Here is a 576,716-nt window from a genome sequence, read left to right on the forward strand (position 1 = left end):
GGAGAGTTGTGATTTGGCGTGAATCCGGCACCCACCATGATTTTGCAATCAAGACCGATTCTCTGCCCAATCACCTTTCCCAATTTCAGTGTTGGGCGTCGGAGAAAACTGCCCCTTATCTTTCAGAAATTTCCTCATCGGCCCCTTGAGTGAGAACAATATGCGAATGTGGTCCCCGAGTGAAAAGGTTGGACAAGCCTGCTATATGTCATTGTCCACCCCATGGCTGCTACCCACACCCTCCATAGTGGTTCCACAAGTCATTTTTAAAAATATAAATTTAAGTTGGGGAGATGACCTCCAGCTGAAGCGCCCTCCCTCCTACTTACCTGCCATTATTACTTACTGTTCCTCTCAAACTGGAAAGGCTATGATTGGCTCTCCAGCTGCAAGAGCCCGCCCACCATCTTTAATTGTGCAGCAAACTTGTGTCCAGATCTCAATGAAAACCATGGGTTGGTTCACCAGCAGCGCACTCACGGCCACGGATTTCCCAACCGTGTGGGGGTGCCCACAATGGAAAACCCCATTGGCCAGCTGCCGGGACGGAGTAACCCGCTGCCGGCGGGGGCACGCCAGACCAGAAAACGGGTGCGGGGGGGGGCGGAGAATCCCAACCGTGATGTGTAACTGGAGTATGTATGACACTTAGAAATAGCCCCAACCTCAAACACTTACTCCCAGCAGGAAAGTCCAGCCTTAGGCAGTTGAAATTTAACACTTAAAAATTAAGTGATTTATTTTTGAAGTAAGAATGAACTGAGACAAGAGAAACTAAATGGTACAAGGTTAAAGGTGGTGTCGGATCAAACACACCTTGGGTTTATGTACACATGTCTTTGAAGGTAGCAGGGCAAGTTGTTGCAAAAGCCTGAAAGATCCTTGCTTTTTTATAAATAGAATAAAAGCAAGGAAGTTATTTAAAACCTTTGCAAAACATTCAATAGGTCCTGATGTGTTGGGTGTTTTGGTTCACATACAGGTCACCAACACTTGAAATAGTGCAACACTATTTTATTGAATCATTAACTGTTTAAACATACTCAGGCTGTGGGTGAATACGATACTAGCTTTAACGAAAGGCCTTTGCCTTGTCCTAACCAGTCGATGCACTCAGCACATGATGAATGTCTGTGTTACAGGCTGTGAGCTCTGTCCTCCTAGCTAGCTGCAACTCGAATGAGCAGGAACTCTGATGCCCCCTGTCTTTATAGTGCGTGTGCTCTCACTGGTGATTGGCTGCGGTGTTGTGTGTGTTGATTGGTCCCACTGTGTGTCCATCAGTGTGTGTCTGCACCATGATATACTGGTGTATATTATGACATCCCCCTTTTATAAAAAATGTACCTGCGTGGCAATAAATAGTGTATGGTGAATGTTCCTGACTACGTGTGTGCGAAATATTTACAGGACTGTGTACATGAAAACTAAGCTTGGGAAGGTACCTGGTGCTGAAAAACAGTGTGTCACAAGAATAATGAGATGAACACTATATACAAACTACTTGAACGATTAAACGGAAGAATCAGAAAGTCCATACGTCCACAACGTTCACAAATTAAGTCTCTGAGGTGGGCGACGAATTCTGGTTGACCGCCTCAAGGGTGGGTCAGGAGCCGCCGGCTGAGGAGCGGGCTGGACTGTGTCAGAGTGAGGAGGATGCAGAGTAACCGGAATCTCCGCATAGTCCAGGTCAGGGTCAACAGGAGGGTGTGGCAATGGTGGAGGATCACGTAGCGAGCGCGGAACGAGACGAAGGGCACGTCGATTGCGGCGCAGAATGGAGCCATCCGATAGACGAACCAGGAACGAGCGGGGGGCCACCTGCCGAAGAACCACAGCGGTTGCAGACCAGCCACCATCCAAAAGATGGATGCGGACGTTGTCATCTGGAGCCAGAGCAGGGAGATCAGCTGCACGGGTGTCATGAGCCGCCTTGTGCTGTGCACGAGACAGCTGCATTCGTCGAAGGACCGGAACGTGGTCGAGGTCTGGGACATGAATGGACGGCACCGTCGTCCTCAGGGTGCGACCCATGAGCAGCTGGGCTGGTGACAGGCCAGTGGACAATGGGGCCGAGCGATAGGCCAGCAGGGCGAGCTAGAAATCGGACCCAGCATCGGCAGCCTTGTAGAGGAGCCGTTTGACTATGTTGTCGCCCTTCTCCGCTTTGCCGTTGGATTGGGGTACAGGGGACTGGATGTCACATGCACAAAATTGTACCTCCTGGCAAAGTTGGACCATTCCTGGCTTGCGAAGCAGGGGCCATTGTTCGACATCACGGTGAGTGGGATGCCGTGTCGAGCAACGGTGTCCTTACAGGCACGGATGACTGCAGATGATGTGATGTCGTGTAAACGTACCACCTCCGGGTAGTTTGAAAAGTAGTCTACAATCAGGACATAGTCCCTGCCCAGGACGTGGAACAGGTCGATGCCCACCTTGGTCCAAGGGGACGTGACCAACTCATGGGGCTGTAGGGTCTGACGTGGTTGGGCCAGCTGGAAGCGCTGACAAGTGGGGCAGTTGAGCACTGTGTTGGCGATGTCGTCATTGATGCCGGGCCAGTACACTGCCTCTCGGGCCCGTCGGCGGCACTTTTCCATGCCAAGATGGCCGTCGTGTAGCTGTTCCAAGACGAGCTGGCGCATGCTATGCGGGATGTCAATGCGGTCCAGTTTCAGGAGAACACCATCGACTACCACCAGATCATCTCTGACGTTATAGAACTGCGGGCATTGGCCTTTGAGCCAGCTGTCTGTTAGGTGGCGCATTCCACGTTGTAGCAAAGGGTCAGCCGCCGTCTCGCGGCGAATTTGGACGAGGTGTTCATCCGTAGCAGGTAGATTGGAGGCCACAAAGGCCACATGGGCGTCAACCTGGCAGATGAATCCCGCTGGGTCACACGGAGTGTTGACAGCCCTGGAGAGACCGTTGGCAATGATGAGGTCTTTGCCTGGGGTGTATACCAGCTGGAAGTCGTATCGCCGGAGCTTGAGCAGAATACGCTGGAGGCGAGGCGTCATGTCGTTCAAGTCTTTCTGTATAATATTGACCAGCGGGCGATGGTCGGTCTCGATGGTGAATTGAGGAAGGCCGTACACATAATCGTGAAACTTGACGACACCGGCCAGAAGGTCAAGGCACTCCTTTTCTATCTGCGCGTAGTGCTGTTCCGTGGGGGTCATGGCGCGTGACGCATATGCAACGGGGGCCCATGATGAGGCCACATTGCGTTGCAGGAGCATTGCCCCAATGCCGGGATTGGCTGGCATCGGTTGAAATTTTGGTCTCTTTTGTTGGGTCAAAGAAAGCTAAGACCGGGGCCGTGGTCAGTTTGGTTTTGAGTTCTCTCCATTTGCGCTCGTGGGCAGGGAGCCATTGGAAGTCTGTCGTCTTCCTGACCAGGTTCCTGAGAGTCGTGGTATGAGAGGCGAGGTTAGGGATGAACTTCCCTAAAAAGTTGACCATGCCCAGAAATCGGAGGACCGCCTTCTTTTCCTCTGGCGTTTTCATGGCTGTTATGGCAGCCACCTTGTCCGCATCCGGCCGCACACCCAACTGGGAGATGTGGTCCCCTAGGAATTTGAGTTCCGTCTGACCAAACGAGCATTTGGCTCTGTTGAGGCATAGACCCTGCTCACGTATGTGTTTGAACACGCGCTGGAGGCGACTGACATGCTCCTGCGGGGCGGTGGACCAAATGATTATGGCGTCGACATAGATGCGAACACCTTCAATGTCTTCCATCATTTGTTCCATGATCCTGTGGAACACTTCTGAAGCAGATATGATCCCAAACGGCATCCTGTTGTAACAATATCTGCCAAAGTGGGTGTTAAATGTACACAGTTTCCTGCTGGATTTGTCGAGCTGGATTTGCCAGAATCCTTTCGAGGCGTCGAGTTTGGTGAAGAGCTTGGCACGAGCCATCTCGCATGTGATCTCTTCGCACTTGGGAATTGGATAATGCTCCCTCATGATATTGCGATTCAGGATCAATGCAAATTCTCAGCTCGCCGGCAGACTTTTTTACACACACCATGGAACTGACCCAGTCAGTTGGTTCTGCAACTCTGGAGATCACTCCTTGGTCCTGGAGGTCCTGCAGCTGCTGCTTGAGGCGGTCCTTAAGGGGTGCTGGGACCCTGCGAGGTGCATGCACCACAGGTGTGGTGTCCTGTTTGAGTAGGATCTTGTAAGTATATAGGAGCGTGCCCATGCCTTCGAAGACGTCGCAGTGCTGGTCGATGATGGCGTCAAGTTGCGCCCTGAAGTCAGCATCCTGGAAGGCAGACGTGTCATCAGGAGAGAGAGAGTGCACTCTCTGAACGAGGTTCAACAGCTTGCATGCCTGTGCGCCAAGCAGGGAGTCTTTCGAGGAGGAAGGATGGCTTTGCGTGACCTGTGCGTCACTGTGCCAGTGCCAGTGAGCCAGAGAGAAGACTGCCAGGAGTGAGACAGCAAAGAGTGAGTTTGGGAATTTGAATCGAGGTGGGAATTGAATTGAATTGAATTGAATCAGTCAGGCAGCTCCTTTTAAATTTCAGGAGTTTAAATTAATTTAAATTAAGCTAGTATTGTGCAGTGTAGGTTAACAAGGGCTGCCCCACCCACTCACATAACTGGTTGGCAGTTAAGTGTCAGTCACTTTAATCTACTTTGATCTAAAAGCAGGTGGGGGAGGGGGGTCAATTCAGGACAGTGTAAAAAGAGCAACTTGTAAACTCACTCCCAGTGAGCCAGAGAGAAGACAGCCAGGAGTGAGACAGCAAAGAGTGAGTTTGGGAATTTGAATCGAGGTGGGAATTCGAAGCTGGGTGGGGAGGAAGTGCTTTTTGTGACTGGTAATTAGTGTTTCTGTTTTTCTGTTTCTTTTCATTGGTATATTTATTTATTTTTTTCTTCGTTGTTTATTTATTTATTTAAATTTTGGGGGGGGGAAATGGAAATTGTTGAAGTTAACCGAAGGTTTAAGACATGGCAGGAGATCTCAGACCCGTGTCATGCTCCTCGTGTGCGATGTGGGAGCTCAGGGACACGCCCACTGTCCCTGGCTCCTTCACGTGCAAGAAGTGTGTCCAGTTGCAGCTCCTGTTAGACCGCTTGACAGCTCTGGAGCTGCGGATGGACTCACTTTGGAGCATCCGCGATGCTGAGGATGTCGTGGATAGCACGTTTAGCTAGTTGGTCACACCGCAGGTGAAAGGTACTGAGGGAGATAGTAAATGGGTGACCAAAAGACAGAGCAAGAGTAGGAAGGCAGTGCAGGTGTCCTCTGCGGTCATCTCCCTGCAAAACAGATATACGGCTTTGGATACTGTTGAGGGAGATGGCTCACCAGGGGAAGGCAGCAGCAGCCAGGTTCATGGCACCGTGGCTGGCTCTGCTGCACAGCTGGGCAGGAAGAAGAATGGCAGGGCTATAGTGATAGGGGACTCAATTGTAAGGGGAATAGACAGGCGGTTCTGCGGACGCAATCGAGACTCCAGGATGGTATGTTGCCTCCCTGGTGCAAGGGTCAAGGATGTCTCGGAGCGGCTGCAGGACATTCTGGGGGGGGAGGGTGAACAGCCAGCTGTCGTGGTGCACATAGGTACCAACGATATAGGTAAAAAACGGGACGAGGTCCTACAAGCTGAATTTAGGGAGCTAGGAGTTAAACTAAAAAGTAGGACCTCAAAGGTAGTAATCTCAGGATTGCTACCAGTGCCACGAGCTAGTCAGAGTAGGAATGTCAGGATAGAGAGGATGAATACGTGGCTCGAGAGATGGTGCAAGAGGGAGGGATTCAAATTCCTGGGACATTGGAACCGGTTCTGGGGGAGGTGCGACCAGTACAAACCGGACGGTCTACACCTGGGCAGGACTGGAACCGATGTCCTAGGGGGGGGTGTTTGCTAGAGCTGTTGGGGAGAGTTTAAACTAATGTGGCAGGGGGATGGGAACCGATGCAGGAAGTTGGAAGGTAGTAAAACAGGGACAGAAATAAAAGGCAGTAAGGGGGAAAGTGTAAGGCAGAGAAGCCATAGTCAAAAATCAAAAGGGGCGACAGTACAAGGTACAGTGACTGAGGGAAGCTCAGTGAATAGGACCAGGAATACTAAAAGAAATAAAACGGGAAGTGAAAACATTAATGGTAAGCGACGCGGCAGGTTGTTACAGGAAGATATGGGTTCGACGACAAGGAAAATTAGGAGAAAGGTTAAGAGGAAATATAACTTAGGAGAGGTTACTGATCAAGGTGTTAAGATTCAGAACAGAGGTAAAAAAAGCCAACATAAGTGTACTTTACCTGAATGCTCGTAGTATTCGGAATAAGGTAAATGAGTTGATGGCGCAAATCATCGTGAATGACTATGATTTAGTGGCCATTACTGAAACATGGTTAAAGGATGGTCACGACTGGGAGTTAAATATCCGAGGGTATCAAACTTTTCGGAAGGACAGAGTGGATGGTAAGGGAGGTGGTGTAGCTCTGGTATTTAAGGATGACATCCGGGCAACAGTAAGGGATGACATCGGTGCTGTGGAGGATAAGGTTGAATCCATTTGGATGGAAATCAGGAATAGTAAGGCGAAAAAGTCACTGATAGGAGTAGTCTATAGGCCATCAAATAGTAACAGGATGGTAGGGCAGGCAATAAACAAAGAAATAACAGATGCATGTAGAAATGGTATAGCAGTTATCATGGGGGATTTTAATCTACATGTTGATTGGTTTAGCCAGGTCGGTCAAGGCAGCCTTGAGGAGGAGTTTATAGAATGTATCCGCGATAGTTTCCTAGAACAGTATGTAATGGAACCTACGAGGGAACAAGCGGTCCTAGATCTGGTCCTGTGTAATGAGACAGGATTGATTCAGGATCTCATAGTTAGGGATCCTCTCGGAAGGAGCGATCACAATATGGTGCAATTAAAAATACAGATGGAGGGTGAGAAGGTAAAATCAAGCACTAGTGTTTTGTGCTTAAACAAAGGAGATTACAATGGGATGAGAGAAGAACTAGCTAAGGTAGACTGGGAGCAAAGACTTTATAGTGAAACAGTTGAGGAACAGTGGAGAACCTTCCAAGTGATTTTTCACAGTGCTCAGCAAAGTTTTATACCAACAAAAAGGAAGGACGATAAAAAGAGGGAAAATCGACCGTGGATATCTAAGGAAATAAGGGAGAGTATCAAATTGAAGGAAAAAACATACAAAGTAGCAAAGATCAGTGGGAGACTAGAGGACTGGGAAATCTTTAGGGGGCAACAGAAAGCTACTAAAAAAGCTATAAAGAAGAGTAAGATAGATTATGAGAGTAAACTTGCTCAGAATATAAAAACAGATAGTAAAAGTTTCTACAAATACATAAAACAAAAAAGAGTGGCTAAGGTAAATATTGGTCCTTTAGAGGATGAGAAGGGAGATTTAATAATGGGAGATGAGGAAATGGCTGAGGAACTGAACAGGTTTTTTGGGTCGGTCTTCACAGTGGAAGACACAAATAACATGCCAGTGACTGATGGAAATGAGGCTATGACAGGTGAGGACCTTGAGAGGATTGTTATCACCAAGGAGGTAGTGATGGGCAAGCTAATGGGGCTAAAGGTAGACAAGTCTCCTGGACCTGATGGAATGCATCCCAGAGTGCTAAAAGAGATGGCTAGGGAAATTGCAAATGCACTAGTGATAATTTACCAAAATTCACTAGACCCGGCGGATTGGAAATTAGCAAACGTGACACCACTGTTTAAAAAAGGAGGTAGGCAGAAAGCGGGTAATTATAGGCCAGTGAGCTTAACGTCGGTAGTAGGGAAGATGCTGGAATCTATCATCAAGGAAGAAATAGCGAGGCATCTGGATCGAAATTGTCCCATTGGACAGACGCAGCATGGGTTCATAAAGGGCAGGTCGTGCCTAACTAATTTAGTGGAATTTTTTGAGGACATTAACAGTGCGGTAGATAACGGGGAGCCAATGGATGTGGTATATCTGGATTTCCAGAAAGCCTTTGACAAGGTGCCACACAAAAGGTTGTTGCATAAGATAAAGATACATGGCATTAAGGGGAAAGTAGTAGCATGGATAGAGGATTGGTTAATTAATAGAAAGCAAAGAGTAGGGATTAATGGGTGTTTCTCTGGTTGGCAATCAGTAGCTAGTGGTGTCCCTCAGGGATCAGTGTTGGGCCCACAACTGTTCACAATTTACATAGATGATTTGGAGTTGGGGACCAAGGGCAATGTGTCCAAGTTTGCAGACGACACTAAGATAAGTAGTAAAGCAAAAAGTGCAGAGGATACTGGAAGTCTGCAGAGGGACTTGGATAGGCTAAGTGAATGGGCTAGGGTCTGGCAGATGGAATACAATGTTGACAAATGTGAGGTTATCCATTTTGGTAGTGTGGTAGTATGCATTAGGGGTCATGTGGGACTGTGAAGCCGTGATGTCATTGGCTGACAGATCCCGGGTCCTGGTTGGCTGTTGACCTCTAGCTCCGCCCTGAAGGCGGAGTATAAGAACCAGGAGTTCTCCCCCGCAGGCCAGTCTGCTACTGAACTGCGGGGAACAAGTCACGCTTAATAAAGCCTCATCGACTTCATCTCTATTCGTCTCTCGTGAGTCTTTGTGCGCTACAGGTAGGAATAACAGCAAAAGGGATTATTATTTAAATGATAAAATAGTAAAACATGCTGCTGTGCAGAGAGACCTGGGTGTGCTAGTGCATGAGTCGCAAAAAATTGGTTTTCAGGTGCAACAGGTGATTAAGAAGGCAAATGGAATTTTGTCCTTCATTGCTAGAGGGATGGAGTTTAAGACTAAGGATGTTCTGCTGCAATTATATAAGGTGTTAGTGAGGCCACACCTGGAGTATTGTGTTCAGTTTTGGTCTCCTTACTTGAGAAAGGACGTACTGGCACTGGAGGGTGTGCAGAGGAGATTCACTAGGTTAATCCCAGACCTTAAGGGGTTGGATTACGAGGAGAGGTTGAGTAGACTGGGACTGTACTCATTGGAATTTAGAAGGATGAGGGGGGATCTTATCGAAACATATACGATTATGAAGGGAATAGATAGGATAGATGCGGGCAGATTGTTTCCACTGGCGGGTGAAAGCAGAACTAGGGGGCATAGCCTCAAAATAAGGGGAAGTAGATTTAGGACTGAGTTTAGGAGGAACTTCTTCACCCAAAGGGTTGTGAATCTATGGAATTCCTTGCCCAGTGAAGCAGTAGAGGCTCCTTCATTAAATGTTTTTAAGATAAAGATAGATAGTTTTTTGAAGAATAAAGGGATTAAGGGTTATGGTGTTCGGGCCGGAAAGTGGAGCTGAGTCCACAAAAGATCAGCCATGATCTCATTGAATGGTGGAGCAGGCTCGAGGGGCCAGATGGCCTACTCCTGCTCCTAGTTCTTATGTTCTTATGTTCAAGTTGGCACGAGGTGCTAGCAGGAATGATGTTGCCATTATAATCCAATAGCTGGCAGGCTGATGGAAGGATGGATGGTTTGACACGAAGGCTTTGGATGTCAGACCGCGCAATGAGATTGGCGGAGGCACCAGTGTCCAGGCGGAATCGTATTTGGGACCGGTTGACCATCAGGGTGGCACACCACTCATCGTCTGGATCGATGCTGTATACCGACAGCGGCTGGTTTCTTTGCTTCGGGGACAGCCTGTTTTTCGTTACGACACCGACTCGAAAAGGCACCTTCGGGTCCTCGGTGTCACTGCTGTGTGGGAGGCCCGCATTGGACTCGGTGACCGTGAGTTGAATTGCCCGAACATTCCTGCGAGGCTGGCTGAAGCGATATGAATTGGAAGGCTGAGCTGCTCGGCAGAAGGCAGCATAGTAGCCAAGTCTGCCACATCGTAGGCATTGTCGAGATTTTGCAGGGCATTGCCGCTTTAAATGGTTGGAGCCACAGTTGCCGCACGTCGTGACATCAGCACGTTCGCTGCGCCATTGCGCATGCGCGGTGCAGTCGTGCGTGGTGCGCGCCTGCGCATTACATTCCTCCACGTCGCCGTCCCCTCGTTTGGTGCACACAAGCGCGAGAGTCCGTGAAAATCGCGCGAAATAGCCGCCATCATCCAGGTTGAGGCCCTGGAGGTGTTCAATCACTTGGACCCATTCCACCTCATAGGGACCTTGCCGCGCCGTTTCAGCCGCTTGTATATGGGAATACCGACTCGTGGCGTTTTCATGTAAGACACAGGTCTCGATGGCGGTCGCTAGGGTGAGTTCATAGAATTTACAGTGCAGAAGGAGGCCATTCGGCCCATCGAGTCTTCACCGGCTCTTGGAAAGAGCACCCTACCCAAGCCCACACCCCCACCCTATCCCCATAACCCAGTGACCCCACCCAGCACTAAGGGCAATTTTGGACACTAAGGGCAATATACCATGGCCAATCCACCTAACCTGCACATCTTTGGACTGTGGAAGGAAACCGGACCCGGAGGAAACCCACGCACACACGGGGAGAACGTGCAGACTCCGCACAGACAGTGACCCAAGCCGGGAATCGAACCTGGGACCTTGGAACTGCTAACCACTATGCTACCGTGCTGCCCAGTTGCTTTACTTTGAGGAGCTGCTGACATAGGGGGTCCGACTGAACACCGAAAACGATTTAGTCGCGTATCATGGAGTCGGAGCTGGGGCCATAGCTGCAAGACTGCGCAAGGATGCGGAAGTGCATGAGAAAGGATTGGAAAGGTTCACCCTGACCCTGCAAACGCTACTGGAACACGTAGCGTTCGAAACTTTCATTCACCTCTATGCTGCAGTGAGTGTCAAACCTGAGGAAGACAGTCTTGAACTTTGTTTTATCTTCATCATCCGCAAAGGTGAGAGAGTTGAAAATGTGGATGGCATGGTCCCCGGCCGTGGAGAGGAGAAGAGCGATCTCCCTGGTATCCGAGGCGCCTTCCCTGTCTGTGGCTTTGAGGAAGAGCTGGAAGCACTGTTTGAAAAACTTCCAGTTGGCCCCGAGGTTGCCGGCGATGTAGAGAGGCGGCGGCGGGCTGATGTTGTCCATGTTGCAGGATGACGGAATGCTGGCGGAAGGCAGATCACTTGCAGGTAGGTCTAAGAAGTGCGAATATCCCTCGACTCCTGGTATCATGATGTGTTGGGTTTTCTGGATCACATACAGGTCACCAACACTTGAAGTAGTGCAACACTATTTTATTAAATCATTAACAGTTTAAACATAGAACATAGAAAAATACAGCACAGAACAGGCCCTTCAGCCCACGATGTTCTGCCGAACCTTTGTCCTAGATTAATCATAGATTATCATTGCATTTACAGTGCAGAAGGAGGCCATTCGGCCCATCGAGCCTGCACCGGCTCTTGGAAAGAGCACCCTACCCAAAGTCAACACCGCCACCCAACACTAAGGGCACTTTTGGACACTAAGGGCAATTTATCATGGCCAATCCACCTAACCTGCACATATTTGGACTGTGGGAGGAAACCGGAGCACCCGGAGGAAACCCACGCAGACACGGGGAGGATGTGCAGACTCCGCACAGACAGTGACCCAAGCCGGAATCGAACCTGGGACCCTGGAGCTGTGAAGCAATTGTGCTATCCACAATGCTACTGTGCTGCCCTTAAGAACAAATAAATCTGCACTATATCATTTTACCATAATCCATGTACCTATCCAATAGCTGCTTGAAGGTCCCTAATGTTTCCGACTCAACTACTTCCACAGGCAGTGCATTCCATGCCCCCACTACTCTCTGGGTAAAGAACCTACCTCTGACATCCGTCCTATATCTTCCACCTTTCACCTTAAATTTATGTCCCCTTGTAATGGTTTGTTCCACCCGGGGAAAAAGTCTCTGACTGTCTATCTATTCCCCTGATCGTCTTCGAAACCTCGATCAAGTCGCCCCTCATCCTTCTCCGTTCTAATGAGAAAAGGCCTAGCACCCTCAACCTTTCCTCGTAACACCTACTCTCCATTCCAGGCAACATCCTGGTAAATCTCCTTTGCACCTTTTCCAAAGCTTCCACATCCTTCCTAAAATGAGGCGACCAGAACTGTACACAGTACTCCAAATGTGGCCTTACCAAAGTTTTATACAGCAGCTGCATCATCACCTCACGGCTCTTAAATTCAATCCCTCTGTTAATGAATGCTAGCACACCATAGGTCTGCTTCACAGCTCTATCCACTTGAGTGGCAACTTTCAAAGATGTATGAACATAGACCCCAAGATCTCTCTGCTCCTCCACATTGCCAAGAACTCTACCGTTAACCCTGTATTCCGCATTCATATTTGTCCTTCCAAAATGGACAACCTCACACTTTTCAGGGTTAAACTCCATCTGCCACTTCTCAGCCCAGCTCTGCACCTATCTATGTCTCTTTGCAGCCGACAACAGCCCTCCTCACTATCCACAACTCCACCAATCTTCGTATCGTCTGCAAATTTACTGACCCACCCTTCAACTCCCTCATCCAAGTCATTAATGAAAATCACAAACAGCAGAGGACCCAGAACTGATCCCTGCGGTACGCCACTGGTAACTGGGATCCAGGCTGAATATTTGCCATCCACCACCACTCTCTGACTTCTATCGGTTAGCCAGTTTGTTATCCAACTGGCCAAATTTCCCACTATCCCATGCCTCCTTACTTTCTGCATAAGCCTACAATGGGGAACCTTATCAAATGCCTTACTAAAATCCATGTACACTACATCCACTGCTTTACCTTCATCCACATGCTTGGTCACCTCCTCAAAGAATTCAATGAGACTTGTAAGGCAAGACCTACCCCTCACAAATCCGTGCTGACTATCCCTAATCAGGCAGTGCCTTTCCAGATGCTCAGAAATCCTATCCTTCAGTACCCTTTCCATTACTTTGCCTACCACCGAAGTAAGACTAACTGGCCTGTAATTCCCAGGGTTATCCCTATTCCCTTTTTTGAACAGGGGCACGACATTCGCCACTCTCCAATCCCCTGGTACCACCCCTGTTGACAGTGAGGACGAAAATATCATTGCGAACGGCTCTGCAATTTCATCTCTTGCTTCCCATAGACCCTTGGATATATCCCATCAGGCCCGGGGGACTTGTCTATCCTCAAGTTTTTCAAAATGCCCAACACATCTTCTTTCCTAACAAGTATTTCCTCAAGCTTACCAGTCTGTTTCACACTGTCCTCTCCAACAATATGGCCCCTCTCATTTGTAAATACAGAAGAAAAGTACTTGTTCAAGACCTCTCCTATCTCTTCAGACTCAATACACAATCTCCCGCTACTGTCCTTGATCGGACCTACCCTCGCTCTAGTCATTCTCATATTTCTCACATATGTGTAAAAGGCCTTGGGGTTTTCCTTGATCCTACCCGCCAAAGATTGTTCATGCCCTCTCTTAGTTACTCAGACTGTGGGTGAATACAATACTAGCTTTAACTAAAGACCTTTGCCTTGTCCTAACCAGTCGATGCACTCAGCACATGGTGAATGTCTGTGTTACAGGCTGTGAGCTCTGTCCTTCTAGCTAGCTGCAACTCGAATGAGCGGGAACTCTGATGCCCCCTGTCTTTATAGTGCGTGTGCTCTCACTGGTGATTGGCTGCGGTGTTGTGTGTGTTGATTGGTCCCACTGTGCCCATCAGTGTGTGTCTGCACCATGATTTACTGGTGTATATTATGACAGGTCTGTGGTAGTATGTATTGGGGGTCATGTGGGACTGGAAGCCCTAATGTCATTGGCTGACAGATCCCGGGTCCTGGTTGGCTGTTGACCTCAAGCTCCGCCCTGAAGGCGAAGTATAAGAAGCCGGTGTCTTCCCCCGCATGCCAGTTTACTATCGGGCTGCTGGGGAACAGACACGCTTAATAAAGCCTCATCGACTTCACTCTATTCGTCTCACGGAGTCTTTGTGCACTACAAGGTCCCAGTTGGAGTAGAATTCCCAATTCTGGCACTACACTTTAGGAAGAATACCAAGACCTTAAAGAGGGTGCCCGGGGTGTAAGATGTCTGTTACATGGAGAGAATCTCGGAAAGGAAGATTGTTCTCCTGAGAGGTTGAATGGGGGTTTCATTGATGTGTTCGAAATCATGCGCCATTCCGATAGAATAAATAAATAAAGAGAAAACTAACTCCAGTGGCAGTAGGGTCAATGTTTGGCAAATGACAAATGCCATTCTAATTGTGCAGAAGGGTCTGAGCTTGAGTTGCAGCCGTTTATTCTCTCGATTGCGTTACCGAGGCTGCCACATGCTTCCTGCTTTGTTTGGTTTTTGTGCCTCTTTAGAGGCGGCTATACCTGATGTACAGCAAACTGTATCTTGCAGATGATCTCACATTGTCTGTCTAACCTCATTTAAATGAATGCATGTCTGCAGAAACAAGGGGCGTCATTCTCCGACCCCCCAGCGGGTCGGAGAATGGCCGTTGGCCGCCGTGAATCCCGCCCCCGCCAGTTGCCGAAGTCTCTGGTACCGGAGATGGGGCGGGAATCGGGCCGCGCCGGTTGGCGGGCCCCCCCGTTCAATTCTCCGGCCCGGATGGGCCGAAGTCCCGCCGAGAAATTGCCTGTCCCGCCGGCGTAAATTAAAGTAGGTATTTACCGGCGGGACAAGGCAGCGTGGGTGGGCTACAGGGTCCTGGGGGGGGCGCGGCGCAATCTGGCCCCGGGGGGTGCCCCCACGGTGGCCTGGCCCGCGATCGGGGCCCACCGATCCGCGGGCGGGCCTGTGCCGTGGGGGCACTCTTTCCCTTCCGCCTCCGCAACGGCCTCCACCATGGCGGAGGCGGAAGAGACTCTCCCCACTGCGCATGCGCGGGTAACTGTCAGCGGCCGCTGACACTCCCGCGCATGCGCCGCCCGGGGATGTCATTTCTGTGCCAGCTGGCGGGGCAACACACGCCGTTTCCGCCAGCTGGCGGGGCGGAAATCCCTCCGGCGTCGGCCTAGCCCCTCAATGTCGGGGCTCGGCCCGCAAAGATGCGGAGCATTCCGCACCTTTGGGGCGGCGCGTTGCCCGTCTGGTGCCGTTTTGGGCGCCAGTCGGCGGACATCGCGCCGTTGGGGGAGAATTTCGCCCCAGAATCTGTGTTCCTGCAAAGTTGAATCACTTTGCTTCAATGTAAGCTAAAAGGTACAACTTTAACCGTGCTGAATCAGGCGATGTTGGACTAAGTATTGGCAAGAATTTCCATTCATCTCCTGCATGAACTTGTCTGGTCTGGTTTTATCAAAATAGATTTCCTGTAAACTCGGTAACAAGGGCTTGTGTCCTGCTGGCATGAATTCAGGGAGAATGTTAGCAAGTGTGTGCATGAAGTCTTGTACAGACAAGCAGGTCAGCGTGAAATTATCAGTTACTGGTGTTTCCGATTACAACAGAAACTCATCTTTAGAGAGGTAAGACAGGAAATTCGAGGTAATCAAACCAGCAAAATGAAAAATCAAAGAGCAAGAAACATAATAGACAACAAAAAGTAAAAATTGGGAGGTCAGATGAGTCAAGTCATAAGATGATGCATTAAGATTAATAAAGATATTAAAGGAACAAAAGGGGAATATTAACACCCAAATCTGGGCAAGTTTAGGTTGGATGGGAAGCTAAAATTTAAAACATCTGAGGCACGATTCTCCGATCCCCCACCGGGTCGGAGAATCGCCGGGGGCTGGCGTGAATCCCGCCCCCGCCGTGTCCCGAATTCTCCGCCACCATAGATTCGGCGGGGGTGGGAATCGCGCCGCGCCGGTCGGCGGAAATCGCGCCGGTCGGCGGGCCCACCCCCCGGCGATTCTCCGGCCCGCGATGGGCCGAAGTCCCGCCGCTGTCAACCCTCGCCCGCCGGCGTGGATTAAACCTCCTTTTGAACGGCGGGACAAGGTGGCGCGAGCAGGCTCCGGGGTCCTGGGGGGGGGGGGGCGCGGGGCGATCTGGCCCCGGGGGATGCCCCCACGGTGGCCTGGCCCACGATCTGCGGGCGGGCCTGTGCCGTGGGGGCACTCTTTTTCTTCCGCCTTCGCCATGGTCTTCACTATGGCGGAGGCAGAAGAGACTCCCTCCCCTGCGCATTCGCGGGGATGTCGTGAGTGGCTGCTGACGCTCCCGCGCATGCGTCGCCCGGCGAAGACCTTTCGGCACCGGCTGGCGTGGAGCCAAAAGCCTTTCCCGCCAGCCGGCGGAGCGGAACCCATTCCGGCGCGGGCCTAGCCCCTGAAGGTGAGGGCTTGGCCCCTAAAGGTGTAGAAAATTCCGCACCTTTGGGGCGGCCCGACGCCGGAGTGGTTCACGCCAGTCCATTACGCCGGAACCCCCCGCCCTGCCGGGTAGGGGAGAATCCCGCCCAAGATTCCCCATCTCAACACTCCTCCAAACAGTCCACGTGCAAGGTAGGATGGGGAGAGGCTAGTGAAATGAACAAAGAACAAAGAACAAAGAAATGTACAGCACAGGAACAGGCCCTTCGGCCCTCCAAGCCCGTGCCGACCATACTGCCCGACTAAACTACAATCTTCTACACTTCCTGGGTCCGTATCCTTCTATTCCCATCCTATTCATATATTTGTCAAGATGCCCCTTAAATGTCCCTATCGTCCCTGCTTCCACTACCTCCTCCGGTAGCGAGTTCCAGGCACCCACCACCCTCTGTGTAAAAAAACTTGCCTCGTACATCTACTCTAAACCTTGCCCCTCTCACCTTAAACCTATGCCCCCTAGTAATTGACCCCTCTACCCTGGGGAAAAGCCTCTGACTATCCACTCTGTCAATGCCCCTCATAATTTTGTATACCTCTATCAGGTCGCCCCTCAACCTCCTTTGTTCCAGTGAGAACAAACCGAGTTTATTCAATCGCTCCTCATAGCTTATGCCCTCCATACCAGGCAACATTCTGGTAAATCTCTTCTGCACCCTCTCTAAAGCCTCCACATCCTTCTGGTAGTGTGGCGACCAGAATTGAACACTATACTCCAAGTGTGGCCTAACTAAGGTTCTATACAGCTGCAACATGACTTGCCAATTCTTATACTCAATGCCCCGGCCAATGAAGGCAAGCATGCCGTATGCCTTCTTGACTACCTTCTCCACCTGTGTTGCCCCTTTCAATGACCTGTGGACCTGTACTCCTAGATCTCTTTGACTTTCAATACTCTTGAGGGTTCTACCATTCACTGTATATTCCCTACCTGCATTAGCCCTTCCAAAATGCATTACCTCACATTTGTCCGGATTAAACTCCATCTGCCATCTCTCCGCCCAAGTCTCCAGACAATCTAAATCCTGCTGTATCCTCAGACAGTCCTCATCGCTATCCGCAATTCCACCAACCTTTGTGTCGTCTGCAAACTTACTAATCAGACCAGTTACATTTTCCTCCAAATCATTTATATATACTACAAACAGCAAAGGTCCCAACACTGATCCCTGTGGAACACCACTGGTCACAGCCCTCCAATTAGAAAAGCATCCCTCCATTGCTACCCTCTGCCTTCTATGGCCGAGCCAGTTCTGTATCCACCTTGCCAGTTCACCCCTGATCCCGTGTGACTTCACCTTTTGTACTAGTCTACCATGAGGGACCTTGTCAAAGGCCTTACTGAAGTCCATATAGACAACATCCACTGCCCTACCTGAATCAATCATCTTTGTGACCTCCTCGAAAAACTCTATCAAGTTAGTGAGACACGACCTCCCCTTCACAAAACCATGCTGCCTCTCACTAATACGTCCATTTGCTTCCAAATGGGAGTAGATCCTGTCTCGAAGAATTCTCTCCAGTAATTTCCCTACCACTGAAGTAAGGCTCACCGGCCTGTAGTTCCCGGGATTATCCTTGCTACCCTTCTTAAACAGAGGAACAACGTTGGCTATTCTCCAGTCCTCCGGGACATCCCCTGAAGACAGCGAGGATCCAAAGATTTCTGTCAAGGCCTCAGCAATTTCCTCTCCAGCCTCCTTCAGTATTCTGGGGTAGATCCCATCAGGCCCTGGGGACTTATCTACCTTAATATTTTTTAAGACACCCAACACCTCGTCTTTTTGGATCACAATGTGACCCAGGCTATCTACACCCCTTTCTCCAGACTCAACATCTACCAATTCCTTCTCTTTGGTGAATACTGATGCAAAGTATTCATTTAGTACCTCGCCCATTTCCTCTGGCTCCGCACATAGATTCCCTTGCCTATCCTTCAGTGGGCCAACCCTTTCCCTGGCTACCCTCTTGCTTTTTATGTACGTGTAAAAAGCCTTGGGATTTTCCTTAACCCTATTTGCCAATGACTTTTCATGACCCCTTCTAGCCCTCCTGACTCCTTGCTTAAGTTCCTTCCTACTTTCCTTATATGCCACACATGCTTCGTCTGTTCCCAGCCTTTTAGCCCTGACAAATGCCTCCTTTTTCTTTTTGACGAGGCCTACAATATCACTCGTCATCCAAGGTTCCCGAAAATTGCCGTATTTATCTTTCTTCCTCACAGGAACATGCCTGTCCTGTATTCCTTTCAACTGACACTTGAAAGCCTCCCACATGTCAGATGTTGATTTGCCCTCAAACATCCGCCCCCAATCTATGTTCTTCAGTTCCCGCCTAATATTGTTATAATTAGCCTTCCCCCAATTTAGCACATTCATCCTCGGACCACTCTTATCCTTGTCCACCAGTACTTTAAAACTTACTGAATTGCGGTCACTGTTACCAAAATGCTCCCCTACTGAAACATCTACCACCTGGCCGGGCTCATTCCCCAATACCAGGTCCAGTACCGCCCCTTCCCTAGTTGGACTGTTTACATATTGTTTTAAGAAGCCCTCCTGGATGCTCCTTACAAACTCCGCCCCGTCTAAGCCCCTGGCACTAAGTGAGTCCCAGTCAATATTGGGGAAGTTGAAGTCTCCCATCACCACAACCCTGTTGTTTTTACTCTTTTCCAAAATCTATCTACCTATCTGCTCCTCTATCTCCCGCTGGCTGTTGGGAGGCCTGTAGTATACCCCCAACATTGTGACTGCACCCTTCTTATTCCTGATCTCTACCCATATAGCCTCACTGCCCTCTGAGGTGTCCTCTCGCAGTATAGCTGTGATATTCTCCCGAACAAGTAGCGCAACTCCGCCTCCCCTTTTACATCCCCTCTATCCCGCCTGAAACATCTAAATCCTGGAACGTTTAGCTGCCAATCCTGCCCTTCCCTCAACCAGGTCTCTGTAATGGCAACAACATCATAGTTCCAAGTAGTAATCCAAGCTCTAAGTTCATCTGCCTTACCCGTAATGCTCCTTGCATTAAAACATATGCACTTCAGGCCACCAGACCCGCTGTGTTCAGCAACTTCTCCCCGTCTGCTCTGCCTCAGAGCCACACTGTCCCTATTCCCTAGTTCTCCCTCAATGCTCTCACCTTCTGACCTATTGCTCCCGTGCCCACCCCCCTGCCATACTAGTTTAAACCCTCCCGTGTGACACTAGCAAACCTCGCGGCCAGGATATTTATGCCTCTCCGGTTTAGATGCAACCCGTCCATCTTATACAGGTCACACCTGCCCCGGAAGAGCTCCCAGTGGTCCAGATAACGGAAACCCTCCCTCCTACACCAGCTGTTTAGCCACGTGTTTGTCTGCTCTATCTTCCTATTTCTAGCCTCACTGGCACGTGGCACAGGGAGTAATCCCGAGATTACAACCCTCGAGGTCCTGTCTTTTAACTTTCTGCCTAGCTCCCTGAACTCCTGCTGCAGGACCTCATGCCCCTTCCTGCCTATGTCGTTAGTACCAATATGTACAACGACCTCTGCCTGTTTGCCCTCCCCCTTCAGGATTCCCTCTACCCGTTCGGAGACATCCTGGACCCTGGCACCAGGGAGGCAACATACCATCCTGGAGTCTCTTTCACGTCCACAGAAGCACCTATCTGTGCCCCTGACTATAGAGTCCCCTATTACTATTACTCTTCTGCGCTTTGACCCTCCCTTCTGAACATCAGAGCCAGCCGTGGTGCCACTGCTCTGGCTGCTGCTGTTTTCCCCTGATAGGCTATCCCCCCCGACAGTATCCAAAGGGGTATATCTGTTCGAGAGGGGGACAACCACAGGGGATTCTTGCACTGACTGCCTGCCCTTTCTGGTGGTCACCCATTTCTCTGCCTGCACCTTGGGTGTGACCATATTTACATAACTGCGATCTATGACGCTTTCCGCCACCTGCATGCTCCTAAGTGCATCCAATTGCTGCTCCAACCGAACCATGCGGTCTGTGAGGAGCTGCAGTTGGGTGCACTTTCTTGCAGATGAAGCCATCCGGGACGCTGGAAGCCTCCCGGACCTGCCACATCTCACAGTCAGAGCACAGCACCCCTCTAACTGACATTGCGTCAATTAATTAAAATTAAAATTTGTCTTTTTTTTTTAAATACTTTTTTTTTAAATTGCAAAGTTACTGTCAACTATCTGTTTCCTAGCACTAGATTTCTAATAGAAATGCGATAGCTAACTATAATACTCTCCGATCTCTGGCTTAGATATCCTCTAAATTATAATTAAGTTATTATGTTTAATTAGTTCCCAAATACTCAAATTTTTTTTTTTAAATTTAGGTTAGAATCCCAACCAGCCACTCAGGTCACAGCTTTTCTGTGATGTCACTTCAGTTTCCCCCCGACACACAATTTGAAAAAAGGTATAAAAGTAAAAATCACTTACTTACCTTCTTACCTTCTGAGTGTCTGAGATGTTCTCAGGTTCTCTCGCTGGCAGAGACTGCTCCTCCACCTCCGATCCTTGACCTGCACAATGCTAATAATATAATAATATAATATGGCACTTACCTTACACCAATGGGTCTTATTGTTAGGTTAGAGGAGGAGGGCGGGTGGGAGACACTACACGTGTGAAATGAAATGAAAATCGTTTACTGTCACAATTAGACTTCAAATGAAGTTACTGTGAAAAGCCCCTAGTCGCCACATTCCGGCGCCTGTTCGGGGAGGCTGGTACAGGAATTGAACCATGCTGCTGGCCTGCCTTGGTCTGCTTTCAAAGCCAGCTATTTAGCCCTGTGCTAAACCAGCCCCCTGCTGTACGTCAAGGACAGCCGCCTTTAAAGAAGCACAAAAAACAAACAAAGTGTCATGATAGGCAGACAGGCACAGACAGGCAGCCAATGAACACAGAGAACAGGACATGACCAATGAGCAGGCAGGACACTGAGGGGTGGTATCTCACTATAAAAGGCACGAGGCACTCACACTCCGCCTCTTTCCACTGATGAACATCTACAGAGTGAGTCAGGGTGTATGTCCAGTATCACACCTCCAGCACGTGGCTAAGAGCTAGTCTGGTTCAGTCAGGCAGAGTAACCACACTTAGGTTAACAGAGAGTTAGCTGAGAGAACTCATAGAGAGCTGTGCTAACTGTGCTACTGGTTCAATAAATCAGATTGAACTAACTTCAAGATCTGGAGTATCTTTTGGTGAAAGCTGCATCCAGTTGCAGCCTGCGTTATCCCCGAGTACATAACACATCATGTTACCAGGAGACTGCTTAATCTAGGTGGTTTACCTCAGTCCGTTCCATGACGACCAGCGAATGTATCCCGGCACCATGGAGAAGATTCAGGCTCCTCACCAGCTCAGGACCTCCGGCAATCTCAGTGCCAACTGGCGGACGTTCAAGCAAAAGTTTCTGCTGTACATCGAAGCTTCAGACCTCGTGGGTGCATCTGATGCCAGGAAGATCGCGCTTCTCCTCTCAACAGTGGGTGATCAAGCCATCAAACTCTTCAACTCTTTTCACTTCACCGAAGGCCAGGACAAGACAAAGTTTCAGACCATCCTGGACAAGTCTGACAGTCACTGTGAAGTGGACACCAATGAAATCTTCGAGCGCAACATATTCACACAGCTCTACGAGTCGAACTCATAGAGAACTGTGCTAACTGTGCTACTGGTTCAATAAATCAGATTCAACTAACTTCAAGGTCTGGAGTATCTTTTGGTTAAAGCTGCATCCAGTTGCAGCCTGTGTTATCCCAGAGTACATAACACATTACAAAGCAGGAAGCATGTGGAAGCCTCGGTAACGCAATCGAGAGACCAACCCTTTTCTTAAAGATTGGGAGGAAATTGGTATATAATATTGAGGCTGCGTACCTTATAGTTCTCCCCCATTTCAAAGTTCACCCCACTGGCTGGGTTTTCCAATCTATCCCCAAGGCCTCCAATCACCCACCAGCCCCTCTGAATCCCCCCCCCCAACCCAACCCAGGCCTTTAACCTCCCTCAACAAGGTGACTGCCCCTTCACCTCTGGCCCATGACCCTTCAAATCTCTGATTCCAACCACACTCCCCTACCCCACCCAACATTCGATGACCCCCACCTCTGAATATATATGCCACCTCCCTCGCCGGGTCGGGCATATCAGGTCCAGCGGTCTCTTATCCAGCATTCCCCACCCAAGTGAAAGTCAAATATGTCAATCAGAATAACTTCCAGGTGGGGAATCAGTCAGTGACAGTCACAGGAACAGTGTGGAGTTAAATCTCCCCAGTGTTTGTGGTGACACTGATTACACTAGCAGGCCCTGCCCAGTAGGTTAGGAAGTTAGAATCCCCCCCGCCCCCAAATAGAGGTAATGGCTAAAGTTGTGAGAATCTGGACAAAGGGAAAGGTCAACTAAGTGGAAATCACAGTTGTCGATCTGAAGATGCAACATAAAAATGTCAGCGGGCTCTGCTATGAATCACAAAACAATTTCATTTCTTTCTCTCATTTTTTCCATCCCAGCCATATCTTTCTAATCATTCTGCCTTCTTCATTAGAGCCTTGGAAATGTTCACTTTTCTCCTGAATGAAGAATTCCCTGCTATGGCGTTTTAATAAGGACACGGGGAGTCCACCCCGAGTAAGAATAAAGAACTTTGGTTCATTTACAATTACGTTATATACAACTCCGCGTAAATCCCAATCGGGTCTTTCCACCGTCGCTGCCTCACTGGCCCACCTTTTACACATAGCTGAATGGATTCGTACTCCTCGAGAACATGGTGAAGATAATCATTCCAGCCCTGTAAGTCCCATGCGGGATATGACAGGGATCATCATGTTTCCTTTGCTTTTCCACTTGCAACACGACACTATGCAGCTTGTCCAACCCACACCACCTCCACATTTTCCAAATCAGTTTCTGCCTTCTCTGCCACCTACTGCAGAGCCCATCGGCCATGCACACCTTTCCCTTCTCACCCCACTCTAGTTTCCAAAAGGAATTTTCTCTCCTTGGATCTCTACTTCAGTCTTCTGCCACATCAACTTTCCGCGATCTTTCCCAGCCTTCCCATGGAGCTATAGGAGATGTAACCATTGTCCAGTCACCCCTTCCCAATCAGTACCATTCCTTTCGAGAGTGATACTTACGTGGGCACTTTGTCCAATCTAGTTTTTTCATTTCCTTTGACAAGTTGTTGGCTATGCCTATTTAATGAGTGGCTTTTGCTTTTGTTTCACAGCCAATCCACAACCTTTCTGCGTTTTCCAACTTTCCTGTTTTCTCATCTTTCTCTTGGGAAAGTTGCTGAACAACTTTGCAAATCCCAGGTTCTTTATATTTTTTAAATATTTGATCTATTTAATGCTTCTTTCTGTTGCTTGACTGGGTGATCTCCACTCAGTAGTTTGAGCTTTTATTCACTCCCCCTCCTCTTTATTTGCGTTTATTAAGTGGATTCCCCTGTTTCCTTTCAGTTTTGAAACATTTGTGAAGCCAACAAAAAGTCTCTTCGCTCCGCCATTGCTGACTGAGGTACTGTGTGTTTTCAGCCTTTTCCATTTCCGTGTTTGATCGGCAGCATTTTCAATCCTTCACTTTAATTTGCGAACATGCCTGACACTTTTGTCGGGTTTTCCTGCTTTGTTAATGAACACTGGTTTAAGTTTTAAAACGTTATTCGCAAGTCATTCAATAAACTTTGAGGTGCTATCCTACCTCAAAATGTATCCATTCAGATGTTAAATTGGTGAAAGTATCACATCAAAGCACATTAGCTAGAACATCAGTGTGCGTATCATTAGAGCAACAAAATGAACATATAATTTTCTTTGCTATAAGGAAACGTCACAATGACTTGGAGGCATTCCCACATTAATCACCGCCACATCCATTCTTATCCTACCTTCAGGCATCCTTCTGTTGCACGAATGAGCTTGAGATCCATTTAAGCATGAGTCAGCCATGACCCTCCTTTAATTCCCTTTCCTTCCCAGGCAGACATCATTCTCTCCACAAAGATAAAAGCAAATGACTGCGGATGCTGGAATCTGAAATAAAAACAGAAAATACTGGACAATCTCAGCAGGTCTGGTAGCATCTGTGGAGAGAGAAGGGAGCGAGCATTTCGAGTCTGGATGATTCTTTGTCAAAGCTCCCCAGTCTCTCCACATTGGCTGCCCACAGCAGCCTGACTGAAAACAAGGACACAGTGGAGTGGGGAAATGCGGTATAGAGTTGGACCTTCATTTGCAACATTGCTGATGGGGGAAGGAGAGGAGTTGATTCCTGAGCATGACCTTATGCCAATGGAGAAGGTGTGGGACTGGATGGACAGTTAGGATTAAGCAGGTGGCCTCAGCGTTCTGGGTTAAGGGTAGAGGAATGATCGCAACACCTACACTTGTATACAATCCAGAAATTTCTACTGCCAGTACACATCTGAGAGTATGAGGTGAGGCCATGATGCCCCTACCTTCATTCTACTGAAATTAGAGGTTCATGTTCTCAATGGCAAGAAGAAAATGCAAAAAAAAAGAAACGAATGAGGGGCCTAATAGCTAAGAGCTTCCTGTATCAATGTTCATGAATATATTCAAGCATGGGGATGCACGGTGGCGCAGTGGGTTAGCACAGCTATCTCACGGTGCCGAGGTCCCAGATTCGATCCCGGCTCTGGGGTCACTGTCCGTGTGGAGTTTGCACATTCCCCCGTGTTTGCGTGGGTTTCGCCCCCTCAACCCAAAAGATGTGCAGGGTACGTGGATTGGCCACGCTAAATTGCCCCTTAATTGGAAAAAATGAATTGGGCACTCTAAATTTATTGTATAAAAAGAAATGAATATATTCAAGCAGTCCACTACTTTTAGACAGAATGTAGCGAGTAATCAAATTTTGAGAAAGTGCACCCTTGGGTTTCTACTCTATCCAGTTGTACGTTACCATTCCAGTTACTTGCTTAGCTCACTGACCTTCACTATCTGAGAACATATTCTGCAGATGAGTGTCTAAATCACACAGAATATTACAGCGTGTACTCAGCCAGGAATGATTTCACCAATGTCAGGCAGCTCTGGATTGGGCCCTTTTGCTGATCTGAATTTTTGGTTCCCATTGGCACTATTCCAGCAGTTTGTTTGCAAATCCCCATGTCAGTGAAACTAATTGTGTGTTTTTTAGCGTATCATAGAAACATAGATACAATAGGAGAAAGAGGAGGCCATTCGGCCTTTCAAGCCTGCTCCACCATTTATGGTCATGGCTGAACATCCAACTCAATTGCCTAATCCCGCTTTCCCCCATATCCTTTGATCCTCTTCAGCCTAGATGCTATATCTAATTGCTTCTTGAAACCATACAATGTTTTGGACTCAACTACTTCCTGTGGTAATGAATTCCACAGGCTCACCATTCTCTGGATGAAGAAATTAGTCCTCATCTCTGTCCTAAATGGTCTACCCGTATCCTCAGGCTGTGACCCCTGGTTCTGGGCACACCCATCATCGGGAACATTCTTCCTGCATCTACCCTGTCAATTCCTGTTAGAATTTATAGGTTTCTATGAGATCTCCCCCTCATTCTTCTAAACTTCAGTGAATACAATCCTAACCAATTCAATCTCTCCTCGTACGTCAGTGCTGCCATGCCAGGAATCAGTCTGGTAAACCTTCACTGCACTCCCTCTGTAGCTAGAAAATCCTTCCTCAGATAAGGAAACCAAAACTGTACACCATATTCCAGGTGTGGCCTCATCAAGGCCCTGTATAATAGCAGCAAGATATCCCTGCTCCTGTACTCGAAACCTCTTACAATGAAGGCCAACATACCATTTGCCTCCTTTACCGCCTGCTGCACCTGCATGCTTACCTTCAGTGACTGGTGTACAAGGATACCCAGGTCTCGTTGCATGCTCCCCTCTCCTAATTTATGGCCATTCAGATAATAGTCTGCTTTCTTGTTTTTGCCATCAAAGTGGATAACCTCGCATTTATCCAAATTATACTGCATTTGCCATTCATTTCCACACCCAGATCTTCATACCCAGGCTATTTTTTATCCTTTGGGCAACAGGATTCCCAAACCGATTATCAACCCGTTGAATCGTGTCCAATGCTCTTTCCATGGTCAACAGGTCCCAGGGTGGGACTCGAACCCAGTGTTTCTGGTCCAGTGGTAGGGACATCGCCACTGTGCTACAAAACCTCCTACTAATTGTAATGACTTGGTCATCATGATTAAACAACCAGTTACATGGAAATGACTATTTTAAAAATGTTTTTGTGCTGTTGGGAATGCTCCAGTGATTACTGCCCACATCTCATTAGCCCAAGAGCATTAAGAGCCAATTATGTACAATGAGACTGCAGTTGTACATTAACTAGACCAGGTCAGGGGGGCAAATTCTGTTGCCCGAAGGCCAGCAATAAACCAGTTTGGTCTTTATGATACTGCAACAGATTCCATGGACACTTTCTGGTGTTAGCCTATAAATGACCTGATTTAATTAATTTAGATTCACAACTTTGGTGGGATTTGAAACAATAACTTTTGGATTGACAGTTAAGTGCCATAGCCCATAGACCACCAAAACTCTGATAGGGTGTATTTTAGAAGTATTTTCTTGAATATTAGTTAAGACTGTAATGGGTGCTTCCATCCAGGAGACAGATGTACTGATCAAGTAATGCCACTCATTACCTGGGCTCTCAGGAATTAATCAATCATATGATGAGCTCATCATTTATGCAACTGATAAGTAAAATTATTTCCCAGCAAAGGGGGACGAATCCATCAGGGAACATTTAACTGGAACTTCTCTTATAAGACGCTTAGGCTCCTGGCGAACAGGATAAAAATAATTCACTTTCTGATGTAAAATCATGTGCTAAACCTGCTTTACTTCATGAAATAATCTTCTGTTGTGTCTTTCGAGCACATAGCCAGGATCTTAGCCTCAACATGGGTAGAAGCCCAAGAGAATTTGTTTATCCTCTTTCTACCGATAGCTGTTGGAGGATGACTTTCAAAGTGAACAGGCTACCTATCTATTATTCTCACAGCAGATGTGACGTGGGTCAACAATAGCTCCACTTTGCTCCTCATCTTCCTCCACTGATATTTCAGTCAGCCAAGCAGTGCCAATTAAAGAAGAGAAACTCAAATGCCACAAGAGAAAACAGTACCAAAAACTACAAAGCAAGGTTTAGTCTCATTGGTACTATTCAAATTCTGCAACTCGTCACATAATGTCTCTGGGACAACTATATTCCTTATGTTGTGCTATCTCCTCCCCACTTCACATTCTTGATCTTAAATGAACAATCCTGGTAATTCCTGGTGTTTTACCTCTAGTCCAAGTTATCAGCAAGCAAATCTATGACACATGACACATCCATTGTGCAAGTGAATGCCGTCTAATTGTGCTACAGGGCCCATTAGTTTAATAGAGCATTTTTACTCACACTGTAAAATATAGGAACACCTAAGATCTACCAGCAGTATTCACCAGTAAAAATGAATTCCACTCCAATAATGTTGGTATAAGAACATAAGAACTAGGAGCAGGAGTAGGCCATCTGGCCCTTCGAGCTTGCTCCGCCATTCAATGAGATCATGGCTGACCTTTTGTGGACTCAGCTCCACTTTCCGGCTCGAACACCACAATCCTTTATTCCCTTTATTCTTCAAAAAGCTATCTATCTTTCTCTTAAAAACATTTAATGAAGGAGCCTCAACTGCTTCACTGGGCAAGGAATTCCATAGATTCACAACCCTTTGGATGAAGAAGTTCCTCCTAAACTCAGTCCAAAATCTACTTCCCCTTATTTTGAGGCTATGCCCCCCCAGTTCTGCTTTCACCCACCAGTGGAAACACCTGTCCGCATCTATCCTATCTATTCCCTTCATAATTTTATATGTTTCTATAAGATCCCCCTGCATCTTTCTAAATTCCACGAGTACAGTCCCAGTCTACTCAATGTCTCCTCGTAATCCAGCCCCCTCAACTCTGGGATTAACCTAGTGAACCTCCTCTGCACACCCTCCAGCTCCAGTACGTCCTCTCTCAGGTTAGGAGACCAAAACTGCATACAATACTCCAGGTGTGGCCTCGCTAACACCTTATACAATTGCAGCATAACTGCCCTAGTCTTAAACTCCATCCCTCTAGCAATGAAGGACAAAACTCCATTTGCCTTTTTAATCACCTGTTGCACCTGTAAACCAATGTTTTGCGACTCATGCACTAGGACACCCAGGTCCCTCTGCACAGCAGCATGTTTTAATATTTTATCATTTAAATAATAATCCCTTTTCCTGTTATTCCTACCAAAATGGATAACCTCACATTTGTCAACATTGTATTCCATTTGCCAGACCCTAGCCCATTCACTTAAACTATCCAAATCCTTCTGTAGACATCCAGTATCCTCTGCACTCTTTGCTTTACCACTCAGGGGCTTTTCACAGTAACTTTATTTGAAGCCTACTTGTGACAATAAGCGATTTTCATTTCATTTCATCTTAGTGTCATCTGCAAATTTTGGCTCATTGCACTTGGTCCCCAACTCCAAATCATCTAGGTAAATTGTGAACAATTGTGGGCCCAACAGATCCCTGAGCGACACCACTAGCTACTGATTGTCAACCAGAGAAACACCCATTAATCCCCACTCTTTTCTTTCTATTAATTAACCAAACCCTATCCATGCTACTAATTTACCCTTAATGCCATGCATCTTTATCTTATGCAGCAACCTTTTGTGTGGCACCTTGTCAAAAGCTTTCTGGAAATCCAGATATACCACATCCATTGGCTCCTGTTGTATACTGCACTGTTAATGTCCTCAGAAAATTCCACTAAATTAGTTAGGCACGACCTGCCCTTTATGAACCCATGCTACATCTGTCCAATGGGAAAATTTCCATCCAGATGCCTCGCTATTTCTTCCTTGGTGATAGATTCCAGCATATTCCCTACTACTGAAGTTAAACTAACTGGCCGATAATTACCCGCTTTCTGCCTACCTCCTTTTTTAAACAGTGGTGTCACATTTGCTAATTTCCAATCCGCCGGGACCACCCCAGAGTCTAGTGAATTTTGGTAAATTATCACGAGTGCATTTGCAATTTCCCTAGCCATCTCTTTTAGCACCCTGGGATGCATTCATCAGGGCCAGGAGACTTGTCTATCTTTAGCCCTATTAGCTTGCCCATCACTACCTCCTTAGTGATAACAATCGTCTCAAGGTCCTCACCTGTCATAACCTCATTTCCATCAGTAACTGGCATGTTATTTGTGTCTTCCACTGTGAAGACCGATCCAAAAAACCTGTTCAGTTCCTCAGCCATTTCCTCATCTCCCATTATTAAATCTCCCTTCTCATCCTCTAAAGGACCAATATTTACCTTAGCCACTCTTTTTTTTTTGTATATTTGTAGAAACTTCTCCTATCTGTTTTCATATTCTGAGCAAGTTTACTCTCAAAATCTATCTTATTCTTCTTTATAGCTTTTTTAGTAGCTTTCTGTTGCCCCCTAAAGATTTCTCAGTCCTCTAGTCTCCCACTAATCTTTGCCACTTTGTATGCTTTTCCTTCAATTTGATACTTTCCCTTATTTCCTTAGATATTCATGGTCGATTTTCCCTCCTTCTACCGTCCTTCCTTTTTTGTTGGTATAGATTTTGATGAGCACTGTGAAAAATTGCTTGGAAGGTTCTCCACTGTTCCTCAACTGTTTCACCATAAAGTCTTTGCTCCAAGTCTACCTTAGCCAGCTCTTCTCTCATCACATTGTAATCTCCTTTGTTTAAGTACAAAACAATAGTGTTTGATTTTATCTTCTCAACCCCTATCTGTATTTTAAATTCCACCATATTCTGATTGATCCTTCCGAGAAGACCCCTAACTATGAGATCATTAATCAATCCTGTCTCATTACACAGGACCAGATCTAGGACCGCTTGTTCCCTCGTAGGTTCCATTACACACTGTTCTAGGAAACTATCGCGGATACTTTTTATAAACTCCTCCTCAAAGCTGCCTTAACCGACCTGGTTTAACCAATCGACATGTAGATTAAAATCCCCCATGATAACTGCTGTACCATTTCTACATGCATCAGTTATTTCTTTGTTTATTGCCTGCCCTACCATCCTGTTACTATTTGGTGGCCTATAGACTACTCCTATCAGTGACTTTTTTGCTTTACTATTCCTGATTTCCACCCAAATGGATTCAACCTTATCCTCCATAGGACCGATGTCATCCCCCAGTACTGCCTGGGTGTCATCCTTAAATAACAGAGCTACACCACCTCCCTTACCATCCACTCTGTCCTTCCGAATAGTTTGATACCCGTGGATATTTAACTCCCAGTCGTGACCATCCTTTAATCATGTTTCAGTAATGGCCACTAAATCATAGTCATTCACGATAATTTTCGCCATCAGCTCATTTACCTTATTCCGAATACTATGAGCATTCAGGTAAAGTATCCTTATGTTGGCTTTTATACCTCTGTTTTGAATCTTAACACCTCTATCAGTAACCTCTCCTAAGTTTTTTTCCTTTTAACTTTTCTCGTAATTTTCCTTATCATTGAACCTATATCTTCATGTAATAACCTGCTGCTTCGCTTTCCATTTATGTTTTTACTTCCCGTTTTATTCCTTTTAGTATTACTGGACCTATTCACTGAGCTCTCCTCAGTCACTGTCCCCTGTACTGTGGCCCTTTTTGATTTTTGACTATGGCTTCTCTGCCTTACACTTTCCCCCTTACTGCCATTTGTTTCTGTCCCTGTTTTACTTCCTTCCAACTTCTTGCATGGGTTTCCATCCCGCTACCACATTAGTTTAGACCCTCCCCAACAGCACTAGTGAACACCACCCCCCCTCCAACTAGGACATTGGTTCCACTCTTGCCCATGTGCAGATCGTCCGGTTTGTACTGGTCCCACCTCCCCCAGAACCGGTTCCAATGCACCAGGAATTTGAATCCCTCCCTCTTGCACCATATCTCGAGCCATGCATTCATCCCATCTATCCTGACATTCCTACTCTGACTAGCTCATGGCACTGGTAGCGATCCTGAGATTACTACCTTTGAGGTCCTACTTTTTAGTTTAACTCCTAACTCCCTGAATTCAGCTTGTAGGACCTCATCCTGTTTTTTTTATCTATATCGTTGGTGCCTATATGCACCGCGACAGCTGGCTGTTCACCCCCCCCCCCCCCAGAATGTCCTGCAGCCACTCCGAGACATCCTTGACCCTTGCACCAGGGAGACAACATACCATCCTGGAATCTCAATTGCATCTGCAGAACCACCTGTCTATTCCCCTTACAATTGAGTCCTCTATCACTATAGCCCTGCCATTCTTCTTCCTGCCCTCCTGCGCAGCAGAGCCAGCCACGGTGCCATGAACCTGTCTGCTGCTGCCTGCCCCTGGTGAGGCATCTCCCTCAACAGTATCCAAATTGGTATATCTGTTTTGCAGGGAGATGACCGCAGGGGACACCTGCACTGCCTTCCTACTTTTGCTCTGTCTTTTGGTCACCCATTTTCTATTTCCCTCAGTACCTTTCACCTGCGGTGTGACCAACTCAGTGAACGTGCTTTCCACGACGCCCTCAGCATCGCGGATGCTCCAAAGTGAGTCCACCCGCAGCTCCAGAGCCGTCAAGCGGTCTAACAGGAGCTGCAGCTGGACACACGTCTTGCACGTGAAGAAGCCACAGTCAGTGGACGTGTCCCTGAACTCCCACATCACACACAGTATGTAGTCACTGAAAGATTATCATGCACATGCATGCAAGATACTGTTCTGACACCCTGGGCTCGTGCACAGTTGATTCCAGCCGCACAGAGTCCAGAATCCCAGCACAATTAAATTCACAGAATCTTTGGCCCTTTGACTGCTCAATAAGTTACAGCCACCAGGTTTGTAAGTTGAACACAGTAACTGTTTATTGATAACAGAAACAAAGTTGAAATATGCAGTCATTATTATGGAACAATAGCCAGTTAATTTACTTCTTCCTCCTTTACCCATCCCGCTCTCTACCCAAACCCGCATAAGACAGACAGACACACACAGGGGAAGGAAAAGGGTGAATATAATAAGGGATTAATATGAAACAAAAACTGAGTGATCTTGCTTTTGATGTTTAAGTCGTTGCAGCAGGCTGTCCTCCCAGGATGCTTAGGAAGCCACTGGTGTAATGTAAGAGATGATCTTCTGGCAACATCATTCAGTCAGTACTCTCAGACGTTCGGATTCCCTCTGGAGAGATGCTTTAATTGTAATTAACTTGGACCTTAATGCAAAAGACCGGCCTCAGGCATGTTTACTTCTTACTTGTTTCCAACTCTGCTTGCGATAAAGGGCAGGCCGACATGCTAACATGGAGGGGCTTTGGACACTGTGACCCATGGCCGATACCGTCGCACCAAAGCCTCCACCTGTGCGCTGTTGGCCTGGGTGGCACGCATTGTCAGCACCGGCTCCTGCCCTTACAGATGGTTGGACTCCTCCAATTGCACCTGCAGGCACTGGATGGTTGCTGACAACCCCTCATGCAGTCCCTGGCTCTGCGACTGCATCTCCAACATTGATGGGACCGCTCTTTCCAGGAGCCCATAATCCATGTGGACAGCAGCTATTCCCTGGGGTCATGCCGCCCTCCGAACATCTACCCTCTCGGGGTGTTCCTACCTCCACCTGCTGTACAACTGCACCTGTATGATGCATACACCAGATGGTGTCCCAGGAGCCTCTTCACCAACATGGTCAACCGAGGAGAGGGTCTCTGGGATGGTGGAGGATGTCAGTGACAGCAGTGATGAAAAGTCGGTGTCGTCCCCGGATGTGTGCCCCTGAGTGTCGCAGGGTTGCGGTTGGGGGTGCAGGTCACCAGCAGGTCCTGCCCCGTCGATGGATGAGTCACGGGGTTGTGGCCAGGTGTGGGGGACCTCAGATGGACAAATGGTGGGGGGGGGGCCAGGGGGGATTTTGTGGGGGTGCCACACGTGCCAAAGGGACACCTCCATTCTCTGTGGGCTCACATGGTTCTCCGATGCTGGCCTCAGCCTCTGCGACTGCCCGTTCTCTGACCCCACCGACCAGGTCCATTGCCCTCTGCTCTGCAACAGTGAGGGGCCGCGATCCAGCGCGTCCTGCCCCTTCCCTGGTCTTTTGTCTCTCCCGGCGGTTGTGGGCTGCCTCCTCCTGGAGGGACCGATAATGTACAGTGTGAAGCATTCGGGCGCAGGCAGCCCAGGGAGTCCATGACTGGTGGCCTGGATGTACAGGGCACCCGGCCATTGCTGGTGGCATGGGTATTGGCAGGTGGTGCAGGATGGGGTGCACGCAGGCTGCCTGTCGGTGGGATTTGATCTGCCTCTAAGGGGGGTGCGCTCTGGATGTGTCACAGGGTTTGGAGCCAGGGGCACAGTGGTGGAGGTGACATACCCTGGATGACCTCGGGGGTTGCTCACCCTTGCCCAGCGCTGTCTACCGATCCGCCTGGTGGAGGCTGCATGGGGGAGGAGGGGGTGATGTGGGTGGGGGGCGGTGGGACATGGGTTGATGCCAGGGGCATGGTGGCAGTAAGTCACCCTAACTGCCTGAGGAGGTTGTGCAGCTTCTTCCTGCACTGCTGGCCGGTCCTGGCAGTGGGGCCCGTGGCGCTCATGGCCTCTGCCACCTGCACCCAGGCCCGGAAGACATTTTCGGCTAGCAGCCTCCTTCCCAAGCCGGGGAACAGGATGCCCTGCCTTCCCTCCATGGTATCCAGAAGCGGCTTCAGCTCGTCATCAGCGAACCTCGATGTCGCTCTTTGGGGTGGCATCTTCTTGGCTGGAATGAGAGTGTGTGGGGAGTGCAGTGCTTTCTGTGGCTACAGCTTCTCAGGCTCACGAGTGTCAACCCCAACGAATCACTCACCAGAGTTTGTAGGAATTGCATTGGTTTTATGTGGCGCCTGTGCTAGTCCATTAGGATGTCCTGAACGCTCTGGGACTGGTGCCCGTTTCAGTGCCGTAGAACATGTGATTCAGTCCCGGCGTCAGCACTTAAGTCATCGGAATGGAGAATCCAGCCCAAGAAAGCTTTGTATTTGGAATGTCAAGTACTAGTCAAGGGCAGCACGGTAGCATTGTGGATAGCACAATTGCTTCACAGCTCCAGAGTCCCAGGTTCGATTCCGGCTTGGGTCACTGTCTGTGCGGAGTCTGCACGTCCTCCCCGTGTGTGCGTGGGTTTCCTCTGGGTGCCCCGGTTTCCTCCCACAGTCCAAAGATGTGCAGGTTAGGTGGATTGGCCATGATAAATTGCCCTTAGTGTCCAAAATTGCCCTTAGTGTTGGGTCGGGTTACTGGGTTATGGGGAAAGGGTGGAGGTGTTGACCTTGGGTAGGGTGCTCTTTCCAAGAGCTGGTGCAGACTCGATGGGCCGAATGGCCTCCTTCTGCACTGTAAATTCTATGAATCAACATTCTATGAATAGTCATAGGAGACCTTCAACTTGAGCAGCAGGACAGAAATGCCTGATCTAATTTCATATTGGCAAGAACAAAGGCACAAATGGATGCTGTGATTTATGAGAAATAAGCCAAGAATCCTTTCCATCGCAAAAGGTTGAGTTATTTTATTTCAGACATTTTTTTCACGCCAGCATTAATTAATAAGTGTGCCAATGAAAAAACGTAGTGCAATGATTGAATCTATCATAAACAGTAAAAAGAACCCCGTGTCTAATTCAAGCACTAAGATAAACACTTATGATAAATAAGTGTTAGTTTTGCATCAAACACTTGAATATATGCGAGGTAACACCTTCGGAGAGAACAAAAGTTCCTTTTTCAAACTTCCTCTAAAGTTCCTTTACTGCCCTCGCGCTGAACTTAAATCCTTTTTCTAGTTTGTCTCCTTTCTCCCCTCATGCCCTCTCAGCACATCTCATTTCTGGGAGCGGGAGAGAGAGTGGGAGCTGGAGCGCAGCGAGTGCAGCTTGGGATTCAGGTCGGTGTTTAAACTTGCCCCCAGGTTCCAGCGGCCTTCATTTTCGGGAGAGGGAGCCGGAGCACAGCGAGTGCAGCTTGGGATTCAGGTAGGTGTTTAAACTTGCCCCCAGGTTCCAGCAACCTTTATTTCCGGGAGCGGGAGAGAGAGAGGGAGTCGGAGTGCAGCTTGGGAATCAGGTTGGTGCTCAAGTGTTTGATTTTTACCTCTGTTTAAGTTGGGCGGTTGCTGAACCCGAGACACCACACTTGTAATGTCTCCCACCCTTCCACCTCCTCTAACCTACGGGGGTGAGAGAATATCAGGTAATCTCTCTCTTTTCTTTTTCTTTTATCCGCAAGTTATAGCTTCAGATTTTCGGCGGGAGCAGTGGCCAGGGATCTGTCGGGACGGTAAGTAGCTGGGAGAAATTTAACTCTTCTTGTGTTGGTAAAAATTGTGATTGGTAAGTAAAATCCTTATTCCTTTCACTTATTCACTATTTGATATTATATTTGTAATCAGTTAAGGTAAAGTGTAAAAATGGCAGGAGATCCCAGACCCGTGTTATGCTCTTAGTGCTCAATGAGGGAGTTCAGGGACGTGGCCGATGCACCTGACTCCTTCATGTGTGTCCAGCTGCAGCTCCTGTTAGACCGCATGATGGCTCTGGAGCTGCGGATGGACTCACTTTGGAGCATCCGCGATGCTGAGGTGGTCGTGGACAGCACATTCAGTGAGTTGGTCACACCGCAGATTAGGGTTGGTGAGGGAGACAGGGAATGGGTGACCAAAAGGCAGAGAAAGAGCAGGAAGGCAGTGCAGGTGTCCCCTGCGGTCATCTCCCTCCAAAACAGGTATACCGTTTTGGATACTGTTGGGGGAGATGACTCACCAGGGGAAGGCAGTAGTAGCCAAGCTCATGGCACCGTGGCTGGCTCTGCTGCACAGAAGGGCGGGAAAAAGACTGGCAGGGCTATAGTCATAGGAGATTAAATTGTAAGGGGAGTAGACAGGTGTTTCTGTGGTCGAAAACGAGACTCCAGAATGGTATGTTGCCTCCCTGGTGCATGGGTCAGGGATGTCTCAGATCGGCTGCAGGACATACTGAAGGGTGAACAGCCAGTTGGCGTGGTGCATATAGGCACCAACGATATAGATAAAAAACGCGATGAGGGCCTACAATCAGAATTTAGGGAGTTAGGAGATAAGTTTAAAAAGTAGGACCTCAAAGGTAGTAATCTCGGGATTGCTACCAGTGCCACGAGACAGTCAGAGTAGAAATTCAAGAATAGTCAGAATGAATACGTGGCTTGAGAGATTTTGCAGGAGGGAGGGGTTCAGATTTTTGGGACATTGGAACCGGTTCTGGGGGCAGTGGGACCATTACAAATTGGATGGTCTACACCTGGGCAGGACTGGAACCAATATCCTAGGGGGTGCTTTTGCTAACACTGTTGGGGAGGTTTTAAACTAATGTGACAGGGGGATGGGAACCAGATTATGAAGTCAGAGGTCAGTAAAGAGGCAACTAAAGCCAATAAGGTACTAGATAATAAACTCAATGTGACTAAGGGGAAGAGTAGACAGGGAAGAGATGATGTGCGCAAAGGGGCAGGTGGTCTGAGGTGCATTTGTTTCAATGCGAGAAGTGTAGCAGGTAAGGCAGATGAAATTAGGGCTTGGATTAGTACCTGGGAATATGATGTTATTGGTATTACGGAGACTTGGTTGAGGGAAGGGCAAGACTGGCAACTAAATATCCCAGGATATAGATGCTTCAGGAGGGATAGAGAGGGAGGTAAAAGGGGTGGAGGTGTTGGATTACTGGTCAGAGATGATATCACAGCTATGATGAAGGAGGGCACGATGGAGGATTCGAGCACTGAGGCAATATGGGTAGAGCTAAGAAATAGGAAGGGTGCACTAACATTGTTGAGACTTTACTACAGGCCTCCCAAAAGCAAGCGTGAAGTAGAGTTACAAATATGTAGACAGATTATAGAGAAATGTAGGAGCAATAGGGTGGTCGTGATGGGAGATTTTAACTTCCCCAACATTGAATGGGACTCATGTAGCGTTGGAGGCGTAGATGGAGCAAAATTTGTAAGGAGCATCCAAGAGAGTTTTTTAGAGCAGTATGTAAATAGTCCAACTCGGGAAGGGGCCATACTGGACCTGGTATTGGGGAATGATCCCGGCCAGGTGGTTAAAGTTTCAGTCGGTGATTACTTTGGGAATAGCGATCACAATTCCCTAAGTTTTAGAATACTCATGGACAAAGACGAGAGTGGTCCTAAAGACAGAGTGCTAAATTGGGGAAAGGCCAAGTATAACAAAATTCGGCAGGAGCTAGGGAATGTTGATTGGGAGCAGCTCTTTAAGGGTAAATCCACATTTGAAATGTGGGAGTCTTTTAAGGAAAGGTTGATTAGAGTGCAGGACAGACATGTCCCTGTGAAAATGAGGGATAGAAATGGCAAGATTAGGGAACCATGGATGACGGGTGGAATTGTGAGACTAGCTAAGATGAAAAAGGAAGCATACATCAGATCTAGGCAACTTAAATCTGATGAAGCTTTGGAGGAATATCGGGAAAGTAGGACAAATCTCAAACGCGCAATAAAGAGGGCTAAAAGGAGTCATGAAATATCTTTGGCTAACAGGGTTAAGGAAAATCCAAAGCCTTTTATTCGTATATAAGGAGCAAGAAGGTACGAGAGAAAGGATTGGCCCACTCAAAGACAAAAGAGGGAATTTATGCGTGGAGTCAGAGGAAATGGGTGAGATTCTTAATGAGTACTTTGCATCGGTATTCACCAAGGAGAGGGACATGACAGATGTTGAGGCTCAGGATGGATGTTTAAATACTCTAGGTCAAGTCGGCATAAGGAAGGGGGAAGTTTTGGGTATTCTAAAAGGCATTAAGGTGGACAAGTCCCCAGGTCCGGATGGGATCTATCCCAGATTCCTGAGGGAAGCGAGGGAAGAAATAGCTGGGGCCTTAACAGATATCTTTGCAGCATCCTCGAGCACGGGTGAGGTCCCGGAGGACTGGAGAATTGCTAATGTTGTCCCTTTGTTTAAAAAGGGTAGCAGGGATAATCCAGGGAATTATAGACCTGTGAGCTTGACGTCAGTGGTAGGCAAACTGTTGGAGAAGATACTGAGGGATATGATCTATTCGCATTTGGAAGAAAATAGACTTATCAGTGATAGGCAGCATGGTTTTGTGCAGGGAACGTCATGTCTTACAAACCTAATAGAATTCTTTGTGGAAGTGACAAAGTTAATTGATGAGGGAAGGACTGTAGATGTCCTATACATGGAATTCAGTAAGGCGTTTGATAAAGTTTCCCATGGCAGATTGATGGAAAAAGTGAAGTCTATGGGGTTCAGGGTGTACTAGCTAGATGGATAAAGAACTGGCTGGGCAACAGGAGACAGAGAGTAGTGGTGGAAGGTAGTGTCTCAAAATGGAGAAAGTTGACTAGTGGTGTTCCACAGGGATCCGTGCTCGGACCACTGTTGTTTGTGATATACGTAAATCATCTGGACGAAGGTATAGGTGGTCTGATTAGCATGTTTGCAGATCATACTAAGATTGGTGGAGTTGCAGATAGCGAGGAGGACTGTCAAAGAATACAGCAAAATATAAATAGATTGGAGAGTTGGGCAGAGAAATGGCAGATGGAGTTCAATCCAGGCAAATGCGAGGTGATGCATTTTGGAAGATCTAATTCAAGAGCGGACTATACGGTCAATGGAAGAGTCCTGGGGAAAATTGATGTACAGAGAGATCTGGGAGTTCAGGTCCATTGTACCCTTAAGGTGGCAACGCAGGTCGATAGAGTGTGCAAGAAGGCATATAGCATGCTTGCCTTCATCGGACGGGTTATTGAGTACACGAGTCGGCACGTCATGTTACAGTTGTATAGGACTTTGGTTAGGCCACATTTGGAATACTGCGTGCAGTTCTGGTCGCCACATTACCAGAAGGATGTGGATGCTTTAGAGAGGGTGCAGAGGAGGTTCATGAGGATGTTGCGCAGGTCAAGGAGACACAGCCTGAGTGAGTGAAACACAGACAGAGTGAGAATTTGGTAATTTGGTGCAGTGAGGTAACCAGGAAAGGTAAGTGGTTAATCTAATTTTGCTGTTTTTCAGTTAAAAGTGCAGTGTAGATTAGTGTCTGATTGGCTGAAGCTGCCCCCACCCTAATTGCTGAGAGGCAGTTATCTGGCAGTCACCTGAGGACTGTTAAGGGGCACAAAGGTACACATTGTATTCTTCTCTTTGAAGTTTTAGTGTGAGTCATCCTAAAGTCTGTATAAAAGACAGACAGAAAGCGCACATTAGTAAGCATTGCGCAGGTCAAGGAAACACAGCCTGAGTGAGTGAGACACAGACAGAGTGAGAATTTGGTAATTTGGTACAGTGAGGTAATTCGGTGAAGAGTGGGAGAAGGTGCTTTTTCCCCTACTGTTTTGTTCTCTCTCTTTCTTCAGGCCTAATTTCGGGAGCCGTTCGGAGGAGGAGGAGCAGTCTCTGTGAGTATAAAAACCTAACGGTAACTTCCTGTTTTCCAGTTTTTTTAAACAAAAGTGACGTCATAGGGAAGCTGTGATCTGATTGGTTGATAGCAAATCTGCCCCAAATTTTTTTAAAAACACAGCTAAACTCGTAAACTTAAATTAAACAAATTTATTAATTAGTGATGGCTGGTCAGGTGATGTGCTTGAGCTGCTTGATGTGGGAGCTGGCAGATCCCATTGCGAGCTGCAGCGACCACATCTGCAGTAAGTGTTGTCTGCGCAAAGAGCTCCGGCTCAGAGTTCATGAGCTGGAGTCTGAGCTTCAAACACTGAGGCACATCCGGGAGGGGGAGACTTACCTGGACACTGTGTTCCAGGAGGCAGTCACACCTGTCAGAGTAAGTAATTTAAGTCCTGCCAGTGGCCAGGGACAGCAGGGTGTGACTGCAAGTCAGGCAGGTAAAGGGAACCAGCAGTCAGGAACTCAGGAGCCTCAGCCCTTGACCCTGTCCAACAGGTATGAGGCACTTGCTCCTAGTGTGGATGGCGAACAAGGCTGCAGGAAGGATGAGTCAGCTGACCAAGGCACCATGGTTCATCAGGCCATTCAAGGGGAGGGAGTAAATAGGCAAGTTGTAGTTGTAGGGGATTCTATTATCAGGGGGATAGATAGTATCCTTTGTGAGCAGGATAAAGAGTCCCGCATGGTATGTTGCCTGCCCGGTGCTAGGGTGCGGGACATCTCTGACCAGCTTGAAAGGATACTGGAGAGGGAGGGGGAGGATCCAGTTGTTGTGGTCCATGTCGGTACCAACAACATAGGCAAGTCTAGGAAAGAGGACCTGTTTAGAGATTATAAAGAGCTAGGATTCAAATTAAAAAACAGGTCCTCAAGGGTCATAATCTCCGGATTACTGCCCGAGCCACGTGCAAATTGGCATAGGGAGGCAAGAATAAGGGAAGTTAACACGTGGCTGAAAGAATGGTGTGGGAAAGAGGGGTTCCTTTTCATGGGACACTGGCATCAGTTTTGGGAGAGGGGGACCTATACCGTTGGGATGGTCTCCACCTGAACCGAGCTGGGACCAGTGTTCTGGCGAAAAGAGTAAATAGGGTGGTCAATAGGACTTTAAACTAAAGATTGGGGGGGAAGGGAAAGTCAGGGAACCAAGAGGTGAAGTAATCAGTGGGAAGCGTAGCTGCTTAGGAATACAAAAAAGCACGAAAAGACAAAACTCAGGAGAGGTTACGATAGTCCCCATCCCACAAAATATGACACAGTGTATGGAAAGGCTCAGTAAACCAAGGTCCACCACACTAAGAAAACAAAAAGGGACAGTCAATAGAGAATTAAAGGTGCTATATTTAAATGCGGCAGTGTACGGAACAAGGTAGATGAGCTTGTGGCCCAGATTGTGACTGGCAGGTATGATGTGGTAGGCATCACAGAGACATGGTTGCAGGGGGTTCAGGACTGGCATTTAAACATTCAGGGATTCACAACCTATCGAAAAGACAGAGAGGTGGGCAGAGGGGGCGGGGTTGCCTTGTTAATTAGGAATGAAATTAAATCAATAGCACTAAACGACATAGGGTCAGATGATGTGGAGTCTGTGTGGGTAGAGTTGAGGAACCACAAAGGCAAAAAACCATAATGGGAGTTATGTACAGGCCTCCTAACAGTGGTCAGGACCGGGGGCACAAAATGCACCACGAAATAGAAAGTGCATGTCAGAAAGGCAAGGTCACAGTGATCATGGGGGACTTCAATATGCAGGTGGACTGGGTAAATAATGCTGCCAGTGGACCCAAGGAAAGGGAATTCATTGAATGTTTACAGGAGGGCTTTTTGGAACAGCTTGTGATGGAGCCCATGAGGGAACAGGCCATTCTGGACTTAGTGTTATGTAATGAGCCAGACTTGATTAAAGATCTTAAAGTAAGGGAGCACTTAGGAGGCAGTGATTAATATGGTAGAATTCAATCTCCAATTTGAAAGAAAGAAGGTAGAATCAGATGTAAAGGTGTTACAGTTAAATAAAGGTAACTACAGGGGCATGAGGGAGGAACTGACGAAAATCGACTGGGAGCAGAGCCTAGTGGGAAAGACAGTAGAACAGCAATGGCAGGAGTTTCTGGGAGAAATTGAGGACACAGTACAGAGGTTCATCCCAAAGAAAAGAAAGGTTATCAGAGGGGGGATTAGGCAGCCATGGCTGACAAAGGAAGTTAGGGAATGCAGCAAAGCAAAAGAGAAAGCCTATAATGTGGCAAAGAGTAGTGGGAAGTCAGAAGATTGGGAAAGCTACAAAAACAAACAGAGGATAACAAAGAGAGAAATAAGGAAAGAGAGGACCAAATATGAAGGTAGGCTAGCCAGTAACATTAGGAATGATAGTAAAAGTTTCTTTAAATACATTAAAAACAAACGGGAGGCAAAAGTTGACATTGGGCCGCTCCAAAATGACGCTGGTAATCTAGTGATGGGAGACAAGGAAATAGCTGAGGAACTAAATAAGTACTTTGCATCAGTCTTCACAGTAGGAGACATGAGTAATATCCCAACAATTCCGGAGAGTCAGGGGGCAGAGTTGAATATGGTAGCCATCACAAAGGAGAAAGTGCTAGAGAAACTAAGAGGTCTAAAAATTGATAAATCTCCGGGCCCAGATGGGCTACATCCTAGAGTTCTAAAGGAGATAGCTGGAGAAATAGTGGAGGCGTTAGTTATGATCTTTCAAAAGTCACTGGAGTCAGGGAAAGTCCCAGAGGATTGGAAAATCACTGTTGTAACCCCCCCTGTTCAAGAAGGGAACAAGGAAAAAGATGGAAAATTATAGGCCAATTAGCCTAACCTCGGTTGTTGGCAAGATTCTAGAATCCATTGTTAAGGATGAGATTTCTAAATTCTTGGAAGTGCAGGGTCGGATTAGGACAAGTCAGCATGGATTTAGTAAGGGCAGGCCGTGCCTGACAAACCTGTTAGAGTTCTTTGAAGAGATAATAAATAGCTTAGACCAAGGAGAGCCAATTGATGTTATCTATCTTGACTTCCAAAAGGCCTTTGATAAGGTGCCTCACGGGAGACTGCTGAGTAAAATAAGGGCCCATGGTATTCGAGGCAAGGTACTAACATGGATTGACGATTGGCTGTCAGGCAAAAGGTTCTTTTTCGGAATGGCAACCGGTGACGAGTGGTGTCCCGCAGGGTTCAGTGTTGGGGCCACAGCTGTTCTCTTTATATATATTAACGATCTAGATGACGGGACTGGGGGCATTCTGTCTAAGTTTGCCGATGATACAAAGATAGGTGGAGGGGCAGGTAGTATGGAGGAGGTGGGGAGGCTGCAGAAAGATTTAGACAGTTTTGGAGAGTGGTCCAAGAAATGGCTGATGAAATTCAACGTGGGCAAGTGCGAGGTCTTGCACTTTGGAAAAAAGAATAGAGGCATGGACTATTTTCTAAACGGTGACAAAATTCATAATGCTGAAGTGCAAAGGGACTTGGGAGTCCTAGTCCAGGATTCTCTAAAGGTAAACTTGCAGGTTGAGTCCGTAATTAAGAAAGCAAATGCAATGTTGTCATTTATCTCAAGAGGCTTGGAATATAAAAGCAGGGATGTACTTCTGAAGCTTTATAAAGCATTAGTTAGGCCCCATTTAGAATACTGTGAGCAATTTTGGGCCCCACACCTCAGGAAGGACATACTGGCACTGGAGCCGGTCCAGCGGAGATTCACACAGATGATTCCAGGAATGGTAGGCCTAACATACGATGAACGTCTGAGGATCCTGGGATTATATTCATTGGAGTTTAGGAGGTTGAGGGGAGATCTAATAGAAACTTATAAGATAATGAATGGCTTAGATAGGGTGGATGTAGGGAAGTTGTTTCCATTAGCAGGGGAGACTAGGACCCGGGGGCACAGCCTTAGAATAAAAGGGAGTCACTTTAGAACAGAGATGAGGAGAAATTTCTTCAGCCAGAGAATGGTGGGTCTGTGGAATTCATTGCCACAGAGGGCGGTGGAGGCCAGGACGTTGAGTGTCTTTAAGACCGAAGTTGATAAATTCTTGATTTCTCGAGGAATTAAGGGCTATGGAGAGAGAGCGGGTAAATGGAGTTGAAATCAGCCATGATTGAATGGTGGAGTGGACTTGATGGGCCGAATGGCCTTACTTCCGCTACTATGTCTTATGTTCTTATGGTCTTACGGAGGGTGCTAGCTATGAAGAAAAGTTGAGTAGATTAGGATTGTTTTCATTGGAAAGACGGAGATTGAGGGGGGACCTGATTGAGGTCTACAAAATTATGAGAGTTATGGACAGGGTGGATAGCAACAAGCTTTTTACAAGATTTGGGATGTCAATTACAAGGGGTCACGATTTCAAGGTGAGAGGGGAAAAAGTTTAAGGGAGATGTGCATGGGAAGTTTTTTACGCAGAGGGTAGTGGGTGCCTGGAACGCTTTGCCAGCGGAGGTGGTAGAGGCGTGCACGATAGCAACATTTAAGATGCATCTAGACAGATATATGAACGGGCGGGGAACAGAGGGAAGTAGATCCTTGGAAAATAAGTGACAGGTTTAGATAGAGGATCTGGATCGGCGCAGGCTGGGAGGGCCGAAGGGCCTGTTCCTGTGCTGCAATTTTCTTTGTTCTTTGTATCCATGAGATATATTTCCAGGGCAGCACAGTGGTGCAGTGGGTTAGCCCTGATGCCTCACGGCGCCGAGGTCCCAGGTTCGATCCCGGCTCTGGGTCACTGTTCGTGTGGAGTTTGCACATTCTCCCCATGTTTGTGTGGGTTTCGCCCCCACAACCCAAAGATGTGCAGGCTAGGTGGATTGGCCACGCTAAATTGCCCCTTAATTGGAAAAAAAAATGAATTGGGTACTCTAAATTTATATATTTTTAAAAAATGAGATATATGTCCTGCTCTCTCAACCCGCTTCCTACTGGACTGCTGATCACCCAACTTCCCTTTGGTCCCAGCGTTTGTTGATATTTTTAATGGTTCTCTCCTGGTGTTTTTTCTCTCTCCTTTCTATTTGTCATCACCTCTCTATTCATTAAACCAACCCTTGACCATAATGTCCTCTTCCAACACATCTCCACCATTGTCCAGCTAGGTGGAACTGCTGTTACCTGATTCTGTTCCATAGGGAGGAACATCAATAGTCTTCTTGCTCTTAAGCCTCATTGTAATCTTAGGCATTTGAATCTCCTTAAAATGCTAAGTGTTGTTGCTAACTTTTGGTTGGCTCTTAAATCGTAATTTGCTCTGTTTGTTTAACCTTTGCTCTAGAGTCGCCAGGTATCTTTATGATACCACCACGAGGTTCAAGTTCAAGTAATGATCAATAACTCAACACACCAATTAGTAAGATTCAAATCAAAACAAATTTATTGTACACAGTAAATCACTACCCATGCATAAACTCTATTTTTTAGACTATTCCTATCACTAACAGGCCTATACTTAGCTTCGGAATTGGCCCAGCAGGTCGGGAACAAATGGCCTTTTGTTCAGGTCCTGAGTCTGCAGGATTCAAAAGCTGGTATGGACTGGTAGCTCGGAGCGCCTATCTCGTTGCAAGCGTTGACTTGAGACTTACTTGGTTGGCGTGGCCGCTGGACAGTTCACTCTCAGGGGTTGCTTCGCGTTGCTGAGTGACCCTGCCAAGAAGGACGATTTGAACTTGGGGGCTTTACTTTATAGTCCCCAGGAGCTTCCCGCCCTTCTGGGAGGAGCCTGTACCTGGTTCCAAATGATTGGACTGCGTTCCAATCATTTGGATCGATTTCTCCAATACTGGAGTTTTTCCCTGATCGCTGGGCGGTCCCTAAATGTCTGTTGGCCTTCCTTTGTCTTGGCTCCTGCTGGCACCGAGGAGTCTGGCTTGGCTTTATTCACCTTAACTGTTGCAATTGTGCCTTGGAATTGCTCATTACTATGCAGATGGCTGCTGGTTTCAGTGCTGTCTGGAATTTTACAGGTTTCAATACACATGATTTCTGTACTTGCTAGTCTTTGCCTGTGTTGGCTGAATTTCCCTTCAGTCTTTGCGGTTCTCCATTTTAAGTCGGGAAGTGGCCAACCCAGGTGGTTACAGTGTCCATTGTACAACTGTTCTTGGGATAACTTGGGCTCTATTGGACTCTAGGGGCAGCACGGTAGCATAGTGGTTAGCACAGTTGCTTCACATCTCAAGTGTCCCAGATTCGATTCCCGGTTTGGGTCACTGTCTGTGTATTGTTTGTATTTTCTCCCCGTGTCTGCATGGGTTTCCTCCGGGTACTCTGGTTTCCTCCCTCAGTCCAAAGATGTGCAGGTTAGGTGGATTGGCCTTGGTAAATTGCCCTTGGTGTCTAAAAAAGGGATGGGGTTATTGGGTTATGGGGATAGGGTGGAGGCATGGGCTTAAGGGAGGTGCTCTTTCCAAGGACCGGATGGGCCAAATGGCTTCCTTCTGCACTGTAAATGCTATGAAATGTTGGACCTCTCCTGTAGTTAAGCAATATGAATTTAAATTTGGATTTGATTTATTGTCACGTGTACCGAGGTACAGTGAAATGTATTGTTCTGTGTACAGTCCAGACAGATCGTACCATACATGAAAAATCATAAGACTTGCATAAATGCACAATGTAACTACATAGGCACAGGCATCAGGTGAAGCATACAGAGTGTAGTACTACTCAGTAGAGAAGATGTGTGAAGAGATCAGTTCAGTCCATAAGAGGGCCATTCAGGAGTCTGGTAACAGCGGGGAAGAAGCTGCTGTTTTTGAACCTGTTAGTGCATGTTCTCAGATTTTTGTATCTCCGGCCCAATGGAAGAAGTTGGAAGAGAGAATAACCCTGGTGGGAAGGGTCTTTGATGATGGTGCCCGCTTTCCCAAGGCAGCAAGAGTGTAGAGAGGGTCAATGAATGGGAGGCGGGTTTGCGTGATGGACTGGGCTGTGTCAATGACTCTCTGTAGTTTCTTGCGGTCTTGGACCTTGCAGTTGCCATACCAGGCTGTGATGCAGCCAGATAGGATGCATCTGTAAAAGTTGGTAAGAGTCAACATGGACATGCCGAATTTCCTTAGTTTCCTGAGAAAGTATAAGCACTGTTGTGCTTTCTTGGTCGTAGCGTCAACGTGGGTGGATCAGGACAGATTGTTGGTGATGTGCACACCTCAGGCAAGGGGCAAGACTGAGAAGGTGGAGCCTTCATGAATAATCTCAACCGGAACGAGAATTGAACCTGCGCTGCTGGACTTAGCACTACATCAACAAACCAGCTGTCTCGCCAAGTGAGGTGAACCACCACTCCAGTGAGCTAAACCGGCAACTTATAACGGCGGATGTGGAAACCCTGTAAATCCACAGATGTACAATGCAATTTGTAAAACAGGGAATTCAGGGCCACCAGTAGTCTTGTTGCCAGTGGAAGCAACTACCCAATATAATGCAGCCTGACTCAAACATGTCCGTTTCCTTCAGAAGGAGTGAGATCAGTGCTTGCTATATTTGAGCAAATATGCAGAGGAATCGGCTACTGAGTGCTACAGATGGAAAATATGCAGTTGAAGTTTTTGTGGCTCACCACGGAAATTTGGAAATTCAAAATGTTAATATGGACTTTGATCACCAATTCTCTGTGGGTGGCCCTATCCTACAGAAATCACTTCAGAAGCATTTGCTGCGGTATTAGCAAGGCTTCCAATATAGTGCAGCTTGTCTATTGCAACGTGACTGAGCAACTTTAAAACCACCGCATGTCTCTCGTGTGGTATTGCACAGTTTATATTCTACTGTTTGGCTACTGTATCCCCTCCCCCCACCCCACCCCCGATTAGTAAAGGACTTTTGACTTTCTCGCTTCTCATCTCACAAATAATTGCAATATCTGGGGAAGATAATGTTGCGATTTAAGTTCAGCACTCTTGTGTTCGCTTTGAAACAGGGATTTCCACCAGTGGGTCTGGAAACTGCTTCCTTATACATACCCTGTTGGATGGCGCACTAAGATTTAAAATAACCACACTTCAGCCATTGCCAGGTGTTGCACAAACACTGGGATGTTCAGAGTGATTCTTTGACTCTTCCAAATAATTGACACTGCCATGTCAATGCCCACAAGCTAAAACTGATTTTCAGGTTAAGTAATATATAAAACATAGCAACAAGAGTAAACATTTTAGTACCTTGTGCCTGGTCTGCTGTTCAGTTATATCATGGCTCATTTGTATCTTGACTCCACTTATTCATCTCCATGTCCTTTGCCTAACTTGTCTATGCCCAAGGGTTGCAGGCCAATCAGAGGCTGGCAGCTATTTATGCACCACCAGTGGGATTGGCAGCTGCTGGTGGGACTACAACCACTGGAGGCCTCGGAACTTTGTGGGATCCCAGACCAAAGGTGAGTGAAGGGTTGGGTCACTGGCGAGAGAGAGTGCAGAGGAGACTGGAGGTAAGGGGGTGTCTTTGGACTGTGGGAGGAAACCGGAGCACCCGGAGGAAACCCAATTAGACACGTGGAGAACGTACAGATTCCGCACAGACAGTGACCCAGCGGGGACTCGAACCTGGGACCCTGGTGCTGTGAAGCCACAGTGCTAATCACTTGTGCTGCCCATAGAATTAATTAGAGACGGAGCTCCGCCGCCACCACCAGTTAGCCGAATGGATTCTCTTACCCACAATAATGACGAGGGACTCCTTGGGAGGTCACTGACAAACCTAACAGGGTTTCCTGGGCAGCCTTCCGAGGGCTATTAAATCACTGAGGCACCAGTATATTATATTGATCCTAGGGATACTGGGTGTCAATTGGCCCATTAATGCGCCTAACTGACTTCACACTGCCAGAGGCCAGGAGTCCCACCATAGCCTCTCCTGCCCTGCGACTCAGTCAAGGCCGATCCAGGACCTCTCCTGACAGGATGTGAGATTTGAATGTGGTACTGAGCAAATTGACAGTGCTGCAGGTCTGATGGACTTCACCCGAAGGTCTTAAAAGAAATTGCTCAAGAGATAGTTAATACATTTGTTTTAATTTTCCGAAATTTGCTAGGTTTGGGGAAGGTTCCATTAGTTTGAAAAATAGTGAATGTAATTCCTTTATTCAAAACGTAAGATGGTTATTTTTGCAGCAGACTGCATAACGTTTAGCACCATTTGCAACTCTTTAGACACTGAAGCAGTCCATCTCCTAATGCAGTAAAATTCAAATTCCTAGGGGTACACATCACCAAAAATCTGTCCTGGTCCACCCACGTCGACGCTACCACCAAGAAAGCACAACAGCACCTATACGTCCTCAGGAAACTAAGGAAATTCGGCATGTCCACATTAACTCTTACCAACTTTTACAGATGCACCATAGAAAGCATCCTTTCAGGCTGCATCACAGTCTGGTATGGCAACTGCTCGGCCCAGGACCACATGAAACTTCAGAGAGTCGTGAACACAGCCGAGTCCATCACACAAACCTGCCTCCCATCCATTGACTCCATCTACACCTCTCGCTGCCAGGGGAAAGTGGGCAGCATAATCAAAGACCCCTCCCACCCGGCTTACTCACTCTTCCAACTTCTTCCATCGGGCAGGAGATATAAACGTCTGCGAACACGCACGAACAGACTCCAAAACAACTTCTTCCCCACTGTTACCAGACTTCTAAACGGCCCTCTTATGGACTGATCTGATTAACATTACACCCCTGTATGCTTCACCCGATGCCAGTGTTTATGTAGTTACATTGTGTACCTTGTGTTACCCTATTATGTATTTTCTTTTCATGACCTTTTCTTTTCATGTATTTAATGATCTGTTGAGCTGCTCGTAGAAAAATACTTTTCACTGCACCTCGGTACACGTGACAATAAACCAATCCAATCCAGTAAGCCCTAGCCAATAACCAGGCTTGGGCTGAAAAGTTGCAAGTAACATTCACAGCACACAAGTGCCAGGCAACGACCATCTCCAACAAGAGAGAATCAAACCATCGCCCCTTGATATTCAATGGAATTACTATCGCTGAATCCCCCGCTGTCAACATCTTGGGGTTACCATTGAACAGAAAATGAACTGGACTAGCCATATAAATACTGTGGCTACAAGAGCAGGTCAGGGACTATGAATCCTTCCACAGGTATCTCACTCCCTGACTCCCCAAAGCCTATCCACAATCGACGAGGCACAAGTCTGTGATGGAATACTCTGCACTTTTCTGGATGAATGCAGCTTAAACAGCACTCATTAAACTTGACACTATCCAGGACAAAGCAGCCCGCTTGATTCACACCCCATCCACAAATATCCAGATCCTCCACCACTGATACACAGTAGCAGCAGTGTGTACCATCTACAAGATGCACTGCAGGAACTTACCAATGCTCCTTTCACAGCACCTTCCAAATCCCTGACTGCTGTCGTCTAGGAGGGCAAGGACAGCAGATGCATGGGAACACCACAACCTGGAAGTTACCCTCCAAGGCACTCATCATCCTGACTTGGACGTATATCACCGTTCCTTCACTGTCACTGGGTCAACATCCTGGAACTCCCTCCCTCACAACACAATGGGTGTACCTACACCACATGGACTGCAGCAGTTTAGGAAGGCAGCTCACCACCACCTTTTTAAGGGCACTTAGTGATGGGAATAAATGCTGGCCTAGCCAGCGACACCTACACCCCGTGAATGAATAAAAAGAAATCCAGGTGTCCTGGTGCATCAATCGCAAAAGGTTAGTGTGCAGGTACTGCAAATAATTAGGAAAGCTAATACAATGTTTGTGTTTTTAGCAAGGGGAATTGAATACAAAAGTAGGATGACAATGCTTCAGTTATAAAGAGCTTTGGTGAGACCACATCTGGAGTACTGTGTATAGTATTCGTCTCCTTATTTAAGGAAGGATGTAGCTGTGTTGGAAGCAGTTCAGACTAGGTTTACTAGACTAATACCTGGAATGGGCAGGTGGTCTTATGAGGAAATGTGGGACAGGGAATGCTTATATCCGCTGGAGTTTAGAAGAGCAAGAGGTGACTTGATTGAACCATATAATATCCTGAGGGTTATGGTGACCTACCAGGGCCTAGCTTTGAGCCTGATTAAAATTGGATATCCTAAATTAAAAATTGACCACTTTAAATTAAATACAGTCCAACCTCAGGCAAGCTGTTGAAATTCAGGCAGATCAAAGTCAAATACAACCAACAGACAAGCTGCCAGAACTGTCATGATATTCAAACATACACATCATGATAGACACACCAACAGACAAATCAGAACACACAACACCACAACCAATGACAGAAAGATATAAAAGCACAGACACGACCCCCGGTGGTCAGTATTAGCTGCAGAGGAGGACCAGGACACATCTGCCACCAAACACACTCAGGGAGACAGCACGTGCAGAGTATCCAGAACGAACTGTATTATAAGAGTTAAAATAAAATAGAGTTGTACCACATACAACTGTGTTGGCTCATATGTGCACCAGAGCACCCAACACCACATGGTACAGGAGTGGATCGATACCTGCCGGCATACCTCAGTGTACACAGACAACCAACAGTGCCGCAAATTGACCCAGGAGATGAATTTGACCTCCGAAGAACCCTCCGACAAGCAGTTACCTACGCACAAGCCGATGATTCCGACCTCGAATACTTCGATGACGATCTTTACAGTGTTTCCGGACCTCGCGAGCCCAATGATAGCTCCGTGGTCCTATACGACTATGACTCGGACGAACCTTTCGTGTTGCACATTGGCGGCCCCCACATTGACTCCGACGCAGATGCGGATTCATTTTTCGGATTTGAGGATCTTCAATCCAGCAGATATGACGTTCCAACTTATCAGTACCGGATGATGCTGCAGCCTGACATTAACAGACAGGGAGTGGTGCAAGCACACGGAGGGCGCCCTGCTGCCACACAGAGCGTGGTCCACGTCCCGCTCAACGTTCCCGACTCTATGAAAGAAGACATGCAAGACTCCAGAGCGCAGTCCTCGCATGAACCAGAAGTGACTTCAGTGTCACAAGCCTCCACAGCAAGCTCGTGGACAGACTCCACAATTGCAGAAATGCAAGACTCCAGAGCGCAGTCCTTGCACGGACAAGAAGTGACTCCAGTGTCACAAGCCTCCACAGAGAGCTCGTGGACAGCCTCCACGATAGAAGCAACGCAAGACTCCAGAGCGCAGTCCTTGCACGAACAAGAAGTGACTCCAGTGTCACAAGCCTCCACAGAGAGCTCGTGGACAGCCTCCACGATAGAAGCAACGCAAGACTCCAATGTGCAGTCCTTGCAGGAACAAGACCATGAGGGTCTAGCAACCTCTCCTGACCAACCAGCGGTAGATGATGCAAGTCTGCCATGCTCATGTGAACAGCAAGAAGGCTATAACAGCCTACCATGCTCCACTACACAGCAGCATGACCATGAAGGTCTCTCATGCTACAATGAAGGGCACAGCGCTGATGACTGTTCAAGCCCAACTGAAGACAAGCCAAAGGAATCGCCTCGTCCAAGCCCGAAGAAAAAAGGTTTATGCGCTGACCTTCAGGATCATTATAGCCGAACAGAGATTAATAATGCTGCACGGCCACAGAAGGATGCTGAGGATTTGCTAAAGAAATTTATTGAATGTTTAACTTGCAAGGAGCAGACTGAGAATTGCCAGTGTTTTAGTACGGATCGAAAAAATGGACAAGACATTGATCCTCAGGTAATGGAAATAACACAACCTGAATCATATCTACAGCAGGGACAAATGTCTCCCTTCAACACAACGCCGCAAAATCCCAACTTCGGAGACCAGCAGTTAGTCAGTAATGACTCTTCAAACCTTGAGGGGAACATTAATTGCATTGAACCTATACACACTCCACTGATAAATGAGCAGAACATTGGAGCAAGAATCCTGAGGACACTGACATCGGGTAGCCAGATAACGAATTTAAAACCCACAGCAGTTTCAAGTGAACCAAGTGTGCTTTCCACTAATGGTGCAGATGCAGATAAGGTCGACCCGATTATCCATTGTACCACACTAACCCCAGTGATTAAGCAGTTATGTATGGGGAGTATAATGTGGGCAATTGAGAACAGTAAAAGAGAGACTGTGACCATGCCAGTCCCAGCAAAATCAGACCCAGAGACCATGAAGGCATGTACATTAGACAAAGATACATATGAGGTACCTGAGAAGAAAAGTGAAACGGAATGTTCTTTGGAAAATAGTACAATGTCGATAGAAACATTGGATCCTATATTCGAGACCATACATATGGGAGAATTTGGGGGAAATAAACAAGGTTCTGCAATGTCTGGGGGAAGATTTAAAATTCCAAAGAAGAAAAGCCCAAATGAAGGGCAACGGCAAGACAATGACAGTCCACCGACATGGTGTGCACCACCAGATGAAAACTCTGACAATTTATCCAACCCTAGTGAACAGCAAGCTGCTAATGAGGATCTATCCACGGGATGTGAGACGAGTGACGACAGCATCCCACTTCCCATGCAAAAGGTGCAAGGTGACAGACCTCGCCTAGTGCGTACCGAGGCACTCGACGATCACGGTGGGACCACTGACGACTGCGGTGGCGGCGCACCGCTTCCACCCTCGATGGCTCGAGCCTCTCCACTGGTTGGTGCATTCCTGCATGTTCCGACTCCAGAAGTGCAGCTTCAGGGAATCTCGGCTGCCTCCAGTGAACCTGTTGGGACTCCGGACGGGGGGCATCGACGGAAGGCAGACCGGACTCCAGATGGGGAGCAGCCAAGCGCCGACTCTGATTTGCGCACGCCAGACCTTGCTCCGGACGGGCGGTGTCGCGGCCTCGGTGATGGCACGCTCAGGGTGATGGCGGATGCCACGGCGACAGGGAATGGATCGCGTGGCAGTCCCACTGGGTCGGCAGTGGCAACCAGCACCGGCGGTCCAAGATGGACACACCAATTCGCGCCATCGCCAGACGTTGATGCGAGCAACAATTCTCTCTCCAAGGCGACATGCTTCGACGTTTCTCTGCGGAGTCGCCCTTCCGGCACAGCAGGTGGCCGGAACCAGCGTGCACGGTCTCGGCCAACTTCCACATCTGGCACAGTCATCGCCTTGCATGATATTAGTGATGGTGCTACTTCGATGGCAACGACCCATCGGCTACAAGATGCCGTCCACCACAAACATAAAAAGAAAAAAGACTCCACCTTGTTCCTGGTATGCAGGGCGGATGGATTGGTGCGTAGGCGCAATCAGCGAGCTTTGCGCCGCCTTCCACGCTCGCAACTGAACCGTACGCACACGCCGGATCCTCCACTGGTTCCCAAGGATGACTTTGTGGAGATGCCACGGATCATGCCCCTTCCATCGCCACCAGAACCAAACCACAGCCAAGGCACCACTAACAAAGATGTTGAATGTTATATTTGCACGAATGAAAAAACCAAGCACTGCACGAAGTACAACAAATGGTAAAGTAGAGACTTCGGCAACAGCATCACCTCCCAACAGTCCAAGGTGAACCAGTGTGACCCCAAATCTCCACAGCTGAACCGGCTTGAGGACCAGCCCATTCTTGAGGCGGTCACCCATTAGACTGGACTTATAACGCTGTTCATACGTTCAAAAAGTCAAACACTTCTGTATTATAACCTGTTGTTGTTTATTGTTCCAGATATCGTCTGACCAGACCAATGTTCACGTTTTTTTTTCTCTCGTATCCAAGTTTTGTTATGGTACAACCTTGTTAGTGTGACGCACCCGACATCGCCCCATGTAAATAGTTACGTCATAAACACACGCTGTACACAACACACACACACACTCTTAGATGCACTCACGACACACTTATATTTATAACCACGTAGGCACATATCTTTGTAAAAAGGGGGGATGTCATGATATTCAAACATACACATCATGATAGACACACCAACAGACAAATCAGAACACACAACACCACAACCAATGACAGAAAGATATAAAAGCACAGACACGACCCCCGGTGGTCAGTATTAGCTGCAGAGGAGGACCAGGACACATCTGCCACCAAACACACTCAGGGAGACAGCACGTGCAGAGTATCCAGAACGAACTGTATTATAAGAGTTAAAATAAAATAGAGTTGTACCACATACAACTGTGTTGGCTCATCTGTGCACCAGAGCACCCAACACCACAAGAACATGTCTAGACCTGTCGCATCATTCACCCATCAGATCATCGCACCCGATTGATATGCACAGGTGTATTTTCAGTAGCTCAGATTGAGCCAGACTCTCGGGCAGCCAGAGTTTCTGCTGTTACCTTATATGGGAACAAGTTATGTGCAACCCACACCACCCGAGATGGGACACTGGGAGCGGGTTCAGGTTCTTTGATGAGGTAACAAAGAAGTTAGACAAACGAGAACCAGTGGATGTGATTTATTTAGATTTCCAGAAGGCCTTTGACACGGTGCCGCATAGGAGACCGTTCAATAAGTTAAAAGCCCATGGTGTTAAGAGTAAGATCCTGGCATGGATAGAGGATTGACTGACTGGCAGAAGGCAGAGAGTGAGGATAAAGGGGTCTTTTTCAGGATGGCAGCCAGTGACTAGTGGTGTGCCTCAGCGGTCGGTTCTGGGACCACAACTTTTCACAATATACATTAACGATCTGGAAGAAGGAACGGAAGGCACTGTTGCTAAGTTTGCAGATGGTACAAAGATACGTAGAGGGACAGGTAGTATTGAGGAACGGTGGGGGGGGGGGGGCCGCAGAAGGACCTGGACAGGCTATGAGAGTGGACAAAGAAGTGGCAGATGGAATACAATATGGAAAAGTGTGAGGTTATGCACATTGGCAGGAGGAATGGAGGCATAGATTATTTTCTAAATGGAGAAATGCTTAGGAATTCAGAAGCAGAAAGGGATTTGGGAGTCCTTGTTCAATATTCTCTTAAGGTTAACATGCAGGTTCAGTCGGCAGTTAGGAAGGCAAATGCAATGTTAGCATTCACGTCGAGAGGGCTAGAATACAGGACCTGTCATGTACTTCTGAGACTGTCTCAGGCTCTGGTCAGACCCCATTTGTGAGCAGTTTTGGGCCCTATATCTAAGAATGGATGTGCTGGCCTTGGAAAGGGTCCAGAGGAGGTTCACAAGAATGATCCCTGGAATGAAGAGCTTGTCATATGAGGAACGTTTGAGGACTCTGGGTCTGTACTCGTTGGAGTTTAGAAGGACATGGGGGATCTTTTTGAAACTTGCAGGAAACTGCGTGGCCTGGATATGGTGGACGTGAAGAGGATGTTTCCACTTGTAGGAGAAACTAGAAGCAGAAGACATCATTTCAAAGGGACGATCCTCCGCGACGACGGACCAAAGGGACTCAAGAATCGGACTCACAGTTCAATCAAGCTATCTTTGTTGGTAGTATAACTGAATCTTGGGTGTTTCTAATATATATATTTTGGGTTAATTTATGGGTTAATTGTGTGTTTAATAAACATTATTGAATTTACACCTGTGTTATGTCCTTTGTTCATCTTGCAACTAAGGACACCTGGGTAAAACATTGATTAATATACTGAGAATATCTGAGAATTGAACAGGATGGATGTGGAGAGGATGTTTCCCTTGTGGGAGAATCTAGAACAAGGGGTTACTGTTTAAAAATAAAGGGTCACTTATTTAAGACAATCATGAAGAGAATTTTTTTCTCTCAGAGGGTCGTGAGTCTTTGGAACTCTCTTCCTAGTGTTAACGCCAGGACGGAATCGGTGGACTCCTACAACAGCAAAACTGGTGCCACTCCTGAGGCAATTCATCAACCATTATGGGCGAGCAACTGCGCCATGTGGAACATGATCGATTCCATTGAAAAACGGTGTTGAATTCGTCGGGGTTCCACTTGAGAGGCTGACAAGCTGCTGCCGCATATCAGCACTCCACTCCCCACACACACTCATCCCAGCCAACAAGATGGCAGCATGAAGAGCGGCACCCCGGTTCGTGGATGCTGAACTCAAGACCCTGCAAGATGCCATGGTAGAGAGGGGTGCTGCCCTATATCCTGGGATGAGAAAGAGATTGCCAGCCGTCGCCGTACACTGGGCCTGGGTGCAGGTGACAGAGGTCGTGAGCACACCCGTAAACCCATCGCCCCTGCACCCGGAGGGTAACCGAACCTCCACCCTGCACCACCTGCCAGCACCCATACCGGCCGCCATGGCCAGGTGGCTTGGCCACGATGACCACCAGCTACCCTGTGCTGCATGCAGCCAACTCTTTACACTGTGCGTTCTCTGTCTCCTCCCCGCCTCCCCCCTGCGTCGCCCCCTCCCGCCTGGAGAAGGCAACCACAACCACCGGGAGAGGGAAAAGATTGGAAGGGGAACTGCTGGACCTGCGGCTCCTCACCGTAGCAGAGCAGCAGGCACTGGACCCGGTCAGTGGGCCCGAAGAGAGGACTGTCACCGGGGCGGAGGTAGGCATCAGGTGGACAAGTGAGACCCCGCTGAGCTGCAGTTCCCAATGGCACGTTTGTCTCCACCCCCCCCACCATCACCCCCGCCTCCGTGACCACCACCCCCATATCCCTCTCCGCCACCCCAACCCGTGATCTAATCTTGCATCATGTCTTGCAGGATCTCCTGGTGATGAGGCAGACCCCTCTGGTGTCCCCCACCCCCATTCACAACGCCAACCCCAACCTTCCTTTCTTGATTGTTATCTCAGTCACCTCGGCTGGATGTGCATCAGTGTTAATGTTAGATTGGATAAAAATTGAGCTCAGCTGCAATGCCTCTGCACCAAGTATAACTTAGCATTCTGTTGAGGTTGCAATAGACTGTTGAGGTTCATCCTGGAGTCATACAGAGTCATTTGGGTGCTGGAAAGGACTTAGCATCTTAAGTGGAAGAGAGAGAAAAAATTGGCAAGCATTGATGTAATATGCCTTTAAGGGATAACAACATGCCATCATTTTAAGGGAAGTGTGTGATGTGATCCAGTCTCAGTTTCACTTCGGCCTGGAGCAGAACAAAACACACACACACAAGGCTCTGCTGCTGTTGTCCCTAAGTTCGCCATCTATGTGTATGTGCTTATGTGTGTCTGCTCTTAATAAATTAACCCAAATGTGTTTGCACAATCACTTATGAGTGATTGGCCTTTATATCATTATAACCCACACAATAAGCACATTTTGATATTGTTCTCTAAGTTGTGCCATTGCACTTTCGATTGGAAAGTCGCTCTGATGATGAGGACCCCTCTTTAAACTGCATCAGTTATCTGACCCCTGATCTCCATCCAAATTTTAAACTATGTTCCACTGCGTGAGAGTAGGATACTCTTAATCTGCCAACAGAATCCATTTGCTAAATAAGGTAATGATGGACAAAGGCCACAAGGTCAATGGAAAGACTCATCTACAACTGTAATTACCACAAACCTAAATGCCAAGCCTGATCTGTGTGTTGAAATTATAGCTTAAGAAATGAATGCTCTTTGTAAGAAATAAACATAGATGGATCATCAATTCCATCATTTGACTCACTCTTGTGTCGGCTAAAAGGGAAATTTAAATGCTAAACCTTCGACTCAGACCAGCGCACCATGGAAAAATCAATTTTGCTTTCATTGTCTGGAGTGTAGAAGAAAAGAAGATTTACATTTGTATACCAGCTTTGGCAAACTCAGTATGTGCCAATGTAGCTGATTATGTATTCTTAAACTATTGTTATTTAGGAACTGGGACAGCAACTATATACACAACAGGTTCAAAAGACAGCAACTGACTAAATGATCAGGTCATTGGTTTTAGGTGTTGGTTGAGGGAGTAAAGGATGGCCAGGACAACTTACCTCTTCTTATTTAAATAATGGTATGGGATCTTTTCTATCTACCTGAGAAGATGGATGGGGCCTCAGTTTCATCTGAAAGAAGGTACCTTCAGCAGTGCAGCACTCTCTCAGCATTAGACTGAGGTGTCAGCCTGGGTTACATACTCAGGGCTGGATTTTCTGATTTTGCGGCTATGTACTAGGGGCTGGTTTAGCACATTGGGCTGAACAGCTGGCTTATAATGCAGATCAAAGCCATCAGCGCAAGTTCAATTCCCGTACCAGCCTCCCCAAACAGGCACCGGAATGTGGAGACTAGGGGCTTTTCACAGTAACTTCATTGAAGCCTACTTGTGGCAATAAGCGATTATTATTTTTTTTAATCGGGAAACAGGCGCCATGGTTGGTGAGGGAGATAGAGGAGGCAGGGCATGCAGAGGCACGACCGTGAGTTGCTCGTCCTGCCACTGATACGGGCTGCCATTGCCGTGGCCTGCAAGACAGCCATCTTGAGGTGTACCCCACTGACCATGCACCATGGCCCGTGGTTGTGCAGAGTGACACCCCCGCATCCCATCCCCCTCTCTCCTCCACACTAACGCTCCCCACCCCCCAACCGGCTGCCCACCCAAGGGCAATGCCGAAAGTAGCCCCTACAGGAGGGCGCTGGATGGGGTCCGCGAAACGTACTGCTGGCATGGGTAGTGCCAACCAATGGCACCCCTGGCATCAGGGATGGGTGCCAGGGCCAGATGCCCTCACGGTGCTGGGCACCGATGGGGCCAGGGGTGCGGAGGGCAGAGTGCAGGGTGTATGGCTGGGTGTGGGTGTGGGGATAGGGGAGGAAGGGGGATATGTGGGGGCAGTGTGTGCAAGGCAGACCGGGGCCACCGTATAGCCCATTGGACCTGATTGCGCACAGTGCTAGCATGTCTGGCTTTCACCCCCTACAGATAATAGACTTCGGAATCCAACAATGGTGGCCTTCATCCTATTCGCTGCAGCCCTGGGGGGGGGGGGGGGGGGGGGGGGGTGTACTGAGGCTGTATGAGATGCAACTGCTCAGGGAGGACCCTGCAGAAGCAGAGCCTGCCACAGAGGAACAGGTGGCAGCCGGTGAGGATGGGGAGCCGGCCGCCCAACAGGCCGACGAGGAGGTGGGAAGGAGATGCTGCATCAGGCCTCCTGTGTACTGGCAGCACCTATCATTCGAGGACCTGCCGGACAGGGCATGACATCGAAGGCTCCAGTGATTTTTGCGCACTTGAAGAGTTTGAAGATGGAAGTTGTATTCCTGCAGGAGACGCACCTGAATTTGTGGATTCAGACGAGGTTGAGGAAGGGGTGGGTGGGGCAGGTGTTCCACTCAAGGTTGGATATGAAGATGAGGCGGGTGGCGGTGCGGCCCGGGGGGTGGGGGATGTATGTGAGGGTCAGTGGGAAGTTGGAGGGTATGCTGATGGTCCTGGTGAAGGTTTATGCCCCAAGTTGGGATGGCGTGGACTTTATGAGGCGGGTGGTAGGGAAGTTCCCGGATCTGGACATGCACAATCTGATAATGGGGGCGATTTCAACACAGTTTTGGATCCGTGGATGGACCAATCATGTCCCAGTTAGTTGAAGAGGTTGACGGTGGTGAAGGAGTTGAGGGGATTCATGGATCACAGGGGGGAGGGGCGGTCCCAGGGAGGTTTGGGAGGCCGAGGACAAAGGAATTCTCGGACTTCCCACATGCGCACCAGGTATACTCCCGAATCGATATTTTCATAATGGACAAGATGCTGCCGGCGGGGATAGTCAACTGGGAGTATTTAGCGATTGTGGGGCTGAATTTTCCGCCGTCGGGATTCACTGCTTCCTGGCAGCCGGGGCGGTTTCCCGATGGCGTGGGGCTTCCCCACAATGGCAAACCCCATAGACTAACCGGCGAAACGGAGAATCCCGACAGCGTGCCACAGCAGAAACCTGGTGCAGCAGGGCAGAGAAACCGGTCTCTGATCACGTGCCGCAATGGGTGGATTTGCGGGTGGCACAGGGGGAGGCACAGAGGCCGCGGCAGAGGTTGGATGTGGGTTTGTTGGTGAATGAGGGGGTTGCAAGAGGGTAAGGGCCGCTATCCAAGGGTATGTGGAGTGGATTGACATGGGATACGTCTCAGCCTCCACATTGTGGGAGGCACTTAAGACAGTGGTCATGGGTGAATTTATCTCAATCCGAATGCACAGGGAAAGGGTGGGACAAGAGGGCAGAGCAAGGCTAGTGGATGACATTTTAAGGATCAGAGGTACTTGGTTGCACCAGAGGAAGAGATACTAAAGGAGGGGCAGAAGTTCCAGATGGAGTTTGGGTTGGTTTCCATGGGGAAGGTGGTAGGGCAATCGCGGAGGGCAAGGGGGGCAGTATGCAAGTACGAGGAAAGGCGAATAGGATGTTGGCGCGCCAACTGAGGAAACAGGCAGCGACGAGGAAGATTGGTAGAGTGAAGGACGAGAGGGGCCAGGTGGTGTCGGACCCAGAAGGGGTGAACGGGGTATTTGAGGTCTTCTACAGAAGGTTGTATGAGTTGGAGCCTCCGCCTGGAGAGGAGGGCATGAGGCAGTTCTTGGACATGTTGCAGTTCCCTAAAGTGGAGGAGGAGCGGGTGCAGGGATTGGGGGCCCCGAATGAGCTAAGGAGGGTGATGGCCAGCGTGGGATCGATACAGGCAGGCAAGGCCCTGGGAACAGACAGGTTCCCAGCAGAGTTTTATAAGAAGGTTGAGGCAAAGTTGGGGCCTCTGCTCGTGGGGATGTGCAGCAAGGCAAAGGGAAGGGGAGAGCTCCTCCCATATTGTCGCAGGCATCCATTTTACTGATTTTGAAGAATGATAAGGACCAGGAGCAGTGTGGGTCATACCGCCCAATATTGCTGCTTAATGTAGATGCGAGGTTTTAGCAAAGGTATTAGCGTCGCGGAAAGAGGATTGTGTGCCGGGAGTGATAGGAGAGGACCAGACGGGGTTTCTGAAGAGGCAGCAGCATGCTCAATGTATTTATGATGCCTTCAGAGGGGCAGGAGGTAGAAGTAGTGGTGGTAATAAACACAGAGAAGGGTTTTGATCGGGTGGAGTGGGCGTATATGTTGGAGATGCTGGGTCGGTTCGGGCTTGACCAGGGGTTCGTGGATTGGGTCCGGCTGCTGTACAGGGTTGCCGTGGCATGTGTCTGGACAAATAGGATGAGCTCAGAGTACTTTGGGCTGTATCGGGGGACAAGGCAGGAGTGCCCGCTCTCCCCGTTGCTTTTTGCTATGGCAATAGAGCCGTTGCCAATGGCACTTAGGACGTTGCGGGGTTGGAGAGGCACTGAGAGGGGTGGGGTCGAGCACAGAGTCTCGTTATATGCGGACAATCTTTTGCTATACATTTCGGACCTTGTGGACAGCTTTGAAAGGATCGTCGAGATCCTGAGGGAATTTGGTTGGTTCTCGGGTATAAATTGAACATGGGGAAAAGCCAGGTTTTTCCGATTAATGCTCAACGGGTTCGAGGAAATTAAGGAAGTTTCCGCTCTGGGTGGTGGGGGTGACTTTTCGGTGACTCAGAATTCAGGTGGCGTGGAGTTGGGCGCAGCAACACAAATTGAATTTGGCACGATGGTGGAAAGAATGAAGGCAGACTTTAAGATGTGGAATGTGTTGCTACTGTCACTGGCAGGGCATGTGCAGGCAGTTAACCTGATGGTGCTGCCCAGGTTCTTGTTCGTATTCTAGAACTTCCCCATCTTTGTTCCCAAGTCTTTTTTTCTGGAAGGTGAATGGGATAATCTCAGGGTTTGTGTGGGTGGGGAAGACTCCACTGGTGAAAGGGTGCTTTTAGAGCGGTGGGGGGTGGGTGGAGTGGGGGGGGGGCTGCCTTTGCTGTGAATGATGACCTAGTATTGGATGGCAAATATTGCAATGGTGAGGAAATGGGCAGTGGATGGAGGCAGTGTTGTGTAGGGGGACTAATTTGTGGGCACTGCTGTTGGCACCCCTTCCATTCTTGCTTGTCCAGTACTCCGTAAGCCCGGTGGTGGTTTTAGCGTTACAGATACTTAACCAGCGCAGCCAACACTTCGCTTAAGAGGGTTTGGTGTTGTGGGGGCTGATATGTGACAACCATAGGTTTGTGCCTGCGGGGCTTGGATTGGATTGGATTTGTTTATTGTCATGTGTACCGAGGTACAGTGAAAAGTATTTTTCTGCGAGCAGCTCAACAGATCATTAAGTACATGGGAAGAAAAGGGAATAAAAGAAAATACATAATAGGGCAACACAACATATACAATGTAACTACATAAGCACTGGCATCGGATGAAGCATACAGGGTGTAGTGTTAATGAGGTCAGTCCATAAGAGGGTCATTTAGGAGTCTGGTGACAGTGGGGCTGGATGTGATGTTCCAGGGCTGGTGGCAGGTGGGGTTCGAGTACTCGAGGGACTTGTTTATAGGGGGCAGGTTTACAGGGCTGGAGCAGTTGGAGGAATTGTATGCGTTGCCTAAGGGAATGGTTTCAGATGCCTGCAGGTAAGGGATTTTGTGAGGGGAGAGGTGCCAACCTTCCCAGGCCTGCCGCCTCCGGTGTTGCAAGACAAGTTGTTGTTGGAGGATGACATTGGGAGGGGAAAATGTCGGACATTTACGGAGAGCTGATGGAGTGGGAGGGTGCTCTGGTGGAGGAGATCAAGCACAAATGGGAGGAGGAGTTGAGTGGGGAGGTGCGGGCCGGGACGTCAAAGGAAGCTCTGCAGAGGGTGTACGAGGTTAAGCCTCATCCAGGTTAAGGTGGTGCATAGGGCTCACATGACAAAAAACAAAGAACAAAGAAAAGTACAGCATAGAAACAGGCCCTTCGGCCCTCCAAGCCTACGCCGAGCATGCTGCCTGCCCAACCTAAAACCTTCTACATTCCCGAGGCCTGTATACCTGTATTCCCATCCAATTCATGTATTTGTCAATACGCCCTTCAAACGTTCCTATCTTACCAGCTTCCACCACCTCCTCCGGCAGCGAGTTCCAGACACCCACTGCCCTCTGTGTAAAAAACCTCCCTCGCACATCTCCTCTAAACTTTGCCCCTCGCACCTTAAACCTATGTCCCCTAGTAATTGACTCTTCCACCTTGGGAAAAAGCTTCTGACCATCCGCCCTGTCCATGATCCTCATCATTTTGTAGACCTCTATCAGGTCGCACCTCAATCTCTGTTGTTCCAGTGAGAACAAACCAAGTTTCTCCAACTTCCCCTCATAGCTAATGCCCTCCATACCAGGCAACATCCTGGTAAACCTCTTCTGTCCTCTTGCCAAAGCCTCCACATCTTTCTGGTAGTGTGTCGACCAGAATTGAACACTGTATTCCAAGTGTGGCCTAATTAACGTTCTATACAGCTGCAGCATGACTTGCCAATTTTTATACTCAATGCCCCAGCCGATGAAGACTTTCTTAACTACCTTCTCGACCTGCATTGCCACTTCCAGTGACGTGGGGGCCTGTACACCCAGATCCCTCTGCTTGTCAATACTCTTGAGTGTTCTGCCATTTACTGTATATTTAACTTGTATTAAACCTTCCAAAATGCATTACGTCACATTTGTCCAGGTTAAACTCCATCTGCCATCTCTCCGCCCAAATCTCGAACCAATCTATATCCTGCTGTATCCTCTGACAGTTCTCATCGCTATCTGCAATTCCACCAACCTTTGTGTCATCCTCAAACTTATGAATCAGACTAGTTATATTTTCCTCCAAATCATTTATACAGACTACAAACAGCAAAGGTCCCAGCACTGATCCCTGTGACACCACTAGTCACAGCCCACCATTCATAAATGTACCCTTCCACTGCTACCCTTTGTGTTCCATGACCGAGCCAATTTTATATCCATCTTGCCAGCTTACCTCTGATCCCATGTGACTTCACCTTCTCTACCAGTCTGCCATGAGGAACAATATTGGCTATTCTCCACTCCTCTGGGACCTCGCCATCAGTCTTGTCAAAGGCCTTACTGAAGTCCATGTAGACAACATCCACAGCCCTCCCTGTCGTGTTGGGTGCTCTGCTACACAGACGAACCAACACGGTTGCAGATGGTACAACTCAGTTTTATTACTAACAATATTTACAATGGTAAACTGGTTACTGTGGTTCGTTCATTACCCTTGAATCTGTGGACCTATCCCTAACACTATCTTGGAGTGGCACTCAGCACATGGTGGATGTCTGAGTGGTTTGCTGTGAGTTCTGTGCCCTGAGCTGTCTCCTGCTGGAATGAGCGGGAAGTGTCGTGTTCCCCGTTTTATAGTGTGTATGCTCTTGTCTGTGATTGGTTGTGGTGTTGTGTGTGTATTGATTGGTCCGTTGATCTGTCCATCAGTATGTATGTATGTTTGCACCATGATGTTTACCTGAATATCATGACACTCCCCTCATCAATCAACTTCGTCACTTGCTCGAAATACTCAATCAAGTTAGTGAGACACAACTTCCCCTTCACAGAAACGTGCTGCCTCTCCCTAATATGTCCACTTGCTTCAAAATGGGAGTAAATTCTGTCTCGAAGGATCCTTGCCAATAATTTCTGTTCCCTGACATAAGGCACACCGGCCTGTAATTTCCTGAATTATCCTTGCTACCCTTCTTAAACAAAGGAACAATATTGGCTATTCTCCACTCCTCTGGGACCTCGCCAGGAGACAGTGAGGATACAAAGATTTCTGTTAAGGTCCTAGCAATTTGTTCCGTTGCCTCCCCCAGTATTCTGGGGTAGATCCCATCAGGCCCTGGGGACTTATCTATCTTAATGCTTTTCAAGACGCCCAACACCCCCTTTTTGATCTCATCATGACCCAGACTATCTGCACACCCTTCCCCAGACTTATCATCCACCAAGTCCTTCTCTTTGGTGAATACTGACGCAAAGTATTCATTTAGTACCTCCCCCATTTCCTCTGGCTCCACACATAGATTCCTTCCCCTGTCCTTGAGTGGGCCACTCCTTTCCCTGGCTACCCTCTTGCTCTTTATATACGTATAAAAAGCTTGGGATTTTCCTTAACCCTGTTTGCCAATGACTTTTCGTGACCCCTTTTAGCCCTCCTGACTCCTTGCTTAAGTTCCTTCCTACTTAGGGGTGGCATGTGGCGCAGTGGATAGCACTGGGACTACAGTACTGAGGACCTGGGTTTGAATCCCGGCCCTGGGTCACTGTCCGTGTGGGGTTTGCACATTCTCCCCGTGTCTGCGTGGGTTTCACCCCCACAACCCAAAGATGTGCTGGTTAGGAGGATTGGCCACACTAAATTGCCTCTTATTGGAAAAAAAATAATTGGGTACTCTAAATTTATTTTTTTTAAAGTTCCTTCCTACTTTTCTTATATTCCTCATGGACTTTGGGCGGGATTCTTCGGAAACCGGCGGGGCAGGCAACTCCGCACCTTCAGGAGCTAGGCCGGCGCCGGAGTGGTTTGCGCCGCGCCGGCCGGCGCGGAAGCGGTTTGGCACCACAGCAACCGGCGCCGAAGGGTCTCCGCCAGCCAGCGCGAGTTGGCGCATGCTCAGGAGCGGCAGCATGTACTGGCGTCATCCCAGCTCATGCGCAGGGGGGGTTCATCGCCGCGCCAGCCATTGCGGACTGGTACACCAGCCGGCGGGGAGGAATAGAGTGCCCCCACGGCACAGGCCTGCTCGCAGATGAGTGGGTTCTCCCAACATGGGGGCACCCCCCGAGGCCAGATCCCCCTGCCGAGGACCCTGGAGACCGCCCGAGGCGCCAGGTCCCACCGGTAAATACCTGTCGTAACATATGCCGGCAGAACCCGGCAAAAACGGGCGGCCACTCGGCCCATTGCGGGCCGGAGAATCACCGGGGGGGGCCGCTGCCAGCGGCCGCCGACCGGCGCGGCGCGATTCCCGCCCCCGCCAAATCCCCGGCGCCGGAGAATTCACACCGCCCCCCGGCGATTCTCCGACCCGGCGGGGGGTCGGAGAATCCCGCCCCAACTCTTTTCCCAGCCATATAGCCCTTATAAATGCTTCCCTTTTCTATTTGACTCGATTCACAATATCCCTCGTTATCCAAGGTACCTGAAACTTACTATACTTATCCTTCTTCCTCACAGGAACATGCGGGCCCTGAATTCCTATCAACTGACAATTGAAAGCCTCACATATGCCAGATGTTGATTTACTCTCAATCATCCTTCTTGGCGCAGTAGGCAGCTCGTCAGTCTCATAATCTGAAGGTCCTGAGTTCAATCCTCAGAGAGAGCAAGCCTTTATGGGTGGCACAATAGCTCAATGCTTAGTACTGTTGCTTCACAACACCAGGAACCCAGGTTCAATTCCTGCTTGGGTCACTGTCTGTGCGGAGTCTGCACATTCTCCCCCGTGTCTGCGTGGGTTTCCTCCGGGCGTTCCGGTTTCCTCCCACAAGTCCCGAAAGACGTGCTGTTAGGTAATTTGGACATTCTGAATTCTCCCTCCGTGTACCCGAACAGGTGCCGGAATGTGGCGACTAGAAGCTTTTCATGGTAACTTCATTGCAGTATTAATGTAAGCCTACTTGTGACAATAAAGATTATTATTATTATCCACCCCCAATCTAAATTCTTCAGTTTCTGCTGAATATTGTTCTAATTTGCCTTCCCCAAATTTAACACCTTCACTGAGGGCTACTCTTATCTTTATCCAACCGTACCTTAAAACATACTGAATTATGGTCACTGTTCCCAAAATGCTTCCCACCTGTCCGGGCTCGTTACCAGGTTCAGTACAGCCTCTTCCACAGTTGAAATATTTACATATTGTTTCAAGAAGCCCTCCTGGATGTTCCTTACAAATTTTGCCCCATCCAAGCGTCTCACACTAAATGAGTCCCAGTCAATATTGGGGAAGTTAAAATCATCCACCACAACAACACTGTTGCTTTTATACCTTTCCAAAATCTGCCTACATATCTGCTCCTCTATCTGCTGCTGGCTGATGAGAGGCTTTTAGTAATCCCCCAACATTGTGACTGCACCCTTCCTATTCCTGGACTCTACCCATATTGCCTCACTGTATGAGCCCTCTGAGGTGCCCTCCTGCAGTGCAGCTGTGATATTCTCCTTAACCAGTAGTGCAACTCCCCCACCCTTTTTACATTCCCCTCTATCCCACCTGAAACATCTAAATCCTGGAGCGTTTAGCTGCCAATCCTATTCTTCCCTCAACCAAGTCTTTGTAATGGCAACAACATCATTGTTCCAAGTCCGAATCCAAGCTCTAAGTTCATCTGCCTTGCCTGCTATACTTCTTGCATTGAAACAAATGTACCTCAGACCACCAGTCCCACTGTGTTCAGCAAAATCACCCTCCCTGCTCTTCCTCTGAGTCTTGCTGGCCCTACTCTCTAGTTTCCCCTCTGTTATTTCACCTTCTGACCTATTGCTCCCGTTCCCTCCTGCCACACTAGTTTAAACCCTCCTATGTGACACTACCAAATCTCACGGCCAAGATATTTATCCCCTCCAGTTTAGATGCAACCAATCCATCCTGCACAGGTTCCACCTGCCCCAGAAGAGATCCATAGTCCAGATATCTGAAACGCTCCCTCCTACACCAGCAGTTTAGCCACATGTTTCGCTGTACTTTCTTCCTATTTCTAGCCTCACTGGCACGTGGCACAGGGAGTAATCCTGAGATTGCAACCCTAGAGGTCCTGTTTTTAACTTTCCACCTAACTCCCTTAACTCCTGCTGCAGGACTTTCCTTCTTCCTGCCTATGTCATTAGTACCAATATATACCATGATCTCTGGCTATTCATCCTCCCCTTTCAGAATACCTCTCTTTTTTTTTTCTAAATGTTTTTTATTGGGGTTTCGAACATAGGTATATTTAGAGGTGTGCACAAAGAAACAAAAAAGAGAAGATAATACAAACAAGATAAAAACAACAACGCTGTATAGTTAGAAAAATCACATAAATAACAACAAGGTGTGAGGGTGTAAAAACTGGGGAAGTGGAAATACATCGAGGTACTGGAGGGATGATTGCAGTATACCTGTATACATGTCTTGTGTATTCTTCCATTTTTTGTGAAACAAAAAGAGTACATACAACACCAGTAATACAAAATAGATCTGGGAGGGGGGTCCCGGAACAATTGGGTGAATGGCTCCCATGTTCTAATGAAGCCATTGTCCGACTCTCGGATGGCGAATTTGATTTTCTCCATTTGGAGAGATTCTGAGAGGTTGGACAGCCAGTCTGCAGCTTTGGGTGGTGCTGCTGACCGCCAGCCAAGCAGGATTCTATGGGGGGCGATCAGGGAGGCAAAGGCAAGGGCGTCCGCCCTCCTCCCCAGGAATAGATCTGGCTGGTCTGATACCCCAAATATGGCCACTTTCAGGCATCGCTTCACCCTCACCCCTACCACTTTGGACATTGCCTCGGAGAAGGCTGTCCCGTACCCAGCAAGTCTGGAGCAAGACCAGAACAAGTGGACGTGGTTGGCCGGGCCCCCTTGGCACCGTTCACATCTGTCCTCCACCTCCGGGAAGAACCTACTCATTTGGGTTCTTGTTAAGTGGGCTCTATGTACCACTTTTAGTTGCGTTAGGTTGAGTCTTGCGCACGTGGAGGTGGAGTTGACCCTATGCAGTGCTTCACTCCAGAGTCCCCACCCTATTGCGAGTCCCAGGTCTTCTTCCCATTTCTTCCTCGTTGTGTTCAGTACAGTGTCGGCCCTCTCTTCCAGTCGTTCGTATATCTCGCTACAGTTTCCTTTATCTAGAATGTTTGCGTCAAGTAACTCCTCTAGTCGTGTCTGCCGTGGTAGTCGTGGGTACGCCCCTGTCTCCTTCTGTAGGGGGGTTTTAAGCTGCAGGTACCTTTGTTCGTTTCCCCTAGCGAGCTGAAATCCCTCCGTCAATTCGTCCAGTGTTGTGACCCTGCCGTCAGTGTATAGGTCCCTAACTGTCAGTGTTCACCCCATCCTGTTTCTACTTTTTAGAAGTTAGGAGCTTAACTGTGACTTCAGAGAGCGATTACTGAGAATGTTGATTCCCTAAACAAGATATGCTCGACATGCCCCTGCTCTCTATCCAGGATGTAATTGAATGCTCTTGCTCTTGGCAATAACATTCCATGCTTGAACTGTTAGTTATTGCATCAGTAATGTAGTTAATCACTGTCTGTGTGGAGTTTGCACATTCTCCCCGTGGTTGTGTGGGTTTCGCCCCCACAACCCAAAGATGTGCAGAGTACGTGGATTGGCCACGCTAAATTGCCCCTTAATTGGAAAAAATGAATAGGGTAATCTAAATTTATTTTTTTTAAAGTAATATAGTTAAGAGGAAGCTAGATACGTGCATGTGTGATGAAACTTAAATGTTTACCTTAATCTGAAGTCAGAGGTTGGGAACTTCTGTTCCTAATGACTCTTGGGCCTTTGTGTATGGGTCAGCTGGGAAATGGCCACGCATGCGCAATGCATTCATTTTACATCCTTCAAGCCGGGAACCAGCCCTGCATGGAAGCCAGGAAGGGCAAAAGGTGTGAAAAGCAGGTCAGATGACCTGGAACAGAATGCTATTACCAAGGAGGTGTCCCCGGGTGTAGGACATGGGAGAGGGAGCAGGGAGAAGGTCTCAAATCGGGGAGGAGGACAATGAGGGTTCCTGGAAAGAAACCCCAGGTAAGGGACAAAACAGGAATCAGGAGTAGGGCCCATTAGGTTAAGCTAAAAATAAGCTCTGAGTTAAAGACAGAGCTGCAGTAAACAGACTTGAAGTGAAGTCGACTTGAGAGAAGATCTGGGAAGGCAGCAAATGTTAGTGACTCTGTGCTGCAGGCCACTGGGGCAAAGGTATCCCTTTGAAACAGTTGTCTATTTCTTGACATTGCTGAAGACCTGAAATTGTACTCAGAGGATGGTGCTTGAATATACTTGAGAATCTAGGGGAAAGGAATCTCAGAAATCAAGATTAAAATCCAGCGAGGTGGGACATTGTTGAAACCACCAAAGTGGGAGCAACATTTGGAAAGAATTCCAAGGCCATATCTTCAAATGTGGAGTATGGAAACCCTTGTGAGAAAGGTATAGTTTCAGTGAGATTAGTTGCCTCACAAGGTGACAGATGTATCATTGCGTTGGTAAGCAATCCATAGAATCCTCTTTGGTCGCACCTGTCATTTACTGAGGCTGTTTAGTGGGTGCCAGAGAGAGGGAAGACTGAGGTTTTAAGCTTTCCGAGAAGAAAAAGTGCAAGGCTATTGGGCAGTAGTTAACTGGATAATCAGTTATCAGACTGAGTCAAATGTTTGGTTTTGCAGAGTTGGTACTAGATGATTGAGTTTCGGAGACTCATTTGTTTGCTCTGTAGTTTTAAAAAAAAAATTTAGAATACTCAATTATTATTTTTTTCCAATTAAGGGGCAATTTAGTGTGGCCAATCCACCTAACCTGCACATTTTTGGGTTGTGGAGGTGAAACCCACGCAGACACGGGGAGAATGTGCAAACTCCACACGAACAGTGACCCGGGGCCCGGTTTCAAACCCGGGTCCTCAGCGCCGTAGTCCCAGTGCTAACCAATGTGCCACCGTGCTGCCCTGTTTGCTCTGTAGTTGATGAAAGAGTGAGTTTAGAATACGGCGTTTAGGTGTCTTAAAAAGAGAGATACAAGTTGGCTGAGAAGTATAAAGTGAATGCTCGGGAATGTGCTGGAAGAAGACTGTTCAACTGCCAGTCCCAAGCAAGAAGCTTTTGTATGAAGCTAGTGGTAACTCTTACTGGTTCACGTGTCTGTAGCGATACTGTAGAGATAAAGGGATAGTGGTAATTTGAATCATTTTCTTGTGTTTCATTGAAGTCTTCAAAACCTTTTTGTTTGGTGTGATATTGCTCACTTTTCTTGTTTTAATAAATATTTTATTCTTTGTATTAAAGGTTCATCAACAGTCCCCTGTGAATTTATTCATGAAATTTCCTCCATGGTTTCTAAAAAAAAACAAATATGCTGCGGGATTCTCCATCGGAGGATCCTCCGCCCCCACCCCCCGGCAGCGCACCGATGGCCACACATTTCCCAACGGCGTGGGGTGGGCCACAATGAGAAACCCCATTGGCCGGCTGTGGGAACGGAGAATCCCGCTACTGGTGAATACGCGGCACGCAGGAAAACAGGGCTGGTGGGACAGAGAATCCCGTCCATGATCTTTCAAGCCAGGCTTCACTCTGGGATCTGACTTTTCCAGTATTGATGTGGAGATGCCGGCGTTGGACTGGGGTGAGCACAGTAAGAAGTCCTACAACACCAGGTTAAAGTCCAACAGGTTTGTTTCGATGTCACTAGCTTTCGGAGCGCTGCTCCTTCCTCAGGTGAATGAAGAGCTATACCTCTTCATTCACCTGAGGAAGGAGCAGCGCTCCGAAAGCTAGTGACATCGAAACAAACCTGTTGGACTTTAACCTGGTGTTGTAAGACTTCGTACTGTTTTCCAGTATTAACAGCAGCTTGATCATAATACACGGAGGAGAAAGAATGGAAGTTTGTGCTGATAGGGTGAGATGAAGAGGGCGCGGGGAACCTTCTTTGGAGCAAAAACACTGACCCAGACCAAATTGGCTGAATGGCATGTTTGCGTGCTGTGCATGCAATGAAATTCTATTGTTTGGCTTGCTTCATCTCCTGGCATGCAAGGTTATTCTGATTGGTCAAGCTGTCCTAATGACAGTTGCCCATCTCCATGTCATGTGCTCTGGAAGGGTTGAACTTTGCCTTTTTCGCTTGATGCTGCTCATCCTTTTAGAAGATGAAGAAACAATAAATGAAGCAAAGTGCACAAAACGATCAAAAAAGACTTCCACTTTGCTTCTCCTCTTAGCATTTTACCTACAAAGGCACAAAGTGCATACACCTTGTGAATATGAGCCTGGAGATCACATATTCAATGAGTGTCTACTGCACAGTTTGAATCTTTCTGCTTATCTCCATTTACTATAACAATGGAATATAAAGTACTTGTTTGGCAAAGGTAGAAAACTCCAAGATTATATCATAATTGAGTTTGAGGTCAGAGAAAGAAAGAAATTTCAATTATCTTGCTACGTTCGTGTTCTTAGGATGTCCCTTCTCAGCCAATGAATTGCTTTTGAACATGTCTTTCTTGCCAGGGCTCAAAGGAAAATCAAGAGTGGCTGATTTCATTAAACATCATTTTCCGAAGAAAGGTTGGACCTAACTGCATTGATAGATATGTTCCTATCGAGATTTAATTTCCTTCCCTGGCAGAAGCCCAGGCAACTTTGTTCTATGGAAAGAAGAAATGGCTGTGCAAGAAAGATCTTTATCACACACCAGCCAGCCAGTTCCAACAAGAAAGCTGTCTGAGTGAGGCAATGGCAATCCCAATATGGAGTGCATTCTCATTGCTCCCCAGCTGCTGGAAAATCTGAATCCATTTATAACGACACATGATGGGTGGCACGGTAGCACAGTGGTTAGCACTGTTGCTTCACAGCGCCAGGGTCCCAGGTTCGATTCCCGGCTTGAGTCTCTGTCTGTGCAGAGTCTGCACATTCTCCCCGTGTCTGTGTGGGTTTCCTCCGGGTGCTCCGGTTTCCTCCCATAAGTCCCGAAAGACGTGCTTGTTAGGTAATTTGGACATTCTGAATTCTCCCCGTGTACCCGAACAGGTGCTGGAATGTGGCAACTAGGGGATTTTCACAGTAACTTCACTGCAGTGTTAATGTAAGCCTACTTATGACAATAATATAGATAGATAGATAGATAGATAGATAGATAGATAGAAAGATGGATGGGTGGATGGATGGATGGATGGATGGATGGATGTGGAGTGAAGTGGGTGAGGGGACCCCCTCAGAGTTTAGCTGGGGCAGTGGGGAGGGGGGTCTGGCGGCCATAGTGGAGGAGCAGAAGGGGCAGTCGAATGATTGGGGTCGCATTTAAAAATGGCGCCCCGATCCGCGAGTCATCTTCCTGCACTAATGAACTGAGCTTGTCAGTGCAGGAAATGAGGTAAATGCGGCATCGGCAGGGCGTAACTGACCGAGGCCCAAAAAACTGACAGAGTCCCGTTTGATAGCGGGGTCATTCTCGGTTCTGCGGGTATTAAATCGCACCCTTAGAGCCAGATATTTCAGAATTGAAAAATGTTTTTCACACAGCGAGTGGTCGAGTATGGAATGCACTGCCTGGAAGTGTGGTGGAGGAAGGTTCAATTGAGGTATTCAAAAGGGCATTAGATGATTATTTGAATAGGAACAATGTGCAGGGTTATGGGGAAAGGCAGGAGAATGGCACTAAGTCATAATGCTCATTCGGACAGCCAGTACAGACATGTCAGGCCAAATGGCTTCCTTCTGCACCATAACAGTTCTGTGATTTTGTGAAATGAATAAGCACTTCTACACATTAAAAGGTAGAAGTTTGAAAATCTCTTCCATAAATGGCAACTAATACTAGTTCAATTGCTAATTTTAAATCTGAGATTGATAGACTTTTGTTAATTAAAGGCATTATAGAATATGAGGCAAAGATCAGTGTATGGTAGATCGAGTTAGGTATCATAAGTAACCTCTTCCCAATCCTTATTTTCCCTTTTTAATTCCTACCTTGCATGCAGCCTCAGGATTGCAGACCCTATGCAGGATTTTCCGTCCCGCCGCTCCGGTTTCCGAGTGCGGCGCGCTCCCGCCGGCAGCGGGATCCTCTGTCCCGCAAGCCAGCCAATGGAATTTCCTATTGTGGACAACCCATGCCATCAGGAAATCTGCTGGCATAGGTGCGCTGCTGGCGACACAGAGGATCCAGCCAGTGGAAAATCCAGCCCCCTGTTTTTAAACCTTCAGACTTTTGATATACCCCCGCTGCAAACTGCTAGTTGGACTGGCCCAGGCAGACCCCTTGATTCAGTATGCTCTGTGGCATAATCTGTGATGTCGTTTTGATGGACTTGGCTAGCAGCCAATCCCCTCTTATTAAATTCTGGGATATCTTCTATTCCCGATTGGGATTGGTACAGCCTTTCAGACAATTCTTGATCAGAATGCAGTTTGCATTTTGTCTCAGTTCTGTGAAAATGTAGGAAGCAGCAGGAGCTAATTTAAACACTCTCTCTGTCAGGCCTGTGAAGGTTTAACTCCTGATGAAAGGCTGAAAACTATCTCCACCCAGGTCTTTGGATGCCTAACCACTGTATGAAAGGCTGGGGAAGGCATAGTGCTGCTACCTCTCCCCTGACATCTCTGGAAGAAAGGGCATTTTACTTTCTCTTCACTACTGTTACTCTTGATCTGCAGAAGGAGCAGGCAAGTGTTGCAAATGCAGAGTGGATGGACTATCTTCCTTTAAATTCTCAGGTAGAGAATTCTAAGATATATTCAGTGGGACTGAGGTCAGGAAATTCTATAGCCTGCAAGTTTTAATTGGAGGCAAACCTTATAAGATCTAAACCAACTGATGATTTAAAGGTCTCCGACTACAAAGACTACCACCTCCACAGCAAAGATTCATCTCAGTCCTTTTAGTCCCTGTTATTTTTGAACCTTTCTCTCCTGCCTACTGTGTGCCTGTATTGTGTGTGTCTGTGGAGGGTGGGATGGGGTTTGGGGATAGTTAGATTAGTAGGCCATTGTTTTGTTGTTTCCACTATATGTGTATCCCTTCTCTTATTATAAATAAACAGTGTTTTAATGTTTGACTTACAAATCTGGTGTATGTAAGTCATTGGAGCAGTGAAAGGTAACAGGTCTGAGGAAAATATACAAATTGTTGGTTAATTCACATTAATGCTGGGACTCCAGGGTCTGTGGGGCTGGAATTGGCTGTGCACCCGCCCAGGGTGTTGTAACAGTATCAGATCCATCATGATCTCATTGAATAACGGAACAGGCTCAAGGGGCTACATGATCTATTCAAGTTCCTATGTTCCTATGAGCCTTGGTTCACAAGGTTCCTGGAAAAGCATAAATGAAGCATGCTCTCATATCCTACCTCACACCAAGTCCTGTTAGCTGGCTGACCTCTATTGGCACATCTTAATTTTAAAATCGCTCATCGCCTCATCCCTCCCTACCTCTGCAACCTCCTCAAACTCTACAACCCTCTAAGACCACTGAGCTCTTCCAAATCTGGCCTCTTAAGCATCAATTATTTTAATCATGATACTATTACTGACCATGCTTTCAGTTACCCACATCCCAAGCTCTGGAATTCCTTCCCTAAACTACTCTGCCTCTTTACTTTTCCTTTCTCCTGTGATATTCCTTAAAACATACAGCTTTATTGGTGGCATGTGGCACAATGGTTAGCACTGGGACTATGGCGCTGAGGACCCGGTTTTGAATCCTGGCCCTGGGTCGCTGTCCGTGTGGAGTTTGCACATTCCCCCGTGTCTGCGTGGGTTTTGCCCCCACATCTCCAATGATGTGCAGGTTAGGTGGATTGGCCACGCTAAATTGCCTCTTAATTGGAAAAAATAATAATTTTTTTTAAACCAAAAAAAAAACCATACAGCTTTGGATAAGCTTTTAGTCCACTGACCTAATATCCTCTTACATAGCTTGCTGTTAAAGTTCATTTGCATGAAGTGCCTTGAGGTATTTCATTACATCAATGATTCATAGATTCATAGAATTTACAATGCAGAAGGAGGCCATTCGGCCCATCGAGTCTGCACCGGCTCTTGGAAAGAGCACCCTACCCAAGATCCACACCTCCACCCTATCCCCATAACCCAGTAACCCCACCCTACACTAAGATGCTGCACAAATGCTAATTATTGCTGTTAATCAAAATTGAATGTAAATTGATCTTTCCCGAAGGTACTGTTCCCTTCCTTTCAAAACTACCGTCATCATACTCCACTTCATAAGACCCATCCTTGACCGCCATCTCAATAAATTACCATCCACTTCCAGCCTCCCTTTCTTTGAATGTGTTAACACCTTCCAAATCTGGGCCTATCTTCCTGTAACGGCAAGTTTGAATCCTTCCAATCATGTTTTTTTCTTCCTACAGCACTGAAACATAATAACATTAGAAGTAGGAATAGGCCATGTGGCTCATCAAGCCTGTTCCAACATTCAGTAAGATCATGGCTGCACTTGTACATCAACTCCGCTTTTCGCCTTTGCCTCGCTGATTGCTCAGAGGTGAGTGTTGATGGGGTGGAGGTCAGCTCCTCCATCTAGTGCCTCAGTGTGGCGGGGAGATCTGATGGAGTTCCTAAACCGGGAGGCAGTCAAGTGCACTGTGAGGGAAGCAATTGAGGGCTTCTACCAAAGGTGGCAGCCATTTATTATGTACTTGAAAGAGCTATTCACCATTAGTTGTTAAAGAGAGGGGTGTGGGTTTGTGGTTCTGGTGTTGTTGGGATATGGGATGTGTTGTTTTGGTGTTATGTGTGAAATAGAAAACATTTGAATAGGTTTTTTTAAACTCTTTATCCCCATAGCACTTTGTATCCAAAAATCTATCAATCTCAGCTTTAAATATAATCAGCAATTGAGCATCCACAGCTGTCTTGGGTAGGAATGCCAAAGAGGTACGATCCTCTGAGTGAGGCAGGGAAAACAGCATTTCAGCTTCTACCCTGTCAAGCTCAATAAATGTTTTATGTCTCCATGAGATCCCCTCTCACTCTTCTAAACTCCAGAGGGCCAGTCTAATAAACCTCCACTAATAGGACAACTCTCTTTTGTTGCACTATCTCTAAGGCAAGTACATCTTTCCTTAGATGCATAGCATAATCTCTCCAAGACCTTATATAATTCAAGTCACAAATTTGGTGCCCTGCGTTAGTGACCATGGAAGACTATCAATTCCTGTCGTACTCAATCTATCTTCAGCCTTTGAATATTGTTCACACCATCATCCTGCATCTTCTCTCCTTTGCCATCCAGCTCAATGGTATAGCTATAGAATCATGGCCAGAGTAACTCCTGCAATGGCTCCTTTAGCTCATTCTCAGTTACCTCTGGATACTCTGTCCTCTTCCTGATCTACATGTTTCCCCTTCAATGCCATTGAAAAACATGAAGTTCAGTTCATTAAGTTAATGCATGTTGTTGCTGCTGAAACCATAGATTTGAATGTTTTCCTCATTATCATCAAATTATATGGAAGATACAGCACTGAAATGGAGCATTCAACCCAACCAGTTTGTGCTAATATTAAAATGCCACAAGCATCTCCTCCCATGCAATCTGTATCATGGTCTTTTCCCTTTTCTCCTGTGCTCATGCCAGAGGGAGAGCCAGGGGGCCACCCTGCCTTTTCCCAACCACCCAGGGGTCTCTAATGGCCTGGCAGAATCCCCCCTCCCCCGCGCTGCCATTATGATAGGCCCATGTTTGTGTACCAACACAAACGGCGCCTGGGCGGAGTTTCCCAGGCGCGGACGATAGGTTCCAGGCACCAGGAGAATCCTGCAAATTAATATTTAAATTAACCTCTTGCTCATTTAAATATGCTGATCTGGATCCAGTGAGAGCAAGATCCTGACTGTGACATCTCACGAGATTCAACGGCCTCATCGCGACACCAAGTCAGGCACAACAAAGTCATTAAATCACGGCCTTAGTTTCCTTTTAAAATCATCTAAGCTATTTGTCTCAACCACTTTCCATATCAGTGAGTTCCAGATTCTAACTACACCCTGAATAAAACAAATTTCCCATGCTTCCCTGTTGTATGTATTTGCACCTCAGGCTCCTAAATTATGGATTTTCCTACAAGTGGAAGCATTCCCTCAGTTATCCTGTCCAACTCATTCACAATTTAAAGACCCCAATCAGGTCTCCTTTAAGTCTCCTCTTATTTGCAGGAAATGTCTTCAGCCCGATATATGTATTCCCTCAATTCTAGTGCTTTTTTGGGAAATCGTTTTTGAATTTCTAAGTCTATTTTTTAGAGCTGTACACAGAATCCTTAGTGTTGCCTGCCCACGGTCCCATATACATTTAACATAACTTCAGTACTTTATAATTAGAAAAGAATCTCAGTCCCGGCTCTGGGTCACTGTCCGTTTGGAGTTTGTACATTCTCCCTGTGTTTGCATGGGTTTCGCTCCCATGACCCAAAGATGTGCAAAGTAGGTGGATTGGCTACTCTAAATTGCCCTGTAACTGGAAAGAATGTATTGGCTACTCTGAATTTATTTTAAAATAAAGAAAATAATCTCAGTATGTTGTTAGCAGTTTTATTTGATTTGCTGACCTTTGATGATTATATTTAATGATTTCATAGAATTTACAGCGCAGAAGGAGGCCATTCGGCCCATCGAGTCTGCACCGGCTCTTGGAAAGAGCACCCTACCCAAGGTCAACACCGGCACCCTATCCCCATAACCCCACCCAACACTAAGGGCAATTTTGGACACTAAGGGCAATTTATCCTGGCCAATCCACCTAACCTGCACATCTTTGGACTGTGGGAGGAAACCGGAGCACCCGGAGGAAACCCACGCACACACGGGGAGGATGTGCAGACTCCGCACAGACAGTGACCCAAGCTGGAATCGAACCTGGGATCCTGGAGCTGTGAAGCAATTGTGCTATCCACAAGGCTACCGTGCTGCCCAATTATTCACCTGTAATCAAAGATTCCTTTGTTCTTCTGGCCTATTCAGTTTCTTATTTTCTAATGTATGGGTGTTTTGTCCGAACAAAGTATCACTTCAAATTATTATGTTAAAGTTCATTTGGCACTTAACTAACCAGACTGCAAGTTTCTTCATGTTTTCTTAGTATTTATTTCAAATTTCTGTTTTTGCTAGATCTCATCAGTTGATATCAAATTTTGAGTTACATATTTTTAAGTACAAATCACACAAATGTAAATGATGAATAACATTTCTCCCAACATTGATCCTTGTGAAACACTGATTTCTATCGTCCTTCAATCTGATGAACTGCTCTTTTAGGCGTAGTTTCTTTGTTATATTTTTTCAACAATTTGCTTTCTATTGAGCTACTTCCTGTTGCCTTAACTTTATCATGGGCCTATCCTATGGAACTTTATCAGACCTTTTAAAAACTGTGACATCTATTGCCTTACCATTGTCTAAATTGTCCATTACCTCTTCAAAGAATTTCACCAAGTTGGTTCATGCTGTTATAGCTTCTGTTTCCAGATGCTCTTCTATCACTTAGTGTATATTCTAGTATTTTTCCCATTGCTGATGTTAAGCTGATTGGTCCACAGTTCCCAGGTTTTGTTCTACCTTCCTAGAAACAGTGTTTGCTATCCATTAGTCCTCTGGCATTATCTCCTCTTTTAATTAAATGTAAGACTGGGAAAGTTGGCTTGCTGGTGCATTCTGCTTCGATTTGACAATTAATATTTCAACTGGTCCTCCTCATCTCTGGCAATAAATGCCACCGTGTTTCTTCCATACACCTTGAACAAAGTCAAGAAACACCTAGCACAATGGAGCTGTCCTAAGATTGACGTTTAAACCACACTGATACCAAGTCATTGTTTTAATTTGGTTTTATTAGTTTGACATTCACCAAGTTTCTTTTTCCAAAAAGTACAAAAGAAAATATTATTTATAAAGTGCAGCCTGTCAACAGGACTTTTTTTCTTTACAGAAAGAACACCTTGTAATGGCTGGAAGTGTTCTAGAACATACAGTAATGCTTAATTACAGTGGTTTGCAATAATCAAGTGAGCTGGCAGAGGTTAACAGTGCATCATTCCAGCATCAAGGTCTGAACCATTTCTTATCTTATTGCTAACATTAATTCCGGATTAGTTACTGTAGCTGCTTCTGAAAGTGAATTCTCATGTATACACGAGAAAGCGCTTGCATTGTGCTACCACGTATTTTCCGGTCACAGGTTTGCTGCACAACAGCAAAGCTTTTCTCTAAAAAAAAAGCGACATACGTCGTACAGTCTCGACACATATATGATCAACTAAGTAGAAAAATCAATTTACGAATCACCTCACAAAATAAAACTCCACCAGACTACAATTGGAGAATGCAATGATTTTTGCCTTTCCAGGGCAAATCCATAATTAGGAAAACACCCAATTTGGAATTTTCATTGTGCAATTTCCAGCTACTTTAATAATTAATAACATATAACTTCAGAAGGCAAGAACAATAATTCCTGAGCCATTGTTCCTTTGCATCAAAAAAATATTTATATAAAACTGCATTTGTTCCTCCATAAATAAATAAGTAGTTTCAGATAATAATTAAAAATGTTAGACAATAAATAAGTTTAAAATAAATAATACTAAATACGGGAAGTTATTTAAGAGCCATTTTGAGATAATCAGTTTTCCACCCATTTGGTGTTGATGTTGGTGATTTATGCTGAAGCACAGTTCCATGGGTCTTGGTGGCACTGTGTATAAGCTAATACAGTAAATGCTTGTGAGCAATTATGGCCGAAACTGATGCCATTCTCACCAGATATCCACAAATGCGCGCTTTCTGCAAGGGTCACTGACCAGTTAGCAGGCGCGAGAGTGGTAGTTGATCCTCCTCTACTTAGAACAAAGATATTAGGTCCAATTGCAGTGCTGTTCTATCTGAATCGGAGGATGAGTCTTTGAAATTAACAAATCTCATGCGCAACTAGAGATTAGCAGGAAAGGAATCCAAAATGCCTGATTAGAATGAGAGCTAACGGTTGCATGGAGAACAATAGGCTGAGATGATCAAATAGTTCATGATGCACAATGGTTGCTGTGCTGAAGAACATTCAGCCAGAACTTCAGTAGTGGGGGATAATGGGAAATGGAGAAATATTCTGCCATTGTGCATTTGTGTCATTTGGAATCGGGGAGCATTTGCATAGAAAATTTCTTCAGGACACTCAAAATAAAATGCCCTCACGAGCAATCCAAATTGATTCATGGGGCTGCTAAAGAGAGGAATCAATACGTTCTTCCTGCCTCCCCAACCCAGGTTAAAGAAACCAGTTGTAGTATCTCCATCATTATTCTAGCATTTTTTATAAAGCGTTCATCCAATTAAAAATAAGCATTTTAAAGTTCTGTTGATTGCTCTTTCAATAACGCATGTCCCTGTGGATTAACATTGTCCAAACCTGAACTGGAAGATTTGCGACTGATCGAGCCCTGTTTGTTGGGTATAGATTCAGGAACACTGAACGAAACCACAGGGCATGGCCCTTTGACATTGTTGCAGACCAACTTGCTTAGTGTTGCAGTGTTCACAATGTTAAAACCAACTTTCCCACCAAAGGTACTAGGTTTCCAATATTCTGGGGAGCAAATGACGTTCCCCATTAAACCCTTCAAAGAGAAAGGAGCCCCCATCTCAACCATTGTTTCTCCAAATATGGCTCCAGGTCTTGGTTTTTCTATCATCATAGCAGGATACATCTCTATTGCATCAATATCCCCGTAAAGTTCTCTCAGCTCAGCTGCCATCTCTTTTTCTCCTGTAATATGAAGAAGATATTGCAATGAACTACAACAAATACTACAAATGTATAAACTTAGTCTAAATGCAATAATGGAAAAGATTTATGCATATTCTGAACAAACTTAAGTTAGCACATTTTAGATATCAGGCATTCTCATCAGCAAGGGGCAATCTGTATTATGTTGGTTTTTGAGGATAGCTCTACAATCTCAGATGAGCACTACTCTATCTTTAATGCGATCAACAAGCAGAGGCAAAGTAATATTGTCGTCTTGGTGATGCATCTCATCCCTTGAAAAAAATGGAACACTCTACCCCCTAGGCAGGTGAACTATGAACTGAGAAATTTGTCGGAGGAATCATGGCATTGGGAAGTGTGTTTATCCACAAAATGGTAGAGTTTACTGCCACCTGAAATTTGTTTCCTGGTCATGAGAATGAGAGATGTTAGTAGTGGACGGTGGAATATGTTCCAGTTGTGTCCTCAGCATTAAATACTCACAGATCAGGTTTTGCACAAATCAGCAGCAGAGTAAAGGTTTATCTACAATGCTCCAGGATTTTACCTGAACTCCCAATTTCAGAAGGATGTCATATCACACCATTTTGATATGGTGTCATATCACACCATTTTGATCCTGGAAGAGTTTGCCAATTTAGTACCAATTATTGTTGTGTGGCAGATGCATACATACATTTTAAAAAGTTTGGTTGTAATTGGGTTAAGAATGTTCAATGCTGCACAATAGCATGGCATCAGAGAGGGTGCTTTCAAACTCAGTCTGAGCTAGATTGGGTCCCAGAGTTTATAATAAAAGAATAGCCTGCTAATTGACCTTTACCCTGTTTAGTTCCATTTGAATTGCATCAAATATTATCTGAATTCAATTTACAGATTAAAAACTGTACCTGTAAGCTCTTCAAAAGATGCATAAGGTTTCATTAAGAAGCGTTTCCTATATTCATTCAGAGATTTGTAACGCATCTGTCGAGTATGCTCAATAGCAGAGATAGCCACTTTAATCAATGCTGCATTCATATTTCTGCCCCCAGCAACCTGTAAAAAAACAGGATCATTAGTTTAAAAGTCACATGAATCTAACAGTTTCACTGCTTAATAATGTGAAGGATTTTGTTTTCTTTATGAATATTGTGGAAAATACTACTTTTTAATTAAAGGTGCATTTTGTAAAGTTTCTATGATTACTGAATTAGAGAATTGGAAGGTGAAGCAAAGCCAATATTAACTGCACTATATTGTTTACAACATGGAGTATATACATTTGACACCAGTAGTTCAAGTGCTAAAATCGACTTCATTATTGCAGCAGAAATTACTTCTTTCTTTTACACCATGACCTGACTCTTACCCTGCCAGCGATCTGCCTGGTGAATGAGGCCACCATGTTGGAGATGCCATGTTCCAGCAACACTGAGTTATTGAAGAGGAATTCATGGTAACCGTATTCTCTATCTTGGATGTTGAACGTATCTGGCATGAGGGGATGCCAATGGTAGAGGGTGTTGAACTCTGATGCAATCCGGTTACTGTATTGGAATTGTTGGTCGAAGAGCAATTCTGGGTCAAATTTCAGCTTGAAGTGATAACCGCTCAGGTGTTGCACATAATCTTCAATTACAATTTTGATGGTCTCCCCTGTTAAAAAGATAGTTTGGATGTATTTTAAAACAGCAAGTTTTATGCCGAAACTTTTATTTTTTCAAACTGAAAGGCAAAATTGTGCAGTTCTATGAATATCCGCATCTTAGTATAGGTTGGTTTAAAGGATCGGGAGCTATTTTAGGTGGCAGCTGGGTCCACTCACCTATCAGTATAAGTCTGGTTGTCTGAAAAAGCCGTTCATCGTCCCAATCAGGGTGCTCCACTTTCAACACATCACAGACGCGGTTGTGTTCCCGCAACCATATTGTCGCATACATCATCAACCCTGGAACCAGTCCAAAGAATTCTTGTCCCACAGCAAACCGCAAGTGTTCTGGGATGTGCGGAGGGTAAGTCATCTCTACTCTGGCATCCTTAACAGTGGGAGGGTAGACTTCTCCATTGTGAACCTGCGATTAATTTTTGTGGATTAGATAAGATTTCACATTGAAATACTGCAAAATACATCAAAGATACTTGGACATTGAACAGGCAAATATTGCTGTTCTATTAAAATACATGAAAACAAATTCAGCTTAAAGCTTACCTGATACTTCAGTTTTCCATCTGTAAATAGTCTCAGTTTGTGCTGTCTGTCCAAAGTTTCTCCATAAATATGGCTCAGGTCAACCTGCACAATGCAAAGAATATAAAACATAAGTAGGTACACAATTTTGGAAATAATTGATTTTAGAATAGTATGTTTTTAAACTTGAAACATCAATTTCTAAAAAGCAAGTATAATGATGGGTTATTTTTTATATGCTCACAATTAGTAAATCCTTGTTGAAAAGCATGATTTGTACTTACACCATGTCCCAAACCCTTGGTAAATGCAGGGCCTCGATTCTGGTCAGTCTTAAAAAACTGGTGGGTGAAATGCTGAGCAAAGAAGGCAAACATCATATTGGTCCTTTGGGGATCAGGCACAAATGTCTTCCTCACGAGGAATCTCTCAGCTAAATACTTGGGATCAGGCAGTGTTTTCTTTCCTGTGAGTGAAGATAAATGTATATCTTTAAAAATTGTATAGTGGTGTTGTTCCTTCCTTAACCTCAGCAGTAATATGGATTGGATTTGAATAACTAATCTTTCATGCAAAGTCAGTACACTACTCCAAACCTACACCAAATAAAAGCCATTTTACTGTATCCGTATCAATGGAAGAAATAGGGATAAAGGCACCCCCACCCTAAAAAATATTTTCCGCATATAAGCGACATTCAATATCGACTGTGTTGTTTATTTACTGCAAGGGCTCTGGTCAAGCATAAGAGATAGGAGCCGGTGTAGACTATACAGCCCCTAAAAGAGAGGATGTGGTAACAGTAGAGTTTCTCATGCTATTAACTCACCAACTACTCCCATTGGAGTTGGGCAGTCTTCAGGAGTTGGAGGGAGAGTTCTGGTGTAATAGGAGATATTGGCGTAAGCCTCCCAGCTCTTGTAGTGATATGCTGCATTGTAGGTAGGGGGGCTGTCAATCAAGTTTGATCTGGCTATAGGGGGAAGGAAAAAATTGTGTTGATATTTAGATCCCACATTTCAAAATCACAATCAGAAACAATATATATGTAGTCCTTAAATCATGTGGAATGAGTACCATTCTGAAGCACAAGGTGAGAATTCCTTCACTCAGCCTGTGTAGCAACATCACAAATCAGATGATTTACCTGTCACCTAACTACTTCTGGCAAAATCATAAACACATTTACTTTTCCAACAAGACAGAACATGCCAAACTTTCACAAATGCATTTACCATATCTTCAATACATAGCACCCGAAGGAATTCTTACCCTGCACTATTTCATGACTGTCCTTTGCAACTTCCCAAAACTGGCCACATGGACTAGAGTGATTCAAGGACAATTATGATGGGACAATATGGTCTTGCCCACACCCCGTAAACGAATAAAAAACACTAACATTTAATCTCCATGTTTAATGATGTCAGTTTGTGTTTAGAATGGTTTAAGATGCTCAAATAAAAGACATAAGCATGGGTCCATCATACTTACACGTTAAGACGTAACGCATGATTCTGTCCCGTAAGAAAGGGATCTGATTAACTAAATCCCAAATTCCTGGATAGTGGGTCAGGATGTGATGGACTGTGTTAGGGGTCGGTTTCAGGCTCATTTTCACCCAGGTCCAGAACTCGGCTGAAGAAGAAGAAGAGGGAATTTCAGGAGATGGCTGTTAGGGGTTGTCAGAAATGTGAACAGAGTACAATAAACAAACAACGTTCAGCCTAGATGCAACTTACGTTTGGCGCAGTCCACGCCGGAAAATCCAGTTCGAGTGCAGTCGCATTCGTAAGCGTCGGTCCCAACAGAGGTGCAAACTCCCCGGTTCTGGCAGGGATTGGAGCAGCAAGGGTTAGCTAGGAGGAAAAGACCCAGAGGTCAGGCTCACAGATTAATTTACAGGCGGTTGTGAACATGCTTGTGTTTCTCACACGCTACATTGGGCCGCGGCTAATCTCCATTGAAGATGAAAACCCGGCAAATAACACTGAGAGTCATTAAAATGTATTTCTATTCGTAGTCATTCTCGAGTTAAAGACAGTTACCATTACTGTGTGCTTCATTGAGACCTAACTCTTGCTCATACCACAACCTGCTAAAGATCAGAATCATGTCTAAAAACCCAGTTCTCTTTAATATTTCTGCAAGAAATTCTGAAATAAATCTTTGGCTTTATTTCATTTCTTTAGCTGAGGTGTGGGTGCAGGAGACCTCATTTCCCAGCTCTGCACACTAACTAGCCACACTGTCGCTTCCCCCCATTCCCCTGCCTGCAGCCTGGATGAACTCTCTGAGAGGGATCCAGTTCTGCCAGCTTTCTCCATACCTGCTTGGCTGAGAGATACGATCCCAGTGAGAAGCAGCATAAACGTGACCCGGGTGTTCAGTTTTCCAAACATCGTGCTTCTCGTTTGAAGTCTCTTCTGAATCTGCTCACCGACTCTCTCGTCCGCTTTTTTAAACTCTGCTCTCTTCCTACATGAGTCAGAAAACCTGACGTCTTTGCATCGGAATAGCGTCGATGAAAGCCAGCCCTTCACTCTCACTCAGCCCTCTGCTGTTTCCTCCCGGACATGCCAATTTTTCACTTCCAGTATTTCTCTTAACAGCCGAAGTTACTATTGAACTTGTAACAAACTTTCACGCCGTGCATTCCAGATCCCAACAACTCACTGTGCATCCAAACAAAAAGGGGGGGGGGGGAGGGGGGTCATCTCCTGGTCTCTGCCCCTTTTTGCCAACCACCTCAATATGTCTCCCCTTGTGAGCTCTGCCTCTGGGAACAGTGAGCGCGATTCTCCACTCCCACGCCGGTTGGGAGAATCGCCTGGGCCGCCAAAATTTCCGGGGACGCCGGTCCAACGCCCTCCCGCGATTCTCCCAAGCGACGGGAACAGGCCGGTCGAGTTTCACGGGCCGCAGAATCGCCAGAGATACCCAAAATGGCGATTCTCCGGCACCCCCGCGATTCTGAGGCCCGGATGGACCGAGCGGCCAGGCCAAAACGGCGGGTTCCCCCCCCGGCGCCGTCCACACCTGGTCGCTACAGTCGTGGGCGGTGCGTGAACGCTGGGGGAGCGGCCTGTGGGGGGGCGAGGGGGGATCCTGCACCGGGGGGTACCTTGAATGTGGGGTGGCCCGCGATCGGTGCCCACTGATTGTCGGGCCGTCCTCTCTGAAGGAGGACCTCCTTCCGTGGCCCCGCAAGATCCATCCCCCATCTTCTTGCGGGCGGATTTGGAAAGGACGGCAACCACGCATGCGCGGGTTGGCGCCGGCCAACACACGCATGCGCGGATGACGTCCGTTATGCGGCGCCAGCCGTGTCATCTATTCGGCGCCGCTTTTACGCGGGCGACAAGGCCTGGCGCGGGTAGATGACGCGGCCCCGATACTGGCCCATTGTCAGGGCCTGAATTGGTCGGGACCAGGGCCGTTCCGCGCCGTCGTGAACCTCGACGGCGTTCACGATGGCGCGGCCACTTCGGCGTGGGGGTGGAGAATCGCGCCCACTTTCTCCGTAGCACAGTGGTTAGCACTGTTGCTTCACAGCGCCTGGGTCCCTGGTTCAATTCCCGGCTTGGGTCACTGTGCGGATCTGCACGTTCTCCCTGTGCCTGTGTAGGTTTCCTCCGGGTGCTCCGTTTCCTCCCAAAAGACCTGCTGTTAGGCGAATTTGACATTCTGAATTCTCCCCCTGTGTACCTGAACAGGTGTCGGAATATGGTGACTAGGGGCTTTTCACAGTAACTTTGTTGCAGTGTTAATGTAAGCCTACTTGTGACAATAAAGATTATTGTTATATACTCGATCAAAACAGTTCATGATTTTGAATCAAAATTTCCACCTGTGCACCAAGAGGCATAATCCCAGTTCCTCCAGCTTCCCCATCGCATTTCTAGCAAATCTCTTCAGGACTGTCCAGAAAATGTTGACGTCCTTCCTGAAGTGCAACACTCCAGCTGAAGCCTAACGAGTGTTTTATGAAGGTTTAAAATTAATTCCTTGGCATGTACTCTATTGATAAACATAGGAATCTCGACTACATTGCGTTAAACTGGAAATGTACTGCCAGTGGGTCATCTGAATCCGAAGTTTCAGTTTGGACACCCTTCTACAATCTATAATGTTGAATCTTCCCACCCATTGTGTGTGTTTCTAGTTTTATTCTATTTATTTTCTTTCAGATTCTAGCACTTTGTAATATTTTGCTTCCCTAGCTGGGATCACTTGATAATGATCAGGGAGATCCCTGACTTCAGCATTTTGCTGTTCACTTTGTTGATGTCACAAGGGTAAATATAACACAGAGTATAAATTGTGGTACAGTTGTTAGACTCATGAAGGTGGTAGCTCTGTAATACCTGTTCCTTGTATTGTTTCATTTTTGGGGACATCTCTTGCTCAGGTATTTTGACTTTGTTGACAATAGACAGGAGATATCTGGGATGATGCTGTCATTGAAATTTGGTTGTGAAGATAACTTTCAACAGTACAGCGAAGTCAGCATTTCCACTGTAAACTTTACTGAGGAAATAATTCAGGTAGTTCTACCCCCCCCCCCCCCCCCCCACACACACACACACACACCTTTTCTGCCATCCTCACCCAGCCTCCATTTTGCATCTATCAAAACACACATCACCTGCAGCCAAGACAGTGGATAGTTAGAATTTTTTTTACCAGTATTGTTCTGTGTTAGATGCCAATCCAGTTTTCTTTTTAACCCCAACCTCTCTCCCCCCATTCCATTTAATTGCAGGCCTGTGTCAGCCTGTGGCCTTGTCCCCATACTGAGAAGCCACCATTGCCAGCACTGTGATTCTGACTGCTATGGCACAGTATAGAATCATAGAATCACAGAAGCCCAACAGTGCAGAAGGAGGATGTTCAGCCCACCAAGTCTGAAAGAGCACCTCACCTCGGCCCACTTTCCCGCAACCACATAACCCCACCTAACCTTTGGACACTAAGGGGCAATTTAGCAGGACCAACCATATACTGTTCAACACATTACACCACTGCATTGTCAAACCTTAATTAATTTAACAAGACTAACAACAGTAAGTGTAAATTGAAAACCATGTAAAATAGAATATGTTTGTTTTACCTATTTATTCAAAGAAAGACAGGGTGACATTAAGTGTATATCCTGTACCACAGTTTCATAACCAAGCTGTTGCATTATTTTATTCCTCCAACTTCCCTTTATCTGCTAAAGATGTTGACACTCACTGGAGAACACTGAAATCTTTCACAGATTGTCATCATTTGTATCTACAAGGAGTGTCGACAGACTATCTGGCTGAATGATGAATCTCGGTATATTCTTTAGTTGAGAGAGATTCAAATTCTCAAAATGCGTGTCCCTGTAGTTTATTTGAAATGTGGCATCAGTTAAAGAACTTGTCCGTGTCATCGGTATCTGGGCTCTTTTCCTTTTTGTCTCAGTGCATTAAAACACAGGTTGAGGCAAATCTCGCCAAGTCTGAACACTGGAAAGGATCAAATAATTACAACTGATAGTTGATGAAATAATGATGGAAATTTAGATTATTTGGAATTCAGTCATAATCTCCTAATTACAGGTACTGTAGGGCACAAAAAAAATGATTGCTGAATTTCAGTTCCAATAACTGTAAAAACGCAGTTTCTGGTATAACACTTTGGAAAAAACATAAAGGTTCATGTTTATGAGTTTCTTGACAACTAGCTAACTTTTGGAAAAAAAACCTTGACACTCTAATGCAAAGGAAAGGCCTTGTATATCCTTCCAAAAGAACCTGGATTGTGTATATTATGCGGTAAAGGTGCTGTTATTGGGTCTCTTTCAATAGACAGACCAGAGCATACTGTTGACGCTGGTTTATTCAGGCACAATCTAGATTGGTACCTCGTGGTCACAAGTTTTCTTTCATTCAAAGATTTGACAAACACAATAATCATCTTACCACATGAGCAAGGGCTTCAAGAAAGAATAATATCTGACAATAGAACACAATTCACCTCCAGAGAGCCTTGCTGAATAGTATAGATTCAATATCATCACCACATAGCCTAAAGGGATATGGGTTAAACACTCACAAAATGAACAAAGAACAAAGAACAAAGAAATGTACAGCACAGGAACAGGCCCTTCGACCCTCCAAGCCCGTGCCGACCATGCTGCCCGACTAAACTACAATCTTCTAAAAGAACAAATGGCAAGACATAAAGGAAGACCCAAATCTTGTCACACCGAACTACACCTCTCAAGGCTGACATGAAATTGCCTGCAGAGTTATTGAATGGATGAAAGTACAAGACACCCCAACCAAGCAACATTACTCCCTCCAGTTGACCAGGGGGAATAAGACAACTCACTGATACACAGATAGAAGGAGGTCAACACTTCAATGCGCAAGCTAAATCACTGAGTGAGCTGTTGAAAGGGCAACCGTACATCTGCAGGATCCAATCGCAAAAACCTGGAACCCAGCAAATGTTGTTGCTGGAGCTGAAACTCTAATCATTGAGACTGAAACCGGTAAGCAAATGAAAAGGAACAGAGTCTACATCCGAGTTGGAAAAGCAGAAAAGCTCATTGCCAATATCAACCAGTGAGACAATGTCAGCAGCATCACCAACAAGTGGAACATCATCAACAATGTCACTAGCAAATGACACATTAATAACATCAAGCACGACCCCTACAAGGAGCAACATGTACATCACCTGTGCCAACTCATTACTGCAAGCAATGAATCTACAAGATGGAGGCACAACATCTTACCACTTAAGCGATACAATTAATAATATTTTCAGGAAAGTAAACAAGCTTTAAAACTCATAAATACCCAGTTTATTTAGAAAAGTCAATTGTTAATCTGCTTTAGTTTTAAAAAGGTTACTGATTGGAACAGTTATATAGGAATAGAGGCACTATATATTATTTTATTTTAATATAAGAGGGACATTATATTATTCATAAAGCCTGAGTGAGATAGGAACAAATTATTATGTAAATATACATTCTAGGGTCCATTCACTGCTACACTGCAGTCATGTGCCGAGTAACAAAGGACTAGGTTCCCCGACCAGTGGTAATGCTACATATATCCTTGCTGCCTGTGCAGACCATTGAGCACCTACATCCATATCTTCCAATGCTGGCTGCAAGAACCAAGCCTTGGCATAGCCAACCATGGAGACCACTGGTGAAGGGTACCATAGGGAACACACACCCTTTTTATAACTGCCACACTTTTAAGGGTCTCTAGTCTTTCAGTGGGCTAGTGGGTGAATGAATGGTCAGTGAATGGATGGGTAGGTCATTGAATCACAGAGGTCTACAGCATAGGAAAGGCCCATCGGCCCATTGCGTCTGCACCGTTGGGTGGGTGAATGATTGAGTTGGTAAGTGGGTGAGTGGGTGGGTGGAGGTATGGGTGCTGAGATGGGAGTGGGTAGTTGGTGAGTCAGGGACTTAGCCAGGTTGGAGGTGGTAGGGATATTGAAGTTAAGTGAGGGAAAGTTGTGCTAATAGGGTGATTTACACTGTTTGTCGCTAAACTACACCAGAGAGAACTGGTCCCCCCAGATCAACAATTTAAGTTCAGTGCATCACCGCTTCCTACACCAGAAGATCTGGGTCTATTCTATCACTCAACAATCAAATGGAGAAGAGCAAGAAATACACTTGATGAAGCCCCAGTATTTTGTGTAATCATGTCTAAGGAACCAGAGGGCATTACACTCGCGGTCTGAAGTGAAAAATAAAACAGAAATGCTTCAAGTACACAGCGAGCAGCTACATTAAGGTCGGAAAGGAAGAGCATGTGCAATCTCTGAACTTCAGAAAGCCAGGTCTGATCCACGGCTCCAAAGTCCGTCGTTCCTCCAAAGTTCGCGAATTTGCTGTGCATTGTCCGGTTTTGTTTTGTATCGAGACGCCAAGTTTGCCCACACTTTCAGTACAATAGCATTTTAAATATAGTATGGCCGCGTCTGTGTGTGCTTGGGAGTTTCGACTCGCCTGCGGGTCCCATTCACATTCCAGCGTCTTGGCTTCAATCCCAATCTGCTATTACGCAAAGGTTTTTTTTTCAGGCAAGACGCCTGTTTTGCATGACCGGAATCACCCCACTGCTACGTATTATAGGCGTATCTGTGGGCGTGAGCAGCGTAATGGGAAAAGGGCCAGTCTGGCTCAGATCCAGATACCAGAATTCCATGAGAATATGTGTGTGTGCTCACATGAGGAAGGGAGTACGTGTGTAGAATGAGTGTGTGCTTGTGAGCATGTATGTGTGAGAATTTCCGGGCTTGTATTCTCTGGAGTTCTAATCGAAACTTAACTTTCCAAAGGGGCTTGACGCGATAGATGCTGAATTTTGAATCAGCATCCATCTGGAAAAATACAAGGAACATTTTTTTTCGATAGAGAAATGGCTTTAAAGTATACCACCTAAAAATCACCCAGAAACATGTTTCCCCGCTGTCTGCTTCCAAACACAATTCAGTAACAAAATATCACTCCCCTCATTTGAAGAGTGGATCTGTTGTCTTCCAACACTGGAGACAGAAATAGTTCTGACTTCAGAACAATTTACAGTCCAAATTGTTAGTGTGATACTTGGGCTATTGATGCTGATTGACACTGTATCTATAAATTGCACCAAAGGAGCTAGTTCTATCACACTTACATCTGTGTCAGTTGGTGGGAAGACCTGACATTCCCTCGGGATTTTTTTCCACACTATTTTCAATGTTAGCAAGAGTTGATATTGCCATCTGCTAATAATAAGAATAATCTTTATTATTGTTAAAAGTAGGCTTACATAAATGTGCAATTAAGTTACTGTGAAAATCCCCTAGTCGCTACACTCCGGCACCTGTTTGGGTACACCAAGGGAGAATTCAGAATGTCCAATTCAACTAACAAGCACGTCTTTCAGGACTTATTGGAGGAAACTGGAGCACCTGGAGGAAACCCACACAGACACAGGGAGAACGTGTAGACTCCACACAGACAGGGGCCCAAACTGGGAATCGAGCCCGGCTCCCTGGTGCTGTGAAGCAGCTGTGCTAACCACTGTGCTACCGCGCCGCCCATACTGAAATGGAATAAGTGCCAGGAAGCTCATGAATGGCAGGCAGTTTGCATTGTACCATTACTCACAGGAGATTTTTCGTAAAACTAACACTAGGTGGATCTTAAGAAGCACGGGTACTTTGAAATTTTGTCTCACTGTTTTTTGTGTTATCGCAGAAAGTCATTGTTTTGTGTCCTTTAATGTAGAAATTAAAGAAGTTATTGGGCAGTTCCCCAACATTAACTCCATTGATTTATGAATTTCAGTTTAATAAGAAGTCTTTCATGAAGAAAAAGATATATCAAAAGTCTCCTAAATATCCAGGAAAGTTATATTTGAAGGAGAAACAATTAATTTTTTAATAAATTTAGAGTACCCAATTATTTTTTCGAATTAAGGGGCAATTTAGCTTGGCCAATCCACCTACCCTGCACATCTTTTGGATTGTGGGGGCGAAATCCACACAAACTGAAGTAGAAACAATTGAACAGACAATTCAGACCAGATACCGGAAATAATTTCTTCATATAAAAAGTGAAAATAAAAATACACCAGGCAGGTTAGCAAAGACCTATGAGGCATCAAAGCACAGGTTGGGAAAAAATGTATCACAGGAAAAAGTGCCAGTAGACAGAGGTGTTTTTTCTTGTCCTTAATTGTTCCAATATCCTTGGTGTGTAATCCAAACGGAAGTTGTATATTAGCAAAGGGGGATACTACAATTTGCTGCCTCTCTTTTATATTATCCTGTATGTTATTCAAGCATTGTCATAACTTTGCTCGTTGTCCCAAGTAATTTGTGCTTACTCAAATCATTATACCATAATATTTTACCGTCAGTCATGAGTTAATATCAGATACTTGAACAAGTAATGATAATTATTCTCACGATAAGACTAATAGTTTGTTTTCATTTGGGCAGCCATTGATCACTTGGGCAGTAAAATGGGAAAGGCTGAATCCCATTTTACACCCCACCCCATTTTCTTCTTAAGTCAATGAGAATGAAAGTTGGGCAGAATGTAAACACGGGCTGCAGATTCACCACAGCCTGCTTTGCACTACTGCCCAAGACAGATGTATAATCCTTGGTACTTGGATTACTGTAGAGCCAGCTGAACGGAACACGGGTCAGATAATTGGTGTTACTGTTTTATAGACCTGTCTCCAATCCACATGCTCGTGGAGTGCAGTTCCTCACCGTGAGAATGGGATTGGTAAATGTTCCCTCATATTTGACCCTCATTTAACCCCTAGAATGCCAGTTTGACGCCCCTGTAATATTCATCCTCCCGGATTGAGTTATTTTCAGAACAGCTTGCTGTGACCGTTTGTTGTCATTTATTGTAATATATGATATACTTTCTCTCCTTGTGCATTTCTATCACTCTCTATCTTTGCCTTTCTCTGCCTCTTGTATTTTTTCTCTCTCTTTCTACCTCGCAAGCTCTTCCAGTTTTGTTGACACGCGGTGAACATCCTGGGATAAGGGTGTGAAACTCCCGTATCCCTTGATTAATGTTCTCAGCCATTGTGTGTGTTCTGTCTGCAAGAAGCAGAATCCATGTAACTACTTGGCTGTGGGTGGGACTGATTCCTCACACAAAATTGCCACATTCGCTTGTTGAAAATGAGTTTTTGTTTAAATCTGGTGAAGCTGTGGCTGGCGCCATCAATAATGACATTACATCTCCTTGGAATTTTGCATGTTTAGTTGAAAACTCAGAATAATTGTCTCCCATTTCCTAATTAATCCACAGGGGCCACATTTGGGTAAAGTTCACCAATTAATTGCTCAAGAAAAATTACCAATTCCTCTTAATCCGTTCGTCACATAACCCTGGCATTCTACGGGTTCCTCATCTGGGAGTTCCAGGGTATGAGAAATTGAGCAACATTCATCAACATTACAATTGATAGGTTTGTGATGGCCAGCGCAGACATGATGGGCTAAAGGGCCTCTTTCTATGTTGTAAAACTCTATGACCATGGGGTTGGCATGGCGGCAGAGTGGTTAGCACAGCTGCCTCACAATGCCAGGGACCCGGGTTTGATTCCAACTTCGGTGGACTGTGTGGAGTTTGCACATTCTCCCAGTGTCTGCGTGGGTTTCCTCTGGGTGCTCCGGTTTCCTCCCACAGTCCAAAGATGTGCAAGTTAGGTGGATAGTCCATGCTAAATTGTCCCTTAGTGTCCAAAAAGATTTGATTTGATTTTGATTTGATTTGATTTATTGTCACATGTACCGAAGTACAGTGAAACGTATTTTTCTGCGGCCGAGGGAACGTACACAGTACGTACATAGACAAAAGAATAATCAACAGAGAACATTGACAAATGATACATCGACAAACAGTGATGGTTAGAGTGCGGAACAAGGGGCCAAACAAAGCAAATATATGAGCAAGAGCACCATAGGGCGTTGTGAATAGTCTTCTTACAGGGAACAGAACAGTCCGAGGGGAAGTCGTTGAGGAGTCTTGAAGCTGTGCGGAAGAAGCTGTTCCTATGTCTGGAAGTGCGGGTCTCCAGACTTCTGTACCTTCTGCCTGATGGCAGGTCTGGAAGAAGGCAATGCCTGTGTGGGAGGGGTCTCTGATAATGCTGTCTGCCTTCCTGAGGCAGCGGGAGGTGTATACAGAATCAATGTGGGGGTGGCAAGCTTGTCTGATGCATTGGGCTGAGTTCACCACACTCTGCAGTTTCTTACGATCTTGGACCGAGCAGTTGCCATCAGGCTGTGATGCAGTGGATAGGATGTTCTAAAGAAGTTTGTGAGACTTGCCAAATTTCTTTAGCTTCCGTAGGAAGTAGAGACATTGTTGGGCTTTCTTGACTGTTGCATTAATGTGAGTGGACCAGGACAGACTGTTGGTGATGGTGACCCCCAAGAACTTAAAGCTATCAACCATCTCCACTTCGGCACCATTGATGCAGACGGGAGAGTGTGTCGAGCTTCCTGAAGTCAATGATCAGTTCCTTGGACTTTCCAACATTTAGAGAGAGGTTGTTTTCGGTACACCATGCAACCAAGTGATTTATCTCCCTCCTGTAGTCTGATTAGGTGGGGTTACAAGGATAGAGCAGAGGAGTGGGCCTAGGTCTAGTGCTCTTTCAAAAAAAGAGGGTCAGTGCAGACTCGATGGGTTGAATGGCCTCCTTCTGCACTGGAAAGATTCTATGATTCTATGACCATCAATCCATTCTTCCTGCTGATTTGACATGTGTCACTCAATCAGCCTGACATTCACCCACGCTCTCTGACCCAAATAAATGTGACCCATTTTAGGTTTCTATCATAAAAGAAACAAAAACGTCACATCCGCCTCAGTGTTGCTGATCATTAAGTCACTCAACATATCTCTATCTCTCTGAACCCGAGAGCTCTTTCAAGAGGATCACCACACACTTGATCCCTGCAAGAACCCCGTCTCTTGTAGGACAAATAATTTGTTCTTATTCATATCTGTCCAGATGTGGGCTCTGGGACGGTGTAAAAGTGAAATGACTGGAATTATATCGATTATGAGACAGGGAGCGTTAGAACTCTGCACGATATAGGTTTGTGGCATTTCTCCCCAAGTCACTGACGAATCCGAAACCACCCACCTATACTGTGTACTATTGAAGAAAACTATATAAGAAACTCCTAAACAAATCAAATGCTGTGTCTTAAAGTCTGGGAATATTTTGCGATGGGATTTTAAAAAACGTCTCGTTGACAGAAGCTTGCCACTTGCCAATAAGATCGAGTTGGTGTAGACTGTTTACTATTATTCAAAATGGATTAACTGCTGGACTTTTCCCAGCAGTCTGATAAGCACTCTTATTCTGTAATGTTATGAAACAAAATTCTTAAGAGTTGAAAAGGGCAAAACAAAAACCTTGGCAGGGTGAAAGAAATACCTACATTTCAGAATGGATGCACAGAGGTTAGGTTGTATGGCTGAGTTCAGGCAATATAAAATATAAAACTAGTTAAGCCAATGCTGGAATACTGTGTGCCGTTCTAGTTGCCATACTATAGCAAAGGAGCGATTGTACTGGAGAGAGTGTCGAAGAGATTCACCAGGACGTTGCCTGGGCTGGAGCGTTTCAGCTATGAAGAGAGGCTGGTTATTCTGGGGTTGTTTTCCTTGGAACAGAGAAGGCTGAGGGGGGACCGGATTGAGATGTATGAAATAATGAGGGACAGCGGTAGGGTGGATGGAAGGAACTTTCCCCCTTAGTGGTGTCAATAACCAGAGGGCATCGATTTAAGATCAGCGGCAGGAGGGTTAGAGGAGGTCCGAGAAAACACTATTTCACCCAAATCTGGAGCTCACTGCCTGAAAAGGTGGGAGAGGCAGGAACCCTCAAAATTAAAAAAAATATATTTTTATAAATTTAGAGTACCCAATTATTTTTTGTTCTCAATTATGGGCCAATTTCGCGTGGCCAATCCACCTAACCCGCGCATCTTTGGGTTGTGGGGGTGACACACATATAGACACGGGAGAATGTGCAAACTCCACACGGACAGTGACCCGAGGCCGGGCTCAAACCCGGGTCTTCAGTGCCATAGGCAGTAGTGCTAACCACTGTGCCACTGTGACGCGGGAACTCTCGACATTGAAGAAGTATTGAGATGAACACTTGAAATGCCACAGCATACAAGGCTACGGACCAAGTGCTGGCAAATAGAATTAGAATAGATGGATGCTCGATGGCCAGCGCGGACATAAAGGGCCTCTTTCCATATCTTTTTATTAAAACAGTAAAAAATATATACAAGGCCAAACGGTACAAACACTAATTTTGTGTTGGAGAAACAGGGTACCCTCCCCTCAGCACCAATGTACGGGGAGGGGGGTGGGGGGTGGATACTCTGATTATTAAAACAGTTCACAACACATTTCTACAAAAACAAATGGTACAAGCACTAAACTTTGCGCTGGAGAGACCAGATACCCTCACCTCTGTACCAACAGAAGGGAAAGGAAGGGGGGGGGTGTGGGGAGGGAGGGAGCCGGGGTGTTGGTGGAGCGGGGGGGGTGGGGGGCAATAGGGCACTGCCTGGACTATCTACGGAGGCAGAAAAATAAAAGAACCTTCAATTATGATGTGCCGGATTCCGGGAGTCATGCTGCAAAAAAACTATGACTCAAACTCTAATCTCCTTGTGCTCCGAAACCCGCAGTGAGGATTTGAAGGAAACATTGCCATCTTGTGGTTGCATTGCATGATAGAAGAAGTGTCTGGGGCATCATGGTTTCCCAGCACAAACAGCCGAAACACTGGTTACTTTCACTTTCAGTCCTTTCATTGGAATACTGCACCAACTGAGACATCTCTCTGTCAGTCTGTGTGATCCTTTAGCCAGTCATTTGTTTCTTGATTTTTAAACAACTTTCCTTGGGTGCTATTTAATGTTTAAAACTGCGCTTCAATTTTTTTTGAAAGGGAACATATTTATTTAGTAGTGGTTGGAGGGATGGAAGGGTGATTAATCATTTTTTAAAAAATGTATTTTATTACAAACATGTATCAAAACAGGTTACAGCGAGTAAACACCCCGGGAAACATACTTCCCAACAATCAACTATACAGTCTGTACAGACTTTTCCCCTTTTTCACCCCACCTTCCCCACGACGAATAGCCCCTCAAACACGGTCACAAACATCCCCCACCTTTCCTCAAACTCCCCTGCTGAACCCTTTAACTCATACTTTATCTACTCTAATCGCAGGAAGTCATACAGGTCACCCAAGCAAGCCGCTACCGCCGGTGATGATGCCGACCGCCACTCCAGCAAAATTTGCCGCCGTGCAATCAGAGAGGCGAAGGCCAAGACATCGGCCTTCCTCCTCTCCATGAGCTCCGGCTTCTCTGAAACCCCAAATATTGTCACCAAAGGGTCCGGGTCCACCTCCTCCTCCACTATCCTGGAACGTGAACACTCCCGCCCAGAATCTTCCCAATTTTTCGCAAGCCCAAAACATGTGCGCATGATTCACTGGCCCTCGCCCACACCTCTCACACTCATCTGCTACCCCGTGAAAGAACCCACTCATTCTCTCCCGAGTCATATGCACCCTGTGCACCACCTTAAACTCTATTAGGCTCACCCTTGCACAAGAGGAGGCCTCATTTACCCTACGCAGTGCCTCACCCCACACTCCACAATTGATCTCCCCTCCCAACTCTGCTTCCCATTTCTCCTTGATCTTCAACACCCACTCGCCTCCCTCCTCCCCCAGCCACTTAAAAATATCCCAAATTCTTCCCTCCCCTTCCATATCCGGAAGCGGCAGTCGCTCCAGCAGGGTGTATCCTGGCAATCTAGGGAACCTCCTCCAGATCTTTCGTGCAAAGTCCCTAACCTGTAGATACCTGAACTCACTCCCCAGCTCTACCCTCTCCCTTAGCTCTTCCAGGCTGGCGAACCCTTCCTCCAAATACAAATCCCTCACCTTGCCCAGCCCCACCTCCCTCCACCTCCTGTATACACTATCCATCGCCCCCCCCGGCTCAAACCCATGATTCTCGCACAGCGGCGTTAGCACCGACATCCCTTCCATCCTAAAATGCCTCCTCAACTGATTCCATATCTTCACTGTGGGCTGCACCACTGATTCATATTTTCACTGTGGACTGAATACCTACTCGGAGCCATTGACAACACCGCTGTCACCATAGCCCTCAAACTAGACCCCTTACAAGATTCCTCCTCCATCCTAAGCCACTCTAACCCTTCGCTTTCCTACCACAGCTGCACCTTGTCCACATTCGCCACCTAATTATAATGAAGCAAGTTCAGCAACGCCAACCCCTCTGCTGCCTCTGTCTCTGTAGCAAGGGGAAGGGTGATCAATCATGGGAAAGAGAGATTAGGATGAGAAGAAACATTCTGGAGTTTGTGGGAGTGGGGACATTGTGGATTACAGCAGCTGTGGAGGGAATAGAGGATTGCTGATTGATGGAGATCAGAGGAAGACTGGAGAGTCAGTGATTGAGGATGGTTGGTGATTGTATTTTGAAAGTGACATTGATCATAGAGGAGGAAGGGGTCAGAGACATCACAATGGAGGTGGAGGGGTGGGGTAGTTGGGCAGTGGTTTATTGAGGTTGCTTGTTAGGCCTGGAGAAGAAACAGCCAAGCTTCCTAGACCACAAGCAGTGCTATGAAACACCTACGTGATAGATCCAACCCTTTACGCTTTATACCCATGTGTTTTCCAAGGTCTGAGAATCCTGGCCAACTTGAGTTAAAAGTCGAAACTTTATTAAATTACAAAAGTATGTAACTTCCTTCAAATGTGTCAACAGCTAACTCACCTATTAAGTATAGATCAGATGCCTTTCTTTCATTGTGCTTCTGTTCGAAGTGGAAGCAGGAACGTTCGCGGCAGCAGGGGCCTCTATCCGAAATTTTTTAAATTTTAACTTGCCGACTGGCTTGATTTGTCTGTCGGGTTTCAAGCCTTTTTCCAACCTGCCATTCATCTGCAGAATATTCGGCAACCATTCTGTGATGTATTTTACCCTAGAACCGGGGAATTTACACACCCTGCATGACACAGCAATTACAGAGACTGCTGTCTCGCTCCTTATTGAATCCCTTTGACCACAGTGTTTCTACACTTTGCTAGTCCCTTTGCTCAGTCCTCCACACATGCATTTTGTAGCAGTGTTCAAGAGATGGTGATGAAGAGCAGAAAACCCAACTTCATTTCTTTTTGCCTGTTCCATAACTCATGACATTGGGGTCACCACCATCCCACCTGACATCAGCTAATAAATATGAATTCTGTTCAGCTTAGCACCATGCTGAGCCTATTTTATCTATTCACATTTGAACAAACATTTTATTTGAATGTATAACTACTTTTTAAGTTAAAAACGAATCAGGTTACAGTAACTGAATAAATCAAATGCCATGTTTAAGATATGAGTTACATTTTTTTAAATGGCAATTGGTTAATTCATGATTCTATTCATATATAACTGGCGTCACTGCTTCACATTGACTCGAATAATCAAGAATTCCGTTTTTTTAATTACCCAATCTTTGCCAGTGTTTTATGGATCACGTTCCAGGATGCAAAATTTGGATCCCAACTCTGAAGGGAGATTCTCGCCGCACAGGAACTGTGGCAATTTTGGAAAAACTGTTAGCATTAAGGAATCACTTTCACAAAGGTCAGACTCATTTGCCTGCTGTAAAGTTAATAGCTCTGCATTCCTGAAGTGTCAGGCGAATAAAGCTTTCGACACACCCCATTTTTAAAAAAATGGCCCTTGGTTTTGGAAGACCATGCACTTACCTCATTGTTTATTTTGCTTGTAGCGGATAGACCTGCCACTGGGCTGGGATTCCTACCATTTTGCTCCATATTTTACTGCAGGCAAAAGTCCCATTAATAAAGGGTAAAACAGCAGCTCTATCCTGGTATGCTATGAATTTCTGCAGTATTTCTTGGCTCTCATCTCACCCGGGGCAGCTTATACTTTTCCTCCAATGCTCCCAAGCTCGCAAACGTCCCATCTATAAATAAATCTCCCACCCTCCTAATTCCTAACTGGTGCCAGCTCTGGAATCCTCCATCCATCCTCCCTGGGGCAAACCTGTGGTTGTTCCTGATTGGGGACCCCACCAGGGCTCCCAGGCCACCTCTCTGTCGCCTCCATTGTCCCCAAATATTTAATGTTGCCGCCACCACTGGGTTCGTGGTAAACTTTTTTGGTGAGAGCGGTAGCGGCGCCGTCACCAGCGCCTCTAGACTCGTCCCTTTACAGGACTTTCTCTCCAGTCTTTTCCACGCCGCTCCCTCTCCCTCTATCATCCATTTACGGATCATCGCCACATTGGCGGCCCAATAGTAGTCGCCCAAATTCGGCAGCGCCAATCCTCCTCTGTCTCTGCTACGTTGTAAGAACCCCCTCCTTACCCTCGGGACTTTCCCTGCCCACACGAAGCTCGTGATGCTCCTGTCTATCTTTTTAAAGAAGGCCTTAGTGATTAGTATAGGGAGACATTGGAATACAAATAGGAACCTCGGGAGGACCATCATCTTAATTGCCTGCACTCTGCCCGCCAATGACAGTGGCTGCATGTCCCACCTCTTGAAGTCCTCCTCCATTCGTTCTACCAATCGTGTCAGATTAAGTCTGTGCAAGGTTCCCCAGCTCCTGGTGATCTGAATCCCCAGGTATCGGAAGTTTCTTTCCACTTTCCTTGGAGGCAGGCCTTCTATCTCTCTACTCTGGTCCCCTGGGTGTATCACGAATAGTTCACTCTTCCCCATGTTAAGCCTATATCCCGAGAAATCTCCGAACTCCCTCAATATCTGCATGACCTCTGTCATCCCCCCCACTGGGTCCGTCACATACAACAGTAGGTCATCCGCGTAGTGTGACACTCGGTGTTCTTCTCCCCCTCTAATCACCCCTCTCCATTTCCTGGAGTCTCTCAGTGCCATGGCCAGTGGTTCAATTGCCAACGCGAACAGCAATGGAGATAGCGGGCATCCCTGTCTTGTTCCCCTGTATAGTCGGAAATACTCCGATCTTTGCCGACCCGTGACCACACTTGCCGTTGGGGCCCCATAAAGGAGTTTGACCCAGCTAATAAACCCGTTCCCGAACCCGAACCTCCTTAGCACCTCCCATAGGTACTCCCACTCCACCCTGTCAAATGCCTTCTCTGCATCCATTGCCGCCACTATCTCTGCCTCCCCCTCTACTGGGGGCATCATTATCACCCCTAATAGCCGTCGCACGTTGACATTTAGTTGTCTCCCCTTTACGAACCCTGTCTGGTCTTCGTGCACCACCCCCGGGACACAGTCCTCGATCCTCGATGCCAGTACCTTTGCCAGCAGTTTGGCGTCCACATTCAATAGTGAGATAGGTCTATAGGACCCGCACTGCAGCGGATCTTTATCCCGCTTCAAAATTAGCGATATCGTCGCCTCCGACATTGTCGGGGGTAGAGTCCCTCCTTCCCTGGCCTCGTTAAACGTCCTCACCAACAGCGGGGCCAGCAGGTCCACATATTTTCTATAAAATTCCACCGGGAACCCATCTGGTCCCGGAGCCTTCCCTGCTTGCATGTTCCTCAGCCCCTTAATAACCTCGTCCACCCCAATTGGTGCCCCCAGGCCTTCCATCTCCTGCGCCTCCACCCTCGGGAACCTCAATTGATACAGGAACTGCCGCATCTCCTCTTTTCCCTCCGGGGGTTGGGACCTATACAGTCCTTCGTAAAAGGTCTTAAACACCTCGTTTATCTTCCCTGCTCTCCGCACCGTAGCTCCCTTTTCGTCTCTAATTCCCCCTATCTCCCTCGCCGCTGTCCTCTTTCGCAGCTGATGGGCCAACAGGCGACTAGCTTTTTCCCCATACTCATACCTCACCCCCTGTGCCTTCCTCCACAGCACCTCCGCCCTCCTAGCGGTCAGAAGGTCGAACTCCGTCTGGAGTCGTCGTCTCTCCCTGTACAGTCCCTCCTCCGGGGTCTCCGCAAATTCCCTGTCCACCTTTAAGATCTCCCCCAGTAATCTTTCCCTTTCCTTGGCCTCTGTTTTCCCTTTGTGGGCCCTGATGGAGATCAGCTCTCCTCTGACCACCGCTTTTAGTGCTTCCCATACCACTCCCACTCGGACCTCCCCGTCGTCATTGGCCTCCAGGTACCTCTCAATACATCCCCGCACTCTTCCACAAACTCCCTCATCCGCCAACAATCCCACATCTAATCGCCAGAGTGCTTGCTGCTCCCTCTCCTCTCCTAGTTCCAGGTCCACCCAATGTGGGGCATGATCCGAAATAGCTATGGCTGAATACTCAGCTTCTTCCACCCTCGAGATCAACGACCTTCCCAAAACAAAAAAATCTATCCGGGAGTACACTTTATGAACATGGGGGAAGAAGGAGAACTCCCTGGCCCTCGGTCTAAGAAATCGCCATGGATCCACTCCCCCCATTTGGTCCATAAACCCCTTGAGCACCTTGGCCGCTGCCGGCCTTCTTCCGGTCTTAGATCTGGATCTATCTAACCCTGGGTCCAGCACGGTGTTGAAGTCTCCTCCCAATATCAAGTTTCCTACCTCCAGGTCCGGTATACGTCCCAACATCCGCCTCATAAATCCCTCATCGTCCCAGTTCGGGGCATATACATTAACTAATACAACCTCCATTCCCTTCAGCCTGCCACTCACCATTACATATCTACCTCCACTATCTGCTACAATGCTCCTTGCTTCGAATGCTACCCGTTTCCCCACCAGTATGGCCACCCCTCTATTCTTTGCATCTAGCCCTGAATGGAACACCTGTCCCACCCATCCTTTCCTTAACCTAACTTGGTCCGCCACCTTCAGGTGCGTCTCCTGGAGCATAGCCACGTCTGCCCTTAGTCCTTTCAAGTGCGCGAGCACTCGGGCTCTTTTAATCGGTCCATTTAGGCCTCTTACGTTCCACGTGATCAACCTCACTAGGGGGCTACCTGCCCCCTTCCCGTGTCGACTAGCCATCACCTTCTCTAGGCCAGTCCCACGTCCCGCTTCCGCGCTCCCACTCGTTCCCCAGGTGTCGCATTCCAGCCCCGACCACCCACTCTTTAGCCATTTCCGCTTTGATTTCCGCAGCAGCAACCCAGTTATACCCCCCCTCCCCTCCCCCCCCCCCCCGCTAGATCCCCCTCTAGCGTGATTGCTCCCCCCATATTATTTCCGCAAGTCAGCTGACTTCAACTGACCCCGGCTACTCCTGCTCACTCCTTGACCCCCCCGTGTGGGGAACTCCCATCTACCTTGCGCCTATCTTCCCGCCATTATCTTTCTGGCGCGGGAACATCTCTATAGCTGACCCGCCTCTTGTGGCGCAGCTCCCTTTCCCATCCCACTCCCATTCCTCATCCTCCGCCTATGTCCCTTCTTTCCCCCCCCACCGGCGCCCACATTTCTTAGTGTCTCCCCCCTTCCCAATTTACTTCTCTATTTACATCAACAGTAACATTTCCCTGCAATATCAGTCCCTCAGTTCCGATCCAATTTCTCATCTTTAATAAAGGTCCATGCTTCGTCCGCCGTTTCGAAATAGTGATGTCTCTCCTGGTACGTGACCCATAGTCGTGCTGGCTGCAGCATCCCGAACTTCACCTTTTTGTGTAACACCTCCTTGGCTCGGTTAAAACTCGCCCTCCTTCTCGCCACCTCCGCACTCCAATCCTGGTACACCCGTACCACTGCATTCTCCCATCTGCTACTCCGTACCTTTTTGGCCCATCTCAGAACCACTTCTCTATCTTTAAAGCGGTGAAATCGCACGATTGTCGCCCTAGGTGGTTCTCCCACTTTTGGTCTCCTCGCCGGGATCCGATGAGCCCCCTCCACTTCTAAGGGGCCCAAAGGGGCCTCAGCTCCCATCAACGAGCTTAGCATCGTGCTCACATAAGCCCTGCAGTCCGCTCCTTCCACTCCCTCAGGGAGACCCAGTATCCGAAGGTTCTTCCTTCGTGCTCTGTTTTCTAGGGCCTCAATACTTTCAATGCACTTTTTTTTTTTAAATAATATTTTATTGAAAATTTTTGGTCAACCAACACAGTACATTGTGCATCCTTTACACAACATTGTAACAATACAGATAATAATGACCTTTTTAAATTTAAACAAAAACAACAAATAAATAAATATTAAATAACAAAAAATAAAAACTAGCCCTAATTGGCAACTGCCTTGTCTCAGGCCACACCCCCCCCCCCATCCCCCCCCCATCCCTCCCCCCCCCCCCCAAGTCCTGGGCCGCTGCTGCTGCCTTCTTTGTTCTCCCCTATCTATCTTTCCGCAAGATATTCGACGAACGGTTGCCACCGCCTAGTAAACCCTTGAGCCGACCCCCTTAGGACGAACTTAATCCGCTCTAACTTTATGAACCCCGCCATATCATTTATCCAGGTCTCCACCCCCGGGGGCTTGGCTTCTTTCCACATTAGCAATATTCTGCGCCGGGCTACTAGGGACGCAAAGGCCAAAACATCGGCCTCTTTCGCCTCCTGCACTCCCGGCTCTTGTGCAACCCCAAATATAGCCAACCCCCAGCTTGGTTCGACCCGGACTCCTACTACTTTCGAAAGCACCTTTGTCACCCCCATCCAAAACCCCTGTAGTGCCGGGCATGACCAAAACATATGGGTATGATTCGCTGGGCTTCTCGAGCACCTCGCACACCTATCCTCCACCCCAAAAAATTTACTGAGCCGTGTTCCAGTCATATGTGCCCTGTGTAATACCTTAAACTGAATCAGGCTTAGCCTGGCGCACGAGGACGACGAGTTTACCCTGTTTAGGGCATCTGCCCACATCCCCTCCTCAATCTCCTCCCCTAGCTCTTCTTCCCATTTCCCTTTTAGTTCGTCCATCATAGTCTCCCCTTCGTCTCTCATTTCCCTATATATATCCGACACCTTACCGTCCCCCACCCATTTCTTTGAGATGACTCTGTCCTGCACCTCTTGTGTCGGGAGCTGCGGGAATTCCCTCACCTGTTGCCTCGCAAAAGCCCTCAATTGCATGTACCTGAATGCATTCCCTTGGGGCAACCCATATTTCTCGGTCAGCGCTCCCAGACTCGCAAACTTCCCATCCACAAATAGATCTTTCAATTGCGTTATACCTGCTCTTTGCCACATTCCATATCCCCCATCCATTCCCCCCGGGGCAAACCTACGGTTGTTTCTTATCGGGGACCCCCCCAGTGCTCCGGTCTTTCCCCTATGTCGTCTCCACTGTCCCCAAATCTTCAGTGTAGCTACCACCACCGGACTCGTGGTATAGTTCCTTGGTGAGAACGGCAATGGGGCTGTCACCATAGCCTGCAGGCTGGTCCCCCTACAGGACGCCCTCTCTAATCTCTTCCACGCCGCTCCTTCCTCCTCTCCCATCCACTTACTCACCATTGAAATATTAGCGGCCCAATAATACTCACTTAGGCTCGGTAGTGCCAGCCCCCCCCTATCCCTACTACGCTGTAAGAATCCCTTCCTCACTCTCGGAGTCTTCCCGGCCCAAACAAAACCCATGATACTCTTTTCTATCCTTTTGAAAAAAGCCTTCGTGATCACCACCGGGAGACACTGAAACACAAAGAGGAATCTCGGGAGGACCACCATCTTAACCGCCTGCACCCTCCCTGCCATTGACAATGCTACCATATCCCATCTCTTGAAATCTTCCTCCATCTGTTCCACCAACCGCGTCAAATTTAGCCTGTGCAATGTGCCCCAATTCTTAGCTATCTGGATCCCCAGGTAACGAAAGTCTCTTGTTACCTTCCTCAACGGTAGGTCTTCTATTTCTCTACTCTGCTCCCCTGGATGCACCACAAACAGCTCACTCTTCCCCATGTTCAATTTATACCCTGAAAAATCCCCAAACTCCCCAAGTATCCGCATTATTTCTGGCATCCCCTCCGCTGGATCCGCCACATATAGTAGCAGATCATCCGCATATAAAGATACCCGGTGTTCTTCTCCTCCCCTAAGTATTCCCCTCCATCCCTTGGAACCTCTCAGCGCTATCGCCAGGGGCTCAATCGCCAGTGCAAACAGTAATGGGGACAGAGGACATCCCTGCCTTGTCCCTCTATGGAGCCGGAAATATGCCGATCCCCGTCCATTCGTGACCACACTCGCCACTGGGGCCCTATACAACAGCTGCACCCATCTAACATACCCCTCTCCGAACCCAAATCTCCTCAACACCTCCCACAGATAATCCCACTCCACTCTATCAAATGCTTTCTCGGCATCCATCGCCACTACTATCTCCGTTTCACCCTCTGGTGGGGCCATCATCATTACCCCTAACAACCTCCGTATGTTCGTGTTCAGCTGTCTCCCCTTCACAAACCCAGTTTGGTCCTCATGAACCACCCCCGGGACACATTCCTCTATTCTCATTGCCATTACCTTGGCCAAGACCTTGGCATCTACATTGAGGAGGGAGATTGGTCTGTAGGACCCGCATTGTAGCGGATCCTTTTCCTTCTTTAAAAGAAGCGATATCGTTGCTTCTGACATAGTCGGGGGCAGTTGTCCCCTTTCCTTTGCCTCGTTAAAGGTCCTCGTCAGTAGCGGGGCGAGCAAGTCCAAATATTTTCTGTAAAATTCAACTGGGAATCCGTCCGGTCCCGGGGCCTTTCCCGTCTGCATGTTCCTAATTCCTTTCACCACTTCTTCTACCGTGATCTGTGCTCCCAATCCCATCCTTTCCTGCTCTTCCACCTTGGGAATTTCCAGCCGATCCAAAAACTCCATCATTCTCTCCCTCCCATCCGGGGGTTGAGCTTCATACAATTTTTTATAAAATGTCTTAAACACTTCATTCACTCTCTCCGCTCCCCGCTCCGTCTCTCCATCTTCGTCTCTCACCCCCCCTATTTCCCTCGCTGCTCCCCTTTTCCTCAATTGGTGTGCCAGCAATCTGCTCGCCTTCTCTCCATATTCATACTGTACACCCTGCGCCTTCCTCCATTGTGCCTCTGCAGTGCCTGTGGTCAGCAAGTCAAATTCCACATGCAGCCTTTGCCTTTCCCTATACAGCCCCTCCTCCGGTGCTTCCGCATACTGTCTGTCCACCCTCAAAAGTTCTTGCAACAACCGCTCCCGTTCCTTACTCTCCTGCTTCCCTTTATGTGTCCTTATTGATATCAGCTCCCCCCTAACCACCGCCTTCAACGCCTCCCAGACCACTCCCACCTGAACCTCCCCATTGTCATTGAGTTCCAAGTACTTTTCAATGCATCCCCTCACCCTTAAGCACACCCCCTCATCCGCCATTAGTCCCATGTCCATTCTCCAGGGTGGACGCCCTCTTGTTTCCTCCCCTATCTCCAAGTCTACCCAGTGTGGGGCATGATCCGAAATGGCTATAGCCGTATATTCCGTTCCCCTCACCCTCGGGATCAATGCCCTACCCAACACAAAAAAGTCTATGCGTGAATAGACTTTATGGACATAGGAGAAAAACGAGAACTCCTTACTCCTAGGTCTACTGAATCTCCACGGGTCCACCCCTCCCATCTGCTCCATAAAATCCTTAAGCACCTTGGCTGCTGCCGGCCTCCTACCAGTCCTGGACTTCGACCTATCCAGCCTTGGTTCCAACACCGTGTTAAAGTCTCCCCCCATTATCAGCTTTCCGGTCTCTAGGTCTGGGATGCGTCCTAGCATTCGCCTCATAAAATTGGCATCGTCCCAATTCGGGGCATACACGTTTACCAACACCACCATCTCTCCCTGTAATTTGCCACTCACCATCACGTATCTGCCCCCGTTATCCGCCACTATAGTCTTTGCCTCGAACATTACCCGCTTCCCCACTAATATAGCCACCCCCCTGTTTTTCGCATCCAGCCCCGAATGGAACACCTGCCCTACCCATCCTTTGCGCAACCTAACCTGATCTATCAGTTTCAGGTGCGTTTCCTGTAACATGACCACATCTGCTTTAAGTTTCTTAAGGTGTGCGAGTACTCGTGCCCTCTTTATCGGCCCGTTAAGCCCCCTCACGTTCCACGTGATCAGTCGAGTTTGGGGGCTTCCCACCCCCCCCCCCCCCCCCCTTGCCGGTTAGCCATCATCTTTTTCCAGCTTCTCACCCAGTTCCCACGCAGCTGTATTACTCCCAGACGGTGCCCCCCCGCCCATCCTTTCCCGTACCCACTCCCCCCTTTCCGCAGCAGCAGCAACCCAGTAATTCCCCCCTCCCCCCCCCCCCCGCTAGACCCCCCGCTAGCGTAATTACTCCCCCCATGTTGCTCCCAGAAGTCAGCAAACTCTGGCTGACCTCGGCTTCCCCCCATGATCACGGCTCGCCCCGTGCGGCGCCCCCTCCTTCCTGCTTCTCTATTCCCGCCATAATTATCATAGCGCGGGAACCAAGCCCGCGCCTCTCCCTCGGCCCCGCCTCCCATGGCCAACGCCCCATCTCCTCTCCCTCCCCACCTCCCCCCATCACCACCTGTGGGAGAAAGAAAAGTTACCATACCGCAGGATTAATCATACAATCCCTCTTCGCCCCCCCCCCCCCCCACTCGTCCCACCACTTTGTCCAAACGTTCATTTTCGTAGTCCAATCATTCCAATTTTTCTTCTACAATAAAAGTCCACGCTTCATCCGCCGTCTCAAAGTAGTGGTGCCTCCCTTGATATGTGACCCACAGTCTTGCCGGTTGCAGCATTCCAAACTTTATCTTTTTTTTGTGAAGTACCGCTTTGGCCCGATTAAAGCTCGCCCTCCTTCTCGCCACCTCCGCACTCCAATCTTGATAAACGCGGATCACCGCGTTCTCCCATTTACTACACCGAGTTTTCTTCGCCCATCTAAGGACCATTTCTCTATCCTTAAAACGGAGAAATCTCACCACTATGGCTCTGGGAGCTTCTCCTGCTCTCGATCCTCGCACCATAACTCGGTATGCTCCCTCCACCTCCAACGGACCCGTCGGGGCCTCCACTCCCATTAACGAGTGCAGCATCGTGCTCACATATGCCCCGACGTCCGCCCCCTCCACACCTTCAGGAAGGCCAAGAATCCTCAAGTTGTTCCTCCTTGCGTTATTTTCCAGTGCCTCCAGCCTCTCCACAGATCGTTTCTGGTGTGCCTCCTGTATCTCCGACTTCACCACCAGGCCCTGTATATCGTTTTCATTCTCTGCTGCTTTCGCCTTCACGACCCGAAGCTCCTGCTCCTGGGTCTTTTGTTCCTCTTTCAGCCCTTCAATCGCCTGTAATATCGGGGCCAACAACTCTTTCTTCATTTCCTTTTTTATCTCCTCCACGCAGCGTTTCAAAAACTCTTGTTGTTCAGGGCCCCATATGAAACTGCCACCTTCCGACGCCATCTTGGTTTCTGCTTGCCTTCCTTGCCGCTGCTCCAAAGGATCCGCTGCAATCCGGCCACTTTCCTCTCCTTTTTCCATCCGTGTCCAGGGGGAACACCCTTCTGGTTTACCGCACGGTGTTTTCAGCCGTTAAAATTGCCGTTGGGGCTCCTATCAAGAGCCCAAAAGTCCGTTTCACAGGGAGCTGCCGAAACGTGCGACTCAGCTGGTCATCGCCGCACCCGGAAGTCCTTCAATGCACTTTTTGTGGAGCGCCTCGTGCGTCTGTGTTTTGACCGCCAGGCCCAGGATCTCATCCTCATTATCCGTCACCTACTGCTCCACCACGCGGAGCTCTGTCTCCTGGGTCCTTTGTGCTTCCTTAAACCCCTCAATCGCCTGTAGCATCGGGGTTAGCACCTCCTTCTTTAGTAGCTCCACACATCGTCTTAGGAATTCATCTTGATCGGGCCCCCATGTCGCCTGGGCTTTCTCCGCCGCCATCTTGTTTCTTTTTCCTTTCTGTCCCTATCGTCGAGGATTCCTCGCGCTGCAGCCGCCGCCGCCGATATTTTCCTCTTTCGTTGGGGGGGGGGACACTCCCTATTCACTCACCCCACACCGGGTTTCGTCGTGCAAAAGTTTCCCATTGGGGCTCTTAAAAGAGCCCGAAGGTCCGTTGGAGCTGGAGCCGCCGAAACGTGCGGCTTAGCTGGTCATCGCCGCAACCGGAAGTCACCCCTCAGGATCTTATATGTTCCAATCAAGCCACTTCTCGTTCTTCTAAACTTAGCAGATACAAGCCATGCCTGTCCACCCCTTCCTCATTAGACAACGTGCCCATTCCAGGTATTCGTCTGGTAAACCTTCTCTGAACCATTTTCAACACATTTGCATCCTTCTTAAATAAGGTGACCAATACTGTACACAGACTACAAGTGTGGCCTCATCCGTGCTCTTTATTACTGAAATATAGCCCCCTTACTTTTCTAATCAATCCCCCTTGCACTATTTTTTTAAAAAGTGTTTTTATTGGGTTTTCACATTTTGTATTTCACATATGTTTCATGTTACACTTTACAAAACTGTGCCGACCAGAGAAAAAGAAACAACATAACAAAAAAAAATGAACTAGAAATAAAATGGGATAAAAGACATGCAGAAGTCAGTACAGATATTTACATACAATTGCTTTCCCTCCTGCTGTTACCGAGACCCCTCCTTTTGAATGGCGTACCTTTGTGGCAATTGCTACTTTGGGCGGGTAATTACAGATGTCTATCTACAGTTTTAGTCCCTTGTCCCTCTCGATTTTCTTGTGTGTCCTCCCCCCCCCCCCCCAACTGCCCCCAATAACCCACCCCTCTCCTTCCCTCTCCATCACCTCCCCCTCTCTTTCCTTTCAAACATTATCCCGTGACTCGCTTGTGTCGACCCACCCTTCCCCATGAAGAATTTTGGCTGGTCTGAGACCCCGAAGACTGCCACTTTTGGGCATGTCACCACCCTCACTGCCACAACCCTCGACATGGCCTCAAAAAAGGCAGTCCAGTACCTGGCAAGTCTGGGGCAGACCCAGAACATGAGGGTGTGGTTGGCTAGGCTCCCTGACATTGTTCACATTTCTCCTACACCTCCAAAAAGACCCTACTCATTCGGGTTCTGGTAACGTGCGCTCTGCGCACCACCTTTAGCTGTGTTAAGCGGAGCCCTGTGCTTGTGGAGGTGGAGTTCGCCCCGTTCAGTGCTTCGATCCAGAGTCCTCCCCCTATTTCTATGCCCGATATGTTATTCTCTAAGTCTGAATAAAGATTGTAGAATTCCAGTTAATACAAGTACTTCAGTGGGTTTGTTCTGTTCCTAGAGCTTAACTAGGTAGCATTGTGGATAGCACAATTGCTTCACAGCTCCAGGGTCCCAGGTTCGATTCTGGCTTGGGTCACTGTCTGTGTGGAGTCTGCACATCCTCCCCGTGTGTGCGTGGGTTTCCTCCGGGTTCTCCGGTTTCCTCCCACAGTCCAAAGATGTGCAGGTTAGGTGGATTGGCCATGCTAAATTGCCCTTAGTGTCCAAAATTGGCCTTCGTGTTGGGTGGGGTTACTGGGTTATGGGGATAGGGTGGAGGTGTTGACCTTGGGTAGGGTACTTTTCCGGGGGCCGGTGTAGACTCGATGGGCCGAATGGCCTCCTTCTGCACTGTAAATTCTATGATAATACAGTCAAGAGGTATGACCAGTGAAGCTAAGGTAAGCTGCCTATGCTGAGCTGTCTCTGTCTGCTGCTGCTCACTAGCCCTGTGCTTCTGAAAGAGGCGGATCCTACCTTGGGTGGACCCTTTATACCTGTCTCTGAGGCTGCCCTCTAGTGGCTGTTACATCTGTCTGCAGTCCCTGGTGTATGTGCAGATGTATGTACAGATGTACAGATCACTACACCCGACATCCCAAATGTGGCAACCAGAGGACAGGGCTCCAATCCAACATTTAGAATCGCTGATATGGTGCTAAAGAAGGAGACACAAAAGCTCACAAGCTTGGGATAGGACCAGAACATGTGTGATTGGCCAGGCCCCTGAAACATCGCTGATAGGTTATTGATTTATTGATTAATGGATTTATTGGTGTCTTTAAGTATTGATTGAGCGCATAGCTAGAGAATGGAATTATTCCAAAGGCCATGGCTGTGAAAATGTAGTCATTGTTTCAGATAATGAATAAACTATTGAGCTTTAGAATCATATCTGCAGAAATCCAGATACTTGTTTCAACGAATGTTTCATACAATGAATAGATGATTGTAATCCAGTGCATGTAGTAATAAGAATGTATCAATTAAGTACTTAAAGTAAGGTTGATGGTAAGCTGTTGTGTGAGAATCCACTTCTCATCAGGCAGCGCACGTAGACACTAAATAATTCCTGATGGATGCCAGTCCATCTTAAGTAATGGCCAATGTTTAATTACTAAATTTCCCTCTAAGTAACAGACATCTATTTGAACGAACCAGGAGGTCTCAGCTGAGAATTAGAAACCAATGAAAGTAAATGAGGGACTTGTCCATAGATAAGGATTCCCTTAAAAGTAAGACCTCATGGCCAAGATTCATCTCTGAGTTTCTACCTTCAATTGAATACCTTGAATCATTCCATTCATTTATTTTAAAGTGATTTCTTTATGTTTTTTAATTGATGAACTCTTTGTCATGTATTTTGAATATTTTGTTTTAAATTTTGATTCAGTGCTTACGTAAATCTGTTGAAGTGAATCATTAGTAATAAAGTTGTATTTTGGACACCTCCAATCAACCCAACAATCGACTCAAACAGGTGGTTGGTCCAAATAAGGGCCAACTTCGACAGCTTAAAATGTTGCCTGAACTGTTTCCCTCTCCTCAAAGTGGATACGACCACAGGTCTCGTACAGTATTTTATGGTGAAAACGGAAACAAAGGCGTCACCAGTGCGACCAACCCAGGCCCCTTACAAGACCTCACCTTGACCTGCCCTGGATCACTACAACACCTTCTCCACATTGGCTGCCCAATAATAAAAGAGCAAACTAGGCAATGCCAGGCCATCCAATTGTCTGTCCCTCTGTAAAACTGTCCTGGAATTCTCAGACTCCTACCCAGACATAGGAAAGCTGCTATCAACTTATGAACCCTCCGAAAAAGGGATTTAGGGAGAAAGACAGCAAGGCATTGAAAAAGAATCAAAGACCGTGGAAGAATATTCATTTTAATAGACTGAACCCTGCCTGCCAGGGACAGGGGAAAGTTATCCCACCTTTGTAAGTCAGGCGTACCCTTCCTCACCAGACTGGTGTAGTTCAATTTATGGAGCCGGGCCCAGTCCTGGACCACTCGGACACCCAGATATCTGAAGCTTGATCTGGTAAGGAGAAAGAGAAGCCCCCCGGGTCGGCTCCCGTCCCCGTGGGGTCCACCCTATCCACTATCTCAAAGCCCTCAGAGCGATAGCCAGGGACTCAATCGGCAATACAAATAGGAGGGGAGTCATCGGACACCCCTGTCTCGTTCCCCTACCCAGTTGAAAGTACTCTGGACTCAACGTGTTGGTACACAGACTAGCCGAGGGGGCCTTATACAGTAGATGTATCCACAAAACAAACTTTGGCCCAAGACCAAACCTCACCAAAGACACACAATCTCAGGCAGGGAGAGAACTGCAGTTAACAGTCACCGACCGTTAGACAACAATTACCGGCCTTAACAAATTCTGACTGATCTTCACCTATCACCCCAGGTAGACAGGGCTCTAACCTCATCACTAGCGGTTTAGCCAATTTCTTGGAATCAACATTCAGCAGCAAAATAGGATGGTACGACCCACATTCCACAGGGTCCTTAACCTTTTTCAACAGAAAGGAAATCAATACCTGCACTAGCGTCATCAGAAGGGAGCCCCGGATCAGAGTCTTTAAAATGGCATCAGCAACGAGACCAACTGTCCGGCAAACTTCTAATAAAACATAAAACTCCACCGGAAACCCATTCGGCCCTGAGGCACTACATCCCCCCTATAGCTGCTAAGATTTTGCCAGACCTCCAACTCCAGCTTGCCGCTCGAATCCCTGACTTGAATTATCTCCCGGGAGACCACCTGCCGCCTCAGCTGGTGAGCCAGAAGATGCCTGGCCTTCTCCCCATATTCGTAAATAACCCCCTTTGAACGCCATAGCCGGCGCACCGCCTTACCCATAGACAGCATATCAAGCTGCGTCTGCAGTTTCTTCCTATTTGCACGGAGCTCTGGGGTAGTGTCACTCGAATACTTGCAGGCCACCTCCAGAATATTATCAACAAGTTTCTAGCACTCTTATCTTACCTCCCTATACTGTGTATGATATAATCTCCCCTCTGATAACTGCTTTCAAGGCCTCCCACTGTGTAGAAGGAGAGACAAACCCATCCCAACTAAGCCCCACATACTCATCTATAGCCATAGAAATGTACCCACCAAACCCTATACCTGCCAGTCGCCCCACGTCCAACCTCCATACCGGATGTCTACCATGGCCCACCTCTAAAATCATCTCCACCAAGTGCGGAGCACGGTCCGAAATAATTATAGCCAAATATTCTGCTTTCTTCACTCCAGGAAGAAGAGACCTGTCATCAAAAATAAGTGTATCCTAGAATACATCTTATGAACTGGGGAAAATAATGAGAATTCTCTATCCCCAGATGCATGAATTGCCACAGATCTGCCCTCCCAATATCTTCCATAAACGCTAACAGCGCATTCGCTACCCCTAAAGGAGCCAACGATTTCGGCCTAGAGCGATCTAACTTCAGCTCCAGCACACAGTTTAAATCACCCCCCAGGATCAGCTGGTTGTTTGTCCAAATCCTTCCTTATAAATGTCACATTGTCCCAATTTGAGGCATTTACATTTACCAATACTTACCCGTCAATGACCCAGTAATGATACATACCTGCCACCCAGGTCTGCCATGGCTATGTCCGTCAAAAAGCGAAATCGCTTGTTCATCAAAATTGCCACCCCAGGACCTACTGTTGAGTTAAATACCTGACTCACCCACCCCCTTCGCAGTCTGGTCTGGTCCCTCACCCACAAATGGGCATTACACCATATCGGCCCTTAAGTTCTTCAGGTGAGAAAAAACTCTCGATTTCTTCACTGGACCCCCCCCCCCCCCCCAACCCCTGAACATTCCATATGACCAAACTGATCGGGGGGGGGGTCACCGTCAGAGAACACACCCTCCCACCCCCCTCCCCTCAACCAGTTCTCCCCCATAAAACCCCATGAGAACAGAGAACAATACATCCTCCTGTCCATCCCATCCCCTCCGCTAAACAAACAAGCTTGGCTCAATGAACCACGTCCAAACAGGTCCAACAGGCCGCAGCCCTTTCCCCCCCCCCCCCCCCCCCCATCACATTCCCATTCGCTAGCCAGGTAGCCCTCACTCAAGGTGAATATTAAGGAACAAAGAGAAAAGAAGCTCCCTGAACCGTACCCGTTACATACGTGGAAAACAAAATCTAACACCCCTGCAATGTTGAAATTCCCACCAGGGATCATGCATTTCCATTACTATTGCCTAAACTACTATCCCCTATCCACATTGCCCCACCCCCCCCCCCCATCCCCTCCCCCCCCATACAACATATACAAACCCTGAACAACAACAAATATATACAGTACACAAAAAATCCCAAACAAACCCTTCCCATCAACAACCAAAGAAGTTCCCAGAGAACCCTTTTAACTGAGTCCAAGACTGTGTTCTTTAACAAAGGCCTTTCAGCCTATAGGTAACCTGCAGCCTCGCTGGGTACACCATCCCAAACCTCACTCCACTCCAGTACAACGCAGCTTTCGCCCTCCTCCTCGCCTGCTCTGCTCCAACGTCAATATATCCAGATGGTGCTCCCTTCCCATCTCGAGTCTCAATTCTCTTTGGCCCATTTCAGGACCTGCTCCTTCTCTTGGAAGCTGTGGAATCTAACAACCCCACTGCCTGTGGTGCCTCATTTGCTCAGGGCTTCTGCCGAAGAGTGCAACAGATCCTATCCAGATCTGGACGGGATATCTGTCCATCCACCCCATCAGCTTCCCGAACACCTCGGAAAAATACTCAGTGGGGTTCGGGCCCCATATTCTCTCCAGCAACCCTATGATTCTGAGGTTTTGTCTCCTCAGCCTGTTCTCCAGTTGATCCACTTTTGCTCTCGGGATCTTGTTTTTCCCCTCCACCAACAAGATCTCAGCCTTTAACAAGATGATTTGATCGCTGTGCCGCAACAAAGTTGCCTCCACTCCCTTCAACACCTCTCCGTACTCCTTCACAGTCTCCAATGTTTTCTCCACCTCCTCCCGAATCGGATCAAGTGCCTACTCAATAGACTGTTTGAGGGTTTCCATCATTACCTGCCCTTGTTTCTCGAACTGCTTCCCAAACTGCTTCCCAAACTCTGAGGCCTGTACCATCGTCAGCAGGCCCACTGTGATAGGACCCTCTGGAGTTGTATCCGGCATCTTCCCTCCTAGCGAGCAATGCAGACTCTCCGAACCTGTCGCAGAATTTCCAATTACTCCTTTCTTTCCACCAGTCTTTTTTAAGATTTTCAACATTATTCCCTCGACTGGCTCACTGAACTTTTAAATGGGCCGAGTTTGTTCACCAAAGTTCACTGGGAACCGGGCAAAAAGGACCAAAAATCCACATACCCTGGCAGGAGCTACCTAGTGCGCAGCCTTCCCCTACCTGCCACCACCGGAAGTTCCACCTGGCCTCGTGCTTGCCTCACTTTTAGTTCCTTTCTATTGAACCACACGTCAACATCTCCACGTTTATCACCACTTGACTTTGGGATGGTAACTGGGAAGCAAAAAGAAAACTGCAAACGCTGGAATTCTGAAAGAAATACAGGAAATGAATTAAATGTACAGTAGGCCTGCCAGCATCAGTAAATAGCAAACCCATTTTAATTAAAGCTTCCATTGTGTACCTTTCATCAGAACTGGGAATGGAGAAAGACCCTTTCTAACGTGGAAAATTGGGGGAAAAAGGATTCGGGAGGCAAATAAGCACCAGGTAATTCAGTCATTAAGAGGATGTTAATGGGTTTAAAGATCCTGAATACTACATTACAATGGCGACTACACTTGTGTTGGTACTAAATAATTTTGGGATATCCCAAGGATGTGAAGAATGTTATATACATGCAAGATCTTTATCTTTCTTTTACCCACAAGAGAAAATGGAGCGTGTCAAATAATGTAAACGATCAGAAGATCAAAAGATCAAAGGATTGAAATCAAAAATAGAAAGTACTGAAAATATTCAGCAGGGCAGGCAGTGATAGGGGAGAGGGAAAGTTAACATTTCAGGTTGGTCATATTTCCTGATAATCGAGTTCAGTGAGGTAATGAAAGGCATTAAAAGAGAAACAAATATTGTGAATGCTATAAACCAAAGGAATGGTATGAGGTGTGAAATAAAAACAGGTAATTCTCGAATCATAGTAGCTCTGCCAATCCCTAAAAGAGAGAGTGTAGATGTAGATAGTGCAGAGTCCTACAGCATAGCTGCTCTCTGACTGAATGCCTGGCTGCCTCTCCACTCCTCACACATCACAGGCAATGTTAAAGCAGCCTTTTACAGGCAATTCTCGCAACAAATTTATCAGTGGGGATTTCCTTTTTAGTTAACCTGCATGAAAGATTACAAATTGATCGGATTGGATTCATCTGTTGGAAATGTAAGTACACGTATTTCACCTATTCCACTGATTATCCTTTAGATTATCCTTACATTGTGAGGTACAATTTTATATGCTTTTAAATATTGTCATCTTACTTTCTTCAATGCCGAGAAGACATTTACACCAGCTTACGTGCAGCAGGTCGTGCTCTGGTTTGTTTCCCTAGCAAATCCTTATGGCGTCATTAGTCTGACTCCCAACTCCCTACCAATTCAATGTGATAGGGGTGGTCGGGGTCAGCCCTTCATTCCCATCTGCAAGTACCCCACCTAATACCAACTCAATACTCACAAGCTCAACTCCTGCCTTCTAGAGACCTTGCTCATGTCAAAGCTTTGAAATTTTCCAAACAAGTCGAGCTTATGTGCGCACCAGTGAGGTCACATTAATTGAATAAATGGGTGCAAATTCCAAACATTTGTCTACATTTCTACTCCCAACTGTTTTCATACAACTTACAGCATCAACTGCTGATATCAGACTTGTCAACTCGGAGCTGTTTCAAAGGCATCAAGGTCCATTAGAGAGTACGACCCAAAAAAGTCACCTAACACCCTGAATGAGTCTATGTCCACAAGGAGAAGTCATTCGTTTTGACTTTGAGTCCAGCATGCACCTTTCCCATCTAGTCAAGTTTAGTATTCGATTAACTTTGTTCATGGCAGCCTTACACTGACTGGAATTTTCCAGTGGATAATCAAACATTGCACCCAAATCCTTTTCCTGTTCCATCTCTGCCAAGTTCAAATGATTCAATTGCTGGGTAAACACTGATGTGATGGTACTTCGATAAGTTGCAGGTTTTCAATTGGCACGGTGCAGTAAAGCTGTTAGAGTTTGCATGTTTAAGACCGTGCACAAACATTGGAATGGATTGGTAACAGCAGGCAAAATAGAGATAATCATTATATTATAGTGAGAAATAAACACAACACAGGAAATGACTGTAAAACTATGTAAAGGGTAACTATATTAGTTTAAAGGACTCACCAGTATTGTTGAAAATGTACTGGAATTCATGAAACACAGAGGATGATTACTGTTTGCAATTAAATGGAGTTTCCATTTGGTTGAGGCATTATATATTGTTCAGTATTTTACTTTCATGTAATAAATGGAAAACATCATTAGATTTTTTTTTTAATCAAGGTTTGCCAATAAAATCAATAGGGTGTGTCACTGCGGCTGTAGAATTGTCCAGAAACACATTTTACAGACCTGGACAACCATCTGTCAGCTTTTGCGAATTAGAGCTGATCCTACACTGGCTGCAGCTTCAGCTGAAGCTTTTGTGGCAAATTTCTCATTGCTCGAGAATATCCAAGCTGTTAATGATTTCATCATCTACTGTGGGTCTTCTCGTGACAGAAGAGTCATGGGTGACTGGCAAGGACATAATGTAAGAAGTGGCTCTTCTTTAGGCTTCCTTTCATCGCCCTCCCCTCGTCACTTGGTGCTGCCTGGCTCTAATACTGCTTTCATGTATGCCTAGTGACCTACTATCATCTAAGGGCTGCCTAGAAGCAGGTTGAGGACCATAACTTCCAGTTATACCGTTTTTTAAAAATTGTTTCACAGGATGTGTGAGTCATTTAACACATCCCTAATTGTCCTTCAGAAGATGGCAGCGAGCCACCATCCAAACCGGCGTCATCATGACGCGCGCCGCGTGCAGTCGCAATGCCATTGGTGCCTCATTGGCCGGCCCACTCACGATGCTCCACCCCTGGATGGGCTGAGTTCCCGATGGCACGGGACATGTGTCCTCACAAAAATCGTGAACCCGGCGTGGCGGCTGTGGACTGCGTCCAGCGCTGCCACACTCGGCCAGGATCCGTGCCACTGGCCAGGGGGCTTCAGCGAGGGCTGGGGGGGGCTGGTAGTAGGTGTCCGGGGGTGGGCTGTGGGGTCATATTTTGCAGGTCGAGTCCTGCACGGCCAATGCCATGTTGCATGGCACAACCGCTCAGGTCGTCAGCCGTGCGCATGCCTGGCCCGGGACCCAGCCATCCTCCGGCTGTTTTTGACACGTGAGTTTTGGTCGGTGACAGTGCTAGCCCCTCACTGGTACAAGAATCGGTGAGGGGTTTGCACCAATTTTTCATGCGAAGACCTCCCGCGGATTCTCCGTTCAAGCCGCACTTAGACGTAAGAGAATCCCGCCCAAGGCTTTTGGAAGGTTCTGTCAAATAAATCTTTGTGAGCTGTTCCCGTGCATCTTGTAGTGAGTGTATGTTGAAGGTGGTGGATGTGCTGCCAATCACTTTCTCTTGGATCATGTTGATCTTCTTCAGTATTGTTGGAGCTGCAATAATCCAGGCAAATGCAGCATATTCCATCACACTCCTGACTTGTGCCTTGTAGATGCTGGACAGGCTTTGAGGAGTCAGGATGTAAATTACTCACCACAGGATTCCCAGCCTCTGAGCTGTTCTTGTAGCCACAGTATTAATATGGCTAGTCCAGTTCAGTTTCTGCTCAATGGTAACCCTCAGGGATTCAGTGATGGTAAATGGCATGGGAAAATGGTTAGATTCTCTGCTGTTGGAGATCGTTATTGCCTGGCATTTATGTGGCACAAATGTCAGTCTGAATGTTGTCCAGGTCTTTTTAAATGTGGGGGCAGCCTGCTTCAATAACTTAAATGTTGTGAGTGGCACTGAGCACTGCAATCAGCTGTGAACATCCTCATTTCTGCCCTATGTTGGGGGAAAGGTCATTGATGACATTTTGGTGTGGGCTTGTAATGAGCTAACCATTGTGCACTGGAAAATGGGGGCAAGATGAATATTTTGTTAAACGTTTTCCCATCATTTCAGGATCAAGATAAGACGAAAGGTTGGAAAGTTTTCTGTGACTTTAATCTCTCTTAGAAGTTTCTTCAGGTGACAGGATCCAAAGTAAAACTCTCATGATACTTAGAAATAGAAAAAGAAACAGGAGGATGTCATTCGGCCCTTCGAGCCTGCTCCGTCATTCATTATGATCATGGCCGATCATCCAACTCAATGGCCTGTTCCTGCCTTCCCCCCATATCCTTTGATTCCTTTCATCTCAAGAGCTATGTGTAATCCTTCTTGAAAACACACAAATGTTTTGGTCTCAACTACTTTCTGTGCTGGCGAATTCCACAAGCTCTTCACTATCTGGGTGAAGAAATTCCTCCTCATCTCAATCCTAAATGGTCCACCCCGTATCCTCAGACCATGACCCCTGGTTCTGAACTCTCTCACCATCGGGAACATCCTTCCTTCATCGATCTTCGCCAGTCTTGTTAGAATTTTAGAGGCTTCTTTGAGAACCTCCCTCATTCTTCAGAACTCCAGCGAATATATTCCTAACTGACTCAACTTCTCCTCATGTGTCAGTCTCACCACCAGGAATCAGCCTGGAAAACATTTGCTGCACACCCTCTACAGCAAAAACATCCTTCTTCAGATAAGGAGACCACAATTTCACACAATGGGCAAAATTCAATGGAAGCATTTCTAAGTTCATTTGTGGCAGGTTTTTCAAGGAGCTTCCCACTGACACTGCCGACAAGTTCCCCACCACTATTCAATGACACTTAGTCACTTTTTTTGGACCCTGGGAAATTTCACATTGGTTTAGCCCGCACCTAGATATTTTTTCCACACTGGGGAACTGTACTCAGAGACCTGGTCATCATTTTGAAAGGGTGCCCCAATCTCTAAGTGAGCTTGTGGTTTCCCCCATACCCACTACCCATGGACAATGTCACCCCCCCACACATATGGGCACTACCCCATACCCTTCAAGTGAGGACACACTGCTATGGGGTCCCTCGGCCCCCCCCCCCTTTAGGCCCCCCCACAAGCCCTCTTACAGCCTCCCGCAGGACACCCATCCGTTGTCCCCCCCCCAACCTCCCTAAGCGGAGGCAAAGTATCGTGGGAGCCCCAGAGAATACTGGGCCGGGCCCGTTAATTGGATTGGATTGGATTGGATTTGTTTATTGTCACGCGAACCGAGGTACAGTGAAAAGTATTTTTCTGCGAGCAGCTCCAGAGATCATTAAGTATATGGGAAGAAAAGGGAATAAAAGAAAGTACATAATAGGGCAACACAAGGTATACAATGTAACTACATAAGCACCGGCATCGAGTGAAGCATACAGGGTGTAGTGTTAATGAGGTCAGTCCATAAGAGGGTCATTTAGGAGTCTGATAACAGCGGGGAAGAAGCTGTTTTTGAGTCTGTTTGTGCGTGTTCTCAGACTTCTGTATCTCCCGTCCGATGGAAGAAGTTGGAAGAGTGAGTAAGCCGGGTGGGAAGGATCTTTGATTATGCTGCCCGCTTTCCCCAGGCAGCGGGAGGTGTAGATGGAGTCAATGGATGGGAGGCAGGTTTGTGTGATGGACTGGGCGGTGTTCACGACTCTCTGAAGTTTCTTGCGGTCCTGGGACGAACAGTTGCCATACCAGGCTGTGATGCAGACAGATAGGATGCTTTCTATGGTGCATCTGTAATAGTTGGTAAGGGTTAATGTGGACATGCCGAATTTCCTTAGTTTTCTAAGGAAGTATAGGCGCTGTTGTGCTTTCTTGGTGATAGCGTCGACGTGGGTGGATCAGGGCAGTTTTTTGGAGATGTGCACCCCTAGGAATTTGAAGCTGCTAACCATCTCCACCTCGGCCCCGTTGATGCTGACAGGGGTGTACAGTACTTTGCTTCCTCAAGTCAATGACTAGCTCTTTAGTTTTGCTGGCATTGAGGGAGAGACTGTTGTCGCTGCACCACTCCACTGGGTTCTCTATCTCCCTCCTGTATTCTGACTCGTCATTATTCAAGATCCGGCCCACTATAGTCGTATCATCAGCAAACTTGTAGTTGGAGTGTAGGGCCAGGGAAATGGCGTCTGCTGTGGGCCGGCTGCGACGGTATGCGAATTGCAGTGGATCAAGGTGTTCTGGGAGTATGGAGGTGATGCGCTTCATGATCAACCTTTCGAAGCACTTCATTACGACTGAAGTTAGGGCCACCGGACGATAGTCATTGAGGCACATTGCCTGGTTCTTCTGTGGCACCGGTATAATGGTGGTCTTCTTGAAGCAGATGGGGACCTCGGAGCGGAGTAGGGACAGGTTAAAGATGTCCGCGAATACTTCTGCCAGCTGGTCCACGCAGTCTCTGAGTGCACGACCAGGGATCCCATCCGGGCCTGTCGCCTTCCGAGGGTTCACTTTCAGGAAGGCCAATCTGACTTTGGAAGCTGTGATGGTGGGTATGGGTGAGTTATGGGCTGCTCGGGCACTCGACAGCAGATTGTTGGTTACCTGCTCGAACCGAGCATAGGATGCATTGAGTTCATCGGGGAGAGGTGCGCTGCTGCCGGAGATGCTAATGATATGCTAATGGAATTTACTGTATGTGCAGAGTAAAATGTATTCACAGCGCTGTTCAGACACTTGGCATTCTGTCAGGCACCTGGTGCCGATTTTCACCTCACATGCAATTATCCACCCAATGGGATGGTGGAGGGTGTTGGAGACAGCTGTGTTGGGAAGACAATACTCCGGGGTGTCTTGGGCTGGTGTTTGGGGGCATCCTCACTATCCGCGACCTCATCGTTGGAATCTGCTTGGAGTTGGGGTTGGGGATGGGGGACACCAGAAGTACCCGCCTCATCGTCAGGTGATCATGCAAGACACAAGACATAATGCAAGATTGGATGACAGTTTGGGGTGGTAGGTGGTAGTGAGGGGGTGGTTGAGGGGTGGTGAGGGGGCAGTGTGGGGTGGTGAGAGGGTGTTGTCGGGATGGTCTGGGGGTGGGGGCTGCTGGGGTGGGTGTCGTGCATTGCATGCCATGGGAAACCGCAGCACAGTGGGGTCTCATTTGGTTGCCCGATGCCTACTCGTCCTCAGTGACTGACCTCTCTCAGGGCCCACCAACCAGGTCTGGCCTCTCCCCTCCAGTGCGGGCTGCAGGTCCAACGGTCGTCTCTCTCTAATGGAAGATATGGGCCGCCTTCTCCTTTGGGGGCGGGAGGAACAGACAATGCACAGTGTGAGTCACTCAGACGCAGGAAGAAGAGGGTGTAGGAAGTTGGTAGCCACCGTGGCCCGGGCACCTGGCCATTGCGACCAGTATGGGTGTGGGCATGTGGTGCAGGATGGGGAGCGGCATACTGCTGGTGGGTGGGGTTCGGTTGCCCTCTGGGTGGGGGGGTTACAGGTGTTTGGAATGGCGGTCGGCTCTGCCTACTCACCCTGGCTGCCCTGAGGAGGTTGTGCAGCTTTTTCTGGCACTAGTGGCCGGTCCTGGTGGTGGGGCCCATGGCACCCATTGCCTCTGCCACCTGCAGCCAGGCCTGGTGTATGGCAGTGGGTGGCAGCTCTTCCCACCCCAGGGAACAATGGTCCACCTCTCCTTCTCTCCTTCACAGCGTCCAGTAGGCTCTCCAGCTGGGTGCCTGCAAACCGGGGTGCCGCTCTTCATGCTGCCATCATGTTGGCTGTGATGAGTGTGTGTGGGGAGTGGAGTCCTGATATGCGGCTGCCGCTTGTCAGCCTCTCAAGTAGCAATCCTGATCCTGGTGAATCAGACACCATTTTTCATTGGAATCAATTGTGTTCCACGTGGCGCCGGTGCTAGCCTATTAATGGCTCCCAGACCAGCGCCAATTTAGTTGTCATAGAAGTCCACCAATTCAGTCCCAGCGTCAACACTTAGTCTCTGAAATGAAGACCCCCCACCGCCACTGTATGTTTTCAAGAAGCTGTTAAATATAGCACTTGGGACGAAGGGAATCAAAAGATCATAGGCGGGTTCAGGCTATTGAGTTATTTGATCAGCCATGATCATAGTGCAGCAGGCTCAAAGGGACAAATGGCCTCCTCCTGCTCCAAATTTCTACGTTTCTATGTCTCTGAGTTATACTATGCAGTTAATTTGGCCCAGCACAGAACCCTCCTTTAAACCCACTGAGATTCTGCTGAACCAGCCATATCTTTGTCAGCAAGTATTACCACCCGTCATACCCTCAAAGTGTCTGTCTGTAAATATAGTGTGGTTTCTAAAACATTGCATCAAATCAAAGCTATGAATTAATCATGATTAAATAAGTCAAATTCCAATTTTACTTTTCTGGTACTATTGCCAGTGATTTGAGTGTTTGTGTTCCACTATTCTGGTCATTGTTTAATGACAATAATGACTTGATAAAGCATCTAAATATGGTGCACACTAACGGAATCCAAGATTTACCTACTTTCCAGAATTTCAATTGTTTTTGCATAATTGGATCACAGTTGGATCCCGATCGAAGAGGTTGGAAGAGAGAATAACCCAAGGCAGCGGGAGACGTAACAGAGTCAATGGATGGGAGAGGGGTTCGCGTGAAGGACTGGGCTATGTTGACGACTCTGTAGTTTCTTAAAGTCTTGGGCCGAGCAGTTGCCATACCAGGCTGTGATGCAGCCGGATAGGGTGCTTTCTATGGTGCATCTGTAAAAATTGGTAAGAGTTAATGTGGACATGCTGAGTTTTCTTAGTTTCCAGAGGAAGTATAGGTGTTGTTGTGCCTTCTTGGTCATAGCGTCAAAGTGGGTGGATCAGGACAGATTGTTGGTGATATGCCCACCTAGGAATTTGAAGCTGTCAACCATCTCCACCTCAGCACCATTGATGCAGACAGGAGGGTGTACGATACTTTGCTTCCTGAAGTCAATGAGCAACTCCTTAGTTTTGCTGATATTGAGGGACAGATTGTTGCCGTTGCACCACTCCACTAGGTTCTATATCTCCCTCCTGCACTCTGACTCATCGTTGATTGAGATCCGACCCACTACGGTCGTGTCATCAGCAAACTTGTAGATGGATTGGAGTCGAATTTTGCCACAGAGACATGTATGTTTAAGGAATATAATAATCATGATTTTTATTATTGTCACAAGTAGGCTTACATTAACACTGCAATGAGTTTCTGTGAAAATCCCCTAGTCGCCAAACTCCGGCGCCTGTTCAGGTACACTGAGGGAGAATTCAGAATGTCCAAATTACTAAAAGTACGTCTTTCGGGGCTTGTGTGAGGAAACAGGAGCACCTGGAGGAAACTCACGCAGACACGGGGAAAGCATGCAGACTCCACACAGACAGTGGCCCAAGCTGGGAATCGACTCTGGGACCCTGGTGCTGTGAAACAACAGTGCTAACCACTGAGTTACCGTGCCGCCCAGAGTAGAGTTGGGGGGCTAAGTACGCAGCTTTGTGGGGACTTGGTATTGAGGATTATTGTGGAAGGGTGTTGTTGTTTATCCTTACTGATATGGGTCAGTAAGTCGAGGATCCAGTTGCAGAGGGAGGAGCCAAGTCCTAGGTTTTAGAGTTCGGAAACGAACACAACGCTAGTTGGTCTGTGCAGGATCTGAATGCACGACCAGAGACTCTGTAAGGCCCCGTTGCTTTCTGCTGGTTCCTTTCAAGAAGACCGACCTAACTTCTGAGGCTATGATAGTAGGTATGGGAGTGTCCGAGGCTGTTTCGACAGTTGAGAATGGTTTGTTGGCTTCCTGCTTGAAACGAGCACAGAGCACCGGAGATTCTACTTGGCTTTGCTTTGCAGCCCTTTATCAAATTTTAACTGGCCACTTTTTGTCTTCTGCAGATAGGTTCCCATGTGAAACTGTATGAGTTTGGTTTGAGAGAATATTAAAGAACATCATTGAGGTACAGCACTATTCAAGCATAACCAGGTAATACTTACCCTGAGCAACAAGGTGACCAAGAGGTGATAGTTGGTGAGATGTTGATAAACCAGTGATGTTGCACTGCAACTGTTTCTATTTGTTCTTCTGGTATCACCATTGTTTTCTTAACTGCTAAACAACCAGGAGCTTTGCAGGCTGCCATCACAAATTCCAAGAACACAAGGGACGAGATTTAACAGAAATGAAACAGTGTCCTGTGTCGACTGCGTTTAGTTGGGTGTTTCCATGTGCTCGCAGCATCGAGAAAGACCACACTATTGAACTGGACTCTGCTTCATTTCATGGCCTCGGCGAGGAATGCCCCGCTGAGGCCGCACTCAGTCCCATTTCCTGCCCTAACGAGCTCCGCTCGCCAGTGCTGGAAGACATTGGGGTGCCATTTTAAATTGCACTCCCCAACATCCCAACTCACCTATACCCTGCACCCAACCTCATAAGAACAGGGCATCCCCAGGCCTGATCCCCGACACAGGCAAAATGCCACTTGAGCACCTTGGCATTGCCAGCCTGGCACTGTGGCAGTGTCCATGCCAGCCTGCTGGCAGTGTCAGAGTGCCCAGGTGACATCGGGATACTACCCTGCCCAAAGCCCGAGCACCTGGGGGCTCCTGATCACCTGGGAGACCAGGTGACCGGGAGACCGCCCCCACCCCCCAAGAGTCAGTGCACCTAGTCCCTGTTTGTGGAGACCAGTGCTAACTGCTGGGCGGATCGCACCCCGCTGCTCCAGGTCTCCGAAGCACTGGGGTTAAATCCCATGCCTTGGGTAACTCCGGTGAGTGCATATTAAAGTAATGCTTACTGAAAAAATGTAACATGCAACTTTGCCAAATCTAGATCCTGCTCATTATGGGCGGGTTTCAGATCGTGACATCTCATGAGATCCCGTTAGATCTCCAAAGGCATGGCAAGCCGGGTAAATCTTGCACGATGCTGCTCGCATGATTTACCAGCCATGTCAAGCCCCGAGTTGGGCGCAACATGGCCATTAGACCGCGTCCAAGAACTGTGATATTATCATAAATGTAAGAACTGCAAGGCTTAATGAAATTCTAGATCAGCCACAAGAGGGATCTAGAGTTACAAGTATAAAAGACATTGATGCTAAGCCTTGTGGGGAGAGAAGTGAAGGAGTTAGCTAAAGTACAGACCTAAGGAAAGATAGTGGGAGTAAGAGCACATCATAGTTTATTAATAGTATAGAGATTATTTGTAGGTGAGTGTAGATTATATGTGAATTATCAACTGTGTATTATTTAGGAGTATCTGCCGAATTCAAATTAGTAGCGTTAATAAATTCATAGCTTTGTTCAAGTTAAAGCTATTTTGTGGTCTTTGTGAACATTACGCCAACCATCCTGAATTTAGCAACACAAAGAACACCACTTGGTACCAGAAGGTTATTTTACAAGTAAGAAGCTGTTAGATTAGATAAATTAGCATAAGAAGATTAAAGAAAATAATCAAGCCGCTAAACAGATCAGAAAATCTACACAGAAGACAAATCGCAAAATGGAGAGTCTCAAGAAGCCTGACACCTTCAGGACAAGTGGTAATCTATGTCAAAACTGGGCATTCTTTAACCAGCAGTTTGAACTTTTCCTATCTGCCTCCGCGCTAGAAAATGCTTCCGATCAGAGAATAATAGCTCTTCTTCTAAATGTGGCTGGAATGCAAGCATTAGAGCTTTATAACTCCTTTGAATTTACCGCTGATAAGGATAAAACAAAATATAACATAGTGCTACAGAAGTTCGCTGCAAGAGGTAGGTGAATGAGACCTATGAGCTACATGTTCAGAAAAAGGCTGCAGCTAAAAGCGGAGTCGGTAGATTCTTTCATAACAACTTTAAAGTTAAGAGCGCAGTCGTGTATCATTTCCTCCGCTGCAGATCCAATGCTTCATGATCAAGTTGTATTTGGGATAAATGACGAATGTGTGCATGAAAAAATGCTAAGGCGGACGATTTTACTGCTAAAGGACGCGATTAATATGTGCAAAGCCAGTGAGCAAGCATCCTCTGAATATGTGGAGTTCAGGGCAAACGAAAAGCGCGCAAAGTCGTGAAACGTGGCTGACGCCATTGATGCTGTGTCGCAGCACAGAAAACTGTGTACAATGGCTGGCAGCCCTTTTGAGAGTGACGTCACGAGTGTGATGACGTGCATACGCTGTGGCCATGGCCACAGTAAAAACAAATTGTCCGGCAAAAGGCAAGCAATGTTCCAATTGTTGCAAGTTCAACCACTTTGCAGCACAGTGTCGTTTCTCAACAGCTTCTCCAGTAACCAAAGTTAAAAAGTTCCACCATGACTACAGAAGGACCCAAAGTGTTCAGAGCGAAGATAAAAAATCAAATATCTTAACTGATAATGAAGGTTTCTCACCGTACACTCTAAAGGATACTTTTATGATTGAAGCAGTCACGAGGATAAATTTTCTGGACTGTAATGACAAACCAGTACAACAGCTCTCAAAGATAATTAAAGAGTGGACTGCATTATTAGAAATAAACGGCTCAGATATACCATTTAATATTGATACAGGAGCACACGCAAATATTATCATAGAAAAGAATTTAGGACAAGCATATAGTACACCGCTAATACAGAAATCTACTTATTGGCTGACCAATTACAATGGTAACGATATAGCCACAAGAGGATCCTGCCGTCTCGTTGTTAGAAATTGCGACATTGAAGGGGCGGCACGTGGTGCAGTGGTTAGCACTGGGACTACGGCGCTGAGGGCCCAGGTTCGAATCCCGGCCCTGGGTCACTGTCCGTGTGGAGTTTGCACATTCTCCCCATGTCTGCCTGGGTTTCACCCCGACAACCCAAAGACGTGCAGGTTAGGTGGATTGGCCACACCAAAAGAATTGCCCCTGAATTGGTAAAAAAATATAACTGGTACTCTAAATTTTTTAAAAAAAGGAGAAATGGTGACATCAACATGCCAATCGACTTTGAGATAGTGGAAGATGATAAGTTATCTTATTGGGGTGGATGCTTGCGAAAAATTAAACCTAGTAAATCGTATGCATACAACCAATAAGGTGAAAGACAGGCTGCAGAATGAAATTGGCAACCTTTGGACAAGTATGCACATGTTTTGTTGGGAATGGTCACCTTACCCTTTACATACTCAATCAAGCTAAAAAAGGATGCCGAACCGGTGATACATGCGCCAAGACGGGTGCCAGCTCCATTAAGAGAGCATCTCAAGACTGAGCTTGACCGCATGCAACAGCAAGATGTCATCTCCAAGGTCATACAACCGGAGGACTGGGTCAGTTCGATGGTATGCGTACACAAACCTAATGGAGACTTAAGGATCTGCATCGATCCGAAAGGCCTGAACACCAATATTATGAGGGAACACTACCAAATTCCCAAGAGTGAAGAAATCACTTCCAAAATGGCTAATGCCAAGCTATTCACTAAGTTGGATGCCTCTGAAGGCTTTTGACAGCTCAAACTGGACATTCAAAGCCGAAAGCTCTGCGCATTCAACACGCCTTTATGAAGATATTATTTCAACCGGCTTCCGTTTGGAAGAATATCGGCAACTGACATTTTTCATAGGGCCATGGTGACTGTATCAAAGAGATTCCAGGGGTACGAGTCTACGTTGATGACATCATCATCGGGTCCAACACCCTTGATAGGCTCAAGAAGGTGTTTGACAGAGTTCACTATTCTGGTCTTAAATTGAATCGTGACAAGTTTGGAATCCACAAGTCAAAATTCTTCGGCGATATATCGCGGGACCGAATTCGACCGGATCCAGACAAGATCAAGGCCATAGGGGGAATGTTGGTTCCAACGGACAAGAAGGTGATTCTGCGAATGCTTGGTATGGTGAACTTTGTGGAGAAGTTCATTCCCAACTTATCAAATCGTACACTGACTCGACATAACCTCATAAAAAAGAATGTTGATTTTAAATGGATGCCTGAACATGCAGCTGAGTGGCAGGACATGAAAGCAGCCCTGGCCACTGCTCCATGGTTAATGTTCTATGACTCAACGAAAGAAATGAAAATCTCCACTGACGCCAGCAAACAGTGCATTGGCGCAGTCCTCCTCCAGATGGGTGATCAGGATATGTGCAAACCTATTGTGTATGCGTCGTGATCGATGACTCCTACGGAGCAGAGATAGGCGCAAATTGAAAAAGAGTGACTTGGCCTCGTAACAGGGTTACCACATTTCATCGTTGAAACTGATCACAGACGGTTAGTAAATATCATCAAAAAAGGTCTCCATGTCTACAGCGGATGATGACGAAGCAAATGCACTATAATTTTGCACTAGTCTATACACCAGGGAAAGACTTAGTTGTTGCGGTTACCTTATTCAGAGCTACTACGGATACTTTCACCTCAGATACAGATGTAGTACACATAGTGGAAGCACAAGCCTCATTCATTGCCGAGATGCTTCCAGTGTCTGCCAGAACACTACGAATCATCAAAGACAAACAGAAAAGGATTTGATGCTCCAGAGGGTAATCAAATACCTCGAAGAAGGATGGCCGAATGGATGTCGCTCTGCCTTTCAAAGTATCAAAGATGACCCCACAGTAATAGATGGATTCTTACTCAAAGGAGATAGGATAGTGATTCCTGTAAGCCTCCAACAAGGAATTCTGCACAGATTCACGAGGGTCATCGGGGCATAGAAAAGTGTCGTAAATGGGCTAGACAATTGGTATATTGACCTGGAATCAACAGAGATGTTGATCAATATGTACAGGAATGCACAATTAGCCAAATGCATCAGCCTATGCAGTGCAAAGAAAGTAGGGAAGAAGCTGAACTCATTACCAATCCATGGAACAAAGTTGGTATGGATTTGTTATACTTTAAAGATTGTGGCTATCTAGTCATCATCGGCTATTATTCCAACTAGCCCAAGGTGATGACGATGAATGATTCAACAGCAAGATCTTTCATACATGCAGCAAAATCCATTTTTTGCATGCCATGGGATACCATTATATGTTGTCTCTGACAATGGTCCTTGTTTCACAAGCTGGGAGTGGACACAGTTTGTAGAGAAGTACAACTTCAATCACATCACATCAAGTCAACTGTATCCTTAATCGGATGATAAAGCAGAGAATGGCGTAGGAATAATCAAAAGATCGTTCCATAAAGCAATCGATGACAACAAAGATTTATCGTTGGCACTGTTGACGTACAGAGCAACACCACTGTCATCTGGATTATCACCAGCTTAGATGTTAATGGGTATAAAAATTCACACCACGTTACCTGAGATAACTATTCCAGATATGGATCATCAAGAGATACCCAACCGCATCAGATTAATAAAACAGAAACAAAAAGAGAACTATGACAAGCAAACAAAACATCTATCAAGATTACAGGAAGGAGAATATGTACATATACAAAATCCTGATGGTGGATGGCAACACATAGCAAAAGTTCTAAGACAAGTCGCACCAAGATCGTACTTAGTTCAGACTGAACTAGGTTCTATGTTCAGACAAAATAGACAAGCACTGTTGCGCATCAAACATCATGTTAAGTTTCAACCTCAACATGGCATTGATCAAGGTAACATCTTCAAGGACATTGACTTTCCTAATCCTTACTTGTCACCAATACGGCAAGACACTATGGAAGATCAATTGTATACTTTGAAGACACCACTGAGAAGATCAACTAGAAAAAAGAGACCACCGAACAGATTAAATTTGTAATGACAGTAACAATTCTTCATTTGTCATCAACAAAGTGATGTAACAGTCATTTACAACGGAATGTAAAAGTGATAACAAGTTTATGATTAATTTTAGCACTTGTAATGTTCAAAGAAAAATATCACAAAGTGTTTAATAATTTTTATTTTCCAAAGAAAGAGAGATATGGTATTATCATAAATGTAAGAACTGCAAGGGTTAATGAAATGTCTAGATCAGCCATGAGAAGAAGTTAGAGTTACAAGTATATAAGACATTGATACTAAGCCTTGTGGGGAGAGAAGTGAAGGAGATAGCTAGAGTACAGACTGAAGGAAAGATAATATAATATTAGAAAGAGTGGATCATAGTTTACTATAGTGTAGAGATTAGTTGTAGATGAGTGTAGATTATATGTTAATTATCAACTGTGTATTATTTAGGAGTATGTGTCAAATCCAAATTAATGTTAATAAATTTATAGCTTTGTTCAAATTAAAACAATTTTGTGGTCTTTGTGAACATTACGCCAACCATCCTGAATTTAGCAACACCACAAGGACATTTGAAATAGTAGCAGGAATCGACCAGACTGCCTATTAAGCCTGCTCTGCCATTCAATATGATAACAGCTTATCTTGAGCTTCAAATCCACTTTCCGGCCTACTCCCCATATCCCTTCATTCTCTGAGAGACCAAAAATCTGCTTAACTATGCTTGAATATATTCAACAATGGATCATCCACAACTCTGTGGGAAGAGAATTCCAAAGATTCACAGCCCTTTGAGTGAAGTAATGTCTCCTCATCTCGGTCCTAAAGGATCTGCTCCATTCCTGAGACTGTGTCCCTGTGTTTTTGATTCCCCAACCAGCAGAAACAATCTCTCAGCACTGACACTTACACGCCCCTTCAGAACTTTGTAGCTTTCAATGAGATTGCCTCTTATTCTTCTAAATGACAGAGAATATAGGGCCAATTTATTTAGCCTCTCATCATAGGACAACCCCCTCATCCCAGGGACCAATCTAGTGAATCTTTGCTGTACCACCTCCAATGAAAGTACATCCTTTCTGAAATGTGGAGACCAAAACAGCACACAGTAATTCAGATATGTCCGCACCTAAACTCTGTACAATTGAAACAAGATTTCTTTATTTCCCCTTTTCAATAAAGGCCAACATGCCATTTGCCTTCCTAATTGCTTGCTGCACCTGCATGCCAACTTTCTGCATTCCTTGTACAAGCACACCCAAGTCTCTATTGACATCAACACTTGGTTTCACACCCTTTAAAAAATATTCTGCTTTTCTATTCTTACTTCCCTACATTATACTGTCATGTGAGAGTACCCTTTAAGAAATGGGTGTTGAAGAAATGTACCTTCAAGAAATGGAGCTGCTCATGTTACTGGAATGATGTCAGAGTGTGGGTGGTGCTGAGCTCCACTTCTGCTTTTTAGTTTCAGTTTGAGAAGAGCTTGGGTGTGTTTGTGTTTTTCAGGGAGCTGCATCAGAAGTCTGCCATCCAAAGACTATCTTAATCATTTGGTGAATTCAGAATTATAAATGATTTCAGTATTGAATGTAAACCCTGATGTGCTTCTGTTTAGAGGTTTGTTAGGTTTTTGGATGTTAAAAGAACAGCATACAGATTACTTTGTGTTGTATTCTTTGGGAGGTGTATTTGATTTACTGGTTGCTAAGTTATTCACTGTTTCTTTTTAAAAGGTTAACTTGAGTTCATAGAATAAACGTTGTTATGTTTTAAAACAACACTGGTCCATTTTCTGCTGTACCATACCTGTAGAGTAAGCCGAGTGGTCCCCATACCACAATCTATTAAAAGTTGTGGGTCAGGTGAACTCCATGATACACTTTGGGATTCTCTAAACACTGGCCCATAACAATTGGGGGCTCGTCCAGGATAAAAGTCTATCGATTGGATTGGCTTAATGAACTTAAAGACAGTGAGGGGTGAGCATATTGTTGTTGCTTTACAGGTGTGATATTTTAGTTTAAGTGGGGAGTGTGCTGTGGACAATGGCTCTTTCAGAGGCTCAGAAGTTTTTGGGGGTGGAGACGGTCACACGCTGTACCTTACGGACAGAGACTAAAAGCAGACTGTTAGATTTGGCAAAAACATTGCAGTTAATATTACCTGACAAAATGTGAAAAAATGAGGTAATTATGGCGGTGGCTAAACATTTAAAGTTGCCTGAGATACAGTCTGACTCATTAGAAATGGCAAAGATCCAGTTGCAGATTAAGCAACTTGAACATGAGAAAGAATTAAAGCAGCTTGAATATGAAAGAGAGAGAGAGGAAAGAGAAAGAGCGAGGAACAAGAAAAGGAGAGTGAAGAAAGGAGAAAAGAAAGAATAGCCCGAGCAGAACAAAAAGAAAGAGAAAGGGAGATACAGATCAGGGAAAAATATAAAGAGAGAGAGTTTGAACTTCAGAAAATGGCCATGAAACATGACAGTCACTTAAAATTGGCAGGCATAAAGGGGAACGTACAGTTGGATGATAGTGATGAGGATAGTGAGAAAGAGCGTCAAAGTTGAAGGCTTGGTGGGGATCTATTTAAATATGTCCAAGCATTGTCAAGGTTTGACGAGAAGGAGGTACAAGCCTTTTTCATTTCATTTGAGAAGGTAGCTAAACAAATGAAATGGCCACAGGACATGTGGGTATTACTGATTCAAACAAAGCTGGTAGGTAGAGCTAGTGAAGTGTTTGCGTCACTACCAGAGGAGGTATCTGAGTCGTATGAGGAGGTGAAAAAATCCTTCTTGGGTGCTTGTGAACTAGTGCCTGAAGCTTACAGACAAAGGTTTAGAAATTTAAGGAAAGAATTTGGTCAAACATACATGAAGTTTGAAAGGCTCAAACAGAGTAATTTTGATAGGTGGATAAGGGCTTTGGAAATAGACCAAATGTATGAAGCTCTCAGAGAAATTATACTTTTGGAGGAGTTTAAAAATTCAATTCCTGATGCAGTGAGAACTCATGTGGAAGAGCAGAGGGTTAAAACTGTGAGGTTAGCAGCAGAAATGGCAGATGGTTATGAATTAGTTCATAAATTAAAGCTTGGTTTCTGACATCAGTTTCAGCCTGTGAGGGATAGAAACTGGGGACATGAGAAATATTCAAGTGGTAAAGGTAAATGTGATCTGATGGGAGATAATGAGGAGAGTGTACCTCAGATTAAAAAAGAAATCCAGGAGGGTGGAAAAGAAATGAAATTTTTCAAATGTTTTCACTGTAATAAACTAGGCCTTATAAAGTCACAGTATTGGTGGTTGAAGAAAAGCACTGGGAAGGCTGATGTGGTAAAACAGGATAAGACAGTGGGGTTTGTTAAAGTGGTGAAGGAAAGCCCAAGTGAAGCGAAGGATGTGCAAAAGATTGTACAGCCTGACCAAGAGGTGATTGATAAGAAGGTGCCAGATGTCTTTAAAGAATTTACTTGTGTGGGTAAAGTTTACTCATGTGTATCAGGAGGAGCAGGTAAAGAAGTCACAATTTTAAGAGATACGGGAGCTAGTCAATCTTTAATGGTAAGAGATGAGGAGTTATGTAGTTTGGGAAGAATGTTGCCAGAAAAGGTGGTAATATGTGGAATTCAGGGTGAGAGGAGTAGCATTCCATTATATAAGGTAAGGTTGGAAAGTCCAGTGAAGAGTGGTGAAGTGGTAGTAGGAGTAATAGAGAAACTATCTTGTCCAGGAATACAGTTTATCTTGGGTAATGATTTAGCTGGATCGCAAGTGGGAGTGATGCCTACTGTGGTTGATAAGCCAGTGGAAAATCAGACAACTGAAGTGTTGAAGGACGAATATCCTGGGATTTTTCCGGATTGTGTAGTAACAAGGTCGCAAAGTCACAGGTTAAGACAAGAGGAGAAATCAAAGAGTGAAGATGAAGTTGAAGTGCAATTATCAGAAACGATTTTTGATCAGATGGTTGAAAAAGAACAGGTGGAGAATGAGGCGGATATTTTTAGTTCAGGAAAATTGGCGGAGTTACAACAAAAAGATATAGAAATAAAACGGATGTATCAGAAAGCATACATGGAAGAGGAATCTGCGTGTATACCAGAGTGTTATTACCGTAAAAGTAATGTCTTGATGGAAAATGGAGACCTGTGCATATGCAGGCGGATGAAAAGTGGGCAGAAGTGCATCAAGTAGTATTGCCGGTAGGGTATAGAAAGGAAGTGTTGCGTTGCACATGAGGTAGCAGTGGGAGGTCATTTGGGAATAAGGAAAACTCAAGCTAAAATCCAGAAACATTTTTATTTGCCTTGTCTACATAAAGATGTAGTTAAATTTTGTCAATCATGTCACACATGTCAAGTGATAGGGAAACCTCAAGCAGTGGTAAAACCAGCGCCCTTAATACCCATTCCAGCATTTGAGGAACCTTTTACAAGGGTCTTAATTGATTGCGTAGGACCGCGTCTTAAAACAAAAAGTGGGAATCAATATCTGCATAACCACTTCCTTACCTTGCAGGTCAGCTGTTCGGGAGAGAGAGGGAGCCAGGACCTTGGAAACAGCGCGGGAGTTTCAAAAAGCGCGGGAGCTGCGAGGCAGAGGGGACAGTTTAAAAGGGCGCGCTGTGGGTGAGGTAAGTACTGCATAACCACTTCCTTACCTTGCAGGTCAGCTGTTCGGGAGAGAGAGGGAGCCAGGACCTTGGAAACAGCGCGGGAGTTTCAAAAAGCGCGGGAGCTGCGAGGCAGAGGGGACAGTTTAAAAGGGCGCGCTGTGGGTGAGGTAAGTACTGCATAACCACTTCCTTACCTTGCAGGTCAGCTGTTCGGGAGAGAGAGGGAGCCAGGACCTTGGAAACAGCGCGGGAGTTTCAAAAAGCGCGGGAGCTGCGAGGCAGAGGGGACAGTTTAAAAGGGCGCGCTGTGGGTGAGGTAAGTACTGCATAACCACTTCCTTACCTTGCAGGTCAGCTGTTCGGGAGAGAGAGGGAGCCAGGACCTTGGAAACAGCGCGGGAGTTTCAAAAAGCGCGGGAGCTGCGAGGCAGAGGGGACAGTTTAAAAGGGCGCGCTGTGGGTGAGGTAAGTACTGCATAACCACTTCCTTACCTTGCAGGTCAGCTGTTCGGGAGAGAGATCAGTTTTGGGAGCAGGCCTATTGGCTGACTGTAAATCAGGAAGGATACAAAGGGTGTGGCTGAAGTGCCTTTAGAAACAGAGTGCTGAAGGCAAACAGAGTGTATCTGAGTTTGGGTAAGGCTGAGTTCGGGTAAGAGGGGAGTGACAAAAAAAAAAAAAATCAAGTTAATTAAGTAAAGTAATTAACTAGTTAAGGGAATTTGGTGCTCACCTGAAGGAGGTGCAGAGAAGCAGACCTGTGAGGGAGTCTCTGGAGCAACTACATCACAGCCAGCAGGTAAGTGTTTGGCTTGTAACTGGTAAGTGATTTCTCTCTCTTTGACTTTCTCCTAGCTGTGTAGTGTAGTTCAAATTGAACTTCAGGTTTAAGTTATGGCAGGAGAGCTCAGACCCGTGTCATGCTCCTCTTGTGAGATGTGGCAAGTCAGGGACCCTTCTGGTGTCCCTGACTCCTTCATCTGCAAGAAGTGTGTCCAACTGCAGCTCCTGTTAGACCGCTTGACGGCTCTGGAGCTGCGGATGGACTCACTTTGGAGCATCCGCGATGCTGAGGAAGTTGTGGAAAGCACATTCAGTGAGTTGGTCACACCGCAGATTAAAATTACTGAGGCAGATAGGGAAAGGGTGACCAACAGACAGAGGAAGAGTAGGAAGGCAGTGCAGGGATCCCCTGCGGTCATCTCCCTCCAAAACAGATTTACCGTTTTGGAAACTGTTGGGGGAGATGGCTCACCAGGGGAAGGTGGCAGCAGCCAGGTTCATGGCACCGTGGCTGGCTCTGCTGCACAGAAGGGCGGGAAAAAGAGTGGCAGAGCTATAGTGATAGGGGATTCAATCGTAAGGGGAATAGACAGGCGTTTCTGCGGACGCAAACGAGAATCCAGGTTGGTATGTTGCCTCCCTGGTGCAAGGGTCAAGGATGTCTCGGAGCGGCTGCAGGGCATTCTGGAGGGGGAGGGTGAACAGCCAGCTGTCGTGGTGCATATAGGCACCAACGATATAGGTAAAAAACGGGATGAGGTCCTACAAGCTGAATTTAGGGAGTTAGGAGTTAAACTAAAAAGTAGGACCTCAAAGGTAGTAATCTCAGGATTGCTACCAGTGCCACGTGATAGTCAGAGTAGGAATGACAGGATAGCTAGGATGAATACGTGGCTTGAGAGATGGTGCAAGAGGGAGGGTTTCAAATTCCTGGGACATTGGGACCGATTCTGGGGGAGGTGGGACCTGTACAAATCGGACGGTCTGCATCTGGGTGGGACCGGAACCAATGTTCTCGGGGGGGTGTTTGCTAGTGCAGTTGGGGAGGGTTTAAACTAATGTGCCAGGGGGATGGGAACCGATGTAGGAAGTCAGTGGGGACAGAAACAAAAGGCAGGAAGGGAGAGTGTGTAAAGCATGACCAGAGAAAGCAGGGCAGAGAGCAAGGAAGGTCTACATTAAACTGCATTTATTTCAATGCAAGGGGCCTGACGGGCAAAGCGGATGAACTCAGGGCATGGATGGGCACATGGGACTGGGATATTATAGCTATGACTGAAACATGGCTAAGGGAGGGGCAGGACTGGCAGCTCAATGTTCCGGGCTACAGATGCTATAGAAAGGATAGAACAGGAGGTAAGAGAGGAGGGGGAGTGGCGTTTTTGATTAGGGAGAACATCACGGCAGTACTTAGAGGGGATATATCCGAGGGTTCGCCCACTGAGTCTATATGGGTGGAACTGAAAAATAAGAAGGGAGAGATCACCTTGGTAGGACTGTACTACAGGCCCCCAAATAGTCAGCGGGAAATTGAGGAGCAAATATGTAAGGAGATTACAGATAGCTGCAAGAATAATAGGGTGGTAGTAGTAGGGGACTTTAACTTTCCCAACATTGACTGGGACAGTCATAGCATTAGGGGCTTGGATGGAGGGAAATTTGTTGAGTGTATTCAGGAGGAATTTCTCATTCAGTATGTGGATGGACCGACTAGAGAGGGGGCAAAACTTGACCTCGTCTTGGGAAATAAGGAAGGGCAAGTGATAGAAGTGCTAGTGAGGGATCACTTTGGGACAAGTGACCATAATTCCATTAGTTTTAAGATAGCTATGGAGAATGATAGGTCTGGCCCAAGAGTTAAAATTCTTAATTGGGGCAAGGCCAATTTTGATGGTATCAGACAGGAACTTGCAGAGGTAGATTGGGGGAGACTATTGGCAGACAAAGGGACGGCTGGTAAATGGGAGGCTTTTAAAAATGTGTTAACCAGGGTGCAGGGTAAGCACATTCCCTTTAGAGTGAAGGGCAAGGCTGGTAGAAGTAGGGAACCCTGGATGACTCGAGATATTGAGACTCTGGTCAAAAAGAAGAAGGAGGCATATGACGTACATAAGCAACTGGGATCAAGTAGATCCCTTGAAGAGTATAGAGATTGTCGAAATAGAGTTAAGAGGGAAATCAGGAGGGCAAAAAGGGGACATGAAATTGCTTTGGCAAATAATGCAAGGGAGAATCCAAAGAGATTCTACAGATACATAAAGGGAAAAAGAGTAACGAGGGACAGAGTAGGGCCTATTAAGGATCAACAAGGGCATTTATGTGCAGAGCCACAAGAGTTGGGTGAGATCCTGAATGAATATTTCTCATCGGTATTCACGGTGGAGAAAGGCATGGATGTTAGGAAACTAAGGGAAATAAATAGTGATGTCTTGAGAAGTGTGCATATTACAGAGGAGGAGGTGCTGGAAGTCTTAAAGCGCATCAAGGTAGATAAATCCCCGGGACCTGATGAAATGTATCCCAGGATGTTGTGGGAGGCTAGGGAGGAAATTGCGGGTCCCCTAACCGAGATATTTGAATCATCGGCAGCCACAGGTGAGGTGCCTGAAGATTGGAGAGTGGCGAATGTTGTGCCCTTGTTTAAGAAGGGCAGCAGGGAAAAGCCTGGGAACTACAGACCGGTGAGCCTAACGTCTGTAGTAGGTAAGTTGCTAGAAGGTATTCTGAGAGACAGGATCTACAAGCATTTAGAGAGGCAAGGACTGATTCGGGGCAGTCAGCATGGCTTTGTGCGTGGAAAATCATGTCTCACAAATTTGATTGAGTTTTTTGAGGGAGTGACCAAGAAGGTAGATGAGGGTAGTGCAGTAGACGTTGTCTACATGGACTTTAGCAAAGCCTTTGACAAGGTACCGCATGGTAGGTTGTTGCAGAAGGTTAAAGCTCACGGGATCCAGGGTGAGGTTGCCAATTGGATTCAAAATTGGCTGGACGACAGAAGGCAGAGGGTGGTTGTAGAGGGTTGTTTTTCAAACTGGAGGCCTGTGACCAGTGGTGTGCCTCAGGGATCGGTGCTGGGTCCACTGTTATTTGTGATTTATATTAATGATTTGGATGAGAATTTAGGAGGCATGGTTAGTAAGTTTGCAGATGACACCAAGATTGGTGGCATAGTGGATAGTGAAGAAGGTTATCTAGGATTGCAACGGGATCTTGATCAATTAGGCCAGTGGGCCGACGAATGGCAGATGGAGTTTAATTTAGGTAAATGTGAGGTGGTGCATTTTGGCAGATCGAATCAGGCCAGGACCTACTCAGTTAATGGTATGGCGTTGGGGAGAGTTATAGAACAAAGAGATCTAGGAGTACAGGTTCATAGCTCCTTGAAGGTGGAGTCGCAGGTGGACAGGGTGGTGAAGAAGGCATTCGGCATGCTTGGTTTCATTGGTCAGAACATTGAATATAGGAGTTGGGACGTCTTGTTGAAGTTGTACAAGACATTGGTACGGCCACACTTGGAATACTGTGTGCAGTTCTGGTCACCCTATTATAGAAAGGATATTATTAAACTAGAAAGAGTGCAGAAAAGATTTACTAGGATGTTGCCGGGACTTGATGGTTTGAGTTATAAGGAGAGGCTGGATAGACTGGGACTTTTTTCCCTGGAGCGTAGGAGGCTTAGGGGTGATCTTATAGAGGTCTATAAAATAATGAGGGGCATAGATAAGGTAGATAGTCAACATCTTTTCCCAAAGGTAGGGGAGTCTAAAACTAGAGGGCATAGGTTTAAGGTGAGAGGGGAGAGATTCAGAAGGGCCCAGAGGGGCAATTTCTTCACTCAGAGGGTAGTGAGTGTCTGGAATGGGCTGCCAGAGGTAGTAGTAGAAGCGGGTACAATTGTGTCTTTCAAAAAGCATTTAGATGGTTACATGGGTAAGATGGGTATAGAGGGTTATGGGCCAAGTGCGGGCAACTGGGACTAGCTTAATGGTAAAAAACTGGGCGGCATGGACTGGTTGGGCCGAAGGGCCTGTTTCCATGCTGTAAACTTCTATGATTCTATCTTTTGACTATAATGGATGTGTCTACTAGGTTTCCAGAGGCCATTCCAGTAGGTAATATTACAGCTAAAACGATTGTGGAGGAGTTACTTAAATTCTTTACTAGATATGAACTACCCATAGAAATACAATTGGATCAAGGATCAAATTTTACCTCAAAGTTATTCAAAGAAGTTATGGATGGTTTAGGAATAAAACAATTTTAATCAACTACGTACATTCCAGAATCGCAGGGAGCATTAGAAAGGTGGCATCAGACATTAAAGACAATGTTGAGGGCTTATTGTCAAGATTATCCAGGGGATTGGGATAAAGGAATTCCATTTGTACTGTTTGCAATTAGGGATGCTCCTAATGAGTCAACCAAATTTAGTCCTTTTGAACTAATTTTTGGTCATGAGGTAAGAGGACCACTTAAATTGATTGAGGAAAAATTGGCGAGTGAGAAATTGTAAATTACATTATTGGATTACGTGTCAAATTTTAGGGAATGATTAAATAGAGCAGGTGAATTGGCTGGACAACATTTGAAAGTTGAACAAAATGTGATGAAACGGGTCGCGGACAAGAAATCCAAAGTTCGTAGTTTTGCCAGTGGAGATAAAGTTTTAGTGTTGTTACCAGTGGTAGGTGAACCTTTAAAAGCTAGGTTTTGTGGACCTTATCAGATTGAAAGGAAATTAAGTGAGGTGAATTATGTGGTAAAAACACCAGATGGAAAGAAGAATCACCGAGTGTGTCATTTGAATATGCTTAAAAGGTACTTTGAAAGGGAAGGAGAGAAAAAGGAGGTTTTAATGATTCTAACTCAAAGTGACGAACCAAATCCAGATGACTGTGAATTTCACATACCTCAAATTAAATTGGAAAATGAGGATGTTCTTAAAAATTGGGATAAATTGTTGAGTTACCTTCCAGAGGAAAAATGAACTGACCTGAAAGAGTTATTGATATCACATGGGCAAGTTTGTGGAGTTAAATTAGGAAGTACTAAAATGGCTATACATGATGTAGATGTGGGAAATGCTGTTCCAATCAAACAACATCCATATAGACTTAACCCTTTAAAATTGGCACAGGTTAACAAAGAGATTAAGAGTATGCTTAAAAATGGCATAATTGAAGTGGGTTGAAACCAATGGAGCTCACCCATAATGATGGTACCTAAACCAGACGGTACCCAACGGTTGTGTGTGGACTATAGAAAGGTTAGTGCAGTTACAAGAATGGACTCTTATCCTATCCCATGTTTGGAGGATTGCATTGAGAAAGTGGGACATCAGTTTTTAATCTCCAAACTGGATTTACTTAAAGGTTACTGGCAGGTACCTTTATCTGAAAGGGCGAAGGAGATTTCAGCTTTTGTGATTCCAGATGGTATATACCAATTCAAAGTTATGCCATTTGGTGTGAAAAACGCCCCAGCCACATTTCAGCGGTTAATTAACAAAGTTGTTTCAGGATTACCCAATTGTGCGGTATACATCAACGATCTGGTAATTTTCAGCCAGACATGGAAAGACCATTTAAACATCTGATGGCGTTATTCGATCGACGTCTGGAGGCGGGTTTGGTGATAAACCTAGCCAAAAGTGAATTTGGAAAAGCCCGAATGACTTTCCTTGAGGAGTTTTCGATACCCTCGAGACAAAGGGAAATAATGCGATTTCTTGGCATGAGTGGATTTGATCGATCATTTGTGCAAAAGTTTTGTAGCGTGATTGCTCCACTGATGGACTTGCTGAAGAAACGTCAAACATTTCAATGGACAGCGGACTGTCAACAGGCATTTGACTGCCTGAAAGCTGTGATAACCAATGCTCAGGTGTTGGAGAATTGCAAGGGACTCTATGATCAGATTGAACTAAATTATCTGACTTTAAAGAGAAATGCCGAGGCGTAGAGCAATGGACAGATCGTGCAGAGACCTTCATGTTCAAAGAGACTGTTAATTGAGAAGGATTTCAGTTGGAGGAAGAAGAACGGAACTAAAATGGACTATATTATTATATGTATCATGGAGTTCAACCAACCTCTCCCTTTAATGGATTGTTGCTTTTGAAGCACGCGGCTTGTTCCCCAGGTGTGATATTAAAATTATGGTCATGTGGGTTTTTAAACACAAAACAATGTTTATTCTATGAACTCAATTTAACCTTTTAAATAAACATTGGATCCCTTAACACCCCTTACTTCAAAGATAGCCCTGAAAATATTACAACACTAAATAATCCTTCAGTTATCCCTTTCATCATCCATGTGACTTAACACCTTTAAACAGAAACACATCAGGTTAAAGAATATATATATTTTCTGTTTGATGGCAGAGATATATCAGCTTGGTTGACTTCAGCTCCAGCACCTTGCTTTTCTTCCTGCAGCTCTCTGGAAACACACAGACACACACACGCTGCTTTTTCAAACTGGCTTTCTCCCTTCAAGCAACTCACAGCAAACCAGAACTTCTCAAGCTGCTGTCTCAAACTGGCTTTCTCCTTTTAAGCAGCTCACAGCAAAACAGCCAGGCACTTTTAAACTGCTCTCAGCAAAACCAGCCAGGCACTTTTCAGCTGCTCTCAGCAAAACTGAAACCTCAAAATGGCTGAACTGAGCTCAGCTCCACCCACTCTCTGACATCACTGTTTTCTTAAAGGTACATTGCTTAAACATCCATTTCTTAAAGGTACTCTCACATGACACTGTTAATTGAGAAGGATTTCAGTTGGAGGAAGGAGACCGGGAAGAAAATGGACTATATTATTATACCTGTTTTCGTGTGTTTTTTTTGAAACGATGAAATATATTTGCTGTGTGCATTTCCTAAAGGCTGGTGAAAAGGTGAAAAATGAAACCATCTTGAAGTTGATGGTTTTTTGTTTTTTTTCCTTGGGGGGGGGAGGTGTCATGTGAGAGTACCCTTTAAGAAATGGGTGTTCAAGAAATGTACCTTCAAGAAATGGAGCTGCTCATGTTACTGGAATGATGTCAGAATGTGGGTGGAGCTGAGCTCCACTTCTGCTTTTTAGTTTCAGTTTGAGAAGAGCTTGGGTGTGTTTGTGTTTTTCAGGGAGCTGCATCAGAAGTCTGCCATTTGGATGTTAAAAGAACAGCATACAGATTACTTCGTGTTGTATTCTTTGGGAGGTGTATTTGATTTACTGGTTGCTAAGATATTCACTGTTTGTTTTTAAAAGGTTAACTTGAGTTCATAGAATAAACGTTGTTATGTTTTAAAACAACACTGGTCCATTTTCTGCTGTACCACACCTGTAGAGTGAGCTGTGTGCTCCCCATACCACAATCTATTAAAAGTTGTGGGTCAGGTAAACTCCATGATACACTTTGGGATTCTCTAAACCTTGGCCCATAACAATACTCTCTGCCACCTTGTTGCCCACTCATTTAAACTTATAGGCACCATTTCTATTTGTAGCCACCTTGCTTCCCAAAACACTCACTGTGCTCAACTGGTGGAATTTAATCCAGCACAACACAATGGGAATGATAGTGGCCAAGGACAGTAAATCATATTCCTGACGGTGGACCCTCCCCCGAGATTAAGTTAGCAGCATGAGGGTACATCAAAATCACCTGCTCTTGTCATTAATGAGCCTGTTAAAGCCATCTAAAGACTAATTTGTCGAGGGCGGCACAGTGGCATGGTGGTTAGCACTGTTGCCTTACGGCGCCGAGGATTCAGGTTCGATCCCGGCTCCGGTTCACTGACTGTGTGGTTGCTGGGTTACAGGGATAGGGTGGAGGTGTGGGCTTAAGTGGGGAGCTGTTTCCAAGGGCAGGTGCAGGTTCGATGGGCCGAATAGCTTCCTTCTGCAATGTAAATTCTCTGATTCTATGATTCTATTGTCACCTGCTGGCCAGAGGTCTTGTCTATCACCACATGCATGACTGGTTATGCATATCCTCTCAAGGGCCAGGCCTGTAAAATGGCCACACTCACTGCAGGAGCAGAGGTCTGAAAACAAAAATGTGACTTCATTTTGCAGGGACTGGCAATGGGGATTAATTCACCCAGTACTGCCGAATCAATTTGGATTTAAAGGAATCCACGCTGAATGTCAGGTCAATGTTGCGGAGGCACCAGATCAGGTCCCTCAGGTGGCAGCGCCTGAACAAACATCCAAGCAGCAGGGGAAACACAAAAGGCAGTGCCAGGCCCAACCTAGGGGTTTTTGGACAAGGTTGATCGAGTTGCAAAATGAGAGACAGCAACTCCAGCTCTCCCGTGGGACTGTCACTGAGCTCTGCACCTTCATGCAGAAGGACAACATCATGGAAGTCACACTTTAAGTTACAGCCTAACTAAATTTCTATTCCACTGGTTTGAGCAGGGGCCTCTGTGGAATCTGCCAGGCAGCCACCCACAACTATATCAAGGAGGTGATCAGTGCTCTTTTCTGGGGATGGTGAATTCATGAAATATCAAGCAGATAAGGACAGCCAGGCTGTGCGCATGGCAGCTATAGCAGAGTTTCCACAGTTCAGGGTGTGATCAACTGTGCACATATTATCATCAGGAATTCTCTGACTAACCAGCTACTTTCATCAATCAGAAGGGGTTCTGCTGTTTAAACACCTAGATGGCGTGTGAATGCCAGAAAAGGATTCTTCAGGTTGTATGTCAGGTATCCAGGCAGCAACCTTAATACCCTCATGTCATATCTGTTCACTACACAGTAGCAGCTCAATAGGTAGATCCTTGAAGACCAGGGACACCCACTCTGCACTTGGCTCATGATGCCTTTGAGAAATCTCCCCACTAAAGCAGAGGAAAATTATAATGCCTGTTGACTGGACAGGTAGTGGGGCAGCACGATGGCAAAGTGGTTAGCACAGTTGCTTCACAATGCCAGGGTCCCAGATTCAATTCCCGCTTGTGTCACTGTCTGTGCGGAGTCTGCACATTCTCCCCGTGTCTGCGTGGGTTTCCTACGGATGCTCCGGGTTCCTCCCACAAGTCCCACAAGACGTGCTTGTTAGGTGAATTGGACAATCTGAATTCTCCCTCAGTGTACCCGAATAGGTGCCGGAGAGTGGCGATTGAGGGATTTTCATAGTAACTTCATTGCAGTGTTAATGTAAGCCTACTTGTGTCAATAATAAAATGATTATTATTATTAGATGTGTAGCGGAATTCTCCGTCAATGGGATCCTCTGGTCTGCCGGCTGCGCACCATGCCCGTGGGTTTCCCGACAGTATGGGTGGCCACAATGGGACCCCAATGTCCGGCTGCGGGAACAGAAAACCCCGCTGCCGATGGGGGCATGCCGCACCGGAAAACGCAACTGGCGGGCCGGATAATCCCACCCATGATGCTGCACTGTCAGAGGCATCGGGATTGTTTTCCTCTGAGGAGGTCCCTTACAAGGTGCACTGGTCAGCTGCAGCACTCAAACATGCAAAGGAGGCATACGCCCAATTACTTGAGGGGAACATTGCTAGGTCCGCTCCTACCTATGGGTGCAACGGTCTCCCATTAGAGGCAGAGATGATAGATAATCACTAACCCTCCTCACTTACCAAGGCCACCACTCCAATCTCAGCATCAGATATGGAGCGACCATTCTGCTCCCCTACCAGCTCCAGTGCTTTCATCACAGTGGTGGCCAACAATCAGATGTCTGGCACCCCTCTCCCTGTTGCTGTTGCCCTGCAAGCATAAGGGAAAAGCTGGTGAGGCTTCAAGTGCTGCTGAGAACCACTTACTACTGGAGGAGTGCTATGAGGTCTTCTGATGCCCGGCTGTCCTCCAAATCTTATGAGCTCAAGAAAGGTGAGTGATGGGAAGAGGAATGTCACACACATATAGTCAATGCAACCAGAGAAACCGGTGAGAGGCCACAGCTCACGCATCTCAGTCATCCAAGTCCATAATAATGGATTGAGCATTCTGCTGTCACCCACCCTCAATGCTGATTTTTGCCAGTGACACCCACATCCCATGAATGAACAACGTAAAGTTGAGGCTTTGGCCTCAATCTTCCAATCTTCCTTATAGACAAAGGAATGGTGCCAATGGACTGGAGGGTGCACATGTTACACCATTGTTCAAAAAAGAGGAGAGGGTTAAACCAGGTAACTACAAACCAGTCAGTCTAACAGCTTGGTGAGGAGACCTTTAGCGACAATAACCTGGAACAAAATTAATTGCCACTTGGAAAAACATGAGTTTGTTAAAGGCAAGTTGTGTTTGACTCTTTGAAGTACTGGAAAGGGTTGATAAAGGTAGTGTGGTTGACATTGGCAACAGATTTCAAGAAGATGCATGATAAAGTACCACATAACAGACTTGTTGACTAAATGAAAGCACATTTGATCAAAGAAAGTGGGAGAGTGAATACAAAATTGTCTAAGATACAAAAATAAGTGAACAGAGGTTAATGGATGCTTTTCAGAACAAAGGGAAGAATAGATTGTTATTCCCCAGGGGTTGGTTGATTGTTATTCCCCAGGACCATTGTTCTTTTCAATATATCAAATGACCTGGAAATACAGGAAATCATTTTAAAGCACACAGGTGACACAAAACTAGTAAAATGAATAAGCAGTGAAGAGGACAGTAATAAATTTCAGGGAAAGAAAAATAATTCATTTATGGGAACTGGTCGTCACTGGCTGGGCCAGCATTTATTGCCCATTCCAAATTGCCTTTGAACTGAATGGCTTCTAGGCCATTTCAAGGGCAATTAAGAGTCAACCACACTGTCGTGGATATGGAGTTACGCAAGTATAATATCTTCAGGAGCCGCGAGAATGTTAAATAACAAAGGTAAATTTAGGCAAACAAAAGTAAAGACCGCAGTGTGGCATACAGCACACAGGTCGCAGTTGGGACTACCGATCATGTTGGTCCCAATCCTGGTCTTCATTTAAAAAAATATATTTTTATTAAGGCATTTATAAATATACATGAAAGACAACCAAAACCAAAAAGAGAACAAACAGGAAATCTTATAACAGATAAATAACACCTGTTTCCGAACATAATCCCGCACTTGTAAGTATTGGAACCCATTCCCGCTGGGCAGCACACACTCCTCTTCCAATTCCTCTCGACTCAAAAAGCTACTCACCACAGGTCCCCAAACCGTTCAATCCCAGCCCGCCGCCACCCCTGGAATTTCGCGTCCAACCCTCCCGGTCCAAATCTATGATTCCCACACATCGGTGCACAGACCGAGGCACCCTCCAACCTCAGGTGCTGCCGCCACTGTCCCCACACCCTCAGGGCCGCCACCACCAGCGGGCTCGTGGAGTACCTGGCCAGTGAGAATGGCAGAGGTGCCATCAACAGTGCCCCTAGGCTTGTGCCCTTGCAAGAGGCTGCCTCCATCTCCTTCCACATCAACCCTTCCCTCACTGCCCACTTCCTAACCATGGCTATATTCGCTGCCCAATAATAGTTCATGATGTTTGGCAAAGCCAGTCTGCACCCCCCTCCCCCACCCCCTCCACGTCTCCATTCCAACCTGGCCATCTTTTAAGTACCTAGTTCACCAGTCCCAGCTGCTAGGCCTCCACCCTCAGTGGGGAAGCTCGTGTTCCATTAGCCCCACAGGAAGATTAAATGGGTAATCCCCTTGGGTCTCATGAAAATTATTACAATAAGCCAGGTAAGGATGGCAGGAACCAAATCGGTTTTTACAACAATGGACAATGATTTCATGGCCATCGTTGGACTTTCTAATTCCAGATTTTTATTGAATGCAAATTTTACCATCGACCGTGGTGGGATTCAAACCATGGTCCCGAGCACATTACCCTGGGCCTCTGGGTTACTAGTTCAGCAAAATTACCAGTAGACCATCACCTCTTTATACTGCTAAATGGGCAGAATTTTTTTAATTCATTTACGTGATGTGAGAGTCATTGGTTAGACCAGCAATCGTTGCCCATCCCTAATTGCCCTTAAGAAGGTGGTAGTGAGCTGCCTCCTTAAATGGCTACAGTCCTCGTGGTGTCGATACACACACTGTGCTGTTAGGGAGGGAGTTTCAGGATTTTGACCCAGCTACAGTAAAGGATGGTGATATATTTCCAAGTCAGGATGGTGAGTGACATGGAGGGGAACTTCCAGGTGGTGTTGTTCCCATTTTTCTGCTGCTCTTGTGCTTCTAGATGGTAGCGGTCGTGGGTTGGAAGGTACTGCCTAAGGAACCTTGATTAGTTCCAGCAGTGCATCTTGTAGATGTTACACATGGCTGCCACTGTGCATCGGTGGTGGAGGGTTTGAATGTTTGTGGAAAGGGGAGCAATCAAGTGGGCTGATTTGTCCTGGGTGGTGTCAAGTTTCTTGCATGTTGTTGGAGCTGCACTCATCCAGGCAAGTGGAGAGTATTCCATTCCATTCCTGCCTTGTGCCTTGCAGGTGGTGGATGGGCTTTGGGAAGTCAGGAGGTGAGTTACTTGAAGCAGGATTCTGAGCCTTTGACTTGCTCTGTGAGCCACTGTATTTATATGGCTAGTCCAATTCTGTTTCTGGTCAATGGTAACAAAAGGTTCTTTTTTGCCAAATCTAAAAGCCTTTTTTAGTCTCTATTTGTAAGATACCGCGTATGACCGTCTCCACCCCCAAAAACTTCTGAGCCTCTGAAAGAGCCATTGTCCACAACACATTCCCTACTTAAACTGCAATACACCACCTGAAAAGCAACCACAAATATGTTCACCCCTCACTGTCTTTAAGCTCACTAAGCCAACCCAATCACAAAAGATAGACTTTTATCCCACGGGCCCCCAATTTGTTATGGGCCAGGGTTTAGAAAATGCCAAAGAATATCATGGAGTTCACCTGACCTACAACTGATTATAGGGCCTGCCTTTCAAGTGTTATTTAACAGAGGCGTTAAGCACTTTTAATCAAAAACAAAGTCTATTCTACGAATTTAGTTAACATTTTTATAAACACACACAGTACGCATTTTTATAAACTACCAACATAAATACCCCACACAGCTACAGTACTCCATGTATAACCCTTAATAAATTTCCCCCTTTAGCTGTTCCAATTTAATAACAATATCCCATAAACCAGAAACCCCTTTTCTAAGGTGTGGCCCAGCACACAGCACTCAAGACCTGGTATGGATGCTCTTGTGTCCTTTCCAAAACAGCAGGTTTGAATTCCTTCTAGAAAACAGTTATTTCTTTTCAAGTTATCCAGAAGTCTGGAAACAGCTTTTAAAATGCAGATAGAGGAAAAAAACCTTCTTCTTCAACCTGTGCTGTACAAACCAGTTCAAACTCAAAGCGAAAGTAAAACTCAGAGCCACAGCCCAGCTTCCAACTCAAAAACAAAAGTAGAAACCCAGAGCCACAGCCAAGCTCCACCCACAGAATGACATCACTGACACAACCACATCCACATGTCTTAGTCCTGTCCCAAGCTGGCCAGGTTCTGGACCATTTTCATGGTGGTTAGGGTGAATATGAAGTCATGCCAGTTAGTGGCGGTCTTCAGGGTATCGGAGCATTCAGAGCTCTTTGTCGGGAGCAGGGCCGAAGCCCTGGTCTTCGCCTGTCTGATTGCCCGGCAGACACTCTTGCTTGCATTGATGTCAGCAGCGCCACCCAGGGCCTCAGACTGGTATCTGTCCCAGCGGAGTTCCTAAAACTCGAACAAATAAAATTTGCCATCAGGGGGTCAGAGGAAGGGTTCCACCACATGTGGAAACAAGTCTCCAGCCTCTTTGAAGACCTGTAATAATCAGAGGGGCGGTAACAGAGGGGGAAGTTTAGACCGGGGGTGGGGGGGGAGGGGTACTCTAGGGAGAGAACATCCACACTACGTGAGGTGAAATCTTCACAATACACCAGGGGGGCAGAGGTGCCCACAAACGACAACACTACAATACAATGGGTGTAATCGCCGTGCCAGATCCCATCTCCTGATTCCTTGGGGGGGGGGGGCGATACCCGGTGGGTGTCTGCTACCTTAGGCTACAAAGGAGCAGCATGGATTATATATATTTAAAAAAATTTATAACACCCAATTATGTTTTTCCAATTAAGGGGCAATTTAGCGTGGCCAATCCACTTCGCATATCTTTGGGTTGTGGGGGTGAAACCCATGCATACACGGGGAGAATGTGAAAACACCACGTGGACAGTGACCAGGGCTGGGATTTGAACCCGGGTTGTCACCGCTGTAGTCCCAGTGCTAACCATTGTGCCATGTGCTGCCCGTGGATTATACCTTTACCACATTGGTTACTGCAATCTATATAGACCACTTGGCTTTTTTGTTTTATGATTTTTTTTGGACCACATCTCGGATATGTAAGGTAAAACGCCGTAATTTATTTATAACTTCTGTTATGATTGACGCAACGAGGTCATTGAATCATATGTTTATTAGATTTGCCTATCAGGGCAGCATGGTAGCGCAGTGGTTAGTATTGCTGCCTCACGGCGCTGAGGTCCCAGGTTCGATCCCGACTCTGGGTCACTGTCCGTGCGGAGTTTGCACATTTTCCCCGTGTTTGCGTGCGTTTGGCCCCCACAACCCAAAGATGTGCAGGGTAGGTAGATTGGCCATACTAAATTGCCCCTTAATTGGAAAAAATGAATTGGGTAATCTATATTTATTTTAAAAAAGATTTGCCTGCCATAAACAATAAACTTCAATAAAAATATATTTTTTAAAAGATGTGACTTTGGCACAAAGCCTGCATGAGAAAACTGACATAGCTGCCTTGACGTGAAAATAAAGACTGTTTAAATTCTGCAATAACATTAATTTGTGGTAACTTGTCCTTTCCTTGATAATTGAATAAATTGGAGGACTTGTACCCAACAATCAGGGCATCAATTTATCATGCTTTCTATGTCAAATGACTTGACTTATTCCTGGAAATTTTCTCTTCACCACTTCCTAATATGTCAGTCCCAAGAGCTGGTGAAGAATGAATCCCCACACGCTGATCTTTGACTGCAGTTCTAGTCACATTGAAAGGTCAGAAAGCAGCATCATGTTCAAATTTGATGCTGATCATTGATTGTCACTTTGTGCAGAATCAATGGTAAATTGAGGAAGGTGAGCCCCCAAAACTTTCCCACATAATGAAATTGAAACTTGACTTATTCGGTCACCATTAATCAATGGATCTGCCAATCAGTAAATGTCTGAATGGGAAAATTCATTACTTGTTCAAGAACAAAGCAGTGCTCAGGCAATACTGAATTGTTTGAAATATATGTGAAGAAATCATGCAGCAAAGATGTGGCTGAGGTATTTGTGATTTCATTCGTGAAAATGGTTTGTTTGAAACATGGCCTATTATGTATAGCGTAATGAGGATGTGCTTTATGCCAAATACTGACTTTTTAATCCCCGGCTCGAAATCTGACTTGAATTTTTAAAAACAGACTTTCTAAAAATACAGAGACTAAATTGACTGGAACTCACAGTCCAAGATGGCGAATACCAATTTGCATCACAAAAGTTTTCATATTCCAGTTCATTGGAGTGGACTCAGTTTATCTGCAAAACCCCTGACAGACAAATAATTTAGGGGAGTGCGAAGGACTTGGATCTCCCGTCTCATTAGCAAGGGATTTGTGGCAATCACCTGAGTTATTCAACTGTTGAAGATAGGCCATAAAATTAATCATTTGGACAATGAGACCCTGGCTAAGTTAGCTTCCTGACGTGAGCTAATCAAGTCATCTTTGGTATACATAGACACTGTCTTTTTTGAATGCCCTTGCAGTTGGAGAAGGAAGGTCATATGATAAGCCAATATAAAAGCAAATTACTTCGGATGCTGGAATCTGAACAAAAACAAATAATACTGAACAAGCTCAGCAGGTCTGACAGCATCTGTGGAGAGAGAAAGGGGCTAACTTTTCGAGTCTGGATGATTCTTTGTCAAATACAACCCTTGATTAGCCAACATTTGGTATGTTTTAAGCACATGTTTTCTCAGCAGAATTGAGGGAAAGCAGCTTAAGGAGAAGATCTAAACGGGGTTCCTCCTGCCTCCTTCTTTCTCCAAGCCACCTGGTTAGTTTTCAGCCATGTTTGTTGACTGTGATCATCCAGGGACACTCTGCTGCAGAAGAAACCAACCCAGCACTACAATAGCCCGCAAAACTACTGAGTCAGTTGTCTCCATCTGTAATTTAGGAGCAGCAATTCAGCCTGAAGCCAGCTGAATCACCAAATTACAGACTGTATAGTGTTTTACTTTTATTAATGAACACTAATTTGGCAAATCTATCCTTACCCACTCTGTAATCTGTATTTGTGTCTGAGCCTTGAGTGTATGTATGAAGATTGGCTTAAATATAAGAAAGTTGACCACTTTCTTTGTTAAAACTCAAGAAAACCTGTCCTATTGGTTCTTTAATGGTCAGAGGTTAAGTACTCACTGAATTGGCAAGTATATTTTTCAAATAAAATAATCTTTTCCACTCAAATGAGGAGCCATTCAACCCCTCCTCACCTGGTCATAACAATAGTGTGAAGGAATAGTGTTGGGTGGGGTTACTGGGTTATGGGGATAGGGTGGAGGTGTTGACCTTGGGTAGGGTGCTCTTTCCAAGAGCCGGTGCAGACTCGATGGGCCGAATGGCCTCCTTCTGCACTGTAAATTCTATGATTAAAAACTCCACCTTCCTGCCTGTTCCTCATATTCCTTGATACCCCAGGCCAAAATGCTGCCTCGAAAAGTAAGCATCCAGAACCTTCTGTGCTCGAGAATTTCAAAGATTCACAACCAAGCTTCACTTAAATAAAATCAACATTAGTGATTGTGGTGACAAGCAGATCCTAGTTATTCTCCATTCAAAAATAACCCTAATTCCGAGTTAAAGCATTGTTGGTCTAATGAGATATATATTCAGTATTATTCATGGTTTATTTTGTCATAGTTCACCATATGTCTTCCTCTTATCCAGTACAATACCCAGTGATTATTCTGCTGGTCATGTATGTTATCCATCAATGTGGATTTAGTGCAGTGGGATTATACAGAACGCATACATAAGTATAATAAATAGATACACTTGAGCGGGAGATGGTTGTGGCCGGAATGGCGAGGCAGGAAAGTATTTAAGTGGTAGAGTTCATGCTGTACTAATAAAACTTTAACATAGAACGATGTTAAAAACAACGATTTCATATCATAGTATTGCTGAACACTTGAGTACGCTTTGAAGGACTTGTGCTCGAGAATGACAAGTTCAACCGCCACCTCACGTTCCCGGCACAATAACCCACACCCAAAAAAAAAGCGGTGCAAACTCTTTCAGGCTGAGCCCCTTTCAGCACAGGCCAGAATCTGCCTGCAGTGCCGGAGTGTGGGCAGGCTTTCTCTGCTGGCTGCCCTGCAAGCTTTGGTATGTGTGGAAGCGCCGCCTTCCAACGGGCTGTGTAATATCCGCCTGAGTTCGCATCTTCTCTATTTTGTTCTTTTCTTCTAAACGCTCGGAAAGACTTGCCAGAGGGACGGCGGGGAAGGAACAAGTCAATGGGAGCAGCCCCACCGTGAGAGGTAAAACTACCCCACCCCCAAGTTCTTGACTCCCACAGCTTTGTGTCGTTGGGCGGTTTTTGAAGGTGGAAGTGGTGGCGAGGGTCACAGTGTGTGAGAGGAGTTAGTTTTGTTCCAAAGTTTGCAGTGACGGATCTACTTGTTCAGGAGCGAGAGAAAGAGAGAGGGCGGGGTTGCGGGAGACTGTCGCTTTCTGACTCTGACAGGCTGGGTCCGTGCGGCTGAATGGGACATCCGACTTTGAGAATGTCCTTCCGTTCACTGGGGACCCCCTGGAGGGGACAGGTTGGCCGCAAAGTAAAGTTTGCACCGAGTCTCTCTGCCTCTCAGCCCCCGTGCCTGCTGCTTCTCGGCGGGAATCGCTGCTGACTTTTCTGCCTCTCTGCTGCTGAAACGCCATAGAATGGACCCACTTCCATCCCCAACTTGGGGAATATTGGAGTTACTTTGTGCGGAATGTGGAGACGCAAACGTGGGTCAAAGACCCCCCCCCCCCCCCCCAGTAAAGGAGAGGAAAGGGAATTTGTGCCAACACCCCCTCCCCCTCCTCCCTGGAATGATTTGAGTTTCTTATCCATTGAAGGTGTTTACTGGCGCGTGTAACCAAGAAGAAATGGACAGATGTTGGGACTTGGCATCCAGTGCAAGTTTTCCAGAAGACGAGAAACGGAATGGAAGCATTGTTTTAATTAGGACTTTAATATTGCAAACCCGAATCGATTTGCACCATAAACTTTTAATTAACAGTGAGGAACTTCATTCCATGTGTGAATCCAACGACTTATTAATATTGAAAACCAGTATTAAATATCACTGTTAATTACAGTACATTATTACTTGATAATGACTCTTTAAGGGGTAACCAGACGCTGCCATTTATTCTAAGTCATACTGACTATAGAAATACAGGTTGTAAAATATTTTTTATCCGGGATTCTGTTACTGCTTCTTCCTATAGTGCATGCTTGATTTTTAAAACATTCTTTCATGGGATTTGGATTTCGCTGCCAAGGCCAGTGTTTATTTGTTACCCAATAATAACCCTTGAGTTGGTGGTGAGCTGCAGTCCATGTGGTATAGGCACACCCACAGTGCTGTTAGGAGAGGATTACACGTTTTTAACCCAGGGACAGTGAAGGAACTGCAACCTAGTGTCATGATATACAGACAAGCAGCTAATGGATACAGAGAACAGGGCATGACCAATAAGCAGGCAGGACACTCAGGGGTGGGATCTGACTATAAAAGACACCTCACACTCAGCCTCTTTCCACTGATGAACATCTCGAGTCAGTCAAGGGTGTTGTTATAATCTCACCTCCACCACGTGGCAAATCAGGATTGTGTGTGGCTGGGAGGGAATGCAGGTGGTGCTGACCATGTGCTTGAGGCTTGGGGTTTGGGAGCTGCCTTTCAAAGTTGCTTGGCAATTTGCTGCAGTGCATCTTGTGTAAGCTGCATACTGCAGACTTTTACTTTGTACCTACTTTACATACTGTAGCCACTGTGAGCACGGTGGTGGATGGAGTGAATTATTAAGATGATAGGTGGGGTGCTGATTAAACAGGCTGCATTGTCCTGGATGGTGTTGAGCTTCATGAGTGTTGTTAGAGATGCACTCATTGGGACAAATGGAGAGTATTCCACCAGACACCAACTTGTGCCTTATAGATGGTGAACAGGAATGCGTTTGGTGAGTCAGGCAGTGAGTTTCTTGTCACTGACCTCTTGTAGCTACAGTATTTATATGGCTGGTCCAGTTCAGTTTCTCGTCAATAGTAAGCCCCATGATGTGGAAAATGGGGGATTCATTGATGGTAATGCCTTTGATGGAATGTCAAGGGGAGATAGCTAGATTCTCTCCTGTTGGTGATGGTTATCTCGTAGCACTTGTGTAGTTTTTTTAAATTAAAGGGCAATTTAGCGGGGCCAATCCACCTACCCTGCACATCTTTGGGTTGTGGGGGCGAAACCCACGCAAACACGGGGAGAATGTGCAAACTCCACACGGACAGTGACCCAGAGCCGGGATCGAACCTGGGACCTTGGTGCCGTGAGACTGCAGTGCTACCATTGCGCCACCGAGCACTTGTGTAGTTGAGTGTTACTTGCCACTTGTCAGCCCAAGCCTGAATGTTGTTCAGGTGTTTGTTGCATATGGACATGGATTGCTTCAGTGTCTGAGATGTCTTGAATGGTGCTGAATGTTGTGCAATTATCAATTAACATATTCATTTATATCCTTGTGATGGAGGGAAGGTCATTGATAAAGCAGCTGAGGATGGTTGGGCCGAGGACACTACCCTGAGAAACTCCTGCAGTGATGTCCTGAAACTGAGTTGATTGACCTTCAACAATCCGAGCCATTTACCTTTCTGCTAGGGATGGCTCAAACCAACGGAGAGTTTTTACCCTGGTTTTCATTAACTTAAAAATGTTGCCATTGCTCCTTGATGCTATACTCAGTCAAATGTTGCCTTGATGTCAAGGGCAGTCACTGTCACCTCACTACAAAAATTCAACTATTTTGTCCATGTTTGGACCAAAGCTGTCATGAGGTTTGAAGCCATGAGGTCCCAATGACTCAAACTGAGCAAGTTACTTGTATTTATGTACCAATTGATAACACTATCAGTGATGCCTTCCGTCACTTTGCTGATCGAGGGTGGACTGACAGGATGATAAATGGCCAGGTTGGATTTGTGGACAGGACATCCGTGGGTAATTGTCTACATTGTTGTCTGGGATGCCAATATTGTAGCAGCAATGGAACAGCTTGGCAAGGAGTCATAGTTAGTTCTGGACCACAAATCTTCAGTGTTACTGTTGGATGTTATTAGGACACATAGCCTTTACTGTGCCCTCTGGCCGACAGAAGTGTGGTTTGCATTCCACGCAGACCTGGCAGTCCCTGGTCACGGACCTGACCTCGATGGAGTAGGGCAGGTTGCGAGCCTTGATGAAGTGGAAAAAGCGGGTGACCCCTGGGTGACAGAGGTCGTTGTGGAGGGCCCGGAGTCGGTCTACTTGTGTGCTGGCACATGTACCGCGGCAGAGGGCATCTGGGGGCTCATTGAGCTTCCCGGGTCAATACAAACTATCGTAGCTGTAGGTGGAGAGCTCGATCCTCCACCTCAGGATCTTGTCATTCTTAATCTTGCCCCGCTGTGTGCTGTTGAACATGAAGGCAACCGACCATTGGTCGGTGAGGAGAGTGAATCGCCTGCCGACCAGGTAATGCCTCCAATGTCTCACAGCTTCTATGATGGCTTGGGCCTCCTTTTCGACGGAGGAGTGTCGAATTCCGGAGGCATGGAGGGTACGGGAGAAGAAAGCCACGGGCCTGCCCGCCTGGTTGAGTTTAGCGGCCAGAGCAAAGTCCGACGCATCGCTCTCCACTTGGAATGGGATGGGCTGATCCACAGCGTGCATCGCGGCTTCGGCAATATCTGCCTTGATGCGATTGAAGGCCAGTTGGGCCTCAGTCGTCAGGGGAAAAGTGGTGGATTTGATCAGTGGACAGGCCTTGTCCGCATAATTGGGGACCCACTGGGCATAGTAAGAGAAGAACCCCAGGCATCGATTCAGGGCCTTGGGGTAGTGGGGGAGGGGGAGTTCTAGGAGGGGGCTCTTGCGGTTGGGGTCGGGCCCTAGGACTCCGTGTTCCACGACGTAGCCGAGGATGGCCAGGCGGGTTGTGTGGAAGACGCGTTTCTATTATAAGTTAGGTTCAGGAGTTTGGCGGTGTGGAGGAAGCGTGGGAGGTTCTCGTCATGGTCCTGTTGGTCACGGCCGCAGATGGTGACGTTGTCTAGGTACGGGAACGTGACCTGCAGCCCGTACTGGTCAACCATTCGGTCCATTTCCCTTTGGAAGACCGAGACCCCGTTGGTGACGCTGAAGGGAACCCTGAGGAAGTGATAGAAGCGGCCATCTGCCTCGAAGGCAGTGTATTGGGGGTCCTCCGGGTGGATAGGGAGCTGGTGGTACGCAGACTTCAAGTCGACTGTAGAGAAGACTCGATACTGCGTAATCTGATTAACCATGTCAGATATGCGGGGGAGGGGGTATGTATCGATATGCGGAGGAGAGGGTACGCATCGAGCTGTGTGTACCGGTTGATGGTCTGGCTATAATCGATGACCATCCGGTGCATCTCCCCAGTCATGACGACCACCACTTGGGCTCTCCAGGGGCTGTTACTAGCCTCAATGATCCACTCTCTCAGGAGTAGCTGGACTTCCGACCTGATGAAGGCCCTGTCCTGGACACTGTAGCGTCTGCTGCTGGTAGCGACGGGCTTACAGTCCGGGGTGAGGTTTGCGAAGAGGGAGGGTGGGGCGACCTTAAGAGTTGCGAGGCTACAGAGGGTGAGGAAGGGCAGTGGTCCGTTGAACTTTAAGGTAAGGCTCTGGAGATGGCACTCTAAGTCGAGCCCCAGTAATAGGGCAGCGCAGAGATGGGGGAGGACGTAGAGCCTAAAGTTGGTGTACTCTACGCCTTGCACCATGGGGGTCGCGACACAGTACCCACGGATTTCTACTGCGTGGGATCCGGAAGCCAGGGAAATTTTCTGTGTCGCGGGTTTGATGGGGAGGGAGCAGCGCCTTACCGTATCTGGATGTATGAAGCTGTCTGTGCTCCCGGAGTCGAAAAGGCAGGCCGTCTTGTGCCCGTTGATCCGAACGGTCATCGTGGACTTCGCGAGGTGGTGCGGGTGGGAGTGGTCGAGTGTGACGGAGACGAGTGTTGGAAGGCGGTCGGCAGGCCTGTTGGAGGTAGTGGCGGCGAGCATACAGTCAGGTGAGCAGGGCTCCCGGGAGGCTGCAGAGTTGTCCCAAGATGGCGGCCCCCATGAGTTGCACGTGGCGGGTGAGGTGCAAGATGGCATCCAAGATGGCGGCCTCCGTGGGTCACACATTGCGGGTGAGGTGCAAGATGGCATCTAAGATGGCGGCCCCCGTGGGTCGCACATGGCGGGTGGCGCGGCAGCTGGGGGTGGCCCCGTCAGGCAGCAGGCTGTGCTGCTGGGCCTAGAAGGTTATGGGGGGGGGGTCGGGCCTGGCAGGCTTTTATGAAGTGGCTCTTCATCCCACAGCCGTTACAAGTTGCGTTCCGTGCCGGGCAGCGTTGTCGAGGGTGATTACTATGGCCGCAGAAGTAGCACTTCGGGCCTCCGCCGTTGGTGGGACTGCGCGGCGCAGGCTTGCGTCGCACCCGGGCCGCTTGATGGCTGCGCCCACGAGGACCACGAGGGTGCCGAGCGGTCGTAGGTGTAGGCCCCCATGTTCTGGGAGGCCACCTCCAATGAGTTGGAGAGTTGTACTGTCTCTGGGAGGCCGAGTGTCCCCCCTCCTAGTAACCGCTGGCGGATATGGTTAGAGTGAATGCCTGCGACATAGGTGTCCCTGATCAGCAGCTCTGCGTGCTGGGTAGCCGATATCGCCCGACAGTCACAGTTCCGGCAGAGGATGCACAAGGCATGCAGGAATTCCGCAAGTGATTCCCCAGAGCGATGTCGTCTCGTGGCGAGGAGGTGCCTAGCATATACCTGGTTAATGGATTTCACGTAATGTCCTTTTAGCAGCGTTATTGCCTCCACGTACGAGGGGGCGTCCCTGATGAGGTTAAAGACTCTTGGGCTCACCCATGCATGGAGGACCTGCATCTTCTGGAGGTCTGTGAAGTCTTCGTTGAAGAATGCGAGGTACGCTTCGAAGCAGTTTAGCCAGTGCAACAATTAACCAAAGTTAGGTTAATCACATTTGTGGAAGAGTTAAAGTTAAAAGAGGGGCTGAGAAAGTAGAAATAATTGAGGTAATAACACGCATTTGGGATTAGAAGAAGAAAAGCCTGACACAGGTAAAGCACAGTGTGGGTTAGCGAGAATTCAGTTGCAGATGAAGCAGCTGGAGATAGAGAAAAGCAGAAACTTGAACTTGAAAAAGAGGAAAAAGAAAGCAGTGCGAAAGCTAGAGTTTCAAAGAGAGAACAAAATCAGACACCATGAACTGGTTAGTGAACAGCTTACGTTACGGGGTGAACAAGAGTTGAGTAGTTCGGATGAGGAATCGAGTTCCACGCCGAGCTTTGATAGAACAAAAGGGAGTACACTAGTGCCTACATTCATCGAGGACCAGTTGAGAGATATTTTATCTTGCTTGAGAAGCTGAAGTGCCCAATGGACACCTTATTTTGCAAAATATTTTGGTCGGAAAGGCTATGCGTGTGTATTCTAGCCTTTCATAAAAACAGCCCTTAGATTATGAGTTAATAGGGCAGCACGGTGGCACAGTGGTTAGCATTGCTGCCTGTGGCGCTGAGGACCCGGGTTCAAATCCCAGCCCTGGGTCACTGTCCGTGTGGAGTTTGCACGTTCTTCCCGTGTCTGCGTGGGTTTCACTCCCACAACCCAAAGATGTGCTGGTTAGGAGGATTGGCCACGCTAAATTGCCTCTTAATTGGAAAAAATAATTGGGTACTCTAAATTTATAAAAAAATGATTGAGGTAATTAAAACTACAATACTTTTGATTAAAAGCTTGTTCCTAAAGCATACCAATTGAAATTTCAGACTTTAAAGAAAAGATTGAATGAAAAGTATTTGAATTTGGTAGGGAGAAGGAATTTTTGTTTGACAGGCAGTTTCGACCAATGAAGTTAGGCCAAACCTTTGAGAATACGGGAGAGCAAATAACAATGAAAGAATTTTCAAACAGCATCCTAGTAGCTATTGGGTCTCACCTCTTAAGTTCTTAATGTCTCTAAGGTATGGGAAGCAGCGGGTGGATCTGGCAGATGGAAATGATATGCCACAAAGTTAGAGGATTTTCACAGTAACTTCACTGCAATGTTAATGTAAGCCTACTTGTGACACTAATAAAGATTATTAATTATTATTACATGGAGGCAGTAGATATCTATTTGTCAACCCACAGGGAAGCTGGCACAGTGGTTAGCACTGCTGCCTCATTTTGTGAGGATCACGGGTTCAATTCTGGCCTTTGGTGAATGTTTGTGTGGCATCTGCACTTTCTCCCTGTGCCTGGGTGGGTTTCCTCTGGGTACCCCGGTTTCCTCCCACAGTCCAAAGATGTGCAGGCTAGGTGATGTATTGGGAGTGGGCCTCGGGGGTACACTTTCAGAGGGTTGGTGCAGCACGATGGGGTGAATGGCCTCCTTCTGCACTGTGGGAATTCTATTCTATTCTCCTAGAAGGCAGTAGTTGTGTTTTTAAAATTTTTCCAATTAAGGGGCAATTTAACATGGCCAATCCACCTACCCTGCAAACTTACCTACCTCACCGGACTTCCGGTGACGGCGGGCGGGAGGCAGCCGCACACTGGAGAGCTCCCACTCGGGAATAGGAATTTCAGAGTTTAACGCCCGGTCCCGGGGGCAATGGAGACTGAAAAAGCTGTAAGAAGGCACAGGGAGGAGAAATGTCCAAGTTTGGGAAAAAAGCGGCCATGGAAAAAGGGGTTAATGTAAGTCCGCCGGTGTGTGGAAAAGTCAGCGCAGGAACTGTAAGGAAAGCGGAGGCTGGAGCACCAGGGGAGGCCACATTGCTCACAGCAGAAGAAATGACCAAGGTGATGGCTGTGGAACTTGAAAAACAGTTCACAAAACACATGGAAGCGATGAAGAAGGAGATGGGGGCGGTATTGAAAGTGCTGGTGGAGGAGGCGATTGCCCCGGTGAGGGCAGCGGTATCAAGCTCAGCGGCGGAGGTGCGGGAGCAGGGTGAGACACTGAAGGAAGTGGAAGAGGCATTATCGCAGCACCGTGATCAACTCGCCTCGATGGGGAAGAAGTTGTGGAAGGTGATAGAGACCAACAAGGGTCTGAGAGCCAAAATGGAAGACCTGAAAAACAGATCCAGGCGGCAGAATCTGAGGATTGTGGGTCTGCCCGAAGGAGTGGAAGGCCCGAGGCTGACAGAGTATTTTGCCACGATGTTGGCGAAGCTATTGCGGGAGGGGGACTATCCCTCTATGAACTGGATCGGGCTTTTCGGTCGTGGAGGCCTATATCAAAGGCGAGTGAGCTGCCAAGAGTAGTAACTGTAGGTATAGCGTGAAGGAGAAAGTCCTGTGCTGGGCGAAGCAGAAATGGGTGGTGCAGTGGGCTGGAGCTGGTATACGTGTATACCAGGACTTTATGGTGGAGCTGGCGAGGAGGTGGGCTGCCTTCAGCCGGGTGAAGAAGGCACTGTACATCAGCAAGGTGCAGTGCGGCATAGTATATCCAGCTAAGTTGAGGGTGACCTACAAATCCAAGGACTTTTATTTTGGGACGGCGGAAGTGGCGAAGGAGTTTGCGAAGGCAGAAGGACTGTGGCAGAATTGAGAAATGGGACTGAGAGCGGGTCGTGTACCGATGTAGCCTCATGTAACTTTATTTTTTCACTGCGTGTTGGTGTATGTACTAAATGAGTCAACATTGTATATATTTGGACAAGGGAAGAGATGGGACTTTCATTTGCAATGATGGTTCTTTGGGGCTTGGATGTGTATGTGGGGGTTGTGTGTAAAAGGGTATTTCTTGGTTTTCCTGGGACCGGGCAAGGGGGAAGGAGATCCGGGCGGGGGCCTCCACGCTGGCTGGTTTAAGCCGACCAGTGAACGGGAGTGCGGTGGGGGGAGGGGCTGCGGCCATCGGGGTTTGGTAGAACAGGTTTTGGTGAGTCTAGCCGGGATGAAAAGTTGGGGGAAGGAACCGAGGTTGGGGGGAGGAGTTTACAAGAGGAAGTGGAGGGGAGGAGTCTGGGAGGGGGGTGGGGGTGGGGTGCCTACAATTCATGGGTGTCATTCACGGTACTCTTTTGGGAATTGGATAGCGTTGAATATTAGGGGGGAGGTTGGGGGCGGGGGAGGGGGGGGGGGGGGCGGGTGGACTACATATGTCAATGGTGACCATAGGTGATTCCTGATTCCTTTTTCTTTTTTCCATTTATTTTCACACCTTGGGAGGTTTAGTTTTATTTGATGCTTATATTGTCAGGTGGGCTGTTATTTGGGGTGGTGGGCGGATGGGATCGTAGTTGTTGCTAAGGGGACTGACATTGTATTTGTTACCGTTTACTGTTGGTGCAGTGTAAATTCTGAAGAAAATGTGAAAATAGAGAATAAAAATATTTTAAAAAATAAAATAAATATTTTGATCAAGAGAAAAGAAAAAAAAACTTACCTACCTCATCATCGCCATTTTTCGGAGACTCTGGAGTTCTGCACTTGCACTGACCAGGAAGGAGCTGGCTGCACATGCACAGCTCAGTGTTTGAGGTTCCTCAAGGCTGAGGGCAAGACTCCAGTGCACCTGTGTGAAAAAGAAACGGTGCGCAAACTGGACCAGGTAATCTGGGAGAGGAGTACCATTTCAAAGCAGCATCCCAACAGAGCATGGGATGGTCCCAAAAGAAGATTCCCAGATAGGGGACAAAGAGAGGTCTCCAAGAAAGAGGCTCCAAGTCATAAATGTGCTGTGATTGGCAGGCTTTAAGCATTGATGGCTTTGGAGAAGGCCTGTGGATCAGAGAATGCAGCAGAAGGTTGGTGACTCCGTGCTGCAGGCCATTTGGGCAAAGGTAAACGTTTTGGAGTAGCATTGTTTTGCTCAGCAGCTGAAGTCACGTTCATGAGTTGTGTTGCATTGCAATCTCGGGAATCCAGGGGAATGGAGCCTCGGGAGATGAGATTGAAATGCAGTGAGGTGAGCTGTTGTTTCATAGAATTTATAGAATTTACAGTGCAGAAGGAGGCCATTCGGCCCGTAGACTGCACCGGCTCCTTGATAGAGCACCCTACCCAAGGTCAACACCTCCACCCTATCCCCATAACCCAGTAACCCCACCCAACACTAAGGGCAATTTTGGACACTAAGGGCAATTTAGTATGGCCAATCCACCTAACCTGCACATCCTTGGACTGTGGGAGGAAACCGGAGCATCCGGAGGAAACCCACGCACACACGGGGAGAACGTGCAGACTCCGCACAGACAGTGACCCAAGTTGGGAATCGAACCTGGGACCCTGGAGCTGTGAAGCAATTGTGCTAACCACCATGCTACCGTGCTGCCCAGATCGGGCCCTGGAGCTGTGAAGCAATTGTGTGAACCACCATGCTACCGTGCTGCCCAGATCGATGGCTGTTGTTCGGGAAGTCTGAGTGAGAGTGACCTTTGGAGAAAATTCCAAGATGGCAGACTGGAATCCTTCATAGGAGAGATTTAAGGAGATTGGTTGGTTCCATGTTACTGATGGCTGAGTGGGTTGCTGAGAAATCCATGGGTTGGGTCAGTTGCGTTTACCATTTAAAGTGGTGTAACTGCTCGACCACATTTTGCCTGTTAATTCACATTTACCTCCATATTAGCCCCGGATGTTAAAGATTAAGATAGATATTGTAAATTGTTTTATCTTTTTGATCTTGTACAGTAAAATTTATGTTGTTTGTTCAAAAGCCATGGCATTTTGTGGCTTTATTCTCTTCGCAGATGTCTTGATTCTCAAATTCTGTCACTTTAAACAAAACGTTATGGGTCTGTAACTGGATCGTATCAATACTTGGGAGTCTGGCCCAGGGTTATAATAATACATAGTATTTTAGCATTGATAGAATAGTTGTTTGAATGATTACCAACAGTTGCTTTTTTTATTCTTCAGGAATGGAAATAGACATTTGCTGAAATCTATTTAATTTTTCATCTGGAAAGAGGAAACATCAAGCTTTGTTCAATCAGTGTTACTTGAAACAATTAACTCGTTGTAAGATACACCAAGATCAGTTCAGCTGTGATTGAGAATGGCTTCAATAGACCCGTATTCTCACATAATAGTAAGTGCAAATCTTCACTGTTACGGTGACCTTGATGACTTTATCAGATTTTCTGTTTGCTAATTGCAATGTATTTTTAAATGTTGCTTTGCTCAGCCTGGGTATAGAAAACTTCACACTTCAAAGTCAACAGGCAAGTGCTCCTAGATCAGACTCAACATCGAGTAAAATTCCTTCTCCCCTGCCTCACCAGTGTCCTTCAGTCCCAACTTTGGAACGCTTTCTATTCTACATGTTCTTCCATTCCCATTTGGGCCTATCATTGGTACCAGATTTAGATCACTTTTCCCATTGTCGGCCCTTTCCTCTTAGAAAGTGGGAAAGTTCCTAATCACAAAAAGAACTGGGTTGACCCACTCATTTTTGTGGTTTTTTACAATGAGTCACATTGAGACCAGATTTGGACCCAAGTCACAAGAGGTGAACAACCCAGGGTCTAGCCCACTGCACCATTCTTCTAGTGCTAGAGCACCTCCGTGATACTCTGATGCTATTCTTTAACAATTGATGTATCTATATTCCCAGATCTCTTTGTTACGTTTTAGTTTCTTACCTTCCAAGGGTTAATTAGTACCCTCATTCCTCTGATCAAAATGATCCATCTCACACTTCACTAGTTTGGGTAGGCAGCATCAGTTAAAGGGGTAATATTGGCACAGACACAATGGGGCAAATAACCTCCTCCCTTATCAATTTGCATGAACATTTTGGCTAGCACTCTGGATTCAAGCTCATTACTTGTATCTTTTTTTTGTTGGACCCTTCTCTTGTTCCTTCCTTTCCTGTCACCTGATATTATTGCCACCTTTTATACACCAATTCTTGGGTACTGTAATCCCTGACTCCCATTTAACCCATCACTACTCCTCCTCTACTCCCACTCTTTTGCCACCATCCAAAGTTTGAATTCCAAACCTTGGACAACCCCACTGTTGAAATCTGGAATCTTCTTTCCCAAATAGCATTCGATGCTGCGCCAATTGAAGCTTTCGAAACTGACATTGATAGATTGTTATTAGGCGAGAATATCAAAGGATTGAAGCCAAAGTGGGTTTATTGGAATTGAGCTGCAGTTTAGTCACGATAGAATCGCTTATTCCTGTTCCTTTGTTCTACAGTTACTCTGTTCCTCCATTAAGTTTCTATCATATAGCTATTGCTATTGCTTGGTAGCAGAAATTCCCATTGCTCCATTTTCACTCACCAACTTTACCATCCAAAACATCCACTGGTGGCTAGTCTAGCCAATGTCATCCTTGTCCAGCTCAAACTCGCCAAAAATGTCCCCTCAGACACAAACAGTGGATCACAAATGACCAGCCATCACTGCATTCTACTCGACAGAGTCTTGCTGAAGAAAGAGCCATGCTGCTGACGTCTTTTCAAATTGTACTCATCAGGGCATCTCACTGGAAAATACCAACAGCAAAGGGAACAATAATTTACACTGCATGAGAAAGAGACTACTGATTTCTGCCACGTTGATTCTGATTGGTAGAGGCAGTGAGCTGCCTTCTTGTACAGCTGCAGTCCCTGCAGTGTAGGTACACCCATAGTGCTGATAGGGAGGGAGTTCCAGGATGTTGCCGCAGCGACAGTGAAGGAATGGCAATATATTTCCAAGTCAGGATGGTGAGTGACTTGGAGGGAATCTCTAGGTGGTGTCCCGAAGTATCTGCTGTTCTTGTCCTTCTAGATGGTAGTGGTCGTGGGTTTGGAAGGTGTTGTCTAAAGGACCTTAGTGAGTTACTGCAGTGCACCTTGCAGATGGTACACACAATTGCCGCTGTTCGTCAATGGTGAAGGGATTGAATATTTGTGGAAGGGGTAGCATTCAAATGGGCTGCTTTGTCCTGGATGGCGTTGAGGGGTGGCACGGTGGCACAGTGGTTAGCACTGCTGCCTCACAGCTCCAGAGTCCCAGGTTCAATTCCGGCCTCGAGTCACTGTCTGTGTGGAATCTGCACGTTCTCTCCATGTCTGCATGGGTTTCCTCTCACTGTCCAAAGATGTGCAGGTTAGGTGGATTGGCCATGCCTAATTGCCCCTTAGTGTCCAAAAAGGTTAGGTGAGGTTGCTGGGTTACGGGGATAGGGTGGGGGTGTGGGCTTAAGTAGGGTGCCCTTTCCAAAGGTCACTTGATGAGCCGAATAGCCTCCCTCTGCACTGTAAATTCTATGATTCAATGATTCTTGAATGTTGCTGGTGCTGCATTCATCCAGGCAAATGGAGAGTATTCCATTACACTCCTGACTTGCATCTTATAGTTGGTGGACAGGCTTTTGGGAGTCAGGAGGTGAGTTACTTGCCACAGGATTCCTAGCCTTTGACCTATTCTGGTAGCCACAGTATTTGTATGGCTAGTCGAGTTCAGTTTCCGGTCAATGGTAGCCCGCACGATGTTGATAGTGCGGACTCAGTTATGGCAATGCCATTGAAGCTCAAGAGGTGATGGTTAGATCCTCTTTTTTGCTGTAGATGGTCATTGCCTGACACTTGTGTGGTACAAATGTTACTTACTACTTGTCAGCCCAAGCCTGGATATTGTCCAGGTCTTGCTGCATTTAGACATGGACTGCTTCAGTATCTGAGGAGTCGTGAATGGCGCTGAACATTGTGCAGTCATCCGCAAACATCTTCACTTCTGATCTTATGATGAAGGGGAGGTCATTGATGAAGCAGCTAAGAGGTTGGGCCTAGGCCACTGCCCCGAGGAACGTCTGCAGTGATGTCCTGGAGCTAAAATGTTTGACCTCCAACCACCACAACCATCTTCCTTTGTGCCAGGTATGACTCCAACCAGTGGAGAGTTTCCCCCCTGATTCCCATTGACTCCAGTTTAGCTAGGGCTCCTTGATGCCATACTCGGTCAAATGCTGCTTAATGTCAAAGGCAGTCACCCTCCCCTCCACTCTGGTGTTCAGCTCTTTTGTCCATGTTTGAACCGAGGCTGTGATGAGGTCAGGGGCTGAGTGACCCTGGCGGAACCCAAATTGAGCATTTGTGAGCAGGTTTTTGCTGAGTAGGTTCCGCTGGATAATACTGTTGATGACCCCTTCCATCACTTTGCTGATGATGGAGAGTAGACTGATAGGGTATAAATTGGCTGGGTTGTATTTGCCCTTTGTCTTGTGTACAGGTCATACCTGGGCAATTTTCCACATTGCCGGGTAGATGCCAATGTTGTAACTGTACTGGAACAGCTTGGCTAGGGGTACAGCAAGTTCTGGAGCACAAGTCTTCAGGACTATTGCTGGAATATTATATATCATAAATTTACAGGTTCAAAGGAGGCCATCCGGTCTATGGAGTCTACATCGGCGCCTGAAAGAGCATCCTACCTAAGCCCCCACCCAACATTTGGACACTACAGACCAATCCACCTAACCCGCACATCTTTGGACTGTGGGAGGAAACTGGAGCACCCGGAGGTAACCCACGCACACATGGGGAGAATGTGCAAACTCCGCACAGACAGTGACCCAAGCCGGGAATCGAACCCGAGTCCCTGGTGCCGCCCTTGTCGGGGCCCATTAGCCTTTGCAGTGTCATACAAGTTAGCTTCCCTCTAGAAATATATTTTATATCTAACTTGTGTTTTATTCCACTGTTCTAATCTTCTTTATAATTTGAACATTGCTTTATACCTTCCGACTGCATTCTACAGCGGGAGAGACATGTCTGTGCATGTACTGGACAGATTTCCCAGAGTGAAGGAAACAAAGAAAAGTTGCATTCAGATGCGGTCTCTTCCCAAAGTGCTTTACAATCAATGAGTCTATTCTTCTGGTGCCAGTTGACGTAAAAGAACAAGAGCAGAAAGCTTTTAATGTGCCCAACATTCCTTCTCCAAACAGCCCAGGCTAAAAATTGATCATTCTCTCAATGTTGTTTATGTGTGTCCTTGTTATGCAGAAAATGGCTGCACATTTGCCTCATTTAACAATCCCAAACTGTCAAAGTAATTAATGGTGATTGAGAATTTAATGAGTGAACTAATGAGATACCAAATAGTGAAAGGAGTTCTCTTTTTTTGCTTGTGGGCTTACATTGGACAATGTCATGTTAAATAAGGAGTAGCGCGGGAAGAGGAAATATAATTGGATGGGGCCCTTGTGACAGGCTCAGTTACAGATCCAACATCATTATTATCGAGGGTTTCTTTCTATTGGCACTTTCTTTTCCAGGGGTTCACTGTGAACAATTATGAATAACATTCTGTGGTAATTATTGATGATTTTTTTATTGTAATTTTGGTAAACCACTGTATTGTACTGTTGTATTGTTACATGCCTGGGCTTGTCCCTGCTGGCTCCGCCTGTGGCTCCTCCCCTCGGGCTCATGTATAAAGGTGGCTGGTCTCCGCCTCCGATCCAGTTCGAGATCAGAGGCCAGGAGGCTTTCTGTTTAGTGTATTAAAGCCTCAGTTACGTTCACTACTCGTCGTGTGTTCATTGATGGCATATCAATTTAATACACTAAACATCTAATATGAATTCATCACTCAAGCCTGATCGCCTGGAGCTGGACCCACAGGCAGCCGACGCCACTGCAACATTCGAGCACTGGCTAAGCTGCTTCGAAGCATACCTCGGATCTTTCACCGAACACTTCACCGACCTCCAAAAGCAGATCCTCCACGCATGGGTGAGCCCAGAAGTCTTTCTTCTCATCAGGGACGCCTCCTCATATACGGAGGCGATAATGCTGCTGAAGGGACACTGCGTTAAGTCTGTGAACGAGGTGTGTGCTAGGCACCTTCTCGCCACGAGATGACAACGCCCTGGGGAATCACGAGCAAAATTCCTGCGTGCCTTGCGGGTACTCGGCCAGAACTGTGACTGTCAGGTGATATCGGCTACCCAACACGGGGAGCTGTTGGTCAGGGATGCCTATGTCGCAGGCATGAAATCAAACTACATCCGCCAGCGATTGCTAGAAGGGGGTACACTCGGCCTCTCCGAGACAGTGCAGCTTTCAAACTCGCTGGAGGTGGCCTTCCAGAATATGGAGACCTACACCTCCGATCTCGCGGCACCCTGGTGGACCTCGTGGGCGCCGCCATCATCCGACCCAGGTGCAGCGCAAGCCTGCGCTGCGCAGCAGCCCGCCAACACCAAAGTGCTACTTTTGCGGCCAGGGTAATCATCCCAGACAACGCTGCCCTGCACGGAATGCGACTTGCAACGGGTGTGGGAGGAAATGCCACTTTGCGAAAGCCTGCCAGGCCCGATTTCTCTCCCTAAAGTTTCTAGGCCCAGCAGCGCTGCCTGCTGCCTGTCGGGGCCGCCCCCAGCTGCCGCGCCACCCGCCATGTGCGACCCGTGGGTGCTGCCGTCTTCGCCGCCATCTTCGATTTCGGCCGCCAGGCGACCCATGGGGGCCGCCACCTTTGACGCCATCTCTGATGCCACCAGCTACCCGCGACCCATGGGTGCCGCCAGCTTGGGACCACTCCGCAGCCTCCCGGGAGCCCTGCTTACCCGGTCGTACACTGGCCGCCGCTACCTCCGACCGGCCTACCCATCACCCTCCGAAGCTCGCCTCCATCACGCTCGACCAGTCCCGGCCTCATCACCTCACTAAATCTACGATGACCGTCCGGATCAACGGGCACAAGACGGCCTGCCTTTTCGACTCCGGGAGCACAGACAGTTTCATACATCCAGATACGGTAAGGCGCTGCTCCCTCCTAATCTTACCCGCGACCCAGAAAATCTCCCTGGCTTCTGTGGTAGTACCAGGTATTGCGGTACCTAAGAGGTGGATGACCATTGGTTAGACCCAGGAGTCTACCATTGGCTGTTGTACATAGCTCCACCCTGAGAGGCGGCGTATAAGAACCGGTGCCATCCCAGCAGCCTTCACTTTCTGTATCGAAGCTGCTGGGGAAGATTTCTAGCAGATTAAAGCCTTCAGTTATGAATCACTTCGTCTTGAGAGTAATTGAATGCGCATCAATTTAATCTGCTACAACTTCAGTTGAAAGGATGGATCTCCGTATCAAACCAGAGTGCCTTCAGCTCAGCCCCCACGCGGACAACTCTGCTGCTATTTCTAAACATTGGCTGGCGTGCTTTAAGGGCTACCTCGACACGGCCGCCGACACCCCCAAGGAAGGACAAAAGATGCATCTCCTACGCTCACGGGCCAGCCCTCGGATCTACCCTCTTATCGAGGAGGCGGAGAATTATGCTGCCGCGATCGAGCTGCTAGAAGGACATTATATCCGCCCTGTGAACCAAGTCTATGCTCGTCATCTGCTGGCGACTAGGCGGCAAAGCCCCGAGGAAACATTGGAAGACTTCTACCGGGCGCTGCTGGTGCTGGGCCGAAACTGTGGCTGCCCGCCAGTTTCGGGGAGTGAGCACACGGAACTTTTGATCAGGGATGCTTTTGTGGCAGGTATTACCTCCCCTGATATCCGCCGAAGGCTCCTAGAAAGGGACACTCTGGGACTTACAGAGGCACGGGCCCTGGCAGGGTCCATGGACGTTGCCTATAAAAACATGCTGTCCTTTGCACCCGATCGCGTGGCGGCCCCCTGGGCTGCGTGGCACCCTGCAGCAGCAGCCCCTCAGACCTTCCCCCGACCCCGCAGGCCTGCGCGGCGAGACGGCCCGCTAGAGCCGCCGGACCCAGCTGTTTCTTCTGCGGGCAGGCGAATCAAAATGGCCGCGCTGCCCTGCCCGCACCATCACCTGCAAAGGGTGCGGCAAGAAGGGCAACTATGTGGGGGTCTGCCAGGACCGCACCGTGGCCGCGGTCTCCAGCGACTATCGGCAACGCCCCCTTCAGGCCCCGACCGCCCAGCGCTCACCGCCACCCCCCTATCCTAAGGCCACGTGCGACCCGCGGGCGCGGCCATTTTGCCCCCGGACACCACACTGGACGGATAGGCGCCGCCATTTTGTCCCTCGCCGCCGCCATCTTCTTCATCCCCGGACTCCATGTGCGACACATGGGTGACGCCATCTTGGATGGGGCCCCAGGCCCCCAGCACAGCCGACTACACGCTGCCCGACCAGAACCCTCAATTACTTCAGCTGGCCTCGGTGACTCTGGACCAGAGTCGGCCCCGGACGCTTGCAGCAGCTACAACAACGATCTCCATCAACGGTCACGAGACGTCGTGCTTGATCGACTCTGGGAGAAAGGAAAGCTTTGTTCACCCCGACAGGGTAAGGCACTGTTCTCTTGTCACCCATCCCGTAAATCAAAGGATCTCCCTGGCCTCCGGGTCACACTCGGTGGAGATAAAGGGGTTCTGCCTAGCAAACCTCACTGTTCAAGGCAGGGAATTCAACAATTTCCGCCTGTACGTCCTGTCGCACCTCTGTGCAGCCACCCTCCTTGGGCTGGATTTCCAGTGCCATCTGCAAAGCCTGACCTTTAAATTCGGTGGCCCTATACCTCCCCTTACTGTCTGCGGCCTCGCGACCCTTTAGGTCGACCCGCCTTCCCTGTTTGCGAACCTCACCCCGGATTGCAAACCCGTCGCCACCAGGAGCAGACGGTACAGTGCCCAGGACCGGACCTTCATCAGGTCAGAGGTCCAAAGGCTACTGAGGGAAGGGGTCATTGAAGCTAGCAACAGTCCCTGGAGAGCTCAAGTAGTGGTGGTAAAGACCGGGGAGAAACATAGGATGGTCATTGACTACAGTCAGACCAGCAACAGGTTTACGCAGCTGGATGCGTACCCTCTCCCCCGTATAGCCAACCTGGTGAACAGGATCGCGCAATACAAGGTTTTCTCCACGGTGGATCTCAAGTCTGCCTACCACCAGCTACCCCTCCGTAATGGTGACCACAGGTACACTGCCTTCGAAGCAGATGGGCGGCTCTATCAATTTTTAAGAGTTCCCTTCGGTGTCACGAACGGGGTCTCGGTCTTCCAGCGAGAGATGGACCGAATGGTTGACCGGTACGGCTTACGCGCAACGTTCCCGTATCTGGATAACGTCACCATCTGCGGCCATGACCAGCAGGACCAACCTCCGGAAATTTCTCCAGACCGCGAAAATCCTTAATTTGACATACAATAAGGATAAATGCGTGTTTAGCACCGACCGTCTAGCCATTCTAGGCTACGTAGTGCGAAGTGGAGTCATAGGCCCTGACCCTGAGTGCATGCGCCCCCTCATGGAGTTCCCACTCCCTCACTGCCCCAAGGCCCTAAAGCGCTGCCTCGGGTTCTTCAGCTATTATGCACAGTGGGTCCCCAATTACGCAGACAAAGCCCGACCCCTGATCCAGTCCACAACCATCCCCCTGTCGACGGAGGCCCGCCAGGCCTTCAGCCGCATCAAAGCAGACATTGCAAAAGCCACGATGCGTGCCATCGACGAGTCCCTCCCCTTCCAGGTCGAGAGCGATGCGTCCGACGTAGCTCTGGCGGCCACCCTCAACCAAGCGGGCAGGCCCGTGGCTTTCTTCTCCTATACCCTCCATGCTTCCGAAATTCGCCATTCCTCGGTCGAAAAGGAGGCCCAGGCTATAGTAGAAGCTGTGCGACACTGGAGGCATTACCTGGCCGGCAGGAGATTCACTCTCCTCACGGACCAATGGTCGGTTGCCTTCATGTTCGATAATGCACAGCGGGGCAAGATTAAGAACGACAAGATCTTGCGGTGGAGGATAGAACTCTCCACCTCCAATTACGAGATCTTGTACCGTCCGGGGAAGCTGAACGAGCCTCCTGATGCCCTGTCACCGCACAAGTGGACCACTTCCGATCCCTCCACAAGGACCTCTGCCACCCGGGGGGTCACTCGTTTTTCATTTTATCAAGACCCGCAACCTGCCCTACTCCATCGAGGAGGTCAGGACAGTCACCAAGGACTGCCAAATCTGCGCGGAGTGCAAACCGTACTTCTACCGGCCAGAGAGGGCGCAAAGGCTTCCCGTCCCTTTGAACGCCTCAGTATGGATTTCAAAGGCATCCTCCCCTCCACCGACCGCAACACGTACTTCCTTAACGTGATTGACGAGTACTCCCGGTTCCTATTCGCCATCCCCTACCCAGACATGACCACAACCACCGTCATCAAGGCCCTCCACTCCATCCGGTCACTGCATCTTTACACTGTTCAGTTTCCCCGCATACATTCACAGTGATAGGGGGTCCTCCTTTATGAGCGACGAACTGCGTCAATTCCTGCTCAGCAAGGGCATCGCCTCGAGCAGGACGACAAGCCACAACCCCCGGGGAAACGGGCAGGTAGGGAGGGAGAACGGAACGGTCTGGAAGACCGTCCTGCTGGCCCTTCGGTCCAGGAATCTCCCAGTCTCCCGCTGGCAGGAAGTCCTCCCGGTGGCCCTCCATGCCATCCGGTCACTGCTCTGTACAACCACAAATCAGACACCTCATGAACATCTCCTTGTTTTCCCCAGGAAGTCCTCCTCCGGGACCTCGCTCCCAACCTGGCTAGTGACACCCGGACCCATCCTGCTTCGGAAATATGTGAGGGCGCACAAGTCGGACCCGTTGGTCGAGAGGGTCCACCTGCTTCACGCCAACCCCCAGTACGCCTACGTAGCGTTCCCTGATGGCTGGCAGGACACAGTCTCCCTTTGGGACCTGGCGCCCGCTGGAGCCCCACGTGCACCCGAACCATTGCCCCCACTCCCACCCTCCCCGCAGCACCTGACTGGAGGGTCAGTACTCCCGCCGCTCCTGCCTAGGCCCGACCATACACCAATGCCCCCTACAGGCGCTTTTCCCCCCTGTCCACCTTTTACCCCAACAGCGTCGCCTAGGAGTGACGAAGCTGCCAGGGAGGACGACATCACGCTCCCGGAGTCGCAACCGCCGGGACCCTCATCAGAATCACCGCCGAGGCCCAGACGCTCCAGAAGGATGACCAGGCCACCCGATCGACTGATTGCTGCACTATGAACACTTTGTAAATTCCCTCGAGATCACGGTACCTCCATACCTGGTCATACCATGCGAAGGGCGACTATTAATGCTGGCCACCACCCCCGCCGGGCTCCTTTTTAACAGGGGGTGAATGTGGTAGTACCTGGTATTGCGGCACCTAAGAGGTGGATGACCATTTGTTAGACCCAGGAGTCTACCATTGGCTGTTGTACATAGCTGCGCTCTGACAGGCGGAGTATAAGAACCGGTACCGTCCCAGCAGCCTTCACTTTCTGTATTGAAGCTGCTGGGGAAGAGTTCTAGCAGATTAAAGCCTTCAGTTATGAATCACTTCATCTTGAGAGTAATTGATTGCGCATCAGCTTCCGTATCACATGTAGTAGAAATCCAGGGGTACTGTGTCGCGACCCTTACTGTACAAGGCGTAGAGTATGCTAACTTCAAACTCCATGTCCTTCCCCATCTCTGCTCTGCCCTATTACTGGGGCTCGACTTCCAGTGCCACCTCCAAAGCCTTACTTTAAAGTTCGGCGGACCCCTGCCCCCCCTCACTGTCTGTAGCCTCGCGACCCTTAAGGTCACCCCAACCTCGCTCTTCGCTAACCTCACCCCAGACTGTAAGCCCGTCGCTACTAGGAGCAGACAATACAGTGCCCGGGATAGGATCTGAATCAGGTCGGAGGTCCTGCAACTCCTACGAGAGGGGGCATTTAGGCTAGTAACAGCCCCTGGAGAGCCCAAGTAGTGGTCGTCAAGTCTGGGGAGAAGCACCGCATGGTCACCGACTACAGTCAGACCATCAACCGGTACACACAGCTCGATGCGTACCCCCTCCCCCGCACATCTGACATGGTCAATCAGATTGCGCAGTATTGAGTCTTCTCCTCAGTTGTCTTGAAGTCTGCGTACCACCAGCTCCCTATCCGCCTGGAGGACCGCCAATGCACTGCCTTCGAGGCAGATGGCCACCTCTACCACTTCCTTAGGGTCCCCTTCAGTGTCACCAATAGGGTTTCGGTCTTCCAAAGGGAAATGGACCGAATGGTTGACCAGTACGGGCTGTGGGCCACGTTCCCGTACTTAGATATTGTCACCATCCGCGGCCATGACCAGCAGGACCATGATGAAAACCTCGGCACTTCCTCCACACTACTAAACCCCTGAACCTCACCTACAATAAGGAAAAATGCGTTTTCCGCACAACCCGCCTAGCCATCCTCGGCTACGTCGTGGAAAACGGAGTCCTAGGGCCCGACCCGGCCGCATGCACCCCCTCCTGGAACTCCCCCTCCCCCACTGCCCCAAGGCCTTGAAAAGATGCCTGGGTTTCTTCTCCTACTATGCCCAGTGGGTCCCCAATTATGCGGACATGGTCCGTCCACTTATTAAATTCACCATTTTTCCCCTGACGGCTGAGGCCCGACTGGCCTTCAACCGCAGCAAGGCAGATATTGCCAAAGCCGCGATGCACGCTGTGGGCAAATCCATCCCATTCCAAGTGGAGAGCGATGCGTCGGACTTTGCTCTGGCCGCTACCATCAACCAGGCGGGCAGGCCCGTGGCTTTCTTCTCCCGTACCCTCCATGCCTCCGAAATTCAACACTCATCTGTCGAAAAGGAGGCCCAAGCCATTGTTGAAGCTGTGCGACATTGGAGGCATTACCTGGCCGGCAGGCGATTTATTCTCCTTACTGACCAGCGGTCGGTTGCCTTCATGTTTAACAATACACAGCGGGGCAAGATCAAGAACGACAAGATTCTGAGGTGGAGGATCGAGCTCTCCACCTATAATTACGATACCTTGTATCGACCTGGGAAGCTCAATCCCCAGATGCTCTATCCCGCGGTACATGTGCCAGCGCGCAAGTAGACCGGCTTCGGGCCCTCCACAACGACCTCTGACACCCGGGGGTCACACGTTTTTTTCACTTTATCAAGGCTCGCAACCTGCCTTTCTCCACCGAGGAGGTCAGGTCCGTGACCAGGGACTGCCAGGTCTGCGCGGAGTGCAAACCACACTTCTATCGGCCAGACAGAGCACATCTGATAAAGGCCTCCCGCCCCTTTGAGCGCCTCAGCATCGACTTCAAAGGGCCCCTCCCCTCCACTGACCGTAACGTGTACTTCCTCAACATCGTTGACGAATACTCAAGATCTCCTTTTGCCATCCCCTGCTCTGACATGACCTCTGCCACCATCATCAAGGCCCTGCACAGTCTTTTCACCCTGTTCGGGTTCCCCACCTACATCCATAGCGATCGGGGTTCCTCCTTCATGTGCGACGAGTTGTGTCAGTTCCTGCTCAGCAAGGGGATCGCCTCCAGCAGGACGACCAGCTACAACCCCCGGGTCAACGGACAGGTGGAGAGGGAGAATGCGACGGTCTGGAAGGCCGTCCTCCTGGCCCTACGGTCTAGAAGTCTCCCAGTCTCCCGCTGGCAGGAGGTCCTCTCCGATGCGCTCCATTCCATCCGGTCACTCCTGTGTACCGCCACCAATGTGACCCCTCATGAGAGGATGTTTGTTTTCCCCAGGAAGTCCACCTCAGGGGTCTCGCTCCCGCCCTGGCTGACGGTTCCAGGGGCCGTCCTCCTCCGGAAGCATGCGAGGAGCCACAAGTCGGATCCACTGGTCGAAAAGGTCCTTCTCCTTCATGCTAACCCCCAATATGCCTACGTGGCACACCGTGACGGGCGGGAGGACAGTCTCCCTTCGGGATTTGGCTCCTGCAGATTCCCCAGTGACCATCACCACTACCCACGACCCTACACCGTCTCCCTCCATTGCTACTCATCTACTACGAGACACAGAAGACGACACGCTCCGGACACGCAGGCCTCGACACCTCATCAGACACCAGTGTCCACACCACAGCCAGGTCTGAGGCAGTCGCAGCGGAAAGTCGGAGCCCCCGACAGACTCGATCTATAACTCAACCCATCCACTTCACCCCCGCCAGACTCTCTTTCTAACAGGGGATGAATGTGGTAAACCACTGTATTGTATTGTATTGTATTGTACTGTTGTATTGTTACATACCTGGGCTTGTCCCAGCTGGCTCCGCCTGTGGCTCCTCCCCTCGAGCTCATGTAATGGTGGCTGGTCTCCGCCTCTGATCCAGTTCGGGATCAGTGGCCTGGAGGCTTTCTGTTTAGTGTATTAAAGCCTCAGTTACGTTCACCACTCGCCGTGTGTCCATTGATGGCATATCAGTAATGCAAGATTGTTTGCTCTTTTTCTTTCTTTGTTTAATCTCCCTCCTCTCCTAAAGGTGGTTATTTACAATGGAAGCCACAGCACTCAGTGCCTGACCCAGTTCCTGTACGCACAGACACACACTGCACACTTACCAACAAGCATCACATTGCTCATGATCAAGAGAGGGAAGAAGTTTGGCTTATATACTCTTTTCCATTTCTATCCCTGGAATGAATGGAATTTGGAAGTCTGGCCCCTATTCTGCAGTTTGCTGGCAATCAGCAGTGATCGCAGTTCATTTGGAATTTATAATGTTTTCTTTCATGATGCATTTCCTACCTCAGTGGCTGTCACTCAAAGAAACCTCTTGCCAGTTGTTCCTACATTTTGACCGAGGACTGCCTCTTTGTTCAGCACAGTGTTTCTTCATCCTATGACATTGTCTTAGCCACATTTCTGATTCAAGTCCTCGGGCGTGTCCGTAAAATGTCAGCAAAAAGACAAGGTCAGTGCAGCCAGTCTATACTTCAGGGAACCCTCAAGTGTTCAGGCATCAAAAGCGCCCTTTTGACTTATCTAGATGCCAGGTATCTGTGAGTTTGGTCATAGTGAACCTGTGCAAGTGGCCTTGAATCTCCACCACATACAGCCTCTTCTGATTTCAGCCTGGTTAGGTGTGCTTACCAGGACAAAGTTTAATTAAATGGATGATCTTGAACCAGTTTGTTTCATTTGATTGATATGTCACCCAGTATGGCTGGAGAAGTGCAATTGACTTCATTATCCTCGGCCTCGTGGCAGTTTCCTGCAGTTGATTTGCTATTCAGTAAGTTTTTAGGAGAATGTGCTCGTGGAGGTGGGGTATGGGGATGACTGGGCTCAGCTGTGATATCCACCCTCATTGGGCAGTCAGCCTAGACTATCTGGGCTCAACATTTGTTATGGATTGTTTCTGAGTGTGGAAGTTATGATTTGCGATCTGTCATGCTTATTCCCATTAAGGCAGGCAGCATGCAAACTTTGTGCTGCCTTTTCATTTAAATGATTGTAGCAGAGTCTGGAGTGAGGCCAACACTGCTGGCTGGCTGAATGCCCATCATTGTACAGCAATAAGACATGGTCGAGCTGGCCTGGTACTCTGAAAAGCAGCCTGCTCCTCTGAAAGGGGAGTTGTACTTATTAGCCAAGAGGCATTTTGAGTCAATTAGAGATCAGCATTGCTCTTTGAGATAGTTACAGATCTTTTTGACACTCAGGGGTTAAGTTCCGTTTTTAGTGTGAACATTGTGAATGTCTTTTCCTTCCCTTCTCTGTTAATTTTACAAATCACACCCTTTAAAACACTCATGCTCACAATTTCCTGAACACTTCCCCTATGAGAAAGCTGCCATTCATTAAAAAGAGACTTTCAAACCCTCTGTAATGGGTAGGTTTTTGAAAAATAAACTATAGCAAAGGAAATATTTTTACGAATTATACATAGCCACATCATTGTGTCCAAAATGCTTAGTCATCAATGATGAGCTTTTCTCACACAAAAATTATTGGCATCTAGATGTTTGATAAACATTGGGTGTAGTTCCACTTCCAAACAACCTTTCAGTTCCTGCTTCTATTCAGTCACTGCTTATCTGAAAGTGTGTGCTGATTCAGCTTGCAGTGAAATGGTGAAGTATGTCTGGCCAGTTTCTTTGGTTACCCAGTATGCTGTGGTCACTGACCACCGTTCCCCTGGGCACACTTGGGTTATCTATCATGATTCTACAGACATGCGTCTGCACTGTAAATTCTATGATGATACTTCCGAATGCTCTGCAGTCAGCCAAACTGTCCCCTGTTGTTCTGGAACCACTTTTGTTTTCCAACCTTTGGTAGGGAACTGGAAGAAATTAGGAGCAGGAACTGATGAATGAATGGAACAAGGAAGGCGCGAAGATAGATCATTTAAGAGGAAGCTGGGAATATATTTGGTAGAGAAATTAGATGGCCTTTCCTTACATATGTTGGTACTGCGCAATGTCTTGCATTGTTTGCTACATACCCACCTTCTGTGAAATTAAATATAGTTTGTTAGAAGATAGCAATAAAACAATTTGATCATATTTTTCACTCATTGTGTCTGCCATTTTATTGAAATTTTAGCATTGTATCCATAGCGACAGGCTTCATCGCCTGAAGGATGTTGCAAAGAATCACCATGTTTGTTAAAGTTCCAACTGCGCACTAAATTGAACCGCTAGATCCCAAGTAATCAGATTTAAGTGTTTCTCTTTAGGTGAGGTCTATTTGATTAGAAATGTAGAATACTCTTCTATGTGAGAGTCGGGGTGAGAATGATTGGCCATCTGGGCAAATGAACAACTTTGCCTCTTGCCGTCTCAAATCAGTCACAGTAACTTCATTGCAGTGTTAATGTAAGCCTACTTGTGACACTAATAAAGATTATTATTATTTGTTGCAATCCTTTACTTCAGATTGATTGACCAACTCTGAAACTGTCCAGACAATAGGGTTGCACCACTCTGTAGCAGTGGCATTAAAAAAGTAGATTCTGCACCTCCCCCACACTGTCCATTTTCCTCGCCTCATCTGCTAAATACACTGACTCAGTGAAATATGGTCTGCTGTTGCTTGCAGCCTTCTGTATTCTATCACAGAAGCCCAGACAGCTGAGATTCTCCAGACATTATAATGGCTACACATAGACACAAGTATCACACTGAGTGATGCCTTGACTTCCTTTGTAACAGGCTGAAATGATGCTGTGTGGGATTTTAAAAAAAAAACAATTTTTTTTTTTCCAATTAAGGGGAAATTTAGCGTGGCCAATCCACCTAACCGGCACATCTGTGGGCTGTGGGGACGAAACCCACACAGACACGGGGAGAATGTGCAAACTCCACCTGTACAGTGATCCAGGGCCGGGATCAAAGCTGGGTCCTCAGTTAGGCAGCAGTGCTAACCACTGGGCCACCGTGCCACCCCTGCTGTGTGGGATTTGATGATGAAAGATTTGACAGCCTATTGAGACAGATGCCTGATGACAAAAAATGTGTTTTCACCTGAGGATACCCTAGTACCGTGGTGGACAACATGTAACCCGGGGTCCACATCTGACCCATCTAGGCTCAGTGTGGTCTTCGAGACATTTTGTTGACCCCATACGCAGGGTTGGCATATTCTGCTGTGTAGTTTTGTTTCCTATCAGTATGACAGTGATATGCATGTAAAGCGAAAGCAAATGGAGTGAGGTGCTTGCTGATTGCACACAATATTGAAATGAGAGCATGTGCTCCCTTTGCATACAAAGCGTCAATATTTATTTTGTTTTTTTCATTCTGAAGTTGATAGTTCTATGAATAAAAATGATTAAGCACTTTCTATAACTCGTTATGAAATATTCAGCGTGTATTAAATTTATTTAACCTTATTCATGGGGGTCATAGTTAATGAACAAGCCCAATTTCAATCTTGCGGCCCACAGATATGAAGGAGGGCCACACATGTGGCCTATCATTGCCCCAGAACATGAAATAAAACTTTTTAAAATATGACCAGTTTCTCAAATTATACTCTGGAAATGGCTCTCATCATGTGTACTCAACCTGTGTATTATTGTTTAACACATGTCTCCAATTTTGCTGAGGCCTTGGTGAAGCAGGATTTCCACGACTCGTTATTTTATGCAGCTTGGGACATCATAGAGTTTACAGTGCAGAAGGAGGCCATTTGGCCCATCGAGTCTGCACCAGTCCTTGGAAAGAGCGCCCCACTTTGTCACCTGGACTCGAAACGTTAGCTTTTTTCTCTCCCTACAGATGCTGCCAGACCTGCTGAGATTTACAGCGTTTTCTCTTTTGGTTTCCAATGGGTGAAAGATGGAAAAGGGGGGAATATTGTCTTTAAGGAAAGCAGGTTGGCTGTACCACTTGCTATTAAGATATGCTGTCTGGCGTCTTGCTGACAGTTCGGGTAGCCAGTAACTAAGGCCCCTCTTGGGCTAATGCTTCAAGTAGGTCAATGAGGAGATAGCACTAAACATCCATAGTAACAGGCCTGGGCAGGTCACAAAATTCTCTGAAAACAGAGTAGACTAATTTATATTCCCTTGGTTTTCCGTGTGGCCATGGGCTCTGAAAGATCCAGATACCACCCTAACACACAACCACTATTCCTTGAGAACCTAGCACATTGATTAGATTTTACTTCAGATTCTGTTTGGTGAATCTGCAGCCTGCATTATCACTTTTGTGTTTGAGAGAGCAGGTAGCTGTCAGAATGCTGCATAGAATTTACAGTGCAGAAGGAGGCCATTCGGCCCATTGAGTCTGCACAGGCCTATGGAAAGATCACCCAATCTAAACCCACACCTTCACCCTATCCCTGTAACCCAGTAATTCCACCAAACCTTTTTGGATACTAAGGGCAATTTAGCATGGCCAATCCACCTAACTTCCACATCTTTGGACTGTGGGAGGAAACCGGAACCCGGAGGAAACCCACGCACACATGGGGAGGATGTACAGACTCCGCACAGACTGTGACCCAGGCCGGGAATCAAACCTGGGACCCTGGAGCTGTGAAGCAACTGTGCTAACCACTGTGCTACCCTGCCACCCTAGGCAGTTCAAGGTCGCTGCTAAAATCAACAGTCTTTCCAAAACATTTTTACAGGCTTTAAAGGCACAGATGCACATGGAAATGTGAGTCATCTGATGATATTGCATGCCTCTGGCCACATGTGTCACCAGCAAAATACGAGCATCTGCAGTCCCTTGTCCAGCACCTGACCTGGCAGCTGAAGCTGAAATTTCAACAGAATTAATTCAACTGAACAATCTGCTGTTTCAGCAAGAACCCCGCCTGATTGTAAACCCCCCAAGTGCAGAGGTTAATACCTTTTCAAAGGCTTCTCTCATTCTCAAATGGCTTTAGAATAAAGATGGTTATCATGCCATAGTGAAACTAACCTTCATGCTTGCTGTTTCCAATGCTTTGGATATTAGGACACTTGTTCATTTTTGAAAAGATCAGAGTTAGACTGATAAAGGACGGATCATTTTAGAATATTTTGTATAGATCAACTGATATCGTACTCTGTTTTCTGAGTGTTATGGTATGTATTAGGGGTAATACGGTACACCACGTGTCGACAGGCTATTGGTGGAGGGATGCCAGGTCCTGATAGGATCTGCCACCTACTGGACTCCACCCAGAAATGCCGGTATAAGAACCCAGTTTTTCCCTCCATTTCCCTCAGCAGCTGCATTCTGTAACCACGCTGCTGGGGATAAAGTTCTGCTTAATAAAACCTTCAATTGACATTACCTCAACTTGCCTCGCGTCATATTAACGGTGCTACAATTTATTAAGCAGAATTTAAATTGAAGAAAACGACGTGGGAACATGGAGCTCCGAATCACCCCGGAGTGCCTGCGCATCGCACCCCAAGCAGCTAACTCGGCCTCTTATCTTCAAGCACTGGATGGCATGCTTTGAGGGCTACCTCCGAACGGCCCCCGGCACACTGACAGACGAACAAAAGATGCAGGTCCTCTATTCCAGGGTCAGTCCTGACGTCTACTCCCTTATCGAGGACGAGGACGGTTTCACCGGTGCCATCGCCGCGCTGAAGGATATCTACATCCGGCCCGCCAACCAGGTTTTTGCTCGCTACCAGCTCGCCACACGACGGCAATTTCTGGGGGAATCGCTGGACGAGTTTTATAACACCCTGCAGATCCTGGGTCGAAACTGCAACTGCCCGGCGGTAACAGCGAGTGACCACACAGAGCTCCTGGTCCGCGATGCGTATGTGGCAGGTTTGGCCTCTTCCCAGATCCGCCAGAGGCTTCTGGAGAAAGAATCTCTGGGACTTACGGAAGCTCGGGCCCTGGCGGCATCCCTCGATGTGGCCTCGCGTAACGCCCGCGCCTACGCCCTCGACCGCACTACAGCCCCTTGGGCTCCGTGGACCCCCGCTGCGGTCGACTCTCCGACACCCCCCCCCCACCCCCGCAAACCTGCGCGGCCAAAACACCAGACCAACCGGGGGGGGCCCCGCTGCTATTTTTGCGGCCAGTCGAAACACCCTCGGCAGCGATGCCCAGCCCGCGCGGCTACCTGCAAAAGCTGCGGGAAGAAGGGCCACTACGCGACGGTGTGCAAGTCCCGCGGGGTCGCCGCTATCTCTGGGGAAGAAACGGGACCACAGACCCAGCCCCCCCAGCGATCCACGTGTGACCAATTTGGACGCCGCCATTTTGGACCCCGGACGCCACGAGGGAGAGATGGGCGCCACCATTTTGTCCACCCCCGACCGCGCTCTATCCGTGGACGCCGCCATCTTGGCTGAAGGACCCCGACACAGACGGCCACATACTGCCTGATTACGATGCTCAACTTCAACAACCACGCCTGGCTTCGACGCCCCTCGACGAATCGCGACCCCGGACGCTCCAGACTGCAACCACTACAGTCCTAGTGAATGGCTACGAGAAGCCGTGTCTTATCGACTCTGGGAGCACGGAGAGCTTCATTCATCCGGACACGGTAAGGCGCTGTTCCTTCGTAATTCGGCCAAGCACCCAGAAAATTTTCCTGGCGGAGGGATCCCACTCCGTTCAGATCACGGGGTTCTGCATCGCTAACCTAACGGTGCAGGGGAGGGAGTTCCGAAATTACCGGCTGTATGTCCTCCCCCATCTCAGTGCGCCCACACTCCTAGGGTTGGACTTCCAATGCAACCTCCAGAGTTTAACATTTAAATTTGGCGGCCCTATACCCCCACTGACTGTCTGCGGCCTCGCGATCCTCAAGGTTGAACCGCCTTCCTTGTTTGCGAACCTCATCCCGGATTGCAAACCCGTCGCCACAAGGAGCAGACGGTACAGCGCCCAGGACCGAGCATTTATCCGGTCCGAAGTCCAGAGGCTGCTGAAGGAAGGTATCATCCAGGCAAGCAACAGTCCCTGGAGAGCCCAGGTGGTAGTTGTTAAGACCGGGGAGAAACAGAGGATGGTCATCGACTATAGTCAGACCATCAACAGGTACACTCAGCTAGATGCGTACCCTCTCCCCCGCATATCCGACATGGTCAATCGGATTGCACAGTTCAAGGTCTTTTCCACCGTGGACCTCAAGTCCGCCTACCGCCAGCTCCCCATCCGTCCCGGTGACCGCAACTATACTGCCTTCGAAGCAGACGGGCGGTTATACCACTTTTTAAGGGTTCCATTCGACGTCACGAATGGAGTCTCGGTCTTCCAATGAGAGATGGACCGAATGGTTGACCAGCACGGTTTACGGCCCACGTTCCCGTATCTCGACAATGTCACCATCTGCGGCCACGACCAGCAGGACCACGACGCCAATCTCCAAAAATTCCTCCAGACCGCTCACGCCCTGAACCTCACTTACAAGAAAAATGCGTGTTCCGCACCGATCGTCTAGCCATCCTGGGCTACGTAGTGCGTAATGGAGTGATAGGCCCCGACCCTGAACGCATGCGCCCCCTCATGGAGTTCCCTCTCCCCCACTGTGCCAAAGCCCTGAAACGTTGCCTGGGCTTCTTTTCTTATTACGCCCAGTGGGTTCCCCAGTACGCAGACAAGGCCCGTGCACTAATCCAGTCCACTACTTTTCCCCTGACGACAGAGGCATGCCAGGCCTTTAGCCGCATCAAAGCGGATATCGCAAAGGCCACGATGCGCACCATCGACGAGTCCCTCCCCTTCCAGGTCGAGAGCGACGCATCGGATGTAGCTCTGGCGGCCACCCTCAACCAAGCAGGCAGACCCGTGGCCTTCTTCTCCCGAACCCTCCACGCTTCAGAAATCCGCCACTCCTCAGTGGAAAAGGAGGCACAAGCAATAGTGGAAGCTGTGCGACACTGGAGGCATTACCTGGCCAGTAGGAGATTCACTCTCCTCACTGACCAACGGTCGGTTGCCTTCATGTTCGATAATGCACAGCAGGGCAAGATCAAGAACGACAAGATCTTGTGGTGGAGGATCGAACTCTCCATCTTCAATTAGGAGATCTTGTATCGCCCCGGAAAGCTGAACGAGCCATCCGATGCCCTATCTCGCGGCAGATGTGCCAATGTACAAGTGGACCGTCTACAAGCCCTCCACGAGGACCTCTGCCACCCGGGGGTCACTCGTTTCTACCACTTCCTTAAGGCCCGCAACCTCCCTTACTCCGTCGAGGACGTCCGAACAGTCACCAGAAACTGCCAGATCTGCGCTGAGTGCAAACCGCACTTTTTCAGGCCAGATAGAGCGCACCTGGTTAAGGCCTCTCGACCCTTTGAATGCCTCAGTTTGGATTTCAAAGGCCCCCTCCCCTCCACCGATCGCAAAGCGTACTTCCTGAACGTCGTTGACGAATACTCCCGTTTCCCTTTCGCCACCCCTGCCTCGACATGACAGCGTCCACGGTCATTAAAGCCCTCGGTACCATTTTTACACTGTTCGGTTTCCCCGACTATATCCATAGCGACAGGGGGTCCTCCTTTATGAGTGACGAACTGCGTCAATTCCTGCTCAGCAGGGGCATAGCCTCGAGCAGGATGACCAGTTACAACCCCTGGGGGAACGGGCAGGTAGAAAGGGAGAATGGAACGGTCTGGAAGGCCGTCCTGCTGGCCCTCCGGTCTAGGAGCCTCCCAATTTCCCGCTGGCAGGAAGTCCTCCCGGATGCCCTTCACTCTATCCGGTCCCTGCTGTGCACCACCACGAATCAAACGCCTCACGAGCGCCTCCTCCTCTTTCCTAGGAAGTCCTCCTCTGGAACGCCACTTCCGACCTGGCTTGCAGCTCCGGGACCCATTCTACTCCGGAAATATGTGCGGGCGCACAAGTCAGATCCGTTGGTGGAACGGGTGCATCGCCTTCACGCCAACCCGCAATATGCCTATGTGGAGTACCCCGATGGCCGACAGGACACGGTCTCCCTGCGAGATCTGGCGCCCGCCGGAGCTACCCACACCCCCCCCCAACGCCAATCACCACCTCCTCACTCCCGCCGGTTCATCCCGCAGCCACCCCCTTCCCGGGGGGTTCGGTTCTCCTCCCAGACCCGCCCAGGAGTAAGGACACAGGGGACAGCGCTACGCTCCCAGAGTCGACGGGACTCGAGCCAGCGCCATCACCACCGTGCCCGAGACGATCGGAAAGGACGACCAGGGCGCCCATCCGGCTCATCGAATCACTTTAACTCTCAACGTTTTCAGTTATTGTGTCTTGTTATAGTTATGGCATCATGCCGACCCGGTTTGACCCGTTGGCCCAGTTGAAGCGATAATTTTGTGTTTTGTTCAAAGTTACGGCACAGTACCAACTCTGTAAACCCCTACCACCATGCGAACCACCATCCCGCCGGGTTTTTTTTCAACAAGGGGTGAATGTGGTGGTATGTATTAGGGCTAATACGGTACACCACGTGTCGACAGGCTATTGGTGGAGGGATGCCAGGTCCTGATAGGATCTGCCACCTACTGGATTCCACCCAGAAATGCCGGTATAAGAACCCAGTTTTTCCCTCCATTTCCCTCAGCAGCTGAACTCTGTAACCACGCTGCTGGGGATAAAGTTCTGCTTAATAAAGCCTTCAATTGACATTACCTCAACCTGCCTCGCGTCATATTGACGGTGCTACACTGAGAAATGGTCCATTCAGAACTCAACCTTGTGCGATAACCAATGAACTAGATGAAACGATCGTGGTATCTGTAGATGGTTCCATCTCTGCTACTCCACTACTGGGCCGATATCTGGGGTTTGAGTATCTGTGTGTGTCTCTCTCCAGCTGGCACTGAAACTTCAGAGGCCAGGGGATGCCGCACTGGGACACCTCTGCGGGAGAGAGCACTGAATCAAGCCTGCCGTTTATCCCTAACCGGAAGCCTGAGGCTTATATCACACAGATATCCAGACCCCCACCAATGCCCAGGTGATTCTCTCTCTTGCCGGTGATGCAACACCCACCCGGTTCCTACTTCGCTGGAGTAGCTTTCCCAAGAGAGAGAATAGGACACTGCTGTTTATTACCTAACCAGCAGCCTGTCCTGAGTGAACGGATTCGAATCGTTCAAGATGACCCTAGATTCTCGACCCCGGAATTAAGGTGAGGAATATCTTAACAATGACTTGGTCAGAGATCGCTGGTGAGAGATTGAAGAATTTAAACGACTCCAATTATCAGCAAATCGAGGTTTATTGCAAAACCCAGGTCAAAATCATCAAACAGAAGAAATTATAATAAAATCTTAAACTCTAACACAAACTAAGTCTATTCAGAAAGTACTATAACGGACACAACGTTAAATCTTATTGTTACACAATTTTAGCAATGACACAAAACTCAAATCAAGTCCCCTTCCCCAAAGCCTCAACCACTATCAAAGTCAAGGGAGTTTCGCAAACTGCTGCAGGGTACTTACAGTCACAGGCTGCAGGAGGTCAAGTCAAAGGTGGAGAGGTCAAGCCAAAAGACCCTCAATCGAAACACAGCCCCTTTAATATCCGTTTTACCTGGCTTTTTCCTGTGTTCGGCCAGCCCCTTTTGCATTGAATCCATAAGGTTTAAAGTTCCCGCTGGTCCTGCCCCCTTTGAGCCGGTCAGACCTGTCAAGATGGGAGTACCTCCCCTAGGTCCGCCTCCAGTCTGCTTTTTGAGATTACGAGGTTGAGCTCCCTTGTGAAGATTTTCAAAGTCTTCCATCTGCTCTGGAGATCGCTGCTATGTTGATGGGGTGTTGATTGGATTCTGCTCTGGTGGAGGCCAAGTCATTTACATCTGCATGGGGCTATGACCATCCCATTGTCCTGCTTGCAGGCAGGCCCCTTACAGCATTACCATGCCCCTTTGTCTCTGTGTTTAATCTTATCTAGTTGTCTGGCTCCTTCTTCCTTGTAGCTCCTGGGGGGGGTTTGTAAATACCTATGCCCCTACTCAGCTCAGCGGACCAAGCCTGCTGGGAAATTTGGTTACGTTCCTTTGGCTGAAAAGTGTCCAGTTTACAGTCTCTGGGTTTTATTCTTGGGCAGTCCAAAAAGGGCCGAATTGCCCGAAAACCTTACAGATGCCCCTTCGATACGTCCCTACCTGCTTGGACCGTATCGACACAGGTGAAGGGCAATCATTTCCTTTTGTGTGGACCGTAGGCCCCCCCTCAACAACATGCAAAACTACAAGTCCCAAGACAGATCCCTTAATCTAGGCTACCCCTAATTTCATTGAAAGGGAAAGACAAGACCATACTTAATTCAAACACACAGTAACATACACACATTTCACCGGAACCCCAAACGTAAGGGTCCCTGTACATATATCACAATCAAGTAACTGAAACCCGCGAATCCATATAACTATTTACATTTGAATCTCTTTATTTCACTAAGGATCCTCTTTTCTGGGCTGCACTTCGCTTCTTCCCGTTGAAGGCTCTTCATTTTTCCTCCGTCGTCGATACCTGCAGCTGAGAGGTTCAGTACAACTGAGGCGACAGCATAATGTACCCCCTGGTACAACATTTTCTTTGTGGGGACAAACACTAAACCATTCTCAGGCCCCCCTGGTGGTGATCGGACAGTTGTGAGGGTCGATTGGTTGGGCTGTGGGCAGGGGTCGCTTTACCTGAACCAGCAATTCTGTAGCTTTTACAGTCATCCCTTCCCTGGGCGTTACACATCCCTCCCCACTGCGGTCAATTTATCCCGTTCCCTGGGTTCTGCCACCACCTAACAAAAGTGATCGATGCCCCTTGTGGACATGCCTTGGTAGACCCCCATAAACACAAATAAATGCCCTGGTCAGAAGCCCACCACTTATCCCAGCAAACGGTGATCCTACCCGGTGACCCCGTGATGGTCCGGTAGGTGTTGTTGTCCAGGCGTTCCCAGTCCGAGGACCGATCCCTCATGTCCAGGCTCAGCTTCCTGGGCCACCACCATCTCCCCAAAGGAACGTCCCCCTTACAGGTTAAACACACCTGCCTGCCCTCAGTCACCCTAACCCGGTCAGTCGCCACCTGTATCTCCTCGCAGAGTACAGAGGCCTCTCCATAGGTGAAGCTCTGGTGGCTGGAGTACCTGGTCGAGTTCGACCCCAGCCATCCAGGCCACCTCCCCAGGTGTGAGTAGCGGGTCTGCTCTGTGGCCACCTGGTCTCCCTGTCCGGTAGTGACAAGAGGGGCTCTGCCGCCAGAGCACCCATAGACAAAGGACTCTTCTGTCTCGCCTCTGCGGAGTTCTCCCGGTCCCACCATCGCCAAGATCATCAGCAAGCTCCACATCGTCGGGTGCCCCATCTGTAAAACAGACAAAACACATCCTTGCCTCTACAGAACTACCTACCTTAAAGTGCATGGCTTCTATCCAGCGGCAGCAGCAGCTCCCGCTTTTAAGTTGGGAAATTGACATGAAATTGCCGCAGCCTGTCTGTGGTTCTGTGTCCATAGCCCGGCTCCATCAGGGTCCTAGTGCCTGCTGTTCAATCATTATATCACTGCACTATGCGCTTCTGTGATCCCACGATCCTAAATAACCCACACACTACTAAACACTAATTAGAACTAGCAGGGGGAAAATGATATATACAATGCCACCCGTCTCCGGGTGGCCAAATTAAAACTGGACCCCGCTATACTGGGGCTGTTCATCTGTTTGGACCAATGGCTCGGGCCAGACCGTCCCCTCCCGGGGGTTCGGGCTGCCCCTTGCCTCTCCTTCCCCAACAGGGTTCGGGGATCCCTCAGCGCTCCCTTCTACTCGGGCCCCCTTACTGCGGGACCGGGTTCTAGGGAGGTGTGATGGGGACCATCTTACCGGGGGCTTGGAGACCCGATTGCTCCTTCGTCCCCTGAATGGTTCCCAAGCCCAAGGTGATACCTCCACTTCCTCCGCCTCCCTAGCCTCTATACTAAGGCAGGCCACCTGACCCACAGGTAAGGGCTTGGGAATCGTTACTGTCCCTGGGCTGGGTGCTTGCAGCATTTTCGGTTTCTTTGGGACTGCCCCTTCGGGACAGCACCTTGTCGCCGGTTGTGTGACCGTGGAGTCAGGGACCTCCCCCACCGTCGTTAATTCTACGGGGGGTTTCTCCACTACCACCCCCAGTCTTCCCCCCACCTTGCTCTTTCTTGCCCTTATGGGGTGGAACAATTTAAATTGACTGATGTGGCGTTCGCATGGGTCCCACCTTAAGGGATTTAAACTGCAAATAGCCGCTGAGGCAGCCTCCAGAATGGGACCCTGCACCTGGACCGGACCAGGGTCTGGGGCTAGAACTACCCCTGCGCTCCCTTTTTCCTGAGGCTGCTCCCTGGGTAGTCATACGGGTTCTTGTGGTGTGGGTGCGGGCAGGCCCTGGCCCGTTGCCATTGCCACCTGTCCCGACCAAGCTGCTAGGCTCTGCAAAAAGGCTAAAAGTTTTTTTAAATCGATGGTTTCCGGGGCAGCTGCTCCTGCCGCCGGAGTCTGACTCTCTACTGCGGGAGCCCTCTCCTCCTTGCTAGGGTTCTCACACTCCCTCTTGAAATGCCCGGCCTTCCCACACCCGTAGCATACCGGTCTCTTGTCGGAGGTCCGGGAGCCCTCATGCTTCCACTCGCTCTTAGGGGCTGCTGGCGCGATTTCATACACCTTACCCTTAAGGAGCTTTTCCTCACTCCTCTCCCCGTTGCGATATGCGAGGGTGAGTTTCCTAAGGACCTCTGCCTCATTAAGGTCCGGACTCTGCGGGTCGAACCAGTGTTCGGCCTTTGCCCTAACGTGAGGGAGACAGTTAGCTACGAGGGTCTTCAGCCAGTGGGCTGTTCTCTCATCTAAATTCTGCCTATCCGCGGGAGTCCCGCACGCCTCCACATAGACAGTCCACAGCCTGTCTGCGAACATATTTGGCGATTCCCCTAGCTGCTGCTTGGTTTCCCCCACCCTCATGAAAGGGCTACCCAGATTCAAGCCCATTGCCTCCAGAACAGCAGTCCGTGCTGCCACCCATGTGTCAGGTCGTCCCCCATTCCCGGTGGTCACTGCCCTGCATAGTTGGGGATCTAGGGTCATCAGGAGCATCCTTATTTGCTCCCCCTCGTCGCAGTCATTAATGCTGGCAGCCTGCTCCACCTCCATAAAATGAAGCGACGGATCCCCTTTCGGAGTTAGCCTGGGAACGTGGGCCACCATCCCCCGAGCGCGGATGCCCCATGAGGAATGATAATGTCGCCCTCAACCGGTCCCCTATTCGCCAGCCCCGCCGGGGGACCATACCTTCTCTGCCTGACAGGGCACATCTGCCCTACCTGGGGTTCCTGCTCCTCCGCCTCCCCGGCGTCCAGCTCTCCTGCCCCGTTGGGTAGCCCCCCTGTCCCCGGGCTAACTACCCATATAGGAGACGCCGCTATCTGGGGATACACCACTGACCCCCCTTGGACCTGCCCCTGACCGGGCGGTCCGAACCCTACCTGCTGACCCGGCCCCATCACCGGCATCCCAGGCAGCGGTCTGTCCCCATCCCATGGGGACCCACATACGAAACCAGGCGGACACGCCGCCAGCTGGGGGTACCCTGCCGACCCCCCTTGGACTTGCCCCTGAACGTGCAGTCCGATCCCCCCCCTGCCGACCCGGACACAATCCCTGCGCCTCAGGAGGCGGTCTATTCCCCTTAGCCTTTGGGGAATCATCCGCTGCGAGGAGCCACTTGCCCCTTGGGAACCCCCCTGGACCTACCAGGTGTACCTGTCCCCTGACCTTGGACAAGGTCTCCTCCAACTCCGTTATCCGTGCCTGGCATGGCCCGTGAGCACAGTCCCCTACTTCTTCGCGAGCCACTCGGTACGCTGCCTGGATGTCACGGAACTTCCCCTCCAGTTTCCTACACTGCTCTGTACTCCGAGCATAGAGTTCCTGGAGCCTCCATTCCTTTGTCTTACCCTCCACTATCTGGCAGTGGAGATATTCCTTCTCGCACCGGTTAGACTCGCTTTCCTGTAGGCTGTCCTGTTTCATTTCTGCCAATTCCTCCCGCAGTCGTTCAGCTGCGCTAGCGCTGTCCCCTGCGCTGGCCCTAACTTCTCCCAACTCCTGCTCTAATTCTTCCACCCTGCGCTCTGTTTTGGCTACCTGCTGGGACAAGCAGACCAGCCAAACTGCCTTCTCCAAGTGCCTTTTGTGTGCCTTACTTTCTGTCCATGCGGCCGCCGCCATTACGGGTCGCTCCGCATTGATTCGTTCTGAGACCCAAGGTTTGGTGAGGTTGACCTTTTGCCACATATACGAGGAGATTCTTTCCTCCATTTTACTTCGTTCCCTCACCCCCTCTGCCAAGTCACATACTCCAAACCACCGGGCTCCTGCCGCGGTCGCCATTGTAGAGGGTTCCATCTCTGCTACTCCACTACTGGGCCGATATCTGGGGTTTGAGTATCTGTGTGTGTCTCTCTCCAGCTGGCACTGAAACTTCAGAGGCCAGGGGATGCCGCACTGGGACACCTCCGCGGGAGAGAGCACTGAATCAAGCCTGCCGTTTATCCCTAACCGGAAGCCTGAGGCTTATATCACACAGATATCCAGACCCCCACCAATGCCCAGGTGATTCTCTCTCTTGCCGGTGGTGCAACACCCACCCGGTTCCTACTTCGCTGGAGTAGCTTTCCCAAGAGAGAGAATAGGACACTGCTGTTTATTACCTAACCAGCAGCCTGTCCTGAGTGAACGGATTCGAATCGTTCAAGATGACCCTAGATTCTCGACCCCGGAATTAAGGTGAGGAATATCTTAACATTGACTTGGTCAGGGATCGCTGGTGAGAGATTGAAGAATTTAAACGACTCCAATTATCAGCAAATCGAGGTTTATTGCAAAACCCAGGTCAAAATCATCAAACAGAAGAAATTATAATAAAATCTTAAACTCTAACACAAACTAAGTCTATTCAGAAAGTACTATAACGGACACAACGTTAAATCTTATTGTTACACAATTTTAGCAATGACACAAAACACAAATCAAGTCCCCTTCCCCAAAGCCTCAACCACTATCAAAGTCAAGGGAGTTTCGCAAGCTGCTGCAGGGTACTTACAGTCACAGGCTGCAGGAGGTCAAGTCAAAGGTGGAGAGGTCAAGCCAAAAGACCCTCAATCGAAACACAGCCCCTTTAATATCCGTTTTACCTGGCTTTTTCCTGTGTTCGGCCAGCCCCTTTTGCATTGAATCCATAAGGTTTAAAGTTCCCGCTGGTCCTGCCCCCTTTGAGCCTGTCAGACCTGTCAAGATAGGAGTACCTCCCCTAGGTCCGCCTCCAGTCTGCTTTTTGAGATTACGAGGTTGAGCTCCCTTGTGAAGATTTTCAAAGTCTTCCATCTGCTCTGGAGATCGCTGCTATGTTGATGGGGTGTTGATTGGATTCTGCTCTGGTGGAGGCCAAGTCATTTACATCTGCATGGGGCTATGACCATCCCATTGTCCTGCTTGCAGGCAGGCCCCTTACAGCATTACCATGCCCCTTTGTCTCTGTGTTTAATCTTATCTAGTTGTCTGGCTCCTTCTTCCTTGTAGCTCCTGGGGGGGGTTTGTAAATACCTATGCCCCTACTCAGCTCAGCGGACCAAGCCTGCTGGGAAATTTGGTTACGTTCCTTTGGCTGAAAAGTGTCCAGTTTACAGTCTCTGGGTTTTATTCTTGGGCAGTCCAAAAAGGGCCGAATTGCCCGAAAACCTTACAATCTTGCCCGATAAACAAAAATAGGAAACAGAACCATTCAACTTATTTTAGCCTTGTCACAGTCTCTGGCCAATCCACGTAATCGCTTGAAGGAATATTCTATATGGTTCGGTGATAACCACAGGGACACAAACCGAACCTGAGATATTTATCCATCCCTCCATCTCTACCATTTATTTTTGAAGGCCTGTTTGAGAGGTGCTACTACCCTTCCAGCACCAACTGTTACAAAGTGCTGAAGGGACGAGCTTTTATCTGAAGATGCATGCATTGAAACATCCAGATGATAATGGTGTAAATGTTTGGTGTAATATTCATTGGTCAGTGTACAAAGGCACAGCAAAATGCATAAGCAGGGATTGCTAATTATAGGTAGATGGGGGAACTGGCTGCATTTCGCTGTCTTATTGAGATGTCCAGGGACACAGTCTAAAACTTGATTTTATTTAAGTTTCAGTTCTTTCTGTTACTGTCTTCCTGTGTCTGTCAGTCTTGCTGTCTGGTGTTTATTTATCTTGTTTTAAATTTCGAGTACCCAATTAATTTTTTTTCCAATTAAGGGGCAATTTAGTGTGGCCAATCCACCTACCCTGCTCATCTTTGGGTTGTGGGGATGAGATCCACGCAAACACTGGGAGAATGTGCAAACTCCACACGGACAGTGACCCGGGGCCGGGATCGAACCTGGGACCTCGGCGCCGTGAGGCAGCCACCGTGCTGCCTATTTGTCTTTTTCTTACTCTTTTCTACACCTCAGTTGGTCTTCCTTCTTTGCCACTTCTAGAATTCCCTCCTGCCCCGCCCCCGCCAATGCTTTCCACACCCAGCGTCTGAACTCCACTCATTTATCCTGAACTCATTCACTTGAGGTGCTCCATCCAATTTCCATTGGCTCACCAACCCTCAGTGTACTGACTTCAAATCTGTCCCCCCCGTCACAAATCCTTCTGCAGCCTCACTTCTTCTCCCCAGCTCCACAACCGCCTGCAGCCCTTTATCCCTGCTCACGCTTTCAGCAAGTTTACCACATTGTCATCTTCTCCTCCCCTCCCCTACTGTTGGTGCACCCTTCCTTTCCCTGTTACTTCTCTTTGCACCAATGCTTACCTCCCTAAACTCCCTTCTAACTTCATAAGTGCAATAGAGATAATCCGGATAGGTTGTTTTCTTTCTGCTACTCTGCCCTTTTATGACTGCAGTTGTCCCTCGAGTTGCCCAATTCAGTGTATGAGCAATATGAGCTGCTTGCTGGTGTGACTTGGAGAGGGGAGGAGTGCTTGCGCCTAATTAACATCAAATCAGGCAGCTGATTGTTTCAACTAGGCGAGAAGCAAAGGCTGAAAAGAAAGGAAAATGGCAAGGAATTGATAGAATATTCTGGAAACACAGAGCCGTCCACCTGCACCTGGAGCAGTTAAGATTTTCAATACAGAATGTGTGTCAATTGAACTTTTTAAATATCATGTTTCCACATGCTGGTGGAACTGCTGTGCATTTCCAACATTCTCTCCTTCCTGCTGTTGTTTTGTGAGTTCATGTTCACTGCAACTCAGTTGAAAATGGGCCCCTTCATGCATAGAGAAGGGAGACTGTCAAATCCATCTATCTTGGTTGAATTTAGAGCCAAGTCCCTGGGCTGATTAAAATAGGCTGTTAATATATAGCTTACCTGTTTTCACAATCTTTTTTTTGGCATTCAAAAATAAAACTTTAAACTGAATTAACCACTTTTCTTCAACCACGATCAGTGCTTGCTCTATGCCCACCCACCATTGCTGCTAAATATATGGTTAATGTGCTGCGTGACGTTCAGTGCCTCTGTGAAATGCATTTCTTTCTTCTGTGATCGAGCCGCATGATTACAAGTGGGAAAGTTTGTGAATCCCTGGACAAACGTTAATTATACTGGTGTAAATTGGAATTGCAGAAATGGATCCTGCAAATCAACTTAAAGTTGTGATTTAAAAAAATATTTTTTCCTTCAAATGGTGTTTTGGCTGCTGCCGGTAGCCATTTTGCCAGTCTGCAGCCAGGTGACTGGTGTCATCGGGCTATTTGACCATGGAGTGGACATCAGCAAAGCCTGATGTTATTCTCATCTTCCACTTATATGGGGCGGGATTCTCCGACTGTCGAAATTGTGTTCGGCGATCGGCCGGAGAATCCTGTTTACGCCGGAATCGGGGGCGACGTCGCTTTTGCGATGCTCCGCCCCCTCAAAAATGGCGTACTGGGGGTATGCCGCCCGCCATGTGGACAGCCTCAGGATGTCACCTGAGGCTCTCTCCCGATGCTCTGTCTCCGGTGGGCTGAGACCCCGACGGCGTGGGGCACGTGTGCACACACCGTTCGGGAACCTCGCATGGCGGCTGCGGATTGAGTCCAGCACCGCCACAGTCGAGGGGGAGTCGTTCCGTTGGCAGGGGGACCTTCATCAGGGGCTGGGGGGTGGTCCAGGGGTGACGAGACTGGTCATAGGAGTGCAGTTTCTGGCAGGCCATTCTCTGGCCATGTCTGCGCGGCTGCTAGCCCCCCACCAGATGGACGATCGGTGTGGGGGCGCCGCCGACTTTCTGGTCGTAAGACCAGACCGATCCTGCGGACGTAGCTGCAGGATCGGAAAATCCAGCCCATGGACTTTCAAGATGGCGAATCGAAGAGCAAATGCTGGGGTTTTTCTCTTGCTATGTGCTGAGGACAGTTACACTCTGCAGAATCAGAGAAGCTGACCGAGGCCATTCAACTCATCAATTCTTTGCTGCCTTTCTCCTTCAGCAGCCTTCAATTCCCTTTTGAAAGTTACATTGAATCTATTTCGGTCACCCTGCCAGGCAGCAACACAACTTGAAATAAAATAACTATTTGTTTTTCAACCAAGGTCATTAGTTGTTACCTGATGCAAAATATAGGGTTGATGTGCAAGTAACTCCTGCAAAATACATTTCTTTTTTGGCCTAGATTGACCCACATGTTCACAAATGGGAAGTCTGAATAGCAATCGTGGAATTATGCACGGCCTGTCATGTTCAGTTGCCTGTTTGCTATTTTAGGATACAACTGTACAGACTGGCAATGCAACCACAGACCAGTGATTCGAGTCATCTAGTGGAAGAGGCCTTGGAAAGATACGTTGGAAATTATTTTCGGAGAGGCAGGACAAGGGTAGAAGGCTGTTCCTATCCTGGGTTCCTCTCTATGATTGCATGACTACCCCAGGATCTGTCTCTCTCTGCTCACTGGTGCCCTGATATTGCACTGGTTTGGATTCACCCAGCAGCATTTGCATGCCTGTATGTGCAAGCTGCTTGCTGGTTCTAATTGAATAATGCCTGAGGCTGATGGAGCCCATTGCCAAGCCAGGGACGCCACACAGGAATTCACACAGCTACCATGTCATCACTCTGCACTCAATAGCATACGAGGTCTTGCTAATCAAACTGAGACCCATCCTGACAGGCAGGTACTCACGCAGACCGTAATTGTCCCGAATAGGCCATGACACTAACTTCATACATTCAGATAATTCTCTAAAAAGACCTGCATTTGCTGACTTATCTTGTGCCTGTGACAGTGAGGTGCGCAGGCATGCTGCTGACACTCTCCAAAGTCCTCTGCTGCGTGAAAACCCTGCAGTTAATCAACTCCAGCAACAGAAACCAACAGTTCCGTGTGCATCTTGGAGATCAAATCAGCTACCCATGCATAACCAGCAAAGTGCTTCCACAAGGCCTCGCACCGACTCTCTTCAACATATATACCACTGGTGGACAACCTGCAGCCCGGGGCCCACATGCAACCCAACTGGGTTCTGTGTGTGGCCAACAAAACATTTTGTTGACCGTTGCACCTCCTGTTTGACTGCAAACATCACCAATCACAAGCTGGTAACTGACCCGAGTGGTGAAGTCCCAGGTTCAACTTTCCATAGAAAATGCGGACAATGCTCAACTGCTTGTTTACGGGCAGGGGTGTGGCCACTTGTTCCACAAGTTGAACAAATTGTGACTGAGATAATTCAAGTCAGACTATCACCATTATACTGAACTCCTGCCCTGAGAGATCCATTCCTGTTAGTATCACAACCATTCATGCTGCGTTAGCTGAAACCTGAAGGGGTGGCATGGTAGCACAGTGATTAGCACAGTTGCTTCACAGCTCCAGGGTCGCAGGTTCGATTCCCGGCCTGGGTCACTGTCTGCGGAGTCTGCTTGTTCTCCCCGTGTCTGCGTAGGTTTTCTCCGGGTGCTCACGTTTCCTCCCACAGTCCAAAGATGTGCAGGTTAGTTGGATTGGCCATGCTAAATTGTCCTTAGTGTCCAAAATGGTTAGATGGGGTTATGGGGATAGGGTGGTGATGTTGGCCTAGGTAGGGTGACCTTCCCATGGGCCGGTTTAGACTCGATGGGCCAAATGGCCTCCTTCTAAAAATACATGAATAGGATGGGAATAGAGGGATACGTACCCCGGAAGTGTGGAAGATTTTAGTTTAGATGGGCAGCATGGTCGGCACTGGCTTGGAGGGCCGAAGGGCCTGTTCCTGTGCTGTACTTTTCTTTGTTCTCTGTTGCACTGTAAATTCTATGATCTATGATAAGCCGTTGAATGGATTGATAACCTCAATATCAAATTATAACTGAACCCCCAGCCATTAAAATTTAAATAAAAAACTTTGGGCATGGTTTTTTTCCATTTGGGGACAGAAAACTGAAGTCAGGTCTGTTTTTGTGGCAGAAACCCATCCACAGTGGGAATCTAACTTGAGTTTGATTCTCTCCGGACTGGGTCCTGAATTGATATGGAGACAGATTTCCAGTCAAATAAATGTTGCTTGGGGCAGGAAAGGAGGTGGGTTTTGGACAGCAAAAGTAGCCATCACTCAGGCCACCGGTTGGTCTGCCACAGCCTATCAGGGCACCAAAGGGACTTGAGATAGCACAAGGGGAGCCTGAGGACTGGCATCCATGAGGGAAAGGAGAGGAGGTAAGTCCTCTTTCTGGAGGGTGGCAGGACTACTTTTCTGTTCAGTGGCACCTCCCTCTTCCCTGGTCAGTAATGAAACTTGAATTGCAATGGGATATGCTCTTTAAACTGAAAAAAACCATTTTGACCGGTTTTCTAAATCTCTTCCTGCCTCTATGACATGTCTTCACTTCCATGCAGCTAGCTTGACACCTTCAGCTATTGAATGCCAGCCATATCTCTGAAAATGGGGATACTTGCTGAAAATAGTATTTTTGACAACTCACAATCGCAGTTAGCTCCTTTAATAGGAGTGGGCCTGTTCTGATTCTATATCCTGCCCTCAAGTAGCAAGAGGGCAGAATCGAGGTGGTACCCCTGGCCGCAGACGTGGCCATTTTGTTCTTGGTTTTCGCTGTTGTTCGGATCTCATTGGAGGAGGGGGGGGCTGAGAAAATCGAGCCCCTGCTCTTTGAAATGGCTCTGGCCTCTTCACTGCCAAATGGGCGTTCGAACATTCCACTGATTTGCCCGGCTAAACGCAGAGTTCTCTCCAACGTCTTGACTAGTTGCATCATGGCAAGAGGGTGATTTTCATGGATGCAAAGCCTTTTTTAGGCTATGAATGTCGCTGGCAAGGCCAACCTTTATTGCCCATCCCTAATAGCCCTTGAGAAGATGTTGGTGAGTTGCCTTCTTGAACTGCTGCAGTCCATGTGGCACATAGAAAATAGGAGCATGAGGAGGTCATTCAGTCCTTTGAACCTGCTCCGTCATTCATTATGGCCATGGTTGATCATCCAACTCTGTGACCTTTTCTGCATTCTCCACCTCATCCCTATATCCTTTGATCCCTTTCATCCCAAGAGCTATGTCTAACTCCTTGAAAACATACAGGGCGGAATTCTTTGTTGGCTCATGTTGGAATTGCGAAAGCAATTGGGTGGAGAATAGGTTCTGAAGTCAAAATTGCAGCGGGTGCCAATTTGACGCCAATCAGAATTCTACGATACCTTGACAGCAGCTCGATGCGGTCCGGAACATACGCACAGTAAATAACGTTTGCATGTCATTAGTGGGCCTGACATGAGCCTCCGTGATTCTTCACCTCTGATCGGCCGAGTTTCCGATGGTTCACTTGTGCTTTTAAAATCGTGAAGCCGGCTTTGTGGCTGATGAGGGAGAGAGAGGAGGTAGGACATGGAGAGGCACGACCATGGGCTGCCGGGCCGGACACTGGCTGGGGTGGGGGTTAAGGGGGAACGGGCCATGTGGCCGGGTGACTCCCCCACGGAGCTGCTACTTGAGGAGGAGGAGGAAGCTGCAGCAGACGAGTGTGCAGCAGTGGAGGTTGCCGCAGAGGAACAGGAAGCAGCTGCCCATAATGGAGAACCGGCTGCCAACAGGCCGAGGTGGAGGAGGCGCAGCATTAGGCCTCGTGTATACCTGCAGTGCCTGTCATTCGAGGACCTGACGGACCGGGCATGCAGTTAAAAACTCCGGCTGAGCAGGGAGGCAGTGCAACATATCTGCCAGATGATGGCACACCTGGCTCAACGGGGGTATGGGGAGGACACCGCTCCCGGTGGCCGTCAAGGTGACGGTGGCCCTGAACGGGTTCCTTCCAAGCGCCGAGTGGGGACCTGTCCGGGATCTCACAGAACTCGGTGCACAGGTGCATCTGTGCTGTTACGGAGGCCCCGTATGCCCATGTGGCTCAATACGTCCACTTCAATGTGGACCGAGCCCACCAGGATTCCCGGTCAGTGTTTTTTGCCGCCATTGATACCCCGGGGACGGGATGCATGTTGCCCTACGAGCACCTGCAGATGTCAGGCTGCTCTACACAAACCAAAAAGGGATCCATTTGATGATCGTGTAGCTGATATGTGACCATCAGCTGCGCATAATACACGTCTGCGCCAAATATCAGGGCAGTGTGACAACGCCTTCATCCTGGCATATTTAACAATTCCTGACATGTTCGAGGCGTGCCTCCCCATCCCTGGCTGGGGTTGGTTCCTGGGCAACAGGGGTTATCGTGGCTGATGACGCCTATCCAGAGGCCACAGACCAACGTGGAGACCTGTTACAATGACGCCAATACAGCAACCAGGGGCGTGATCGAGCGGTGCTTCAGCATCCTGAAGATGCGGTTCAGGTTCCTGGACCGCTCTGGATAGGCCCTCCAGTATGATACTGAGAAGGTCGCCTGCATCGTGGCGGCCAGCTATGTCTTCCACAACATTGCACAGCAGAGGGGCGACATGCTGGAGGAGGAGGATGAGGAGGTGTGCCAGTCCCACGAGGAGGATGCGGAGGAGGAGGGGGAGGATGGACAGGACTTGGAGCCTAGGCAGGCAAGGGAGGCCGCACGATGTGTGCACCAGGGCCAACGCGCACAGGATGCTCTGATCACCTCCAGGTTCACTGGCTTGATGCAGGGGGGAACTGGCCAGGGGCATGGACACTGCATCCAACAGCCCCGCCACCTGCCGCTTCATTTGACTGTGCCAAAACCTTCTGGGTTTGTGTCGCACCACCTTCCTCTGTGTCTGCTCCATGTTGGCCAGTGCCTGGGCAATGCCGCCGGCGTTCTCAGCCATGGCCCGCTGTGAGTGGGCCATGCTCGGGAGCGCCGCTGCGATTTCCACGTGGCTCTGGCACAGAGTTGCCTGCGAGTCCAGAACTGTGCTGGGCCTCTCCTCCAATGCCTCCACCGCAGACGCCACCCGTGCGGTGTTGGCCTGGGTGGCATGCATGGTCGGCACCACCTCCTGCTCCTGCACGTGATTGGACTTCTCCACCTGCAGGTGCTGGATGCACGCCAACAACCCCTCATATAGACCCTGGCTCTGCGCCTGCATCTCCACAATCGATGGGACTGTCCGTTCCAGAAGCCCAAACCCCGTCAGGATGGCTGCTAGACCCTGGGGTCAGCCTGCCCTCCGGGCGTCCCCCCCCTTCGTGAGTTCCTACCTCCACCTGCTACACCAGATCAGCTGTGTGGCACTGGATGGGGGCAGGGGACACCAGAAAGGCCCGCCCCATCTCCAGAAAGTCCTGCAAGATACAAGACAAGGCGCATGTTTAGACCGTGGACTGTTGGGGTGGTGTGGGGCAACAGTTTTAGACAGTCCAACACTTGCTACACAGGGGTGGGTAGCTGGTGGCCTCAGTGCTCAGGACACTCGGCCATGGGTGTCGGCATGTGGTGCAAGGTGGGGGTTCAGCTGCCCTCTGGGTTGGGGGGGGGGGTAGTGTTACCGGTGTGTGGGCCAGTGCTGCCTGCTCCCCTGGCCACCCTGAGGAGGTCATGCAGTTTTTTCCAGCACTGCTGGCCCATCCGGATGGTGTTGCCCACGGTGCTCTGTGTCAACACTGATATTAATCTCAGAAATAGAGAATTCAGCCCACAATGTTTCGGCCTCAACTACTTTCTCTGGTAGCGAATTCGACAGGCTTATCACTCTCTGGGTGAAGCCATTTCTCCTCATCTCAGTCCTAAAAGGTCGACACCGTATCCTCAGGCTGTGACCCCTGGTTCTGGACACACCCACCATCGGGAACATCCTTCGTACATCTATCCTGTCTAGTCCTGTGAGAATTTTATAGGCTTCTATGAGATCTCTTAACATACCTATAGAAACTTTTACTGTCAGTTTTTTATGTTCCCCTCAAGCTTTCCCCGCTGAATTCTAAACTGATTCCAGTCCTCAGGTCTGTTTTCCCTTGGCCAATTTGTGTTGCTATGACAACCTGGGCTAGGGCACGGTCAATTCCAGCCACCCTTGACCCAGAGTCGCAGGACAATTGAATTAACAAATAATTTTTCGAAAAATACCCGACATCTTTGGCCCTTGGCTGCCCAATAATTACAGTCACCAGCTTTGTAAAGTTAAACACAATTATTTTTTATTCAAAGAACAAAGAACAAAGGAAAGTACAGCACAGGAACAGGCCCTTCACCCCTCCAAGCCTGTGCCGACCATGATGCCCTAACTTAAAAAAAAACCTTCTGCCCTTACTCGGACCGTATCCCTCTGTTTCCTCCCTATTAATGTACCCATCCAGGTGCCTCTTGAATGTTGCTAATGTGCCTGCTTCCACCACATCCTCTGGCAGCCCGTTCCAGGCACCCACCACTCTCTGCATGAAAAACCTGTCCCGCACATCTCTCTTAAACGTTCCCCCTCTCACCTTTGGGCTTGTTTAGAACAGTGGGCTAAACAGCTGGCTTGTAATGCAGAACAAGGCCAGCAGCGTGACTTCAATTCCTGTACCGGCCTACCCGAACAGGCACTGGAATGTGGCGACTAGGGGCTTTTCACAGTAACTTCATTGAACTTCATTGTGGCAATAAGCGATTATTATTACTATTGAACCTGTGCCCTCTTGTATTGACACTTCCACACTTGGAAAAAGCCTCTGACTATCCAGCCTGTCTACTTCTCTCATAATTTTGTAGACCTCAATCAAGTCTCCCTTCAGCCTCCGTCTTTCCAGTGAAAACAAGCCTAGTTTATTCAACCTCTCCTCATAGCCAACACCCTCAAGAGCAGGCAGCATCCTGGTGAACCACCTTTGCACTCTCTCCAAAGTTCTTCTGATAATGTGGTGAATAGAACTGCACGCAATACTCCAAATGCAGCCTAACCAAGGTTTATATAGCTGCAACATGATTTCCCAACTCCTGTACTCAATGCCCTGGCTGATCAAGGCAAACATGCCATATGCCTTCTTAATCACCTTGGCCACCTGTGTTGCCACTTTTAGGCAACTGTGTACCTGCACAGTCAGTTCCCTCTGTATGGTAATGTTCCTCAGGGTTCTGCCATTTTCAGCATAATTCATACCTAGATTTGATACTCCAAAATGCATCACCTCGCATTCATCCAGATTAAACTCCATCTGTCATTTCTGTGCCCAAGTCTCCAATCTATCTATATCCTGTTGTATCCTCTGACAGTCCTCAGCACTATCAGCAGCTCTGCCAATCTTCATGTCATCCGCAAACGTACTAATCAGACCATCCACATTTTCCTCCAGATCATTTATATACACTAAAAACAACAGAGGTCTCCGCACTGATCCCTGTGGAACACCACTAGCTACAGATCTCCATTCTGAAAAACATCCTTCCACAGCTACTCTCTGTTTTCTATAATCACTCCAGTTCTGTATCCATCTAGCCAACCCACCCCGAATCCCATGTGATTTTAGTTTTTATACCAGTTTGCCATGTGGGACCTTACTAACAAGAACTATACTGAAATGTGCAGCAAATACAACATGGAGGGGAAGGAAAAATAAAAGTAAAAGATAAAAGCCTTTGTTTCAGATGGTTGTTTCTAGCACACCTTCCTTCAAGGCTTTCAGTTGAAGATTTCAGATTCCACTCTGTAATGGGTTTCACTGTAGATTCATTCAGATCTCTGCAGTTACAGAAACTCAGCAGCTTTCCTTTCTCATTACACTATAACCAGTATAGGACAGCCTGTTGTCTTGTTGGTTCCTCAACGTATAATTCCAGAAACCATCCCGTAAACACTTAAGGAATTCCTCTTCTAAAGCAGGGTTTTTTCCTGGGACCCACTTTTACCAATCGGTCGACCTGCGCAACCCACATCTGCCGACCTGCCCGACCCACGCCGGCCAACCTTCGCAACATACCATTTTCACTTACCTTTAATACGACAGGTGAACCTGCTTGGTCCTCACAATCTCATTCCAATCAGGTTCACAGGAAGAGAAGGCAATGCGCATATCAGGCGCAGAATTCAGCCGGTTCATTTGTGCTGCCTTCATCTTTGTGAGGACGGAAAATCCAACCTCGCACATGTAGGTCGTTGTGAAGGGGATGATTTCTCAAGTAGGAAAGCATGGATTTCATACCTCAGTTCGTAAACTCTGGCAAGCACCAAATCCCTTGAACGTACCTCTGTGTGGAACAATAAAAGTGTGTGCTCAGCCCCCATATTGGAACACAGAGCTTCAAAAAGCCTGGTATTGAGTGAGCTGGGTTTAATGAAATTCACAACTTCCATAATTCCTTTCAACACCACTTGAAAATCCCAATGGAATTCCTTTCGATGCCAATGTCTCACTAATGATTCCAGACAATGTACTGACCAGCTGCCTCAATCCTTATTACAAGTCCGCTGTTTTTCCCAGTCATGTTGGCTGCTCCATTGCTTGTGATTCCTCTGCAATGAACCCAGTTGAGCCCGCACTTTCCAACCATGTAACTATTCAATGTATAAAATCCCTGTGCCAGTCATGTTGGTTGGTAAAGCCAGGCAGCATGACAAATCCTCAACAAATTCATTGTGCCAAACATGCCTGACAGAAACTAACATGGTTGCACAATCTGAAATGTCTGTACTTTCAGCCAGTTGTATTGAGAACTCCTCTGCTGACTTTAAATGAGAAATAGGCTATACTGTTTAGTATCAGTGCCGTTCCTTTTTAAAAACATTTTGAGTACCCAATTCTTTTTTTTTACAATTAAAGGGCAAGTTAGCATGGCCAATCCACCTACCCTGGACATCTTTGGGCTGTCGAGGGTGAGACTCACGCAGACACAGGGAGAATGTACAAACTCCACACGGACAGTGACCCGGGCCGGGTTCGAACCCGGCTCCTCAGATCCATGAGACAGCTGTGCTAACCACCGTGCCACCTTGTCAGTGACATTCCAAATAGGAAATGTTTGGTGTGACTTAATGGTTGTGTGACTGGGGTCAAATAACCTTCTTTACACGGTAGCGGCACGGTAGCACAGTGGTTAGCATTGTTACTTGACAGCTCCAGGGTCCCAAGTTCGATTCCCAGCTTAGGTCACTGTCTGTGCGGAGTCTGAAGGTTCTCCCTGTGCCTGCGTGGGTTTCCTCCGGGTGCTCCGGTTTCCTCCTACAAGTCCCAAAAGATGTGCTGTTAGGTAATTTGGACATTCTGAATTCTCCCTCATGAACAAGAACAGGCGCCCGAGTGTAGCAACTCGGGGATTTTCACAGTAATGTCATTGCAGTGTTAATGTAAGCCTATTTGTGACAATAATAAAGATTATTATAAAGATTATTATTATTTACATGCATGTTTCCAACATGTTTTCTTGTCCAGGTGCCCTAATTAGCATCTCCACAGTGGAGGGCTGACATCATGAGCCACTGGAAGCTTTAAGAAGGACATTTCCTCTCTGGTTACAAAGCAGATTTGTTTATTGAAATAAAGCCCTCTCACATAAGCTTGTTAAGCCGTAGGTTATTGGGGTCAGCAGGCCTTGCCTGTTACCTGTTCTTCAGAAACAGCAGTTAACTGCTTGTCACACGAGACACAAGGGTTAATGCAGCAATACATCAGATTTTGACAGGATCGGGTAAAAAAACAAAACATGGAAAAAAGAACATGAGCATGTTCTGAAATTATGCAGTGTCTGAATTCAGAAAAGAGAGGTTGAACATTTGAGGTTAATTCTTTGACAGAGCTGGTAATAAGCAAACCACTTATCAAAAAATGAAGGAAAATCAAAAACAGGTAAAAGTTGCCAATTAAATATACTTAATCTGACTACAAGAAACAGTTAATGGCCAAAACATCTCTGCGCATCCATTTTTGGCCACTGATCCAAAGGAGCATAAGGTACGATCACTGTACCCAAGTGATGAGGTCTGAGGTATGCCCAATGTTGGGTCGTGCCTCAGTTCCATTAAGCAGATGCCCTGTTTAAAATTCACATCACACCGGTATCATTCCTCGAGTGAAACCTGGACCACTTTTATGCATTTTCAAATTAACGTAGGCAGTCTCAATGAAATGTCATTGATGAAACGTTCACTCTTTTTTTTTTCTCTTCACACTTACTGCCTGACCTCCTGAGCATTTCCGGCATTTTCTATTTTTATTATGAATATCCTTTTCCCACCTTACTATGGAACTATAGGAACAGGACAATGTCATTAAATCCTCAAAGCTGTTCACCATTAGTCCATGGTTGATTTGTATCTCAGCTCCATTTGCCTGTCTTGGTGCCAAAACCCTGAATCGGTTTACCTGACAACAGTATTACTGAGTAACTTAAAGTATAGTTTAGAACTCAAAGGATTTTCTACGTTATTTAGATATTTCTTTTTATTAATGAAATTATACACTTAAAAATAGATCTATTGCCTCTTCTGTCTGAAAACAATGAGCCACATTATTGCTCAGCCTGCTAATTTCACTAACTTGCCAATTTTCCACACTGCCTGCTATTCCAATTGCCCTAAATCTAGTTCCAGATGGTGACATTTAGGATTATCTGATGGTGGGCGCTGATGAGCGCAGTTTAAAAAAAGATTTCAAGAATTAAAATGTTAAGCAACCAAAGTGCCTTGATGTACATGCAGCAAAGATAAATATCAAGCAAATAACCAGCCTGCAAAATCAAAAAAGTTACCATTCTATAAAGTAACAAACTGTACAGGTTTCTGCAGATAAGAGGTCTGGATTGGGTCAGTGGGTGGGGAGTGGCGAACTGTGTCACAATATGCACCCATGCACATCATGAGGTAAAAACAGGCAATGACAGACACCCAGGTTAGCCAATCAACAGGACAGAACACAACTAATCACCAGACAGAACACCAGAGGGGGGCTTCCAACTATAAAACACACGAGGCATCAGCACTCCGCCTCTTTCCACTGGTGACAACTGTAGTGACAGTATATATCAGTCAGCACCTTCTGCACGTGGATCAGAGCTAGCCTGGTCTAGTAAGTTAGAGTTAGTACACTTAGAGTATTAGAGTGTCAACCAATAGCCAGCTGTGTGCATTGTTACAGAAGTTCAGTAAATCGTATTGAACCAACGCCTACGTTTGGTGTATGCTTTACAGTTCATCTGCATCCTGTTGCAGTCCGTGTTACCCCAGGGTGAATACGTGCCTTCCAGTGGCATGGAGAAGATCCAGGTCCCTCCACAGCTCCGGATCTCCGGAAATCTCGGCGCCAACTGGCGGGACTTCAAGCAGAAATTCAGTCTATACATTGAGGCCCCAGCCTCAAGGATGCGTCCGATGCCAGAAAAATCGGGCTGCTCCTATCGACTGCGGGGGACCAGGCCATCCAAATCTTCAATTCGCTCACTTTTGCCGATGGCGAGGACAAGACCAAGTTCCAGACCGTGTTAGCCAAATTCGACAGTCACTGTGAAGTCGAAATGAACGAGAGCTTTGAGTGCTATGTCTTCCAGCAATGCCTTCAGGGTAAGGATGAGCCTTTCTAACTCATCTCCGCATATTGGCGCAATCCTGCAACTATGGTGACACCGCTGATTCCCTCATCAGGGATCAGATCGTATTTGGGGTCCACTCCGACGCCCTGCGGGAACAGCTCCTAAAAATAAAAAACATGACCCCGCCAGTAGCCATCGAGACGTGAAAAGTGCATGAACAGGTGAAAAGTCATTACTCCTGCCTTAAATCGGCAGAACGGGACCAACTTGCCTCCCACAAGGCAGAGAGTGTACAGGTTATCGCCCGAATGCGGTGCCTTAGCATCGATGAAAGCAGCCATTTTGCGTGCTTTTCCCGGGGTTCCACGCATGCGCACCACAGACGGGAGAACGAAGCGGCTGAAGACCACACTGCACAGGTGCGAGCGGCGGCTGACCGCACTGCGCATGTGCGACGACATACGGGAAGTTACAACGTCAACGTCATGACGTGCCCGAACTGCGGCACCGCCCACTTAAAGCGGCAATGCCCTGTAAGAGGCAGGCGATGTTTAAATTGTGGGATGCCTGGCCATTATGCAGCCTTGTGCAGGTCTGCACCTCCGATCGTGGGCCAGCGATCCCAGTTCCAACGCAAACCCGTTCGAAGTGTGCAGCAAGGGCTGCTGGATTCGGAACCTGATAACACCACGGATCCAGAGGACGACTGCCTGGAGTCCCCATATCGTGTGGGCATCATTACCACATATGACAAGGCCTCCTCAAATTCAGCAACATGCCTACCCATCCTCAACGTGGGTTCTGCGGACTTAGCTTCTGACTTTAACCTTGCGCTCCTGGCGTACAGGGCAACCCCTCTGTCCACCGGTATGTCTCCGGCACAACTCCTTATGAATCGTGACCTGCGGACGACTGTTCCGGCCATTCATTTATCTGACCTGGATCACCTTCCAGTGCTGCAAAAGGTGCAGCAACTCAGAAACCAGCAAAAGCTGACATACGATGCTCATGCTACTGATTTGCCTGTGCTCTCTCCGGAAGATGCTGTTCGCATCAATTGCCTGGTGGAGGCTGGTCAGCTCCAGCTGTTGTTGTTCAACAGGCTGCTCCCAGGTCGTTTGTGGTTCACATGGCTGATGGATCCATTGTCAGGCGCAACAGAAGGGCACTATGCAAACTTGCCTTCCCACCTCCTGATCTCACGTTCCCAGCTGTCGTTATGCCTTTTCCGGACACCTCGCTCCACGAGGCCACCAATCTGGCTGCATTCCCGCCTGTCAAAGTGTCGTCGTCCCCACCGCCACCTCTCAGACGGTCGACAAGGATCCGACGCCAGCCCCAGAGATTGGACTTATAAATATTTCCTTTGTACATATTGTTCTGTATCTGCACGCTAGACACCTTACATGTACATATGCCTTCACTCACCATTTGCTGTAAATAGTTATGAAATGAAATGAAAATCGCTTTTTGTCACAAGTAGGCTTCAATGAAGTTACTGTGAAAAGCCCCTAGTCGCCACATTCCGGCGCCTGTTCGGGGAGGCTGGTACGGGAATTGAACCGTGCTGCTGGCCTGCTTGGTCTGCTTTAAAAGCCAGCGATTTAGCCCAGTGTGCTAAACCAGCCTCCCCGAACAGGCGCCAGAATGTGTATTACAGTTATATCTGTAAATATGTTGTATATGCTCTAAGTAACCGCCAAAATTTTTTTTAAAAAGGGGGCATGTCATAATATCATGCACATCATGAGGTAAAAACAGGCAGTGACAGACACCTAGGTTAGCCAATCAACATTCAGGACAGAACACAACCAATCACCAGACAGAACACCAGAGGAGGGCTTCCAACTATAAAACACACGAGGCATCAGCACTCCGCCTCTTTCCACTGGTGGCAACTGTAGTGACAGTCAGGGTGTATATATCAGTCAGCACCTTCTACACGTGGATCAGAGCTAGCCTGGTCCAGTAAGTTAGAGTTAGTACACTTAGAGTAGTAGAGTGTCAACCCACAGCAAGCTGTGTGCATTGTTACAGAAGTTCAATGAATCGTATTGAATCAACGCCTACGTTTGGTGTATGCTTTGCAGGTCATCTGCATCCTGTGCAGTCCATGTTACCCCAGGGTGAATAACACGACAAACTGCAAAAAGTATAAGATTAGGAAAGGAATTGCAGAGGTTTGGCTGTAAAGTATGTATTATACATGAGCAATCACTGCTGAAGCTCCCCAGCATGGGGCGTAAGCAAACATTTAAAAATTATAACAAATTAAGCATTGCAAAATAAAAATAAAAAATGGTGGGAATTCTCCATGGGTTAGGATGCAGGAGGACTTGCAGAGCAGTTATTGGATTACAGAAAAACAGCAAGAAATTTGGAGGGGAAACCTTTGTCTTGTATATTGCCTTAACTCCTTTTGAGGTTTCCATCCACAGATAGGGAAGCTTCAAGAGCTTTCCCATCATCTTGAATTGAACTGTAAGGCCGCCCTTTGGCCACCAATTGGTCAATTTCAGGATAACCGCTCCTGGGTGAATATGTGGATCTGACCCCGTTTTATCCCGAAGGCGGAATTTTCAGATTTCTTTTGTGGTGCAGTGGGTCAGGAAAACTTGGGAGCGGGAGGAGGGAAGCTGCTGGCCCCAAGGACGGCCTCCACCATACATTTAGCCATTCGGTGCAAAGAGAAATTAAGGGGTGTGTCCAATGAAGTAACGCTATTAGAGCCCACCCTCCAGCCACCTGGGTTTATAAAAAATTAAAATTGAAACACCCCTCCACCACGGACACCCCTCCCCCTCCCTTCCTCCCCGCAAGCCACCATGGTAGCAAGGTGGTTAGCACTGTTGCTTCACAGCGCCAGGGTCCCAGGTTCGATTCCCGGCTTGGGTCACTGTCTGTGCGGAGTCTGCACATTCTCTCCGTGTCTGCGTGGGTTTCCTCCGGGTGCTCCAGTTTCCTCCCACAAGTCCCGGAAGACGTGCTTGTTAGGTGAATTGGACATTCTGCATTCTTCCTCAGTGTACCCGAATTGACGCCGAGTGTGGCAATTGGGGATTTTCACAGTAACTTTATTGCAGTATTAATGTAAGCTTATTTGCGACAATAATAAAGATTATTATTAGACCACCATAACGTCCCCCACGATTTGTTTGCGTGCCTGATAGCATCACTTGGCATAAGATTCCTGCTGTTATAAAGTCTGAGACTTGTTCTGAGTGATGCAGTGATGATACACTAGTAGATCTATGAAAAAAATAGTATGAAAGAAGTGAGCTCAGAGTGTTGGGTGTAGGTCAGTTGTGACAACAAATTCAAACTGCTGAAAGTAGAATTTGGGAAGAATTCTGTCACAAAAATGTAATCAGTGCTTGGCGTATACATTCAAATGGAGGTGATAGCTATCCAGTGACCCAAGATTAATTTGAATGATATAATGGTAGGACCGTGGAAATCTCTCACCTAAGGTTGGCCAAGCGTATTTTCTAGACTGCATTTCTTTTGCAGTGATATACGAAAACAGCTATACTTTTGTATAATCTATTTGATCTAATAAAAAAATGAAAACCTTAAAGGGAGCGAATGTTATGAAAAACCTCATTACTTTTAAGTCTTATCACACACCACATGAAGGTAGAATACCACACAGCCAACCACAATCACTTGTAGGTGCAGGTTACATAAACCATAATGCAACATTGAGTCACAGAAGTAAGTGGATCAAGATATTCCATTTAGATGTTGATCCCAGGCTGTGCTTTTGGATTCTATTTGATTCTTTCTAAATGAGATTTTGTTTTGTTGATTGAAGATTTAATTTTGTTGATTTGAAGATTTAATTTTTTATAACAGAAGATCATGCATGTGATCATATTTTGGTTAATGTTCGAGATCATTTGTTTCAGGAGGTTCACTGTAACATTGTTCGATGGGCAGCGTCGAGGCCAGGTATTCCATCCTGCATTAGTTAGGAACATTGGAACATAGGAGTCAGAAATTTGGCCCATCGAGCCTGTTCTGTCATTTATTAGATCATGCCTGATCATCAACCTCAACGTCTCTTTCCCGTATTTTCTTCCTAGCCTCTGATGTTATTAGTCTCCAGAAATGTTATCCATTTCTGTCTTAACCATGCTCAATGACTGAGTTTCCACGGTCCTCTGTGTTGGAGAATTCCAAAGATTCTCCACCCTATGAATGAAGAAATTCCTCTTTATCTCGGTCTTAAATGGCATGACTCCTATTCTGACACTGTATTCCTTGGTTCTATACTCAACAACCAGGGGAAGAATCCTATTTACATTTACCCTGTCACATCCTGTAAGAAGTTTATAAATTTCAATGAGATTACCTCTCATTCTTTGAAACCCTAGGGAATACTTTATCAGTTTGTTGGTCTTCCTTTGCTGAATTCTAAATTACTGCCTTCCTCGGATTTACCACTTTTGTGGCAATAGCGTTTGATCTAATGCAATTTTTAACTTATTTTGTTAGCCACGGTTTATTCACCTTTCATGTTGGTTTTTGTCAGCGGGATTCTCCGACCCCCCGCCGGGTCGGAGAATCCGCGGGGGGCAGCGCAAATCCCGCCATGCCGCCCCGATGCCGGCTGCCGTATTCTCCAGCGCCGTTTGTTGGGTGGGGGCGGGGTTCACGCCACGCCGGTCGGGTACCGTTGGCAGCAGCCCCCCCGGCAATTCTCTGGGCCCCGATGGGCCGAGCGGCCGTCTGTTTTTGGCCAGTCCCACCGGCGTGGGTTATACATGGTCCCACATGGCGGTACCTGGCAGGTAAGTCGGCGGGGGCGGTCCTCGGGGGGGCGCGCGGGGGATCAGCCCCCGGGGGGCCCACGGTGGCCTGGCCCGCGATTGGGGCCCACCAATCTGTGGGCGGGCCTGGGCCGTGGGGGCACTCCTTCCTTCTGCGCCGGCCCCTGAAGGGCTCTGCCATGGCCGTCGCAGAGAAGAGAAACCCCGAGCATATGCCAAAACACGCCGACGGTTCTGCGCACGCGTGAGATCACACCGGCTCTTTGGTGCATGCGCAAACTCGCAGCTGGTGCGGCGCCAACCCCTCGGGCGTCCACCTAGCCCCCGGATGTGCGGAGAATTCCGCACTTTTGGGGGCTGTTGACGCCGGAGTGGTTCACGCCAGTTTTCCCGTCGGCGTGGGGACTTAATCCCCGGAAAGGAGAATCCCGCCCTGTGTCTTAGAACAATGTACATTTGTTGCAGACCACATGATAGATACTTAAATGCAAGCCATTGCCTGTCCACTGTCAAATTTTTTAATGTATTTCCCAATGTACCACAGCCGCACTTATAGCTTCATAGTTTTCTTTGTTCAGATTGAAGACCCTAATTTCAGAATGAACTATACCACCTTCAAACTTAATGTAAAATTCCATCATGTTATGATCACTATTTCCAAAAGACTCCTTTACAGCAAGTTTATTAATTAACCGATTCATATTACTGTTATGGGCCAGGGTTTAGAGAACCCCAAAGTGTATCATGGAGTTCACCTGACCCACAACTTTTAATAGATTGTGGTATGGGGAACACACTGCTCACTCTACAGGTGTGGTACAGCAGAAATGGAAAAATATTTTTTAAAGCAAAACAATATTTGTTGTATGAACTCAAGTTAACCTTTTTGAAACATACAGTGACCATCTTAGCAACCATTAATTCAAATACAACCCCCAAAGAATAAAACACTAAGTAATCCTTAAGCTGTCCTTTTAACATCCATAAGACTTTAAAAAAAAAACACACTTTTAACAGAAGCACACCAGGTTAAAGTCACTACTGAGAGCAGTTATTAGTTTTAAATCACCAAAGGATCGATTTAGAGTCTTTAGATTACAGAGAGAGAGAGACTAATACCCCTTCTGGTTATGACTGCAGCTATCCAGCTCTGAAAACGAAACTAAAACACACCCTGCAGCAAACAGCCTAAAACGAAAGTAAAAAGCTGACAGACAGCCCAGCTCCACCCATACTCTGACATTACTGATAAACACCCATTTCTTAAAGGTACATTTCTTTTTTTTTAACAAACAATTTTATTGAGGTATTTTTTGGCATTGTAAACAGTTACAGATTACAGAAATATGCAAACATCAACGGAAAACCAACACTTCAACCAAACCATAATGCACATAACCGCTCCTCTCCCATATACACTACCCGCCTATTTATCCCTCCTACTCTACTCTAATCTCTTCCCCCCCCCCCCCCCCTGCTGATGTTCACTCTCCAGCGAAGGAGTCGATGAATGGTTGCCATCTTTGGGCGAACCCCAGTACAGATCCGCTCAAGGCGAACTTGATATTTTCCATACCCAGAAAACGTGACATGTCCGAAAGCCAAAGTTCGGTCTTCCGGGGGTTTTGAGTCCCTCCATGCCAGCAGTATTCGCCGCGGGGCTATCAGGGAAGCAAAGGCCAGCACATCTGCCTCTTTCTCCCCCTTGACTCCCGGGTCTTCTGAAACCCCGAAAATTGCCACCTCTGGACTTACCACCACCCTTGTTTTCAGCACCCGGGACATGACCCCCCGCAAATCCCTCCCAGGACCCGCTACGCTTAGGGCATGCCCAAAACATGTGAAAGTGGTTCGCTGGTCCACCCGCGCATCTAGCGCACTTGTCCTCTACCCCAAAGAATTTGCTCATCCAAGCCACCGTCGTGTGGGCCCGGTGAACGACCTTAAACTGAATCAGGCTGAGCCTGGCACATGTTGCGGTTGAGTTTACCCTACTCAGGGCTTCCGCCCATAGCCGTCCTCCATCTCCCCGCCAAGCTCCTCCTCCCATTTGAGTTTCAGTTCCTCCGTCTGGGACTCTTCCCCCTTCATGAACACCTTGTAGATATCCGAGACTCTACCCTCCTCCTTCTCCTCTAGAGACTATTCTGTCCTGGATCCCTATTGGCGGGAGGCGTGGGAAGGATGGGACCTGTCTGCGTACAAAGTCCCGCTTCTGTAAGTACCTAAAGTCATTTCCCCTTTCCAGCCCAGCTTTCTCCTCCAACTCCCTCAAACTCGCAAAGCTCCCCTCCAGGAACATATCACCCACCCTCCTCACCCCCGCCTGCCGCCATGTTCGAAACCCTCCATCCATGTTCCCAGGAGCGAATCGATGCTAATCACAAATTGGATCCCAGACTGACACACTCACCTCCCCTGCATGCTTTCTCCACTGGCCCCAAATCCGCAGAGCCGCCCCCACTACTGGGCTGGTGGAGTACCTGGCCGGCGCAAGCGGTAGGGGAGCCGTGACCAGGGCTGCCAAACTGGTGCCCCTGCACGAAGCAGCCTCTACCCGCTTAAAGGTACATTTCTTAAACACACATTTCTTAAAGGTACTCTCACATAATACTAAATCTAAAATAGCCTGACCCCTAGTCTGTTCTTCAACATATTGTTCCAGAAACCTATCTCATATACTTCTTTTAAAATTATAAATTTAGAGTGCCCAATTCATTTTTTCCAATTAAGGGGCAATTTAGCGTGGCCAATCCACCTACTTTGAACATCTTTTGGATTATAGGGGTGAGACCCATGCAGACACTGGGAGAATGTGCAAACTCCACACAGGCAGTGATCCAGAGCCGAGATCGAACCTGGGACCTTGCCGCCGTGAGGCAGCAGTGCTAACCACTGTGCCACCATGCTGCCCTGTACCTATCTCATATACTCTCGAGCAATTCATCCTCCACAGCATTCATACTTAATTAAATTGACCTAATTTCTATGTAAATTATTGAAGTATGCCATTATTATTGTTTTTTGATTTGTACATTTCCCAACATTGCCACTACAACTCCTATTAATTTTCGCTTCCCTTTTCTGATTTTTAGCTCCATCCAAACTGATTCTACATTTTGATCCTTCAATCCAAGTTATTCTCGCACTAATGAACTGGTGCCTTATTAACAGTGCAATCCCACCTCCATTTTTATTTTTGCCTATCCTCCCTAAATGGTGAATGTCCTTGAATATTCACTTCCCAGTCTTGGGCACCCTGTAACCATGCTTCCGTAATGACAATTAAATCATACCCATTTACCTCTATTTTTGCCTTCAAATCACCGACCTTGTTTGAAATGCTGCATTCATTCAGATAGAGTGCACTTAACTTTGTCTCTTTAAACATTATTCTACATTCTGATCCTATTTGATGCTTGCTTTCACTTTGTCTGCCTTCTAATTTTGCTTGCTACTTTTCTACTTCCTGTTATCAGTTTTGCCTCCCTCCAACCTGAATTCACCCTCGGGTTCCTATCCTCCTGCCAATCAATTTTAAACCCTTCCCAACAGCATTAGCAAATGTCCCAGCAAAGATGTTAGCCACAGTGCTGCTAAGGTGCAGCTTGCCCATCATTTACAGTTCCCATCTGCCCCAGAACTAGTCCCAATGCCTCAGAAATCTGATATCCTCCCTCCTACACCAATTATATGGTCACATGTTCAATTGCTCACTCCTTCTATTCCTATGCTAACTAGCAAATGGCACTGGAAACAATCATGAGATTACTGTTTTAGTGGCCCTGCTTGTTCATTTCTTTCTTAACTCTCTGAAATCTGCTTCCAGGATCTCCATCCTTTTTCCTACCTCTGTCCTTGGTACCGATGTGGTCAGCACCTGTGTCTGTTCATCCACCCGAGAAGAATGTTCTGAAGCAGCTCTGTGGCATCATGACACAGGCACAAAGGAAGCAACATACCATCCTGGAGTCAAATCTATGGCCAAAGAAACACCAGTCTGTTCCCCTAGCATCTGTGCCACCTGTAGTACCAAGGACTAGAATCACTACAATGCAGAAGGAGGCATTTGGGCGGCACAGTAGCACAGTGGTTAGTACTGGTGCTTCACAGCTCCAGGGTCCCAGGTTCGATTCCGGCTTGGGTCACTGTCTGTGCGGAGTCTGCACATTCTCCCCGTGTGTGCGTGGGTTTCCTCGGCTGCTCCGGTTTCCTCCCACAGTCCAAAGATGTGCAGGTTAGGTGGATTGACCATGCTAAATTGCCCCTTAGTGTCCAAAAAGGTTAGGTGGGGTTATGGGGATAGGGTGGAGTAGGGTGCTCTTTCCAAGGGCTGGTGCAGACCTGATGGGTCGAATGGCCTCCTTCAGCACTGTAGATTCTATCAGGCCATTTGGCCCATCGGGTCTGTGCTGACCCTCTGAAAGAGCATCCTAACTATCACAGTAACCCCACCTAATGCTGTGGATGCTAAGGAGCAATTTAGAATAGCCAATCCTCCTAACCTACACATCTTTGGGCTGTGGGAGGAAACGGGAACACGGGGAGAAGGTGCAAACTCCACACAGTCACCCAAGGCCGAAATTGAACCCGGGACCTTGGTGCTGTGAGGCAGCAGTGCTAACCACTGAGCTACTGTGCCACCCCAATTGGCTCGTGCTTCACTCCTCTGAGGAACCATCGCCCTCACCGGTATCCAAAATGGAAAACCAGTTAGCAAGCAAGATGGACTCAGGCGATGGTTCTCTTAGATTGCCTGGACGTCACCCATTCCCTCTCTACCTGAATGCTCCTAACCTGCTGTGTGACCAATCCACTAAATGTGTTATTCACTTAGTTCTTTGCCTTGGGGAAGCACCATAGAGACTCCAGCCGCCCTTTGAGTTCCGAAATCTGGACCTCCAGTTTCTGCAAGCAGTGACAATTCCTGCAGTTGTGTTTTTCTCTGCCACATGGTCCGTCCATAACTTCCCACAGCTGAGCTGCCCTGCCATACATTAACTTTGCAAACTATTTATTACAACTTGAATAACTTAACAGTTACTTACCAATCAACTTCTTCCCCTGTACCAAAGTAAAAACCAAATACTGGAGGCTGAAAAAGATAGAAATAAAAAGGATCACCTCCTTCCCCTCTTTAGCAAATTTCCTCACTCAATAAAGGCCTAGCTTGTCACTGTTATGCTGCACTTCGTTTGGACCTCTTTGTCCTGAGGTTTCGCTGCTTTAACCTCTTATCTAACCTGAGTCCAAGAGACTCACTTTTCTTTTAGTTGGAGAGTCTTCTCCACTAATTATATCTACTGGCATCTGACTGAAGATTGCAGTGAGCATGTTGGTGGTGATCATGTGTAAATGTGCATTGAGTCTTGCATCCTGAGGGGAGGGAGCACGTCTTAACTAACTCTCATTGTGTACAAAACAATCAGGTGTACCAGTATATCCCCATCCATCTGTTAGACGGTTCAACCTCATGCATCACCCTCCAAATGCAACTAATCCTAACAACTTGAATCTTACTTTTCTGAAAGTATTTAGAAGAGAGATTTATTTCTCCTTTTCATAAAGAGATTGCTTAAACCAAAGTTTGGGGTTGAATTCTCCACACCCCGACGCCGAAATTGCGTCCAGCGCCAGGGCGGAGAATCCATTTTGCCGCACAAAATCGGGACCGGCGCCGGCTCCCCAATTCTCTGGGCCCCGAAAAGCTCCGTACTCAGAGAGTACGCCACGCCGCATATCCCCTACCTACGGCCATTGCTGGAGGCCCGCCCTGCCAGTCTCCATCCCCAACGGGCCAAGTCCCGACGCCGTGGATCTAATGTGGTCCTGCGGGTCGGGATACCGACGAGACTCAGTCCGCAGCCGGCATGGTCGGGGGCACGCCGATCGGAGGGCAAGGGGGGGCACCAGACTAATTTTGGGCGGGCGGTCCAGGTCGGGCGCGTGGCTGATTGGGAGAACTATTTGCAGGGTCCAGCTCTGCGGTCTGAGTCCGCAATGGAGCATGGTACAGCCGCTGGAGGCTGCCGCCATGCACATGCACGGCCTCTGACCCAGAAGTGCGGAGGCCGTATCTGCAGCAAAAGCTGTGAGCTTCCCGATGGTTTACTGCTGGCCCCCTGCAGGGCTATGAATACGTGGCCCTCTCACGCCAGTTTTTATGTCGTGAAAGGCCACAGTTTTTAGGACGGTGTGGGGACATAGTCCCAAAAACAGAGAATCCAGTCCACGGTCCATTAAAGTTCAGCAAGAACTTTCCAAGGCTTACTAGGCAAATTAAGGATGGTTTTAAATTAAAAGAAGAAACCCAGAGTAGCACTGAGGATTGGAAAAGTTTTGGAAACCAGCAAAGGGTGACCAAAACGTTGATTGAAAAGAGAAAGACTAGAATAGAGTAAAGTAACTGGGAATCTAAACATGAGTTGCAAGAGCTTTCTACAAGTATATTAAAAGGAAGAGAGTAGAAGATTTAAACATTGGTTCCTTCGAGGCAGATTGGAGAAATTATCATGAGGAAGTAGAGAGTAGGGAAAAATGGGACACTTTCAAATTGGCAACCCGTGGAGTGCTGCAAGAATCTGTGCTGGAACCTCAACTATTTACCAACCATATTAATGGCTTGGGTGAAGAGACCAAGAGTAATGTATCCAAATTTTGCTGGTGATATAAAGATAGGCGAGAGCGTATGCAAACTGTGAGGATAACACAAAGATGGTGCAAAGAGCTATCAGTAGGTTATTTGATTGAGCAACAAGGTGGCAGATAAAGTTTAATGTGGGAAGTATGTGGGTATTCACTTTGGAAGTAAGAATAGCAAAGGCGAATATTTTTTAAAAGGCGTCCAACTTGGTATTCAGAAAACTTTAGTGTACTTGTACAAGGAACAGAAAGTTAACATGCAGTTACAATAAGCAATTAGGATGGCCAATTACTTTTATTGCAATGGGACTGGAGTGCAATGATAAAGATGTCTTGCTACAATTATATAGGGCTTTGGTGAGATCACACTCAGAGATTGTTTCTTCTGGTTCGAGAATCTTGAACATGGGACACAGTCTGAGGATAAGGTGCCAATAATTTGGGACAGGGGAAATATTCTAATTCAGAGAGTCTTTGGAATTCTCCACACTGCGAGGGTTGTGAATGATCCATCATTGAATATATTCAAGGCTAAGATAGACGGATATTTGATCTCTCAGGGAATCAAGGATAAGGTGAGCAGGCAAGAGTTCAGGCAGAGGAGCAGCCAGGGTCCTATTGAATGGCAGAGATGCGCGAGGAACCAAATGGCCTCCTGCTGTTCCTATTCCTCATGTAACTATCATGAGTCTGCCTGATGAGTAGCTGGACTTTGGCAGCACAAATCATTTCTTGCTAGCCGTGTGCCCAATAATCCACAGCTTCTAAGTCACGGCAAAATTCTTTGCACTGTCTGCTTGATCTGTTTGAGCTCACTCTGGTTAACTCCACCTCCTCATTTATCCCATTAAATCGACGAAAGAAGATTGAACCAAGCCTGTCAGAACACCTGTGGTGGGTTTGTCTACAAATTACTGTTCGACATTGCCTACTAGAAGGGAAATGCTGTAATACTGTTAGCGGGTGACTTGAAACCATCATGTTGATTAGTTATCCATTGGATCTTGCGAGAAAAAGACATTCAGTGCCTTTATGCAGGGTGAGAATTCACTTCTTCTGCCTCTTGGACAGCCTTCAGCGGCCTCTTGATAAATCAATCTTTATACGGTAAAGGTGTTCTGATTCCATTTTTTTGGGACATTTTTATTAGGTTTTCTTCCTTTTCTACGTAAGCACATTGAAGAATTTTATGTGCTTTTCTATGGTCCATCCAGAATTTTCAACAACCTGGATCGTTCCACACTTGAGGTCTACTATAGGCTGAACATCTTCATTTTATGGCAGCCATGGGGAGAGCTGACATACAATATCAAGCAGATCACACCGTTCTTTAATGTGAATCTGTGCTCTTGGACATTCTGGAGAAAAACCCGGACGATAGTTTTAATGAGTTTTTAATGGCTTGGTGTGGAACGTCAAAGTGAATGATTACTGCTGTGAATGTGGAAAGCTACTTATTGTACTCTGTATCTAGGTCAAAAGTATTAACTACAGTATCTAAGGCAGTTTAAGACTTCATAACTGTGTGCCTCACCATTTTTGATGTGTTTTGGTTGCTGTAGCCTGTCACTGGAAGCATTTGTTGTTCCGTTGAACAATAAAAAACACATTCTAACTGTCATTCAAGTGTAATAAGATATGTGTGTCGGACAGCTGAAGTCTGCTTTTGGTGGGAGGAGGCATGGTTTTGGAATAGTCTGGAGAATTGTTCAGAAAATCTGTTTGGAATTAAATCTGTTTTCCATTGTTGTGAAGTATGCTCTGTGGCTTAGTAAAGTTTCCCAACAGTTCTGGCGTGCTGTCGGAAAAATGTATTACTTGTGTTTTAAAGTGGAGACAAAAGTTCTTCCAACAGTGTTGGAGAAATAAACTTTATCCATTTCTCAAATCTGCCATTCGGACAATAAATTATCAGGAGAGATGTTGTCACTACCTTAACACAGGGTCGCCTGCTGGACCTGCTCTGGTCCTGTGGGCATCAGATAAGTGGAGCAAAGTGCTAAAGTTAAATTCTAACCACTGACCTGGTGCTCCTCTAAGTTTTATGGTTCAACCGCTTCGGTTGCTGGAGAATGACACCTGTTTGCTGACCTCTGCATTTACATTGAAAAGACTCATTCCTTATTGCGACTGAAGAGTAGACCCAAGAAAACAAACGTTTCCGATTATGCCCTCAGGATAAGGGATTCTGCTTTAGCTGTAGAAACACGGTTGGGGGAGGATGGTGCTGGCAAGGTTGGAGGATTGTGGGCACAGATGTCACCCACTCAAGACTTGAACAAAGAACCAGTCAGTATAAAAAATCCTTTCAACTATCATAAAATAATGTTTACGTCATACGAGTTGTGACTTTTGTGTGGGTCCAATTTATAAAGCGTATTTCTTAACTTTGAAACAAACTGAGAAACTCATCGCCTGATCAGAGGGGTTCTTCACAGCTTTTAAACCCTGATTTCCAATCTGTTTTTTTTAGGTTGAACATCAGGTTTCCCACAGATTAACTGTATCCGTCCTAAGAGCCCAAAAGGTAACAAAGGGAACTTTTGGAGATCTACGTAAGTACATTTGAGGGAGTTTTCCTGTTCATTATCACCTTTGGCTAACTTATTCTTTCACTTATGATTTGAAAGGTTGTTGGTTTGCACCCTACATCAGGGTGTGAGTATCTAATACAGACTTGCACACCCATATAAGAAATGAGACATTAAGCTGAAGGCTCGTCTGCCTCTGAATCTGTGATCCAAGTGGACCTTAACTATCTAATGGCACTATTTAAAGATCAGGGAGTTTTTTTCATATTCCAGCCAACATCCCTCCCTCAATCACCAGAAAAAAGCAGACTGACTGAACATTTATCCCTATTCTGAAATGTTGCTGGTGCTGAATGGCTGACACATTTCCTGACACAATGTCACTTAGGTTAAAAGTAATTCTTTGTGTTCGTTCAGATTTTTAATAAAGTGCAGTGTAACAATAAGAAATTACAAATATTACAGTTCCTGCGATAAATGACTAAAATAGGCTAATGCACTGCTGGCACTGATAAGAATATAAGGGCATGAGAAATGGGGGCAGCAGCAACTATTCCACCATCCAGCCCAGTCATGGCTGATCTAATGCCTCAGTTCCACTTTCCCACCTACTCCCCATATCCTTTGATTTGCTGAGACCATAAATGAAAACCCACAGACGAAGGACCATAAAACTCTGCCCCAGGTGTGGTCTCACCAAAACCTCTTACAGTTGTAGCGAAACTTCCATATTCTTGTGCTCCAACCTGTTATTTGCCTTAAGTGTTTGCTGTACTTGCTTGTGTGGTAGTATCAGGTATTGCAATACCCGAGAGGCTGTCGACCATTGGGTAAGCCTAGCAGCTTACCATTGGCTGTTTGGTATGTGGCTCCACCCTGACAGGCGGGGTATAAGAACAGGTGCCGTCCCAGCAGCCCTCATTCTGTACCGAAGCTGCTGGGGAACAGATCTAGTCTATTAAAGCCTTCAGTTATGATTCAACCTCGTCTTCGAGTTTAATTGATCGTGCATCAGCTTGCAAACTTTCTGTGCTGTTTATACTGTTCAGCCCGTTCACTCTAATTCACGTTGTGCAGTTTATAAAATGCAAGATGTTATTAGCTTTTAGTCCTCCATTTATGGATATAAAATAATAAAAATGATTCTGTGTTATGAAAATTTCAACTATCTTCAGAACCGTAACATAATGGTCATGAATTGGTGCATTTTAGTGAACTGCAGGCTCTGATTCACAATACACGGTCTCATCATCTACTTCAGTATAGATCTCTATTTACAATAAAAGGCTTACATCAGTTAATTTGAAATATTTGAATTTCACCCAGTTTCGACGTGCCTCTTTAAAAAATCATGCAATGTGGTTGTTTGCAACAAAGACATCTTAACATTCAAAGAAACATTACATTTAATAGATGAACATACAAAAGGAGCAGGAGCAGGCCATTCAGCCGCTCAATCCTGCTCCACCATACAATAAGATTATAGCTGATCTCTTTGTGCGAGTTCCACATTTCCCATCTATCCTGGTAATCTTTGATTCCCTTGCCTAACAAGAATCTATCTACCACCGCCTTAAAAATATTCAGTGACCCTCCATCTCCACCGCCATCTGAGTCAGAGAGTTCCGAAGTCGCACAGCCTTGTCGGGGAAAGAGATTCTCCTCACCTCTGTGTTAAAAGGATAATTCCTAATATTGAATCAGTGCCACTTAGTTCTAATGCTAAACTGCTTTAAAGTATAAGACGGATAATGTTGATAGGTGCCCTCCTCTATAATGTAGGAACCATTGGCAAACAATCAGGTTTTCTTATTTATTCATTCATGGGATGTGGACGTCACTTGCTGGGCCAGCATTTATTGAACTGATTGACCTGCTAGGCCGTTTCAGAGGGCATATAAGAGTCAACCACATTGCTGTGGATCTGGAATCACATGTAGGCCAGACCAGGTAAGGATGGCAGATTTCCTTCCCCAAAGGACATTCGTGAACCAGATGGACCTTTACAACAATCGACAATGGTTTCATGGTCATCATCAGGCTTTTCATTCCAGATTTTTATTGAACTCAAATTTCGCTGTCTGCCATGGTGGGATTTGAACCAGAGCACTACCCTGGCTCTCTGGATTACTAGTCCAGTAACAATACCATTACGCCATTGACTCTCCGCTAATGGCGATTTGTCTTGCTAATGGTTTGCAGCCACATTTCTCATTTTCAGTCCTTGAAAGAAATGTTTTAAATTCTGGCTTTACATTACCTGCTAATATTTATCATAGAATTTTGAAGTGCAGGAGGAGGCTATTCGGCCCATCAAGTCTGCACCAGCTCTTGGAAAGAGCACCCTACCCAAGTTCAACACCTCCACCCTATCGCCATAACCCAGTAACCCCACCCAACACTAAGGGCACTTTTGGATACTAAGGGCAATTTATCATGGCCAATCCACCTAACCTGCACATCTTTGGACTGTGGGAGGAACCCGGAGCACCCAGAGGGAACCCACGCACACACGGGGAGAACGTGCAGACTCCGCACAGACAGTGATCCAAGCCGGAATCGAACCTGTGACCCTGCCGCTGTGAAGCAATTGTGCTATCCACAATGCTACCGTGCTGCCCAAATCTTTATACACTACAGTGTAACAGTTTTATCAAATTGGGGTTGTCAACTCTGATTGCAGTCGTGGAGAGTTCCTACCACCATGTGTCCAGCCAAGTTAAACACAGCCTATTTCCTTATCATCGGCATTTGCATAACTAATAAACATAAATGCTTAAAAGGGAGTGGAAAGAACACCCAATTCTTTATACCGGATGATTTTGCACATTGGTTCCTCCCAGCAAAGTCAAAAAGTTACATTTTTAATTCCTGGAGACTCCAGAACAATTCTGGAAGGTTGGCAATCCTTTGCCAAATGGATGCTTCATCTGAAAAGGTGGTCTGAGTAAACCCTTCCACTTGCTGACTCTTCTATATTCATTTTAAAACCTTCATCTTTGACCATGTATTTGGTCATCTGCCCACATATCTCCTTATGTGGCTTGATGCCATATTTGTTTTTGTGTGAAGCATCTTGGAATGTTTTACTATGGTAAAGGGTCTAGATAAATAAAAGTTTTTGTTGATTATGCTGCAGATGGGTCCTGAGAGAGAATGAACAAAGCACAAAACTTTCCTACACCTTTTATTTTTACAAATAGTGCACTGGTCTCCACATAGCAGAATCACCCAATGTTTTCACAGGCCCTATCAATTCTTTTACCGGTATCCATACATTCCATTCTAATCCAGATGCCTAAACTCTAACACGTGCTGATCAGGTTATCACGTCCACCAACCTTACTCGAATCTTTGACATTGCCCCAATCGACAACATCCAAAGCTTGGCTGTCCCTCGATTTGAGATGATATCCACTCCGGGTTGCAAGAATCTGTCATGGGGCTTCACGTGACTGAACAGGCCAATTCCTGACCCACAAATCTTTGGGTAGGTGGGGCAGTATATCCCATGGGATCCAGAGTGCAGGCTTTTGCTTCCTTTTCTTTCCTTTCTTCCACCGTTTTTTCTGAGGGAGAGGTAGCTGCTGGGGGTATGGGAAGTGTTCAAAATATTCTAGAGTCGCCCTTTCAGCATATATGTGAGGTGGAATATTTGGCTGAATGGTCATGTGTTGATAGTCTTATTTTTTGACCACAGAGATGGACCGCACTTTGTCTGGCACCTCCCCCCTCGATCTTGTCATTATGGGTGGCCCCACTGGAACAAGGAGCTCCTGATGGCATCGCTTGAGAGATTGTCAGAATGTACAGGCCTCTCCATTATGGCCAGGTGGCGATTGCTAATCTCGCCCCAGTCTCCATCACCCCAATCGCTGATATCACTCCAATCACTGATATCACCAAATTATGTTCTGATGCCTCAATGCAAAGCATTGATAAATACGAAGACTAAAAGTGTACCCATTCCTTTGCTTTTTGTATTATCAACCTTCATTCATATATATTCTATCCATCTGCATTTCTGTATAGAATGCTCTGTTCATATTACTTTAAATTAGGCAAATTTTGATCAGGCACATTAACGTTAGCTTCAAAAAACAATGCTAGAAAATTCTGTGTCTGTCAGTTTTAACCCTGGCAGGGGAAATCTTTTGGCTGGTACACATTGATGTGATGCAGTTTGAATTGCTAATTGACACATTGAATCTGGATGTGAATTAATCCGGATCAATTTAGACAGTCATAATTGTTCAGGACCTGACCTTACACTATATGCCTGCAAGAGGCAGCCTTTATCGAATGATTGTATGAATGATCCATGTTTGTCATTGATCTCAAGTAGGGTGCCTTTTGCTATCTCAGCCAAAAGATTTGAATCATGATTGTGCGGGATGAGAGGGAAACAAGAATTGGAAAGACATTAATTAATCAAAAAATGTAAAATTATCTTGACTGTGCAGAGAATATTTTGTGCAATTTGTGAAATTGGAGAAAAGTCTTGTGAAGTTCGAAAAGGTAGCAATGTGCATATAGAATCAGCGAAACTTCCAACTTAGCGCATGATTGTATCAATCTGTTAACATTTGATACACTTGGCCGAAATAGGGGCTCTGAAATTCAAATTCAAATTTGCACTCTGCCAGGTCCTGTTTTGGGAATGCAAGCTTTTTGTGCTATCAAAACTTCTGCAGTGTGACTGCATCTACAGAGGCTAAAGATTAGGTGGAGTGTGTGGGTACATAGAAGTGTAGAAAATATTGGTGCAATAGGCCCATTGGACAAAATTTTACCATAGAGTTCTAGACTCCAATATTGGACAAAATGGAGTCCTGAGCCTGCACTTGCTGGCATCATGACTGGCCCAGTAATTTTACCACAGTTGACCACCTATTTGGTTATCTGCCGACCTGCCATTCAATTAAGGATGATGGGCTGGTGCTTCTGCTGCCTGTCCAATCAGAGGAGAGGTGGGTGCTGCTGAGGCAGGTCGGTAAACTTGTCGGCAACTCAAGACGGAGGTGCCCTCATAGAGGTGTAAGTACAGCTTAAAATTCAGATTGGGTGAGTGTAGAAAGCTGCGTCAATCAAAGGGCACACCTTGGCAGGAGGATCACATAGGCCCTAGGGATTGCCTTTCTTTCCTGTGGCATCAACCAAGACCCCAAAGGCCTCCCAGACTGCTGTAGGGAGGCAGCCTCTGTGAAGCTAGTGACCTCTGCACATGTCACGATGCTGAGCCACTGTCAGCAAAACGCCAGTCACCCTGTAAAATGTTATTAACATATTCTTCAATTATGCAATTTGGCTGCCCACCTCCAAGATCCGGGCAATTGATGCACCTCACAGACTAACACTGGGAAAGTTCCCTTGCAATGGGATTGTGTTGGGAGCTATCCTGGTGCAACTCCTGACTATTTTCCCAGCCGTCTCACCTCTGTTCCGGTTACTAGGAGCTGATAAAATTCTGTCCATTGTGTCTGCACCAGCCAATAAAAAGAGCTATCCGGCCTATTCCCCTTTCTGTATTCTCTAATTTCACACACTCTCTTTATAAAGACCAGAACTAATGTTGACCTTGTGGAGGTTGCTCCAGCTTTCAAAGCTTTCAGTGTAAAAATAAGTGCTGAAAATGTTTGCACAAAGGAAGCAATTTTTATATTTCCATTTTGTAGACAATGTTTAACTCTGGAACAGAGTGACTGACATGCTTTTTTTGAAAAAAACAGGAGATCATGCCCACACCCAATTGTGTTTCTGTGTGTGCCTGAGTAGTTGTGATTCTCTATATGACACAGTAAAGCTCCATTGTTTCCGTCTGTAAATTGTAAACTTCAAAATTCAGCAATAGTTGCAAAATGGCCAATATCCGAGAGGTTGTGGAGAGAGGGGATGCCAGTTTGTCACACAGCCAAACAAAAGAAGCTATAACTTACAAAAACGTTTTGAGCACAAAATTTGCACATTGCACTCTTTAACCAGGTAAGTTAACAATTCAGGGACGGGATTCTCTGACCCCCCCCCCCCCCGCCGGGTCGGAGATTCGCCGGGGGCTGGTGTGAATCCCGCCCCCGCCGGTTGCCGAATTCTCCGGCACCGGATATTCGGCGGGGGTGGGAATCGCGCCGCGACGGCTGGCGGGCCCCCCCCCCGGGGATTCTCCAGCCCGCGATGGGCCGAAGTCCCGCTGCTGGAATGCCTGTCCCGCCGGCGAGACTCAAACCACCTCTCTTACCGGCGGGACAAGGCGATGCGGGCGGACTCCGGGGTCCTGGGGGGGGCGCGGGGCGATCTGGCCCCGGGGGGGTGCCCCCACGGTGGCCTGGCCCGCGATCGGGGCCCACCGATCCGTGGGCGGGCCTGTGCCGTGGGGGCACTCTTTTCCTTCCGCCTTCGCCATGGTCTCCACTATGGCAGAGACGGAAGAGACCCCCTCCACTGCGCATGTGCGGGGATGCCGTGAGCGGCCGCTGACGCTCCCGCGCATGCGGCGCACGGCAAAGTCATTTCCGCGCCAGCTGGCGGGGCACCAAAGGCCTTTCCCGCCAGCTGGCGGGGCGGAAATCAGTCCGGCGCGGGCCTAGCCCCTCAAGGTGAGGGCTCGGCCCCTCAAGATGCAGAGAATTCCGCACCTTTGGAGCGGCGCGATGCCGGACTGATTCGCGCGTTTTTGGCGCCGGTCGGCGGACATCGCGCCGATTGCGGAGAATCCCGCCCCAAGTGTAGACCGTTTATCTGAAGTGGATGAATCTGCAGAGAACAGCTTTTTAAAAGGAAGATAAAAAAACAAAAGTGAAGACACACCCACACAGACGCATCATGTATAATTCTGCCACTGTTCTCTCTGCAGATGTTGAGTGACCTTTTTGTACCCCTCTCCTGAGGGATTGTATGCAAGCCGCTTGATGCAGAAGTGTTGAATTTGGAAGTGAGTAGGTTGGAGCTGGCTTCCTGATGTGGTCACATTTTGCGCAGTGTAAATCAATCTCCCAAACCTAAACCAATGCACTCCTGCAGTTCCCCTTCTTTGTCTTTCAAAGTTAAACATGGTAGGCCTATATTCAAGGCAGCTTTTGGGAAGTGGTGATCTGGTTGTTATGTTGGAAACTTGAAAGTAAATTTGTTTCCTCGATCAAAATTCATCAATTTGCCATACACAATAGTTTCAGCTTTACCATCATAAAGTCTGCTCTTGTAGCCCAGTATTTAAGTGGCTACTCTAGTTAATTATTTTGGTAAATGATAACCCTCAGAGGATATTAATGGTGGGTGATTCAGTGATGGTCATGAAAGTAGCTCTCCACCAAGGATGGATAGATGATAAATGCGAGGGATAAATATCAGGGAGGATGATAAATGCTGATTTTGGCAGTGGTGCTCACGTTTTAGGAATGAATAACAATAATAACTTGTACTTTTATAGATGGTGTCCTTTGGTTCTTGACCCTTTCGCCAATGGGAATAGTTTCTCTCCATCTATTCTCTCTCGACGCCTCATGATTTTGAATACCTATATCTAATTTCCTCTTAATCTCCTCTTAACTAAGGAGAACTGCCTCTACCTCACCAATCTATTCATGCCACTGAAAGTCCTCATCCCTGGAACCATTCTCAGAACTCTTTTCTACACCCTCTCCAAAGATTTCATTGCCTTCCTCAAGTATGGTGACCACAATTGGGTGGACTATTCCAGTTGAGGCTGAAGCAATGTTTTAGAAAACTTCATCATAGCTTCCTTGTTTCTGTACTTAATATTTATATTTATGAAGTCCAGAATCCCCTGTGTCTTTTTAACCACTTTCTGAATCTACCCTGCTACTTTCAATTTCTTGTGCACATATACCCCCAGATCCCGCTGCTCCTGCACCCCCTTTAAATCCAGAAACACCACATCCATCAGTTCCCCGTTGTCCACTATACTCCTTATGTCCTCAAAGAATTCTAATAAATTAGTCAAACATGACCTGTCTTTCATCAACCCATGCTGCGTCTGTCCAATGGGACAATTTCTATCCATTTGTCACACAATTTCTTCCTTAACAATAGATTCAAGCATTTTCCCCACTACAGACGTTAAGCTAATCGGCCTATAATTACCCGCCTTTTGTCCACCTCTTTTTTTAAACAATGGCGTCACATTTGCTGTTTTCCAATCTGCCGGAACCGCCCCAAAGTCCAGAGAATTTTGGTAAATTACCAGGAGCACATTTGCCTTTTCTCCCGCCACCTCTTTTAGTACCCTGGGACGCATTCCATCAGGGCCAGGAGACTTGTCTACCTTTAGCCCCATTAGCTTGCCCAACGCTACCTCCTTAGTGACAATGATCATTTGTACATTCTCACCCGCCATAGCCTCCTTGCCAACAGTTTTTGCCACGTTATTTGTGTCTTCCACTGTGAAGACTAACACAGAATACCTGTTCAATGCTTCAGCTATTTCGTAATTTCCCATTATTAAATCCCCCTTCTCATCCCCTAAAGGACCATTGTTTACCTTAGCTACTCGTTTTCGTTTTATATATTTGTAGAAACCTTTGCTATCTGTTTTTATATTTTGAGCTAGTTTACCCTCATGATCTATCTTACTTTTCTTTATAGCTTTTTTCATGACTTTCTGTTGACCTTTAAAGATTTCCCAATCCTCTAGTTTCCCACGAATCTTTGCCATTTTGTATGCCTTTTCTTTCAATTTGATAATCTCCTTTATGTCCTGAGATTTCCATGGCTGACTATTGGTTTTCTGACAGTCCTTCCTTTTCACTGGTATATACCTTTTCTGAGCACTGTGAAAAATCTCTTTGAAAGTCCTCCACTATTCCTCAATTGTCCTATCACAAAGTCTTTGCTCCCAATGTTCCATAGCCAACTCCTCCCTCATCCCATTGTAGTCTCCTTTGTTTAAGCACAAGACGCTGGTATTGGATTTTACCTTCTCACACTCTATCTGTGTTTTGAATTCAACCATACTGTGATCGCTCCTAACTATGAGATCATTAATTATTCCTGTCTCATTACACAGGACCAGATCTAGGCTAGCTTGCTCCCATGTAGGTTCCATTACATACTGTTCGAGATCCAAATCTAGTTCATTAATGTAGATCAAGAAAAGAAACAGTCATAGAACTGACAATTGAGGAACCCCACTATACACCTTTCTTCAGTCCAATAAATAAAATTAAAAGAGGAAGGTGAAGTTGGAGAGGCTCAAGGAGGAAACTCCAGAACTTTGGGGTCTAGACAGCTGAAAGCAAGGTCACCAGTGTTGGAGCAAATAAAATCAGGGGTTGTTCAAGAAACCAGAATTAGAGGAATGCAGATATCTTGGAAGGTTGAAGGGCTGGAGGATATTATAGAGTTGAGGTGGGATCAGACCATGCAGGGATTTGAATGTTGAATAAAACGAGGCATTGTTTTATCGAGAGCCCATTCAGGTCAGCAAACGATAGTTAGATTCTCTCTTGTTGGAGGTGGCCATTTCCTGGCACAAGTCTGGCACGAATGTTACCCGTCTGTCTTCTTCAGCGATCACTCGCTACCAAGCATGATTGTCCATCTAAGAAACTCAGTGATACTGATCATGGGTCCTGTGGGTTCTTTCATGGCTGATGAGCCCAGATCCAAGAGCCATATCTTTGACCACACTTGGGTGTTTCCAGGAGGTGAGATCGATCCTTGGACTTAAGATCATTGGTATTTCTTTCTCAGGCTCCTTTTCCAGGCCTCCTCTTGCTGTTGGATGTCCTCAAAGAATTGTGTCCCTTCAATCAGGAGGTTCCTCCAAGTAGGTCTCCTCTGAGCAAGGGTCTCCCAACATTGACGCCGATGTTGCATTTCTTAAGGTCTTCAGAGTGTCTTTGAAGCACTTTCTTTGTCCCCCTCTTTTTCAGAAGCCTTCCTTGAGCTGGGTGAAGAAGATTTTCTTTGCCAGTCGGGACTCTGACTTCCTGAGCACATGGCCGGCCCAGCGAAGTTGGTTTCGGATGATCGTGGCCTCGATGCTGGTTCTTTTGGCTCCTTCAAAGACACTGATGTAAATACACCTGTCCTCCCAACTGATGCAGAGAAAAAAATCTCAGACAGCGTTCATGGAAACTCTCCAGGGCCATGAGGTGGCATCTGTATGTAGTCCAAGTTTCTGAGCCGTATAGAAGAGGAGGATTGCCTGGTGCATGAGGATCTTGGTGTCAGCAAAGGTGGCATGGCCGTCAAAGACTTGTCTTTAAACATCGAAGGAGGCACTAGCGGATTGGATTTGTTGGACCTCCACATTGATGTCAGCCTTAGAGGAGAGGTGGCTCCTCAGGTATGAGAAATGTTCAATGTTTGGTAAGGTTTCTCCGTTGATCCTGGATGTATACTGCCAACTACCTTTCCTTGGATTGCCTCTGTGCCGTGGTGGAGAGGCTTGAATGTTCTATTGATCTTGAGAGCAATGCCATTGGGAGTCCTAAACTCTGGCAGGGTCACCCATGATGGTCAGGTCGGAGGGGAGGAACCAGATAAATTGCAATCCAAAAAAAGTCCTCAACGGTGGATGGGGCAGAAGATACTCGTATGGATCAACAGGTACGATGGTGGATGAAGGTTGCAGCAATAGGGAGGACCCCAGTCATCAAAGTTCCCTTGCCACTGGAACTGTACCTAATCTTTGTCAAGAATCGTGTGTCTGTTGATGTGCAACAACCTATCCATGGTAAACAGACTTGTCAATTACATTTGGCAACAGATGTTGTTTTCAGATGATGTCATTGAGGGTCAGTATCTAAATCGGAAATAGGAGGGACCCACAAATAGATTCTAGGGGTCACCAGAGATAACTATATGAAAATGGGAAGAGAAGCCATTGCAGGTGACCGGAGCTAGGATTAGCTAAAAATTGAGAATAGGACTTCCGGTTGCGGTGATGCGGAGCTAAGCCGCACTGTTCGGCAGCTCCCGCGATTACAGACTTTTGGGCTCTCCAGAGGAGCCCCAACGGGAATTTTTCGAAGACGTCTCCTGTGGGAAGGTGAGAGAAAGGTCCCCCTTCACTGTATATGGAATGGACAAGAAGTGGAACGGCTAAAAAAGCGGCGTGAGGGCAGCGAGGGAAGAAAAACAAGATGGCGGCAGCCGGAGATAAAGTGGAATGCCGGCCGGAGATAAAGTGGAATGCCGGCCGGAGCTGCAAGAGTTTATCAAGCGCTGCTTTGAGGAGCTGTGGAAAGAGATGCTGGCGCCTATTGTGTCGGCGATCGAAGATTAGGGATGACCTAGAAGGCCCACGAGGTAAAGATCCAAGAGGTGCAGAAAAAAGACGATGAGAACGAGGATGAGATCTTGGGCCTAGCGGTGAAGTTGGAGAGGCATGAGGCGCTGCACAAAAGGTGGGCGGAAAGATTCGAAGACCTGGAGAACAGGTCGAAGAGAAAGAATCTTCGGATCCTGGGTCTCCCTGAAGGAGTGGAGGGGGCCGATGCCAGGGCGTATGCGAGCACGATGCTTGAGTCGCTAATGGGTGCGGAGGCCCCCCCCCCCCCGAGGCCTCTGGAGCTGGATGGGGCACATCGGGTGCTGGCGAGGAGGCCCAAGGCCAACGAGCCGCCAAGGGCGATTGTGGTGAGGTTTCACTGTTTCACGGACAGAGAGAGGGTCTTGAAATGGGCTAAGAAAGAGCGGAGCAGCAGCTGGGAGAATGCGGAGATCCGAATATACCCGGACTGGAGCACGGAGATTGCAAAGAGGAGAGTGGGTTTCAACCGGGCCAAGGCGGTGCTGCATCGGAAGGGAGTGAGATTCGGAATGCTGCAGCCAGCGCGATTGTGGGTCACATTCCAGGATCAACATCACTACTTTGAAACGCCTGAAGAGGCGTGGACCTTTTATCCAAACTGAAAAGTTGGACTCAAACTGAGGGTTTGTGGGAGCGGGGGCGATGTTGGATGTTTGTTGCACACAGGGTTTTAATCACGCGCAGGAAATGTTCCACGGGTTGGGTGATGGATGGGGATGGGGAAAGGGATCGGGTGAGAAGACTGTGCGAGAAGGTGGGCGCCGGTGCTGGAGGGAGGGGAGGCTCGGGGATGGGGGAAATTAGACAGGAGCTGCGCCAGAGGGGGTGGGGCAGGCTCAAGAAAGCGCAGGCTTTTTCCCGTGCTAGGGAAGGACGGCGGTGGGGGGGCGGGGGGAGTGGAGGAGCGCACACGGATAGTTGGGGAGGGGAGATTCCCACACGAGTGGGTCAATGGGACGGCGGGGGAAGCCGGGGTCAGCATGAGTCAGCTGACTTACGGGAGTGTTATGGGGGGAGCAAAAGAGCTAGACTCGGGTCTAGCAGGGCGGGGGGGGGGGGGGGGAAATAGGGTTGCTGCTGCACTGGCCGAGGGGGAATTGGACACAGAAGAGGTGGTCGGGGCGGGGGTCCCCCGTCTGGGGGACTGGAGGGTGAGGGCGGCGCGGGCACGGGACTGGCCTAGAAAAGGTGATGGCCAGTCGGAGGGGGGAGGGGGAGGAGGGGGGGAAGAGGGGGAGGGAGGAGGGGGAGGGGGAGGGAGGAGGGGAAGGGGGAGGGGGAGGGGGGAGGAGGGGAAGGGGGAGGGGGGGAAGAGGGGGAGGGGGAGGGAGGAGGGGGAGGGAGGGGAGAGGAGGAGGAGGGGGAGGGGAGAGGGGGAGAGGAGGGGGAGGGGGAGAGGAGGGGGAGAGGAGGGGGAGGGGGAGAGGAGGGGGAGGGAGGAGGGGGAGGGGGGTGGGAGAGTGAGGGGAGAGGAGGGGGAGGGGGAGGGAGGAGGGGGGTGGGAGAGTGAGGGGAGAGGAGGGAGGAGGGGGAGGGGGGGAGGGGAGAGGAGGGGGAGGGAGGAGGGGGCGGGGGGAGGAGGCCCCCCAATCCTGCTGATAACGAGGAATGTGAGGGGCCTGAATGGGCCGGTAAAGAGGGCCCGAGTGTTCGCGCACTTAAAGGGACTGAAGGCAGACGTGGTCATGCTCCAGGAGACACTTTGAAGGTGGCAGACCAGGTCAGGTTAAGAAAGGGATGGGTGGGACAGGTATTCCATTCGGGGCTGGATGGTGAAAGTCCGGGTCAAGCCAAGCTGGACGCTAGCACTATTTGGAGTAGTGGACGAGCCGGGAGTGCAGGAGGCGAAAGAGGCCGGCATTCTGGCCTTTGTGTCCCTAGTAGCCCGGCGAAGGATCTTGCTAATGTGGAAGGAGGCGAAGCCCCCCAGCGTGGAGGCCTGGATAAATGATATGGCTGGGTTCATAAAGTTTGAGAGGATAAAGTTTGCCTTGAGAGGGTCTGCGCAGGGGTTCTACAGGCGGTGGCAACCGTTCCTAGACTATCTCGCGGAGCGTTAGTTGAAGGTTGGTCAGCAGCAGCAACCCAGGGGGGGAGGGGGGGGATATCTTTCGTGGGGGGGGGGAGGGAGGGAGGCGGAAGGGAGGTTTATTTGGGGGGCATTCGAGCAAGAAAATACATGAATGAGCCGGAAAACTGACATGTATGGGAGGAATCCAATGGACAAAGCTCTGTATCATATCGATTTACCATGTTCATGTCTTGCTATGTGAGCTTTCGTTCTTTTTGTTACGGGGGGGGGGGGGGGGGGGGGGGGGTGCTTGTTTGAAAGGGTGAAAAATTTTGTTAAAATTCTTAATATATATATTTTTTTTAAATTGAGAATAGCTTCGCCCTGCTGGATGAAGGTAGAGACATTTGAAGGAGGATGAAGTGGACAGTCGTTTCAAAGACTGCAAGGAAGTTGAGAAATATAAGGAAGGATTTTTGTCACTGTCACATAAGAGATCATTTATTAATAACAAGAACTGTTTTGGTACCGTAACTAAGGTGTAAGCCTGCTTGGTAGGGTTCAAATATGGAATTTTGGGAAAGTAACAACACATTTAAGGACTTTGGAGATGTAAAGATGGTTAGAGATGAGGTGGCAGTTTGCAAGGTTAATGGGGTCATCAGGTTTGTTATTTGAGGAGAAGGGTGATAATGCAGATTTGAAGGAGAGGAGGACAGAGACTGAGGGTTGTTAACAACATCTGCTAACATGGGAGCCAGGAAGGGAAGTTGGGTGCTCGGCAGTTCGGTAGGAATGGTGTTGAGGAAGCAAGAGGCAGGCCGAATGGACAAGGTGAGCTCAGAGAGTCTGAGGAGGGATTGGAAATAAACTAGAGAAAGTTGCACATTCAGAGCTCAGCAAGAGGGTCTTCTTAGAGGAAGCTTGGCCCCATGGAATAGGTGAACAGGGGAAGCAGCAGAGGCAGCTAATCAGATACTCTCAATCTTGGTGACAAAGAAATCTATGAGCTCGTTGTCTACGGAATAAATAACATCAGACCTCCATGCTCTCGAATGATCTTCAATTGATCACCATTTCTGACAATCTGTCAAGCATACAAAGTGGCAAAAATTAGTGGGAGACTAGAGGACCTGGAAATCTTTAGGGGGCAACAGAAAGCTACTAAAAAAGCTGTAAAGAAGAGTAAGATAGATTATGAGAGTAAACTTGCTCAGAATATAAACACAGATAGTAAAAGTTTCTACAAATATATAAAACAAAAAAGAGTGGCTAAGGTAAATATTGGTCCTTTTGAGGATGAGAAGGGAGATTTAATAATGGGAGATGAGGAAATGACTGAGGAACTGAACAGGTTTTTTGGGTCGGTCTTCACAGTGGAAGACACAAATAACATGCCAGTGACTGATAGAAATGAGGCTATGACAGGTGAGGACCTTGAGATGATTGTTATCAATAAGGAGGTAGTGATGGGCAAGCTAATGGGGCTAAAGGTAGACAAGTCTCCTGGCCCTGATGGAATGCATCCCAGAGTGCTAAAAGAGATGGCTAGGGAAATTGCAAATGCACTTGTGATAATTTACCAAAATTCACTAGACTCTGGGAAAGTCCCGGCAGATTGGAAATTAGCAAACGTGACACCACTGTTTAAAAAAGGAGGTAGGCAGAAAGCGGGTAATTATAGGCCAGTGAGCTTAACTTCGGTAGTAGGGAAGATGCTGTAATCTATCATCAAGGAAGAAATAGCGAGGCATCTGGATGGAAATTGTCCCATTGGGCAGACGCAGCATGGGTTCATAAAGGGCAGGCCGTGCCTAACTAATTTAGTGGAATCTTTTGAGGACATTACCAGTGTGGTAGATAGCGGGGAGCCAATGGATGTGGTATATCTGGATTTCCAGAAAGCCTTTGACAAGGTGCCACCAGAAGGTTGCTGCATAAGATAAAGATGCATGGCATTAAGGGTAAAGTAGTAGCATGGATAGAGGATTGGTTAATTAATAGAAAGCAAAGAGTGGGGATTAATGGGTGTTTCTCTGGTTGGCAATCAGTAGATAGTGGTGTCCCTCAGGGATCAGTGTTGGGCCCACAATTGTTCACAATTTACGTAGATGATTTGGAGTTGGGGACCAAGGGCAATGTGTCCAGTTTGCAGACGACACTAAGATGAGTGGTAAAGCAAAAAGTTCAGAGGATACCGGAAGTCTGCAGAGGGATTTGGATAGGTTAAGTGAATAGGCTAGGGTCTGGCAGATGGAATACAATGTTGACAAATGTGAGGTTATCCATTTTGGTAGGAATAACAGCAAAAGGGATTATTATTTAAATGATAAAATATTAAAACATGCTGCTGTGCAGAGAGACCTGGGTGTGCTCGTGCATGAGTCGCAAAAAGTTGGTTTACAGGTGCAACAGGTGGTTAAGAAGGCAAATGGGATTTTGTCCTTCATTGCTAGAGGGATGGAGTTTAAGACTAGGGGGGTTATGCTGCAATTGTACAAGGTGTTAGTGAGGCCACACCTGGAGTATTGTGTTCAGTTTTGGTCTCCTTACCTGAGAAAGGACATACTGGCGCTGGAGGGTGTGCAGAGGAGATTCACTTGGTTAATCCCAGAGCTGAAGGGGTTGGATTACGAGGAGAGGTTGAGTAGACTGCGACTGTACTCTTTGGAATTTAGAAGGAGAGGGGAGATCTTATAGAAACATATAAAATTATGAAGGGAATAGGTAGGATAGATGTGGGCAGGTTGTTTCCACTGGTGGATGAAAGCAGAACTAGGGGGCATAGCCTCAAAATAAGTGGAAGTAGATTTAGGACTGAGTTTAGGAGGAACTTCTTCACCCAAAGGGTTGTGAATCTATGGAATTCCTTGCCCAGTGAAGCAGTTGAGGCTCCTTCATTAAATGTTTTTAAGATAAAGATAGATCATTTTTTGAAGAATAAAGGGATTAAGGGTTATGGTGTTCGGGCCGGAAAGTGGAGCTGAGTCCACAAAATTGAATGGAGGAGCAGGCTCGAGGGGCCAGATGTCCTACTCCTGCTCCTAGTTCTTATGTTCTTCAGTATTGATCTCTGTGGCCAACTTACCTTACATGTCCAAGCCCCATGACTCGGGTCAGAGACCATACCATCTAACCAAGTCAAGAGGATCCTGTCAACTGGGCCACAATGTCATTTTAGCTGTCTTTCAAAATTGCTGGCTTGACTTGGTTGTTAGAATGCCAGTTGTAAGATTTATGTGCAATTCCAGCCTTGCATTCATCATGTGACTGATATTTTAGTGCAGGGCTGAGGGAGCTGAGTTGCTGGAGTTTCGTTCTGTCCTTCCTGCTGGTGAAATGTTGCAAACTCCAGTGTCCAGTGATATTGCAGGAGATTTGCTTAATCTTAAGAGAGGGGGCTTATGAAGGAGGCTTCCGGTGGAGGCATCCCACTCTTTCTGCCCGAGATCTAACTCTCTTGATTTTTGGTCTTTCTCCACACAGGTTCAATTATCCCACTAGCCTTGAGGCTGGGCAGGAAATGGAAGGGTTTTAATTGGGAAAGGGCAGGTTTTGTGAGGGCCACGAAGAATCCAGCACGAGTTTTAAGGATACAAAGTAATAACATTTATTTACAATAACATATATATATATAACAGCAGCAGCAACTTCCCTTGCTGCACACTCCTTCCTGCTGGTTCCTAAACTGGCCAGCTTTATTTTTATTAGGAATTTACTAATGGTTTCTCCGCCCCCCTCATTGGGGAAGCTCATACTCCCACAGGATTGTGGGATTGTCATTAGTCCCTAGCCAATGGTAAGTAGGCAGGTTATAACAGCAGGCTTCTACTCCGCTGCCTTGCCAGCCCCAATGTAAAATCACTGTGTGGTCAGGCGGGCGGTACCTGGAGGGAATCTAGTCCCCAATCTCAGGCAGTGTTTAAAGTGCTTTGAAATGTGTGGTTTGCTGTGCAGATGATCATGTTCCATTAACCATCTGTCTATTATGCACAATGACATTAATAGAGATCCCGCCTCGGCACGTATTTAGACAGCATCGGACATTTCTATGCTGCTGGGCCTTGACCTGTTCCTTGCTTGGATGCCTCACTATAAGTACAAAGATTGTGCAGGCAGCACTGTGGCACAGTGGTTAGCACTGCTGCCTCACTGCACAAGGGACTGGGTTCGATTCCGACCTCCGGTTACTGTGTGGAGTTTGCACGTTCTCCCCGTGTCTGCGTGGATTTCTCAAGGTGCTCCGGTTTCCTTCCACAGTCACAAAGATGTCCAGGTTAGGTGGACTGACCATGCTAAATTTCCTCTTAGTGCCAAAAAGGTTTGGTGGGGTTACGGGGATAGGGCATGGGCGTTGGCCTAAGTAGGTGCTCTTTCAGAGGGTCAGTGCAGACTCAATGGGCTGAATGGCCTCTTTCTGCACTAGTGAATTTGTGATTCTGTGAGCAAACGACAAATGCTGTGGCTTCACAAACAGCCTTGGGCCGGGATTTTCAGGTCTTGCCAAAGTCAATGGCCATTTGTTATGCTCGCCTACCACAGTGGGGAACCTGTCGCAGGTGGGTTGTCTTCAGTGGAACCAGAAGCTCCCGCCAACGGGAAAGGCAGGAAAATCCCACCCAAATAGGAGGGTTAGTATGAAGACTATCACAGGCAAACACTAGGTCACAAGCCTGCTCCTCATTCTTTTTGAATTATTTCTCTTTGGAGTATATATTCAAATCCACTTACTTGCAAATTTGATATATGCAAAATCCTAGCTAGTCCTTGTTCTGTGAAAGTATATTTCCCGAAGTACCAACTTAACTCATTGTTGGCTGAGCATTCTCATGTCTGAGTCATTGCCCCTTAGTGTCCAAAAAGTTAGATAGGGTTACTGGGTTAGGCGTTGGCCTAAGCAGGTGCTCTTTGGTTTCAGAAACAGCCAGTATTGTGGTTCAAGGCTCACACCAGGACTTCAGTATTTAATGTGGGTGATTACTTCAATGTAGTACTGATGGGGTCCTGTGGTGTTGGACGCCATGTCATCCAGATGAAGTGTTACGTTGAGTCCCAGTGGTTCAGGCTAACATGAAAGATCTCTTCGCACTATTTAAAGAGCAAGATGTTGTCTCATATTCGAACCAACATTTCTCATTCATATCAACAGCACAAAAGCACCCATCTTGCCTCCATAGCCCCTCGCAACCTGCCACCACCCTGTGCTCCAGACTTCTACATGATAAACAGTCAGTTGAACTAGACACCATCACGATTAGAATTATTGGGACAGGAAGCAAAGGGTTGAGGAGAAAAATAATTTCACTTGAATAAGATACTGTTGATAGGGATCCATATGAGGAATAGGAGCAGGAGTAGACTACATGGCCCATCAATACTGCTCCACCATTCATAGAATCATAGAATTTACAGTGCAGAAGGGGGCCATTCAGTCTATTGAGTCTGCACCAGCCCTTGGAAAGAGCACCCTACTTAAGCCCATGTCTCCACCCTATCCCCGTAACACAATAATCCCACCTAAACTTTTTTTGGACACAAAGGGGCAATTGATCATGGCCAATCCACCTAACCTGTACATCTTTGGACTGTGGGAGGAAACCAAAGCACCCGGAGGAAACTCACGCTGACATGGGGAGAAAGTGCAAACTCCACACAGTCATCCGAGGCCAGAATTGAACCTGGGACCCTGGAGCTGTGAGGCAGCAGTGCTAACCACTGTGCCACCGTTTCTGCCGCCAGTTTGATCATGGCTGACCTTAGGCTTCAACTCCTTTTCCCCACCCGCTTCCCATATCTCTCAATTCCCTGAGAGACCAGACACCTGTCTATCCCAGCCTTAAATATATCCACTGATGGAGTAGCCACAACTGTCTGGGGTAGATGATTCTCCAGATTAACAACCCTTTTGAGTGAAGCAATTTCTCCTCATTTCAGTTCTAAAGGGCATAATTTTGTAGTCTCAATGAGATCATCCCTAATCCTTCTAAATTCCAGAGAATATAAACCCACTTTTCTTAAACCCTGTTATGGGCCAGGGTTTAGGGAACCCCAAAGTGTATCATGGAGTTCACCTGACCCACAACTTTTATTAGATTGTGGTATGGGGAGCACACGGCTCACTCTACAGGTGTGGTACAGCAGAAATGGAAAAGTATTTTTTAAAGCAAAACAATGTTTATTCTATGAACTCAAGTTAAACTTTTTAAAACATACAGTGAACATCTTAGCAACCATCAATTCAAATACAACCCCCAAAAATACAACACTAAGTAATCCTTAATAACTTCCCAAACAACATCCAGAAGACAAAAAAAACACCTTTTAACAGAAGCACATCAGGTTTACATTCACTACTGAAAACATTTATAATTCCGAATTCACCAAATGATCAAGAGATAGTCCTTTCATGGCAGAGAGATCAACAGTACACCTGCTTTGTCTGGCTTCAGCTCCAACACTGAAAACAAAACTAAAACACACCCTACAGCAAACAGCCTAAAACGAAAGTAAAAAGCCGACAGAATGCCCAGCTCCACCCACTCTCGGACATCACTGCAGTTATAAACACCCATTTCTTAAAGGTACTGTCACTACAGATACTTATATACACACCCATTTATAAACACCCATTTCTTAAAGGTACTCTCACATGACACCTTTCCCCACCAAAAAAAAAACAACCCATCAACTTCAAGATGGTTTCATTTTTCACCGTTTCACTCTCCTTTAACAAATGCACACAGTAAATGTACTTTTTTGTTTCAAAAAACAACACACGCAAACAGGTATAATAATTTTGTTCTTCCTCCAACTGAAACTGCTTCCATTCATCACATTCGTGACAAAGCATTGGCGATCAAGTATTCTCTTCCTGCCACATGTACTATTTTAAAATGAGATGGCTGTAACAATAAAATCCAGCGAAACAGCCTTGCATTGTTATTCCGGAATCGCTCCAAAAACGTCAACGGATTTTATGATCAGTATATATAACGGTGTCAGATGGATTGCTGGTCACATAAATGTGAAAATGTTGTAAAGCTAGCACCAAACTCAAAGTCTCCTTCTCAATCGTGGAATACTTTTTCTGGTGAGAATTCAATTTCTTTGAAAAATAACCAATAGGCCGCTCCATCCCTTCGTCGTCGTCTTGTAGAAGCACCGCACCTACACCCATATCACTCGCATCAACTGCCACTTTGAATGGTTTGGTATAATTTGGGATGGCTAACACAGGAGCACTGGTTAACACCGCCTTCAGGCCGTCAAATGCCTGTTGACACTCCACTGTCCACTGGAATTTGTTGCGCTTCTTGAGCAAGTCCGTCAGTGGAGCGACTACACTGCTAAAATTGGGTACAAATTTCCGGTAAAATCCACTATACCAAGAAATCGCATTATTTCCCGTCGTGTCGAGGGTATCGTAAACTTCCCAATAACTTTTGTTTTCACATCCCGTGGGACCATTCGACTCTGTCCGATTGACTTGGGTTTTTCCAAATTCACTTTTGGCTAGGTTTATCACCAAACCCGCCTCCTGAAGTCGATCGAATAACTCCATCAGATGTTTCAAATGTTCTGTCCATGTCTGGCTGAAAATTACCAGATCGTCGATGTATACCGCACAATTGTGTAATCCTGAAACAACTTTGTTAGTTAACCGTTGAAATGTGGCTCGTGCGTTTTTCATGCCAAATGGCATAACTTTGAATTGGTATATACCATCTGGAGTCACAAAACAAACTGTTTAGCACAGGGCTAAATCGCTGGCTTTGAAAGCAGACCAAGGCAGGCCAGCAGCATGGTTCAATTCCCATAACTATATCCCCGAACAGGCGCTGGAATGTGGCGACTAGGGGCTTTTCACAGTAACTTCATTGAAGCCTTGTGACAATAAGCGATTTTCATTTCATTTCATTTCAAAAGCTGAAATCTTCTTCGCCCTTTCGGATAAAGGTACCTGCCAGAAACCTTTAAGCAAATCCAGTTTGGAAATAATAGCTGATTGTCCCACTTTCTCAATGCAATCCTCCAAACGTGGGATAGGATAAGAGTCCGTTCTTGTAACTGCATTAATCTTTCTATAGTCCACACACAACCATTGGGTACCGTCTGGTTTAGGCACCATCACTATGGGTGAGCTCCATTGGCTGCAACCCACTTCAATTATGCCATTTTTAAGCATACTCTCAATCTCTTTGTTAACCTGTGCCAATTTTAAAGAGTTAAGTCTATATGGATGTTGTTTGATTGGAACAGCATTTCCCACATCTACATCATGTATAGCCATTTTAGTATTTCCCAATTTATCTCCACAAACTTGCCCATGTGATATCAATAACTCTTTCAGGTCAGTTTGTTTTTCCTTGGGACGGTAACTCAACAATTTATCCCAATTTTTAAGAACATCCTCATTTTCCAATTTAATTTGAGGTATGTCAAGTTCACAGTCATCTGGATTTGGTTGGTCACTTTGAGTTAGAATAATAAAACCCTCCTCCTTTTCCTCTCGTTCCCTTTCAAAGTACCTTTTAAGCATATTCACATGACACACTGGGTGAGTCTTCCTATCTGGCGTTTTTACCACATAATTCACCTCACTTAATTTCCTTTCAATCTGATAAGGTCCACAAAACCTAGCTTTTAAAGGCTCACCTACCACTGGTAACAACACTAAAACTTTATCATCACTGGCAAAACTACAAACTTTGGATTTCTTGTCCGCTACCTGTTTAATCACATTTTGTGCAACTTTAAAATGTTGATTGCCAATTCACCTGCTCTATTTAATCGTTCCCTAAAATTTGACACGTAATCCAATAATGTAATTTCCGATTTCTCAGTCACCAATTTTTCCTTAATCAATTTAAGCGGTCCTCTTACCTCATGACCAAAAATTAGTTCGAAAGGACTGAATTTGGTTGACTCATCCCTAATTGCAAACAGTATGAATGGAATTCCTTTATCCCAAGCCTCTGGATAATCTTGACAATAAGCCCTCAACATTGTCTTTAATGTCTGATGCCACCTTTCTAATGCTCCCTGCGATTTTGGATGGTACGCAGTTGATTTAAATTGTTTTATTCCTAAGCTATCCATAACTTCTTTGAATAACCTGGAGGTAAAATTTGATCCTTGATCCAATTGTATTTCTGTGGGTAGTTCATATCTAGTAAAGAATTTAAGTAACTCCTCCACAATCTTTTTAGCTGTAATGTTACGTACTGGAATGGCCTCTGGAAACCTAGTAGACACATTCATTATAGTCAAAAGATATTGATTCGTACTTTTTGTTTTAGGAAGCGGTCCTACACAATCAATTAGGACCCGTGTAAAAGGTTCCTCAAATGCTGGAATGAGTATTAAGGGCGCTGGTTTTATCACTGCTTGAGGTTTCCCTACCACTTGGCATGTGTGACATGATTGACAAAATTTAACTACATCTTTATGTAGTCTCGGCCAATAAAAATGTTTTTGTATTTTAACTTGAATTTTCCTTATTCCCAAATGACCTCCCACTGGTACCTCATGTGCAACTCGCAACACCTCATTTCTATACTCTACCAGCAATACCATTTGATGAACTTCTGCCCACTTTTCATCCGCCTGCGAATGTAAATGTCTCCATTTTCTCATCAAGACATCACTTTTACGGTAATAACACTCTGGTATGCACCCAGATTCCTCTTCCGTGTATGCTTTCTGATACATCCATTTTATTTCTATATCTTTCTGTTGTAACTCCACCAATTTTCCTGAACTAAAAATATCCGCCTCATCCTCCACCATCTGATCAAAAATCGTTTCTGATAATTGCACTTCAACTTCGTCTTCACTCTTTGATTTCTCCTCTTGTCTTAACCTGTGACTTTACGACCTTGTTACTACACAATCCGGAAAAATCCCAGGATATTCGTCCTTCAACACTTCAGTTGTCTGATTTTCCACTGGCTTATCAACCACAGTAGGCATCACTCCCACCTGCAATCCAGCTATATCATTACCCAAGATAAACTGTATTCCTGGACAAGATAGTTTCTCTATTACTCCTACTACCACTTCACCACTCTTCACTGGACTTTTCAACCTTACCTTATATAATGGAACACTACTCCTCTCACCCTGAATTGCACAACTTACCACCTTTTCTGGCAACATTCTTCCCAAACTACATAACTCTTCATCTCTTACCATTAAAGACTGACTAGCTCCCATATCTCTTAAAATTGTGACTTCTTTACCTGCTCCTTCAGATAAACATGAGTAAACTTTACCCACACAAGTAAATTCTTTAAAGAGATCTGGCACCTTCTTATTAATCACCTCTTGAACAGGCTGTGCAATCGTTTGCACCTCCCTCGCTTCCCTTGGGCTTTCCTTTACCACTTTAACAAACCCCACTGTCTTATCCTGTTTTACCACATCAGCCTTCCCAGTGCTTTTCTTCAACCACCAACACTGTGACTTTACATGGCCTAGTTTATTACAGTGAAAACATTTGAAACTTTTCGGGAGGCAGAGGGGGTCATAGATAGCAGCTTCAGGGAATTAGTTACACCAAAGATTGGAGATAGATGGGTAACTGTAAGAGGGACTGGGAAGAAGCAGTCAGTGCAGGGATCCCCTGCGGTCGTTCCCCTGAGTAACAAGTATACCGCTTTGGATACTTGTTGGGGGGGGGGGACTTACCAGGGGCAAGCCATGGGGTACGGGCCTCTGGCACAGAGTCTGTCCCTGTTGCTCAGAAGGGAAGGGGGGAGAGGAGCAGAGCATTAGTAATTGGGGACTCGATAGTCAGGGGCACAGATAGGAGATTTTGTGGGAGCGAGAGAGACTCTCGTTTGGTATGTTGCCTCCCAGGTGCAAGGGTATGTGATGTCTCGGATCGTGTTTTCCGGGTCCTTAAGGGGGAGGGGGAGCAGCCCCAAGTCGTGGTCCACATTGGCACTAACGACATAGGTAGGAAAGGGGATAAGGATGTCAGGCAGGCAGGTGATCAGGGATAGTCAGCATGGCTTTGTGAAGGGTAGGTCATGCCTCACAAACCTTATCAAGTTCTTTGAGAAGGTGACTGAACAGGTAGACGAGGGTAGAGCAGTTGATGTGGTGTATATGGATTTCAGTAAAGCGTTTGATAAGGTTCCCCACGGTAGGCTATTGCAGAAAATACGGAGGCTGGGGATTGAGGGTGATTTAGAGATGTGCATCAGAAATTGGCTAGCTGAAAGAAGACAGAGGGTGGTGGTTGATGGGAAATGTTCAGAATGGAGTTCAGTTACAAGTGGCGTACCACAAGGATCTGTTCTGGGGCCGTTGCTGTTTGTCATTTTTATCAACGACCTAGAGGCCCTCAGAAGGGTGGGTGAGTAAATTTGCAGACGACACTAAAGTCGGTGGTGTTGTCGACAGTGCGGAAGGATGTAGCAGGTTACAGAGGGACATAAATAAGCTGCAGAGCAGGGCTGAGATGTGGCAAATGGAGTTTAATGTAGAGAAGTGTGAGGTGATTCACTTTGGAAGGAATAACAGGAATGCAGAATATTTGGCTAATGGTAAAGTTCTTGGAAGTGTGGATGAGCAGAGGGATCTAGGTGTCCATGTACATAGATCCCTGAAAGTTGCCACCCAGGTTGATAGGGTTGTGAAGAAGGCCTATGGAGTGTTGGCCTTTATTGGTAGAGGGATTGAGTTCCGGAGTCAGGAGGTCATGTTGCAGCTGTACAAAACTCTGGTATGGCCGCATTTGGAGTATTGCGTACAGTTCTGGTCACCGCATTATAGGAAGGACGTGGAAGCTTTGGAGCGGGTGCAGAGGAGATTTACCAGGATGTTGCCTGGTATGGAGGGAAAATCTTATGAGGAAAGGCTGATGGACTTGAGGTTGTTTTCGTTAGAGAGAAGAAAGTTAAGAGGAGACTTAATAGAGGCATACAATATGATCAGGGGGTTCGATAGGGTGGACAGTGAGAGCCTTCTCCCGCGGATGGAAATGGCTAGCACGAGGGGACATAGCTTTAAACTGAGGGGTAATAGATATAGGACAGAGGTCAGAGGTAGGTTCTTTACGCAAAGAGTGGTGAGGCCGTGGAATGCCCTACCTGCAACAGTAGTGAACTCGCCAACATTGAGGGCATTTAAAAGTTTATTGGATAAGCATATGGATGATAATGGCATAGTGTAGGTTAGATGGCTTTTGTTTCGGTGCAACATCGTGGGCCGAAGGGCCTGTACTGCGCTGTATCGTTCTATGTTCTCTGTTTTCATTTCTTTTCCACCCTCCTGGATTTATTTTTTAATCTGAGGTACACTCTCCTTATTATCTCCCATCAGATCACCTTTGCCTTTACCACTTGAATATTTCTCATGCCCCCAGTTTCTATCCTTCACAGGCTGAAACTGATGTCGAAAACCAATCTTTGATTTATGAACTAATTCATAATCATCTGCCATTTCTGCTGCTAATCTCGCAGTTTTAACCTTCTGCTCTTCCACATGAGTTCTCACGTGGAAGAGTTTTAACAGAAGTACATCAGGAATTGAATTTTTAAACTCCTCCAAAAGTATAATTTCTCTGAGAGCTTCATACGTTTGGTCTATTTTCAAAGCCCTTATCCACCTATCAAAATTACTCTGTTTGATGCTTTCAAACTCCATGTATGTTTGACCAAATGCTTTCCTTAAATTTCTAAACCTTTGTCTGTTGGCTTTAAGCACTAGTTCATATGCACCTAAGATGGATTTTTTTCACCTCCTCATACAACCCAGATACCTCCTCCGGTAGTGATGCAAACACTTCACTAGCCCTACCTATCAGTTTTATTTGAATCAGTAATACCCACATGTCCTGTGGCCATTTCATTTGTTTAGCTACCTTCTCAAATGAAATGAAAAAGGCTTCCACCTCCTTCTCGTCAAACCTTGGCAATGCTTGGACATATTTAAACAGATCCCCACCAAGCCTTCGACTTTGACGCTCTGTCTCACTATCCTCATCACTATCATCTAACTGTACGTTTCCCTTTACGTCTGCCAATTTTAAGTGACTGTCATGTTTCATGGCCATTTTCTGAAGTTCAAAGTCTCTCTCTTTATCTTTTTTCCTGATCTGTACCTCCCTTTTGCTTTCTTTTTGTTCTGCTAGGGCTATTCTTTATTTTTTTCTTTCTTCTCTCTCTCTTTCTTTTTCCTCCCTATCTCTTTCGTATTCAAGCTGCTTTAATTCTTTCTCATGTTCCGTTTGTTTAAGTTGTAACTGAATTTTTGCCATTTCCAATGAGTCAAACTGTATCTCAGGCAACTTTAAATGATTAGCCACCGCCATAATGACCTCACCTTTTCGCATTTTGTCAGGTAATGTTAACTGCAATGTTTTTTGCCAAATCTAACAGTCTGCTTTTAGTCTCTGTCCGTAAGGTACTGCGTGTGACCGTCTCCATCCCCAAAAACTTCAGAGCCTCTGAAAGAGCCATGGTCCACAACACACTCCCTACCTAAACTAAAATACCACACCTGAAAAGCAACCACAATACGCTCACACCTCACTGTCTTTAAGTTCACTAAGCCAATCCAATAGATAGACTTTTATCCCGGACGAGCCCCCAATTTGTTATGGGCCAGGGTTTAGAGAACCCCAAAGTGTATCATGGAGTTCACCTGACCCACAACTTTTAATAGATTGTGGTATGGGGAGCACACGGCCCACTCTACAGGTGTGGTACAGCCAAAATCGAAAAGTATTTTTTAAAGCATAACAGTGTTTATTGTATGAACTCAAGTTAACCTTTTTAAAACATACAGTGAACATCTTGGCAACCATCAATTCAAATGCAACCCTCAAAGAATACAACATTAAGTAATCCTTAATAACTTCCAGAAGACAAAAGAAACACCTTTTAACAGAAGTACATCAGGTTTACATTCACTACTGAAAACATTTATAATTCCGAATTCACCAAATGATCAAGAGATAGTCTTTTCATGGCAGAGAGATCAACAGTGCACCTGCTTTGTCTGGCTTCAGCTCTAACACTGAAAATGAAACTAAAACACACCCTGCAGCAAACAGCCTAAAACAAAAGTAAAAAGCGGACAGACAGCCCAGCTCCACCCACTATCTGTCATCACTGCAGTAATAAACACAATTTCTTAAAGGTACTCTCACTACAGATACTTATATACACAACCATTTATAAACACCCATTTCTTAAAGGTATTCTCACATGACACCCCTCATCATAGGACAGCTCCCTTGTCACATGAACCAACTTAATGAACTTTTGGTATACCACCTCCAATGCAACTTTATCCTTTCTTAAATGTGAAAGTCAAAACTGCACACCGTCTCTAGATGGAGTCTTACCCAAACTCTGTAGAATTCTTTATTCTTGTACTCCCATTCCCAATCCACTTTGAAAAAAAGGTTATCCTGTTATTTGGCTTCATAATTCCTTGCTGCACTTCCGCGCTAACATTCTATGTTCCTTGCATGAGTACACCCAAGTCTCTTTGAATATCAAAGCTTAATAGCCCTTCACCTTTGAAAACGTATTCTGCGTTTTATTCCTGCAACCAAAGTGAATAACTTTACACTTCCCTGTATTATATTTCCATCTGCCACCTTGTTACCCACTCACTTAACCTGTCTGTATCTCTTTGCAGCCTCTCTGTGGCCTCCCCGCAACCTACCTTTCCACTTAGTTTGATAGTATCAGCAAACTTTAATACTCTCTGTCTCCCCATCTAATTCAGTCTTATTGTTGTAAATAGCTGAGGCCCCAGAACTGATCTGGGTGACACTCCATAATTCACTGCCTGTCAACTTGAAAGCACTCGGCACTTCCGGTTGCGGCCATGCCTGGATAGGTCGCATGTTAGGCAGCTCCCGCCGGGAACGGACGTTTGGGCTCTCTAGAGGGGCCCCAACGGCACTTGTTCGACGGCTTCCAGTGTGGGGAGGTGACAGCAAGGTCCCCCCGACTGTATATGGATTGGACCAGGAATGGAGCGGTGAAAAAAGGGATCTTGGAGCAGCGGAAAGTGAGAGGGAGATAAAGCAAGATGGCGGCAGGTGGAGACCAAGCAGCGTGGGCGCAGTGGTCGCAGGAGCAGCAGGGGTTTCTTAAACGCTGCTTTGAGGAGCTGAAAACCGAAATGCTGGCGCCAATGAAGGCGGCGATTGAGAAGCTAGTGGAGACCCAGAAGGCCCAAGGGGCGGCGATCCGGGAGGTGCGGCAAAAAGCCTCGGAGAACGAGGACGAGATCTTGGACTTGACGGTGAAGGTGGAGGCACACGAGGCGCTGCACAAGAGGTGGGCGGAAAGATTTGAGGACCTGGAGAATAGGCCGAGGAGGAAGAATCTTCGGATTCTGGGTTTCCCTGAAGGAGTGGAGGGGCCCGATGCCGGGGCATATGTGAGCACGATGCTCAATTCGCTGATGGGTGCGGGAGCCTTCCCGAGGTCCCTGGAGCTAGATGGGGCTCACCGGGTCCTGGCAAGGAGACCCAAGGCCAACGAGCCGCCAAGGGCTGTAGTGGTGAGGTTTCACCGCTTTATGGATAGAGAGTGTGTCTTGAGATGGGCCAAGAAAAAGCGGAGCAGCTGGGAGAACACGAAGATCCGAATCTACCAGAACTGGAGTGCGGAGGTAGCCAAGAAGAGAGCTGGCTTTAATCGGGCTAAGGCGGTGCTCCATCGGAAAGGGGTGAAGTTCGGTATGCTGCAGCATGCGCGATTGTGGGTCACATTCCAGGATCGGCACCACTATTTTGAAACGCCTGAGGAGGCTTGGAGCTTTATACAGACTGAAAAGTTGGACTCAAATTGAGGGTTTGTTGTTGTGGGGGGATGTTTGCTGTATATATGGTTTCAACTACGTGTAGGGAATGTTCCCTTGGTTGGGTGCTGGATGGGGATGGGTGAAGGGATTTGATGGGGAGAATGTGGGAGAGTGTGGGCGTCGGTGTTGGAGGGAGGGGAGGCCCGGGGATGGGGAATTGAGGTAAAAGGAGCTGCCCCAGAGGGGGCGGGGCCGGCTCAGGAAAGTGCGAGCTTTTTCCCGGGCTAGGGAAGGACGGAGGTGGGGGTCGGAGTGTGGGGGGGGGGGGGGTGTGGCGGTACTGGAGAGGAGCACACGCTGACTGCCAGGGAGGAGAGGGAAGGGGGGGGGGGGGAGGTACTGGAGAGGAGCACACACTGACTGCCAGGGAGGAGAGGGAGGGGGGATTCCCACACTGGGGGGGTCGACGGGAAGGCGGGAGAGGCCGGGGTCAGCAGGAGTCAGCTGACTTACAGGAGTGTTGTGGGGGGAGCAAAAGAGCTAGATATGGATCTAGCGGGGAAGGGGGGGAGAGAGGGGGGGTATAGGGTTGCTGCTGCATTGGCCAAAAGGGAACTGGAAATAGGAGAGGTGGTCGGGGTAGGGGTCCGCCATCTGGGGGACTGGAGGGTACGGGAGGCGCGGGCACGTGACTGGCCTAAAAAGGAGATGGCTAGTCGGTGGCGGGGGGGGGGGGGGGGGGCGGGGGGCAGCCCCCCAATCCGGCTGATAACTTGGAATGTGGGGGGCCTGAATGGGCCGGTTAAGAGGGCCCGAGTGTTTGCGCACTTAAAGGGACTGAAGGCAGACGTGGTCATGCTTCAGGAGACACATTTGAAGGTGGCAGATCAGGTCAGGCTGAGAAAGGGATGGGTAGGACAGGTATTCCATTCGGGGCTGAATGCGAAGAACAGAGGGGTTGCAATACTGGTGGGGAAGCGGGTGTCGTTTGAGGCAAAGAATATTGTAGTGGATAATGGAGGTCGATATGTGATGGTGAGCGGTAGGTTGCAGGGGGTGCAGGTGGTACTGGTAAACATATATGCCCCGAACTGGGATGATGCCGGATTTATGAAGCGCATGCTGGGTCGGATTCCGGACCTGGAGGTAGGAAGCTTGATAATGGGGGGGGATTTCAACACGGTGCTGGATCCAGCATTGGATCGCTCTAGGTCCAAGACAGGGAAGAGGCCGGCTGCGGCCAAGGTGCTTAGGGGGTTTATGGACCAGATGGGGGGAGTGGATCCATGGAGGTTTGCCAGGCCCCTGGCCAGGGAATTTTCATTCTTTTCCCATGTACATAGAGCCTACTCCCGGATAGATTTTTTTGTTTTGAATAGGGCGCTAATCCCGAAAGTGGAGGGAACGGAGTATTCGGCCATAGCCATCTCAGACCACGCCCCGCACTGGGTGGAGCTGGAGTTGGGGGAGGAGAGGGACTAGCGCCCGCTGTGGCGTCTTGATGTGGGATTATTGGCGGATGAGGAGGTGTGCGGGAGGGTGCGGGGGTGCATCGAGAGATATTTGGAGGCCAATGACAACGGAGAGGTGCAGGTGGGGGTAGTCTGGGAGGCGTGAAGGCGGTGGTCAGGGGAGAGTTAATCTCCATCAGGGCCCACACGGAGAAAAGAGAGGGCAGGGAGAGGGAGAGGTTGGTGGGGGAGATCTTAAGGGTGGACAGGAGATATGCAGAGGCCCCCCGAGGAGGGACTACTCAGGGAGCGGCGAAGCCTCCAGATGGAGTTTGACCTGTTGACCACAGGGAAAGCAGAGGCACAGTGGAGGAAAGCACAGGGGGCGACGTACGAGTATGCGGCGAAGGCGAGACGGATGCTGGCACACCAACTTCGTAAGAGGGAGGCAGCGAGGGAGATAGGTGGAGTTAAGGATAGCGGGGGGAATACGATGCGGAGTGCGGTGAGAGTAAATGAGGTATTCAAGGACTTCTATGAGGAGCTGTACAGATCTGAGCCCCCAGCGGGGGAAGAGGGGATGCGACGATTTTTGGATCAACTGAGGTTCCCGAGGGTGGAGGAGCAGGAGGTGGCTGGTTTAGGGGCGCCAATTGGGTTGGAGGAGCTGGTTAAAGGATTGGGGAACATGCAGGCGGGGAAGGCCCCGGGACCAGATGGATTCCCGGTCGAGTTTTATCGGAAATATGTGGACCTGCTAGGCCCGTTGCTAGTGAGGACTTTCAATGAGGCAAGGGAGCGCTGTCAATGTCCGGGGCGCTGATCTCTCTGATCCTGAAGCGGGACAAGGACCCACTGCAATGTGGGTCGTATAGACCGATCTCGCTCCCCAATGTGGATGCTAAGTTGCTGGCAAAAGTGCTGGCATAGAGAATTGAGGACTGTGTCCCAGGGGTGATCCATGAGGACCAGATAGGATTTGTAAAGGGCAGGCAGCTAAACACTAATGTGCGGAGGGTCCTCAACGTGATTATGATGCCATCGGTGGAGGGAGAAGCGGAGGTAGTGGCAGCTATGGACGCGGAGAAGGCCTTCGACCGTGTGGAGTGGGAGTATCTTTGGGAAGTATTGCGGAGGTTTGGGTTCGGGGAGGGGCTCATCAGCTGGGTCAGGCTGCTATCTAGAGCCCCGGTGGCGAGTGTGGCTACGAATCGGCAGAGGTCGGAGTACTTTCGGCTGTACCGAGGGACGAGGCAGGGGTGCCCCCTGTCCCCCTTGTTGTTTGCATTGGCAATTGAGCCTTTGGCCATGGCACTAAGGGAGTCCAGGAAATGGAGGGGATTCATAGAATCATAGAATTTACAGTGCAGAAGGAGGCCATTCGGCCCATCGAATCTGCACTGGCTCTTGGAAAGAGCACCCTACCCAAGGTCAACACCTCCACCCTATCCCCATAACCCAGTAACCCCACCCAACACGAAGGGCAATTTTGGACACTAAGGGCAATTTATCCTGGCCAGTCCACCTAACCTGCACATCTTTGGACTGTGGGAGGAAACCGGAGCACCCAGAGGAAACCCACGCACACACGGGGAGGATGTGGAGACTCCGCACAGACAGTGACCCAAGCAGGAATCGAACCTGGGACCCTGGAGCTGTGAAGCAATTGTGCTATCCACAATGCTACCGTGCTGCCCTCGGATTGGTCCGAGGGGGAGAGGAACATCGGGTGTCGCTGTATGCGGACGACCTGTTGCTGTATGTGGCAGATCCAGTGGAGGGGATGGTGGAGGTCATGCGGATCCTAAGGGAGTTTGGGGACTTCTCGGGCTATAAGCTCAACGTAGGGAAAAGTGAGCTCTTTGTGGTGCATCCAGGGGACCAGGGAAGGGGGATAGACGACCTACCATTGAAGAGGGCGGAAAGGAGCTTTCGGTACCTGGGGATCCAGGTGGCTGGGAGTTGGGGGGCCCTGCACAAGCTCAATTTGACGCGGTTGGTGGAGCAGATGGAGGAGGATTTCAAAAGATGGGATGTGCTGCCACTCTCGCTAGCGGGCAGAGTACAGTCGGTTAAAATGATGGTCCTCCCGAGGTTTCTCTTTGTGTTCCAGTGCCTTCCCATTGTGATCACCAAGGCCTTTTTTAAACGGGTAGGTAGGAGCATCATGGGTATCGTGTGGGCAAATAAGACCCCGAGGGTAAAGAGGGTGTTTCTGGAGCGTAGCAGGGACGGGAGGGCTGGCGCTGCCGAATCTGTGCGACTATTATTGGGCAGCCAACGTGGCGATGATCCGTAAGTGGGTAATAGAGGGAGAGGGGGCGGTGTGGAAGAGGTTGGAGATGGCGTCCTGCAGGGGCACGAGACTGAGGGCGCTGGTCACGGCACCGCTGCCGCTCTTGCTGACAAGGTACCCCATGAGTCCGGTGGTGGCGGCAACGTTGAAGATCTGGGGGCAGTGGAGACGGCATAGGGGTGAGGTGGGAGCCTCGGTTTGGTCCCCGATTCGGGAGAACCATCGGTTCGTCACGGGAAGGATGGATGGGTGGTTTCGGAGCTGGCATCGGGCAGGGATCAGAAGAATGGGGGACCTGTTTATAGATGGGACGTTTGCGAGCCTCGGGGCGCTGGAGGAGAGGTTTGGGTTACCCCCGGGAAATGCGTTCAGGTATATGCAAGTGAGGGCGTTTGTGAGGCGGCAGGTGAGGGAATTCCCGTTGCTCCCGACACAGGGGATTCAGGACAGGGTGATTTCGGGTGTATGGGTCGGAGAAGGCAAGGTTTCGGCGATCTATCAGGAGATGAAAGAAGAGGAGGAGGCCTCGGTAGAGGAGCTAATGGGCAAGTGGGAGGAGGAGCTAGGGGAGGAGATAGATGAGGGTCTGTGGGCTGATGCCCTGAGTAGGGTTAACTCCTCTTCCTCTTGCGCCAAGCTCAGCCTAATACAATTTAAGGTTACTCACAGAGCACATATGACAGGGGCGAGGTTGAGTAGGTTCTTTGGGATGGAGGACAGGTATGGGAGGTGCTCGGGAAGTCCGGCGAATCACGTCCACATGTTCTGGTCGTGCCCGGCACTGGATGGGTTCCACGAGGACTATGTCCAAGGTGGTGAAAGTCCAGGTCAAGCCGAGCTGGGGGTTGGCACTATTTGGGGTAACGGATGACCCGGAGCGCAGGAGGCGAAAGAGGCCGGTATCCTGGCCTTTGCGTCCCTGGTAGCCCGGGGGGATCTTGCGAAGCCCCCAGTGTGGAAGCCTGGATAAATGACATGGCAGGGTTCATTAAGCTGGAGAGGATAAAATTTGCCTTGAGAGGGTCTGTGCAGGGATTCTTCAGGCGGTAGCAACCGTTCCTAGGCTATCTCGCGGAGCGTTAGGAGGAGCTCAGCAGCAGCAGCAACCCAGGGGAGCCCAGGGGTCTCTTTCGAGGGGGGTATTTGGGTGGGTGGGGGGGGGCTTCCCCAAGGGTACCTTTGAATGTCATATGGGGGGGGTTACTATATACGGGGGAAGCCCAATGTATAAGTTTTGTATTATTTTCGATTGTTGTGTTTGTGTTCCTTTTTCTATTTGTTATGGGGGGGGGGGTTTGTTAAAATTTTGTTGGAAAAATCTGAATAAACATATATTTTTTTTAAAAACTTGAAAGCACTCCGTTTATGCCCACTCTCTGTTGTATATCAGTTAACCAATCCTCTATCCCTGCCAACGTATTTCCCCCAATTCCATGATCCCTTATTTTGCCTATTAACATTTTGTGCAGCACCTTATTGAATGCCTTTTGGAAATCCAGGTATACCACATCTACTGGTTCCCCTTTATCTACCCTACTAGTTACATCCTTAAAAACAATGAATTTGTCAAACAGATTTTCTTTGAGTAAAAACCATGGCCGGGATTCTCCAAACCCGCGGCCATGTTCTGACGCTGGCGTGAAAAGCAGCGCGAACCACTCCGGCGTCAACAGTCCTCGATTATCAGATATTCACCCCTTCCTAGGGGGCTAGGTCGGCGCCTGAGTGGTCTCTGCTGCTCCAGCTGGCGCAGCACGGCCGGCGCAGGTCCGCGCATGCGCGCTACGGCCGGCGCGGGTTCGCGCATGCCCGTGGGTTCCCGTATCCCCGCCAGCCCCCGGGCAATATGGCGGAGCCCTACAGGCGCCCGGCGCGGAGGAACTTAGGCCCCCACGGAACCAGGCCGCCCGCTGATTGGTAGGCCCCGATCGTAGGCCAGGCCACCGTGGAGACCACCCTGGGGTTGGATCCCCCCCGCCTTCCCCTCCAGAACGGCCCCTGCAGACAGAACTTCCAGGTCCCGCCGGGTGGGACCAGAATAACCCACGCCGGCGGGACTTGGTCAAACTCGGCCCGTCGAGGCCCGGAGAATCGCCGGGGGGGCGCTTTCAACGGCTCCCGACTGGCACGGCGGCGATCCCGTGGGTGCCCAAGACCCGGAGCGGGATCGGAGAATCCCGTCCCATGTTGGTTTGTTCTAATCGTACTCTACTTTTCTTACTGCATTATTAAAACTTTCTTAACAATAGATTTCAGCATTTTCCTCAACAACTGATTTAGGCTAAGTGGCTGTTGTTCACTGTTTTCCCTCTCCTTCCTTTCTTGAAAAGCAGTTAACATTTACCAAATTCCAATCTGTTGGGACCACTCCTAAATATAAGGAATTTTGCAAATTCTAGTTAGCTCATCCACTATCTCTGCAGATATTTATTTTAATACTCTAAGGTGTAGGTCATCAGGTCCTGGGGATTTGTCAGATTTTAGTCCGTCAAGTTTCTCCAATGCTTTTTCTCTGCTGATATTAATTCCCTTAATTACCTCACTCTTTTTAGCCCCAAGACTACTGTCTAAATTTGACACAGAACCTGTGTCTTCTACTATGTGTTTTGACACATTTACTAAATGCCTCAGGCATTTCCTCGTTCCCGTCTTTATATTTCTGGTGAGTTTCTGGTTAGGATTCAGTGATCAAGAAAAGACAAGTGGTCACGGAGATGTGATCCAACCTTGCTGTGATCATGAATTAGAGATCTTTTGCGTTCTATAACCACCATCCAGTGTTAGAACAGGCTGAGGCCAGGGCGGCACGGTGACACAATGGTTAGCATTGTTGCCTCACTGCGCCGAGGACCCGGATTTGTTTTTGGGTCACTGTCCGTGTGGAGTTTGCACAATCTCCCCGTGTCTGCGTGGGTCTCACCCCTACAACCCAAAGGGTGTGCAAGGTAGGTTGATTGGCCATATCTTTTTATTAAAACAGTAAAAAATATATACAAGGCCAAACGGTCCAAACACTAATTTTGTGTTGGAGAAACAGGGTACCCTCCCCTCAGCACCAACGTACGGGGAGGGGGGGTAGGATACTCTGATTATTAAAACAGTTCACAACACAGTTGTACAAAAAACAAATGGTACAAGCACTAAACTTTGCGCTGGAGAAACCAGATACCCTCACCTCTACCAACAGAAGGGAAAGGAGGGGGGAGGGGGGGGGGTAGGGGGGGGGAGGAGAGAGTGGAAAGGAGGGTGACCAATAGGACACTGCCTGAACATTAAGTTGCCCCTTAACAGGAAAAAGAAGAATTGGGCACTCTAAATTAAACAAAAAGCACAGACCGAGGCCTTGTTTAATCACAGCTCTAACTATCTGTTGTTGATTATTTGTAGCTGATTTCCATTGCTATTGTGAAGAGTAGAAAGTGTTAATTATTCTGTAAATTGTCAACTGAAAACATCCTTTCCTTGTTTCTGAAATTAATTGAAAAATGAATTTCACAATTGTGATTCATGACCTATTCTCCTGCTAACTGTTCAAAATAAGAAGCACAAGGTGAGTCCCTGTGCAATTTAATAGCAGCCAGTCTCGGTACTAGATTGGGGCAGAAAAATAGACGCCAGGTTCAGTTTGGATTACACTTATTTAGTCGCACCCTCTCATTGTAAGCTGTTTCATTTTAATAACAAGGTTTTATCACTCACCCTTAATTATTCTTATTAAAGTGCTGAGGGGCCGTCTTCCTAGACAGCTGTTATTTTAGCAGTTGGATACAATTGAGTGGCTCAATGGGCCACTCCAGAGGTCAACCACACTAATGTGGGCCAAGAATGGGTGAAGATGTTGATTTACTTCCTTAAAGGACATTAGCGTATTCTTTGGGTTTTTTAATGACAATCCAACTGCATCATCGTCACTTTTGCTGGTGCCAGCTCTATTATTCCCATATTCTTTCAAACTGATTTAAAATTCTTAAATTGCAAAAGTGGAACCTGAACTCTCACTTTCTGGATTATTGGTAGGTCTCTGCATAAGTACAATAACAGGGAGTAATAGACTCCATCATGTCGCCCCCACAGTGCCAGAAAACTAGCTCGCAGCTTCAGTGAACAGGCTAGCTTTTCAGGCAGGAATGTCCAGCTGGCGTTTAACTGCTGCAGCAGGATTGTCTGACTTAGATTTGGAGATGGTTAGCACGATGATGTCATCCTGCAACAGGCAAGAGTTCCCCTCACCCCAAACAGACCGTTTCAACCTTCCCGGAATGACTGCTTAGGGACAGGGGCTAGCCACTGCACATGTAGCTAATGGCACCTCAGCAATCGTACCGGGACCGATCAGCTCCGGTAGAACAGCTAAAAGAACCACCAAGAAAAGCATTGAACACACTATTGGGGTATTGAAGCAAATTGATTGATTTGGAGGCATGTACTGTGGAGATTCTTCTTGAAAAATAACTACTTAAAAGTAGATTAGCTGGAGGAACTTAGTCAAAAATTCAGAAGAACAAGACGATAAAGGACGCAGGTTGGGTGGATTGGCCATGTTAAATTGCCCCTTAGTGTCCAAAGATGTGCAGGTTAGGTAGATTGGCTATGCTAAATTGTTCCTTAGTGTCCAAAGATGTGCAGGTTAGGTGAGGTTATAGGGATAGGGCGGGGGAGTGGGCCTGGGTTGGGTACTCTGAGGGTTGGTTCAGACTCGATGGACCGAAAGGCCTCCTTCTGCACTATAGGGATTCTATAACTCTATAATTAGAAACTTGCACCAGAAGACTGATACCAATGGCAGGCATGAGCTTTCAACTATCCACTGCAGTTACAAATGAGCAAAATATAGATAGCCAGCGGCCTTGTAACCACTCAGAAAAATGGATCTACATATCTGTCACTGAATTGAAGCTGCTCTTCTGACTAACTGTACAGTTACCAGTCTCTTCATTGCATAACAAGAACCCTGCACAGGTACAGACATTGATTGGTTCTCAGCGCTAAATGAGGAAATGGGAAACCAGTGCACTGATGTTGCTGCCCTCAAACAGGCATTGCAAACTCTGTTGAAGCAAAGGGTCCTTAAATGCAAATCCCTGAATTGTATGTCTGTTCGTTTGATTCTCAGTGTGCTAGATATTGCTCAATCTTGAGTGGGGAAAAATGTGTGCTGGCAATGCACAGCACATCTGGCCTCTGTTAAATAGATGGAAGTTTCACCTGGACCACATTCAGTTGAATTTTTCCTTTTAGTCTTGTCTCTAGTCCAGTGGGCATCATGTTTGTTTTACACGCAAAAGGTCCGCGGTTCAAAACCGGTCAGAAACATTGTCAAATAGTAACCAAAGCTCTGCAATTCCAGCACGATCTTGTTTTAATTCAGATTTTGAAGCTTTGCAATTTTTATTCTTTAAAGTTAATACTTTACTGTGGTTTGGCTGAAGCTGCCAGTTCTATTTAAAAAGTGTCATCTGTTAAAAGAATGATTTTGCTAAGTCTGCCAGATGTTTAAAATTAAATTGCTGGAAGAATCCAAAGGACAACAGACAGCCTGTGCTGGCAAGTTGTGTTGCGTAGTGCTTGGCAAAAGGTTCATTTAGCTTCTCTAACCTAAAAGATTTGAATTGGGTATACAGAAGAAACCCGTCACAGAGAAAGGGAGGGAGAAAGCAAATCTGGGTTTTTTTTCAAAACTGCAATAATGAGGGTCAATGTGTGTGTTAAATGGGAGATATATTTTTGAATGTTTGGCAAACATTTCTTGTTTATAATCACATTATTAATCCCATCCTCCCATCACTTGCATGTGGCATGTTCCAAGTTGCTGAAGCTCTCCCTTCCTAATCAAATCAGAAAGTTTTGCCACACTTTTCAAGGGAACACCCCTTTAAGGTTCTGTGTTTTTACCAGATCTACATTCATTGTGCTGACTTTGATTGCCAATATTTGATTCAATATTCAATATATTTTGATATGCCAAGACCAGCATGTAGTGCCACCAGTGGTGGTAATGGCCAATGATACGTCCCTTGATCTGCTCACTTTTAATCTGCAGACCTTACAAAAATATTAATTATTGAACAATATTTTGCAGGAACTGAGATGTTTTCCCCATTAGTGTATGTTTTGTTCTTTCGGAATGCTTTCATTTAAATAGTAATGTGACCCAACTATCACTGCCAATACCCCCAACAATGCCACATTACTTCATTAAAAAGCCCGCATGCTTCAGTTTTATGGATGATTTCAATTCTCGTGCAGAGTCCGGCTCCAAGAAATTTATCAGCACTGAAGGTGATGATATGAATAAATAAAAATATAAAATTATTTAGTCTTCAGTGACATTGTGCATGGTGGGGTTGAAATTGATCTATGTCATAAGTGCAAAATTGGCTTCTTGAAGTTAATGGTTTAAAATAAAAGGACAAATTATAAATTGATTTGCTTTGAGCCCATTTTGTGCTATTATACCAGTGAACCAAATGGCAAACCATTTTATACAGACACATGGAAGCCATGTAGTAGAGTATGTATTATTCTGCTACTAGGGAAAGCAGTGTCCCCTTAGACCAGAATGTTTAATTGCTATTGAGTAAAAATTAGGCAGAGTCTTAATTATTCTCGTGGTTAACCATCATCACTTTGTCTTTGTGATTTGAAAAGTTACCATGAAATTCTAAGCATTCTGGTTCCTTAACCAAATTTGTGCCAAATGAATGCTTTTCAATATTCCAGCACTTTGTATGTGTGACACAGATATTTGAGTGTGGCACTTGTCATGTGACTGACAGTAAATGCGTGGCATATTCTAAAATGTCAGAAAATCATCTGGTAAGTCAGTGGATGCACTGGTAAGGGCTGTCATAATATCCACTCATGCATATATTGAGATGCAGACAGGCAGTGATTGACACACAGGATAACCAATCACCAGACAAGCCACCACCACTATAAAGCCCACAGGGCATTAAGACTCTCTCTCTCTCACAGGACACAGCTACTGAGATAGTTAGAGTGCTCAAGCCAGTGAGCACCATCTCTATGTGGTAGAGAGTTAGTCTGGTTAAGCCAGTGGGAGGTTATCAGTTAGATTAATAGAGTGTCAACCCACAGCAGATTATGTACAGCAATCAGCAAGTTCAATAAAACAGTGTTGGACCATCTCCTGTGTCAGAAGCCTGTTTCTAGTTTCACTGCATCCAGTTGCAGTCAACGCTGAACCAACTCACTTAACACATCATGGTACCAGGGAGCTATTAATTCTAATGAACCTACCTCGAGTGAATCTGCAACGACCAGCAAGCAGCCATCCAGTGGCATGGAAAAGATCCAGCCTCTTCCGTAACTCCGGATCTCCGGCAACCTCGGCGCCAACCGGAAAGTCTTCAAACAGAAGTTCCTCCTGTATATCGAGGCCTCCGACCTCGAGGCAGCATCGGATGCCAGAAAGATCGCGCTGTTCCTGTCGACTGCCGGGATCAAGCAATCCACATATATAACTCGCTCACGTTTGCCGTTGGCGAAGACAAGACGAAGTACAAGACAGTTCTGCTGAAATTCGACAGCCACTGCAAAATTGAGGTGAATGAGAGCTTTGAACGGTACATCTTCCAACAGAGGCTTCAGGGTAAGGATGAACCTTTTCAGTCCTCCTTGACCCATCTCCGCATCCTAGCGCAGTCATGTAATTATGACTCGATGGTTGATTCCATGATCTGGGATCAGATCGTTTTCAGGGTCCAGTCCAACTCCCTGCGGGAGCAGCTCCTCAAAATCAAACCGTTGACCCTCGCCGTTGCCATCGAAACGTGCGGTGTCCATGAGCATGCCAGAAATCGTTACTCCCGCATCAGGGCGGCAGAAACTGCAAAACTGGCCTCCCACGAGGCAGAAAGGGTGCAGGCCATAGTGAAAATGCAAGGCCTGAGCATCGAGGAGAGTGGCCGTTTTGCACGCTTTTCTCGGGTCCGCACGCATGCGCACCACGACCGGGTGGACGATGAGGCCGAAGACCCTAATGCTTATGTGCGAACGTCGGCCGACCGCACTGCGCATGCGCGATGGCGCACAGAACGAGCGGATGTCAGCATCATGACGTGTCCAAATTGTGGCTCCGCCCATTTAAAGTGGCAATATCCAGCCAAAGGCAGGCGATGTCTATAGTGTGGAAAGCCTGGTCATTACGCGGCCTTCTGCAGGTCCGCTCCACCGAACAACAGCCAGCGATTCCAGCTGCAGCACAGATGTGTCCGCTGCGTACAACAAGGCATGCAGGATTCTGATCCCGACAGCCCAACGGACCCCGATGCTGACTGCCTCGGGTCTCCATATCGGGTGGGCATCATCACTACACGCGAACTGGTCTCCACCGCGCCTGCAAACCGCCTTTCGATCCTGAGTGTGGATCCTGACGACGAGTGGTGTGCCGTCATCACGGTCAACCAGTGTCGCATCCGATTTAAATTGGACACTGGCGCGTCTGCAAACCTCATATCACAGTTGGACCTCAACAACATCTGAGACCAACCTAGCATTCTTCCACCAGATTGCCAGCTCCTTGACTACAATGGTAATGCCATAGCTGCCAGCGGATCGTGTCAGCTAGGTGTACCTCACAAGGAAATCAAGGCAACGTTAAGATTCGAGATCGTCCGGCCTGACAAGGCATCCCTGCTCGGTGCTCACACGCAAACCCCTAAATCTGGTCCAGCGAGTCCATGCCATGTCCTCGACACCGGCGACTGCCTCGCTCAATGCGAACCTCCAGGCTGCGATAGATGACATTCTCACGCAATACCACAGTGTGTTTGATGGGATGGGCACGCTCCCATATCGCTACAAGATATTGTTCAAGCCGAGTGCCACCCCAGTCATCCATGCACCACGCCGGGTGCCGGCTCCTCTCAAGGATCGTCTGAAAACGCAGCTACGAGAGCTCCAAGACCAGGGCATCATCTCTGGAACCCACAGCCTGGGTCAGCTCCATGGTCTGCATCAAGAAATCCTCTGGTGAATTCCGCATTTGCATTGATCCCAAAGATCTAAATCGTAACATAATGCGAGAGCACTACCCGATCCCGAAGCGTGAAGAATTATCCTGTGAGATGGCTCATGCCAAATTCTGACCCACGCTGGACGCCTCCCACGGTTTTTGGCAGATACAGCTGGACGAGTCCAGTCGGAAGCTGTGCACGTTTAACACTCCGCTCGGCAGGTATTGCTACAACCGCATGCCTGTTGGTATCATCTCAGCTTCCAAAGTATTTAATTGCATAATGGAGCAAATGATGGAGGGCATCGAGGGGGTGCGAGTCTATGTGGACGACGTGATCATCTGGTCCACGACGCCCGAGGATCACATCGCCTCAAACAGGTCTTCCAGAGGATTCAGGAAAATGACCTCCAGCTCAACAGGGCCATTTGGTCAGTCCGCAATCAAGTTTCTGGGTGACCACATTTCACAGCAAGGTGTGCAACCTGACGCCGACAAGTTGCTGGCAATCAATGCCATGAAGACCCCAGAGGACAAAAAGGCGGTCCTCCGTTTCCTCGGGATGGTAAATTTTCTCGGAAAATTCATTCCCAGCATGGCATCCCACACCACAGCCCTCTGGCATCTCGTTAAAAAGTCGACAGTGTTCCAGTGGCTTCCCGCATATCAAGCGGAGTGGCTTGAGCTGAAGGCGAAGCTCACCACAGCCCCAGTACTGCCGTTCTTTGACCCAACCAAGGATATCAAGATATTCACAGATGCAAGCCAGGACGGCATTGGGGCGGTGCTCCTCCAGCGAGACGAGTCCTCATCCTGGGCTCCAGTGGCATATGCATCCAGGGCCATGACACCGACAGAACAACGGTATGCCCAGATCGAAAAGGAGTGCTTGTGTCTCCTGACAGGAATAGTCAAGTTTCATGACTACGTATACGGTCTGCCGAAGCTCATGGTGGAAACAGACCACAGGCCTTTAGTCTACATAATCCAGAAGGATTTAAATGACATGACACCTCGGCTGCAGCAAATTCTTCTTCGTCTCCGCCGATATGACTTCGAACTCGTCTACACACCGGGTAAGGAGCTGATCATCGCGGATGCCCTATCCCGATCCATCACCATGCCGTGAACAGGGTGACTTCAGTCGCCACATCGAGGCGCAGGTGCAGTTGTGTGCCAGCAACCTCCCAGCCACTGATGAACGAGTTGTCCAAATACGCGAAGAAACTGCCAAAGATCCTCTACTGCAGCGTGTGATGCAACACCTCGCCCATGGCTGGCAAAAGGGGCAGTGCCCCCAGTTCTTCAACGTTAAGGACGAGTTAACAGTTGTTGAGGGGATCCTTCTTAAACTAGAATAGAGTAGACTGCTACTCAAAAATCAAGGGCGCTTACCGTTCCATCCCCCGACCGCACTTTGGGAAATCAGACCATAAGACGGTTCTCCTTCTCCCGGCATACAAGCAGAAACTCAAGCGGGAGAATCCAGCTAAGAAGGTTGTACAGTGCTGGTCCGAGGAGACAGAAGAGCTCTTACGTGACTGCTTAGAGACAGTGGACTGTTCCATATTTAAGAACTCAGCGACCAACTTAAATGAGTATGCCACCACCGTCACAGACTTCATCAGCAAATGCGTGGACGACTGCGTGCCAAAGAAAGCAGTACGTGCGTTCCCCAACCGGAAACCATGGCTCAATTGCGAGATTGACTCCCTACTGAAGGACAGATCTGAGGCGTTCAAGGCAGATGACCCTGACCTATACAAGAAATCCAGGTACGACCTCCGTAAAGCCATCAGAGATGCCAAGAGAGAATATCAAACCAAGCTAGAGTCACAGACAGACTCTTGGCGGTTGTGGCAAGGACTAAACATAACGGGCTACAAAGCGAAGCCGAACAGTATCTCTGGCAGCAGCGCACCCCTCCCCAATGAACTCAATGCATTCTATGCTCGGTTCGAGCAGGTAACCAACAATCCGCTGTCGAGTGCCCGAGCAGCCCATAATTCACCCATACCCACCATCACAGCTTCCAAAGTCAGATTGGCCTTCCTGAAAGTGAACCCTCGGAAGGCGACGGGCCCGGATGGGATCCCTGGTCGTGCACTCAGAGCCTGCGTGGACCAGCTGGCAGAGGTATTCGCGGACATCTTTAACCTGTCCCTACTCCACTCCGAGGTCCTCTCCTGCTTCAAGAAGACCACCATCATACCGGTACCAAAGAAGAACCAGGCAACGTGCCTCAATGACTACACATGTGGCCCTGACTCCTGTCGTAATGAAGTGCTTCGAGAGGTTGATCATGAAGTGCATCACCTCCATACTCCCAGAACGCCTTGATCCACTGCAATTCGCATACCGCTGCAACCGGTCCACATCAGATACCATTTCCCTGGCCCTACACTCATCCCTAGAGCATCTCGAAAACAAGGACTCCTACATCAGATCCTATTTATTGACTACTGCTCCGCTTTCAACACCATAATCCCAGCCAAATCATATCAAAGCTCCAAAACCTAGGACTTGGCACCCCACTCTGCAACTGGATCCTCGATTTTCTGACCAACAGACCACAATCAGTAAGAATGAACAACAACACCTCCTCCACAATAGTCCTCAACACCGGCGCCCCGCAAGGCTGCATACTTAGCCCCCTACTCTACTCCCTGTACACGCACGACTGCGTGGCAAAACTTGGTTCCAACTCCATCTACAAGTTTGCTGACGATACGACCATAGTGGGCCGGATCTCGAATAACGACGAGTCCGAATACAGGAGGGAGATAGAGAATCTAGTGGAGTGGTGTAGCGACAACAATCTCTCCCTCAATGCCAGCAAAACTATGGAGCTGGTAATTGACTTCAGGAAGCAAAGTACTGTACACACCACTGTCAGTATCAACGGGGCCGAGGTGGAGATGGTTAGCAGTTTCAAATTCCTAGGGGTGCACATCTCCAAAAATCTGTCCTGGTCCACCCACGTCGACGCTACCACCAAGAAAGCACAACAGCGCCTATACTTCCTCAGGAAACGAAGGAAATTTGGCATGTCCACATTAACCCTTACCAACTTTTACAGATGCATGATAGAAAGCATCCTATCTGGCTGCATCACAGCCTGGTATGGCAACTGCTCGGCCCAGGACCACAAGAAACTTCAGAGAGTCGTGAACACCGCTCAGTCCATCACGCAAACCTGCCTCCCATCCATTGACTCCATCTACACCTCCCGCTGCCTGGGGAAAGCGGGCAGTATAATCAAAGATCCCTCCCACCCGGCTTACTCACTCTTCCAACTTCTTCCATCGGGCAGGAGATACAGAAGTCTGAGAACACGCACGAACAGACTCAAAAACAGCTTCTTCCCCACTGTCACCAGACTCCTAAATGACCCTCTTATGGACTGACCTCATTAACACTACACCCTGTATGCTTCATCCGATGCCAGTGCTGATGTAGTTACATTGTATATGTTGTGTTGCCCTATTATGTATTTTCTTTTATTCCCTTTTCTTCTCATGTACTTAATGATCTGTTGAGCTGCTCGCAGAAAAATACTTTTCACTGTACCTCGGTACACGTGACAATAAACAAATCCAATCCAATCGTCATTCCCCAAAGCATGCAAATCATGGTGCTCAGTCAGATCCATGAGGGTCACCTTGGGGTCGAGAAATGTCGACGCGCAGAGCTCGGCAGGCAGTTTACTGGCCTGGCATCAGCCAGGACATTGCCAACACGGTCCTCAACTGCACAACATGCCAGAAATTTCAACCAGCTCAGCCCAAGGAAACACTGCAACAGCACGAAATCATGACTTCTCCGTGGTCCAAGGTGGGGATAGACCTCTTTCACGCAAATGGGCGTGATTACGTGCTCTTGGTCGACTACTTCTCCAGCTACCCGGAAGTGGTGAAACTGTCGGACCTCACGTCCAAGTCAGTGATTAAAGCCTGCAAAGAGACGTTTGCCAGGCACGGCATACCACTCACAGTAATGAGAGACAACGGCCCATGCTTCTACAGCCAAGAGTGATCCGACTTTGCACGATCCTACCACTTCAATCACATCACATCCAGTCCCCATTACCCGCAATCAAAAGGGAAGGCCGAAAAAGGGGTCCATATTGTCAAGCGGTTTCTGTGCAAGGCTGCAGACTCAGCCTCGGACTTCAACTTGGCGCTGTTGGCATACAGGGCAACCCCTCTGTCGACTGGTTTGTCTCCGGCGCAGCTGCTCATGAACCACAACCTGAGGACGACTGTTCCAGCCATCCATGTTCCAGACCTTGACCACCTCATGGTGCTGCAGAAAGTGCAGCGATCCAGGGACCAGCAGAAGATCACATATGATGCTCATGCCACGGGTCTGCCTGCGCTGGCTCCAGAAGATGTTGTTCGCGTCCAGTTGCCTGAGGGAGGTTGGTCAGCCCCAGCCATTGTCGTCAGACAGGCTGCCCCAGGTCTTTCATTGTTCAAATGGCTGATGGCTCCAATCTACGGCGCAACAGGAGGGCGCTGCACAAAGTTCCCTGCCCACCGCCTGGCCGCACTTCTCCGCATGTCATCATGCCTCCTCAGGACATCTCGCCCCACATGGCCACTGATCTGGCAGCGATCCCGCCTGTCCACGGACCACCGAAATGGCAGCAATCCCACCTGTCCAGGTGTCGGCGTCCCCCCTCCACCTCTGGGGCGATCAACAAGAATCTGTCGCCCGCCACTGAATCTATAGACTTAAATCTTGTAAATGTTGTTCAGTTTGCTCTGTATCTGCACGATAGACACCTTCCCATGTACATAAGTTCATTCATTCACCACTTGTACATAGTCATGCATGTACCGCCACCTTCCAAAATTTATTTTAAAAAGGGGAGATGTCATAATATCCACTCGTATATAATGAGATGCAGACAGGCAATGATTGGCACACAGGATAACCAATGAACACACACAACATAGAACAACCAATCACCAGACAGGACACCACCACTATAAAGCCCACAGGGCATTAAGACGCTCCCTCTCTCACAGGACACAGCTACTGAGATAGTAAGAGTGCACAAGCCAGTGAGCACTATCACCATGAGGTAGAGAGCTAGTTTGGTCAAGCCAGTAGGAGGTTATCAGTTAGATTGATAGAGTGCCAACGCACAGCAGACTATGTGCAGCAATCAGCAAGTTCAATAAAACAGTGTTGGACCATCTCCTGTGTCGGAAGCCTGTTTCTAGTTTCACTGCATCCAGTTGCAGTCAACGTTGAACCAACTCACTGGCTGCCCTGTGGCTGACCCTCTGACCCCCTCGGGGGAACACGGTATCCCGTCTGGACCCCACGACATCCAACAGTCTGGTCAGGTCGGCATCACCGAAACGTAGGGCTGGTCTGCACGGTGGCATGGCTGCGTGCTGTCTGCCATTTGCTCTGCAGGATCGGTTTAAGTGCTGCTCCCCTTGTTCGGGGGAGCTGCTGGGCGCGGTCCAGGCAAATCAGCTGGTGGAACAGTCATTTCTGACGTGAAGCCCATGGGGCATCATTACCGGCCTTTATTGGCATTAAGCACCAGTAGCGGTCTCGCCGGGTCAGCCTTCGTGAAGCACCCAGCAATCCCAGCTGGCCACTCAGAAAAGCTTTCCGTTAGATGGTGCCCATTGTTCTCTCCTTGCCACCTCCCCTCATCACTGGTATCCTCTCTACTTTATCACTCTGGGTGTTCTGCCTAATCCTTTTTGCTTTCCACCTCTTACATACTGCCCACTGTTGGATCAGAGTTGTGGAAGCAAGTGAGGTTTGTTAATTTCCTCCTATGAATGACTGGTTGATGATTAGTGCCGAAAGTGATTGTGTTCCATCCTGCTCTGTTGGCATAACTTAATACTGAATTACAAATACAGAATAATTACAAATACGGCTGTCACGGAAAGTGGAACAATTTGCTTTATCATAGATCATAGAATTTACAGTGCAGAAGGAGGCCATTTGGCCAGAGTCTGCACCGGCTCTTTGAAAGACCACCCTACCCAAGCCCACACCTCCACCCTATCCCCATAACCCAGTAGCCCCACCCAACACTAAGGGCGTGTTGTGTAACACTTTGTTGTGGTAAGAGTGTTCGTTTGAATTTGGTGGTACTGTGCATGATTAGGATGGGACAAAATGGTCTTTCCATCAGACAGGCTGCAACTGAACTATGACCTATGCAGAAGTGAGAAATGTGAGCTCAAAATCCCCAAACAAGGAAAATTGAAAGGGAAGTTATTCTATTCACGAGCATCAGGATTTGTCACCCTGATGATAAAATCTTAACCCCAAAATTACACAATATAAATGATTTATTCTGGAACAGGGAGCTGGTTTTCTGTATTCCATGCTTTAGCAAACAGATGAAAGTCAGGGATTAGGGATCAGTGATATGCTGCTTTTGGAGCAAGGAATCTTTGTGCAGTGACATTTTTTTATGTTTCGTCTATTCAGTTGACACACCCGACCCCTATGTGGAATTGTTCATCGCCACGGCACCAGAGGGCCGCAAACGGACCAAATATCTTAACAATGTTGTCAACCCAGAATGGAACGAGACATTCAAATTTCTTCTTGACCCAAATGAGAAGAATATTATGGAGGTAAATTGTCCTCATTCAGATCGTTGGATTTTAATTTTGAATTCCATGTTCATGTACAGTATTAATTATTATTGCAGCATATTAGAAGTAGAATGTGTTGTATATAGATACCACAATCATCTGTGGAAAATTATGTCTCAAGGAATCTCAAAGTTGTACTGATAACGCCTTCATGAAATAAGCCGCTGTTAGCAAATATTTGTAGTGAGGACGCATCAAAATCATTGTTATCTTACTTCTGTCACATGGTTCTGACTGAAATGATCTTCTACCTCTTCTTACAACATACTAGAAAAGTATTTTAGCGTGCTGGAACATGGGAGCCGACAATTTTCTCCCTTGAACCTGTTCCTTCAATGAGATCATAGTTGAGCTGCGATCTAAATCCACATGCCTGCCTTTGCCTTATATCCCTCAATAACTCTAATTGCCAAGAAACTATCAATCTTCGCTTTAAAATTAACAGTTGAGCTAGCATGAGTTTGTAGAGGAGAGTTCCAAGCTTACATAAGAACATAAGAACTAGGAACAGGAGTAGGCCATCTGGCCCCTCGAGCCTGCTCCCCCATTCAATGAGATCATGGCTGATCTTTGTGGACTCAGCTCCACTCTCCGGCCCGCACACCATATCCCCGAATCCCTTTATTCTTTAGAAAGGTATCTATCTTTTTCTTAAAAACGTTTAAAGAAGGAGCCTCAACTGCTTCACTGGGCAAGGAATTCCAGAGATTCACAACCCTTTGGGTGAAGAAGTTCCTCCTAAACTCGGTCCTAAATCTACTTCCCCTTATTTTGAGGCTATGCCCCCTAGTTCTGCTTTCCCCGACCAGTGGAAACAACCTGCCCGCATCTATCCTATCTATTCCCTTCATAATTTTATATGTTTCAATAAGATCCCCCCGCATCCTTCTAAACTCCAATGAGTACAGTCCCAGTCTACTCAACCTCTCGTCATAATCTAATCCCCTCAACTCTGGCACCAACCTAGTGAATCTCCTCTGCACTCCCTCCAGTGCCAATATGTCCTTTCTCAGGTAAGTAGATCAAAACTGAGCACAATACTCCAGATGTGGCCTCACCAACACCTTATACAATTGCAGCATAACCTTCCTAGTCTTGAACTCCATCCCTCTAGCAATGAAAGACAAAACTCGATTAGCCTTCTTAATCACCTGTTGCACCTGCACACCAACATTTTGTGACTCGTGCACCAGCACACCCAGGTCCCTCTGCACAGCAGCATGTTTTAACATCTTACCGTTTAAAGAATAATCCATTCTGCTGTTATTCCTCCCAAAATGGATAGCCTCACACTTGGCAACATTGAATTCCATCTGCCAGACCCTAGCCCATTCGCCTAACCTATCCAAATCCTTCTGCAGGCTTCCGGTATCCTCTGCACATTTTGCTTTACCACTCATCTTAGTGTCATCTGCAAACTTTGCCACATTGCACTTGGTCCCCAACTCCAAATCATCTATGTAAATTGTGAACAACTGCGGGCCCAACACTGATCCTTGAGGGACCCCACTAGTTACAGGTTGCCAACCAGAGAAACACCCATTTATCCCCACTCTCTGCTTTCTGTTAGTTAACCAATCCTCTACCGATGCTACCACTTTACCCTCAATGCCATGCATCTTTAGTTTATGCAGCAACCTTTTGTGTGGCACCTTGTCAAAAGCTGTCTGGAAATCCAGATATACCACATCCGTTGGCTCCCCGTTATCTACTGCACTGGTAACGTCCTCAAAAAATTCTACCAAATTAGTCAGACACAACCTACCCTTTATGAACCCATGCTGCGTCTGCCCAATGGGACAATTTCCCTCCAGGTGCCCCGCTATTTCCTCCTTAATGACAGATTCCAGCATTTTCCCTACAACCGAAGTTAAGCTTACCGGCCTATAATTACCCGCTTTCTGCCAACCGCCTTTTAAAAAAAATATATATATTTATTAATGTTTTTTAACACAATTTTTCTCCCTTACAAACAATAACCCCCCCCCCCTCGTAACAAAAAAAAACGAGAAATCGCGCAGAGCAAGATATATACATGGCAAAATGATATATTTACACAGCTTTGTACACTGGCCCTCAACCGTACGTGCCAGTTTCCCCAACCCTTCATGTTATCTCTTGCTCATCCACCCTCCCAGGCAGTCCCCCCTTTCCCCCCCCCTCCCCCCCCCTCCCAGGACGCCACCCCCCCCCCCCCCCCCCCCCCCAAGGTTGCTGCTGCTGCTGACCGACCTTCCTCTAACACACCGCGAGAGAGTCTAGGAACGGTTTCCACCGCCTGTAGAACCCCTGCGCAGACCCTCAAGGCAAACTTTATCCTCTCCAACTTTATGAACCCAGCCATATCATTTATCCAGGCCTCCAGGCTGGGGGGCTTCGCCTCCTTCCACATTAGCAAGATCCTTCGCCGGGCTACTAGGGACGCAAAGGCCAGAATGCCGGCCTCTTTCGCCTCCTGCACTCCCGGTTCGTCCACTACTCCGAATATTGCTAGCCCCCAGCTTGGCTTGACCCGGACTTTCACCACCTGAGATATTGCTCCCGCCACTCCTCTCCAGAACCCCTCCAGTGCCGGGCATGACCAAAACATATGGACATGGTTCGCCAGGCTCCCTGAGCACCTTCCACATCTGTCCTCTACCCCAAAGAACCTACTCAACCTCGCCCCCGTCAAGTGCGCTCTGTGGACCATCTTAAATTGTATCAGGCTGAGCCTAGCGCACGAGGAGGAGGAATTAACCCTACCTAGGGCATCAGCCCACAGACCTTCCTCGATCTCCTCCCCCAGCTCCTCCTCCCATTTACCCTTCAACTCTTCTACCAGCGCATCCCCCTCTTCTTTCAACTCCTGGTGTATTTCCGACACCTTGCCCTCCCCGACCCATACACCCGAGATCACCCTATCTTGAATTTCTTGTGCCGGGAGCAACGGGAGGCCGACCTCCTTTTTTAAACAGTGGTGTCACGTTTGCTACTTTCCAATCCTCTGGGACCACCCCAGAGTCTAGTGAATTTTGATAAATTATCACTAGTGCGTTTACAATTTCCCTAGCCATCTCTTTTTACACTCTGGGATGCATCCCATCAAGGCCAGGAGACTTGTCTACCTTTCGCCCCATTAGCTTGCCCAATACTGCCTCCTTAGTGATTACAATCATCTCAAGGTCCTCACCTATCATATCTTTATTTCCATCAGTCACTGGCATGTTATTTGTGTCTTCCACTGTGAAGACTGACCCAAAAAACCTGTTCAGCTCCTCAGCCATTTCCCCGTCTCCTATTATTAAATCTCCCTTCTCATCTTCCAAAGGACCAATATTTACGTTAGCCACTCTTTTTTGTCTTATATATTTGTAGAAGCTTTTACTATCTGCTTTTATGTTCTGAGCAAGTTTACTTTCATAGTCGACCTTACTCTTCTTTATAGCTTTTTTCGTAGCTTTCTGTTGTCCCCTAAAGACTTCCCAGTCCTCTAGTCTCCCACTAATTTTTGCCACTTTGTATGTTTTTTCTTTCAATTTGATACTCTCCCTCACCTCCTTAGAAATCCACGGTCGATTTTTCCCCTTTCTACCGTCTTTCTTTTTTGTCGGTATGAACCTTTCCTGAACACTGTGAAAGATCGCTTGGATGGTTCTCCACTGTTCCTCAACTGCTTCACCGTGAAGTCTTTGCTCCCAGTCTACCTTAGCTAGTTCTTCTCTCATCCCATTGTAATCGCCTTTGTTTAAGCACAAAACACTAGTGTTTGATTTTACCTTGTCATCCTCCAACTGTATTTTAAATTCCACCATATTGTGGTCACTCCTTCCAAGAGGATCCCGAACTATGAGATCATTAATCAATCCTGCCTCATTACACAGGACCAGATCTAGGACCGCTTGTTCCCTTGTAGGTTCCATTACATACTGTTCCAGGAAATTATTATCCCGGGCACATTCTATAAACTCCTCCTCAAGGCTGCCTTTACCAACCTGGTTAAACCAATCGACATGCAGATTAAAATCTCCCATGATAACCGCTGTACCATTTCTACATGCATCCGTTATTTCTTTGCTTATTGCCTGCCGTACCATCCTGTTACTATTTGGTGGCCTATAGACTACTCCTATCAGTGACCTTTTCGCCTTACTATTCCTGATTTCCACCCAAATTGATTCAACCTTGTCTTCCATAGCACCAATATCATCCCTTACTATTGCCCGGATGCCATCCTTAAACAACAAAGCTACACCACCGCCCTTACCGTCCATTCTATGCTTTCGTATAGTCTGATACCCTTGGATATTTAACTCCCAGTCGTGACCATCTTTTAACCATGTTTCAGTAATGGCCACTAAATCATAGTCATTCACGATGATTTGCGCCATCAACTCATTCACCTTATTCCGTATACTACGAGCATTTAGGTAAAGTACACTTATGCTGTTTTTTATGTCTTTGTTATGAATCCTAACACCTTGATCAGTAACTTTTCGCAAATTATTTTTCCTCTTACCCTTTCTCCTAATTTTCCTTGTCTTTGAACCCATATCTCTACATAATAACCTGTCATGTAACCTGCTGCCTTGATCTCCATTAACCATTATACTGTCCATAGCTTTACCCTTCCCTTCCCCCCAACTTGCTAGTTTAAAGTCCTTGTGACCAACCTATTTATCCAATTCGCTAGAACACTGGTCCCAGAATGGTTCAGGTAAAGACCGTCCCAACGGTACAGGTCCCTCCTGCCCCAGTACTGATGCCAATGCCCCATGAAATGGAATCCCTCTTTCCCGCACCACTCCTTTAGCCACGTGATAACTTCCCTAATTTTCTCAACCCTATGCCAATTGGCACGTGGCTCGGGTAGTAATCCAGAGATTATAACCATCCTTTGTGTGTAGAAGTGTTTCATAACTCCTGAAGGGTCAACCTCTAATTTTTAGACAGTAGTTGGAGTTTTAGCTCTCCAACTAGCAGTATCGTTCTACCCTATCTGTGCCTTTTAATATCGTCCAAAATTTGATCAAATCACCACTTGATCTTCTAAATTCCAAATAATACAGTCATCGTTCCAAACACTGTCTCCTTGTAATTTAACCCTTGAAGTTCAGGTATTGGTCTATTAAACCCATGCTGCACCTCTCACAGCACTCCCAAGTGTGGTAGAACCAGGGTTTCGTGTCGCTGACATTTGACACTGTGGTAAACCACTGTTGCACCTGTATTAGGTGATGTAAGGTAGGACTTGTACTGCAGGTTCGCCGGTAGTCCCTGCCTGCTGGCTCTGCCCAGTAGGCGGAGTATAAATATGCGTGTCCTCCATTCAGCAGCCATTTCGCCAGCTGCTGTGAGGGACCACACATCTTAGAGCAATAAAGCCTCAGTTGTATCCAACTCTAGTCTTTGTTCAATTGATCGTGCCTCAGACATCTAGCCCCATGTATTTTAGTTCTCTACAAATAGACGGTCAGCATTCCATTAACCTTTTTCATTATTCTCTGAACCTGTTCTGAACATTTTAATGATCTATGGACACGATTTAATGGAAACGTTTCTGGTGCACATGGGTTTCCTGGCGACAAGGGATGCAATCAACAGGAAATCCCATTGACAACGGCGGGATCAGTAAATCCCGCTGGCTGGTTGCCTCAGCTGCCGAAAAACATGAGGAGGGCTGGTCGGTAAATCCCGCCCATTACGTGCTATTTCAGGTGGGTTTTAGCTGGGAGATTCTCCCCGGCTCTGGTGACAAGTTCCCCACTGCTATCTAACCACAATTATTTACTTTTTCAGGCCCTGGGGCGTTTCTCTCTGGGCTGGCCCACACTTCGAAATGTTTTTGTCACTGGGGAGCTGAGTCCACTGACCAGGTCGGCTCCTCAGAGATACACTTACACATCTCCCCATGGGCACCCACCCCCCCCCCCCCCCCCCCCCCACCCCCACACGCACACACTCCCCCCATATGCACACACACAACCCGTCCACATCCCCACACACACCTCTCTTCCCAATCCCTCTCACTCCAATCGTCTCATTCAGTCACTCAGCAGCCCTCCTCCACTTCTCCCCTTTTCCTCTGGTTGCCAGTGCCTGTGCAGAGTCACGGCCCTGGGGTAAGGTATGCGTCTGACAGACAGGACCAGAAACACTTGGAGGCCGCCTTCCAGCTTCCTGGCTGAGTTGCATGTGCTCCCACCTCTTCCCGCACTCAAGCCAGTTACTGTGCTACACTTAGCTTGTTCTGCTTGTACCAGTTTGGCACACAGACATCCCAGGTCCACTCAGCAGCCACCATTGAATTTGGTTTTGAAGGTTAAATAGTGCTTTGGAACAGGAATTCAGTGCTGCAAGAACGCTTGAGAAGTGGCTGCTGCTTGCCTGTGGCCTACCTGAATTTTACTGTGAGTTTGAATAAATTGATTGTTTCCTTTACAGATTACTCTCATGGATGCAAATTATGTGATGGATGAGACCTTGGGAACTACCTCCTTTAATATTGGAGAGAACATCAAAATAGGAGGGAAGAAGGAATTTTCATTTGTCTTCAATGGCGTAAGTTTTTAAAAAATTAATCATGTAACAGAACATCAGACCGAATAAATATATCCCATAATCCTTGATCAACCCCGCTGACCATCTTGGCATCTTGCTTAATTAATTCTTTCCTTCAGAAATGCATCATCTCTTGAACTAATTTATACTGTCTACCACTCATAATCTACTGTCACAGTTAGGTGAAAATGCTCCACCTAATTTCCCCTTTATTCCCAATTTCATAACGTTAAACCCTTCCCCGAAGTCAACAACTTGTCTCAATCAGTTCTCTCAATTCCTTGAAATATCTTGAACATTTCAGGTAGGTCACCTTGAATTCTTTTTCAATGCAAATTAAGATGTAGGATTAGGTGCCAATATTCAAATATCTTTTTGATAGAACTTACGTTGTTTAATTTTCTACTTGGCTAGCCCTGTTTGGCTAACATGTGGGGCAGGTGACAAGTGAGTCAGGAAGGGAAGGGAGGAAATCAAAACTGAAAACGTCCCATACAGACCTAAGGCTGTTTGTGCTGCTTTCAATTTTTTTCTTTTGTGTTTTGCTTTAAGCTGGTGAACATTTTAGAAAATAAGTGATACATTGTTCTCAGATTTGGATAATTGTCTATTTAGTGGCCGCTTTAAATAGTTAAAATGGATCATTAAGTTTTCATCATAAAGGGGTCTTCAGTATTTGATTTAACCATCAATGGTATGTTAATAATGTTGTTAAGATGGACAGGTGAAGAGCATTGTTTAAAACATATTTAGAGCACTTATAAAGAGAGACTGTCTCCTTGGAGAGGGAGGACACAGTGACTATTGGCGTGCTTGACTGGTGGGCACCACAAGGGCTGGAATGCTTCATCAACCCCCAAAATGCCATGTTGTTTTTCATAGAATTTATAGTGCAGAAGGAGGCCATTTGGCTCATCGAGTCTGCACCGGCTCTTGGAAAGAGCACCCTACCCAAGGTTAACACCTATACCCTATCCCCATAACCCAGTAACCCCACCCAAGACTAAGGGCAATTTATCATGGCCAATCCACCTAACCTGCACATCTTTGGACTGTGGGCGGAAACCGGAGCACCCGGTGGAAACCCACACACACACGGGGAGGATGTGCAGACTCCGCACAGACAGTGACTCAAGCCGGAATCGAACCTGGGACCCTGGAGCTGTGAAGCAATTGTGCTATCCATAATGCTACCGTAAAGATTGCCTTGAATTCTTCCCCTTTTGCTACAATGCCCCTCTAAGGGGCTCTCAATTTGGGTAATTTAGTTTATTTGATTCATTAATCTTGTTAATTTCACATGTGCTCTATAAAAGAGCATAAAGAGAGACTGCTGAGACACTGGGTTGATAGGTAGGAAGCATACTGTGAATATGCCTGTAATCGAGAAAAGTCTAGTTGCATACTTCACCAACTGGCTTGAAATTGATATAACCTTAACATGTATTTCAACACAATGTTTTTTTTATTCTTTCATGGGATGTGGATGTCACTGTCAAGGCCAGCATTTGCTGCCCACCCCTAATTTTCCTTGAGCTGAGTGGCTTGCCAGGCCATTTTGGAGAGTAGTTAAAAGTCAATTCCATTGTTGTGGACCAGGAGTCACATGTAGGCAGACCTCCTTCCATAAAAAACATTAGTGAACCCGATGGTATTTACGACAATCTATGATCATGTCAAGGTCACCATTACTGAGACTAGCTTTATATACCAAATTTATTAGCTGAATTAAAATTCCATCAAGCTGGTGTGGTGAGATTTGAGCCCATATCCCCAGAGCATTAGCCAGGACCGCAGGATTATTACTGAGCCATCATCTTCCCAGTTCTGACTGGTTTGCAGCTGTTGTTATTTTTTTTTAAACTGCAACTGGTAATAATCTTTCATTTTGTTGTAGTCAAGGAACAATTTCCTCCTGATACTTCAGGTGCCAAGAGCCTCCAAGGTGGCCAAGATGGAGCCTTGATCTGAGATGTTGGTTTACCCTCGAGTACAAGACACAATCTTTGTAAAGCAGTTGAAGCAGAAGAAACCGCCCCAAAAATCATTATGGCTCTGATTGCCAATTAAATTATCTGCTTGCATTCATTAAAGAGGCTGTACACCATTTTGGTGACTAGTGCTCGAACTAATGGCCTGTCCTCATAAGATCAGATGAATAAATATAAACATGTTATTGCCGAGGATTTCTAGTGTCATTTCAGTGGAAATGTATGCACCAAAGCAATTGATTCTAATCAATACTCAAGTGCTAAACTATATAGGTCTTTGTTATCGTGATTCTAGGCATGTTTTAATAATGTTAATCATTAACCCAATATTGTGGATTTAAACTAACTTTTCAAACAGTTATGTCTTATCAGCACTGTGTCCACTTAGCCCCATCATCACCATTTCACCAGAATATTGCCCTAACTGTATAATTACAATGATAGTTGAGAATATGGTGATATTCTGTAAAGAGGGATGTGTGCGCGTGCTTATGCGCCATGTGTGCATTGTGAGTGCGGTCGGTGTCTGTCCATGATTAATTAAACCGGGGAATGTTAATAGAGACAGCTTCTCTGTGAGAGCTGAAAGATAAAAGGTGTAAAGTTGTTAGGTTCATCTATATGTAATGAGAGGTTATGGTGAGGTTGGATTTACAAGTAAATAGGTTATATTTAGAATTTGCATTATGAGATAAGTAGGGACTTGACGATAATTTCAAAGGGAGGTTACGAAGTGACAAGGAATGTTGACATCTTACAAAAGTTTCATAAGGAAACAGGGGTAGGTGTATTAAATGTTATTGACCTGAAAGTGGGGGCAATAAGAAAACATGAAAAATTCTTAGAATCGGAAAGTTGAGTTCAAAGAGGAGTTTAAGGACAATGGAATTGGCGATGAAGGGGAGAAAGGATATTTAAGGAAGGATGTTTAGTTGAGTTGGAGTGGTTGTCTGGGGGAAAATGTCCTGAGACTGACTCTCTGTTGGGAGGAGGTGTAAAAATTGAATTTAAATCAGCCATCCAGTTCAGCCAAAAATACCTTTTGGGGGGAGGTTTCCACCCCCCTCCCCACTGGCGGGAAGGGCCAGAAAGATTCCATCTTGTTTTCAGAAAGCAGTTTGGTTCTGAATCTTACTTTTGGATTTTCACATCAGAATGGAAGTAAGTGTTTGAGGAGTTGTGTGGCATTTATTCATTAATATGACAGAAGTTCTTTCTCTTGGATAATGTCATTGCATTTTTTAGTTAAAAATCTAAAATTGGGTTGATGCCAAGAAGGTAGTTTACTTGCGTGTTCTGACCTTGTGGGCTTTTGGGAGGGGGTTATTCTTGTATGACTGTTTTAGCTGTGTACCTTTAATCTTATGTGCTTAAGTTTTGTTTCATAACCTTGCACACCTAACTTTTCTTTCTTGTCAATAAATCTTTGAATGTTTTAAATCCTGAAGATGTTACGGAAATTCTATGCTTCTGGGGTCAGTAGCTATTCCGTCTTGTTTTCAGAATACAAAAGTTAAGCTATGATCATTAAGGCAGGTTTCCCAGTGGGACCTGGCTTGCTCAGCAAATAACATCTGCTGCATTCATAATATAATTGTTGCCGTTGATTTGGAGAAAACAAATTGTGTTTTAATAGTCCTTGTGTCAGTTCCTTTCAGTGTCAGTTACTTTCAATGCCAGTACATAATAAATCTTTCTGCTTTCAGGATTTAATTTAGTTGGTGTTAATAGTTAGAAGATAAAGCAACATGTTGTGTGTAAGAGACAAGCATATGCTTTTGCAGAGCAGCCCTAGAAAATGGCAGGAAGTTGAGAAACTTTCTCAGAGAATTTGAGCTTCAGCCACATTAGGCAGCTGGACTCCACATCATGTGGAAAAACAGCGCGGGAGCAGAGAGAGCCAGGACAGCGAAAACAGCGCCGGAGGAGAGAGCCGGGAGATTTAAAAAGCGCGGGAGGAGAGAGCCGGGACAGTGCTGGGAGAGGTGAGTGCACAAAAGGTGTGGCAGGAGTGCCTTTAGTCATGGAGTGCTGATTGGAACAGAGTGCATCTGAGTTTAGGTGAGTGACTGAGTTCGGGTGAGAGGCTGTGTTTTTGTTGGTGTTCGGGTTTATCCTTGAGGTTCTATAAGGAATTTTTTTTTAAAATTAAATATTTAAATTAATTAACTAGTTGAATATGGCTGGACAGGTGATATGCTGTTGCTGTATGATGGTGGAACTGGTGGATCCTATTGAGACCGTCAGTGACCACATCTGCAGCAAGTGTTGGCTGCTCGAGGAATTTCGGCTCAGAATTGATGAGCTGGAGACCGAGCTGCACACACTGCGGCACATCAGGGAGGGGGAACATTACCTGGACGCTTTGTTTCAGGAGGCAGTCACACCCGGTAGAATAAGTTCTGTTAATTCGGACAGTGGTCAGGGAGAGAGTGGTGTGACTGCAAGGGAGGCAGGTAGGGGGATCCTGAGTTTAGGAGTTGAGGACCCTCAGCCCTTGACCTTGTCCAACAGGTATGAGGTACTTGCTCCCTGTGTGGATGAGGAAGAGGGCTGTAGGGAGGATGCGTTGACTGACCACTGCACCGTGGTACAGGAAGCCATTCAAGAGGGGGGAGCAAAAAGACAAGTGGTAGTTGTAGGGGATTCTATAATTAGGGGGATTGATGGCATCCTTTGTAAGCCAGATCGAGAGTCCCGCATGGTATGTTGCCTGCCCGGTGCCAGGGTGAGGGACATCTCTGATCGGCTTGAAAGGATTTTGGAGAGGGAGGGGGAGGATTCAGTTGTTGTGGTCCACGTTGGGACTAACAACAGAGGTAAGACTAGGAAAGAGGACCTGTTTGGGGATTATCAAACACTAGGGACTAAATTAAAGAGCAGGTCCTCCAGGGTTATAATCTCTGGATTACTACCCGAGCCACGTGGCAATTGGCTTAGGGTTGAGAAAATTAGAGACGTTAACACGTGGCTAAAGGAGTGGTGCGGGAAAGAGGGATTCCATTTCATGGGGCATTGGCATCAGTACTGGGGCAGGAGGGACCTGTACCGTTGGGACGGTCTTCACCTGAACCATTCTGGGACCAGTGTTCTAGCGAATTGGATAAATAGGTTGGTCACAAGGACTTTAAACTAGCAAGTTGGTGGGAAGGGAAGTGTAAAGCTATGGACAGTATAATGGTTAATGGAGATCAAGGCAGCAGGTTACATGACAGGTTATTATGTAGAGATATGGGTTCAAAGACAAGGAATATTAGGAGAAAGGGTAAGAGGAAAAATAATTTGCGAAAAGTTACTGATCAAGGTGTTAGGATTCATAACAAAGACATAAAAAACAGCATAAGTGTACTTTACCTAAATGCTCGTAGTATACGGAATAAGGTGAATGAGTTGATGGCGCAAATCATCGTGAATGACTATGATTTAGTGGCCATTACTGAAACATGGTTAAAAGATGGTCACGACTGGGAGTTAAATATCCAAGGGTATCAGACTATACGAAAGCATAGAATGGACGGTAAGGGCGGTGGTGTAGCTTTGTTGTTTAAGGATGGCATCCGGGCAATAGTAAGGGATGATATTGGTGCTATGGAGGACAAGGTTGAATCAATTTGGGTGGAAATCAGGAATAGTAAGGCAAAAAGGTCACTGATAGGAGTAGTCTATAGGCCACCCAATAGTAACAGGATGGTAGGGCAGGCAATAAGCAAAGAAATAACGGATGCATGTAGAAATGGTACAGCTGTTATCATGGGAGATTTTAATCTGCATATCGATTGGTTTAACCAGGTTGGTAAAGGCAGCCTTGAGGAGGAGTTTATAGAATGTGCCCGGGATAACAAGGTAAAATCAAACACTAGTGTTTTGTGCTTAAACAAAGGCGATTACAATGGGATGAGAGAAGAACTAGCTAAGGTAGACTGGGAGCAAAGACTTCATGGTGAAGCAGTTGAGGAACAGTGGAGAACCATCCAAGCGATCTTTCACAGTGTTCAGGAAAGGTTCATACCGACAAAAAAGAAAGACGGTAGAAAGGGGAAAAATCGACCGTGGATATCTAAGGAGGTGAGGGAGAGTGTCAAATTGAAGGAAAAACCATACAAAGTGTCAAAAATTAGTGGGAGACTCGAGGACTGGGAAGTCTTTAGGGGACAACAGAAAGCTACGAAAAAAGCTATAAAGAAAAGTAAGGTAGACTATGAAAGTAAACTTGCTCAGAACATAAAAGCAGATAGTAAAAGCTTCTACAAATATATAAGACAAAAAAGAGTGGCTAACGTAAATATTGGTCCTTTGGAAGATGAGAAGGGAGATTTAATAATAGGAGACGGGGAAATGGCTGAGGAGCTGAACAGGTTTTTTGGGTCAGTCTTCACAGTGGAGGACACAAATAACATGCCAGTGACTGATGGAAATAAAGATATGATAGGTGAGGACCTTGAGATGATTGTAATCACTAAGGAGGCAGTATTGGGCAAGCTAATGGGGCTAAAGGTAGACAAGTCTCCTGGCCCTGATGGGATGCATCCCAGAGTGTTAAAAGAGATGACTAGGGAAATTGTAAATGCACTAGTGATAATTTATCAAAATTCATTAGACTCTGGGGTGGTCCCAGAGGATTGGAAAGTAGCAAACGTGACACCACTGTTTAAAAAAGGAGGTTGGCAGAAAGCGGGTAATTATAGGCCGGTAAGCTTAACTTCGGTTGTAGGGAAAATGCTGGAATCTATCATTAAGGAGGAAATAGCGGGACACCTGGAGGGAAATTGTCCCATTGGGCAGACGCAGCATGGGTTGACAAAGGGTAGGTCGTGTCTGACTAATTTGGTAGAATTTTTTGAGGACGTTACCAGTGCAGTAGATAACGGGGAGCCAATAGATGTGGTATATCTGGATTTCCAGAAAGCTTTTGACAAGGTGCCACACAAAAGGTTGCTGCATAAACTAAAGATGCATGGCATCGAGGGTAAAGAGGTAGCATGGGTAGAGGATTGGTTAACTAACAGAAAGCAGAGAGTGGGGATAAATGGGTGTTTCTCTGGTTGGCAACCTGTAACTAGTGGGGTCCCTCAAGGATCAGTGTTGGGCCCGCAGTTGTTTACAATTTACATAGACGATTTAGAGTTGGGGACCAAGTGCAATGTGTCAAAGTTTGCAGACGACACTAAGATGAGTGGTAAAGCAAAAAGGGCAGAGGATACCGGAAGCCTGCAGAAGGATTTGGATAGGTTAGGCGAATGGGCTAGGGTCTGGCAGATGGAATTCAATGTTGCCAAGTGTGAGGCTATCCATTTTGGGAGGAATAACAGCAGAATGGATTATTCTTTAAACGGTAAAGAACATACTGCTGTGCAGAGGGACCTGGGTGTGCTGGTGCACGAGTCGCAAAAAGTTGGTGTGCAGGTGCAACAGGTGATTAAGAAGGCTAATCGAGTTTTGTCTTTCATTGCTAGAGGGATGGAGTTCAAGACTAGGGAGGTTATGCTGCAATTGTATAGGGTGTTGGTGAGGCCGCATCTGGAGTATTGTGTTCAGTTTTGGTCTCCTTGGGCGTCATTCTCCGACCCCCCTCCGGGTCGGAGAATGGCCGTTGGCCGCCGTGAATCCCGCCCCCGCCGAAGTCTCCGGTACCGGAGATTGGGCGGGGGCGGGAATCGGGCCGCGCCGGTTGGCGGGACCCCCCGCTCAATTCTCCGGCCTGGATGGGCCGAAGTCCCGCCCAGAAATTGCCTGTCCCGCCGGCGTAAATCAAAGCTGGTATTAACTGGCGGGACCAGCCGGCGTGGGCGGGCTCCGGGGTCCTGGGGGGGGGCGCGGGGCGATCTGACCCTGGGGGGTGCCCCCACGGTGGCCTGGCCCGCGATCGGGGCCCACCGATCCGCGGGTGGGCCTGTGCCGTGGGGGCACTCTTTCCCTTCCGCCTCCGCCACGGCCTCCACCATGGCGGAGGCGGAAGAGACTCTCCCCAATGCGCATGCGCGGGAAACTGTCGGCGGCCGCTGACGCTCCCGCGCATGCGCCGCATTTCCGCGCCAGCTGGCGGGACAACAAACGCCATTTCCGCCAGCTGGCGGGGCGGAAATCCCTCCGGCGCCGGCCTAGCCCCTCAATGTTGGAGCTCGGCCCCCAAAGATGCGGAGCCCGTCTGATTGGCGCCGTTTTTGGCGCCAGTCGGCGGACATCGCGCCGTTGGGGGAGAATTTCGCCCCTTACCTGAGAAAGGACATATTGGCACTGGAGGGAGTGCAGAGGAGATTCACTAGGTTGGTCCCAGAGTTGAGGGGATTAGATTATGACGAGAGGTTGAGTAGACTGGAACTGTACTCATTGGAGTTTAGAAGGATGCGGGGGGATCTTATTGAGACATATAAAATTATGAAGGGAATAGATAGGATAGATGCGGGCAGGTTGTTTCCACTGGTCGGGGAAAGCAGAACTAGGGGGCATAGCCTCAAAATAAGGGGAGGTAGATTAAGGACGGAGTGTAGGAGGAACCTCTTCACCTAAAGGGTTGTAAATCTCTGGAATTCCTTGCCCAGTGAAGCAGTTGAGGCTCCTTCTTTAAACGTTTTTAAGAAAAAAATAGATGCCTTTCTAAAGGCCCTTTCAGGGCAGCACCTTAGCATTGTGGATAGCACAATTGCTTCACAGCTCCAGGGTCCCAGGTTCGATTCCGGCTTGGGTCACTGCCTGTGTGGAGTCTGCACATCCTCCCCGTGTGTGCGTGGGTTTCCTCCGGGTGCTCTGGTTTCCTCCCACAGTCCAAAGATGTGCAGGTTAGGTGGATTGGCCATGATAAACTGCCCTTAGTGTCCAAAATTGCCCTTAGTGTTGGGTGGGGTTATTGGGTTATGGGCATAGGGTGGAGGTGTTGACCTTGGGTAGGGTGCTCTTTCCAAGAGCCGGTACAGACTCGATGGGCCGAATGGCCTCCTTCTGCACTGTATATTCTATCTATCTATCATAAAGAATAAAGGGATTCGGGGATATGGTGTACGGGCCGGAGAGTGGAGCTGAGTCCACAAAGATCAGCCATGATCTCATTGAATGGCAGAGCAGGCTCGAGGGGCCAGAGGGCCTACTCCTGCTCCTAGTTCTTATGTTCTTATGTTGATTGAGTAGATTCCATTGCTGCTGAGTGTCTGGATTATGCAATTCATCTCATAAGACAGAGAGTTGGAAACAATTATTTATTGGACATACTTGATCTTGGAGTCTGCCAAATAACATGTTACAACAAGGTTTGCAGTAGGGCAAAAAAGCAATTGAGACACAAAGTTATAAAATTAGATTGTATGGCTCTCTTTTATCCTCGACCTGTTTCTCCAGTATTCCGACTGATCAAAATATGGTGTAATTTGCTAAGCTTTAAAATAAATATTTCACACATAGACAGCAGCAAGAATTTGTTTTGCAGAGGCTCTCTCCACATTTGATCCACACAGGTTATCCCCAGGTTCTGGGGAAACTGAATCTGAAGGGGGATAAGTCACCTGGACCGGATGGTCTACACTCCAGGATCCTAAAAGAGCTAGCTGAGGAAATTATGGAGGCATTGGTGGTGATCTTTCAGGAATCACTGGAGGCAGGAAGTGTCCCAGAGGACTGGAAAGTGGCTAATGTAACACTACTGTTTAAGAAGGGAGGAAGGCAGAAGACGGGAAATTATAGGCCGGTTAGCCTGACTTCGGATATTGGTAAGATTTTAGAGTTTGTTATTAAAGATGAGATCGCGAAGTACTTGGAAGTGCGTGGTAAAATAGGACTGAGTCAGCACGGCTTCGTCAAAGGGAGGTTGTGTCTGACAAATCTGTTTGAGTTCTTTGAGGAGGTAACAAGGAAGTTAGACAAAGGAGAACCAGTGGAAGTGATTTATTTAGATTTCCAGAAGGCCTTTGACAAGGTGCCGCATAGGAGACTGTTAAGTAAGTTAAGAGCCCATGGTGTTCAGGGTAGGATCTTGGCATGAATAGAGGATTGGCTGACTGGCAGAAGACAGAGTGGGGATAAAGGGGTCTTTTTCAGGATGGCAGCCAAAGTCCAGTGGTGTGCCTCATGGGTCTGTGCTGGGACCACAACTTTTCACAATATACGCTAATGATCTGGAAGAAGGAACTGAAGGCACTGTTGCTAAGTTTGCAGATGATACAAAGATCTGTAGAGGGACATGTAGTATTGAGGAAGCAAGGGGGCTGCAGAAGGATTTGGACAAGCTAGGAGAGTGGGCAATGAAGTGGCAAATGAAATACAATGTGGAAAAGTGTGAGGTTATGCACTGTGGAAGGAGGAATTTAGGTATAGACTATTTTCTAAATGGGAGAATGCTTCGGAAGTCAGAAGCACAAAGGGACTTGGGAGTCCTTGCTCACGATTCACTTAAGGTTAACGTGCAGGTTCAGTCGGCAGTTAAGAAGGCAAATGCAATGTTAGCATTCATGTCAAGAGGGTTGTTTTCTTCAGCCACTGCATAACCAGTGCCTGCTGCTGACTAAATATTTCCTGATCTTAGACTGTAGTATGATTAGAGAGATTGACGCACAAGGCAAGTACATGTTTATGCACTTTTGCTAGGATTCTGTGTTGTTTTTATTCATTCATGGAATGTGGGCAGTGCAACAAGGCCAGCATTTATTGCCAATTTCTAATTGTCCTTGAGAAGATTGCGGTTAGTTTCCCTGCAGTCTGCATGTTGTAAGTGCACTCCCAGTGCTGTTAGATAGATCTGCAGAATTTTGACCCAGCGATATTGAAGGAACCGTGAAGGTCCAAATAGGATGCTGCAAGACTTGGCTGGTACCTGCAGCTGGTGCTGATTACAGGCACGTACTGCCCTTTGTTCTCCTAGCTGGTAGAGATTGCTGAGCTGGGTGGTGCTGTGCAATCAACCATAGCCAGTTCCTGCCGAATGTGTTGTAGATGGTACACATCTGGAGAGTATTCCATCATATTCCTGACTTTTGCCTTGTAGATTGTGGACAGGCTTTGGGGTGTCAGAAGGCCTGTCACTCACCACTAATTTAACAGCCCTCTGACCTCTTCTTATAGCCAAAATATTTGTGTGAGCAGTGCAGTCCGGTCAATGGTAACCCCCAGATGCTGATGGGGTTTTGGTGATGGTAATGCTATTGAATGTCAAGGGAGATGATTAGATTCTCTCACTGGAGGTAATCATTGAATGACACTTGTGTGATTTGAATCTGCCCCAGGCTGGGCATTGTCCTGGTCTTGCTGCATGCAGGGACAGACTGTTTCATTATCTGAGGAGTAACAAATTATGCTGAACAATGTAAAATCATCAGCAAACTTCCCCATTTCTGACCCTACTTTGGAGGGTAGATCACAGGTGAAGAAGCTGAAAAGGGCTGAGGACATTATCCTTAGGAATTCCTGCAGTGATGTCCAGGGGCTGAGATTATTAGCCTCCAGCAATCACAACCATCTTCCTTTATGCTAGGTATGACTCCAACCAGTGGAGAGTTTCCCCCCTGATTCCCAATGACTCCAGGTTTACTGGGGCTACTTGATGCTTTCTTGATACAATATCAGAGTGAGTAAATAGGCAAGTTGTAGTTGTAGGGGATTCTATTATCAGGGGGATAGATAGTATCCTTTGTGAGCCGGATAAAGAGTCCCGCATGGTATGTAGCCTGCCCGGTGCTAGGGTGCGGGACATCTCTGACCGGCTTGAAAGGATACTGGAGAGGGAGGGGGAGGATCCAGTTGTTGTGGTCCATGTCGGTACCAACAACATAGGCAAGTCTAGAAAAGAGGACCTGTTTCAAAATTATAAAGAGCTAGGATTCAAATTAAAAAACAGGTCCTCAAGGGTCATAATCTCCGGATTACTGCCCGAGCCACGTGCAAATTGGCATAGGGAGGCAAGAATAAGGGAAGTTAACACGTGGCTGAAAGAGTGGTGTGGGAAAGAGGGGTTCCTTTTCATGGGACACTGGCATCAGTTTTGGGAGAGGGGGATCTATACCGTTGGGATGGTCTCCACCTGAACCAAGCTGGGAGCAGTGTTCTGGCGAAAAGAGTAAATAGGGTGAGGTCAATAGGACTTTAAACTAGAGATTGGGGGGGACGGGAAAGTCAGGGAACCAAGAGGTGAAGTAATCAGCCGGGAGCGTAGCTGCTTAGGAATACAAAAAAGGACGAAAAGACAGAACTCAGGAGAGGTTACGATAGTCCCCATCCCACAAAATATGACATAGTGTATGGAAAGGCTCAGTAAACCAAGGTCCACCACACTAAGAAAACGAAAAGGGACGGTCAATAGAGAATTAAAGGTGCTATATTTAAATGCGCGCAGTGTACGGAACAAGGTAGATGAGCTTGTGGCCCAGATTGTGACTGGCAGGTATGATGTGGTAGGCATCACAGAGACGTGGTTGCAGGGGGTTCAGGACTGGCATTTAAACATCCAGGGATTCACAACCTATCGAAAAGACAGAGAGGTGGGCAGAGGGGGACGGGGTTGCCTTGTTAATTAGGAATGAAATTAAATCAATAGCACTAAACGACATAGGGTCAGATGATGTGGAGTCTGTGTGGGTAGAGTTGAGGAACCACAAAGGCAAAAAAACCATAATGGGAGTTATGTACAGGCCTCCTAACAGTGGTCAGGACCAGGGGCACAAAATGCACCACAAAATAGAAAGTGCATGTCAGAAAGGCAAGGTCACAGTGATCATGGGGGACTTCAATATGCAGATGGACTGGGTAAATAATGCTGCCAGTGGACCCAAGGAAAGGGAATTCATTGAATGTTTACAGGAGGGCTTTTTGGAACAGCTTGTGATGGAGCCCACGAGGGAACAGGCCATTTTGGACTTAGTGTTATGTAATGAGCCAGACTTGATTAAAGATCTTAAAGTAAGGGAACACTTAGGAGGCAGTGATCATAATATGGTAGAATTCAATCTCCAATTTGAAAGAAAGAAGGTAGAATCAGATGTAAAGGTGTTACAGTTAAATAAAGGTAACTACAGGGGCATGAGGGAGGAGCTGACGAAAATCGACTGGGAGCAGAGCCTAGTGGGAAAGACAGTAGAACAGCAATGGCGGGAGTTTCTGGGAGTAAGTACAGAGGTCATCCCCGAGAAAAGAAAGGTTATCAGAGGGGGGATTAGGCAGCCATGGCTGACAAAGGAAGTTAGGGAATGCATCAAAGCAAAAGAGAAAGCCTATAATGTGGCAAAGAGTAGTGGGAAGTCAGAAGATTAGGAAGGCTACAAAAGCAAACAGAGGATAACAAAGAGAGAAATAAGGAAAGAGAGGATCAATTATGAAGGTAGGCTAGCCAGTAACATTAGGAATGATAGTAAAAGTTTCTTTAAATACATTAAAAACAAACGGGAGGCAGAAGTAGACATTGGGCCGCTCCAAAATGACGCTGGTAATCTAGTGATGGGAGACAAGGAAATAGCTGAGGAACTAAATAAGTACTTTGCGTCAGTCTTCACAGTAGAAGACATGAGTAATATCCCAACAATTCAGGAGAGTCAGGGGGCAGAGTTGAATCTGGTAGCCATCACAAAGGAGAAAGTGCTAGAGAAAAGAGGTCTAAAAATTGATAAATCTCCGGGCCCAGGTGGGCTACATCCTAGAGTTCTAAAGGCGATAGCTGAAGAAATAGTGGAGGCGTTAGTTATGATCTTTCAAAAGTCACTGGAGTCAGGGAAAGTCCCAGAGGATTGGAAAATCGCTGTTGTAACCCCCCTGTTCAAGAAGGGAACAAGGAAAAAGATGGAAAATTATAGGCCAATTAGCCTAACCTCGGTTGTTGGCAAGATTCTAGAATCCATTGTTAAGGATGAGATTTCTAAATTCTTGGAAGTGCAGGGTCGGATTAGGACAAGTCAGCATGGATTTAGTAAGGGGAGGTCGTGCCTGACAAACCTGTTAGAGTTCTTTGAAGAGATACAAATAGGTTAGACCAAGGAGAGCCAATGGATGTTATCTATCTTGACTTCCAAAAGGCCTTTGATAAGGTGCCTCACGGGAGACTGCTGAGTAAAATAAGGGCCCATGGTATTCGAGGCAAGGTACTACCATGGATTGACGATTGGCTGACAGGCAAAAGGCAGAGAGTGGGGATAAAAGGTTCTTTTTCAGAATGGCAACCGGTGACGAGTGGTGTCCCGCAGGGTTCAGTGTTGGGGCCACAGCTGTTCTCTTTATATATTAATGATCTAGATGACGGGACTGGGGGCATTCTGGCTAAGTTTGCCGATGATACAAAGATAGGTGGAGGGGCAGGTAGTATGGAGGAGGTGGGGAGGCTGCAGAAAGATTTAGACAGTTTAGGAGAGTAGTCCAAGAAATGGCTGATGAAATTCAACGTGGGCAAGTGCGAGGTCTTGCACTTTGGGAAAAAGAATAGAGAGGCATGGACTATTTTCTAAACGGTGACAAAATTCATAATGCTGAAGTGTAAAGGGACTTGGGAGTCCTAGTCCAGGATTCTCTAAAGGTAAACTTGCAGGTTGAGTCCGTAATTAAGAAAGCAAATGCAATGTTGTCATTTATCTCAAGAGGCTTGGAATATAAAAGCAGGGATGTACTTCTGAAGCTTTATAAAGCATTAGTTAGGCCCCATTTAGAATACTGTGAGCAATTTTGGGCCCCACACCTCAGGAAGGACATACTGGCACTGGAGCGGGTCCAGCGGAGATTCACACGGATGATCCCAGGAATGGTAGGCCTAACATACGATGAACGTCTGAGGATCCTGGGATTATATTCATTAGAGCTTAGGAGGTTGAGGGGAGATCTAATAGAAACTTACAAGATAATGAATGGCTTAGATAGGGTGGACGTAGGGAAGTTGTTTCCATTAGCAGGGGAGACTAGGACCCGGGGGCACAGCCTTAGAATAAAAGGGAGTCACTTTAGAACAGAGATGAGGAGAAATTTCTTCAGCCAGAGAGTGGTGGGTCTGTGGAATTCATTGCCACAGAGGGCGGTGGAGGCCGGGACGTTGAGTGTCTTTAAGACAGAAGTTGATAAATTCTTGATTTCTCGAGGAATTAAGGGCTATGGAGAGAGAGCGGGTAAATGGAGTTGAAATCAGCCATGATTGAATGGTGGAGTGGACTCGATGGGGCCGAATGGCCTTACTTCCGCTCCTATGTCTTATGGTCTTCTGGTCTTAATATGTAGATAGTCCAACTAGGGAAGGGGCAGTACTGGATCTGGTATTGGGGAATGAGCCTGGACAGGTGTTTGAGTTTTTAGTAAGGGAACATTTTGGGAATCATGACCACAATTCCGTACATTTTAGGGTACTTTTGGATAGGGATGAGGGTAACCCTCGCATTAAAGTGCTAAACTGGGGAAAGGCAAATTATGTTAACATTAGACAGGAGTTGAAGAATTTGGATTGGGTTGTTGGATAATAAATCAACATCGGACATGTGGGAGTCTTTCAAGCGATAGTTGATTAGGATTCAGGAAAGTCACGTTCCTGAGAGAATGAAGGATGAATATGGGAAGTTTAGGGAGCCTTGGATAACGAGGGATATTGTGAACCTCATTAAAAAGAAAAAAACGAGTCTTTTATACGGTTTAGAAGGGTGGGAACAGCCGAAATCCTTGAGGAGTATAAAGAAAGTAGTGAAAGTACTGAAGCTGGAAATTAGGAGGGCTAGGTGGGGGTCATGAAAAGTCCTTGGCAAGTAGGATTAAGGTGAATCCCAAAGCTTTTTATTCATATGTAAAAAGCAAGAGAGTAGCCAGGGAAAGGATTGGACCACATAAGGACAGTCGGGGGGAACCTAGGTGTTGAGCCAGAGGAAATGGGCGAGGTATTAAATGAATACTTTGCATCAATGTTCACTAAAGAAAGGGACTTTGTGGAAGTTGATTCTTGGGAGAGGTGTGTGGACAGTCTGGATCATGTTAACATCGAAAAGGAGGAGGTATTGGGTCTTTTAAAAGATATTAAGGTAGATAGGTCTCCTGGGCCAGATGGAATTTTTCCCAGAATACTGAGGGAAGCAAGGAAGGAAATTGCTGGAGCCTTGACTGACATCTTTATATCCCCATTGGCTACAGGTGAAATCCCAGAGGACTGGAGAATAGCTAATGTTGTACCACTATTTAAGAAAGGTAGCAGGGATAATCCTGGAAACTATAGGCCTGTGAGCCTCACGTTGGTAGTAGGTAAATTATTGGAGAGAATTCTCAGGGACAGGATTCTCCCCATTTGGAAACAAATGGATTCACAAGCGATAGACAGCATGGTTTTGTGAAAGGGAGGTCGTGCTTCACGCAGTTGATCGAGTTTTTTGAGGAGGTGGCAAAGATGATTGATGAGGGGAGGGCGGTGGATGTTGTTTACATGGACTTCAGTAAAGCCTTTGACATTTTGGGAATAGTGACCCCAATTCCGTAATTGTGGCAGACTGAAACAAAAGGTGAAGTCACACAGGAGGTGGTAAGATGGATAAAGAACTGGCTCGATCACAGAAGGCAAAGGGTAGCAGTAAAAGGGTGTTTTTCTGAATGGAAGATTGTGACTAGTGATGTTCCACAAGGATCAGTGCTTGGGCCTCTGTTGTTTGTGGTGTACATAAACGTTTGGAGGAAAATGTTGCCAGTCTGATTAGTACGTTCGTGGATGACACCAAGGTTGGTGGAGTGGCAGATAGTGTTGAGGATTGTCAGGAGATACAGCAGGACACAGATAGGTTGGAGACTTGGGCAGAGAAATGACAAATGGAGTTTAATCCGGACAAATGTGAGATAATGCATTTTGGTAGGTCTAACATAGAGGTGAAATATACCGTAAATGGTAAAACTCTTAGGAATATAGAAAGTCAGAGACTGGGCGTGCAGGTCCACAGATCTTTGAAGGTGGCAACGCAAGTGAACAAGGTAGTCAAGAAAGCATACGGAATGCTTGCCTTCATAGGACGGGGCATCGAGTGTAAAAACTGGCAAGTCATGCTACAGTTGTGTAGAACCTTGGTAAGGCCGCACTTGGAATATTGTGCACAATTCTGGTCGCCACACAACCAGAAGGATGCAGAGGCTTTGGTGAGGGTGCAGAGGAGGTTTACCAGGATGTTGACTGGTCTGGATGGTGTTAGCTATGTGGAGAGGCTGAATAGACTCGGACTGTTTTCATTAGAAAGACGGAAGTTGAGGAGTGACCTGATAGAGGTTACAAGATTATGAGGGGCATGGATAGAGTGTATGGGCAGGCACTCTTTCTCAGGGTGGAGGCGTCAGTCACCAGGGGCATAGGTTTAAGGTCCATGGGGCAAAGTTTAGAGGAGATGTGCGAGGCAGACTTTTTATGCAGAGGGTGTTGAGTGCTTGGAACGCGTTGCCAGGGGAGGTTGTGGAAGCAAATACATTCACGGCATTCAAAAGGCATCCTGACAAACACCTGGATAGGATGGGTATAGAGAGATATGGCACAAGGAAATGCTGAAGGTTTTGGCAAAGGTTGGTATCATGACCAGTACAGGCTTAGAGGGCTGAAGGGCCTGTTCCTGTGCTGTATTGGTCGTTGTTCTTTTGTTCTTGGTCAAATGCTGCCTTGATGGCAAAGGCAATCACTCTCACTTCACTTCTGCAATTCCGCTCTTTTATCTATGATTGAACCAAGGCTTCATTGAGGTCAGGAGTCAAATGACCCAGGCAAAGCACAAACTGGGTGCTGGTGAGTAGTTTATTGCTGAGTAAGTGCTGCCAGATAACACTGTCAATGGCGACTTCCATGACTTTGCTGATTATTGAGGGCAGACTGATGGGGCAGTAATTGAGCAAATTTGTTCTGCATTTTGTGTACAAGACATACCTGAAATAAATTCCACATTACTGGGTAGATACCAGTGTTGTAGCTGTACTGGAACAGCTTGGCTATGGACACAGCTAGTTCCGGAGCCTAAATCTTCAGCACTACCACTAGGATGTTGTTAGGACCTGTAGCTTTTGCAGTCCCATCTGCCAGTTCTTGATATCACGTTGAATGAATTGAATTGGTTGAAGACTGGTTTCTGAGATGATAGGGATGTCAGGAGGAGCCGAGAAGGATCATCACCATGGCATTTCTGGCTGAAGTTGATTGCAACAGGCAGTTTGGCGAGGACAAGTAGGTTTTTCGCTCTTCACCAGTCACAGGCCCAGTCTGGCAAATAAGCCCTTTAGGATTTGGTCAGTTGTGTGGGTGATGCTACCAGGCCACGTTTGATTATGGACATTATAGTCCTTCAGAATAATAATCGCTTATTGTTGTTAGCCTATTGTTCATGGCAATGTCACTAACTGTCACTGTCCCCCATCCTGTCTCCACCTTTTAAAGGTGGCCTCCATTGTGGCTGGCGCGAAGCTGTGATTGCTGAAGATGGGGGCAAGGTGGACATTGCGGTCAGGCCATAGCTGGTTCCATGCCCAGAGTGCGGCTATTACCGCTGGGCTTGCCTGGCGGAGATTGTGGCAAGGGCTCGGAGGAACGTTCCTATGCAGGAGCTCGCTTCCATCTTTAACCATTCTGCTTCTGGCTCCCTCGCCCATCCCCTCACTCTTTCTGCTGTGGCCGCCCAGTGGTAAACGGTGGTCTTCATTCAGGGTCACCACACTTTACCCAGCTAGAGTGGAAGTGGAAAATACGTTCCAACTTCAAGGGAAAACCATTTTGTCTTTCTCTATAATATCCTGGTAACAGGATGGAAGAACACATGCTGTGACTATTCAGTAAGGCCTTGGAAGAGTAGAAGCACTAATTGGAAATTAGTGTCTGAGTGGAGTCTGCACGTTCTCCCCGTGTCTGCGTGGGTTTCCTCCTGGTGCTCCGGTTTCCTCCCGCAGTCCAAAGATGTGCAGGTTAGGTGGATTGGCGATGATAAATTGCCCTTAGTGTCCAAAAGGGTTAGGAGGGGTTATTGGGTTCGGGAGATAGGGTGGAAGTGAGGGCTTAAGTGGGTCGGTGCAGACTCAATGGGCCGAATGGCCTCCTTCTGCACTGTATGTTCTATGGAAATTGCCTTCAAAGTGACAATATTTGAATGTCTGGCTGCTACATACTTTAACCAAGAACATCAGACCAGGACATTTTTTTTTTCAGCCTTCATTCGAAAACGTCATTTCTTTTTAAAAGAAATATATTTATTGAGGTTTTACATGTTAGCAAACAATGCAACAAAACCACAGGAATGGTCTAGCACCACAAGAGAAAGTAAAGGCTCAACATACATGAATACAGCGGGGAACAGGAGAACAGCAGTACAACTGGGTCAATGCACTCATTAGACATAACAATACTTCTATAAACCCACCAAAGAAGGGAGAGACAGGCTAAAGCCATTAAAACATGGTAAAATGGTACACACCTTCCCAAGTGGCGATTGGTCACAATTACCATAGGAGTCCAGGATAAATTTTTTGTGCCATGTTTGGGCACTCACCAATATATACCATCCTCAACTCCAGCAGTGCCAATGGCACCAATGACACACTACCACCTCCTTCCCTTGGATACTGGACCCTTCTGTACCCCTGCAGGATCCCATCACAGATTCTTTATACCCACATTTTCAAGAAAAAACAAATAAAATTTGTGAGAACCCCAGTTCTAAAGGGATGTTACAAATAAACCACCAAATGCAACATAATCCCAGTCTCAGACCCAGTACAGAACCAACATCGTTCCAACAATTATACAGCGAGGACCAGCAGCTGTATATTTGGATTATATTCAGTGCTGCCGACACCTCCCAACAAAAGGGAAGGAGAACTATCAGGAGTGAATCACAAGGTAACAAAGGGTCAGGATCCAACTGTGGATCCGTATATCCCCACTCAACCAAATAAGAAAGCGTCCCGACCACAAAGGGGGGCAACAGGATATCAACTAAAGCACAGAACCCGGCTCAACCCCAGGCCCCCATGCACACAAGAGTCCTCTCAGGATGTCCCTAATAAGTGCCTTCAAGAAGCGGCAATCCAAGCTCCAGGGGGAGCAGGATATCAACCACAGCACCGTGCCTAACCCAGCACGCTCTGACATGCAATCGTCAGGACCTCCGGCACACCCCAAAGCCCAAACCGCACCTGTACCTGTCGGTCCTGGACTCCTATGGTAATTGTGACCAATCGCCACTTGGGAAGGCCTGCACCTCCTCAGCCACATCCCGGGCAGTACACCTCCCCCACTGCTACTAAAAAAAAGCTGACAACAGCCCCAACGAAGGAGACCCCATCACCGAAGAGAAGAAGAATCATCAAGAACCCAATAATTGGGTGCCTGGGAAGAGGGGGGGGGGCAATTCCCCCCTCCCCAGTACAATAAGGGGAATCCCTGTGGACCGTGAAACAAACCAAGATGTATACCCGCACTCTGCTGACCCAGATGAAGAGAAGAAGAAAAAACCATCTCAGGAAAAGTAGCCCAAGCTGACCCAGGAATAGTCAAGTATTAATGAACCCACCTCAGCGTGCGCCGCCACTCATTACCTAAACAACACCAACCTCAAGGAAGAATCAGGAGGAACGCAGTCCTCCCCTAGGGAATCTGCCCAGGCTTCTGATGGAGAAAGACACAGGGCGGGATTCTGCGACCCCCCGCCGGGTCGGAGAATCGCCGGGGGGGGGGGGGGGGGGGGGGGGCGGCGTGAATCCCGCCCCCGCCGGCTGCCGAATTCTCTGGCGCCGGGGTTTTGGCAGGGGCGGGAATCGCGCCGGTCGGCGGCCGCTGGCAGTGGCCCCCCCACAATTCTCCGGCCTGCGATGGGCCGAGTGGCCGCCCGTTCTTGCCGGTCCTGCTGGCGTAAATTAGAATAGGACCTTACCGGCGGGACATGGCAGCGCGAGCAGCTTCCGGGGTTCTCGAGTGGGCGCGGGAGGATCTGGCCCCAGGGGGTGCCCCCACGATGGCCTGGCCGAGATCGGGGCCCACCAATCCACGGGCGGGCCTGTGCCGTGGGGGCACTCTGTCCTTCCGCACCGGCGGCTGTAGCGGTCCTCCATGGCTGGTGCGGAGACAAAGCCCTCTGCGCATGCACTGAGACGACGCCAGCACACGCTGGTGCCAACTCCTGCCGGCCGGCGGAGGCCCTTCGGCAAGCCGCTCCCCCGCCGGCTGGCGCGGCGCAAACCACACCGGGGCCGGCCTAGCCCCTGAAGGTGCGGAGGATTCCGCACCTTCGGGGCGGCCCGACGGCGGAGTGGTTCACGCCACTCCTTCCCGTCGGAGTTGCCCGCCCTGCCGATTACGGCAGAATCCCGCCCACAGATTCTTAAATTCAAATTAATAAGCAAAATAAAAACCCTATAAGGTTAACTCTGTCTGGGGGTCTGTCCTTAATTTCAATGAGAGCTTAACCATCCCTATCACACAACGCCACTCCAACCATCCACCCATCACCCTGCCCTTGCTTCACTCATCTTCATTTTCAACAAAGAATGGGGTGTCAAAAATACACTCCCTTCCCATAACAGCAAGGATAACAGCACATAAAAAATAACAGAGTAAAACTGTGCAGAGACCTATATCACATCATTGAATTAACATGGTTTTTGGTAGAACAAGGTAATAGGCAGGTTTTGCCATTATGCTCACTCTTTGCACACCCTTACAGGTGAACAAACAACAACAAATAGTCAACTGCATACTCATAAGGGAGTGACATCCAGGATTATTGCGGAAACGCAGGATAATAGCACCATCTACGTTGCTTGAAAAGGTTGAAACCATGACAGGATCATCGAACACTTCTCAGGATTTCACGAGGATCCCAACAAATGAGCACCTACATGGGTTTAAACTAGTTCAGCAGGGGATTGGGAACCTGAATTATAGCTCCAGTATACAGGAGGTTGAGAGTAGTGAGGTCATGAGTAAGGTTTCAAAGTTGCAGGAGTGTACCGACAGGCAGGAAGGTGATTTAAAGTGTGTCTTCTTCAATGCCAGGAGCATCCGGAATAAGGTGGGTGAACTTGCGGCATGGGTTGGCACCTGGGACTTCGATGTTGTGGCCATTTCAGAGACATGGATAGAGCAGAGACAGGAATGGTTGTTGCAGGTGCTGGGGTTTAGATATTTCAGTAAGCTCAGGGAAGGTGGTAAAAGAGGGGGAAGGGTGGCATTGTTAGTCAAGGACAGTATTACATTGGCAGAAAGGATGTTTGATGAGGACTCGTCTACTGAGGTAGTATGGGCTGAGGTTAGAAACAGGAAAGGAGAGGACACCCTGTTAGGGGTTTTCTATAGGCCTCCGAAAGGTTCCAGATATGTAGAGGAAAGCATCACAAAGATGATTCTGGATAGGAGCGAAAGCAACAGGGTAGTTGTTATGGGGGACTTCAACTTTCCAAATATTGACTGGAAACGCTATAGTTCGAGTACTTTAGATGGGTCCGTTTTTGTCCAATGTGTGCAGGAGGGTTTCCTGACACAGTATGTAGATAGGCCAACGAGAGGCGAGGCCATATTGGATTTGGTACTGGGTAATGAACCAGGACAGGTGTTAGATTTGGAGGTAGGTGAGCACTTTGGTGATAGTGACCACAATTCGATTACGTTTACTTTAGTGATGGAAAGGGATAGGTATATACCGCAGGGCAAGAGTTATATCTGGGGGAAAGGCAATTATGATGCGATGAGGCAAGACTTAGGATGCATCGGATGGAGAGGAAAACTGCAGAGGGTGGGCACAACGGAAATGTGGAGCTTGTTCAAGGAACAGGTACTGCGTGTCCTTGATAAGTATATACCTGCCAGGCAGGGAGGAAGTGGTCGAGCGAGGGAACTGTGGTTTACTAAAGCAGTCGAAACACTTGTCAAGAGGAAGAAGGAGGCTTATGTAAAGATGAGACATGAAGGTTCAGTTAGAGTGCTCGAGAGTTACAAGTTAGCTAGGAAGGACCTAAAGAGAGAGCTAAGAAGAGCCAGGAGGGGACATGAGAAGTCTTTGGCAGGTAGGATCAAGGATAACCCTAAAGCTTTCTATAGATATGTCAGGAATAAAAGAATGACTCGGGTAAGAGTAGGGCCAGTCAAGGACAGTAGTGGGAAGTTGTGCGTGGAGTCCGAGGAGATAGGAGAGGTGCTAAATGAATATTTTTCGTCAGTATTCACACAGGAAAAAGACAATGTTGTCGAGGAGAATACTGAGATTCAGGCTACTAGACTAGAAGGACTTGAGGTTCATAAGGAGGAGGTGTTAGCAATTCTGGAAAGTGTGAAAATAGATAAGTCCCCTGAGCTGGATGGGATTTATCCTAGGATTCTCTGAGAAGCTAGGGAAGAGATTGCTGAGCCTTTGGCTTTGACCTTTAAGTCATCTTTGTCTACAGGAATAGTGCCATAAGACTGGAGGATAACAAATGTTGTCCCCTTGTTCAAGAAGGGGAGTAGAGACAACCCCGGTAACTATAGACCAGTGAGCCTTACTTCTGTTGTGGGCAAAGTCTTGGAAAGGTTTATAAGAGATAGGATGTATAATCATCTGGAAAGGAATAATTTGATTAGAGATAGTCAACACGGTTTTGTGAAGGGTAGGTCGTGCCTCACAAACCTTATTGAGTTCTTTGAGAAGGTGACCAAACAGATGGATGAGGGTAAAGCAGTTGATGTGGTGTATATGGATTTCAAAACGCATTTGATAAGGTTCCCCACAGTAGGCTACTGCAGAAAATATGGAGGCATGGGATTCAGGGTGATTTAGCAGTTTGGATCAGAAACTGGCTAGCTGGAAGAAGACAATGGGTGGTGGTTGATGGGAAATGTTCAAACTGGAGTCCAGTTACTAGTGGTGTACCACAAGGATCTGTTTTGGGGCCACTGCTGTTTGTCATTTTTATAAATGACTTGGAGGAGGGCGTAGAAGGATGGGTGAGTAAATTTGCAGATGACACTAAAGTCGGTGGAGTTGTGGACAGTGCGGAAGGATGTTACAAGTTACAGAGCGACATAGATAAGCTGCAGCGCTGGGCTGAGAGGTGGCAAATGGAGTTTAATGCAGAAAAGTGTGAGGTGATTCATTTTGGTAGGAATAACAGGAAGACAGAGTACTGGGCTAATGGTAAGATTCTTGGTAGTGTGGATGAGCAGAGAGATCTCGGTGTCCATGTACATAGATCCCTGAAAGTTGCCACCCAGGTTGAGAGGGTTGTTAAGAAGGCGTATGGTGTGTTAGCTTTTATTGGTAGAGGGATTGAGTTTCGGAGCCATGAGGTCATGTTGCAGCTGTACAAAACTCTGGTGCAGCCGCATTTAGAGTATTGCGTGCAATTCTGGTCGCCGCATTATAGGAAGGATGTGGAAGCATTGGAAAGGGTACAGAGGAGATTTACCAGAATGTTGCCTGGAAGATCTTATGAGGGAAGGCTGAGGGACTTGAGGCTGTTTTCGTTAGAGAGAAGAAGGTTAAGAGGTGACTTAACTGAGGCATACAAGATGATCAGAGGATTGGATAGGGTAGACAGTGAGAGCCTTTTTCCTCGGATGGTGATGTCTAGCACGAGGGGACATAACTTTAAATTGAGGGGAGATAGATATAAGACAGATGTCAGAGGTAGGTTCTTTACTCAGAGAGTAGTAAGGGCGTGGAATGCCCTGCCTGCAACTGTAGTGGACTCGCCAACACTAAGGGCATTCAAATGGTCATTGGATAAACATATGGACGATAAAGGAATAGTGTAGATGGGCTTTGGAGTGGTTTCACAGGTCGGTGCAACATCGAGGGCCGAAGGGCCAGTACTGCGCTGTAATGTTCTATGTTCTACACTCGACAGGATAATATAAGGTCAGCAGTCGGAGGGTCCAACTGACCACAGGTCTTGAAGACCGGGTACGTTATCGAACATGATGTGCCAAGTCTCCAAATCAGGAATACTGAAGCATGCCAGCCAATTTTCTAACTCAATTGGGAACTCGTCTCCCACTTACTGCCAGACATGGACACTCCTCGCATGGCCCCTGGCTCCCGAATCCATCAGGATATGCGACACGCCATGCAGCAGAATCTCAATGAACGAAAGGCAGGCCTCACCAGGAGAAATGCTCTATCTAACACTCTCCCCGTGCCTCCACTATTTTCTCAAGGATACATCGCCGGTGAGCACCAAAGACCTGTAACTCAGAGCCGAGATCGTCATCCAGAACAACTCTGTCAAGGCAATCATCATACCAATGCCTACTGCATCACCCTGGCGTAAGCCCGCTCATCAGCAACAACGTCACTGCAAGCCAGGCCCCAGCCTAGCCAACTCTAACCACCTCACTCAAACAAAGATTCTTTACAATTTAACTTGGTTCCTTAGTGTAAAACTTCAATCAGGATCATCCAGGGACATATTACCAAGCATTTGTCCCGAAAAAAGACAATTATGAAATGTGCACAAGGATAAAGTAAAGGATTAAAAGACGAGCAGAGCCAGAACTCACGAAACCGCAGCCACTCCCATGCTCATATCATGTAACCCCCCCACCCCCCCAAAAGAAGAAGCCATTTCTGAAATCATAATAATTAATTTCATCTGCAAATGCTGATTAATACAGTTCTTCATGCATGGGCTATCCATGATAAAACATTTATACATTTCTGCTCATTTTTTATTTTTTTATTATTCTCCTTTTTCAAATATATTTTCCCTTCTTGCCTCACTTAAACAAGTTGATATCAGGAATCAAAATCTCTGGTTAGGGAGACGGATTTGGAATTCTGGGGCAATTTCCATTGGAACAGAAAAGGCTAAGACACAGGGCTGGATTGTCAGGATGGCGAGCACTCAGTGCCTGCTATTCCGAGAGTCAGTGTGTAACCAACCCATTGCTGCTGACACTAACAGACCCAGTACCGTTTTACACTCAATTGCCCTTGGACGGAAGTCCCACCTTGGAAAACTGCTGGCCAGTCAGATTGGCCGACAACTCTCCAGACACAGCGCTGCAATGGCCAGAAGAGGTACCGCAGTAGGCCTTCAGATCGAGGAGATCCCCCCCCCCCCCCCCCCCCAATCCCACCCAGGATGGAGATTTTTAACTATTTCTGTTTGGTGCCCTGTTCCAACCGGTACCTGCCAGCCTAAAAATTGGGGCAGGATGGGAAAAAGTCCTTAAGCGCACTTAAGTGCAGCACGGTGGCACAGTGGTTAGCACTGCTATCTCATAGTGCCAGGGATCGAGTTTGATTCCGACCTTGGGTGACTGTCTGCGTGGAGCTTGCACGTTCTTCCTGTGCCTGTGTGGGTTTCCTCTGGGTGTTCTGGTTTCCTCCTGCAGTCCAAAGATGTACAGGGTAAGTGGATTGGCCATGATCAATGCCCAGGGTTCTGGGGATAGGGCAGGGGAGTGGGCCTACGGAGGGTACTCATTCTGAGGGTCGGTGCAGACTCGATGGGCCCAATGGCCGCCTTCTGCACTAGGGGATTCTCTGGATTAAGGGCCTTAATAGGGGCATGGTGGGCTGTGCCTGTCCCACCCTGCAATTGTGTCTGAGTTGGGATGCTGTTTAAAATCCTGAAGGCCTTTGACAGGATGAAAAGGAACAACTGTTTTACTGGTTTGAAAAGTCAATAATGATGGGTCATTAATTTAAAATTGGCATTAAGCTGGTCATTTGAGAGATTAGTAGAAATGTCTTTCCTTTGAGTTGTTGCACACAGGAATGCTTGGCCACAGGGCCTGTTGAGGCAAGCAGCCTTTGCACTTTTTAAAAAACACTAAATAAACATCTGAAGCAGTGAAAGAGAGCGGAAATTGAGAATAGTTTGGCATTTTCCTGGAAAAGAAAAGACTTGATCGAGCAAAAAGCCAATCGACATTTCGATGAGCACTTGAAACGCCACAGCATGCAAGGAGACGGACAAAGTGCTGGAAAATGAGATGTGGATAGATAGGTTCTTGATGACCAGGGCAGACATAATGGGCCGCAGGGCCTCTTTCTGTGCTATAAAACTCAAGACTCTATGACATCCTTCTGTTCTGCAAACATATCTGTTTCTTATCCGACACTCTGATCCCTTTCTGGCCCTGGAGTATGCGTCTGAGAGAAGTGCTCTCCCCCTCCCTTTCTCTCTCCCTCTCTCTGTGCCTCCCTCATTCCCTCACGCCCATCCCCTCTACCAACCTCCCACTTTTTTTGGAAGCAGCTGGCCTCCATTTGGCAGCATCCTCCGAGCTCTCCCTCCCTGATATTTCTGATGAGATTGAGAACAAAAGTTGCAATTTTAACAACCTTTATTGGCAAATGTTAGTTCGCCTTTAAAGCTGGGTTTATATTCAGCACAAATAGATTTGCAGACTACCGTTTCATGACCGATTCGCAATTATACAGTGTTATAACAATGAGACAGTCATCTCTGCTTTGATCCTATTCGGAAAATAATGTCAGGTGCCCTGTTTTATTTTCTTATATTATAGAAAAGATTGTAGAGAAATCAGCTTCTTATTTCCTTTTCTCAGCTTATTAAAACTGTAGCCGCTTATTATCTCAGAATCTTTTGCCCTGATGTGTGGTAATGAATGTAGGAAAGCTGACCCCATACAGGTCCATCAGTGCTGGCCAAGCTCTTTTTACAAGCTTCCCTTGATGCCCACATGTGCATTTTCTGACAGGAGTCACAGGTCCCAATCGGGTGTAAGAATACTGTATGATAATTAGAAATAACTATAACTAATTCTTCAGTTTTGTGGCATGCTTAAAGCTCATTAATACAGACCTGAGGAGTTGACTCATTGTTTTTTTCTCAGATTAATCTGGTCAAAGATTCAGCTCTTGATGGGTGTACATTCTGAGTTAGTGGGAGGATGGTACACTTTGCATATTAAGTAATAAAGTCTGGAAGCTTTTGAGGTCAATTCCTGTTCTGCTGAGTTTGCAGATTCCACCCAGAGCAGCAGTAGAGGGCACTACTCACCTCAACAGCCTGGTCCATAGATACGAAAAGTTAATCCGTGCCCCATTTTCAATTACTACTGAATGACTCCTGCTGGAAATAGAATCACTACAGTGTGGAAGGAGGCCATTCGGCCCATCGTGTCTGCACCAGCCCTTGGAAAGAGCAACCTACTTAAGCCCACACCTCCACCCTAACCCCATAACCCAGAATGCCACCTTACCATTTGGACACTAAGGGGCAATTTAGCGTGGCCAATCTACCTAACCTGCACATCTTTAGACTGTGGGACGAAACCGGACCACCCAGAGGAATGTGAGTGTTGGCTAAGGACACAATTGGGGAAGTCACATTCTGTGGTAAAATGGCATGCCAGGACAAGCTGCCCCGGTATATGATCCAATTTGCAAACTACAGCTTTTAGGAGTTGGGAAGAAAATGTAAAAACAATTGTGATTTTGTTTGTGTTACTGTAACAGCTGGAGTCCAGTTCCCAATGTACTTCAGTTGTGATCAGTGATTGTCATGCAGCCCCACTGACTCCAGACTTCATACTAATCATGTAATTTAATCTTTTCCAGGTGACCACTGTATTTTTGGAAATGTACTTAGAAGTTTGGTATGTATCCTGATGAAGCTGAACTTTTTGCTAAGCTGTCTTCGTGATTGAATGTGAAACTGGTCAGAACGGTTTCTTGATCTCAGGCTGTAACAGGCAGGGGAGACTTGGGAGGAATGGTGGGGATGGTCATTTATGCTATTCTCCACGGTAACTGTCAATCTTACGGCAGGAAATCAAGATGCCCCTGTGGAAATTCAAACTGAAGCTCTATGTAGGATACAAATACTTTGAATGAACAGAGAAAGGCTTTTATGACATGATAAATTTGCCCTTTTTGCTTGACCTCAATGTCATTTACCCATCTTCTTCCCATATACAGGCTTGGGTGAGGAATGTTAACAAGGTATTAACGGGTAATATCCTGGACTCAGACTGTCTAGAGGCAGCTGAGAAAACTGGGCCAATATTTCTATACTTTGATCTCCAGGGAAGACAAGTCAAAGTGTCTTCATCAGTTGGAGGTCAGGGTAATTTAACTGGTTCACAGGCTTAATTCAGGCATCACTTTGCAGTCTTACATTTTGTCTTTACTTCAAGATTTCCTATGTCCAAGGAATAAATATTCTAATGGAAATTATCTTTGCCAAGGAGGGGGAAATGGCAGAAGGTAGAAAGAGGTCGGGAGATGGCAGGAGAGAAAGGGAGATTAGGGAGGGGGTGATTTAGGGAAGTTGGTTGTGGGATGAAAGGGAAAGTGAGAGTAGGAGAAGGGAGGAAGATGTGGATTCAGTGTTGTGATCAAGTGGGCCAGAGTAAGAGTGCAATTTCCCTATGTAAAAATCAATAAAAAGGAACATAAGAAATCGGTTCAGTAAAATATTAACCTCCCTCAGGATTATAGTATTTGTTCTCCCAATGCAGCCACTCCCATCAGTGCTCTTTCTGTTTGCCTGTCAGCTGACTAGAATCATAGAATTTACAGTGCAGAAGAAGGCCATTCGGCCCATTGAGTCTACATTGGTCCCTGAAAGAGCACCCTACCTCCACCCTATACCTGTAACCCAGCAACCCCACCTAACTTTTGGACACTACAGGGCAATTTAGCGTGACCAATCCACCTAACCCGCACATCTTTGGACTGTGGGAGGAAACCCGGGGGAAACCCACGCAGACACAGGGAGAACGTGCAGACTCTGCACAGAAAATGATCCAAGCCGGGAATTGAACCCGGGTCCCTGTCGCTGTGAAGCAACAGTGCTAACCACTGTGCTACCTTGCTGCCTAGACTACTTCCACCCATGCTGAGATGGTGCTGTCTGAAGATGCACAGGCCTTCTGAGGCCAGAGCTGCTCGGGGGTGTCCTGCAAGGTCTCCTACAGTCTCCTCATTGGTCTCCCACGAGCCATGCTGCAGTCCCTGTTGTAGCATTTGTAGGAGCAATAGGACAGGTAAAGACACATGGAAGGCAGGCACAAAGAGAATGCACAAGGGTGATTAGGTGACTTTTCTATGAAACTTTGGACCTTTCTTGATAGATTTGATTTTGTATGGGTTTTTTGATGCCTTTTATTTTTGCATTGCGGATGCTGTGTTGGTCTGTGATAGAAGGTAAGTTGTGGGATATTTGGAGAATTGGGCTTGTGTTCACTGGTACTGTAGTTGAATATGTCAATCACAGACAGCTGGGCTGTAAAGGGAAGCCGTTATTTTCCTCCTCCTGATCCTCCTCCTCTCTACTTGTAAATATGGTAGCACAGTGTGCTTAATTTATGATGGAGTTGTGCAGAATATAGTAGACTAATTGTGACACATGCTGTGATGAGTACTTCATGTTCCTCCAGAGCAGACAGTGGAAATGCAACTTGAACAACACAAAACTTTGCCCAGTGACGCCTATTGTAGCAACCTGGCTCTCATTAGCTCTATTCTAATTAGTTCTATACTGCCCATGTGAGGTTGGATTGTGCACCAGAGTCATGAGCCAGGTGGTCAGCAGACAATCCTGGTCATCCATTGATGCGATGATTGAAACACTGATGGAACAGCACACGGCACAGAATAAAGACATCCTGCCTGCACCTAGGGTACATTCAGTAGCATGGTTTGTTGAGAAACTGCACATTCAGGGAGTTTGAAGTCTTTGCAGTTGTGTTATGTTTCATCATTCAGATGCAGTGGCCGCAAAACCAGATGTATACAGTCAGTGGCATCATGCACCATCGGGGAAGCCCATCATCCAGACAGAGCCATGTGCATACTTTGCCTGTGTCTCTCTGGTCAGAGAGAAAACAATGTACTCCCCCTTCCTGGTTTAAAGAGTTCTGCCACCTCCTTTATACAGCATTGCATGGCAAAGTGGGAGGTGAGAGAAATGTCTGTGGCTTCAGCCTGGAAACATGCCAGTGTGAATAAATTCATGGCAATCGTCACTTTCGCAGCCACCACTGTCCTTGCCCTGCTCTGAGGCTACTAATCTGCCTGAAATTGGTGGCATATTTCAGTGAGCAGTTCCTTCATAAAATAGAGCCAACGCACACACTGTTCCTCGCTGAGGATGAGGTAAGAACAATACTCCCTGGAGAACCTGGGTGGAAATTCAGCAGGTTGGGCCTATATCCATTGGAGTTTTGAAAAATGAAAGAGATCTGAATGAAATATATCCTGAGAGGACTCGACAGCGTAGATGTTGTGAGAATGTTTGCCCTTGTGTGCGAGTTTAGAAGCCAGCGACACCAGTTACAAATTAGGGGTCTAAGATAAGGAAGAAAAAAAATGATCTCTGAGGGGCATTACTCTGGAGAATTTCCGTCTCCAGAGTGCAATGGAGGCTGACTCCTTGAATAAATTCAAGGCTGAATTAGATAGATTTCTGATCAGCTGGGGAGGCAAGGTTCCGGGGGTGGGGAAAAGACAGGAAAGTGAAGTTGAGGCCACATTCAGATCAGCCATGCTCTTATTAAATGGCAGATCAGAATCAAGGGGCTGAATGGCCTATTCCTCCTAATCTGTGTGTTCTTGTTAGTAAATGAAGCAAATCCTGTTGCTAAACTGCTTTCTACTTCAACATTACTTCCTTGAATAGATTTAACTGTCCCACCAACAGTCTTCAGTCTGAATTCTCATTCATATTCTCATAATCTGTGTAATTTGAAAAGCAGTTTTAGTTATTTTCAATGTACTCTTATTAACCTTCCTCTTTGAGAAATATTTTCTTTATTAATACCTGAATGACTAATGTGATATTCTTGGGTGTGCATCGCAATGTTTTGACTGTTTACAAGTTTCCCAATCTAAATCTTGCAGGGCTGGGGAAGTTTTGAAAATGTTGTTCATTTTTTTGGTTAGTTTGGCCTTGGGCCATCGCTGTAGCACTGTGGGGTAAAATCTCACCACATTCACCCACTGTATGTGTTGTTGGACCATAACGGGTTTGTAGTAAAAACTCCTGTGAAACTCAATTTTCTGTCCTATGATTTTTATAAACCATCTGGAACTCTTTCCTCTATCATATTTTAATTTCTATTTCTTTTTTCTCTTTCTGAATGTCACAGTATTAGGTACTGACACTCAGCTCTTAGAACACTACCCATGCAACTCTTCTGATGGTTACTTGGAGGCGTGTCTAATATCATGCCCACCTTGTTAGGCAACTTGGTAAAAGCTGGGCCGAAGTAACTATTTGATATTACAGTCATTTCACTGTAATTACCAGGAAGTTTATCTTGTGTATCTCTTACTGACCCTATCTATCTTAATTTTCCTTTTCACAGAATCCCTACAGTACAGAAGGAGGCCATTTGGCCTATAGAGTCTGCAAGGGCCTTTGGAAAGAGCATTCCATGCCTCCATCCTATACCTGTAACCCAGTAACCCCACTTAACCTTTTGGACACTAAGGGGCAATTTAGCATGGCCAATCCACCTAACCTGCACATGTGAGACTGTGGGATGAAACCGGAGCACCCGGAGAAAACCCACGGAGACATGGGGAGAAAGTACAAACTCCACACAGACAGCCACTGAGGTGGGAATTGAACCCAGGTCCCTGGAGCTGTGAGGCAGCAGTGCTAACCACTGTGCCACCGTGCTATTTATAGGTCTATTGAATACTTTATGTTTCTTTTCACAATCTTTGATAGTTAATTTCATTCCAATCGCCTCGTTGACTTTGCTTTGAAATCTTGGGCGGGATTCTCCGACCCCCCCCGCCGGGTCGGAGAATTGCCGGGGGCTGGCGTGAATCCCGCCCCCGTCAGTTGCCGAATTCTCCGGCACCGGATATTTGGCAGGGGTGGGAATCGCGCCGCGCTGCGCTGGTTGGCGCCACCCCCCCCGGCGATTCTCCGGCCCGCGATGGGCCGAAGTCCCGCTGCTGGAATGCCTGTCCCGCTGGCGAGAATCAAACCACCTCTCTTACCGGCGGGACAAGGTGGCGCGGGCGGGCTCCGGGGTCCTGGGGGGGGGGGGGCGCGGGGCGATCTGGCCCCGGGGGGTGCCCCCACAGTGGCCTGGCCCGCGATCGAGGCCCACCGATCCGCGGGCGGGCCTGTGCCGTGGGGCACTCTTTTCCTTCCGCCTTCGCCATGGTCTCCACTATGGCGGAGGCGGAAGAGACCCCCTCCACTGCGCATGCGCGGGGATGCCGTGAGCGGCCACTGACGCTCCCGCGCATGCGCCGCACGGCAAAGTAATTTCCCCGCCAGCTGGTGGGGCACCAAAGGCCTTTCCCGCCAGCTGGGGGGGCAGAAATCAGTCCGGCGCAGGCCTAGCCCCTGAAAGTGAGGGCTCGGCCCCTCAAGATGCGGCGAGTTCCGCACCTTTGGGGCGGCGCGATGCCGGACTGATTCGCGCCATTTTTGGCGCCGGTCGGCGGACATCGCGCCAATTGCGGAGAATCCCGCCCCAGATTTACATTCTTTTCCATTGAACCATTTTCCCACTAGCCTGTGGTTTCAAAGGGAGGTTTTTTTGTTGTTGCTGTAGCTTGGCCCTTTATCATTGAGTAGCTTGACATCATGCTCACTTAGTTACCAGTGAATGTCATACCTTTAGAATGATAAGACCACAGCATTTTTAGCAATAATAAGGGACATAATGTCTTCTCACAGAAGAATTTTTTGAAAATGCACTAATCAAGCTACTGTCAGAGGAAAGTGGGCCCCTGTATATGAAGGGTGTAATATAATTCCAACATCAAAAGGTTACTCCAACCATTTGTGCTTCTCCCTTGCAATGTTGTTCATATCTAAAAGATTGTGCTGCGACTCTCTCAATGCTCTGTTATGGTTTTTGAAATCACATTTCATTTCAACCACTCTATTTTCCTTCCAGTTCTTCGGCTGATCTGAGATTCAGCATGGCACTGTGTGATGAGGAGAAATCATTCAGGCAGAAGAGAAGAGAAGAAGCCTTCATAGGAATTAAAAAGCTCTTGGGTCCAACTAATTCCATGAATGCTCCACGATCAATACGTGAGGTAAAATATGTTTTTACCGAAAGATTCATCTTACTAAGGCTGGGAGATGTATTCAATATGGAGCATAGGGGTGGGGTTATCTAATTGCTGATTGGATGGGTAAATTTTATAACCTGCACAGATCTGTATTCCATGTGGGCTTCATGTTATATGGAGACTGTTATCAGCATCCTACCCCTGGCTTCTGGTCAGTGAAGATTATTAAATGAGGTTTTTATGAAGAACCTTTTATAATATCAGAACCTTTCAATGTGTTTTACAGACAATTAAATGCTTTTGAAGTCTGTTGAAATTGTTGAAATGTGTGAAAAACACATTTATCTGTGTGGAGGGATTTTGACAGAAAAATGTTGTTGAACATTTCAGTTTGAAATTTCACAAGCCGCCATTATTATGAAGTGGCAATTTAATATGGAAGTGTGCTCTGCAAACTGACACAAACAATAATAAAATAAATCACCAAGCTATTTGATTCTTCTTGTCTGAGGGATAAATGTTGTTCAGGATACTGGGAAAACTCATCTGCACTTCTTCAAATAGTGTCATTGGATCTTTTGCATCTATCGAAGAGGGTAGAAAAGGTCTCAGCCAGCACCTTCAACAGTGCAGTACACTATCAGTACTGCACTGAAATATCAGCCTGGATTACATGCTAAATGCTGTGGAATGGAGTTTGAATTTCTGATCTTCTCATGCCAAGGACATAATTGAGACTTTATGCAATGCTTCAACTCCCACAGACCTGAGATACCAAGGTTTTAGTTGAGTATTTCCCCCCAGCAGCTCTTCGTTTGAATAGTCATGTATCAACATCGCAAAATTAAACAATAAGTCACAATAAAGTGGAATAACTGTGTTCAATCACAGATTAAAACCCAGCTAGTTACTGATGTACAGCGGGTTCATCACATAGTTTAAGTTGGTTCAGTTTTGTAAGATAACTATATAGAATTATATGCAGTATAGCCTCTGGAGTGTGAACTTTTTTCTTATATTTCAGGTGCCAACAATAGCTATTCTGGGTTCTGGAGGAGGCTTTAGAGCGATGGTAGGATTTTCTGGTGTTATGAAGGCGTTGATGGAGTCAGGGGTTTTTGACTGTGCGACCTATGTCGCAGGCCTCTCGGGTTCCACTTGGTAAGTTCCACATCGAGAATCTCTCTCAGACATTGGGCGTCATTCTCCGACCCCCCGCTGGGTCGGAGAATCGCCGGGGGCTGGCGTGAATCCCGCCCCCGCCGGTTGCCGAAGTCTCCGGCACCGGAGATTCGGCGGGGGCGGGAATCACGCCGCGCCGGTTGGCGGGACCCCCCGCTCCATTCTCCGGCACGGATGGGCCGACGTCCCGCCGATAAATTGCCTGTTCCGCCGGCGTGGATTAAACCACCTTTTGAACGGCGGGACAAGGCGGCGTGGGCGGGCTCCGGGGTCCTGGGGGGGGCGCGGGGCGATCTGGCCCCGGGGGGTGCCCCCCACGGTGGCCTGGCCCGCGATCGGGGCCCACCGATCCGCGGGCGGATCTGTGCTGTGGGGGCACTCTTTCCCTTCCGCCTCCGCCACGGTCTCCACCATGGCGGAGGCGGAAGAGACTCCCTCCACTGCGCATGCGTGGGAAACTGTCAGCGGCTGTTGACGCTCCCGCGCATGCGCCGCCCGGGGATGTCATTTCCGGGCCAGCTGTCAGGGCACCAAAGGCCGTTTCCGCTAGCTGACGGGGCGGAAATTCCTCCGGCGCCGGCCTAGCCCCTCAATGTTGGGGCTCGGCCCCCAAACCTTTGGGGCGGCGCGATGCCCGTCTGATTGACGCCGTTTTGGGCGCCAGTCGGCGGACATTGCGCCGTTTCGGGAGAATTTCGCCCATTGTCTCCTGAGTAAAGTTGCATTGTGTGTACTGTTAGAAATGTCAAGCCCCTCCCTGTGGCTGAGAGATAAATGTAGTATACAGATCAGAGACTACAGGTTGATCTCTTCTCAACCCTATTTTAGCTGGTGTAGATATAGCTGGACAGCCAGAACATTACACTGGTTTTGGAAATTTAGCTTTCTTAATTCGGCTTCCACTATTGGTTTCGTTATGAAGTCCAATCACATCATTCAAACTGATTGGACAGAAAACCCTTTGGATTTTCTCCAAGATCCAGAACTCCAAGAACCCGGAAGTGTATTATGACATGCTGCCACATCACGTTGGATATTTATGAAGCAAGTGTTGGGGATCTGTTCCAATTTGCTTTCTTTGGGATTTGTGGGGAGAGGGAGGTGGCTGCCACTGTCCATAGTGACAGTGGTGCAAGGGAGGCAACTTGGCAGCATTGAAAGGCTTTTGTATTAGTCTCTTCATTACATATCTCCACTTCTCAATCAGGTACATGGCAGCGTTGTACTCTCACCCCGACTTTCCAACAAAAGGGCCTGGTGAAATCAACAAGGAGCTGATGGAAAATGTCAGCTACAGCCCGATGTACCTGCTGACCCCGCTGAAGGTCAGAAGTTACATTGAAGCACTGTGGAAGAAGAAGAGGTTAGGGCAGCCTGTGACCTTTACTGATGTGTTTGGGATGCTCATTGGCGAAACGCTGATTCAGAATGTAAGTTGGGAATATTTCCTGTTCCAGATTATCAAAGTGCGCGGCCCTGATGTATTTTAATGATGGCAGTGGTCCTCGAGTGGAATTGATGCTTCAGCACAGACAGACTATTTAATTTTGTCAACACACTGATGTTTTGACAGACCTGAATAGAAGGGCTGGCACCGACAGAATACATTAGATTTTTTTTCTGCTAAAGGAGATCCCAATTCTAAGGTCTTTCCCAAAACTGGAATAAATCTCACCTCCAGAGTTACTGACTGTATTACCCATGTATTAAAACAATATTTTGTGTTAAATCAGTAAGAATTGCTAAATATTTGTGTTATCACATCTACAAGGCACCATAAATCAAGACTACATGCCCACATGCGCTGAGCGAGAAGAATTTTATACATTTCTCGAAATCTATTGCTTGCTAAGAACTTTCCATCGTATATTAATTACGAGGCAGCTGGCCCTTAAACGTCAGCATTGCTGGGTTTGATAAATGAATCTTAGATGAGGTGACTCTTGAAGGAAGATTGCCCCTCACCTCACCACCACCACTATCACTCCCAGTTCAAAATACTCCTACTGGGCCTGCTTTTTTGCTTCCCTGGCTCGGAGACGTGCAAATAAATAGCTGAATTTTGTGAAATCTTTATAAGCATATCAGTGCAAACATTGTGCAGAGTGGATGATCCATCTTGGCTTCATTCTGAGGTCCCCGCCATCATAGAATCCAGTCTTCAGAACATTCGATTCAGTCCACATGATATTGAAAAATGATTGAAGGCTTGGACACAGGAACGGCTCTTGTCCTGACAACATTCAAGCTGTAGTATTGAAGATTTGTGTCCCAAAAATAGCCACACCTCAGGCCAAGCTGTTCCACTACAACTACAACACTGAAATCTACTCAACAATGTGGAAAATTGCCCAGGTATCTCCTGCCCACAGAGCAAGACCATTTGCTCTTAATCATCAGCAAAGTGAAGGAAGGTGCGGTTGGATTATTATCAAGCAACAATCTGTTCATCGATACTTAGTTCAGGTTCCGCCAGGGCCACCCAGCTCTTGGTCTAACTATGGACAAAAGAACTGAGATCCAGAGGTGAGGTGAGAACGACTGCTCTTGACATCAAGGCAGCATTTGATCAACTATGACCTCAAGATGCACTAGCTAAACTAACATCAGTGGGAATCAGGGAAGTGTTCACCAGTGGTTGGAGTCATACTGAGCACAAAGAAAGATGGTGTGGTCGTTGGAGGAAAATCATCTCATCCCCAGAACATTACTGCAGGAGTTCCTCAGGGTAATGTCCCCGGCCCAACAATCTTCAGCTGCTTCAGAATCGACACTGCCTTTGATTTTTTTGTATTATTTCAAGGGACGTGGGCATCGCTGGTTAAGCCAGCATTTATTGCCCATCCCTAGTTGCCCTTCAGAAGGTGGTGATCAACTGCTTCCTTGAACTGCTGCAGTTGTGGTGTAAGTACACCCACTATGCTGTTAGGGAGGGAATGCCAGGATTTTGACCCAGCGACAGTGAAGGAACGGCGGTATATTTCCAAATCAGGAAGAGAACCTGCAGGTAGTGTTGTTCCCATGCATCTGCTGCCCTTGCCCTTCTAGATGGTAGCCCGTCTTCCAGGTGTGCCCTCATGTTCTCCCTTGCATTCAATTCCCTTTAAGTCTCTAAGGTGAAGAAAGGCACATTTAGGTAATGACTCTCTCCCTCACACCTCTCTCCATTCCCACTTCCCGCTTTTCAATTGTGCACGTTGCTGCAGTCTGCACTCGAGCCTCCTGTCCAGCAGCGCCAGGGTTCTGAATTATACTTAATGCTTTTCAAGTCTGCTGAGCCTAGTGAGGTGAACTCTCTGAGCCATCAGAATGCTCCTTACTTTTGCGGTTTTGTACCTGCCGACTAGGAGGTGTATCATCTGGATCTATCTTTGGATTCACCTCTCTGGACCTGAGAAGGTCATTGATGCATGCGCTTCTGGCCCCGCAACCAGTTCCTGCTCACCACACCTCTGCTGCTGACTGTGCATGCCGCCTCCAGCCGTGCCCTTTTGGTGAATCTTTCTGTGGGTGATGGAAGGGAACAGGATGTTTTGTCTCTCACTCACCTCCAGTGAGGCAACTAAAAAGCTCTCCTTTGCTCTACGCCTTCCCCCATCTCTTGGGTAAACAGCAACCTCCGCAATGGCTCCTGCCTCTTCTTTAAATTAGGCCCATTGCTGCTTCAGTCATGCCTCCTTCTTGTGCCTGCAGCCGATAGTTTGGTTGTGAACACAATTCTAGGCCATTTTAACAGTTTTACCTATTATAATCGCAATGCAGACACATTGATGTTCCAGTGCGGGGTCAGGATCCAGATGTGACTGCGAATGGAAATCCCGCCCATTAGGTCTGTATCATAAGTAGTGGTCATTTTAACAGTGGCTTGCTTGCCTTTGGTGAGGAAGAGCTGATAAAATAACAAGAAAGTTCAGGGAAGTCTGCCACTCTAACTTGGGCTATATATTGATACAGACAAAATCTGTATCCTTTTCAGTAAGTCTGCAGTAGTGAAATTTGATGAGTAATCTGAGCTTACTAAAGATAATCAAAGTATTTTATACTATCAGACTTGCCCAATTACTATGAACCATTAATCAAGCAAAGATTGTAATTACAGAATGTGTGTAATTTTGAAATACGCACATAGATCTGAGTAAACCAAGAGACCATAGATAAATCGAGCTTGGTGTTTTTATTATTACGTGCAGTCTGTATCTTATCACCACCAATGGCTTAATCTATGCAGTATTATATTGCAGAAGCATTCCTGAGAGAAGACCTCATTGGTAAACAGGAGTGTTCAATCTCAAGAAGGATAGTCTGCTTTACTGACATCCCTGCTCGGTCAGCCCATTGAGCCAGAGCCAGGCCCCATCCATTCAGGTCGTGTCCTTTCCTTCATACTGTGAAAACTGGGCACCACCAATTTCTTTCTCTGTCAGAAATTAGCAGTGTCCCCTTAGAAATAAAGGTTCAGTTCTCGCTGCGAGGACTGAGGTTCATTTTCATTCCTTATTGATTGCACTTGTGACGAATGTCATTCAGAGTTATTTACAGCATGCCCCAAAAGCAAACATTACACCAGGAACTCCTGTAAAGGGAGCAGTGCACTATCCCATGTTGTAGTAAGTTGTGGGTTTAGACCTGCCGGCTTGAATCTTCTGGCCGTGTTCACCAGCGGGATCTTCCAGTCCTGCTGACGGCAAATGTCAGGAAAATCCGTTGACAGTGGTGGGAAGATCCCACTTCCGCTGCTGCAAAAATGCCACAGAGGGGGTGGAACAGCCCACCCGCAGCTCTTCAACCTGTTGAGTTCAAGATCTTGGCCTTGCCTTTGGCTCTTGTGTGACATTTAGACAATCAAAGCAGGAGTAATGTGGGAAAGAGTCAATCATTGGATCAGTCTGATGGAGTGATTGGTAGAGGGAGGGTACAGAGTCATGGAACCCAATATGAGTGTTAGAACTGTTAGCAGTATAAATTCATACGAGCAGGATGCAAAGGAATGAAACTTGGTAAAGATATGAGAATTGACAAGTCTGGGTGGTGGTTGGAGGTCAGTGTTGAGGACAGTATCCGTTCACAAGTTTGTTCAAGGCCCATGTAGAAAATCTCGACCTGACTTGGAGTTTCAAACTGGCCTTGTAGGAGCAGAGCCTCAGAGTGCCCCCAAACAAAGAGCATTGATACTGTGGGGCAGGTTACAATTCCCATATCGCCTGCTCTCTGAGGACTAACGAACTGTCAGCAGCCTGAATGCCTGATGAAATTTGACAATCCGAGAATATCCCAAAGTGATTTGCAGCCATTTGGCTGTAGTCACCATTGTTATGCAGGTAAATGCAGCTGCCAGTTAAAGCACAGTGAAACCCTACTAACAGCAAATGAGATGAATGGCCAGTTTATCAGTTTTGATGATATTGGTTGAAGGAAGGAAGGAAAGACCTGCATTATTGATGTGCCTTTCGTGGACTCAGGGCTTCTCAAAGTGCTTGACCACTAATGACATATTTTTGAAATGTTGTCATTGCTGTAAAATAGGAATGTTGGCCAACAGACTGAGAGAAGCCCCCGCGCTCATCTGTAAATAGTGCCATCTATCTGCCTTCAAGTTACACACTCCACTTTACTCATTTGAACTATGGTTTCCCTGTCTTGATGTTGCGTGTTAATTTTTGGTGATTAACCTTTTCTGTACTGTTTGCTATCTTGTATACATTTAAAAGCTACCCTCCAAATTAAAGGCTGCTTAACTTGATTGGTTAGTTTAGAAGGGTGAAATTGTTTGTGGTACAGTAGAAGTAGGGAATTAAGTTGGTTTGGGCTCAGTACTGGCTCATGGTCTACTTCAAGCTGAGGCTCGTAGGTCATTTGTGGCCCCTGAGCCTTAGTAACATATCCACAAATCCCCAGAGCACTCAAATTCCATTTACATTTATGTTCCTTACTCTCTGATTTGCCCTCCTGAAATTTGGGCAGCTGAAGTTTAGAAAGGATTTTTATCAGTGTCAGATTAATCCCTCATCAAAATAGAAAGATGTGATAGTATCAGTAACCTGAGGCATGTGCCAATTAATGGGAACATGGTACACAGTTCAGCAGGTTCTAAAGACAATTTAGGTACCACTTGTAGATTGCTGCATTTCTGGCCTGTTTTGCAGCCAGATTGTAAAGTGAATTTGGTCCCTCACCCGGCCCCACCAATCAGAGTGCAAAGATATCTGGAGGTTTATACACATACTTCAGTGTGTTTTATTTTACTTAATTAAGATATTTATCGAGAAACTGCACAGATGAAGTACAACATCCTGTTTCACAACAAGGTGTTGTTTAAAGTCCAGAGATGCAGTCAAATAATTGACAGTCTGTGTCTGTTTTTTAGCAGCACATACCGGCTGATGGCAGATTCATTACATTTTCTCCCCTTTCCTTTTCTCTCTTCTTCCCTGACTCTCGCTCAGTAACAATTGGGCAGCACAGTAGCATTGTGGATAGCACAATTGCTTCACAGCTCCAGGGTCCCAGGTTCGATTCCTGGCTTGGGTCACTGTCTGTGCGGATTCTGCACATCCTCCCCGTGTGTGTGTGGGTTTCCTCCGGGTGCTCCGGTTTCCTCCCACAGTCCAAAGATGTGCAGGTTAGGTGGATTGGCCATGATAAATTGTCCTTAGTGTCCAAAATTGCCCTTAGTGTTGGGTGGGGTTACTGGGTTATGGGGATAGGTTGGAGGTGTTGACCTTGGGTGGGTGCTCTTTCCAGGAGCCAGTGCAGACTCGATGGGCCGAATGGCCTCCTTCTGCACTGTAAATTCTAATGCTATGAATACCATACCGAGTTTCACTCGAGTAGTTAGTTACTCTTCATGCTTGAGTCAAATTATAATAATTAACAGACAGCTCCATAGTGAGAAAAACCCAAATGTCGCAAATAACTTTGACACCGGGAATAGGACTGTGGCTTTACTCTGCACTGTCTCGAAGACTGCTATACCTATTATTTACTCTGATATTTAGGGCAGAATTCTCCCATGGCCCCCACCGGCAGTGGTCAGGCGGGGGGGGGGGAATTTGGCGGGAGTCCAAGAATAGTTTTTAATGCCAACGTGAATTTCCTGTGGGGTCTTCTGCTGGTCCCCGCCATGGCGGATTGGGAAACCCATGTGACCTTCAGTAGTAAGTTAGTAGGTGTACTCTAAGTTGGTTAGTAGGTGCCCCCCCCCCCCCTTGCACCACACTACAAACGGCAGGGCACCCCGGGCCCGATCCCCAGCACGGGCAATGTGCCAGCCTGGCAGTGCTAACCTGTCATTCTGGCAGTGCCATCTGGGTAGCACTACCAGGGTTGCACTGCTAGGGTGTTAGGCTGGCAGTGCCAAGGTGCCCAGGTGACACCAGCATTTCCACGGTGCCAGCCTGTCCAAAGGCCAAACACCCGGAGGCCTCCAAGTGCCGGTACGCCTCTTCCCCTTTAGTGGGGACCAGTACTGATCAGCGCTCGGCTGGGGTCTCCTTGGCAAGTCCGATAGATACTGGGTGGCTGTTCAATCCAGCGTCAGCACAGCTAACCAGATCTAGCCAGGTCTACGAGGCGTATCAGCCGTCAGGAATGCCAGGGGAGGCCCCTCATGGGATCTACCCGCCGGTAGATTCCAGCAGGACCTGGCTGGTAAATGATGCCCGCACACTCTGAGTTGGCCAACGAGAGGTAAATTGCCAGAAAAAGAACTTCTGAATCTGAAAGTGAGGGGAAATAAGTGAAGGACAGAAAGGTAGATTTACAAGAGAAGAAACCTAATTGGTGAAACCTCAGAACTTAATGTATTGCTCAGTTGATTGAAAATCATATTCTCCACTTCTACTCCAAACCATTGGTCAAGAGGAATCCATTTTTTACTGTGTAAAGTATTTGATCGCAGCAAATGTTTTGAAAACGAATTCTCCGGTCTGTTATATTGCAGAGAATGAACTTTAAGATGAGTGAGATGAAAGACAAAATAGGCGACGGTCATTGTCCCATGCCCTTGTTCACCTGTCTCCATGTTAAACCTGATGTGTCTGAGCTCATGTTTGCAGGTAAGTTCTTTCTTCTTATGGACCATTGTAGCTGAGTTATTCCAACAATTAGAATTCGGAAATCCATGCAGAGTTTCATTGCAGAATTAAGAAGAGGTTACTTTTCACTACCAAGCTTGTTTTTCAATAGTATACTCCAATCTGTACTTTGTCATTGGGGGTGGTGGTGGTTCTGTGCGTTGCTTCATTTTATGGGTGTATTTTTTACAAAAAAAAACATATTCTCCTTTTTTCTTCTGTGTTGATATTTTCTATTGATCTACCTTTTCTGCTTTTAGAAAAGATCATTAATTTGAGTCCATGGGAAAATGGAGAGAAACATTGAATGTATTTCCCAAAATGACACAATGAAATTCCCAAGAGCTTCATACTGGGATGCAACCTTGACAACGCACCCAATTTTGCATTCATTTTTCCAAAGTTGCATCCAAGTATCTTTCCAATCACATTAGAATAGACCAACGTTAAAATGGCATAAATTAGCACAAACTATTCTAACGGGTCTGTTTGTCATGTTGAGCCTAAATAGATTAACTCTGTTCATCATCACTCATGCATATCAGCCTGTTTAGGAAGCTTTCCAATTTTAATGTGATAAAAATACTTATAAAAATCCATTAAAAGGATGAGAAAATACAGAGCAAGCTTCAGTGAGTATAAATTTTGATTTAATTGAAAACATGCGTTTAAAAAAACTCGAGAAATAATTCTGTTTCCTACAGGGCCTGACAATCAGGCCATAATGTTGCGGGACCTTCCCCGCTTTCACCCTACTGGTGCTGATTTGTATGAAACTCATATTTAAGAGTTAGGGACTGGGCCAGTTTTATGGGCAGGGGTTCATTGAGGTGGATGGTTTAATGATGGATGTAACAAATCAAAGACACTTGTGACTATTGGAATTACATGAGTAACTCACATAATCGTTTAAGTCACAAAATACGTTATGGAAACTATTTGGGTGCAAATGCCATAACTTGACTTATTCATTCATTGGTTGGGGTTCTCCGTTTGGGAGATTATGAGCAGGATTCTCCGAATGCCAATGCCGAAATCTCATTCGGCGATTGGCCAGAGAATCCGTTCTTGCGTCGAAATCGGGGGCGGTGCTGTTTTTCAGATGCTCTGCCCCCTCAAAAATGGTGTAATCGCTGAGTACGCCGCATGCTGTCGGGACCGCCTCTTAACGTCACCTGAGGCCCTCCCCCAATGCTCTGCCACTGATGGGCCGACTTCGCGACGGCGTGGGGCACGTGTGCTCTCAGTTTTCGGGGACCTCTCATGGCGGCTGTAGACTGTGTCCAGCGCCGCCACAGTCGGGGAGGGGAGCCGTCCCGCTGGCCGGGGGGGTCTTCAACGGAGGCTGGGGGGATTGGTGGGGGGTGGTCCAGGAGTAGCAAGGGGGGGTTACAGGTGGGCACTATCTGGCAGGCCTGGTCCGTGCGCGGCCGGGGCCGTGTTGTACGGCGTGACCGCTGCATGTCGCTGCTGTGTGCATGTGCAGCCACGGACCCGGCAATTCTCCATCCGTATCTGCTGGTAAAGCAGGCTTTATGTGGCGCGGCTGCTAGCCCCCACCGGGCGAAGCATCGGTGCGAGACGGCGCCGACTTTTTGGTCGTAAGCATTGACACATGCTCGAGACATAGCTGTATAATTGGACAATCCAGCGCTATGTTCACCCGCCAGAGGTGAATTGGAACAGAAAGCAATTCAGTGTCCGTCACCATGCAAGTTTATGCACGGCAAGGAATACGAGGGATTCCTGAGGGAAACCTGCTGTCGGGCCATCATTTGGAGCAGGTGGCTTTATAGTGAGGTGGTCAGCCGTGGCCACTGCCCCAGCAATGCAAAGGTTTCCCCCCTTCCCCCAAGTATGGGGGTGAACCGACCTGCCTGCCGAGTCCCTCTGAATAGGTGCAATGCCTCAAGACCAGGGCTAGGGGGGCCCCTCACAGAGACTTCCTCACTAAAGGTACTCCCTACAGAGACTTCCTAACGAAGGGGATACCCCAGAGACCTTCTAACTAAAAGGACCCCACCCCAGAGACTCCTTAACTAAAAGAACCCTCAAAGAAACCCCTGTTTGGAAGCTAGAGAGCAGTTCAGACAGGGGCAGTGTACTGTTGTAACACTCACCTGGGCATATACTTGCTGGCTCAGACAGAGTAAGCACCACAAGCCCATTCCTGGAATGAAAGAGAAAAGCAGTGACTTGTGTTTAAACCCCTCAGGTCTTTTAGCTGCAAGCCATTCATACATTTCTCATAGTGGGCTGTGATTGGCAGCTTCCACAAACACAGCAGTTAACCTTATTTCATTCATCCCCCTTCATCGATGAGTAATTCTGAAGTGCTGTAACCGCAACGTTTATAAACATCAAGAACTTCAAAGAGAGTTAAGTGCAATCCAATCACCCCCCTTCATGCTTCAGTGCTTTGAAGTGCTGAGCTGGAAATTGACAGTCGGTTTGGCACTGGACGCGAACCTTGATGTGAAATGAAAAATGAAAATCGCTTATTGTCACAAGTAGGCTTCAAATGAAGTTACTGTGAAAAGCCCTTAGTCGCCATATTCCGGCGCCTGTTCAGGGAGGCTGGTACGGGAATTGAACCCGCGCTGCTGGCCTTGGTCTGCTTTACAAACCAGCTATTTAACCCACTGTGCTAAACCAGCCCCTTTTACGGCCTGACGTCCAATTCTCCGCCCAATCTCAATCTGGGTTGCCAGCATCACAGGGTGGAGAATCAAGGCTATTGTAAACCAGGAAAGCTGATTCTATTGGGAAAATAGGATAATGTAATTGACAGTTTGCAAATGGGCCTCAAGCCTATGGCTGAATGAAATGCAGGGCTTGATTTCATGGTGGGTGTGCAGGCCAGGGTGCCTGTAAAATTACCCACTCAATTTTACAGGGAGGTGGGCCAAGCTTCTTGTGACCACTTAATGGCCGCTTCCTGCCTGGTACTTGGCAGAGAAATGGTGCCTCCATTCCCTCGCCCTGTTTGCTGATCAGGGGCAATCCCATCCCAGGTGCTCCGCAGCCCCCACTCGCCTCTGCTCCGCTTCCAGTGACGCTGCTGGGACTAAAAAACTGCCGGGCAATCAAACTGGTCATTAGCTCGCTGAGGTGGGACTTCCTGAGTGAGGGGCAGAAGACTCGCCTCCAGCTAATTAAAGCTCCTTTGATGGTTAATAGCTATGGGGCAGCTAGCATCAGCGAGGTGCTGAGGTAGGAAATCCCACATACCTGTTCAATTCTGTCTGCAGTAGACTACATATAACATGCAATATAGGTCAAATTATAGCATTTGGGTCCAAATAGTTCTGTAACCTGGGTGCAAACCAATTCTATGGTATGAAAGACGAAGAAACTTTGACATGATATGAATGCTGCATTACAGATGTGAGATTCTCACTTTAAATCAAATAGGACAGGAGTGCCCAAGCTAAGGCCTGTGAGATACTTATAACCTTCAACACCCGAGCACCCAGCTGCTGAAGTTGGAGCAACTTGCCTGTTTGTGCTTTGATTTCTGATTTGTTAGTTTGATTTTATGAAGCTGCAGGTTTTGAAAGGGAAAGTCCATTGAAGGATAATTCTGGAATGTGAAATTAGTGAACATCAATTGCTGGAGATGCACAGGAATTAATAGGGACAAGGGGCGGGATTCTCCGATATCGGCGTGATGTCCGCCGACCGGCACCAAAAACGGCGCGAATCAGTCCGGCATCGCGCCGCCCCAAAGGTGCGGAATTCTCCGCATCTTGAGCGGCTAGGCCCGAGCCGGACTGATTTCCGCCCCACCGGCTGGCGGGAAAGGCCTTTGGTGCCCCGCCAGCTGGCGCGAAACTGACTTTGCCGGGCGGCGCATGCGCGGGAGCGTCAGCGGCCGCTCACGGCATCCCCGCGCATGCGCAGTGGAGGGGGTCTCTTCCGCCTCTGCCATGGTGGAGACTATGGCGAAGGAGGAAGGAAAAGAGTGCCCCCACGGCACAGGCCCGCCCGTGGATCGGTGGGCCCCCATCGCAGGCCAGGCCACCGTGGAGGCACCCCCCGTGTCCCGCCGTCCCAAAGGTGGTTCAATCCACGCCGGCTGGCGTGGGTTGACAGCGGCGGGAATTCGGCCCATCGCGGACCGTAGAATCGCCGGGGGATTGCCGCCGACCGGCGCGGCGCGATTCCCTCCCCCGCCGAATCTCCGGTGGCCGCGAATTCGCAACACGGCGGGGGCGGGATTTACGCCGGCCCCCGGCGATTTTCCGACCCAGTGGGGGGTTGGAGAATCGCGCCCGAGATATCCAATTTCACATGTGTCCCTGAGACTCCATTAATATCCGGATGTGGCCACAAAGATAGTATATCCTATCAAACATAGCCCCTTATGCTGAAGTGAAAGATTTGTCATACAATGTTGACCCTAAAAGGTGTGCTTAGAATTTATAAATTGATGATTGACACATCCCCGCGGTGTGTTTGTCAGGGTTTCCCATTTTATATATCCCCCCCTGCTGGGAAACCTGAGGTGGGGGTTCGCTGTCGGTGCAACCTAAGGATCCCGCCAATAAGAATCGCCGGAAAATACAGGAAATTATTATGAACAAACTGACAATCATTCATTCTGACTCTCACTTCCTTCATTTATTTCTTTAACTCACAGACTGGGTGGAGTTCAGTCCATACGAGATTGGAATGGCAAAATACGGAACGTTCATGCATCCTACCATCTTTGGCAGCAAGTTCTTCATGGGAACAGTGGTGAAGAAATACGAAGAAAATCCACTTCATTTCTTAATGGGTATTTTTCACCAAAGAACTTATAGTAAAAATGGCCATTCTTAGTCAATTTCTCTTCAGATTAAACAGGCAAATAGAGTTGTCACCAAGTGTTGATCTGGGCAGTCCAATTTTTGAAATTTATGAATCAAATTGAAGAATAATTTTTTTAATGAGCCCATTATTTCCACACATTTCAACCCCTCCACAGCCCTTGTCCGCCATCCAGTTATGGATGAGTCACAATTTCCTGCAGTTTAACTTCGGGAGACTAACCTATCGTTCTCAGCATCCATCACAACCTTTGTATCCTTGTCACTGATTCCACATCTCTCCCTAGCCACTGACTCAGGTTCAACTAAGCTATTCACAAACTTGGCATCATATTTGACCTTGAACTGAACTTCCAACCTCATATCCTCTCCATCACTGATACAGTCTTTCCACTTACATTGAGGAATGTCACCATGTTGCCTACTATCTAAGGGTACGGAGTCTAACTAGGGAGTATAATGGTTGCACCTTTTAATCTAAGCTAAATATCATCGCTTTCACACTGCACAAGTCCAACCTTTTAATAGCTAGATTGACTTTAGTAAGATACTTTAGCAAAACAACACTAAATGTGAATTGTTAACCAGCTAGAGTTTTCAAATAGCAAATTCACTTCATTCCTTCAACTTCAAAACACTCTTTGTAAATGAGAAAAATAGTAAATTATTATCACTAACCAGGACAAAGCAGTCCATTTTCTTAGTACCCCATCCACTGATTAAACATTGACTTCCTCAAGCATTGGCGAACCTTTAGCTGCAGTGCATAGTCTTTGCAGCAAGTCACCCATGCTTCTTCAGCAGCACCTCCCAAACCTGTGAACTCTACCATCTAGAAGACCAAGATCAGTAGGAGAATGGGAACACCACCACCCCCGAGTTATGCATTATCCTGACTTGGACAAAAGTTGCTGTCCCTTCTTGTTGTTGGTTAATATCCTGAAATTCCTGACCTGACAATATTGTGGAGCACATTTGCAGTGGTTGAAGAAGATACCCAACTGTTACCTTCTCAAGGGCAATAAATGATGGCCTTGCCAGTGACATTCACTGCCCAAGAATATGTTTTTTAAAACCTGCAGCTCTGTTCCAATCAGTGAACTAAAAGTATGTGTTTGTACTCCATCTTAATATTGAAGCAGAACAAGACTTGGGGTGGGATTTTATGGCCCCACCCATCGGTGGAATCTTCCACTCCCGCCAAAGTTAATGGATTTTTAAATAGGTCGCCACATTATCCGGCTCTGCCCCCGCCACAATGGAGCTGGAAAACTCTGCCCTTGGATTCATTTGGTAAGCATTGAGGGATGGTTTAGCTCAGTGGGCTAGACAGCTAGTTTGTAATGCAGAACAAGCCCAGCAGCGCAGGTTCAATTCCCGTACCAGCTGAGAATTCTGAATTCACCCTCTGTGTACCCGAACAGGCGCCGGGATGTGGCGACTAGGGGCTTTTCACAGTAACTTCATTGCAGTGTTAATGTAAGCCTATTTGTGATAACAAAAGATTTCTATTATTATTACAAAAGACTTGCTTACCTTTCACTGGGGACCATCCTGACTGATCACCTCATCTTAGACCATAAGACATAGGAGCAGAATTAGGCCACACGGCCCATCGAATCTGCTCCGCAATTCAAACATGGCTGATATTTTCTCATCCCCATTCTCCTGCCTTCTCCCCATAACCCCTGATCCCCTTATTAATCAAGAACCTATCTATCTCTGATTTAAAGACACTCAGTGATTTGGCCTCCACAGCCTGAGTTCCACAGGTTCACCAGCCTCTGGCTGAAGAAATTCCTCCTCATCTCAGTTTTAAAGGATCGTCCCTTTAGTCTGAGATGGTGTCCTCGGGTCTTCCAAAGGAAATTAGCAGATAATCTGGGATTGGCCAATTGAGCTGACAGTGAAACTCCCTTCATCCTTGAGTGTAGCTTATTGGAAATCATGTTCTGCTATTTTTCAAATGAATGGGGCCCATTTTCAAAAAATGTGGCAATTTTGAATGAGTGATAGTGCAAAAACAGCTACCCATATGCACTTCTCCCTATTCACATGGGGTCATAAATGTCAACTGACATTTATTGATTAAGTTCACAAATGACAACATTCTGCAAACTGAGCTGTCTAGTGGACATCTCGCTCCTTCCAAATATCTGGCTGCTGTCGTAGCTTTAGTTTCTTTTGAGTTAAAGTTAACTTGAAGGTAAAACTTTTGATATAAATGATCTCAAGACAATAGTGTTCCCAGCCAGGGAACACCAGTATTAGTAACAGTTTCAGTTTAAGGAATGATTTATTGATACTGCATTATTACTTCAACCTGTGTCATTAAAAGGGAAGGAGAAGCAATTCCCTCTCTTTCTCTTCCATCTCCATGAATCTGAAGCTTTTATTACAGAAATTGATTTTTTTGGAGTAAGTATAGGTAGTTCACAGCCAAACAATGCTGATTAAAAATATAAATCAATTGAATATTTCTATGCATTCTCTAATGCATGTAACCAGACAGCTTTGGATAACTTAATTTGTTGTGCGAAAAACAATGGCCTTGTTGATGAACAATTGCTAGCTGTAATGGGAGAACAGTCAGATTTGTATTTTAGAAGGTTAAGACCAAAGGGTTCCCTTCACTTGATCATCTCTAGAACCAGGCATACAATCTCTTCATAATCCCAGAATCATAGAATTGTTACAACACAGAAGGAGGTCATTCGGTCCATCATGTTTCTACAAATATATAAAACAAAAAAGAGTGGCAAAGGTAAATATTGGTCCTTTAGAGGATGAGAAGGGAGATTTAATAATGGGAGATGAGGAAATGGCTGAGGAACTGAACAGGTTTTTTGGGTCAGTCTTCACAGTGGAAGACACAAATAACATGCCAGTGACTGATGGAAATGAGGCTATGACAGGTGAGGACCTTGAGAGGATTGTTATCACTAAGGAGGTAGTGATGGGCAAGCTAATGGGGCTAAAGGTAGACAAGTCTCCTGGCCCTGATGGAATGCATCCCAGAGTGCTAAAAGCGATGGCTAGGGAAATTGCAAATGCACTAGTGATAATTTTCCAAAATTCACTAGACTCTGGGGTGGTCCCGGCGGATTGGAAATTAGCAAACATGACACCACTGTTTAAAAAAGGAGGTAGGCAGAAAGCGGGTAATTATAAGCCAGTGAGCTTAACTTCGGTAGTAGGGAAGATGCTGGAATCTATCATCAAGGAAGAAATAGCGAGGCATCTGGATGGAAATTGTCCCATTGGGCAGACGCAGCATGGGTTCATAAAGGGCAGGTCATGCCTAACTAATTTAGTGGAATTTTTTGAGGACATTACCAGTGCGGTAGATAACGGGGAGCCAATGGATGTGGTATATCTGGATTTCCAGAAAGCCTTTGACAAGGTGCCACACAAAAGGTTGCTGCATAAGATAAAGATGCATGGCATTAAGGGGAAAGTAGTAGCATGGATAGAGGATTGGTTAATTAATAGAAAGCAAAGAGTGGGGATTAATGGGTGTTTCTCTGGTTGGCAATCAGTAGCCAGTGGTGTCCCTCAGGGATCTGTGTTGGGCCCACAATTGTTCACAATTTACATAGATGATTTGGAGTTGGGGACCAAGGGCAATGTGTCCAAGTTTGCAGACGACACTAAGATGAGTGGTAAAGCAAAAAGTGCAGAGTATACTGGAAGTCTGCAGAGGGATTTGGATAGGCTAAGTGAATGGGCTAGGGTCTGGCAGATGGAATACAATGTTGACAAATGTGAGGTTATCCATTTTGGTAGGAATAACAGCAAAAGGGATTATTATTTAAATGATAAAATATTAAAACATGCTGCTGTGCAGAGAGACCTGGATGTGCTAGTGCATGAGTCGCAAAAAGTTGGTTTACAGGTGCAACAGGTGATTAAGAAGGCAAATGGAATTTTGTCCTTCATTGCTAGAGAGATGGAGTTTAAGACTAGGGAGGTTATGCTGCAATTGTATAAGGTGTTAGTGAGGCCACACCTGGAGTATTGTGTTCAGTTTTGGTCTCCTTACTTGAGAAAGGACATACTGGCACTGGAGGGTGTGCAGAGGAGATTCACTAGGTTAATCCCAGAGCTGAAGGGGTTGGATTACGAGGAGAGGTTGAGTAGACTGGGACTGTACTCGTTGGAATTTAGAAGGATGAGGGGGGGGGTGGGGATCTTATAGAAACATATAAAATTATGAAGGGAATAGATAGGATAGATGTGGGCAGGTTGTTTCCACTGGCGGATGAAAGCAGAACTAGGGGGCATAGCCTCAAAATAAGGGGAAGTAGATTTAGGACTGAGTTTAGGAGGAACTACTTCACCCAAAGGGTTGTGAATCTATGGAATTACTTGCCCAGTGAAGCAGTAGAGGCTCCTTCATTAAATGTTTTTAAGGTAAAGATAGATAGTTTTTTGAAGAATAAAGGGATTAAGGGTTCTGGTGTTTGGGCCGGAAAGTGGAGCTGAATCCACAAAAGATCAGCCATGATCTCATTGAATGGTGGAGCAGGCCCGAGAGGCCAGATGGCCTACTCCTGCTCCTAGTTCTTATGTTCTTATGTCTGCACTGGCTGTCTGAATGAGCAATTTATTTGGTGCCATTTTCCCGCCTCCCTCCATAACCCTGCACACTGTACCTTTTCAAGTAACAGCTTGATGTCCTTGATTGAATTTGCCTCCGTCACACTCTTAGGCAGTGCATTCCCGACCGTAACCACTGTCTGAAAAAGTTTTGTTCTCACTTTCATTTTGACCTTTTCTTCCTCTTGCGTTGTTAGGTGTTTGGGGCAGTGCTTTCTCCATATTATTTAACCGGGTGCTTGGAGTTACCAGTTCCAACAATCAAGGCTCCACCACTATGGAGGAAGAACTAGGTATTGTACACTTATATAATCTTTCAAATCATACTATTGTATTGCTGATCAGATTTTCCGCGGGGGGGGGGGGGGGATCCAAATAGTGACTATTGCCCAAATTTGCAATTTCATCGCCTTCTCTGTTTCAAAATTACATTTCTATTTTTTTAAACTAAAATTGAATGTGTTGATAGGCGAATTGTGCTATATTCCTATTTAATATTATTCATAAGGAAATATTAGGCTTCCTTGCATTTCATGTTATCACAGTATTATTCCAGCTAACTTGGGGAAAGAAACAATTACACCTCTGCATTTTCACTAGACATTGTGACATTTACACAAATTCTGATGTGGGGCAGTCAATAAAGCTTGCAGATGTTTCCATTGAGGTGACTTCATTATAATGAGGACTCAGTTGACGTTATTTTAACTCCATTCATTGTTCACATTATTGTATATTCATTCATATCTGCTGTGCCTGAGGGTGGGTCCTTTGCTCATTGTCTGCTGAAACTTCAGCCTGAGCTGTTTTTTTGTCAGTGATGGTTTACCATTGCCTTCCACTCTAAGGCACAGATGAGGAGTCATGTCCAGTGTCTACCTCGGGTGGATCGTGAATCAGACCTGCGCTGTTGCTGTTATTCTGAACCCTACAAACCATCTAAGCTAACTGGCCACCGCTCCTGTTGTATTAATGTAATAAAATGTTAGCAATGATTCTTGTTGAACTGGAATGAGGAAAATGGGGCGGGATTCTCCGACCCCACGCCGGGTCGGAGAATCGCCGGAGGGGTGTGCACATCCCGCGACGCCTCTCCAATGCCAATGGCGCCGGCGCGGTCAGTTCCCCCGGTGATTCTCCGTGCTCGATGGGCCGAGTGCCCGCCGAGTTCGGCTGGGTCCCGCCGGCGTCGTTTGTGTGTGGTCCTACCCGGCGGGACCTCGCCGTTCATGCTGCGGGGGCCATCCTGGTGTGGGGGGGCGGGGGGATCCGACTACGGGGGGGGGGGGATCTCCACGGTGGCCTGGCCTGTGATCGGGGCCTACCGATCAGCGGGTGGGCTAATCCCGGGGGGTCCTGTGTTCCTCCGCGCTGGGCCCCTGTAGGGCTCCGCCATGTTGGCAGGGGGCCGGTGCGGAGAAAGCAACCCACGCGCATGCGCAGACTCGCGCCGGCCACAGCACGCATGCGCGGATTCGCGCTGGCTATGGCACGCATGCGCGGACTCGCGTCGCCCGTGCTGGTGCCCGTATTGGAAGCTGGAGCTGCATAGGCTCTCCAGTGCCATGCTGGCTCCCTGTGCAGCGCAGGATCGCTGGTCCTCGGGGCCAGATGTCACCGTCGTAAAATGCTCCGGCGTTTACGACGACGTCAACACTTAGCCCCAGGATCGGAGAATCCCGCCCACGGTGTGCCATTCTGGCTCATGACAGGGAGTTGGCATCAGCCACCTGTTTGTAAAGTGTAACAAAAACAGAAAATGTTGAAAGAACTCAGTCAGGTAGCATCTGTGGAGAGAATAATGGAGTTGAATATTATGATGCATATGATTCTTCTTCAGAGTTAAAGAGAGGTAGAAATGTAATGGATTTTAAATGTTTAAGAGGGGGTGGAGCTGGTGGAGCAAAACAAAAGGCCAGGGATATGTTGCTTATGTATGACCATTTTAAGTGCGAGGGAGGGGGGGGGGGGGGGTGAAGAAAAAAATAATTAACAAAATTTAACAATGTAAAAATTGAAACAAGAACCCTCCCTGGTTTGTGTGCCTCAGCTCTTGAATGGAATGTTTTATTGTGTCACCGGGGAAACCTGGGCACGGAAGGCACTGCAGGAAACTTTTGTCCCGAGGAATCTCCTGGCCCCGATTTATATTTTGCCCCCTTCAGCAGTGGTTTAAAATTCTTCATTTGAGAGCTTTTGTCACTACATTCTTTCTATTCAAGGTCCCAACAAAGCCAACCTTTGTGAAACATGGGATTACACACTCTGATTGATCAGGAAAACTGGAAGCTGAATACCTTAGCTGAGTTAAGGAGCGGTGCAAAATGCTCCGGGACCTTGAGGTGGCTGCCCCTCTGCCAGCCACTTCTGCTGCAAACAAATCAACAAGTTAAAATTCTGCCCTGAGAGTCTGAACGAGGAAGTACAAATTAAAATACTGAACCATGTACTGAATGTGAAATGCAGTGAGGAAAAGAAAGAGGTATTAACAAAGACATGAAAAAGGTAAAAAAAAAAAGTTTTAAATAACTTGATTATGCTGAAGGAATGAGACTCCACATTTATAAAATTAAATTTTCATGGCCAGAGTGTTTTTTTGGGTAGTAATTTAGATTTACCATGATAAAAAAATAACTTGCACCTGAATGTAGGAGCTCCTACTTTGTCTGTTGTGCTCAGTGAGTAACTAGTGGGGTGGGGGGGGGGGGGGGGGGGGGGGGGGGGTGGCGTCGGTAGTGCAACTTTACACCCTTCGTGTGTTTGAATGTTGAGTCTCTCAGTGGGGGTACCATTTGCAGTGAAACTTGTGGAGAAGTAGGACAGTTCAGACAGCAACCTTTGGATTTCTGTACTGCACACCCGTGGACTTGGGAACAATAATGATGAGTGCTGAATCTCACCATTATTCTTGAATACAAAATCTGTAAAGCAACTGACAGTGAATTGCTGGATCGGAATAAAATCCTGAGATCTGATGACAGAAAGGAAGCTAATGACCTTGTGGAATCCTTGGAATCACTTTGTAGACCCACTGGAGTCTGTGGGGTCAGGTGTGGAAATCCTTTCTTAAGTTTCTCATTTTAAAAGTACAGGATGCTTTGACGATAGATGTTGTTTTTAGTGCTCCAGAAAGGGTCAGACCTTTAATTTGTAAGGCAAGTAATTCCATCACACAGGACTTTCCGACTATTTCACATGTAGTGCAATGCATTTGAAATGCTTTTGCTATGCAGGCGACGTAATAAATAGCGCTGTGCTATTTCCAGTCTCTCCTCAGTCTGCAGTCTGGAGGCTAATAAAGAGTGACGCACATTGTTTATCTGTATCAGACAGCACTCAATAATTTATAGCATCAATTTATGGAGAGTTTCCTGTGTGCGAAATCGAGTTCCATCAGGTCAGCATGTGAAATGATAGCGACTTCCACTGAGGAAACATCTAAACTCTCAAATTCAAACTGAACTTTGCTAACTTACTGTAACTTTATAACCTCCCCATTTACATGAAGCAACATTGAGTTAATTAAATGTCATGAGCGAGTTAGTGACTTACCCTACAGGATGTTGAATCAGGCATTTTCCAAAAGCTTCAATTTATTAATAATAATAATCGAATAATCTTTATTAGTGTCACAAGTAGGCTTACATTAACATTGCAATGACGTTACTGTGAAAGTCCCCTAGTCGCCACACTCTGGCACCTGTTCGGGTACACTGAGGGAGAATTCAGAATGTCCAATTCACCTAACAAGCACGTCTTTCAGGACTTGTGGGAGGAAACCGGAGCACCCGGAGGAACCCACGCAGACATGGGGAGAACATTCAGATTCCGCACAGACAGTGACCCAAGCCTGGATTCGAACCTAGGACCCTGGAGCTGTGAAGCAACAGTGCTAACCACTGTGCTACCGTGATTTCAATTGGGAGTCTGCATTGAGTTAGACCATATCCACTAACGATTGTGAAAGGGTTGCTAGAAAGTATCTTCAGTTCCCTGGGATGAAAAGAAAAATTAGCCAGGGTTCCCATTCTCTCTGACGTTCCAGTAATTTCTGTTCAAAAGTGTATGTTATGTGGAGTTCAGAGGAAGATACTTGACAGAATAGCAAGGGATTAAAAGAGGTCAGAATAATAAGTGCAATCGAACCAAATGGAAACTATGTCCCATAGCGAGCATGTTTAGCAGCACCAAGAAACACCACGCTATCTAACCCGACTCCAGTTAGATACGGGGCCTCAGCGAGGAACACACATTCAAGCCCGCACATAGTCCCGTTTTCTGCACTGAGGAGCCATGCTCGCCTAAACGCCTCAGTGCCGAGAGAGATCAGGACATCATTTATTCTCTCGACCCCCGAACCGCACCTCACGTGCATAGAGCAACCCCGGGCCCATCACCAGCACACAAAGAATGCCAGCTTGGCACCTTGTCAGTGCTTCTGCCAGCTGGCAATGCCACCTGGGCACCTTGGTAGTGCCAGGCTGGCACCCAGGTGGCACCAGCAGTACCAGGGTGCCACCCTGCCCAGAGGGCATGCATCTGGGGGCTTCTGATCTACTGGGAGACCCCCAGGAGTGCCGTTCCATCTGGTCCTCGTTTGTGGGGACCAGTACTGAATGGCGCTCGCCCGAAGTCTCCAAGGCGAAGGGGATAGATCCCAATGCCTTGGTTACCTCAGGGAACTGTATATTAGAATGAGACTAGCTGTCTCGCACTAATGTGCAGATTTGCCAAAAAATGATTCCACCCACAATGGGCAGGCTTCACATTATGACATCTTTGATCTCGCGAGGCGTGGCGAGCCGGATGGATCCCGGGAGTGGGGTCTCCTGGCATTTACAGCCCACGTTGCGCCGTAGCACGCTGCTTTTCGGGCGCAGCGTAGCCGGTAGATCGGGCACAGTATGTAATGCTATTTTAGTTTTTAAATTTTATGGATTACTTTTCAGCATCTCTTATGGGCTTACCAAATAATATCTTTCTCTTCCCCTGAAAAAGATCCTGAGTTAGCATTAAAAACATTAAATATTTGCACATATGAATAGGCAATTTTATAAAACAGCAGAGACACAAATTACTTTATTTTTGTGAAAAAAGAATACTCTTGAATCTGGCACCAAATCTAAGAGAACACCAAAAATCCAACAATGGTGGTGTCATCCAGCAAGGTGAGCTGCCAGTTAGTTATATTGAAGTATTCTCACAGACAGCAAAATAAGAAGTAAAATGCATTGAACTGCTCACTTTTCATTACAGTTTTTACAGAAACTGAAATAAATGTTTGGGTCATACACATGGAATTACTGTGAAAGCTGAAATATTATAAACAATTTTTAAATAATTATCATAATATTTGTTTTTTATCATAATGGAGAATGATATCTTACAAAGATGAAATTAGTTTTTCATGGGCAATGGGAGAGTTTGGCAATAATTCTGAACTTAGTATACCTTTAAAAACCCAGTTATGCGTCATTCAGTAAGATGTAACTTTTTCAAGGGGTTTCACAAGAAGAGTACTAGCATAAAAAGACACATTCTCATCAATGCAATGATATTCACTTGAGTTCAGTCTGGTGGTGCAGGGGGAGCATGAAGAGTACACCCTATGGGGAATCATAGAATCACTGACAACTCCTGGATTTCCATGTTTACCTGTGCATGCATGGATTCCAGGGGCGAGATGCTGCGACCCCCCAATGGGTCGGAGAATCGCCGGGGGCTGGCGTGAATCCAGCCCCCGCCAGTTGCCGAAGTCTCCGGCACCGGATATTCTGCGGGGGCGGGAATCGCGTCACGCCGGTTGGCGGGCCCCCCCCGCGCGATTCTCCGGCCCAGATGGGCCGAAGTCCCGCCGCTAAAATGCCTGTCCCGCCGGCGTAAATTAAACCACCTACCTTACCGGTGGGACAAGGCGGCGCGGGCGGGCTCCGGGGTCCTGGGGGGGCGCGGGGCAATCTGGCCAAGGGGGGTGCCCCCACGGTGGCCTGGCCCGCGATCGGGGCCCACCGATCCGCGGGCGGGCCTGTGCCGTGGGGGCACTCTTTCCCTTCCGCCTCCGCCACGGTCTCCACCATGGCGGAGGCAGAAGAGACTCCCTCCACTGCGCATGCGCGGGAATGCCGTCAGCAGCCGCTGACGCTCCCGCGCATGCGCCGCCCGGAGATGTCATTTCCGCGCCAGCTGGCGGGGCACCAACGGCCTTTTCCGCCAACTGGCGGGGCGGAAATTCGTCCGGCGCCGACCTAGCCCCTTAAGGTTGGGGCTCGGCCCCCAAAGATGCGGAGCATTCCGCACCTTTTGGGCGGCGCGATGCCCGTCTGATTTGCGCCATTTTGGGCGCCAGTCGGCGGACATCGTGCCGTTTCTGGAGAATTTCGCCCCAGAAGTTGGTGTCTTTTTTTGAATAATGACGGTCATACTGACCGGTTGCCATCATCACAAGTACAAAATCCCAGCTAATAAATTGCTCTTTGATCTCACTATGGGTGTAACCCGAGTATTTCAGAAATGCTAATGGTTTCAGGAGAAGGTCAATGTTACACTGAGCAAAGGGCACAGAATCATCTCCACAAATTATCTTAACCACTGAGAATGGGCCGCAATCATTTGCTGGTCCTGCTCACATAGTTATTGTCACTGACCAGATACCAGTACAAGAGCTGACAGTACAGATCTGGTCAGCTGGTACATGTCTCACTTTGCACTCCCTCTAACGTAGAAAAATACGACCACAGATTTGTTGTATCTCTGTGTGATTAAATTAGCTGCTGTGCACTGGTTTATAGCTCCATTTTCCCTGTGTTCTTTCATGATCCCCTTAGTCTCAGTCTCGATCTAGAAATTCCTTTCCTTTGTACCTCAGGAAACTAATGATGATTATGAACCTTAAGCAATCCAGAGCTAATCAGTCTGCAGATATCAGCTCGGCTGTACAACAGTCAGGTTTAGTTGATGTTTACAAAAAGCAACTGCAATGAGTCATGCTCAGTAATAAAGTAACACTTAAAATACTAAAAATCTGAAATCATGAAAGGTCAGCACAAATTCAGGCAGATTTATGTTTGTATATCTTTGGGTTTGGTTTCTGAAGTATCAACTTCCCCGATCAGGGTTTGTTTGCATCTTGCGTCATTCTGCACTGTGAAATATTGCAATTGCTTGGTTTTTTTAAAAATTCAATTTATCAAAAGTGCGATTATATGGGCTGAAAGCAGACCATTGGTCTTGCAATATCAAAGGAAGTATTTTCAGATTCCAAGATGAGGTGCAGCCTCTAATCAAGCAGTGATCATTCAATTTAAATCAAATATGATTCCCTACATTTGGTTGAATGATGTAGCTTGCAAATGGGTGCAGCTCTCTTTCAAAAATGAAACAGATCCCTAGAGCAGCAACAGCACTGCTTAAACAGCATGCAGTCAGTTTCTAGTCACATGTGCCTGTTAGAAATTCTGAGTCCTGTGTTCAAAATGGTTTCATATGCAGTACCGTCAGTTTCTCCCATAAGAGGATCCTATATAATCAGCAGTTTACTTCTGCTATCCAACTTCTAACCCAATGGTGGCATATCTGAAGAGACTTTAATGGTGAAACTCTTGCCATACAAACTGGATATACCCCAATCACCTGAAAGCTACACTGATTTAAACCAGGAAAAAAATGTCAATTAAAAATCTGATTTATTTTCTAATTGTCAAATAAGAAAGCAGAATAAAATTCAGAGTAAATCTTGTACATTGACGTAATTCATATTGTTCCTATTATGATTCCAGACCAGACCCCAACAGTTGCTAGGATACTGGACAGAAATATTTTATTTAATTTGTAAAACTGTGAGGAATGGATACTTCACTCCAGGAGTGATTCCACACCCAAATGGGAATATGGTATATTAAAATGAACTTTGTTACTAACACAGGATTAAAATAACTTTAACATCTCACAAGAAAATAGCTTGGAATTACCCGTTAAACAATTCTTAACAATGACAATGAAATACTAAATTCTAACTCCTACCTTTTATCTCCACTCAAGCAAAACTCATCTCCCGTCAAAATCCACTTTCACATACAGCTAGTCAACCCCGGAATACTTGCTGTAAAAAGGACAGCATGGTGGCGCAGTGGTTAGTGCTGCTGTCTCACGGCGCTGAGGTCCCAGGTTCGATCCCGGCTCTGGGTCACTGTCCGTGTGGAGTTTTGCACATTTTCCCCGTGTTTGCGTGAGTTTCACCCCCACAACCCAAAGATGCAAGGTAGGTGGATTGGCCATGCTAAATTGCCCCTTAATTGGAAAAAATAAATTGGGTACTCTAAATTTTTTTTTTCAATACTTGCTGTAAAAATAAGACCATAAGACATAGGAGCGGAAGTAAGGCCATTCGGCCCATCGAGTCCACTCCACCATTCAATCATGGCTGATTTCAACTCCATTTACCCGCTCTCTCTCCATAGCCCTTAATTCCTCGAATAAATAGCTTATTGTCACAAGTAGGCTTCAGTGAAGTTAATGTGAAAAGCCCCTAGTCGCCACATTCCAGCACCTGTTTAGGGAGCCCGGTACGGGAATTGAACCTTCGCTGACGGCATTATTCTGCATTCCAAGCCAGCTGTTTAGCCCACTGTGCTAAACCAGCCCCAAGATGTCTTGGATAAACCACTTTGAGAGAGAGATCATTCAGAAATCAGCTTGCAGATTCTTGCCTGTGTCAAATGACTGTTTAGCCCGCCAGCCATTTAAGAAACTGCTGTTCTGCCCACAGGCAAAATCGTTTTAACTAAACTTCTTTGAGAGAAATTGCTAGTCTGTTTACCGAAACGGAACTCCAAAACTCAACACCTGACTGCTTCAGCCCCTGGCTCCTCCCATTAACCACATCTTCTTACTAAAGCTAAACACAATGGCCGGAATTCTCCAGCTGTTGCGATTCACTTTTCCTGTCGGCAGCACACAACCATCAGGTTTCCCAGTGGCGAGGGGTGGTTATATTTTATTTTATCTTTTAAAATAAATTTAGAGTACCCACTTATTTTTTTTTCCAATTAAGGGCCAATTTAGCATGGCCAACCCATCTATCCTGCACAACTTTGGGTTGTGGAGGGGAAACCAATGCAGATACAGGGAGAATTTGCAAACTCCACACAGCCAGTGACCCGGGGCTGGGATCGAATCTCAGTGCCATGGGACAGCAGTGCTAACCACTGTGCCACCGTGCTGCTCTGGCGTGGGGTGGGATTTCTTTTCATGGGAAATCCAATTGACAAGCGGCGGGGAAGATAGAAACCCACTGCCCGTGATCGCGTGCCACTGAGAAACACGCAGATGGGAAAGCCAAGAATCCAGCCTAATGTGTGTAGTTATCCACTCCCCAGGGAACCTTATTTATATAAACAAAATTCCATTAGCCCTACTTCAGGTACACAATATACATGGTTGGAATGAATGAGGATTTCATTTTGACGATTCTTTAATTCACCTATTTAGCCCAAGTCTCTGCTAGTCTTGTAAACCAGAATTTTAAAACAGATCACTGCAGCAGTGACACACTAACCTAGTTTCCTCTTGAGGGGCACTTGCTCCTCTTCACATCTTCTAAAACTAAACTAAACCATCTATTCCTATATTTTTGTTAGTTGAACAGGAGTCAGCAGTTCAAGCTCTAACTCCCAGTTTTTTCTCGTAGCCAATATGAATATTACACTCTGGGTATAGTCTCTAGAAATTACCTCATTATTCTTATTGGACAGTTTATGGCAGTAACCCAACATTTCAGTGAATCTTCTATCTAGGTTGTGGCAGGGGATCAAGAGAAGCCTCGTGGAAATTCAATCTTGTGTTCTTTTCCACATAGCCTGAACCTAGTGAATTCATCAAAGTTTTTTTTTAAATTTAGAGTACCCAATCCATTTTTTCCAATTAAGGGACAATTTAGAGTGGCCATTCCACCTAGCCTGCACATCTTTGGGTTTTGGGGGCAAGACCCACGCAAACACGGGGAGAATGTGCAAACTCCACACGGACAGTGACCCAGAGCCGAAATCGAACCTGGGACCTTGGCGCCGTGAGGCAGCAGGGCTAACCCACTGCGCCACCGTGCTGACCCTGAATTCATCAAAGTTAAACTGTTGTCATGACAAGGACTGTGGAGTGAACCTTGCAGAGTCTTCTCCATCGGACCCCGCAGGAAAGCTTTAGATCCTCCTCCCCCAGGCTCCCTAGCAAACCCTCCTGTGCCCCTTCCCTGCATCTTACTTTGGTACCAGCAACTATTCCCTGGTTCTGTCAAGCAGCCTCTTCCTGCCTAAAATGCCACCGACACCCATCGGCCTGTTGTTATTCAGCATGCAGATGGAGCCCTGGATTAAAATTGCTGCCATGGACAAGGGAGGGCTGTGGGTTGGTGCTCACTGCTCCAGAATGGAACAGAATGGAGGAGTGAGGCACATTATGGGGGGGGGGCTGCTGGATTACATGGGAGGTATGGAATTGGGGATGGAAAGGAAGAAGTGGTGAAATGGATGTGTAAAGAGGATGATATGAATGGAATGGCTATGGCATGAGAGGATAGTACGGGAAGGATGGAATGGGGATTTAAAGAAGTACAGTTGCAGTAAAGATCTTAATTGCACCACAAATGCCTTGTAGGTCACTAGTTGTATGGTGGAATTTAATCCAAGCAATGGAGTACTCCAAATCGCACATGGCCTTCTTTGAAGATGGTCTGGTTATATTAAGCGCCCTTAGAATCTTACAGGGTCAGCTGTGGGCCTTCCCTGGATCAGGCAGTGGGATCCAGATTCCAACCACCCTCTGGTGAATATAAAAGCAAGTTACTATGAATGCTGGAATCTGAAACAAAAACAGAAAATACTGGACAATCTCAGCAGGTCTGACAGCATCTGTGGAGAAAAAAGGGAGCTAACATTTCGAGCTGGTGTCTCTTTGTCAAAGCAACAAAGGGGCATCCAGACTCAAAACATTAGCTCTCTTTTCTCCCCGCAGATGCCATCAGACCGTCTGGGTGAAAATGTTTTTCCTCACATCTCCTCTAAACCTCCTGCTCAATAACTTAAATCTAAGCCTGCTGGTTTTTGACCCCCCCCACTACGGGGAAAAGTACCTTCCTATCCACCCTATCCATGTCTCTCATAATTTTACACACATCAATCAGGTCTCCCCTTAGCCATCTCTGCTCCAGGAAAAACAACCCAGCCTGACAGCTGTGGGCAGCACGGTGGCACAGTGGTTAGCACTGCACCCTCACGCCCCTGAGGACCCAGGTTCGATCACTACCTCAGGTCACTCTCCACATGGAGTTCGCACATTCTCCCCGTGTCTGCGTGGGTCTCACCTCCACAACCCAAAGATTTGCAGGGTAGATGGATGGCCACGCTAAATTGTCCCTTAATTGATAGCTGAAACAATCCAGCTCAGGCAACTTCCTGGTGAATCTCCTCTGCACCCTCTCCAGTGCAATCACTTCCTTCCTATAGTGTGGTGAATAGAACTGCACACAGTACAACAGCCGGGACCTTTTATACAGCTCCAGCATAACCTCCTGCTCTTATTTTCAATCCCTGGTTAATAAAGGCACAAATTCCATAGGCCTTCTTAACCACCTTATCTATGGGTAAGCAGTCTCCAAGGCGGCCTTCAGGATGCGCGACAACACAGAATCGCCAAGCAGAAACTGATAGCCAAGTTCCGCACGCACTGCGGCCTCAACCGGGACTTGGATTCATGTCACATTACATTCACCCCCCTCACCATCTAGCCTGGCCTTGCAAAATCCTACCAACTGTCCTGGCTTGAGACAATTCACACCTCTTTAACCTGTGATTATTCCTCTCTCTAGTCACACCATCTGGACCTGTAAAAACTTAATTACCTGCAAAGACTCGCATTCAAAGTATCATGTTGCATCATTGAATTTGTCTATATATGTGTTTGTGGAACCCATGTTTTCATTCACCTGAGGAAGGAGCTGCGCTCCGAAAGCTAGTGATTCAAAACAAACCTGTTGGACTTTAACCTGGTGTTGTAAGAACTTACTGTGCTCATTCCAGTCCAACGCCGGCATCTCCACATCACACTTTATCTACCAGTTCTGCCGTCTTCAGAGATCTGTGAACCTGCACACCAAGGTCCCTTTGACCTTCTGTACTTCCAAGGGTCCGACCATTCATTGTATATTCCCTTGCCTTGTGAGTCCTCCCAAAATACATTACCTCACACTTTTCATCATTAAATTCCATTTGTCACCCTTCTGCCCATCTAACCAGCCTGTTTATATCGTCCTGTAATCTAAGACCTTGCTCCTCACTATTTACCACACCACCAATTTTGTGTCATCTGCGAACTTACATACCATACCTCCTACATTCACATCCAGATCTCCTACATTGACTATCAAGATCATTAATGTATACTACAAACAACAAGGGACCCAACACCGATCCCTGCGGAACACCCTGGATATAAGCTTCCAGTTACAAAAACAACCTTCAACACCATCCTCTACCTCCTCCTCCCACTAAGCCAATTTTGGAATCAGTTTGCCAAAATGGCCTGGATCCCATGGGCTCGAACCATTTTCATCAGCCTCCCATGTGGGATCTTGAGCTTTACTACCTTTTTGTGATCATTTGTTTGTGGAGAAATTCAATTCAGAAATGAAGAGCTAATTTTGTGTTGGAAAGATCAACTTCTATGTTATACATTAGCACCTTCCGCGAAACATTTAAAAGTTATGTTTCACTATGAAATGTAACCTAATTAAGTCTGAAGTGTGTGGTTGAATTTGCGAGGTTGCCTTTCGAGGCCGAGAATGTTGCATCAGTCCTGTGTTAAAAACAACATGGAATTCAGTGCCACTAAAGCAGTGAACTCTCTGCCAGGACAATTGTAGTATGTGTCACCAGATGTCCAGTGCCATGAACTGGAGGACTACACTGCCACATGTGCTGCCTCCGTCATTTTAGTCCTGGCCCCATGAAGATTGCTAGCCTGTATGGACCTGGGTGTAAGCTGTGTTCACAGTATGACCAGAGCAATTCTGTGTTGGCAGCACTCACACAAGACTGGTAGCAGTCTAGTGGAAATACTTTGAGGTAAATGATGAATGTGCTATCAAGCAAATAGATTTGTAAAGTGTTGGAAGTTATTCAAAACGAAAATGTTAAGACAGGAAGTTGCATCCCTGTCATTTGAAAATGTGTGAGGATATGAAGGAAGAGATGCGAATGAGTTGAGGGGCAAAGCCAGTGCTGTTTTGCTTAATAACGTGAATGAAATTCATTCCTAAAATTCTCCAGTTGCATATTTAAAAAGAAGACAGTTGATGGAAGCTGGAGATGTTCATGTGACTCAAAAAACAATGTTGCAATCTCTCTAATCATGAGAAACAATCTTGTTCAAACAGGAAGCTTGGTCAATGTAAATCTGAATTTAACATCAATGCAAATAACTGCACCAAGCCTGAATCAGCTTCTATTTTGCCTATAGAGGAATAAACTTTTCAGTTTGTGTTGTTTACTCATTTCTTCCAGCTGCCATTGGGTGTGTTCTGTCATCCTGGGGATGTTTGACTCTGCTGTGCTTTTTGCTTCCCACTGATGTGCACTGACCTGTTCTTCAAACAACCTCTCTCTTTTCTATCATTTACATTACTGGTCATCCTAACTCACTGTGCTGAATCATAACCAAACACAATAGTCACCCAGTAAATTTCAATTGAAAAGTTCTGTTTTGATTTTGCAAGCTGCAGAATTTCAGTTTATCAGAGCATAAAAAGGGTAAATAACACCTTCCGATTTCAAGCATCTTGCTGAGTACTCCGAGGTCAGGTACATGTGGTTTGGTACAAAGTAGAGCTCCCTTTTGACCCGCCCAGCAATGTACCTCAACCCCATGTAGCATGACAGAGCAGAGATGCAGCTATTTTCACCCACAGCGTAAAAACAAACACAATTTTATAAGGCAATTTCTATTAGCTTAGACCACCAAAAGTGTCAAAGAATTTGATCCCAAAAATACAAGTCAAATTTAAATGGAATTAAAGCAGAATTTGACTTATTCGGGCAAGGTCAGTGCATTGTCGTTGCATCTTCCCATGTAACTGAAACAAGCTTTAGCAGCACTGAATTATATATCTCATTTGTAACCTGCCTCAAATGAGTGCAGCGGCCCATATCAGATCAAATCAAGCCTTCTGGTTTTTAACAATCTCAAATGAGATGATTTGTCCGTGAGAACAGGGACCGGGTCCAAACTGAGGTTGCAATTCTTAATCTTGCAAAACAGTTTTTCTCAGAACAGAAGAAATAGAAGCAGGAGTAGAGCATGTGGCCTGCCCCATCATTCAATACGTTCCTGGCTGCCTCGACTCCACTTTCCCACCTGCTCCCCATATCCCTTGATTCCCCAAGAGAGCCAAAAAACCGGTCCATCCCAGCCTTAAATATATTCAACAAAAGAGCATCCATACACGTCTTCCAAAGATTCACGACCTTTTGAATCAAAGATTTTCTCCTTATCGCATTCCTAAATGATTGGCCCCCTCATCCTGAGCCTGTGCCCCTGTGTGGCATCATTGTGGTCATTGGAACATCTTGGGTGGGATTCTCCGACCCCCCACCGGGTCGGAGAATCGCCGGGGGCTGGCGTGAATCCCGCACCCGTCGGTTGCCGAATTCTCCGGCACCGGATATTCGGCGGGGGCGGGAAACACCCCCCGCCAGTTGGCGGGCCCCCCCCCCCCGGCAATTCTCTGGCCCGCGATGGGCCGAAGACCCGCCGCTGTCAACCCACGCCAGCCGGCGTGGATTGAACCACATTTGGGACGGCGGGACAAGGCGGCGCGGGCGGGCTCCGGGGTCCTGGGGGGGCGCGGGGCGATCTGGCCCCGGGGGGTGCCCCCACGGTGGCCAGGCCCGCGATCGGGGCCCACCGATCCACGGGCGGGCCTGTGCCATGAGGGCACTCTTTTCCTTCCGCCTTCGCCATGGTCTCCACCATGGCGGAGGCAGAAGAGACCCCCTCCACTGCGCATGCGCAGGGATGCCGTGAGTGGCGCATGCGCCGCCCGGCAAAGTCAGTTTTGCGCCAACTGGCGGGGCACCAAAGACCTTTCCCGCCAGCTGGCGGGGCGGAAATCAGTCCGGCGTGGGCCTAGCCCCTCAAAGTGAGGGCTCGGCCCCTCAAGATGTGGAGAATTCCGCACCTTTGGGGCGGCGCGATGCCAGACTGATTCGCGCCGTTTTTGGAGCCGGTCGGCGGACATCGCGCCGATATCGGAGAATCCCGCCCCTAACCTGCATGTCAGAAATATCTTTCCTCATTCCTCCTCCATTTTTCTTCATGGTGCTGAATCATGCTGGAGTGACATTTCAAGGACACTGGCTATCATCAGCTTCTTACCCAAGCGACCATTCTTAAGGTGTGACCCCAGGCTGCGCAGCACGGTAGCATTGTGGTTAGCACAATTGCTTCACAGCTCCAGGGTCCCAGGTTCGATTCCCGGCTTGGGTCACTGTCTGTGCGGAGTCTGCACGTTCTCCCCATGTCTGCGTGGGTTTCCACCGGGTGCTCCGGTTTCCTCCCACAGTCCAAAGATGTGCAGGTTAGGTGGATTGGCCATGCTAAATTGCCCTTAGTGTCCAAAATTGCCCTTAGTGTTGGGTGGGGTTACTGGGTTATGGGGATAGGGTGGAGGTGTGGGCTTGGGTAGGGTGCTCTTTCCAAGACCAGGTGCGGACTCGATGGGCCGAATGGCATCCTTCTGCACTCTAGATTCTATGAACTATGAAAATGATCAAATACTACCTGTATCTGACTGACATCCATACATGTCTGCTCATCAGCAGCATTTTTCAATCAGGAATATGCACCATGCCTGGCTTATCCCAAGTCCAGGTTGCTGCTGGTGCCACAGTTGAAATCAACTAACCTGCTGCAGACCAGGGATCAAACCTGGGACCTGCATGAGTTGCACACTCATTAGTGCCTCAAATCGGATCTGCTAAAAGGGCCTGATGGCACAAGGGTTATCCAATAACATTTTTAGGCGATTGAGCCTCTGAATCCTAGCTTTGTTGGTGTCCCACAGCTGAGCACATGGAGCAAGAAGGTCTGAACTGAAGGGAAAACAGGGGGGAATCACAAATGGTCCAGGGTAACAGAATGAACACCACTGCTGTAATCTCATCCCAAAGTTTAAATATTAAACAAAAACGGCTGAAGCTTTATTCTTGTATATTTTATCCCCACCAATGTGTTTGCTCTGTTCAATCTATTGATATACCAGGTGTAGGATTTCCTCCTGATGTGAACAACTGGTAAACCTAAAGGAACTTTATTCTGGTTTGTGTGTAAAATACATTCCAAACAATTTCTCAATTAAGTAGGGCAGCACGGTAGCACAGTGGTAAGCACAGTCACTTCACAGCTCCAAGGTCCCAAGTTTGATTCCCGGCTTGGGTCACTGTCTGTGCGGAGTCTGCACATTCTCCCCGTGTCTGCGTGGGTTTCCTCCGGGTGCTCCGGTTTCCTCCCACACTCCAAAGATGTACAGGTTAGGTGGATTGGCCGTGATAAATTGCCCTTAGTTTCCAAAAAAGGTTAGGTGGGTGACTGGGTTACGGACGTAGGGTGAAGGCATGGGCTTATTAGGGGTGCTCTTTCCAAGGGCCAGTGCAGACTCGATGGGCCGAATTGCCTCCGTCTGCACTGTAAATTCTGTGATAAGTTATCCCCACAGAACATTTCACCCTTAACTTGCATTTCAGAAATGCCTCTGGTGTTCTGTCAGCCATCTGACAGGAGTTCACTTTTCCAACCACCTGTAACATCCTGATTCTTCAAGTCCGGATCCACCCACACCCAAAGGAAGGGCCTAGTGCCTGGGTTTAGGAGATAATCAAGGAATCAGCCTGAAATTCTTTCTAGCCTTTCCTGTTCTTTTTGTGTTACTGGACCCTCTTGCAGCATTCCTGCTGATTCAGCTTCTGACGTCTGTTCCAGTTACCCCCATGCAGCTTATATTGTCGCTTCTGGTAATCAATGGTCACCTTTTTATAACTCCACTATTGCTCAACCTCAACTTCTCACTTGCACCATCAATTGATAACAAGAGGCATTTACAAATCCAAAGCAGATATGGAAAGGAACACAAAAGGCACAAAGCAGACATTGGACGTAAAACATCAATGTGAGCCTAAAAACAAATAAACAGACAGGGAAAAGGGGAGCCAAGACACAAACAAAAAGCTAAAATCTACTTATTCTCAACTCACTGTGATGGTTACACTGTTCTAATCCTCCCATGTGGTACAATTCTTTCATCACTACTCCCAGTCCTATTGACTCTGCATCTCACAAAGATGTGGCTCCTGGCTGGCGATATTGGATTGGTGAAATTATCTTGACACTTTTTACAAATGGATAATTCATGCATCCAGCAGGGTAGTTAGTTCTAAAATAGTTCTTTAGAAATATGGAACACAAAGGGGAAAATGTGCTGTGTTTAACAGAATGCGAACTGTTATTTCCTTCCCATTGACCACCAAGTAAACAATGGGGACCGTATCTCAGGCCATCTGGTGAAGCAGAATGAGGAGTGGTGAGCATCAAACCATCAGCCTGAACGAGAATCTTAAAAATGGATTCATTTAATTAATATATTTCCGCAGCAAAAATATTCCCAATCAATAATGTCTCATAATTAAAATCATGAACTGCAAAGTGAACGGGGGCGATATTGCACCCGCGTTAGCCTTGAGCACCAACAGTGACGTGGGGCAAAATCTCATGAGAATCAGAAAATTAGATCCTTGCCTGTGAGATCACGTTTTCTGATTTCCCCCGCCTTTTGCCAGTGACATGACGAGTTTGGCGGGAACCTCATTTAAATACATTTTAATATAACTAGTGGGCTGCCCTGCCATATGTTCCCCCACATTTCGAATTACCCACTCCCCGACGTGACGTCACGTTGGCGAGTTTTACAACTGCTTTCGAAAAACGTGAAGCAGCCAATGGGAATTCATCGGGCGGTACAGATAAGCTTAGCCCCTGTGGGGAGAGGGACATTGTCGCCCTGGAAGTGTCAGGGGCGGTACCTCTGGGGAGCTCCATTGGGGGGGGGGTTCTGCTCATGTGTCGGGGGGGGTATTTCCCCGGTGCTTGGGGGGGGGGTCCCTTATCCAGGGTATGGGGATTGCCCCGCTGCTTGTTGGGAGAGTTCCCTGTACCCATAGGGGGTGGAAATGGGGACATGTTTTCAGCGTAGAACAGGGCACCCTGATATCAGTGGAACCGGCGTTGCTGGCTTTATCAGCTCCCATTCCACCAGCTTGATTGCCAAAACTCCAGCTCCAGGTTTTCTGTGCACCGAAGATCTGGCAGTTTTCTTGCCTCATCCAGTACTGGAGTGCAAAATTCTGCCCACTGTGTGCGAACATGTAACAAAGAAAGTGACCAAACTTCACCCCTTTCCCTCATGCTGTTGACTATTGGGGGCAAACTTCAGTTGTAAAGATAAATCGGAAAAGTTAGAACTGTTTTCCTTGGAGAAAGGAAGACTGAGAGGAAATCTGATAGAGGTGTTCAGAATGATGAGGGGTCTGAACAGAGTAGATCGGGAGTAACTGTTCCCACTCGCCAGAGGATCGAGAACGAGAGGACACAAATTTACAGTAACTGACAAAAGAAACAAAAGGAGTATAAGGGAAAAGCTTTTCACACAGCAAATGGTTAGGGTCAGGAATGCACTGTTTGAGAATGAGGCGGATGCAGGTTCAATCGAGACATTTGGAAGGGAATTAGTCTGTTATTTGAAAAGGTACAATGTGCAGGGATTTGGGGAGAAGCATTTCACCTCATGCCATTCAGAGAGCTGGTGCAGACATGATGGGCCAAATACCCTCCTTCTGTACTGTAACAATGATGTAAACTTGGGCAGGGGAAGTGATATTAAATATTCTTCCTCAGAATCTGGGGGTTAATAAAGAAACATGTTTGAATATCTTGGTGTATACCATACCCTTGGACAGTGGTGTAAAGGTTTATTAGCAGAGTTTTAATAATCCAGTTATAACCCTGTTGCTGTAACATAACCTCCAGACAAACGAGGTAATGACATTTGAAATTGTATGCTAATTTTCAATAATGTGGAGATGCCGGTATTGGACTGGGGTGGGCACAGTAAGAAGTCTTACAACACCAAGATAAAGTTCAACAGATTTGTTTTGAATCATTAGCTTTCCGAGTGCAGCTCCTTCATCAGCTGAGTCACCTGATAAAGGAGCTGCGCTCCAAAAGCCAGTGGTTCGAAACAAACCTGTTGGACTTGAACTGGGTGTAAGACTTCTTACTAATTTTCAATAGAGTACCAAAGAGAATTGCCGACTTTAAAGTGATGAGGCTTTGGAATGGGACTTCAATTGCTTTTCTTTATTCATTCATGGGACATGGACAGGGCAGCAATCATTAACTGGCCTTGGGAAAGTAGTGCCTTTGTGAACCCCTGCAGTCCATATGATGTAGGTACACCCACAGTGCTATTAGGGAGGGAGTTCCAGGATTTTGACCCAGCAACTGTGAAGGAAGAGCGAATCGAGTTCTAAATTAGAATGGTGTGTTCCCAGGTGTCTGCTGCTCGTGTCCTTCTCAGTGGTAGAGGTAGCAGGTCTGGCAGATGCTGTTGAAGGAGGTTTGCTGCGTTACTGTAGATAGTACATGATATTCTCAGTGTGTACTATCGATAGAGGAACTGAATGGTCAAGGTATTGGTCAGGATGCCATTTGTGTGGGCTGCATTGGGGCCCATGTAGTCAATATTCATAATTGGACGGGACGTTTGCGAGCTTGGGAGCGCTTGAGGAAAAGTATGAGCTGCCCCGGGGAAATTTCTTTAGATATATGCAGGTGAGAGCGTTCACGAAACAACTGGTGAGGGAATTTCTGCTGCTCCTGACACAAGGGATCCAGGACAGGGTGCTGTCGGGGAGGGCAAAGTGTCAGAGATATACCGGGAGATGAGAGAAGAGGGGGAGGAGTTGGTGGGCGAACTGAAGGGAAAATGGGAAGAAGAGCTTGGGGAGGAGATTGAGGAGGGTTTGTGGGCTGATGCCCTAAGCAGGGTAAATTCCTCTTCCTCGTGTGCCAGGCTTAGCCTGATCCAATTTAAGGTGCTGCATAGAGCACACATAACGGGAGCAAGGTTGAGCAGGTTCTTCGGAGTGGAGGACAAGTGTGGGAGGTGCGGGGGAAGCCCGGCGAACCACATACATATGTTTTGGTTGTGTCCGGCACTGGAGGGGAGTAACGGGATTGATCTCGAAGGTGGTGAAGGTCCGGGTCAAGCCAGGCTGGGGGTTAGCTATATTTGGAGTAGCGGATGAGCCGGGAGTGCAGGAGGCAAAAGAGGCCGATGTTGTGGCCTTTGCGTCCCTAGTAGCCCGACGTAGGATTTTACTCATGTGGAAGGAAGCGAAACCCCCCGGACTAGAGGCCTGGATAAACGATATGGCGGGGTTCATAAAACTAGAGCAGATGAAGTTTGCGCTGAGAGGATCGGCTCAAGGGTTCACCAGACGGTGGCAACCGTTCCTCGACTACCTAGCGGAACGTTAGAGGGAAGATAGATGGCCAGCAGCAGCAACCCAGGGGGGGGGGGGGGGGGGGGTGCGGGGGGAGGGGAGGTAAATTGTTTGGGTTTTTGGAGGGGGAGAGGGGGCGGGGGGGAGTATTACTTCGTGTTATTTGGTTAGTTTACCATGTTAGTTACACAATGTTATATTGCAGTTATCATGTTACTTTTATTTTTATTTCTTTGATTTGTAAGGGAAAAAATTGTGTTTGAAAACTTTAATAAAATATATTTATTTAAAAAAATATTCATAATTGGAGTTGTATCTTCCCAGTTTCACCTTCTCCAGCTATTTATAGTTGCAGTATTGTGTACCTGTGTACCTTATCTGTCATTCAGAATGTGAGTAGTTGATAATTGCCTTGTAAATTGTCAGTTGTATGAGTTACAGGAAGTCATATTTGTAGAAAAAACTGGTGGTGCAAAGCATTTCCTTAGCCGTACATTGTTCCATGATTTGATCTCTTGAACCATGTACATCGGGGGAAGAATTAAATTCCTCTCCCAGGATTGGGCTGGGAGAGGTTATAGGCTGTAGAATCAGGCAGGAAAGCACAGGGTGGAGAGACAGTCACTTTTCCAACTGCCTCTGATAAAGTCAGGGGTGGGGAAGGTCACTTTCAGGTCTTATTCCAGCACTACCAGTGTTTTCCCAGTGGTTGGGGGCCGGGGATGACATATGCCACATGCATGGGAAGGCTAGCAGCCTCCCTGTGGGCTCAGGAAGGTGGGTCCTCCTGATCGGGCACCCTGTGCTTGAAAGAAGGCCCCTTCAGCAGCAAGTGCTACCCCCTCTCAAAGTGTCCTTCCCCTGCCCTCCACAATGACACTGCCACCCTTTGCCAGGGCTTGTCTGACTACACCCAACAAGCCTGTGCCACAACTCTTTTCTGGGTTGCCTTTGTGGCTACTGATCCTGCAATGGTCACCTCTCCTAGTGTCACTGCTGAGATCAAAGAGCTGCCTGCCCTCTGATGGGTCAGCAGATCTTGGAGGCATGATCTTTACCTTAAAAGACACAGGACTCTGTCAGCAGACGGCATTCAGAAAACTGCTGGGTGATATTGAGTCCGGTTGGGTTTCTCAAAAATCGCCGAAGTGCGGTTGGCACTGGCTTTCCGATCACTGCAGTCATTAAATTCAGCCTTGGGAGTATAGGCCAAGCATAGTCTTCAGGTGAAATCAACCAGGAGAGCTGGGAATAATGGCATTGCAGATGTAATTCACTACTCATTTCTAAGTTGTCCATTTGGATCTTATTAACATATTTCCATTATAAATTCCCACATCCAAATTTAGGACAGAAATTCTCTTTTTTTTATAAATATATTTTATTCAAATTTTTCGGCCAAACAGAACCGTACAAAGGTTTTTCCCTTTTTACAGCAATAAGACAATATAAATAACAGTGACCGTTTTTTAACAAATAGATAAATAATATATAAACTAAATGGCAACTGCCATAACAAAAATAGTAGCTCTCCCAAATAATAAAATCAAACAATCCAATATATATAACCAAGTACAAATATCTATACAAAAACACCCCTGAGGACACACCTGAGCCCCCCCCCGGGTTGCTGCTGTTACCTTCCCATTTCCTTTATCGTTCTGCGAGGTTGGACAGAAATTCTCAATCTACACTTACAATGTCACATTGTAATTACACCTCCTACCAGTAGGGGTGTTGCACTGCTTTCACACTGGGGGAAGAGTGGGGAAGATGTGCCTTATAAATCCAGAAAAAATAATTTTGTTGACAGGGAAAACTGCCAATGTATTATTTTGAACGCCTATTAAAAATGTAATGTGCCGAACTGATTAACAAATATCCCAGAATTAAGTCTTTATTTGTCTGAATTAGTTGATTTTAGCGAGTTTGAGAGTAGATACAACAATGGTCTTGGTGTTCGTGGACGAGGAAGGGGCAAAATCACATGGGGCTCTCATTCCTTTTTTAAAATAAATTTAGAGTACCCAATTCTTTTTTTTTCCAATTTAGGGTAGCCAATTCACCTACCCTGCACAACTTTTTGGATTGTGGGGGTGAGACCCACACAGACAAGGGGAGAATATTCAAACTCCACACGGACAGTGACCCGGGGACAGGATCGATCCCGGGTCCTCGGTGCCATGAGGCAGTAGATCTAACCACTGCGCTACCGTGGTGCCCCAGTGTTCTCATTATTGATGACTATCCATTGTCCATTGAGGACAGAGTTATGTCAGCTGTGATTTCACCCTCAGTTGAATAGCATGTTGTCACTTATACAAGGGAAATAGCACTCAGTAGCTGCCAGTATCTGTTGACGTAGGTATGAAGCAATTGAAAGAGACCTAAAATTCTCCACAAAGCTGCACCATGGTGTCAGGGCTTTGGATTAGGGTGACAGACTGGCGACAATTGAGCGTTTCAGCTTGAAGATCAGACATCTGAGAGTTGCTCTTATGAGGTACGTGGGATAGTCTATAGCATTGAAAAGGTTCATTCAAAACAGATTCAAAGCTTTGACAAAAGGCCATCTGGACTTGAAACGTTAGTTATTTTCTTTCACTACAGATGCTGCCAGCCCAGCTGAGATTTACCAGCATTCTCTCCTTTGGGTTAAAGAGTGATTAATGTTTGGACTAGGATTCCAAGCCTAGAAGTTCAGGTGAAAACCCTGTAATCATAAAAAAAATAAGATGCAGCAATGTGCTAAGTGTGGGATAATTCTGCATGGATTAGTTTAGATGGACTGAATGGCTCTATCAGAGGATCCTATAGTCACTGAGCTGCTAGATTTGTCCACGTTGCTTTTGCCCTGGCTGTATATGTACTCATCCTGTCCTCAGACTGGCATTGTGAAATCCTGGAACTTTTATTCTTGGGCAGAATTAGTCCATGACCAGCAACATCAGACACTCAGCATAGAATAATTCAGACAAATGCTCTCAAGCTGTGTTTTTCTTTTCTTAAACATTAAAGAATGTGATTTTTATGTTTATATTGCAGCACAAATTCAGGCCAAACATTTAATTGGAAATGATAGCTCCGACAGTGATGATGAATCCCAACCCAAAGGTAAGAGTTAAAAGTCTGGAGACATCCCACTGCCATATCCTCCTTGTATTTAACGGAAATGGCCCACCCCAAACAAGCACAGTGCATTTCACCCGTGAGGTTTGGATATGTCTCTCTATGCAAGCAAGATCGTGGCTCATAGTGGGCTGGATGCTTGGGAGCTGGAGGGGAGGTGGGACATTATGGTATTGCACTGGGAGAAAATAAAAAGGATATGTGGACACTGAATGCTGAGTGGTTGACTAGAGAGACAAAGGCTATAACAGTGACTGCCAAAATATTTATTAGAGGCGATACAATCTTGGGACGAATTGACAGACTTGCACAACACCTGTCTCTGTGCTTGATGACAGTTGAGGTACAGAATGAAAAGAGGTGAAATGGTGACAGTGCACCAAGAGGCCAGTCAGTTCTCGAATAACAAAGAGGTTAAAACATTCCAAATACATTTTGCATCAATTACAGTTATACAGCAGCAACTATATTTCTGAAGTAATACCACACCGGCTGCTGTGAATGGCCTGTCTGCAACCTTAGTTCAGGGAAATTCACATTCAAATTTCCACCAACACAAACTGAAACCTTTCAAAGTCTCCAGTGATGATGCCTCCTGGAGGTCGCTGGATGTAAGACACAACACTGAGGGCGGGATCTTTCAGTCCCGCCGAAGGTGACCAACCCCTCCTGTGGCAGATTCCCCAACAGCAGGGTGGGTACGCCATGCAAAATGCCAAAGATGGTTGGAATCATACCTGGCGCAAAGGAAGATGGTTGTGGTGGTTGGAGGTCAATCATCTCAGCTCCAGGATATCACTGCAGGAGTTCCTCAGGGTAGTGTCTTGGGCCCAACCATCTTCAGCTGCTTCATCAATGACCTCCCTTCCATCATAAGGTCAGAAGTGGGGATGTTTGCGGATGGCTGCAAAATGTTCAGCACCATTTGCGACTCCTCAGATGAAGAAGCAGTCCATGTCCAAATGCAGCAAGACCTAGACAATATCCAGGCTTGGGCTGACAAGTGGCAAGTAACATTCACACCACACAAGTGCAGGCAATGACCATTTCTTATAAGAGAGGATCTAACCACCGCCCCTTGACATTCAATGGCATTACCATCGCTGAATATCCCACAATCAATGTCTTGGGGGTTACCATTGATTAGAAACTGAACTGGACTAGCTACATTAATAATGTGGCTACCAGGGCATGTCAAAGGGTGGGAATCCTACAGCGAGCAACTCAACTCTTGACCCCCCCAAAGCCTGTCCACCATCTATAAATCACAAGTCAGGAGTGTGATGGAATACTCTCCACTTGCCTGGATGAATGCAGCTCCAACAACACTCAAGAAGCTCAACACCATCCAGGACAAAGCAGCCCGCTTGAGTGAACCCCCTTCCACAAACATCCAAACCCTCCCGCCAAACAGTGACAGCCGTGTGCACCATCTACAAGATGCACTGCAGTAACTCACCAAGGTTCCTCTGACAACACCTTCCAAACCCATGACCGCTACCATCTAGAAGGACGAGAGCAGCAGATACCTGGGAACCCCACCAACTGGAGGTTCCCCTCCAAGTCACTCACCACCCTGACTTGGAAATATATTGCCGTTCGTTCACTGTCGCTGGGTCAAAATCCTGGAATTCCCTCCCTAACAACACAGTGGGTGTACCTACACCTCAAGGGCTACAGCGGTTCAAGGCGGCACCTCACCACTACCTTCTGAAGGGCAACTAGGGATGGGCAATAAATGCTGGTCTAGCCAGCGACATCCACATCCCGTAAATGAATTTTTGTTAAAAAAGGACATAGACGGGGCTAGAAGATCCCACCACCGGCCAATGGCAAGCCGCCTCCACCACTGGAAAACACACTGTGGTGGGAGCTGGAAAATCCCGGCCTGAGTGTTTTGGGAATCCATAGAGTGATGAATGCGCTTCAGTAAATTAACGATGAGACTTACGAGAGTCCAGTGAAGATAATCAATGCTTTCCTTGTGACAGACGTTGGCAGTGAAGCAGTTGATGTGGAAGAGGAGATGCAGAGAAATAACCAGGACAGCTGGGTACAGAGGATGTTAAAGGCTCTGTTCAGTGACACTGCACTTTTCAACACCCGAGAAGGCCGTGCTGGCAAGGTGCATAATTTCATGTTGGGTCTCAACCTGAATACATCATACCCACTCTCCCCTCTCTGTGATTTTGTGTCATCATATGAAGAAGATGAAGAAGTTGTCACAGGTTAGTCATACTGCAAAGGGTTTTTGTGGACTCTCAGGTTTACATGTAGCAATCAAATCCTGACACAATAATATGTTTCTTATTGTTGGTTTGAACCTCTATCTGAACTGCAACTTAAAAAAATAAATATTTGACAATATGGGCACCAAACTCTGGCTGGTATCCAGCAGCCAGGATGTGTTAACATCAATATTACCCAGTTTAACACTCATAAAATCAGTATTACACAGGAGTACCCAGATTAACACACATAGTGTCAATGTAACACAGGTTAATGCACAGTCTAACATACACGCACTGCCTGCTCCATTGTTGAATAAATTTCAGCTCCAAAGTAATCTTTTTCTTTACTCATTCTCCTTCCCTCTCCCTTATCAAGTCTGCAGTCAGTTTTATTCTGTCCATCCTGAGGTTTACAGAACTGCAACACATTGTTGTTCCCAAATACAAATACATTTGGGGAATTAACAGAACTCAAAAGTGTAAAACTGCTTAAAAATTTCATGGGCTATGAACTTCTTCACAAATGGCTGCTTATATAATAATTATAAAGAGGGAATAGGGCTGCGAGTTTTGTCACTTGACAATGTAAGGATCTCAAATTTTGTTTTTAACTGCAAACATCAGATTCTTATTGTAATGTTCAGCCTTGTCAGACCTGGCCATAGGTGCAATCACAGTTTAATAATCTGGTTTCACTTAACCCACCTGTGCTCTTCATTTTAATGAGCAGCAACATGTTCATTCTGAGTGTTCCCTCGAAGGTGAAAACAAGGTCAGTCGGTGTGCTTCTCAATGTAGTTAAAACATTTCTACTTCAAAGTCATCTTTGTCTATTCCAAAGTTGACCCGGTGAACTAATCTCAATTCTTAATTCTTGGTTTGTGTTTCCTGCCAGTTCTTAATTCATTGACCTGCTCTTTTTCTAGATTTTGTTGTGAATTCTGTAGTGATAGCATGGTTGTGTTGTAATTCACTGACTGACCACTGTGAGCCTCACTAGTATTTAAGTGAATGTTAGTCAGCTGACCTCAGACTGGCTGGAGGAAGCTGAAGAGAGAGGTTGCTTGTGCATGATTTTACTGTTATTCATCTGTTGTCTTGTATATAGTTTACCCACAGTTAATGTTAATAAATTGTTTATAGTTTTAGCTATAAGTGTTCTTGTAATAAATCAGGCCATCCAACAAGAACATTACATGGTACCAGGGCTGATTGATATTAAACATTGAGAAAGCCTACCACAGAGATTTGAAGATTTTGCAGACTGCAGAATTAACAGCATGGAGTCGTGGAAGCCACTAAAGAGTCTCAGCTTTCATGGTAATGAGGTCAGCAACTGGCAAGTGTTTAAACAACAATTTAATCTGTTTCTTACTGCAGCAAATTTAGAAGATCAATCAGATTCACGTACGGTAGCGATGCTCCTAACAGCAGCAGGGTCTGAAGCAATTGTTGTGTTTAATACGTTTAAGTTTGCAAACGATGAAGATAGTAAAAATTTTAACGAGGTAATTCAAAGATTTGATGCCCATTGCAAAGAACAAAGAACAAAGAAATGTACAGCACAGGAACAGGTCCTTCGGCCCTCCAAGCCCGTGCCGACCATACTGCCCGACTAAACTACAATCTTCTACACTTCCTGGGTCCGTATCCTTCTATTCCCATCCTATTCATATATTTGTCAAGATGCCCCTTAAATGTCCCTATCGTCCCTGCTTCCACTACCTCCTCCGGTAGCGAGTTCCAGGTACCCACTACCCTCTGCGTAAAAAACTTGCCTCTACATCTACTCTAAACCTTGCCCCTCTCACCTTAAACCTATGCCCCCTAGTAATTGACCCCTCTACCCTGGGGAAAAGCCTCTGACTATCCACTCTGTCTATGCCCCTCATAATTTTGTATACCTCTATCAGGTCGCCCCTCAACCTCCTTCGTTCCAGTGAGAACAAACCGAGTTTATTCAACCGCTCCTCATAGCTTATGCCCTCCATACCAGGCAACATTCTGGTAAATCTCTTCTGCACCCTCTCTAAAGCCTCCACATCCTTCTGGTAGTGTGGCGACCAGAATTGAACACTATACTCCAAGTGTGGCCTAACTAAGGTTCTATACAGCTGCAACATGACTTGCCAATTCTTATACTCAATGCCCCGGCCAATGAAGGCCAGCATGCCGTATGCCTTCTTGACTACCTTCTCCAGTCCCAGAAAGAATGAAATTTATGAATGCTATGTGTTTAGATCACATTTACAGAAGACAGGAGAGTCCATGGATCATTTATCACTGAGTTAAAGTTAAAAGCCAAAATCTGTAACTATTCTGCGGCGGAATCTTCCATGATGCGGGACCAAATTGTGTTTGGTGTGAATGAAAATAAGCTGAGGGAATGGTTGCTGAGGTAATCGGAGCTGTCTTTGGAACAAACAGTTAAGATTTGTCAGGCTCATGAGCTAGCAGCAACAGCATTCTAAAATGTTTCTCAGTAATGGCGACGTCTACTTGGAGGAGAACACTCCGGTCGCTGCCCTTGTTCCAAAAAGGTGGGAAATTTCCAAATTTCCCAGAGAGAGAAGCTGGGAGTTGCTCAGGCACAACCATCACAAGAACAAAGGACCCTGGGCTTCGAACCCAGAGAAGACATCAACATCGAGTGATCGAAGCCTCCTTTACTAATGTGGGTAAAACCCAAAGCTCAGCTGTGAGTCTGAGTCATATTTTCTTGAGTAATAGAATTGAGAATAAAATTGTAAACTGTGAACCTGTTTTGTCCTTTGTTCATCCCACGAATAAAGACACCTGAGTAAAACTTTTGAGTAAGTACTGGGCAAACATATCAGAGGTTTTAAAGGTACAACAGTATATAGCATCCACAACGGATTGGGACAACACTCCAATGATTCTAAGAACATTATCAGCAAATTCAGCATTGTGTTCACAGGTTTTGGTGCACTATCATTCACCTACAAGATACAACTCAAAGAGGATACAAAACCTGTATACAGACACCAAGAAGAATACCTGCACCTCTTCGGGATCATCTCAAAAAGGAGCTAGACAGAATGACAAAATTAAAAGTAATCAGAAAGATAGAAGAACCTACCGACTGGGTAAACTCCATGGTTTGTGTAAAGAAAAAGAATGGCGATATTCACGTATGCATGGATTCCAAAGATCTTAACAAGAAAATCAAAAGAGAACACTACCAAATACCAAAGTGTGAGGAAATTACATCTGAGATGGCTGGTGCACAATTCTTTACGAAGCTTGACACATCTCGGGGTTTCTGATAGCTAAGGCTAGAAGAACAGAGTAAAAAATATTGCACTTTCAGTACACCATTTGAACGGTACTGCTTCCTGAGAATGCCGTTTGGCATAATTTCAGCATCAGAAATATTCCACCATGGAGCACATAATCAAAGGCATCAAAGGTGTATATGTGTATGTGGATGATATCATTTGGGACTCAACCATAGAAATGTACATTATTACGTTGCTTTAAGTTCTAAAGAGCATCAGGTGAAATGGGCTGAAGCTCAACAAGCAAAAGTGCCAATTTAGAGTAACTGAGGTCACATTCCTCAGTGACAAGCTCTCATCGCATGGAACCTGACAAGGACAAAATCCAAGTCATTCTCAACATGCCAAAACCAAAAGACAGGAAAGCCATCTTAAGAGTGATGGGTGTGATCAATTTTAGAGGGAAATTCATTCCAAACCTCTCAGCAAAAACAACACATCCACATGATCTCCTGCACAAGACAATGGGTTTCACTTGGACTGAGCAACATGAGCAAGAGTGGAAGCTCAAGACTTCACTAACCACCACGCCAATTCTCACATTTTTGACCCATCTATGCGGATTAAAGTGTCAACAGACCTGTCGAAAGATAGTCTAGGAGCAGTTCTTCTGCAACTCATGCATGACGATTGGAAACCAGTTGCTTATGCACCACAATTCATGACAACAACAGAGCAGAGGTATGCTCAAATCAAAAAAGAATGCCTGGGTTTTGGTGTAGGCTTGGAGAAATTCCATGGCTACGTCTATGGCTTCCAACATTCACAGTTGAGAAAGATCATCATCCTTTGGTTAACATCATCAAAATAAATCTCAACCAGATGTCTCCGCGCGTTCAGAGGTTGATGATGAAGTTACAACGCTATGACTTCAATCTCATCTACACGCCAGGCAAATATTTATTCTTAGCAGATGCATTATCGAGAACGCCAATGCAAAGTATTGATGGTGAGATTGCTGAGGATGTAATTCTGCATGTCAATCTTATTTCCATGCTACTACCAGTATCTTATGCGAAACTACAGGAGATCCACGAAGAGACCAGGGTAGCACAGTGGTTAGGGCAGCATGGTAGCACAGTGGTTAGCACAGTTGCTTCACAGCTCCAGGGTCCCAGGTTCGATTCTCGGCTTGGGTCACTGGCTGTGCGGAGCCTGCACGTTCTCCCCGTTTCTGCGTGGGTTTCCTCCGGGTGCTCCGGTTTCCTCCCACAGTCCAAAGATGTGCAGGTTAGGTGGATTGGCCATGCTAAATTGCCCTTAGTGTCCAAAAAGGTTGGGTGGGGTTACTGGATTACGGGGATAGGGTGGAGGTGTGGGCTTGGCTAGGGTGCTTTTCCAAGGGCTGGTGCAGACTCGATGGGCTAAATGGCCTCCTTCTGCACTGTAAATTCTATGATTCTACGATCAAACTGTTCAAGAAGTTATGAGGAACATCAACTCGCACTGGCCCAGAGGTCAATGTATGGAGTTCTCCAACATAAGATCTGAACTCAGTATCATTAATGGAGTGGTACATCGTTTGAACACTATAGTCGTACCTCAATCTCGTCGCTGTGATGTACTGAAGAGGATACACGAAAGGCATCTTGGGATTTAAAAATGTAAACGGAGAGCTCGTGACTCTGTTTACTGGCCAGGTATAAACCAGGATATTGAAAGGATGGTCTGTTGTTGTGACACATGCCAGACACATTGTTGCAAGCAAACAAGAGAACCTATGCAAATACCTGATTTACCTACGGCACCATGGCAGAAAGTAGCTATTGATCTTTTTCACCTACAAGGGAAAGATTATTTAATGATCATAGACTATTTTAAAAACTATCCCCAAATGGCTCTATTGTCAAGCATAACGGCAAGCAGTGTAATACTGCATATCAAGTCAATTTTAGCTAGACACGGAATTCTGCAAGTCTCCGTGAGTGACAACAGTCCTTGTTTTAGCTGTAAGGAGTGGAAACACTTCGCAGTCACGTATGATTTCTATCACGTCACGTCGAGTCCATTGTACCCTCAAGCCAATGGAAAAGCCAAAAAAGGTGTATATATTGTTAAGCAATTGTTGAAGAATGCAATGGACAGCCAATCTGATCCATATCTCGCAATATTGAGTTACAGAGCTCCACCATTGTCACATGGTAGATCGTCAGCAGAGTTACTCATGAATAGAGGGTTGCGTACCACACTTCCACACTTGGAAAAGAAAAAGAATGCAGTGGTACTGCAGGAAATGCAAAACATTAAAGCGAAACAAAAGCAGTAATATTATAGAGTGTTGAGAACTTTATCACCTCCGAGTAGTGATGACATTGTGAGAGTAGAATATTCAGGCAATTGGTCGAGAAAAGACATTGTACTTGAAGAAGTAGCACCTCGTTCCTACAATGTACAGACAGAGGGCGAGTTGGTTTTAAGAAGAAATCGTCGCGCACTCTTGAAAACCAGGGAAGACTTTCACAATAATGTGATGGATGACGAATCTGCATCAGAATCAACACAAGCTGCAGTGTCAGATAGTTCAGCAGTTCCTGAGCATGAGACTGCCATAGAGAACATTGAATCTACAAGTTCAGAGCAGCAAGGTCAAACTTTGAGAAGATCAACCAGTCAGAAAAAACCTGATCGACTTAATTTGGGCTATTTGTGCATACTATGCTTGCAGTTCTTGTGTGTGTGTATGTGTGTGTGTTTTTTATATATATATATATATATATTTTTTTTTTTTTAAATGTTTAAACTGGTTGAAAAAGTATATATACTTTTTCAACCAGTTTAAACATTTTTTTTAAAAATTAATATGTTAGACTCATAGGCTCATGGTATCACATGTAAATATACCAATGATAATGTATTAATTTATTCTTTCAAAGGAAAGGGGATGTAGTGATATCATGGTTGTGTTGTAATTCACCGACTGACCACTAGGAGTCTCACTAGTGTATAAGTGAATGTAAGAGTCAGCTGACCTCCGACGAGGCAGCTGGAGAGAGGTTGCTTGTGCATGATTTTACTGTTATTCATCTGTTTTGTATATAGTTTACCCACAGTTAATGTTAATAAATTGTTTATAGCTAGTGTTCATGTAATAAATCAGTTCATCCGACAAGAACATTACAAATTCATTGTTTTTTAAAAGTTATATCAGGCAGTAACATGAATGCTTTCTTTGAGTTAGAAGTTTGCAATCAGGAATAACTGTAATAAATAATCACTGGTCACAAATATGTTCACAGGGGAAAGAGAGTTGATATGTACAGTTAGCTGCATGTTCAGCGCTTCTTCCCTCATTGTTTTACGTATTTAGTTGTCTTTCCATGGTGCAGCTGATTGCAATGTGCTCTGTGATTATATGCACACTAGTGTAGAGACAACGTGAAGAGCTCTCTGTGCCACACAATGACGGCAGCTGCAGGGATATCTCCATAACAGCAGTGGACAGAGACTGCACGGACAATCTGTCGCACTCCCTGTGCTACATAGCAGTTATAGCAACAGGGATTGCCACCATGACAGCAGTGGACAGGCAAAGAGATTTCTGGATTTTAAGGTTGTTAACTCAAATGTTGGAATTTATCTTCAGTGTTATATTTCTGTTTATTGCGAATGGACATTCCTCATCTCAAGATCACACCCATGGGATTTAACTGACTGTTCTATGTTTCTTGTGGCTATCTTGATAATTGTGCACTTGCTTCTAGTTTCCTTCCAGTATAAAAGGTGAACCGAAAAAATTGGAACAATGTGCATTCTCTGATAGAGGAATACTACCTGGGTATTTGGAATAAACATAGAGGCACAAAGAGGCTGTCAAGTCACTCAGGCTCTTCTGAAATTCAATTGAATCATGTTTTTTTTTGTATCTTACCTCCATCTGCTCACCTTGGCTCTGCAAACTCTAATATCTTTGCCTAACAAAAATCTATCAGTCTCATTTCTAGTATTTGTCAGTTGGCCTGTTTTGAGGGAAGAGTGTTTCAGATTGTTTAAAGCTATTTTTTACATTGCATGAGACTGCAGGATTATCTCAAAGACTACAGCTAATTTCACTAAAAACTAGATTGCCTGCCAGACAGTTTTAGTAAGCACCAACAATGTCCTACTTAGGTTGCAGATGTCCACTTAAGATCTGCATCTGATGCTGGTGGCACTCAGACAAATTTGACACAATACCAGACTAGCATAAGGGGCACAAGCTGACAAGGATGATGCATATAGAAAGTTTCCTTTCTGCAACATATTTTATGAACAGGCGTGTCCGTGCATGATTTGAAAGATCATTTCTTGTTTTACTTGTTGCTTCTATGTTTTGTGTTAAATAATTTTTATTGCTGATGAACATGACGAGTTGCAGAAAATCCTGGACCCTTTCCACCCAGTGACTTTGGTAAAGTCACCCTAGATACATTGTTAAGCCACATAGACCAAAAAGGATTCAATCCCTAGTTGATTCTGAATGATCTGATCTCAACACTCTGGCATTAGGAAGGCGGCAGGGCCGGGGGGTTGGGTGGGGAGGTGGGTAGAATGTTCCCATCCTCATCGCTTCCTTTGAAGTCCTACTAAAATGTATGGTGGTGGTAAGATAGGGCCTTAATTGACTGTCAATGCTGTCTCAGCTTTCAGTGGATTGACTAGTAGGGCAGAGCCCATGGAGCGGGCACTTCAGGACAGAAAAGCATAATGTTGGTCAAGCCTATTGCTACTTTTTAGAATCCCTACAGTACATTCGGCCCATTGAGGCTGCACCAACACTTTGAAAGACCACCCTACCTAGGCCCAATCCCCCACCCTGTAACCTCACCCCAAGGGGCAATTTAGCATGCCCAATCTACCCAACCTGCAAATCTTTGGGTTTTGGGGGTTACATCCACTCAGACACAGAGAGAATGTGCAAACGCCACACGGACAGTGACCCGGGGTGAGGATCGAACCCGGGTCCTCGGCGCCATGAGGCAGCAGTGCTAACCACTGCACCACCGTGCTGACCAGATACCATGCAAATATAATGGGTGAAAGAGAAAGCCGGGAATTATATATCTGTTAGTCTAATGCCTGTTGTGGGCAAATTATTTGAGGACAGAGCGATTGTACTGGAGAAATTTAAGCTGATTATAGGGCATCAACATGAATCAGTAATTGGTAATGTCTTGATGAGCCCACTTGTGCTTCTTGAGGAAGTAAATAAAGTAATGGACTTTAGATAGGTATGTAGTTTATATGGACTTTCAGAAGACATTCAGTAAGACTTCAGATAACAGACAGTTGGCTAAAATTAAAGCTCCTGAAATTGAAGGCAAATTACTGAACTAGTTAGGAGATTGGCTAGGTGGTAGAAAACAAAACAAGGACAATGGATATGTACTGGAATTGGGGGAAGAGACTGGTGGCGGCACAGTACCACAGTGATTAGTTGCTTTTTTAAAATTTTATTAAAATTTTCACAATATATCAAAAACTCCTCTGCCACTCCAAATATTGCGAGCCCCCAGCCCGGCTTGACCCTGGATCCTACCACCCTCGACACCATCCTCGCTACGCCCTTCCAAAAGTTCTCCAGCGCTGGGCAGGCCCAGAACATATGGGTGTGATTTGCTGGGCTCCCTGAGCACCAAACACACCTGTCCTCGCCCCCAAAGAACCGGCTTATCCTTGCCCCGGTCATGTGAGCCCTGTGCAGCACCTTAAATTGTATGAGGCTGAGCCTCGTGCAAGAGGAGGAAGAGTTCACCCTCCCCATGGCATCCGCCCACATCCCCTCATCAATCTCCTCACCCAACTCCTCCTCCCAGTTACCCTTTAGCTCCTTCACCGAGGCCTCCTCCTCCTCCTGCATCACCTGATACGTTGCCGAGACCATTCCCTCTCCAACCCACCCCTGACAGCATCCTGTCCTGGACCCCGCGTGGCGGCAGCCGTGGGAACTCCACCACCTGCCGCCGAACAAACGCCCTTACCTGCATATATCTGAAGGTGTTCCCCGGGGGGAGCCCAAACATCTCCTCCAGCTCACCCAGGCTCGCGAACTTCCCGTCCACAAACAGGTCCCCCATCCTTCTAATACCTACCCTGTGCCAGCTCAGAAACCCTCCGTCCATCCTCCCCGGGACAAACCGGTGGTTCCCCCAAATCGGGGACCTCACCGAGGCCCCCACCTCCCCCCTGTGGCATCTCCATTGCCACCAAACTTTGAGAGTAGCCGCCACCACCGGGCTCGTGGTGTACCTCGTTGGAGGAAGCGGCGCCGTCTCCAGGCTTGTGCCCACAAAGGATGCCATCTCCAGTCACTTCCATGCCGCCTCATCCCCCTCCATCACCCACTTACGCACCATTGCCACGTTGGCGGCCCAATAATACCCACAGAGGTTAGGCAGTGCCAAACCCGCCCCCCCCCCCATCCCTGCACCGCTCCAGGAACACCCTTCTCACCCTTGGGGTCGTCTGCACCCACACAAAACCCATAATGCTCCTAGTAACCCGCCTGAAGAAGGCCCTAGGGATCAGGATGGGGAGGGATTGAAACAGGAACAAAAACCTCGGGAGCACCGTCATTTTAACTGACTGCACCCTACCCGCCAGGGAGAGTGGCAGCACGTCCCACCTCTTAAACTCCCCCTCCATCTGCTCCACCAGCCTCGTGAAGTTAAGCTTATGCAGGGCCCCCCAGCTCCTAGCCACCTGGACCCCCAGGTACCTGAAACTCCTCTCCGCCCTTTTTAGCGGGAGCTCACTAATCCCCCTCTCCTGGTCCCCCGGGTGCACTACGAACAACTCGGTCTTCCCCATATTAAGCTTGTACCCAGAGAAATCTCCAAACTCCCTAAGGATCCTCATCACCTCCGGCATTCCCCCCACCGGGTCCGCCACATACAGCAGTAAATCATCCGCATAGAGCGATGCCCGTGCTCCTCCCCACCCCGCACCAGCCCCCTCCAGTTCCTCGACTCCCTCAACACCATGGCCAGGGGTTTAATCGCCAGTGCAAAGAGCAGGGGGGACAGGGGACACCCCTGCCTCGTCCCCCGGTGTAGCCGGAAACACTCTGACCTCCTTCTGTTCGTGGCCACACTCGCCACCGGGGCCTCATACAGCAGCCTCACCCACCTGACGAACCCCTCCCCAAACCCTAACCTTTTCAACACCTCGCACAGGTACCCCCACTCCACCCTATCAAAGGCCTTCTCCGCATCCATCGGCGCCACTATCTCCACCTCCACTTCCATCGCCAGCATCATTATAACATTCAAGAGCCTCCGTACATTGGTATTCAACTGCCTCCCTTTCACGAACCCTGTCTGATCCTCGTGAATGACCTACGGCACACAGTCCTCTATCCTCATGGCCAAAATCTTTGCCAGCAACTTTGCGTTTACATTTAAGAGTGAGATCGGCCTGTATGACCCACACTGCAGGGGATCCTAGTCCCGCTTCAGGATCAGGGAAATCAGCGCTCTAGACATTGTCGGGGGCAGAGCCCCCCCTTCCCTTGCCTCGTTAAAGGTCCTTACCAACAGCGGGCCCAGCAGGTCCGCATACTTCTTGTAAAATTCAACCGGGAACCCATCCGGCCCCGGTGCCTTCCCCGCCGGCATGTTCCTTATCCCTTTGACCAACTCCTCCAACCCAACCGGCGCCCCCAACCCCACCACCGACCCCTCCTCCACCCTCGGAAACCCCAGCCGATCCAGGAAGTGACCCATTCCTCCCTCTTCCAGTGGGGGCTCAGACCGGTACAGTTCCTCGTAGAAGTCCCTGAAGACCCCATTGATACCCACCGCACTTCGCACCGTGCTCCCTCCTCCATCCCTAACTCCCCCGATCTCCCTAGCTGCCTCTCGCATCTGAAGCTGGTGCGCCAGCATACGGCTCGCCTTTTCTCCGTATTCAAATACCGCCCCCTGCGCCTTCCTCCACTGCACCTCCGCCTTCCTGGTGGTCAACAAATCGAACTCAGCCTGGAGGCTAGGCCGCACCCTGAGCAATCCCTCCTCCAGGGCCTCCGCGTACCTCCTATCCACCCTCACCATCTCCCCCACCAACCTCTCCCTCTCTCTCCTCACCCCCCTCTCCTTGTGTGCCCTAATGGAGATCAGCTTTCCTCTGACCACCGCCTTCAGCGCCTCCCAGACCACCCCTACTTGCACCTCCCCATTGTCATTAGCCTCCAGGTACCTCTCTATACACTTCTGGACCCGCCAGCTCACCTCCCTATCCGCCAGTAACCCCAGCTCTAGGCGCCACAGCGGGCACTGGTCCCTCTCCTCCCCCAACTCGAGGTCCACCCAGTGCGGAGCATGATCAGAAATGGCTATCGCCGAGTACTCCGTATCCTCCACCCTCGGAATCAGCGCCCTGTTCATGACAAAAAAGTAAATCCGGGAGTGGGGCTTGTGAACATGGGATAAGAATGAAAATTCCCTGGCCCCCGGCCTCGCAAACCTCCATGGATTCCCCCCTCCCATCTGGTCCATGAACCCCCTCAGCACTTTGGCCGCCGCAGGCCTCCTGCCCGTCCTAGACCGAGAGCGATCCAAGGCCGGGTCCAGCTCCGTGTTGAAATCTCCCCCCAATATCAGGCCCCCTGTCTCCAGGTCCGGAATCCGGCCCAGCATACGCCGCATGAACCCCGCATCGTCCCAATTCGGGGCAGAAACATTGACCAACACCACCCGCTCCCCCTGCAGCTTGCCACTTACCATCACATACCTACCGCCATTGTCTGCCACAATACTCAACTCCTCGAATGACACTCTCTTCCCCACCAGGATCGGCCCCCCCCCTGATTTTTTTGCATCCAAACCCGAATGAAACACCTGCCCTACCCACACCTTTCTCAACCTTACCTGATCCGCCACCCTCAGGTGCGTCTCCTGAAGCATGGCCACATCCTCCGCCTTCAGTCCCTTCAGCTGCACGAACACCCGGGCCCGCTTGACTGGCCCATTCAGTCCCCTTACATTCCAGGTTATCAGCCGGATCAGGGGGCTACTCAACCCACCCCCCCCGCCGACTAGCCATAGCCCTTCCTAGGCCAGCCACGTGCCCGCGCCCCCCGAACGGCCCGTTCCCCACAGCGGCAGACCCCCGCCCCGACCTCCTCCAGCTCCCCCTTGGCCATTCCAGCAGCAACCCAGTTCTCCACCCCCCCCCCCCCCCCCGCCCCAGCTAGGTCCCCCCCTAGCTGCATTGCTCCCTCCATTGCACTCCCGTAAGTCAGCTGACCGCGGCCACTCCCGCCGCTCCATCGACCCCCCCCAGTGTGGAACTCCGCCCCCCCCTGCCCCCCGCCCCCCTGCCCACCAGCGGAATCTCGTCCATTCCACTCCCAGCGCGGGAGAGAATGCCCGCGCTTCCCAGCTCCGGCCCCGCCCCTTCAGCCCTAAACGCAGGAAAAAAAGCCCGCGCTTTCCACTCTCCTGGCCCCGCCTCCCCTGGCGCAGCACCCTTTCCAGGCCCGGTCCCACTACCCCCAACTTAGGTCTCTTTCCCCCCCTCCCCCGACCCCACAAGCCCGCCCGGCGGGCCTAATTAAAACAATGCCCAATCAACAATGGGCCAAGTGCGGGCAACTGGGACTAGCTTACTGGTAAAAACTGGGCGGCATGGACTGGTTGGGCCGAAGGGCCTGTTTCCATGCTGTAAACTTCTATGATTCTAACCCCCAAAAAACAAAGAACCCCCCCCTCGAAGCACAACCCAACAATCCCCAACCATCCCTCCACCGCGTCCCCTCATCCCCGACCCTTAGTCTGAGTCCAGTTTTTCGGCCTGAACAAAGGCCCACGCCTCCTCCGGGGACTCAAAATAATGGTGTTGATCCATATAGGTGACCCACAGACGTGCCGGCTGCAGCATACCGAACTTCACCCCCTTCCTGTGCAGCACTGCCTTCGCCCGGTTGTAACCGGCCCTCTTCTTCGCCACCTCCGCGCTCCAATCCTGGTAGATCCGGACTTCCGCGTTCTCCCACCTGCTGCTCCGCTCCTTCTTGGCCCACCTTAACACACACTCTCGAGCAGCAAACCGGTGAAACTGCATCAGCACCGCCCGCGGCGGCTCACTGGGCATGGGCCTCCTCGCCAGCACTCGGTGGGCCCCCTCCAGCTCCAAGGGCCCCTGAAAGGCCCCCGCTCCCATCAGCGAGTTCAGCATGGTGACCACGTAGGCCCCCACGTCCGATCCCTCCAGCCCCTCCGGGAGACCCAGGATCCGCAGGTTTTTCCGCCTCGACCGGTTCTCCATCTCCTCGAAACTCGCCTGCCATTTCTTGTGGAGCGCCTCGTGCGCCTCCACCTTCACCGCCAGGCCCAAGATCTCGTCCTCGTTCTCCGAGACCTCCTGGATCGCCGCCCCTTGGGCCGTCTGGGTCTCCAGCAGCTTATCGATTGAAGCCTTCTTCGGCTCCAGCAGCTCTGCTTTCAGTTCCTTAAAACAGTGCTGGAGAAGTTCCTGCTGCTCTTGCGCCCACTGCCTCCACGCTGCCTGGTCTCCGCCTGCCGCCATCTTGGTCCTCCTCCCTCGCACCTTTCTTTGCTTCAATGCCACTTTTTTTAAATCGCCCCACTCCTGGTCCACTCCATACACTATCGGGGAAATGTTGCTATCCCCTTCTCACACCGGGAAACGTCGAACAAGCGCCGTTACGGGCCCTGAAAAGAGCCCAAAAGTCTGTTTTTAGCGGGAGCTGCCGAACGTGCGACTTAGCTCTGCATAGCCGCAACCGGAAGTGGTTAGTTGCTTTACAGCACCAGGGTACCAGGCTTGTGTCACTGTCTGCACGTTCTCCCCATGTCTTCGTGGGTTTCCTCCGGGTGCTCCGGTTTCCTACCACAAGTCCCGAAAGACGTGCTTGTTAGGTGAATTGGACATTCTGAATTCTCCCTCTGTGTACCCGAACAGGCGCCGGAGTGTGGCGGCTAGGGGCTTTTCACACTAACTTCATTGCAGTGTTAATGTAAGCCTACTTGTGGCAATATTAAAGATTATTATTATTAGTGTCCCACCAAGGATTTGTGCGAAGCCATCAACTATTCACTATACGTATCAATTATTTAGATAATGGAGTCACATATCCAAGTTTGTCGATAACACAAAGGTTCGTAGCACATAGAATAAGTAGTGCAGATGGAAGCATAAAATTGCAAAGAGATATTCATAGTGGGCATAGCGAGTGGGCAAAACTGTGGCCAAAGGATTTCAAATGAAGTCATCTCTATTATGGACCAAAAAATAATAAATTCAAGCATTATTTAAATGGAGAAGAGCTAAAGAGATTTAGGGATCCAGATATTTAGATCACTGAAATGTAGCAGCCATATTTTAAAAAAATCAAAACACAAGTGAAATGTTAACCTTTCCACTTTTCTGCCCTGACTGGACCCATATCTGGGTATAGTCTTTGAAAGTGTGCAGTGCCAATTCACCAGAATATTATTGTAAGGCTCCAAGTGTTAGATGATGAGGAAAGATTACATAAACTAGACTTGTTTTTTATGAAACACCGAAGATTAAAGGATGACTTGATGTTCTTAGGATTTTGAAAGAAATTGATAGGGTAGGTAGAGATGAGGAAGCCTAGGACAAGGGAACATGATCTTCAGATCAGAGCTAGGCCATTCAAGAGAGAAGTTAGGAAACACTTCTTCACATACAGGATGGTAGAAGTGTGGAACCATCTCCCACTAAAGTGGTAGATGCTAGCTCAAACGAATAATTGTCAACCTGTGACCAAATAATTTGCTAACCAAGAATATTAAGGGGTATGGATGTTGGCAGATGGATGGGGTCGGATACGGAGCGGCAATGATCTAGTTGAATGGTGCAATAGGATCAAGGGGCTAAGTGGCCTACACCCATTCCACTGTTCCTATTTGTACCTCTCTTGACTCCTTTAACTGTCGCAACAACGTAGCATGTTCAACATAGTTATTAAAATTATTCTTCATTGTAATCAAGGAATACTAATTGATAGACTGACAGAGGGTGAAGGCAGATTCAGGGAGTTGGCTCTTCGGGTAATCTGAGTTTGTTTCCCGCTCCAATATCCCTGCAGATCCAGATGAGTTTGAAAGAATTTATGAACCGCTCGATGTGAAAAGTAAGAAGATCCATGTGGTGGACAGTGGGCTCACCTTCAACCTGCCTTACCCACTAATATTGAGACCCCAGCGCGCAATCGACCTCATCATCTCCTTCGATTTTTCTGCCAGACCAAGTGACTCCAGCCCACCGTTTAAGGTTGAAAAATAAGTTAACTTAATGCAAAGCTATTTTATAGGTCAATGTGTAAGAATAACCCATTCTCAAAGCCAATACATGGAAGTGCTTGAACTATTTTTGAAAGTGTTGCCTTCATGTGAAATTTCAAGATCAGTTCCAATTGGCCTTAACTTTGTCAAAGAGCATTCACTGCCTGTTTTTCTACAACTTTGACTTAATTCATTTTGAAGGTAGAAGGTATTAAAAAAAATGAGTAAGTATGTTAATGCATTGTCCCGTGTGACATTATTGAGATTGGGTTATGACAAACCAACGTCCTTGACCAACAATTCTGCTGATGCTTGGGGGTTGATCTGCCACTAACAGGATTACAGATACCTACTAGTTTACCTGTTGTAGGTAGCCTTCCCTTTGTATTATGCCTTTCTTCTGATCCCATGCAACTTGAGAACTTGTTTTTTTTTTGTTTTCTGCAGTTTTTCCCTCTCTGGACTGAATACTTGCAGTTCATGGGCTAGCGCCAGGTTAAAATTAAAACTACATAAAACTAAGGCCCAGTTTTCAGTCTTGGGTCAGGTGCTCAGTGACAGGAGAATTTCCGGCTCCGCAAACCTCACCTTTAAAAATAGCTTCCCAGGTGCCAGAGCTTTGGTACGGCATAAATAGGGTAGATTAGAAGTAAGAGCAGGTGACCTGGGAAGAGTAGAAGAGGAGGCCGAGAGCAGAGGCATGTTGGGCAAAAGATTTGCCTTGAGGGTCCAGCACACTGTTCAAAAATAAAAATAAGAATAAGGCATGAAACATCCCCTCAACCACTCCATCCCTCTCCATGCCCCTTCCATACCACCTCATGCCACCTTATGCCTCCCACTCACCCGCATTGTCATTTATAGCTTACATACCAACATAGTGCCAACACATGTCCCTCATCCAGCAGTCTTTGTCCTTCCATCTACCATGTCAATTTACCTATTATCCACCATGGACAGACCTCAGGATGCATGCAACAATGAGGTAAAATTTAGTTCTATAGAATTAAGTTCTAAGTATCTGTTGCAGACTTCGCTATATTGAGAAAAACACTTATTCATAAAACCCTTTTAGTGCATTTACTGTCCTTCAATTAAATAAAGACTCATAACAAAGTTTATTTAATTCAAGTGTGCAATTCCTACTAAGACAAACATTGGATTTCATAGCCCCACATCAAATACTCTATAACCACTTGTAGCCATCAATCAAACTGTGAAATGGAAGAAACTTTATTGTGCTGATCGATGTTTTGAAATCAGTCATGCAGCACTAACCCAGTAATGGATACCCTCAGGCTTCTGTCCACAGGCAGATTGAAATAGCAAGCAATCTTTTTTTTAACACTCCAGACATGTTTTTCAGAGATTTAAAGGGCCGGACTGTTAAATGCCTTGACACTTTGACAATTTTGAAAGGTCCCTTTTACAGATGCTTCTGAAAGACTTGATAATTAATTTTTGACATGTCTGTTGGTGGTTCCAATGAGCTTGGCAGTAATGAGTTTCCGCTCTTTATATGTACATTTCTGCCTACTTTTAACACTTTAAAGGGCATCTGACCTCCCCCAGGAGTTTCCCGAAACCAGATGTAAAGCTACCCTGGCTATCCAAACAAAACCTGCTTTTCAGACCTGCTTTTACCTGGTCTAACACATCAGGCTTCATACTCCAAGCCTCCCATGTCAATGGATGCAGTTGATGATTTAAATTGCCAGCTGTCTCTGTAACACTCCCCGCCCCAATCCCAGCTCTTTGAAAATGGAAAATGTCGTGTTTGGAGTGGGATTCTTATTTTTCGACATTTCTGCTATTTTCACCATGATGGAAAGTTTCTTGGTTGTGGTGAAATCTGGGCCTAAATCTCTCACTGGAACAATGAAATGTCTTACTCAAGTTACAGTGGTGCCTGTTTACTTGATGAATATTAATCGCATTGTGTGAGCCAGTGGTTTTAATTTGCAGGAGTATCTGAGCTCATCTATAGCAAACTGTCTCTCGGATACATCTCGATTATTTCTCCAGCAAAATGCATAACGACAGATAGTTACATAATCCAAATGATTAGGCTGGTTTTCCGGTTAGGTTGGGACGCAGACAGTGGGATCAAATACGGGTCCCAGCCCTCGACCATGTCAGGAGTAGATACCCGACAACGATTTAGGCTGGATTGCCCAATTACTGGCCAGAGGGCATGCTCACCATCCAATTAAGGATTGAGGCAGGCTCCCAAAGTTGTAGGGCCAATTGGAAGCCGGTAGCAATGACAAATCAGCAGCCTCGCCAGCCTAGGTGTCAGCTATCAACACGTGCAATGTGAATGAAACCAGATGAAAAAAATCAAATTTAAAAAGCTCCAGCTGCCTGGCCATGAATATGGAGTGGTCTTCAGACCAGAGAATGGCCCATATTTCCAAACTAGATGGGAGTTGAGGCGAGTGGTGGATTCGCCATGCGAGTAACACAAAAAGCTTCTGGGGCTCAATTGGGGTGTTCCCACTAAATGCCTGGTTGAAAGATCCAGCATCAGAAAGGGATGGGGTGGTGGAGGGGGGGGGGGGGCGCAGGCCAGTGCTCAGGAACAGCATTTGGGGAGCAGGCTGTTGTTTCACAACTCTTCCAGGCAACATTATGCAGCAGGCTTAGAGAAAAGAGGGAGGCAAATGGAAGAGAATGATTTTTACACAGTAGGGTAAAGTCGTCATAGTCCCAGATGACCATAGGCTGCTTTCCCCTGTTGCCTTTCTTTTCTTATACTCTTTTCTCTGTCCTTTCTGTGGCTCTGTTCCAATTATGGCAATCAGTGAATTTGCTCTTCTTTCTATGTTATCTATGTCCTAATGCTTGGAGTCGCCAGGTATCAAATGATACCACCACAAGTTTCAACTGGCTATCAATCAAAGAGCCACAGTTAGTTAGTTCAAGGTCAAGGGTACTTTATTTACACAGAATTAGGCATGAAACATAAACACTACTAGTTAACTACACCTATCGACTAAGACAACCTGTACTTAACTTCGGGCACCCGGCTTAGGTCAGAGTAACAGTGGCCGCTGTTCGATTCTGGATCTTCTCGGGTCCGAAGGAGTAACTGCTGCTCAGCTGGGCTCATCCATCTGGCAGCGAGCGTTGAACTTGGACTTGCTTCTGGTGTTGCTGCACTTGGAGATGGTCGTGACCAGGGTACCAGGACCAAGAGAGAGCGAACATCTGGTGGACTCTTCTTCTTATACTTCGGGGTTTTTGCGCTCTTTTGGGCAGTCCTTCGATTTGGGCCTAATTGGATGATCCCTGATCACTCCGTTCGATTACTAACCAATAAGTGGGCGGGGTCTGGATGGCTGGGCGTGTCCCAAGCAGTCACTGACCCCGTTGTTTGCGTTTCCCTTGACCAGCGAGTGGCGCCGAAATGGCTGGGACTGTCCCGGTTGCTCGAGTACCAGTCCTTTGTTTTGGTGAAGATGGGCCATCAAATGCTAATCGGCCCCATTAAAATGCTAATTGGGCAGAGGTTCGATACCATCTGGACTTCTTGCTTGCAAATATGCAATTCAGGCTCTGAGCCTGCCTGAGTCTTGGCTTGTCCACTTTACCCGCTAGGCTTTGTGAGTTTTACTGTACCTAGTTAGAAGATGGCTATAACCCTTTGAGGGGGAGAGCAGACCGGTGGTGATTTAACCTGAGGATCACCACAACTCAGGGGGAGGGGAAAGGTTGAGAAGGTGGGGCCTTCATGAATAACCTCAGCCAGGACGGGCATTGAACCCTCACTGCTGACGTCGCTCTGCATCACGAACCTGCTGTCTAACCAACTGAGCTAAACCAGCCCCCACTACTGTACACAGTGGTGATTGCAAGGCAGTGATCTATTTAAGGGTTTCAAATGAGTTGTACAGAAAATCATGGATGTTTGGGGATGATTGATCAGCGTTCAGTTTCATAATTGTGATCTCAGAAACTCGAGCAGTCCTATCCTAAAAGCTGTCCTCTGTAACATTGTGAAATGTCGCTGAATGAATGAATGAACAATGGTTCCAGAATGATCTTCGGAGGTTGATGGGCTTAAAAGTCTATGGCATTGAAGGAAAAGCTGGTGTGTTCAGTAACCTCATAGTTAAGTGATAAGTATCTGTTTGTTCATTTATTATGACACTGCCTCTCATGGGCAACCTCAATACCATTCTGTGTAATTTGACAGGAGCTCTTGCTGGCAGAGAAGTGGGCAAGAATGAACAATTTGCCATTTCCCAAGATTGACACCAAAGTCTTTGACCGAGAAGGATTGAAAGAATGCTACATCTTCAAGCCCAAAAACCCAACGATGGAGAAAGACTGTCCAACCATCATCCACTTTGTTCTGGCAAACATCAATTTCAGGCATTATAAAGCACCAGGTAAAGGACTTTAGAGATTGACTGAGAATTACTTCACCTGACTTGATTTCAGACATACAATTGCCAAACTCATGGAAAATTGTTTCCTTCAATTTTCTGATGCATTGCCCAAGGGACAGTCTTTTGTGTTTAAGCCTGGACTTTTAATGTCACCAATTTATTTTACCAGAGAGGGCACCATAGCAAAACCCCATGCTTTCCTCACACAGCAACCACATAGCAAGAGGAATCATGGAGGAGCATGTTATTTTGTACAGGAACATTGAGGTTAGTTGTAGCTCCTCTATTTCCATTCTGCCACTGAGATCAGCTAACTCACCACAAAGGACTGAACCAAGGGTTTCTATTCAATATGGTTGCTTTCCACTTTAGTCAGTACACCTACAAGTAGAACTTATGCCCTATTTTTAATGGTGAGCATAGTATATAAACTCTTGTGGTTCTTTATTTTTTCATCATGGTCCCTCAGCTTTATTATATACAGAAAATGTACATTTATGCCCATTGAACTGTAAAGTAAAATGTCAGATTGCCAATAACTTGCAGGCTATACTGCCTCAATGTGTAACCATTTCCACAGTATCACCTAACTGAAAGCTTGGCCAGTAACTTGATCAGGTCATTAATATATATATAATAAATAGATTCAGCCATCAGCGTGATGCGACCACCAAACACATCTTCCCTTAACTCCCTCTGTCAGCATTCCACAGAGACCATTCCCTCCGAGATAATCTAGTCCACTCCTCGCCATACCCAACACCTCTCCCATCACCCATGGCACCTTCCCGTGCAATCGCAGAAGGTGTAACACCTGCCCCTTTACCTCTTCCATGCTTAACATCGCAGGCCCAAAACATTCATTCCAGGGTAGTAGTGTTTCACTTGCACCTCTTTCAATTTGGTCTATTGCATTCGCTGCTCCCAATGTGGTCTCCTCTATATCGGAGAGACCAAAGGTAGACTGGGTGATCGCTTTGCTGAGCACCTTCGATCTGTGCACGTTCAGGACCCTGCAAAAGACCCTGCTCCCATGCCCACATGTCTGACCTTGGCCTGCTGCAATGTTCCAGTGAAGCTCAACACAAACTGGAAGAACAGCATCTCTTCTTCCGGTTAGGCACGCTACAGCCTTCCGGTCTCAACATCGAATTCAACAACTTCAGATGATTAGCTCTACCCTACATCGACCCATTGTTTTCATCCCATTTCATTTTAACTGTCTTTTACCTTTTATTTATTTCTTGTCTTTCTTTTTATATATATACATATATATAGTCCCCCCCCATATTACCCCCCCCCCTTACCTTTTCTCCCCTTTGCTTCCCCCCCCCCGCCCCACCACCACCACCCCCACTCCTACATCTATCACAACTTACCCTCTGATTTTAGTTTCTCTGCTGTTTGGCCTTTCACACCTTTTATTCTCTCTGGGGATTGCCATTAGCACTCTGTTCACTTGGTTTCTGTGGCTATGACTCATCTTTCATTCCCTCACCCCACAGTATACTCCCACTGTCTGTTCATTTTAGCTTTGACAGAGGGTCAGCTGGACTCGAAATGTTAGCTCTTTTCTCTCCCTGCAGATGCTGCCAGACCTGCTGAGATTTTCCAGCATTTTCTCTTTTGGCATTAGTATATACATATATAATCAGAACTAATCTGGACAGGGTGCCTACATTTGACCTTTATACAAGGCCGATTGACTCTGGAGCAACAACTACATTTAACAACACATATTTAATCTATTACAGCTTTAAAATTCTAGTCATGGACCTTGGCCCACATCAGACACAGGTCTCGGGAGGCCAGCAATGTGGAAATCATACAGTTGACCTGAGTTGGCAGGTGGAAATATCACCCCATCCAAGCCAAGGATCAAATTTTCCACTATAACAAACAGTCATTGTTCTAGAAAAGCTATTCATAGTGTGAAAAGCTTTGTCTCTCATTAATATTATATGGTGCTACATAGATTCAAGTCCTGTTATTATTATGGGACTCCATCCCTTCATTCATGTTGTCATGAACCACACTGATGTTATCTGCGAGGGTATCCCAACTTGGAATACTGGTTCGTGGGAGTGCATATTTTTTTTGGAATGGTGTGAGGAGTCAAGTGAAAACCCAGTGAGAATAAGCAGTTCAGTCGCTGTTTAACAATTATTAAAGACTATTTATTAAATTAAAGAAAAGCCAAATACACAAGAACAGCACTATACTACACTAATTATCTGAATTGCTGTACACACACACAGTTTCTGTAGAATATATTTGTTCCCCTTGTAGATTACCCTTGTTTCAAACTATATCCACGATCCCAGAACTCCTTAAGACTTCCTTACTCCTCAAACAACATCCAAATTAAATAAATCTATAAGTTAAAACCAGCTTATAGTTACCACACAACACAGAGATGATAATCAAGTCTGGGAAATGTTTTTGCGTAGTCCAGTGAAGATATTTAAACTCCCTTTGCAAAGGTTTTTTGCACTGCCTTGGTTCTAAGACTTAGAGGCTATTAGATGTAAAACCTTTCCTCCAGGTTGTTAGATGGAAACTGGTTTGTCTACTTCTGAGGCTGCGAGGTGTCAACTGGCTTCCTTTGCTTCTGAGGGTCCTGGCCATTATACCTTTGTTCCACTTTTATGCTGCCTTCTGTGTATTTGCCTCTCAAATACCTTGACTCTAGACATTAGCCTGTGTATGCTCCATTGATCTCCTCAATTGCCTAACTGATCTGTTTCTAATAGGGGATTCATATCTGATCCTATCTGCTAATCTCGTTACTGGGAAAGATGCATCCCATCCTACCTTTTGTAGGCTGTCTACTGCTGTTGCTAGACAGATTTCTATCTAGGGTATATCATGTCCTATTAGGCCTTGTTAAATTAATTTTACTGCTGCTACCCAGGAAAATCCATGGAAAGGTTGTGAATGTAGCCCAGTCCATCACGCAAACCAGCCTCCCATCCATTGACTGTCTATAATTCCCGTTGCCTCAGAAAGGCAGCCAGCATAATTAAGGACCCCATGCACCCCGGACATACTCTCTTCCACCTTCTTCCGTCAGGAAAAAGATACCAAAGTTTGAGGTCACGTACCAACCGACTCAAGAACAACTTCTTCCCTACTGCCATCAGACTTTTGAATTGGACCTACCTCGTATTAAGTTGATCTGTTCTCTACACCTTGCTATAACTGTAACGTTATATTCTGCAGTCTCTCCTTCCTTCCCTGTGTACGGTGTGCATTGTTTGTACAGCATGCAAGAAACAATACTTTTCACTGTATACTAATACATGTGACAATAATAAATCAATTCAATTCAAAACATTATAATGCTCCTCATCACATGATGGTTCCAATGGTAAACGGAAAAAGAATTGAATCCAATAAAATCTGTGGAAAGTCAATATTCCAGTGAAGCACAAACAATATAGTGAAGATTAGAATTTCCAGATTGCAACAGGAGACTTATGTGAATGAAACAATTCTCCAATTCTGCTCACCGAGCTTGAACAGAGTAAATTTTTCATATATGGGTTTTGCAGATAGAGCTAAATAATTAAAAAGTGGTTTTTTTTTTAAGAATGTTAACATTTCCATTCTGTTTACTGCCATTAATCTCAAAGACAAACCTAAAAGCAGCAAATTGCCATCATTGCAGCATTAAAATGGCACAAGTCTGAGATTTGACTCAGCGATGGGTTTTCTGAAGAATGGAGAGAGCTTCCTCTCAGCCTAACTTGATGATTCCCTTTCAAAAAGAAAGCAAGCTGCGTTTTTTTATATTTGATCACCTATTAACAGTATCATTCAGAATTTTGAAAGCTGTTAAAGATATTCAGAAACCAAAGGTCACCCTGTGTTGAGTGAAATGTTAAAAGGTTTAGCCAGTGACCAGTCTTGCGTGATCCTGACATCAGGCAAACACCAGGTTCCGTCTCTAGCCCTAGTCAGAGTTAGGGCAAGAGTCCTGTAACTGGCCCGAGTACACAGGACCAGACAAAGCGCTCATACACCACTGTCTCCTAAATCTCCTCTGGAAAGTGTGAATGGAGTCTTCAGGTGAGTAAATGGTCTCTATGGTCAAATATTGCAACACTACTCAGTGCCTAACCATACACCAAAGAATGGTTGAATGTTAACAGTAAATGCTGGAAATACTTATGTATGGAGAGTGAAACAGAGCTGATGTTTCAGGTCTATGATATTTCATCAGAATGGTTAACTGTTTGGGAAGGGATTGGATATCAACAGTGTTATGATGTCAGATGATAATCCTGAATAAGTCAAATCCCAGAGTAAAACCTGGTTTTGATAGATTCTAACTTGTGTTTTTGATAGAAATTGTGGAGGTCAGTTACTGAACACATTCACGATAGCCTGCCAGCAAAATTTTAGCTCAAAGAATAAGATGTTTATTAAACAATAAAAATGAACTGTATTACACTAGACAAAAAGGTTGGAGAGTGTTCAATACAGATAAGAAAAAGTGAGTCAGTTTACACTATTACTTTTATCCCAGCAATCCTTACACCCATAAAACCCCAGTGAAGATTTACCACTGTCTCAACACTAAGGTGTCTTGCTTTGGGTTGGCTCAGTTTCAAACTGTTTTCTTCCAGTGGACTTCTGAACATTCACGAGATGCTTTTTTTTAGCTGCTCTCTCTCCATAAGACACCCAAACACTGCAATCTAGACTCACTGTTACTTCAACTTCAGAGCAAACACGAGTTCCCTAAACTCTGTTCCCCATAGGGCAGCATGGTGGCGCAGTGGTTAGCAATGCTGCCTCACAGCGCCAAGATCCCAGGCTCGATCCCGGCTCTGGGTCACTCTCCGTGTGGAATTTGCACATTCTTCACGTGTTTGCGTGGGTTTTGCCCCCACAACCCAAAGATGTGCAGGCTAGGTGGATTGGCCACGCTAAATTGCCCCTTAATTGGAAACAAAAATGAATTTGGTACTCTAAATTTATAAATAAAAATTTTAATTTTTTTTTAAATTTTAAACTCTGTTCCCCAGCAGGCTTGCAGGATTTCTTGCAAGAGAGTTTTGGACCATCTGCCTGACAGCCCTTCTGTAGTTCCCTGTCTCTCTGTGTATCTATGGTCCCCTGTCATTAACAACAGCGCAGTTTTTTTTCTATTTTAAACTTCACCAAACTACTCACCCTTCGGTAACCCATCTCTTCACTTCAAGAGTTGTAAAACCTCTTTTGAAAACCATGTATACAAACAAGGCCTCAAACCCCCTAACACCCAACTCTCAAAAAACCTCTAAATGAAACTGAAATCAGTTTTCATCTTTCTTAACACGTAAGTACAAAATATAAATCAAACTTAAAAGCTATATATTGTTCCTAACTTCACCCGGCTTGACTGAGTATATTAGAAGAAGGTTTTTGGGGGGGGGGGGGGGGGTGAGAATAATATGGTCATGGAAAATAAAGTGCCAATACTGACATTTGTTCTGAAACCAACCTTGTCTTTGTTGAAGGTGTTAAACGAGAAAACGAGAAAGACATTGAGAATGTGGACTTTGACATCTTTGATGATGCTGACTCCCCATATTCTACTTTCAACTTCCAGTATTCCAATAAGGCGTTTACACAGCTTCATGACCTAATGGAGTTCAACACGCTTAACAATATTGAGGTATGTTTGAAACAACACATTGGGTTGAAGGGTTAGTATTTCAAGCCTTATTTGAGTTTTGCTTGGGACTCACTGGCAGTAAAGATAAATAACCTCATTGAATGAACCTCTTAAACCTTATTTTATAAATAAAACATTGCAAAATATAAAAGATAGCTGGTAGTAAATGACAAAGGCAGAAGGAGTATTCAAAGATTTTTCTTTTAATCTCAATTTATTTGACCCTCGTGTTATCAAGACATAGGAATTATATTAAAATCCTCGAGAGGGTGCAAATGGGACTGAAGTCAGCGATTCCAGATATCAAGAAGTTAAGTTAACAGAAAAAATCCAATAAGAAATTTGTTGTCTAAAGTTAAAGGGAGATTATTAAATCAGACAGTTCAAGAAATAATTAGTGGCATTTTTAGAGAGAGAAATGATTGCGAGAGAGGTGATGTGGAGGGTGAGTCTGAAATAATCTGCCAAACATATTCACCATTATGCACTATTACTGGCCCTAAAAAGGTATTCTGTTGTACTGGTTGGCATTGGACAATAAAGTGACAAAAATAATTATTTGATTCAGAAGTTAGAAAGTAAATTGAGAAACAGACTTCAGAGCCACCTAATGGCTGGAGTATACATTTGCACGGCTACAAAATTGAATGGGATGAATTGACGTATTTTGCAATGCAAATGTTGACAGAAAATCATGATCAAAAATCACAACAAAAGGAAATGAGATTTTGTGGGCAGGAATTTCCTGCTATGTGTAAAGGTTTTAATGCTATATGGATAGTGTTTGGATCCTAGTCAATAGACAAGAGGGCAAGTTGATTGCAGGCCCTATCAGTGGCACTCTGTAATTTAAGATACAAAAGTGTTGTTTATATCCAATCTTCCTCTGTTTATTTACCAAGTGACTGAAAATTGTTTAATACGAGTTATTGGACTTGTTTTGCCTCTTTTTGGATTTTTCTGTACTACAGTTTCTTTAAAATTCAGAATTATTAGAAGAAATCCGAATTAACTGCAGAACCACTACTGTGCACATGTAATTGGAGAGCAAAAGCAATACTGCAACAACTGGACACACAGGCCCAGATTTTCACTCCTTTTTAAACAATTTTTTTTTCCAATTAAGGCACAATTTAGCGTGCTCAATCCACCTACCCTGCACATATTTGGGTTGTGGGGGTGAGACTCACGCAGGCACGGGGAGAATGTGCAATCTCCACACGGCCGCATTCGAACCCGGGTCCTCGGCGCCCTGAGGCAGCAGTGCTAACTACTCCATCACCATGCCGCCCCCAGATTTTCACTCCTGAGGAGGGTACACGAGTCTGGAAATTTTCCATCTCGCTGCACCCGCCTCAAGGGGGCGTGGGGAGAGGGCACACCCAATCTTTGTTCTGGGTTCAGATTGGATCAGGCGGACCATCCCCAATTGCAATTGGAGGCAGCCACCAGAGCTGCTGAATGCCACGGCAGGCTGTTAGAAGGCCCACCATTTCCCTTGGGCTTCATCCCGGTTGTTTGTCTGTACATTAGGCCCTCTACCATCATGCTCCCTTCCATGCCCCCATCCACACCTCTTACCCCCACCACCCACAATGGCCTTCATACCCGCCAAGCAAACCCATGCCCAAACACACACCACAATGGTCCCTTATATAGCCCCCAGTGCCAACTTAATGAAGGTTCATGCCAATTCAGACACCACAATTTGCTCTTGCAACCTCCATGCAAACTCACCCACTATCTACCTTGGGAGGAACTCAGGAGCCATGTTGAGATGAAATTAAATAAAGTTCTAAATATCTATTACAACTTTAATTATATTTTAAAAACTCCCATTCATGAAAACCCATTCAGAACTTTAAGATTTCCTCAAGTACTTATTTCTGTATAAAAACAAACAGACTTGTGTTCATAACCACACATCAAAGACATTGAATCCTTTTTAATAACCTCTTTGAACTGTCAATGAAACTGTAGTTGGATCCGCTGCTGGTATAATTATAGACTGTGGAAAGCAGCTCAACATTAATTGTAACACATTGATAGATAGCCTTTAGAGTAATAGCAACAAACAGCTGTTGCAACTGCTACACTAAATTATTTTTACCTCTCAATAATATGGACAACCTTTTTCATTTTTAAAGGGCTGGGGATCTATATACTTTCACAGCTTGACAGTTCAAAATACCTTCTCCACTCTTCAAGAGCATTTATATCTGCTCAAAGAGATTGTGTCTCCCATTTTGCAGATTGAAGCCATTGCTGCAGTGAAAATGGGCTCTGCTTGAACTCAGCACTGAGTTCAAATATCCCTCCTGAGTTTGGGTTTCCCTCGTGTGAATTATGCCCACCCCCTTCCCTACCGGCAAAAATGGAATCTGTTGGAAATGAGGGCGAGACTTCTGGATCTAGGTCCCAGCCTTCATGTTGGAACGTCCGCAGATTCAGACTCCATGACACGACAAAATCTGGGCCAAAGTGTTTCAAAATGTTCAGATTAGCTGCTGAATTGGATGCATTTAAAATGAGTATGAGCCTAATAATCTGATGTGTGTAGGGTATGAAAGCACCGTTTCTCCTCCGAAACCTTGACTTTAATGATGCACCTGGTTATTGCCTTGGACCTTAGTTTTCTAATTCCTACATTTGCAGATGATGTTGAGTTTTGTCTTTCACCCTCCACTTTAGACTCCAAGGCTGTTTCTCATCTCTCCAACTGCTTGCTTATCATGTCATCTTAGATCAGTCAAAATGTCTTCTGGCTTAATTTGTGAAAAACTGGATCATCCTTTTTTTTGCCCCCTATGAGCTTTTCTGCCTTTGCCCCCTTAACTTCACCAACTTGATGACTGTCACCTTATCTACAATTCTGTGGTGTAGAGCCTCGAGCCTGTCACTTAATTGTAGCTGTTTCCTTCCTCCGATCCATTCTGGCATCAAAAATGTCTTCTTTTCACCTTTATACCAGTGGCTGTATCCACCCACCTCCCCTCTTTTACTGATGAAATTCCCATTGTGCTGTTATCGCCTCAACTTTAACTTGACTTTCAATTGCCTTCCTAGTTGGTCGTCTGATTTTGAACCCTTGACATGCTACATCATCTGCAAAGTGTTGTTAATTGTGCTGTTACTTGCATGAATCCCTGCAATTCCATTATCCCTTCCTCATCACGTTGCATCTCCCCAAACACTCCGTTAGCCCTAACATTAGCTTCAAGACCTATAACCTCACATTTAATTGCTTCCATCATCATTAGATTTGCAGAATTGTTACAGCACAGAAGGAGGCAATTTGGCGTGGTGTGTCGATGCCAGCTCTCCAACTGAGCAAATCACCTAATGCCAGTCCCCTGCCTTCTTCCTAGGACCCACCATATTCTTCCTTTTCAGATAATAATCCAAATTCCTCTTGAGTGCTTCGATTGAACCTGCCTCCACCACATACTTAGGCAATGTATTCCAAATCCTAACTTGCTGCATGAAAATGTTTCTCCTCATGTCTCCACTGCTTCTTTTGCCAATTATCTTACATCCTCTCATTCTCGATCCTTCCACTAATGGGAATATTTTTTCCCTATCTACTCTGCCCAGAACACTCGTGCTTTCAAATACCTCTGTCAAATCTCCCCTCAACCTTCTCTTCTCCATGGAAAGCAGTCCCAACTTCTCTAATCTATGTACAAAACCGAAAGTTCCTCAATAGTATTACCCTCATCAACCCTCTCTGTTACTTGTTCAAAAAACTCCAGCAAGTTAGTTAAACATGATTTACCCATAACAAATCCATGCTGGCTTTTCTAAATTAACCTGCATTTTCCAAAGTGACTATTAATTTTGTCCCGAATTTTCATTTCCAGAAGCTTCTGCTTTCGACCGAAGTTAGACTGACTGGCCTGTAGGTTCTCGGCTTATCTTTACACCCTTCCTTGAACAAGGGTGTAACACATTCAATTCTACAGCCCTCTGGCACCAACCCTGAGTCTAAGGAAAACTGGAAAATTATGCTCAGTGCTTTGGTAATTTCCACTCTCACTTCCCCCCTGATCCTTGGATGCATCTCATCCAGTCCTGGTGCATTACCAATTTTAAATACTGATAGCAAATTCAATTACCCCTCCTTCTCAATTTCAAGTCCCTGAAGAGTGTGAATTACCTCCTCATCCTTGGTAAAGACAGATGCAAAGTATTTATTTAATAGCTCGACCATTCCCCCCTCCTCCATGCGTAAACCCCTTTTGTTCACGAATTGGTCCCACTCCTCCTTTTACCACCCTTTTACTATTTATATGCCTACAGAAGACTTTGGGATTCACTTTTATGTTAGCGGCCAGTCTGTTTTCATACTTTCTCTTTGCTTCTCTTGTTTGCTTTTCACTTCCCCTCCGAACCTTCAACATTCAGTCTGGTCATCATTTGTATTATCCACCTGACTTCTGTCAGAACACTTTTTCTTCTTCATCTTATGCTTTACCTTTCCATTTGTGAGAATATACCTTGGCTGTCCCCAAAGTCACTCTCCTCTAAAGGCAGCCCATTGTCCAGTTACCGTTTTGCCTGCTGACCTCTGATTCCAATTTATCTGGCCCTGATCCATTGAAGTTGGATTTTTCCCAATTAATCATTCTTGCTCTGGATTGTTCTTTGTCCTTTTCCGTAGCTAACCTGAACATTACATTACTGTTCCTTAAATATTCTCCTAGTGACACTTTACCCACTTGGCCCAGCTCATTCCCAAGAGCCGGGTCACACAGTGCCTCCTTAACCAATCTCCATGATCCCCTGAACCCTGTGCTCTGGTTTCTCGCAGGTCTCCACAGATACTGAGCCATTCCCTGGTACCCATTTCGCATCACTTCACTTCTAGAACTCCCTTCTAAAATATCTTGGCCTTTTCTCCTTATTCCTGTTTTCAAAAACTTCTTGAGAGTTTTCTTCTCAACTCCAACTTTAAGACCATCCTAACTTACTCTTCTACTTCCCAATTTTCATTTGTCTAATCTGTAAAATGCTCTGGAACATCTTTCTGGTGCTGTGGGTGTCAATTAAATGTTAGCTATTGTTCGTACTCAAATACAGAATCCTTCCATTTGCACAATACGTTTGTGTTAAAGCAATACTCTTCTGCGCCCTTAACAATTTCACCTCGCAATTGGGCTTGTCCACTTTTTTCTGTTCAATCAAAGAACTGTCTGCATGGTTGGATCTGTTACATTTCAATAGTATACCAATCACACCCTCTCTTCCAGGAGTTTAACAGTCTGAACTATTTATCTCCTTTTATGAACAGTTGATTAAAGATGCCATCATTGAGAGTATCAAGTACAGGCGACAGAACCCAGCGCGTTGCTCTATGTCTCTCAGTGACGTGGATTACAGAAGACTGAAAAAGTCACTTAGTTTTGACGGGCTGCAGTCCAGGAGGAAGCGACATGCTGCAGAGGAGCAGCCCAAACAGCTGTAGGAGCAACGATTATCTGCAGCACTACCACAGGAGGAGTCTGGCATCCCCACACAGTGGCAGTTCAACCTCATCGACCTGGGCCCTCATCATTCAATGGCTTGGACTACATGTAGGACCTTATTGTAAAAGCCTGGCTGCACTAGGCAAAACAAAATAACAACACAAGGAAAAGGCAAAGCCCTAGTTAAAAGAGAAAGTGATGGTAGTGATGTGATGGACAAGCTGTGAAAGATGGAGCATATTGAGCACAGGTTTTTATTGTGACGGTTAAAATCCACTCCTTTTCACCTCTTTTCTTCTTTGTTTTCCTGGCCATCCAGGGAAGGGGGTATAACCCGGCTTTCGGCTAATGCTGGTCTGACCAATGCGATATGTGGATGAGCAAAACCCAGTGATGACTATTTTGCTGGTCCCCTTTCTTCCCAATCCACTCTGTACCTATGTTCCAGCAGTAACATTCCTAAGATCAGGAGCTCAGTGATGTAAATTGAATGATGTCTCACACTCTGCATTGCTGACAGAGTGAATTTAAATTTAACCTTTTAAATAGGGTTATTTATTTGGGTTCTGTACTCCAAAGGTCTGAGTGATGATGATCTTTCTCCATTCTGTTTTTAATTGAAAATAGTAGAAATCATTAACTAGTGCAATATCTGTCATCACACCTAGTCTTTTGTGATTACTAGGACAGCATCCTCACGGTGTTGCATCTTGCAGACACGCTTATTTATTATAAGCTGAGAATGCTTCATTAATATTTTGTCTGTCACACCATTCACTAATAAATCTAGCTCATGGATAATTGGATTCTGTTGTTACTGAGATACATGACCCAGGAAGACGCAAGCTCTGATCCCTATTGAATGGGCTAGTGTGAAGGAGAGGTGTTCCCTGACACCTCCAATTAAACACAGCAAAGTGACGAAGATCCCCCATCAAACCCCAGCCACATCTGGTCCAGATCTATATGGAGTATCCACAATTCTCAATTTTCTCTCCTCCACAATATCAGAAGTTTGACTTGCAAAATTCCATTTCACACTGGTTTTATCATGTCAGCTGATCTCTACATAGCTTCAACAAAGTGCCTTAGCTGAGCTTTCCTTTTGTAATGTGTGTGTCATTTCCTGACCTTCTACTTAACTATCCAGTTGGCAAACTAATTATTCAGAAAAAAAAATAGGGAATTGTATTTAAGGCTGAGGTTCAGGAAAATGGCCCAAGCGTACAGCCCTCCAATTAATTGAAGTTATAATCAATATAGACCTGTTTTTATTTTATATTTTTTTCCTGCTGTTAGCATTTCCGCACCCCCCCCCCAACCCCGAGGCCTCGCTATTGCTTCTTTCAGACTGAGCTACGTACTTTTGCTTTGTCACTGCCTGCCCATGCTCAGGAAACATGCCAGCGAGTTGAGTTTGGGGTAATGTCGGCATTTCCTTCCTCCCACAAAGAGGAACAATCCGCTTTGGCCAAGCGTCTACCAAGTGAAGCTCACCACGAATAGGTCAAATTCACTGTTGCCGAACAAGCAATACATGATCCTGGGGTTCAAAATGTGACCAATAGAACTACCATAATTATCAGTTTCTTTACCAAAATTTCCATCCATATAATTTATCAGGTAACTTTTGCATTAGTATTTCTTAGGGAAAAGCTATCACCTTTTGCTATGCTTATTGTTGAATTTACTCCAAGGCAGCTGCATCTGTGTCTTAAGAACTACTTTCTATCTGCCAACTCCTAAAAGTAACACTGGGCACAATCTTCTGGCCTCGTTACACTCGCGCTCAAGCGTAACGAGGCCGGTGAATAGAGGGAGAGGGACAAAAATTAGATCAGCGCCGGGCGCCAAACAATTTGCGATTCAGCCAGCCCACTTCCTTAGGCGAAATCGGGATCTCACCGTAGCGTGGCGAGAAACCAATTATCACCACTTAAGCCCAATTTCCATACAGTTAATGAGAGCCACCCCATATCCTACAGCCTCCCGTGATTCACCAGCCTTCCCAGCAAGTGCTCACGCTGCCACCAAATAGTACTCCTTTTGAAAAACGTGAACCTGATGGAAGGGCTTCCGTGGGGAGCCAAGGAGGTGAGTAGCCATCTTTGCTCACAGACAAAGTGCCCGAGGGCGCTGGGCTTGCCACCCCAGTGCTCAGCGAGGAGTGGGGGGCCCTCCACAGGGGTGGGCTGCCATGGTAGGGTGGAGAAACTGGGGAGGCAATTGCTCACAGCACCACCATGCCAACCCCATTCTGGGGGCTACCCTTGTCCCTGCCCCACCGATCACCCATAACCCCCATCGACTACTGAGGACGTTGGCTGTGTGGTTGAAGGCTATCGCTAATCGAGAATTGGCAATCGTTCAGTGAGCACTTGACACATGCCAAGTGGACTCCCATGGGTGGGCGGGCCATGTAGCATGTAGGGATCATTGCCTAGCCTTCCAATCGCATCTTGATGCCTGGATACCGTGCCTGAACACTGTGGGAGGCAACACCACTTACGCAGCAGCCAACATCCCAACACCCAGGGGACGGAACACAGATCCAGGGACATGCCCACGGCCGGAGGCTGCGTAGGTGCTATGGGGAGGGGGGAATGCCCGGAGAGATGGGAAAAGAGTCCGGGGGTCAGCCTGCATTGCGGATGAAAGAGACAGAGGCATCATAATGGCTGTGCAAAAAGTTGTTTAATATACTGTACAATACCCTTTTCCCAATAGTTCTGCCCCCACCCTTTCCACCCTACCCCGGTGCCCTCAGTGATCCTCAACGTGCCTGGCCCTCCTAGCTCTGCCACTACGCCTTGGTGTTTTCCCAAGCTGCTCATCTGAGGTGGAGGCAGCCAACTGCTTATCACATCCCATGGCCCTCAATGTTCCTGGCGGGCGTCCACTGGGGTCAGAGGGCCTCGGCTCACTTGCCGCCAGCACATGCACAGCCATGCCACCCTGTCTGTGTGTGCCAATGAGACGCAGCCTCATCAGAGGGGCGGAACTTGGGAGAGCTGGTGGCCACCATCGCCACTCCATGGGATGGGTCCGGGTTGGCACCCAGCGCCCCCTCCACCCGATTGGTGCCTATAGGGCCCAGGGGTTCACCTTGGGTGGGAGAGGCAGCTGGTTCAAAATCTGGCTGCCATGCATTGTCTTGCTCTGCAGTGCCACAGCCATGCCCACCTGTGAATGAGACATGTACCGCAGAACCTCATCAAGGTTTGCCTGGTACTGGGTGACATCCCCCAGTGAGTCGGAGATTGTGCCGAGACCCTCACCCATGGCCTTCACTGACTGATGGGTTGGCCATACTAAATTGGCAATAGTGTTCAAAAAGATTAGGTGGGGTTATTGGGTTATGGGGATAGGGAGGAGGTGTGGGCTTAGTGAGATGGTCTTTCCGGTGCGGACTCGATGGGCCAAATGGTCTCATTTTGCATTATAAATTCTGTGACTGCGCGGCGCCTTGGACACCTTCACTCATGGTGCCGATGTTGTGCACCAGACTCTCCACTGCGGCCACCACCCTAGCAGTGTGGCCTCAGTGCCATTCATTGCCGGCATCATCCTCTGCGCCCGTAGCCTCTGGGACTCCTCCAATCGGCTATACATCTGCTGGAGTGACGCTGGCATCTCCCTCTGAATGTCCCAGCCATCCCTAACCGCTCCATCAGCTCCGGGTAACCCACTTCCAGAGGCTCAGCATCAGGCTGGGACCCAGCTGGGTCCTGGGATCCAGCAGACCTCCGACTACTGTCTCGCCTGGGGGTTCCTGCCTCCACCTGATGTACATCAGCAGCCATGTGGTGCTCATCAGATTGTGTCCCAGGAGCCTGACCACTAACATGCCCCACCGAGATGTGTGTATCTGCATGGTGGAGAGTGGAGATGACAGCTGTGCCGTGACTATTATGGTGGCATCCTCGGAGCTCTCCTCCAAGGTGTTCTCCTGGGAGTCAGGAGAGGGGTCCACCCGGGATGGGCCACCTGCACTGTCGGCTGAAGGACCTGCAGGAGAATGGACATGTGGTCAGTGGGAGGGATAGGTCAGTCAGTCAGGCAATCACTTCTCACGTTTGACAGATCCTCCGGGTGGTTCCTCACCTCTGCAGCGTCCCCCAGTCTCCACATTGGTGACCACCCTGTCCTCGGCCACACCGGTAACCTCCAGGGCCCTGCTCCTCGAAGGACGTGGGCCCTCTCCCACCAATTGTGGGAGAGCTTTTACTGTGGAGACACAGAGAGAGCATCGTTAGCCACATGCATGGTTCAGTGGTGGGAGAGGTTTTGAAGGTGGGTTGGGGGTGGGAAGGGGGAGGTAGGGCTGGGGGTCACCTGGAGGTTTGGTGGGTGCGTTAGTGTCTACTCACTCGTGCTGCCCAGTGTACGTCGTTGATATTCTTCCTGCACTGGGGCCAGGCCTCTTGGTCATACTGTTGGAACTAATGACCGCTGCCACCTTGTCCCAGTCAGCACTGGCTGCCTTGTGGCTCACCCTACAGGAGCCCCCGGGGGAACAGCACATCCCTCCTGGTCTCCCACCACGTCCAGGAGCCTCCCAGGTCAACATCCCACAATCTTGGGGCCCGTCTCCTCGGCGCCATTATTGCAAGCTGGCTGGGGTTGACGCGCCCTCATCAGAGTTTAAGTGCTGCTTAAGTGCTGTTTGGCCTTGTTAGTGGGGGGCTGGTGACACGGACCTGGTGAATCAGCTGGCAAGGTGTCATTTGCGGCGAGAAGCCCGTGAGACCTACTTAAGTGGACCAATTGACGTTGAATTGCGTTGCCGGTTTCGCAGGGCCAAGCGCCAGGAAACTCGCAGCAATTCCCGCTCGCTATAACACTTGGAAAATTTTCCGCAATATTGCGCCCACCATCTTTGCCTGTATGTTTAAGCCATTTTAAGTGATGTGGTGACTCTTGATAACATGCACATTATACACAACACTAGGATGAATAAAAGCCACACGGCTTTCACTTTCTCTTTTTAATGTACATGCAGCCTCATTTTTAAAAGATAGTGGGGCACCTATCTGAGGCCACAGTGACATTTTCAGGTTTGTGTCTCAGTTACATTAATGGATGTACTGTGGTTACCACGATGTTCCCTGCATTTCTCCAGTTTAATGTGGGAATTCATTTTTGTTTTATTTTTTACATTTTTTATTCAAAACAAATTTGCAACATTGCCAGAGAGAAAACAGGCCCTATGCAAAGAGCCTTAACATAGTGAAAACAAACAGTGGGAAAGAATAAGCATGTTAATAAGGCACTTCCCCTGTCAGCTCTGTTTGCCCATACCACATGTGTTCAACTAAACTAATGTGGCTCTAACCCCCCCGCCCCCCTCGGGTGCTGCTGCTGTCGGTTTCCTGCGCTGTTCCCTGAGAGTCTGCAGGCGACTTTCTCCCCCGGGGGGATCCCTGGTCACCCCCCCTTGCCCACTTAAGTCTCCTCTGCTCTACTTCTCAGCTGCCCCCCACCCCCCGACCTCCCCTGCCCCCCGAGGCCTGACCTGCCAGGTCAGCCCTGCGCATGGCCCTAGCCCGCCCCTCCTCCTACTCTCCCTGGTGCCCCCTGACCTACGCTAGCTGCGCTGACCCCTGCCCTTGGCGCCTGTCTGTCTCCCACACGAGCGCTCGGGCCCTCCCCCACACACCAAGGACCCATTAACCTGATTGTATCTCCCCGTGCCCTTTAGCCCATCCCCCTATCAGAGGCCCCGATCTCCCACCAAAAGGTACCAAGTGCAGGGCCCCCTTTGCAGGGCCCCTCTCTTCCCCTCCCCCCCCCCCCCCTCCCTCGTTGCAATCTCCCAAAATCACCCTAAGCAGTGCGCCCTCGAGCCCCCGCTCTCTACAGGATAATTTAACAAACCACCGCCACACAAAAGCTCTGAGAGCCCAGAGTCCTTTAGTTCAAGTCCAGCTTCTTCTTTTGATAACAGTCCACTCCTAGTCAGAGCAAGTTAGGTTAACAGACCGCCGCCACTGTACAGCACTGAAAAAACTAAGTGCCCATTAGTTCAAGTCGAGCTTCTTATCTTTAATGAAGGCCGAAACCTGTTCTGGTGTCTCAAAGTAGTAGTGGAGTTCCACAAACGTAACCCAAAGTTTTCCTGGATAAAGCATTCCAAACCTCACCTTTTTGTAAAGGGCTGCCTTTACCTTGATGAATCCTGCACGCCTCCTCTTGGCCAGCTCCGTTCCCAAGTCCTGGTAGATGCGCACCTCACAGTTCTCCCATCTGCTGCTCCTCTCCGCCTTGGCCCATCGCAGCACACGTTCCCGGTCAGCCAGCCGGTGAAAGCGGACCTCCAAGGCCCTCAGTCGGTCGCCTGTCCTGGGCTTCCTTGCGGGGGCTCTATGCGCCCCATCCAACTCCAGGGGTCGAAGGAAGGCCTCCGGTCCCATCAGCGCCTCGAGCATACCCGTCACGTATGCACCCACATCCGATCCCTCCCAGCCCTCGGGGAGGCCAACGCTCCTCAAATTCTGCCTCCTGGCTCTGTTCCCCAGCTCTTCAAGCTGCTCCTGAATCCTCCTCTGGTGGGAGTTCAGCTCCTCCACCTCGTGCTCCAGCTCCGTTACCGTGTCCGCTTGGCTGGAGAGCTTCACCACGACCTCCCTGAGCGCCTTCTCTTGGACCGCCTGTGTCTCAACCATTCGATCCATTACCGCTCTCATCGGATCCAACGTTTCCCTCTTCAGTTCGGCAAAGTAATTGCTGTTGCTCCCTTGGCCAATGAGCCTCCGGTCCCTGATCCCTGCCGTCCACCATGTTTCGCTGCCCGGTCTGGGGTCCCTGCTGCTCCTGCTTCGATCCTTGCCGCTCCACTCGACCACTTCTGGTCCAGCTGTCCATACCCCGGGGGGGGGGGGGGAGCCTCTTCCCTATCGTCTCCTCCACCGATTCAGGTCGCCAGGTCCCGAAAAAGTCAGTTGAAAAAGGTCCGTTTGCTCATTGCGGGTGTGAGCGATCCGACCTGCGACCTGCTTCCTCGAGTGCGCCACCGGACAAATGTGGGAGTTAGTTGACAACTGCAGTGAACCAGCCAGCAAGCTTGGCAAGAGCTCAAATCCTGGGGAGGGGGAGGGGCAGAGTGGAGACAAATGAGAGAACAGGTCAGCAGCTCCACCTCAACCCCACTGAAATACTTTTAAAGCAACAACCTACCTTTTCTCAGCAGCCAATCAACACAGAAATACTATTAACTTGCACTTTGTATGTTTTGCCCCTTTCTCCATGAAGATGGCAATAGCTGGTATAGGGTAGATACTGCTAGGTTGTTTCCCCTTGTGAGAGAGTCAAGTACCAGAGGGCAAAATCTCAGCGTAAGGAATCACCCATTTAAGACTCAGATGAGGAAGAATCTCTTCTCACGGAGGGTAGTGAATCTGTGGAAGTGGCTTAGGAAGGGGAGGAACTTTTATGAGGTAAAATAGTCCTTTATAAAACTAAGGTTCAATGTTCAAATTATTTCATATCAGTAATGGGATATTTAACCGGCTGGATGATGTACGATTTCAAAGAGCTCATTGTAGAAGTATAAACTTATTTAAATTGCAACATTTTCTTCAGCGGGTGATTGTCTCTCACATTCTCTGATTATACAACCCTAGATAAGATGGTAATTAAACCATCCTATATTGGTTCATTTAATAAGTAGTCCACGATCATTCATGTTTTACTCTTTAATTGAGTGTTGATTCTGTTTTGATTAGTAATAGAATTAAAATGATCAGTTTTACTCCACTGTGAAAAGCAACCAGGGAAAATAACGGTCAGCATTCTTCTAACAAACTGAAAAACTTACAAACCCATGGGTTAAAAAAAAAATCAGTGATTGATGCCCAGATTGATTCTGTACACTGGAATGATGCTGAGTGTTCCATGTGTAAGGTGATGGCAAAAGCTAACATCTGCTAGCCACACAGACTAGGGCTACCCCCATGTACACCAGTCTGTGCTGACCTGGCTAAGCTCAGCCACGGTAGTGGTAGGTAGGACAGCTGAAAGTGGCCTCTGTTTCCCTGGGTTGAGGAATGGGGGATGGTCAGCTATGTTTCTCGCTCCTGAGCAAATCCTGCGCGAAAATGTGCGCAGATGTTGAACTTGGTTCCAATTCCTCCTTCAGTTGAACAGTTTGCCAACTTTCACTATGTTTTGCTGATGATGAAGGACTGGCTGAGATGCCATAAGGGAAGTTAGCAGCCACAGAATCATCCAGCATCAGCTGCAAGAGAAATGGGGAGAGAGAAAGAAAAGGAAAACACAGGAATGACGGTGAAATATACTTCTATACCTACTTAATTTAATCTCACAAACAAATTCTAAAACATTTGAAAATTCCAAACGTTGCTAAATGTAGCTGGAATATTATTTTAGTTATAAGTTATGTTAAGCTTTAACAAGTATCGGTGAATAAATATGAATGTCACATTGTAATTGCTCTGTATTCTGTAAGTGGGTGTTATGGGAAACTTTTTATATTTAACAATTTAAAAAACATTTCAATGAGGTTATTTAAATAAACAATTATTGTCATCTGCTCATTTTGATTTATATATAAAAATAGTTCTGTGGTAATTTTGTATGGTAGCATGATACAATTTGAGTGTTACAACTCGGTAATTTTGCACTTATTGAAATACTACATTTATTGGTCTGCACCCATATTTACCTTTTCCTTATGCTTTTCTGCTCTTGCTATTAATCATTGATCTATCTTTTCTGTTTTACCACTATTTCTATGACCACTGTTTCTCTACCTTCCAAATGTATAATTTTCTTGCTCCTTGCACCTTTCCTGTAAATTGAAATGAAGACTCGAAACACCGTCTCCTACTATCTCATTCTCCAAAGAATTCACGGTCGTCGTACAGAAGCGGGCTATTCAGCCCATCATGTCCATAGTGGCTCTATGTGAGAGCTTTACTGTGAGAGCCAATTAGGCAGGTCCCAACGAGGAAGGGCAGGGGCAGCAATTACCTGCTCACAGACACTCAGTTTGGGTTCCGCCAGGGTCACTCAGTTCCTGACCTCCTGACAGCTTTGGCTCAAAGATGGACAAAAGAGGTGAATGCCAGAGATGAGGGGAGGGTGACTGCCTTTGACATTAAGCAGCATTTGACCGAGTATGGCATCAAGGAACCCTAGCTAAACTGGAGTCAATGGGAATCAGGGGGAAAACTCTCCACTGGTTGGAGTCATACCTGGCACAAAGGAAGATGGTTGTGGTGGTTAGAGGTCAATCATCTCAACTCCAGGACATCACTGCAGGAGTTTCTCCAGGTAGTGTCCTAGGCCCAACCATCTTCAGCTGCTTCATCAATTACCTCCCTTCCATCATAAGTCATAAATGGGAATGTTTGCGGATGACTGCATAATGTTCAGCACCATTCGTGTGACTCCTCAGATAATGAAGTAGTCCATGTCCAAATGCAGCAAGGCCTGGACATATCGAGGCTTGGGCTGACAAGTGGCAAGTTCCATTCGCGCCAAGTTCCAAGTGCCAGGCAATGACCATCTCCGACTAGAGAGGATCTAACCACTGCCCTTGACATTCAATGGCATTACCAATGTTGAATCGTCCACAATCAACATTCTGGAGACCATTGATCAGAAACTGAACGGGACTAGCCACATTAATATTGTGGCTACCAGGGCAAGTCAAAGGCTAGGAATCCTACAGCGAGTAACTCACCTCCTGACCCCCTCAAAGCCTGTCCACCATCTACAAATCACAAGTCAGGACTGTAATGGAATACTCTCCACTTGCCTGGATGAGTGCAGCTCCAACAAGACTCCAGAAGCTCAACACCATCCAGCACAAAGCAGCCTGATTGAGAGCTCCCCCTTCCACAAACATTCAAACCCTCCACCACCCGTGTGTACCATCTACAAGATGCACTGCAGTAACTCACCAAGGTTCCTTAGACAACACCTTCCAAACCCAAGAGCACTACCATCTAGAAGGACAAGAGCAGCAGATACCTGGGAACCCCACCCCTGGAACTTCCCCTCCAAGTCACTCACCAGCCTGATTTGGAAATATATCGCTACTTCTTCACTGCCACTGGGGCAACATCCTGCCACTCCCTCCCTGACAGCACAGTGGGTGTACCTACACCTCAAGGACTGCAGCGGTTCAAGAAGGCAACTCACCACCTCTTTCTGAAGGGCAACTTGGGATGGGCAATAAATGCTGGCCTAACCCACGATACCCACATCCTGTAAATCAATTTTAAAATGTCTTGTAAAAGCTTAATTATCACCTGTTGAAGCGAGCACGGTTGTGCGTGAACCATGGGCATTGGTCTTCATTTTCGGAATTAAAAAATTAGAAACATTTCAAATAATGTCCTTTCAAAATGTGGATGGAAAGCATTATTTCCACATGTGGTCCATTATATACAGCCCACAGGGTTGACCGAGTCACCAATGGTAAAATAGGTAAATTGATGATTGTCACTGAACAAAGATTTTATCTGAAATTATATATTTTATCTTCACTCCTTTTACACCATAATACATGAACTATTTCCTGGCACTGTGTAACCAGAGAGTAATTATCCTTCCAAGAAAATCTGCAACTTTACAATGATTTACTTTATTGGCACCTACAGCTAAGATGGGCCATGCAGCACCAACTGAATACTCTACAACCTTCATTCATTTCTCGTTTATGACTCAGTTGACGAAGAGAGGTTGCAATTGAGTCAGGCTGACTATGGACGGTGAAGGGATAAAGAACTTATTACTGCACTGTTGCAATGGTCTGCCCCATTATTTTTGAAAATATGACTCAGCTGACTAGGAATTTTGCAGTTTGAACTGAGAGAGTAAACTGCTTAAAAATACACGGCCACATTCCAAGGTGGAGGTAAGAAACAAAAAAAATCACCCTCGGGGGAGTATGAAGAGAGAGACATTTAATTTAACCCAGATATCTATTGAAACTCATAAATGTCTCAGGAAAGTACATTAAAAATGAACAGTGCTGGATATTGCAGCTGGCTGCCACAGACAGACATGCACAAAAAAGCTTGGAAATACACAAAGGGTAAAGTGTTTCATGGCAAGGTGGCCAGCCACTAGAAATAGATTGCAAGTGACACAGGTGGTGTCCAGGGGAACAGGCTGAAGGCTTCTGTCTCTCCCTCGCTCTTTGGATTAGCATGTTACCCGTTTGAGAAGCCAACTCTACCAGAAACCTGTTAATGATCTCATAATAATTGCAATATCTACACTTGACTACATCCAAGGGAATTAGCCAGCCTAAATTGGCTGCACCGTATTCCTCAAGGACAATCAAAGAACACTTAACCGTATATTATTTACATTTTATTTTTATTGGACTTACATGTGTGTCAGAAAGAAATGAAGTTTGTGTGTGGGGGGGGTGGGGGAAGTGCTGGTGGGCGCCTAAATGACTGCGTGAGGGGCAAATGCTTGGTGTCACTTTTATAATTTTTCTCAGGTTTCGTGTTAATAAATTTGCTCTTTTGACAAGAAAATCATGTTTGATCAGCTCCTTATTGTTCACAGCTCAGTTGTTCAATTCATGGTGATTTGAAAAAGGCATATCAATGCGAAAAAGCAAATTAAACCGTTGTTGTGACCAACTGAGTATGTTTAATGTAGGGGAACCAATTCACTCTTTCTCACCTGATCTTAACAGTGTTAATTAATTAAATAATCCCAAGGATTTTGCCTTCACTGCGCCTCACGCAATCCCTTCCACATTTCCATTGCTCTACCTGGGAAGTGAAATTTTGTAGCCTTGGTCTGCAAATTGTTTTTACCAGTTTGAATCTGTGACTCCATGTCCTATTGCCACAGTTTAATTTGCTGTAATCTCCAGAGCCATGTTGGTAGACTACTTATTATCTTCACAAGTCGCCACAGCATTGATTCCTTTCAAACATGAAATGCCAGATTTGCAGGGCATCATTTGAGGCTAGGAAAGAAATCCCATTACTTTACTGTCACACACCGTAGGACGAAATCTGCCTTGTATCTCTGACCATTTCTACACATCAGTGTTGAGGTGTATCTCTGACCATTTCTACACACATCAGTGTTGAGGTGTATCTCTGACCATTTCTACACACATCAGTGTTGAGGTGTATCTCTGATCATTTCTACACAGCAGTGTTGAGGTGTATCTCTGGCCATTTCTACACATCAGTGTTGAGGTGTATCTCTGACCATTTCTACACACATTAGTGTTGAGGTGTATCTCTGACCATTTCTACACACATCAGTGTTGAGGTGTATCTCTGATCATTCCTACACAGCAGTGTTGAGGTGTATCTCTGACCATTTCTACACACATCAGTGTCGAGGTGTATCTCTGACCATTTCTACACATCAGTGTTGAGGTGTATCTCTGACCATTTCTACACACATCAGTGTTGAGGTGTATCTCTGATCATTTCTACACATCAGTGTTGAGGTGTATCTCTGACCATTTCTACACACATCAGTGTTGAGGTGTATCTCTGATCATTTCTACACATCAGTGTTGAGGTGTATCTCTGACCATTTCTACAATTCTGTGTTGAGGTGTATCTCTGACCATTTCTACACACATCAGTGTTGAGGTGTATCTCTGATCATTTCTACACATCAGTGTTGAGGTGTATCTCTGACCATTTCTACACATCAGTGTTGAGGTGTATCTCTGATCATTTCTACACACATCAGTGTTGAGGTGTATCTCTGACCATTTCTACACACATCAGTGTTGAGGTGTATCTCTGACCATTTCTACACACATCAGTGTCGAGGTGTATCTCTGATCATTTCTACACATCAGTGTTGAGGTGTATCTCTGACCATTTCTACACATCTGTGTTGAGGTGTATCTCTGATCATTTCTACACATCAGTGTTGAGGTGTATCTCTGACCATTTCTACACACATCAGTGTCGAGGTGTATCTCTGACCATTTCTACACATTAGTGTTGAGGTGTACCTCTGACCATTTCTACATACATCAGTGTTGAGGTGTATCTCTGGCCATTTCTACACATCAGTGTTGAGGTGTATCTCTGATCATTTCTACACATTAGTGTTGAGGTGTATCTCTGATCATTTCTACACATCAGTGTTGAGGTGTATCTCTGATCATTTCTACACATCAGTGTTGCGGTGTATCTCTGACCATTTCTACACATCAGTGTTGAGTTGTATCTCTGACCATTTCTACACACATCAGTGTTGAGGTGTATCTCTGACCATTTCTACACATCAGTGTCGAGGTGTATCTCTGACCATTTCTACACACATCAATGTCAAGGTGTATCTCTGGCCATTTCTACACACATCTGTGTTGAGGTGTATCTCTGACCATTTCTACACACATCAGTGTTGAGGTGTATCTCTGACCATTTCTACACACATCAGTGTTGAGGTGTATCTCTGATCATTTCTACACATCAGTGTTGAGGTGTATCTCTGACCATTTCTACACATCAGTGTTGAGGTGTATCTCTGATCATTTCTACACACATCAGTGTTGAGGTGTATCTCTGACCATTTCTACACACATCAGTGTTGAGGTGTATCTCTGACCATTTCTACACACATCAGTGTCGAGGTGTATCTCTGATCATTTCTACACATCAGTGTTGAGGTGTATCTCTGACCATTTCTACACATCTGTGTTGAGGTGTATCTCTGATCATTTCTACACATCAGTGTTGAGGTGTATCTCTGACCATTTCTACACACATCAGTGTCGAGGTGTATCTCTGACCATTTCTACACATTAGTGTTGAGGTGTACCTCTGACCATTTCTACATACATCAGTGTTGAGGTGTATCTCTGGCCATTTCTACACATCAGTGTTGAGGTGTATCTCTGATCATTTCTACACATTAGTGTTGAGGTGTATCTCTGATCATTTCTACACATCAGTGTTGAGGTGTATCTCTGATCATTTCTACACATCAGTGTTGCGGTGTATCTCTGACCATTTCTACACATCAGTGTTGAGGTGTATCTCTGACCATTTCTACACACATCAGTGTTGAGGTGTATCTCTGACCATTTCTACACATCAGTGTCGAGGTGTATCTCTGACCATTTCTACACACATCAATGTCAAGGTGTATCTCTGGCCATTTCTACACACATCTGTGTTGAGGTGTATCTCTGACCATTTCTACACACATCAGTGTTGAGGTGTATCTCTGACCATTTCTACACACATCAGTGTTGAGGTGTATCTCTGACCATTTCTACACACATCAGTGTCGAGGTGTATCTCTGACCATTTCTACACATCAGTGTTGAGGTGTATCTCTGACCATTTCTACACACATCAGTGTTGAGGTGTATCTCTGACCATTTCTACACACATCAGTGTTGAGGTGTATCTCTGACCATTTCTACACACATTAGTGTTGAGGTGTATCTCTGACCATTTCTACAATTCTGTGTTGAGGTGCATCTCTGACCATTTCTACACAGATCAGTGTCAAGGTGTATCTCTGATCATTTCTGTGCAACAGTGTTGATTGTAAGGGTCCTTTCAGTTTGTTCTTGTTTATTCCTTTATTTACCCTTTCTTTTATATTTGTTGGTACATTGTTAATCCGTGGATGATTTATGTACATGTGTCTTTAAGACAGCCTGTGTGTTTAATTCAAGCAGAAGGAAGCAGTGGCCTGTGCCTTTAATTCAACCAGCAGATTCCAGAGGGCTGTGCTGTTTTAGACTGGTGATTGCAGACTGGTCAGTGTCAGTAATGACTCGGTTGGATTGATTTGGCCGATGCATTGGCCCAAATGGTTGTGCTTTGCCCGGTAACAGGTGGTGATTGGATCTGATCCCAGTGGGAATCATAAGTTTCCAGTTTGGTTTCACTTTTGATTCTGCAGCCTGGGCGGAGGGATCTAATGAACTCTCTCCACAAAGACCTAACTAATCCTCTTCAGAAGGCTACTGTGGGGACTGATTCTCTCTTCAGCAAGTCTGGGCGTCATTCTCTTGAGACAGCAAAGGCCTAACATCAAACCACGAGCTGAAAGAAAGGTTTGATTTTTTGAAGTGTCTATGCAGAAAGATAGAGGCCTGAAGGCGAACCTCAAGCTGAAGGCCCAGTTTGATAAGAATATAGGGCTGGATCCTCCGCAGCCTTGCGCGGAAATCGTTTTTGCGCGGGGGCAGATAATCCATATTCACGCCGAACTTAGGCACGGCGCCGCTCCGTTGATTCTCCAGGACCCAAGAATCGGCGTGTTCGCGGAGTACTCCACGTGGCTGAGGGCCTTTGCCAAAGGCCCGATCCTCCACCTCCAACTGGCCGCGTTCCCGACGGCGTGGTTCTAACCACCTATCGACGTTCGGGAACCTCGCGTGACGGCTGTGGACTAAGTCTGCGGCCGCCTTGGTGGGGGGTCGGGGGATCGGGCACCTGGGGGGGGGGAGGCTTTATGAGCGACCGTAGGACAGATCGGGCCGGTCGGATCTTAGGGCACGCGGCCAATCGGGGGAGGGGGCCTACAATCTGCAGTTGTCTCCACGGTCCGTGTTCGCTATGGTGCTCGGTGTGGCCGCTGGAGGCCGCCGCAGTGCGCATGCGCAGACTCAAAACCTGAAGTGCGGGGAGGGCCCGTATCTGCAGCTAAAGCTGCGTGAATCACTGTGGATCCCTGCTAGCCCCCTGAAGGTGAGTGAGTTAGCTGATCTTTTTTATCAGAAACTCGGGAGTGAAACACCAGCGTCTCTACACCGGCATGGGGACATAGTCCCATTTTGGGAGAATCCAGCCTATAGTGTTTCCAAAGAAAGCCAGAGCCGACACATTCCCCGACCTCGGACTTGACCAATCCAATTTCGGCTCAAGAACCATGTTAAAATCCACCACCCCTCCCCCAATTATCAACCGGTTTGAGTCCAGGTCCCGGATCGTCCCCATGTCATGTGAGAGTACCTTTAAGAAATGGATGTTTAAGCAATGTACCTTTAAGAAATGGAGCTGATCATATTACTGAAGTGATGTCAGAGGGTGGGGGGAGCTGAGCTCACTTCTGCTTTTCTGAGTTTCAGTTTGAGAAGGCAGCTGGGAGTGTCTGTGTGTTTTGCTGAGAGCTGCAGGAAGAAACACAGAGCTGGTCTGTTGATGTCTGCAATCCAAAGAGTATAAATATATTGAACGTAACCTAATGTGTTATTATTTTTGAAGGTTTGAAATTTTTTGGATGTTTAAAGGAACAGTTTGAAGGATTATTTAGTGTTGTAGTCTTTTGGGGTTATCTTTGAAATAATGGGTGTTAAGATATTCAATGTTTGTTTTTAAAAGGTTAACTTGAGTTCATAGAATAAACATTGTTTTGTTTTAAAAACCATTTGTCTATAATTGCTGTATCACACCTGGAGAGTACGCCGTGTGCTTCCCACACCACAATCTATTAAAATTTGTGGGTCGGTTGAACTCCATGAAACACTTTGGGGTTCTGTAAACCCGGATCCATAACGATTGGGAGCTTGAGGGGGATAAAAGTCTATCTATTGGATTGGCTTAGTGAACTTAAAGACAGTGAAGGGTGAGCATATTGTGGTTGCTTTTCAGGTATTTTAGTTTAAGTGGGGAGTGTGTTGTGGACAAAGGCTCTTTCAGAGGCTCTGAAGTTTTTGGGTGTGGAGACGGTCACATGCAGTACCTTAGGACAGAGACTAAAAGCAGACTGTTAGGTTTGGCAAAAACATTGCAGTTAACATTACCTGACAAAATGCGAAAAGCTGAGGTAATTATGGCGGTGGTTAAGCATTTAAAGTTGCCTGAGATACAGTTTGACGCATTGGAAATGGCAATAATTCAGTTACAACTTAAACAAATGGAACATGAGAAAGAATTAAAGCAGCTTGAATATGAAAGAGAAGGAGCGGAAACAGAAAGAGAGAGGGGAAAAAGAAAAGGAGAGAGAAGAAATAAGAAAAGAAAGAATAGCCCTAGCAGAACAAAAAGAAAGAGAAAGGGAGATACAGGTCAGGGAAAAAGATAAAGAGAGAGTTTGAACTTCAGAAAATGGCCATGAAACATGACAGCAAGTTAAAATTGGCAGACGTAAAGGGAAACGTACAGTTGGATGGTAGTGATGAGGATAGTGAGAAAGAGCGTCATAGTCGAAGGCTTGGTGGGGATCGATTTAAATATGTCCAAGCATTGCCAAGGTTTGATGAGAAGGCGGTAGAAGCCTTTTTCATTTAATTTGAGAAGGTAGCTAAACAAATGAAATGGCCACAGGACATGTGGATATTACTGATTCAAACAAAGCTGGTAGGTAGAGCCAGTGAAGTGTTTGCATCACTACCGGAGGAGGTATCTGGGACGTATGAGGAGGTGAAAAAATCCATCTTAGGTGCATATGAACTAGTGCCTGAAGCCTACAGATAAAGGCTTAGAAATTTAAGGAAATAATTTGGTCAAACATACATGGAGTTTGAAAGGCTCAAACAGAGTAATTTTGATAGGTGGATAAGGGCTTTGGAAATAGACCAAACGTATGAGGCTCTCAGAGAAATTATAATTTTGGAGGAGTTTAAAAATTCAATTCCTGATGTAGTGAGAACTCATGTGGAAGAGCAGAGGGTTAAAACTGCAAGATTGGCAGCAGAAATGGCAGATGATTATGAATTAGTTCATAAATCAAGGCTTGGTTTCCGACATCAGTTTCAGCTGGTGAGGGATAGAAACTGGGGACATGAGAAATACTCAAGTGGTAAAGGTAAAGGTGATCTGATGGGAGATAATAAAGAGAGTGTACCTCGGATTTTTTTTAAAAAGCCAGGAGGGTGGAAGGGAAATGAAAAGTTTCAAATGATTTCACTGGAATAAACTAGGCCATGTAAAGTCACAGTGTTGGTGGTTGAAGAAAAGCACTGGGAAGGCTGATGTGGTAAAACAGGATAAGACAGTGGGGTTTGTTAAAGTGGTAAAGGAAAGCCCAAGTGAAGCGAAGGAGGTGCAGAAGATTGTACAGCCTGATCAAGAGGCAAGTTATGAGAAGGTGACAGATCTCTTTAAAGAATTTACTTGTGTGGGTAAATTTTACTCATGTGTATCAGGAGGAGCAGGTAAAGAAGTCACAATTTTAAGAGATACAGGGGCTAGTCAATCTTTAATGGTAAGAGATGAGGAATTATGTAGTTTGGGAAGAATGTTGCCAGAAAAGGTGGTGATATGTGGAATTCAGGGTGAGAGGAGTAGCGTTCCATTATATAAGGTAAGGTTGGAATGTCCAGTGAAGAATGGTGAAGTGGTAGTAGGAGTGGTAGAGAAACTATCTTGTCCAGGGATACAGTTTATCTTGGGTAATGATAAAGCTGGATCGCAAGTGGGAGTGATGCGTACTGTGGTTGATAAGCCAGTGGAAAATCAGACAACTGAAGTGTTGAAGGATGAATATCCTGGGATTTTTCTGGATTGTGTAGTAACAAGGTCGCAAAATCACAGGTTAAGACAAGAGGAGAAATCAAAGTGTGAAGATGAAGTTGAAGTGCAATTATCAGGAACCATTTTTGACCAGATAGTTGAAAAAGAACAAGAACAGGTGGAGGATGAGGCAAATATTTTTAGTTCAGGAAAATTGGCGGAGTTACAACAGAAGGATGTAGAAATAAAACGGATGTATCAGAAAGCATATACGGAAGAGGAATCTGAGAGTATACCAGCGTGTTATTGGCATAAAAATTATGTCTTGATGAGAAAATGGAGACCTGTACATATGCAAGCGGATGAAAAGTGGGCAGAAGTTCATCAAGTAGTATTGCCGGTAGGGTATAGAAAGGAGGTACATTGCGAGTGGCACATGAGGCACCAGTGGGAGGTCATTTGGGGATAAGGAAAACTCAAGCTAAAATCCAGAAACATTTTTATTGGCCTGGACTACATAAAGATATAGTTAAATTTTGTCAATCATGTCACACATGTCAAGTGATAGGGAAACCTCAAGCAGTGATGAAACCAGCGTCCTTAATACCCATTCCAGCATTTGAGGAACCTTTTACAAGGGTCCTAATTGATTGTGTAGGACCGCTTCCTAAAACAAAAAGTGGGAATCAACATCTTTTGACTATAATGGGTGTGTCTACTAGGTTTCCAGAGGCCATTCCACTACGTAATATTACAGCTAAAAAGATTGTGGAGGAATTACTTAAATTCTTTACTAGATGTGGACTACCCACAGAAATTCAATCAGATCAAGGATCAAATTTTACCTCAAGTTATTCAAAGAAGCTATGGATAGTTTATGAATAAAACAATTTAAATCAACTGCATACCTCCCAGAATCGCAGGGAGCGTTAGAAAGGTGGCATCAGACATTAAAGACAATGTTGAGGGCTTATTGTCAAGATTATCCAGAGGATTGGGATAAAGGAATTCCAATCGTACTGTTTGCAATTAGGGATGCACCTAATGAGTCAACCAAATTTAGTCCTTTTGAACTAATTTTTGGTCATGAGGTAAGAGGACCACTTAAATTGATTAAAGAAAAATTAGTGGGTGTGAAATCGGAAGTTACACTATTGGATTATGTGTCAAATTTTAGGGAACGATTAAATAGAGCAGGTGAATTGGCTGGACAACATTTGAAAATTGCACAAAATGTGATGAAACGGGTAGCGGATAAGAACTCCAAAGTTCATAGATTTGCCAGTGGAGATAAAGTTTTAGTGTTGTTACCAGTGGTAGGTGAACCTTTAAAAGCTAGGTTTTGTGGACCGTATCAGATTGAAAGGAAATTAAGTGAGGTGAATTAAGTGGTAAAAACACCAGATAGAAGGAAGACTCACCGAATGTGTCATGTGAATATGCTTAAAAGGTACTTTGAAAGGGAAGGAGAGAAAAAGGAGAAGGTTTTAATGACTCTAACTCACCGAACCAAATCCAGATGACTGTGAATTTGACATACCTCAAATTAAATTGGAAAATGAGGATGTTCTTAAAAATTGGGATAAATTGTTGTGTTATCTTCCAGGGGAAAAACAAACTGACCTGAAAGAGTTATTGATATCACATGGGCAAGTTTGTGGAGATAAATTGGGAAGTACTAAAATGGCTATACATGATGTAGATGTGGGAAACGCTGTTGCTATCAAACAACATCCATATAGACTTAATCCTTTAAAATTGGCACAGGTTAACAAGGAGATTGAGAGTATGCTTAAAAATGGCATAATTGAAGTGGGTTGCAGCCAATGGAGCTCACCCATCGTGATGGTACCCAACAGTTGTGTGTGGACTATAGAACGGTGAATGCAGTTACAAGAACGGACTCTTATCCTATCCCACGTTTGGAGGATTGCATTGAGAAAGTGGGACAATCCGCTTTTATTTCCAAATTGGATTTACTTAAAGGTTACTGGCAGGTACCTTTATCCGAAAAGGCGAAGGAAATTTCAGCTTTTGTGACTCCAGATGGTATATACCAATTCAAAGTTATGCCATTTGGCATGAAAAACACCCCAGCCACATTTCAACGGTTAACTAATACAGTCGTTTCAGGATTACCCAACTGTGCGGTACCCATCGACGATCTGATAATTTTCAGCCCAACATGGACAGAACATTCAAAACATCTGTTGGAGTTATTCGATTGACCTCAGGAGGCGGGTTTGATGATAAACCTAGCCAAAAGTGAATTTGGAAAAGCCCAAATCACTTTCCTTGAGGAGTTTCCGATACCCTCAAGACAAAGGGAAATACTGCATTTTCTTGGCATGAGTGGATTTGATCGAACATTTGTGCAAAAGTTTTGTAGCGTGATTGCTCCACTGATGGACTTGGTTAAGAAACTTCGAAAATTTCAATGGACAGCGGACCTTCAACAGGCATTTGACTGCCTGAAAACTGTGATAACCAATGCTCCTGTGTTGGAGAATTGCAAGGGACTCTATGATCAGATTGAACTAAATTATCTGACTTTAAAGAGAAATGTCGAGACGTAGAGGAATGGATGGATCGTGCAGAGACTTTCTTGTTCAAAGAGACTGTCAATCGGGAAGGATTTCGGTTGGAGAAAGAAGGACAAAAGAAAAAATGGACTATATTATTATACCTGTTTGCGTGTGTTGTTTTTTTTGAACCGGTAAAGTGTTTTTACTGTATGCATTTATTAATTGATAGTGCAAAGGTGAAAAATTAAACCATTTTGAAGTTGATGGGGTATTTTTTTTCTTGGGGGGAGGTGTCATGTGAGAGTACCTTTAAGAAATGGATGTTTAAGCAATGTACCTTTGGAAATGGAGCTGATCATATTACTGAAGTGATGTCAGAGGATGTTCTCTCTGTGTGCCTGTATCAAGATAAATTCTCCTCTCACCACTGTCTTCAAAGCCTCCCATTCCGTAGTTGCCTAAACCTCCCCGTATCGTTTATCTCCACGTAAGTCCGAATGTCCTCCCTCACCTGCACACACCTCCTCCTCCGCCAGTAGTCCTACATCTAACCTCCAATGCAGGCGCTGACCTCACACCTTGCTCACCCGTAAATCCACCCAGTGTGGGGCATGATCCTACACAACAATCGCCTAGTACTCGGCATCCACCACCCCCGCCATCAACATCCTATCCATGACGAAAAAGTCAATCCGGGAGTACGCTTTGTGTACATGGGAAAAAAAAGAAAACTCCTTCGTTCTCGACCTCCCAAACCTCCATGGATCCACACCCCCCCCCCCCCCCCAACTGTTCCATAAACCACGTTAGTTCCTTTGCAGCCGCTGACAACCTCCACGTTTTTGAACTTGACCGATCCAGCCTTGGATTCATGACCGTTTTAAAGTCCTCCCCACCCCCATAATCAGCCGACACGAGTCCAGGTCTGGGATTTTCCCCAATACCCGCCTCATAAACTCTACGTCATCCCAGTTTGGTGCATAAATGTTCACCAGCACCACCGGCATCCCATACAACTTCCCGCTCACCATGACGTAGCTGCCCCCCGAGTCTGCCACTATACTTCCCACTTCAAACACCACCCACTTATTATTCAGAATCGCCACTCCCCATGCCTTGGAATCTAGCCCCAAATGGAATACCTACCCAACCCAGCCCTTCCTCAGCCTAACCTGATCCACCATCCTCAGGTGTGTATCCTGTATCATTGCTACGTCCGCCTTTAAGATGCACGGGCCCTCTTGACTGGCCCATTCAACCCTCTCACATTCCATGCAATCAGCCTGGTCAGGGGGTACCCCACCCACCTCCCTGCTGATCAACCATAGCCCTTCTTAGGCCAGCCCCCAGCCTGCGTCCCACACCTCTTCAGGCTCGTCCTCGGGCACCCACTGTCATCAACCCTCTCCCCGTCACCTTTTGTCAATCCCTCCCCTGTCAGCAGACTTCCACACCCACTCCCTCTCCCCACCACCCCATAACAAAGTAACAGTCCCAACCCCCATCAACACACTCACCACCTGCTCACTCCACACTGCACTTCCGTGAGCTCGCCGGCCCAGCTAGCCTGGTAGCCCCCGCCCATGGCGCCAAGCATCCCACCCCCCACTGATTCCCCTCCCTCTGCTCGACCACCCTCCCAGTGCAAACTTTACAATCCCCAACAAAGACAAAGAAAAGAGCAGCCCACCATCCCCATCAAGAACGAAACGACCCAAACCAGAGTAACAGACCCAAATATAGTGCAAAAGTGGTTCATACAAACCAGAAGTAAACCAAAATACAGAATATAAACACTCCCTCCAGAGTTCAATGTCCTCATTCTCCTGCCAGTCCATTTTCTCTAATAAATTCCATCGCCTCCTCTGGCGATCCAAAGCAGAGTTCCTGGCCTTCATACATTACCCACAGACGTGCTGGGTATAACATGCCAAACTTCACCCCCTTTTTAAACAGGGCCGACTTAACCTTGTTAAAGCTCGCCCTCCTTTTGGCCAGCTCCGCAATCAGGTCCTGATAGACGCGCAGCTCGCTGCCTTCCCATGTACAGCGCCTCGTCTGCCTGGCCCATCTCAGAATCTATTCCTTATCCAGGAACTGGTGCAATCGCACCACCATCTCCCTCGGCAGCTCGTTGCTCTGCGGTTTCCTCATCAGTGCCTTGTGCGCCCGGTCCACCTCCAAGAGCCGAGCAAACTCTCCTTCACCGAACAGCTTCACGAGCATCCGTGCCATATATGCACCGGCGTCCGCTCCCTCAGCGTTCTCCGGCAGGCCCACGATCCTCAAGTTCTGCCTGCACGACCGATTCTCCAGGTCCTTCACTTTATCCTGCAGCCTCTTCTGTTGATCTCTCATCAACCCCATCTCCGCAGCCATCGAGGTGAACTGCTCCTCGTACTCCCCCATCGCCTTCTCCACCTTCCGAATCGTCTGGCCCTGGGCCTCCAACCTCATTTCCATGCAGTCGCTCCCTGCCTTTATCGGATCCACCACCCTGGCCAGGTCCTCCATGTTCTCCTTCCTCTGCTGCGGAAACTCCTCGTGGAGAAAGGTCACTAACTGCTCCGTCGACCACTGAGCAGGCAGCCTCGGACCCTGACCCTCTGCCATCTTCCCGTGTCGCAGGCTCCACACCAGCTTTGAACAGTGGTTCCCTCCTTTTTCGACCACTTCTGGTCCACAAATCCATAAACTGGTGGGATTCTCTTCTTCCACCTCTCCTGCACCTTATACCATCACTCAGCTCCGCCGTTTGCCAGGGACAAGGTCCAAAATGTCCACCACAAGCGGGAGCCACCAAACGTGCGATCGCTCCCTCTATGGTCACCACCAGAAGTATCTCTGATCATTTCTACACATCAATGTCGAGGTGTATCTCTGACCATTTCTACACATCAGCATCCATGTGTCTCTGATCATTTCTACACATTTGATTGGATTTGTTTATTGTCACTTGTACCGAGGTACAGTGAAAACTCAAACTTTCTGGCAATATATGGCTTTAATTCAGGATATGTTCCTGCAATTCTCCCCTTTTAATACCATTTCCAATATCTTCCCCATCACAGGATCATTTCTGGTATGTCGTTGGACCTGAGTTACAGTCACAATAGAAGATATTTTCACGACTGGGTGGTATCTGACTAACAGGCGAAGGTAAACGTGACAATGCATCAGCATTGGGATGGCTCTCTGACTGGCAGCGTTTGATCTCGTAGGAATGTGCAGATAAAATTAAAGATCATCTTTGGAGTCTACTTTCTGCCAATGGCAGAATACCTTTCTGTGGCCCAAGAATAGCTGTTAAGGGCCTGTGATCTGTCAACATCGTGAAGTGATGACCATAGAGGTATTGGTGAAATCTTCTCACACCAAAATTAATACTCAGTGCCTCCTTCACCAACTGATCATAGTTTGATTCAACACTTCTTAAATTGGGTGACAAAAACTATTGGTCTTTCTTTCCCTGAATGTAATATGTGTGACAAGTCCTCTCCAACTCCATACAGTGAAGCATTACAGGCAAGTTGTAATGGAAACTCAGGTTGAAATCTATCAATGCTTCTAACTACTTCAGTGCTTGTTTAGCTGATTGTTGTGCCACTTCACATTCTGGTGGCTAAGCTTGTTTAATGCACAACAAGGTATGTAACCGTTTGTACAGTATTGTTTTGTTCAGGACAAATTTCTCATTGTAGTTATTAACCCTAGGAATGATCTTAACTGTTACATTCGCTGGTCATCGAACCCCCATTATAGCCTCCATCTTCTTAGGTGCTTTGTGTAAACCCTTACTATCTATTACATGGCCTAGATATCAGGCTCATGGTTGAAATAAATCACACTTACCTTTTCTCACACTGAGATAATGCATCTGAAAGCTTTTCGATGTGGCTTGTAAGTTACATAAGTGTTCTTGTTCATTGATACCAGTAATTAGTATATCATCAAGGTAACACTGTACCACCTGTAAACCACTAAGGATCTGGTCCTTGAACCATTGAAATAAAGAAGGTGCTGACGTTATTGCAAAAGGTAACCTCTTATAACGTAAAAGTCCTTTATGTGTGACAATGGTGAGTAGGTGTTGAGATTCAGCTGCAACGGGCTTCCAGTTGCGGCTATGCTGAGCTAAGACGCACGTTCGACAGCTCCCGCCAGAAACGGACTTTTGGGCTCTTTTGAGGGGCCCCAGCGGCATTTGTTCGACGGTTCCCAGTGTGGGAAGGCGACAGTACGATTTCCCCGGCACTGTATGGATTGGACCAGGAAAGGAGCGGTGAAAAAAGTAATTCTGGTGCAGCGAAAAGTATGAGTGAGGAAAGCCAAGATGGCGGCTGGTGGAGACCAGGCAGCGTGGGCGCAGTGGGCGCAAGAGCAGTAGGAGTTTCTCAAGCGTGCTTCACGGAATTGAAAGCAGAGCTGCTGGAGCCAATGAAGGCTTCGATCGACAAGCTGATCGAGACCCAGAAGGCCTAGGGGGCGGCGATCCGGGAGGTGCGGCAGAAGGCCTCAGAGAATGAGGACGAGATATTCGGCCTGGCGGTGAAGGTGGAGGCGCACGAGGCGCTGCATAAGAAATGGCAGGGGAAGTTCGAGGACATGGAGAATCGGTTGAGGACGAAGAATCTGCGGATTCTGGGTCTCCCGGAGGGAGTGGAGGGGTCGGATGCTGGAGCATATGTGGTCACGACGCTGAACACGTTGATGGGTGTGGGTGCCTTCCCGAGGCCCCTGGAGCTGGATGGGACCCACCGAGTCCTGGCGAGGAGGCCCAAGTCTAACGAGCCGCCATGGGCGGTGCTGGTGCGGTTCCACCGCTTCGTGAACAGGGAGTGTGTCCTAAGGTGGGCAAAGAAGGAGCGGAGCAGCAGGTGGGAGAATGCAGAGGTCCGGATATACCAGGACTGGAGCGCGGAGGTGGCCAAGAAGAGGGCCGGGTACAATCGGGCTAAAGCGGTTCTGAATCGGAAGGGGGTGAAATTCGGGATGCTGCAGCCGGCGTGACTGTGGGTCACGTTTAAGGACGGGCACCATTACTTTGAGACGCCGGAGGAGGCGTGGACCTTTATTCAGGCCGAAAGGTTGGACACGGACTGACGGTCGGTTGTGAGGGGAGGTTGCGGGGGGCTACTGTGGTTACTGTGCTTTGGGGGACGTTGGGGGATGTTCTATTCTGTTCTGTATTGTTTCCTTGGGTGCTGGGTGGGGTAGGGTGAAATGGTTCGAAGTGGGGGCTTTGTGAGAGTGTGGGCGTCGGTGGTTGGAAGGACGGGGCCCCGTTGGGGGGAGGGGAGATGGGCGGCCCGAGCTGGGATTAGGCCGCAAAAGGGAGCTGCGCCAGAGAGGGCGGGGCCGGTCTGATGGAAAGCGCGGGCTTTTTCCCGCGCTAGGGAAGGAAGGGGGCAGGGCCGGAGGGGAAGGGCGGTGTTGGAGAGGAGCGCCCACTGATGGACAGGAGGGGGAGGGGGAGACTACCACACTGAGGGGTCGATGGAGTGGCGGGAGTGGCCGGGGTCAGCAGGAGTCAGCTGACTTACGGGAGTGCTATGGGGGGAGCAACACAGCTAGGGGGGGACTGGGTTGCTGCTGCATTGGCCAAAGGTGAGCTGGAGCTCGGAGAGAGAGTCGGGGCGGGGGTCTGCCGCTGGGGGGAATGGAAAGTGCGGGAGGCGCGGGCACGTGGCCTAGAAAAGCGGATGGCTAATTGGCAGGGTGGGGGGGGGGGGGGGCGGGAAGCCCCCTGATCCGGCTGATAACTTGGAATGTGAGAGGCCTGAACGGGCCGGTCAAGAGGGCCCGTGTGTTCGCGCACATGAAGAGACTGAAGGCAGATGTGGTTATGCTCCAGGAGACGCATTTGAGGGTGGCAGATCAGGTAAGGTTGAGAAAGGGGTGGGTAGAGCAGGTTTTCCACTCGTTGTTGGACGCAAAGAATCGAGCGGTGGCGATTTTGGTGGGGAAGCGGGTGTCGTTTGAGGCGCTGAACATCGTGGCAGACAATGGAGGTAGGTATGTGATGGTGAGTGGTAAGCTGCAGGGGGCGCGGGTGGTATTAGTGAATGTATATGCCCTGAATTGGGACGATGACGGATTTATGCGCCGCATGTTGAGCCGGATTCCGGACCTGGAAGCAGGGAGCTTAATAATGGCGGGGGATTTCAACATGGTACTGGATCCAGCATTGGACAGCTCCAGGTCCAGGACGGGTAAGAGACCAGCAGCAGCCAAGGTACTGAGGGGGTTTATGGACCAGATGGGAGGAGTGGACCCATGGAGGTTTGTCAGGCTGGGGGCCAGGGAATTTTCTTTTTTTTCCCACGTCAATAAAGCCTACTCCTGGATAGACTTCCTCGTTATGAGCAGGGCACTAATCCCGAGGGTGGAGGGCACGGAGTATTCGGCCATAGCCATCTCAGACCATGCCCCACATTGGGTGGAGCTGGAGCTAGGGGAGGAAAGGGACCAGCGCCCGCTGTGGCGCCTGGATGTGGGCTTGCTGGCGGATGAGGAGGTGAGCGGGCGGATCCAGGGGTGCATTGAAAGCTATCTTGACGCTAACGATAATGGGGAGGTGCAGGTGGGGGTGGTCTGGGAGGCGCTGAAGGCGGTGATTAGGGGAGAGCTAATTTCCACTAGGGCCCACAAGGAGAAGAAGGAGAGGAGAGAGAGGGGGAGATTGGTGGGGGAGATTTAAAGGGTGGATAGGAGATATGCAGAGGTCCCCGAGGAAGGACTACTCAAGGAGCGACGAAGCCAAGAACGCAGAGGGGCAGTGGAGGAAAGCGCAAGGGGCGGTGTATGAGTACAGGGAGAAGGCTAGCCGGATGTTGGCACGCCAGCTTCGGAAGCGGGAGGCAGCGAGGGAGATTGGGGGAGTTAGGGATAAATGGGGGAACACGGTGCGGAGTGCGGTGGGAACAAATGGGGTATTTGGAGACTTTTATGAGGGGCTGTACATGTCTGAGCCCCCGACGGAGGAGGGGGGGGATTCGTCGATTTTTGGATCGACTGAGGTTCCCGAAGGTGGAGGAGGAGCAGGTGGCTGGGCTTGGGGCACCGGTAGGGCTGGAGGAGCTGACTAAGGGGCTGGGGAGTATATAGGCAGGGAAGGCACCGGGGCCAGAGGGGTTCCCGGTGGAATTTTACCGGAAGTACATGGACCTGCTAGACCCTCTATTAGTGAGGACTTTCAATGAGGCGAGGGAGGGGAGGGCCCTACCCCCGACGATGTCCAGGGCGCTGATCTCGCTGATCTTGAAGTGGGACAAGGACCCATTACAGTGTGGGTCGTATAGGCCAATCTCTCTCCTCAACGTGGACGCGAAGCTGTTAGCGAAGGTGTTGGCTACCAGAATTGAGGACTGTATCCCGGGGGTGATTCACGAGGACCAGACGGGTTTTGTTAAGGGAAGGCAGCTGAATACCAATGTGCGGAGGCTCCTTAACGTAATCATGATGCCTACAGTGGAGGGGGAAGCAGAGATAGTGGCGGCGATGGACGCGGAGAAGGCCTTCGATAGGGTGGAGTGGGGATACCTCTGGGAAGTGTTGAAGAGGTTTAGGTTCGGGGAGGGGTTCATTAGTTGGGTTAGGCTACTTTACGAAGCCCCGATGGCGAGTGTGGCCATGAATCGGAGGAGGTCGGGATACTTCTGGCTGTACCGGGGGACGAGGCAGGGGTGCCCCCTATCCCCCTTGATATTTGCATTGGCAATTGAGCCTTTGGCTATGGCTCTAAGGGAGTCAAGGAACTGGAGGGTGCTGGTCCGGGGGGGGGGGGGGGGGGGGGGGGGGGGGGGAATGAACACCAGGTTTCGTTGTATGCCGATGACCTGTTACTGTATGTGGCGGACCCAGTGGGGGGGGATGCTGGGGGTGATGCGGCTCCTCAGGGTGTTTGGGGACTTTTCTGGGTATAAGCGCAACGTGGGGAAGAGTGAGTTCTTCGTGGTACACCGGGGTACAGTCGGTGAAGATGACGGTGCTCCCGAGGTTCCTTTTTATATTCCAGTGCCTCCCCATCCTGATCACTAAGGCCTTTTTTAAGCGGGTCAGTAGGAGCATCATGGGATTCGTGTGGGCGAAAAAGACCCCGAGGGTGAGAAGGGTGTTTCTGGAGTGGAGTACGGACAGAGGAGGGTTAGCGTTACCTAATCTGTGTGGGTATTACTGGGCTGCCAATGTGGCGATGATGCACAAGTGGGTAATGGAGGGGGAGGGGGCAGCGTGGAAGAGGCTGGAGATGGCGTCCTGTGTGGGCACGTGTCTGGGAGCGCTGGTGACAGCACCGCTGCCGCTCCCGCCGACTAGGTACACCACGAGTCCGGTGGTGACGGCGACTTTGAAAATTTGGGGGCAGTGGAGGCGCCACAGGGTAGAGGCTTCGGTTTGGTCCCCGATCCGGGAGGACCATCGGTTCGACCCGGGGAGAATGGATGGAGAGTTCCTGAGCTGGCACAGGGCAGGAATTAGAAGGCTGGGGGGCCTGTTTTTAGATGGGACGTTTGCGAGCCTTGGGGCGCTGGAGGAAAAATTTGGGCTTCCCCCGGAAATGCCTTCAGGTACATGCAGGTAAAGGCGTTTGTAAGACGGCAGGTGAGGGAGTTCCCGCTGCTTCCAGCACTCAAGATCCAGGATAGGGTGCTCTCGGGGGGGGGTGGGTTGGAGAGGGCAGTGTCTCGGCGATCTACCAGGAGATGCAGGAGGAGGAGGAGACCTCGGTGGAGGAGCTAAAGGGTAAATGGGAGGAGGAGCTTGGGGAGGAGATAGACGAGTGTACGTGGGCGGACGCCCTGGGTGGGGTTAATTCTTCCTCCTCTTGCGCCAGGCTTAGCCTGATACATGTTAAGGTTCTTCACAGAGCGCATATGACAGGGGCGAGGCTGAGCAGGTTCTTTGGGGTGAAAGACAGGTGTGGGAGGTGCTCGGGGAGCCCAGCAAATCATACCCATATGTTCTGGCCGTGTCCGGCGCTGGATGGGTTCTGAAGGGGTAGTGTGAGGACGGTGTCTAAGGTGGTGAACACCCGGGTCAAGCCGAGCTGAGGATTAGCACTATTTGGGGTATCAGACGAGCCGGGAGTGCAGGAGGCGAAAGAGGCCGGTATTCTGGCCTTTGCGTCCCTGATAGCCCGGCGGAGGATTCTGCTACAGTGGAAGGATGCGAGGCCCTCAAGCGTGGAAGCCTGGATCAGCGACATGGCAGGCTTCATTAAATTGGAGAGGGTAACATTTGCCTTGAGAGGGTCTGTGCAAGGGTTCTTCAGGCGGTGGCAACCATTCCTAGACTTTCTAGCGGGGTGTTAGGAGGTGGTCAGCAGCAGCAGCAGCCCAGAGTGGGGTGGGGGGGAGGGGGGGGTGTACTTTGTGTTTTCTACTGTGTTTATTATTACTTAATGGGGGGTTTGTATATTGGGGGAATTTGTGATGTAGTTGTAAGATGTTTATTTATGTGTTCTTTGTTTTTCTTTTTCCTGTAAGGGTTTATTGAAAATATGTAAAAATTTGAACAAAAATATTTCTTTAAAAAAAAAGAGATTCAGCTGCAACATTCATTTGCAGGTAGGCGTGGATAGGTTGATCCTGCAGAACTTCTGTTCTCCTGTTAGGCTGGCAAACAAATCCTCAATCAATGTTAGCAGGTATTGCTCCACGCATAAAACCGGATTGATGGTCATTTTAAAATCTTTGCAGATGAAAATTGATCCATCTTGCTTCATTACAGGCACAATAGGGGTTGCCCAGTCACTGGTAGTGATGGGTTCTAAGACTGCTGTGTCCACAAGTCTCATTAGTTCAGATTCTACCTTTGGATGTGTAGCGAGGGGCACTGTTCTAGCCTTCAGAAACTTCAGCTGGCTCTTTTACGTGATCTTTAATTGCACTTGTACTCCTACAATGAATCCCAGTGTGTTCTCAGATACACTTCTGTATTTTTCTAGGAGGGTCTATAAATCCGTCTTTGAATCAACTAAACTATTTACTACACTCCAGTTTAATTTTATCCTTTCCAGCCAAGAGTGGCCAAAGAGAGCTAGAAAACCTCATTGGACAACATGGAGTCTAGCTCCACAGTTTGCCCACTTAACACTACTTTGACTATGAAGCATCCTCACAGAGGCATTATTTCCTCACTGTAAGTCCTCAGAATGACATGTGCTGGCTTCAGTGGTAGGTGATTCAATTTCTATTCATAGATGGTTTCAGGAATGAAGGAGACGGAAGCCACCATATCAACCTCCATTTTACAGGTTGTCCATTCAGTTTTGAAACTACCCAGAACTGATGTGATTCACCTTGAACTGATAGTACATTCAATTTCAATTCTTCATCAGAATTATATGCTGCATTTTCACTGTTGTTATTCTAATTTTCTTTCACATTTTCTAAGTTGAATTTGTCTTCTTTCTTCTTTTAGACGTGTTCTGTGTTTTGCCTTGAACAGCCTTCTCTGGAGGCACTGTTGTATTTCTGCAAGCTTTTGCTCCGTGGCCAATTCTGCCACAATTTTTGAATTGGCTATCCTTGCTCCAGCGATCAACCGCTGTAAATGGCCCTTTCTTGCACATCAATGACACGCATGTTGCTGGGTAGGCCTTTTCTGTGCAGCAGCCAGTTTATGGATCCTTGCGCCTGCTCCAAGCTGAGAAGCTTCCTCAGCAGCATGCTCCATTGAAACGGTAATATCTAATGCTGTTTTCAAACTTAGATTTTGCTCCTTTAACAATCTTCTATGAATGGCCTCATTCTTAGCCCACACACCATGCGATCTCTAATGGTATCACCAAGCGAGTCACCAAATTGACAAAACTCCACCAGGCACTATGTGATGCTTTCCCCTTCTAGCTGATTCCTTTAGTGAAATCGAACCCTCTCCGTGATAATTAAATACTTCGGTGCATAATGGTCTTCTAATATTTTAACCAATTCTTCATACATTTTGTCACCAGGTTTCTCAGATTGGATCAAACTTCTGAGTAAAATAAAAGTTTTGCTTCTAGTAGTACTAAGAAAAGCAGGGACCATAATATCTTCTGACATTTTATTGGCTGGGATATAATAGTGCAAATTCTGTGCCACCTTTTAGCGATATCGGAATGCTCTCAAATTTCCCTTGTATCAATGGTCTATTTCAATTGTGGTGAATAAGCCAATTGCAGCAGCTAGTGATGTCAGAATTTGTTTCTCTTTGCCCCCATGCCCCCCCCCCCCCCCAACTCTACTGCACGCGGTCAGCTCTGCAGCCTGAACTCCTTGGGTTGCCGGAATAACATTAATGTATGGATTTGCCCAACAACCTCACCTGTTCAATGCCAGGTGCGGGGTGCGTTCGCTGACGCAATGTTGATCTGCCTCAACATCGACCGTTGAAAACTTTGATTTTCTTTTCACTTTGAAAAATATTTCTTTTCTGATCCATCCCTTGTCACCAGTTTTCTTTTGATCCTGTTGTGTATTGTACTTGATAATGTAAATGCTGAAGCATGCTGAAGCTAAAGATGGAAAATTATAGGCCAATTAGCCTAACCTCGGTTGTTGGCAAGATTCTAGAATCCATTGTTAAGGATGAGATTTCTAAATTCTTGGAAGTGCAGGGTCGGATTAGGACAAGTCAGCATGGATTTAGTAAGGGGAGGCCGTGCCTGACAAACCTGTTAGAGTTCTTTGAAGAGATAACAAATAGGTTAGACCAAGGAGAGCCAATGGATGTTATCTATCTTGACTTCCAAAAGGCCTTTGATAAGGTGCCTCACGGGAGACTGCTGAGTAAAATAAGGGCCCATGGTATTCGAGGCAAGGTACTAACATGGATTGACGATTGGCTGTCAGGCAGAAGGCAGAGAGTTGGGATTAAAGGTGCTTTTTCGGAATGGCAACCGGTGACGTGTGGTGTCCCGCAGGGTTCAGTGTTGGGGCCACAGCTGTTCTCTTTATATATTAACGATCTAGATGACGGGACTGGGGGCATTCTGGCTAGGTTTGCCGATGATACAAAGATAGGTGGAGGGGCAGGTAGTATGGAGGAGGTGGGGAGGCTGCAGAAAGATTTAGACAGTTTAGGAGAGTGGTCCAAGAAATGGCTGATGAAATTCAACGTGGGCAAGTGCGAGGTTTTGCACTTTGGAAAAAAGAATAGAGGCATGGACTATTTTCTAAACGGTGACAAAATTCATAATGCTGAAGTGCAAAGGGTTGGGAGTCCTAGTCCAGGATTCTCTAAAGGTAAACTTGCAGGTTGAGTCCGTAATTAAGAAAGCAAATGCAATGTTGTCATTCATCTCAAGTGGCTTGGAATATAAAAGCAGGGATGTACTTCTGAAGCTTTATAAAGCATTAGTTAGGCCCCATTTAGAATACTGTGAGCAATTTTGGGCCCCACACCTCAGGAAGGACATACTGGCACTGGAGCGGGTCCAGCGGAGATTCACACGGATGATCCCAGGAATGGTAGGCCTAACATACGATGAACGTCTGAGGATCCTGGGATTATATTCATTGGAGTTTAGGAGGTTGAGGGGAGATCTGATAGAAACTTACAAGATAATTAATGGCTTAGATAGGGTGGACGTAGGGAAGTTGTTTCCATTAGCAGGGGAGACTAGGACCCGGGGGCACAGCCTTAGAATAAAAGGGAGTCACTTTAGAACTGAGATGAGGAGAAATTTCTTCAGCCAGAGAGTGGTGGGTCTGTGGAATTCATTGCCACAGAGGGCGGTGGAGGCCGGGACGTTGAGTGTCTTTAAGACAGAAGTTGATAAATTCTTGATTTCTCGAGGAATTAAGGGCTATGGAGCGAGAGCGGGTAAATGGAGTTGAAATCAGCCATGATTGAATGGTGGAGAGAACTCGATGGGCCGAATGGCCTTACTTCCGCTCCTATGTCTTATGGTCTTCTGGTCTTATGTGCGTTGGACGCAATAATCAAGAGGTTTATTAGATGGTTGTGAACTGTACAAAGGCTTGGTCTAGACTGACTCTAAGCCAGCAAAGCAACCGATGATATCACGGACTATCACATGACTCAACTCTTATAGGAACCATGCAACAGAACAACAATAACAACCCACATATATAACACCTTCAACCCACAACCTCTGTCTCAGACAGTGCTACCACCAAACCAATGCCGACACTCAGGGAACAACTTTGGTTTGAGAGTTGCATGCTGAGATGGCGTTACCCAAGTCTTGTACCCACCTGGTAATATGTGCCACTACTGGCATAAACCATATAACATGTCCGCTTGAGCAAGGTGCCTGCATGAGCGTTCTATGTATGCATCAGGAGCAACTAAATCAGTACTATCCTGTTGACGCAGGGTAGTACCAGATGACATGACACTGGATTTCCTCATTTGGACCACACAGATCCATTGAACAAACTTGCATGTCACTCTCCAAAGAAGAAGCTGCAAGCTGGGTCCTGCGCCAGTGTTATCCAAAGGGCCAGACCATCTTGCAGGTAAAATAATTTGAATAACATCTAACATTACAAGAACTCTGGAGGTAGAGTGGAATGTCTTTGGAGGTGCTGTGGTGAATGGATTTACGGTGAGGTGTTGAGGATTTGCCAGAGTATTGCTGCAACCTCACAGGCATGGCAGATCGGTCCACACAAAGACTGCAATAGGTATGGGGACAGCAGCGACAGTGCATCTGACTTGGCAATGTGTAATGGAGATGGACAGAGGCTCCAGAGAGGGTGAGAGCAGAGCCATGCCCTCTGTAGTTGGAGCCAGCTGTCTCGCTGCTTCTTGGCAGTGACATGTAGCTGTCTGGCAAGCCAGCTAATGCATACAGCACCTCAGTGTACATAATATTAATGTTCTCCAGTATATAGCCCCATCAAGGCCCATAGCTGAATCTGCTGCAACATAAGACATCTGCAACCTCACCCTGTGGGGAACTGGCAAACAATCCATTATTTACCTATGGCCTAGTTGCAATTCACTCACGTCTGGTGATTCACCAGATGCTGATCCCAACTCTACATTAGTCGCCAAGGTACCACGCGAGCCAATGCCAATTGGTCAATGTTGTGTGTCTATCTCTCTCTTCCTCTTTGGCTGCTGCGGCTGGCAAGGTGGCAGTTCCTGGATGTCTGAAAACAGGTCTCAGAAGGAAAAGATTCTTGTGAAGGTAGTGGATGCCGGGTGAGAAACAGCAAGTCTAAGGTCAGACCATCAACCGTTTGCTTATCATGCCAGATAGTAGGATGTGGATGAACTAAAAGTTTAAAATAGCATGAGGCAGGAACATCTTCCTCAATCTGTGTGCCGCAGGCTCTGCTCTGTTATTGTGCATCACCTTGTCCTGCAACTGGGGACAGAATGTCAGTAGTTGCGTTGTACAGTTTTCAGTGATGTGCCTGCTGTGGCTTAATAGCTGGAGTTATGTGGAGGGAGAAAGATGTAGGTGGGAGTCTGGCACCATTGGTAGATATTTGAGGGTGAGGTTTTGTGTGAGTCCCAAGTGCCTGGATTTGTTGCTGGGTGAGTGATGGAGGTTTGATAGAGTAGTTTAACTGGCAATGCCAGATGAAGACGCATTCACTGACCTTGACAACCTGCATGAGATCATTAAGCTTCTTGTGACATGGTTGCAAGGTCCTCAGGTTCAGACACGGAGTTAACCTCTCTGACCACTGCTACTGGGTAAGGCATCCTGGGCGGGATTCTCTCAGCCGGGGTCGGGCTGGAGAATCCCCGTGACCGGCGCGAATCGCACCATGCCGCCCCGACGCCGGCACGCAATTCTCCGCTCTACGCGGCAGGCCCGCTGATTCTCAGCCCGGGATGGGCCAAGCGGCTGTCATAAAAACACCGAGTCCGCCGGCGCCATCCATACCTGCTCTCAGCCGGCGTGACCTCGGCGTGGGAAGGGTAGGGGGCGGCCCTTGCGGGGGGGAGGGTGTGTCCAACCCCGGGAGGGGGCCTCCGATGAGGCCTGGCCCACGATCGGGGCCCACCAATCGGCGGGCCGGCCTCTCTGGCTGGGGGCGTCCTTTCCTCCGCGCCGGCCCTTGTAGTCCTGTGCCATGTTGCGTCGGGGCCGGTAGGTTGAAGGAAGCCATTGCGCATGCGCGCGCTGACGACGGTGCCATTGCATTGGTGCCGGTGCCACTGATCATGCGCGGATCCCGCGGCGCCCAGTTCACGCCAGAATCAGCAGCCGGAGCAGCGTGAACCGCTCCAGTGCTGTGCTGGCCCCTTTTGCGGGCCAGAATTAGTCGTCGGGTCGGCCCATTTACGCCGTCGTAAAATGCGACGGCGTTTACGATGCCGTGGACACTCTGCCGTGTGATTAGAGAATCCCGCTCCTGACTTCAGTTCAACTCAACCTGTCATTAGGTGAGTACAGGTTCGTGTCCTGCTGCGATCATTTTGCCCCTCGGTTCATTTGATTTAGTTTATTTGGTTATTCATGTTCATAGATTTTTTAAAAAAATAACAAGTAGTGAGTGAGAGATCCTGCTAAGTTTGGCATTCCAGCTAATGATGTTTATTTTATGGGTGCGTTGTTTCTGGTCCTTCTATACCTTGCGGCAGTCATATTATTTGCATGCGTACACTTGATGTTACTGTAGGTGTCCACACTTGCTGGGAACAGATGTTAGTAATTTACAAAACACATGGCACCATGTTTTCCTCACATAGCTCAGAAGGATCATGTTCCTAATAACTCGTTCAAGTGACTGAATCCACATAATACACAATCTAATGGCCTTACTAATACTTTCTGAATGGCACTGTTTTGAATTGGGAAGTTTAAACTAAACTTAATAACAACTTCCATTTTAAAACATGCTGTATTATATTTGAAGTTAAAAAAAAACATACAGCTAAACATTGTAAAGGGAAAGGGTGGAACATCAGGAGGGTGTGCTGATTGTAACATTGCCTTTTGGAAAGACAATGTAATATTGTGCAGAGCTATGCCTGTGATTGTTCTCTCCCACGTGCCTGCACAGACAACATCAGGAAGGGCTGAGAGAAAATCAATTAATGAAAAGGAAAAAAAGAGGTGACATTGAACTTCAAAAAGAAAAATTACAGGAAAGAAAATAATTAGTATTAGCCAGTGCCTAAGGCTTGCTGCATTGTGTAATGACCATTACTGTTAGCCAGTGCTTAGTGCTTGTTGCATTGTGTAATGGCCATTACTATTACCTAGTGTCTAGTGCTAGCTGCAATTCCTAATGGCCATTACTATTAGCCAGTGCGTAATGCTTGCTGCATATTGCAATGACCATTACTATTAACCAGTGGTGCCTAATGTTTTCTATATTGCGTAATGACCATTACCATTTGCTAGTGCCTAATACTTTCTGCATTGTGTAATGACCATTACTAGTAGCCAGTGCCTAATGCTTTCTGCATTGTGTAATGACCATTACAATTAGCCAGTGCCTAATGTTTGCTGAAGGAGACAATTAGCGACAAACAAAAAACAAGAAATAAAGGGTTGGAAATAGCTATGCGGTGGTATGTATTACGGGTAATACGGTACACCATGAATGCCGAGGAGCTATTGGAGGACAGATGCTGGATCACGATTGGATCTGCCGCCTACTGGGCTCCACCCAGATAGGCGGGGTATAAGAACCCGGTTTACTCCCCGCAGCTGCATTCTGTGACTGAGCTGCTGGGGAACAAGTCTGCTCAATAAAGCCTCGATTGAAGTTCTCTACGTCTCGCCTCGTGTGTGATCGATGGTGCTTCAAGCTAAAAAGCAAAAATTGAATTAGAGAGAGTGAAAAACAATCAGTTTGAAGGGTTGACTAATAGAAGTGAATCATGTTAGTCAGATTACTGAGTAAACAGAAAGGGGTGGAAGGAATGACAACTGTCAGGTTAAAACTGGCAATGAAGATGGAGGAAGAACATAAAGAGGCACATTTATGAATGAGTCATGTTGTCAATAGTGTGTGATGGCTTAAAAGCATAGAACATAAACCTTATAACTCCAATTCACCTAGAAACATGGCTGAATAGAACAGAGTTGATTGGAATCAACACAGCAACTTTTTGAAGCTTGATGATGGTCAGACAGAGAGATTAAGAGCTATGACCGATTATATATCAGTTAGTGCAGGAATGCTAAATAATAGAATAACATTAAGTTAGCCTATCAATAACTAAAGATGTGGACTCAATCAAGGCCAGGATTTTGCGCTCCTGTTTGTGGTATTAACATAAATGTAAGAACTGCAAGGGTTAATGAAATGTCTAGATCAGCCACTAGATGGAGCTTGAGTTACAAGCATGTAAGACATTGTTGCTAAGCCTTGTGGGGGGAGAGAAGTGAAGGAGTTAGCTAAAGTACAGACCGAAGGAAAGATAGTGCGAGTAAGAGCAGATCATACTTTATAATCGCGTAGAGATTAGTTGTAGGTGAGTGTAGATTATTTGTTAATTATCAACTGTGTGTTATTGAGTGCAAGTTGAATCCAAATTAGTAGTGTTAATAAATTTATAGCTTTGTTCAAGTTAAAGTTATTTTTGGTCTTTGTGAACATTACGCCAACCGTCCTGAATTTAGCAACACAAAAAACACCACACCATTCACATTAAGCCTGAATGCGATGGGAGCACAAAATCTTGCAAGAGGCCCAAATCGCGTTTTATGTCAGCGGGAAGTCCCATTGCAAATGCCCCCCAGGGGTAGTGCCGGGTTGGGAGATGGGGGGGGGGGGGGGGGATTTATGTTCTACTTTAGCTTTCATGTACAGGGGGTGACCTTTATCTTCTTATCTTTAAATAAACGAGGTTGCTGGCAGGGTGAGCTGAATGAGAGCCCGCCCTGTCAACATGTCATCACGGGACCCTCGCTTTGCCATTTTTTTCCTGTTGCAATAATACATGGATAAAGCCACCTTTGGGGCCAGTGGCATGAAGGCCACTTTTTCCAACCACTGCGACTCAGAGAGGTGGAAAACTTCAGCCGAAAGGTTCTTAATCAGCAATGGGGTGATGATTTCCCCATATATTCTACAGTTACACTGCCCTGGAGAGCTCGGAAATTAGGGTTCAGTGTGTCCAGCACACAGTCTCCAAATTGGTGGGTACAGTGAATATTCGGAGCCCACATGTTTTAGGATGGGAGAAGGGACAGGCAGACAGACTCAGCAGACAGAGAAAGGGCCGATGGTTCCCCAATCCGGTGGGCCGAGCAGGGGCTTTAGTACCAGCACCAAGCTCCACAATGTACTGGCGAGACTGTTAAAAACATGAGCAATAGCAGCATTCACAACCGACTACCCCAAGTGGGCGGAAGAAACCAATCATCCTTCTGGTTTTCAATTCCCAATCTCATTTGGAAATTCAAATATGCAAATGTTGCAATGAACGATTTCAACAACAATTATGTGTCAAACTGAATTACTGGTAAGCTGTGAGGAAGAAATAAAACAGCAAAAATGTGCCAAAAAATTAACATGAAGCAGCTGTTTACCTGAGCAATAAATTAAATCAAATTTTACAATAGTTTCCTTCTCTCCGTTTCCTGGTTGAAAAAGTCCCTTGAACTAACATTCAATAAGTTTTTTGTTTTTAAAAATATTTTATTAAGGCATAGATCATTTTTAACAATAATTTTCAAGAGGAAAAAAAACAACAGAACAAATAACACCCACCCAACCAACAACCAAACCCAGCCAACGTGGCTTACATACACAGTTCCCCTATCCCCCTTTCCCACTATTTCCCACCTCAACCAAACCCCCCCCCACCCCCCACCCCTGTATCTGCTGACAGCTTAATTTTCCCCAAAGAACTCAATAAACAGCTGCCACCTCCGGGTGAACACCAGCATCGATCCTCTCAGAGCGAATTGATCTTCTCAAGCCTGAGAAGCCCGCCATGTCACTGACCCGTACCCCCGATTTTGGGAGGTCCGAGTCCCTCCACGGCAATAAGATCCGTCTCCAGGCTACCAGTGAGGCAAAGGCCAAAACATCAGCCTCTCTCGCCCCCTGGAGTGCCCGGGCCTTCCGACACACCACAAATCACCACCTCTGGGCTCAGAACCACCCGTACCGTCAATACCGTGAACATGACATCGGCTAATCCTTGCCAAATCCCCTATGCTTCGGACATGCCCAAAACACGTGGACATGATTTGCAGGCCCTCCCACACACCGCCCACTCCTATCCTCCACCCCTTCAAGGAACAAGCCACAGTCATATGCGCCTTGTGGACCATCTTGAATTGTATCAGGCTCAGCCTGGTACACGACGAGGACGCTTTAACTGTACTCAGGGCATCCTCCCACAATCCCGCCTCTAATTCCTTCCCCAACTCTTCCTCCCATTTTCGCTTTACCTCCCTGTGGTAGTATGTATTAGGGGTCATGTGGGACTGGAAGCCCTAATGTCATTGGCTGACAGATCCCGGGTCCTGGTTGGCCGTTGACCTCTAGCTCCGCCTGAAGGCGGAGTATAAGAAGCCGGAGTCCTCCCCCGCAGGCCATTCTACTATCGAGCTGCGGGGGAACAGACACGCTTAATAAAGCCTCATCGACTTCACTCTATTCGTCTCACAGAGTCTTTGTGCGCTACACTCCCCTATTGGGGTTCCCTCCCATTCCATGAGTTCTTTATAAATTTCTGAGACCTTCCTCACCCCCATTCCCGTTTTCGGCACTACCTTGTCCTGTATCCCCTGGGGTGGTAGGTGCGGAAAGGTCGAAACCTGCCTCCATGCAAAGTCCCTCACCTGCAGGTAGTGGAACTCATTCCCCCCGGGCAGCTCAAACTCCTCCTCCAAGCACGGAAAGCTGCCGTCAATAAACAGGTTCCCAAACCACTCGATCCCAGCTCACTGTCACCTCCGAAACCCCCCATCCGGCCCTCCACAGTGCAAACCGGTGGTTGCCATAAATAGGTGTTCATACCGATGCCCCTCCACACCCATGTGCTTCCATCACTGTCCCCACACCCCCAAGGCCGCCACTACCACCGGGCTTGTGGAGTACCAAGCTGGCGAGAACGACAGAGGTACCGTTACCAGTGTCCCTAAACTTGTCCCCCTACATGGGGTCACCTCCACCCACTCCCACACCGACCCCTCCCCCACTACCCACTTCCTGACCATTGCTATGTTCACTGCCCAGTAGTAGTTCCTGAAATTCGGGAGTGCCAACCCCCCCTCACCTCGATCCCGCTCCAGCAGCACCTTCTTAACCCGCAGGGTTTTACCCGCCCATACGAACCCAGAGATCACTGTGTTCACCTTCTTAAAGAAAGCCTTTGGGATAAAAATAGGCAGATAATGAAATACGAACAAAAGCCTCGGGAGAACCGTCATCTTTACTGTCTGCACCCGCCCCGCCAGTGACAACGGGAGCATATCCCACCTTCTAAAGTCCTCCTTCTTCTGTTCCACTCACCGAGCCAAATTCAGCTTGTGTAGCTGCTCCCGCTCCCACGCCACATGGATTCCCAAATACCGAAAACTCCCTCCCACCACCTTGAACGGCACCCCTCCATCTCCTCTCCTGCCCCCACACCTGAATCGCAAAGACCTCGCTTTTGCCCATATTCAATTTGCACCCTGAAAATCGGCCGAATTCCGCCAGGATCCCCATAATCTCTCCAATCCCCCCCAGCGGGTCAGAAATATACAAAAGTAGGTCGTCCGCATACATCGAGACCCTGTGCTCCATGCCTCCCCCACCTATCCCCCGGCAGTCCTTTGACGATCACTCAATAAGTATTTGAAAACTTCTTTCCCTACCTTCTCCACCCTCACCTCCAACAATGGACCGGATTTCACCAGCTCAGAAGGAATGGGCTCCGAGAAGCAGAGGCCTATAAAATGGTGAGGGAGGGTGAGGAGAGTCCATCATCTTCCTGTCACCATGACATTGCATCAATGGAAGGGAAGGTGGAGGAACACCCACCTTCCGTCCCCGCCGCCACTTCAATAGCCAATTAAACACCTCTTTCCACCACCACTGCCATTTTATCATTGGCAGGTGGGCTCTCTGCGGGTGGGGACACATCTTGGGGACTGCTGGTGTCTGCCTGCAGGCTTGCTGGGATGTTGCCTTATTGCTGTGGTCAATGGACCCTATCCCCCTCCCCCCCACCCACCTTATCATCCCTACCCAACCTGCCTGTCATTCTCATTGACCTAGACAATCCCAGGCCGCACTTACTGATGGCGAAGGGGACCTGTTCCCATGGTATCCTTTCTACTAGATGCAGTCCCAGGAGTGGCCACCACTGGGGGGGTGGTGGAGGGGGGGGGGAGAATAAATGTGAATTTACCAGTCCAGTGCACAAGTTCATTAAAGAACGGCTAAATTGACAATTCCAATAATCAGTAATCCCAGACAGATTACTGAGGAACTGCTGCAGACTCAAGGGAACCAATAAAGGATTATGCCACAAACGAAAACAAGTAGCTAGACCTCATAAATTTCTTTTGTATAACCATTTTCTTTAATGCCACACTTATCTCCATTTATTAATTTTCCCCCTTGTCTGTAATTGCCCAAGTGGAAGCTCTGTAACTTGCCCAAATATCACATCCTAGATAGACAGGGTAGGCTCGGGGCCGTACCACAGACGTGAGGAGGAAATCAAAGCTTTCCCCAATCTTGTCATCCTCCAGGATCATGGTTTGATAAATTAGGTGGCATGGTGAGGTGGTGGGTAGTGAGGGCAAGGTTTTATGAAAGAAAGAGAGAGCTGTGGGCAGGATAATTAATATGGCTGCCCCAGTGGTTTCCCCAGGATGTTCCCTCTGAAACTGAACCCTGGAATTTGTTTTTTCTTGTTTTCTTTATTTACCTGCGGTAGGTAATTCGGGAGATCTCCAGGTCACCGACTCACCTCAGCAACAACCACCTCTCCCAGTGGAACAACTGATGCTTCGGAGCTGCTGGCCCTCTGACTGGGCCTAGGGCATCAGGGGTCCTAAATTGGAGGACAGACCCACAGGTGACTAATTAGGAAAGTCGTCTGTGGGAAAGTTTCTGAGCACTGGCAAGTGTGGCCTCACAACTCTTTTTATCCTAATGTTGGGATCCCAACGCTCTCATAAAATTCAGCTCACCGAATGCCACTGGGGTTCACTAACAATGCACGGTATGCATTGAGGATTGAACCAGGAATCTTGCTTGCCATTCTTTTGTTCAACACACAGTAAGGAGTTCAAATATCCATTCATTAATTATCACTTCAGAAAAAGAAGGAGCTGCATTTTCTACCTTTGAATTTGGAAGTACACGCAGGGGGCAGTATTCTCTCAGCCCACGCCGGGTCGGAGAATCGTTGGGCCGGAAGCGATTCACCCGGTTTGGGCCGAGTGGCCGTCCAAAAAAGCACGAGTCCCGCCGGCGCCATTCACATCTGGTCTTACCCGGCGGGACCTCGGCATCCATCTTGTCTGGGGCGGCCTGGTGGAGGGTGGAGGGGGGTCCAAACCATGGCCTGGCCCGCAATCGGGGCCTACCGATCGGCGCTGAGTGCTGAATTTGGTGCATTTTGAGTGCTTTGGTAAGAGTTTGGTGACCGAGGGAGTGCTGAATTTGGTGCATTTGAGTGCTATAGTATGAGTTTGGTGACCGAGGGAGTGCTGAATTTGGTGCATTTGAGTGCTAGAGTAAGAGTTTGGTGACCGAGGGAGTTAGGTGAGGAGGGAGTAAGGTGCTCCTTTCATTTTGTTTCCGACATTTCCGCAAAGAGTGAGAAGAGAGCCAGGAGTTTACAGAAAGTGTAGCTGACTGGGAGCAGAGTCGGAGGGCGGAGATCTAGTTAGTCCACAGGGCAGCTATATTCTGTCAGGTAAGAGGGGATGGAGGCTAGGCCAGTTGCATGCTCCTCCTGTAGGATGTGGGTGGTGAGGGATACCACCGGTGTCCCCGCTGACTATACCTGCGGGAAGTGCACCCAACTTCAGCTCCTCAAAGACCGTGTTAGGGAACTGGAGCTGAAGATTGGATGAACTTCGGATCATCCGGGAGGCAGAGGGGGTGATTGAGAAGAGTTACAGGGAGGTAACCACACCCAAGGTACAGGACAAGAATAGTTGGGTTACAGTCAGGGGAAAAAAAAAAAAACAGGCAGACAGTGCAGGGATCCCTCGTGGCCGTTCCCCTTCAAAACAAGTGCACCCTTTTGGATGCTGTTGGGGGGGGATGACCTACCGGGGGAAGGCCCTAGCGGCCAGGTCTCTGGCACTGAGTCTGGCTCTGGGGCTCAGAAGGGAAGGGGGGAGAATAGAAAAGCAATAGTTGTAGGAGATTCAATGGTTAGGGGAATAGATAGGAGATTCTGTGGTCGCGAGCGAGACTCCCGGAAGGTATGTTGCCTCCCGGGTGCCAGGGCCAGGGATGTCTCGGATCGTGTCTTCAGGATCCTTAAGGGGGAGGGGGAGCAGCCAGAAGTCGTGGTGCAAATTGGTACCAACGACATAGGTAGGAAAAGGGGTGTGGAGGTAATAAACAAGTTGAGTGAGTTAGGCTGGAAGTTAAAAGCCAGGACAGACAGAGTTGTCATCTCTGGTTTGTTGCCGGTGCCACGTGATAGCGAGGCTAGGAATAGGGAGAGGGTGCAGTTGAACACATGGCTGCAGGAATGGTGTAGGAGGGAGGGCTTCAGGTATTTGGATAATTGGAGCGCATTCTGGGGAAGGTGGGACCTGTACAAGCAGGACGGGTTGCATCTGAACCAAAGGGGCACCAATATCCTGGGAGGGAGGTTTTCTAGTACTCTTCGGGAGGGTTTAAACTAATTTGGCAGGGGAATGGGAACCGGATTTGTAGTCCAGCAACTAAGGTAGCCGATATTCAGGACGCCAAAGCGTGTAATGAGGCAGTGGGGAAGGGAACACTGACAAAGGAGAGTACTTGCAGGCACGGAGATGGGTTGAAGTGTGTATACTTCAACGCAAGAAGCATCAGGAATAAGGTGGGTGAACTTAAGGCATGGATCGGTACTTGGGACTACGATGTGGTGGCCATCACGGAAACTTGGATAGAAGAGGGGCAGAAATGGTTGTTGGAGGTCCCTGGTTATAGATGTTTTAATAAGATTAGGGAGGGTGGTAAAAGAGGTGGGGGGGTGGCATTGTTAATTAGAGATAGTATAACAGCTGCAGAAAGGCAGTTCGAGGAGTATCACCCTAATTAAGTAGTATGGGTTGAAGTCAGAAATAGGAAAGGAGCAGTCACCTTGTTAGGAGTTTTCTATAGGCCCCCCAATAGTAGCAGAGGTGTGGAGGAACAGATTGGGAAACAGATTTTGGAAAGGTGCAGAAGTCACAGGGTAGTAGTCATGGGTGACTTTAACTTCCCAAATATTGAGTGGAAACTCTTTAGATCAAATAGTTTGGATGGGGTGGTGTTTGTGCAGTGTGTCCAGGAAGCTTTTCTTACACAGTATGTAGATTGTCCGACCAGAGGAGGGGCAATATTGGATTTAGTACTTGGTAATGAACCAGGGCAGGTGATAGATTTGTTAGTGGGGGAGCATTTTGGAGATAGTGACCACAATTCTGTGACTTTCACTTTAGTAATGGAGAGGGATAGGTGCGTGTAACAGGGCAAGGTTTACAATTGAGGGAAGGGTAAATACGATGTTGTCAGACAAGAATTGAAGTGCATAAGTTGGGAACATAGGCTGTCAGGGAAGGACACAAGTGAAATGTGGAACTTGTTCAAGGAACAGGTACTACGTGTCCTTGATATGTATGTCCCTGTCAGGCAGGGAAGAGATGGTCGAGTGAGGGAACCATGGTTGACAAGAGAGGTTGAATGTCTTGTTCAGAGGAAAAAGGAGACTTGTGTAAGGCTGAGGAAACAAAGTTCAGACAGGGCATTGGAGGGATACAAGATAGCCAGGAGGGAACTGAAGAAAGGGATTAGGAGAGCTAAGAGAGGGCATGAACAATCTTTGGCGGGTAGGATCAAGGAAGACCCCAAGGCCTTTTACACATATGTGAGAAATATGAGAATGACTAGAGCGAGGGTAGGTCCGATCAAGGATAGTAGCGGGAGATTGTGTATTGAGTCTGAAGAGATAGGAGAGGTCTTGAACAAGTACTTTTCTTCTGTATTTACAAATGAGAGGGGCGATATTGTTGGAGAGGACAGTGTGAAACAGACTGGTAAGCTCGAGGAAATACTTGTTAGGAAGGAAGATGTGTTGGGCATTTTGAAAAACTTGAGGATAGACAAGACGGGATATATCCAAGGATTCTATGGGAAGCAAGAGATGAAATTGCAGAGCCGTTGGCAATGATCTTTTCGTCCTCACTGTCAACAGGGGTGGTACCAAGGGATTGGAGAGTGGCGAATGTCGTACCCCTGTTCAAAAAAGGGACTAGGGATAACCCTGGGAATTACAGGCCAGTTAGTCTTACTTCGGTGGTAGGCAAAGTAATGGAAAGGGTACTGAAGGATAGGATTTCTGAGCATCTGGAAAGACACTGCTTGATTAGGGATAGTCAGCACGGATTTGTGAGGGGTAGGTCTTGCCTTACAAATCTTATTGAATTCTTTGAGGAGGTGACCAAGCATGTGGATGAAGGTAAAGCAGTGGATGTAGTGTACATGGATTTTAGTAAGGCATTTGATAAGGTTCCCCATGGTAGGCTTCTGCAGAAAGTAAGGAGGCATGGGATAGTGGGAAATTTGGCCAGTTGAATAACGAACTGGCTAACCGATAGAAGTCAGAGAGTGGTGGTGGATGGCAAATATTCAGCCTGGATCCCAGTTACCAGTGGCGTACCGCAGGGATCAGTTCTGGGTCCTCTGCTGTTTGTGATTTTCATTAATGACTTGGATGAGGGAGTTGAAGGGTGGGTCAGTAAATTTGCAGACGATATGAAGATTGGTGGAGTTGTGGATAGTAAGGAGGGCTGTTGTCGGCTGCAAAGAGACATAGATAGGATGCAGAGCTGGGCTGAGAAGTGGCAGATGGAGTTTAACCCTGAAAAGTGTGAGGTTGTCCATTTTGGAAGGACAAATATGAATGCGGAATACAGGGTTAACGGTAGAGTTCTTGGCAATGTGGAGGAGCAGAGAGATCTTGGGGTCTATGTTCATACATCTTTGAAAGTTGCCACTCAAGTGGATAGAGCTGTGAAGAAGGCCTATGGTGTGCTCGCGTTCATTAACAGAGGGACTGAATTTAAGAGCCGTGAGGTGATGATGCAGCTGTACAAAACTTTGGTAAGGCCACATTTGGAGTACTGTGTACAGTTCTGGTCACCTCATTTTAGGAAGGATGTGGAAGCTTTGGAAAAGGTGCAAAGAAGATTTACCAGGATGTTACCTGGAATGGAGAGTAGGTCTTACGAGGAAAGGTTGAGGGTGCTAGGCCTTTTCTCATTAGAACGGAGAAGGATGAGGGGCGACTTGATAGAGGTTTATAAGATGATCTGGGGAATAGATAGAGTAGACAGTCAGAGACTTTTTCCCCGGGTGGAACAAACCATTACAAGGGGACATAAATTTAAGGTGAAAGGTGGAAGATATAGGAGGGATATCAGAGGTAGGTTCTTTACCCAGAGAGTAGTGGGGGCATGGACTGCACTGCTTGTGGAAGTAGTTGAGTCGGAAACATTAGGGACCTTCAAGCAGCTATTGGATAGGTACATGGATTACGGTAAAATGATATAGTGTAGATTTATTTGTTCTTAAGGGCAGCACGGTAGCATTGTGGATAGCACAATTGCTTCACAGTTCCAGGGTCCCAGGTTCGATTCCGGCTTGGGTCACTGTCTGTGCGGAGTCTGCACGTCCTCCCCGTGTCTGCGTGGGTTTCCTCCGGGTGCTCTGGTTTCCTCCCACAGTCCAAAGATGTGCATGGTAGGTGGATTGGCCATGATAAATTGCCCTTAGTGTCCAAAATTGCCCTTGGTGTTGGGTGGTGGTGTTGAGTTTGGGTAGGGTGCTCTTTCCAAGAGCCGGTGCAGACTCAGGGGGCCGAATGGCCTCCTTCTGCACTGTAAATTCAATGATAATCTATGATTAATCTAGGACAAAGGTTCGGCACAACATCGTGGGCCGAAGGGCCTGTTCTGTGCTGTATTTTCTATGTTCTATGTTCTATGTCGGCCTCTCGTGGTTGGGGCCTCTTTTGCTCCACGCCAGCCCCTGTAGCCCTACGCCATGTTGCGTCAGGACTGGTGCGGAGATGGAGGCTACCGCACATGCGCGCATTCGTGCCGGCCGCAGTGCGCATGCGGGGGGAATTTGGCGGGGGGGAATCGCGCCGCGCCGGTCGGCGGCCCCCCCCCCCGGCGATTCTCCGGCCCGCGATGGGCCGAAGTCCCGCTGCTGTTATGCCAGTCCCGCCGGCATGAATCAAACCACCTACCTTACCGGCGGGACTGGCGGTCGCCAGGATGCTGGGGGGGGCGCGGGGCGATCTGGCCCCAGGGGTGCCCCCACAGTGGCCTGGCCCACGATCGGGGCCCACCGATCTGCGGGCGGGCTTGTGCCGTGGGGGCACTCTTTTCCTTCCGCCTCAGCAGACGCTCCCGCGCATGCGCGGACTTCCGCCGGCCGGCGGAGTCCCTTCGGCCCTGGCTGGCGTGGCGCCAAAGGCCTTTCCCGCTGACCGGCGGTGCGCCAACCACTCCGGCGCGGGCCTAGCCCCTCAAGGTGAGGGCTTGGCCCCTAAAGGTGCGGAGAAATCCGGACCTTTCGGGCGGCCCGACGCCGGAGTGGTTCCCGCCACTCCATCCCGCCGGGACCCCCCGCCCCGCCGAGTAGGGGAGAATCCCGGCCCTGATCACCAAAGGGTCAAATGTGAACACGAAAGCTTTAGACTTCTGAATTATGAAAACATAAGGAAGAGTAGCACAGTGGCATTAAAACAGAAAACGCTGGATAAATTCAGCAATTCTGGCGGCATCTGTGGAGAAACAATTAATGTTTTGGATCGAAACAATCCTTCTACAGAACTGAGGCAAGGTATAAATGTACGGAATTATATAGTTGGAAAGGGAGAGGAGGAGGTGGGGCAGAATAGAAGACCAGGGACAAGCTGTTTGTGTTTTTACAGATGGAGATGTGGGAAATATATGAGTAAATTTACTGTAGCGGTTTGGCAAAGGAATCACTTGAACTTGAAACACAAACAGATCTGCCTATGACAAACAACATGCGGTTTGATTCGACCACACAGTCACAGGGACATCGGGCCTACATACCTGACATCGCATTGGCACTGAAATTCATTGCTCAACTGTGTTGTAGGTGGATCGTCTTTTTTGGACCACGGGCAGTGTTCCATGAGCGGAAAATACCTCTTGCATAGCCACTGCGTAGTAACAGCATTTCCCAGTCTGCATAACCCTCTAATCAAATTTCTGAGATACTTTGCCTTTCCAGGGTAATTTGAGGTTGAGCAGGCACTCTTCAGATTCACAAGTGGCAGCCTTTGGCCCATTTGCAAAGAATGGTACAGAAATAGATCAAATCAGAGCTATCCAGTGTGACAATGGCTATCCTGATCAGATCATTGCAAATTTACATTACAAAGTTTGAAATGAAAAACGAAAATCGCTTATTGTCACAAGTAGGCTTCAAATGAAGTTACCGTGAAAAGCACCTAGTCGCCACATTCCGGCGCCTGTTCAGGGAGGCTGGTACGGGAATCGAACCGTGCTGCTGGCCTGCCTTGGTCTGCTTTAAAAGCCAGCGATTTAGCCCTGTGCTAAACCAGTCCCAGGTTCAGTATTATGGCACTCGTCTGGAAATGAGACCCATGTTTCATATAATCAGGAGTTTGTCTTTTCTGTCCAATATCTAGTTATTCAACACTGAAAGGTCATAACGATGAAAATCATTGTTAACTGAAATGGATGCCTTAATCTCCCATATGCTACCACATGGATTTCTCCCATCTAATGGATACTTCAGTGAGTTGAAGCCAGTTGTAGATTAACAAGCTGTGTGCGCATGACCTTATTGAATGGTGAGCAGGTTCAACAGGCCAAAAGGCATACTTCTGCTCCTATTTCGGATGTTTGTATGTTCATATGTACATTGACACATAAATATAGAATAACCACAAAGGCAAGGCACCAAGAGACGTATCCCTTCTGTCATCAAAATAAAAGAGCAAGTTGAAAATCATGGAAAGAAAAGGCTTTTAACTATCAAGCAAATGTTATTTATCGAGCAAAAGAATGTATTTAAAAAATGAAACTTTTTAAAATAGCACCAATTTATACTAAGGCTCAAAAACTGTGAATTCTTTCAGAAGTGGAACTATTTGCCGAGAACCAGAGGAGAATAACTAGGATTTGGCAATCTCAAGAAATGTGACACTGTTCAAACAGAAAAAAGGACCAATATGAGGTTAGATGGTCCATAAAGGGAATAACCCCGACGAAGTTGGGAGGCAGTGGTGTGGTAGTATTATCACTGGACAACTCAACCGGAGGTCCCAGGGCAAGGGTTCAAAGATGATACAATTTGAATTCAATAAAAATCTGAATTAAAAGTCGAATGATGATCATGAAACCATTGCAGATTGTCGTAAAAACGCATCTGGTTCACCCATGTCTTTTAGAAAAAGAACATCTGCCACCCTTACCTGGTCTGGCCTACATCTGATTCTAAATCGAGAGCAATGTGGTTGACTCACCACTGCCCTCAGGGATGGGCAATGACTGCTGATCTAATCTGCGACACCCACATCCCCATGAACAATTTTCTTTAAAAACTCATCCTGTCTACATGGGTGAACTTCCTGGAAAAAAGGTTATGAATAGTAATTATGCAACCCAGCTGCTTTCCTAAACAAGGTTAAGAATGTCATTTTTGAATAAGCTGCTGCTTTGCATTTGACTCAATGTTTATCCTACCATAAATGTCAAGAGTACAGACTCATAATACTCAGGATTATATTTATGACCTTTATTAAACTGTAGAAATAAAAAGGACATTCAGCAGCCTAAAGGGAGTGAGAGCACAATGGCTATGGAAGAATCTACACATTATCGAGAAGAAGTCTGAGTCTTGGAACAGAGAGGTTTTCAGTGGCCCGACATTCAACCAGTTGTTGCTGTGACTTGGGTTGGGCAGTTTCCCACAGGGATCAGCAGGTACCCTGGTGTAATCAATCCCATTCTTGTAGAAGGGTGTTCTCTTTACCCCACAACACAAATCAAAGACCCGGAAGCGTCACGCTGGAACCGCTTTGCAAGGGAAAGTGAGCAAGGCTCACCTGACCAGTGACCCTGCCCTTCTGCCACACCAGCTATCCTGACCGCCACCTACACCTTGTGTGACTCTGTCTCTTGTCGGCGGCGAACACTACCACCCTGTAAGTGCCTCGCTAGGACTGCTTCACAAGAATGAGAGGAGGAATCCCTGTTTATCCCTAACCAGCTGGTTCTTCCTGGGTGAGCGTTTCGAGGCGCCCAGACCCCCTCAAAGATTCTCAACTGCGGAACTATGTCCTGGCACTTGAGTGTGACTTGGCCAGGGCGAGCGATAAGGGACCAGGCGAGACCACAACCAAGGTGAATTAAAATTAAGTAATTTATTCAAGAAAAAGGAAGTCCAGTTTATGAAATCCACAACCCAAATTGAAATCTACACACACACATACTTGCAATTATATCCTCGGACTAACGGCACAATGAAAAATCCTTACTTTAAACAGTTTTAGAAATGTTTTACAAGAGGTTGTTATATACCGTCCCTTACCACCCCTCCTCAACAAGCCTAGCCTAATTGGGGGTTTCTGTTAGCTGACAAAATAAACCCACCACTTCCTAGCTGGATAGGTCTGTTTAAAAACACACAAAATCCTCAGGCTCCCCTCTGGCTTCTTGGGTCCTAGTTTGTTACGGTCTACCTCTGCACCTCATGAAGACTCGCTTCTCCTGTTGGGCCCTTGTGGTGGTCCCTTCGTAGGTTTTTAGTGTTTCTTCTTCTTAGTTCTCAAATCTCCTCCAGCCCAAACTTCTGTGCAAAACTTCTCAATGGAAACTTCTGAGTAAAATCTACCCAAGATCACGCTCTCACTTGTCTGTCCTGTATCTTTAAGCGTACATGTTTCAATGGAGCCGGCTGGCTCCTCCCACTGATCGATTTCAAAGACAAAAGGCGCACTAATCATCCTCAGGAAGAAGTTAACCTGATCAGTTTCTTCATGCTGACGACGTCTCTGGAGCTTGCCTGATTGCTCGCAAATGGCTCAGAGGAGATACTAGGACAGTTTGAATTAGTTTGCCATTAGTGGAATAGGTTTCGGTCTGGTTTTGGCAGAAACTCATTTTCATAGTCATTGTCTTCCTCAGCTCACTCTGAGCCATCCACATACCTGGCATAATGTTTCTGTTGGCCCTGCCCTGGCCCATTGTCCCCTTTGTTCTTCTCTGGGATGATCTTGTGATGTGTATTTCTCTGTCTGGCTGCTTCCAGCCATTTTGTTGCAGGCTTTTTGCAGGAAAGCTTTCTTATTTTAAAATGTCTGTAAGTCTTGCCATTTCTGGAGCAATGTTGCCCTAACTGGCACAGATGGAGAGTTGCCATAACTTACATTCTCATCAACTGTGCTTGAAAACTTGATCTGGACACTATCAAAGACAGAAAGTCAGAACAGAGAAGATACCATTTGGCCCTTGACACCTGTTCCAACTCTTTGACAAAAATACAAATAGGCCTACTTCCCTGTACTACATCATTGTTCTGTAGATTTCCCCTTTCAGTATTTGTCTAATTCCCTTGTGAAAGTTATTAATCAAACTGCTTCTACCACCTATTCCAGATCACAGCAACCCACTATGTGAATTTGCCTGAAATTAGTGGGCTAAATTCTCCGCCACGCGCCTCCGATAGCGGGGTTCCCGATGCGGCAGAGAATTGGGCGTCCGGCGTAAAAACGGAAGCTGTGCCTTACGATGGTCTGGACCCCCCCCCCGTGGGCAGTGTAATCGGGGTTCTTGTCCATGCTCCAGTGGGAGGATGCAAAACCTAACCAGACGGCACCGGTTTCTCAGGGTCCTCGTGATTCTCTGTTCCTCTGGGTCGGGAATCGCGTGGGTACGGATTACAACAGCTATGGACAAACATGGCCCTGATGTGGTGGACCTCACTGTGGGATAAGGGGTTAACCACTTAAGGGGATTGATCCCAAAGTCCAGCCAAGGGCCACCCTCTCCGCCTACCCCCGCCCACGCCCCATATCAACCATTTCAAAGAGAGTTAAGTGCTGTCAATTTTCAGCCCTGCACTTCAAAATCATGCAAGCGTGAAGGGTGTGATTGGAATGCACTTAACTCTCTTTGAAGTGTTTGATGTTTGTAAATGTTGTGGTTACAGCACTTTAGAATTCCCATCCCGTAGGAAACCTCCCACGGATTCTCCGTTCGAGCTGGCACTTAGCCACAGAAACGGAGTATCCAGCCCACCACCTTCCACTGTCAGCTCTTACAATTTTGAGGAGAAAGCTTTGAAAGTCCTCTGATAGCTGTCACTGCTGTCCAACGTATAGAACCAGATGTCACAGCTTGGCAAGTACAGAGTCGGTTTGCATCCTGTCGCGAACACACAAGGCAGGAAGTTCCTCCTCCCCTCTTGGCCCTTAACACTGTAATTTTTCCAATCAATTTTAAGATAATTGAAGTCAAACATACAAATTCTGCTGGAGTTAACATTCCATCAGAAGTGCCAAATTCTTCACCACGCGAATTACTCATTTATGATTTGTAAAACGTTTTCATGGATTACATGGGATATAAGGCGCAGAAACAAATCATTCAGCCCAACCCACCCATGCCAACATTTATGCTCCACCCGCCTCCTCCCATCCTTCCTCAACTAAATCCATCATCATAACCAGCTATTTCCTTCTCCCTCGGATACTTTCTGAGCTTTCCTTCAAATGCATTCACTTCAACCACTCCCTGCGATAACAAGTTCCACGTTTTCTCCACTCTTTCGGCAAAGACGTTTCTTCGGAATTCCCTGCAGAATTTCAAAGTGACTATCGTATGTTGACGGCCTGTAGTTCGCTCTTTCCCACAAGACAGTCAGTTAGCTCAGTTATCCCTCAGCCTTTGTTTCAAGAGAGAAGAGAGGGGTGTGACACTGCTTTCCTGATATCAATGCCTGCACATTTCTGGTATCTTACCTGCAAATCCTCTCTGCACCTTCTCCAGTGCCTCTATACCCTTTCCATAATAGGGCAAACAGAACTGCACACAGTATTCCAAGTGTGGTCTAACCAATATTCCATTCAGGCTTTATTCCAGCAAGCTGTAACAAAGACTTGCCTGCATTTATTTATCCCTTGAAGATTTGGGGCGGTATTCTCCCCATTCTCCGCCCCCCCCCCCCTGCCCCCGCCGCCGCCGGGTGGGAGAATCGCCGGGGCGCCACGCAAACTGCGCCACGCCGCGATTCTCCCAGCCCCCGAAACCAGCGCCGCAAAAATCACACCGGGCCGGAACAGGCGAGCGCCGGTTCTCCAGCCCGAATGGGCTGAGCGGCCGGCAAAAAAAATGACAGTCCCGCTGGCGCCGTTCTAACCTGCTGTCGGGCCGGCGGGACCTGGGACATCAAGGGCCGGGAGCGGCCTGTGGGGGGGGGGGGATGTCCCAACTCCGGGGAGGCATTCCGGAGTGGTCTGGCACGCGACCGGGACCAACCGATCGGCGGGCCGGTCTCTCAGTCGGCAGGCCTCCTTTCCTCCGCCGGCAACCTTGGATCCATCCGCCATTTTTGTGCGGGGCGGCCTGGGGGAGGACGGCCACCGTGCGTGTGCTAGTTGGTGCCGACCCAACTGCGCATGCGCGAGACCCAAGGTGCCGTGTCTTTTACGCGGCGCCGGATCTCTGACGCCGCGCTGAGGCCCCATCCCCGTAAATCGCGTGACGTCCCTGCTAGCCCAATGGAGGGGGGAGAATAGGGGTCTGGGAACGAGCGCCGGCGCCAAACACTCCGGTTTTTACTCTGGCGTCGGCACTTGGACTCCCGTTGGGAGAATCCCGCCCATGATCTTCCGCAGAATCTAAAAATGCAACCTATCATGGTGGTGTGGAGTGTCATAGATTATCATAGAATTTACAGTGCAGAAGGAGGCCATTCGGCCCATCGAGTCTGCACCGGCTCTTGGAAAGAGCACCCGACCCAAGGTCAACACCTACACCCTACCCCCATAACCCTGTAACCCCACCCAACACTAAGGGCAATTTTGGACACTAAGGGCAATTTATCATGGCCAATCCACCTAACCCGCACATCTTTGGACTGTGGGAGGAAACCGGAGCACCCGGAGGAAACCCACGCACACACGGGGAGGATGTGCAGACTCCGCACAGACACTGTCCCAAGCCGGAATCGAACCTAGGACCCTGGAGCTGTGAAGCAATTGTGCTATCCACAATGCTACCGTTCTGCCCCCTACCTTTCTACCCCCCCACCAGGCAGTGTATCTGCCTCTGATTCCTTCCTCTGCTGATTTATCTGAAGCACTATTCCATTTTATTTTAAATGATTAATATCTTCACAGAATTCATGAGAGAGAAATTTCAGCTGAATATGTTACGAGGTATTACTCAGCACAAGATTAAAACTATTCTTCTGCTTCTCAGATTATGTAATTTGAATCAAATTAAATACTTTCCTGCTACTGCAGAGTCATATGATGTAAAACTTCAAAAGTACTTAATTGGCTATAAAACACTTTGAGATAGCCAGATCATGAAAGTTCCAAAGAATTAATCTTGTCAAAACTTTGATAAGATGGCAGTTATGATGGATGCAGGAAATTGAGTGAATGTACTGTACGTGAATGTTTTAAACATCTCTGATAATGTCACACGCAAGAACGTGGGCAGAACTTTACACTATTTCTAAGGAGGACGGGGGTGGGGGGGGGAGGAAAAGTGATTGGAAGGGACTCCTGCCCAAACTCGGACGTAATTTCACGCTTGGGCGGGCAGGGGCTCAGGCAGGAAACCCATGCCTTCACCTGATAATGCCCTTAAGTGGCCATTTACTGGCTAGGTAAAGGCCTTTTCCAATCCAGGCTCAATTCTTAGGCTGGCAGGAGCGGGTGCATGTAGGGTGGCAAACAGTGAAAAAACGTTTCCCCGTCTCAGGTGGGGAGAGTAAGCGCCGCAATCTCAGGGCTCCTTCAGAGATGGGACACCCTCCCTTCCACAACATTGGAGCTCTGGGCATCCATCCCCACTGGCCAACACACCAACAACACGATCATCCCCTCCCAGACCCCCAGGGTGCCCCAACACTCCTGCCCTGGGCAGTCCAGGGACGTACCTTTCCAATGGTCCCGGGACAGGGTGCTGCTGTATCACTTCTGGCCACTGTAGCTCTGGGTTTGAGATCTGTCGGCCAATCTGATTGGCATAACATAACTTCCTTGCAAGGGTGGGCGCAAATCCCATCACTGCCAATCAACCCTAAAGTGAGTGTTAAATTGCATTGGGCTTCCAAGAGTTAGTGATAGCGCGTTACACGCCGACTCTCAGGATAGCGAACACCAATCGCTCGCCATTCTTAAAATCCTTCCCCTGGAAAAGATTAAGGAATAATGTGCAGGTAACAAATTTGATTAAAATCTGGTTAGAAAGGGAGATATTGAAGGGACCACGGCAGGCATATTGCTCAATAAAACCTGTCAGAAATTAATCAGAGATTTAGAATAGAGAACAGGAGAACCTTTCACCCAGAAGGCTGTGAGGCTAAATTATCAGTGTTAATGACTAGAGGGATGGTGTTGGTTACACAAGGGGCAGGATTCTCCGGGAATCGGCGGAGCGGGCAGAAACGACCACTCGTCGGGCAGAATCCCGCCCAAGGTGTCTGTTAAGGATGTCTTCATAGTCTTCTGTACGTTAACAAGTCTTTAACTACTTGTAACTATGTACACATCTACAGTACAGGGTACAGACACGGAACTATCTCCATCCTAACACCACACTAACCCTAGCTCTGAGTCATGTGCCTTTTTACATCACTGTTTGTGTGGTATTCACCTCTCAGCCTTATGCCTAAGATCAAGCATCGGATCAAGCCCAGTATTAGGTGCATTGTCTGTTCTTGTCAGCTTGGAGCTTGTCTGTCTCTCTTGTGGGGACCATGAATTGGATTTAATTTGAATTGTTTTTTGGAGCAAGCAAGGAGATGGATTAGGGGCTTGCCCTTTCCACTCTGCACATTAGCTTTGTAACTTTGAGAAAGGAATAAAACATTTTGAAAAGGATGTGTGTCATACTGTACTCAATCCCTCATTAACCCTATATATACACACACACACACACACAAGTCCCTTCTACTACAATGACTGAAGCAGGGGCTATAAGGCAACATTTAAGAATAGGCTAGATAATTGGTTGGAATAAATGGCTTGAGGAACAATGTCAATAAAGAAGACTTGCTCATGTGGAGAAAAAAGTGGCCTATTTCTGTGTTGTTATTTATATTTAATTCTTTTCATCTATTAAACCTTGTCAATAGCATCAATTGAAGCTTCCCTGGGCTAGATTTCTTTGTCAGGATCAGTCTGGAGTTGGCCGAACACAAGCATGGTTTTCCCATAGATTATCTCTTCCCCGCCGAGCAAATTTATCCTTGTCCCATTTGCAAAAGGCACTCCATTTAGTCCATCTTACTTAGAAACCAATTTGTTTTCAGATTCCAATATATTTTTACAAAATACATATTTTAACTGATGCATGCTTGTGAAATATATTCAGCAGGTACAGCTGTATTTCGAAAATGTGGAGTATGAATAGGGTAGATTTGCTTCACCGACTGTTATAACCTGCCTACTTACCATTGGCTTGGGGACTAATGACTATCCCACAATCCTGTGGGAGTATGAGCTTCCCCAATGAGGGGGGCGGAGAGACCACTAGTAAACTCCTAGTATAAATAAAGCTGGCCAGTTCAGGAACCAGCAGGAAGGAGTATGTAGCAAGGGAAGTTACTGCTACTGTTATGTATATATGTTACAGTAAATAAATGTTATTACTTTGTATCCTTAAAACTCGTGCTGGATTCTTCGTGGCCCTTACAAAACTGGCGACAAAGGTTAAAGTGAATAGCTGTCTACACTGCTGAAGCCACCTCCCTGGATTTTTGTTGGATACAGGTTGGAAGTTGTTTTCTATTATACCGTGCCTCTGTACGGACGTTTGGATGTTTTTGATGCTGCGCTGGAAAGCTGGAACCAGTACACACAATGGATGCGTTACTATTTCCGGGCAAACAATATCACCGAAAACAAGTGCCAGGTGGTCATATTGCTCACCGCCTGCGGCCCGCATACGTTTGGGGTGATTAGGAGCCTTACGTACCCAGCTGCGCCGGACACCAAAACGTTTGATGAACTTGTGAATATAGTGGGGCAACATTTTAACACAACCCCGTCAATGATAGTCCAGCGTTACCGGTTTAATACCGTTGAGAGGACCCCTGGAGAATCCCTTGCCGATTTTCTATCCAGGCTACGCAGGATTGCGGAGTACTGTGACTATGGTGAGACCTTGTCAGAAATGTTACGCGACCATTTGGTTTGCGGTATTAACAATGCGGCCACCCAGAGAAAGTTGTTAGCGGAGCCAACATTGACTTTTCAACACGCCATTCAAATAGTATTGTCCCGAGAGAGCGCAGAGCGAGGAGTACAGGAGCTACAGGGAATGGAAGTGCATGCCTTGGGGCGCAACACCTTCCGTCCGAAAACGTCCCCCCGCACTCCTGCGGTAGCTTGGGCGAGGCAACGTCCGGACCGACGCCAGTGGCCGTCGGACATTCCACCCCGAAGGGAGCCTTCTCCAGAGCCAATGGATGAGGAGCCATGTCCGTGTCAGACTTGTAGGCGCCGATCCCGTCGCGGACGGCGGTCCTGGGGGCGCCAGAGGCTCCGTCATTCCGACCGAAACTGGGACCAGCCCAGGGGCCGTAACTGGGACCAACCCAGAAGCCATACCTTCCATGTGGATGAACCTGCGGCGACTACTCCTGAGGACGTGGAGACGGAGGACGACTGCCTGCAGCTGCATTGTGTGGCAGCTCCCCGTGTGGCCCCCATTAAGGTGACAGTACGGGTCAATGGCCACCCGCTTGAGATGGAGTTGGATACTGGCGCAGCGGTCTCCGTGATCGCCCAGAGGACATTCGACCGCATCAAGCAGGGTATACAGACCCTTACATTAACTGACTCACAGGCCATGTTGGCCACCTACACGGGGGAACCACTGGACATTGCAGGAACTACAATGACCCCTGTTGTCTATGGATGCCAGGAGGGGCGTTTCCCACTTATCGTGGTGCCCGCCCATGGGCCCAGCCTGTTGGGTCGGGACTGGTTGCGCCATTTGCGGTTGCAATGGCAGCATATCCTCCAAACTGTTTCTGAAGGGTTGACTGAGGTGCTAGGACGATACCCAGATGTATTCCAGCCTGGTTTGGGGAAAATAAAAGGGGCCGTAGCCCGTATCCAAGTTGAACCAGGAGCCACGCCGCGCTATTTCCGGGCGCGCCCAGTGCCTTACGCCTTGCTCGAGAAGGTAGAAGGGGAGCTCGCTCGTTTGGAGAGTTTGGGTATTATCAGGCCCGTCCGTTTTGCTGACTGGGCAGCACCAATTGTACCTGTAATGAAGCCAGATGCCACAGTTCGCTTGTGTGGCGACTATAAACTTACAGTGAATACGGTTTCCCGACTCGACCGATATCCAATGCCTCGCATAGAGGATCTCTGCGAAACTTGCAGGTGGACTCTCGTTCACAAAATTAGATATGAGTCACGCCTAACTGCAGTTGGAGCTGGACCCTGCCTCCCGATCATATGTAACGATTAATACACACCGGGGCCTGTATGAATATACACGGTTGCCCTTTGGAGTATCCTCTGCCTGCGCAATTTTTCAACGTGTTATGGAGGGCATTTTGAGAGGTTTACCACGTGTGGCTGTCTACCTAGATGACGTTTTGATTACAGGGACGTCGGAGCAGGAACATTTGGAAAATCTGGAGGCTGTCCTGAGACGCCTTTCGGAGGCTGGAGTCCGTTTACGTTGCACAAAGTGCGTATTTCAGGCAAAGGATGTAGTCTACCTAGGTTATCGGGTGGACCGCGAAGGTTTGCACCCCGTCGCAGAGAAAGTGCGTGCGATATAACAGGCCCCCGCCCCGACTGACACTTCGCATCTTCATTCTTTTCTCGGTCTCGTAAACTATTACGGTAAGTTGCTCCCCAATCTGGCAACTACGCTGGCCCCGTTGCACCTTCTGCTAAAGAAAAATCACACCTGGGTTTGGGGTCAGCCGCAAGAAACCGCTTTCCGGCGGGTAAAGCAACAATTGTCGTCGTCTGGGTTACTAACCCACTATGATCCTGGAAGGCCTTTGCTCGTCACATGTGATGCATCCCCGTATGGTATTGGGGTCGTCCTGTCCCACAAGATGGAGAACGCGGCCGAGCGACCGATAGCTTCCGCCTCCCGCACATTGACTGCAGCGGAGAAAAAGTACGCGCAGATCGAGAAGGAGGGCCTGGCAGTGGTTTTTGTGGTGAAACTCTTCCACCAGTACGTGTACGGCCGCCATTTCACTATCATGACTGATCATAAGCTCCTGCTGGGAGTTTTCAGAGAGGATAAGCCAATACCGCCCATTGCTTCTGCACGGATCCAGCGTTGGGCTTTGTTGCTTGCTATTCTCTGGAGCACAGACCAGGTACGCAGATAGCAAATGCCGACGCACTGAGACGATTGCCTTTATCGACCAGCCTCATGTCGACCCCCACGACCGGTGAGATGGGTGCAACCCTAAATTTTATGGACACCTTGCCTGTCACGGCATCACAGATCCGTGAGTGGACCCAGACGGAGCCAGTCCTGTCAAAGGTTCGGCACATAGTCCTGTATGGTGGGCAGCATAGACAGCTCCCAGGTGAGTTGCAGGCATTTTCCTCCAAGCTGTCAGAGTTCAGCGTGGAAGACGGCATCCTCTTGTGGGGGACGCGTGTGACCGGAAAAAGGCCAGGAGCTGATATTATCAGACTTGCACAATGGGCATCCGGGTGTGACCAAAATTAAAATGTTGGCCCGGAGTTATGTCTGGTGGCCAGGCATCGACACCGACATTGAGAAGGTGGCCCAAAACTGCTCCATTTGCCAGGAGCATCAGAAGCTTCCGCCGGCCGCGCCCCTACATCACTGGGAATGGCCAGGGCGGTCTTGGGCACGCTTGCATGCAGATTTTGCAGTCCCTTTTCAAGGATCCATGTTCCTTCTACTAATTGACGCCCAGTCCAAATGGTTAGAGGTGCATAAGATGCAGGGGACAACGTCCTGCGCAACAATTGAAAAGATGCGTTTATCGTTTAGTACACATGGTCTCCCCGAGGTGCTGGTCACGGATAACGGCACTCCATTCACGAGTGAGGAGTTTGCGAGGTTCACGAAGATGAACGGCATCCGCCATATCCGCACTGCCCCTTACCACCCGGCTTCAAATGGGTTGGCAGAGCGCGCAGTGCAGACATTCAAAAGAGGCCTAAAGAAGCAGTCTTCCGGGTCAATGGACACGAGACTGGCTCGCTTTTTGTTTACGTACAGGACCACCCCCGATGCAGCGACTGGGGTAGCTCCCGCAGAACTCCTAATGGGCCGGAGACTTCGCACCCGCCTTAGTATGGTTTTCCCGGACATTGGCGCAAATGTACACCGCACACAAGAACGGCAGGGACAGGGATTTTCTCGGCATCGGCAGATTCGGCAGTTTGTGCCCGGTGACCCAGTGTTCGTTCAGAATTTTGCTGGTGGTGCCCAATGGGTTCCTGGTGTAATCTTTCGCCAAACGGGCCCTATATCTTACCAAGTGCAAGCCCAGGGTCGTCTCCAGCGAAAACATGTAGACCACGTTCGGTCCAGAAGACCATCCCCTCAAAAGATTCCCCGCCCCCGGAGCTCATTTCAACAGCCGCAGAGACCAGAGACAAGGGAAGGTAGTCCTCCAAATCTTCCACTGGTGCCTCACTCGAAGCCTGCGCAGGTCGTTACGGGACCGAATGGAGATAGAGACGCTGACATGACGGAGGCAGCAGACTCTGACTCCGAGATGGAGACACAGGATGCATCAGAGGGGGAATCCTCGGGTCCACGGGCCGTGGATGTACAACCGCGCCGTTCATCACGGAAGCGCCGGTCTCCGTCTCGTTACACACCACCTGATCCAGCGCCACGTACAAATGGTGTCCGGCCTGCGGCAAAACGAGTCCGACGCCCTCCTTCGCCAGGGTCTTCGGTGGATTCCTTGGACTTTGGGGGGGAGGGATGTTATAACCTGCCTACTTACCATTGGCTGGGGACTAATGACTATCCCACAATCCTGTGGGAGTATGAGCTTCCCCAATGAGGGGGGCGGAGAAACCACTAGTAAACTCCTAGTATAAATAAAGCTGGCCAGTTCAGGAACCAGCAGGAAGGAGTATGTAGCAAGGGAAGTTACTGCTACTGCAGTAAATAAATGTTATTACTTTGTATCCTTAAAACTCGTGCTGGATTCTTCGTGGCCTTTACAAGACTGACCCACACTGCAGCCTTAGGGGCTTGGCCTTTCCACTCTGCACATTAGCTTTGTAACTTTGAGTGGAAAGGGCAAGCCCCTAAGGCACGATAGGGAATTAGGTAACTGTGATGAATGATATCTGCATACATATGTGCCTTTAATGCGTAGGCCCCTTTAAGACCGGGTTTGGAACCCTGGGGGACTCCGCCTCCAGTTCCGCCCCCAGGAAGCTGTATATAAGGTTACGTTCAGTAGGCAGCGTGCAGTGAGCACACTTCTCGGCAGCTGTCTGGTTCTCTGGTTATTAAAGCCTTTGTATTATCAAACTCCTCTTCTGAGTCGTAATTGAGGGTATCTCAATTTAATAACCAGACGACATCATGATGGACAGCGGTCTAAAGCCGGAGTGAAGCTCAATTTGGACGCTCGGTCGCCGGAAGCCACTGCAATTTCTAAATACTGGCTCCGGTGCTTTGAGGCCTATCTGAATTCCTCAGAGACTGAAGTTGACGGACCTCGCAAACTGAGCTTACTACATGCCCGGGTGGGCCACTGACTATCCTCCGTGATCGAGAAAGCTACGACGTACGAAACGGCGGTCAAAATCCTACAGAAGTGCTTCGTAAAGCCGATAAACAAGGCACACGCCAGACACTTGCTCTCCACCTGCCACCAGCGCTCCGGGGAAACGCGAGATGAATACTTGGAGAGACTCACCGCGCTCGCCAGGAACTGCGACCATAAAGAGGTGACGGCAGTAGTCCACATGAACTTACATATTCGTGATGCTTTCGTGTCCGGTATCCAATCCACGTACATCCGGCAGCAGCTCCTAGAAGACGGAGCGAAGGACCTCGAAGGCACGGTAATGCACGCCTCTTCCCTGGAAGTGGCCCACCATAATCTCCGCATGTACTCTGCGGACCTTGCGAACCCCTCTCAATCCCCTCCAGACTCGGCCACGTTTCAGGCCTGCGCCGTGCGGCGACCCGCTCACACCGGGGGTCCCCAATGCTATTTCTGTGGGCAAGGCCAGCACTCACGCCAGCGTTGCCCGGCCCGCTCCGCTATCTGCGGCGAATGCGGAAAGAAGGGGCACTTCGTGAAGGTCTGCCTGGCTGGGCCCAAAGGCCAGAAACAAAAGTCTTATCGGGCCCAGAAATCAAACTCCCGGGACCACAGGCCCCACAACGCGGCCGCGCGGCGGCCGGACACGCCTACTTCCGGCGCGTCATCGGCCTCGTGCGAGTCATGGGGGCGGCCATCATGGCGGCAGCCATCTTCAAAACTCAAAACGTGCAACCGACGGCGGCGGCCATTTTGCGAGTCCGATTCAACCGAGGACTCTGACTGCCCGAAATTAGGAGCGATCACGCTCGATCAATCTCGGCCGAAGCACCTGCGAAACTCAATGATGCAGGTTCAAATCAACGGCCGCGACATCCCCTGCCTTTTTGACTCCGGGAGCACGGAGAGTTTTATCCATCCAGACACGGTAAGACGCTGCTCCCTGCGCACCTATCCCACCTCCCAAATTATCGCCCTCGCATCTGGGTCTCATTCTGTCCAAATCACGGGGTATTGCGTTGCGAACCTCGCTATCCAAGGCGCCAAATATGCCCGTTTTAAACTTTATGTCCTCCCTCACCTCTGCGCCCCCCTACTGCCCGGTCTGGACTTTCAGTGCAGCCACCGAAGCCTGACCCTGAAGTTCGACGGTCCCCTACCCCCGCTCACAGTATGTAGCCTGGCGACACTCAAAGTTGCACTACCCCCCTCTTCGCGAACCTCACCCCGGACTGTAAGCCTGTCGCCACCAGGAGTCGGCGGTACAGTGCCCAAGACATGACTTTCATCAAGTCAGAGGTTCAGCGGCTACTAAAAGAAGGGGTCATCGAGGCTAGCAACAGCCCTTGGAGGGCACAAGTACTGGTAGTCTGCTCCGGAGAAAAACAACGTATGGTGGTGGACTATAACAAAGAACAAAGTACAAAGAAAAGTACAGCACAGGAACAGGCCCTTCGGCCCTCCAAGCCCGTGCCGACCATGCTGCCCGACTAAACTACAATCTTCTACACTTCCTGGGTCCCTATCTCTCATTCCCATCCTATTCATGTATTTGTCAAGATGCCCCTTAAATGTCACTATCGTCCCTGCTTCCAACACCTCCTCCGGTAGCGAGGTCCAGGCACCCACTACCCTCTGTGTAAAAAAACTTGTCTCGTACATCTACTCTAAACCTTGCCCCTCGCACCTTAAACCTATGCCCCCTAGTAATTGACCCCTCTACCCTGGGGAAAAGCCTCTGACTATCCACTCTGTCTATGCCCCTCATAATTTTGTAGACCTCTATTAGGTCGTCCCTCAGCCTCCGTCGTTCCAATGAGATCAAACCGAGTTTATTCAACCGCTCATCATAGCTAATGCCCTCCATACCAGACAACATTCTGGTAAATCTCTTCTGCACCCTCTCTAAAGCCTCCACATCCTTCTGGTAGTGTGGCAACCAGAATTGAACACTATACTCCAAGTGTGGCCTAACTAAGGTTCTATACAGCTGCAACATGACTTGCCAATTCTTATACTCAATGCTCTGGCCAATGAAGGCAAGCATGCCGTATGCCTTCTTGACTACCTTCTCCACCTGTGTTGCCCCTTTCAGTGACCTGTGGACCTGTACACCTAGATCTCTCTGACTTTCAATACTCTTGAGGGTTCTACCATTCACTGTATATTCCCTACCTGCATTAGACCTTCCAAAATGCATTATCTCACATTTCTCCGGATTAAACTCCATCTACCATCTCTCCGCCCAAGTCTCCAAACAATCTAAATCCTGCTGTGTCCTCTGACAGTCCTCATCGCTATCCGCAATTCCACCAACCTTTGTGTCGTCTGCAAACTTACTAATCAGACCAGTTACATTTTCCTCCAAATCATTTATATATACTACAAACAGCAAAGGTCCCAGCACTGATCCCAGCAGAACACCACTAGTCACAGCCCTCCAATTAGAAAAGCATCCTTCCATTGCTACTCTCTGCCTTCTATGACCTAGCCAGTTCTGTATCCACCTTGCCAGCTCACCCGTGATCCCGTGTGCCTTCACCTTTTGTACTAGTCTACCATGAGGGACCTTGTCAAAGGCCTTACTGAAGTCCATATAGACAACATCCACTGCCCTACCTGAATCAATCATCTTTGTGACCTCCTCGAAAAACTCTATCAAGTTAGTGAGACACGACCTCCCCTTCACAAAACCATGCTGCCTCTCACTAATACGTCCATTTGCTTCCAAATGGGAGTAGATACTGTCTCGAAGAATTCTCTCCAGTAATTTCCCTACCACTGACGTAAGGCTCACCGGCCTGTAGTTCCCTGGATTATCCTTGCTACCCTTCTTAAACAGAGGAACAACATTGGCTATTCTCCAGTCCTCCGGGACATCACCTGAAGACAGTGAGGATCCAAAGATTTCTGTCAAGGCCTCAGCAATTTGCTCTCTAGCCTCTTTCAGTATTCTGGGGTAGATCCCATCAGGCCCTGGGGACTTATCTACCTTAATATTTTTCAAGACGTCCAACACCTCGTCTTTTTGGATCTCAATGTGACCCAGGCTATCTACATACCCTTCTCCAGACTCAACATCTACCAATCCCTTCTCTTTGGTGAATACTGATGCAAAGTATTCATTTAATACCTCGCCCATTTCCTTTGGCTCCACACATAGATTCCCTTGCCTATCCTTCAGTGGGCCAATCCTTTCCCTGGCTACCCTCTTGGTTTTTATGTACGTGTAAAAAGCCTTGGGATTTTCCTTAACCCTATTTGCCAATGATGTTTCGTGACCCCTTCTAGCCCTGCTGACTCCTTGCTTAAGTTCCTTCCTACTTTCCTTATATTCCACACAAGCTTTGTCTGTTCCCAGCCTTTTAACCCTGACAAATGCCTCCTTTTTCTTTTTGACGAGGCCTACAATATCTCTCGTTATCCAAGGTTCCCGAAAATTGCCGTACAGGAACATGCTGGTCCTGAATTCGTTTCAACTGACACTTGAAAGCCTCCCACATGTCAGATGTTGATTTACCCTCAAACATCCACCCCCAATCTAGGTTCTTCAGTTCCCACCTAATATTGTTATAATTAGCCTTCCCCCAATTTAGCACATTCACCCTAGGACCACTCTTATCCTTGTCCACCAGCACTATAAAACTTACTGAATTGTGGTCACTGTTCCCGAAATGCTCCCCTACTGAAACTTCTACCACCTGGCCGGGCTCATTCCCCAATACCAGGTCCAGTACAGCCCCTTCCCTAGTTGGACTGTCTACATATTGTTTTAAGAAGCCCTCCTGGATGCTCCTTACAAACTCTGCCCCATCTAAGCCCCTGGCACTAAGTGAGTCCCAGTCAATATTGGGGAAGATGAAGTCTCCCATCACCACAACCCTGTTGTTTTTACACTTTGCCAAAATCTGTCTGCCTATCTGCTCCTCTATCTCCCGCTGGCTGTTGGGAGGCCTGTAGTAAACCCCCAACATTGTGACTGCACTCTTCTTATTCCTGATCTCTACCCATATAGCCTCACTGCCCTCTGAGGTGTCCTCCCGTAGTACAGCTGTGATATTCTCCCTAACCAGTAGCGCAACTCCGCCACCCCTTTTACATCCCCCTCTATCCCGCCTGAAACATCTAAATCCTAGAACGTTTAACTGCCAATCCTGCCCTTCCCTCAACCAGGTCTCTGTAATGGCAACAACATCATAGTTCCAAGTACTAATCCAAGCTCTAAATTCATCTGCCTTACCCGTAATATTTCTTGCATTAAAACATATGCATTTCAGGCCACCAGACCCGCTGTGTTCAGCAACTTCACCCTGTCTGCTCTGCCTCAGAGCCATATTGTCCCTATTCCCTAGTTCTCCCTCAATGTTCTCACCTTCTGACCTATTGCTCCCGTGCCCACCCCCCTGCCATACTAGTTTAAACCCTCCCGTGTGACACTAGCAAACCTCGCGGCCAGGATATTTATGCCTCTCCAGTTTCGAGGCAACCCGTCCTTCTTATATAGGTCACACCTGCCCGGAGGAGCTCCCAGTGGTCCAGATAATGGAAACCCTCCCTCCTACACCAGCTGTTTAGCCACGTGTTTAGCTGCTCTATCTTCCTATTTCTAGCCTCACTGGCACATGGCACAGGGAGTAATCCCGAGATTACAACCCTAGAGGTCCTGTCTTTTAACTTTCTGCCTAGCTCCCTGAACTCCTGCTGCAGGACCTCATGCCCCTTCCTGCCTATGTCGTTAGTACCAATATGTACAACGACCTCTGCCTGTTTGCTCTCCCCCTTCAGGATGCCCTCTACCTGTTCAGAGACATCCTGGACCCTGGCACCAGGGAGGCAACATACCATCCTGGAGTCTCTTTCACGTTCCTGACTATAGAGTCCCCTATGACTATTGCTCTTCTGTGTTTTGACCCTCCCTTCTGAACATCAGAGCCAGCCATGGTGCCACTGCCCTGGCTGCTGCTGCTTTCCCCTGATAGGCTATCCCTCCCGACAGTATCCAAAGGGGTATACCTGTTCGAGAGGGGGACAATCATTCCTGCAGTGACTGCCTGCCCTTTCTGGTGGTCACCCATTTCTCTGCCTGCACCTTGGGTGTGACCACATTTATATAACTGCTATCTGTGACGCTTTCCGCCACCTGCATGCTCCTAAGTGCATCCAACTGCTGCTCCAACTGAACCATGCGGTCTGTGAGGAGCTCCAGTTGGGTGCACTTTCTGCAGGTGAAGCCATCCGGGATGCTGGAAGCCTCCCGGAGCTGCCACATCTCACAGTCAGAGCACTACACCCCTCTAACTGACATTGCGTCAATTAATTAGTAAATTAAAGTTAAAAGTTTTAAAAAATAAGTTACTGTTAACTATATGTTTCCTAGCACTAGATTTCTACTATAAATGAGAAAGCTAAATACAGTACTCTCCGATCTCTGGCTTAGATACCCCTCTAAATTATAGTTAAGTAATTATGTTTAATTAGTTTACCAATGATTAATTTTTTATATTTAGTGTAGATTCCCAACCAGCCAATCAGGTCACAGCTTTTCTGTGATGTCACTTCAGTTCCCCCCCCCTCCACACACACAATTTGAAAAGGTAATAAAAGTAAAAACGAGTAAAAATCACTTACTTACCTTCTGAGGGTCTCAGATGCTCTCAGGTTCTCGCCCTGCTGATTAAAAGTTACAGGCCAAAAGAAAGAGAGAGAACAAAACAGTAGGGAAAAAGCACCTTCTCCCACTCTGCACCGAATTACCTCACTGCACCAAATTTCAAATTCCCACTCTGGATGTGTCTCACTCACTCAGGCTGTGTCTCTTTGACCTGCGCAACGCAGTGGGTGGGCACGGGAGCAATAGCCAGACCATAAACCGCTTTACGCAATTTGATGCGTACCCACTTCCCCGCATAGCAGAAATCGCCCAGTATCGAGTATTCTCCACGGTCAACCTAAAATCGGCCTATCATCAACTCCCTATACGCCCAGAGGACCGCCCCTATACAGCCTTTGAAGCAGCCGGTTGGCTCTTCCACTTCCTCAGGGTCCCTTTCGGTGTCACAAACGGAGTCTCCGTTTTCCAAAGGGCAATGGATCAAATGGTGGATCAGTATGGCTTACGGGCTACATACCCGTACTTGGACAATGTCACCATCTGCGGCCATGACCAGCAGGACCATGACGAAAACCTGAGGAAGTTCCTCCAGACCGCCCGGGCCCTCAATCTGACATACAATGAAGAGAAATGCGTGTTCCACACAACCCGGCTAGCCATCCTCGGCTACGTCGTGGAAAACGGGGTCCTCGGGCCAGACCCCGACTGCATGCCCCCCTTAAGGAACTTCCCCTCCCCCGTAGCCTCAAGGCACTCAAACAGTGCCTGGGGCTCTTTTCCTATTATGCCCAGTGGGTCCCCAGATATGCGGACAAAGCCCGTCCACTCATTAAGACCACAGTTTTTCCCCTGACGGCTGAGGCTCAGTCGGCCTTCAGTCGTATCAAGGCCAATATCATCAAGGCCGCCATGCACACAGTGGACGAAACCATTCCCTTCCAGGTAGAAAGCGACGCATCAGACCTCGCCCTGGCTGCTACCCTCAACCAGGCGGGCAGACCGGTAGCGTTCTTATCCCGAACCCTCACCCCTCGGAAATTCAACACTCTGCAGTCGAAAATGAGGCACAAGCCATAGTGGAGGCTGTGCGGCACTGGAGGCACTACCAAGCCGGTAGGAGGTTCGCCCTCGTCACCGACCAACGGTCGGTCACCTTTATGTTCGATAACGCACAACGGGGCAAAATAAAGAATGATAACATTCTGAGATGGAGGATCGAACTCTCCACCTACACATATGATATTACATATCGCCCGGGGAAGCTCAACGAGTCCCCAGATGCCCTGTCCCGCGGCACGTGCGCCAATGCGCAGAAAGACCGTCTGTGGGCATCCACGATGACCTCTGCCACCTGGGGGTCACCCGGCTTGCCCATTTCATCAAGTCCCGCAACCTACCTTACTCCACCGAGGAGGTCAAGGCCATGACCAAGGCTTGCCAGATCTGTGCGGAGTGCAAACCACACTTCTATCGACCAGACAAAGCTGGCCTGGTAAAGGCCTCTGGGCCCTTTGAACGACTAAGCATGGACTTCAAAGGGCCCCTCCCGTCCACCAACTGGAACAGATATTTCCTCACTGTCATCGATGAATTCTCCCGCTTCCCCTTTGCTGTCCCCTGCCCCGATATGACCTCGGGTTCCGTAATCAAGGCACTGCACAGCCTCTTCACGCTGTTTGGTTTCCCCGCTTATATCCACAGCGACCGGGGTACATCGTTCATGAGCGATGAACTGCGTCAATATCTGCTCAACAAGGGCATCGTCTCGAGCAGAACGACCAGCTATAACCCGCGGGGAAACGGGCAGGTGGAGAGGGAGAACGCAACAGTTTGGAAGGCTGTTCTTCTAGCCCTACGGTCAAGAAGTCTCCCAATCGCCCGCTGACAGGAGGTCCTACCCGATGCCCTACACTCCATTAGGTCGCTCCTCTGTACGGCCACGAATGAGACCCCTCACAACCGTTTGTTTGTCTTCCCCAGGAAGTCCACCTCTGGGGTCTCGCTTCCACGTTGGCTGACAACTCCGGGACCAGTTCTACTCCGGATGCACGGGAGGAGCCATAAGACAGATCCACTGGTCGAGAGGGTCCAACTACTACACGCAAACCCTCAATACGCCTACGTCGTGCACCCCGACGGCAGGCAGGACACCGTTTCCCTGCGAGACCTGGCACCCACTGGCTCGCCCACTGACGCCATCCACCGACACTCCCCTCCCTGCACCGGCGGTCGACTCCGACAATGCCCCCCCCATAGCGCCCCCCAGCCAGCGCTGGCACCAATCACCCTAGTCACCCCGGCTACCCCCCCTGCTCCAACGCGGGCAAAGGCTCAGAAACCGTGCTCCCGGATATACCACCACCGAGGACTACCGTATGCGTCGCACCACTGCCGGAGCTGAGAAGGTCGACATGGGCAATCAGACCATCCAAAAGACTGAACTTGTAATTCCACTTCACCCCCGATGGACTATGCGTTTTTTTAAACAGGGGGTGAATGTGATGAATGATATCTGTATACATATGAACCTTTAATGCGTAGGCCCCTTTAAGACCGGGTTTGGAACCCTGGGGGACTCCGCCTCCGGCTCCGCCCCCAGGAAGCTGTAACGGACGAGCGGCCTGCCCAACACGACGGCTTCCCACCGGCGCCGTCCACACCTGGTCGCTGCCGGCAGGAACAGAGCGGGAACGCTGCGGGGATGGCCTGTGGGAGGGGGTTCCTGCACCGGGGACAGCCTCAAAAGGCGATCGGTGCCCACAGATCGGCGGGCCGGCCTCTCTGAAGGAGGACCTCCTTTCCTCCGCCGCCCCGCAAGATCCATCTGACATCTTCTTGCGGGGCGGCCTCGGGGAGGACGGCAACCGTGCATGCGCAGGTTGGCGCTGGACGCGTCATTTACGCGGCATCGCTTTGACGCAGCGCGTAAATGACGCAACGCCACTACTAGCCTCCCCGGGGGCGGGAGAATAGGGGGCTGGGAGTGGCCTCCGACGCCGGAGTGAAACACTCCGGGGCGAAATTCTCCGGAAACGGCGCGATGTCCGCCGACTGGCGCCCAAAACGGCGCAAATTAGTCGGGCATCGCGCCGCCCCAAAGGTGCGGAATGCTCTGCATCTTTGGGGGCCGAGCCCCAACCTTAAGGGGCTAGGCCCGCGCCGGACGAATTTCCACCCCGCCAGCTGGCGGAAAAGGCCTTTGGTGCCCCGCCAGCTGGCGCGGAAATGACATCTCCGGGCGACGCATGAGGCCGCTGACGGCATTCCCGTGCATGCGGAGTGGAGGGAGTCTCTTCTGCCTCCGCCATGGCGGAGACCATGGCGAAGGCGGAAGGGAAAGAGTGCCCCCACGGCACAGGCCCGCCCGCGGATCGGTAGGCCCCGATCGCGGGCCAGGCCACCGTGGGGGCACCCCCCCGGGGCCAGATCACCCCGCGCCCCCCCCCAGGACCCCGGAGCCCGCCCGCGCCACCTTGTCCCGCCGGTAAGGTAGGTCGTTTAATCCACGCCGGCGGGACAGGCATTCTAGAAGCGGCACTGGAGAATCGCGGGGTGGGGGGGGCCCGCCAACGGGCGCGGCGCGATTCCCACCCCCGCCGAATCTCCGGTGCCGGAGAATTAGGCAACCGGCGAGGGTGGGATTCACGCCAGCCCCCCCGACCCGGCGGGGGGTCGGAGATTCTCGCCCATGGTCATCGTTAGACTTGTAATTCCAGATTTTTATTTAATTCAAATTTCATCATCTGCAGTGGTGGGATTTGAACCTGGATCCCCAGAGCATTACCTTGGGCCTCTGATTTATTAGTCCAGTGACAGTACCATTATGCCACCGCCATCTCCAATATATGATAATATGGGCACGATTCACAGTGCGAGAGCACAGTGTGGCCAGAGAATCCCGGGAGAGGCCTGCAGCGAACGTCCTGATAGGCACGGCCCCTCGAGAGATTCTCCAAAATCCCGCGAGACGTCGGAGTCGGAACTCCACCCCAAATAGGCGTACCAAATGCCACTCCCGGAAGAGGGTCGGAGACCCCTGGGTGGTCAAGGTAAGAGCAGGGTGGCTCCCTGGCCCGCCCAGTGTAATGCAGGCACCTTGGCACTGCCCAGCTGGCATCCTGGCACTGCCACCATAGCACTGCCACGGTGTCCAGATGGCACTGCCAAGCCAGCAGGAGCACTGCCTGGGTGCCAGGGTGGCAGTGCAAGGATGCCCGAATGTCAGGGTGGCACTGCCAAGGGCCAGGAGGCAGAGAAGGCCATGTCCATAAAATGAGGGTTGAGGTGGGGCTTGAAGGGTGGGAGAGTGCAGGGCAGGTAAGTAGGGGCCTCTGGGAGGTTGGAGGAGTGTTGGGTTGGGGTCCTGGGAGGGAGGGGGTGCTGTAAGGGGGCATGGAGGGGCCTGAAGAGGGGGAACCCCTAGGGACCCCATAGTGGAGTGTCCTCCCTTGCGGGGGGGGGGGGGGGGGGGGGGGGTAGTGTCATGTGTGGGGGGGGTTACATTGCCCATGGTTGGGGGTCTCACAAGCTCATTTAGAGATTGAGGCACCCTTTCAAAATGACAGCCTGATCTCTGAGCTAAGCTCCCCAGTGTTTAAAATACTTCTAAGTGTGGGTTAAATGGTGAGAAACTCCTCAAGGCCCAAAAAAGTGGCTAAATGTCATTGAATAGTGGTGAGGAACCCATCAGCAGAGCAAGCAGGAACCTCCAGAAAAAGCTGCCACAAATTAACTTCAAAGTGTTTTCGGAGAATCGCGCCCTATATGTTCTTCGATTTATTTGTAACAACACAAACAGTAATATTCCTGTTAACTTATCTATCAGAAATATGGAAGGTCTGTGACTTAGTCCTGTCCATGTCATCATACCGCTCTACATCTTTAAAATGTAAACCTACAAAACAAGCTATGAGATTGCTCTTGTGACTTCCAGGAATTAGACATTTGCCTACAGCAATGTAAACAGAAAGTTAGGTTCTATTCCGATTTGTGTGCCATATTTCAAGATATTTTACTAATTAGTGTCATTCAAGATTATATGTAATTTTGTAACAATGTGTTTTGCATTTGCACCAGCTGGAAAATTTGGCACAAGTCACGTTGCCGCTGCTGCTACTGCTGTTTGTAGGCATGCCTACCAGGAGATCTGCTGTCACAGTATGGCACGTCTGTCTGTCTTGCGCCATCCTCACACGCCCACTGTAATAGGTCTGAAATCGATTTTGGGCACCAGTCATCCAATTATGGCTGGATCAACTCAGTTTCCTGCTTCCTTCCACTTTACCGCGACAAGAGATCTCCAGCTCCAGCTCCAATCAAATGGGCAAAATACAAAAATACAAATGCTAAAATAGTGCCGAGGCAGTGCCAAGCGGCTCTGCCAAGGTGCCGGGGGGGGCACTGCCCAGCCTCAGCCCTCAACTCCAGGTACCCCCACACCTCTGACATGGTCATCACGACTGGCTCTCAGTTGTTAATCACACTGCGTGACACCCCGCCGATGGCTGGGAAGATTCAATGAGGTCAGGAGAATCGACTATCACCTTGCTAATAATATTCTCACTCGAGAAGCTGTTTCCGACATCGGGGAGATCCCTGGAATATCGCGATGGAAATCTTGGTGGCTCAATACCCGTTTTTACCCTCTCACGAGAGTTTGCGGCCATTAATAATCTTAATAATATTTTATTATTGTCACCAGTAGGCTTACATTAACACTGCAATGAAGTTACTGTGAAAATCCCCTAGTCACCACATTCCGGCGCCTGTTTGGGCACACGGAGGGAGAATTCAGAATTCCATTTCATTTAAGTCTTTCAGGACTTGTGGAAGGAAACCGGAACCCCGGAGGAAACCAGCTTTGCGTGGTGCTGCTGACTGCCAGCTGAGCAGGATTCTATAGCAGGCAATCAGGGAAGCAAAGGCAAGGGCTTCGGCCCTCCTCCCCATGAAGAGATCTGGCTGATCTGGTACCCCGAAGACCGCCACTTTCGGGCATGGCTCCACCCTCATCCCCACCACTTTGGACATTACCTCGAAGAAGGTTGCCAAGAACCCGGACCAGGCGTCCTTTTAAAATGGCACCCCAATCTCCGGATAGCCGATGTTGCCAGCTCTTCTGGAGCCCACCCCACAAGCCTAATGGCGTGAGACTCACCTCAAAGATTCTTTTCTTCTAATAGAGAGATATTCCGCCTGTGCAACTGATGTGCTGCACTGTTTTCTCACCTGGTCCAGCACTTAGAAGAACAAATGGAAAGGTCCATCCAATATCTGTGTGAAACTTAAAAGGCAGCCAACCCTGTAGATCATACATTTGACTTTTAATAATAGTCGGCACGGTAGCACAGTGGTTAACACAATTGCTTCACAGCTCCAGGCGCCCAGGTTCGATTCCCGACTTGGGTCACTGTCTGTGCGGAGTCTGCACGTTCTCCCCGTGTCTGCCTCTGGGTTTCCTTCGGGTGCTCCGGTTTCCTCCCACAGTCCAAAGAGGTGCAGGTTAGGTGGATTGGCCACGCTAAATTGCCCTTAGTGTCTAAAAAAGATACGTGGAGTTACTGGGTTACAGGGATAGAGCCGGTGCAGACTCGATGGACCGAATGGCCTCCTTCTGCACTGTAAATTTTATGATTCTATGAATACAAATTGTTATGATACCATTCACACATTTTGCTGCTAGCTCTGCGAGTAACATGGGTATTTCTGTATTAATTACTGCTTGTCATCTTTGCAGTTGGTTGTAGAAACTAGTGATCAATAGCTCACCTGATCCAGAATCCCTACAACATGAAGCTTCAGTACTAACTCGGAGTTTTGGAGTATTATTTCACAGGATGCGGATAATGTTGACCGAGCCACATTGATCTTCCAGAGATGGTGATGATGGTGGTGATGATGCGCCCTCTGTTTGAATAACTGCACTTCCCACAGTGGTGGTGTTTCCACAATGGCTTAAAGCAGGGAATTCCAGAATTGTGATCCGGTAATGATGCAGGAATAGTAATATCCATCCTCTGAGTCAGAATGCTGCACAGCTTGGGGAAATATCAGGGACATTCCATCTTTATGGTAAATGACATGGGGCTAGGAGATGCTAACAGATTTGGTGAGTTGCTACCATGCATTCTGCAGATAGTACACACTGCAGCTAACAGGCACTGGTATAGGAGGGTGGGCTGATCAAACAAACAATTCTGGCATGGATGCTGACCAGATCCTTGAGTTTTGTTGCAATAGCACCCATCCAGAGGCAATTGATGACTATTCCATGGCACTCCTAACTTGAACCTTGCAGCTGATACAGAGGCGTTAAGCGATCAGGATGTGAACCACTTTTCACAAAGTACACAATCTTGCAGCCCCATTTTTGTCACAGCTGGTCCATATTGAATGTCAGATCGATGCTGATTTGCCAGGAAGGTAAGGACAAAGCAGTTGACAATGACAGTACTAGTTGATGGACCATCAATAATAGACGAAGCGAGTTATAGAACTAAATTGTGGCTTTGATACACTGAGATGTGTGCCTGCTGCTGATCCCTCACTGGGGGCAGGGCCACAGATCAGCCAACTATATACAAAGCCTGAGGGGCGGAGCCACAGGCGGAGCCAACAAAAGCAACAACAACAACAACAGTAAGTAACAATGGAACAAACAATAACAGTGAATATATATATACAGCAGTGAATAACAGTGGAATGTGGTTTACCACATTCAACCGCTGTTAAAACAAAGAAGTCCAGTGGGGGTGAAGTGGACTCACAGATTGAGTTTGACAGGAGCTTTAACCTTCCGCTGTGATCGCCTCAGTCCCGGCTGTGGTGTGGGCACAGGTGTCCAGACCTTAGACTCCGGGAGCGTGTTGTTGTCTTCTTCATCCCGATGAGCCGACGGAGAGGGAGACGGTGTAGGGGCGGGGTGGTGGTAATGGTCACTGGGGAGGCTGCCAGTGCCAAGTTCTGAGTGGTGGTGATGGTGGTAGACAGTGCAGGGGTGGGCGTGGTGATGATAGATGCTGGGGAACCTGCAGGTGTCAAGTCCCTGAGGGAGACTGTGTCCTGCTGCCCGTCATGGTGTGCCACGTAGGCATACTGTGGGTTTGCATGGAGGAGCAGAACGCTCTCGGCTAGGGGATCTGACTCATGGCTCCTCGCATGCTTCTGGAGGAGGAAGGACCTGGGACTGTCAGCCAGGATGAGAGCGAGACCCCTGAGGTGGACTACCTAGGGAAGACAAACAAACGTTTGTGAGGGGTCTCGTTGGTGGCAGTACACAGAAGTGACCGGATGGAGTGGAGTGCATCGGGAAGGACCTACTGCCAGCGGGAGACTGGGAGACTTCTAGACCGAAGGGCAAGAAGGACGGCCTTCCAGACCGTCGCGTTCTCCCATTCCACCTGTCCGTTTCCCCGGGGGTTGTAGTTGGTTGTCCTGCTTGAGGCGATGCCGTTACTAAGCAGGAACTGACGCAGCTCATCACTCATAAAAGAGGAGTCCGATCACTATGGACATAGGTAGGGAAACTGAACAAGGTGAAGAGACTGTGCAGAGCCTTGATGACGGTGGCAGAGGTCATGTCAGGGCATGGGATGGCAAAGGGAAAACGATGTTGAGGAAGTACACGTTACGGTCAGTGGAGGGAGGGGCTCTATGAAATCGATACTGAGGCGTTCAAAGGGGCTGGAGGCCTTCACCAGGTGAGCTCTGTCTGGCCGATAGAAGTGCAGTTTGCACTCCGCACAGACTTGGCAGTGCCTGGTCATGGTCCTGACCTCCTCGATGGAGTAAGGCAGGTTGCGGGCCTTGATGAAATGGAGGAGCCGGGTGACCCCGGGTGACAGAGGTCATTGTGGAGGGCCCGAAGTCGGTCTACTTTTGCACTGGCACATGTACTGCGGGATAGGGCATCTGGAGGCTCATTGAGTTTCCCAGGTCGATACAAGATATCGTAGTTGCAGGTGGAGAGTTCGATCCTCCACTTCAGAATCTTGTCGTTCTTGACCTTGCCCCGCTGTGTGTTATTGAACATGAAGGCAACCGACCATTGGTCAGTGAGGAGAGTGAATCGCCTGCCGGCCAGGTAATGCCTCCAATGTCGCACAGCTTCCACAATGGCTTGTGCTTCCTTTTCGACAGAGGAGTGCCGAATTTCAGAGGCATGGAGGGTACGGGAGAAGAAAGCCACGGGCCTGCCCACCTGGTTGAGGGTAGCGGCCAGAGCAAAGTTAGACGCATCGCTCTCCACCTGGAACGGGATGGACTCGTCTACTGCGTGCATTGTGGCCTTGGCAATATCTGCCTTGATCCGGTTGAAGGCCAGGCGTGCCTCAGCCATCAGGGGGAAAATGGTGGATTTGATAAGTGGGCGGGCCTAGCCCACGTAATTGGGGACCCACTGGGCATAATAGGAGAAAAACACCAGGCATCTTTTCAGGGCCTTGGGGCAGTGAGGGAGGGGAAGTTGCAGAAGGGGGCTCATGCGGTCGGGGTCGGGCCCTAGGACTCCCTTTTCCCAGACATAGCCAAGGATGGATAGGCGAGTTGTGCGGTAAACACATTTCTCCTTATTATAGGTTAAATTAAGGAGCTGGGCGGTGTGGAGGAATTTCTGGCAGTCACGGCCGCAGATGGTGACATCCAGATACGGGAACGTGGCCCGCAGCCCGTACTGGTCTGGGACGGAGCCACAGGCGGAGCCAACAGAAGCAACAACAACAACAACAGTAAGTAACAATGGAACAAACAATAACAGTGAATATATATATATAGCAGTGAGTAACAGTGGAACGTGGTTCACCACACTAGTGAGGGTTAGGGAAAGGAGTTTGGGCCTTTTCCTGCTGGAGATGATTATTAGCTGGAACTTGTGTGGTATGAATGTTATTTACCATTTGTCAGCTCGAACCAGCAAGTCAGCCGGTTCAGCTGAAGGCTGACATGGACTATATTTTATTACTTGAAAAGTTGTGAACTAAGCTGAACATTCAAAAACATCATCTAACAGCGCCAATTCTGACAAATGGGATGCCATACGAGACACGCAAAATAATTTAAACTAAGGAAACTTCACTGAGAAACTCCTGAGGTATTGTCATGAGACTGTGGCGACTGGCTTCCCAAAACCATGAACATCTTCCTTTATGGCAGACTTTTCCCTTTGACCCCCATTTTTAAAACATCTTTCATGGGACGTGAGTATCACTGGCTAGTTTTTATTGCCCATCCCTAATTGTTCTTGTGTAGGTGGTAGTGAGTCACCTCTTGAACCACTGCAGTCCATGTGATGTAGGTACACGCACAGTGCTGTTAGGGAGAGAGTCACAGGATTTTGACCCAGCAATGGCAATAATTATCCAAGTCAGGATGGTGTGTTGCTTGGAGTGTTCCCATGCATCTGCCACCCTTGTCCTTCGAGGTGATAAAGTCTGATGGTTTGGAAGGTGCTTTGAAAGAAGCCTGATAAGTTGGAGCATTGCATTTTGCATATGCTACACATTGCTGTCACCATACTTAATGTTTAAGGTGGTGGCTATGGTATAATAATTTCATAAAATCATAAGATATATGAGCAGAATTAGGCAATTAGTCAATCAAGTGGACTGCTTTGTCCTGGATGTTGAGCTCCTTGTATGTTGCTAGTGTCATGTGAGAGTACCTTTAAGAAATGGGTGTTTATAAATGGGTGTGTATATAAATATCTGTAGTGAGAGTGCCTTTAAGAAATGGGTGTTTATTACTGCAGTGATGTCAGAGAGTCGGTGGAACTGGGCTGTCTGTCAGCTTTTTACTTTTGTTTCGGGCTGTTTGCTGCAGGGTGTATTTTAGTTTTCTTTTCAGTGTTGGAGCTGAAGCCAGACAAAGCAGGTGTACTGTTGATCTCTCTGCCATGAAAAGACTATCTCTTGATCATTTGGTGAATTCAGAATTATAAATGTTTTCAGCAGTGAATGTAAACATGATGTGCTTCTGTTAAAAGGTGTTTCTTTTGTCTTCTGGATGTTGTTTGGGAAGTTATTAAGGATTACTTAGTGTTGTATTCTTTGGGGGTTGTATTTGAATTGATGGTTGCTAAGATGTTCACTGTATGTTTTAAAAAGGTTAACTTGAGTAACATTGTTTTGCTTTAAAAAACACTTTTCCATTTCTGCTGTACCACACCTGTAGAGTGGGCCGTGTGCTCCCCATGCCACAATCTATTAAACGTTGTGGGTCAGATGAACAACACTTTGGGGTTCTCTAAATCCTGGCCCATAACACTAGAAGTGAACAGTATACCATCACACTTCTGACTTGTGCCTTGTAGATGGTGGACAGGCTTTGGGGAGTCAGGAAGTGAATTACTCATCTCAGAATTCCCTGTCTCTGACCTGCTGTCATAGCCATAACATTTATATCTCTAGTTCAGTTCAGTTTTTGGTCCATGGTAGCCCCCAGGGTAATGTTGGTGGGAGATTCACAGTGGTAATGGTGTTGGATGTCAAGGGGTGATGGTTAGATTCCTTTTTGTTCGAGATGGTCATTACCTTACCTCAGTTTTTTCTTGATATGCGATCAATAGGCCTGTTTTTATCCTCATGGTGCTAGATATTTGCAGTTTCCCATCCTCGGCTTTTGAGGGCTGTGGTTATATAATTCCAATGTGCAATGTGACTTCTTACTCCTTATTACAAGTCCAAATGGAAAAATGAGCATTGGGACAAAAATTTAATTGGTAATGGGACTATTTTTATTTTGATGATTAGAAATCCCAGCTTTTTTTTTGTGATTTGCTCAGGATTCTAATGTTTTTTGAAATTATTTCAATGATAATATAGAAAAAGGAAAGATTCAATTTTTGGGACTTTTCAGTAAGCCATGGTCTAAAGTGTCTCTTCACAACTCGACAGATGTCTGTTTACAGTTACAATGCTGTTGTATCTCAGCGCCATCTCCTGGCAGTCAATATTTTATACACTTAGATGCGCATTTATCGAGCACTGGCTAACTGGGCATGAGTTAAAATCGTCTGAGTCAACTCACCGACCTGAATTACACTTCAGTGCATTAATGTGGGGGTGCGGCGCTGCCAGAGGTACTGCCTTTTGGATGTGTCGTTAAGCTGAGGCCTCCTCTGCCTCCTCAGGTGGCTGTAAAATCGCCTGTGGCACTATTTCGAAGAAGAGTGGGGGAGATGTCCTTGCCAGCATCGCCAGCAACACTGAAACAAATGATCTAGTTACTGTTTGTGGGATCTTGCTGCGCACAAATTATCTGACGTACTTCCCTATATTACAAAAATGACTACATTTTGCTCAATTGGGCTTTAGGGCACTGTTTAAAATGGAATACAAATTCAAGCCTTTTCCAGTAAGAATAACTTCTGAACTTTACAACATTTTATCTTCCACTTAACTCCTCTAGCCCAGAGAGTGCCAACCAGTGTGCTGCGTTTTCTGCTCCATGGTTGGAATCTCCCAGTCCTGTTGAACCTCGGGCCTGCCACACGGGCGCTGGCTAGGAATGGGCCACCCATGCGGAGTTCAGATTTTTTAACATTGGTCAGGTGCATCCACATGTGCCTAACCGATGTAAAAAATCAGAACTGCGCATGTGTGGCCTTTCCTGGCTGATGCATGCACAGGAGATCCCAGGTTCTTTGGGAATTGGGGATGCTGACCACGGTAGTCATGGGCAGCACGGTAGCATTGTGGATCGCACAATTGCTTCACAGCTCCAGGGTCCCAGGTTCGATTCCGGCTTGGGTCACTGTCTGTGCGGAGTCTGCACATCCTCCCCGTGTGTGCGTGGGTTTCCTCCGGGTGCTCCGGTTTCCTCCCACAGTCCAAAGATGTGCGGGTTAGGTGGATTGGCCGTGATAAATTGCCCTTAGTGTCCAAAATTGCCCTTAGTGTTGGATGGGGTTGCTGGGTTGTGGGGATAGGGTGGAAGTGTTGACCTTGGGTACGGTGCTCTTTCCAGGAGCCGGTGCAGATTCGATGGGCCGGGTGGCCTCCTTCTGCACTGTAAATTCTATGATAACCTATGATGTCTTTGCATCTCCCCCGGTGTTTTCTGCAGTCTCATCCTATTACCTGTTGTACTGCAGAGCATCTGTTCACTACAGCTTCTTATTACAATCTTCTGTTACACTGTATAACTCCCCTATTCTTACACACCATTTTATGACACCTTGAACAATGACACTGGAGGTCAATTAAGTATATATTTATATAGTCTGGCATAACACACCCATATATGTTTAAATAGATATTTTCACATATTGTAGTATTAATAAATTGTTTGGTGAATAACTCATAGACACCTTTATACATGTATACTTGCAAAGTACATTTGCGCCATCTAGTGCCCATAAATAATATTAATTGCTGCAATTATCTGCATGTGGTTTTTTGATTCATCTAGGTTTGATCAGCAGATGATCCATGAAGAATATATCACTGGATGACCATGGATGGATCTGAAAGTGAATCGAAGATCTTGAGATCACTTCTCTGTGATGTTGGGACCGTCAGAACTCAACAAGGAGTCAAAATGTTTTCATTCTGGGAATTCCGGTGTCAGCCATGGAGGGAGTGGTCGCACATTTGGTGGCTCCTGCTCAAGATGAAAGTGTTTGGTCCTTTTCACCTGATATAGGGGGTGTTTGATGGTGCAAAGTGCATGAACAGTGAGAGTCAGGAATTTTCCTCCAATGGGGCCGGTTTATGCTTTACCAGGCGAGGAGTGTAATTAGCAATGGGCAATAGTCTGGCCGGAGGACTTGCGAAGTGCGACGGAGGGAAAGATGGCAGAGGGCTCTGGGGGGTCATTGGTTGTCCAGTGGTCTACCGAGCAATTGGTGGACTTTTTGAACGCCAAGTTCCAGCAGCAGAGTCAAGAGGCCGTGGAGGATCTGGCTATGGTGACGGAGCCAATCAGGGCGGCTATTGAGAGGGTGGAGCAAAGGCTGGAGGTGCAGAGTTTGGCACTTCAGAAGGTGGAGGAGTCGGTGGTGGATCATGAGGACCGATTGGCCTCGTTGGAGGCAGAGAAGGTGCTTCTGGCAGAGGGCCAGAAGCAGCTGAGAAAGAAGGTGGAGGACCTGGAGAATCACTCCCGGAGGCAGAATCTCCGGATTGTGGGCCTGCCTGAGGGGATTGTAGGAACCCAGACCACAAAGTATGTGGTGAAGATGTTTGAGAATGGTGAGGGAGGGTGTCTTTGACCATCCTCCCAAGCTGGATCGAGTGGGAGGAGGCCAAAGACGGCAGAGTAGCCAAGGGCGGTGCAGCTGCATTGTTTTCTGGACAAAGAGAAGATTCTGCGGTGGGTGAAGCAGGAAAGAGTATGAATCTGGGAAGGAAGCGTGGTGCATATCTATCAAGACTTGGGTACAGAGTTGGCCAAGGGGCAGGTTAGGTTCAACAGGGTCAAGGCAATTCTCTACAAGAAAGGAGTGAAGTTTGGGGCGCAATATCCTGCTCGTCTGTGGGTCACGTTCCAGAATGAGGAATTTTTGTTCAATATGCTGGAGGAGGCGAGTAATTTTATGAGAGACTATGAACTGGGAGGCTTATGAGGACACTGAACTTTGGAGATGCCAGTATGGGGAATGCGGGTATGTATGTCAGGCGGATTGTTGTATTTACTATTGGTGGGTGTGGATTTGTGTTCAAATGATTTGGGGGAATTGCAGGCGAGCGGTGATAGAGGGGAAGGTGGGTAGATGGTTGTCTCGAGTGGGGGTCACCATGCTAGCAGGCAGGTTAGTTAACAGGAGTGCAATGGGGGGCCGATCCATGGAGGGTGTGGTTGTCCACCCTGCCCTTCAGGCTCCCCTTGGTTGTGCCCAGCCTCGCCACCTCCCTCTCCAGGACCGTGATCCGGTCGCTCACGTCAGTCGCTGCTTTCTCCAGCTCCTTGATGGTCGCCTCTTGGGCGTCCAATTTCTCCTCTGCTCTGCCCAGGGCGAGCTGCACCTCCGCCAGGGCCTTGGCCATTGCTGCCTGTGCTGCGGCCTCTATGTCTGCCCTAGCCTCTGCCTTGTTTACCTGCTGATGTTCCCTCAGCGCATCGGCAAAGGCTGCCTTCCAGTTCCATCTCCCCCCTGGCCCTGGGGGAGACTGCACCTGTCTGCCCAGCTCTTTTTGATGCGGCGATACTTCCGTTCTGCCGCTTTGCTCGCTGATTGGCTCATCTGAACTGGCTCGCCCATTGCCTCGTCTGCCTTTGGTGCCCCTTCTCCCTCTGCTTTGGCTCCCTTCTGGCATTTTTTCCCCCTTTTTTTTCCTCCCCCCCCCTCTTATTTATTTATTTATTATTCATTTTCTCCCCCCTTTCCCTTTTTCTTCTCCCCTCCCTTCTCTCCTTTACCACTTTATTTTTCCCTCTTTTATAAAATTCTTCTCAGGTGAACTTGTTTTGGGTGAAAACAAGAAAAGTGCAAAAATAATTTTTTTTTAAAAAGTTTTAAAAGTTTTCTTTTCAGACTTTTGTTTTTGCAAAAGTTCTTTTTTCCTTCCTTTTCCCTCACTCACTCAGGCCGAAAAAGAGAGAGAGAGAGAGAGAGTGGCTTCTGGTCCGCAGTCCCTCTTTGTTCCTGCCTCGTGGTGGTCGCCGCCGGGGAGGGTTGGGGAGGGGGGTTCGGTCGGACGGTCCCTGCTTCGTTCCCCGCTGCTGTCCACGCTGCTCGGCCCGGGCCGCCGCTCATCACACCCTGCACTCTCCTGCTGGGGCGGGGGGGTTGTCGGTCGCTCCTCCGTTCCTTCCTCCCTGCAGGTTCGGCCCCCGCTTCGGTCCTGGCCACAACTTCGGTCCTGGCCGCCACTTGTCCTGCCTTGTGTTCTGCTGCCGTGCTTGGGAGTGGGGGGGCGGGGGGGCCGCCGGATCGCTCCTCTCCCGAGGGCCCAGTTCCCCTGCTCCCGATTTCGCGGGAAACTTTATAAACTGCTGGAGCCTTTTTGCTGCAACCGCTCCGCTCACGAATGCCACCGGAAGTCCAAGATACACACCTGAAGGTTACACACCAGACGAGATTGAGAAAGGGGTGTGTTGGCCAAATATGCCACTCAGGGCTGGACTCAAAGACGAGGTGGGTAGCGATCTTGATCAACAAACGAGTGGCATTCGAGGCAGGGGGAATCATGTCAGAACACCGGGGGGTAGGTACATAATGGTGAGTGGGAAGCTGGTAGGGGTGCGGGTGGTACTCGTGAACGTATGTGCTCCGAATTGGGACGACGTGGAATTTATGAGGCGGGTGTTAGTTAAGATCCCAGACTTAGAATCACATAACTTGATCATGGGGGGAGATTTTAACAGTCATTGTTCCGGAATTGGACTGGTCGAAATCCAGGACAGGGAGGGTGCCAGCCGCGGCAAAGGAATTGAAGGGGTATATGGAACAGATGGGGGGAGTAGACCCATGGAGATTTGCACAGCCAAGGGCGAAGGCGTTTTCTTTTTTCTCCCTTGTCCATAAGGTATACTCTCGCATCGACTTTTTTGTTCTGAGCTGGGCTCTAATACCGGGGGTGGTGGATACTGAGTACTCCACATTGGGTGGATCTACGGGTCAGTGTGGAGAGAGGGCAACGCCCGCTATGGAGGCTGGATGTGAGGTTGTTAGCGGACGAAGCGATCTGTGGGCGGCTGAACAACTCCATCCAAAACTACCTAGAAACAAATGATACGGGGGAGGTCTCTGCAGCAACGGTTTGGGAAGCTTTGAAGGCAGTGGTCAGAGGGGAATTAATCTCGATACGGGCCCAAAGGGAAAAGGCGGAAGGGGCTGAGAGGGATAGGTTAGTTGAGGAGATACTCCAGGTGGACAGGAGATACTCGAAGGCCCCGGACGTGGGGCTACTGAGGAAGCGGCGGCGGTTACAGGCGGAGTTTGGACTGTTGACTACAGGGAAAGCGGTGGAACAGCTCAGGAAGGCAAGGAGGGTGATTTATGAGTATGGGAAAAGGCAAGCAGAATGTTAGCGCACCAGCTCAGAAAAAGGGAGGCGGCCAGGGAGATATGGAGAGGAAAGAATAGAGGTGGGATTTTGTAAGGGCCACGAAGAATCCAGCATGAGTTTTAAGGATACAAAGTAATAACATTTATTTACAATAACATATACATATATATATGTATATATATATATAACAGCAGCAGCAACTTCCCTTGCTGCACACTCCTTCCTGCTGGTTCCAAACTGGCCAACTGTATTTATACATGGGGTTTACTAATGGTTTCTCCGCCCCACTCATTGGGGAAGCTCATACTCCCACAGGATTGTGGGATTGTCATTAGTCCCCAGCCAATGGTAAGCAGGCAGGTTATAACATCCCTCCCCCCCAAAGTCCAAGGAATCCACCGAAGACCCTGGCGAAGGAGGGCGTCAGACTCGTTTTGCCGCAGGCCGGACACCATTTGCATGCGGTGCTGGATCAGGCGGCGCAAACGTGATGGTGCTTCCGTGATGAACTGCGTAATGGTTGTACATCCACAGCCCGTGGACCCGAGGATTCCCCCTCTGATGCGTCCTGTGTCTCCATCTCGGAGTCAGAGTCTGCTGCCTCCGTCATGTCAGCGTCTCTATCTCCATTCGGTTCTGTAACGACCTGCGCAGGCTTTGAGTGAGGCACCAGAGGAAGATTGTGAGGACTACCTTCCATTGAGTCTGGTCTCTGCGGCTGTAGAAATTAGCTCCGGGGGCGGGGAATCTTTGGAGGGGATAGTCTTCTGGACCGAACGTGGTCTACATGTTTGTGCTGGAGACGACCCTGGGCTTGCACCTGGTAAGATATAGGGCCCGTTTGGTGAAAGATTATGCCAGGAACCCACTGGGCACCACCAGCAAAATTCCGAACGAACACTGGGTCACCGGGCGCAAACTGCCGAATCGGCCGATGCCGAGAAAATCCCTGTCCCTGCCGTTCTTGTGTGCGGCGTACTTTTGCACCAATGTCCGGGAAACCATACTAAGGCGGGTGCGAAGTCTCCGGCCCATTAGGAGTTCTGTGGGAGCTACCCCAGTCACCGCATGGGGGGTGGTCCTGTACGTAAACAAAAAGCGAGCCAGTCTCGTGTCCATTGATCCAGAAGACTGCTTCTTTAGGCCTCTTTTGAATGTCTGCACTGCGCGCTCTGCCAACCCATTTGAAGCCAGGTGGTAAGGCGCAGTGTGGATATGGCGTATGCCCGTCATCTTTATGAACCTCGCAAACTCCTCACTCGTGAATGGAGTGCCGTTATCCGTGACCCGCACCTCGGGGAGGCCATGCGTGCTAAAGGACAGACGCATCTTTTCAATTGTTGCGCAGGACGTTGTCCCCTGCATCGCATTTACCTCTAGCCATTTAGACAGCGCGTTGATTAATAGAAGGAACATGGATCCTTGAAAAGGGCCTGCAAAACCTGCATGCAAGCGCGCCCAAGGCCGCCCTGGCCATTCCCAGTGATGTAGGGGCGCGGCCGACGGAAGCTTCTGATGCTCCTGGCAAATGGAGCAGTTTTGGGCCACCTTCTCAATGTCGGTGTCGAGGCCTGGCCACCAGACATAACTCCGGGCCAACATTTTCATTTTAGTCACACCTGGATGCCCATTGTGCTCTTAGTATCAGCTCCTGGCCTTTTTCCGGGACAATCACACGCGTCCCCCACAAGAGGATGCCGTCTTCCATGCTGAATTCTGACAGCTTGGAGGAAAATGCCCGCATCTCGCCTGGGAGCTGTCTATGCTGCCCACCATACAGGACTATGTGCCGAACCTTTGACAGGACTGGCTCCGTCTGGGTCCACTCACGGATCCGTGATGCCGTGACCGGAAAGGTGTCCATAAAATTTAGGGTTGCAACCACCTCACCGGTCGTGGGGGTCGACATGGGGCCGGTCGATAAAGGCAATCGGCTCAGTGCGTCGGCATTTGTTATCTGCGTTCCTGGTTTGTGCTCCAGAGAATACTCGTATGCAGCAAGCAACAAAGCCCAGCGCTGGATCCGTGCGGAAGCAATGGGCGGTATTGGCTTATCCTCTCTGAAAAGTCCCAACAGAGGCTTATGATCAATCACAAAATGGCGGCCATACACGTACTGGTGGAAGCGTTTCACCGCAAAAACCACTGCCAGGCCCTCCTTCTCGATCTGCGCTTTTTCTCCGCTGCAGTCAATGTGCGGGAGGCGAAAGCTATCGGTCGCTCGGCCGCGTTCTCAATCTTGTGGGACAGGACGGCCCCAATACCATACGGGGATGCATCACATGTGACGAGCAAAGGCTTTCCAGGATCATAGTGGGTTAGTAACCCAGACGACGACAATTGTTGCTTTACCCGCCGGAAATCAGTTTCTTGCGGCCGACCCCAAACCCAGGTGTGATTTTTCTTTCCCAGAAGGTGCAACAGGGCCAGCGTAGTTGCCAGATTGGGGAGGAACTTCCCGTAATAGATTACGAGACCGAGAAAAGAACGACGATGCGAAGTGTCAGTCGGGGCGGGGGCCTGTTGAATCGCCCTCCATAACACGTTGAAAAATAGCGCAGGCAGAGGATACTCCAAAGGGCAACCGTGTATATTCATACAGGCCCCGGTGTGTATTAATCGTCACACATGGTCGGGAGGCAGGGTCCAGCTCCAACTATAGGTAGGCGTGACTCATATCTAATTTTGTGAACGAGAGTCCGCCTACAAGCTTCGCGTAGAGATCCTCTATGCGAGGCATTGGATATTGGTCGAGTCGGGAAGCCGTATTCACTGTAAGATTATAGTCGCCACACATCTGGGAATCGTCCTAGCAACTCAGTCAACCCTCCGGAAACTGTTTGGAGGATGTGCTGCCATTGCAACCGCAAATGGCGCAACCAGTCCCGACCCAACAGGCTGGGCCCCTGGCCGCGCACCACGATAAGTGGGAAACGCCCATCCTGGCGTCCATAAACAACAGGTGTTATTGTAGTCCCTGCAATGTCCAGTGGTTCCCCCGTGTAGGTGGCCAACCTGGCCTGTGAGTCGGTTAATGTAAGGGTCTGTATACCCTGCTTGATGCGGTCGAATGTCCTCTGGGCGATCACGGAGACCGCTGCGTCAGTGTCCAACTCCATCTCAAGCGGGTGACCATTGACCCGTACTGTCACCTTAATGGGGGCCACACGGGGAGCTGCCACACAATGCAGCTGCAGGCAGTCGTCCTCCGTCTCCACGTCCTCAGGAGTAGCCGCCGCAGGTTCATCCACATGGAAGGTACGGCCCCTGGGCTGGTCCCAGTTTCGGTCGGAACGACGGAGCGTCTGGTGCCCCAAGGACCGGCGTCCGCGACGGGGTCGGCACCTACAAGTCTGACACGGACATGGCTCCTCATCCATTGGTTCAGGAGAAGGCTCCCTTCGGGGAGGAATGTCCGACGGCCACTGGCGTCGGTCCGGACGTCGCCTCGCCCAAGGTACCGCAGGAGTGCAGGGGGACGTTTTCGGACGGAAGGGGTTGCACCCCAAGGCATGCCCTTCCATTCCCTGTAGCTCCTGCACTCCTCGTTCTGCGCTCTCTCGGGACAATACTATTTGAATGGCCTGTTGAAAAGTCAATGTTGGCTCAGCTGACAACTTTCTCTGGGTGGCCGCATTTTTAATACCGCAAACCAAACGGTCGCGTAACATTTCTGACAAGGTCTCACCATAGTCACAGTACTCCGCAATCCTGCGTAGCCTGGATAGAAAGTCGGCAAGGGATTCTCCAGGGGTCCTCTCAGCGGTATTAAACCGGTAACGCTGGACTATCGTGGACGGGGTTGGGTTAAAATGTTGCCCCACTATATTCACAAGTTCATCAAACGTTTTGGTGTCCGGCGCAGCTGGGTACGTAAGGCTCCTAATCACCCCAAACGTATGCGGGCCGCAGGCGGTGAGCAATATGACCACCTGGCGCTCGTTTTCGGTGATATTGTTTGCCCGGAAATAGTAACGCATCCGTTGTGTGTACTGGTTCCAGCTTTCCAGTGCAGCATAAAAAACATCCAAACGTCCGTACAGAGGCATGGTATAATAGAAAACAACTTCCAACCTGTATCCAACAAAAATCCAGGGAGGTGGCTTCAGCAGTGTAGACAGCTATTCACTTTAACCCTCGTCGCCAGTTTTGTAAGGGCCACGAAGAATCCAGCACGTGTTTTAAGGATACAAAGTAATAACATTTATTTACTATAACATATATATATATATATGTATATAAAACAGCAGCAGCAACTTCCCTTGCTGCACACGCCTTCCTGCTGGTTCAAACTGGCCAGCTTTATTTATACATGTGGTTTACTAATGGTTTCTCCGCCCCCCTCATTGGGGAAGCTCATACTCCCACAGGATTGTGGGATTGTCATTAGTCCCCAGCCAATGGTAAGCAGGCAGGTTATAACATGGGAATACTGTCCTGGACCCAGTGGGGGTGAATGAGATGTTTAAGGACTATAACAGCAAATTATATGAGTCGGAACCCCCGGCTGGGGTGGAGGGGATGAGACAGTTTTTGGTTCAGTTGAAGTTCCCGAGGGTGGTTGAGGATCTGGTGGAAGGGCTGGGAGCCCCAATTGAAATTGAGGAAATAATTGAGGGGCTGGAGGGTATTCAAGTGGGCAAGGCCCAGGGGCCGGACAGCTACCCGGTGGAATTCTATAAGAAGTTTTCAAAGATATTGAGCCCACTGCTGGTGAGGACATTTAATGAAGCAAGAAGGGAGTCCTCCCCCCAACAATGTTGTAGGCCTCGATTTCATTGATCCTGAAACGGGAGAAGGATCTGAGCAATGTGGGTCATACAGGCCAATTTCTCTACTGAATGTGGACTCCAAACTGCTGGCTAAGATACTGGCCACAAGGATAGAGGACTGTGTCCCGGGGGTGATAGGGGAAGACCAGACGGTATTGTAAGGGCAGGAAACTCAAGGCCAATGTTCAAAGGCTTTTGAATGTTATTATGATGCCCTCAGAAGGAGGGGAGATGGAGCTGGTGGTAGCGATGGATGCGGAGAAGGCTTTTGATCGGGTTGAGTGGGATTACCTGTGGGAGGCGCTGGGAAGGTTTGGGTTAGGTGGGGGCTGCATTGACTGGGTGCGGTTGCTCTATCAGGCACCAGTAGCGACCGTGCGTACGAACCGGTTGCGGTCGGGGTATTTTAAACTACACCGAGGGACGAGGCAAGGGTGCCCCCTCTCCCCGCTACTGTTTGCTCTAGCCATAGAGCCATTGGCCATGGCGTTACGAGCCTCTAGGAACTGGAAAGGGCTGGTTCGGGGGGGGGCTGGAGCACCTGGTCCCGCTTTACGCAGATGACCTGCACTTGTATATTTCAGACCCTTTGGAGGCGATTGGGAAATTGGGAATTTTTCGGGGTATAAATTGAACATGGGGAAAAGTGAGATGTTTGCGATCCGGGCAAGAGAGCAGGAGAAGAGACTGGGAGAGCTGCTGTTTTGAATGGTAGGAAGGAGCTGTCGGTATCTGGGAATCCAGGTGGCCCGGAAATGGGAGGCACTGCACAAGTTAAACATATCCCGGCTCGTAGAACAAATGAAAGGGGACTTTAAGAGATGGGACATGCTCCTGCTATCACTGGCGGGGAGGGTACAGACTGTGAAAATTTCGGTCCTCCCCAGATTTCTGTTTGGCTTTCAGAGCCTCCCCATCTTCATCCCAAGGGCCTTTTTCAAGCGGGTGAATAAGATTATTGCGGGCTTTGTGTGGGCGGGTAAAACCGGGTGAGTGAATAAAGTGTTGCTGGAATACAGTCGGCTGGGGGGTGGGTTGGCGCTGCCGAACCTGTGCAATTACTGTTGGGCGGCTAATATAGCCATGATTAGGAAGTGGGTAGTGGAGGAGGGGTCGGTGTGGGAGCGGATGGAGGCGGCGACATGTAAAGAAACAGGTTTGGGAGTACTGTTATCGGCACCTCTTCCGTTCTCGCCGGCCCGATACTCCACAGATCTGGTGGTGGTGGCAGCTCTGAGAATCTGGGGGCAGTGGAGGAGATATAAGAGAGTGGAGGGATCATTGGTTTGGACCCCGATTTATAATAATCATCGATTTGTACTGGGTAGACTGGATGGTGGGTTCCAGAGTTGGCAGAGGGCAGGAATTAGGAGGATGGGGGATCTATTTATAGATGGGAGCTTCCCCAGTGTGAAAGCTTTGGAAGATAAATTTGAATTGCCAGCAGGGAATGGGTTTAGGTATTTGCAGGTGCGAGACTTCTTGAGAAAGCAGGTTCCGGCCCTGCCCCCACGGTGGATACAGGACAGAGTTGTCTCCAGTACCTGGGTGGGAAAGGGGAAAGTATCAGATAATTACCAGGAATGTTTGGATGCGGAGGAAACTCCGGTGGAGGAGCTTAAGGGCAAGTGGGAAGACGAGCTAGGAGGAGAGCTAGAGGTGGGTCTATGGGCGGATGCTCTAAGCAGGGTTAATACATCCTCATCATGTGCCAGGCTTAGCCTGATACAATTCAAGGTAGTCCACGGGGCACACATGACAGCGGCCAGGATGAGCAGGTTTTTCGGGGTAGAGGACAAGCGTGCGAGGTGCGCGGAAAGCCCAGAAAATCATGTCCACATGTTTTGGGCATGCCCAAAGCTTAGAGGGTTCTGGCAGGGTTTCGCTAAGGCAATGTCCACGGTACTCAAAACACGGCTGGTGCCGAGTCAAGAGGTGGCGATCTTTGGAGTGTCGGAAGAGCCGGGAGTTCAGGGGGCGAAAGAGGCTGACGTCCTGGCCTTTGCCTCCCTGGTAGCTCGGAGACGGATCTTATTAATGTGAAGGGACTCGGAGCCTCCGAGTGTAGAGACCTGGGTTAGTGACATGGCTGGGTTTCTCAGTCTCGAGAAAATAAAGTTCCCCTTAAGAGGGTCAATGGTAGGCTTCACTCAGAGGAGGCAGCCGTTCGTCGACTTTCTCGGGTAAAATTAAAATGTCAGCAGAAGCAGTATTCCAAAGGGGGGGGTCGGTCGGATTGTTGTTTTATGGTTGGGGCGTGTGAATATTGTGATGGGGGTGGAAATGTTTATTGTACCATGTTTCTGTCACTGTTATTATTATTATAAAAACTTGCAAATACCCTAATAACAATATATTTTTTTTAATTATCTGCGGCTTCATAGCTCTAGATGGTACATCCATTTGTAATTCACCTGCCAACTCGACAAGTTTGTCTTTGTGTAGCCCCAATAAGTAAACCATGGTTAAGCCTTCCACCTGAAGAAAGTACTTAGCAGCTTCCAAAGCCATCCTGTTATATCCCTACAAACCTGGTGCCTCTTTATAATTTACGCTGTAACCCAATTTCGCCATCCAACATTCTGGATCCTGGGCGAGCCCCAATTTATACAACGACACCCTGAGTGAGTGCGCTGTCAATTCCAGCCCCAGAGTCCCGACATAAGTGAGTTAACCATTAATTCATATGAAGTTCTTTTGAGATCTTTGCCCTCGACTGCACCAATGACATACAGATACTAGATTTGCAAATAAAACACAAAGAAACTGTTTATTCGTAACAACAAAACAGATAAACATCTAATGATGATAATAAAACAACGGTCTGCTCATCTAATTAGTCCTCCCTTCACCATCCCATCCTCTACCACACACACACACAAGCCAGACACACACTTGGGAAGGGAAGGATCAAAATAATGGGCATTAAAATGGGAATGAGAGGTGAGTATCTTCGCTACTGAGATTGTAGTCTCTGTAATCGGCTATCTTCTTGGGTCGTGAAGTGTTGAAACTACCAGCTGGTTTGGATCTTCTGGCTGTAGCCTTCAGGCTGGATTCTCAGGCTATGGGATCCTCTCTGGGGTGACACTTTAACGTGTGTTGATCTGAGCCTTACCATAGAAGATGCACTTCAAGATTGTTCAGTTGCTTATCTGTTGTCAGCTTCAACAGGCTGAGCAACAGCTTGTCTCAGTTAAACAGAATATCAGAGCAGCAGCTTTAACGAGGCTTTAGGGTGATCTGGTCACGTTAAAGGGAGAGGTATCCGGAAAGTTCCTCACTCCCCCCCCCAGCTCTGTCTGCAGGCTTTAAATACTCACTAGCTGGATAGCAAGAAAATACTGGCTGCTCTGTTTACCTGCAATGACGCCCAGCGAGATATCAGAGAGACAGTACCACCCTTTCTGGGAGGGACATTTATCAGAGTTTTGCTCAGCTGCTGAGCTCTGATCAAAACTGAAACCCACAGAGTCACACAGCAAGGAGACGTCCGGAACAAACCGGACCAGTCAGCATCGAGTATTTGCTAAGTCCCGGAATTTCAGTGGAACTGATTGTCTGCTGGCCAAGTCCATCACAATATCATCACTGGACCAGGTCAAATAACCCATTGTTTAGGGGAGGAGTTCCTGGAAGTCCAAAGAGCATCTTATACTGGGGTTGTTCTTGTTCAAAATTAAAGGCTGGGGTACTGTGGAACCCAGCAGCACAGAGAAAAAAGAAATTACACAAGGAAAGCAGGGAATTAAACAGGGAAAGGAAGGTGTAAACATGAGAATCCTGACAATCTCCCTTTCTAATCCCTGTTTGAAGATGTTCTTGACAGCTCTCAGGTGTGACATTCCATGTTCTTTCAGGACTAGTCGGTCAAGTATAATCCACACAGAAATTTTCCAAATGGTGGTTACGTTTGTGTGGACCATACTAAACATCGCCTGGTTGAGGTCTTGCCTTGGAGGCCGTTATTTCCCAGGCACTGGGAGAATCCATTGTATGCATATTTATGGATTATTTAAATATGCTGTCTGGATGTCACCCAATGTGAGCAAGATGCAGATCTCCCTAGGTTCAGTTGAATCTCACAAGACTTCTCAAGGGTAACAAATCTTGCAAGGGGCCTTCAAGTCGGGCACGACGAGGCCGGTAAATTGCGCCAGGTTTTCTCATGTCTGCCGTTATTGGTTCTTTTCCCAACCACCTTAAACCTGCACCCTTTCATTCTCCATCCGTCACAAAGGATGTACTCTGTCTAAATTCCTTATGCTTTTGAAACCATCTACCAAATATGCTTTAAATCCTCTCTTCTCTAAGGAGAACAACCCTTGGGACTTGGGAGTCCTAGTCCAGGATTCTCTAAAGGTAAACTTGCAGGTTGAGTCCGTAATTAAGAAAGCAAATGCAATGTTGTCATTCATCTCAAGAGGCTTGGAATATAAAAGCAGGGCTGTACTTCTGAAGCTTTATAAAGCATTAGTTAAGCCCCATTTAGAATACTGTGAGCAATTTTGGGCCCCACACCTCAGGAAGGACATACTGGCACTGGAGCGGGTCCAGCGGAGATTCACACGGATGATCCCAGGAATGGTAGGGCCTAACATACGATGAACGTCTGAGGATCCTGGGATTATATTCATTGGAGTTTAGGAGGTTGAGGGGAGATCTAATAGAAACTTACAAGATAATGAATGGCTTAGATAGGGTGGATGTAGGGAAGTTGTTTCCATTAACAGGGGAGACTAGGACCCGGGGGCACAGCCTTAGAATAAAAGGGAGTCACTTTAGAACAGAGATGAGGAGAAATTTCTTCAGCCAGAGAGTGGTAGGTCTGTGGAATTCATTGCCACAGAGGGCGGTGGAGGCCGGGACGTTGAGTGTCTTTAAGACAGAAGTTGATAAATTCTTGATTTCTCGAGGAATTAAGGGCTATGGAGAGAGAGCGGGTAAGTGGAGTTGAAATCAGCCATGATTGAATGGTGGAGTGGACTCGATGGGCCGAATGGCCTTACTTCCACTCCTATGTCTTATGGTCTTATGGTCTTCTACGATTTATCCTCATAACTGAAGCCCCTCTAGTCGCTGTCTCCGGGGGAGACAATGGGACATAATGGGAGACCCGAAGATCCCGTCACCGGCTAATGGCAGGCTGCCTGCCGTTGCCGAGAAACATGTCACGGGGAGGCCAGAAAATCTCGCCCCAAAACAAAGGTTCTGATTTTTGTTTGGTAGGAAATGATCTCTTATGTTAAAGTGGAGCAACTATTGACTTAAGTCGACCTGATCAAGCTATGCACAATAATGTGACTTATTTCAAGTGGTCAAAAGTTGGAAAAGTTAATGATAACGAACTTCGCATTTCTTTCAGTTATCCCAAAAATTTGAGGTTAGAATGGAATGTGGAAAATGATCAAGGAAACTTTGAGCTCCATTCTCAGGAAAAATGTGGGGTCGCGAGCGGGAATTTCCGCAAGCTTCCCGGCGCTCAGCCCAGCGAGGCTGGCAATGCTATTCAATGTTAATTGGCCCACTTAATGAGGTTTCACGGGCTTCTCAACGCAAATGACGGCTTGCCGTTGATTCACCGGTGTCATATGTATATTGACTGGGATGTAAAGAGTTAACAAGTTAATGATAATGCTTCTTACCACTAAAGGGAAACACAAAACAGTCATATATATATCATGTGACTTCTGGGTAGAAGATGGTTAGGCATGAGAGAGATCAGTTGTGTATTTGAGAGTTCTGTAGTTAGAGATAGCATAGTTTAATTCAGGAACCTTACACTTTAGGAATATGTACGAATCTTATATCGTAGCGTTGATAAATGAGTTTTGTTTGTTAACAAAGCTTGTTGTTCTTTGTTCAACACTACGCATCCAAACCATCCAGGTAAAGTAAAGCAGAGAGCAACAGAGCCGGGTCCGCGCTCGTCAGCCCCCTGCTAACAAGGTTGATTGGCTCTTCAGCTGCATTTTCTCAGCCAGCTTGCAGCAATGGCGCCAAGGAGACCAGCCCAAGATTTGGTGGTGCTGACCTGGAGAGGCTCCTAGACGCAGTGGAGGCCAGGAGGGATATCCTGTTCCCCCGAGGGTCCCGGAGGGTGAACCATAGGGCAGCCTGTGCTGCCAGGGACAAGGTACGGCAGCTGTGAGCTCGGGGAGTGTGACCAGAGGGACCAGCCTCCAGTGCTGAAAAAAGGTCAACGACCTACACCAGGCAACACGAGTGAGCAGACACCAATGCCCACCACCACCCCAAGGGAGCATGTACCCCCAAACCCTCCCTTCACGCCCCCCTTCCCACCACTGTGAGCCACGCATTTGGCTAACGATACCCCTTCTGTGTCTCCTCAGGAAAAGCTTTCCCAGCCCTGGGAGAGGGCCCAGACTGGCGGAGGGGTGCCGGATAAGAATCCTCACCACCTTCGAGGAGCAAGCCCTGGAGGTGACGGGGGTGGCCGAGGACAGAGTGGTCACCAACGTAGAGGCTGGTGGACGCCGCAGAGGTGAGGGACCCACCAGTCTACACCGGAGGACCTGTCAAACGTGAGTAGTGATTGCCTTTCTGACTGACTGTAGAAACCAACTATTTTCGAATACACCTGATAGGTAAAAGATAGCTATTTAGCGTAAATATTAAGTCCCAGTTTTAAATACCCATTTTAAATGAAGGATTTCAGCACTCATAACCTTAGGTCATGATTAAAACACATAATTCAACAGAGACACAAAACACCTGACACATGCATAAGCAGTAGAGATTAAAACAACACTTTTACTGGGCAAAGATGAGAAAGCCATTGTTCTAACAAATATAATTTCAAAGACAGTTTGACACTATACTTGTGCTGTACCATTTATCAGATCAAGGATATAGCAGCACCATAGCAACATTAAGGCGCTATTGTCCACAATGTGGATAATAGCGAAGTCAGTAGAAGTCCAGTTTGAACTGGATTTGATAATGGCACAGAATCGCATTCCATAACATGCACAAGTATTCAAACATGAAACATTTAAAACTAATGTTGCACATTGAAGATTGACAGCTAACCGTCAAATCAAACTCATTTGATTCTAACCCAAACCAATTAGGGTGACTTAGAGGTATAGCTAGATGGCTAGAGACTGATATGATTTTGTATAACCGTGTGGGTCCGTACGGCCATCTTTATTGCAGAACCACCCTATACTTTAATCTAAACTATTTGCTGTCTCTATTTTTCATACTTTCACTTTTCCACTCTAACTCTTGAAGTAAATGCAAGCTGTTTTGCCGTAAGCAAGAAACCATTTCTGTATTATTTTAAAAGTTAAATTGTGTACAAGTTTCTTCTCTTTAAATCCTTTTTGCTAGCTGGACTTATTAGAGAATAAGATTTAAGTGACTCTCAATAGTAATCAAATAGAGGCAATAAACGATTCTTATTTGCACCCGAGAAGTTTTAACTCAAATTTCTCCTGAGTTTTAGTGTTGCAAGCTCCTCACTAAATCCGCATGGTAGATCTCTTTCACTGACCCATCCCTCCCACTGACCACTTGTCCATTCTCCCGCAGGCCCTCCAGTTGGCAGCGCCAGCCCATCCCAGATGTCCCCCTCTCCTGCCTCCCAGAGACCACCTCGGAGGCGAGCTCCGAGGATGCCACCGTTATAATCACAGCAGACCTGTTATCCCCACCCTCCAAGAGCGCAGATACACACATCTCGGTGGGACATGTTAGTGGTCAGGCTTCAGGGACACAATCTGATGAACACCACATTGCTGTTGATGCACATCAGTTGGAGGCAGGAACCCCCAGGCGAGACAGCAGTCAGAGGTCTGCTGGATCCCAGGACCCAGCTGGATCCCAGCCTGAAGCTGAGTCTGTGGAACAGGGTTACCCGGAGCTCATGGAGCCAATAGGGAGCAGCCAGGACATTCAGAGGGCAATGTCAGCATCACTCCAGCAGATGCATAACCGCTTGGAGGAGGCCCAGAGGCTACAGGCGCAGGAGATGTCGCTGGCAATGCGTGGCATTGAGACCAACACTGCTAGGGTGGCGTCCACAGTGGAGAGCCTGGTGCACGACGTCGATACCATTAGTGAAGGTGTCCAAGGCATCGTGCAGTCAGTAACGGCCATGGCTGAGGGTCTGGGCAGAATGTCTGCCTTGCTGGGGGATGTCATCCAGTACCAGGCTGATCTTGATGAGGTTCTGCGGGATATGTCCCGCTCTCAGATGGACATGACCGAGGCAATGCAGAGCTTGACCCAGGCGCAGGTGGGCATTGCCGAGGCACTGAGTCACTGAGGAGCATCACTAAGGGTGTCAATACGATGGTGCGGACCGTGGGGAACCACCAGGGCTGGCAGAGCCAGATGATGCAGGGGCAGCCGGGGCTCAAACCAGCAACCCCTCCATCCCAAGTTGAACCCCAGGGCCCTACGGCACTGAACAGGAGAGTTGGCTGAGTGCCAACTCGGACATGTCCCACGGAGTTGCGACGGTGGCCACCAGTTCCCCCGGGTGCCATCCATCTGATGAGGCCACGTCTCAAAGTCAGCACATGGGTCAGGGCACGGCTGTGCATGTGTCGCCGACAAGTTAGCTGGTCCCTCTGGCCCCAGAGGACCCCCACCAGAGCCCATGGGATGAGGTAAGCAGCTGGCTGCCACCACCTCTGATGTGCATCCTGGGGAGACACCCAGACGTAGCTGTCGGGCTAGGAGGGCCAAGCACATTGAGGATCACTGAGGGCACCGGGAGGGGGGGAGTGGGTAGGGGGGTGAGGGTTCGGGGGTGGGGGGCAGCACCTTTGGGAGAGTGGGGACTTGTATTACACATTATACACTCCTGTGCACAACGAGTATGATGCCTCTGACACTTTCCTCCGCAATGTGGGCCGACCTCTGAACCCCTGGCCCATCTTGGCAGGCATCCCCCCATCTCCGTGGCACCAACCCACCCTCCGGTCGCGGACATGGCCCCGGAGCTGTGTCCCATCCCCTGGGTGTTCGGATGTTGGCTGCTGCGTGTGAGGTGTTGCCTCCCGCAGTGTTCAGGCACGGTATCCTTGCATCAAGGTGTGATTGGGATGCTAGGCAATGACTCCCTCATGCTGCATGGTCCGCCTACCCACGGGGGTCCACTTGGGATGTGTGACATGCTCACTTAACCACAATTGGCAATTCCCTATGAGCGATAGCCAGGGGCCTCGGCGGTCGGCGAGGGTTATGGGTGTTCGGTGGGGCAGACAGGAAGGGACAAGGGCTGCCCCCGGGAATGGGTAAACATGATCCAGGGATGGCATGGTGGTGCTATGAGTCCTCCGGTTTCCCCCTCAGTGCCTCCCGCCCACCCTCCTGTGGCGGCCCATCCCTGCGGAGGGTCCCCCACCTCCAGCCGAGGACCCCAAACCCCGCCGAGCACAGGGCCTGGAATCCCAGTACCCCCGGGCTCTTCACCAGTGAGCAAAGATGGCTACTCCCTCTTCTTTGAACAAAACGCATCCCCAACAGAGCAAAAGTGAAACAGTAGGCAACACATCAGCATAAATACTCCCCTTCAAACACAGAGTCCCAAATAGTTCTCTTCACAACAGCTCCAATTTCTTCTCTCTGATGAAGGCTTCTACTTGTTCTAGCATATCGAAGAAGTGATCATTTGAATCCAATGTATCCCACAGTTGCGCTGGGAACACCAACCCAAACTGCAGGCCCCTGTTATATGCTACTGCCTTTGGCCTGTTGAAGGCCGCACGCTTCTTCGCCAACTCCATCCCAACATCATGATATATTTGGATCGTATGCCCATGCCAGTCAATGTTCCAAATCCTTTTTCCCACTCCGAGACCATGTCCTTCCTTTGATAACTATGGCAGTGGATTATCACAGCCCTCGGCGGTTCGGTTGGTCTTGGTTTTTGCTTGAGCGACCGGGGTGCTCGATCCAATTTCGGAGGGGCGAACATTTCATCCCCTCCCACCAACCGAGAAAACATTTTGGGAAAGTACTGGGTCGACTTTGGGCCTTTCACTCCCTCTGGCAGCCCCACCAACCTGAGGCTTAACCGCTGTGACCTATTCTCAAGGTCCTCCACCTTGAGCCTCAGGCCCTTGTTGCTATCTGTCACCATCACTATCTCAGCCTCCAATGAGGCAAGGTGGTCCTTGTGCTGCGACAGGGCCTTCTCCACACCTTTCAATGCCTCGCCTTCTGCTTTCACCACGTTCGGAATTCGAACCAACTGCTCACAAATCAACCCCAAAGCTTCCTCAACCATGGCTTTAGAAGATCTTTTAATCTCCCGGCCCTGCCGCTTGAACTGCCTGTCCATTTATTTGCCGAATTTTTCAAGTTCCTGCGCCATTACCACGGCCAGCTGAGATGAAGAGGAACCTCTTCAGCCAGAGGGTGGTGAATCTGTGGAACTCATTGCCGCAGAAGGCTGTGGAGGCCAAATCACTGAGTATCTTTAAGACAGAGATCGGTAGGTTCTTGATTAATAAGGGGATGAGGGGTTATGGGGAGAAGGCAGGAGAATGGGGATGAGAAAATATCAGCCATGATTGAATGGCAGAGCAGACTCGATGGGCCGAGTGGCCTAATTCTGCTCCTATGTCCTATGATCTTATGGTCTTGCAAAGGGACATGTCTGGAAGTGCTGGTGATGGCGCCTGTGCCATTTGCTCCAGCTAAATATTCTGTGAATCCAGTGGTAGTTTCTACATTAAATATATGGCGGCAATTCCGCCAGCACTGTAAGCTGAGAACGGTGTCAAGATGGGATCCTATCTGTAGGAATCATTTGTTTGAGCCGGCAAAATTGGATGCAACATTCGGGGGCTGGGGAGGCAAAGGGCTGTGGAGGGTGAAGGACTTGTTCCTGGAGGGGTGATTCTGGAGTTGAGACAAGTTGAAGGAGAAAGCAGGGCTAGTGGGGTTGAGCATGTTCAGGTACTTTTGAGGAATTGAACAAACAAATGTGATATAAAATAGTTAGTTCAAATATTAGTTACAGTAATGTAGATAGTAGTGAGTTCACAAAGGACAAAGGAATTCAGAAAGCATGGCAAGGAGGATGGGGAAAAGGATGCTGGGTAACAAGAGGCCCAGGGTTAAGGAATGCGAAGTAAGCCAATCAGGATATATGGCCAGGTCAGGAGGTGTATAGGATGACCTATGGGAATCTTGTATGTGAAACATGATGCCATTTGAATGTATTTGCAGAGATTTCTTTGTCTCCGACCTCACTCGGTTCCGGAGCTCCAGGAGACAGCTTGTGTGTTCTGGAACTCATTGCGGAGCGAGTCAGCCTTGCAAGTTGGTTAAAAATAAATAATACTATACCTACAAATCCATCTCGAGTTTTATTGAGGCCAGACGGACGGGTAAAGAATTCAATATTGTCATTTGGTGCCGAAACCCGGAATTTCTCCAGACGGTCACCGGCCAGCTGCGAAATCAGAATTAGACTGATGTTGGACAAGGAAAGTGGAAATGGGCCCACAATGTGTGTAGCTGGAAAATGACCACATTGATTTTCCCCTCTTCTCATGGTCTGATTGGTCTGGTCACTCGCGGTTGGTACGGAAAGATCGTCTCGACGAAATCAAAGGTCAGTCTGGGGATTAGAAAATTAAACTGATGGGATATCATAGTATTGATAGTTCAGTTTTGGGTTAATTGTGGAATTGATGGGACATCGGAAGGATGGTACAGTTCCACGTGTGTTTTTGATTGGGGATTTGATGGGACATCGGAAGAATGGTTCAGTTCCACGTGTATTTTTGATTGTGGAATTGATGGGACATCGGAAGGATGGTTCAGTTCCACATGTGTTTTTGATTGGGGAATTGATGGGACATCAGAAGGATGGTTCAATTCCACGTGTGTTTTGAAACTATAGTTGATTAAGCTAAGATTGTATCCTTGGACTGTAGTGGCGAACAACGCAGTCTTGAGGACTAGTTCGAAATTATGGAAAATTGCTCGGATAACACGAGTGATCCAAACAGTTCATTGCAAATATTATGTGATATTTATCCAGATAAAGCGAGGGATTTTAAAAAAATGACAGCAACTTTAAGGAAGAAATTGGGTGATGAATGGCCACTAGGGGGCACTAAAGATCTGGACATCATTAAGAAAATCCAGGGTGAAATCTGGAAAAAGAGCCAAAGTATGAAAACCAAAGAGTTAATTGGATTATGGAGACAATATTGTCAAGAGGAGAGGGATAAGATCATGTTATCAAGTTGGCAAGTAAATGCCCTTAAAATGGTGATTCCAATTAGTGAAGGGGGGTACCAGAAAACTCTGGATATCTTGGAAAAGGAGTGTGCATTCAAAAAAAATACGCAAGTTAAGAGAGGGAGACACCTAGCGGGGCAGACTCATGTTTAAAAAATGGGCTCCGTAGTTCAATGGCTGGCCTTGCATTGACAGAGGCAGATGGTGACCTAGAGAATTGGACCATGTCGGGTAGAGTCCCGACTGCACCAGTAGCATTGTCTGCACTAATTCCAGAACCACCAGGGTATCATAATTTATATCCAGTCACTGCTCCCCAGATTCAAATCGTGCCAGCCCCTCCAGTCCCTTTGGTTAATAGTTTGGGTCCTATTTCTGCACCTTCACTGTCTGTTAGAGAAGGGGAGCTCTGTTCCACAAGCCCAGTTAGCTCTAGGACCCGATCTCGGACAATGAGAGAGGGGCCTGATCCTATCCAGAAACTATTACACATATGACCTAGATCCCTTAAGACCGATATGGTAGGACAGAAAAGTATGAGAACAAAGAAAGAGGACGGGAATGGTTCTGAGGAGCCGGAGCTGCCCCTATCAGAAGTGAAGGATGTTGGAGTCTTTGAAGAGCCAGAGGAATCCGCTACAGCGCCCCCTAGTGAGATTCTGAGACAGTTGCCGATTAGGAAAATACCCAACCCTGATGCTGCAACAGCAGCAGCCCAGCCCACGATTGACATTTATTTCCCATGGAGACCCAGCGAGATGATGGCTATTCTGGCTGCAATCCCAGACAGGAAGAAATCTCCTGCTGCTTTCGTGGACTATCTGAGAACTACCATCTCAGTTTATCAAGCTGATTCTAGGGACCTCTGGGCCCTAGTCCAGCAGCTTTTAACCCCAGCAGAGTACCGCAGTCACCTCAACCTCTTAAATTATGCTCGCCATGCCGCACTTCAACAAGCCCATGCCTTGGACGATGATAGACGGGCACAAATCCTGAATGCGTTGAATGCCACATTTCAAAATCCCATAAACATCTCTGCTATCTTAGACCTCAAACCTAAAAAGACGGAGGAGCAGAGGAATTTCTGGAACGTTTTAATGAAATCTACCGTGGGCAGTCAGGCGACTTGCCGTACCAAAATGGTCAGAATTCCCCTCAATATTGTGCTATGTTAATGCATTGCCTACCACCTTCCTTGGCTACTGCCATGAAATGTAATAACATGAATTGGACAGAGAACAACTCTTCCCAGGTGGCCCGGGCAGTCAGATGTTATCGGAAGGAGGGTGTAGGCCAGGAAGGAGGCTCAGTTACAAAGATTAAGACTGAGTATGTAATGAAAAAGGATGATCTGAGACCCCAGCCAGCGGCAGATACAGTGGCTTACCAGCTGGAACCCCAATATTGTGACCTTGGGTGGGTGGATCAACACGGGGGAGGATATCAAACCCACCCAAATGAACCTTCAACCCCTCTTTATGGTCCACCGTATGCACCAACAGCTTTACAACTGCCGCCCCCTCTGAGAGGTCATTGGTCTACTGGGGAAAGAGGACGGGGCAGATATAGAGGGAACAATGCATGTTTTAATTGCGGCCGTACAGATCACTGGCATCAGGAATGCCCCTTTAAAAGATGGGCAGCAGAAGGAGACTACCCCACCCAAAGGAGGGGGTACCCACCAAGGGGAGGACAGACAAGGTACACCGACTTCTCCCAGGCAAACCCTTTCCCAACACAAGATTGACTAGCTAATTTAGTCATAAGGACTCTCCAATCTAATAGGGAACCTATTATCTCTCTGCAGACAGGAGATCAACATTACCCATTTATAATCGACACTGGAGCAGCCATGTCTTCGGTGCAATCAGAACTTTGACTACCACTATCCGACCACACCCAGCATTTGTCGGGGCCCCAAGGACAGGTGTGTGAGTATCCTATTTCTGAACCTGTGACAGTCACTTATGAGAATAAGTCTACAGATCATCAGTTTGTGGTGACTACTTGATTGGACTGTGACTTGTTGGCCCGAGATTTACTCTGTATCTTCCAGCTACAGCTAGAGTGCGGAGATGAAGGGGTAACGGTTCAATCATGGAGGATGAGACAACAGTGCTATATTTCTATCACATCCCAGTGGTGGACGTTAGACATTGAACATTCACTGCACCACGTTACCCTGGCCTATGACAGAACCGGACAGAGCAGGGATTTGGAGGACAAATACCGGCCGTTAATTGGGACCGAATGGCCAGTCAAGATTACAGCCACAGTCACGGGAAAAGAAGGCACAGCCGATTTTGTTACAATACCACCACATTTATGGCCACAGTCAGCTTCTGTAGGCCCTCATGTTACACGTCAGGTCTACGACCAGTACCATGCCAAGGATCTGGGGCCTATGGTAAGGAGGGCAGTGGATCATTCAGATCCAACAGAGTACGCACTTCAAGTTATGCCAGACAGCACTTCCATAAAATATTTTGAGGTCCCTGAAACGATTAACACTCGACTTCAGCATCACCTGGGACGTGACGTTTTGGGATATGTCAACCCACAGCTCTGGAAGAATAGGGGATTCCTTACCTCGGCCGGCACGGAAATATCCCACTGTGGTTTAGTTAATGACCTACTGCAGGCCCTCCTTATGCCTGCGCAGATTTCCATCATTAAATGCGCTGCCCATACAAATGGTAAGACCCCAATTGACGTTGGCAATGAACGAGTAGATTGTCCAGCGCGGCAGCAAGTGATGGTGCCACAAATGTTAAGTCAGACTAAACGTTCTGCAATAAATAGGTCTGCCTCTGACAAGCCAATGCCAACCATCCAAAATGTCATAAGGTTACAGGAGGACGCTCCTGAGAGTGATAAACAAATGTGGAAACGGTTAGGTTGTATATATGATTCTGTTTCCTCTTTATGGACCACGCCTGCACATCAGACTTGTATGTCTGAGGTGCTGGCTTTCTGGGTCATTGAATGTGTACACTTTGCAACTCATTGTGGGGCTCAGGGGACTAGTGATTTGTTGCTGGACACTTGCTGGCACCCTAAAATGCAGGGGCTGGCCCAGAGTATCAGTAATCGGTGTTTGATTTGTCAGCAATATAACACCGGCAAAGGTATCCATTGTGGTATGGGGCAAACCCCATTGCCCAGTGGTCCCTTTGAGACGCTCTAAATGGATTCCATTGAGTTGGAAAGGTGTCAATGTTATAAATATGTTTTGGTCATTGTGGATGTGTTCAGCAGATGGGTTGAGGAGTATCCGACTACCGATAATAAAGCTGCTACTCTGGTTAAAGTTCTGATGCGGGAAATCATTCCCCGGTACGGCATACCAGCTCAGTTAAGTTCTGATAACGGGCCTCATTTTATTGGACAGATTAACCTGCCTCCCTTCCCCAGCGTTGTTTTACAGGTGTGGAGCATGATGGGGTGGCTACGCACCGCCTGTGTAATCTTCAGCCTCGCCTCGCTTGGAGTGACATCGGCGATGGAAATGGAAAAGGGAAATATCATCTACATCTGTAACCCCAACCAAACTACAAGGACATTTCACTTATGCAGAGGTGATATCCCCATATACGAGGACATGGTATCGACTCATGGAAGGTCATCAGGTTAATGGACAATGCAGGACTCATGAAGCAATTGCAGCGGTCCTGGCGATGGGAAGGGAACATTACATGGACATTGCCTTGTTTTTGGAGTACATGTAAATTTGATTTTGGATGTGTTAAGATTGGTGCCATGAAGGTAAAGTCAGACCATGAGGAGAGGGTAGGAAGAGGTTGTGAGAGAGAGAGGGGGACTAGAGAGAGGACGGAGCGTGTGAGAAGGGGAGTACAACTAGAACGTAGGTTATCAGGAAATATACTTAATTCATTTAGGACTGAGGGAAACCTGGGTAAAATGCAGGGTGCACGGAAACAGACAGACACCTCTAGAATCTTGGCTGTTAGGATCCACGAGGGTGCAGCGGATGACGGGGCTGCAACAGGAATTGGAAATGCAGCGATGAATCTTCTTAGATGAGGGGCCGTAGCTACGGGTTGGACAGATAGGTTATCATGAAATGATAAAAGGAGGGAATGAGGAATTGAACAAACAAATGTGATATAAAATAGTTAGTTCAAATATTAGTTACAGTAATGTAGATAGTAGTGAGTTCACAAAGGACAAAGGAATTCAGAAAGCATGGCAAGGAGGATGGGGAAAAGGATGCTGGGTAACAAGAGGCCCAGGGTTAAGGAATGCAAAGTAAGCCAATCAGGATATATGGCCAGGTCAGGAGGTGTATAGGATGACCTATGGGAATCTTGTATGTGAAACATGATGCCATTTGAATGTATTTGCAGAGATTTCTTTGTCTCCGACCTCACTCGGTTCCGGAGCTCAGGAGACAGCTTGTGTGTTCTGGAACTCATTGCGGAGCAAGTCAGCCTTGCAAGTTGGTTAAAAATAAATCATACTATACCTACAAATCCATCTTGAGTTTTATTGAGGCCAGACTGATGGGTAAAGAATTCAATATTGTCACTTTCAGATGTGGAACTTTGCCTGCCGGGCATTTTCGACATTCCCAGAGGCGCCATCGTCTACCCTGTTGGAAAGGATACTCTCGTGTGCGGGGTCGGGGGAGGGCGGCACATCTGGGATATATGGGCGAATCGAGGGGGAAGTGCAGGTGGGGTGGAAGAAGTGAAGGGCAGGTGGGAGGAGGAGCTTGGACCCATTCTGGAAGAGAAGGTATGGAGTGAGTCCCTCCGTATAGTGAATGCTACATCATCCTGCACAAGGTTGAGTTTGATACAGCTCAAGGTAGCGATTAGGGTGCACCTCACCTGGGCCGGGACGGGTTGATTTTTCTGAAGGGGTCGAGGATAAGTGTGAGCGATGCTCGGATGGGCCTGCTCACCACATGCACATGTTCTGGTCCTGTCCCAAGCTGGTGGGATTTGGGGGGCTTTTAACAGCACCATATCGGCAATCCTGAAGGTGACTTAAAACCCTGTCTGTGAGCTGCTGTATTTGGGGTGTTGGACCAACTGGAGGACGGGGGTGAGAGCGGATGCATTGGCATTCGCATCGCTGCTGGCCCAGCGACGGATATTGTGGAGCTGGAGACAGGCGACGCCACCCGGTGCTGCAGCATGGCTGGCTGATTTAATGCAGTGTTTCTCAAACTATTTCTCCCAGGACCCACGTTTGCCAACTGGTTGACCTTCAGGACCCACTTGATGGCCGGCACAGACACGAAGGGCCGATGGGCCTCTTCATGTGCTGTAAAACCCTGACCCTCTGAAAGTAGAAAGATATTCAAAGTGCAGAGGAGAGCCACAAGGTTGATGTAAATGTTTGAATTATGGAAAAAGACAGGATTTGCATTTTGCTAGCACCTTCACAGCTACATGAGAACAAAGTAGTTTGCAGCCAATGACGTACAGTCATTGCTGTAATGTCAGTTTATTCACAGCAAACTCCCGCATAGCAATGTGATGAGGACCAGATCATCTGTTTTGGTGATGTTGATTGAGGGATAAATATTAGTTGGGACATCAGGGATAATTCCCTGCTCTTATTCAATGTAGACCCATGGAATCTTTTACATCCACATGAGAGGCAGAGCCTCCACTTAACATGGTAACTGAAAACCCCCATTTCTAACAGGACAGCACCCCTGCAGTACAACACTGGGCTATTAGCCTCGATGTGGAGGTGAGCCCACAGCCATCTGTCTGATATAGAGACAAGAGCGTTACCCACAGAGCCACTCCTAACAGGAAGGAACTTCAGGCTGAATAGCCCTTAATCTGAAAGATAATCTTGCAGGATAAGATGAAGTATGCTAATAAATGGTTGGGAAAGATGGATCCAGAACATTACCGTATATTAAACTATGAGTTAGGCAAAGGGATACAGGTTTAAACTCGAGAAGGCCGCTTTTAGGATCGATAAAGATTTTTTTCACTTACGAAACAAGATATTTTTGTGGGGTTGGTGGGAGGGGGTGAGGTGCAGACAAAGGCAGTGAGTTTGCATAAAGTTCGGAGGATTTTCCTTTGGTAGCTGTTGTGAAAGAGTCTGAATATAATTGTTCTGTTCCAGGTTTAATCTGGTAATTGCAGCAAGTTTTGCTGCGGGTGAGGAAAGAACCTAGAAAGAAAGAAGATGGTTTTCTACAAACCCTATTGCCCCTCAACATATATTGAATGGATGCATAAACTCTGCAACCTGGTGTTTGGCCAGGTAATGGTGATGACCATCAGCTTCAATCTTCTCCGTGTGATGGTTCCAAATTACAGCTAACCGTCTGGTTTGCTGTTGGGATGTCTGTCAGCCTGCCTGTCCCCTCTGCTTCTCACTCCTGGGCCAAGCATTTTCTCTTATCCCCCCTCACAAAAGCCATTTTCGTGGCACTCTTTCTGTTTTCAATCTTGCTGGTCTTACCCAGTAGTTGCGATACTTATGTTAATTTTAGGGTGCACTGCGACCCTTTTTACATCTGCCCGTGACCCGCGGTTCATGACCCCCACTTTGACAAAGCCTGATTTAATGGAATTCTTGTACCTTGAGAAGGTTACGTTTGTGGTGAGGGGGTTGATCGATGGGTTCTATCGTAGATGGCTGCCGTTTATTTTGCACTTTAAAGAGCTGGTCATTGTTCGCTATTAGTATGGGGGGGCAGAATTGATTGTTTGTTGTTGTTGCTTGCGTTATATTTCTGCTATTGGGGTTCACATTACTGTTGTTGCTTGCAATTTTTGATGTCCGTTATTATGGTGTTGTATTGCAAATTTTTGATATAAATGTTAAAATTTCAATAAAAATACTTTCCAAAAAAAGGTTTGTGGTACATTGTGCACATGCAGGTCCTTCCATAGAGAAAAATGATGGGGGTTTTGGCGCCATGGGACCGTTTAATGAGAATGTAGAGCGATGGAGCCTCATATGCCGAACGATTCGACTATTTTCTTCACACTTACAAGATAGCAGCCAATATAAAAATCCCAACATTCCTGAGCATAATGGGGGAGAAAATATTTAACCTCCTTGGGGCTCTGGTACAGCTGCAAAAGCCAATCACGAAAACACACAAAGAATTAGTGGACATTTTGCAGGGCCACTAAACACCCAAAGCATTTAGTCATTGCAGAAAGGTTTAGGTTTCATAAGCGCAACCAAGAAAATGATGAATCGACTTCCGGTGGCGGCTATGAAGGGGTAGGTCGCACATTTGGGGGCTCCCGCTCGGACCCTTTCCCCCGATTTTTTGTCGGATCTGAAGTGGAAAATTGATGTTGGATGCAACTGTGACGAGGAATCCTATGTCAGTGCATGGAGAAGCAGACCAGGAGTGCTCGCAAAGGAAGAAATAGTCGAACGGAGAAGGCTTGGGCTGAGGCTACAACAGGAGAAGGCATGGCGGAGGACTGGAATTCTGGCTTGACGACCCAGCGGTCGACGGAGCAGTTGATGCAGTTTATACAGGAGGGCTTCACCAAGCAGAAACAGGAATGCTTTGACCCGATTAAGGAGTCGATTGCACAACTGGAACTCAGATTGGATGCTCAAGATCGGGCGATCCAGAAAGTGGAGAAGGCACTGACTGAGCAGGAGGAACACCAAACTGCAGTGGAATTGGAGGTGGGAATGCTGAGAGACCAGCAGAAAAGGCTCCTGGAGAAGGTGGAGGATCTAGAGAACAGGTCCCGCCGGCAGAACCTGAGAATCGTGGGTCTCCCGGAGGGATCCGAAGGAACGGATGCAGGGGCATACATAGCGGCTATGTTTGAGAAGCTCCTGGAGATGGGGACGTTCTCCCGACCCTTGGAGGTGGACAGGGCGCACAGAGCGCTCGCAAGGAAGCCGTGTGTAGGTGACCCCCCCCCGAAAGCAATGGTGGTGAGATTCCACAGGTACCTGGACAAGGAGTGCATTCTACGGTGGGCCAGGCAGACACGGAGGTGCAAATGGGAGAACAGTGTCCTGTGTATATATCAGGATCTGAGCGCGGACGTGACCAGGAGAAGAGCAGGGTTCAAACAGATAAAATCGACCCTTTTTGAAGAAGAAGGTAAAGTTTGTACTACTGTATCTGGCCTGTCTTTGGGTTACACACGAAGAGCAACATTTCTACTTTGAGTCGCCCGAGGAAGCGATGGACTTCACGAGAAGGAAAGGGCTGGTAGCAAACTGAGGTGTTTGGACAGAACTTTGCTGCAGTGCTCATGTGGTTTTTTTCCCTCTTCTCTTCAGTTATTTTTTTTAGAAAAAGAAAAGTTTTTGTCTTTGGATGTTACTTGCAATGCCTTTTGTATTGAGTTGGGGTCTGCGGACAAACTGCTTAAGTTAAAATTTGAATGTGCACTGATGGGGATAGAGGTGTAAATGTTAGATGTTTAATCTTCTTTTTGATTTTCTTTGTGTGTTTCCCTTGGGCAATTGGTTTGGAATTGTTTACATTTGCATATGTGTGTCCGAGTGGGGGGGGGGAAGGGGGGGGGAGGGAACAATAGGTGGGAAAATGCCTGGCGCCATGGTGGGCGTCACCAAGCTAGCTGGGCAGCCTAGCTCACGGAAGCGCAGTGGGGGGAGAGCAGATGGTATGCTTGTTGGAGGGGGCTGTGTGTATAGTGCTGTTACTTGGGGGGGGGGGAATGTTCTGCTGACGGGGGAGGGACTTTTACTGCGGGATAATAGGGAGGTCGGGGACGGAGGCTGCCGGGGACAGGCCTGCAGATGCGTAGGGCGCGTGCTGGAGGCTGGCCCAAGAAAGGTGATGGCTGATCGGCGGAGGGGGTGGGGTGAGGGGGGCGAGAGAAGCCCCCCCACAAGGCTGATCACATGGAATGTAAGAGGGCTAAATGGGCCAGTTAAGAGTGTTCGTGCATTTGAGGGGACTGGCAATGTGCAGGAGGCGCACCTTAACTGATCAGGTCAGACAAAGAACGGGATGGTTCGGACAGGTTTTCCACTAGGGGCTGGGCTCTAAGACAAGAGGGGTCGCAATCCTGATTAATAAGCGGGTGTCATTCGAAGCGGGAAGAATAGTTGCGGATGTGGGGGGCCGGTACATAATGGTCAGTGGGAAGCTGGAGGGGCTGCCGGTGATACTCGTGAATGTGTACGCGCCGAAGTGGGATGATGTGGAGTTCATAAGGAGGATGTTGGGGAAGATCCCGGACCTGGATTTGCATAAGCTGTTGTGGGGGGGGGACTTCAACACAGTCATTAACCCAGGGCTAGACCGATCTAGCCCAAGGACTGGGGGAGCTGCCGTTTAGAGTGGTGGGGGAAGCTTTCGGTACCTAGGCATCCAGGTGGCGCGGGAATGGGAACGGCTGCTCTTCCTTAATCTGGCCCGACTAGTAGGCCAAATGAAGGAGGATTTTCGGAGGTGGGACGTGCTCCCACTGTCACTGGCTAGGAGGGTGAAGACAGTGACTATGACGGTACTCCCGAGATTCCTGTTTGTGTTTCAGTGTCTCCCCATCTTTATTCCTCGGTTCTTTTTTAAACAGGTCAACAAAGTGATCTTGGGCTTTGTATGGGTGAGTAAGACCCCGCGAGTTAAAAAAGGGATGCTGGAGCGCAGTGGGGGGGGGGGGGGGGGGGAGAGGGCGGGCTGGCACTCCGAACTTGAGTAATTATTACTGGGCGGCGAACATAGCCATGATTAGGAAGTGGATGGTGGGGGGGGGGGGGTCGGTGTGGGAACGTGTGGAGGCAGCATCTTGTAAGGGCACTAGTTTGGGGCATTGGTAATGGCGCCTCTGCCGTTCCCGCCGGCATGCTACTCCACCAGCCCCGTGGTGGGCATGGCCCTGAGAGTCTGGGGGCAATGGAGGAGACATCTGGGAGCAGAGGGAGCATCGGTCTGGTCCTCAATTTGCAATAATCACCAGTTTGCACTGGGGAGGTTAGATGGAGGGTTCTGGAGGTGGCAGAGAGCAGGGATTGAGAGGATGAGCGATATGTTTACAGAAGGGAGCTTTCCCCCCCTGAAGGAGTTGGAGGAGAAATTTGAATTGACGGGAGGGAATGAATTTAGGTACCAGCAGGCGCGAGATTTCCTACACAGGTAGGTCTCAACCTTCCCACTCCTACCACCAAGGGGGATATAGGATAGGGTAGTTTCCAGAGTGTGGATGGGAGAAGGGAGGGTTTCGGACATTTATAAGGAGCTTATGGGGTCAGAGGAAATGCAGACTGAGGAGCTGAGACACAAATGGGAAGAGGAGTTAGGTGGAGAGTTAGAGGATGGTCTTTGGACAGATGCAATGAGTAGAGTCAACGCATCCACAACATGTGCCAGGCTCAGCTTGATACAGTTCAAGGTCGTTCACTGGGCTCACAGGACAGTGGCCCGGATGAGCAGGTTCTTTGGGGTGGAAGACAGGTGCGCAAGGTGTGTGGGAGGACCAGCGAACCATGTCCACATGTTCTGGACATGCCCGAAGCTTAGGGGATTTTGGCAGGGGTTTGCAGATGTCATGTCCAGAGTATTGAAAACAAGGGTGGTGCCGAGTTCAGAGGTGGCGATTTTCGGGTGTCGGAAGATCCGGGATTACAGGAGGAGAAAGAGGCAGACGTTCTAGCCTTTGCTTCCCTGGTAGCCCGGAGGCGGATATAATTAGCTTGGAGGGACTCAAAGCCCCTGAAGTCGGAGACTGGCTAACTGACATGGCTAGCTTTTTCTGTCTGGAGAAAATCAAGTTCGCCTTGAGAGGGTCAATGTTAGGGTTCGCCCGGAGGTGGCAGCCGTTCGTCGACTTCTTTAGGGAAAATTAACCGTCAGCAGACGGCAGGGGAGAGGGGGGGGGGTAGTTTAGTGTAGAGTAGGAGGCTCGAAAAGGTGGGACCTGTGACAGAGGAAGACGGCTTTTGCACTATGTTTATAATTGCATTTACACTGTTTCTTCTGTTGCTGTTATTAAACCATAAAAACCTTAATAAAATGTGTATTAAAAAAAAGAAAATGATGAATCGATCACACAGTTTGGAGCTATCCTGAAAAGATTGACTGAATTTGGGGATGTGTTGAATGATACCATCAGAGATAGATTAGTCTGTGGTTTAAGGAGCAAGGCTATTTAAAAGTAGTTGTTAGCCTAAAGCAATCTAACCTTAAATGAAAGTTTTTGTAATTGCTGTATCATGGAGTTAGCAACCAAGGAAACTCAACAGTTGATTTTGAGCACAAGAATTCACACAGTGTAGCCTGAAACTCAAACACAGACACAGAATCACACTTGCCAAAGGTGTGCAAAAAATGGGCACTCAGCAGCAGATTGTTGGTGCAAAGCCATCATATGCAGAAATTTGGCAGAAAGGGACACATTGAAGTTTTTGTTGGAAAAAGTAACAAGCTTGAGGCAACAGTTACAAGTCACAAGAACCAATTAAAACAAATGGCAAGCACAATCAAGGAAAAGGTGTCCAAGCAGCACAAAAAGGATGTGAGAAGGAACTTGATTCACAGTCCGAAGACAAACTGCCATTTGTAACAAACCGATAGTGGGCCATTCCATTACTGGATGGTCAGCTGATGAAGATGGAGGTGGACACCACTGCAGCCATCTCGCAGGCACCAGAGACTGTTTTATCAAGAAAAGCTCCAACATATTGTTCACCAGCCTCGAAGATAGTGTTAAAAACCTACACTGCAGCAGTGGTTCTGTTGAGAGGCCATATTGATGTAACAGTGCAATGAAATGGACAGGCAGCAGATTTGTCCTTGCGCATATTCAAAGGATATTATCCATGTGAAGAAGTTGGCTGGAAAAGATCAGATTAAATTGAGCCGAGGTAAATCCCATGACAGATTCCAAATCAGGTCTACTCAAAATCTTGAAGAAACATGTCATTGCCTTCAACGGTGAGCTAGAAAGCATAAAGGATATCTCAATGAAGCTGACGATCAAGGGAGAAAGTCAGGCAAATTCTTAAAGATTAGGTTAGTGCCGTACACAATCAGACCTAAAGTAGAGGCATAATTGGAATGGCTAGTCAGAATGGGAGTTCTTGAACTCATTGATGTGAGTGATTGAGCTACGATTTGGGCTAAGATGCCAATGTTGGGGAACACAAGGTTTAATGAGAAGGAGATCAATATTAGTAGAGAAATGGTGTTGGGAAAATTGATGGGATTGACGGCTGATAACTCCCCAGGGCCTGAGAATCTACATCCCAGAGTACTTAGGTAAGTGGCTCTGGAAATAGTGGATGCATTGGTGGTCATCTTGAAGGATTCTATAGACTCTGGAACAGTTTCTGCAGATTTGAAGGTAGCTAATGCGACCCCACTATTTAAAAAGGGAGGCAGAGCGAAAACAGGGAATTATAATAATCTTTATTAGTGTCACAAGTAGGCTTACCTTAACATTGCAATGAAATTACTGCAAAAATCCCCTAATCGCCACAATCCGGCACCTGTTTGGCTACACTGAGGGAGAATGTCCAATTCACCTAACAAGCATGTTTTTCGGGACTTGTGGGAGGAAATCGGAGCACCCGGAGGAAACCCACGCAGTCACGGGGAGAATGTGCACACTCTGCACAGACAGTGAGCCAAGCCGGGAATCGAACCTGGGTCCCTCGCGCTGGAAACAACAGTGCTAACTACTGTGCTACCGTGCCATCATTATAGACCAGTAAGCCTGACACTGGTAGTGGGGAAAATTCCAGAATCCATGATCAAATATTTTATAGCAGAGCACTGAGAAAACAACGGCAGGATCGGGGAGAGTCAGCATGGATTTATGAAGGGGAAATTGTGCTCGACAAATCTATTGGAATTCTTTGAGGATGTAACTAGTAGAGTTCATGAGGGGGAGCCTCGTTGAAAACAAATATTCAACCAAATATATGAAAGCCCCTGTGGTATTGTAAGGGTGAAGGAGATAGCCACGAGCTATTTTTGTGGCTGGTGTTAGATGATAAAATCAAGAAGAAGGCGGGAATGTGTCTGTCTTATGCAAAAGTGTGGAACCTGCCACCGTTAGCCCCATTGCACCTGTGGGAACGGCCAGAAGAGGCCTGCCAATGAGAAGATTTTGATTATGTCAGACCCTTGGAAGGGCTCATGTTTCTCATTATAGTCAATGTTCACTCGAAGTTGCCATCATGAAGTCAACGTCATCAGAGAAAACAGTTGAGAGATTAGGTGAAGTCTTTAGTAAATTTGGTTACCCTGAACAACTGATGAGCAATAATGGACTGCAGTTCATTTCTGTGGTATTTTTAAAGGATAGATTTGCAGATCATAAAGGTACAAACAAACAAGAGCTTTATTGGGAAAGTGTTTACTCAACAGCTGATGGGATATTCTGCACTTTTTTCTGCGCAAGCAGCTGATCACATCAGCAATTCATCATGGTATATTTGGACTTTCAGAAGGCTTTTGACAAAGTTCTACATGAGAGATTAGTGTGTAAAATTAAAGCGCATGGGATTATTAGTTGTGTATTGAGATTGTTAGAAAACTGATTGGCAGACAGGAAATCAAGAGTAGGAATTAATGGGGCTTTTTGAAATTGGTCGGCAGTGACTACTGGGGTACCACATGGATCGGTGCTAGAAACCCAGCTATTCACAATGTATATTAATGATTTAGATGAGGGAACAAAATATAATAGCTCCACATTTTCAGATGACACCAAGTTAAGTGGGAGGGTGAGCTGTGAGGAGGATGCAGAGATCCTTCAGTGCGATTTGGACAAGTTGAGTGAGTAGGCAAATGAATGGCAGACGCGGTATAATTTGGATAAATGCAAGGTTATCCACTTTGCTACTTTCATTTCATTTCATTTCAAAATGAAAAGGGAGATTGTTATCTGAACGGCCATGAATTAGGAGACAGGGATGTGCAACGAGTGCTGGGTACACCTGTCAATGAATGTAAGCATTATACAGGGCCTTGGTGAGGTCACATCTGGAATATTGTGTGCAGTTTTGGTCTCTTTATCGGAGGAAGGATGTTCTTGCTCTAGAGGGAGAACAGCAAAGGTTTACTGGATTGACTCCTGGGCTAGCAGCACAGGAGAGATTGAGTCAGTTAGGATCGTGTTCACTGAAGCTCAGAACAATGAGGGGGGATCTCATAGAAACCTATAAAATTCTAACAGGACTAGACTGGTAGACGCAAAAAGAATGTTCCCGATAGTGGGGATGCCCAGAACCAGGGGACACAGCCTGAGGATACGGGGTAGACCATTTGGTCAGAGATGAGGAAATGTTTCTGCACCTAGAGAGTGGAATGTGTCACCACAGGAAGTAGTTGAGGCCAAAACATGTATGTTTTCAAGAAGCAGTTAGATACAGCACTTGGGGCGAAGGGGACCAAAGGATATGAGGGGAATGCTGGATTAGGCTATTGAGTTGGATGATTAGCCATGATCAGAATAAATGGTGGAGCAGTACCCTCTACCCTTGATTGATGACCTATTTGCTAGGTTGGCTGGAGGCCAGCACTTTAGTAAAATCAATCTCAGTCAAGCATATCTTCAAATGCATGTGGATCAGGGATCACAACAGTTATTGACAATTGTGACACATTTGGCATCACTTCAGCGCCAGCATTGTTACAATGAGCTATCGACCAAATCTTAAAAAGATTAGACGGAATCCAATGTTACCTGGGTGGCCTCTTGGTTACTGGGAAAAATGAGGAAGAGCACTCCGAAACATAGATGTCACACACCAGAGATTAGAAGATTATGGATTAAGAGTCCTAGAAGACAAATGTGAATTTTTCCAATCTTCAATTGAATATCTCTGTCGTATCATCAACGCCAAAGTACTGCAGAAGTCGCCTTCGAGAGTCAAAACCATTACCAAGACACCTGTACCGCAGAATGTCAACCAACTTTAATCTTTCTTAGGTTTACAAAATTACGACAGAAGGGTTTCCCTAATCTGCTGACTATTCTAAAACCCTGGCATAATCTACTGTGTCAAAATAAAAAATGGAAATGGGGGGGGAATCAACGTGAGAGAGCATTCGTGCACCAAAGAGATGCTACCCACCTACCCTTACTAAATAGATCATTGATAAGCAGTTCATGTGCAAACATTCTATTTCGAGCAAATAAATAACACTCCCGTAACCACAGGACAGGTGAAAAAGCATACCTTAAGTGATCCAGTCCTGTCAGAGATTATGGACATGGTCCTTCGAGGAAAGACTTCAGGAGCATTCCTGGGGTTAAAGGCATATTCCACCCGAAGACTTGAGTTTTCCATGCAGACAGGTTGTCTCCTCTGGGGAATGAGAGTCATAATTCCATAATTATTAAGAAAACAAATATTCAATCAATTACATGAAAGCCCCTGTGGTATTGTAAGGGTGAAGGAGATAGCCACAAGCTATTTTTGTGACTGGTGTGAGATGACAAAATCAAGAAAAAGGCGGGAATGTGTCTGTCTTATGCAAAAGTGTGGAACCTGCCACCATTAGCCCCGTTGCACCTGTGGGAACGGCCAGAAGAGGCCTGGCATTGAGAAGATTTTGATTATGTCAGACCCTTGGAAGGGCTCATGTTTCTCATTCTAGTCAATACTCACTCGAAATGGCCTGAAGTTGCCATCATGAAGTCAATGTCATCAGAGAAAACAGTTGAGAGATTAGGTGAAGTCTTTAGTAAATTCGGTTACCCTGAACAAGTGGTGAGCAATAATGGGCTGCAGTTCGTTTCTGTGGTATTTTTAAAGGATAGATCTACAGATCATAAAGGTATAAACAAACAAGAGCTTTATTGGAAAAGGGTTTACTCAACAGGCTGTTAGGATATTCTGCCTTTTTGTCCGCGCAAGCAGCTGATCACATCATCAATTCATCATGTGATCGGACTCTTAAAGACCTTGTTCCAACTAGGAACAAATGTGAATGCACAACACTTTCCTCCCTGTTTACATAGAGGTTCCTGAAATGTAACACAATATAACATTAACAATCAAAATTTACAGTATGAACAATTAATAAACACAAGTCAATAAGTTAGATGTTTCGGAGGTTGTCGATTTCTGTGTGGTTGTCGGCGAACCTCAGGGGACTGATATTTCATGTTGGCTGCAACCTCTAGTGTTTTTGGTTTAGTTTGGACATTGTCCGTAGTTGTCTCCACCGGAGTCAGCGTATGTCCAGATGTTGATTTGGTGTTGAAGTGTCCTCAACTGGGGTACTGTCTCCCACAGATGCTTCTGGTATTAACAGGTTCTCAGGAATGTCTTCACTTGGCACAGTTTGTAGTGAAATCTCGGTTGACTCTCTCTGGCAAATTGGTTCCAGTTGCTAAAAGATCAGTCCTCTCCACACTACATTGTCCCGAGTTGAATGGTGTAGGACAGTGTTTTTCAAACTTTTTTGCCTGGGACCCACATTTATCAACCAGCCATCCTTCAGGACCCACACTGGCCGATCTTCACGACCCACTCCAGCTGACCTTTGCGACCCATGCGAGCCGGCCTTTGCGACCCATGCCGGCTGACCTTTGCAACCCACTCCAGCCATCCTTCATGACCCACCATTTTCACATACCTTTTTAAAAAAATTCTCCTCCATTTTCACATTTTCTCCCACATTTACATCCATCAACAATAAACAAAGTCAGCAAGATATGTCAGTCCCCATAATAACAACGATCCCATCTACCCACCAACCCCTAAATCTCAACCCGCATGTTTACATAAACAAATGACAAAAAGGAATCAGGGATTACCCGTAGTCACCCTTAATCTTACACAGCTCCCCCACTCCCACCCCAGGTCTCCAGCTCCTCCCGTCCACTGCCTCTTGTAAAACTCCTCCCCCACCCTCGGTTCCTCCCCCCCCAACTTTCCACCCCGGCTAGTCGACTCGGACCCTGTTCTGCCAGGCTCCGATGGCCGCAGCCCCTCCCCCACCTCACTCCCGTTCACTGGCCGGCACAAACCGGCCAGCGTGGAGGCCCCCGCCCGGGTCCCTTTCCCACTTGCCCGGCCCCAGGAAAGCCCAAAGATCCCCTTTTAGCACACAAACCCCGCATATCCACCTACACCCCAAAGAACTCTCATTTCGAGTGAAAGTCCCGTCCCTTCCCTTGTCCAAATATATACCACCTTGGCTCCTTTAATCTCTACACCCGCGCGCAGTGATACAAAAAAGAAGAAAATACAGTCATGAGATTACATCGGCACATGGCCATTCCTCAATTTGTCAGTTCTGCCACAGTCCTTCTGCTTTCGCAAACTCCTCCGCTGCTTCCGCCGTTCCAAAATAAAAGTCCCTGAGCTTGTAAGTCACCCTCAGCTTCGCTGGATATACAATGCCGCACCGCACCTTGTTAATGTACAGTGACCTCTTCACCCGGTTGAAGGCAGCCCGCCTCCTTGCCAGCTCCACCATAAAGTCCTGGTATACATGTATACCAGCTCCAGCCCACTGCACCACCCGCTTCTGCTTAGCCCAGCTCAGGACCTTCTCCTTCACCCTGTACCTACGGAAGCACAGAGTCACTGCCCTTGGCGGCTCACTCGCCTTTGGTACAGGCCTCCACGACCAAACTCAACCATGCCTTCAAATGTCTTTGAAGTATTGAGGTTTTTAAACTTTCATTTGCCAGTTCTTCCCTGCATATAACACACATCTCTGAATCCTGATTTGCAGTGGCACAGTTAATAATCTTCTTCATGTTGCCTTGTTCCTGTTTTCAGCTTGTTCTTCATGGGTTGTTCACCAGCGGCCCTTTGGTTCACACCAGCACTGTTGGCAGCTGCAAAGTGGAGGAATCTCTCTCGCGGCCAGAACACGAGACGCCAGCAGACGGAGAGCGTGACCTGCTTTCTGCCACTGCATCCAGTGGGAGGACTCTGTGGTTTGCTGAAGAAACCTGGCCCTGGACAGGGCGCTGAAGTCAGGAGGAGGCGGTCCACCCCACTGGGCTCTGGGCCTGCTCACTGTTTGATCTGGCACGCATGCGCGGGAAGGCCGGCAATTAAAAAAAAATTTTTTTTTCGAGTACCCAATTCATTTTTTCCAATTAAGGGGCAATTTAGCGTGGCCAATCTACCTAGCCTGCACATCTTTGGATTGTGGGGGCGAAACCCACGCAGACACTGGGAGAATGTGCAAACTCCACACAGACAGTGACCCAGAGCCAGGATCGAACCTGGGACCTCGACACCGTGAGGCTGCAGGGCTAACCCACTGCGCCACTGTGCTGCCGGGCCGGCAATCTTAAAAGTCCGTCACACCCTGCATTTTTACAAGCTGGTCACAGCCATTGGCCGTTCGTCCCGCGATCGGGAACATCACGACCGAGCATCACAACCCTCCCGAAACCTGCCCGCGGGTCGCGACCCTGAGTTTGAAAACCCCTGGTGTAGGAGACCAGTCTTGTCTGTGCGAAGAAGATGGCAGGTATCCACTTCTCACTGGTGGTATAGTTCCTTGTCACTACTTCCTGACCTTTTTGAGAAACATGGCATTTAGCCCTGCTCTGATGTTGCAAAACCTGACTTTGCTGATTCTTCTCAACAATCTCTCTTGTCTTAGGCAGGTATACAGCAATTCAAACACTGTGCATAATTGTCGTTTTGTCATGAATAATGCCAGAGAAATGTGTGTTGTTTAATGTGCTGTATGTCGTCAGGAATTGGCTTAGTCGTTTAGACTAGTGATCTTCAAAGTCAAGGGAGCGACCCGCGGGTCGGTCGTGGACATGTGTCAGGAGGATCGCGGAGCCGTCCGTCGCGGTGCTCCCTATTGTGCAAATTTGCGTGCAACAGCCGGCTTTTAACTATGCCGGCTGCGATCTGCCTTTTTACTATATTAAAAAAATGCGGCCGCACTGCGCATGCGTACCCGCTCATCGGTTCGGAAGTGCTCAGCCCTTCTGAACGAAGCTAAGGCCGAGTTTCCCCGCCAGCAACTAACATCATCGAACCCACCCGCAGAGATCCAGCACCATGGCCTCCACCTCGGAACTCGCCTGTATCTACAGCGCGCTCATCCTGCACGACGACGAGGTCACTGTCACCGAAAACAAACTCAATGCCCAGATTAAAACAGCTGGTGTGATCATTGAGCCTTTCTGGCCTAGTCTGTTTGCCAAGGCATTGGTTAATATTGACGTCAATAGTCTGATTTGCAACGTTGGTGCTGGTAGCAGTGCCCCAGCTGCTGCAGCAGTTGTTTCCACCACTGCCCCTGTAGCAGCTGAAGAGAAAAAGGAAGAGAAGAAACAGGAAGAATCTGAAGAGTCTGATGATGACATGGGCTTTGGTCTCTTTGATTAAACGTGCCGTGCAACAACATTGTTACAATTTACAAAAAATAAATAAAAATTGAATATAAAAGCAGGCTGCTGCAGCTGATGATCGCGAATTTGCGCAATCGGAGACGCAAAAGATTTTTTTAAAATTCTATGTAATCTTCCTGCCTGAGGGAGGCAGAGAATAGGTCACGGCCCCTGAACGTCGTCATCATGTGCTTTGGGTGCGATTGCGATTCCTCCATTTTGTCAGCAGCAAACAAGGTAAGAGAAAATGGTGGGTCGCAAAGGTCGACCAGCGTGGGTCGCGAAGGTCGGCCGGCTTGGGTCCCGAAGGACGGCCGGCTTGGGTCCCGAAGGTCGGCCGGCGTGGGTCCCGAAGGTTGGCCAGTTGGTAAAAATGGGTCCCTGGAAAGAAAGTTTGAAAAACACTGGTTTAGACAATAATCCTTGCTCACGAGTTACCTTCAATGAATACTTCATTGTCTGACCAAACCTTTCAGCCAGCCCCTTTGTGGCACGATGATAAAGAGCGGATCCGTGTGTTGAATTCCGCTCTCTAGATAATTTTTGAATTCTTGTGAAATGAACTGTGGCCCCTTGTCACTAATAACTTGTTCAGGGTAACTAATCTTGCAAAATTCGCATCCAGTCAGGGTGGCACGGTGGCACAGTGGTTAGCACTGCTGCCTCACAGCACCGAGTACCTGGGTTCAATCCCAGCCCTGAGTCACTGCCCGTGTGGAGTTTGCACATTCTCCCCATGTCTGCGTGGGTGTCACCCCCACAACCCAAAAAGATGTGCAGGGTAGGTGAATTGGCGACGCTAAATTGCCCCTTAATTGAAAAAAAAGTAATTGGGTACTCTAAATTCTTTTTTTAATCACATTGTGTTTCAATTGTTCTTTCCGTGGTCATAGTCTTCATAATGGTGACTTCAGGCCATTTTGAGTGCGCATCGACCACAAAGAAAAACATTTATCCTTCAAATGGTCTAACATAGTCTACATGAAACCTCTGCCATGACCCTTCTGGCCATTCCCATGGATGTAATGATTCTATTGAACCTTTGCACAAGCCGAAGACGTGCCTGCCTTCTCCTTGATTTCGCTATTGAGCCCTGGCCACCAAAAATGGCTCTGGCTATCTACTTCATCCTTACTATCCCACAATAAAAAAGAACAAAGAACAGTACAGCCCAGGAACTGGCCCTTTGGCCCTCCAAGCCTACGCCGATTACGTGTCCTATCTAGACGAACAGCCTGTATCCTTATAGACTCTGTCTGTTCATGTGTCTGTCTAGATAAGTCTTAGAGGTCGCCAATATATCTGCCTTAACCACCTCACTTGGCAGTGCATTCCAGACCACCACCATCCCCTGCACATCATGAAGCTGGTTTAGGGCATGTTTCATTAACAATGGCAGAATGATGACCCTCATTCCCCAGAGGAGACAACAAGCCTGTACGGATTTAGTTTGATTCTTCGGGTAACATATGGCTTCAACTCCAGGTTTGCTCCCATGATCTTGCCACAAAGTACCATGTCCATAACTTCTCACAGTAGTGGATTGTTTCTGGTATACTTATTAACTTGTCTTGCGGTTACAGGAGTGTTACTGACTTTGTTGAAATAGAAAATATTACCACTCAAACTATTCACTCATTGTTCGTTAGGTAAAGGCAATCTAGAGAGTCCATCGGCGTTCCCATGGAGATTTAATTGACGATATTTTATCATGTATATATGTGCTGATAACCGCAATGCCCAACTCTGCATTCGGCTCGCTACTAGAGATGGAATATCAGTGTTCGACCAAAGTATCATTGTCATTAGTCAATGATCCGTCAGTAAAGTAAATTCCATTGCGCGTAGAGCGTGATCTTGTGCTGCCTCCCCCCACACTCTAGCCCTGATATTAGGGGATTTATTCTAATGGCCTCCACCAGTGGTTCAATGGTCAGTATAAACAACAAGGGGAGTAGAGGATACCCCTGTCTAGTCCATCTTTGGAGCCCAATATTCTTCGACCTTAAACCATTTGTGAGCACAGGACTATGATACTTGAATCCACTTAATGTAATCCTCCCCAACCCGAATCTCCATAAAATCTACACCAAATAATTTCACTCAACCCGATTAAAAGCCTTTTCCACATCCAGGAAGATCACCAACCCATCCAGCGCATGTTTCTGAAAAATCGAATCACATTCAGCAGTCTTCTAACACTGTTACTGGAAAATTTATGCTTAATAAACCCAGTCTGGTCCACACGAACAATTGTCAGAAGGAAATCCTCCAACCTTCTTGCCAGAACCTTAGACAACAATTACAGGTCAACATACAAGAGAAAAAGTGGCCTGTAAGAGGCACATTCCTCAGGGTCTTTACCTGCTTTCGAAATCAAGGAAATATTAGCCTCACGAAGTGTCAACGGCAACAGCCCTTCCTCAAATGAGTGGTAATAGATATCCACCAACGGTTCCACCAACATGTCTTTAAACTCCCTATGGAACTCACACCCAAAACGATCCAGTCCCACGCCTTGCCTGGCTGAAGCTCCTTAATGGCTGCAGCCAACTCATCTTTAGAGATAGGAGAATTGAAAACCAGGCAAAGGCTCTCCGAAGCCTCCAGAAACCCAAGGGAAGAGAAAATATGTTCCGTACCTGCCATTGCATCACCAAACTGATCTGACTTATATCATTCCATATAAAAATCCTTAAAAGCCCCATTAACCTCGTACAGGTTTCTGGTGCCCATACAAAAAATCTGCTGCGAATCAAATCGGAGTATTCACAGCCAATCACTACCCAACAGGTTGGGTCCTGACATTTGCATTGCTATCAGTGGTAGCCAGACTATTTGTTCCTGTGGTTCACCGGTGTCACGGTGGTTTCATAATGCGGAATGGTTCCCCAGTATACGTCACCAACCTGGTCTTGGTGTCGCGCAGGTTCAGTGACAGGATTCCTGCAAGGTTGGTGGAAAGTCTGCTGACCGATGATGGGGACGGCTGCCCCTGTGTCTATCTTCATCACTGGAGGTATCCATTCACCTGTTGTTTAACTCAAATCGGCGCCACTTTCAGGGTCATGATACAGTTCAGTTGCGTCATATTTTCCTCCTCAGCTGGGGCCATATGCTAGGCCCTGGCTCGAGGTGACCTCATCATTTGTCTAGGGCGGCGAGCTCTTTGCCGATTCTGGTGGCCTTGGTTGCCACATGTTCTAAGCCCACAGACCTGGCAATGTTGCCGAAACTCCCCCTTGTCCTCAGGGCAGGTGTCCCGCATGTCCATGGTGACCCCTGAACGTTGAGCCCAGATGTGCTGTTATACTCGAAGTTGTGGTTTTATTGATGACCTGACCATTCAAGCACTGCCCTGCGACACCGCTGCAGTCCAGTGTGGAGGTCGAGCAATACTATGGACACTATAGTCCATGGAACCTCAAGAGTTCCTGAATCTCTTTACCTGCATTCTAGAATCATAGAATTTACATAGCAGGAGGCCATTCGGCCCATCACATCTGCACTTGCCCTTTGGAAAGAGCACCCTACTCAAACGCACATCTCCACCCTGTCCTGTAACCCAGTAACCCCACCTAACCTTTTTGGACAATAAGGGCAATTTATCATGGCCAATCCACTTAACCTGCACATCTTTGGACTGTGGGAGGAAACTGGAGCACCCGGAGGAAACTCACGCAGACACGGGGAGAACGTGCAGACTCCGCACAGACAGTGACCCAAGCCGGGAATCAAACCTGGGACCCTGGAGCTGTGAAGCAACTGTGCTAACCACTGCGCTACTGTGGCCCACCCCTCTACCTGCGCTAGATTTGAAGAGAGCCATTGAGCTAGCGGGACAGGGCTAGCTCAATGGCTCTCTTCAAATCTAGCGCAGGCTCAGCCAACAGCTTCCTCCGTGCGGCCACGTTATTCATTCCACACACCAGCCAATCCCTCAGCATCTCAAAGAGGGATGGGCCAAACTCGAAATGCTCAACCAGCCGTCGGAGTCAAGTCAAGAAATCCCTAACCGACTCCCCCCAAACAGCAATGTTGAACCAGTACCTTTGCATGATTACAAACAGTTTTGGGTCATAATGGTTGGATACCAGCTCTTCCCAATTTCATCAAACGATTTTGAATCCGGCACAGCTGGGTACGTGAGGGTTTTTATAATATCGAAGGTTGCGTTCCGCAAGCAATCAGGAGGATTACCTTATGTCGGTCGTCTCCAAAGATGTCATTGGCCTGGAAAAAGAATATCTGTTCTGTGTACTGAGCCTAACCTTCCAGGCCTGCACCAAAGTTTCCCGAAGGGCAGCATTTTAAAAAGTCAGTTTCGCACGTTGCTGCTGGGATGTCCAGAATCGGAGTTAAAGTTCTTTTGCCTCATCATCAGTATTAGGGGCCAGAAAGCCGAATGGTAAGGTGAACGTTGTTTTATTACGGTGAGAGGAAGTCTGCCTATGACAGCGAATGTATTTACAGAATACAGTCCCATAGAGAAAATCCACATGCCGGTTCCTGTCTGGGCCGGCCTTTATACAAAGTTCTAATGAACCCCAGCTGGACAGGCCTCTGCTCATGAGCAGGGAAGCTTATATTCCATGAGTCCCACGGGGAGATCAACAGGGTATCCCCGTGGATCTCATGGGGGTTATTACACTCGCCACATTCCTTGTGTCCACACACATGCTCTGTTGAAGTGACTGAAAAATAATATTCGGCAGGTTGTAAATCCAGTATTTCACTCAATTCCCATGGATTTCCCACCATTGAGTTTAGTTAAAATTATCCTTGTAATTATTCAACTTGCCAAGCTGTTAGGGGTCGGTTTATCAAAAAGAATATAAAAACAGAAAATACTTTGCAGGCCTGGTAGTAAAATGGAGAGAAACAGAGTGAATGTTTCAGGCAATGACTTTTCAACAAGAGCTTTTTATCAAGACACATGTAGTGGTGATTTGCCGAAAGGCAGGTTCTCTACTAATTTCTCCAGGCCTCACGGTCCTGCATTTTCCTCTTCAATTGCTTCTCGGAACCTCCCATGTTTCACTTCATTGAGCAATATGGTTGGGGGGAAAAATAAAAATATGGTTTCTCACTGCCTTTTCTGTATGTGCTTAAAGGAAACCCTAGTCCTCTTCCCAGTGGATCCTCTGCCAGTAAGCAGCCATTGACCTTTGGGAGGTTTTAGCTCTTTTACTATCACCACTGAAAATACACATGTTCCACTATTAGCCTATAACCCTGAACATGGGACTTTTACTTGGGCTGGGGTGACTGGCAAAAGGGCAGGGTCAGCCATCTCCTGTGCCATATATTCTATACAATCCTATGTATGCACTAATTGCACACATGTAGGATTAGCCAGTTTAGCTCAGTGGACTAGACAGTGGGTTTGTAATGCAGAAGTATGCCAGCAGCGGGATTCAATTCCTGTACCAGGTGCCGGAATGTGGCGACTAGGGACTTTTCACAGTAACTTCATACTTGTGACAATAAAAGATTATTATTATTGTATAGAATATATAGCACAGCAACAGGCCATTCATCCCAACCAGTCCATGTCACTGTTAAATTCAATTCAATTTCACTTTGTTGACCATCTGGAAATTCATTTTGGGTGCATTGTACCACTAGAGCCACCTGCCATCTCTCCTCATCTATATCTATCAGTGTAACCCTCCATTCCCTTCTCCCTCTATGTTTGTCTAGCTTCCCCTTAAGTATATTTAAACCATCCCCTGTGGTAGTGAGTTCCACAATCTCATGGCTCTTTGGGTAAAGTTCCCTATTGGATTTCTATATGACTGCCTTACCTACCCTACCTCATAAGAGAAAACATTCTCCTTGAATCCACTGTAGAAAAACCCTTCACGTATTGGGGCAGTGGTTAGCACTGCTGCCTCATGGCGCCAGGGACCTGGGTTCAATTCTGGCCTTGGATGACTGTCTGTGTGGAATTTGCATTTTCTCCCTGTGTCTGTGTGGATTTCCTCTGGATGCTCCGGTTTCCTCCCACAGTCCGAAGATGTGCAGGTTATGTGGGGTTATGGAGAAAGGACGGAAGAGTGGGCCTAGGTAGGATAATCTTGCAGAGGGTCGGTGCACCGAATGGCCGCCTTCTACACTGTAGGAATTCTATTCTCTGTTTATTAGGTCACCTCCTCAGCCTTCTTTTTTCAAGGGAAAAAAGACCCAGCCCGTCAATCGTTTTCTGATATGTATACCCACACTCTTCAAGTACCTTCGTTGTAAATCTTTCCACTGTCTTCAGTGCCTCGATATCCCTTAATAAAGATGTGATTGCACTAGTGAAGGTGTTGAGAAGATGACGAGGGTGTTGCCTGGACTGGAGCGTTTCAGCTATGAAGAGAAGCTGGCTAGTCTGGGGTCGGCTCCTGGGTGACAGGGGTTATCCATTGCAGTTGTGGTTGATGTTGCCTATCTGGAGGCCACAAACCGACGCCGAGACCCGCTACAGCGACACTCATGCAGCAAGCAAGGGTATGATCGAGCGGTGCTTCGGCCTCCTGAAGATGTGGTTCAGGTGTCCGCTCTGGAGGGGCCCTTCAATATGGCATGGAGAGGGCCGCCCGCATCATAGCGGCCTGCCACATCCTCAACATCGTGCAGCAGAGGGGCGATGTGCTGGAGGAGGATGAACGCCAGGCCTCATCCGATGAGGAGGATGCGGGGGAGGGGGGAGGATGGGGGGCCCAGGCAGGCACGCCCGGCCGTCGCACCAGGGCCAACGCATAAAGGATGCTCTGATCACCACCACGTTCACCGACTGCAGGGGGAGATGGCTGGCCAGGGGCACGAACACTGCATCCCACGTCCCCCCCAAATGCAATCCCCTGCCTGATTACTGGGTGTGGGCCCTAGGTTGGCAGTAACAGCAGGGTCTGGTCCATGGGATGGAGGATGATAACAACCCACCCTGTGATGAGCTCTGATGCTCTGCATCGTGTGACAACGTCTGACTCACGCCCCGATAGCACTTTTTACTGTCCACTTGGGTGATCCGAGCTGCTCATTCGATCACACAATGCCATCGGATCCCTGGGGTGGCGGTGGGGACGTGGGACGGAGGGGGGGTGGAAGAGCCTAGCCCACCTACAACATCTGCCCATCCCTCCCTCCCCCGCACCCCCTCTCTGGCCAGCTCATCCCCCACACCCATCAGACAGAGCGCCGAGTCAGGTTGTAACAGTGTTTACAGGTGTTTAATGTGCACAAATATATACAGATACGTGCCCTAGGCCCTATACCTAAACCGTGCTCTGCATCTGTGCCAACTTAACTGGTGTCTAACGTTCTGGCCTTCCGGGCCCTAGCGCCACATCAAGGTGGATCCCCAGACGGTACATCGGGAGTGGAGGCGGCCTGCTGTGATTCCTGCCCTGCGACTTGGGTCCCCGTTGGCAGGCTTTTCCCGGGGCAACCCCGGGCCTGGATGGGCCCAGCTGCTGCTCGAAAGTCCCAGATGGCGTGGTGCTGCCCTGTTCTGCCCGTTGCATTCAGATGCGCCAGGGACAGGAGAGGGGTGGGGGGAGTCCGAGGTGCTACAGTTTTTCTTCAGCTCAACCACCCTCGGGGTGTCCGATAGCCCCCCCCGGCTACTCCATGGGGCGGGGGTGTGACCGGAGCTATCCCCCGAGGCATCCCTGCACCTGGTACTGGGTGCCAACACTGGTCTGGACCAGGGCCTTCATGCTCGCGGCCATGGAGCACAGGGAGTGGACCATCACCATCTGGGACTGTGCCACATCACACTGTGACTGTGCCATCTCCCTGTGTCTGCCCCACGTCGGCGACTGAGTTGACTTCTCCCAGAATCCTCTTCTGCCGCCTCTGCTGGATAATCTTCCTCCTGGTTGTCACTGGAGGGGTTCGTCGGCTACCCACCAGTATAGCCGGGGTGACTGGGTTAGCTGACTTCTCCCAGTAAAGATCAACCATGATTGAATGGCCTACAGACTGAGGGGTGGAATAAGTCTACTCCTTGTTTTGTGTTCCAGCGATGTTACCATAACAGTGTACAGAAGCATCTTTTCTTCTTAAAATAAATAAATAATTTGTTTACCGAAGTGATTTGCAATTTTTTATGTCCTTGCTGACCTGTACTTTTAGTAATGGGTGTATTTGTGATCTGAAATTTGCATTTCTCCCCACCTAGACTCGCACCTTCCAAGTGCTCCTATCCGTCCGACCCCACATTGAGTCTTGTTTGTTTGTTGTTTAGAAATGTTCTACACCAAAACTGATGTGGAGATGCCGGCATTGGACTGGAGTGAGCACAGTAAGAAGTCTTTCAACATCAGGTTAAAGTCCAACAGGTTTGTTTCAAATCACTAGCTTTCGGAGCACTGCTCCTTCCTCAGGTGAATGAAGAGGTAGGTTCCAGAAACATATATATAGACAAAGTCAAAGATGCAAGACGATACTTTGAATGCCAGCATTTACAGGTAATTAAGTCTTTACAGATCCAGAGAGAGGGGTATTCCCAGGTTAAAGAGGTGTTAATTGTCTCAAGCCAGGACAGTTGGTAGGATTTTGCAAGCCCAGGCCAGATGGTGGGGAGTGAACGTAATGTGACATGAACCAAGGTCTCGGTTGAGGCCGTACTCATGTGTGCAGAACTTGGCTATAAGTTTCTGCTCGGCGATTCTGCGTTGTCGCGCGTCCTGAAGGCTGTTTGGAGATCGCTTACCTGAAAGCTTTGGGTAAGCGTTCTCCAAGGCAGCCTTCAGGACGAGCGACAACTGATACCAATCAATCCAGTCAAAAGGGTAGTTAACAAGAATTGCGGTTTTAATCAGCTAGAATGTGCTCACCAGTAGCTTCTCCCGCACTGAGAGGCTGTCCCGGATCGATGGGTTATATACCTTCTCAGAGGGGCAGAGCCACCAACAACAATGAGTAAATACAATAAAATATACAACAGCCATACGTGGCTCACCTCAACAACACAAAATCGCCGAGCAGAAACTTATCGCCAAGTCTGAAACAAACCTGTTGGACTTTGACCAGGTGTTGAAAGACTTCTTACTGTGTTACACCAAAACTGACCGAGGCTAAACGCGGGTTCTCGGCGCGCGTACACGCGGGGGCGCGTGGCTGGCCCGGCCCCTCCCCATTCCGGCTCCTCCCCCAGCCCGGCTCGGCCCCTCCCCATTCCGGCCCCTCCCCCAGCCCGGCTCGGCCCCGCCCCCAGCCCAGCTCGGCCCCTCCCCAGCCCGGCCCCTCCCCAGCCCGGCTCCTCCCCCAGCCCGGCTCGGCCCCGCCCCATTCCGGCTCCTCCCCCAGCCCGGCTCGGCCCCTCCCCATTCCGGCCCCGCCCCCAGCCCGGCTCGGCCCCGCCCCCAGCCCGGCTCGGCCCCGCCCCCAGCCCGGCTCGGCCCCGCCCCCAGCCCGGCTCCTCCCCCAGCCCGGCTCGGCCCCTCCCCATCCCGGCTCCTCCCCCAGTCCGGCTCCTCCCCCAGCCCGGATCGGCCCCTCCCCACCCCGGCTCCTCCCCCAGTCCGGCTCCTCCCCATTCCCCTCCCCTGTGCGGAAGCGCCGGCCTCCGCTTACTTTGGGCTTCGGCGGGCGGCTCCTGAGCGAGAGGGTTTGAGGCTGTTCCCGGTCCCCGACATGTCCAAGAACACCAGCACCGACAAGTTCCGCCGGGTTAATGTCGATGACTACGACGAGAACAACTACGTGGACGAGGATGAGGGCGGAGAGAACCAGATAGGACCTGACGAGGCCGAGGTGGACGCTTCCATCAGGCAATATCCTTCCTGAGCTGGGCCGCGGGGTGGCTGGATGGGAGGGTGCGGTGGGGATGGGGTGTTGAGCGGGCGGCCGGGCCTGGGCTTCAGGCCGCGGTGGGGGGCGGGCGGGCCCGGGCGGGGGGCTGTCCGCCCACTCAGGAAGTCCCCTGACGGCTGCACTCGCTGCATTTTCCTGTGGCCTCTGGGTGTGGTTTTTGGTTCGACTTCAACGGCTTAAAACATTAAGGGTTTACTTTTGTGCTTCTGCGTTTAATGTCATTTGAATTAAAATACCTTTATTTAATTTGAGACATTTAGTGCAAGGACATCTTGTTCTTACACAATGCCAATTATTGTATTCCAATGATGAGCGGTGGTTAAATAAATTTAAACTATTCACTGAAGGACCTAGCTGCAGGTTCAGCTTTGACGGGGAAGAAGAGGAATGTCAGAGTGTAGGGTCAAGACACTCTAATACTGCATTAAAATGCACAAAAGAAAGTACAGCCGAAGATTCTCAGATAGAGAAGGGGTGGGGGTTGCGAAGCGATTTGGAGGTGAGGATTTTATTTTACTTCAGTGTGTTTGGTTGTGTGTTACTATAGATTGGTGAGGGTAGATGTGACAGGAGTGGAGAAGATTGGACTTTTTGAAGGATGGAACTCGGGAGAAAGTGCAGATTGTATTGGATAAATGAAACGGAGTTGATCAACAGTAACTTGCATTTATTTAGTGCCTTTAATGTCGTGAAATGTCACAAATTTCTTTTCAGAATTTCAAACGACTTCAGGAAACATCAGGACCAAAAGCTCATTCAAGGAGATGCTCAGTCAGCATCTTAAATGAAGAGAAAGAGTAAGTGTAGGGACGGTGTTTCCTGATCTTGGGAGCCAGTGGTGAAGAAGTGAAAAATCAGGAATGAAGGAGAGATCAGATTTGGAGGAACCAGTGAGCTTGAGGATTGTAGAGCTTGAAGAGATTTCAGTCACAGTAAGGGGCAAGGCCACCGGATTTGACAACAATGAGAAGAATTTTGAGGCCAAAGTGTTGTCAGGAAAAGAGACTCTGGGCAGGTCAGTGAACATGGATGATGAGTTAGGGAATGGGCAGCACAGTTTGAGAAGGATGTAAAGTAAGATGTTGGCGTCAAATGTACAGCAAATAAAGGCATGGATAAGGGTCTAAGCAGCAGATGAGTTGAGGTAGTTGTGGTAGCAGGTGATGTTACCAAGGTATACGTGGCAATCCAGGGTCTCAGGTTCGATTCCCGGCTAGGGTCACTGTCTGTGCGGAGTCTGCACGTTCTTCCCATGTCTGCGTCGGTTTCCTCCCGCAGTCTAAAGATGTGTAGGTTAGGTGGATTGGTCACGCTAAATTGCCCTCCGTGTCCAAAAAATGATTCACTGGGGTTACGGGGATAGGGTGGAGGCATGGGCTTAAGTAGTGTTCTTGCCAAGGGCAGTGCAGCCTCGATAGGCCAAATGGCTTCTTTCTGCACTGTAAATTTAATGATTCTATTCTATGACACGCGTGCTTACACAGACAGATCGACGCGCGCGCATGCTCACACAGATGGACCGAAGGGCCCACTTTCACGGGCCAAAGCACGCGGGCCGGGCTCGCCTGGACGGGCTGAAGTGCGCTCACCCGGACGGGCTGAAGCGCGCAGCGCACGCTCACCTGGATGGGCTGAAGCGTGCCGGGGGGGGGGGGGGGGGGGCCTCACCCGGATGGGCCGAAGCGCGCGGGGGGGGGGGACGCTCACCCAGACGGCCGAAGCGCGCGGGGCGAGGGGCGCTCATCCGGACGGGGCACGCTAACTGTACTGAGTGAATTTACCTTGGACAGGGTGATAACGGCACCATAGTTGGTTCCGGACTAGGAAGAAGGGGGAAAATCAATCTGGGTTATCACTCCTCTTGATCCTGGCGATCTCCCTGAAAAGTACATGCATCTGCAAATCTCATTGAGTACTGAGCCAGTTTATTGTGTGATGTCTTCCATGATCAACTAACTTAACATCTCTAGCCCCATGTGAAGTCGAGTTGTTGGAGGGTCCCTGTAGTACTGCATCCTAATGATGTATTCTTAATCTGCAAATGATTGGTACAGTTTGCTGTGTAACTTTTAAAAAATATATTTAGAGTACCCAATTCATTTTTTCCAATTAAGGGGCAATTTTAACGTGGTCAATCCACCTACCCTGCACATCTTTGGGTTGTGGGGACGAAACCCACACAACACTGGGAGAATGTGCAAACTCCACATGGACAGTGACCCAGAGCCGGGAACGAACCTGGGACCTCAGCGCCGTGAGGCATGCAGTGCTAACTACTGCACCACTGTGCTGCCCTGCTGTGTAACTTTTGAATAGCAAATCAGAAAGTGCTCATGATAGGGGATTCAGAATTGAATTCCCTGACAGCATTGCCATATTGCTCAGAATATGATCATACGGTGAGATGCAAGTAATTTATAGTCATTGGTTGCAGCAGATGTTAGTCCAGTGTCTACCGGCATTACAGCTTTGTTTATGTAGATGACTGGGCGGGGTGGGTTGGGAGTCGAAGAGATGGTTCAGCAACTTGGAAATGTGTTTAACAGATCACAAACTGTCTGCCATGCAAGTTGGATAATGGGTATGTGACACAGACAGAAACATGTCATAGTTCTGGGTGGCGCAGAGGTTAGAACTGCTGCCTCCCATCGCTGAGGACCCAGGTTCAATCCTGGTCCTGGGTCACTGTCCGTGTGGAGTTTGCACATTCTCCCTGTGTTTGCGTGGGTCTTACTCCCAAAACCCAAAGATGTGCAGGGTAGGTGGATTCTAATTGTCCCTTAATTAGAAAATAAAATAATTGGGTACTTTAAATTTAGTTTAAAAAATGAAACATGTCAGTGTTAACAGTGCTGATGTGTTGTGTTTCATTAAGTATTGCCATGGCTGCTTTGTCATACCTGCATTTATTTTCCACCAAAATATAGGTATAATTTATAAAGAGCCAAGTTTTTAGTAATGATGAAGCTTTTCTATGACTAGATTTTTAAACATAATTCCTATTTGCCATACGGGTGCAAAATGTGCATTATTGATGCTTTCAAAAGGTTCACCTTGTTTGCTGTGTATTATGATGTACTTCACACTCAACCTTTACTTTATGGTAAATGAAAACAAAATACTGTAGCTAGTGAAAATATGAAATTAAAACAGGAAATGCTTAGCAGATCAATCGGCATCTGTGAAAAGGAGAGCGTAGAGTTAATGTCTCAGTTTGATGTTACATCAAATAATTTGGAGTGAAATGTGTGGAAGTGAATTGCAGAACACTGTATTTTCATTCCTAATCATAAAAGTTAAGACTGTTGGTTTGTGGTTATTGGGAAAGTCTATTGTCTAATATCTGAGTACATTGAATACAGATAACATAATTTTATAGCCACTGAGTAGGTCTTGATGTTTTTAAGTTAGTAGTGTGGATTTGGCTAATGTGTGCCCCACCTTTTTCTGGCTCCTGATGCCTAATGCAATAACTCCTGTGATAACTTTTTAAAAGTCTTGGCAAGATCTTCAGCCTCAACCCAACTAATTTTGAATAGGGAAGTACCACACTTGCACATTACTGTTTTAAAATGGAGGTTTACGTGCGGCCTCCAGAGAGCCTGCATGTAATTTGTCCCTATTTTTTTTGTAAACCTGATCTAGTGTTTCTCCAGGAATCTTGCTGTAGAAATTTCAGCATTGGAGGTGACCAATTGTCCCATTGTATCTGTGCTGGAAGTAGCTTTTCAACGGAAAAGCAGGTAACATTTTAACTTCTAATAGCAGCTTAATAATCTTTATTAGTGTCATAAGTAGGCATACATTAACACTGCAATGAAGTTACCGTGAAAATCACCACACACTGAATCCCCCTATCAGGAGCACATTCTGATTTACTATTCAAAAGTTACACAGCACCGCAGCACAGTGTCGCAGTAGTTAGCACTGCATGCCTCACGGCGCTGAGGTCCCAGGTTCGATCCCGGCTCTGGGTCACTGTCCATGTGGAGTTTGCACTCTCCCCGTGTTGTGTGGGTTTCGCCCCCACAATCCAAAGATGTGCAGGGTAGGTGGATTGGCCACGCTAAAATTGCCCCTTAATTGGAAAAAATGAATTGGGTACACTGAGGGAGAATTCAGAATGTCAATTCACCTAACCAGCACATTTTTCAGGACTTGTGGGAGGAATCCGGAGCGCCCGGAGGAAACCCATGCTAAGATAATCCCGAGCTTTTCTCCATTGCTAACCAGCTGCTTAAACATCCAACAAGTGTGATGAGCTTGTGCACTTCTTTTGTCACGAAGAATGAGACCATTCAGCAGCCTTTGCTGCTTCATCTCTGCATGTCCACTGAGACAAACCTTCCCCTACCTTAGCTATGATCCCGGGTCCTTCAAGTCATTTCTCTCTCTGATATCATCTTCTCTATGAAATTTATCTCTTGCCTCCTTAATTCCACTAAACTGGCTCCCAACTTCCCTTCTGGGCCCAAACTATAACCACTTCCCCAACTCCCCCTCCCAAAACTACTGTCCTGGCCAGTTGACATTGTAAATGGTTCCCTCTCCCCTGGTATTGGCTCCCTTCAAAGCTCCTATCATCGCTCGCTTCCTCACAAAAAACAATGCATAGCCCTTTGTTTTCTTGCAGTCACCGTATTGCTACATTCTCTTTCCTCGCCAAAGTCCTTGAAATTGGGAAGCAACAGCACGTTTATATTCAAGTTTCCTGCGGCAACGGATTTAAAAAAATATATATATACTTTCAATTCAATGATTGTTAAAATGTTTACATTCTATGACCACTAAAGACAAAAAGTTTTCTTTTATTTTAAAATGAGGATAGTTTTTAGCAGTACAGAACTTGAGTGCGTATTGCTGAAAAAAGACATTGGTGAAGCTTTTCAACTTCCACTCATCAGTGCAATTCGCATGAATACCAAATATAATGGAAACAACAATTTATATTGCATGAGAAGAGAGTGCTGATTGGTTGGCAAGTGGACTCTGTTTGGTAGATGCATTGCCATGGAAAATGCACACCCAAGGAATGACTGTCACCTATTTTCTTTAATTGAAAAGGTGCAATGTGTATACATGTTTTTTCTGTTTGCAATGAACAGGACCCTGTGTATTAATATATGTAGCTTCTAGTACGTATAAGTGAGCCACACTGTGAGCCTGACTGATCATTTTAAGTTGGTTGGCAGTGTAATTCCTAGCACACTTTGTGCCAGGTATGACTCCAACCAGCGGAGAGTTTTCCCCCTGACTCCCATTGACTCCAGTTTCGCTAGGGCTCCTTGATGCCTTATTTGGTCAAATGCTGCCTTGATGTCAAAGGGAGTCACTTTCACCTGATCTCTGGCATTCAGTTGTTTGAACCAAGGCTGTAATGAGACCAGGGGCTGGGTGACCCTGGCGGAACCCAAACTGTGCGTACATGAGCAGCTTATTGCTGAGTAAGTGCCGCTTGATAGCACTGTTAATGACTCTTTCCATCACTTTGATGATGGAGGGTAGACTGATAGAGCGGTAATTGGCTGGGTTGGATTTGTCCTGTTTCTTATGTACAGGTCACACCTCTGGCTAATTTTCCACATTGCAGGGTAGATACCAGTATTGTAGCTGTGCTGGAACAGCTTAGCTCAGGGTGTGGCAAGTTCTGGAGCACAAGTCTTCAGTACTATTGACGGAATATTGTCAAGGCCCATAGCCGTTGTTGTATCCAGTCCCTTCAGCCAATTTTTGATTTCATGTGGAGTGAATCGTATTGGCTGAAGACTGACATCTGTGATGATGGGGACCTCCGGAGGAGACCGAGGTGGATCATCCATTCAACACTTCTGGCTGAAAGATTGCAAATGCCTCAGCCGTGCCTGTTAAAACATGCTGCTGTGCAGAGAGACCTGGGTGTGCTAGTGCATGAGTCGCAAAAAGTTGGTTTTCAGGTGCAACAGGTGATTAAGAGGGCAAATGGAATTTTGTCCTTCATTGCTAGAGGGATGGAGTTTAAGACTAGGGAGGTTCTGCTGCAATTGTATAGGGTGTTGGTGAGGCCACACCTGGAGTATTGTGTTCAGTTTGGGTCTCCTTACTTGAGAAAGGACGTACGGCACTGGACGGTGTGCTGAGGAGATTCACTAGGTTAATCCCAGAGCTGAAGGGGTTGGATTACGAGGAGAGGTTGAGTAGACTGGGACTGTACTCGTTGGAATTTAGAAGGATGAGGGGGGATCTTATAGAAACATATAAAATTATGAAGGGAATAGATAGGATAGATGCGGGCAGGTTGTTTCCACTGGCGGGTGAAAGCAGAACTAGGGGGCATAGCCTCAAAATAAGGGGAAGTAGATTTAGGACTGAGTTTAGGAGGAACTTCTTCACCCAAAGGGTTGTGAATCTATGGAATTCCTTGCCCAGTGAAGCAGTAGAGGCTCCTTCATTAAATGTTTTTAAGATAAAGATAGTTTTTGAAGAATAAAGGGATTAAGGGTTATGGTGTTCGGGCCGGAAAGTGGAGCTGAGTCCACAAAAGATCAGCCATGATCTCATTGAATGGCGGAGCAGGCTCGAGGGGCCAGATGGCCTACTCCTGCTCCTAGTTCTTATGTTCTTATATGTGCTGGGCTCCTCCATCATTGATGATGGGGATTTTTGTGGAATCACCTCCTCCAGTGAGTTGTTTAATTGTCCACCACCATTCACTGCTGTATGTGACAGGACTGCAGAGCTCAGATCTGATGCGTTCGTTGTGGATTCGCTTAGCTCTGTCTATTGCTGCTTATGCTGTTTGGCACACAAATAATCCGGTGTTGTAGTTTCACATGGTTGACATCTTATTTTTTAGATATGCTTGATGTTGCTCCTGGCATGTTATCCTGCACTCTTCATTGAACCATGGTTGATCCTCTGGCTTGGTGGGGGATATGCGGGTCATGAGGTTGCAGATTGTGGTTGAGTGCAACTCTGCTGTTGCTGATGGCCCACAGCCTCAAAGATGCCCAGTTTTGGGTTACTAGATCTGTTCAAAGTCTATCCCATTTAGCACGGTGGTAGTGCCACACAGCATGATGGAGGGTATCCTCAATGTGAAGAAAGGACTTTGTCTCCACAAGGACTGTGCGGTGGTCAATCCTACCGATATTGTCAAGGACAGATGTATCTGCAGCAGGCAGGTTGGTAAGAATGAGGTCAAGTATGTTTTTCCCACTTGTTGGCTCCGTCACCACCTGTTGCAGTCCCAATCTGGCAGTTATGTCCTTTAGGACCCAGCCAGTTTGATCTGTGGTGCTACTACTGAGCCACTCTTGGTGATGGACATTGAAGTCCCCCACCCAGGGTATATTATATTCTGTGCCCTTACTTCCTCCAAGTGGTGTTCAACATGGAGGAGTACTGATTCATCAGCTGAATGTGGATGGTATGGTAATAAGCACGAGGTTTCCTTTCCCATGTTTGACCTGAAGCCATGAGACTTCATGGGGTCCAGAGCCAATGTTGAGGAGTCCAAGGGTAACTCCCTCCTGACTGTATACCACTGTGCTGTTACCTCTGCTAGGTCTGTCCTGCCATTGGGACAGACATACCCAGGAATGGTGAAAGTGGTGTATGGGACATTGTCTTTAAGGTATGATTCTGTGAGCATGACCAGACAGGCTGTGGCTTGACTAGTCTGTGAGGCAGCTCTCCCAACTATGGCACAAGCCCCCAGATGTTAGTAAGGAAGACTTTGCAGGGTTGATAGGGCTGGGTTTGCCATTGTCGTTTCCGGTGCCAAGGTCAATGTTGGGTGGTGCGTCTTTCTGTTTTTGTAGTGGTTGAATAGGACTGGGCTTGCTAGGCCATTTCCGAGTCAACCACATTGCTGTGGGTCTGGAGTCATAAGTAGCCAGAACAGGTAAAGATGGCAGATTTCCTTCCCAAAGGACGTTTGTGAATCAGAACGGTTTTTAGACAATGGTTTCATGGAGGTGGTGGCAGTGGTATTGTCACTAGACTAGTGATCCAGAGACCCAGGGTAATGCTCTGGGGACCCGGGTTTGAATTCCGCCATGGCAGATGGTGAAAGATCTGGAATTAAAAGTATAATGACGATGAAACCATTGTAAAAACACAACTTGGTTCACTAATGTCCTTCAGGGAAGTAAATCTGCCGTCCTTGCCTGGTCTGGCCTACATGTGACTCCAGACCCACACATTGAAGCGGTTGACTCTTAACTGCCCCAGTTCAAGGGCAATTAGGTATGGGCAACAAATGCTGGGCTAGGCAGCGAAGCCCACATCCCAAGAACGAATAAAAAAAAAAAATACTTTTAATTCTAGATATTTTATTTAGTCTGCTGTGGGGAGATTTAAACCGGAATCCCCAGATTATTGCCCTGGGTCCCTGGATTATTAGTCTAGCGACAATACCACTACAACACTGCCTCCCTATATGGCCTACATACCTAGGACCACGCTCCACTGAAATGCATATACTACATTACGCAGTGTGATACGCAGATCGTCATTTTGGCTTGATGGCAACATCCTGTTAGTGGTGAACACCACTGGTATTGCTATTGCATTATAGCAGCGTGAAGCAGCTAGCTTCACCAGTTGCTCAAATGGTCTTATCAGCGTGCAAGCTTGATGCTGAAATAGGGCACATCAGAGCTCTCCTGTGAAGTAATTGTGGTGATATGCATCACTGTAAATGCACAAGGGGTTAATGTAGATACACTAGGACTGAGCAAACACGAGAGGGAGCACCAGAGACATCATGACACACAGACATTCAACCAATAGGTCAGTAAGATAGGACACGACCAATGGGCAGTCCAGACACACCCAGAGGTGACACAAAAGGACAGGGCACACATGCTCTTTCTCTTTCCATAGGCGACACTCAGAGAGACAGGGGCAGATCAGGAAGCATCACACCCACTGCATGGATTAGAGCAGACTGGTTAGTTAGACTGAGTTACTATAGCAAGATTAGCAGGAGAGTCGAACTCAAGTAGGAGAGTTGTTAACTATTCAATAAATGTGTTAAACCTATCTCCAAGTCTGAACCTTCCTTTGTCAGAATATACATCAAGGAAGCAGCTTGTGCTACATGAAGCATAACACAACAGTAATAGCTACCCTGATCAGACCATTGCTTGCTGCAGATCACAAACTCCTGAATGGGCCTAACGCCACCACTTTCGGCCCCAGAAAATGCTCAGTCTACCTCCAATTACCCTGGGGTGATATGGTGTCTCAAAAATGTCAAACAATCTAGTGCCTTTGCAGACAGCTTATCTCCATTTCAGTAGATTTGGAATATAGCAGGTACAGTGATGCAAATGTACAATCCTCTTTGACTATGATTCTAAGTTATGGGAATGTGCCTGGCCTTTTTTAATCGACTAGGGGTCTCGGCCAATAAATTCAAAACTCATTTTTTGATATAAAGAAGGGTTTCAGAGCAGAAGTCTGACTGTGAACATGGTGCAGTTTCTATACTCCCTCTTCTCAACAGTTCTGTAGCCCTACCTCTTGCACCAACCCCTTAATTGTTCAGCTGATAAGAACTGCCCTCGCCTGGTTCTAACCTTTAGAGCATTCCTCCAAATGAGCTTTTCTTTCCACCCTGTTCTATTACTTTTAGAATTCCCTCTGAATCTGTGTATGGGCCTTTCCTCTTTCTCATCTATGTCCTGTCCTGTCCCTTAGTGATATATTTTAAACACTTTGCATCAAACATATGTTGACACCCTGGTCTACTTGCTACCATCCTCTTTGACATCAGTGTTTTCAGACTGCTTGGCCAACATCCAGTCTTGGATGTATTTTTGATCCTCCTTCAAAGTAATCCACCTTGACAAAGCTTTTTCTACTTTCTCCTGATACCTTAATTTGTGATTCTGCCTCCATTTTTGCCTTATTATGCCTTTGAAGTGAATTGAAGTCCAACAAGTTGGTTGCTTACACTTAAAACCCATGAAGGAACAGACAGTTTTCATTGAGATCTGTCAATGTTCTGATTCTCCTTGAATAAGAACCTAAATTCTACTGACGCTCTGGGTGTAAGATCGCTTTTGAGGCAAGTAATTCGGAGCTAACTGCTTGTCTGTAAAGCTGTATGAAACCACCTACCTAGTCTGGTATCTTTAGGGTGGAGGGTGCGGAGAGAGATGGTATATCTGACATCCATTGTTTCCTAAACAATATTCCTAATTACTGTAGCAGTAGTCCACATTCCCTAGTCGTTGGCTCCCTTTGTTGGTGCCTTTCACCCCATCATCACAAAACCTTTGCCAGCTTTACTCCTGCCATTTCCCTGCTCCCTCCATCAGTGATTTTTTTTTTTACAGCCAAGTTATGTGCCCACAGAATATTAATTTCACCTCAAAGTAATTAATTGGGAATTGCTTTGAGGTGTTGTTCAGATGCAAGGCATTTTATAAATATGAATCATCTTTTTCAATCTTGCTGTACTAGCAGTGGGAGCAGTAGTTTGTGATGTCTCTCAGTAATGGTAGCAGTCGAGTTGATGTTCATTGCATTGAAGAGCTTGAAGTGCTGTGAGCACGGCCATAGTCACCTGAAATTTGAGACTTACAGAAGTGTCTGTAATCAGGCTTGTGAAGCAAGACTTGATTTCAAATTACTTGCTTTGAAAGGGAATTGTCCACTTATTTTTAGATTATGGAGTGTATGAAACATGTCTTTCCACCAGAGTGATGTCAGTGGTGCCAAATGAGGACTTGGGTGTTGTGATGTGTAGACATACACGCTACAAGTGACTCCCACACATGAATGCTCTTATTCTGGATAATGTTGCTCATTAGCTTATTTTTCTGTCCACCGTTCATGGCTTCCCTTTTCCAGCTTCTGCTTCTGACTCTGAGCTCATTTGAAAACTTTGTGTGCTTTCAGATTGATTGTTCTCTATTCTTAACTGTAGCCAGTTTGTATCTCATGTTAAGCCCATGTAAGGACAAAATAAGAAAGAATTAAGAGCAACGGTTTAAAATAAGAATTTTGAAACATTTTCTCCAGTGAGGTGGTGATGTGATTAATCTCAGGAGGAAGAATGAGAGGCAACTGAATTATATATTTGTAAAGGAGATGAAGGAACCTGGGGCTGGTTTTGACATGCATCTCTTTAAAGATATCAAGGTAAGTTGCAAAAACACAGAGCTTTAATAGAGGCAAAGCACAAAAGCTTGGTTAGGCCTCAACTATTATGTTCAATTCAGGGCACCACACTTTAGGAAGGTTGTCAAGGGTTTAGAGATGGTGCAGAGGAATTTGCAGGAACAACACTGGAAATGAGGAATTTCAGTTATGTAGAGAAGCTGGAGTGGAGAGGGTGAAGAGGAAGATTTGATCTAGGTGTTTAGATCAACAGTTTTGTTAAAGTAAATACGGAGGAATTGTTTTCAGAGGCAGAAGGGTTAGTAACCAGAGGACACAGATTTAATGTGAACCTGAGGCGACATGCAGAAACAATTCTTACACAGTGAGTTGTATGATCAGGAATGTACTGCCTGAAGGTGCAAATTAAACAAAAGTTTTAAAAGAAAATTGAATAAATACTCGAAGAGAAAACATTTGCAGGGCAGTGGATGACTGAGAGGGGCAGTGCGACGTATTGGTGAGCACTACCAAACAGTTAACCTGGGCCCAAAATGACCACCTATGCTCATTCTTATGTGACTCAATAGAAGAGCATTTGATTTGGAAGCTGAAGTTTTAATATCATTTTGATGTGGCTCTAATTTATAAACTTTTTTTGTCTGCAGGAAGCCCAGAATCTCAATCCATTAAATATAATTTCCAGACATGTTATTCAGTTATTGTTTGTCACTCAAGTCTGTTCCAAGTTAAGGGAAAAAAACAACTACAAATCTTCTCCTGATTGTTGTATTTCAAAACCCATTATTTTTAAGTTGATTTGGGCGTTGATAATATGCCATATCATACATCACGGATATCTCAGTGCTTCTCATAACAATGAATAACTGAAATAATTGGCCAGTCTCTGATTGTTTAGAAAATTGAGTTAGCTCTATTCAATTTGTTGTGTACAAATGTTTTACATATTTTCCGACCAGTGGCTGCGCTAATGTGCAATTTGTGCTGGGTTAATGTGTCACGGAGCAGAAGGGGAATTGTAGCCTGCATGATGCAGTGGAGCACGCTATCACAGGGTAAGCAAATATTTTGGTGCATTTGAGGGGAAACTAGGCAAGCATATGAGGAAGAAAGGAATAGAGAGTTACAATGATAGATTTAGGTGGAGAAAGATGGGAGGAGGCACGAGTAGAACATAAACCTCAGCATGGACTAGTTGAACCAAATGGCCTGTTTCAGTGCCATATATCAAGAACCCCATGGATCCCATTGTATGTTGTTTGGTAATTTAATTGTTGAAATTCAGCCATGATTTGCAGGTTGCATAGCAGTAAGCTTCTTGGGGATGTTGAAAGGTTAATATAGATGGTACAGTGTGAACTTGCAGCTGTCTATTCCCAGCCACACCGGAAGCCTCTGCTTGTGCTGTGCAGTGTTGAAGCTATGAAACTATTGCATTCTCACCGGGACATGAGGTTTCCTCATACATTCAACTTTGAGTGACTTTGACGGGTGAGTCGGTTCCTGAGTTAACCAGACTTGTTTCCTGTATCTGTATCCATACACACCAGAACACCATTGCCCATCTTTTTGAGGATAAATTGCAGCTGGAATTTAAAAGAATATTTTAAAATAATTTCGCTATTGAAAGGAACCTTGGTCAAAGTCATGTTTCAGATTTGTTTGCAAGAGACACCAAAATGGCTGCATTCATTTTCTAAAATGTTTTTATTAAGGCATTTATATATATCCACCAAACACAACCAAAACCAAAAAGAGAACAAACGGGCAATCACATAACGAATAAATAATCAACACCCCTGAGCCTTCCCTGCCGTTACCCTCCACCCACCCTGCCTCTTTTTTTCACCCCAGAGTCCCCTCCACACCCCCTCCCCCTGCTGACTTCTGACTTCTTAACTAACCTTGAAGAAGTCGTTAACGGTTTCCATCTCCGGGCAAAGCCCTCCACAGTCCCTCTCAAGGCGAACTTGATTTTTTTTTCCAAACTAAGGAAATCTGCGAGATCGTTCACCCACATCCTCAGTTTCGGCGGCCTTGAATCCCTCCATTCCAACAAGATCTGTCTCCGAGCTACCAGGGGGGGCAAAGACCAAGACGCCAGCCTCTCTGGACTCCCGGTCTTCAGACACTCCAAAAATCGCCATTTCTGGACTCGGGACAACCTTCACCCTCAGCACCTCAGATATAACATGGGCAGCACGGTAGCATAGTGGTTAGCTCCAGGGTTCCAGGTTCGATTCCTGGCAGGGTCACTGTGCGGAGTTTGCACGTTTTCCCCATGTGTGCGTGGGTTTCTTCCGGGTGCTCCGGTTTCCTCCCACAGCCCAAACATGTGCGGGTTAGGTAGATTGGCCATGCTAAATTGCCCTTCGTGTCCAAAAAATGTTAAGTGGGGGTTACGGGGATAGGGTTGATACGTGGGCTTCAGTGGGGTGCTCTTTGTAAGGGCATTGCAGACTCGATGGGCCGAATGGCCTGCTGCACTGTAAATTGTATGATAACATTAGCAAACCCCTGCCAGAATCCCTCCAGTTTCAGACAGGCCCAAAACATGTGGCCATGGTTCGCGGGCCCCCGCGCACCACCCACACCTATCCTCCACTCCTCAAAAAACCTGCTAATTCTGGCCACCATCTTGTGCGCCCTGTGGGCTACTTTAAATTGAATGGGGTTAAACCTAGCACAGAAAGAGGATGCATTCACCCTTCTCGGAGCCTCCTACCATAACCCAGCCTCCAACATTCTCCCCAGCTCTTCCTATTGGGGCACCCTCCCAATCCATTAATTCCATGTAGATCACTGACATCCTACCCTCACCAACCCCTGTTTTCGACACTTCCTGGTCCTACAATAGAACCTTAGTTAGGCCACACTTGGAGTATAGTGTTCAATTCTGGTCGTCACACTACCAGAAGAATGTGGAGGCTTTAGAGAGGGTGCAGAAGAGATTTACCAGGCTGTTGCCTGGTATGGAGGGCATTAGCTATGAGGAGAGGTTGAATAAACTTGGTTTGTTCTCACTGGGACGAAGGAGGTTGAGGGGTGACCTGATAAAAATTATGAGGGGCATAGACAGAATAGATAGTCAGAGACTTTTTCCCAGGGTAGAGGGGTCAATTACTAGGGGGCATAGGTTTAAGGTGCGAGAGGCAAGGTTTAGAGTAGATGTACGATGCAAGTTTTTTTACACAGAGGGTAGTGGGTGCCTGGAACTCGCTGCCGGAGGAGGTGATGGAAGCAGGGACGATAGTGACATTTAAGGGGCATCTTGGCAAATATATGAATAGGATGGGAATAGAGGGATACGGACCCAGGAAGTGTAGAAGATTTCAGTTTAGACGGGCAGCATGGTCTGCGCAGGCTTGGAGGGCCGAAAGGCCTGTTCCTGTGCTTTACCTTTCTTTGTACAACACCAGAGGCGCTGTCAACAGTGCCCCTAAGCTAGTGGCTGTCTCCATCCACTCCCAGACCAACCCCTCCTCCACTACCCACATCCTGACCATGGCTGTATTTGCTGCTGGGTAGTAGTTCATCAAATTTCCAGCTCTCTCTCTTCTCTTTCCCCCCCCCCCCCCTCCCACACACACACACAAACGTCCCCGCTCCAGCAGCACCGTCTTCCTCCGTGGAGCTTTCCCCGCCCGAACAAACCCCAAGATCAATGCATTAATCTTCATAAAGAAGGCCTTTGGAATAAAAATGAGAATGTGCTGGAACACAAATAAAAGCCTCAGGAGTATAATCATCTTCACGGACAGCACCCATCCCGTCAACGACAGTGGGAGCACATCCCACCTCTTAAAATCCCCTTTCATCTGCCAAATTCAATTTATGTAGCTGCTCCCATCCCCACGCCAACTGGATGCCCATTTACCTGAAACACGCCCCCACTACCTTAAACGGCAGCTCACCCAACCTCTCCTGCCCCTTCGCTTGGATCGGAAAGACCTCACTCTTCCCCATGTTAAACTTATACCCAGAGAACTGGCAGAATTCCCACAAAATGTCCATGATTCCCCCCCCCAATACCTTCCAGTGGGTCTGATATGTAAAGTAGCAGATCATCCACATTTAGCGAGACCCTGTGCCCCACCCCTGCCAACTCCTTGACGCTCTAAGCGCCATTGCCAGTGGCTCAATGAAATGAAAATCGCTTATTGTCGCAAGTAGGCTTCAAATGAAGTTACTGTGAAAAGCCCCTAGTCGCCATATTCCGGCACCTGTTCGGGGAGTCTGGTATGGGAATTGAACCCGCGCTGCTGCCCTGCCTTGGTCTGTTTTAAAAGCCAGCTATTTAGCCCTGTGCTAAACCAACCCCTTTCGCCAAGGCAAAGAACAATGAGGGGGGAGTGGGCATCCCTGCCTCATCCCATAATGCAGCTTGAAATACCCTGAACTCGCCCGGTTCGTCCTTACACATCCTGCCAGCACCCAATACAACAACCAGACCCAATCCACAAACCCCTGCCCACACCCAAACCGCCCCAGTACCTCCCACAAATAGTCCCATTCTACCCGATCAAAGGCCTTCTCCGTGTTTATAGCAACTGCCTCCGAGGGCATCATTATAACGTTCAACAAACGCCTCACGTTAGCTGACAACTGCTTCACCTTTACACACCCCGTCTGGTCTTCCCCTATCACCCACAACCCATAGTCCTCAAACAGCAAGGCCTGGATCTTTGCCAACAACTTGGCATCTATATTCAGCAGTAATATCGGACGGTAGGGCCCACACTGCTCTGGGTCCTTATCCATCTTCAAAATTTAAGGATATTGAGGCGTACGATAACCGGTGTGGGCGGGGGAGGTGCCCCCTTCCTCTCATTAAATGCCCTTACCTGCAGGGTCCCCAAAAGCTTTCTACCAGGAATCCATCTGGGCTTGGTACCTTCCCTGCCTTCATCGCCCTCATACCCTCCATCACCTCCACCCGTCCAATGGGTGCTGCCAACCCCTCTATCAGGTCTTCCTCCACCTTGGGAAACTCCAACCCATCCAGAAACGCCTCATTCTCTTCTGCCCCCCCCCCCCCCCCCTCCTCAAAAACCCCTTTCACCCCCACCAGGTCTAAGACCACTCTTCCCCTTCTATTCTTCACCTTTCTAATCACCCTCACTACCTTCTGCTGCTTCAGTTGATGAGACAACATCCTTCTCCACATACTCATAGACTGCCCTCACCGGCTCTCTGCAACTGCCCCACTGCCTTACCCGTAGACTCCGGTACAAACTCCATCTGGAGTTTCTGGCACTCTTGTTTCTGCTCCGTCTTGTCCCTATGTGCCCCTATCAATATAAACACCCCCCTGACCCCCCCCCCCCCCCCCGACCACTGCCGTAGGCTCCTCCAGCAGCATGGTGGCTGAAACCTCGCCCGTATCATTCAGCTCCACATACCCCTGAATAGCGGCCCTCAACCACTCACATACCATCTCATCCGCTAACAACCCCACGTCTAATCTACACTGCAGGTGCTACCTCCCCCGGTCCTCTTGCAAGTCCACCCAATGCAGTGTGTGGTCCGAGACCCCAATCGCCGAATACTCCGAGCCGACCATCCCCGCCAGCAGAGTCTTGTCCATCAAGAAGTATTCGATCCGGGAGTACTCCCTGTGCACATGGGGGAAGAACGAAAATTCCTTCGTGCTCGGCATCCCAACATAAACCCCTTTAGCTCCCTTGCCACCGCCGACACCCTCCCCAACTGCGGACTCAACCGGTGCGCGTCCAGGGATCTTCCCCATCATCCGCCTCATGAATTTGACGTCATCCCAATTTGAGGCAGAAACGTTCAGCAAGACCACTGGCATCCCCTCCAATTTCCCACTCACCATCATGAACCTTCTCCTCGAATCTGCTACTATATTCCCCACCACAAATGTTACCAGCTTATTTGTCAGCGCTGCCACCCCAGGCATCTTCATATCTAATCCTGAATGGAAGACTTTCCCTACCCATCTTTTCCTTAGCCTAACCTGATCCACGATCTTCAAGTGCATTTCCTGTAAAAAAATGCCACTTCCGCCTTTAAGCTCCAGTGCGCGAACACACGCGTCCGTTTGTCTGGTCCATTCAGCCCCCTCACATTCCATGTGATCAGCCTGGTTGGGGGGGGCCACCCCATTCCCCCCCCCCCCCCCCCCCCCCCCCCCCCCCCCGCTGATCAGCCGTAGCCCCTCTTGGGCTGGCCCGCATTACGTGACCCTCCAGGCCTGTCCTCTGATGCCCACCGTCGCCGACCCCTTCCTTATCGCATTTCAACAGCCCCACACCCTTCAGCAGTTCTCCCTCAGTGGCTCGATTGCCTGTGGCTTCCTCATCAGCGCCATGTGCGACCGATCAACCTCCAAAGGCCCCCTCTCCCAACAGCTTCTCCAGCATTTTGGCACATAAGTCTGCTGCCTCGATGCCCTCTGGCATCCCCACAATTCTCAAATTTTTCCTTCGAAAGTGGTTCACCAAATCCTCCACCTTCTCCTTAAGCCACTTTTGGGTATCCCGCATCATCCCAATCTTGGCCACCAACGAGGTAAGCTGTTCCTCGTGCTCCCCCACCACCTCCTCCACCTTCTGGATCACCTGGCTCTGGATCTCCAGCCTCAGCTCCACACGGTTGATTCCCGCTCACAGCGGGTCTACCACCTTCGCCAGATCCTCCAGAGCCTCCCACCTCTGCTGACTGAACTATTTGTTCAGAAAGATCACCAACTGCTCCTTCGACCATTGGGCTGGTAGGGCCGACCCCTTGCTCTCTGCCATCTTTCCCTGTGTCGCACAAGAGTTTTTTGCTCTTTCCACTCCTTTCTTCTAAACCAACCTCTGGTCCACAAATCCATTCACCGGTAGAGTATAGTCTTTCTCCACCACCCCTGCACCCTTTTCCTTCAAAACATCTGCCCGGCAACCAGCGAACAGGACCGAAAAAAACTCCTCGAGTGGGAGCTGCCAAATGTACGACCGCTCACACCATGGCCGCCACCGGAAGTCCCTTGGCTGCATTCATTTTTAGACTAGAAATTTTAATATCTGGCAGAAGTGTATATTTTGAGATTTGGAAAGAAGCTCAAATATTAAGTCTCTAGACATGTATAATATACTCCACGGTATCAACAATGGGGAAATAAGTTGTTTAACTTTGGGCAGACATCACAACCTGTCTTCTTCACTTGAGCGTTCGGATTATCTGAACTTCTCTGGAAAAGTTGGCATTTGAATCTTTAGGAACTCGAGTGACTGGATGTTGCTAATTAAAATGTTGGAATATGCATCCAAATGGCTGCTTGGAATGTAACATCCTTACAATGCAGAAGTGTCACAATTGTCCAGACATTTAGGGAGATAATTCATGACTCTCAGCAAAAATAGATCCCAATGAGGAGAAAAGACTCTAAAGAGGAGGAAGAACCTGCCATGGATAAGCAAGAAAGTTAAGGAGGGTATTAAGTTGAAAGTGGAAATATATAACATGGCAGAGATCAGTGGTGGGTCAGAAGAATGGGATGCAGTTATTCAGAATGCAGCAAAGATGGACAGGAAGAAAATCAGGAAGGAGAAAGTAAACTGAGGGTAAGCTAGCGAGAAACATTAAAAACAAGACAAAAGCTTTTTTAAGTATATTAAAAGGAAGCGCGAAGTAAAAGAAAACATTGGCCCTTTAGAAAATTAAACTGGGGAAGTAATTATGGGGAACAAGAAAATGGCAGAGGAATATTTTGCATCAGTCTTTACTGTAGATGATACTACAAGGATCCCAGAAATAGTAAAAGTTACAGGGGTGGAAATAAATACAGTCACCATCACCAGAGAATTAGTTTTAGGCAAACTAATGAGATTAAAGGCTGACTAGTCCCCTGGACCTAATGGTTTGCACCCCAGGATCTTAAAGGAGGTAGCTACAGAGATTGTGGATGTATTGGTCATCAGTTCTCCAGAAACCCTTGGATTATGGAACTGTCAAAGGATTGGGAAACTGCCAATGTGGTACCCTTCAAAAAGGGAAGAAGCAGAATGCAGGAAACTACAGGCCAGTTAGTCTAACTTTAGTTATTGGAAAAAATATTAGAATCAATTATTAAGAAGAGAATACCAGTCCATTTGTAAAGACATAATTTGATCAAGCATAATCAGCGTGGTTTCAGGAAGGGTAAATCATGTCTGACAAATTACTAGAGTTGTTTGAGGAGGTATCAGCCAGAGTAGATCGAGGAGAATAAGTCAGTGTTGTATATTTGGATTTACAAAAAGCATTTGATAAGGTGCCACACGTTGGAGTTAATATTCTGGCAGGGAAGAGGATTGCCGAAGTAACAGAGAGCAGCGAGTAGCAATAAGCCTTTCTAAGATTGGAGGGCAGTAACCTGTGGAGTGCCACAGGAATCGGTGATGGGACTGCAGTTTTTCACAATATAAATGATTTGGAGGAAGGAACAGACTTTGCAGATAATGCAAGGTGGGAGGGAAGGCAGGTTGTAAGGAGGATGTAAATAGTTTACAGAGATATTAACAAGTTAAGTGAGTAGATAGAAAATTGGCAAATGGAATTCAATGTGGGAAAATGTGAGATTGATCATTTTGAAAGAAAGAATGAGAAGGTTGATTATTATTTAAGTGGAGAGAGAATGCAGAAAGGGACTGGGGGGTGTTGTTCCTTGTCCATGAAACCCAGAAAGCAAGCATACAGGTGCAGAAGGTAATAGGGCAGACAAATTAAATGTTTTACCCCAGGAAGCTGTGGAGGCTGAATCCTTGAACGTTTTCAAGGCTGAGATGGATCTGTTTTTAGTCAGTAGATAAATTAATAATAAGGCAGGAAAGTGGACAAAGTGAGCATTATTTGATCAGCCATGATCTCATTAAATGGCGGAGCAGGCTCGAAGGGCTGAATTGCCTACTCCTGTTCCTATTTCTTACGGTCTTGTAGTTATTGAGCATTTTGTTGTGGTCATTCAGTTTCCTTTGCACTTGCAATCAATGAATACAAATGTGCCTCCCCGAAATGAGCTTTTCTGCTTGTACTACTTCTTAATCATGTTGCTGAGCTGTTATATTCATCCACTATCTCGAATTACTTTATTTTTAGATATGTTCAAAGTTAAATTTATTTCCAGTTCATAAGTGCTGTTTCTAAAGGCAGGTCCTTGGCTCGTCTGCTGATGCTTCATCCAGAGACATTTCCTTTCCAGATTTTGTCGGTAGTGATTTGTCATTGCCTTCCACTCTTGGGGGCAAGACAAGGAGGTAGATCCCAAGTCTCCCTTAGCTGGAACGGGAATCGAACCCACACTATTGGTGTTATCCTAAACCACACACTAGCCATCTAACCAACTGAGCTAACCAACCCCAAATCTTTTTCTGAACTATGTAAAATTACTTTTATAAAGGTCTGCATTTATCTAGTGCTTTTCATGACCTCTGGATGTCTCAAAGCACTTTGCAGCCAATTAAATCAGTTAACGTGTAGTCATTGTTATAATGTGGGAAATGAGGAAGCCACTTTGTACACAGCTAGCTCCCACAAATAGCAACATGATAATGATTGGATTATATGTTTTTGTGATGTTGATTGAAGGATAAATATTAGCCATGACACTGAGTAAAACTTCCCTGGTCATCTTCAAACTAGTGCCATGTTATCTTTTACCTTCACCTGAAAGGCAGATGGGCCTTGGTTTAACATCTCATCTGAAAGATGGCACTTTGTTGGTTGTGAAGCACTTAGTTGCATCTGGTGATCATGCCGAGTGCTATATAAGTACAACTCTTTTAACATTCTCCACAGAAAGTTACTTCAAGCCATCTCAAGACATAAATATCCTTTTACTAATGTAATGAATTCTAAATACTGCCAACTGACCTCTCTGGCGCTGAAAATTAACGATTGCAAACAGGGAATCTCATGTTTCATGTTTTTGTCACAGGTTATCCTAATGTTAACATTTAAATTTAATTTGTTTTTACTTTGGTTCCTTCTCTTATCCAATCTTTCTCCCTCTTCCCTCTTTCTATATCTGATTTGATATTGAATTCACTCTATCTAATTTACATTTCCTTCTCCGTGCTATGTTCGTTTCACAGCCCTTCAACCTGATTGATTTAAAGAGATACTGCTTGCCCTGTTCATTCAGGCCTCAGACATCCTGTTTCACTCGCTGTGATGTTATCAGTTTACACTTTCAGCAAGTTGCCATGCAAGAAAAACTAGAAGCCTAAATGTGCCTGGCAAGTCAAAAAATTCATGCTGTTACAATCCTGGTGGGGAAACCATTAACCAAATTTACAAAAACATCAAACAGCACAGCACCCCATCCCACCCATGAAGAAATTACCAACAATATTTCAGTTTTGTCATTTATACTCTATGCCAATTGGATCTAATGCAAATTAAACCTGAACAAACAAGCAAATGATATTTCAAATAAAAAGGTAAATTTCACTTTAAATTTCACTTTGATAAAATAAAGATACATCTTGCGCAACCACAAGCACCCACATCACTCCCCACAAAAATAAATGTGACACCATGTGTAATCTCAGTCTTTCCAACTGCGTCGGTTCAACCCTCAAATTGCATTCACCGAAGTGTATTCTACCGGAGGTGTCGAGGTATCATTAGCAGCAATGCGACACACATTTACCAAACCTCTGTCACTTGGGTCACGTCAATCTTGATGTAGCTTTCCAGCGCTCTTTTTCCAACAGCATAGTTCGCGATCTGGTCCTCTGATGGAAGCTCTCAACTCTTTTGCATGCCTGAGCTATTTGCAACATTTATTAGGATTCCGTCCCTTATAGCTTGCTCATACATTGCTTCCCCAAAAGCTTCTCGAGTTCTATTTTTCTCCTTGCTGCCAAACAGAAAACTGCCGTTTTTGTAGAGCTTTCCAGGCTTCTTCCCTCACAAATAATGTGTTCCTGTTTCTGACTGCTTTCTCTGTGTCTGCATCTGTGTGCTGGTTGCCTTCACCCTCCATATTTTATGTTTGTAGCTCTCCTTTGTCTGTCTGGCCACACGTCTTCAGTCTTGCCCTCCTTCCTGTTGCTACTGCTTCCAAGTCTAAGATTGCCAGTTCATAAGGACCAGTATTTCTTATTATCCAGGAAAATTACAATTGATCCCTTTACAGTTGATCTAAATGTTTAAAAGCCCCATTAAACATGGACAACTTAGGAACAAATTTTCCTTGCTGTACTGCTGCTGGATCAAAGGTCCCTCAATGTGCTCTTCCCCAGGCAAATTATATTTACCATTGTTTATTGCAATGCCAAACGATTCAAATATGTTAAACAAGAATTTCATGATGAATTTGCAATATCTTTTCTATTTTACTTGATCAATTTGCCCTGAACACTTTTACTACATGACACCAAATATCACTTACAGCTGATGAATATTGAAGGTTGGTTAGTTGAGAGGTACTTTCAACTTCACTAGGTGAGCTTGGTTGTGAATCTATTAATGATGTGGTGTATTAATATAGAATCATAAAATTTACAGTGCAGAAGGAGACCATTCGGCCCATCGTGTCTGCACGGCCCTTGGAAAGAGCACCCTACTTAAGCCCACACTTCCACCCTCTCCCAGTAACCCCAACTAACCTTTTGGACACTTAAGGGGCAATGGAGCATGGCCAATCCACCTAATCTGCACATCTTTGGACTGTAGGAGGAAACCGGAGTACCCGGAGGAAACTCACGCAGCCAGTGGGTGATAATGCAAACTCCAAACAGTCACCTGAGGTGGGAATTGAACCCGGGTCCCTGGAGCTATGAGGCAGCAGTGCTAACCACTGTGCCAACGCTGACAGCAAGATAATGTGAGGAGAATGCCTCTCTTTTGTTCTGTGCGTGAGCATGGCCCAGTTGTGGCTCTGTTGGTAATAGCATTTTTCTCCTTTGATCAGAAGATTGAGTTCAAATTCCACTCCTCGACTTAATGCAAAAATCAAGACTAACACTCCACTGCTGAAGGAGTGACACTGCAATTCTAGAGGTGCCAACTTACAACGGAAACATCAAACTAAGGCTCCCCTCTTATGTGGGCGTACAAGATGTCATAGCACTATTTCAAAGAGAGTGCATAATCCCCAGTGTCCTGTATTCCTATGCGTAAAATATGAAATCTGTTATCCTTAATATCTGTGCACAGGAAATCTAAATGCAGCTCTCCAAGCAGCATTGAAAAATCCTCCGATTAATACAAAGAACCAAGCTGTTAAGGTAAGGCTGAAGGATTGAACACCCTTTCCGTTGCAACATTTTGAAACTTCCAAGAATCTTCAGCAATTATGATCCAATCTGTTTGCCAAATCCATGTGAGGTGGAAAACCAATATATTTTGATGTACTGATTTTGTTTGCTGTTTAAGTTTGTCAACTTAATGGGCTTGATTTCAATTTGACTTGAACTTGGATTAATGTGTGAAATTTAGATTAATAGGCTGAGTAGATTTAATTCAGTTTGGTTAATGACATAGTTTACATTTGGCAGATCTGTTTTTAAGTTGAGACCTAATTGAATTTTTAGCAGCAAAAACACTGACTTCAAAACTACAAATATGTGGGACAGTGATCTGTGTGTCATAGTGTCACTTTTTGTGCTTTAAAAAAAAAAAAATTCTGAGTACCTAACTAATTTTTCCCAATTAAGGGACAATTTAGTGTGGTCAATCCACCTACCCTGCACTTTTTGGGTTGTAGTGTGAGACCTGCACTGGAGAATTTGCAAACTCCGCACGGGCAGTGACCTGGGGCCGGAATCAAACTTGGATCCTCGGCTCTTGTGAATGAGCAGTGCTAACCGCTACCACCATGCCGCCCTACTCTTCATGCTTATGTACAGTTGAACTGCATGTTCTGTCTGCCCAAGCAAATGCACATAACATGCATCTGAGTTGAGGGGGAGGTTGTGGGGGGGAAGCAGATAAAGCCTTTTGTGAGCTGCCTTATTGAAAGTACTCTATATAACTTTCCACTCCACTGATTCCACTCCTGGGGCTGGTTTAGCACACTGGGCTAAACAGCTGGCTTTTAAAGCAGACCAAGGCAGGCCAGCAGCACGGTTCAATTCCCGTACCAGCCTCCCCGAACAGGCACCGGAATGTGGCGACTAGGGGCTTTTCACAGTAACTTCATTTGACGCCTACTTGTGACAATAAGCGATTTTCATTTCATTTTCATTTCATTTCATTTGCTTAAGTTTAATAAATCTGGGGACCTCACTGGCTGTTTGCCAGTCAGTACAAGCTATTTGGTAGAGGTAGTAAGTTAATACCCCTGCCCTATTATTGTTTAAAGCAAAGAAATACAAGTGTTATTCAGTTTGTAACAATTGTAAGTATAATATTACCACTGATGAAGCTTCTTTTTGTCTTTAACAGGATCGGGCAGAAGCTACTGTTGTTAAAGTGTTGACTTCATTTAAAAGTAATGATATTGAAAAGGCCGTTCAATCCCTTGACAAGAATAGCATTGACCTCCTGATGAAGTACATCTACAAAGGTTTTGAAAAACCATCAGAAAATAGCAGTGCAATTTTACTACAATGGCATGAAAAGGTTAGTGGAGCTTAGTATTTACCAATGTATGAAAAATGATACCGTTGCATTTTCTACACAAAAGCGTAGCCCAACTTGGTAGGTTCTGGGAAAAATATGGCCACAATATTAATATGGTGGTGGTTTCTGGTAGGGAGGGGGAGTTGCATGGAATTTGGCCATTTACCCAGCAGCTTTTTCAATTAATTAATTTGCCTTCTGGGTTTTGTGTCTCTTAAGCTGTGCAGTGGATGTGATGCACATCGCCATGACAATATTTAAAAGGAAAATGTACAAACCGAAATTGAAGGTGGTCAGGATGGATGATGAACATCGGAGCAAGGGAAACACCCAGAGTTAATACATTCCTAGAATTACTACTAGGTGCAGTCAGGAGGAGGAAGAAAATATTTTTCCCAGCAACGGGACAAAGAAACCTGCAGTTCATCAAGAAGATCAAGTTGCGAATAGTTGAGGAGGAGAGCAGCAGAAAAGCTGTGTGCCAGTCTTGAATGCAATGTGGGAAACAATTTAACTGCCTAACTAGGTTAGGGAACGTGAGTAAATTGCTGAGTCAATGATATCCTTTGGTTTAAGCTCCGATCCCCCCTCACTCTAACTTACTAAGCATTCTCCATCACAATAATTCATTCACGCTCAACTATTAGTAGCTCCCAGCTTCACTTGCTGTGCACTTCTTCAGAGCGCTAGTTATTCATCATTGTCACTTACTCTAATTTCTATGAAATTTAATGCATTTGTCTCATAGTCACCTTCACTGAATGCACTGCATCCATCGGGTGAATGTTTGACCATCACTCATCCACAGGTCTGTTTTCTAACCTCTTTAGAAGTGAGTGAAAAGCGTGAGAGAGAGGTCTGAAGGTGGACTGCTGCAAATAGTCCAGCTAACTGATCCCAAGGAGGAGACCCTGGAAATAAGTGACTGCATTCTTCTTAGTGAGCTAGGGATCTCACTGATAGCTGGCAACAGAATTACAGATACATCTAACAGGCAAACGCTTACTTTAATTCATCATTGACTAAACTAAGAGAAGATGGTTGTCAAAATTGTGGCTTTGCCATGATAAAATAATATCCCTTTTGTATTTCAGGGATTTTATTATTTCTGTACAGCATGAGGACCTCAGTCATTCTGAGGGTGCACGGTCATAGGACATACAGACATGCACCAGTCAAATACTCTCACTTTGGTGGATCCACTTTGATAGTCAGTTGTCTTTTCATTTGGTGATTCATCCCCCACAAGTGAGCATGAGCAGACACTGGTGACAGGGACAGTGGTGGAGAGTCCACATTGGGAGCATAATCCTCTCCAAGCTCTGCTCAGCTGAACACTGAAGCTGAATCCTGGAGCAGCTGCTGTTGAGAAGGAGAATACTAGGGATGTATCAGCAACTTAGCCAGGTACTGAAGATGTGCTTGGTACGCTTTCAACAAAAGAATGTTTACCATGGTAGAGTGACCGCCTTCATGGAGCTTCAAGTGTGACTCTGAAATAGGTCTGTAAAAACATGACTACAGATTTTTAAATTCAATCTTCTCTGCAGCCTTAAACATTGATGCCATACAGTCTCTGTGACTCTCCAACATGCCACTGATCTCCACCAGACTGGTCTGCAACCAAGTGGTAGAAGGGATGAAAGGGATGGCTCGGGATTGGATAAGAGGGGGCATTTCCATTCAAAGCAGCTGCACTCTTTCCCAATCCAGTAATGGCATGCTGTCTCACCTGATAGTCACGTCATTCCTTTTGCAGGAGAAATAACATTTGGCAGAACTCTTTGGCTTCTAAGTCCAGTGGGCATAGATGAAAAACATCTCAGCAGGCAGGCAGCAGAGCAATCTGTCTATACCTCAAAGAATGCACAATATACAATGTAGCAAAGCTCAAGAATTGTAATTCACCAAGGGTGTGATCACGGATGTTTGGCAAAATGTAAAGTTTCCGTTTGAATGATGCCACAAAATGTATTGATCAGTATTGCTTCTATGTCTTGTTCATCGTTGCATCTTAGTGCTAATCTACTCTTTCCTTGTTTCATCATGAATGTTGGTACATGATATGACCCACTGGATGGATGAGGATTACAGGACTGTTTAGTGCATATGGATGGGCATGGTGACCCTGGTGTAGGAGCAGACGGCAGAATTTTGTTCCTTGTGTTTTCCACAAGATGAACCTTTGCAATATTAGGGCATCCTTGGCATCATGAGCAGCAATGTATAATTGGCTGACCTGGTACGGGATGCCCCATTTCCTTGTGTTTTCCACAAGATGAACCTTTGCAATATTAGGGCATCCTTGGCATCATGAGCAGCAATGTATAATTGGCTGACCTGGTACGGGATGCCCCATTTTCATCTTCCTCTTTCATGTTCACCTCATCCAGAGCTCTTTGATCCTTCTCTGCCTTCAGTCCTCTGAATGCATTGTGTAGGATGCAATACAACATTGTAATTATGGAGACACTTGCTGGCGAAAACTGAAGGGCACCTCTAGACATCTCGTCAACATTGTGATGGTTTACTCTATGATGCACTCAGTGGGCATGTGATGGGTTCCCTCACAGCCAGTTTAAAGGGGATATCCCTTGTCTCCTATAATCCAGCCCTCAAGTCACTGGGTCAAAATCCTAGAACTCCCTTCCTCAGCAAGACATGCCCACTACAAAGATTGCAGTGGTTCTAAAAAATGGCTCACAGTCACCTTCCATAGAATCCCTACAGTGCAGAAGGAGGTCATTCAGTCCATCGAGTCTTCACCGACCTTTCCAAAGAGCACTCTCCTTAAGTCTACTCACCCGTCCTAACCCCGTAACACCATGCATTGATCATGGCCAATCCACCTAACCTGCACATTTTTGGACAGTGGGAGAAAACCAGCGCACCCGAAGGAAATCCATGGGGACACGGGGAGAACATGTAAATGCACACAGACGGTCACCCAAGGCCAGAATCGAACCCAGGTCCCTGTGCTGTGAGACAGCAGTGCCAACCACTGAGCCGCCTTCGAGGGCAGTTACAGATGGACAATAAATGCTGGGCTTGCCAGTGAAGCGCACCTCCTATGGACAAATATTTAAATTCTGCATCCCAGAACAAAAATATCTGGAATGTTGAATTCCTACAGTTGAAATGTATCATGATGGCCCTGGGGAATCTGACACAGACCTGCATCAACCTCTCGGTAGTTGTAAATTGATGGGTAATATCCCTTGCAGTGATGGTACTTGTCTTGCACAATGTGCAGTCAATGACACCATGTCCCAGTGGGAATCTGAATACCCATTCAATCTATTGTCATTGAGGAAATCTTAGATAATTGCTGGCCGTGGCAAACAAAAACTACCTTATGTGCGGCAAACTGGGAGATCTGGAGACGTCTGTTGTGTCCCAGAAGGATCCAGAGGCAAGGGGAAAAAATTGGTGTGGTAGTGAGTTTTCATTTTTTTAAATAAATGTTTTTATTGGGTTTTTGAACAAAGTATATTTACCGTTATGTGCACAGAATAAGAAATATATATATTTATAAAAATAAAATAGAATAACTGATAGGGTATTGTGCACCAGTTTAACAGCAGCAACTCTGTACAATTGGCAAAATTATTTACAACACATATGTTGGCGACTGTGGGGAGGGAGGGAGGGAGGAGGGGGGGGGGGGGGGGGGTTGGAGACTGGGGGGGTAGATATACATTTGGGTGCCGGAGAAACAATTACAGAGGGCAATACTCGAATGGGTCTGATGTTGGTGTTGTCACTTGCTTCTCCCGAACAGATCTCGCTGCCATTGTCGTCTCGCGCTCACCTCCGCTTCAGCCGTTCCTCCCGCCTTTCGTCTGTATTCTCCTTGTTCTCTGTTCCTGGAGATGCCAAGTTTGTTATCGTATCCTGTGCCCCCCTTCCGGCTGCCATTTCCCTGCCTCCTCCCTGGTTCCCCTCTCTTGTTCCTTGACCCTTCCTCTCCCCCCCCCCCCCCTCCCTCCTCTGGTTCGCCGTTCTTTCCTCTTAGGTTTAGCTTTGGAAAAGGTGCAAAGAAGATTTACCAGGATGTTGCCTGGAATGGAGAGAAGGTCTTACGAGGAAAGGTTGAGGGTGCTAGGCTTTTTCTCATTAGAACGGAGAAGGATGAGGGGCGACTTGATAGAGGTTTATAAGATGATCAGGGGAATAGATAGAGTAGACAGTCAGAGACTTTTTCCCCGGGTGGAACAAACCATTACAAGGGGACATAAATTTAAGGTGAAAGGTGGAAGATATAGGAGGGATATCAGAGGTAGGTTCTTTACCCAGAGAGTAGTGGGGGCATGGAATGCACTGCCTGTGGAAGTAGTTGAGTCGGAAACATTAGGGACCTTCAAGCAGCTATTGGACAGTCCAAAGATGTGCGGGTTAGGTGAATTGGCCAATGATAAATTGCCCTTAATGTCCAAATTGCCCTTGGTGTTGGGTGGAGGTGTTGAGTTTGGGTAGGGTGCTCTTTCCAAGAGCCGGTGCAGACTTAGGGGGCCGAATGGCCTCCTTCTGCACTGTAAATTCAATGATAATCTATGATTAATCTAGGACAAAGGTTCGGCACAACATCGTGGGCCGAAGGGCCTGTTCTGTGCTGTATTTTCTATGTACTATGTCCCCTCTCCCAGTCTATCTGCCTCTCTTGCTTTGGCTACTTTCCCCTGATTCTTGGCTACCTGGCTATTCTTCTGCTTGTTCGTTGGCCACAAACAGGTCCCGGAACAATTGGGTGAATGGCTCCCACGTTCTGTGGAAGCCGTCGCCTGACCCTCGGATGGCGAATTTGATTTTCTCAATTTGGAGAGATTCTGAGAGGTCGGACAGCCAGTCTGCAGCTTTGGGTGGTGCTGCTGACCGCCAGCCGAACAGGATTCTATGGCGGGCGATCAGGGAGGCAAAGGCAAAGGAGTCTGCCCTCCTCCCCAGGAATAGATCTGGCTGGTCCGAAACCCTGAAGACCGCCACTTTCGGGCATGGCTTCACCTCATCCCCACCACTTTGGACATTGCCTCGAAGAAGGCTGCCCAGTACCCCGCAAGTCTGGGGCAAGACCAGAACATGTGGGCATGGTTGGCCGGGCCTCCTTGGCACCGTTCACATCTATCCTCCACCTCCAGGAAGAACCTACTCATACGGGTTCTTGTTAAGTGGGCTCTATGTACCACTTTTAACTGCGTCAGGCTGAGCCTTGTGCACATGGAGGTGGTGTTGACCCTGTGCAGTGCTTCGCTCCAGAGTCCCCACCCTATTTCAATTCCCAGGTCCTCCTCCCATTTCTTGTTGCGTCCAGTACGGTGTCGGCCTCTCTACCAGTCGGTCATACGTGTCGTTACAGTTTCCTTTATCTAGTTTGCTTGTGTCCAGTAACTCTTCCAGTAATGTCTGTCATGGCGGTTGTGGGTACGTCCTTGTCTCCTTTCATAGGAAGTTTTTGAGTTATAGATACCTTAGCCCGTTCCCCCTGGCTAGCTGGAATTTCTCTGTCAGTTCGTCCAGTGTTGCGATCCTGCTGTCCGTGTATAAGTCCCTGACTGTCAGTGTCCCTCTGTCCTGCCCCCACCCTTTTGAAGGTGGCGTCAGTCAGTGCTGGTGTGAACCTATGGTTGTTGCAGGTGGGAGCTTTGTCCGACATTTTGGTCAGGCCAAATTGCTGCCGTAGTTGGTTCCAGGATTGGAGGGTGGCTATCACCACCGGGCTGCTGGAGTGTTTTTTGGGTGGGGACGGGAGTGCGAGGGCCTGGAGGGAGGCCCCCATGCGGGGGGCCCCCACTAGCTTCTGGCTCCTTGATCCATCGCCTTATTCGCTCAGCCTTCGCCACCCAGTGGTAGAATTGTAGGTTTGGAAGGGCTAGCCCTCCCTGGATTTTGTTTTTTGTAGGACCTTCTTTGGGATCCTAGCATAGTGACTTTTCATAACCACTCATGATGCGTGGCTACCAGGTCCAGCAGAGCTCAGGCTCTCCTTCAGGAGACTGCAGATATCTAATTTGACAATTGGAGCCTGAGGAAGCGCTTCTCTTTTGAAAGGTCATGTAAACGGAGCCTCTATTTGTAAAAAAGTATGACCTGGGTCATGCCTCCTGCAGCCACTGCTGTGCCTGTGTTGCTCACCACTGTACATTGTGGCTGTCATGAATGGTGATTGATTACCTCTGATGTCAGATGCACCTTGCTTGCTGTCCCTGCCTTAAGCAACCCATTTGTGGTGGCATCACAGCCATCACCACACTGCACGTGAGGAATTATTGGTTTGAAGAGGGCTCAATGCCACTTTACTCCCCCGTGACCCATTTCCTCCTACTCTTCTACTCTTTCTCCCCCCCCCCATATAAATAAAAGCTTAATAGCTTAAAATTCTAAGCAGAATTATTGTTGAAACTGCCATTACCACTTTGCATATCTTATTCCTTAGGTATTAGCAGCAGGAGGAGTGGGATCTGTAGTGCGAGTTCTAACAGCGAGGAAAACTGTTTGAGCAATGGAACCAAGAGCAGCTGTCTGGTACAGAGGAATTGCTGGTGCCGAGACCAAAAGAACCAGTTCGTGCAGCACTGGAGTCATATAATCTCCTTTCATTTAAAAAAAAGTTGGCTTGCTTTTTATGACCAGTATGTATATGTAATTATTGCTGTTCATGTGTCAGTTAACCAGAATCAAAGATGCAATTTTAATTTGGTTTTATAAACTCAGTATTTAGTACAATTTTTGTATCCGAACAAGAACATTTCTGAAGCTGTTTTATTTTAAAAAAAAGACTTGCCAGGAAATTGGAGATTTTTCTTTGCAGAAAACTATCCTTTTTTACTTTAAATGATTGAATAAAGGTACAGTATATGAATGCGTGATGCACATTGACTAAAATTTGATGCATTCAGACGCAGTTGGCCACACATACAGCTGTTCATGAATATTTTAAATTTGAAGCTGGGATGTGTAGCTGAGTGATGATAGCTGAAGCACACAAAATCACCCAAAATATTTCTAGTTGAAATCATGCCTTGATTGATGATGGTGAATATTGAGGTTCCAGCAGCTGGGGATTAATTAATGTGCTTTATTATACCTGGCATGAGGGGCGATTGTGATATAAAGACCTTTGAGATAATTGCTTCCGGTGAACCTGTAGGGGCGATATAATACCTTTCACTTTTTTTGAAGATGCATTTCAAATTAAAATTAAGAATTGCGTGAGAAGTACACAGCGAACAAATAAATTCAGTTGGTTACTACATCAGTATGCCCAGAGGTTTACAGTACAGTGGTCACTCACAATTTATCTGAATAAAGCTTCCAATTATTATGTTAAGAATGAAACTTGAACAACAATACTATCGCTGATTTAAAGATACAATTGCCAATTTCCATTGTATTTTCCATCTATTATTTGAATAGCTCAGTTTCACGAATGGCACATCAGCTCGCGACAATGGCCTTTCGGTTTTTACCTGCGTACTTGTTCTAACTAATGCAATTATTTCAAATGGTATATTGAGCTGATGGTGAAATTTAAAGCAAATCACTTTTTTTAAATGTTGGTTTCACCGTGAGACTGCAAAAATGAATAAGCTGTTTTACTGCTCTTCAGTTCACGCCTTTAGCCATGAGGTGGTTTTCCCCACCCCATGTCCAACACCAGCACCAACCCACCCCTCTCCCATCTTCCTAAACCTTGTTAATCCCAAGGTTCAACATCTAGTTACTCCCAATTATACCACACTCATCAAGGCACAGTTTGACAATATACTTAAAAATGTAAACACCAGAAAAGGTCTATTAGTGGCACTGACATTTTGTCTCAGAACTTAAGTGATTTATAGTAATGGTGTCTATTGTAAAACAGAACAGGGGCTAAATAAATAGCAGTTAAAATGTAAGCTCTGGTTCTGGGAAGTCTGATTAATCAGTGAATTATGAAGCACCCTGTTGTTGGTTATGAAATAAATGTGTTTTTATAGTAGATCTAAACAAAATGCCTGAAATGAGTATGTTAAATAGGAATTGATATTTTAAATTGAAGTAATTACTGGTTACAATTGGAAGTATTTTGTTCAAATTGCCACAATATTTTTTAGAAGGATCAAATATTATTAAACTACGTGGTTAGTACAGTTGCCTCACAGCTCCAGGGTCCCAGGTTTGATTCCTGGCTTCGGTCACTGTCTGTGCAGAGTCTCCATGTTCTCCCTGTGTGTGCGTGGGTTTCCTCCCACAGTCCAATGATGTGCAGGTTAGGTGGATTGGCCATGCTAAATTGCCATTAGTGTCCAAAATTGCCCTTAGTGTTGCATAGGGTTACTGGGTTATGGGGATAGGGTGGAGGTGTGGGCTTGGGTAGGGTGCTCTTTCCAAGAGCCAGTGCAGACTCAATGGGCCAAATGGCCTCCTCCTGCACTGTAAATTCTATTATATTATTGCAATTCCTCATTTCGTGGTCAGGATTTAAATTGCCAATATACACAGCTTGCCTAAATTTGACACAAGTTCTCTTCTACATTGCTGCTTCAGATACGAATTGGACTTAATTTAGTCTAATTCAATGCAGGGTGTCGCTCTGTATTTTAATTTCTTCCTCCTGTGGGGGGAGTGACTTAGTTAGGGAACACAGGATTTTAATCTTCCTGTTGGTGGGTTTCAGCACAGGTGGGGGTTGAAAAATCCTGTGTGTGGTCTTCCCATCAACTACCCGCCCACCTCAAACTGTCTCAAATTTTATGGGTGGTGGTGGTGGCGTCAGGTGACCCACCCATCTTTGAGCCTATTGAGGCCCTTAAGAGGCAAATTAAGGGCCTCTTCCCACCCTCTCGCAATTTTGTGAGCAGCGAAGTGAGGCTTAGGTGGGAAACCTAGCAACTTTAGCAGCGTGGGATGGTGTTGGGCAAGTGGTGTGGGAGATCGCTCCTTTATGGGTCCACTGTGACCAATGGTGGCGCACCAATTCCCGATGGGAAATTTCTGCTTTTCAGTAGAATTGGGAATTCTATCCTTTTGTGTATTGGACCTCTCTGCCTGCTTCTTCTCCACAGCCTGTTGCTTCACTCGGCGATGTAAGTGTGTTGTTCTGCTTGTGCCCAATCCCAACCATTGCCACTGCTGATTATTGAAATGAAAGCAAATAATGCAGATGCAAAGATCTTAAATAAATCTAAAGTGCTGGAAAACTCGGCAGGTCTGGCAGCATCTGTGGAGAGAAAGAGGTAGTGTATCAAGTCCAATAGGACTCGTCACAGGAATCTGGAGTTCTGAAGAAGATTTGTATTGGACTAAAAGTAACTATCTCTTTGGACTCATGTTGCCAGGCCTCCTGAGATTTTACTGTTATAAAAACATAAAATGCTGGAATCGTTGGCTGAGTAAGAGGCATCAGATTAGTCCCTAGTTTAACCTACTTCGTGTGAGGAGCGTTGTGGTGAATTTTGTTGTTGGGGAGTCCGAGAATGTGGCAGGTGCTTACTTCAGACCTGATGCCCAAGGTAAATGAGATAAAGCAACTGCCACTGCATGAAAGTTACTGGTCAGGAATATTGATCAGAAAATAACAACCCCCACAGCCTTTTAAAAAGCTGCAGAAATAAAATACTGCCATTGCACTGAGATATATGGCTACAGCATGAAAATGAACCGGTGGGACAAGGCTGGAGGTATCTGAATCCCCTAGGATTTTGCCTTCCAGCAATGGATGAACAGGTCAGTGATCATGATCAGTCAGTTCTGCCCACCATCCTAAGCACAAAGGACAGTATATCAGCTTGGCATGTCAACCTGGAGGCAGTTCAGAGGAGGTTTACTAGATTGGTATCTGGAATGAGTGGGTTATATTATGTGGTTATCTTAGAGAGCTTGAGGGGTGACTTGAAAGAATTATACAAAATCCTGAATGGTTTTAACAAGATGGATTTTGAGAGGCCATTTTGTCTTGTGTGTAAGTTCAGGATAGTAGGGCACTGTTTCAAAATTAGGGATCACCCTTCTCGGGCAGGGATAAGTATCATTGAATATTTTTAACGCAAGGTAGATCAATACCCAAGCCTAACAAGAACCTTAGGTTATTGGGGGCAGAAGAGAATGTGGAACTCCTCAATCATGATCTTATTGAATAGTGGAGCAAGCCTACTTCTCATATTTTGGTTTAACCTCTGGAATCAGCCTCTGCATAAATGAGCAGTTAAAAATTAGGACCTCTTAGGCCAGACGGTTCAGTTAGGCGTTGCCTTTATTAGCTAATCCATCACGGGAGGTTAAGTTGTACTTGTCCCACAGTCCCAAATCATTACCCCTGCTGGGTGGACAGGCACAAAACCTTCCTTCCTTGTTGATTCAGTCCAGACGCTCTTAAGCGCTGGGGAGTTCAGTGGTTGAGCTGGTAGTTGCTTGCACTGTGATCTGGGTTGTCTGCTCTTTTTTTTTAAATGTAGAAACAAGGTGCTGATTTTAATTACCTGTTTGAGTAGCCTAATTGATTGTTGAATGTCAGGCCTGTGGGGATTCATGTGAAAAGTCGATTAAATTGCCAATTAACCCTAATTGTGCACAGCCAGCCCTCGTCTTTTTCCCCATCCCAAACACGAGTGGATTTGAATAAAGGATTTCCGCCCACCCTGAACACCAAACTGCTGAACTGGAAAGGAATCCACAGCAATTACAGCATTCCATGAGTCACATGTTGTGATATGAGTGTGTTAATTGTGGCTGTCACGTAAAGGAGTCATAACCCTCATCACTTGGGTAGGGCTGATACTTCAGTTGGGGCTGATATTCTGTTTCTTGTAACTGGAAAGTCAACATCCTGATTAGATTTGGAATCCAAAAGTGAGCCCAAAAACATTCACCTCGTGGTACTTTTACAATTGCTGGTGTGTCAGATGATGTTCAAAAGTTTGTTGATCCAAAGATTCCATGTTTGAGTAATTAACCAGCAATTGCAGCAGTCATTAAATAGTTGCCACCAGTATAGAGAGCAGACAGCATTGTTACTCTTGCATGGAATGTGGTCAGTTATGAACATTTCCCATGATTTTGCTGCTTTCTGTTTTGACCTGAAATTGTTTGTAAATACTTTGTCCTAATGTGTACATGTTGAAATACTGGTCACTTTGTTGATTTGATACCTGCATTGATCCACAGTCTTGACTAATAAGGTAAACAAAGTGATAACTATTTCTACCTATTTAATGACTAATAACTCCACCTGTTTAAAATGGCTTAGAAGTATTTACATTCACTACAGGAAGTCGGAGGGAAGTAAAGTGGGGACAGAAACAAAAGGCAGTAAGGGGAAAAGTGAAAGGCAGAGGAACCAGAGTAAAACATCAAAAAGGGCCACAGTGCAGAGACTGGATAACTCAGCGAATGGGTCCAGTAAGGCTAAGAGAAATAAAACACGGAGAGTGTACAAAACATGACCGGACAGATGATCTGAGAAAGCAGGGCAAAGAACATGGGAAGTCTAGATTAAACTGCATTTATTTCAATGCAAGAGGCCTGATGGGCAAGGCAGAAGAACTCTGGGCTTGGGATGGGACTGGGATATTCTAGCTATTACTGAAACATGGCTAAGGGAGGGGCAGGACTGACGGCTCAAAGTTTCAGGGTACAGATGCTTTGGAAAGAGAACAGGAGGTAAGAGGAGGGGGAGTTGCGCTTTTGATTCGGTAGGATATCACACCAAAAAACGTAGGAGCAGAGTTAGGCCACTCAGCCCATCGAGTCTGCTCCACCATTCAATCATGCTGATATTTGCCTCCCCTCAATTCTCCTGCCTTCTCCCCATAACCCCTGATCCCCTTATTAATCAAGAACCTATCTCTGTCTTAAACACAGTGATTTGGCCTCCACAGCCTTCTGCAGCAAAGAGTTCCACAGATTCACCACCCTCTGGCTGAATAAATTCCTCCTTACCTCTTTTAAAGGATCGCCCCTTTAGTCTGAGATTGTGTCCTCTGATTCAAGTTTTTCCTACAAGTGGAAATATCCTCTCCACGTCCACTCTATCCAGGCCTCGCGGTTTCCTGTAAGTTTCAATAAGATTCCCCTCCCTCATCCTTCTAAACTCCAACAAGTACAGACCAAGAGTCCTGAATCATTCCTCATACGACAATCTGTTCACCCAGGGATCATTCTTGTGAACCTCCTCTGGACCCTTTCCAAGACCAGCACATCCTCCTTTTGATATGGGGCCCAAAACTGCTCACAATACTCCAAATGGGGTCTGACCATAGCCTTATACAGCCTCAAAAGTACATCCCTGGTCTTGTGTTCTAGCCCTCTCGACATGAATGCTAACATTGCATTTGCCTTCCTAACTGCCGACTGAACCTGCACGTTAACCTTAAGAGAATTGTGAACAATGACTCCCAAGTCCCTTCGTGTTTCTGATTTCCTAAGCATTTCCCCATTTAGAAAAGTGTATACCTCAATTCCTCCTTCCAAAGTGCATAACCTCACACTTCGCCACACTGTATTCCTTCTTTGCCCACTCTCTTGACCTGTCCAGGTGCTTCTGCAGGCCCCCTGCTTCCTCAATATTACCTGTCCCTCTACCTGTATCATCTGTAAAGTTAGCAACAGTGCCTTCAGTTCCTTCTTCCAGATCATTAATGTATATTGTGAAAAGTTGTGGCCCCAGCATAGAGCCCTGAGCCCCACTAGTCACCAGCTGTCAGACTGAAAAAGCCCCCTTCCCATTCTCTGCCTTCTGCCAGTGAGCCAATCCTCTATCCATGCCAGGATCTTACCCTTAACACCATTGGCTCTTAACTTATTTAACAGTCTCCTATGCGGCACCTTGTCAAAGGCCTTCTGGAAATCTAAATAAATCACATCCACTGGTTCTTTGTCTAACTTGAGTTTTGAGCAGTACTGAGAGGGATAGATCTGAGGCTTCACTCACTGAATCTAATGGATAGAACTGAAAAATAAGAAAGGAGAGATCACTTTGATAGGATTGTACTACAGGCCCCCAAATAGACAGTGGGAAATTGAGGAGCAAATATGTAAGGAGATTACAGATGGCTGCAAGAAAAATAGGGTGGTAATAGTTAGCCGTAACATTAGGGGCTTGGATGGACAGAAATATATTGAGTGTATTCAGGAAGAATTTCTGGGCAAAACTTTACCTCCTCTTGGGAAATAAGGAAGGGCAGATGACAAGTGTTGATGAGGGATCACTTTGAGACCGGGACCATAATACCATTAGTTTTAAGATAGCTATGGGGAATGATAGGTCTGGCCCAAAAGTTAAAATTGTAAATTGGGGCAAGACCAATGATATTAGACAGGAATTTTCTAAAGTTTGTTTGGGGAGTCTGTTGGCTGGCAAAGGGACAGCTGGTAAGTGGGAAGCTTTCAAAAGTGTGTTAACCAGGGTTCAGGGTAAGCACATTTCTTTCAGAGTGGAGGGCCAGGCTGGTAGAAGTAGTGAACCCTGAATAACTTGGGATATTGAGGCCCTGGTCAAAAAGAAGGAGGCATATGACATGCATCGGCAGCTGGGATCAAGTGGAACCCTTGAAGACTTTAGAGGTTGGCGGAGTAGAGTTAAAATCACGAGGGCAAAAAGGGGACATGTGATTGCTTTGGCAGATAAGGCAAAGGAGAATCCAAAGAACTTCTACAAATACATAAAGGGCAAAAGAGTAACTAGGGAGAGAGTAGGGCATCTTAAGGACCTACAAGGTTATCTATGTGCAGACCCACAAGTGATGGGTGAGATTCTAAATAAATATTTCTCATCGGTATTTACTGTTGAGAAAGGCATGAAAGTTAGGGAACTTGGGGAAATAAATAGTGATGTTATGAGAAGTATACATGTTACACAGAAGGAGGTTCTGGAAGTCTTAAAGCGCATCAAGGTAGATAAATCCCTGGGACCTGATGAAATGTATCCCAGGACATTGTGGGAGGCTAGGGAGCAAATTGCGGGTCCCCTAGCAGAGATATTTGAATCATAGACAGCCACAAGTGAGGTGCCTGAAGATTGGAGTGTAGCAAATTTTGTGCCTTTGTTTAAGAAGGGCCACAGGGAAAAACCAGGGAAGTACAGGCCGGTGAGCCTAATGTCTGTGATGGGTAAGTTGTTATTCTGAGAGACATGATCTACAGGCATTTAGAGAGGGAAGAACTGATGAGGGACAGTTAGCATAGCTTTGTGAGTAGAAAATCATGTCTCACAAATTTGATTGAGTTTTTTGAAGGGGTAACTAAGAAGGTAGTGTGTGGAATGAGATGCCAGAGGCAGTAATAGAGGCGGGTACAATTTTGCCTTTTAAAAAGCACTTAGATAGTTATATGGGAAAGCTGGGTATAGAGGGTTATGGGCCAAATGTGGGCAATTGGGACTAGCTTAGTGGTTAAAAACTGGGCAGCATGGACAAGTTGGGCCAAAGGGCCTGTTTTCATGCTGTAAACCGCTATGACTCTATGAGATCATTAAAAAGTGCTACAATGACATGACTCTTTGTCACACAAAATCTCACTTTTCATCCTTGCTTCCCCCTTTACCCTCCTCTGTACCCAGCCTCTCAAACCTGGTACCTCACCAGCCCTGCCAGCCTGGATCCAGTGATAAACCAGACTTTTAAATCTGGGCTCCTCTTCATTGGGACTGCCAGTAGTCCCAGCAGCGGCCACTAATCCTTCCTGGCGCTGCTGGGACTACAGAGCTTCTAATCATTCAGATTGGTTGGCAGCTCTCTAGGCGAGCTTTCCTCCTGAGATAGGGGCAGAGGTCTCAGTTGAAAGCAATTCGCTCGGCTTCCAGCATTGCTGAGGGCAACAGTCACTTGATTTCTTAGCCAGGTGGTCTGGGACCACCACACTCAGTAAAACGCAGTCCTCAGCGTGAATATTAAAACTACATTCCAACTCTCCTGGTATAGGAAGATAGGAACAAGAGTGGGCCTGCTCTGGGATTCTTTCATGACTGAACTGGTCTGTACTTCAACAATCCAATTCACTGTTATGCTAAATGAGTATGTCGTACTGAGGTTAAACTAATTTCACCACGAAGCACAATTAGTGTACTTAATATGTTTTGAAACTTGGGTTGCAAATACACTTAAAGACTTAAATCTCATTATTCTTGGGACGCAAACATAAACGAAGCACAGTAGGCAACGTTGCTGCTTTAGCTTTGGTGCATATTGTGAAATGGAGCGTTTTTTTTTTAAGTGTGACCCAGTGGTGCCGGAGACGATCGTATTGGTGGATGTGGAGAATACCTTTGATCCGGCAGAGTGGTGGTACTTGTTTGAGATTCTTGGACGGTTTGTGTTTTGGTTGACGTTTGGTGCATGGGTACGGTTACTATATGCATCCCCCACAGCAAGTGCGAGGACGAATGGGATGAATTTGACGTAATTTAAGTTGCACGGGGTGCCCGTTGTCTCTGTTGCTGTTTGACCATTGAGCCTTTGGCGATTGCACTGCAGGCTTCGAGTGATAGATTCACAGGGGATTGTGAGGGGAGAAGAGACCACAGGGTGTCATTGTACGCTGAAGATCTATTGTATTTTGCAAATCCACTGAACAGTATGGAGAGAAGTATGGAGGGTGGATAAATTGTTTGGGATGGCAAGAAGCCGAGGATTAGTAAGAGCCTTTTTGTGGAGGGGGAGGTGTGGGGATGTGGGGGGGGGTTGGCACTCGCAAACCTGTTGCATTACAATTGGCCGGCAAATGCTGAGGGGGTGAAATGATGATGGGAAGAGGGGGGACAGAATGGATGCAGGTGGAGGAAGCCTCTTGCATGGGGATGGATTTGACGGGTTTATGGGCCAGTGTTTAGAGAACCCCAAAGTGTATCATGGAGTTCACCTGATCCATAACTTTTAATAGATTGTGGTATGGGGAGCACACGGCCCACTCTACAGGTGTGGTACAGCAGAAATCGAAACGTATTTTTTAAGGCAAAACAATGTTTATTCTATGAACTCAAGTTGACCTTTTTAAAACATACAGTGAACATCTTAGCAACCATCAATTCAAATACAGCTCCCAAAGAATACAACACTAAGTAATCCTTAAAAACATCCCAAACAACATCCAGAAGACAAAATAAACACATTTTAACAGAAGCACATCAGGTCTACATTCACTACTGAAAACATTTATAATTCCGAATTCACCAAATGATCAAGAGATAGTCTTTTCATGGAAGAGAGATCAACAGTACACCTGCTTTGGGTTCAGCTCCAACACTGAAAACGAAACTAAAACACACCCTGCAGCAAACAGCCTAAAACAAAAGTAAAAAGCTGACAGACAGCCCAGCTCCACCCACACTCTGACATCACTGATAAACACCTATTTCTTAAAGGTACATTTCTTAAACACCCATTTCTTAAAGGTACTCTCACATGACAGGGCCTTGGCGACTGCTCTGCTCCCGTTTTCTCCAGGGAGGTATACTAGTAAGCTGGTGGTGGTGTCATCCATCAAAGTTTGGAACCAGTTAAGGGGGTATTTTAAGTGAGGGCACATATCTGTACTGGCCCCTACTTGTGGGAACCATAGCTTCATATCGGGGTGGGGCTGTGGGGGGGGGGGGGGGGGGGAATGGATGTGATGTATGGGAGGGGGCATGGGGAAAGAATAGAGGCGGGTAAGGGACCTGTTCGCCAAGGGTAAGTATGTACGGTTGGAGTAATTGCAAGAGAAGTTTGATTTGCCGAGGGGGGAGTGAGTTTAGGTATTAGCAGGTGTGGGACTTTGCACAAAAGGAGTTACCTTCATTTCCTCAGTTACCAGAGTATCCGCTTTTAGAAAAATGGTTGGTTCCAGATGAGTGGGGGCAAGGGAGGATCGGTGATATCTATGGGTGGTTGGGAGGGTGGACGTAGAAGATGTTAATGGAAGGGATTGAGCTGAAGTTGGAAGAAGAGCTGGGGATTTGGGTGAGGTGGGGAGCCTGGATCGAATAATGCATTGGATCAATTCGACCTCCCTTGTGCGTGGATGAGCCTTATACATTTCAAGGTGGTACACAGGATTCATATGAGATGGAGTCGGGTGAGTGGATTTTTCCCATGAGTGGAGGATGTGGGAGGGGGCCAGTGAACCACACTCATCTTTTTTGAGGGTGTGCAAAGCTGGATGATTTCTGGGAGGCGGTGTTCGAGACTTTGTCGAGGATAGTGGGGATCAAGGTGGCACATGCCCTTTGGTGATGATTTTTGTGGTGTCGGACTGATCGGAGTTGATGGAGGTGTAGGTGGCCGATGTCATGGCCCTTGCCTTTCTGATTGCCCGGCAATGGATTCTATTAATCTGGAGGTTGGCAGTGCCGCCAGGGGTCACAGCGTGGTTGGGGGATTCATACGAATTTTTGAGTTTGGAAAAAAATCAGGTTTGCCCTTCAGGGTTGGAAGAGGGGTTCTACACGCTGTGAAGTTATGTTTGAGGACTTTTTTGTCAGGAGGGGGGAGGGAGGTTTACAGGTGAAAAATGGGGGGAGATTTACGAACTGTAAAACATGTTTATTTTGCTGTTTGCATTTGACTGTTTGGAATAAAATATATTTCTAAAATCAATGGATGTGGTTTTCAGGCCAAGATGGAGGGTAATCAGTATAGTTAAGGTGCGGTTATTCTTTCACACCTTTAACACGTTTGATGGCGGGTAGGCAGAAGGGAGTAGAGAATCTAGCAGAAGCTGAAAAAGTTGTAAACCAGCCAGCTCAAAATCACATTGCAATTCTCCCAACGCTGGGTAAATGGGGGATCAGTCCTCCTGCTGGCTGGTGGCGTGGATGTCATTTAATGACATCTCATGAATGTTATTTAAAATGGCTGCCCGTCAGGCCTTCAATCTTGTGTCACACTAGCATGAAATTACTTCTGTCTGAAACCCGCTAATGGGTGGCATGCACAAGGCGCTCCTCAGTTCGCCAGAGACTTTGAGTTGAGGACAACAAAAGCTTTCTGCCACAGTGCTGCACTGCTCCTGATGCACTGAGCAGCACTCTACTGGGACAGACTAGTTCCTGCCCCCCATCTCCAGTCTGATCTGGTCTTTATGGACAGCACCGTGCTGCTGGACCCTCCTGTGTCAATGAGTCGGATCAGTACAGCTCCTGCGGTGAGGAATACAGGAGTCTCCTACCCCCTCACCGCCCACGGTGCCATACAAAAGTGGCCACCACAAAAGAGGTTGAAAGTTGGACTGGAGATGGAGTGTGAGGTGAGGCCGGGTGCAGGAGGGGGGCTGGTGAACTGACAAAGACAAGGGGGAGCACTTGGAAGGAGGGGGTAGGGAAGGGAAAGCACTATGGGGTCAGTGTGGAACTGGGGGAAGGGTGAGGGCTCATGATGGCAGGCAGAGGTGTAAGAAGGTGGATGATGGGAATGAAAAATGGGAGGAAGTAGGAAGACAGAGAGGAGGGAGACTGGATCCCATCAAGGCTGCAAGAAATGCAGACAAACAAGGGGCCTAAGGGTTGGGCATGTATTACTGGAAGGGGATGCACGCAGACTGGATGATGGAGAGAGTGCCTATTTATGTGGCACATTAAGGATGGTTTACACAAATACTAAACAGGTTGGGTATTTTGTGAAGGTTATTGTTGTCCATTGTTCTCTATGGAATTGAGAACTATGTCAAGGCACCAGTTTAAATTCCAGGGCTGACGGGTGTCAGAATGCAGACATTTCTGCTGTGCAATGGAAACGAGTCACAGATGATGGGTAATCCAGCGCTATGTGGATTTCACGGTCTGTAGTCAGAGATAGGAGTCAGTGCAAATGAACAGCGGGTATGCAACAAGAGCAAGACCTGGAAGGATGGTGTACCTCAGCTTCAAGGTCTGTGTCCCAAAGCTTGGTGTGCATTGCTATTTTACAGTCAATGTCCCAGGGTTGATGGTATCCCGTTGAGTTTTATAAGAGGTTTGCAGACCAGCTAGTGCCATTGATGGTAGATATGTTCAATGACGCTTTAGCTCAGGGTTCCCTACCTGACACTCTTTTGCAGCCCTCTATTTCCCTCATTTTAGAAATGTTATGGGCGAGGCGTTTTCAGAACCCCAAAATGTATCATGGAGTTCAACCAACCTCCCCCTTTAATGGATTTGTTGCTTTTCCTAGCACACGGCTTTTTCCCTAGGTGTGTGATTACAATTATGGACATGTGGGTTTTTAAACACAAAACACTGTTTATTGCATGAACTCAACTGAACATCTTAAATAAACATTGGATCTCTTAGCGCCCCTTACTTCAAAGATAACTCAGAAAATATTACAACAGTAAATAACTCCTTAAAATGTTCCTTCAAACAGTATCACATCAGGTTAAAGGATATATATATTTTCTGTAGAATGGCAGAGATATATTAGCTTGGTTGACTTCAGCTCCAGCATCTTGCTTTCTTCCTTCAGCTCTGGAAATACACAGTCACACACAAACTGCTTTTTCCAACTGCAAAACTAAACTGCAAAAATGGCTGACCTGACTTCAGCTCCACCCACTCTCTGACATCACTGTTTTCTTAAAGATACATTGCTTAAACATCCATGTCTTAAAGGTACCCTCACATGACACGACCCCCCAAGAAAAAAAAAACCCATCAACTTCAAGATGGTTTCATTTTTCACTTTTGCTCCATCCACTAAGAAATGTACACAGTAAATATACCTTCTCATTTAAAAAAAAAAAAACACCACATGCAAACAGGTATAATATAGTCCATTTTTCTTTGTTCTTCGTCCAAACGAAATCCTTCTCGATTGACAGTCTCTTCGAACAAAGTCTCTGCACGATCCATCCATTCCTCTACTCCTCGGCATTTCTCTTCAGAATCAGATAATTTAGTTCAATCTGACCACAGAGTCCCTTGCAATTCTCCAATACAGGATCATTGGTGATCACAGCTTTCAGGCAGTCAAATGCCTGTTGAAAGTCCGCTGTCCACTGAATTTTTTTAGGTTTCTTTTAGGTTTCTTTAGCAAGTCCATTAGTGGAGTAATCACTCCACAAACCTTTTGCACAAATGTTCGATCAAATCCACTCATGCTAAGAAATTGCAATATTTCCCTTCGTCTTGAGGGTATCGGAAACTCCGCAAGGAAAGTGATTCGGGCTTCTCCAAATTCACTTTCGGCTAAGTTCATCACCAAACCCGCCTACTGAAGTCGATCGAAGAACTTCATATGATGTTTTAAATGTTCTTTCCATGTCTGGAAGTTGAAAATAAAAGCAGATTGTCCCACTTTCTCCATGCAATCCTTCAATGGTGGGACAGGAAAAGAGTCCGTTCTTGTAACTGCATTCACCTTTCTATAGTCCACACACAACTGTTGGGTACCGTCTGGTTTAGGTACCATCACTATGGGTGAGCTCCAGTGGCTGCAACCCACTTAAATTATGCTATTCTTCTCTACTAACTTGCCCATGTGATATCAATAACTCAGGTCAGTTCGATTTTCCTCTGGAAGGTAACTTAACAATTCATCCCAATTTTTAAGAACATCCTCATTTTCCAATTTAATTTAAGGTATGTCAAATTCACAGTCATCTGGATTTCATTTGTCACTGAGTTAGAATCATTAAAACCTCCTTTTTCTCTCCTTCCCTTTCGAAGTACCTTTTAAGCATATTCACATGACACACTCGGTGAGTCTTCCTTCTATCTGGTGTTTTTACCACATAATTCACCTCACTTAATTTCCTTTCAATCTGATACGGTCTACAAAACCTAGCTTTTAAAGGCTCCCCTACCACTGGTAACAACACTAAAACTTTATCCCCACTGGCAAAACTACAAACTTTGGATTTCTTGTCCGGTACCCGTTTCATCACATTTTGTGCAACTTTCAAATGTTGTCTAGCCAATTCACCTGCTCTATTTAATCGTTCCCTAAATTTGACATGTAATCCAATCGTGTAATTTCCGATTTCTCACCCACCAATTTTTCCTTAATCAATTTAAGTGGTCCTCTTACCTCATGACCAAAATTTAGTTCAAAAGGACGAAATTTGGTAGACTCATTAGGTGCATCCCTAAATGCAAACAATACAAATGGGATTCCTTTATCCCAATCCTCTGGATAATCTTGACAATAAACCCTCAACATTGTCTTTAATGTCTGATGCCATCTTTCTAACGCGCCCTGCGATTCTGGATGGTACGCAGTTGATTTAAATTGTTTTATTCCTAAGCTATCCATAACTTCTTTGAATAACTTTGAAGTAAAATTTGTTCCTTGATCCGATTGAATTTCTGTGGGTAGTCCATATCTGGTAAAGAATTTAAGTAATTCCTCCACAATCTTTTTAGCTGTAATATTACGTACTGGAACGGCCTCTGGAAACCTAGTAGACACATCCATTACAGTCAAAAGATATTGATTCCCACTTTTTGTTTTAGGAAGCGGTCCTACACAATCAATTAGGACCCTTGTAAAAGGTTCCTCAAATGCTGGAATGGGTATTAAGGGCGCTGGTTTCATCACTGCTTGAGGTTTCCCTATCACTTGACATGTGTGACATGATTGACAAAATTTAACTACATCTTTATGTAGTCCAGGCCAATAAAAATGTTTCTGGATTTTAGCTTGAGTTTTCCTTATTCACAAATGACCTCCCACTGATACTACATGTGCAACTCGCAACACCTCCTTTCTATACCCTGCCGGCAATACTACTTGATGAACTTCTGCCCACTTTTCATCCGCCTGCATATGTACAGGTCTCCATTTTCTCATCAAGACATAATTTTTATGCTAATAACACTCTGGTATACTCTCAGATTCCTCTTCCGTATATGCTTTCTGATATATCCGTTTTATTTCTACATCTTTCTGTTGTAACTCCGCCAATTTTCCTGAACTAAAAATATCCGCCTCACCCTCCACCTGTTCTTGTTGTTTTTCAACCATCTGATCAAAAATCGTTTCTGATAATTGCACTTCAACTTCATCTTCACTCTTTGATTTCTCCTCTTGTCTTAACCTGTGACTTTGTAACCTTGTTACTACACAATCCAGAAAAATCCCAGGATATTCGTCCTTCAACACTTGTCTGATTTTACACAGGCTTATCAACCACAGTCGGCATCACTCCCACCCGCGATCCAGCTATATCATTACCCAAGATAAACTGTATTCCTGGACAGATAGTTTCTCTATTACTCCTACTACCACTTCACCACTCTTCACTGGACTTTCCAACCTTACCTTATATAATGGAACGCTACTCCTCTCACCCTGAATTCTACATATCACCACCTTTTTCTGGCAACATTCTTCCCAAACTACATAATTCCTCATCTCTTACCATTAAAGATTGACTAGCCCCTGTAGCTTAACATTGTGACTTCTTTACCTGCTCCTCCTGATACACATGAGTAAACTTTACCCACACAAGTAAATTCTTTAAAGACATCTGGCACCTTCTTAACAATTACTTCTTGAACAGGCTGTGCAATCGTTTGCACCTCCTTCGCTTCCCTTGGGCTTTCCTTTACCACTTTAACAAACCCCACTGTCTTATCCTGTTTTACCACATCAGCCTTCCCAGTGCTTTTCTTCAACCACCAACACTGTGACTTTACATGGCCGAGTTTATTACAGTGAAAACGTCTGAAACTTTTCATTTATTTTCCACCCTCCTGGATTTCTTTTTTAATCTGAGGTGCACTCTCTTTATTGTCTCCCATCAGATCACCTTTACCTTTACCACTTGAGTATTTCTCATGTCCCCAGTTTCTATCCCTCACTGGCTGAAACTGATGTCAGAAATCAATCTTTAATTTATGAACTAATTCATAATCATCTGCCATTTCCACTGCTAGTCTTGCAGTTTTAACCCTCTGTTCTTCCACATGAGTTCTCACTACATCAGGAATTGAATTTTTAAACTCCTCCAAAAGTAGAATTTCTCTGAGAGCTTCGTACGTTTGGTCTATTTTCAAAGCCCCTATCCACCTATCAAAATTACTCTGTTTGAGCCTTTCAAACTCCATGTATGTTTGACCAAATTCTTTCCTTAAATTTCTAAACGTTTGTCTGTAAGCTTCAGGCACTAGCTCATATGCACTTAAGATGGATTTCTTCACCTCCTCATACGTTCTAGATACCTCCTCCGGTAGTGATGCAAACACTTCACTAGCTCTACCTACCAGCTTTGTTTGAATCAGTAACACCCACATGTCCTGTGGCCATTTCATTTGTTTAACTACCTTCTCAAATGAAATGAAAAAGGCTTCCACTTCCTTCTCGTCAAACCTTGGCAATCTTGGACATATTTAAATAGATTCCCACCAAGCCTTCAACTCTGACGCTCTTTTTCACTAACCTCATCACTATCATCCAACTGTACGTTTCCCTTTACGTCTGCCAATTTTAACTGATTGTCATGTTTCATGGCCATTTTCTGAAGTTCAAACTCCCTCTCTTTATCTTTTTCCCTGATCTGTATCTCCCTTTCTTTTTCTTTTTGTTCTGCTCGGGCTATTCTTTCTTTTCCTCTCTCTCTCTTTCTCTTTCTTTTTCCTCTCTCTCTCTCTCTTTCTCATTCTTATTCCTCTCTCTCACTCTCGTATGCCAACCACTTTAATTCTTTCTCATGTTCCATTTGTTTAATTTGCAACTGAATTTTTGCCATTTCCAATGAGTCAAACTCTATCTCAGGCAACTTTAAATGCTTAACCACTGCCATAATTACCTCATCTTTTCGCATTTTATCAGGTAATGTTAACTGCAATGTTCTTGTCAAATCTAACAGTCTGCTTTTTGTCTCTGTCCGTAAAGTACTACGTGTAACATTCTCCACCCCCACAAACTTCTGAGCCTCTGAAAGAGCCATTGTTCACAACACTCTCCCCACTTAAACTAAAATACCGCACCGGAAAAGCAACAATCCTTCACTGTCTTTAAGTTCACAAAAGCCAATCCAATAGATAGACATTTATCCCCCTCGAACCCCCAATTGTTATGGGAGAGGTATTTTCAGAACCCCAAAATGTGTCATGGAGTTCAACCAACCTCACCCTTTAATGTGTATGTTGCTTTTCCTAGCACACGGCTTTTTCCAAAGGTGTGGGATTACAATTATGGACACGTGGGTTTTTAAACACAAAACACTGTTTATTCCATGAACTCAACTTAACATCTTAAATAAAAATTGGATCTCTTAACACCCCTTACTTCAAAGATAACTCAGAAAATATTGCAACATGTTCCTTCAAACTTCCAAGAGACTTAACACCTTTAAACAGTATCACCATAAGACATAGGAGTGGAAGTAAGGCCATTCGGCCCATCGAGTCCACTCCACCATTCAATCATGGCTGATTTCAACTCCATTTACCCGCTCTCCATAGCCCTTAATTCCTTGAGAAATCAAGAATTTATCACATCAGGTTAAAGGATATATACATGTTCTGTAGAATGGCAGAGATATATTAGCTTGGTTGACTTCAGCTCCAGCACCTTGCTTTCTTCCTGCAGCTCTCTGGAAATACACAGACACACACAAACTGCTTTTTCCAACTGCAAAACTAAACTGCAAAAATGGCTGACCCGATCTCAGCTCCACCCACTCTCTGACATCACTGTTTTCTTAAAGGTACATTGCTTAAACATCCATGTCTTAAAGGTACCCTCATATGACAGAAAAGATAAAGACCCCACAGAGTGTGGTTCACCTCATTGCTGAATGTGGATGCCAAGTTATTGGCTAAGGTGTTAGCTCTGCGATTAGAGTCATCTGTCCCAGGTATAGTTGCAGAAGATCAGATACGCTTTGTGAAGCGGCAGCAACTGACAGATAATATACAGAGGACTCTGAACGTTGTTTTTCCTCTTCTGCCCCTGAGACAGGTGTGATTATATCTATGGATATGGAGAAGGCATTTGACAGGGTGGAGTGGAGTAACTTTTCAGGTGCTCGGAAGATTTGGACTCGGGCAGAGGTTTATATCATGGATTCGGCATTTGAATAAGGCACCCACAGCAAGGAAAACGGGGAGGCATTGAAACAGAAATAAGAACCTTGGCAGAATATTCATCGTGATCGTCTGGACTCTACCCACCAGGGACAGCGGGAGACTATCCCACCTCTGCAAATCGGACCTCATCCTAACCACCAGGCTTGTCTAATTTAACTTATGAGGCCTAAGTCAATCGTGGGCCACTCGGATATCCAGATACCGGAGGTTATCCTTCAGGAATACCTCCAGATTGACTCCCCTTCACGGAGGATTAACCGGAAATATTTTCTCTCTTCCAGGTTGATCTTACAGCCCGAAAAGGAGTCAGAAATCCTCAGTACCTTCATAATCGCGTCCAAAGAGGAGCCAGACGTAACATACAAGAGCAGGTCTTCAGCATATTGAGATTCCCTATGCTCCATTCATATCCCCGATTTATCCCTGTCCATCTCCGCAAAGACTTCAGTGCTGTAGCCAGAGGTTCTATTGTCAGGGCGAACAGGAGCGGCGATAATGTGCACCCCTGTCTTGTACCCCTGCTCATTGGAAGATACCCCAAGCTTGATGCATTAGTGTGTACTGGTTGGGCACGGGGGTACGCCACATGCTAACATGTCGGCCTTTCACCCCCTGCACACAATGGATATTAGAGCTCAATCAGCAATGGCGGCCTTCCTGCTAGTCGCTGCAGGCCTTGGGGATGCCCTACAACAGTACGAGTGGGCACTGCTCGAGGAGGAGGAGGAAGCTGCAGCAGCAGAGCAGGCAGCAGTGGAACCTGCCCCAGAGGAACAGGAAGCAGCCACCTAAGGTGGCCCAACTGAAACAAGGAGGAGGAGGAGGCATTGCATGAGGCCTTATGTGTACCGGCACCGCATGTCATTCGAAGACCTGCCGGACCGAGCATGCCGTCGAAGACTCCGGCTGAACAGAGAGACAGTGCAACATATTTGCCAGATGATGGCGCAACTGGCACCGCGGGAGTATGGGGTGGACACCCGTCCCCGATGGCCGTCATGGTGATGTCGCCCTGAACATCTACGCCACGGGGTCCTTCCAGGCGCCAAGCGGGGACCTGTCTGAGATCTCACAGACCCTGGGGCACAGGTGAATCCACGCAGTCACAGAGGCCTTATATGCCCAGGTGCCTCAATACATCCATTTCGATGTGGACCGAGTCCATGAGGATGCGCGGGCAGCGGGATTTGCCGCCATCAACAGGATGCCCTGGGTCCAGGGGACGATCAACGGGATGCATGTCCCCCGACAGGCCACTCTACACAAACCAAAAGGGGTATCACTCATGAATGTGCTGCTGATTTGTGGCCATCAGCTGTGTATCACGCACACCTGTGCCCGATACCCGGGGAGTGTGCACAACTCCTTCATTCTGGCATATTCGTCGATTCCTGAAATATTCGAGACACGCCCCCTCCCCGGCTGGGTGTTGGCTCCTGGGCGACAGGGGTTATCCACTGCGGTCATGGCTGATGACGCCTATCCGGAGACCACTGACCGATGCAGAGACCCACTACAATGACGTCCAAACAGCAACCAGGCATGTGATCGAGGGGTGCAACGGCCTCCTGAAGATGCGGTTCAGGTGCCTGGACGGCTCTGGAGGGGCCCTCCAGTATGATGCTGGGTCGGCCACATTATGCGGCCTACTGCATCCTCCACATTACACAGCAGAGGGGTGATGTGTTGGAGGAGGAGGAAGAATGCCAGACCTTGTCCGACGAGGAGGATGCGGGTGAGGGGGAGGGCGGGCAAGAAATGGGACCCAGACAGGCACGGGCATGTGCGCCTGGCCCAACACCCATGGAAGGCTCTGATCGCTTTCAGGTTCACCGACTACAAGGGGTGGGTCCGCCATCCCCCCCCCCCCCCCCCCCTTCACCCCGCCTAGCCTGCCCAAACCAGCAGCAGGTATTTAATGTGAACGAATATATACAGACCTGTGCCCTAGCCCCTATAACTAAACTGTGCCGTGCACCCATGCCAACTTAACTGGTGTCTAACTTTCTGGACTTACGGGCCCTAACTCTATGCCTATGTGGTCCCAGCAGGAGGAGTGGAGGCAACCTGCTGTGACACCTGCCCCGCGTCAAAGATCCCCTTTGGCTGCGTCTCCTGGGGCAACCGGGTCTGGATGGGCCCTCCCGCTGCTTGGGTGTCCCAGGTGGCGTGGTGCCGCCCATCTCCATCTGGGACTGGGCCACCTCCCTCCTGGGCAATGCCGCAACATTCCCAGCTATGGCCTGCTGTGCCTGGGCCATGCTCAGGAGCACCGCTGCGATTTCCAGGCGACTCTGAGGCGGCAACCTTGTCCTGGGACTCGGCCCCTGCACAAAATGTCCTAGGCCTTGGACATGCTGATCCATAGCCAAAACCGTCGCCCCCAATGCCTCCACCGCAGACGGAACCGTGCGGTGTTGGCCTGGGTGGCACGCATTGTTGGCACCAGCTCCTGCTTCTGCAAGCGGTAGGACTCCTCCAATTGCACCTACAGGTACTGGATGCTCGCCCGCAACCCCTCATGTGGTCCCTGGCTCTGCGACTATGTCTCCTCTATAGATGGGACAGTTTGTTCCAGAAGCTCAAGACCCGGCTGGACGACAGCTAGTCCCTGGGGTTGGCCAGCCCTCCGACCGTCCGCCCCCTCGGGAGATCCTACCTCCACCTGTTGTACCAGATCAGCTGTGTGGTGCGCACCAAACAGTGTCCAAGGAGCTACTTCACTAAAGTGCCCAACCGAGGTGAGTGTCTCTGGGGAAGGTGGAGGTTGTTGGAGACAGCTCTGTGGGGGGGGGGGGGGTGGTAGAGGGGGGTATTGGCATTAGGGGGTGAGGGTGGTGTTATGGGAGGGAGGGGGGTTTGACACACGTGCCATATGGAACCGAAACACGGTGGGGCCTCACTTCCTCGCCCACGGCTGAGCTGCACCTCAGCGAACTCCCGTTCCTCCGGACCGCTGGCTACATCCAGGGCTCTCTGCTCGGCCATGGCGAGGAGCCGCAGGTCCAGCGGTTCTCCTCCTGTCTCCTCCAACTCCTGGCGTTCAAACGGCCATCTCTGGTGGGGGGGGGGGGGGGGGGGGGGGGGGAACAGAAGGCGACAGTGTTAGACAGTCTGATACATGCAGCCCAAGGGGTGGGTAGCTGGTAGCCTCAGTGGCAGGGCGGCCGATTTGGGTACTGGCATGTAGTGCAGTGTGGGGGTTCAGCTGCCCTCCCGGTGTTGGGGTGAGGGGGGGTAGGGTTACGGGTGTGTGGGATGGGGGTTACTGCTGAGTCCCAGTGCTGCCTACTCACTCTGGGCGCCCTGCGGAGGTCATGCAGTTTTCTGCGGCACTGCTGGCAGGTCCGGATGGTGTTTACCACAGCGCTCATGGTCTCTGCCACCTCCGCCCAGGCATGGCGAAAGCCGGCAGCTGGCAGCCTCCTTCCCAGGCCAGGGTCATCCACCACTCCTCCACTGCGTCCAAGGGGGTCTCCAGTTCAGCATCTGTAAACCTCGGGGCTGCTCCCCTCGCTGCCATCTTGTTGGCTGGGATGGTGTGTGTGGTGAGTGCAGTGTGTATGTGCAGCTGCAGCTTGTCAGCCTCCTGAGTGTCAATCGCGAAACTGGCGAATGGCACCGTTTCCCATTGGAATCGATTGTGTTCCACGTGGCGCCGGTGCTAGCCCCTTAGCAGTAGCGGAATCCGTCCAGGCGTGGCACCAGTTTTCTGTCGTGAAAGTCCACAAATTCTGCCCAAGTCCCTGCAAATGTGGTCCATTTTTGACCTCCAGATAAAGCGGAAGATGGTTTGGACGATTGCCACTGCGCAGGAGTGAGGAATGTGCCAGATCTATGCCGCGTACAGCAACATTGGGAGTGCCTCATACCTGATGACCAGGTTCTTACTCGCAATGGAGACGGAGCATCACTCCCACTTGCCCACTTTATGTTTTACCATAACTACTCACTCTTTCCAGTTTCTAGTTCATGCACCGGTCCCTTTGAACCACATCCCCAGCACGTTCAGGCAATCTGACTTGACAGTGAAGGAGACAAGAGATCGGACAGCCCAGTTCCTAAAGAACGGCCCCTGACGCCAGTTTGAACTGGTTGCAGAGGTTCATCAGTCTGCGCACCAACAGCAGATTTGAGCTGAAGACAGCAACCCATCATCCATGTACAGGGCCGCTTTGACCTGAGTGCACCCACTGCCTGGGATCATCACTCTGCTTTTCCATGCCCCCAGCTTTCTCTGTGACTAACCTCTAACGAGGCTGCTGAATGTGCTAACACTCAGTCCTTCTACATGATAAATCTTTAAGTAAAGATTTTAGCAAACCAGTCTAATTTTAGGATGTAGTAAGGCTCCAATAATATGTAAAAAAGAAAATGCTCACTAATAGCTTGACTGTTTGGTTACGCCTACAATATTTGTGAAAATTACCTGAGGAAAAGATCCTACTAAGCTTATTTCAAAAGTGGTTTTCTAATGACCATATATGGCTGCACACTTTAGTGTTATCTGCTTTATAGAGAAGATTCACTTATAATAATGCTGTGTATTATTAGAAGCCTAACTGCATTCATCACTGTCAGACCAGACCAGTAGCAAGAGGGGACTACGTTTACAGATGGGAGGCTGTGTTCCTGATATTTGGTTGTGTGATCTCGCAGTGTTACCCCACTGACTCCAGGATTAAGCAAATGAGACTCTAGGAGTAAAGTGGAAGAACAACGTTGTTGTGAATATTTATTAAGTAACAGGCTGAATTTCCGCAGAGCTGAGCAAAAGCAGGATGTGGTTAAAGCAACTTGGCAGAAAATGAATAAACTTCAAACCATTTTCAAAGGCATGTCTGCCTCCACTGTAATAAAGCTACTCAAAGTGTCCTATGTGTCTGTGATGCTGCCGACAGGATAACCAAAAAGGTTTTGGTTATATAAATGTGGAGAGTGAGGTCCATTATTTTGTATTTTAGTGGACTGTGTTATAGTAACAGAAACCAGAGCACGAGCCACCCAGTTCCAGTGTGAAAATCATGATGGGGTTCTCAGACAACAACATTCTGCAACTGATGTAGTGTCAGTGCATGTATAAAATCCATGTTTAAACCTGCATTTGAAACAAAGAGTGGCTCCACTAAACTTGGCATTCATCCAGATGTACACCACTTGTGATTGAGTACTATAAAATAATCCTCAAACTTTCACTTTACTAAACAGCACTCCATTTCAGAGACTAAGTGTTGACACCAGGCAATTAAATTATATAACACATTCCAGTTTGCCTCGGAGG

At 47.2% G+C, this 576,716-nt stretch overlaps 3 protein-coding genes across 5 annotated transcripts; 2 read left to right on the forward strand and 1 right to left on the reverse strand.

The window, feature by feature from the left end:
- Window positions 1-80,138: 80,138 nt before the first annotated feature.
- On the reverse strand, window positions 80,139-86,779 carry LOC140426431 (prostaglandin G/H synthase 2-like). The gene is made up of 10 exons (XM_072511220.1): window positions 86,587-86,779; window positions 86,000-86,116; window positions 85,752-85,895; window positions 85,087-85,230; window positions 84,542-84,723; window positions 84,279-84,362; window positions 83,895-84,141; window positions 83,439-83,725; window positions 82,978-83,125; window positions 80,139-82,084 (listed from the first exon to the last, which is right to left on the reverse strand). Exons 1-10 carry the CDS (start codon window positions 86,657-86,659, stop codon window positions 81,666-81,668), a joined length of 1,845 nt encoding a protein of 614 aa, XP_072367321.1. The 5' UTR covers window positions 86,660-86,779; the 3' UTR covers window positions 80,139-81,665.
- A 52,179-nt stretch (window positions 86,780-138,958) lies between these two features.
- Window positions 138,959-390,947, forward strand: LOC140426433 (cytosolic phospholipase A2-like). Of its 3 annotated transcripts, none has more exons than XM_072511223.1 (18): window positions 138,959-138,975; window positions 167,533-167,704; window positions 225,570-225,651; window positions 273,886-274,034; window positions 280,479-280,595; window positions 309,019-309,056; window positions 314,331-314,475; window positions 315,476-315,612; window positions 316,841-317,063; window positions 323,573-323,687; window positions 328,348-328,485; window positions 333,313-333,408; window positions 356,761-356,829; window positions 358,836-359,072; window positions 374,427-374,611; window positions 378,821-379,016; window positions 384,524-384,681; window positions 389,972-390,947. In XM_072511223.1, exons 2-18 carry the CDS (start codon window positions 167,672-167,674, stop codon window positions 390,143-390,145), a joined length of 2,292 nt encoding a protein of 763 aa, XP_072367324.1. In that variant the 5' UTR covers window positions 138,959-138,975; window positions 167,533-167,671; the 3' UTR covers window positions 390,146-390,947. The 3 variants fall into 3 exon arrangements, with proteins under 3 accessions (XP_072367324.1, XP_072367323.1, XP_072367325.1); XM_072511222.1 differs by lacking the exon at window positions 138,959-138,975 and adding an exon at window positions 156,665-156,869; XM_072511224.1 differs by lacking the exons at window positions 138,959-138,975; window positions 167,533-167,704 and adding an exon at window positions 225,338-225,385.
- A 130,577-nt stretch (window positions 390,948-521,524) lies between these two features.
- Window positions 521,525-553,336, forward strand: arpc5b (actin related protein 2/3 complex, subunit 5B). Its single transcript, XM_072511225.1, has 4 exons — window positions 521,525-521,771; window positions 545,072-545,144; window positions 546,304-546,480; window positions 552,911-553,336. Exons 1-4 carry the CDS (start codon window positions 521,632-521,634, stop codon window positions 552,971-552,973), a joined length of 453 nt encoding a protein of 150 aa, XP_072367326.1. The 5' UTR covers window positions 521,525-521,631; the 3' UTR covers window positions 552,974-553,336.
- Window positions 553,337-576,716: the final 23,380 nt, after the last annotated feature.

The sequence above is a fragment of the Scyliorhinus torazame genome, chromosome 7, assembly GCF_047496885.1.
Source record: "Scyliorhinus torazame isolate Kashiwa2021f chromosome 7, sScyTor2.1, whole genome shotgun sequence".
In the NCBI taxonomy this organism is placed as follows: domain Eukaryota; kingdom Metazoa; phylum Chordata; class Chondrichthyes; order Carcharhiniformes; family Scyliorhinidae; genus Scyliorhinus; species Scyliorhinus torazame.

Bases quoted from the DNA above. Each gene is read 5' to 3' on its own strand.
- LOC140426431 (XM_072511220.1), bottom strand. From the start codon at position 86,659: ATGTTTGGAAAACTGAACACCCGGGTCACGTTTATGCTGCTTCTCACT. The intron at 83,726-83,894 runs GTGAGTGGACCC...TCTTTTTAACAG, and splicing joins AACCAGACTTATACTGATAG to GGGAGACCATCAAAATTGTA. The intron at 83,126-83,438 runs GTAAGAGTCAGG...GTTTTTTTACAG, and splicing joins CCAGGCAGATCGCTGGCAGG to GTTGCTGGGGGCAGAAATAT.
- LOC140426433 (XM_072511223.1), top strand. From the start codon at position 167,672: ATGGCTTCAATAGACCCGTATTCTCACATAATA. The intron at 314,476-315,475 runs GTAAAATATGTT...CTTATATTTCAG, and splicing joins CTCCACGATCAATACGTGAG to GTGCCAACAATAGCTATTCT. The intron at 384,682-389,971 runs GTATGTTTGAAA...TTTTATGAACAG, and splicing joins ACACGCTTAACAATATTGAG to TTGATTAAAGATGCCATCAT.
- arpc5b (XM_072511225.1), top strand. From the start codon at position 521,632: ATGTCCAAGAACACCAGCACCGACAAGTTCCGCCGGGTTAATGTCGAT. The intron at 545,145-546,303 runs GTAAGGCTGAAG...TGTCTTTAACAG, and splicing joins CAAAGAACCAAGCTGTTAAG to GATCGGGCAGAAGCTACTGT. The intron at 546,481-552,910 runs GTTAGTGGAGCT...CTTATTCCTTAG, and splicing joins TACTACAATGGCATGAAAAG to GTATTAGCAGCAGGAGGAGT.